General features: G+C 35.8%; 1 protein-coding gene and 1 non-coding gene across 7 annotated transcripts; one reads left to right on the forward strand and one right to left on the reverse strand.

Moving 5' to 3' along the window:
- Window positions 1-32,670: 32,670 nt before the first annotated feature.
- On the reverse strand, window positions 32,671-372,098 carry STPG2 (sperm tail PG-rich repeat containing 2). Of its 6 annotated transcripts, XR_008997803.1 has the most exons (15): window positions 371,877-372,078; window positions 371,655-371,789; window positions 366,445-366,557; window positions 356,404-356,562; window positions 355,753-355,914; window positions 344,812-344,924; window positions 341,697-341,805; window positions 264,952-265,059; window positions 258,315-258,474; window positions 254,709-254,869; window positions 234,312-234,404; window positions 148,699-148,858; window positions 51,182-51,297; window positions 48,523-48,642; window positions 32,672-32,759 (listed from the first exon to the last, which is right to left on the reverse strand). XR_008997803.1 is itself a non-coding variant. In XM_057502462.1 (14 exons), the coding sequence occupies exons 2-14, from the start codon at window positions 371,758-371,760 to the stop codon at window positions 32,739-32,741; spliced, it is 1,581 nt and encodes a 526-aa protein (XP_057358445.1). In that variant the 5' UTR covers window positions 371,761-371,789; window positions 371,877-372,077; the 3' UTR covers window positions 32,671-32,738. The 6 variants fall into 6 exon arrangements, 5 of the variants coding, with proteins under 5 accessions (XP_057358445.1, XP_057358446.1, XP_057358448.1 ...); XM_057502462.1 differs by lacking the exon at window positions 48,523-48,642 and having other exon boundaries at window positions 32,671-32,759; window positions 371,877-372,077; XM_057502461.1 differs by lacking the exon at window positions 32,672-32,759 and having other exon boundaries at window positions 48,397-48,642.
- On the forward strand, window positions 247,916-248,019 carry LOC118926759 (U6 spliceosomal RNA). The gene has a single exon (XR_005030607.1). It is a non-coding gene; the product is annotated as a U6 spliceosomal RNA (small nuclear RNA).
- Window positions 372,099-476,824: the final 104,726 nt, after the last annotated feature.

Consider the following 476,824-nt stretch of genomic DNA (forward strand, 5'->3'; position numbering starts at 1 on the left):
GGTGTCTCAATAGCACAGAATTTCTCTTCAGATAAACATTGTTCATAGGGCTGAATCCTCCCTCAGCTCCCCTGAAATTAATGGCAAATGCATTTAAATATTTTCTAGCCCATGCCTGACATCTTTATAGATTCAATTTTCTATTATCAACTAAAACATGACCATAAATCTGAATCTCATATTTAATAGGATTAAAATAATCCTTCAGGTCAAATGAGAGGTGGCGTAAAGTGGTAGTTAAGAGCATGGGCATATTGCCAGGCTGCCCAAGTTAAAATCCTGTCTCTGCTGTTGAAGTTTCAAATAAGCTCCCACTGCCTTGGTTTCCTTGCCTATTCAATGAGGCAGACTCAGTTGTGATGGATGGTGCCTGGCCCCTGATTTATTGTTAGTTTTGAGGCTATTAATGCCTGTGAGTAGCTCTCATACAGTGAATTAAATAGAGGTGATATTCAACTGAGAAGGCTGAAAACAAGGATTTGCACCCCTGGCATCTCCTGGCCCCATATTACGCCCATGAGCTCCTTCCACCTTCTGCTGCTTCGTCCTCTGCAATAACCCCCACTCTGCCAGAAAAGTCAGCAGTTCCTCATCTTCGCCGGAGGCTACAGTAATTACCCCTATCTTCCAGCTCTCTCCATCTATGCCTGCTTTCCCCAAGTCCTACAGAGGCTAGTCTACCCATGCACTAAGCCATGGTGGCTGGGGTAGGACCAGCAGTGGATGGCCACAACCTCATGGGGGCAGAGGCACATTAAGCATTTGCCCTTCATGATGCTAGCACTGTGTCTAGAAATGCCACCTTTCCTTTCGGTATTCGGACATGCTCTAAGCAGAAAGGAACAGGAATGGATGGGGCAGTCTAAGAGCTACAGTGGGTATAGTAAGACATCTGGCAGTCCAGCAGACTGACTGGGGCCAGTGTGGCTCTAAATTGTGCCTACACTGAGGTCCCTATAACATGTGATATAGGATGGACATGGGACAAGGAAAGACCCCTGGGCAGCCATGTTGTTGCCTAAGGGCTGATCTGATAGTTTGGCCAGCAATGGCGCTGACCAGTCATAATAGCTGCCAACCTTAGAGAGGAAGCAGAGTCCTACAGCACCCCCCTTAAAATGGACCTTAATCCTCTACTTGCTGGGAAAGTCTGAAATGATCCCAGGAGACAGCTGTGGCAGCTGGTTGGCAAAGACCCTGGTCAGGGAGAAGCTTGAGACAAGGGCTATTTATCAACTGATACAGACATATTTCAATAGGTAAAGCCATCCCAATGTGTGTTGGCTAAATACAATCCTATTTAGACTAAATGGTTCCCACTATTCCCTCATTCCCCAGGCATAGGCTAGTATATAGAAAGCAGTCAATAGATATTTGCTGAATGAGTGATTGAATGTACCTATGGAAAAAGTCTTCCTGTCTTGCCTTCCCAAAAAGTTTGGACTACTTACTATCACTGAACATTTGAATAAGTCTTATGCTTGAAGCAGGGTAAACATGTGAACAGTGAAATAGAGGACCACTGAGATGAACATACACTTTTAAGTCAGGTACACCATAATTCAAACCAGTTTTGTTCCTACTGTATTTAGTGATCACAGAGAAATCATTTGCTTCTCTGAGAATATGAGACATTAAGACTCATTTTCTCATTGTTAAAGATGTCTACTTTACCAGACCATTAGGAAATTAAGAAAATGTATACAAAGTCATTTACCTAATACCTGGAAAAGATAAATAGTAAGTAGTACCTATTACTGCTGTATATTAGTGTTGTAACTAACGTACTGCATTACTCTGTCAGCCTGCCCGGGTCTGGGAAGGGAAGCCATCCGACACATTCAGGTAAAAGTTTGCTGCATACTTAGAAACCAAGCCTGTTTGTCTAACAATAATTCAGAACCCAATAGTTGGCAACTAGTTTTATACTAAATTTAGATGCAATTAAGGAATTATCCACTAACTGTCAAAAAATTAAGGAAGAATAGAAACACAAAGAAAATATGCTTTCTGAAGTATACCCTGCTGATTTGTGAAGTGACCTAACCATTCTTATCACTACGGAGTATTAACAATTACTGTCATAATTATGTGTAGCACTTGTCTAGAAGCCAGATAATTTTTTCAGTCTGTGGACCGGTGAACTCAGAGTCCAGGTTAAAAGCTTCAGGTAAAGGTTATTTTATTTCTATAATTATATTAACACTTACTGGGAAAACCAGATATTCTAATATTCTGCTTTGTAAAACATTTCTCTATCTCTAGATCATGAATCGACTTTAATTTGATGTGGTCTTAACTATCACAGGCTACTTTTAGGACAAAATGATAGTAACAGACTTTTTGATTAGGTTAGACTTGATTTGATTTGATTTGACTGAGGGCTTTATGGGTAAGTAACAGGACATGTTACCATGTCTGGAAGATTAGTCTTTAGCCAGTAGGAGCTGGAAGCAGCAGAGGAAGTCACAGGCTTTGCATGCAGATGTACAGGCGATCAGCAAGGGGTGAAGAAGCCTGAGGCAGATGTTTCAGTACATAATGTGGAGCAGACATTCAGGTCTTGGCCAAAACGTAGGGACTTAACCAAGGTGACCTTCTGAAATTAAAAATGGTTGTAACAGCCTAGTTCAGTTGTATCTCAGTGTCATTTGCTCCTTCTGAAGCACCAAATAAAATAAAATAAGCCATGCATGATTGTAAGAAAAGCATGAGATGCTCAATCATTTCTTCCTAAGAATGAAAGTAGTTACAGCATTTAAAACCATTCCAAGTTTTAAATCCTGTGTATGTCAATAACTTTTTTGTATGTGTGAGATTCTAGTTGAACAAGTATAGTTTCCAAATACGAGCAAAAATTATTGTTTATATCTCTTTATTTATAAAACTAAATATGTTTAAATCTAAAAAAATGATGACAACTCATCAATAAAAGAGAATGCATTATTATAAATGCTCAGCACCAGAGTATTAATGGGTTACATCACTATTATAAAAATCAATCTTAAGTATAAAATAGCTCCTAATTAAATATCATGAGGTACATTTTTCATAAACTATGCTGCTATCTCATTAGGCTGACTGGAACATTTAAAATTAAAATCATCAATATAGAATTTGAATTGAATATTAATTCCTAAAAGATGTACACAAGTGTTTGAAGAACATTAAAACACCAGAATAATACAATTTGGTCATGCAAACTTATGCTTTAGTTTTTCTTCTAAAATGTTATTTACCAACTAGAAAAGAAACACATTTTCCTCTCATTATTTTATTTTATAGGTGATGCTTGAAAGCACAGAAGATCTGTGAAAGCAAAGAAGATAGTGAAATATGGGATATAACGAGAGGAAAACTGATACAAAGCTTACATAAATAAAAAAGAGTGGTTTGAATATGAAAAGTAAATAGAGAAGAATTGAAAAACAGGTTTCACATTATTTAAAAGAATTTCCACATTTTTAAAAACATTGGCCATTACATAATGTGAAATACATTTGAAGTTTCTTCACTATTAGTAAATTCAAAGGAAATTATTCTTGCCATATGAAAGGACTCACATTTTATGAAAATAGTTACACTAAAAACAGCTTTAGTAAAATGTTGATAATGCTTATTAATATGAATTGTATTGCCCAACATATAATAAAAACAAGTATATCATCTTGAACAGATAAATGGATGCTCGGATGGTAATTACTATCACAAATTTGCACAAAATCCAATGAGTTTTTATGTAAAGGCCATTTATGATAGAAGTTTTATGGGCTTTATGACAAATATTTCCATTTACACATTGTAATGAAGAAAGTGAAGCATAGAAAAGACTGTTAAAATTGCTAGCATGTCCTCTACCATATCTTACAAATACACTCATTTATCAGTTGTTTACAGTGAGAAATACTGTTAAACATTTTTAAAAAGGAGTGTTCTTATTGCACTTTATAACTATTCTCTAGTATTATATATAAGAAGAAAAATGAGAATTTGATGAAACTATGAACAAAATCAAGCATGTCTTTTTCCACCCAGAGTGTACCTTTAGGCTCAGCCTTGTCTCTGACCACTGAATATAGTGCTAAAAATTACAATAATGAAGAAGAAAGTATACTGGAAATCGGTGGTACCTGTTCTTACAGGAAAAAGAAAATGCTACAGTGTCACACTTATCCTTAAGTTAATTATATTAGAATGTGTCATATTCTGTAAAATGAAACATGTTTTTAAATCCTTTAAATTTACATCTTTTATCCAAAAATTGTACATCAATTTCCCTAATTCTCAGCTCTGTACATTGTGAGGATAATCAAAAATAAAATTAAATATATGCCTTAAGGGATAGTGGAAGGCCATGGGACAGAGAATGCATATAATATAATATAAAATAATATAATACAACAGTAGAAATTATTCTATCATTAAACCTTTAATGAATTATACAATAAATGAAGTTTTATAAGAGCATGAGAACTTTAAAAGCCAAGAAAATTATCAAAGATGAGATCAGCCATAACTAAGTAAATTATTCAACAGCTCATTTTACTAATGGTAACTAATGTTGTCCTTAAACCGAGATGGACTAAAAGGATCATCACTGCTACACGTTATTGGGTGCTAAGAGAGGATTTTTTTGTCCAAATGTAATATAATGATGTCACGTATATTTTAGGAAAATGAAACTTTCACACTAAGAGTTAAATTTAAGTATATAAACAAAAAGTATGCAAACCTTGGTAAATACAGTAACTTATATTCACAAAATACATGTATATTTAATACCAGATTCACTCCTACATGCAGGTATTAGAGAACCATAGCAGCACAGGATGGGGAAAAACAGGGAAGTTAATTTGAGGATCTGGTTTTGTTACTTAACAACATAGTTAAAGCCAAGTTTTGATTTCAAATAATATAATGTCTCAACGAATAGTATTTCATATCAAAAAACTAGTTACTGATATGAAAAAAAGTAAGTGAATCTCTGTCTCTCCAAAATTCCAAATGAAAGACAAACAAAAAGAACAGTAACAAAATACCAAATGAAAGGCAAACAAAAAGAAGAGTAGTAACAAAGCATCAAGAGATTTTTTTTTTTTTTACATTTTAGTGTATGGTTTAAAATAAATAAATAAATATGGCTCTAAAGCCAGACATCATAAAGGAAACAATTGGATACATTTCATCTAACAAAAATGCTAAATTTCTTTCTAAGAAAACATTAAAAAATGACCTAGAAAATATCTACACACTATGTAACTAACAAATACTGATATTCTTGATAATTAAAAAGCTTGAGGTAATTAAGGAGAAGTAGAACTGTTGTCTGAGAATGCTGTTCAGTGTCCCTAAACTGATCTTAAAGAATAGAATTCCTGTGTGAATTATGTGAAGGGTGCTGGAAGCAATGGCAGGGGAGCTGGTAAGTCAGACAGGGAAGGGAAGACAGATAATAAAGGGAACATTAGCACAGCAGCTACCACTGTGGGCCACAATAGCTTAAATCCATGGGGCAGCTCAGGGAAATGTAGAACATAGGCCTCAGTGTTAGAAAGGCAATGGGTGAGGGAGGTGGGTTATTTACCACCAACTCCTGCCAGCAATTGGAGCAAAGCTGCCCTAAAGAGTAGTAGTTCCCTGGCACATGCAGTTGTAATGCTGGAGGTCAGAGTGGCCTCTGTGGCTTTGGAGAACTCCCTGAAGGAAACAGATGCAGGCCCTAGCACCTGGGAGTTAGCTCACACTCACTGAAATGGTTAGTCTCAAGAGAACTGGCAGTTTCTAGAGCCTCTGCTACAAGGAGCAAATGACAGTAACTATGAATGAATGAACTAGTAGTTTTCATTAAAAATACACAAATGTTTGATATTCATGAAAAAGATCAATTTAATTAGCATTCAAGTAATACACATTTTAAATATTCAGATTTTACATATTAAAATTACATTTTTATATAAATCATTATGCCATACATCATAAACCTATACAGTGCTGTATGTCGATTATATCTCAATAAACCTAGAAAAAATGTAAAAAGTGTAAATGTCTTCTTCTCTTGGGATTTATTTTCTCTACTGCATCTAAAATATTAATGTAAGAAATTGACATAAATGAATGAAGACACTAACCAAAATGAAAAGTTGTGTTTTAATAGTTCTATCTGATCCCTGAAAATTGAAAAGGTAAAAGAGAAAAACTTTAATTTTGTGTTTCTCTTTCTACAAAATACACATAAAAATATCCTATTAGCTTTATTTAGGAAAACTAGCTTAGTCCTCATACCATTAATTCTGCAACTCTAGTCTACAGGTCTAGGTCACAGAAAGAATTCTCAAGTGAGTATCCTAAGATCACATACACAAATATTTTAGTCATTTTCAAATGTTTGTTTCATGTTTGGTCAATTCACTACATTGTAAAAATCAAAGATGCTGCCTTTTAACCACTATCAGCTTTCTATATATGATTCAACATGTTTTCACAATAAAAATAGCTTTGTAATATATTATGAATATTAAGCATATACTATATAAAATTCACAGTAGAAAATATTGAAGGTCACTTGTGAATAATGAATCAGCTTGTGAATTCTATCAGCTAGAGATAACCAGCTATATTTCTCTGCATATTTTTCCAGATTTCGATTTATACTAAATAAATATATTTAGCCAAAACAGAGTCAAACTGAATATGTTGTTTGGTAAACTGCTTAGTTGACTTAATGATCCATCGTGTCCTGTTTTCCTTGTCAAAGTACATATGCATATTATCATTTTTAATCTTTGTAATAAATGCATATATTATGTACAAAAGTCCCCTTTTTTAGTCATTATGTTTTTTTCACTATTATAAAAAATATCAAGATAAACTTTACTTAAACATATTTGTGATCAATTTTTCCTATTGTTGTCTAATGATATATTTATAGAAAATCTTTCACTCAACAAATATTATTGAAAATCTATTAGAGGCTAGTCACTCTTCTCAAGTGTACGTGGCAAGGAAAAAAGCAAACAAAAGCTCTTGCCCTCATGTGGCATGTAGTCTAGTGAAGGTAGCAAATAATGAAAATAAATTAAAAAGTAAAAAAAAAAATAAAAATATGTAGTTAATAATGGTGATATGTACTATAAAGAAAAAGAAAGCATGGAAGGGTGATTAAAGTGTCAAAAGATAGAGATGCAATTATAAACAGGATGGTCAGAAAACGGAACTGTTAGATCAATGTACATCAAACACTGTGAAACATACTGGTTTATTATTTCCCATAAGCTTTTTATCAATTACATTCCCACCAATGTATCAGAGCCTATTTTTCTCACATTATAAAAATAAAATCTTTAAATAATTTTATTTTTAGATGGACATTAAGTGTTAGAGTTGTGTACAGTTTCAGTTTACAAAATATTTTAAAGATTTAGTTGAATTTTAAGATTATTAAATAATTGTAACTATATATTAAATTTATCTTTTAAGACAGGATTAAAGAACATATTATATTTAAAAGTTTACTAGTTGCATGCATAACTATAATATTTGGAAATAAAGAATGTAGGCTTCTATTTGTAGTGTTGACCTAGGTCCAACTCGTGGTGGCCCTGCAGATCCTGATCCCAGGTGGTAAACTCCATCCTACTTTATTTCATTCTGTTTGCCCAGGAGTAAACCTACATCTAATCCCCAACTAATAGGTCACTACAGTGGTTTACCTGCATATTTTAGCTTCACCACATAGTTTGATGTAAACTCAAAGTATTACTTCAGCCAATCCAGCCAAGTCACTTATTTTTGTGATATTCCATGAAAACTGAGGTATACCTAAAACTTGTCAAGTAGATCACTTCAGAGGGGATCACTTCTGAGGGGACTGTCATTTAAACGCACAACTTTAAAAGTGAAATAACTGAAATAATGGAAACCCCACTTATGAATATATATATGAACACCTATTAATTTTCAGTTGTGTTTGTGTGGCACATCATGGAAACTACTACAAATTATGTGAGAAATGCATCTTTTTTGGAAGATGCAACTTGCACAAAAGGATGATGTTCTATGGAAGAAAATACATAATCTGTTTATTCTTCTATTACAAGATGGATAATTCCATGATGATGGATTAGTGTCCACATTTCACAGACATGTTTTCCAATAATTAGAATGTCAATATTTTGAGATGATAAACAGAAGGTATCTGCTATAGAGTGCCTCGATTATGTGCCAATACAAAGTATGATATATACCTGCAATATTTAAATTTGAGATACTGTTTTTAAGGAAAAATTAACTATCTTCAAGTATATGAATCATTAATAACATATAACACTAGCTCCAATTATGTTAATTAGCTTGAATTGAAAACAACCAGGTGAGTTGTAGAGTAACTGTACCAGCTCACTTCCTAAAAGAAAGTCAAGTTTTGTCATAGAATATAAAATAATACAGCCTATATCAGCAGTGGTTGTACTTCCTGCATAAGGGGAGAGATACCAGCAGAGATTGGGTACTAGGTTGACTAAGAGAATATGGACACCAACAGGATACTTTGCATTGCAAGGAGTACTTGACATTAGACAGTAGAGAATTGCTCTTTCTAAGAAATTTAATTTTCTTTAAAAAAAATCACTAGACCAGATATTACATAAACATATATAAATAGGGAAATATGTACTAGATATAAACTTTGAAATAGCCGCGAATATTGTAGCCAGTGGGAGTATTAAGGAAATATATGCAAACATCCATAAATAAGTACGTATGCTGCAGGAGTAACATTTATAAAATGTAAATGCTATTCTCCTCTTCTGTCCCATGTGCTCTTCCCCACTCAACTTGAGCAGGCATTCTGTGTTCTTTGGGAGAGGAATCACCCAGAAAACAACAAATTGATAAATATTGAAAAAAATTATCGATTTTAATTTCTGCAGTAAGTACTGATAAACACGACCCACTTGAAGAAAAGATCTTTGAACTCCTCAATAGCTTTTGAGAGTATAAATTGGTTCTGTGACCAAAATGTTGGAGATCATAGCTAGGAATCAAGTTGGTTCCACATCTCTACTTAGGTGGAACTGAAGAGGTCATGTTAGAAACCTACCTTCAAAAAATATAAATCATTAATCATTTATATATGTATAATAAACAACAAAATAACTTCTGTACATGTGTGACATTGTCTTATTCAGTTTGGAATTGAACGTATACAGATTCTGGATGAACTACTGCAAACTATTTAAAGACAGAATTATTCTTAACCCAAGGGTCTTATTACTCCATTTAAAAAGGTAGACTTTAGATCTCTACAGAACCGGAAAGGGATCTACTTCATTTAAAAAAGTTTTCTTTTACAATATAACTTTCACATGGCAGTGAGTTCTTATAGTTTCTGTAGCTTCATATCAGTTCATGAAGCTTTCTGGAAAGCTTGGGAATGAATTACCTTTTTCGTTTTGAAGTAGCTATTTCAGATGAATGTTTATCTGCATAATAAGGAGAGAAAAAGAAAATTCCTTTGGCCTACTACATATACTAAATATAGGTTTCAATGCCAGTTCAGTAATATAGTAATGACTATTTTGGGCTTCTGAACAGTTTGCCTAGTGTAAGGGAAATGACCCCATTTTGTTACATAATAAATGGTAAGTGGGGAGGAGGGAGAATGTTGCCAAATCTTAGCTGACCTAGTGGACACACATTTAAAAGAACGGGAAAAGTAAGGTATGGCATTCATGTGCATTTTCTGCTAACTTGAGACCGAACATATCTATCATACCCCAACAACAATTCATTATAATATGGTTCCTTTTGGCTTTTGACCAGTAATTTGGACGTGATCCTCCTAAGGGAGCTCAGTATTTGTAGATGAGGCCTCATTATTATACTGATGAACCTGTTAAATTAGGTTTTGCCTTACAGCTATTGAGAATTGAGCTACTGACGTTCTACCTGTACCCCACCTTGACAAGAGCTCCTCTGTGCTTCATCACATACAACTACTAGAACTAGAATACTGCAATAATCCTATCAAAATTAGAGGAATGTGACACACAGCATTAGGGACTTCTTAAACATGTCCTGGCATGGATGAAAAAGGATGTCCTTTATTCATACTTCTTTCACGAAATACATCTACTAACGAATGGCAACATTCCCAGATCTGGGGATATTGCTGTAATTGTTCAATCCACAGGCAGGACAAGTAAAATCTAGTTAAAAGATTTATTGAGCACTCACTCTGAGTCAGGAATTGTGCCAAATGTTTTACATGCATTTTCTCATATGATCCCCAGAAAAAGGTTACTGTCATCATCCCAATTTTATAGGTGAGGAAATGCAGGATGAAAAAAGGTTAAATAAATTGCCTTAAATCACACAGTTAGTAAATGAAAGAAGGTAAGTTCTTATTTTTTTCAATTACAATCATTTCATAGATTAACCAATGTACGTATTAATTCATTAGCTATATTCTAACAAGTAAGATTTGTTAGGATTTAGGGGTTTATGTTCCTAGTAGGAACCATAAAGCACACTTGGCAATGCTACTGAAAGTAAAAACATACACATTTGTGTGGAAAGATTATTTGCTGAAACTGATATTCACAAAATATTTCTGTAAATGCAAAAATGACTTAAATGCCAATCTATTGTTAAAATGATGAATGAAATCCACTTATAGCTAACACAAATACAGTAATGCCTCCATCATTAACATGTTTTCATCCTTGACAGTTCAGGGAAATAATTGTGATAAAAGAGAGAGTTTAGTGTAGTGAAAGCAAATTAAAACAAACAAATATAGGCTTTTGGCTAGACATACCTATCTTTGCTGCTTATGAGCTGTGTAAATTTGGGCAAGTTGTTTAACCTCTCTGAGCTAGTTTCCTCATTAGTAAATGAGGCTCCCAGTACCCGAATGAGATGGCTGTTGTTAGGATTAGTGGTTGTATACTATGACCACTGCAACATTGTAAGTCTTCCATAATCCATACCCATCATTTCATCTTCTAGAGTGACTTACATCAAAATAATGCATTTACTATTTTGGGCTGAGAATTTGTACACAAGGAAAAAAAAAAGCCATGATTTCAATTAGAAGACATCATCTGCTATTCAATGTTCCTTAAAATTGAAATGAAAGGAGTGAAGTCTAGGTTCTCTGTACTTCTTAAACCTTAACACCCAAAAGAGGAATGCTATATACAATATGTGATTTTTGTGCGGAAAAAAGCTATACTACTGGGGCAAAAGTCCATGTAAAACAAAAAACCACTTCATTTTAGACTTGCACTCCAGACTTGCTTTTCCCAACCCTCTTTTCTACATACTTTTTCTACCTGTCATCTACCAAAGAGTTTTGGAAGCAGTGAACCAGAGTAGTGGACTAAGAAACCTTGAGTTAAAGGTTGGATAGGAGTTTCCAGCCCTGGGTAAGCTCTGTAATCCTAGACGAATCAATGGATTCTTCTGTAAAATGAGTATTTGGAACATGTACACTCATTCTACAGTCTCTTCCAGATATGAAATCCAATAACTGTACACTTTTAATTTAATAAGTGGCACCAAACAGGCTTCAGTAGGAGGTACGTGAAATGTGGCTTCTGAAACACTTGAAGGAGATTCCAAAATATGCCCCATAAACAAGTATATGATTTGGCATATAGAAATAAGACCTACTTGTTCATAACAATTTTCAGCTAATTTAAAAATACAATACAATAAACTACACTATATTCACAACAAAATATAAAACAAAATTATGTATTGTTAGACCACCTATGCTAGAATAAGGTGTGATAAACCAATGAAATTTAAATTTAAATTAATGTTATAGTTTATGAAATCAGCTTCATTAGTTTACATTCATATATCTGATATTTTTTGTTATATGAAAACTAAGTGTCATTAATTTCTTTTTAAAACTACAAATATTTTCTGAGTACCTAAGTACACTAGGCACTATGCTAGCTATAACAGTGATATCAGTGATTAAATATTTTACATGTAATGGGGATAAAAATTAATTATAAGTACTGCAAAGGAAAAATTGACAGAGTCTGATTAGATTTTGGATTTAGGAAGCCTTTTTTGAGGAAATGACTTTATATTTAAGTGAGAACTGTGACTGAGAAGTTGCAAAAAAATGTAGAAAGTATTTGAAAAGACTACATACTATATGAGTTCAACTATTTGACATTCTGGAAAAAGCAAAAGTCTAGAAACAGTATAAAAGATTGGTGGTTGACAGGAGTTAAGAGTCAGGGAGAGATGAATAGGTAGAGCACAGAGGGTTTTTAGGGCAATGAAACTACTCTGTATGACGCTATAATGGTAGGCACACACGATTATAAATTTGTCAAATCCATAGAATGTGCAACACCAGGAGTGAATCCTAATGTAAGTTATGGACTCTAAGTGATAATGATGTATAAGGTAAGTTCATCAATTAAAAAAAAATGTATCACTCTGGTGGGGGATGTTGATAATAGGGGAGGGTATGCATATGTGGGGACAGGGGATCTATAAATAATATATAAATTTTCTGCTAAATTTTGCTATGAACCTAAAACTGCTTTAAAAAAATTAAGTCTATTTAAAAGTAGAAGAAAGAAAATTCAAGATATGCAGGACTTGAACTGAAAATTTTTTAAGGATTTGGAATAGAAGGTATGGTTTCCTTGTCATCCTAAGACATTCTTATCCATCTAAGGTAGACATTTCTCAAGAGCTGATAAATATGATCTGTGAATGAAATCTAAACTGAATTTCTAAATAAAAATAAAATCTAATGCATTAACTGCTCACATAAAAGCATTATACTAAAATGCTCTCTATATAACCATACAATTTTATTCCATAGTAGCTTCCACATGATATTGTTTTAAATTACATATGTAATTTAGTTTTATATATATATATATATATATATATATATATATCGTAAATACTATCTCTAAATTTTGCTACAACTTTATCTCAAAAATTAGACCCCATGTAACATAATCTCTGTTCCAGTTTCTAATACTATATAACAAATTAACCGAAAATTTAGTGACTTAAAATAATATTTATTAAATTCCTGGGTTCTGTAGATTCAAAACACAGGGAAGGAATGATTTATCTCTATTATATCTCAACTAAGAAAATTTGAAACTGGGATTCACTTGTCAGCCTGGGGGCTGGAATCATACAAAATCTCATTGACTTGTGTATCTGGTGCCTGATGGGAATAACTCAAAGACAAGAACTGCCTGGCTGAAGTACCTGTAAGTGGCCCCTCCATGTGGCTTGGCTTCCTGCCAGGATGTGGACCCCAAGATAGTCGGCCTTCTTTCATGGAATCTTTGGGCTCCAAACACAAATGTGCCAGAGAACAAAGTGGAAACTCTACCACCTTTGAGGATTTGGTCTCTCAGGTAATACACTGTTGTTTCCACAGTATTCTACTGGCCTTAAACAATCTGTATATCCACACAAATTGACATGAGTACATAGATGCCACCTGTCAATTGAAGTGTGAAAGAATAGGTGGCAATTTTTCTTAATTTCCACAATGTCTAAAGCACTAATATAATCATGAAAAAAGTAGCCACTACTCCCAGATGTGCTAGTTAAGTCTACTTTTTCTCAAGAAATATTCTGAAGTATTTAAGCATTTTAACCCCATTTCTCTGCCATCTTTATATATTCTCTATCTCGACTGGCCATAAAGTATAACTTGAAAAGGCAATATATCAGAGGAGAAAGTAAACTAAATAATGAAGAATATAAGAAAAAATAAATTTTAAATTATCACAATAGTGAACATGAGTGAAAATCAATTTGTAGAACAATCAATAACAAGGACAAACATAAAATAATGATATTGAATATAATGGATTTTCTTCATTTTGATTTTATAAAATATCTGTTCTGGAGAACATAACTTACTGGCTTACTTTAATAGCATTAAACAATTTGGAGATCATGGGTTTATTTTAGATCCTGATGAGAGCTAAATACAAACTCCAATATATAATATTTCACAATTAATTTCATGGACTTAAAGATTCACAGATCACTGAATAGCAATTCTTGATGAAGTTACATAAATATTTTATTTATATAAGTTCAAAAGTAATCTAACTTTTAAGTTGTGAATTATTACTTTGTTTTTAGTAGAATGTTAATTACATTTTAAAATACTAGAAAAACTAATGTACAAATCTTTAGGAAAGTGAACCTATTACTGTTTGGCAACTTTCCATATGATCATTTTTTCATATGCATTCATATAAATGCATATAAAAATGTTCCATCATTATAAATCACACAAAATGGGATCATATATGTATCTATCTCATAGTACTATTGGAAGGATAAACTGAGGTAAGGTAGGTAGGTGAAGTACTTAGCCTAATCCCTAAGAATGTTTAATACTCAGTGTATGTTACTCATTATCATCATTATTATTATTGTTATTATGAACTAGTGCTGAAAATAGAAACCCACGCTTTAAAATCTAAGTACATCAGAGAAAAAAATAAAATTAACAAAAGTAAACGAATTTTAAGAACAATTACAGATAACAATAAACAAATTTAAAGTATTATAGCTTAAATCAACTCAATCAATGAATGCCTCCTAAAATTTTTATTATAAAAGGAGATAATAAACCATGGTGTCACAAATTAAAATATTACATTTTTATAAGACAAAAAGTAAACTTTTTCTTGCATAGAAGGGCTTTCTTCTCCAACCATGACAATCTTTTAAAGAAAATTGAATTAAAAACTCCAGAAAATATATACTGAAAGCTTGAGTCTTTAACTCTGACATTGAAAATAATTACCATTAAAAATTACAACACCTTGTCAATACCAAAGACAGTTCTGTATAACTGACCCTTTCTGGAGCTATTCATTTCATCTGAGTGGTGTTAGTCTTCTAACTCAGAGACCTGATGATTCCTAGAATGTTTCATTTCATGCTATTCCAAACAGCAGCCAAAAGAAACTAAACTGAGTCAGTAAGAAAATCTTTGAAACATGATGAATTTGTCTCTTAAAATTTTACACTAATTCCATAGTTAATAATCAACATTACCATATTATTATTTAACTTCTTAATAATGTAATGCCTCTTGATGCAAAATTTCCTGATGTTGATATTAAAATAGCATATGATGATAAATAAACTAATTTACATGTGTGAGTATAGTTGATGTGACAACACACAAACTTAGTATATTCAGATGGGAAGATGGGAAATTATACTCATTTTCATTATTATTAGACATATATGTAATATATTAAGCACTACTTCATAGCAGTCATTTTTACAATGGCTTTCATCCTTTATCTCATTTAATGCTCATAAAAACCATAAAATGTAGCTACAATTACTACTCCCACTTCACAAATAAAAAACCTGCATGTAGAAAGCTTAAGTATTGTTTAAAGTCACTCATCTAGGCAGTGGAAGAACTAGAATTCAAGCTTAAAGTCTGATTCCAAAGCCCATGCTTTTAACTGCTAAGCACATTGCCTTCCATAAGGAGAATGAAATTAATGACAACCTAACATGTGCCAAGAACTTCATATATTTTCTCATTTTTACAGATGAAGAAATTCATAGAGGGTAAGCTACTTATAAGTATTAAAGTTACAGAGCTCTTTTTCAACTTTTCAGTATTTCTCAAACTATGGTCTGTGGTCTACCCATACCAAAGTCACCAAAATCTACATTCTTCCAGAAATACAGAATTTAAAATATCTTAAGCAAAACACTTTTAACAAGTCCACCTGTGAATTACTCAGAGTTCTTAAGTATGTGTGTGAGTATGTGTGTGTGTGTGTGTGCTCTTCTAGGGAGAAGCTTTCTGGTTTTTCACTTCAGTTTGTTCTATTAGAGAATCAGATAGCTACAGACTGGCAAAAAAAAAAAAGGGTGGGGCAATTTAGTTTCCAGAACATATAGTGTTAACATGCTATTCTTTTACTGATTCATATTCAGGACACCATTACCACCTCCATCACTATCACCACCACCATCACCTCCATCACTCTCACAACCACCATTACCACCTCCACCACCATCACCAACAACAACAACTCCACCACTATCACAACCATCATCACCACCACCACCATCACCTCCACCACTATCACAACCACCCTTACCACCTCCACCACCATCACCACCACCAACTCTACCACCATCACCACCACCACCACCACCACCTCTACAACTATCACAACCACCCTTACCACCTCCACCACCATCACCAACAACAACTCCACCACTATCAACACCACCACCACCACCTCCACCACTATCACAACCACCATCAAGACCACCACCACCACCTCCACCACTATCACAACCACCATCACCACTACTACCACCACCATCTCCATCACACCACCACCACTACCACCACTCTCACAACCACCATCACCACCATCACCACCTCCATCACTCTCACCACCACCATCACCACCACCATCACCACCTCCACCACCACCACCTCCATCACTCTCACAACTACCATTACCACCACCACCACCATGGCCACCACTAACCCATCTTTCATCTCAAACTGTGTTTCTGAGGAAGTCAGTTTCCAGAGACCAACTGGAATGGTAGTAGTTATGGTAAGGACAAGGAGTTAAAAAATTCAAAATACATACCCAAAGACTAATGAATCAGAATCTTCCACACTGTAAACCAAAAATATATACTAACACACTACCCAGGTAATTCTTACACAAAGTAAAATGAAAGGGCCACGATAATTTACAATAGTACTTCAATTTATATGGGAGCATTTCAACTATTAAAATACTTCAACAAACATTTTTGTTTACAAAAATATAAATAGAAGGGTAAATGAAACAATTTAAGTGCAGATGCAGTTTACCCTTTTGTATTTTTAGGCATTTGGAACAGCATGATACAGTGTAATTTTCAAGCAACTATACAGAAAGATTTCGGTGTAAAAAACAGTTAGATTTATAAGGAATAAATAATTCCCAAAGTACAGATCTATTTCCATAACTGAAGACAAAGAAAGCAATGCAATATAGCTCAGTTTTTAAATTTTGTATTTGCACCTGCAGATAAGGCATGTTAAGGAGAGAGCCTTCTTAGGTAAAATCGCATCACACTTTGACATAGCACAGAAGAAACTTAGATTAATAGTTTTTTGCCCCAAAACTTCCCATTCTTTACATTTATTTGCATCATATAACTACATGCCAAACCAAGCATAACATGGAAATTTTGACACTATCATAGTTCATACAAGGACATTTCAAATAAAGAAAATTTGGAAAATGATGGCAGGTGTCTATATTTCACCATCCTCTCATTACTCTCCCAGGTCTCCAGATTAGCCATTTGAAACTAATTCATTAAATACTTAATGAATTATGCACATATGCTCAAAGATATAATGGAAAGATTGTTCACAGGAGCATTTTTTATGCAAAGGGAAAGAAAAGTAAAAACAACCTATTTGTCCCTCACTAAAGAATGGAAAACAGAAGTTTATTCATACAACAGAATGTTATCACCAATTAAAAGTAATAAAACTTACATAGCTTGACATAGATAGATCTCAAAAAAATTGAGTCAAAAGAGCCAGGTACAATGAGTCGATTTATTTATGTAAAAACTAAATACATAATAGAGCAATACATAAAGGACGTTTGGGACTGGATTTAAGAATACAGAAGAGGGTATATCAAGAGGAAAAAGTGGGTAAGTCATTCAAGAGAGCAAGTCAAAACAAAAGTAAAGGAAGAGAGACACAGAGATATATGCCATATCCTATAAATAGGCAACAGTCCTCCATAAGAAATTGTCATTTCCTCCATAAGGAAATGAGGAAGGAAAGATAGACAGTGGCCAGACTGGAAATATTGTGATGGCTGTGTTAAGGAATTTTGACTTCACTATGTTGGAAATGGAGAGCCAGAAAAGTGACTTAATAATAATTAGATCAGATCTATGCCTCAGAAAGATTACTGCGACTATCAGATGAACAGGTTGGTGACAGAATGAGGAGCCTGTTGTAATATTTCAAGTAAAAGATAGTAAGTGAATCTTTCTGAGAATAGAAAGAATAGCATGAATTTAAGATCAGTTGTGGAGATCAAGTTTAGAGGCTTACAATTTCACAGAATTGAAGAATGAAAAAAGGAAGAAAGACAATTAACAATGACATCAAGATTGCTACTTGGAAATAATGGACTTTGGGGAGGGGAACAGAGTTTGCATTATCAGATCTTTCTGCACCAGATCTCAGCAGAAGACTAGAAACATATACCAAATCCTGACAAGTAGGGGTTATAAAAATTACAATAAGTGGTATAAATTAGAAAATGAAGTTATGGTACCTGAGAAGAAAACAGGACAGGACAGAATGTGGCAAACATATTTAAACTGGCATTTAAGCAGCAAGTAAAGGAGGAAGAGACTTCCTGGAGGATAGAAAGCATGATCAGAGAGGTGAAAGAAAACCAAGAAGTTTTGTTTTAAAAACAAAGTGTGGGGGGCGGGGAAGCCAAGATGGCGGGCATGAGTAGATCAGCAGAAATCTCCTCCCAAACAATATATATTTTTGAAAATACAACAAATATAACTATTCCTAAAAGAGAGACTAGAAGACACAGGACAACAGCCAGACTACATCTGTATCTGTGAGAACCCAGCGGATCATGAAGGGGATAAGATACAAGCCACGGCCCAGTGGGACCTGAGCGCCTCTCACCCCAGCTCCCTGGGGGAGGAGAGGAGTCGGAGCAGGAGGGAGAGGAAGCCCAGGACTGCTGAATACCCAGCCCTAGCATCCACACCAGGAGTGCAGACCCACAGTGCGTGGTGGGCTGGATACTAAGGAAACGGAACAGCAAAACCTGTGAGTGGGTCCCCACAGCTGGCACCCCTGGGGCAAAAGAAAAGGGAGTGTTTTTTGAAAGTCTTAAAGGGACAGGGGCCCCACAACTGGACGGAAGTGTCCTGGCGCACTCAGCCCAGCAGCTGGGAATCCCAGAAACTAATCTCCTGGGTTAGGGGGAACTCTGGGCGCCCAAACCCCTGGGTGGCAGCACAGCTCAGAGGCCCCTCACAGTGATAAACAATCTCCCGCCCATTCCCCCTCTGGTATGGCCCCGCCATAGTGGAGAAGCAGCCCGAGACTGGCCATGCTCACAGCAACCGGGCAGAGCTTCTTCCACAGCAACAGGGCAAGAATCAGAGACCCTGTCTGTGTGCAGCTGCCCAGCACAAATTGCCAGGGGTCGCTGTTCTCACAGTAGAGGAAGGCCACAAACTAGCAAGAAGGGATGTTCTCCAAGTTGACACATGTGCCAATTCCCCACAACTACCTCTATCAACATGAAAAGGCAGAAAAATTTGATAAAGACCAGAATCACACAGACATCCTCCCCTGAAAGGGAACTTGGGGAGATAGACCTAACCAATCTTCGTAAAAAAAGAATCAAAATAAAGGTCATAACCATGCTGATGGAGCTGCAGAGAAAAATGCAAGAGCTAACCAACAAAGTAAGGAGGGAGACTACAGAAATAAAACAATCTCTGGAAGAACTTAAAAGCAGAACAGACGAGATGTAAGAGGCCATTAATGGAATAGAAAACAGAGAACAGGAATGTATAGAAGCTGAAGCAGAGAGAGATAAAAGGACCTCCAGAAATGAAACAATATTAAGAGAACTGTGTGACCAATCCAAAAGGAACAATATCCGCATAATAGGGGTATGAGAAGAAGAAGAGAGAGAAAAAGGATAGAAAGTGTATTTGAAGAAATAATTGTTGAAAACTTCCCCAAACTGGGAGAGGAAATAGTCGCTCAGATCACGGAAGCACACAGAATTCCCAACAGAAGGGACCCAAGGAGGACAACACCAAGACACATGATAATTCAAATGGCAAAGATCAAGGACAAGGACAGAGTTTTAAAGGCAGCCAGAGAGAGGAAAAAGGTCACCTACAAAGGAAAACCCATCAGGCTATCATCAGACATCTCAACAGAAACCTTACAGGCCAGAAGAGAATGGCATGATATATTTAATGCAATGAAAAAGAAGGGCCTTGAACCAAGAATATTGTATCCAGCACGACTATCATTTAAATATGAAGGAGGGATTAAACAATTCCCAGACAAGCAAAAGTTGAGGGAATTTGCCTCCCACAAACCAGCTCTACAGGGTATTTTAGAGGGACTGCTCTAGATGGGAGCACTCCTAAGGTTAAACAGATGTCACCAGAGAAAATAAAATCACACCAAAGAAAGCAGACCAAACAAATACTAACTAAAGGCAAAAAATAAAATCAACTACTCACAATCAAAGGAAACACAAAAGAGCACAGAATAAAATGCCCAACATATTAAGAAGGGAGGAGGAGGAATAAGAAGGGAGAGAAATAAAGAAACATCAGACAGTGTTTATAGGAGCTCAATAAGTGAGTTAAGTTAGACAGTAAGAGAGTAAAGAAAGTAACGTTGAACCTTTGGTAACCACGAATCTAAAGCCTATAATGGCAAAAAGAACATATCTTTCAATAATCACCCTAAATGTAAATGGACTGAATGCACCAATCAAAAGACACAGAGTAACAGAGTGGATGAAAAAGCAAGACCCATCTATACGCTGCTTATAAGAGACTCGCCTCAAACCAAAGACATGCACAGACTAAAAGTCAAGGGATGGAAAAAGATATTTCATGCAAACAACAGCGAGAAAAAAAGCAGGTGTTGCAGTACTAGTATCAGACAAAATAGATGTCAAAACAAAGTAACAAGAGATAAAGAAGGACATTTCATAATGATAAAGGGCTCAGTCCAACAAGAGGATATAACTATTATAAATATATATGCACCCAATACATGAGCACCAGCATATGTGAAACAAATACTAACAGAATTAAAGGAGGAAATAGAATGCAATGCATTCATTTTAGGAGACGTCAACACACAATTCACTCCAAAGGATAGATCCAGCAGACAGAAAATAAGTAAGGACACAGAGGCACTGAACAACACACTAGAACAGATGGACCTAATAGACATCTACAGAACTTTACATCCAAAAGCAACAGGATACATATTTTTCTCAAGTGCACATGGAACATTCTCCAGAATAGACCACATCTAGGCCACAAAAAGAGCCTCAGTAAATTCCAAAAGATTGAAATCCTACCAACCAACTTTTCAGACCACAAAGGTATAAAACTAGAAATAAATTGTACAAAGAAAACAAAAAAGGCTCACAAACACATGGAGGCTTAACAACATGCTCCTAAATAATCAATGGATCAACAACCAAATTAAATTAGAGATCAAGCAATATATGGAAACAAATGACAGCAACAACACAAAGCCCCAACTTCTGTGGGATGCAATGAAAGCAGTCTTGAGGAAAGTATATAGCAATCCAAGCATATTTAAAGAAGGAAGAACAATTCCAAATGAATAGTCTAATGTCACAATTATCGAAATTGGAAAAAGAAGAACAAATGAGGCCTAAGGTCAGCAGAAGGAGGGACATAATAAAGATCAGAGAAGAAATAAATAAGATTGAGAAGAATAAAACAATAGAAAAAATCAATGAAACCAAGAGCTGGTTCTTCATGAAAATAAACACAATAGATAAGCCTCTAGCCAGACTTACTAAGAGAAAAAGAGATTCACACACATCAACAGAATCAGAAATGAGAAAGGAAAAACCATGATGGACCCCACAGAAATACAAAGAATTATTAAAGAATACTATGAAAATCTATATGCTAACAAGCTGGAAAACCTAGAAGAAATGGACAACTTCCTAGAAAAATACGACCTTCCAAGACTGACCAAGGAAGAAACACAAAATCTAAGCAAACCAATTACCAGCAAAGAAATTGAAGCAAACCTACCCAAGAACAAAATCCCCAGGCCAGATGGATTTACATCAGAATTTTATCAGACATACAGAGAAGACATAATACCCATTCTCCTTAAAGTTTTCCAAAAAATAGAAGAGGAGGGAATACTCCCAAACTCATTCTATGAAGCCAACATCACCCTAATACCAAAACCAAACTACAGACCAACATCCCTGATGAACATAGATGCAAAAATACTCAACAGAATATTAGCAAACCGAATTCAAAAATACATCAAGAGGGTCATACACCATGACCAAGTGGGATTCATCCCAGGGATGCAAGGACACTACAACATTCAAAAATCCATCAACATCATATACCACATAAACAAAAAGAGATACAAAAACCACATGATCATCTCCATAGATGCTGAAAAAGCATTTGACAAAATTCAACATCCATTCATGATAAAAACTCTCACCAAAATGGGTATAGAGGGCAAGTACCTCAATATAATAAAGGCCATATATGATAAACCCACAGCTAACCTCATACTGAACAGTGAGAAGCTGAAAGCTTTTACTCTGACATCGGGAACAAGACAGGGATGCCCACTCTCCCCACTGTTATTCAACATAATACTGGAGGTCCCAGCTATAGCAATTAGACAAAACAAAGAAATACAAGGAATCCAGATTGGTAAAGAAGAAGTCAAACTGTCACTATTTGCAGATGACATGATATTGTACATAAAAACCCTAAAGATTCCACTCCAAAACTACTCGGAATTCAGCAAAGTTGCAGGATACAAAATTAATACACATAAATCTGTGGCTTTCCTACACACTAACAATGAACTAATAGAAAGAAAAATCAGGAAAACAATTCCATTCACAATGGCATCAAAAAGAATAAAATACCTAGGAATAGACCTAACGAAGGAAGTGAAAGACCTATGCCCTGAAAACTACAGGACACTCTTAAGAGAAATTAAAGGGGACACTAACAAATGGAAACTCATCTCATGCTCTTGACTAGGAAGAATTTATATAGTTAAAATGGCCATGCTGCCCAAAGCAATATACAGATTCAATGCAATCCCTATCAAATTACCAACAGCATTCTTTAACGAACTAGAACAAATAGTTCAAAAATTCATATGGAACAATCAAAGATTCCGAATAGCCAAAGCAATACTGAAAGGGAAGAATAAAGTGGGGGGGATCTCACTCCACAAATTCAAGCTCCACTACAAAGTCACAGTAATCAAGACAATTTGGTACTGGCACAAGAAAGGAGTCACAGATCTGTGGAACAGAATAGAGACTCCAGACATTAACCCAAATATATATGGTCAATTAATATATGATAAAGGAGCCATAGACACACAATGGGTAAAAGACAGCCTCTTGAACAGTTGGTGTTGGCAAAACTGGACAGTTACATGTAAGAGAATGAAACTGGACCATTGTCAATCCCCATACACAAAAGTAAATTCGAAAAGGATCAAAGACCTGAATGTAAGTCATGAAACCATAAAACTCTTAGAAAAAAACATAGGCAAAAATCTCTTGGACATAAACATGAGCGACTTCTTTATGAACATATCTCCCTGGGCAAGGGAAACAAAAGCAAAAATGAACAAGTGGGACCATATCAAGCTGAAAAGCTTCTGTACAGCAAAAGACACCATCAATAGAACAAAAAGGTATCCTACAGTATGGGAGAATATATTCATAAATGACAGATAATAAAGGCTTGACATCCAAAATATATAAAGAGCTCACGCACCTCGACCAACAAAAAGCAAATAATCCAATTAAAAAATGAGCAGAGGAACTGAACAGACAGTTCTCCAGAGAAGAAATTCAGATGGCCAACAGACACATGAAAAGATGCTCCACATCACTTGTCATCAGAGAAATGCAAATTAAAACCACAATGAGATATCACCTCACTCCAGTAAGGATCGCCACCATCCAAAAGACAAACAACAACAAATGTTGGCGAGGTTGTAGAGAAAGAGGAACCCTCCTACACTGCTGGTGGGAATGTAAATTAGTTCAACCATTGTGGAATGCAGTATGGAGTTTCCTCAAAAAGCTCAAAATAGAAATACCATTTGACCCAGGAATTCCACTTCTAGGAATTTACCCTAAGAATGCAGCAGCCCAGTTTGAAAACGACAGATGCACCCTTCTGTTTATTGCAGCACTATTTACAGTAGCCAAGAAATGGAAGCAACCTAGGTGTCCATCAGTAGATGAATGGATAAAGAAGACGTGGTACATATGTACAATGGAATATTATTCACCCATAGGAAGAAAAATAATCTTACCATTTTCAACAACATGGATGGAGCTAGAGGGTATTATGCTCAGTGAAATAAGCCAGGCGGAGAAAGACAAGTACCAAATGATTTCACTCATATGTGGAGTATAAGAACAAAGAAAAACTGAAGGAACAAAACAGCAGCACCACCACAGAACCCAAGAATTGACTAACAGTTACCAAAGGCAAAGGGACTGGGGAGGACGGGTGGGAAGGGAGGGATAAGGACGGGGAACAAGAAAGGGGGCATTATGATTAGCATGTATAATGTGGGGTGGGGCATGGGGAGGGCTGTGCAACACAGAGAAGACAAGTAGTGATTCTAGAGCATCTAACTACTCTGATGGACGGTGACTGTAATGGGGTGTGTGGGCAGGACTTGGTGAAGTGGGGAGCCTAGTAAACATAATGCTCTTCATGTAATTGTAGATTAATGATACCAAATTTAAATTAAATTAAATTAAATTAAGAAATGAAAACAAAACAAAACAAAGGGGTGAAAATGAAATGTCTTTGGCAAATAAAGACAACACAAGCCAAATGTATTTTAAGGATCTTTTGAGTTATTTTTATAGCTTTCCAAGTGGATTCTTAGCCTAGAAAATATTTCACAAAATCTGACCTCAAAAGTGAACAAACAAATATACTCTTGTGTACCCTGGCTCATGAACTCTTAAAGGTCACCCAGATGTCATAAGTTATGGTCTCACGTGCAATGTATTAAACGTTAGGTAAAGGTCTGAAGGAGGTTACTAATAACCCTTCTATTGAAGATATAATCTTGTAGACTCAGGCATGGGAGTAGAGTTTAGAGAATAATAAGGAAACCAGAAATTTACTGGTATAATGTAGTTTTGAATTATATCATTACTGATGCTTTATTTAATTTTTATCATAACTTTTCCTCCGGAAGCTTAAGTCATTATAATGCTAATGACATTATATATATTGAAACAGTTATAGTAAAGGAACTATACTTGTGTGGTAGTCAAATTCAATCTATAAAAAATTGGATTTATTCCCAATGTGGAGGGCTTCTCATTATAGATAGTTACTATGAAAAATACATTTTTATTATTATAGTCCTAAAATCTTGGAAAAAGTTATCTTTTATAATATTAAAAGACACACTCTATCCAAGAAAAAAAAATTTCATTAAACTGTTGGCAACATTTTTTTTTTTTTGAGAGGGCATCTCTCATATTTATTGATCAAATGGTTGTTAACAACAATAAAATTCTGTATAGGGGAGTCAATGCAGAATCATTAATCAACCCCAAGCCTAATTCTCAATAGTCTCCAATCTTCTGAAGCATAAGGAACAAGTTCTTACATGGTGAACAGTGCAAGGGCAGTCATATCACAGAAACTTTCGGTTTTGATCAAGCATCATGAACTATAAACAATCAAGTCAGATATGATTATTCATTTGATTTTTACACTTGATTTATATGTGAATGCCACATTTCTCCCTTATTATTATTACTATTAAATTTTAATAAAATGCTGAAGTGGTAGGTAGGTGCAAGATAAATGTAGAAAACATAATTTAGTGCTGTAAGAGGGCAAATGTAGATGATCAGGTCTCTGCCTATAGACTAAGTATTAATCCAAGCTAGACAAGGGCAACAAAACATGCACGGATGCAGAGGATTTCTCTCAAAACAGGGGGGGTGAGGTTCTAAGCCTCACCTCTGTTGATCCCCAATTTCTCACCTGATGGCCCCCCTGCGACTGTGCCTGTCTTAGGTTGTTCCTCCCTTGAGGAATCTTACCCGTCTCTGGCTAACCAGCCGTCTTCCGGGGCCATACAGGGAAATGTAAAGTCTGTTGGCAACATTTTTTTGATGAGTAGTAAAGTCCTAACCTAAGAAAGTTCTGAACAGTTTATTTTATAAACTTTTTAATATGCATTTATTATAATAGTACATATGTTTCACCTCTGTGGCATCTTACAGTGATTTTCTCAATAAATGCTCAGATGCACAATATTGATTAATTAAATATAAAATAGGCCTAAATACATAATTAATAAAAAAAATCAAGCATATTTCCCAGCAGTTCCCTCAAGCTTCAACAATTTTCAATTACAAAAAAGGAATCAAAGTGGTTAGTCATTATTTGCATATTCAATGATTTGACTGAAGTATTTAACTCAAATAACTCAAATGATCTATATAATGTAGTATTTCTTGAAATAGATCTTTGGAATTCATTCTTAATCTAAATGGTGCAACTAGAAAAAGCATGTAAGTAAAACAATGAGCTTTAGACTACAAAGCATTCTTCTGCAGCAGATTGAGAGCTCACATTATGCTATTTTCTCTTACTCTGATAAATTTATTCTTGGCCTTGCCTATTATTACATAAGAAACCACTGCTGAGAGTTGCAGTTAACACAGCTATGAAACTTTAATATCATCTTTCCTTGTTACAAGTGGTGTGATTTTCTGTCATTACTAAGATAGCTCAGATTGAGATATGAAGGCAGATGCACTGACACATTAGATAACCATATACTGTTTAAAGGACACAGAGGTAGTTTCAAAGGAGGAGAAAGAAGCTTCCCAACAGGTCCCATGTCATGTCATCAATTACAGACCTGTCACACTAATGACTAAGGAAATGCAGGGAGCAGTGACAATGGGGACATTCATCTTGTTCCCCTCTGCAAAAGGTGCACCTGTATCCCACTGCACTCTGTCTTCTGCTGCCTCCTGCCTCTCTGACCTTTGTTCTCCATGACAGTGAACGTGATCCTGAGAATGCAGCTTATCGATCATCCTTGCTTCCTGAAAGGCACCTTGAGTGTGGTTTATGACTGTAATAAGACCAAACAATAGAAACCACACCCTGAAGCTCTTAAATTTCTCTGAAAATGGGCTCAGTTGTGACAAAAAAAAGATTAAAAAATTGCACTGGAAAGGCAAATATTTTTGTACCACCTCATTTAATTTGCTCCTCTAGTTCATGTCATATATGTCTACCAAGAATTAGACAGGAAATATGACGAAAAAGTAAGGAGACTGAATTTCTTGTAATGGATTACATGAACAACAGTAGCATATAGTAAATACATACTCTACATGCCTACAAACTCAGGTGCACAGGCCTGGTATTTATCAATAATACTTTTTATTTTGAACTGCATGTTACCTGTACTTCCCAACATTAAAGCAAAGACATTTTTAAACAAAAGCAAAAAAAAAACCCAAAATGTGAAAATGATACTCTTTATAACATTAAAAAAGAAACTCCATCCAGCGCTTCTGCCGCAGTTACGGCTCCTGCTGCTGTGGCCACTATAAATGCCCAGCCGCCACTGTCAGGCACTTTGAGTTGTTTTAATTGCCACCAAGAAACCTAAGCCATGGTTGATTGTCACCTCCATTTCACAGAGTAAGAAACAGAGTCTCAAGAAGTTAAATTATTTGCATAACTAGTAGTTCTAAAGTCTTCTCTTTATATCAGTATTAGGAATACTAGGCGATATAAAAATTAATATCACCTGTTTCTAATAAGTAAGAACTTTATAACATAGTAAGAAGAATAAGCAATATTAATTGTACCTATGACATAAATTAACAACTTAAAGAAAGTTGTAAGAGGGGTATAAAGCCATGTAGCATCAAAGGAAGGAATTCTAGTGATGGATCTCAGGAGAATACCTGGGAGATTATCTGAAGGGGGTCAGCATGAGTTTGAACTGACTGAAGCAAGAAGAGAATTATCTTCTTTAGTCACAGGAACGCATAAGGCAGTGGTATAAGACACCAAAGGACTCTAAAATTCATGTTAAAATCCACTTGTGGGGTGTGGGAGGCACCTTTGTTACTGAGTTCAATGTGCTGGCGTTTAAACCCAGGAAATTACTTCTTTTTTGAACTTTCCCAATTACCTCTATATTTCAGAAGTTTATGAACCTGAACCTGAGCAAAAACCTCACAGTGTACAAGCACAGCCTCACATCTGAGAAAAACTTGATTATGATGCTTTCCAGAAATGAGTGGATTAAAGTCACTAGGTTTATGGTAAGTAAGCCTGTAGGGAAAAAACCAGATGCATTCTATCTAACAAGCAAACTCAAACCACTTCCATAGGAAAGTTATAGGACAAAAATCAGCAATTCCACAGTTGATATTACAAGTGTGATGGGTAAAATCAGCTTCCAATGAACAATAGTATTTATAATTTTAGATGAAAAGACAAGTATTTCACAAACATTTTAACACGTGGTCTTCTATAATGAATATTTACAGTTTCACAGTTACAAATCAACAGCTCTTGGGACTTTAAAAATGAATGATTCACTATTAATAGAATGATTTTTGGCCTCCATAACCAATAGATTTAAAGAAAAAATCCAATTTATGATAACTAGATAAAAAATAAATGTGTACTTAAATGTTTTGGTAACATAAATATTCTTAATCTTTCCTTTATCTAAACAGATATAATGACTTGCTCAGGGCTTATCTTAAAGCACCCAGAGTCTCCCATTATTTCAAGAATCTTCATTAAACTGTCAACTGAGGCTCACAGCCTCTGGCATCAGTTATATTTTCTACCAGGATTAAATTAAAGAATATGAGGTGTTTTTTTTTCAATTTTTTATTTTGATATCATTAATGTACAATTACTTGAACAACATTATGGTTACTAGACTCCCCCCATTATCAAGTCCCCCCCACATACCCCATTACAGTCACTGTCCATCAGCATATTAAGATGCTATAGAATCATTACTTGTCTTTGCTGTATATACTGCCTTTCCCGTGTCCCATGTGCTAATTGTAATGCCCCATTTTCCCCCTTATCCCTCTCTTCCCACCCATCCTCCCCAGTCCCTTTCCCCTTGGTAACTGTTAATCCATTCTTGGGTTCTGTGAGTCTGCTGCTGTTTTGTTCCTTCAGTTTTTTCTTTGTTCTTATACTCCACAGTTAGGGGAATCATTTGATACTTGCCTTTCTCTGCCTGGCTTATTTCACTGAGCATAATACCCTCTAGCTCCATCCATGTTGTTGCAAATGGTAGGATTTGTTTCCTTCTTATGGCTGAATAATATTCCACTGTGTATATGTACCACATCTTCTTTATCCATTCATCTACTGATGGACACTTAGGTTGCTTCCATTTCTTGGCTATTGTAAATAATGCTGTGATAAACATAGGAGTGCAAGGAATATGAGGTTTTATATTGTTTTTCTTTACTAAGTATGAAAAGAATTAAAGGGCAGAAACATACATGATTTTTTTATCACATCCTATCACTTTACTGTAGTGTATAAAACATTCCTGGCATTTTGTCATATATATATATATATATATATATATATATATATATATATATATATACGCATCTATTTTAAGTGCATATTTTTGTAATTAGTTTATATCATCTGAATGAGATTTCTCATTTTGTGTTTAAAATTTAAATTTGCTTCAAAAGACGATTTAGTTTATCATAAACTAAAAATGTCAAGTAGTTTATCACAAATTTTTTCAAAACATCCATATGAATCTACAATAGCCCAAAGGGTTTAGCACAATTTATGCATATTATAATGAATCCTGATTAAATCCTTCAAGTCTAGGCTGAAACAGAAATTTCTCTTGGAAGTTTCTATTAATTGATTTACCCACACACTCGTATCTCCCTTCTCTGATCTTCTCTAATGCTTGTCATTCGTACCATTTTCTTTTTTTAAATGTTAACTCATCTTTGCTAGGATAGGTCCTGTCCCTTTTACAAGACTGAAGTGCCTTAATGTTTCACATCCCCAGTTGTACACAGTGGTAGGTCATTCATTCATATAACAGAAGGTCATGAAATTTTTCTTTTTTTAAAGAATTGGTAATGAAAAAAGAGAAGAAAGAAGAGAGTAAAGGATGGGGAAGAAGTAGAAATTTAGGAAATGTATAGGGATTAGGGATATTCAAAATGTGACATAATATTCAGAACATAGGAAATTAGAACTCTAGTTGGTTATTATGGAAAGCTAATATTAATATAGCAGTACATTGGTCAAAATAGCCCAAACTACTAACAATAGTCATATTTTACTTGGATATGTTTATTCCACATACAATTTTCTGGAGCCCAAAATGTTTTTCACACTTTACCCAGAGAAGCAAAATGAAAGAATGGTACTGAATCCTCCGCAGTTAATATCCTAAGCATGTCCAGAGTTCAGATGACCGAACACTCAACTTTCCCTAAAATCAAATGATCAATTCTGTCCTTTTACCATAGTCTGTCTTCAGCTGTACAGCACTTCACTGCTTTGGATGACCTATTGCCAGTGCGAACAGATTAACCAAAGCAGCTCTTCATTCATTCTCATATTTGAAACATATTCTTCCAATACTTTCGATATAAATCCTGAAATTGAAATGCTACAACCAAATCCTCAATATATTAATGATGACAATACATTCAGGGGGAAACAGGATGCAACAGAAAGCATTAGGTTAGATTAGAACAAAGCCTTTAGTTTCACCCTTAGCACTGCCACTAACTAATCATTACGACCTCCTAAGCAATTGATAGCACTGAAATATACATTCTCCAAGGTTTCTACGAACTCTGAGTTTCCATGATTTTATGAATTAATATGAGTTTGCAAGCCCAGGAACAACCTGGTGAAAATTCAAGGCCTGCTGCATTTATGAAAGCTCTGGGGCTCCACTGGCCTGGTCAAAGAAAAAGTAAAAAAAAAAAAAAAACCTCTGTATCCTTGTCATTGAGAGACACACACCTTGGTGGGCCTCTTTAGATGTTAAAGCAATGTATTCCACATTAGGTTGCACTTGCCTGCACTCTTGTGAAGTGCAATCTCCTGAGTTCACCAAGAATAAGAGAAACTCTCCAGTCGAAGCCACAGCAGTATTTGTTGTGTTGTGTATGTTTTATAAAACTGTTTCCTTCTAAGTAACTTCTGAGGTAGCTTCTTTGCACTATTGAGACTGAAAACTTAAAGACAACATCTATCTATCAGACTTCTTTACAGTTGGGGTTCTGGATGTAGATTAGGTCCTAGCAATTATATGCACACATGTAGGGATGGTAGGAATGTTGAAGTGGAGGCCGTTATTGTTTGCTTAGCTCTGCTAGCAAACACAGTTGATAAAAGGATTTTTCTGCTGCAATATTCCAAGGTCCACCCAGTAGCTTTACGCATGTCAATTGGCAGTTACGGAGTTAGTGCAGCTTACCCTCTGGCACTCCAGTCACTAGCTTTTGGGATATGGAGAGAACTGTGTGTACCCTCCTCAGCTTCTCTGCTGGACTGTTAGGAACACTCTTTATGGAAGCCCTGCTTGGAGTTTCCATCACCCAATTTTCCAACAATGTTACAAGCACCTTGTTTTCTTTATCAAATTATTTTTTGCCAAAACAAATTGATATCATTTTCTACATCTGAACCTATATGTGTATAATACACAAATATTTATAATGCTAATACTAATAAATATGGAAAGCAGAGGAAGGAAAAAAGGGAAGCAGAGGAACAAAGGAAGAGAGGAAGGAAGGAAGGAAGGAAAGAGTCAGGAGGAGAGGAGGGAGGAAAGGGGAAGGGAGAGAACGCACTAGATTAGAAGGCAAGAAAATCCTAGTCCTGGTTTCAGCGCGGCCACTAACTCATCAGGGTGACCTTGTCAAGTCACTTCAGCTTTTCAGACCTTAGCACCTCAACTATAAAATGCCAGCATTGGAGGCTATATTATCAAAGGTTTCCACAAATTTTAAAACCCTATGACTTGATAAATTCATTAAAGTTAAATTTTTAGCTGTATTGCTACAAGCTTCCTGAATCCTATAGCAGAGGCAAGACTTGTTTCCCTCATAACCAGAACAGACAAAACCTGCATGTTCAAAATCCTTCATGATTTCACTCATATCTTAGTTTCATTGGAAAGCAGGAAGAGGCTACTTGGAATAAGGAGCAAATTACTCATATGAACAACTTTCTGAATTAGACAGCTATTTCAATTTATATCCTTAACAAATTTAGATGAGTAGTTTTCCAGATTTTTTTTTCAAAGCTAAAAGTATAAAGTAATTTTTTTTTTTTACTTGAAAGTCAATTACTGAAGCATTTTAGTCAATATAAATATTGTCCTAGAGCCATACTAACGGACAGGCAGGCACTGTCTGCTCATAAACCATAAAATGTTCTTCGCAACTGAAGATTGTTTCCTACTTAGTAAAAATGCTTTAAAGGAACTATAAATGGTTTATGTATTGAACAGTTGAGTAGTACGACATGACATTTACTGTTTTTTAATAACTCTACCATTTTCTTAGCAGATGATGCAGAACCAATTATAGCTATTGTAACAATTTAATCATGAAAAAACAAATGATCACTAGGTTGTAAAGGCCTGACCAATTTTCTATCATTTACAAAGCCAGATTTAATAGTTGCCTTTAACACTTTTGAGTACACACCTGTATTCTTCAAAAGACAGCGTTCAGAGACTGCAAATTTGTTTCCATATCCCAATTTTTAGCTGGGCCCCTTACAGCTGCATGTAGTCATGTATCTATAAATACTAGCTATTAACAAGGAAAGAGATTGTTATCTAACTAAAAAAGAAACTTTTTATGGCAATATGGGATACTTCCTTTAAAATGAGAGGGGCCCTTCCTTTCCCTTCCTCTGGTACACAGAACTTAGAAGGGATGTATGGAATAGCCCCCTTTACCCAGAGGGTAAAGGCCACACGGCCAGGATGGCTAAGTGGTAAGCTGGTTAAGGCCCATGTTCCTGATGATTTCATGGAACCTCTATGTATATGAGTCCTAGACTGCCTACCTCTTTTACATAACAGGAATACACTTCTACATTGTTTTGAGTTTTATTTACAGTTGAGCCTACTCCTAAGCAACATGGGCATTTTGAAAATTAGAGGTTGTTTTAGTTCTCATTAAATTGTACATATAAAATTTCCTAAAGGATCAATATATACACCATTAGATGTCATCCTTTGAGAAAAAATTATGTAACTGTTTCTACACTTTTTTTCTTTGGTAGACATTATGATTTATGTGTGAATATACTTGGAGATAAAAAAGTAATTGGAAATGCTAGACATTGCCAGGACTATATACCTCAACAAAAATATCCAGAGTTCATTTTAATCATTGATATTTAAGACATAATTTAGAACTCATATTTAGAATTAAATCCTTTTTTCTCCATTTTCTAATTGGAGTCTATGAAATCATGCCAGTAATGAATATATAGAATTAGCAATTGTACACTAAAGATTTCTTTGCTAACACAGAGAAGAGAAACTAAAGAAAGATCTGCGTAAGAAGAATAACATTTGTGAGTAAACACACATTTTGAAATGATTTATATGCAAGTACAACAGAATCCAACTTAAATATTTACTGGTAGATTAGATAACAGATAAAAAATGTCTTGTTTTTTAAATGAAACCTACTGATTTAAAAAAACAAACTATAAATAGTATAACCAGCACTTACTATGTGTCAGGCATTATACATACTTTTTTCACAACCCTCAAAATATCCTATTAAATAGATCCTATTGTCATCCCCATTTTTTAAGATGAGGAATCAAGGCCACAGTTCTCAGATTCTCTGGATATGATCAAAGTGGAGAGTGAGCAGAAGAGCCAGTAGAGCTCCTGTATGTGCCTTATCAGAAAAGGTGAACTCCTATGGACTAGACTATGCTCCCTACAAATATATCTCAATAATAACAAGATAGAAAATATATATAACTTTCCCTTTATGCCTTCCCCACCTCCAAGATCATCTTGCATGGAGCTAACAGACAGTAACTGTAGTAATAACCACAATAGGAATGTGGCCTTAATGAATTTACCTTATAAAGTTTCAACTACTTTAAGAATTCATAAATATCTTGAATCTGTGATTTTGCTCGAGCATATATTTGCATTACCTATTGTTAGGATGTTGGCATCTACATTTCAGTTAAAGTTGGTTATTTCCTATTTGTCTCTGCATATGCAGTAATATAGTTAACTACAACAATTGTGTTTCCTGGGGAAATACAGATCCCAAGAGAAACCCATAATTGCTGAGGAAAGTAAAAGGGAAATGAGAAGGTCTGAGAAAATGACTGTCTTTAACTAGAAAAAATGTTTTACATAATATATAGAATGTGGAATCGAGGAGTAGCTCTGACCTTTTATGTGAATAGGTTCATTTTATGTCCTATATAGAAAGGAGAGAAGGGAACTTAGTAAAAAGTTTCAGCAAGTATTCTAGCCAGTGCAAAAAATAACATTTATAAGAAATTATATGCTATAGTGGGGATCAGAGAAGCTTGATTTTATAATCACTTCAGCTTCTCAGAATACAGTAAATTTTGTTTCTTTGAGTTAAGTGTGCCTGATGTCACTAGGTTCTCTGGATATTTATACATTGGTATTCTAAGTTTAGGATTTAAGTTTTTTTTTAACCGTGTAATTTTTCTTTCTTTTTTTATTGGAATATAGCTGATAAACAATATTATAATATTGGTTTCAGATGTACAACACGCTGACTCTATAATTACATATATTACTAAATGCTCTCTATGGCATGTATAGTTATCCTTATTACTGTAACAAGATACTACAATATTACTGGTAATATTCTCTATGTTGTAGTTCCATTCTTATGACTAATTTATTTTATAATTTGATGTTTTTACCTCTTCATCCCCCTCACCTATTGCATGCATCTCTCCAGGCCCCTCCCCTATGGTAACCAATAGTCTGCTGTCGGTATTTATGGGTCTATTTCTTTTTTGTTTGTTTGTTTTGAGGATTTAAGTTTTAAAATCTGTATTTGTATGGAAAATGATAACATAATTCCTTTTCCCTATTTCTGGTGATTGGAACTGACTACATAAATAATTCAGTACTTTATAGAAGGCATAACTTTAAAAAAAATCAAATCAGAAGCCAGGCCTTTACTAATTGTCATTTTCATTTTAGAAAATCAAGCTATATGTTGAAACAGCCTGATATAGAATTATTAAAAAGAAATTTCTAGGTATGGCAGAGTTGCTATAATATTATGATATTTATTTAATGTATTTATTCTGTTTGCATTCTTGTTTCATTTCTTTTGGGATACCACAATACTATCTCTAAGTGATCTGCAGCACCGTCACCAACTTAGTATCTGCAAATATCACTGGTTGTACTGACAGTCAACTTTCTAATTTGAATCAAGCAACTACGAAGTCAAGAACCGTTTGAGTCAAATGTTACTGTTCTAAATGACCACTCATAGTATTACATTTGGTCATACAGTACTACAGAAAATGTTCCGACTCAAATCTTCAATGTCTTTATGATGCAGATATTTGTCTACTCTATGCATTTTGTCCTACAGGTTAGTGTTAAATGCAGAAAGTTCATTTTACCACATTTCACAAATTATATAGATCATACTAAGCTCTCTACCAGGCATCCAAAAGATATCCTAGTTCAAAGAATATGCCATTTATAAAAGAATGTGTTCAAAAGAGTCAGGATTAAAACCTCAAAGACTAAGTGATTAATATCTCTCATCACCATGAATTGACAAATGGAAAATATCTTGAACATCCTTTATTTATGAAGAAATATGAAATTATATTTAGTTTTTCAGAAACTCAACATCACTAATCATCAGGGAAATGTAAATCAAAACAATAATGAGATATCACCTCATACCAATCAGAATGGCTAGGATCAAAAAGACAAAAGACGAACTTGAAGAGGATGTGGAGAAAAGGGAACTCTTGTATAATCTTAGTGGGAATGAAAATTAGAACAGTCACTGTTGAAAACAGTATGGAGTTTCCTCAAAAACTTAAAAATAGAAATACTATACAACCCAGTAATTATACTTCTTGGAATCTACCTGAAGAAAACAAATTCAAAAGATATATGCACCCCTGTGTTTACTGCAGCATTATTTTCAATAGCCAAAATATAGAATCAACCTAAGTGTCCATGGACAGATAAACAGATAAAGACGATAAGGTACAATGGTACCTTTCAGTGAACTAGAGAAAATAATCCTAAAATTTATATGGAACCTCAAAGACCCCAAATAACCAAAGCAAATGAGAAAGAACAACAAAGCTGAGGGTATCATGTTCTCTGACTTCAAGTTATGCTGCAAAGTTACAGTAATCAAAATGGCATGGTACTGGCACAAGAACAGATACATAGATCAATGGAACTGAGTAGAGAACCCAGAAATAAACTCACACATATATGGTCAATTAACACATGACAAAGGAGGCAAGACTATACAATGGGGAAAAGACAGTCTCTTCAATAACTGGTACTGGGAAAACTGGACAGATACATGCAAGAGAATGAAACTGGATTACTAACTCCATACACAAAAGTAAACTCAAAATGGATGAAAGATCTAAATATTAGACATGAAACCATAAAGCTCTTAGAAGAAAACATAGACAAAATCTCTTGAACATAAGCATGAGCAATTTTTTCATGGACACATCTCCTTAGACAATTGAAACAAAATAAAAAATGAACAAGTGGGACTACATTAAACTAAAAAGCCTCTGCACAGCAAGAACACCATAAGCAGAACAAAAAGGCAACCTACAGCATAGGAGAATATATTCATTAATTATTTATATGATAAGGGGTTAACATCCAAAATATATAAGGAACTCATATGCCTCAACACACAAAAATAATAATAACCTGGATGAACAGGTGGAGCACAGGGCTTTTTAAAGGGCTGTTGAACTATTCTGTATGATACTGTACTGGCAGGAACAGCACATTATGCATTTGTAAAAACCCACAGAACTATACAACACAAAGAGTGAACACTGATGTAAATTATGGACTATAATTAATAAAAATATATTAATATTGGTTCATCAGTTAAAACAAATGTACCTTATATGCAAGATGTTAATAATAGCAGAAATTGTGTGCACAGGTGGGGAACATTATATGGGAACTTCCTGTACTTGGAGCAAATTTTTCTGTAAACCTGAATCTGCTCTAAAAACTAAAATCTATATTTTTAAAAATGGCAAGGAGAACAGTCTGGCTGATAGAGTGTATAACATATACAACAAAGAATCATATTAGGTTAAACCATTTGAAATTGCCAAAATTTAACCATTGGTGACCTACAAAATTTGTAATTTTATACAGTTCAACCTGAATCGTAGATAAGGTCAGAGAGTGAGGATTGTTTGGGGGAAAGAATGGAAGAAGCAGCATGTTTTTTATTTCAGGTCACAGCATTCAGTCTTTGCAAGCACTCTTTACAGAATAAAAGTCCACTTAGTACTGTCATGTTATGAACATAATGTTCTGTTTGAAAATCATTAATGTGGGTTATTTAAAGTTTTCTTCTTGCAAGATCTATGTGTCCTCAAAAATGTTCTCTCCCCCCCACTTTTTTTTTTTGCTTTTACCTTATCAAAGACATTGAACTTAAATGTTGTTGATCTTTGCTGCCCATTCCTTTATTGCCTCACACATCAGAACACAAGAAGTTGATAAGAAACCCTCTGGGCATAGCTGGGTTTGTCAATCTAATCTTTTGTCCAGGAATATGTGTCTCCACCTTTTCATTAACAAAACTTTGATGTCAGTTTCTTTTGTTTTTGCTGTTCTCTTTAGGAGTGATCTGTTCCTCAGAGAAGAATCTTCCATTCTCCTCCCTGGAAGTTAAAATCCTGGATGACAACCTTCTAGAAGTAAGCTGGGAGAAGGCCTGGAGTCTCAAGATGCAAATATTTATTGACTCACTGACCACTGCCCTTACTCCTTTTTTTGGACATAACTACTGCCATTCTAATTCCGAAGTTAAACTCTTTGGTTGACAAAAAATATTTTTATTTCCTTGATGGATTTTAAGTCATTATTTAGTTAGCTAAGGATCTTTTCTTCCCTATTGATGAAATATATCAGAGTGGTAAATGCACTGCACTTAGTTTTACAAATTGAAATTTACTTTTTCCTCTAAATTATTTTATATGACTGATTGTCCAACTGGAAATTTTCATTCCCTCTCAAATTTCAGACATTTTTGTTAGGCTGGAGAAAGGAAAAACAAGGACATGCAAACAGAACAGAGAGATGCCATAGGGGGAGAACAGACCAGACCCCAAAGTCCGTGCCGTATATGGAAAGGGGACAGCTCTCCCTGAATTCCACCCTGATGTGCCAAGACCCGGATGTCAGCCTCCTCCCTCTTGGAAGGAAAAAAGTTTCCAGTTGACTATTATGTCACCTTTAGCCAATCATACCTCTCAACACCCCTTAGGATAGCTTGCCCACTCCTCCCCCTCCTAATCCCTTATAAGCGCCCCACCTCCCTAACTGGGCGTGACTTCTCCGGCTTGTAGTACCCAGGCCACGAGAACATCACTGGGGGGTGGTATTTAAATAAATTAACTGGCCCTTTGTTGCATCTCTTTGCCTGCTTATTTCGGCTAGAATTTATCTTACAATTTTAACATGCTTTCTAACTTAAGTCTAGAATAAAGAGAAAAAATGAAGGCATATACATGAAATCTTAAGATTCCCAGCCTTTTCCTTCCTCCTTCCTGTGGAGAGTGACAGAAGGGATTGGTGATGAGTTTGCTTAAAAAAATTAGCAGTGAGTGACAAAGTCAGGATTTAAAAGAATCGTTTGAATGATGGGTGTTAACCCTATTGTGGTAATCATTTCATAATATATGTACATTGAACTATCATGCTATACACCTTAAACTTATACAATGATACATATCAATTATTTCTCAGTAAAACTGGAAAAAAGGGATCATTTGAATATATTATAACTTGTATATCACATGCAAAGAAAATAATTTGTACACGTTCTGAGATTATTTTTTACTTAACCACCACCTTTATAATTACACACTTGTAGTTTTTATCTCCCAATTCAACTGTATACACCTAGAAACTAATATACTCATGTATCCTTCATAGCACCTAGCTGAATTCTTTGCATGCTGTATATGTTCAAGGAAAGAATAAAATTAGAAAGTTTATTAAAGAATTGAATTAGGTAACGTTTCAGTACCTTTCAATTTTATGACCTAAAAGCAATCATATTGCTCCTAAAATCATTGTGATCTAAAAACAATCTTCATATAATATGTACATAAACACTAAGTTGCTCAAGTCAGCAGTCTACTACTTCTGAGTTTAACCTCAAACCTTTATTCAAATATTAGGATATAATATGAGCAAATATTCATTTAAAACCCAAATGAAGAAAATATTTCATAAATTTCCAAAGGTTTAGCCAAACTATGATAATTAAGAATTCTGAAAATCTGTTTGCCTCTGTTACTTATACCAAGTCCTTGAGTAGATTACACAAAACACTATTGGAATTATAAATAGTCATCAAATATCTTCTATATAATTAAGTTCAATTAGAGCAAGTGCACACTAAGAAAATAAATGCATAAATAGAAAACTGTTAGATTTCTAATAAAATAAAACAATTCAGAGAAATTTGAAAATAACAATGATGCCAAGGCTTTTAATAAAACAGCAAAAGGTCTTATGTATGTCTAATAGGTGTCAATTAGTTTAAAATACAGAACACACATGTCTCTGATCTTTCAGCAATCAACTGAAATTGCTGAATGTGTAAAAATATTTAGTAATACTTTTATAGATTAGTGAAGAAAATAGGACAATATTACAGGATAAACTGGCACCACATTTACTAATTCAACAAATAATCATTAACTATTTATTATACACCAGTAAATCTAATCTAAGATCTTTCTCTCGCTCCGGACAGAGATGAGAAAAAAATATATATATACATACATATATACAACATATGTATACATATGGTTTTTAGGGATGATGAAAAAGAAATCATCAGTCTTACCAACTTATCTATTCTCTGCAACAGAAATAAAACATAATTTTAAAGCCTGACTGCTTGTTCATCCAGCAGAGAGACTATACTCAAAAGAAAATAAATAGCTTTTACACACAACTGAATATGCTGTCAATGTTGCTTTTACTTCTGTAGTCAACCTTTTGGCTAGGAAATAATATAAGATTGAGAGCAAAGCATCTGAGCATTTAAAATAAATGACATGGAATTCTTTGTATTCATAAAAAGCTATATCCCCATCTTCCCTCTTATCAGCAAGAAACTGATAAATATTTTGGCCAAATATGAAGTGTATGTGTCACACATAGAAAAATGTGTTATTAAAACTGTTGCTTAAACATGAAAAAGGACATTTAGGAGATTTACTTCTCTCAAGTGTAAATGTTTATTTATTATTGCAAGGGGAAAATATTGCCAAAATTATGGTGGTTGTGATATTTGCTTTTTTATGTACAAAAACAATTACTAACTTTCAAAAGAAAATAAGTAGACAGTTTATATGCATTTGCTAAAAAAAAGTTTAGGGAGAATTTTCTTTTTTTCAGAACAAAAAATGACAATGAAATAATAATACAAGTCACAATACATTCAATAATAGCCTAATTTAATTATAGAAATGTTTGGAACACTATAAACAAAACAGGCTTTAAGAACTGTATTTAGTTTTTAACCCTTTAATTACCATTTAGTCATAAGTCACTCAAGAGGAAGTCTTGGGAATTCTTCAGTTTTCATGAACATAAGTTAAAAAGAGAATTCAGATGGTCAACTTCAACACCTTAAATTTTGCAAGAAAAGAAAACTACAAAACAACATATCTTCTCTCTCCATAACTTTATTTACTTTGCACAAAATAATTTTGGATAAGTAATACCCAGAAGGGATTTTCAATTTTTTCTTTTATCTTATGATTGGGAACATTGTCTCTAAAATTCACACTAATATTTTGGACTTGAAGAGGCTTAAAACTAATTTTACACTTCAATAATATTTAAATCAATAAAGCAGTTAATGAAGAAACAGCATTTTTTCTAGGCCAGCACTTTTTAAATATAGCCTCTAATAATTAGGAATACAAAAGTAGCACTTCACTTTTACAAGGTGAATAATATCATCACCTTTTCTCCAGTAAATTAAGAGTAATTGATTTTTTTTTGTATTTTACTGACAATAGCTACTCAGAATGACATATATTTCAGATTCATGATCATTAAGTTTGAGCTACCATATAAGAGTCAATTATGAAGAAATGAATGTTTTCTAGGACACAAAATGAATTATCTTACAAGATTTTAAGACCAGTGATACAAAGATAGCCAGAAGGTGGCTCTTTCTAGTCCTCAAGGCTAAAATATAAATCTGTTTTGGCAAGTCACGACTACTCAGGGACCACCAAGAGTAGTGAATAGGTTGTCCTATTTATATAAAAATCAATGACCATTCCTGATGTGCAATGACTATCAAATTGATATGAATAGTCTGCTTCAAAGTACAACTTTTTAACCAATGTTCAGGAAAACAATCATTTAACCTCTCTCACCTTTAGATATCTGGTGAGCAGAAAGCTCACTCTGAAAGAAGAGAGAGTTTAGGGTGATCTAGCTTTTAAAGCAACCCTGGCTGAACATAGGTGGGTTCCTTTATACATGAGGCTATTAATTTATATGATCCATTAATATTTCTTTCTTCCCACCTTTAGAGCTAAGAAAGAAGGGTACTAAGGAAGAAAAAGGAAAATCAAGGCAAATAACAGAACTTGAGACTCTGAAAAACTGTGAGTGAAAGGATATATATATATATATATATATATATATATATATATATATTTTTTAGCGGTACTGCGTATTTCAAGAGTAGAACTATTGAACATGAACATAAACTGGTCAATATCAATTGCATTAGGAGTGACTAGGTCAACTTCAATGACAGAATCAGTGAAGAAGAAACATTACTGGACTAAGTGTGAATATCCAGTCAGACTGTAATCAGAGCAGTAAAGGCTAAGGTTAGGAGCACACTGAACCTTGAAAGGCATCATCCTTGGAACAGGTAGAATCAGCAGAAAAAGAAGGCCAGAGGGGGTAAGTTTTTAAATTTTTCAGTAAATGATTTTTGTGACTATCAAAGAGAACACAAGACTCATGTCTCTCTGACTTTCTTAGAGAAGAAAGCAGTTCATATTTCTAATGATTTTACTATTGGGAATTCAAAGCAAAGCCTATTTTACTTACTACCTTTATTAGTACTAGTGCCCCTCTAACAATGATTATAATCCAGAAACCTCAACTTACAAACAGGATGCCATGGCCTGGTAAACCAAAGTTTATATTTATACTTTAGGAAAATATGAAAATGAAAATGCGAGCTATTTTGATAACCAGAGAAAAGGATTTAGTTACTGTTGATACAATGTGCTTTCCTTGGTTACAAACATGGTTGTTTATCAAGAGGTTAAAGTTGAAGTACTACTTTGAACAAAGAATGAAACTTTGCAATCAGAACAAGAGTAGAAAAACACATAATTTTCATTAGAGTACGATTTTTTTTTCCTGCCTTGATAAGATCAAACTTAAATTATGTCTTAGGCAAAACTATTTTTGGTAATAAAAACAGTGATGACTTTGATAGGTTTTTAGCATACTGGAACACAAAAAAGGAATGTATTTCAGTGTAAACCACTAAACTATTTCAAGTTAGAAACAGGTTATATATGAACCTGGTTCCTTTCCACTCTATTTTTGATACTTTTACATTCAAATTATTACCCAATGTCATTGCAAAAATCATATATTTCACCCACCCTTTAGACCATAGTACTCTATATTTCACATATGAGATTCATATATTTTATTCATATTAAATGCTTTCTGAAGATTTCTTACTCCCCATACAATAATTATGTGTAGAATATCACATGTAACTTTCCCAATTTTAAAAATACTGTATGTAGGTCATTACATAAATAATACCTGCGTTAAATATAATATACATACATAGTAAAGCAATTTCTTAATACCTAAAGAGGTCTGCAGTTATGGCAATTAGTATGGCCAGAGCATGGTTCTTTTCTTGATAGCATCGCCCCCTGTGGGATAAAAATTGTGGTTCTCTGCTTTTTCTGTGAATTATTAGCAAGCAAAGGTATTCTTCTGATAAAAAGGAGTGGTTCTTAAACTTTTTATTTTTGACAGCAATTGAAGGAGTAGCATTTCCCTTTGAAAGTATCATGAAAACTATCCACAGAAAAATACGCAAATGTATGAGCACATAATATATTGCTTCTTTCAAAGGTTTTATGGGTTCCATCAAAATGACCTATAATATATCATCACCCAAAAATCCTTTCCAGGTTGAAACCAGTCCTTAAGGTCCAAAGATCCATCTCTATTCCAATATAATAACTAATAATATGATTAACCTGGAATCCTCTCAGGACAGCATAGAGCAGATCATACCTCTGATAGGCATCTCAAGTTTTAATATCATAGGCTGAAAATGATTTTCAGGGACAGACCTTAACAAGTCTCCCCAAGATGAAAAACTTGGGAATTTCTGAGGAATATCAAAAGCTCTGTAATCAGAAATTAAGGAAGAGAATTAAACTATGATTGTAGTCCATGGAGAGTCAAAGAACCTTTTTTTGAATGGCAAATGACACACAGCTTTTAAACATTCACTTTGGGGTTTTAAATAATGTGCCATGACCTTTACAATTGAAGTGCAGAACTGAGTTCTAAAAGCAAAAGTTTAAATCACATTTCCAAAGGATAAGAAATACTATCCCACAAATTTTAAAACTCAGTTATAAAACTGGATTTTAAAGCAGAAGTTTAAGTCACATTTTAAGATAAGTATAATTTATAACTACAACCCAACATTTGCTCTAAAGATGGTATGAATATTTGGAAATGAACATAGGAACAACATAATTTAATTCAACCCTTACCATTCTTTATTAGCAATTTATCCAGAAAAAAGGTAAAGAAAAATAATATTTTAAAATATTAAAAAATAAAAAACTGGGCTTTCCTTAATTTATATTAACATATAACAATATGCCTCTCCTCAGAAATCTTGAATGTCTACTTATAGTTAAAAGGAGAAAACAAAAAATTCTGCATATTGCTTAATATATTTTGTGACCTAATACTGTCCATATGTCTAATGTCATATCATCCATTTTATATCTTAGCAATATCAACTTAATAAAAACTTGTCACTTGGAGTGTGCATGTATTATTTCTTTTTGTCTGGAACATGCTCCCTTGTCTTGTTAAGATAGAAAACTCCTATTGATCTCATACTTCATATATTAAAAGATTCATGTATTTTATTCATATTAAATGCTTTCTGAAGATTTGCTACTCCTAATATAATAATTATTTCACCATAACTAAAATATTTATATACTTTCTCCTTATCAGATTGCTACATATTTGAGAACAGAGATTTTTCATTTTTAGATTCTCAAAACCTACACCAAAGTGGGTTCATATTTACAATTACAAATAAATGAAATAGCCATGAAATAAAAGTAATAGTAGAATAGCCAAAGCAATCCTGAGAAGGAAGAATAAACTGGGGAGGATCTTGCTCCTCAACTTCAAGCTCTACTACAAAGCCACAGTAATCAAGACAATTTGGTACTGGCACAAGAACAGAGCCACAGACCAGTGGAACAGAATAGAGACTCCAAACATTAACCCAAACATATATGGTCAATTAATATTTGATAAAGGAGCCATGGACATACAATGGGGAAATGACAGTCTCTTCAACAGATGGTGCTGGCAAAACTGGACAGCTACATGTAAGCGAATGAAACTGGATCACTGCCTAACCCCACACACAAAAGTAAATTTGAAATGGATCAAAGACCTGAATGTAAGTCAAGAAACCATAAAACTCTTAGAAAAAAGCATAGGCAAAAATCTCTTGGACATAAACATGAGCAACTTCTTCATGAACATATCTCCCTGCGCAAGGGAAACAAAAGCAGAAATGAACAAGTGGGACTGTATCAAGCTGAAAAGCTTCTGTACAGCAAACGGCACCATCAATAGAACAAAAAGATACCCTACAGTATGGGAGAATATATTCATAAATGACAGATCCAATAAAGGCTTGACATCCAAAATATATAAAGAACTCACGCACCTCAACAAACAAAAAGCAAATAATCCAATTAAAAAATGGGCAGAGTTGCTGAACAGACAGTTCTCCAAAGAAGAAATTCAGATGGCCAACAGACACATGAAAAGATGCTCCACATCACTTGTCATCAGAGAAATGCAAATTAAAAACACAATGAGATATCACCTCACACCAGTAAGGACTGCCACCATCCAAAAGACAAACAACAACAAATGTTGGTGAGGTTGTGGAGAAAGAGGAACCTCCTACACTGCTGGTGGGAATGTAAATTAATTCAACCATTGTGGAAAGCAATGTGGAGGTTCCTCAAAAAGCTCAAAATAGAAATACCATTTGACTCAGGAATTCCACTTCTAGGAATTTACCTTAAGAATACAGCAGCCCATTTTGAAAAAGACAGATGCACCTCTCTGTTTATTGCAGCACCATTTACAATAGCCAAGAAATGGAAACAGCCTAAGTGTCCATCAGTAGATGAATGGATAAAGAAGATGTGGTGAATATACACAATGGAATAGTATTCAGCCATAAGAAGAAAACAAATCCTACCATTTCCAACAACATGGATGGAGCTAGAGGGTATTATGCTCAGTGAAATAAGCCAGGTGGAGAAAGACAAGTACCAAATGATTTCACTCATCTGTGGAGTATAAGAACAAAGATAAACTGAAGGAACAAAACAGCAGCAGACTCACAGAACCCAAGAAGGGACTAACAGTTACCAAAGGGAAAGGGATTGGGGAGGATGGGTGGGAAGGGAGGGATAAGGGCGGGGAAAAAGAAAGGAGGCCTTATGATTAGCATGTATAATGTAGGGGGGGCATGGGGAGGGCTGTGCAACACAGAGAAGACAAGTAGTGATTCTAGAGCATCTTACTACGCTGATGGACAGTGACTGTAATGGGGTGTGCAGGGGGGACTTGGTGTAGGGGGGAGCCTAGTAAACATAATGTTCTTCATGTAATTGTAGATTAATGATAACAAAATAATTTTTAAAAAGTAATAGTAACAATAACTTACAATTTATGAAACCAACTCTTCGTCATGTACTGCAATAAATCCTTATTTTCCTACATTTTTTAAACCTACATTTGTAGTAGATATCTATTCTTATATCTGAGTTATTAAATGATTGGAGTGAGATATATACTGTTTTCCTTTAATCTCATTAGCCTACATTTTCTCTACATTTTGTCTTTAAATTTTTCTTAACTTTAAGTGGTGAAACCCTTTCTCCAATATAACTTTATGCAAATGTATAATATATGAGGTACATAAAATTAAGCCACTCCAGGTGAAGCAAATAATGGAGGTCTAAATACTTATATACTTAGCATCTTTTTATCTCTTGGAAGTGGCCATTTAAAGCCAATATAGACATTTAATAGCCTAGAATGTTTTTTTCAATACCTTATCTCATATCACCTTATTCCATTTTACTTACTGTCAAGATTATTTATAAGCAAGTTTCTATATTAAAAAATAATCTGGATAGCAGTTCCTTAAGCAGTCTTCTCAACTTTCTTCTATAATTTCTACAGTCAACCCAAAACATGAGAAACTTCTGATAATAATAAAACCTCATTTGTCAGAATCTGAAACAAAAATATACTATTATCAAGCTGACTAGACTCATCTGAGACTGACAATTGATATCTAATATATATTTTATCAAATGTAATCAACAAAATCAATGAAAGGAAAGACTTGGAAATATTTTATCTCTCAAGTTCTATATCCTCTAGTTGAACTTTCTGATATGAAATTCAAATGATGAATCACCCTTCCAATGTGCTTATATTTCTTTTGAGAAACCAGAGAACTGTTCTTTCATTACATTAGTAAATCAAAGAAAACTGAAACATGAAAGGCCTAGGAACTAGTAAAAACAAAAGATAGTGTTTAATCAACCACATAAGCAGTTGCTGAAGCCTCTTGTCCTAGCTCAGTGCAGAGCTAACTGGCTAAGATATCAGATCCCAGTTTATCTCTAGAGAGGGAAAGAGACAGAGCATCTAATGGGTCTTCCCTGAGTTCTGTCCAAGGAACTGGTATCTGTTTCTCTTTTCTCTGAGCACTGATGGGATCCAGCATACTCTAGATATTTACAGGCTGCTAAGAACAAAGAAAGTAGGTTGGACTAACACATAGGTTTGAGAGCTCTCCAGAATCTGGCTGCAATTACTGGTGAGGGTCTTTTCCTCTAAAAGGGTAGTAGTGAAAACTAGGCAAGGTGGTTGTTTTGTTTAATGCACAAACACCAACAAAGACAGTCAAGGAAAATGAAGATACAGAGAAATATGTTCCAAGCAAAGGAACAAGGTAAAATTTGCCAATCAGCCTATTGAGATTAACCATCAAAAATATGCTCACCAAGTCAGAAGAATAAAGCATGAACAAAGTGAAATTTCAATAAACAGAAAATATTAATAAGTGCCACACAAAAAATACAGAGCTGAAAATATAATGGAGCTGAAAAATGCACTAGAGGGTTCCAACATCAGACTAAATCAAGCTGAAGACGGGAATACCAACTCAAATACAGGTCATTGTTGATTACTCAGTGAGAGGAGTAAAAAGAGTGAAGAAAGCTTAAGGACCTCATGGAACATCTTCAAGTGGACCAACATAGGCCTTATGGGATTCCAAATGGAGAAGACATAGAGAAAGGACCAGGAATATTATTCAAAGAAATAATAGCTAAAAATGTCCCAAATATGGGAAGAAAATGAAAATCAAGATTCAGAAAGACCAAAATATCCCTAAAAAGAGGAATCCAAAGATATACACAATAAGACACATTATAGCCAAACTGTCAAATGTCAAAAATAAAATAAATTTTGAAAGCAAAGAAAGTCAAGTAAAGTGTCATATACAAGTGAACCCTCATGAAACTATCCATGGATTTTTCAGCAGAAGTCCTGCAGGTCAGAAGGGAACAGTTTGACATACTCAAAGTGCTGGGAGAAAAAATGACCATATTTTAGGAGAAAAAATGGTGACGTAGAAGCTCAGCTCCTCTGTCTTCCCACAAAGATCAATGACTGGGCATCTATCCATGAAAAAAAAGAAGCTATGGTAGCTCAAGGGTCCATTTAGGAAGTTTTAACAACGTGGTGGAACAAAAAAAAACTGAGAATAATTGTAGAGAAAGAAAAGTAGAGGAAGAAGACAACTGAATTTTGACTAAATCATCACTTCCCACAAGTGGCACTGTTCATCAACAAGAACCAACTTCTCAGCATGAAAGAGTTCTGCTCACCAGGAAGGAAGAGTTGGGTGGGTGAGGAACCAGCTTTTCTAGCCTTCTGGGGCACTGTGGGAAGGTCTTGCTTTGGTTTCATGCCACCAAGACCAACAAAGCTGAGATATACAGAGCCAGCTAGAAACAAGGAAGAAAATCAGAGCGTTTTATTAGCAAATATGCAGCACAAGAAACTGTGGTTCACAGAGACCTGCTCTATAGACAAACTAAACAGATTACACAACCGAAGAAGCTAAAGACCAGTTCAGCTGTCACAGAAACCCCCATTCCCAGATCACACCAGTTTTCCCACAATAGGTATTTTCATTAACTGATGACAGCCACCTGAGTCCCTTGCCACTCCATCCCCACTCCCCACCTGCCCCTGCCCCTGCCAGAGCTCAGGAAACAAATGGGTAACCATCCAAAATACATATCTGTACCTGCACAGATGTAAGACACAAGCCACCTAAGTCCCTCCCTGAGCCTGCCAGACTCTGGGAGTCTTGCCTATAGCCAGCTCTGAATTCTGCAGCTGCACAAGTGCAAGATGCCATCCTAAATCTCCCAGTTGACCCTCACCACCATGCTTGCACTTGGGGCTAGTCTCTTCAGCTGTGCACCTGCATGCTACTGATCTGATGCTGGTCATCATTTGTCACTACAACACCACTCCTAGGGGGAAAGTGTGCAGCCACAGGACTGCTTGCCAACAGCAAGGGCCTCCATAACTGTCAGTGAGCCCATAGTTGGCTCTGGACCTTGCTACAAATCCTGTCCCGCATCACTATGTGTATGTCTGCGAGTGGTTCCTGTCACAATATAGGAGTCTGTAGCTGGCTCCCACAGGCCAGAGTGTACTGGCTCCAGTCAACACTGCTGTCTGTACTGATCCTTAGTGCCAGACTAGAGGTAGTGCTGAGGATCCCAACAGCCACTGTTGCCACTGCTGAACCCTCATAGTGCTCACCAAGTGCCACACATTTGTCAGTGCTGTGGACCTCTGCAGCCTGAGCTAAAATCATGATGCCCAGACACAGTGCCATCACACACTCCTGCACTTAGGGCCCTTCAGTGCTATACCTGATAATACAACATGATCTAGCATGCCTCCACCTACCTGTAAATGAAAGGCTTCCTCTACAAAAATCAGTCCATAAAGTCTGGAAGATATGATTGCTTCTTAAAATATGCAGACATTTATGCAAGGATACAGGGATCGTGAAGAATCAGAGAAACATGTCTCTGCCAGGAATATGGTAAACCTCTAATAACTGGTTCCAAAGAAATAGAGATCCAGGAATTGCCCAACAAATAATTCAAAATAATTGTTCTACAGATGCTCAGAGAACTATAAAAGTCCATAGGCAAACAACTTAACAATGTCAAGAAAATAATACAAGAACAAAATAAGCTTAATAAACTGATAGAAAACATTTAAAAAAAGAACAAGCAGAAACTTTTCAAACGAAGAATACAATGACTGAGCTTAAGAACTTCAATATCAAACGTGAATGAGTAACAGACATAATCAGTGAGCTAGAAGCATTATCAATTGAATTTATGAAATCAGAGGAGCAAAAGCAAAAAAGAATGAAAAGGAATGAAGAAAGTGTCAGGAACATACAAGATACCATCAAGAAAAATAATACATATTTCACAAGTCCCAGAAGGAGAATAGAGGTGAAAGGAGAAGAAAACTTAGTAAAGGAAAAAATGGGTGAGAATTTCCCAAATCTGGGGAGAGATCTGGACATCCAAGTTCATATAGGTAATATAGCTCACCTTAAGATTTCAATCCAAAATGACCTTCAGAAGACACATAATAAAAGTAGCTAAAACCAAAAACAATGAATTTTAAAAGTAGCAAGAGAAAAAAAAAACATCTATGAGACAAAGGAACCCCCATATAGTTATATGCAGATTTCTCAGCAGAGACCTTGCAGACAAGAATCCTGAAAAAACTTTTTAATTATGACATTTTTAAAAAGTAGAAAACTTACATTCAATAAGAATAAGCGTGTCATTAACAAACCCCAAAAAGACTATTCACTGTAGTTTGCACTGATTATTTTAAGTTATTTGCTACAAGCCATTATAAAATAAATCATTTTCAATAGTTGGTAAAGTGTGAATGAAAACCTATTTCATTTCAAACAGGGAATTAAGGCCCATTGTGAATACAATTTCTAAAACCCTGCAGATTTATTTAAGCCTTCTTTTATTATCAGAACGCCCACTGTTTAAGAGTCCTTTATTTATTAAAAATCTAACTACCACATCTACATTTATTAAAACAAGATAAAAGATCAATACTTGATTTTACTGGATCACTGGGCTTTCTTCTGAGACCTTTAACAAATTCATGATTTCAATAAATACCTGGAGATTTCAATTTGTGTATGTAAACAATTAAATTTTTGAAGTTGCTGAGATGTAAAAAATTATACATATGAATTATGCAGGGGACATTTATAGATAATATGTTGATAAATAATTCTTAAATCTTTAAAAACTATGAGAATGTCTTAAAAAATGACTTTCTTAGGCAAAAAAATTTGATTAGCAAGTAATAGGAATAAAATATATGGAAAGGATGTTAATGTAAATATTTCCAGTACTTTCTGAAATTATTCTATTCTTGTGTTATGATAAAAGAGAAATATCATTGACAAACCTCATATGTTGCTGGACCAGGAGTAATCTCTTTGGAATCTTTAAAACGCTTTGATGTTTTAACAAATAAGGGTATGGAGCAAGACTTCCTTAAAACAGGATTGTATGTTGTAGGCCCTAAAAGAAAACAAATGTAAAAATAATAAAGTATGTTAAAATTATTGATTTTGATCACATGGTTTTTATTCTTAGATTCATTCTCTTAATATATAAATTTAGCATCATATAATCTTGGACCCATTCTTTTTGAATTCTTAAAATCATTTTGTTCAGGGCTTTGAAATATGATAAGCAGAAAATATGACATCTGTTTATTAAATAACTAAGTGTAATACAGAAATAATTTCCAAGAAAAGTAAATAGTACCTCCTCAAGGTAAATATACATCATGAAAAACATACCCAATTCTTTCATTTCCTAAATACTCATTAATATGTTCAGTGAAGAAGTAGTGTTTGAACTGCATTTGAAAATATGAATGAGAGTTAAAGAAGCAGAAAGGTGGTTTAACAGCATTCTAGGCACTAAGCATTATAGAAGCCCAGGCACAAAGATGGAATTCACATGGAACAGCTGGATATTGTAAACAGATTGGCTGAATGGAGTAGGACCTAATCCTAAATAATAAGTTTGTACTAGAGCCAGTGAGTTTTAAACTGTAGTCTAAAATGTTTAAAAATTCCACAGAAGTACCCAGGTACAATATGTAGTTAAAGCTCAAATAGAAAAGACTTGAATTATTTTTATTCAAAAAAGCTCTAGGTTGACCATTTTACTTAGGGGCCATGTAAGATTTTATTTAATGTAGGTTGTCCAGTAATTATTTTTTAAAAGCTTTTGAAAACCAGTTCTATAGGCAGTGGGCAACTCTTAAAGGTTTGGGATTAAAGGAGATTCATAAAGAGAGAGATAGTTTAAGAAATAAACTCTAGTAGTTTTTTATAGGATGGAATAACTTGAAGATGGTCTGTTTCAGGGACATTAACAAGGAATTTAATAACACTGATAAGAGAAAGGAAGAACAACTGAGAATATTTTTCTAAGAGATGCAACTAATATTTAGTATGTGATAAGAAGACAAGAGTGAAAAATGACTATGAAAAAGGTAAAACTGTAACAGAAATGAGGAAATGGGATGTACCAAGAAAGGAACATCATGTGTTTAGTTTTCAACCAGTTATGTTTGAAAAGGCATCAGGAAATCCAACAGAAAAGTCCAGAAGACAATTGGGGATACATAACTAAACCTCATTAAGAAAAAAAGTGAAATTTTTTGTAGAAGTAACAGGTGAGTTATTTCTAAGTGAAAGAGCATAGAGAGAGAAAACTAAATAACTGAGGACTGAGACTCAGGTGGTTGCCTCTAGGAAAGGAAGAGAAGCCTCAAAGGAGGAAATAGTCTAGTGAATAGAATCTGGCTACTACAACAATCTAAAGAGAAAATAGGGAGAGGTCTTTTACTCCATTCACATATTAACCAATATTTACTGAATGTCTATCACGTGCCAAGCCTTGTACTTCAAGAGAGTGCTAGATGTCTACTATACCAAATGTTTCAAGAGAAGACTTTACAGGGAGGTCACTGTAGAGCATGTAGAAGAGTGGTAATAAACAAAACTAAGTTAGAGAGCATTAACGAAAGACTGGGTGGAGAGAAGAGATAAAGCCTTTGAGCATAGAATATTGACAATGAACGTAAACAGTGAAATACTAAAATAGATATGAAAATATTAATAGAACACAAAATTAGCTCCTCTATCTCCCTAGTAAATATGCAATTCAAAACCGCCTACTTTGAAGAATAGATTTCTAATGATGTTCTAAAATATTTTAGAATTGAAAGATTCAGATAAAACCTTTTTTAATGCTTTAACTTCATTAATATAGGACATTTCAAAATTAAAACAAAAGATGAGATTTGGCCTCAGTCCAATCATTCTAATATCAGTTCAATTAATAGATTAGATCTCCAAAGTTATCAAGCCCTTGTGGGAAGCTGCCATGAAATGAATGTTTATGTTCCCCTTAAATTCATTATTTAAAACCCTAATCCCCAGCATAATGATATTTAGGTATGGGGCCTTTGGAAAGTAATTAAGTCACAAGAGTGGAAATCTCATGATGAAAATAGTACCCTTATAAAAAGAGACATGGGGGGGTTATTTTCTCTTTCTCTCTGTCTCCCTTATGTGTGCAGACATCCATCTATCTTCAAACCAAGAGGGCCCTCTCTAGGAATGGAGTTGATGGACACTTTGTGCACCTTTATCTTGGACTTCCTAGACTCTAGAACTATGAGAAATAAGTGTCTATTGTTTAAGCTACCCAGTCTATGGTATTTTTGTTATAGCAGTCAAAATTGACTAAGACAGAAGCTAATGTGTTTTGATCTACCAAATGACAAGTAAAGTGTTATAGCAAATGCCTTCTTACTATAAAATGACAGTATGCATGACTTTAGAATAATATAAATCATATTTATAGTGCAGAGAAATAATACACATACATACATAATATCTTTACAAATAGATATGTACAAACTAAGCTATTCATGGGAAAATGTATCATTACTATGGTATCCAGAAAAGAACATAAACTATTTTCAGAAACTGGGACACAGTTGTTTAATTGAAAATAGCCACTTAAACCATAAAGATTTTAAAGGTTAATGCAACAAGACTATTATCCAAACACAACTGTAACAGTGAGTTTCATTTTTAATTATGAGGAAATATAGTCTATTCCATGCCTTACCATCATGCTACAGCAACTGACTAATATTTCCATTTATGGTTATAACTCATTAAAAGACAAGAAAACATTCAAATGTAGCTGTAGTGGATTTCCTTTTATTGGAATTCCTTTGAGGAGCATTAAGTGATACAAAACTTCTCTGAATATGCACCTTGCTGCATTTTAAAACAGCCTGCTTTAGCTACAGAGCATTAAAAAAAGGTTTCTTGCACTTAACCTTAAAATATATTTCCAATTACATATGCTACTGCTTATACGATATAGGTCAAAGATTTACTTTGCTTCACCAGCTCTCCTTCACAGCTGGATTATACAGAAACAATCTTCTATTTATTTACCAAAATGCCACATTTTAATCACAGGTCATGGAAGAAAAAAATCTCTCATTCCAAATCAAACACCTATGAAAACTCTGCCTGAATCATGACTACTGTATAATGGAAAATTCAAGAGTAGGTGATTCTTATAATTACTTATTTTCCAGCCCTATGCCAACTCACTCTCTATAAAATGTCAACCAATGCTACAGGGCAAAAAAGGAAGAGAACAGGAACAACGAGTTATTTAAAATAAAAATCATTTCAGTACCTTACAATGGACTCAGAAATAACTAACTCTATAAATAAAGCTTCAAAATCTCAGATTTAAAAATGACTATCTTCATAATGACCCAAAACTTATAAATGATGAAGCCGATTTTGCTTATGAATACTGCCATTTTTTCATGTGAAGGTGAAGGAAAACTACTGAAAAGTAAATATCCTATACACGAACATATCTTTAGGATTTAAAAAACATCTAGGAAATTGTTCATTGAAATGGACTGCACGGCTTTAAAATATCATTTAGAGAGTTTAGACTTTTGTGGAGCACATTTTCCCACATTGATTTTATTCTTCAGCTCTATGAATGAAATAATAGCAAAGACAAAAGATGAGTGCACAAGGAAGTGTTATTATCATCAATATCAAAGCCACATTTAGGTGTAACGTTCTCCTGCTTCTAAGACTCAGTTTGATTAAGTGGCACTTCAGATTATGACCACAGAACTGCACAGTATAAATTGAGCTTATAGTGATGATAAAAAAAGACAAGAGTCCCAGTAATGCATAAACTTTTAACCAAAATTTCCATGTATGTTTTACCATCCTGTTAACTTCTCTGTCCAAGAACAAAATGGATATTATGTGTTTAAGAAAGAATATCTGAAATATTAATAATGATATCTTAAATTTACTATAGAGTTTCCAGGAATTACTGCCAATACAGTTCTTAAGAAATGGACTATTAATGCACTCCAACCTAAGTAGACTGAGAACTGTATCAATTGGAGTCAACCTAAATCACCCAACTGTTCCTAGCATTGATTAATCTGTAGGTCTGCCACTCCTAATGGCATATAAAAATAAATTCATATGGATTTGGCTAGACTGAAATATTTCTTCAGATAGTAACATCTATTTATCTGTGCGCCTCTAAATACATACTTATCAAAATGTGCATCCACATGCCCTATCAAATGAAGTTTTCAAACTGCTCCTATAAAAAAGATACTTTTCACTCTCTGATAATGCAAGTAGATTGTACAAATTTGAATGACTTCCATCAGTCTTGTAAATGTAGGCATAACACCTTTTCTGTATGAATTACAGGAACCAACTGGAAGGAAGGATGATTACCCTTCTCCTACTACCACTTTGAGTAAGTAGTATATAAATATGTAACACATGAATGATTTTTGGTGTTGAATGAATAAGGCTATCCAATAATCAGTAAATCTGAAATTGCTTTTAAAGTAAATAAAATACCTCACAACTGGCCTGACAGAGTAGCAAATTTTCCTTTCATAACTGAGTTTTCATTTTATATTCTATTGTTCATATTTAAAGGTTTGGAGCCTGAGTTCCAAGAAAATTATCTAAGCAAAAAGTAGAGTAAGTGTCAACATATATTCCAAGTGCTCTTAGGTCACCATCATTATTTTAACACTCAGTTAGGGCTATATTAGTAAAGTATTCCATCTTAAGACTCTTAAGACTGGCACTTATCTCTGTGAATATTATGTGTAAAAATCAGGATAATACTCTGTGTCTTTGTAAAACATGTCAAATCATAGATCAAATTAGGTAGAGTGCTTTAAATATAAATACCAACTTTGTTTTTAAAATAATTAAGACACTGTATTAATATTAAACAATTCTTTAAGCCAAATTATAGTAAATAAGTTATGATTTAAAGCAAATATTTTTTAAACAACTAATTTTTACCATTTTAATTGTGACTATTTGCCATTTTCTTTAACTTGCTGAAAACTGTTAGGCTCCTAAGTGTGTCTGAATTTGAATCTTTCTTTGAACAGGTCTGCTATGATAAAGGTAGACTCACAGACTTTATCATTTTCTAAAAGAACAGCCTACATGATTTGTATAATGATAGGCCAATTAAACAAAGGTTAATACTTTCATTTTCAAGTTAAATGAATAAATTATGCATCTTAAAACAAACATGATTTTTGAATTAGATGAAGGATAGAATGGTTTTCATGTTGTGATGCATAAATGTTTTATTTATGTCATCAAGGAATAAATAAAAACTATTAGGGTAATCATTAAATATCTCAGAAATCTTGCTCTCTGTCAGTAAACTTAAACCTATACACACAGATCTAAATCCAAATAAGATTCTTTTTCTTCACTTTCCCAGTGTTTTCCGTTCACTCTGCTCCTGTGATCATACAGGGTTAACATCCCCTAACCATGTTCCCATATCTTCATGGAGTAACAGCAGGCTACCATGAGAATTCAGCAGGACTCTTCCCTTGGAAGCCTTCCCATCAACTCCCACTAGTTAATTTTAATGAAGACTAAGAAGAGTAGGATTCATTTATACGAATAATGTTTACTTCAAAATAGTACAGGGTTTCCTCATCTGGCTTTAATACCTCATATCTGGCTTTAATCTGCAGGGCCTGTTCACAGCCTTTCTATAGCTTTGGACATGCTTCTCCTCCGACTGACCTTGTCCTATGGTTGAAATATCAAGGCTAAAAAACAGAGGATCATATTCAGCATCATATATTTTAAATTAATCTTTCTCAAAGTGAGTTAGTTTGTGGACCACAGGCATCAGAATCATCCAGGTGTGTGTCAGATTGTAGATTCCTTGGATTCATGCCAAAATAAATAATTTTCTCCAAAAGTGGAACCAAGAAAACACAATTTTAACAAAACCCATTGCTTTAAAACTCTCAACTACAATAATTTAGTATGTGACTATTCTCAAATATATTCAAACATTCAATTATTTTTCCCTCAAATAATCTCAAGAATTAGTGATCCAGAAAACAAAACCTCTGGAATTATGGATGGGACTTTCATTCCTCTAGAATATATCTGAGTCTCTTATGTCTTTGCACCAACCTGTGGTAGAGCCTCAAACAATGCTTCAGGAGCTGAACTGAGGCAAGGAAGATTCAACTGATGAGTTAGCTAGAATCTGCTCCTGTGAATTTAAGTATTTTAACCATTCTCTTTTCATTTACCTTCTTTTTCAGTATTGTCCATGGAAAACTGGATACCCTGAAGTCATATTTCTATTTGAAAATGATATTTAAATGATATTGCACATAAATGTTTGCAAATATGTTTAGAACAATTGTCTGAGAGGAAAGAGATGAGTAGGAGACTGGCACTAGTAAGATAGGAAAGAGACGTTTCAGACTATATCCCTTAACACATTATGAATTTTCTCATGAGCATGTCATAGTATTTCACTTTTGGGCTAAAGGTGCCAAACTTATCTTTCATGGAAGATGCAGTCCTTTTTAAGTATATTCTCATCTTTTATTTTATTTTAGTCTATTATTTTCCAGAATCTCTCTTAAACCTAAATCAAATTCAAGTTTTCTGTATACTAGCCATGTAACCTTCGTAAATTCTCTAAGCCTTGTTTAGGTTTGGTTTAATCCTTTAAAAAAGGGGGATACAATGGCCCAAAAAAGTTCCACAAAGTCATACAATGAGTAAGGACGAAATTATTCAACCACTTTTAATCCCTGGATCATCTTAAGAGGGAAAAGGAAAAAGAAATTGTTTAAATTGTATAAAAAACTGAATTAATAGCTGAGCTGTGACTGGTTTTATGGTTTTAACAACTATTTTCACTACTTCACACTGTCCTCTTTGGGTCTAGAAGGTAGAACATATTGACATCTATACAATAAACATTCGGACTTTGTCCCTGAATTATTAATTCATTAACATACCAAAAGTGAGTGTAATTTTGGGTTTGCACCTATACTTTAAAATTTATCATAAGTAATACACTTATAAGGAAAACAAAAATGTCACAATTTTAAAACGTGTTGTCTTCAAATCCCCATATTGTCACACTGCCAGTTGCCAGAGCTGCCACACACTGCTACTTTCTAAACCTGTTATAAACAACAAATTTTTTTTTAAATCTAGGTTTAAATGCTACTTTCCTAGAAACCAAATAGCCCTAAGTCCCATCTTTTGTTGAAGGCTGCCTCTTTGTGGCAAAATGCAATGTGTCACATTCTCTGAGGGACAATTTTCTCTTTTTTTTTAAATGTTAGAAAAAAAATCCATATAATTTTCAAAAATGTATAGATTTAAATTCAGTGTTTTTGCCACTTCTTTCAGGATATTTATGCCTTCATGTTTGGAAAGGTCTTTGGACCTCAAAGAACTGCCTCATTCACCCAGGCAGGCATGTATAATTAGAGGTGAACACAGTATTTTTGCAAGTAACAGAAATTGAGTCAAACTGAATTGCTCAAATAAAATGTTCCCTTGCTGTCTTTTTTGAAAGCTGAAGTCATTATTCACTTTTCAATGAGTGACCTCTGCTGGTCAGAGACACACTTACTAATAGATACTGTACCTACCAGAAAGCAGCTGTTTTCTTAATTTCCTGAAGGAAGTACATATAAATAACCAACTGTACCTTAAGATGATGCCCGTATTAAGCTTAAAGAATAATGATACAGGAACATAGCATATTGCAAACACTGAAAGTCTAAAAGCAAATATCAAATGAATATCTTTAAATTTGTTTTGAGTTAATTGGTCTTTCTCCAGTAATGACCACTTTTAGTTGCAATGAAAGTAGGCTCAAAAGTCTTCTTTATTATAAGACATATTTAGGAAGGACATATGTTCTATGATTTTTTTTAATTTGGTATATTTAACCATGTGATAACTAAAAGGAATAAAACTTCTCTCCATCACAAGTATGTGACTTGTTATAGCTTAAAAATAAAGGATTAATTAAGCAATACGGTCCCAGAAGTGACATTTGTCTTTTCTAAAACAGAACATGCTACCTTATCAGAAACAGTAAAAAACAATTAGCAGAAGAACCCAGAGGGTCATAGTAAACATTAAAAAACCAGTATCAAGCTGCTTTGTTGTTCTTGTTTGAAACTTAGGTATACCAAAAGCATCACTGAGAAAACTGCACAGATTTATTTTTTCATGGTTTTAATAGAGGCTGAAACCTTTGACATGAAGTATATCAATAAAAATACCAAAATAGTTGACTGCAAAATTTTTATAAAGAAAATTATTATAATTCCTAACTGCTAATTATTACATTATCCCCTCCCCCCTCCCTTTTTTCTTTTTCTGTTTAACGATGTCCAGGGGGGAAAAAAGAAACATATTTGATCTCTGCTTCAACAAATACTGAAATCTATTTATATGCAAATGAGCTATCTATTATTAGTATGAGAAGAGACTTGTGCATAAAGGGAGAAATAAATTACCACTAGAAACCATTAATGAAATCTATTTCAAAACATAACATTTTACAAGAGCCCTCACTTATGTAATATTTGTTTAAGCCTCAAGGGGAAATGGTAAGTTCTACACTTAGATAAAACCTGATACTACATTATTTCCCATGACAATTTGTTTTGTAAAATGCATTTATCCTTTCGTTAGAAATGACTTGATAATGGTAACTCCTCTGAGTCTTTCCAAAGAACTTTATCCCTGAAGTCAGAGTCCTATGTGTTTGTCACATAACTGCCAGACTTTTTAGGTGAGTTTATTTTTGCTCTATTATAATAATTGCTATTCCCTGAGGTTTATAAACATTAACATTCATTTTTATATTCTTATGATAGTAACATAAAAATAAATGAATTTTAAGAAGGAGGAAAATGAATCTTTCTGGAATAGGTGAAATTTCCATGGAGAAGAATAAACCAAATAATAATCAATAGAGTCTATAAAATAATTTCATATGTTTTGCCTGTTTTCTCTTTGGGTTTGTTTTGTTCTTCTGAAGTTCATAAATTCTTTGTTTCATCCAGATTTGAGTCTCTGTCAGTTTTAAACACTGAAGACATCTTCATCCTTCTCACATCTACTTAACGTTGCCTAGGGGGCCCAATGTTTAACTGAAATCCTTAGTTTTGATATATCAAGTTCATTCTATTTGTTTAACCTTCTGGTTCTTACACTTGAAGTTTATATTAAGAAGTCTTTCTCCACTTTTTAGGTTGAATGATATTCTCTGAAATTTTCTTCTATGCAGTTTGTACTTCTGCCTTTTTATTTTCATCTCTAGTCCATCACTGTATATAGTATTTTGTAAGGATCTAACCTTATTTTTCTTCAGTGTATCCATTTTCCCAGTATGTCCAACTAAGATTTTTAAATAATCCATTGATTTGTAGTGATATCTTCATAATAATTTGTATTCAAATATGCATGGATCTATCTGAGTGATTTTTTTTCATTATCCATTTATTTTATTTTTGTGCCCAAACCACAATGTTTTTATTAACATAGTTCTGCAATATATCTTAACAAATGGTATGAGAATTTCGCCTCTTCCATTTTTAGTTATTCATGTACTTTATTATTAACATAAATTTTAATGTGTTTATCAATGTCTTCAAAAAGTCCAAGTGGAATCTTAAGTGAGATTACATTTACAGATTAAAATGGGGAAAATTGCTGTCTTTATTGTATCACACCATCCCATTCAAGAGCCTAGAATTAGCTCTTCATTTATTCAGACCATTATCTCTATTATTAGAATTAAAAAATTACCTTTACTGAAATCTTTTCTCTTCATAGTTAATTCCTAGAAGCTATTCCTTTTGGGGGTTGTACTTATTTTTCTTACTTTTTCATACATGATCACTGCTGGTATAGAGAAATGTTACAGAGTATTATGTCATTCTGATATCTAGCAATATGCTGAACTTTCTTATTAATTCCAGTAGTTTCTGGATTTTTAAAAACTGTTTTGTTATATGATTCTATAATCTGAAATTAAAGAGAGTTTTATATCTTTTATGTCTTTCCAATTTCTTTAGATATTCTATCCTTAGGTATTGGTATGAACCACTTACTTTGTTACAAAAATATGGTAATATTGGGTATTCTTGCCTTACTTCCTGTAATAATAATGTTTAGTGTAGGTTTTAGATTTATACCTTTATCAGGTTAAGGAGTTTACTTGCAGTGATAGTTTTCTGAGTTTTTGTTTTTTTAAGCTCAAAAAGGTAAATTTAATTAAGAAACTATTTCTGCAGCACTTATTAAAGTACTTTTTTAAATACTGTGGTGCAGAAAAATGAAAACTCCTTAGAATGTGCCACTACAAAACTCTTCTTGTATCTGTCCATGTTGCTTTATCTTTGCTCTTAGGTGACTAAGCAATTTAAAATGCAATGTTCGGCCCATCACCCCCTACTATACTTCATGCTGGCATTTAAGAGAAAAGAGCACATAGAAATGAGGATGAGGCATTACAAGGTGAATGTAGTCAGCTGTTCTACTTATTTATCCAAAACAAAGCCCACTATGCAACATATCCCTGCGTCTCCCAAATAAAAGAGCTGCAAATCAGAGCTGTTGTTAAAAGAGAGAAAAGAACAGTACCACTTATATTAGTGTACCTGAAGAGCACCCAAATAGATAGCCTTCTTTTTAATATATGAACAGACCACAAAGTTCACATGGTATATGACAAACACTAGCAGCATAAAAGACAAAGACCAAAATAAACAGAAAAACTGATGCCAGAGGAAAAAGAGACTGTTTAGGAAAAATAGAACTTCAAAAAATTTAATGAATAATATGCTAAAATATGTTTATAATAATTGCATCTATAAAACAAAGAACAGAAAATGAGTGTTTCTAAGAACACATAACTGTCAACACAGAAATTTCCATGAGAAGAAAAATAGCTAAAGAAAAAAAACTTGCAGAATATACAGCAAAAGGACAAAGAGACAAAAAATATGATAAAGCGCAAAGATTTTTTTTTATTTTTATACGAAGAGAAAACAGAAATTTCTGAGTGAAACTATGAAATAAATTCTAGACAGCTAGGAAAGGACAGAATTCTTCAAATGTGAAAGGACCCTGGAAAGTGTAAAGGTCCTGAGTACAACAATTAACAAAGATACTCAGTCATAGATATATCACTGTGAAATTGTAGGTTACTGAGGAGAAGAAAATCCTCAGTATTTCCACAGAAAGGAGACAAATTCCCTACAAAGGAAGAAATTTCAAAACTCCGTCTGACTTCATTTGCATCAGCAAAACTGGACATGACAATGGGGCAAAATAAGAAAGTGTAAGAGCAAAATTAGGACATTATGAAGTATAAAGTTCAACCACTGCTTCAATAAAATTAAAGTCCAGGATTCTATGAAAGGAGTCAGTCCTTATAAGAAAACCAATGCAAACAAAAGGAGATCAACAATGCTTTAAGAAAGAGGTCTCCAGGTTTTAAAAAAAAAGTGTCATCGTCACTTGGATAAAATAATAACCAACACAAGAAAAAAGAGGGATAATTTGTATGATTCCACTTATATGAGGTACCTACAATAGTCAAATTCATAGAGACAGAATATAGAATAATGGTGGCCAGGGGCTGGGGGTGAATTACTAATTACTAGGGATGTTTTAACATTTGAATGATGAAAAAGTTCTGTGGATGGATGGTGGTAATGATAGCAAAACAATGTAAATGTACTTAGTACCACTGAAGTGTATATTTAAAAATAGTTAAGATGGTAAATTTTGTAACGTGTACTACTACAAATTTTAAAAGTTAATTTAAAGTTCCAGATAATTATATAAAAAAGTCATGGTCTGAATATGAAGATAATCAAAATGTGACAAAAGTTAAGCAACTATTGGAATATAAAAGGAAAAAAATCCATGTGATTTTTAAGACAAGAATATTCTAGTTTGAGAAGCCTACCGATTATGGTATTGGAACCACAGAAAGATTAAATGTTGCATTCCACTTGCTTCACCACTGAGTAAATTTAAAAACTTTGTCTCTGGTAATGTGAAAGAATCAGGCAAAAGACTACTGCTTTCATCTAAGTTCTTCTATACAATTTTGTTTGTCATTACGTGCATGTATTACATGCACACACATACACACCTTTGTGGCTTATGTTTCTAAAACTATATGTTCTGCAGAGATAGAAACAAAATTTTGAAGAGAAGTGAATTATATGGTTCAGACGGAAGTACCTGTCTTTAAATATATTTGAAACAGTTATCCTAAGTGATAGACAAAAATTAAGTATAAAATTATCTATATCTTGATGTCTACAGTAAAATATCACTGAAAAGGCAAAATTGTGTAAAAAATATATTAGGCATGTATGTGTGTAAATATGAGTGGGAACATATTTATATATTAACAATGTACCTATCTCATGGTTCCATATCAACTTTATATTTAGCCTTTGAAATATTTATGTTCCTTAATACATCATTAATAAAGCATTTAGAAATTTAAGTGATTAGTATTATTATTTATAAGAGTGTGATTTTCTATAACTAATTTTCCAACATGGGTTTTGCGTTTCAGTGAAAAGGTAGTAGGTTTACGAAATGAAGAGGCTAAAGTTAAGCAAAGATAACAATATTTATCTTTTATCAGATTTGCAAAAAACTGAAACTCTTGCTCCTCTATGCATTGAAGCAATACTCCCACAAGTTTTTCGGCAGAATTAAGTTTTCACAGAATGTTAGTGGATGTCACTTCTATACAATTTTGTTTGTTCTCTGGTTAAATAGATTTGGGTAAAGTTGGATTAGAGAAGGTTAAAATGGGTTTCTTTAATGCAAGTCATGGCATAGCCTGTCATATTCTAATTCACATATGACAAAGGACCAATACAATTTGTGCATTTCCCACCATATATGTTTGATCATGAAGTACACTTTTTTTTTCACAATCTATCCATAGAGTAAATGTTTGTGGAACATACTTAGGGAAATTCTAATTTCTAGTACAGCCACCCTAGTTGCCCAATTTTTAGTGTCATTTTCAATGTATTCATTCTGAAATTGTGATTTAAATCTTAGCTATCATGCTGGTTAAAAAGCACAAATGAAAGCAGAGAAAAATTATAATAAAGACATTTTTCTATTATTATCAAAATACTCAAGTAAATTATAGTTAAATAGTTCACATTAGAAAGCCATTTATATCATCTTTGGTTTTAGATATTATGGAACTGTTCTCCTCAGTTTGCATAATCAGTCTCCTTTTACAATACATATTATTATCTAGCAGACAATAGCTTCATCAGTTTCAGCATGTAGTATCTTCAAATAACCATAGAGTATGAACCAAAGAATTCCATCAATAGTGAATAGTATTCTCTATTAATTGGCCACAGCTGCAAGAAACTTATTCATTTATATTCTTTCAACCTCTCTATCCTCTAATCAAAAAAAAAAGAGAGAAATCTTAGATGCATGTTGGCCATAGTACAACTGAGTTATTATATAGTATAGTAAAAGCCACTATGAGTAATCAGAAAAATGAGGTACTTTGAAGTCAAGAAGTTAATTTATTTATAAATATGGTTAAAAAAAAACATTTTCCATTCCATTGATTGCATTTTTTACTTCTATTTGTATGTTTTAAATGTCATAGGAGGCAAAAAAAACAAAAAAGTTCATCCAAGTAGGAGGTGAAAATTGTTTGATTTTAGGTTGAAGAAATCTCTATGTGCAAGTATTTTCCAAGTGGTTATTATCTTGACAATTTGTTTACTTTCTCTCTTATTTAGCCAGAATAATTTAATCATGATCCTCACAGAGCAAAATTCAGGATCTAATATCAGTGAAAGGCTTACTTGGCCCAGGAAATAACAGTCACTTTAAAATCTGAGCATACCTATTGAAGCAGCTGCCCAGAGCTGAGAAAAGAAACAGTTGCATGAAGGAAAAGTTCAGTTGGAGTTATACAAGCTCTTTGACCAAAAGGAACAAATCTTTCAGCAGACCCTATGGAAAGTCTAAAGCAGTGTTAGGCAAAAAAAGTATCACTCAAAATACAAGCAAGCAAAGAAAACACACCTTATCCCTAAAAATATCCTCTAGAGAACTTATCAAAGAAATCTGTGAGTGTGTGTGTGTGTGTGCATGTGTGTGTACTCAAGAAAGACAGAGATACACAGAGAATTCTTGAGGACAACTGAAGAAAGAGAAAACAGTGTATAATTGTAGATCTTAAAATCATCATTTCATTTCTAGGACTTGTGCCATTAGCTAATTTCTGGAAAGAAAGCACTTGTTATCAAGATTCAGAGAACAGTTAGATGGACACTGGTAGACTATGGAGAAGAATATGTGATTTGGGCTATCTTTCAAATTTGAAGAATGAAAAATGATCCTATTTTTCTTAAGTATCTTGTATCACCATTATTACTTCTGTTTTTGGTGAAGCTACCTGGATGGGTGATTTAGTGGAAACTCTGGAACTAGATTAATTTTGCCAATGATTATCAAAACAGAAATGTGTTAGAAACTGGTGTTAGGTATGTTCTGTGTGCTAACACTGCGACTCTGCAGACTCAGATTTTTAGGGGAGTCCTTTCTCCTCGTTTACAATCATGACCTTGAAATACTGAACAAGGTGGGTGAGGTAGACTGAAAGTAGCCTGCATATGGAAGATGTCAAAACCAGCCTGCCTCCAACATCATAAACCCTCCTAAGAAGTATAGCAGAGAAGTAATTTAGGTAAAAGGCCACAAGAAAAACACTAACGAAACCAGACAAGACTGATAAAATTTATCACAACCATATTGAAACACAGCCTTCAAAATCCAATTCTTTTCAAAGTGGCTTTGTTTCAGGCATAGATTTAAAGAGAAATAGCAAAGGAAGTTACCCTATTTCTTTTTTTAAGTACTGTTTTGTTTTGCTTCTTTTTAAGGTATGTATTATATAGCATTTGTAATTCTGGGTCAAGGGAAAATATGTTCCCAGCCCAGGGCAAATTACCTTTGAAGCCAAAATCAGTCAAAGGGAGAAATAAAGTGGAAGAAACCTGTTTATTGCCTACAAGCAGTCATCCACTTCTGCTGGCCTGTGACTCTCATGATCCAGCTGCAAAAAGGGACCCCAACCTCTCCAGTCCATACTTGCTCTTGCTCCCCAGTGAAATCACCTATTGACATGGAGATGGCTATCTCTCTCTACCCATTGGAAACACCTATTGATATGGAGATGTACTAAGGCCAGAGAGGGATTTTGGAAATAATTGCAATTTTACCCACAAGTAACAAGAACTAAAACCTATACGTTGGTTGTACTATGAACAATATTCATTTTTTAGGCATGTTACCCAAAAGGCTAGTTATTACCCTTCATGCTTAGTATTGTGTGATTGTACAAAGTGGTGGCTTTTAAATATATAAAAGTGAAAAAAGGGGATGAGATCAAATTAAATACACTCAGTTCTGAGCCATAGAGAAATGTTCACATCTTGACCATTGTCTCATTTCCATAGACCTCCTCTTATTTACACAACCAAAAAAATCTAAATTTTAAATCATTTTGTAGATTATGGTAAAGCAAAGATAGGATCATTTGTTTCCTAATTACTCAGAGCTTGAGTCACTTATTAATAGCTGGTCTTTCATTTCATATTCTGGAAGGTTAATCTATAGAAACTGAAGTTAAGATTCTCATTATCTGATATCTTCTATTCAATAGGGTTCTAATTCATCTAGCATCTTGGTGCTACAGAGGATACAAAGAGGAAAAATAATCAGGTTCTCTTTAAGGAAATTTCAGTAGAATAGAAAGGTTAAATGAGACAAATATGCATATGCCTATATTGTAAGACAGAATAAGATTGGTATCATCAGTATGATGGGGCTCCGAAAGAGTGAGAAATTTCATCTGGTTGGCAGTATCATAAAAGGCTTCACAAAAGAGGGCATTTGAGGTAGGTCAAGAAAATGAGTAAGATTGTTAAATAGATAAAAGCTAATCATAGGTGAAGGAAACAGCCTAAGCAAAATCTTTACATAGCAAAGCATGAGGCATCATTTAGGAACTGAATAGTGTGATTTCATCAGGTGATACAATAGGAGAACAGAATGGGGCAGGAGGTGATAAAGAATAGAGAAGATGTAACTGGAATGGAAAGTTTGGGACCATAAAGCCTAAATTGAAACCTTTAGTAAAGTTGGTCAATAAGCCATTAAATGTAGATGAGGCTGGGAATGGTAGAACTCCGAGCTGTTTTAGAAAACACCTGAACCACTCATCTTTCTATACATAAGAGAATAATGAAAATGGCTTCTAACATGAGAGTATTCTTTAGTTCTTTTTCTGTAATATTATTTCCTATAGGGAAAACAACAATTTTCCATAGTACTCAGAATATGTAATATATATTATTCTAAGTGGTGTAGAACAAGCTGTGATAAGAACAGCACCTAGGTAATTATTGTGAAGCTTTATCTTGAATCAAATGGCTCTTTAATTGTTGGGGGCTGGGACAGCAGTGTAAATAGGAATAATGGTACACCCTTATTCATAACATGTATAAATATTTTTTAATTTTATTAAAAATTTGCCAAAATAGTTCATTTTCATTTTAATAATAGTTTTGTTTGAGCTGATTATTACTATGTTCAGAAAATTAAATAAAATTACAAGATTCAAGTGAAAAAATCAAGTAAATGTCTTTTTCTTCTTTCCATCTGTTTTCCACATAAAACAGCAATACAATGCTTTTAAAAATGTTACTCTAATTACCAATGAGATTTCTGTTCTTTCTAGTTATGCTGAGTTGGTCTTTCCAGAAATAGTTCCTTATAAAATTGCCTATTCAATCTAAAACAAGCTAATAACCAATGGTTTAAGAAGAGGTTGAAGAAATGTGTCTGCAATATGGTAAAATTTATTAACATATATTAACACTTCAAAACTAGGGCCTATGCCAGAACTGCTTTCAGTCAAATTTAAGTCATCCTTACCTTCTCTTTCAGAGCCCAGTGCACAAAAATAAGAATAAATTGTACAGAAAAGTGTCTTTAATTGATCCAATATATCAAATTCACATCAGTAAAAGCGATTATGGCATATTTAATTTTATTCCTTTTAAAATCAGTCTATAAAATTATGTGTTAATCTCTGTAGAAAAGATATTTTTAAAAATTAAAGATATTTTTCTTCTTCATTTTCCTCCTTGTCTATTGATTTCATAAAATTACCTCATATATTCACAAGGCTGTTAAACTATGCTACAATTATAAAATACCATAGCTTGCTATATCTCATTAAACATTTTTACCATGAAAAAATATTTAGTAGTATTAATACTGTCATAAGTAAAATGTCAGAAAAGCTGTTTGTTATCTTCATATCTACGGGAAAACACAATGTGTTCTATTAGAATTTAGCAAAACCTAGGATGAATAAAACTGTCTTGTGTTGATTTACATGGGACTATATTGTTCAATGAACCTAGATTAAAATCAGTGAAGAAGACTTGGGGGAAGTTCATACCATATGTGCATGTGATTTTATCCTTATAAAATATTTCTCTGAGTCAATTAAACAGCAGTTAAGAGTAACAAAATCGAGGTTCTCAAAATTATGTTGCAATTCAATACTTGTCTGAAAAACAGAGAGTTAATTTTAACATCTGGATTTCTAATTTTCTACTTAAAATGTAGTGTGAGAAGATGACAGGCATTTGAGCTAATTAATCTTTTGAGCTTAAGCACCTCATCCTTTTCTCTAAAAATTCCTGAATGTTCCAATTGCCCATTTCTATGTAATATAATAACCTTTACATCAGGTTTAGTTTCTTTATAAAGATGGTCATTTGATAATGACAAATGAAGTGTGGTTGAATAAAAAGTTATGAAACAGACATAGTCATGAGAATTAAATGGAGACTATATTCTGTTAAATTGTACATACATAAAACCATATCAGTTTGTATTTTTAGCTTACTAGATTAAAGAACACCATAAAAAAGTTTAAAAACAAAGCTATATACAATAACTTGGCTGAAGTGATATTCATACATTAATCCATAGATTTTAAAGTTAAAAATATTGAAAAATTATTAGTTCCAGACTTGACCCAATGGGATTCCCCCTGCAATAAACGTGCAATGGGATTATCCAATTTAATAGTTGAACTTCTGCAGTAAGTTACTGGCAAAAACACAAGGGACAAATGAAAAATACTGAGAATTAGCTATATTTCAATCTTACAGCACATACAAAGGACCGAAGTCCCGTGTCATAGTTGTGTCAGGATTTAAAAGATAGTGGATAATACTGTGAGATAAAACATAGCCAAAATCTAGTCAGCTAAATTATAAAGCTATCAATGACTAGTAGTGGAATAAAAAGAAGGGTTTTAAAGTGCTTACACAAATTATACTGAAACAACACTGTTGCTATCTTTTTAAACTTTGGGTTACCTAGTATGGCAAAGAACACAGCAGATTCACCTCTTTAAGATATACCTCTAAGATAACTCACAAATTATCACAGTAATAGGGAACTCATAAGCTCCTAAAACACCGGCTTTCATCTTCTGTTACTGTGACTACTGGAACTTTTACTGTTATTTCTAAAGATCTATTATCCTCTAACTATATTAGATTAACTGGTATTCAGACACATACATACTGTATTTGTCTACATGCTTTGAACACTTACATATGCCAGCCACTAAACTAAGCACTTGTGTCAGGAACGATTTTGTCTACAAGTAACAGAAAACTCACATCGTAGCTTACATAAATGGGTAATTATTTCTCTCACATAACATGTGATGGCTTCCAGTGGTGGGTAGGTGTATATATGATTCCATCGGCTGTTTCCTCATGTTGGCAAGATAGCTGCCACCGTTTAGTTCTCACATGTCTCTAATTTCATCCCTCCTTTCTCTTCCCCTCACTCATTTCAGTCATACCGATCTCTTTGGTTTGTTTCAATGCCAGGGTCTTTGGGTCGGCTGCTCCCTCTGCTGGAATGCTCTTTCCCCATAGTTCACAGCCTCACTTCCTTCAGATTTCTGCTTCAAAGTGACTTTCAGCAGAGCCTTTCCTAATCACTTAATTAATATTGATACTGTTAAAAAGAAAAACCATAGGCCCAAAATGGAGTTACTTCTGCTAAGCAATGTCACCAAAGTGGGGCTTAATACCTAACTTAATTGTATTTTCAACTTCCCCCAGAAAGTGAGTCAGGAATCTTCCCACCAGCACCAAATATGAGGTAATCTGTCCCATGAGCCCTCTTCATCACCCAAAAAGAAGATGAGGTCATCTGCATGGGAGCCCGCTGTACTTCCCTCTAAGGGAAGGTGACCTTGCCTGGAACCATCCCTTTTTTTCTTTTGCTAATAACTCCTTGTCCCACTCTCCTTCCTATAAAAACCTTCCATTTCATATGACTTCTAGGAGCATCTCTCTACTTGAGAGATGCTATGTTGTCCTATTCATGAATTGCTTGATTAAGTCAGTTAGATCTTCAAATTTATTTGGTTGAATTTTGTTTCTTAACACTACCCAACCCCCTCCCACATTCTCAATGCCATTATTCTGTTCTTATTTTCTATAGTGTTGACCATCTTCTCAGAGGCTATATTATGTATTTATGTTTGATGTCTGTCTCCCCAGCAAGCTCCATGAGATCAGGGCTTTTTTATCTGTTTTATTTACCAATACATTTTTTGTACCTACGGCAGTGCTAGTCTCATAGGAAGCACTCAAAAATACATATGTTAAATACATGGATGAATCTATTGTTAAGTCGGGAAAAATGGGGGAAAGAAAATGTGAACAATCTATGTTTTTATATGAGAAAGCAAAACCTTTTACAGAAACACCCAAAGGACTTCTCCTTAGGTTTCATTGCCCAAATAGGAGTATATAATCAACCCTTGCTGGAAGAAAGGATGGAAAAGAGAGCATTAGCTTTTCTATTCTCCACAGTGGACAGAAAAAAGGATAAGAAGAGTGGAAGTGAGAACTAGGTATGATGTTAGCCAAAAACAGGATCTCCCATGCACTGTAATATTCCATCTTATATAAATTTCAAAACATTATAGTAGGCACTTTTATTATATCCATTTATTGAATGAATAAATCAAAAGTAAGGGTTAAGTGTAGGGGCCAAGAGCAGGCTACCCCAAAATATGCCACTTTGGCATGTGGACTATTTTCAGCAGAAGACAATCAAGACCTTGCAGGCTTAAGAGAAACTTTTATCCCCTAATTACCTAGAAAAACCTAAATTGGGGTTCTTCTTCAAAATAAGAGTTGTTACCAGAGATAAATTTTATCTGAGTGACCCATCCATAAGGCAGGGCAAACTTCTAATTTCCACACATATGTTGTTATTATCCTGTGGATTGCTTTCCTCCCCTTTGAAGCCCCAGGGCCTGTGCTGTTTCTTAGCTCAGGATGCCTTACATGCCTCATTTTACCTTTCTGTCTTAAAATCTCTCATGTTTCTGGGGTTCCTGTATGTACAAAATTAAATTTTATTTTCTCTTACTAATATGTCCAATATCAATTTAATTCTTAGACAAGAAAGAAGAACCTTGAAGAGCAGAGGAAAATTTTTCCTCCCCAATATAAGCAACTTGCCCAAGGTCCCACAAGTATTAAGAATGGCAATGCTGGAGTTTTAACTCATGTTATCAAATTCCTAACTACACACTCTTAATCACAAGAAGTATAACATAATGTCTGTCCAAGTTTCTGAGCATGCCTTCCTTTATATCCTTTCAACTTGAACTTTTTACAAATTTGAAGACCTCTCCTTGCCAGGTCTGTGGCTATGCTGGCATTTTAGATTGCTTTCCCTTTTCTTCTTTATTGAGATCACTTTCAATTTAACAATTGTACATTCTTTGAAGTATCTCTTTCCTCACGAGATATTCTCTTAGGATTTCATGAAGCCTATATTTTCTTACTTTACATGCTGCCTTATTTTATTTTAAGACAAAGAATGAATGCATTTTTACATGGAAGTTTACAGAAATTGAAATACAAATTTGAAAGTGGGGCAGGTAGTCCTGGCTGCTTGTTCAACAGCCATTATTCATTCTCATCCTTGCTTACAGATTCTTTATTTTATTCAGATGTTGGTATATCTGGTTGCTTCCTGGGTCCCTCATGCCCCAAAGGGATGAACTTGATTTGATGAGTTCTATTTAATGTTTCCCAATGGATATTTAGATGCAGTCATATTTCAAAATCATGGCTAGTAAGGCCTAAGGAAAGTCTTCTAGGAAGGTTTGGAGAAGTTTTATCCTTTTTAAAAAAGTTACACAAATTTTTACTTGTGTATGGGGAATAGGGAGCCTCCCCCATTCCTACATTTGTTCATTGTCATCTGAGGACATAATGTTTGGAGCTGCTTGTAGCCTCTTGCTATCATGAAGTGAAAATCCTCTGAGGTTTACAGGTCAGAAAGAAGGGAAGAACCTACATCCTTGATTCTTATTGCTGAATTACCTGAAACTGGAAGCACAAACCTAGAGTATTGCTATTATGAGGGAAGATAAACACTTAACAAATAAGAAATGTTAAAATATATCTTATAGTTTTAATGTGAATGTTATGCATTGCCCATTGTTCATACAATTTAATGAAAGGCAATGTTATTAAAATGTACTATGAACGCCAGATATTAGAATTATAAATTAGAAATAATAGAAAGGTTAGTGCATTGGAAGGAAACTGAATTGCTCAGTGACTCATAGTACTAACCCAAAGTTTTCCTCACAAGACTAATTTCACTTCTGATTTGTGAAAAAGTCTGATTATACAAGTCAAAGATCAAAAAGGAGGTGAGGGTGGGGAGGAACATAGTATTTTCCTGATCATCAAGGGTCAATAAGACTTATCTAGAAAAGGCTAGATAGTAAATATCTGTTGCAACTATTCAACTCAACCTCTGTAGCAAAAATGCAGACATAGACAATTTTTAAATAAATAAGCATGACTGTGTTCTTGTAAAACTTTTATATATGGATACTAAAATTTGAGTTTCATATAATTTGGCATATAGGCCATATAAAAATAGCTGGATTTGGTTTGCAAGCCTTAGTTTGCCAAACCCTGGAGTAGGAAAAAGAATTTTAATACTCCAATTTATTTCTATCTAGTTCTACCATGAAATCTAATTCCATATACCCTAGGGCTTACAGAAAGCCTCTTTGGGGTGCTTACTCCGTTTCCAGAGAAGGCTCTTACGTAAAGAAGCAATTACCAATCACCTGCCAGAGGATTCATTACTAGGACTTCAAATCAATGTGTGCATCAGACAATGTCTATAAACAGAAAAAATAAAATGATTCATACAATCACAAGAAAAAAAAAATCAAGGATCTTCTGTACTTCCTACTAATACGAATTTTTTCTTGTTTTACTCAAAAGTAAAAATTTGGTAGCTTTGGGCCATGATAAAGGTGAAGATTTAAGTACCTTTACATATTTATTTATTATATTAGTTATAGAGCACAAGTTCCTACCATTATTTCTTATTCAGTATCACTATGTGAGTGAATTCTATTCACCCATTATTCATCATTTCATTCTCTTTTGCTAACTAATCGTAGTAGAAAAAATATCTATGCCAAAGGAGTAATAGCAATATCTTAAGAAGTTAACAACTTAAATTAAGAAATGGTTTGGTATGAATTAATGAAAATTATGAGAAATAGAATAATTTTTAATGTATTTTATTATTTTATTGATGTACATAGGTAGAACTAAGTAAAAAAAAAACTTTGGTTGATTTACTTTAGATAGGATGATCATACATTTCAGTTAGCCCAGGGCAGTGCCAAATTAGTAAGTACCCTTGTCCTGTATGTAATTATTTACAATGACCAATTTCATTCTGAAAAGTATGTTCATATGGAAAATAAGCTATATGCTTGCCATAACTTCAGGAAACATATGAGGCTATTTTTCAGTCTATATCTGAAAATTCTGTTTTCTAAAGGTCTCAGAAGAGTTGTAATTCTGTTGTTCATCTTTCTGCAGAAATATTATATATCTGTGCAATTTTTAAATTGTGGATTATGGACTTATGTCATCAAGGTTTATTTCTGAGAATCTTTTGAGAACTGAATAGAGAATAGTTCACTCCAGATAGGTTTTGCTTTTCTCCAAACCTTAGGGATAATACCACCATGAGATTACTTTATATGTTATTTTCTCAGGTTGACATCTTCCAAAATCATGAAGGTAGTATAATGGTAGTTCAACTTGAGTGAGTAGATATTTATGATTATGAATTCTCAAGGAAGATTATTTTTAAATTTTGGCCAAAAGAAAATATTTTCTAATAGGTTTTCTTTGTTGATGTATTGGATATTTTTTTCCAGTCCATCCTTTAACTGATTGTGTAGCCCTTAGAAAATTTTGGCTTTGGGTAGAGGCATCAGTTTCTACTCACTAGTTTTAAACCTAAATCTCCTCCCTTATGTGGTTATCAAAATGTTAACCCCTCACCTTCCATAAGGCAGCCAAAGTATTAATAACTACTTATTACTGAAGAGACAATAATTTGAAAGTTCTGATATCTTGAAATCTCAGTTCTGCATTTCAAAGGAGGTTTGCCATGTCTTTCTTCTCTTATCCAGCATTCCCTCAGAGTGTAAGGATTTTCAAAATATCTAATCTTCCATATTTCCAGAAACCAAATGGAATAGACAATGGGGAAGAAGAGAGTAAGAATACTAAAGGATAAGTTGAACAGGTAGGAAGAAAACCTAAAGAGTTAACACAACTGATGTTAAGTGGGGGAGAGATTTTCAAGAAAGACCTGATAAACTGATATAGTAACAACATGAAAAACAAAACATGAGGAAAGAACATTAGGGGAGGGACACTTCATTAATGGGATTATTTTACAAATTAAGTGAAGTAATTCATATAAATCCTAAGTATGGTGCTCTGTAGGCATTTAGTAATCACAGTAACATTTTCTAGACTTTATTCTTTTGTGAGAAAACTATACAAATGCTGTAAGATGCTGTAAGGGAAGAACTCTAGAAAATAGAATTCTTAGATATAAACAAGTGTGCAGGAAACAATTAACACATTAGCCTAGGTTGCTCATACCTGTACATTTCTAAGAAAGGCCTTTCTTATGCAACTGACCCCAGATAAGAACTCTGGACACTAAGCTATGGTGAGTTTGTGGACACTAAGCTAGGTTGACAACATTTCTTAGATGCTGTCACTCATGACTGCTGGGAAATTAGGTGCATCTATGTGATAACATTGGGATAAAACACCTAGAATCTTGTACCTAGTTTCTTCTGAACTCTATCTCATATATGTTTCCCCTTTGCTGTTTTATTTTTTGTTATTTCATTGTAATAAATAATAATTGTGAATGTAACAGTTATCCGATTTCTGGGAGCTCTTCTAGTGAATGATCAACCCTGGGAATTATCTTGGGGACCCCCAAAACAACTACAGAATGGTTTCATATGTTTCCTCATTAAACTCATTTTCCAAATGCATATACTTCTCAGAGTGAAATGAGGCACTATTAATAGTTACACACAGCACAAGATGGAGGGTAAGGTCAAATTGAGCACATATCTCTTAAGAAATTTTTATCATAAGTGAAATCAGAAAAAGAAGAATTCAGTAGAGAATTAGATATCTTAAGGGGAGAGATAAAATTTTGGAATATAAAGAGCATTCTTTGAATCAAACAGATAAACATAACTGAATTACCAAATAGCAGTCAAGGCCTAATTGCATTCATGAGCCTCAATTTGGCAAGGGTCAGATATGTCCAAAGAATGGAAATGTATTCCAGAGGTCCTCTACGATAAAGAAACTGAGGAAAAGGAAAGCATATCATGAGGAATACTTCAAATTCTCACCCAATTACTAAATCCTGCCAACTGCCCTCAGATTTTCTCTCAGGTTTTTCTTTCTGTGCAGAGATATTTCCATCTTCCCATTTGAGATCCCTAACATCTTACCAATAACACTACAATACTCTAGAAGTCCAAGTTCTTATCTAGAATCAATAACTCTTTTATTGTTTGTTTTTAATTAAAAAGTAGTATATGCTTATTGTATTTCCAAAGTATAAAAATATTTAAAAATAAATGACTTCTTATACAAACCATTTATGAATTTCCTACATTTATTTCCTCTTCTTTCAAAGTGAATTATATTCATTAACACAGTTTTATTTTTTTTAATGGGATAGTATTCTAGAGAAAGTTTTATACTATTTTTCTTCAATTAATATTTTACTAAAAGCATTTTATCAGCAGATCCTACATGGGCTTCATAATTATGTTTTTTAATGACTTTATTATATTCCATCACAACAGAACATTTAATCCCTTCATTTTACAGACTTTACACACTATAAGTCTAAAGCTTAGACAGTTAAATAACTTCTCCAAAGTCACAGAGCTAGTCACATTAGATGAGGATGAGAAAAATAATTTTTCCACATTTCTTGCTTAATATATTTTTACTTCACCTTAATTTACTCAACATAGTGCTGTCCATTTAATCTTCCCAAAATAGTGATTATTTCATATCACCTCTCTGCTTTATAGCACTGACTCCAGACTCCATAAAGGGAAATATCCAAACCTAGCATTCACGATAATTTAAACTCTAGCTTTACACCCCTTCTACACCCTTACCCCATACCACTTTACATTAATCATCTATTCAAATTTAGCTTCTATCATTACCTTGGAATGTAGTGTTCTAATTACAGAAACCAAGATGTACGTACCTTGTTTCCCTTACCAAGATTTAATCTTCTCTTCTCTCATATGTCCAAATACTAAAATCCTTCAGGGCTCTATGCAAATCCTTTATCTTCATAAATATTTTTCCAACCACTCTAATTCACTCTAATGTCTTAGCTCCCTGAATTCCTAAAGCTTCTTTTTATATGAATAGTAGAGTGTCTTGCTATTAGATGTAAATTATCTTAATTATTCATCAGTATGTCAATCACTCCTGCAATGTTACAGAAAAAATACTCAACCATACCGACTAGAATCACTTTAAATTCATGAGTGCAATCTTCAGATAGGCTCCTTTTTAGAAAAAAAAATTATGGTATAATACATATAGCATAGTATTGATAATCTTACACAGTTGAAAGAGTACAATTTGATATCACTGAATACATACACAATGTTGTGTAACCATCACCACTACCTATGCCCAAAACTTCTTAATCATCTCCCACAACAATCTGTACCCCCTTCCCCTTCCCTACAGCACCTGGTAATAATCTCTATTCTACTTTCTGACTATGAATTTGCCTAGTCTAAGTACCTCATATAAGTGGAATTGTACAGTATTTGTCCTTCTGTATCTGGCTTATTTCACAAAGTATAATGTTTTTTTATAGAACAATTTCATAAGGCATAAGATTCTTTTATATTGTAGCATATATCAAAATGTCATTCCCTTTTATGGCTGAGTAATATTCCATTGTGTGTATATAACACATTTTGTTTATTCACCTGTTGATAGACATTTGGGTTGTTTCTACTGTTTTGGCTATGAACAATGGTGTACAAATATCTGCATCTCTGCACTTAAGTCTTCTGGATATATATACCTAGGAGTGGAGCTGCTGGGACATGTTAGTTCTGTATTTAACCATTGGCAAAACTGCCAAGTTGTTTTCCACAGCACTTGCACTGTTTTATATTCCCACCATCAATACACAAACTTCAAAATTTTCCATGTCCTTACCAACATTTGTTACTTTCTGTTTTTTGGATTAGAGCCATCCTAGTTGGTATGAAGTGGTATTCATTGTGCTTTTGATTTTCATTGTCCTAATGACAGATGACATTAAGCATCTTTTTGTATGTTTATTGGCCATTTGTATATCTATGCTGAAGAAATGTCTATTCAAGGAAATTTGCCCATTTTCTTTAATTGACTAGTTTGTTTACTGTTAAGTTTTAGGAAATTTTATATACATTACATATTATTATATATGTATTTTTGTATGTGTGTATATATCCCTTATCAGATACATCATTTGTAAATATGTTCTTCTATTTAATAGGCTGTCTTTTTGCTTTCTTGATAGTATCCTTCAATGTATAAAAGTTCTTACTTTTAATGAAATCCATTTATCTATTTTTTCTTTTGTTAACTGTGCTTTTGGTGTCAATATCCAAGAAATCAGCACTGTGTCTGGTGCCATGAAGATTTTTTTCCCATATTTCCTTTTAAGAATTTTATAGTTTTAGTTCTTCTTAATCCATTGTAAAACAAATTTTTTTATATGGTATAAGGTAAGGGTCCAACTTCATTCTTTACATGTGAATATCCAGTTTTCCAAGCACTATTTGTTGAAAAGATTATCTTTCCCCCATTGAATGATCTTGGCATTCATTGAAAATCAATTGATCATTTATGTGAAGATTTGTTTTGCAGCCATCTATATCACTGGTCTAAATGTCTGCCCCATATGCTAGTGCTATACTATTTTAATTACTGTAGCTTTGTTGTAAGTTTTGAAGTCAAGAAGTGTTATTCCTCCAATTTTATTCTTTTTCAAGGTTTTTTTGGTTATTTGGGGACCCTTGAAATTTCTTATGGACTTGAGGATTGGCTTTCCCATTTCTGTGAAAAAGAATTTTGATATAGATTTCCTTGAGTCTGTAGATCACTTTGAGTAGTATTAACATTTAACAATGTTAAGCTTTCCTATTCATGAACATAGGTGAAGCTTTAAAAAGTCTTCTCAGGTATTTTCTGTGCCTTCATCTTTCCCTGGGCATGCCAGTGGCCTTCTAAATCCCCTGTATGTGCAGCTGTTTTTGAATGTCCAAAATATAACCAGGTGCTGTCCTTTTAAATCTACTGGAATCTGCTTTAGGCAGGAGGGATTAGAACAATGGTGACTTGCCTTTGTGCACCGAAATGATCATAAACAAGATGCATTCAGAACACAAAGCCCCAATATTTGAAATACAAGGTCCTTATTGTGTACCCTGGCTCTAGCAACCCAACCTAGAAACTCAGCTGACTTGCCCAGTGGGGGCTGGATAGTTAGTTAATAGTGCACTGAAATCTGAAGTGGACAGATACTAACAGCAATTTACCAGCCACGCTTTCCCCTGGGTGCTGCAGTGTTCCAAAAGATTCCCAAATTCCAAATCAGGCACTTTAGTTTGTGCCAGTACAATTATTTTCCAGGAGGAGTGATTCCTGGTGCTTACTCCACCATCTTCTCTGACTTCACTCCTCATCAGATGGGTTCTTAATTCCCAATTTAAGTATCTGGCAAAGTCTTCTCATCTAATCCCCAGACTCAGATATATAGTTTCCATCTCTATGGACTCTTAATGCTTCCACTCAGTCATACTATTTCTATTTGGTCTATGCAGACTCCCATCCATAAATGACTATTTCACAACTTCCCTCCTCTCAGTCACCCAACAAATCTTCACTCTCAGCCAATCCCAGTACTTTCTACCTCATTGAGAAAATTAAAGGAACTGGTGGAGACTTCCATAGACCCCCCAATACCATTTGCTCAACTACCAGCATCTGTGCATACACCTACCCTCCTGTCTAATATCACAGATCTGTGCTCAGGCCATGAAAGCCAGGAGGTGAGAGTCACTGAGGCCATCTTAAAAATCTACTTACTTCATTCATGATGTTAGAGTATCCTGTGGCTAGTTTTGCTGACCATATTTTTGGAAACACTACTCTGGGTGACTGAGGTTAGTGAGGTCAAATTAAGGAAAAAAATTAATTAAAAGCTGCTTCTCTTCAAACTTCAGAACAAAATTTTTTGTTGAAAGTTTTTGTGAAAAGGGGTACACTTTTTTACTTTTATTATTTTTGTTTATCTAATAAATATAGTCTTTACCTATAGCTTTTCAAGTATAAAATACTTTTAAAATTTGGCAGAGAATGGTACACCACATCTATTAGAGATTCAAGCATGCCCTCTAGCAATATACTTATAACTACAATCAGAGTCTCATGTGTAAAACACTGAAAATATTCTACCTGGATTACTGGTTGATGGAAAACAATGTAATAATTCAAAGGGGGAAAGGGGGCTCATATTGCATGTACTAGTATTCTTTCTATGGTAAGACCTTATCAATATCTGCTCTGCAACTGAGTTTTCATTATTTACTCTGACATAAGCCTATTCTCCACAGACACACATTTTCTTTTCCCTCATATTATAAACTGTCCATTTCCTTAGGAAACAAAAATAAAGATATACTTTACATTGCCTTCATATCTCTTCATTTTTATTTGATATATTTATAAAATATTTGGTTGTCAAGAACAGACTGGCACTGTATCTATTGACTAACACTTTCTTAAACGAAGAAATCAGCTGAACCTTTATATTAATTTATATTTACTGGGCTCCCTGAATATGCCGCAGACTGGTCAAAAGTTCTTTCTAAGTTTATATTCTTAGAAAATGATTCTCCATGAAAAATGTATAAAATCCACCCTTTTTTATGAGTTCCTATTTTATTCCATGCCATTTTCTTCAGTTTTAAATGTTTAAAAGTTGTTGGATAAAAATCTTAGCAAACAGAGCCTGGTTAACAATGTTAAATAAACATTCACAACACCTGGAATAGGAGTCACATGAACAATGAAAAACTTTGACCATGACATGGGTTAGCCCTTCAAATCTGTGACTCCTATTGCACCAACCAACATTGCCTGAGTATATTTCTGATTGTTTCTAATCAGACTTTTTCTCTCTTCTTTCCTTTTTTTCTCTTCCTGTTTCTCTAAAAAAAAAAAAAAAAAAAAATTATCTCTCTTTTTCTTCTACCTCTCTCTCGTCACAAGAATTAATTCAAATCTTCCCACTTGTTGAAGGCATGAATGAATCACTCAATGACATGTTCTGCCTAGACATTTTGTGATGTTTTAGTACTTAGAAATCATTAGATACACAGAATTATTAGAAATGAGAAATATTCCCTCTTACATTCTTTATGACTGTCCCAATTTCCTGTACTTTTAGAAAATGATTTCACCTCTTATTTTAAGGAGAAATTAGTGTTTTTAGGAGGATTCCCTCAATACCTTGTTCCCTCCTGTCATTCCAAAAGACATAGGAGCATTTCCACTCTTCCTATTTTCCTCTTTTTAATTTCAGTAGAGAAAAACTGATAGGAGACCATGAAAAACACGTTTAACGTATTTTCTAAAATTTATAATATACAGTTAAAGTTCTTTATTGAAGTATCATTGATACACAATTTTATATTGGTTTAAAGTACACAACACAGTGGTTCATCAGTAACCTATATTATTAACTCCTCACCCCAACTAGTGTGGTTACTATCTGACAACATAAGAAAATGTTACAGAATCACTGGCTGTATTCTCCATGGACTACCATCCCCATGATCAACTTACAATTGAAAATTTTTGTGTCCACTTATCCCCCTCTTTGATTTGCTCATCACATTGTGTCCTTATTCTAATATCCTATCCTTTTAGGCAGATACACACCTCTTTGCTACAGCAAGGGGCCAGGAAATAGTCCAGGCAATAAGCTACTACTGTTAATTTTAACCCAAGCCAATCATTTGTAACAGGCACTATAAGAATTCACATTTTAAGGTCATTTCAAGGCCCTGGACTTTCCTCTAAGCAGTGAAAACACCATCTCTCTTCATTATCTCATCCTTTCCTCTTTTCTTCATAACAGAAGCCCTTTGAAAACTCCTCCTGTTCTTCCCTCAAAATGAAGTTAATTATATCATCAACAGGTTTTCTCCTATTTAAGCTTACTCTAATCACAAATAAATTTTCTCATTTTATTACACTAACATCAGAATGAGGTTGGCGATTAAGTGAATGCTCTGCTCCATGAGATTAACTCTCACGTCAATCTCTCACTGTAGAATTAACCCAGGTTTGTGGTTATGTGGCAGAGCAGGGACATGGGACAAGCATCCTGATTCATTTTTCCTATGATGAAAAATGCTGAGATATAAATAGTGAGTATAGAAAGAACAGGAGGAACTCTATCTTAAGGCTAATATTCCATTTTAAAACCAGGGAGTTGTAAGGTAAGATTCTTAACATATTTTATCATGCTTAGCCAACAATCACCCTATCCTGAGGCAGAGCAAACAGTCCTAAATGATATACTTTCACTGCTAAAGAGTAACTATTACCCTGAAGAAGAACAAGACTAATACATTCCTTGTGTAAGTTTATCCTACAGAACAGCTAAAGGACTGACCATGGATGGCAACATATTCTCTACTACCAGAGTACACATCAAAAGACCACACATCAGCCTACACTCCCCTGACCTCTTACCCCATTCTTCAAAAAAACCCAAATCCTAAACTTTTAAGCATATCTCTCTTCTGAGGTTGCTGTACTCCCCTTTCTTCAAGTGTGTACTTTACTTTAAAATAAAACCTTCTACCTGCTCATCTTCCTGTGTTTTATCTCCAAGTTCTTCTAAGCCTTTAATAAGAGACCCCTTTCCATCACCAGTGGTGTCTTTGTTACTTTGCTATTTCATTTAGTTTGCTAGTCTTAAACACAAGTCTTTTCTCTCTCCTTGTTTTACTTCAGACAGGTAGAGAAGTGACTGCTGAGATCTCTGATTTGACTAACACTAACACAAGTTCCCATTGCCTGGGTAACCTGGATGGGACTGCTGCTTGGAGATCATGTTCTTCAGCAGCCTGCCCAAAAAGTCTCCTTTGATTTGGAAAGTTCTCAGAACATAATCTCTTCCCATATGGTGCTCTGTGGCTCCCCCAAATTCTGGGGTAGTAAGGGTTCCCCTGCCAGGAAGATTTAAGCAAACACTAGAAGCCAGATGAACTTAACTTTAGGAATTAGCAAGGGATTTGCCCTACACAGAGAAGGAGTTCAGTTAACTTTAACTTTCCTCCTCTCCCTCTGTTATCTCTTGCTCTCTACTGCCTGCATGATTGCACAAATAAAAGAACCACTTTTCCTGGCACTATACAACTCTGACAATCACTACGATCGATTTAATGAATTCCTTCTTTATCTGCACTTGTCCAAACTGTTAGTGAATTCTTTTCTGATCAGAGTCAAGAACCCTCCCCTGTCTACGTTGAGGTTTCACCCAGCTGGCAAGAAAGAACTCCCCAAGTGAGACTGCCCAGCAACAGTTAGAGGAAAGTAAATACTTTGCAAAGTAAGTGCTTCTTGAAATATACTTTATGATCTTCAGCACCTTCCAGAACTCAATGAATTAACACTTCTTATTTTTCCCCTAATCTTAATATATATCCTTAATACAAAACAATAGAACTCCTTCTGATTAATATTTACAACACTTTATGTACAATGAGACTAAAACCTCCACCAGCTCAAAAATACCAAGTTTCCAAATAAATGTATTGATGTATTGTTCATGTTCAGTGAATCTTGTTTCTGTGTAATGTGCATTTTCCTTGTCATTTTCTTGTATATATTTAATAGGGGTGTAGATAGATGTCAGTAGGTTGAATAAGTTGTGAGGTTAACATCTGTGACTGTATCACTGGTCTTATACTACCCCAATTTAGCTATGCAAAATTGAGAGCAAGACAATTTTCTGACACTCAGTTACCTTCAATGAAGAAAAAAAAAACAATAAAATTGTTAGTAAAATATGTTAAACAAATAAATAGTAAAATGTTAAATGATTTTAATTAAAATTATTACAGTTATAATTTTCATATATTATTTAAAGGAGTCAGTCTAGGCTTCAGAGATTCTGATGGCCTTCAGTCTTTTTAATGAAAATTAAAATGTTATATTAAGAGGTGGGGCATATAGTTTCAGAAAGAATGATTTTAGTTCATCACAGCATCTTAGAAGGCTATTTGTGTGAGAAAAGAGAGCCTCTAGGGGGTGATCTGCAAGGAAAGTATAATAATAAGGAGATAAAATATTCTATTAGAAAATGAAAGATAATTGGTTTTATTTTGCTCTGGTATTCTGGACAGGAAAGGGAGGAAGAACCCAATAAAGAGACAACGACATTTTAGATGGAAAAACCGAAAAAGGATTTAGCAAGATGGCAGAAAACTGGGGATAATGCACCTGACTGGGAAAAGCATGACAAGAGAGTTAGGAAACATGGAAATGTTATATTTATGTTTAAATTGGTTGCTGATGAGAAAACAAAATATACTGGAAAATAAAAGAGACATTTTATTCAGGCTATTGCAGGGAGGATGTCATTTATGAGAAATGTCTCAAAGAAAGAGGGCCTGAAGTCTTACAGAGGAGGTGAATAGGAACTATTTGCATGTCCTATGGGAGTCAAGAGAAAAGATAAGAGATTGTTTATATCAGAGGAAGCAAAAGGGTTAGAGATTTCTTAATTTTCACTACTTTTCCAGAGTACAGGGCTCAGAAAAAAAGGTCAACACTGTCAGTATTCTCTGAAGTAATCCCCCCTTTTGACCACTTACTTTTAGCAAAATATACTTACTGTATGGAGTATTTGGGTACAAAACTGCAGAGAGAGAGTTGAATTTTGTTTCAGATTAATGTAATAGAGGGAGGAAAAGGCATGAAGTAGTGACCAAGAATTGAGTGCAAAGAGGAAACTAAAACAAGAGATGGCCAAAAGGACTGCAAGTCATCATCAATCTTCAGCAGCATCGCATGGTTGGGGGTAAGGAGCTGGATTTTTCAATGTACGTGGAAAAGGAGGATGGAGGATTTAGTGATTTCTCAGGTACTTAATGTTTGTGCACTGCACATAAAGCCAGAAAAATCAAATGATGCCCATAGGAAATATAAAAATATTTAAGAGGGCCAGTAAATTACTTGGTTCAGGAACTTGTTTCCTGGAATTCTAGATGGGATCTGAAGAGGAACCACAAGAAAGGATGTTGTGTTCCTGCATCTATCCAGATAATAAGCCAAAGAGTTTGGAGATTCAGATATTCTAGGAATTATAGATACCTGAGTTACTGCAAGGGCCTCCTAACTAGTCAATCTGCTTCCAGTACTCCTCTTTCCAATCCATTCTCAGCACTAGCACAAGTCTTCTCCAGTATGATCTGATGTATCTCTTCCTTACTTAAGTTCTGATGGCACAACAAGATATTACTTGAGGTTCCTCAAATATACTAGTTATTTCTTGCTTTTCTGTTCATCTATTGATCTTCATGTATCTAAGCAATTGATTATTCCTAAGTCTTTGTTTCCAATTCTGTTAGATAATTCATCATAATAGAGTCCTAGCTACTGAAGTTCAAATCCCCCCACCAAACTAACAGTTCAAGGACAGAACTATGGTTTGGGTTTTATGTACCCACCTCATACTCTATACCCTGCCCAGAACCTAGCTCTGATGGCTGTTCAATAAATGGCTTTAAACTAATGAGCCAAGGTACTGTAAATATCCTCACTTTAGTTGAGTAATAAGCCAAAGTGAGTCTACGTCTGGATACATGTATTCCCCAGGAGGTGGTAAACTTCATTTTACATGATCACATGTAAAAACATGATGACTCTCAAGAATGACGTAGAGAGGAAACAGTAGGTTGAACTACCAGGACTTCAAAGTTTCTTAAAAGCATGTGAATCAACAATTCTATGGTTAATATGTTAAGAGTGAAAACAAAAGAGAATCAGAAAGAAATTGCTAAGCATCTGAAATGGTCATATTGGAAGAAAAGATACTCTAAACCAAATCACTCAGCAGCAAGGTCAGTGTGTTAATATCCTATTTACATTGTAACAAACTACCAAAAACATAGTGACTTAAAATAATACAAATTTATTATCTTAAAATCCTGGAGGTCAGAAACCAAACATAGGTCTCACTAGGCTAAAATCAAGGTGCCTGCCAGACTGCATTCCTTTCTTTCCTTTTGTAGCTTCCAGAGGCCATCCATTACATGACCCCTCAGTCTTTCTCAGAACGTATCACTCTGACTCTCCTGCTTCCCTCTTTCACTTAAAAGGTCCCTTGTGATTACATTGGACTCCTTCAAGAAATCCAGGATTATCTCCTCATCTCAAAATCTGCTGATTAGCAACCTGCAACCTTGATTATCCCTGCCAAATACAATGGCCTCAATTGTGTCCTCCCAAAAGATATGTTGAAGTTCCTATCCCAGTACTTCAGAAGGTGACCTTATTTGGGAATAAGGTTGTTGCAGATTAATTAAAGTGAGTTCACATTGGAATACTGTGGGCTCTTAATCCAATATGACTAGTGTTCTTATAGTAAAAGGAGATTGACACTGAGAGAGGAAGATGGCCTTGTGAGAATATAGGCAGAGATTGGAGTGACGCATCTCTGAGTCAAGGACTGTCAGAGATTGCCAGCAAACACCAGCAGTGAGAAGAGGCAAGGAAGGATTATCTCCTATGGGTTTCAAAGGGAGCATGGCCCCCTACTGACAGCTTCATGGAAACCTCTTATCTCCAGAGCCGTGACACAATAAATTTCTGTTGTTTTAAGCCATCCAGTTTGTGGCATTTGTTATGGCAGCCCTGGCAAATTACTACACTACATAGCAAAACTTATTTATAGGTTCTGAGGATTAGGACATAGGCAACCACCACATATTCTGCCTACTATAGTCAGTGGGGAAATAAAAATAGAAGACATTTGCCCTCTAATTAAGAAAGAACAAGATAAATCTCTTTTTGAAGAAATGGAAATGATGGTCTTCCTTCTAATTTACATAACATCTTGAGACTTTTATCTACTTGAGGCTTTTATCAGTTAAGAATTCCAGATTACTTTTCAACAATTTTTAACCACTGCTTTTTTGCTGTCTTTACTGTTAAGTGAATTAAGTGCTTACCTAATATATGTGGCTATCTGAACTTCAGTTTAGGAAAATACACAAATTAAATTTTTAAAAATGCATAGCAAAAGTATAAACTAGTTACTATGACTGAACTTACATAGACTAGTAAGAAAAACAATCTGTGCCTGCTCAGTGTACTTGAGTTTTAAAAAAGGAAAAAAAGTTTCCACTTTCATATTTAAAGGTTATTTTTCAAATTTTATTATATTGTGGCAAGGACACAAGATCTGTCTTAAGAAATTTTTAAATGCACGATACATTACTGTTGAATATAAGCACAATGCTATGCAGCTGATCTCTAGAGCTTATTTGTCTTGCTTAATTGACACTTTATACCTGTTAATTAGTAACTCCCCAATTTCCCTTCCCCTACTTCCTGGAAACCATTGTTCCACTCTGATTTTATGAATTTGGCTATTTTAGATACCTCATATAAGTGAGAATATACAGTACTTGTCTTTCTGTGACTGGCTTATTTCACTTAACACAATGCCATCAAGGCTCATCGATGTTGTCCCATATTACAGAATTGCCTTCTTTTTTAAGGTTGAATACTATTCCATTGTACATCACACTTTCTTTATCCATTATCTCTTGACAGACATTCAGGTTGTTTCCACGTCTTGGCTACTGTGGATAATTTCTGTAATGAACATGGGAGTGCTAATATCTCCTTGAGATTTTGATTCAATTTTTTTTGGATAAACACCCAGAAGTGGGATTGTTAGATTATAGGGTAGTTCTATTTTTAATTTTTTGAGCAACCTTCATATTGTTTTCCATAGCAGCTTCACCATCTTGAATTCCCACTAACAGTGTGCAAGGGTTCCAATTTCTCCACATTCTCACCAGTGCTTGTTGTCCTTGTTTTTTGGATAATAGCCACCTTGACAGTTGTGAGTTAAAATCTCCTTGTGGTTTTTATTCTAATTTCCTTTACGATCAGTGATGTCAAGCATTTTTTCATATGCCTATTGGCTATTTGTGTGTCTTCTTTGGAGCAACATCTATTCAAGTGCTTAGTTTATTTTTTTTTATTGAAGTATCATTGATATACAATCTTATATTGGTTTCAAATGTACAGCACAGTTGTTCAACAGTTACCAATATTAATAAATCCTGACCCTCTCTAGTGTGGTTACTATCTATCAATGTAGAAAGATGTTATAGAATCACTGACTATATTCTCCATGCTGTACTACCATCCCCATGACCAACTTATATTGTGACTGTGAATTATTGTGCCCTTTCATGCACCTCACCCTTCTCACACACCCACCCAACCCCTCCCCCTTGGCAACCATGAGTCACTTCTCAATGTCTATGAGTCTACTGCTATTTTGTTCATTCTGTTTTGCATTGTTTTTATATTCCACAAATAAGTGAAATCATATGGTATTTTTCTTTCTCCACCTGGCTTATTTAACTAAGTATAATGCCCTATCGATCCATTCAAGTTGTTGCAATGGCAGGATTTCTTTTCTTTTTATGGTTGAATAATATTCCATTGTGTATATGTACTACATCTTCTTTATCCATTCATCTACTGATGGACAGTTAGGTTGCTCCCATATCTTGGCTATTGTAAATAGTGCGACAATAAACATAGGGGTGCATTAATCTTTTCAAATCAGAGATTTTGTTTTCTTCAAGTACATTCCTAGAAGTAGAATTACTGGGTCAGATGGTATTTCTATTCTTAGTGTTTTGAGAGACCTCCATGCTACTTTCCACAGTGGTTGCACCAACTTACATTCTCACCAATAGTGTAGGATGATTCCCATTTTTCCATATCCTCACCAATAATCGTTATTTCTTGTTTTTTGGCTAGTGGCCATTCTGACTGGTGTGAGGCAAAATCTCATTGAGGTTTTGATTTGCATTTCCCTCATGCTTAGTGATGTGCAGCATCATTTCATGTGCCTGTTGGCCATTTGTATTTCTTATTCAGAGAAACGTGTGTTCAGGTCCTCTGCCCAGTTTTTAATTTGGTTATTTGTTCAGGAGCATTTAGCTACAATGCCTTAGGCATACGGGTTTTTATATTTTGGATGTTAACCTCTTCAAGTCCTTAGCTCATTTTAAAATCAGTTTGTTTTTTGCTATTGAATTGTAGGAGTCCCTTACATATTTTGGAAATTAATCTCTTATCAGATACATAGCTTGCAAATATTTTATCCCATTCCATATGTTGCTTTCTCATTCTGTTTTCTTTCCTATGCAGAAGTTTTGGAGGTTGTAAAAATAAATGTAAATCTGTATTCAGTGTACCTAGAATCTAACACACTTTTAAGGATGGCAGGATTTCTTTCCTTTTTCTTATTTTTAAATAAATACTTATGTATTTCCAAAGATCTTTTAAGCCCACAGAAGCAAAATAACTCATTTTGAATTTTTGAGTTCTGTCAGATTTATCTTTCTTCTTAAAAGAGTAGGATTAATACATTTGTTTTTTGAGATAAGGTACATTCTATGCTGTTCCCTAGTGACCAATTTTTATAGGAACATAGGCTCAGACCTGTTCTTCCCATAGAACAAATAGCTGACAACAGAAGGGACAGGAGAATGTGAATGGAGACAGCTAAAAAAATGAGAGTTTCTGGCCTAATAGGATGCTCTCTCCCTATGAAAAGGCTCTCATTGCCTTACAGATGTGTATACCATTAACAGACATGTACACTTACTTCAATTATGAAGAGCATGTAGCTAAAATGCCTCAGGAAAAAAGTACAGAGAGAAAAATCTTATTTTTACAACAGCAATGGAAAAGAAAATCAAAGCTATTGCCTCTCTCCTATTGAAAAATATGTTACATTAAATCCAAGACTAAATATGTACTTTAAGTATTCCAAATTGCAAACAAAAAATGCCTCAAGACAAAAAAAAATTAGAATGAATCATTCAAGAACTCTTCAATTTCTTGTGAAATATTTTCATTTCCTTAGTGATCATTACCAGATTATGAGAAGAAAATAGTCCTAAAATTATATGACTCAAAAAGAACAATGTATTCTAGTTTTTGCATAAATGTTAATCTATCTCTTTTCTCTCACAGTCAAAGCTTCCTGATTAAATCTTGCTAATGTTCTCTCAATCTTGACTTCAAAGACCTAACTGTAAATATAATAATCTATGTTGTATTTTCAAATAGAAAAATTAGACACAAATCTTAAAACTAGAAAATAATAAGTGCCCTCTACCCGAGGATGAAATAAAGGCCAGCATATAGTTATCTATACAGTGTTAATTACTTGTACAGCATATAGGTGATAAGTGGTAAATTTAAAGGTGCTGCTCTAACTTACCTGAACCTTGGGTTTTAGAAACAAGTGATTAATCATTTTACATTCAAAGGTAGGCTGTAAAACAAGAGATAATTTAGATCCAATGGCAGGGATTTTAAAATAAAGCTTGTGAGTATACTAAATGTCAATTTTACACATTTGTATTATATAGTTCACTGGATTTCAGGCCACAACTTTCTGAGATGGCATGTAACTAAGAATAGAGGACCAATAAGTAGGGTGACTAGATGTCCCAGTTTGACCAGAACAATCTTATTTTATGTCTGTTGTTGAAACATTATTATCAGAGCACCTTTCACTTTCAAAGGCTTCTTAAATGAGCAACATTTTATGGTCATTCTATCCAAAAGAATTAAATGAGGAAGGCTAAGCCCAAGATGAGTTGTACATTCTCAAGATGTTTTATTATGTTTATAATTTAAATATATGTATAAGTAAGATATATATGTGTGTGTGCGTATGTGTGTGTGTGTATGTATATTTGCAATAATCTATGTAAGATAGATTATTTACATCTAATGATTTCCTGATAATATATATTGCCACCAACTGGTAGTATGACCCTCTGCTCTAAGGAGCTCCAACTCTAAAGAGAATTTCTTATCTCATCTGGGCATACTTCAGGTAATTAATTGAAAAGGACAGGAAAAGTTTAATAGTAAGGGGAACAGAAATCCAAATGGTAATGCACCTGTCTGTTCAGAAACCCAGATTTAAGAAATTCAAATCTCCTAAGTTTGGATGTTTTTTAGCCCTGGAAAAGTGAAGTAACTTGAGATTTAGATTATGAGACTATCGCTGTGATTTATGAGGAAATGAAAAGAACATGAGAGGAGGAGGAAATGGTTTAAAGTCATTCCAACTGTTTTTCTTAATTAGAAAAAGGTAGATTCTATAAACAATATATCAGTGTTCTTCAGTTTGCTATTCTGTGTAAGGGTGAGCTATAAATATATCCTATCCAGACTTTATCAAGGCATTTAATCATATCTTTCATTACATCAATGCATAAAAGGTAGAAAATTTTTTATCTAAATACACCTACTTCATATTTGGCTACTCCCTGTGCCATGTTGTACCTCTCATAAGAATCAACCCAGACAAGGGCATACCTATTTCTATCGCTTAGAGCCAGGTTACACTCAGTCTTCAGCTCCCACTCCTTGACCTCAGTTGTTGTTGTTTTTAATACCCAAGGGAATTAATATTTCTTTAGACTCATTTGATCTTTTGCTTTCATGGTTTACTGAACTCAGCTTCAAGATTCATTTCAGGGTCTTGTTCCTCTAACACAGTTATTTCTGGCATCCTCGGAAAAGGAAAGGTACTCCCTCTTCTACTTCCAGCTGCATGCAGTGAATCCATGACCAGCCCTACCAGGAAAGGGAATGCACTCTATGGTATTAAACAAATGTTCATGACTAATTATCAGAATCAGTCAGTATGCATATTTCTGTTGATCTTCACATCATAGTGTTTAACATGTTTTATGTTTATCTTAAATGATGATACTGAAGTTACATTTTTCACTGCATAATGATTAGGGGTAAACATTTTTAGTATGGTTTGCAAGGCGTATATGATTTGGCCCAAGCCCACTTCTCCACCCTTGTTTGGTATGCCCTTCCCTCCTCTCCATTTTGGCCACAATCCCCTTTTTTCAATTCTTTGAATATGTTATGTTCAGTCATAGAATAGAGTAGTGCCTCTGCCTGGATCACTCTTCAAACTCTACCTCTATAACACACTGTACACAAACACACAGAGTAAACTTTTACAGATCTCAACTCAATCGGCACATACCTAGGGTGGCCCTCCCTAACATGAAGACTAAAACAAACCCCCTCTTTATACACTCTCACAGTAACCTTGACTTTTATTCATAGCATTTATTTTAGTTTGAAATTATGAAATATGTGTGTAATAGCTAATGATCTTCCCTTCTAGACTATAAAATACATTAGGCCAGAGGCTGTATGAATTTTGTATACTATTGAATCTGCCATATTCAGCATAGTGCCCTAGTACAAGGCAAATACACCATAAGTAATTGTTCTTTTTGAGGTTAAAGCATACAAGGATGGAAGAATAAATAATGTGTTGGATGAGAGAATTAGAATCCAAAATAATCTTGGAAATTTGGAAGAGTAAGTACATCACAAATGAAATACAGCAGGAATAAATTTAGGTCCTCTGGTTAAGACCAAAAATTGATTGGGATAAAAAAAATGGGATAATTAAAAGTATATGTAGGTAAAAAAATTGATGATAGGAGTTTAACTTACATGGTAACAAATATGTCTGGTTTTTCTTTCTACCATCTCTTTTGCTCCTCCCCACAAGAGAAAAAGTGTATTGATTGGTAAATTCCATAGAGTCTCACCAACGTGGGCACAAGGCCATGGCACTGGAAAAAAATTTGAACCTATCTCATTTTCTCTTTATCTTTTTTTCTTAGACATAGCTGAACCTAGTTGAAGGGATGTTAGATGAAATAGTAAATGGTAAATTTAAAAATATCACTTATCCTCTGCATTGCAAGACTAGGCAGGTCCCTGCCATACTCTCAAATTTAGTTTTATTTTTTCACATGCTGATACTTATTATAAAAGTCTCAACTTTCATCCTATATGTTTGTTCAAATGACTAAGAATAGAGGATATAGCTAAAATGTAGTCAAATGGTACATGTCCAGGAATTTTTTAGAATGGTCATGAGGTCTGGCCATGATCAATAACAGAGGTCTATTCAACATGATTGGTGAAGAGCTATAGCAATCTTGGACTGAATTAACAATCTACAATCTAGAACAAGACCGATAATAAGACAATATTCAGAACTGCTCACACTCCTGGTAAACTGTCTAATCTTGGAAATTTCACTTTAAGTGACATAATGAGAAAGAAAGGACATATTTTGAGGCTATTTGGGACTGTATTATCATCCTTAATTGTTCACTGTCGTTCCTGTAGTAGCCTTATAGATCTCTGCCTTTTGCTATGTGATTTGAGTGTGTTCCAGTGGAAGATGTATATTTTCCTATGCCTTCAATGCCAAATTTGGATGTGTGACCTCCTTTAGCTAAAAAAAAAATTGAGTAAAAGTAAAATATATGAGAAAAATATGAGTAAAAGATACATGCTATTTCCGATCAAATTTTCAAATTTTATACTTTTTCCTTTATTAAAAGAGTGGCATTATTTGAGGGCTGTTCCTTTAGCCTAAGGTCTAAAATGAGGATGTATGGAGAAGAACTTCAGCAAATACAAAGCTGACATATTATGTAAATGAGAAATCAAGATTATAGACAGCTAAGACTATAGGATTTTTTGTTCCCACTACAAACCTTAGAAAAAGTTAACTAATAGCACCAGATACCTGAATAGTTAAAAAATTTAGAGATTATTGAATATTAGGAATAGTTATAGAAACTGGGATATTCCATTTGTTGAAGAAAAAATATAGAGGGACATTGTAGCACTGTAACTATTTAATGAGTGGTCAAATATAACATAGTAGAAATGTTCTGAGTATTCTTAACTGGACAAATTAGGACCAATAACTAGAAGTTTAGTGAAACCCACTTAAGCTGAATACTAGAGAGAATTTTCTAACTTGCAGAGGTGGTCAAAATGAAATAGGCAGTTTTAGGATGCGTGGAAAGTTTCCTGACATTGGGAGGTTCAAATAGCTCAGTAAATTTACCTGGGGGTATTTCTAAAGGATGTAAATATAGGTTGGCTCAAGAGATTATATGGCCTCTCTTTTAGAGAAAATGCAAAATTTGTAAAAATACGGAAGTCTCAAACCCACCTCTCCCCAAAGACTGGCTGTCCATTTTATGTTGGTTTTCTTCATTCTTTTCTTATTCAATCATTATGAACCATAATTGTAAACAGAGGAACAGTTTTTTTTAAGTAAGTCATGTTTCCAAATTAATAGCCTAAGACTGAGTGCAGAAAATATGAGAAAGTGATTTTTTCTTGGCACTTATATTTGTCAAGCAAATAAATTTATTGAAACCTTAAATAATTAACATGTTATTTAAATATTTAAAATTAAATTTTTGTTAAATTTAAAAATCTTTGTTGCTAACTTCTGTTTCTTCTCTCTCCCAATTAGTTTTTGTTTACATTTAATTTTAGATATTATAAGGCATAATATTCAACTTTATCATATACTTTAACTTTTTCAAGTAGATAGTACACAGTCACTTAATAAGCAAATATTCATTAAATTTCAATAATAAATTCAAAATAAATATAAGAATATTTTTAGTGTGGAAAATATCTATCACATTTAAATTCTTAAAATACTCAGTATGCGTAACTACCGGTAACACATTTTTGGACAATCTTTAAAAAGTTACCTTGGCCGCAAATTTAGAAGCTTCGTGATTTTTATGACCTAAAAGGCAAATAAAATTCAGCTGTTGAAAATTTGAGGAGGCTTTATAGTGCTTATTCCATTACTAATTATGCTTTTTGTTTTCATCTATTAAAATGTTGACTAAATACCAAGTAAAATGCACTCTTTTAATCTGTTTTCCTATTTTATACCTATAAAAAAACCCACAAAGGAGTACAGTAAATGAACCAGGGAAAGTTTGGTTTTATTTTCCCTCTTCTAGTTAACCTATTTAAAGTATTATCATTTATCCTCAATTGTTCCCATTTCATTTGGTAGGAAAAAGTTTTAGAAGATCCTGAGTATCTCTGCCAATTAAACATGATAGCATGGTTTAATAATAAACAGAAGCTTCTATTTAGAATTTGAACTTTACAATATTTGTCATACTTAATTACAAAAGGAAGTAAGGAAATAAGTCTTACATAATTTATGTTTCCATGTAGTTTGTTTAACATTTAGCATTTATAAAATTGCAATTTTGGAAGCAGCATTCCCTAAAATCAGTAGACAGTTTTACAGGATGAGCATTTGAATAATGTATTAATTGCTTTTTCCATATTATCTTATAACACTTCCACAAAAGAGTTAGGGAAGAAAGAATCTTTAAAATTGCTAGCACAATACAGTAAAAGAATCAAAATTGATTATTACTATTTTAAGATAAGTAAAGTGTCACTGACACTTTCAAAAACAATGAAGTATATATGTCATCCTGAACTAAGGAGGAGGTAAGGATCTGGGACTTCAAAGGGAAGGAAAGCAATTAAATTAAATTAAAAGAGTAAATGATTGGTAAACAAGTGTTTGCTGGGCCACAAAAACAGTGGGATATAGGAATTATAAATAACAAATTTTGCTAAATTCCTCCCTATCTACCACCTAGTTCCTATCACAATGTAGTTAGTTATTTATGGTGATAGTTGTCTTCCTGGAGCAGGTCTTCCATCTAAATTATTTTTAGGCAGGTAGGGGAAAGGTCAAAGGACAACAGACTAAATATTGGGAAACCGAGATTTTACTCTTGGCTCTTTCTGTGACAATCAATATAATTGTTTGTGTGTCTATGTCCCTTAATCCTAGAGCTCTCACATTCCTGAATTGTAAGGGTAAATTGGATGAGATATTATATGCAGTCTTGTCTACATTGACCATTCTACAATTCCATGAACTATAATTTAAAGATGTGTCCAAAACCTTTATCCTGCATAGATATCACATGAGTCATCCCTCTTACTCTTTCACTTTACTCAAAGATAACTAAAATGGATGAGAATGAAAGGTAGAGAAAAAGACAGTGGAATAGGAAGGCAAAGCAGAAACCTCCTACAAAAAAACACATAAAAGAAAATATAGCAAATACAACTAAACCTGAAGATAACCTGAAGACTGCAGAAAAGTCACCACACCTGGGGAAAAAGAGACCACACAGTCTTCTCTTCAATAAAGTGGGACCCAAGTCCTTTGCCAACCCCAGCCCATAGGCAGGAGAAAGAGGAACAGAGTAAGAAGGGGACAGAAGCCCAGGAATGTTCATCTGGCCCTAGAGATCTGCTCCCAGAGCATGACTCCACATGACACTGGGTTCTGGCAATTAGTGAGACTGGACACCAGGGACAGCTCAAACACTCTGGGAAGCTGAGACACCAGCCACTTGTGGAGGACAGGCATTCTCCTATGGTCTTGAGACCCAAAGCAGAGGCAACAGTTTGACAGACATCCAGAAGCGGAGCGCCAGAGAAGTGAGGGCTGGATGGAGCTCTCTCCTCAGGATAAAGGGCAGGTAGATGACACCTACCCAGCCCTCCCACAGACCAACAAATCAGGAACTCTCAGGAGCCCCAGATGCTCCAACCCCCTCACTGGCAACTCAGCTCCCAGATGACTCCCTGCACAAACTGTGGAAGAGTCAACCCACTTGGACCAGCAGCAGTGTCAGATTTTGCTACCAGGCAGGGACAGGTAGATGCTTTCAGCATTCTTGCCCCATTTCAGCACAACTGGGAAAGTGCCTGTAGGAGCTAGCCCCAAGAACTCCTTCTTCCCCACACAGGTGTCTAAGCATGTTGCTGTGCATCCTGCACTGCCTCAGAGCCATATAATAGCCCTACCCACTCCATTAACCCTGCAGCCTGGCCACTGTTTCAGGTTTTAGTCAGCCTCACCCACAGCAGTCACAGCTGAGGCTTCTGCTCAGATTACAAAGCCAGCAGCTGAAGCAAACTGCCAGTACAGACTTAGATGACAATGGAATACAGAAATACAGCCCCACCCACTGCACACCAAAAGCTGGAGCTGCCACAAAGTAGAAACAAGCACTGGAGAGTAAAGAGTCTTGAATTTCTCGGAACCAGAGGACACATTCTTCATAGAACAATGATAGGCCAGGAAGCATAGCAAATCCATCTAACACAAAGGAAGAAACACTGACAAAATGAGGAGGCAGAGGAATATGTCCCAAACAAAACTACAGGATAAGACACCAGAAAGAAGGCTAAATGGAGATTATCAATATTGAAAATGATTTCAAAGTAAAAGTCATAAACATGCTCACTGATTTACAGAAAAATACTCAAGATCTCAGGGAGGAGTTCAACAAAGTGATAGAAGAGCTGAAAAAGAGTCATTCAGACCTGAAGACTCTATTACCTTAAATGAAGCATACAGTGGCAAATTTAAGAGTAGATGACTGCAAGTAGAGGAGACAGTCAATGAGATGGAAATTAGAGAAGAGGAACACAGCTAAGCTGAGGAACAGAGAGAAAAAAGGATATCTAGCAATCAAAGAAAGATGAGAGCAGCATGACCACACCAAATGAAACAATATTAGCATAATAGGGGTACCAGAAGGAGAGGAGAGATGCAAAGGTAAAGTCTCTTTGAGGAAATAGTTCATGAAAACTTCCCCAATTTGGGGAAGGAAATAGACACTCAGGTCAGGGAAGGACAGAGAACCCCTAACAAAAGGAACCCCAGGAATACAACACCAAGACATATAATAATTAATATGGCAATATCAAGGATATGGAGAGAGTATTGAAAGCAGCCAGAGAGAGAAAAAAGATTACTTATAAAGAAAACTCCATCAGGCTATCAGAATAGCAGACTTCTCAGCAGAAACTTCACAGGTCAGAAGGGAGTGACATGAAATATTTAGTGTACTGAAACAGAAGGCCTTCCAATCCAAAATCCTCTACCTGGCAAAATTATCATTTAAATTTAAAGTAGGAATTAAATTATTTTCAGATTAAAAAAAGTTGAAGGAATTCACCACCACTAAGCCAGCCTTACAGGATGTGTTAAATGGACTGCTATGATGGAAATGTTCCTAAGGCTAAATAGCTTTCACCAGTGAAAATAAACCCAGAGCAAACATAATAGACCAAATAATTACCAAGCAAGTACAAAACTGAAACAAATGAGGAAAAATCAAATAGACCAAATAATTACCAAGCAAACACAAAATTAGAACAAAAGAAGAAAAATCAACTATACAGAAAATCAGTCAAGGCATACACAGAAAGTATAGATTATATGTCTAATACATAAAGTGCATAAGAGAAGAAGAAGAAGGGGAATAAAGTACCTTTAGATTGTGTTTGAAATAAAGTAACCAGCAACTTATCATACACTGTTATATAGTAAGGAAGCTGTCCTTGAACCTTCGGTAATGACAGAATTATAGACTACAATAGATACACAAAAATATATATGTATAAAAGAGAAATATAACCATAACACTAAAGAAACCCATCAAATAAAAAGAGAAGAGTACAAGAAAGGAAATAGAAGAGCTATAAAAACAGCCAAATAACAATAAAATGGCAATAAGTACATATTTATCAACAATCACCTTAAATGTAAATGAACTGAATGCACCAATTAAAAGACATAGAATGTCAGAATGGACAAAGAAACTAAACCCATCTATATGCTGACTACAAGAAACTGATTTCACACCCAAAGACATACACAAACTAAAAATGAAGGGATGAAAAAAGATATTGCATGCAAATATGGGAGAAAAAAGAAGGATTATCCCTACTTATATCAGACAAAATTGATTTCAAAACAAAGAAAGTAACAGGAGGTAAAAAGGACATTATATAATGATAATGGGGTCAGTCCAAGAGGATATAACCATTATAAATATCTGCACCCAACATAGGAACACCTAAAAATGTAAAACAAGAGATTTAAAGGGGAAAAGATTATTAACACATTCATTGTAGGAGACTTTAACACACCACTCATATCAATAAACAGATCAACCATAAAGAAAATAAATATGGAAACAGAGGCACTGAACAATACATGAGATCAGATAGACTTAACGGATATCTACAGAACATTCCACCCAAAAGCAGCAGTATACACATTTTTGTCAAGTACACATGAAACATTCTCCAGACGAAATCACCTTCTAGGCCACAAGAAGAGCCTCAAAAAATTTTAAAAGACTGAAATTGTATCAAGCAGCTTCTAAGACCACAGTGGTACGAGTGAAAAATAAATTACACTAAGAAAACAAAAAAGTCTACAAACAAATGGAAGCTAAACAAAGTGCTTCTAAAAAGTCAATGGGGACAATGAACAAATTAAAACAGCAATCAAGTAATACATGGAGACAAATGAAACAAAAGCTCAAAAGCTCAAAATCTGTGGGACACAGAGAAGGCAGTTCTAAGAGGATAGTACATAGCAATACAAGCCTACCTCAACAAGAACAATTCCAAATAAACAGTCTAAACTTACAATTAAGGAAACTAGAAAAAGAAGAAAAAATGAAGTCCAAAGTTAGTAGAAGGAGGGACATAATAAAGATCAGAGCAGAAATAAATAAAAAATAGAGAATGAGAAAAAAATATCAATGAAACCAGGAGTTGGTACTTTGAGAAAATAAATGAAATAAATAAACCTCTAGCCAGACTTATTAAGAGAGTGTACACAAATAAATAAAACTAGAAACAAAGAAGGAACAATCACAACAGATACCACAGAAATATAAATTATTAGAGAATACTGTGAAAACATATGCCAATAAAGTGGACAACCTAGAAGAAATGCATAACTTCCTAGAAAAACACAACCTCCTAGACTGATCTGGGAAGAAACAGAAAATCTGAATAGACCAATTACCAGCAATGAAATCAAACTGGTTATTAAAAAACTCCCAAAAAACAAAAATCCATGTACAGATAGCTTCACAGCCAAATTCTACAAAACATTAAAAGAATAGCTAGGAGCCATCCTATTTAATGCATTCCAAAAAGTAGGAGAGGATACTTCTAAACTCATTCTATGAAGCCAGCATCACTCTAATACCAAAACCAAAGACACCACAAGAAAAAGAAAATTATAAACCAATATTACTGATGAACATAGACTCAAAAATACTCAACAGAATGTTAGCAAACTGAATAAAAAAATATATCAGAAAGATCATACATCATGACCAAGAGGGATTTATTCCAGGCATGCAAGGATGGTACAGTATTGTAAATCCATCAACATCATACAACATATTAACAAAACCATATGATCAACACAATACATGTTGAAAAAGCATTTGACAGATTTCAGCATACATTTATGATAAAAATTCTGAACAAAATGGGTTTAGAGGGTACATATTTCAACATAATAAAGGCCACATAAGACAAACCTGTAGCCAACATCAAACTTAGTAGCAAAAAACTGAAAAATTTTCCTCTATGATCAGGAACAAGACAAGGATGTCCACTCTCACCACTTTTATTCAACATAGTAACAGAGGTCCTAACCACAGCAATCAGACAAGATAAATAGATAAAAGCATCCAAATTGATAAGGAAGAAGTAAAACGGTCACTATTTTCAGATGACATGACATTATACATAGAAAACACTAAAGACTCAACTAAAAAACTATTAGAACTAATAATTGAATTCAGCAAAGGTGCATGATACAAAATTACAACACAGATACACAAAACTCTTTTGCATTCCTATATACTAACAACGAACTAGCAGAAAGAGAAATCAGGAAAGCAAATCCATTTACAATTTTATCAAAAAGATTAAAATACCTAGGAATAAACCTAACCATGGAGATGAAAGACCTATATCCTGAAAACTACAAGACACTCATGAGAGAAATTAAAGAAGACACCAGTAAATGGGAATCTATCCCATGCCCATGGGTAGGAAGAATTAATATTGTCGAAATGGCCATCCTGCCCAAAGCAATTTACAGATTCAATGCAATCACTATCAAAATACCAACACCATTTTTCAATGAATGAGAACAAATAGTTCTAAAATTCATATGGAACCACAAAAGGCCCTGAATAGCCAAAGCAATCCTGAGAAAGAAGTACTAAACTGGGAGGATTATGCTTCCTCACTTCAAGCTCTACTACAAAGCCACAGTAATCAAAACAATTTGGTACTGGCACAAGAACAGACCCATAGATCAAAGGAACAGAACTGAGAGTCCAAATATAAACCCTCACAAATATGGTCAATTAATATAATTATAAAGGAGCCATGAGTATAGAATGGGAAAAGATAGCCTCTTCAACAACTGCTGTTGGTAGAACTGGACATACTGTTGGTACATAGAGCTATATGTAAGAGAATGACACTTTTGCTACCATAAAGTGTTCCTGAATGAAAATATTATAATACTTTATACCACCTGTAACTGTTTATAACATTAATTCCAATAATATATATATCTGGGCCTTACCAAGGCTGTCCTATATAACATGTGATCTAATTTTATATACATTTTAAATAACACATTTGAAGGAATGAATATAGCCAAATTTTCTATTAATAGTCTAGTAGAAGACTATTTTTCTAATATGAATGATTAACCTCCCCCCTACTTTATAGTTGAACTTTACTCTCTACTAGAGAAACTGAGATAGCTCAATGACAATATTTACAGTATTAATATTTATAAATAGCAAACAGATAAATAAGGTAAGGATTTTATGTTCTTTATTATATCATTTCATACAATCAGTTATAAGAACTACTAAAATGTAAGACAACATTATTATAGAGAATATGTTATTTTTCAAAACTATAAATGTCATTGGTAAACCAAGGGTAAATGAGTGAGAAGTCTTATGTAAATTACATCAAATAATTCTGAAAAAAATTTTCTAACAATCTTTCTGTATTGCTTCAAAATAAAAATGACAGTAAAATGTTATTTGTTATTTAGTGAATTCAGAGATGTTTTTGAACTTTTTGAGGAAAGATAAAAGAAAATATTTCATATGTTAAAAAAAGTAACCACAAAGATTTTTATAATTTGTTCTTGCCTACATAACAAAAATGTGTATCTTTAAAAAGACAAGAAGCATAATTTTGCTAATCTTTAAAGCAAATTGTAATTGTGTTAAATCAAATAATATTTTTCCAATAAGAGTTTCTGGGGAGAGTCTGGTCAAGATGGAGTAGGAGGGTACCTCCTCCCATGGACATACCATGGCTGCACCTATATAGAGAGCAACTCTGTCTGGGAATGACTGAAGAACAGCGGAACAGCTCTTCCACAGGCAATATATATATATATATATATATATATATATATATATATATAAACTCCATCAAGAAGAATAGGAGGAGCAGATACACTTCTTATCAGGACCCACACACCTGATGTGGTGACTGACCCACAAGTGGAAGGTATAGTAAAGATTTACAGGTCCTCCCTGAGGAGTAAAGGCTTTGAGCCCCACATCAGGGGAACTGTACTGGAAAGTGAGCCCCCATAATATCTGGCTTTGAAAATCACTGGGGCTTACTTCCAGGATAGCTATAGGGAACTGAGATTCTGCTCTTACAGGGGCCACAAACAAATACACTTACTGTGAAATGCAGCACAGTGGAAGCAGTTTGAAAAGCATCTGGGCTATCTTTGAAGTTTACTGATTAATTCTAGGGTGTGTACCAGAAGGACATGGGTCTGTAGAAACTTTCTCTGGGAACAAAAGTACTGGTGAGTGCCATTTCTCTTGCCCTCCTTCTGCTTAGCTGGCCCAATGTTGGTAGTGCCATTTCTGAAAATCTTGCCCTACCTAGACCACTCAGCCCACCCAAAAATTTCCCTATACACCCACTCCATCCAACCCACCCACCCAAGAATAACTCCTCATGGCAGAAGGTATCCTTAGCCAGAACAGTGACCCTCAAAAAAGGCTCCTGACCCAAGGGGGTAGGCAGCTCTCCCCAGCAACAGTGATAACCTAGACTCCCAGCTGGCCAAACCAGAAGCCTGCACCACCCAATAGCATGCTGTAAATGTAAATAGATAATTGCTCCAACCAAAAGGCAAAGGGTGAATGAATGGATAAAAAAATAAGATCCATCAATATACAGCCTACAGGACATTCACTTGAGATCTAAATACACATATGGACTGAAAGTAAAATTTTGGATAAAGATATTCTATGGAATTGGAAATGAAAAGAAACTTGGGGTAGGAACATTTAAATTAGATTTAAAAAAAAAGACTTTAAAACAAAGACTGTAATAAGAGACAAGGAAGGGGATTTACATAATGATAAATGGATCAATCAGCAAGGGAATATACCAATTGTAAATATCTATGCACTCAACATAGGAGCACCTAAAAATATAAACCTAATTATTAGCAGACATTAAGAGAGATATTGTCAGTAATACAATACTATTAGAGGAGTTTTAATACCCCAGGTAAATATATATATGATTTATACAGAAAATCAGTAATGAAACAGTGGCCTTAAATAATACATCTGACCTGATGGACTTAATATATATATATATCATGGATACCCAAAACAATAGAATACATATTTTTTGAAGTGCATATGGAATTTTCTCCAGGACAGATCACATGTTACACTACAAAACAAGTCTCAATAAGTTTAGAAAACTGAAATCATATCAGGTAACTTCCAATCAAATGGTATGAAACGATAAACCAATTACAAGAAAAAAGCTAAAAAAAATGTGGAGGCTGAACAACATGCTTAAAAACAGATCAATGAAGAAATCAAAGAGGAAATAAAAAAATCTTGAGATGAATGAAAATGGAAACAAAATGTTTCAAAATGTATGGCACAAAGCAAAGCAGTTCAAAAAGGATAAAAGCAAAACAGACCAAACTCAAGAAACAAGGGAAAATCTCAAATAAGCAATATCAACTTACACCAAAAGGACTAAAAAAAATAAATTAAAAAAACACAAAGTTCATAGAAAGAAGGAAATAAGGAAATATTAAGGCTCACAGGAGAAATAAGTAAGAAACAAGAAATAAATAAGAGCTAAAAACTATTTTTTAGCTGAGAACAGTCTGGGGAAGGAAATAGACATTCAGTTCCTGGAAGCACAGAGAACCCCTAACAATAGGAATCCCAGGAAGACAATAACAAGAGATATAGTAATTAAAATGGCAAAGATTAAAGATAAAGCAAGAATATTACAGTATCAAGGGACAGCCAGACAAACAAAACATAACAAAATGAACAAAACAGCAATAGACTCATAGACAATGAATGACACATTTGACCAGATGGACTTAACAGATATATACAGAAAATTCCACCCAAAAGCAACAGAAAGCACATTTTTCTCAAGTGCACATGGAATGTTCTCCAGAATAGATCACATATTGGGGCACAAAAAGAGCCTCAATAAACGAAAAAAGATTGAAATTGTATAAACCATCTTTTCCAATCACAAAGGTATGAAACTAGAAATCAATTTCTTAAAGAAAAAACACACCACAAACAAGGGAGGTTAAACAATATGCTTCTAAATAATCAATGACCAATGAGAAAATCAAAGAGGAAATCAAACAATACAAATGAAAACAGAAACATAATGGTTAAAAATATGTGGGGTTCAACAAAAGTGGTTATAAGTGGGAAATAAACAGCAATACAGGCATACCTCTAGAAAGAAGAACAATCCCAAATAAACAATCTACACTCACAACTAAAGGAACTAGAAAAAGAACAAATGAAGCCCAAAGTTAGTAGAAGGAGGGACATAATAAAGATCAGAGCAGAAATAAATAAAATAAAGAATGAGAAAACAATAGAAAAAAAATCAATGAAACCAAGAGCTGATTTTTTGAGAATATAAGCAAAATAGACAAACCCATAGCCAGAGTTCCAAAAAAAAAAAAACACAGTACACAAATAAACAGAATCACAAATGAAAAGGAAGTTACAACTGACAAGTGGAATTTATTCCAGGGATGCAAGCATGGTACAATATTTGTAAATCAATCAATATGATACACCACATTAACAAAAGGAACTATATGATCATTTCAATAGCTATTGGAAAAGCACTTGAAAGAATTCAACACCCATTAATGATAAAAATTCTCAACAAAATGGCCATAAATGGAACATACCTCAACATAATAAAGAACATATATGACAAACCTACAGCTAACATCATACTTAATAGAAAAAAGCTAAAAGCTTTTCCTTTAAGGAATAAGACAAAGATGCCCACTCTCAGCACTTTTATTCAACATAGTACTGGAAGTCCTAGCCATGCAATCAGACAAGATAAATAGATAAAAGGCATCCAAACTGGTAAGGAAGAAGTAAAACTGTCACAATTTGCAGATGACATGATACTATATATAGAAAACTCCAAAAACTCCACAAAAAAACTGTTAGAACTAATAACTGGATTCAGCAAAGTCATAAGATATAAAATCAATATACAGAAATCTATTGCTTTCACATATACTTACAATGAACTAACAGAAAGAGAGATTAATAATACAATTCCATTTAGAAGTGCATTAAAAAGAGTAAAATACCTAGGATTAAGCTTAACCAAGGAGGTAAAAGATTGTACTCTAAAAGCTATTAAAACACTGATGAGAGAAACTAAGAAAGACCAAAAAAAGTGGAAATCTATGCTATGCTCATGGATAGGAAGAATTAATATTGTCAAAATGTCCATCCTGCCCAGAGCAAATTACAGATACAATGCAATCACTATCAAAACACCAATGCCATTTTTCAACAGACTAGAGAAAATAATCCTAAAATTTATACAGAACCACAAAAGACCTGGAATTACCAAAGCAATCTTGAGAAAGAACAAAGGTGGGGTATTTACACTCTCTGACTTCAAGCTATACTGCAAATCTACAGTAATCAAAACAGTATGGTAGTGGCAAAAGATTATTAATTAATGGAACAGAATAGAGAGCCCAGATATAAACACGCATATATATATTAATGGAACAGAATAGAGAGCCCAGATATAAACACGCATATATGGTCAATTAATATATTATAAAGGAACAATGAATATACAATGGAGAAAAGACAGTCTTTTCAATAACTGTTGTTGAGAGAACTGGACAGTTACATGCAAGAGAATCAAATTGGATTCCATACACAAAAGTAAACATGAAATGGATTAAAGTCCTGAATATAAGACATGAACCAAAAGACTCTGAGACAAAAATACAAGCAAAATCTCTTGAACATAAGCATAGCAATTTTTTTCTGGGCACATATTTCTGAACAAAGGAAATAGAAGCAAAAATAAAGAAGTGGAATTACATCAAACTAAAAAGCTTTTGAAAAGCAAAGGACACCATTAATAAAACAAAAAGGCAATTTACAGTATGGGATAAGTATTTGTAATTATTTGTTCAATAAGGGGTTAACATTCAAAATATGTAAAGAACTGATAAACCTCAACACCAGAAAAACAAATAACCCAATTAAAAAATGGGCAGAGGACCTGAACAGACATTTATCAAAGAAGACATACAGATGGTCAACAGGTACATGAAAAGATAATCCACATCACTAATCATAAGGGAATCACAAATCAAAACTACAATCAAATATTACCTCACATCAGTTAGAATGGCCACCAACCAAAAGACAAGACACAACAAGAGCTGGAGAGAACGTGCAGAAACAGGAACCATTCTACACTGTTGTTGGGAGTGTAAATTGGTGTAGCCACTATGGAAAGCAGCATGGAATTTCCTTAAAAACTGAAAATAGAAATACCATACAACCCAGTAACTCCAACTGTAGGAATTTGCCCAAAGAAAATTAAAGTTCTGATTCAAAAATATATATGCAACCCTATGATTTCTGCCAAATTATTTATAATAGCCAAGATATGGAAGCAACCAAACTGTCCATCAAAAGATGAACAGATATAGATGTGGTACATATATACAATGGATATTATTCAGCCATAAGTAAAAAAAAGAAATCCTGCCATTTTTAACAACATGGATGGATCTAGAGGATATTAAACTAAGTGTAATAAGCTAGTCAGAGAAAGACAAATACTATATGATTTCACTTATTTGTGCAATATAAAAATATAAGAAAATGAACAAAATAGCAATAGACTCATAGACAACTGAGAATGATATGGTTGCCATGGAGGAGGGTTTGGGATAAGTAGGTAAAATTGGTGAAAGGGATAAAGAGGCATAAAATCTAAGTCATAATATAAATTAGTCACAGGATGAAAGTAGAGCTCAGAGAATATAGTCAATAGCTCTGTAACATCTTTTTATGTTAACAGTAACTACACTAGCTGGGGTGAGGAGTTAATAATGTATCAGACTGTTGAGTCACTATGCTGTATACTTGAAACCAATATAATATTATATCTCAACTATACTTCAATCTAAAAATATTTCAAAAATGAGAAGAAATCTAAAAAAAAATCTCAGTTTAGAGCACATGAAACTAAGAAAGAACAAAGCACAAAGTTCATAGGAGGGAAATAATAAAGATCAGAGATGAAATAAATGAAATATACTAAAGAAAAATACAAAAGATCAATGAAACTTAAGAGCTAGTTCTTTCTAAATATAAACAAAACTTATAAACTGTTAGACTTGTTAAGAAAAAGAGAGGACTCAAATAAATATAATCAGAAATAAAAGAATTTACAACCAACAGTACAGAATTACAAAGGTTATAAAAAACTGCTATGAACTGATGTGTGATCAAAACCGAAAGTTTCTGTGATATGACTGCCCTTGTACTGTTCACCATGTAAGAACTTATTCACTATGTAAGAACTTGTTCACCATGTAAGAACCTGTTCGTTATGCTTCAGAAGATTGGATACTGTTGAGAATTAGGCTTGGGGTTGATTAATGTTTGTGCCTTGAGTCCCCTATACAGAATTTTATTGTTGTTAACAACCATTTGATCAATAAATATGAGAGATGCCCTCTCAAAAAAAAAACTACTATGAACAATTATATATCATATAATTACAAACCTAGAAGAAATGAATAAGCTCCTACAAACATACTATCTTCAAAGACTGAATCAAGGAGCAACAGAAAATCTGAACAGACCAATTACTAGTAATGAAATTGAATGGCTTATTAAAAATCTCACAACAAAGGTCCAGTACCACATGGCTTCATAGGTGAATTCTACCAAAAATTTAAAAAGGAGTTCCCACCTATCAATCTATTACAAAAAAATGAAGTAGCAATGTTTCCAGAATTATTCTACAAGGCCAGCATTACTCTAATAATAAAACCAAATATATTCACTATGCTGTACATTAGATCCCCAGAACTTATTCATCTTACAACTGAAAGTTTATACCCTTTGACTAACCTCCCCCTTTTATCCCAAACCCCCAGCCTCTGACAAACCTCTTCTACAACTGGTTCTGTGAATTAAACTTTAAGATTCCACATATACATGACATCATATAGTATTTGTCTTTTACTGTCTGGCTTATTTCACTTACCATAATGTCCTCAAGGTCCACCCATGTTGTTGCAAATGTCAGCCTTTCCTTCTTTTTTATGGTTGAATTAAATCAATTGTATACATATACCACATTTTCTTTATCCATTTATCTGATAACAGACATTTAGGTTGTTTGCATATCTTGGCTGCTGTGAATAATGCTGTAATGAATGTAGGAGTATAGATATGTCTTCAAGACACTGATTTCACTTCCCTTAGATATATACCTAGTATGGAATTGCCTGATCATATTATAGTTCTATTTTTAAATTTTTGAGGAACCCCCATACTGTTTATCCATTATAGCTATATCAATTTACATTTCCACCAGCAGTGCACATGTTTCCATTTTGTCTACACCCCTGCCAACATTTGTTATTTCTTGTCTTTTAGATTAAACCATCCTAACAGGTGTGAAAGATAGTAGTATTTCATTGTGGTTTTGACTTGTATTTTCCTGGTGACTAGTGATGCTTGTACAGGTTGGCCATTTGTATGTCTTCCTTGGATATATGTTTCTTCAGGTCCTTTTTCAATTTTGCTATTGAGCTGTAGGAGTTGCTCATAAATTTTAAATACTACCCATTTTCAGATATATGGTTCACAATATTTTTCTCCCATTCCCAAGCTTCCTTTCCATTGATGCTGATTGTTTATACCCAGAAGTGTTTTTATTTGATGTAGTCTCACTTTATTTTTGCTTTTGTTGCCTGTGCTTTTGATGTCAAAAATATCATTGCCAAGACCAGTGTCAAGGAGCTTTTTTCCTATGTTTTCTCCTAGGATTTCAAAGCTTCAGGTCTTATACGCAAGTCTTTAATCCATTTTGAGTTAATTTCTATGTATGGTATAAAACAGTGCTCCTGTTTCATTCTTTTGCATGTGAATATCCAGTTTTCCCAGCACAATTTATTGAAATGATGATTATTTTCCCCACTGGGTATGTTGATACCCTTGTTGTATATTAATTAACTATATATATCTGTGTGGTTTTATTTCTGGGCCTCTACTCCATTTCATTGGTCTATGTGTCTGTTTTTAAGCATACCATTTTGATTACTATAGCTTTGTAATACAGTTTGAAACCAGCAAGTATAATGTCTCCAGTTTCATTCTTCTTTCTCAATATTGCTTTGGCCATTCAGGTTCTTTTGGAGTTTCATTCAAATTTTAGAATTGTTTCCTCTATTTCTGTGAAAATGCCATTGAAATTTTGATAGGAATTGCAATAAATTGTAGATCATTTTGGTTAGTATGGACATTTTTACAATATGAATTCTTCCAATCCAAGAACATGTGTTATCTCTCAACTTATTCATGTCTTCTTAAATTTATTCCATGTTTAAAACTTTCAGTGTACAGGTTTTTACATCCTTCATTAAATTAATTCCTAAGCAGTTTATTACCTTTGATACAAAGAGGATTGTTTTCTTAATTTTTAGATAGTTCTTTACATTTTTTTGTTTTCCAGTGCCTACAAATTCACCATAAATCCTAGACTGTGTACCTTCTTCTACTAATAGTCATTTGTTTTAAGAAAGAAAGAAAAAGCTACAAATATAATGAATGTAAAGAGTTAGAAAGGGATGCAGGGATAAAATTCACAAAAAACAAGTAAGATATTTTCCCGTATCATTCTAATTTATTTTATATGATGAAATTTCTGCTCTTTTCAGAGCTCTCTTGTTTTAGAATAAAACATATTGTCAACTACATTAATTTTCTATTGCTGTTGTAAGAAATTATCACAAATTTGGTGACTTAAGATAATGCAAAAGTACCATCTCACAACTTTTTTAGGTCATAAATCTGGTGGGTTTTGGTTGTTTCTCTGCCTCTATCTCACAAGGACAAAAATCACAGTGACTGCAGATTTCTGTTCATTTCTGGAAGTTGTAGAGAACTATTTTGAGAAACATTCAGATTTTTGCCAGAATTCTCTTCCATACATATGTAGGAGTCCTTTTTGCCTTGCTGGCTAGTGGCATAACAGCTTGTTGAGGCTGCATACATTGCTTTACTCAAGCTCCCCTTCCATCTTAAATGCCAGCAAGGGAGAGTGGAATCCTCACATTTTAACTCTCTTCTCTTCCTCTTTCTTCTGCTGCATTTCTCATTGAACCTCCTGCCTTCCTCTTCAATTTTAGGACCCACATGATTAGACTGGGCCCACCTAATAATCCACGATAATCTCCTTAATTTGAGGTCACCTGATTAGCAAGTTAAATACTTAATGCATTCTGTAAAAATCTCCTTGCCATGTAACATTAACATATATTCACAGGCTCTGGAGTTTAAGGCATAGGCATCTTGAAGGTGAAAGGGTGGCAAATGGGAAGGCATTATTCTGTCTACAAAACTTCTGATTTATGACAATTAGTTATTCAGCATTCGTAATATTCTAAATATAGCAGTTATTCAAATTCTACCAAACTTCTGTATACTCTGTAAGTAATCTGAAGTATAGTTTATGCTCCTATGCTGAAAAAGCAAAGCAGAACATTGAAGGTGTGTTTTCATTATTTCTTACTGACATAAGCTCACCTTAATTTGTTTTTAATAAAATCTTGTGGTTGAGATATGAGAACTGTCTGAAAATGTGCAATGAGATGGAAAACTGTCTTTCTGAACTTTTTCCTACACTAAAAAAGAAATTCACAATATAGTTCAAATAGATAGGAATTGCTACAATCTCTGAAAGCACATACTCTACAATGAAAACTTAATTTGATCTTTACCAAATAACTTGACTGGAAAACGCAGTTCAGGAGGCCATACTGAACAATGAATTTCATTTATATAGAAATAAAATGGCTAAGAGTACAACTATTATCTCTATTTCATACACTACACTGATGTTATGATTTTATGTAACACCATTTTTCTGCCTGGTACTGAATGCAATTTTAAAGTTGTCAAAGTCAAAGATACTTTAAAATAAAGATAATCTCTACAAAATACAGTTTATGTCAAACTGAAGTCTCAAGCTGATAGCTTTCCTTCCAAATTTTTTTACAAATACAGTAATCTTATTTTTTTCTCATTATATTCAATTAATCAATCAACTTCAATGCCTCTACTATTATCAGGATCACAAACCACATAAACAGAAGTGTTATAAAGTCATCAAGATAATAATTATATAAAAAACTACTTTTACAGGCGAACTCAATATACAGCAGCCTGTTTTTTCTGCAGATATACATAGTATGATATACCTTATAATAGCATGAATTCCATTTTTTGAAAAAAAATACATGTATGCCATATCTACTTTTTTTATAGGTCTGTTTCCAAGGTTTTCCACTTATTCTCTGTTTTTGCCACCTTCCCACCCTTATTTATGGCCGAACACAGGACGGAGACTTATGTGGCTTCTTGGGAAAGAAATGGTAGTGCCTAATTGTTCTTGCTCTGGTACTTCCGACAACGACCCTGTCAATTCTCCTTGATTTCTATTCTGCATACTTCTTGCTCCTTCACTGTATTGAAACGCTAAGCTTTAAAAACTAAATTCATATTGCACATTACATTTCTAGAAAGAGGATGATTTTACTAATTGTATGAAATGTAAAAATCATAAAACTGAACTAGTCCGGAAACATATTAGCAGTATTGAATAACTCACAATAGAATAGCCCCCCTTACCTGTAAGGGATATGTTCCAAGACCCCCAGTAGATACCTGAAACCATTGATAGTACTAAAACTATATTTACTATGCTTTTTCCTATATGTATGTATAACACAGCATGTATTACTGTGTCTAATTTACAAATTAAACATACATACCTACAATAAAGTTTAATTTATAAATTAGACACAGTAAGATATTAACAGTAATAATTAAAGAGAATTGTAACAATATACTGTAATAAAAGTTCAGTGAGGGTAGTCTCTCTTAAAATATCTTAATATACTGTAACTCAACTTTCTTGATAATGTGAGTTTGTAAAATCCCTATGGGATGAAATGAAGTGAGGTGAATGAGGTATGCATTATGATGTAGCATTAGGCTACTAATGACTTTCTGACGACATGTCAGAAGAAGGACCACCTGTTTCCCAGCCATGATTGAGAGTAATTGAAATGGCACACTGAAAGTGAAACCACAGAGGGACTTCTGTACTATCTTAGTGAGTAGGGATATGATAGCAACTCTAAAAATTATAAAGTTACTAAACAGCTGGAAATAACTCCTAAACAATACTAGCAGTGAATTTAGTGACTGTCAGGTTTAAGATATAAACTTTAGAAAAGTATATATACAGATCTTCCTTGATTTGCAATGGGATTACATCCCAATAAACCCATGTCAGTTGAAAATATCATAAATAAAAAATGTATTTAATGCACCTAACCTACTGAACACCATAGTTATATAGACTACATAAAATGTGCTCAGAACACTTACATTAGTGCAGAGTTGGGCAAAATCATCTAACACAAACCCTATTTTATAATAAAGCATTGAATATCTTAGGTAATTTGTTAAATACTGTACTGTAAATGAAAGACAGAATGGTTGTATGGGCACAGAATGGTTGTGTTATTGGTTGTTTACCCTCCTGATCACCTGGCTGACTGGGAGCTGTGGCTCACAGCTGTGCCCAGCATCAGGACAGAGTATCACACCACATTTTGCTAGCCTGGGAAAAGATCGAAATATAAAATCTAAAGTATGTGTATTGCTTTTGCTCCTTGTAAAGTTGAAAAATCCTAAGTCAAACTATCTTAAGTCAGAGACCATCTGTGTATACTTTCATGGGCATGAAAAGTTCCTGAGAGACTAAAGTAGATGGTATTGAAGAAAACCTAGTTCAGAGCAAGCAGTGAAGGAGCAAGAAGCATGCAGAACAGAAATCAAGGAGAACTGACAGGGTCGTTGTTGGAAGTACCTGAGCAAGAACAATAAGGCACTACCATTTCTCTCCCAAGAAGCCACATAAGTCTCTGTCCTGTGTTCGGCCATAAGTAAGGGTGGGAAGGTGGCAAAAACAGAGAATAAGTGGAAAACCTTGGAAACAGACCTATAAAAGGGATTCTCTCAGCCAGTGAAACAATTTGGTCTTCAGTATGTGAAGACCAAATGTCAAAGTATTCCACTTACTGGCACCTATCTTTCCTTCTTACTGGAAACAGTTCAGAGAGCGAGCCCTAACAACAGCTGTCACTCCCCCTGCCCAAGTGGACTGACAATACACACATGCTAGGGTCTAACAGTTATGTGACTATGTGTCTGATTTTCCCACGATTTTGATCTATGCCTATAGCTCTGTTGTCCCAGTCAATAAGCATTTATTTTGAAATAGTGGCCTAGTGTGAGTGACACATCAAATGAATAGGAAGAATTCTCAATTATAAAGATAACCACAAAATAAAGTACTAAGAAACACTTGAGGAAAGACAACTCAATTAAAAGGATTTTTTTAAATTCATAACCAAAGAAAGTTTAAATTATCTATGAAAAGATAATTCAGAATCATAGCTTAAAATCAGAGTATTTAATGTCCTGAGACATTAAATAAGTTAAAGTACATAAAACACTAGAAAATGTGTGATAAAATAAAAACACAAATTCATGAAAAATACAAATAGAGATAGAAATAACTTTTCAGACTGTAGAATAAAAATATAAATACAAGGTTTGAATAGTAGGTTGAAAGCTTTTTGCATCAGAGTGAGCTGGAAAAGGGAACAAATTGTACTCTGAGAACTTACTACAAAGACATGAAGAGTGAAGATGCTGAAAGAAAGTGTGACCTAGAGGCTAGAAGTTCCAACGTTAGCTAGCTAAAAAATAAAGAAAATGTTTCTGGGAATTTCTGAGAATTAGAGAAAGACATATGAACTCAGACTTAGAGGGCTAGATCCAAGCAGAACAAATAAAACAGGAAAGCAAACAAGTAAAACCCTCATAGCTATTCAACTGAATGAAAATTAAAGACAAAGAAAAAATACTGAATGATTCAACAAAAGGAAAAAAATTACATTGACAGAAGAATGCTCAATACCAGGATAAGACACAAGAAGACCACTAAATAATATAAAACACAAAGAACTCCCAAAAACAGGTAGAGGAGGCAGTTTACCTACAAAGAGACGAAATAATTTGAGGACCGAATTGTCAGCAGTGACAATGGAAGTTTGAAGTCAATGGAACAAATCTTTAAAGTACTAAGAGAAATTAAATATCAAATAGGACGTTACAGCCAGCACAACTATATTACAAGAATAAGGAAGCAATTAAGACATTTTAATATAATTTTTAATTTGTTCAAAATTAAGCTCCTGATGATCTCTCCAAAATCATCAGCTCTTACATTTGTCTCCATCTCAGTTAATGGCAAATATCTCCTGATAGTTTGGACCTAAACCTCAAAGCCTTCCTTGGCTTTTCCTTTGTCTCACAGCCTACATCAGAACCACTGGTATATCCTATCTGCTTTGCCTTCAAAAAATACATAACTGTGACACTTCACTGCCCTCACTGCCAGCACTCTGCTCTAAGCTACCATCATCTCTCACTGATATAGTAACAGCCTATTAATTGTTCCTACTCTTGCTCCTCTCCAGTCTATAATATACAGAGTGAACCTGCTAAAACAAATCGTATCAATTGTCAATTTAAAACCCTGTAATAGCCTTCCATCTCCCCGTGAAGCATGACCTACCAAGTCACGTATTATCTGGATATATATTACATCTATGGTCACATCTACTAATCTCCAAATAATTATTTCTGCTATAGCTTTACTGGCTTCCTTGCTGTATCTTGAAATTGCCAGGCCCTCTTGTAGTATCTGTTCCCTTTGTCTGCAATGCTTTTTCATTAGATACCTTCATATTCCCTCAGTTCTTTCTGGTCTTGATTCAAAAGTCATTTTCCCAGTAAGGCTTTCCTTGAATACTCTGTCTAAAATTTCATATCATATTTCTCTGCTTTGATTTTTCTGCTACACAATGTAAGATGTTATATGCAGTATCTTTTTTATTTTATCTTACTTACTGTCCTTCTCTCTTCTGAGAATTTTAGCTCCAAGAAAGCAGAGATTTTTGTATGTATGACTTATGCCCAACATACAATATATGCTATGTGAATGAATGAATCAGTGAAAGAGAGCATTTGTCACTAAAAGTTTCTCATAAATGGGATTTCTAAAAGATGTAATTCAAGAAGGAAAATGACCCTACAAGGAACATCTGGGATGTAAAAAGGAAATGAGGAAAATAATAAATATGGGTGAATCTAAATAGCAATTTATTGCAGATGACAATTTGAAAGGTTAAAGAAAAGTAAACAAAGATAAAGCATTGCTCAGGAGAGAAAAGATCTGGAAGAAATATAAACTTTATTAAGCAATTGCACATGTTGCAACAACAAGGGTTTACTAAAAAAGCAAAAATTCAATTTCCAAGCCAGTAAAGCAAGCAGATGAAATAGGAGTTGGGATGGAGGATGGTGGGAAGGCCCTGAATCATTTCCAAAAAAGTCAAGAAAAAAACACAAATAAATACAAAAAACTGGAAAGCAACAGAAAAATAGAGATTTTGAAACCAAGTTATCAAAACAAAATCCATCTATTTCCTGGATATGTTAATAACAAAAGGGATCCACTAAAAACATACTGTCAGGGATTATATGAAAATAAAAAGATGAAGAATGATATACCAGACAAAATCTAACTCCCCCCAGCCAACCAAAAAAAAAAAGGCTGATATAGCTAAAAAGCATGAGGGGCATTGTAACACGATAAAAGGTTCAGTTCAAACAGAAGGCTACAATTTGTAGTCACCTAGTAGTATTGATTCAAAAAATATTAAATATTAAGTAAAAATTTTAAAAACCATGAGGAGTAATTTCAAAATATATCATTACAATGGAGATTTTAACTCACCACTCAAAGTAATCAATACATTAAGCAAGATATAAGATACGGGAAAATTCAATTAATAAATTGATCTAGCTGACATCTATAAAGCATTATATCCAACTACTGGCAAATACACATATTTTCAAATGTAAATGGAATGTCTATGAAAATGCTAAGTATCATGCTACAAATTGAGTCTTAAAAGAGATTTCTAAAAATGGGCAATAGGTAGATAATATTCCTTGACTACAAAATTTGCAATTTAGTTAATAACCAATAACCAAAAGACTATATTTATTTTAATAAGGCTGCAAACATTTAGAAAATTTAAACACAATTTTGAATAACTTATAGGTCAAAGGAGATATGTAATGTAAATTAGGATATATTTAGAACTGAATGACAGTGAATATTCTGTAAGCAAAGACAAGGAGCAAAAACAGATCAATCCCATTGCTTAAAGACACTGAGTTTTGAAAGTGTTTACTTATAAACAGAGCAACAGTTGATTAAAAACTTTCCGAATCTTTTTTCTCAAAGCTAGAAAGGAACAAACAAAATCTGTAATGGAGATTGACAAGGAAATTCAAAAAAAGGAATATTACAGATTAACCTCATTCATAAATATATGTGCAACATTCCTTGAGAAAATATTGCAGATCCAACTGTGAAAAGAAAAACAAAACTTCTATAAAAATTATTCAAGAATTTTGATAGTAAAAGAGTCCTTAAATAAGATGCAAAAAGCAGTAACTGTAAGGGAAAGATGAATTTGTATGTATAACTATAATAATAATATGTATAATTATCAAATCTATAACACATTAAGAACTACTAAAGAAACAAAATCAATAATAAAACTAATCTAATAAATAAGCAAGAGACATGAAAAGGCACTTTACAAGAGGTTATCCAAATGGCAAAAAAAAAACACATGAGAAAGTATTAATTTCATTAGTCATCAGGAAAATGTGTATTAAACTCCCAATGAAATAATCCTAAACCAGAATGGCTAAAATGAAAAAGGCTGATAATACCACATATTCATGAAATTATGAAGCAATTGCAACTCTCTGTCATACATTACTGGTGGGAATATAAATCACTACATCCACTTGGAAAAACTGTTCAGGCAAGATCTATTAAAACTGAACATTCACAGACCCTGTGATCGAGAAATTCCACTCCTGAGTGCATAATCAGGAGAAATGTAAATTTATGTGCATTTATCTTTATATAAATATAGCATCTACATTTACCAACAAATATCTACAAGAATGTTCATACTAACAGTATTCATAAGAGCAATAAAATGCAAACAACCCAGTTTTTCACCTATAATAAAATGTAAAAAGTTGTGATACATGCTGATATTAAGAGTGAACTAATTATTGCTATCTGCAACAACATGGATTATAATCCACAAATTATAATGTTGAATGAAAGAAGCCAGTCACAAAGCATTACACACCATACTGCTTAATTTATATATGCTGAAAAACAGTGAAAATAAACCAATGGTGACACAGCCAGAGACTGGTCACTTTGTGGAGGGGGCAGTGACTACAAGAGGGACAGGGAAGGTTAAGGATGCTTGTACTGTCCCATTTCCTTCATTTGATAATGGTTACATGGGGATTCACTTTATAAAAATGCATTGAGATATAAACTAATAAAATTTGTGTACTTTTCTATGACTTTTTAATGTGAGAAATGTTTTTTTATTTTAAAAAGTGTATGGAGTAGAATTTATTGACCATAATTAGTAGGTAAAGTCACAAGGCTTCATTGTCTCCTGGAAATATAAATTTGATGTTTCTATTATTGCTTTGTAATATGTTTATAATAAAAATTACAAATATGATTCCCAAAATGCTAAAAGATGGATACATTTAGCCGATGTTATAATTTAGTATGTTGTAAAAAGGTTTTTTAAATAATAATTAATAAAATCAAATTTTCATAATTCCACATTTCATTAATTTCCTCAAAATGCAAATCACTCTGTAGTATAGCATAAAATGCATATAACCTCAAGTTCAGAAAATTAAATCTTCTAACAACATAGAATAATGGGTTAAGAGAATTGTAATGTATTCAGGTAACCAATGCTGACTCTAAAAAGTACATTAATTACAAAAAATCAATATTATCACTTGAAATCTATAGCAATTAGAGAGCAATGCCAAGTCACTGACACACTAATGGGTTTCAAAATATTTCAAAAAGAACAAGGAAATTGCTAAGTGTTTTAATTGAAATGGAATTCCAATAAGTATAAAAAATGGGATAATATGAGCTTTCTGTAAAGCTACCAAATAAAACTATCATACCACACAGTGTTGAGTTGTAATAAATTTGTAACATTGTCTACATACGCTTTATATAACAATTACCCTACATTGAACTATTTTAAACTTTCACTATATCTTCTAATATAAAAGGAGTTGTTTTTCTATGTTTCAACTATTTAAATTTTAATTTAATCTTAGAATAGTGTAGCATTTCCAAAGAGTATCTGTTCTACAAAATTAGATACAGGTTCCTTGAAAATAATGTTATATCTGACTGAAACACATTTCCATGCATTCAACTGCAACAATATCCTACATGGAAATGATTAAAGTTAAATTAGAAACTAGATTTTCTAATTCCTAGGGTCTTAAATTAACAGCTGCAAAATAATTTCTTACCATGAAAGTTGTAAATGATTACACATAAAAAGTAGAACTGCTACCAGGTAGCTGCATCTGGGTAGGTCTTTCCCTGCACATTAGGTGAAGCACTAAGAGAAATCTCAACCTGGTTGCGGGAGGGTTCATGTCTCTGGATGAGAAAGAATTCTCTAACAGGTCTGATGGGTGCAGGTAAGGAAGGAACTCATTAAAGTGAGCGATAGGGAATGGCAGCTGCCTTGCAGGCAGCAGAGAGCAAGGAGGTACAGAGGGAAAGAGAGAAAGTTCATCAAACTCCTACTCACCCTAGGGCAGATTCCCTTGCCAATTCCTGAAACCAGGGTCACTTGGCATCCTAGGTCCACTTGTATCTGCACGGCACGGACACTAGCCCCCACCACCCCAGGATTTGAGGGAGCTGCAGAGATTATATTCTGAGGATTTCCCAAAGAAAGGAGATTTTCAGGCAGGCTACTAAGAGCAGATCACACAGCAACAGTTCTGTCCAGGTCACCCAGGCCATGGGAATTCGCAGGCCCAAATCTGAGCTCTCAGCAGCCCCTTCCTACATATTAGGAGTAAAGGAGAGACAGAGTGAAGACTTTGAAATAAAATGAAATAGCAAAGAGACAAAACGCAATAATTTAAGCAGTGAGAAAGCTTTATTTGAAAGTACACCCATAAGAAAGGAAAGTGCATATGTCCTCAGAGAAAAGGCGCACTGAAAGGCTGGGAATTCTGTCTTTTAAGGTTTCAAAGAATGGGGCAAAAGGCAGAAGTGGGGTTGTTGGGCACAAGCTTGACCTGTGGTCTCAATAAGCTTATCTCTGCTGTGAGACACCATATCTTTTTCCTCTATTGCCAGTCCTCCAGCTAATTCTGCTAAATAAACCTAACACAAGGGCTTTATTGATCCTGTTCTTCTCCAAGACAGTGGTTACCCTCAAGCAGTGTGGACTGTATCACTTAGGCATACTTGCCCTGCCCTTAAGGTAGGCTGTTGGCTGATTATTAGGAAACCTAATTCTCAACTCTCTGCTTTTAGAATGGAATCGGCCTAAAGGTGGAGTCCCTCTTGTTTCTACTATGCTATTTGTATCTCAGCATTTTTTAGAAAAATTAATCATGATGCTTTTCTCCTGTCTCTGCCCTCCATCAGAACTACTTTAAGAATATCACAATCTATACAGAATTTTATTGTCGTTAACAAGCATTTGATCAATAAATATGAGAGATGTCCTCACAAAAAAAAAAAAAAAAAAAAAAAAAAAGGACAGACTTCCAATGGTAAAATAAATTAGTAACCGGGATGTAATGTATAGCATAAGGAATATAGTCAAGATATTGTAACAGCCTGGTAGGGTGATAGCTGGAACCTAGAATTATGTATATAAATGTTCTACCACTGTGTTGTACACTTGAAACTCATGTAATGTAATACTGTGTGTCAACTACCCTTCAATAAAAAATAATTATTAAAAAATAAAAAAGTAAAAAAAAAAAAAAAAAAAAAAAAAAAGAATATCACAATCTTTGGTTTTTATTTCTCATCCTATTTTCTTAATGTTGCCTTATTTAGTTACTGACATTTCATCCTTTCATTCCCATAATTTCTGATTATATTTGCTACATTTGGAAGGAACATCCCTTCCCCTACACATGTATCTGCACTTTACAATTATTCAATCAGATCAAGAAAATCTATCTTCCTCCCTCCCTTCCCACCTTTCCTTCCTTCCCTCCTACAGCTATCCCACATGCCTAATGCTAGTGTCATATTATTCTCAATGAAACCCTTTCATTTTGGAGTGGTATGTCAAGGCTTCACCCAACTTGAACCTAGTGCACTTAGATTTTTTTTGACCAACAATATAGAAGCTATGGCAAACTATGAAAACCAGTCACAAATTTAGATTAGGAGTTTCGCCAGTGACACAGCTGGGTGCTATTCAGAACTAAAATTAAAACAGACCAAATAAAAACAGAGTTCAAGCAACAGATGGAAAGGAATAAAAACAATAACTAAACACTGCAAAATCTGTGGGATGCAGTGAAGGCCGTGCTAAGAGGGAAGTATACTGCAATACATGCCTACCTCAGGAAAGAAAAACAATCCCATATGAACAGTCTAAAATAACAATTAATGAAACTAGAAAAAGAAGAACAAATGAGGCCCAAAGTCCATAGAAGGAGGGGCATAATAAAGATGAGAGCAGAAATAAAAAAAAATTGAGAAGAATACAACAATAGAAAGAATCAATGAAGGCAGGAGCTGGTTTTTCAATAAAATCAACAAAATAGACAAACCCCTAGCTGGACTTATCAAGAAAAAAAGAGTCTACACACATAAACAGAATCAGAAATGAGAAAGGAAAAATCACTATAGACACCAGCAAAATAAAATAATTTTTAGAGAATACTATGAAAAATTATATGGTAACAAACTGGATAACCTAGAAGAAATGGACAACTTTCTAGAAAAATACAAACTTGCAAGACTGACTCAGAAAGAAACAGAAAATCTGAACAGACCAATTAACCAGCAATGAAATTGAATTGGTAAAAAAACTACCTAAGAACAAAATGCCTGGATAAGATGGTTTCACTGCTGAATTTTAACAAACATTTAGTGAAGACATAATATCCATCCACCTTAAAGTTTTCCAAAAAGTAGAAGAGGAGGGAATACTCCCAAACTCATTCAATAAGGCCAGCATAACTCTAATATCAAAACCAGGCAAAGAAACCACAAAAACAGAAAATTACAGACCAATATCCCAGATGAACATAGATGTAAAAATGCTACACAAAATATTTGCAAATTGAGTTCAAAAATACATCAAAAAGATCATCCATCATGATCAAGAAGGATTTATTCCACGGGTGCAAGAATAGGCCAATATTTGAAAATTCATCAACATCATACACCACATCAACAAAACAGAAGGACAAAAATTACATGATCATTTCCATAGATGCTGAAAAAGCACGTGACAAAATTCAACACCCATTCATGATAAAAACTCTCAAGAAAATGGGTATAGAGGGCAAGTACCTCAACATAATGAAGGCCATATATGACAAACCCACAAGCAACATTATACATAACAGTGAAAAGCTAAAAGCTTTTCCTTTAAGATCAGGAACAAGACACGGATGCCCACTCTCCCCACTTTTATTCAACATAGTACTGGAGATCCTAGCTATGGCAACCAGAAAACACAATGAAATAAAAGACATCCAAATTGGTAAGGAAGAAGTTAAACTGTCACTGTTTGCAGATGAAATCATATTGTACATAAAAAAGCCCTAAAGAATCCACCCCAAAAATACTATAACTAATAACTCAATTCAGCAAAGTTGCAGGATACAAAATTAACACACAGAAATCTGTTGCACTCCTATGTACTAATGATGAAATAGCAGAAAGAGAAATCAGGAAAACAATTCCACTCACAGTTGCAAAAAAAGAATAAAATACCTAGGAATAAACCTAAGCAAGGAGGTTAAAGACCTATACCCTGAAAACCACAAGACACTCATGAGAGAAACAAAAGAAGGCATCAATACATGGAAACACATCCCATGCTCATGGATAGGAAGAACTAATATTATCAAATGGCCATCCTACCCAAAGCAATCTACAGATTTAATGCAATTCTTATCAAACTACCAGTAGCATTCTTCAAAGACCTAGAACAAATAGTTCTAAAATTCATATGGAACCACAAAAGACCCCAAATAGCCAAAGCAATCCTGAGGAAGAAGAATAAATCTGGGGGTATTATACTCCCTGACTTCAAGGTCTACTATAAAGCCACAGTACTCAAGACAATTTAGTACTGGCACAAGAACAGATCCATAGATCAGTGGAACAGACAGAGAGCCCAGATATAAACCCAAGCATACATGGTCAATTAATAAATGATAAAGGAACCACAGACATACAATGGGGAAATGACAGCCTCTTCAACAACTGGTGTGGGCAAAACTGTACAGCTACATGTGAGAGAATGAAACAGAATTACTGTCTAACTCCAGACACAAAAGTAAACTCAAAATGGATCAAAGACCTGAATGTAAGTTATGAAACCATAAACTCTTGGAAGAAAACATAGGCAAAAATCTCCTGAATACAAACATGAGCAACTTTTTCCTCAGCACATCCTCTCAGGCATGGGAAACAAAAATAAAAATGAACAAGTGGGACTATATCAAACTAAAAAGCTTCTGTACAGCAAAGGACACCACCAGTAAAAGAAAAAGACATCATACAGTATGGGAGAATATATTCAAAAATGACATATCTGACAAAGGGTTAACATCCAAAATATATGAAGACTCACACACCTCAACACCCAAAAAGCAAATAACCCAATTAAAAAATGGGCAGAGGATATGAACAGACACTTCTCCAAAGAAGAAATTCAGATGGCCAACAGGCACTGAAAAGATGCTCCAAATTGCTAATCATCTAAGAAATGCAAATTAAAACCACAATGAGGTATTACCTCACTCCAGTTAGGATGGCCAGCATCGAAAAGACTAGGAACAACAAATGCTGGCAAGGATGCAGAGAAAAGGGAACCCTCCTACACTGTTGTTGGGAATGTAAATTAGTTCAACCATTGTGGAAAGCAATATGGGGGTTCCTCAAAAATTATAAGATAGAAGTACCATTTGACCTGGGAATTCCATTTCTAGGAATTTACCCGAAGAAAACAACATCCCAAATTCAAAAATACATATGCATTTCTGTGTTTATCACAGAACTATTTACAATAGCCAAGATATGGAAGCAACCTATGTGTCCATCAGTAGATGAATGGGTAAAGAAGATGTGGTACATATACACAACGGAATATTATTCAGCCATAAGAAGAAAACAGATCCTACCATTTGCAACAACATGAATGGAGCTGGAGGGTGTTATGCTCAGTGAAATAAGCCAGGCAGAGAAAGAGAAATACCAAATGATTTCCCTCATTTGTGGAGTATAACAATGAAGCAAAACTGCAGGAACAAAACAGCAGCAGATTCATAGATTCCAAGAAGGAACTAGCAGTTACCAAAGGGGAGGGGTGGAAGAGGGTAGGTAGGGATGGAGGAAGAAGGGGATTGAGGGACATTATGATTGGCACCCATGTTGTGGGGGGTGTCACGAGGAAGACAGTGTAGCACAGAGAAGACAAGTAGTGACTCTGTGACATCTTACTACACTGATGGACAGTGACTGTAATGGGCCATGGGGGGATCTTGATAATATGGGTGAAAGTAGTAACCATAACGTTTTTCATGTGAAACCTTCATAAGAGTGTATATCTATGATGCTTAATAAGAAAAAATTATAACAGAGTGCAATTCTTATAAGCACCCCCAACCCTGCAATTTTTTTGTTCTTTCTCCTTTAAGCTTCATTTCCCCACAGTATATACTGGGAAGGCAGGATCGATATGTCTCACATTCTTTTCTCCATTGGTGGACCCTCCATTCACTTTCAGGATTTTAGGAGCTGGGGGAAGGGCAATAGGGAGTTACTGCTTAATGAGTGTAGAGTTTCAGTTTTGGAAGATGAAAAGAGTTCTGATGAGGGATGGGAGTCATGGCTGCAGAACATTATAAATGTATTTAATACTACCAAACTGTGCACTTAAAATTGGTTAAGATGATCAATTTTATGTTAAGTGTTTTAACAAATTAAAAAACAAATATAAGAGAACTTAGCACCATGCACCAAAAGATTCTGTCTAAATCCATTAAAAAGCATACAGCCAAATCTCCATTTGATGTAACTATCATCCCATCCTTTGCAGCCTTAAACTCTGGAAATTATACTTCTGTGTTTCTCAAGGACCTGAAGGCTAATAAAAACTAGTTCCATTACTAAGTAAAATCTGATTTGAATTAAATATTTCATGAAGCAAGGTTTGTTTGTTTGTTGATGGGAGGGATTTTTTTTTAATACAAAGACAAATGCCTTTGTGACTTCTTTATCTATTCTCTAAGCTTCCTCAAAATCTAAAAGTGTGAAAAGTGTAGCAGGTCAGCGACCACAATCACTAAGAAGGTACAACTGTGCAATTTTTAGCTTATTTTTCTTGATTGTTGTCTTCATATTTAATCATAAGAAAGCTTGCTATAGATGGCCTCAAAACAACCACCTATGAACCAGGGCTACTTCTCAGTTTTACTGACTTCTTTCTTTGCCCTGTTCTTTTTATTTATTTATTTATGTTATTGATGTGTAGTTGATATACAATGTTTGTTAAGTACATAGCACAGTGATTTGGCAGGTACACATATTATTAAATCTCCATCCCAACTAGTGCAGTCACTATGCGTCAACATAGGAAGATGTTACAGAATCATTGACTATATTCTCCGTTCTGCACTTCCATCCCTGTGACCAACTTATAGTATGATTGAGATTTTGTGCCTCTTTATTCCCTTCACCCACCACAACCCCTTTTCCCTGGTAAGCACCAGTTACCTCTCAGTGTCTATGAATCTACTGCTGTTTTATTCATTTTGTTTTGTTTTAAGAGTTCACCTACTATTGGAATTATATGGCAGCTGTCTTTCTCCACAAGGCTTATTTCACTTAACATGATACCCCCTAGGCCCATCCATGTTGTCATAAATAGCAGGATTTCTTTCTTTTTAATGGATGAGTAATATTCCATTGTGTATATGTACCACATCTTCTTTATCCATTCATCTATTGATGGCCATTTTGATTGCTTCCATATGTTGGCTACTGTAAATAATGTGGCAATAAACATGGAGGTGCATATATCTTTTCAAATCAGAGATTTTGTTTTCTTTGGTTAAATTCCTAGAAGTGGGGTTACTGGGTTGTATGGTATTTCTGTTTTTAGTTTTTTGAGGAACCTCCATATTGGTTTCCATACTTGCTGCACCAATTTACATTCCCACCAATGGTGTAGGAGGATTCCATTTTCTCCATATTCTCACCAACACTTGTTATTTCTTCTCTTTTGGATAGCTGCCATCTTTGCTCTGTTCTTAAATAACATATAAGCCAATTCACATTAAAAAAGCATGTGCTGCAGGAGAATTAACTATGATTTTTCAATCATTGATTTAACTTGAGGAAAACAATACAATTCAGATCCTCACCAACTTTGGTCTTTCAGTCTCAAATAATTATTAATTCAACTTTCCTCTGCCTAGTTCCATTTTTGCCTTTAAGATACTGGAATTAAAGAATATGTTTTATCTCCTTTATGTACCACAATCCTATCTGAAAAACAATTTTAAAATCTTTTGGATGTGATAAGCATTATGAGGCGCCAACAGACTCCCAACTGACCATCTCAAAATGCTGATCATTTACAGATATAATGCAAATTGCAGAAATAAATATATAATGAAAATTAAGGATTTATTAGATTGTTCAAACAGCAGACTATACACAGAAGAAATAACTAGTGAATTGGAAGATAAGGCTAAATAAAATACCTACATGATGCATGGGGAAAGAAAAGGATGGGAAATGAAGAAGAGGTAAAAGAAAACAAAAAAGGATATGTTTAATTGAAAAGGAAAAGGTAGAAAAAGGAAGAGGAAAGAAAGAAGAGTAAAATAGATGCAATATTTGAAGATATAATGACAGGGCTTTCCAAAACTGCAAGGAAGAAATAAAAGATGTTGAAACACAAACTCAAGAAGCAGTATATAAACCTATTAAGAAAACAAACAGAAAACTGTGTCTAGGTACATGATAGTAAAACTGTTCAGAACTGAAGGCAAGGACATTTTAAAGCATCTTGAGAACAAATATATATTAACTTCAAAGAATTAGTACTTAGATAGACCATATTTAGATGTTTCTAAATTCTAAACAGAAATAATGGAAGCCAAAATAAAACTGAATGGTATTTCTAAAGTGCTGAACAATGACCACCAACATAGAATTTTAATCCAAAAACATATGATTAAGTATTTGAGACATACACACAAAGAACAAAGAGAATTTTCTACTAGCAGATCCACTCTAAAAGTAATACTAAAAGGTGTACTTCAGCCAATGTACAGGATCACAGATGGTATCTTGAATGAAAAGAAAACACAACAATGAAATCATAAATATGTAAATGAATAAATCTATATGACAACTGACTGCATGTATAAAATAATGTCTTTGAGTTGAAAGAATTAATCAAAATAAATGAAAATAATGGAAAAAAGTGAGGAAAGGGGTAAATGGAATTAAAATGTTCTAGTGTTCTTATATTATCCAGGAGTAAGGTTAACATATCAGTTAATACTTGGCTTTGATAAATTAAGGATGTAACACTAGACACACACTTAAATAAAAACAAAAGTATGATTTCCAAGCTAATATGAAAAGATTTTTAAAGTTTTTGAAAATCCTAAAAATACTCAATTCATTAAGGCAAGAAAAGGTAAGAAAAAGAAGGTAGGCAGGTAGAATGAAACACAAAACACTTAGAAAGTAGCAGATTAAAACAATTCATTAGTAAGAATATAACATGCAAATTTGCTAAAATCTCTAGTTAAAAGATAAAGATTCTTAAAATTGAATTTAAAAAGACAAAATTTTTAAAATAATTTAAGTTCCATAAAGGAATAAAAAATAGTAACAGGATATAGTAGCCCCTCTGGACACACAAAATATTACTGATAATTATAGCCAGTTTATTTTGCTTTCTGTGGTAAGTACTACCATGTACTTTTATTAAATGTTAAAATACTTTCAGGAAGTATTTTTACTTATGTTCTAACAATAGAAGGAAAGGAACCCAAATATTTGAAAACTGATGATAAATAAAAATTTAAAATACACAACTATAAACTACAAATTATATAATTGCACCCAAGTTAACTTTTAAAAAATGTATATTTTAAAGTCCATCAATGTAGGAGATCTGTTTTTACTTTTTACTTCAGAAAGTTAGGTACAAATTAGCAGCTGATTTCACTTGTTGAATGAATGAATAAATAAATACATTAATGAAAGAATGAAAGTCACATTTAATAATTGGCATTCTAAAAGGCAAGTTTGTCCAGTTATAATTCCTTACTTTTGCTGAGATATAATTTATTTGTTTTACTTTGGTGGCTTACATTGTGATGATGAAATGAAATACCAAAAAATACTTTTTTTAGTATATTTATCTTAAATTTCAAAAAATGAATTATTTTAGCAGCCACAATGCTTAGGTTATTAATTTAGGACTTTCTAAGGTGCATTTTGTTAATTTCTTTCAAGGCTCAGCCAAAACCAAAAAAAAAAAACTCAAAAATAAACAAAGCCCTTTAAAAATTATTGATTAACCATTTATAAATATGTGATTAAATTTAAATTTCCTTTCACATTTCTAAAAAACTGTATTCAGCACAGTGGATAGGCCAGAGTAGGACCTTATAGTATCTGTGGACTCTTACCTTTAAGGTAAGTTAATAATATCAGTGCTCCATCCAGATTTCCTGGATTCCTTTTTATACATTTTGCAGGTGTCTGGCTCTTGTGTGCTTTTCTTTCCAGTAGCCAGCACCTCAGGCTCTTTTCAGAGGAATGCTGACAGGAGCTCAATTTGCCTGTAAGCACAGAGATCCAGATGTGCAAGGAAATTTATGTGCCCCCAAGGAAGCTCTTCAACAATGATTGATAGATACAGGAGTATAAAGTCTCAGTGCTTTTGCTTTGGGATGACACAACTTTCAGGTATTGCTTACACTACAGGGATCCCCTATGAGATCAGGCTAAAGCTAAGCTACCCTCTGTAGGCCTTTGCCTCAGATTGCACCCTTATTGAGCCTCCATGCCTTCCTATTCCTGTTGGCCTTCAGACAAAGCCCAAGGTAGCAGTATATAGGAAAACAAATGGAATAAATTGGAACACTTTCTTTTTGCTAGGTTGGACTGGGACCTACACACATGAGTAAGAATTCCATACTCACTAATTAGAAAATGACTCAAAATTATGGAAGACTTAAAATACCAAATGAGATAATCCCATATCAGAAGATATGTGACATTGTGAAATGGTAAACCCTAATTTACTTGCATCAGACTCATCTGGTGGGTTGTTAAAAATGTACATCCTGTTTGACCTTCCAATCCTAGTGAATTACTCCCTGGAAGAGAATGGTGTTTTCAACAACTCTTGGCAGCATTTAATCACATTTTGGTCTCTGAATTAATACTTCTTAGATCTAGAAAAGAGCTGCTTTTAAATATTTCTGGAAATTTCTAGCCATTATCCTTTACCCGAGATCTTACCAAAACTTTCACGAACATTTTATTTCTAGCTCTTATTCTTCTAGCCATAGGAACTAAAACCTTGTCAAGAAGCACATTTGAGAACAGATGCAATATCATATATTCCATTCTCTTCTGTTTTTCTTCTAAACCTCTTACCCTCTAATTTTTCCTTCATCCTTCAGTTATAAATTTCCCTTCCATACAAAGGAATACAAAAGGTACCAGGAAATGAAAATGATGTCTACACTTGTAATTGCATCAGGAGTCTACTCGTTATTGTCAAAAGCTCTGTCATATAAAGTCAACTTCAATTATTGTCTTAGCATTGACATACCCCAGTTTCTTGATGCATTCTCTATCTTATGACTGACCCACATTTATAAGGACTGAAATGATTCTCATTTTCCCAGGAATATAAAAGCCCCTAGGAACAAGAATCGATTTATGCTAACCAAACTCATAACCAAAGGATTTATAAATTTAATGTCAATTTATTAACTAAAACTAATGGGTATAATTAGCAGAGAAGACTGTTTAAAGGGACAGGCCTGTGTATCAACAGCCTATGTTTGAATCCTAGCTATACACCACCTTAGAAACGTGGGACCTTAGGCAAGTTACATAACCTAAGATATGATCACCTTTTCTGTAAATTGCAGTAATTACAGGGCTGTTGTGAGGATTAAATTATTTAATATGCATGAAGCACTTGGTAAAGTGTCTGCTGGAACTATGTTTCTTGCTAATAATGATATTACACACACACACACACACACACACACACTGGAGTATCATCCAGCCATGAGAACAAAGGAAATCCTGCCATTTGCAACATGGATGGACTTTGAGGACATTAACAAAGTGAGCTAAGTTAGAAAGAAAGACAAATACTATATGATATCACTTATATGTGGAATCCAAAGAAAACCAAGTTCATAAAAACAGTAAAATGGTGGTTACCAGAGGTTGGGGGATGGGGAAATAGGAGAGATGTTTAAGGGTACACACTTACAACTAGTAGATAAATACATTCTATACATCTAATGCATAGCATAGTGATTATAGGCAATAATATTGTATTATAAACATCAAGCTTGCTAAGTCTGGATCTTAATTATTTCCACCACAAAAAAGAAATGATTATGTAATTGATCAAGGTGCTAATGCATGTAATGGCAATCATGACAATATGCAAATTTATCAAATCAACACACTGTATATCTTAAACTTATACATGCTATAAGTCAAATATATTTCAAAAAAAATTTTAAACAAGTTGCTCATCCATTTGCCAATAAATTTATATGTGATTTTTAGAACAATTTTGATATAGGGGACACTAAAAAATCAGACTCCATTATAATTATAGATATTTTTTTCTCCTACTAGATATAGGAGACTTGAAGACAAGAATTGAGTATGGCCCATGTGGGGGAAATGGAAGATTTTGACAAGAATTCCTGCCTGGCCTTGAATATTGCCCATTGTATATACATATAAGAGCCTGTTTGCACATCAATGGGACATTTACCTGCAGCAGAACTGCTAGTCAGTCACAGAAGTTCCAGCCCTGGGTTGGGGTGGGCAGTGGAGGGGCTGTCTTCTCCTGAGTTCCTGTAGGTAATTGGGCAGGCCCCTGCTACTCACCAGGGACACACCCACAAAGTTCTTCCTGGAGCGAGGGGCAGGGGATCAGAGCAGAGCAGAGGAAGCTAGAGAGAGCGAGCTTGGGAGCCAAGCAAGATGGGGCAAAACGCACAAGGAGAGAGAGCCGAGAAGCCTGGATGCAGAGCCGGAAGGGACTGAGCTGTGAAAGTAAACAGTTAAACCTTCACATTTCCTGCCCCTCACCCTTGTTTTCCTTTGGTCTCATCAAATTCATATACAGAACTTGTCGGCTGGGAACCCCCTTCCTCCCAGCCTGGCATACAGTATGTGCTCAGAAATGATATTTTTAAAGAATGAATGAATGAAAAAACAAATAACCATCTGGGTTTTATTCCTATTTATACTATTTTTTATCTGTATGAATATAAGCAACTTTTCTTCTTTTTAATTGCCTGACCTTCAGTTTTCTCCCTTAAATGTAAGGACAGTAATAGTTAACTCATAAACTAGTTGTGATAATCCAGTAATCTATGTGAAATGTTGAAAACTTAAAATTCTATTCAAATATAGCATAACTGCTTTAATCATTAGTTTATATAAATAAGATCTTTTCCTCTTTCTGGCTATTATTTACCCAACACTAATGTTCTCTCCCATCTTAGATGATCTCAGAACATGGGTTACTATAACACCCTAGCAAATATTTCTTAGATAGTTTAATATTATTAATAGCCCTTCTAGTCCTGGATTTAACCTTAATCATGATTCCATTTCAACTATAGGCATGGATACATCTTCAACTGAATAGTTACACAGACCATCAACATCTTATTCTTTGACCACATCACCTTTAATGTACTGCAGTTTTGCTTTGCCCACCAGTCCAGTTATTCCATATTTTTATTTGAAGTAACTTCATCTGCCTTCATTTGTCTTCTTTCTCTGCTTAAAATTTATTCTAGCTATCTTTCTGCATAAGGAACTACCCCCAAAAACTAGCGGCGTAAAACAATATTCATTTATTTTGTCCAAACATCTATACTTTGGGCATGACTCAGAGGGAAAGGGTTGTCTCAGCTCTTACAGGGTGTCAGCTGGGGAAGCTTGACTGGAAGCTGGCAGTTAGTTCATGTCCACTTCTGCCTACTTACATGGCTGGCAAGTCCATGCTGGCTGTTGGCTGGGAGCTGAGCCAGGATGAAGGACTGGGGACCTCACTTCCTCTTCATGGTCCTCTCCCTAGATGTTTGTCTTTTACACAGCATGGTGACTCAAGGGTGGGCACTCTAAGAAGACTATCCAGAAGTGCAAGAAATTTTCATGATTTAGACTCAGAAGTCACAAAGCAATTAATTTGCCATATTCTGTTGGTTAAGGTAGTACAAAGTCCACCTGACAACTAGAAATTAACTCCAACACTCAATAAGAGCAATGTCAACACTGTACTACGTGAATAACTTAGAGGATGGAATATATTTTGGCAAATATCACATAATTTGCCACAGTCTACTCTCTGGCCACACATTTCATGTCCCTGTGCATGCAAAATACAAAAAACTCACCTCTGAACACTCCCAATTTTATCTCATTATGGAATTAACTCGAGGTCCAGGGTTTTGTCATATAATTATGGTTCAGATGTGGATGAGACTCCTCTGTTGTAGTTCTTTTATACAGCTCTTTGAATATTATTCCTCTCAATCTAAAGACCTTGAACTAAAGAGGCAAATTATCTACCCTTACACATATCCTAGTGAGTAATGGCAGAACAGACCTAGATTAGTGCTTTAAACATACTTGTTCAAAGGCAAAAAAAGAGGAGATGTAGCAGTCATAGGTTCATAGCATTTCAAATTCAGCTGAGCGTGTGTTGCTAGTTCATAGATAAGGGTTCAGTCCTACTACCCAGAAGTTGTGCAGTCTGTTTCATGACTTCATTCTATGGGTTCTTGGTTCTGTACACTAAGCCATCCTTTATTTTCAATAAAAAGTAGCCTGTGTTTGTAAATTAGTAGTTTTATCAGGCAACCCCTTACCTGTAGAAATCTGAGAATCCAAGAGCAGAACTTTGATAATCCAGAAGCCTCTTTTTATATTATATACTGTGTCTCTCTTAGTTCAAGTGATATAATTATTTTTAAAACTGTACAGCCTTTCTGTTTTACAAATTTATAATTCATTCCATTATATAATGCCATACCCACAAGATGTTAGAGATAATCTCTCCTCTATGTATTATCTCTACATAAAAAATCTATGTATCTTCAGTTAGTTTTTTATACTTTATCTCCCATCTCAATAAATAAACAAAGTGCATTTTCTGCCTCAAGGCTGCCACTCTACTTCAGGCTTTGATCCTATTACTCTTTATGTTCTAAATATTTTGTTTTTTCCTCCCCTTCCCCACAGAGTCAATCTTTACTTCTCAAATGAAGCATTTCCCATATTCTTAAAAAATTCTTTAACTTTCAAAAAGTGAATAACTCAAAAAACTAGCAACCTGGAAAACTATATATATATATACATATACATATATGTATATATATATATATATATAGGATAATTACCTGTAAGTTCATTAGTAAATATGATGATTCTCAAATTATGTGTAAAGAGAATTTACCTGAAATATATATAAAGTACCAATAAATAAAAACAATTTGAGATTGAAAACTAATGAAGTTACCTTAAACTTGTTATTAATAATACAATTTCCATTATTTTAAATAAAGATATAGAATCCACATATCTCCAAAATTGATCTGATCAATTTTTACATATACTTGGAATTTTTTTGTATTTTAACAGCTCAGAAGCATTTCTAGGAAGAATAGAAAGAAATTTATTGCAATAGGTTAACAGTACTCATCAAGAGGGATGAACTGCATTTTTATAAACCCTATAGTATTTCTGCAGCTATAATATTACAAGACACTGAAAAAATAGAATAAATAATTAGTTTTCATACTACACTGATTTTTATATCAAAGGTATTCCTTATGTATACTGAAAAAGTGAACAAAACTATCTTCATGGGATATGTTCAATTAACTTCTAAGAAAATTATATTTGCCCCCTAAAACAATTTCCTGTGGGAATGTGATGCAGAAATCACAATGTTATTTTCATGAGAAATGTTCTATACTTGCTATGTGAAATAAGTTTCAGTATCAGCCTACAGTTGTCTTTTATACCATGTATTGCTGAGTCTATCCTTCATTTAAATATTTTATTTTAATAAAAATTGTGCTTTAAACTTCAATATATTCATTTGAAAATCTTAAAATAGAGAAGAAAGGTCCAAAATGGCAGTGTAGAACTTACCTATTCTTACATACACACTGAATCTGCAGCTACATACACAGCAATTCTTCCTGATAAAGAACTGAGGGCTGAATGAACAGCTTCCGCACAAAGCACAAAGAGACCACATAAAAAACAAGACAGATGGAAACACGGAAAAGACAAGAACCACACCCATAAAATGGCTAACTGCATAAGGGAGGGCTATCATGGAAGGAACTCTGCACACATTTGCCTTCCCTAGGGCACAAGTTTAGAAAACACAGTTTAAAGGGCAACAAGACTGTAAGTGAAGGAAGCCAACTTACTAAACCAGATCACTGCCCAATGACAAGGGAAAAGCTGGTCTCTCTCTGAGATTAAAGGTACTGACAAGCATGATTGTTTATGCCTCACCTCCATATTGACAGGACAGAAGCAGGGTCTGGACACTCTCCTGAGGTGACCCTGCTCTGCCCAAATACAAACACACCCATTCAAGATCTGGCATCCTATCAAGGGTCACCAATATGGCACACACTGGGACACCCCAGGCCTGCAACCACTCAGAATCCAGCCCTCCCACCAGGGCAACATCTGCTCAAAGTGCCCTAAGGCCCCCTGCCCCAAGCCAAGGCCTACCCGGCCTCTGGCACTGTCATCAGGGCACTGACTTCAGGGAACACCCAAGTCTCTGTGACCTGTGCCCACCATCTTTCAGCCAGCTTGACAGAACACCTCATGTACAGAGCACCCTGGACCTGTGTCCTGATCAGCCTCCAGCCAGCCGATAAAAGCCACCAGAACCCAGAGTCTACCCAGGGGACATTCCTATACAAGGCTGAGAGAGAGAGCTATTTCACATAATTAATAGAAACAAGCACAGAAGTTCAAATAAAATGAAGTGGCAGAGGAATATGCTCCAAATAAAGGAACAAGAAAAAACTGAAAAAAAAAACTAAATGAAAAAAGAGTTAAGCAATCTATCCAACAGAGTCAAAAGTAACAGCAATAAATATACTCACTGGACTTAAGAGAGGAGTAGAAGAACACAGAAAATATAAAAAAGAACCTATCAGAGATGGAAAATAGAATAAATGAAATGAAAAATACACTAGAGGGACTCAAGAGATTAGAGAATGCAGAAGAATGGCTCAGTGATCTAGAAGACAGTGTAATGGAAAGCACTCAAGCTGAACAGCAAAAAGAAAAAAAGAATTTTAAAAATTAGTATACATGAAGGGAATTCTAGAACATCAAATGTAATAGCACTTACATTTTAGGAATCCCAGAAAAAAAAAAAAGAAAAAAAGAGAAAGAAAAGGAGTGGAAAACTAATCTGATGAAATAATAGCTTAATGCATCCCTAACCTGAGGAAGGAAACAGACATCCAGGTCCAGGGAGCACAAGGAGCTTGAAATGAGATGAACCTAAGGAGGTCCACATCAAGACATATAAAAATGAAAATGGCAAAGATTGAAGATAAGTAGAGAATCTTAAAAGAACAAAGAGTATATATAAGGAAATACCCAAAAGCTATCAACTAATTATTAAGCAGAAATTTTACAGGCCAGAAGGAAGGGGCATGATATATTCAAAGTGCTAAAAGGAAAAAACCTATAACCAAAAATAGTCTACCCAACAAGGTTATCATTCAGATTTGAAGGAGAGATAGAGTTCCCCAGACAAACAAAAGTTAAAGGAGTTCACCATCACTAAACAAGCTTGACAAGCATTAAAGGGACTAAGAAAAAGCCATAATTAGAAGTGAGGAAATTATGAATGGAAAAAATTTCAATTGGAAATAAACATATAGCAAAGGAAGTAGATTAATCACTTCAGAGCTAGTATAGGATTAAAAGACAAAAGTGGTAAAATCAAGTATTTCTAAAAATTAGTTAATGGAATCACTAAATAAAAAGGTGTAAATAAGACATCATACACAAAAGATGTGGAGGAGAAGGAGTAAAAATGTAGTGCTGTTAGAATGCATTTGAAGTTAAGTGACCATCAACTTGACACAGACTGCTGTATACTTAGGATGTCCTATATGAACCTCATGGTAAATACAAACAAAAAACATGTAATAGATACAAAAAAAACAAAGAGAAACAAATCTAAGCATAACCTTACAGAATGCCATCATTCATAAGAAAAGAGCAGAAGAGACAGAGAAAAATGACAAAAACAACCAGAGAGAAGTAGTAAAATGGCAAAAAGTACACCCCTATCAATAATTATTTTAAATGTAAATGGTTAAATGTTCCAATCAAAATTACATAGGGTACCTGAATGGATTTAAAAAAGAAGGCTCATATATGTGCTTCCTACAAGACATTCATACCTAAAGACAGATACAAAGTAAGAGAATAGAAAAAAAGATAATACATGCAAATGGAAATGAGAAAAAAAACAAAAAAAAAGCTGAGTTACCAATATTTATATTAGACAAACAGACCTTAAAACAAAGACTGTAAAAAGAGATAAGGACATCACATAATGATAAAGGGTTTAATCCAACAAGAAGATACAATTGTGACTATACACCAAACAGAGAAGCACCTAAATATACAAAGCAAATATTAATAAACAAAAAGAGAGAATGTGAGAGTAATACAATAATAACTGGGGACTTTAACACTCCACTTACATTAACTGAAATCATCCAGACAGAAAGTCAGCAAGGACACAGTAACACTGAATGACACATTATATAACATGGACTAAACAGATACAAACAGACCATTCTAACCAAAAACAGCATAATATACATTCTTTTCAAGTGCACACAGAACATTCTTTAGGACAGATATCACATTAGGCCACAAAACAAGTCTCAGTACATTTAAGAAAACTGAAACCATATCATGTGTATTTTCCAACAGTGCAATGAAACTAGAAATCAATTATAAGAAAAGACAGGTAAAAAACACACACATACAGGCTAAACAATGTGCTACTAACAACCAACAGGTCAATGAAGAAATCAAAAAACACCTAGATACTAATAAAAATAGAAACACAATGGCTCAAAATCTTTGGGACACAACAAAAGCAGTTCTAAGAGGGAAGTTTGTAGCATTACAGATCTACCTCAAGAAACAAGGAAATTTCTCAATCTACCCTTATGCCTAAAGGAGTTAGAAAAAGAATAAAAAAGGCCAAACTTAGTAGAATGAAAAAATAAAGATCAGAGTGTAAAAAAATGAGACTAAGAAAAAAATAGGAAAAAATCAATAAAACTAAGAGGTAATTCTTTGAAAAGATAAACAAAATGGATAAACCTTTAGGCAGCCCCATCAAGAAAAAAAGAGAGGATTTAAATAAATAAAACAGAAATGAAACAGGACAAGTTATAACTGACATCACAGATATACACAGGATTGTTAAGAAACTACTATGAAAATTATAGGCCAACAATTTGGACAATCTGGGAGGAAAAAAAGGATAAATTCCTAGAAAAAAAAGATTCCTAAAATCTTCCAAGACTGAACCAAGAAGAAATAGAAAATTTGAACAGACCAATTACTAGTAACAAAATAGAACTGGTAATCAAAAAACTCCCAATAAACAAAATTCCAGGACCAGATGGCCTCACAGGTGAATTTTACTAAACATTTAAATAACAGTTATTACCCATCCTTCTCAAATTATTCCAAAAAATTGAGGAGGAAGGAATGTTTGCAAAATCATTCTATGAGGCCAGCTCCACCTTGATATCAAAACCAAAGACACAAAAGAAACTTTTTAAAAAAATTACAAACCAATATCCCTGATAAACATAGATGCAGAAATTATTTATAAAATGATAGCAAACTAAATTCAAAAATATATTCAAATGATTATTCACCACGACCCTGTGGGATTTGTTCTAGGGATGTAAGGATGGTTCAATATTCACAAATAATTCAATGTAATACACCACTAACAAAAGAAAGGATAAAAACCATATGATCACCTCAATAGATGCAAAAAAACCATTTGAAAAATTCAATATTATTCATGATAAAAACTCTCAGCAAAGTGGGTGAAGGGCCCCCACCAGTAAGATGGCGAACTTCCAGCTTCTCTTCTGGTTCCTCAGTTCCCGACGGCGCCACCTAAAGACCAATCACCTCTCTCCCCACTCCCACTCCCAGCACCTAGCCAATAGCCACCAGCCCCGTAGAAGTGACACCTCAATCAGCTCATGCCCCTTCCTATATAACCCAGCACCTTTCCCTAATAAAGCAGAATTCTCTGGTGAATTGCTGCTGTGTGTCACTCCTTTCCTTTCATTGGTGCCAAAACCCGGGAGACGGGACACCCCAACTGGGCCCCGTCTTCCCCCCAACACCAGCAGCTTGCCCTCATCCTCTTTTTCCAGTGCTGGCTCCTCACATTCACCACTCTTCTTTGGCCTTTAGGTAAGTTTTCCCCCGGAGTGGGCCGCTCTTCCCCGAGCTATCGCAGTGCCATTGGCCATGATCGTCCGGCAAGGCCCTGACTCTCGGGGACGAAGAAGGAACTCTCCCTGCCTCAGGCCTTCACAGCTGCTGCAGACCCTCAGGCCCCCCCCCCAACAGCCATAAACCCCGTCACAGGCCTTCACAGCTGCGACAGACCCTCAGGCCCCTCCTCCAACAGCCATAAATGAGGTGACTCCTTTGTGGATGAGAAAGCTCCTTTTCCCCCTTCCTCCTTCCGTTCTGCCTGCTGAAATCCGTTCCGTCCACTGAAAATTCCTAGTACTAGGTACCTCGGACTCCGGCACTCTGCCTTCTTAGAGGAGTCTGGGTGACGACCCACACTTCCTAAGAAACCGACTCATATACGAGTTTCCGCAGACCACTAAGGATCATTGGGGACGCCCTTTGTCTCCTTGGGGTCTGTTCCCAGTCCGAGGATCCCCTTTCGTCTTCCCCTGTTTGTCCCCTTCTCTGTCCTTCAGCCATGGGAGCCTCCTCATCCCTCCCTGGAAGCTCACCTCTTGAATGCCTGCTCAAGTATCTAGCCACCCTCTCCCTGACGCCTGATATAAAACCAAAACTTCTCCGCAAATACTGCTCCCAAGATTGGCTGACATATCCCCCTAGACAATAACAACCAATGGCCCGCAGGGGGAGCTCTTGATCCTAACATCACTCGCGATCTCTTTAACTACTGCCAGCGCCTGAAAAACTGGAAGGAGATTCCCTATACCGAAGCTTTCCGCCTCCTCCCCCCGCCTCCCTCGCTGCCGCTGCCTCCTCCTCCCCCCGCCTCCCCCCAAGTTCTCCTAGCCTGCAAGCCGTCTCCCCCTCAAAAGCCTCCCATTCACTCCCTTCCCCCTCCTCTCCTACAATAACCCCTCCCCATTCCTCCACCACCATCTCCTCCCCCACCTCACCCCCCTTGCAGTTCAAGCCTGAGCCTTTCAGCCCCCCCTCTAACTAAGTTCCAAGAGCCTTCTCTGTCTTTGCCCCCATCACCTGTTTCTCCCCCACAGACTGAGCCAGAACCCTTCAGTCCCCCTCAGACTCAGTCCCAAGGGCCTCCCAAAATTAACGCCCCCCCTCCGGGAAGTAGCAGGATCCAAAGGCATCGTGCGCATTCATGTCCCTTTCTCCTTAAGAGATTTAGCCCAACTTGAGAAACCCCTACGTTCCTTTTCCACTAATCCCACAATATATATCAGAGAGTTTCAATAGACCCTCCAGTCATACAGCCTCACACATCATGACATTTTCATGCTCCTAGCCAATACCCTCCTTCCTGAAGAGCATAGACGAGTTTGAGACTTCGCCCAAACGCACGCCACCTAAACCCACAGGACTGACCCCACCTATCGCCCTGGCCCCACCGCTGTCCCTGAACAAGACCCACACTGAGATTATAACACCACCGTGAGTCTCCGCTCTCGAGATATCTTCGCCTGCTGCTTAATAGCAAGTCTAAAAAAAGTAGCTCGTAAATAATCAATTTTCAAAAGCTCCCTCCGAGTTCGTAGACAGACTCACTCAAGCCCTATTTCAGTATACCAGCCTGGACCCAGAAACGCCTGACGGGAGACATGTCCTTATGACATACTTCCTAGCTCAAAGCTACCCCGACATTAAAGCTAAACTCAAAAAGTTAGAACAGGGCCCCGCTACCCCACAGACTGAGATCCTAACAGTGGCCTTTAAAGTCTTCCATAACCGGGAGGAGGAGAAAGAACGCCGTAAACAAAAGGCTGATCAGGCCAATTTCCAAATGTTAGCCCAGCTGATAAAATCACAACCTGAGCACTCTTCTACAAACAAACCCCCCCCAGGCGCTTGTTTCAAGTGCGGACAAGAAGGACATTGGTCAAGGGCATGCCCTTACCCCAGATCTCCTACCACTCCATGCCCCAGATGCCACAAAAAGGGCCACTAGAGGTCTGATTGCCCAGCCACCCGAAGGGGAGGCTGGACGAACAACCCCCATCCTAAGCCCGCCATAGTGGGGCTGGCAGAAGAAGATTGACGGGGCCCGGGAGCTTCTTGCCCGACCATTTCCATCACCAAACAGGAGCCCAGGGTTACTTCAATAGTAGACGGTCGCCCCATCTCCTTCCTCCTAGATACAGGAGCCACCTTCTCAGTCTTGCGGGAATACCAGGGTCCTATCACGCCTGCCATTACTCCTATAGTCGGAGTAGGAGGTAAACAGATTTTCCCATTAAACCCTCCCCCCTTTTTATGCACAATCCAAGATAATCCCATACCTTTCTCTCACTCCTTCCTAGTTATGCCCCAGTGTCCCATCCCCTTACTAAGACGGGACATCCTTTCTCTCCTCCATGTTTCCATAACTATATCAACTCCCACAGCCCCCAGTACTCCCTTTCTGATGGCCCTCATAGCCGACGACCCCCCTCTACCCAATGAAAGCTCCAGTTCCGCCCTCATACACTCTGTAAATCCCAAAGTTTGGGACATTACAAGCCCCTCCGTGGCTCTATGTCCTCCTGCCTCTATCAAATTACGTGACCCCTCTCAGTATATCTGTCAGGCCCAATACCCCCTAACCACTTCAGCCCTCATAGGCTTCCAACCCATCATTCAAGATCTTTTAAACAAAAATTACCTCAGACCCACTCACTCCCCATTTAATACCCCCATATTAGCTGTTAAAAAAAACCAACAGATCTTTCCGCCTTGTCCAAGACCATCGCCTCATCAACATGGCCATCGTCCCTATCCATCCCTTAGTCCCAAATCCATACACCCTTTTATCCCTGCCCTGCCTTAGCCTCCCGAGACCCCTCCTCCCAATATTTTTTCACCTTCATCTGGACGGACCTATACACAAGACATTCTGAACAACTCACTTGGATAGTTTTGCCACAAAGCTTCCGAGTCCACCTTATTACAACACATGGATGATCTTCTACTCTGCAGTCCCTCATAAGAACAGTCTCAACTTGACACTGCCTCTCTACTTAACCTTCTAGCTTCCAGAGGTTACCAGGTATCCCCTGTCAAAGCTCAAATCTCTTCCCCTTCTGTCACTTACCTCCAATTTCTTCTATCTCAACAAAGAAAGTCCATTACCTTAGACAGAAAACAGCTCCTCTCTGACCTGCCTGCTCCCAAAACCAAGACAGAAATCCTTTCCTTTCTAAGCCAGGCTAAGTATTTTAGAGCGTGGATACCAAACTTCTCCCTGTTGGCAAGACCCCTATACGACCTCAGCAAGGGCCCCCCTGAAGAACCATTATTCTTCTCACCCCGACACTCCTTCATTAAGCTCCGTTGAGCCCTTGTGGAAGCCCCAGCTCTCCATCTTCCTGATTTGTCGAAGCCCTTCTCATTATACATTCATGAGAGGTCCAGTCAAGCTCTAGGAGTCCTAGACTAATATTATAGCCCATCCTTTGCCCCAGTAGCTTATCTTTCCAAGCAATTAGACCCCACAGTTCTGGGATGAGCCCCCTGCCTACGGGCATTAGCCACTGGACAGCTCTTGCAGAAAGAAGCTCATAAATTGACATTCGGGGTGCCCCTTACCATTCTGTCCCCACATCACCTAAAAGATCTCTTAACCTACAAAAGTTTACAGACTCTCCCTCCCTCCAGACTCCTGACCTTACTGTCCTCTTTCCTCCAAAATCCCGTTCATCCCCTTTGCCATCCATACCTGAATCATGACTTTTTCCTCCTTTACCGCTCTCTTGCTTTTTCTCCTCATTCCTATTGTCTTCCCCGCCACCACAGCCTCCTTTGTATGGCGATTCAAAGTAAGACAGACTTACACACAGCATCAAACAAAAGTTACTGCCCTCATTGCCACATCAGACTGCCCTCTGAAAGGCTGCTCTGAGCCTTTATACCTCCACTTTCCTCCCTCCACTGAAGTGTTCACTAGCAGCTACCTTTATTCTCCCTACCTCTGCTTCCTCTATGACCAAAGACAAGCCTATTGCAGGTGATAGCAAGACACCTACGGGGGATGTCCCTACTGGTCTTGCGCCATTCACTAAATGAGTAACTCCCAGTACCCACAGTATTACTCCTCCAACCGTTTCATGAAATACCCCAACAGCTCATTCTCCTTATCAATCCCAGATCCCTGGGACTCTCAATGGGCCGCCAGGGTCACAGCCTCAGTTTACTATGGGGGGTCCTTGACCCCCCATGGTACCCTTCATATCTCTCGAGAGTATGTTCCCTCTCATTCCCAGATCTCTCAAGTTGCATCAGATATCGGACATTCCGAAAAAGTCGTTATCCAAACTCTTGATGGCACTTCTTCATCTTCTTATTCCTCCTACTCTTAGTTACAGCTTATTCAAGACACCACCATCTTTCTCAACCACACCCTCAACACCGCCAATTGTTTCTTGTGCGCATCACTACAGCACCCATTGCTGGCCGCCGTGCCCCTTAATATTTCCAACTACTCCTTCCATGCAGAAGGACAACCCCTCTGCCCCCTGGCAGACATACCCCTATGGGAACCAGAATATGCAGATAATCTCACCATCCACCACTGTGTAGGCCCAGCTCCACCCCCCTCCAGTGCACTTCACTGCCTCTCTATCTACACCCCTACCTCCAGCTCGAAGACTTTCACTCAACCGGGACACTTCTTTTGGTGTAATGGCAGTCTTTTCAACTCACTGCCTCCCAACTCCGATATACCCTGCATTCTTGTCACCCTAATCCCACAGCTTACTCTTTACAGCATGGCAGAATTTCTTAAGCTCGAACCTCCCTTGCCTTCGCGCACAAAAAGGGCTGCTTTCCTTCCCATCATGGTCAGTATCTCTTTGACCACCTCAGCCATTGAGGCAGGGTTTTCAGGAAGAGCCTTGAGTCACTCTCTATGGGCAATCAGAAATCTCAGTGACAAACTTGAGGGAGCCCTGACATCCACTGCCGATTCCCTAGCCTCTCTTCAAAGACAGGTCACTTCGCTAGCTAAGGTCACCCTTCAAAACCGGCACTCCTTAGATCTGCTTACAGCCGAAAAGAGCAGCACCTGCGTCTTCCTTCGAGAAGAGTGCTGCTATTACATCAATGAATCCGGCATTGTAGAAACTGACATTACCAAACTCACCGACCTTGCCTCCAGCCTCCACTCTGCTTCCAATTCCAACCCATTCTCTTCAATACTAACAAACCCCCTCCTTACCTGGCTCTGGCCCATTGCAGGCCCCATAATAATCATTCTTCTCACCTGTCTCTTCTTACCCTGTATAATAAAGTTCATCAAATCCCAAGTCGAAAAAATCTCTAATCAAACTTTCAACCAGCTTTTACTCAAGAACTACCAGCTTTTAGCCACAGAAGATCCCTCACCCTCACGTAACCTCCTCACCACATGCTGAGATGGACCCCTCTCTCCGCTGAAAACTGTTCCTGGAAACAATGGCCGCAGACGCCTGGCTTCTGGCACCCATATCCTCTTGGCACCATTGGAATCAACAGGTCCTCGACCTATAGTTACAAAGAACCTTCATTGATTTCCAACCTGAAGAAGTCCACATCTACTCGTCCTTACTGTGGGGAGTCCTATCAACCCTTTCCCCCCAATCCTCAAGCCCTCACTCCCTTCTCTGCCCCCGTTCAGCAGGAAGCAGTCAGAAAGAAAGCAACATCCACAACCCCATAGAGGAGAAAGGGGGGGATGAAGGGCCCCCACCAGTAAGATGGCAAACTTCCAGCTTCTCTTCCGGGTCCTCAGTTCCCGACGGCACCACCTAAAGACCAATCACCTCTCTCCCCACTCCCACTCCCAGCACCTAGTCAATATCCACCAGCCCCGTAGAAGTAACACCACAATCACCCCATGCCCCTTCCTATATAACCCAGCACCTTTCCCCAATAAAGCGGAATTCTTCGGTGAATTGCTGCTGTGTGTCGCTCCTTTCCTTTCAGTGGGTATACAGAAAATATAACATAATAAAGGCCCTATATGACAAACCCACAGCTAACATAATATTCAACTGGTGAAAAGCTAAAAGCTTTTCCTCCAAGATCAAGAAAAAGATGAGGATGTCCACTCTCACCACTTCTGTTCAACATAGTACTGAAAGTCCTAGCCATGGCAATAAGACAAAAAAAAGAGATAAAAGGCATCCAAACTGGTAAGAAAGAGATAAAACTATAACTGTTGCCTATGTCATGATATCATATATAGAAAATACTAAATACTCCAAAAAAATTGCTAGAACAAATAAATGAATTCAATAAAGTTGCAGGATAAAAAATCAATAAATAGATATGTTGTATTTCTATATACCAATAATAAAGTAGCAGGAAGAGAAACTAAGGAAAAATTCCCATTTACCGTTGCATCAAAAAGAATAAAATACCTAGGAATAAACTTAGCCAAGGAGGTGAAAGACCTGTACTCTGAAAACTGTAAGACATTGATGAAAGAAATTGAAGATAGCATACATAAATGGAAAGATATAACATGCTCATGGATTGGAAGACTTAATATTGTTAAAAAAAAGCCATACTACCCAAAGTAATCTACAGGTTCAAAGCAATTCCTACCAAAATACCAATGGCATTTTTCACATAACCAGAACAGTTTGTATGGAACCACAAAAGACTCTGAATAGTCAAAGCAATATTGAGAAAGAATAACAAAACTGGTAGTATCACTGATTTCCAACTATACTGCACACCTATAATAGTATGGTTCTGATATAAAAGCAGACACATAGATCAATGGAATAAAACAGACAGCCCAGAAATAAGCCCACATTTGTATTTCAATTAATATATGACAAAGGAAGCAATAAATACAATGGGGAAATAAAAATCTCTTCAAAAAATGGTGTTACAAAAATTAAGCAGCTATATGCAAAATAACAAAACCTGGACCGCTATCTTGCATAATATACAAAAATAAAGTTTAAATGGATTAAAAACCTAAATGTAAGGCCTGAAGCCATAAAACTAAAAGAAGACTTAGACAGTAAACTCTTGAACATTGGCATTAGCAATTTTATTTTGGATATGTCTCACCAGGCAAGGAAAACAAAAGCAAAAATAAACAGGCAGAACTACATCAAACTGAAAAGCTCTGCATCATAAAGGAAACCATCAACAAAACGAAAAGGCAATCTACTGAATGACAGAATATATTTTCAAATGATCTATCTAATAAGGGTATATATAAAGGGTTTATATATAGAAAACATATAAAGAAATTACACAATTCAACACCAAATAAAATATCCAATTAAAAAAATGGACAGAGGGCCCAAATAAACATTTTTTCCAAGAAATACATACAGATGGCCAAGAGATATGTAAAAACTGCTCAACAGTAACCATCAGGCAAATGCAAATCATAACCACCTCACACCAGTAAGAATGGCTACTATCCAAAATACAAGAAATAACAAGTCTTGGTGAAGTTGTGGTAAAAAGGGAACCCTGATATTACTGCAGGTGGAATTGTAAACTGGTGTAGCCAATATGGAAAATAGTACAGAGGTTCCTCAAAAAACCAAAAATAGAAATTCCATATGACCCAGTAATTCTACTTTTGGATTTTTACTAAGGAACCCAAAATCTCTGTTTAAAAAAATATATACATACCCCTATGTTTATTGTCACATTATTTAGAACAGCCAAGATATGGAAGCAACCCAAGTACACATTAATAGATGAGTGGATAAAGAAGATGTGGTACATATACACAATGGAATATACTCAGCCATTAAAAACAGTGAAATTTACCATTTGCAACAACATAGATGGACCAAGAAGGTATTATGCTAAGTGAAATATGTCAGAAAAAGAAAGAAAAATACTAGATGATTTCACTTATATGTGGAATCTAAAAAATAAAACAAACAAGCAAGTAAAATAGAAACAGACATAAATAGAGAACAAACCAGTGGTTGCCATCAGAGACAGAGGTAGAAGATGAGTGAGATAGGTGAAGAAGTAAACTTCCAAATATAAAATAAATTAAGTCACAGGGATGAAAAGTACAGCATAGGGAATATAGTCAATGAGACCATAATAACTTTGTATGGTGACAAATGTTAACTATATTTATTATGGTGAATATTTCATAATGTATATATAATTGTCAAATCACTATGTTGAACACCTAAAACTAATACAACATTGTACATCAACTGTACTTCAAAGAAGAAAAATCTTTAAATAATTTTTACTTACTGTAAAGCAGTGTATGTTCATTAGAGAAAAACAAAAAACTAAAAACAAAACAAAATCTTTAACAAGCCTAATGTTGTTACTCATATTATTTCCCCAGTGAGGCCTTCTCCAGTAACATTAGTTGAAACAACCCATTCTGAACTCTTACTCTTCCTTTTCTCTTATTTTTATCCATAGCATTTATAACTAGTATTCATTCTTTTCCCTCCCTCCCTCCTTCCTTCCTTCCTTCCTTCCTTCCTTCTCTTCTTCCTTCCCTCTTTCCTTCCTCATTTTTGTTTCGCTCATTCATCTACCAATCTATTGATCTATTTCTTCATTCATTTATTAAAAGTCTCTTAGCCCTGAAATTAAGCTCTCTGAAAGAACAATGTTAGTGTTGACTTGATATTAAGAAATGTGTTTCATATTATAATAAGACCTTATACTTCTGAGGAGCTTCACCGGTTATGAAAATGACTTTGAAATAGTCTTATTAATCTTTAGTATATTCTTGAAAGCCAAGCAGGTGGCAAATATTATCTCAATTTTGTAAAATAGAAAGCAATGAAATAATTAGCGAATTTACTTGCCATAGGTTAAATACGGGAGCAATGAAAAGTTAGGGTGCTAAAACTGGCACTTGAACTGCAACTTATTTATGAATTCCATCTATAATTTTTATGGAGAGGAAAGTAAAGGCAGAGAGAAAAAAATCTTCAGAAAATATGAAGTTTAACATAATTTACTGTAAGAGACTCTGAAATAAATATTTATTTGTTATTTGGTTGACTGTGCTTGGTGATGATGTCAGTGATAGCACCAGAACTCAGAGAACTAATTTCCCTGCACCACTTCTTGGTGACCACATATTGTGTGGTCACAGACATATTAAAGCTGTTTGAATTCTACTTCACAACAAAGCTATAGCCTGACAAAATCAACGGTATACTTGAGCTACTGTTACAATAACAGAAAGAGAAAAAAAGGAAAATAAAAAAATTTTTACATAAAATGGACCTTAAAGTTGGCAATATACTTGATTCTTGAAAGACAGTGAAAAACAAAGCAAGCCTCTGTGGATCTCAGGCTCTCCAAGTATTACTCTTTGCTTGACAGGTTGTGTCCTCCTGCTTCTGTTTTTCATTAAAAATTTGAAAGAATTTCTCCACCCTATTTCATTTTTTCTCTTCATATTCTCATAAAGATTGATTACAACAGTTTGGTTGTATAGTGGCAATACATTTGTAAATTACTGTTGGAAATTATTGTTCTTATTTGCTATGCCACTTTCCTGTGTGAAATAACATACTTGATGATTTATCTTCATTAACAGGTAAAGTTATTGCATTCAATTTTAGCTCAGAATATTATTTCTAGTAGCTGAACTAATCCCAATTTTACAAACCAAATTATTTTAGCCCCCCAAAAAAGTATTTGTATAGATGCTTTCTTGATACTTGAGAAACATTAAAATAATTCCATGAGACTGGTAAGATGTATATTTTTATACGATTGATCTAAATCATGCTAAAGTGCTTTTCTAAGAATTCTAGCATTTTAAGATTTGGGGTTTTTCCTTAATAGAAGATGACTTTATTAGTTTTAATAAAATTGGTAAAATTGTCCTTGGTAGAATTAAGGAACATAAAACTCCAAACAAATCATTTTACAGTTGAAAAAGAAACCTAAATTTTTCCTGAATAATTAAAAGAGGCAAAGTAAAAGTATGTGTATGTTTACAGTGGTCTATTTTAAAATGGAAACCTTAGATTTCTTTCCCTGTAGCTTTTAAAGGACTGTCAAAAACTTACCTGGCCCATCAGTCATTTTGTCTGGACACCGAGGAGTACAGCTAAGAAAGGAGGCATGTTTTAGTTTAGCCACAAAACTGCGAGGTGGCATGTATTTATGCTGAACTTTAGACATCGCATATGATTTTTGAACATCATAGCTGCCTGGTGCTGGAATTTCCTGAAAAGAATTTCAGTGTATAAGCATAAATATATCTTATATTGAAAATATCCAAGAAGATATAGCATGGATGTTCACACTTAGCAATGGTATAAATAGATAATTATGAAAATTTTCCTTAATTAATCATTAGAATTAGACACTTTAAAGAGTATCCTTAAATATATGTCCTCAATACACATTTAAATTCACTTATCTAAACTTAAGATAAAAAAAAAATAATGATGAAATTTAGGTTCATAATCCTAAAAAAATAGTCTTCATAATATAGATCAAACTCTAGTTTCAAATTTCATAATGAAAATCAAATTTCATGCAGGAATGAGAACAATGATTATTAGTTTTCATAAGCAGCAAAACTATTCATTTTTAGCAGATTCCAATTACATTAAAAGCTTCCCCTTTCATCATTTATGGCTCTTTATATGCTCTACAGTTATATTAACACTTTCAATCAATATAAACACATGCATTTTAATAACTACAATAATAATTTTCAACTAAATTAAATATAAAATACCATATATTTGTTGCACAATTGCCTGTAAACTATTAGCTAATTATTTCAATGAAAATTTTTTAAAACTCACTTTCCTCAAATTATTTTAAAATATAGCATATTACATATAACATATGTATTTATCTGTATTATGAATAAAGACCAAACTTTCAATGATTTTCTTGCAGGCAGAGACTATTGTGGCTGAAGACATAGACTCCAGCACTAGGTTTCTTGGGCTCCAAAAATCTGCTCTTTACTTGCTAGAGGTTCCTAGGCAAGTCACTTACCCTCTGTGATTCTCACTTTCCTCATCTGTACATGGGGAAAATGATAGTATTTACATCATATGTCATAGGGTTATGAAGATTAAAGAGTTAAGACATGACATGTAAAATACTTAGATCGGTGCCTGATTCTATAAAAGCGTTAGCTAATCTTACCATTCTACAAAAACTAATTTCAATACAAAAAACACGACTGAACAATCAGGGTTTGGGATAACAGGGAAGCATTTTAATGTTTCAAATAAGCCAAACAAATTTGGATACTGAGGAAGCAAACATTTGGTGTCTACCTAGCAGCCATACATCATAGAGCATACTTGCTCTTGTTCCTTTTATCCCCATTATCAACCTCAAGTGTATGCCAGCAACACCACCTTCCACTTCCAAAGAATCACTAAACGGAGGAGTACTGATCGTGACTATGGGAGGAGATTCTTACATGAATTCCACATTTCTGGTTTAAGTCCTGTGCCAAACACAAATGCCACGACTGGTAAGACTACGAAGAAATGTCAGCAGTTGTTTCCTTCTCGCCTGCATCAAGAGCATATTTAGTAAAAGCAGGCTGAGGATAAGCAATAGCAGCGCTAACTCCAAATAAAGCTTCTATATCTTCTGGGGCTGCTTCTGTGCTATGCGGAAGGGAGAAGGAGAGAGTGCAAAAGCACAAGGATGCCTGAGTGAGTCCAGAGCACTTAGAAAAGCTTTGCAAAGATCTTGATTGTCCCTTTTGTACATTTTAGTTTTCTTACCAGTAGCTATTTATCTTTCCTGCTTCCTGCCTGGTATCCCTATCTATTCCTTCTTCCAGTGCACAGCCTAGATAGGATTGACAGGTTTGGCTGCTGCAAGAGAGGAATCTTTTTGTTTTTAATGCCTTGAAGCGAAGGTAAGAAACTGCATCGGTAATCAATATTCTTTTACAATAGTGTGTCCCCTCCTAGCAAATTTCCTCACGCTAGTTATCCTAAATTTCAACAGATTCACTGACTCCTCTACCAAGCAAAAACATACTACTCCTTTTCATGACATCTCCTCATAGCGTATTTATGCTTCTCTGAAGAGAGTCTCTGCTTGTGTTCTTTAGTGATGCTTCTGTCAAATATATTTCCTAGGATAATGATTAGCAAGACAAATCTGAAACTCTGGTATCAATAATTTAAACAATACCTATACATAATACCTTAAACACCATTTCAGGGAAAACAGTATGTATAAATAAGATCATTAAATTTCTGTTGGTGATCCTTTATACATCACAGAAAATAGGGGAGGCACATGATGAGTAACTATAATAAACATTTCTCATGCTCTTTTTTTTAACCCTATATTTGAATCCTGTTCATGGGTTTTGGAAACACATGCTTTGCAGAAGAATCTGAGTCCCAGCACAAAAGTTAAAAATGCCTGATTCTCATCTCCCTGGTCTCATATTTTTTTTACCAGGATATGAATCTAGGTCATAGGCTTATATGCCAGCCTTTGAACTGGCAGCCAGTTTATTCAAAGAAACACAGAGCATTAAAAATTCCATTCTAGTGAAGGAACTGGCAGTGCTAACAGCTGTGTCCAACTCCCAAAAGCAAAAGTGGGAGGGCAAACTAAAAGGCAATTAGAGATAGAGAAAAAAAAAGCCATAAAATGTGTGATAAAATAAAAGCTATGCCTCAATGTAAAGGTAAGTCTAAACCCTCCTGACTTCTTCATCTGGAAAACCAGAGCCCTACCTAAAAATGATATAAATAATCATAGAATTAAAACAATTTATGTAAAATTCTTAGAATGGTATCACATACATTAATAAGCATGAGTGTTTGCTTCCACTGCCTTCATCATCAGCACTGTTATTATTTCTATTAGCTGTGGGGCTACATGGAGCCCTCAGTGAGATCCCCTTGCCTAGAGATGCCAACTGGATATTTAAAAAGAAAGCTCTTAGTATTTTAAAACCAAACAAACAACAACAAAAATCAAAAGTGGTTAAGCTGTTAGGAATCACATGAAGATTGTCCCAGGCAGTTAAAAAAAAAAATCACTGGTTTCAACTTCAAAGGATGAGACAGGTCACCATGTTTATGTTTTGGAAAAATTATTTCATATATTTTGTAATTTTCTGCAAATCAGAGCCCCCGAAAAAATTATCGATGCCCAATCCTCCTGCATTAACCACAAAAAAACCCAAGCTTAACTGACCTGCTGCACCAGAGATTAGCTCCTGATTTCATCTAAATTCAGCATTTTTCCCATTCTTGTTCCCTGCCATTTATTTTTTTTGGTATCATTAATCTACAATTACATGAAGAACATTACGTTTACTAGGCTCCCCCCTTCACCTAGTCCCCCCCACAAACCCCATTACAGTCACTATCCATCAGCGTAGTAAAATGCTGTAGAATCAGTACTTGTCTTTCCTGTGTTGAACAGCCCTCCCGTGCCCCTCTCCACATTATACATGCTAATCATAATACCCCCTTTCTTTTTCCCCGCCCTTATCCCTCCCTTCCCACCCATTCTCCCCAGTCCCTTTCCCTTGGTAACTATTAGTCCATTCTTGGGTTCTGTGATTCTACTGCTGTTTTGTTCCTTCAGTTTTTCTTTGTTCTTATATTCCACATATGAGTGAAAGCATTTGGTACTTGTATTTCTCTGCCTGGCTTATTTCACTGAGCATAATACCCTCTAGCTCCATCCATGTTGTTGCAAATGGTAGGATTTGTTTTCTTCTTATGACTGAATAATATTCCATTGTGTATATGTACCATATCTTCTTTATCCATTCATCTACTGATGGACACTTAGGTTGCTTCCATTTCTTGGCTATTGTAAATAGTGCTGCGATAAACATAGGGGTACATCTGTCTTTTTTAAACTGGGCTGCTGCATTCTTAGGGTAAATTCCTATAAGTGGAATTCCTGGGTCAAATGGTACTTCTATTTTGAGTTTTTTGAGGAACCTCCATATTGCTTTCCACAATGGTTGAACTAATTTACATTACCAGCAACAGTGTAGGAGAGTTCCCCTTTCTCCAAAACCTCGCCAACATTTGTTGTCATTTGTCTTTTGGATGCTGGCCATCCTTACCGGTGTGAGGTGATATCTTATTGTGGTTTTAATTTGCATTTCTCTGATGACAAGAGATGTGGAGCATCTTTTCATGTGTCTGTTGGCCATCTGAATTTCCTCTTTGGATAACTGTCTGTTCAGCTCTTCTGCCCATTTTTTTAATTGGACTGTTTGCTTTTTGTTTGTTGAGGTGTGTGAGCTCTTTATATATTTTGGATGTCAACCATTTATCAGATCTATCATTTATGAATATATTCTCCCATACTGTAGGATGCCTTTTTGTTCTATTGATGGTGTCCTTTGCTGTACAGAAGCTTTTCAGCTTGATAAAGTCCCACTTGTTTATTTTTGCTTTTGTTTCCCTTGCCCAGGGAGATATGTTCATGAAGAAGTCGCTCATGTTTATGTCCAAGAGATTTTTGCCTTTGTTTTTTTCTAAGACTTGTTTTATGACTTACATTCAGGTCTGTTATCCATTTCAATTTTACTTTTGTGTATGGGGTTAGACAATGGTCCAGTTTCATTCTCTTACATGTAGCTGTCCAGTTTTGCCAGCAACAACTGTTGAAGAGACTGTCATTTCCCCATTGTATGTCCATGGCTCCTTTATCAAATATTAATTGACCATATAAGTTTGGGTTAATGTCTGGAGTCTCTATTCTGTTATTCTGTTCCACTGGTCTGTGGCTCTGTTCTTGTGATAGTACCAAACTGTCTTGATTACTGTGGCTTTGTAGTAGAGCTTGAAGTTGGGGAGTGAGATCCCCGCCACTTTACTCTTCCTTCTCAGGATTGCTTTGGCTATTCAGGGTCTTTGGTGTTTCCATATGAATTTTTGAACTATTTGTTCCAGTTCGTTGAAGAATGCTCTTGGAAATTTGATAGGGATTACATTGAATCTGTATATTGCTTTGGGAAGGATGGCCATTTTGACTATATTAATTATTCCTATTCAAGAGCATGGGATGAGTTTCCATTTGTTAGTGTCTTCTTTAATTTCTCTTTCCCTGCCATTTTGACAGGCAAAATTTCATATACCATCTGACCCCAAAGACATATTAAACTTCATGTATGCTCTGATCTTCCAAAACTCTAATTACCAAACACATACTATTAAACCCCTTTGTTTCAGCAAGGAATGTAGCATTTGATCCCTGAGTCATCTCCCAAGCTATTTACAGCAGCTAGTAAATAAAGATTGCTCTTTAGGTTTAGTCATGGAAAAAGTTTCTCTTTTGATACTTTTTTCTTTTATGCCATGGTAAAAGATTTGGGGATGTCTTTATTTCTTATTCATTTTTTTATGCGTTTCATTGGATATAGAATTCTTGATTGACTTTTCCCTCAACATTTTGAATATGTCATTTCACTGATTCCCAACCTCCATTGTTTCTGACAAGAAGTTCAGTTAATCATAGTATTCCTACTACATGTAATAAGTTATTTTTGTTATCAAGATATTCTCTTAATTTTTGGCTTTCAGCCGTTTGACTGTGATGTGTCTAAGTGAGGGTTCTTTTTATATTTAACTTACTTATAACTCATTGAGCTTCTTAGATTTGTATATTCATGTTTTTCATCAAATTTGGAAAGTTTTAAGCTTTTATTTCTTTAAAATCTTTTTTTCTTCCCCTTTCTTTCTTATTTCTCCCACTGGGACTCCCATTACATGTATGTTAGAACATGTGACATTGACCCACAGGTCTCTCTGAAACTACTCATTTTATTGAACTTTTTTCTGTTTTTCTGATTCAGTGATTTCTATTGAACTATCTTTAGCTCACTGATTCTGTTTTCTGTCATCTCGAATCTGCTTTTGAGTCCAGTTGGTGGATTTGTTATTTATTGTTCCCTATAGCTCTATAATTTTCATTTGTTTCTCTTGTTTGCTTGCTTGTTTTATTACTCTATTGAGATTCCCTATCTATTGGTTAACTGTCATCATATTTTACTTTAATTACTTAAGTGTAAATCCCAGTGATTTTTAAAAAAATTTGTAACAGCTTCTCTGAAACCTTCATCTGCTAAATACAATGTCTAGGCTTAACCAGAGTAAGTTTCTCTTGACTGCTTTTTACCCCTGAGTCTGGATCATACTTATCTGATATTTTCCTATCTAGTAAGTTTTGGTTGAAAACTGGACATATTTGCATAACATAGCAAATGTGCATTCTGTTTTTCTTTAGTGAGGGCTACATTCTTTAGTAAAGGCTACTGTCCATTTCAAGAGATCAATTGTCTATTTATTGTTTCCAGAACCTTTAAAAATGTTCTTCTTGACATTTCTGATATTTGTTATTTATGCCATTTCCCATTGTTTTCTTGACTGGTAATATCACAGGGTGGTCAACTCTGTTCTACCTTTTAAAGATAGATCTATCTAAATAGAATTGAATGGTCTATCTTTTGTTTTGATTTTTTCTTCTTGTAGTTATGTCAATATTTGTTTTACATAAATGTAGAGCTGTACATACAAATTTAAAATTATTTTATTATTCTGGTAAATTAAACTTTCAAAAAATGTTCAGTGACAGTGACTGCTTATTTCTAAACTGCTTTTTGAATTAACATATTTTATTTCAAATTAAAATAGCTACTCCAGGAATACCACCAATGAGTAGGTTTTAGTAAACCATAGTTACCTTTCAAATATGGCAAAATGGTAAAATCATAGTTTTAAAGGTATCAGAGATCTGTGGAAGCAAAGATGACCTTATGTACAAATTTCAAAAAGGGAAAAGCCCTTCCTTCCTAAAATAAGTTAACACTGCAAGCTGCTTTCCTCCACATGGGCATTTACCAAGGCAGAGCAAAAGCTAATGACTGGGTTTAGCATAGGCAGACAGATTTTCTAAGGGAAAAAGTAACAAGCAGAATTTTGAAAGTCATATTGTCTAGCATGAAGGACTGAAGACTAGGGGAACCCAAACTCATTAGTGGTTCTTTACTATGAAGTAGTTGCTGAGTTCCAGAGCAGGTAAAAGGGTAAAATTCTGGGCTGGAGAGATGGAGTAAAATCTGCAGAGTAGTGATGTTTAGGGGCCAAAAATCAAGAGCTGGCAACAAATACGAGCCTCGTCTTTAAGACAGTAGCCAGATCTTGAACCTGAATGGGGTAGGAAGCTAAAGAGTAAAGCTCACAACTTGTGAAGGTAAGTGTTGGAGGAAGAAAAACATCCTCAGATTCTCAATCAAAAACTCAGAAAATCAACATGAAAGAGGGTTCCTTGCCTCAAAGGCAGAATGGAATCTCAGTCTTTGGTGCTTGGCAGATAATTCTCACTAAAAAGGTAAGTCCACAGCAATATACAGCAGATCTAATAGCAATAGCTTTATGACAGAAAAACATACACTGCTGTTAAAATTCTAGACAATTAAACTAGATCCACTTTTTTCATTATGAAATAAATGTTCTTCTATTTCTGTTTTTAGTGATATAGATAGGTAGGTAGATAAATATACATATACATACACATGTAAAGTTTTAGGTAGCAAAATATAATAAAAATCACTAACTATAATTTAGGCTAAAATGAACTTTAACTAGATTTTTGAGTAACTTGTTCCAGCTGTTATTTATAGCTGAGTATATTCAAGTCTAAAAGTTTATTTTAAAATCTCAAACATATAATTATTAAAGTCACTAGAACTTCTTTTATAATAAAGCTGTCATATCAGTGAAATTGTTACCTGAGATGGGTCCTTGGTCTCATTGCAAGAAAGAATTAAAGAAAAGACACAGAAAACCCATCGAACATTAAGAGTTTATTTGGGAAATAAAGTTCAGAAAAAGACAAGAGTACAAACCCACAGGTTGGGTCATGGGCAGACCCACAGGGGTCATGCTGAGGGAAAAATAGGAAGCCTTTTAATATGAAGGGGGATGAATATTCACTAATTGAGATTAGGTTTCAAAGGGAAAAGGTGGAGTCTTCTTGGAATTTGGGCTTGCTCCACCCTCACAATGGGCAGAGAGATTTTTGACTGTCTTTGCTCCCCATCAAACTGTCTTGGAATGGGGAAATGTGATTTTTACTATGGTAATGGATTTGCAGGTGAAGTTTGGGTCAATTTCTCCTCCACATTGGAACTAGCCAGTTTTGGTCAGTCTGTTATCTACATACTCACTACACATCCATTAGAACAGCTTACAAAGAATTTGCAGAATGTAAATAAGCATCCAGCTGAATGTGAACACTGGCCAAAGTTCCCTTTCCCCTTCCCTGCTCATGTCTACCTGTCTAGTTACGATAATAAAGTGACTTGAGAGAATTTCAATGAAACTATCAATCAAAGCTTTGAATCAAAATCTTTAATTAAATATATATGGTGAAAAAATTTGTAGGACACATTTGCAGTGAAGTTTGCCTGAATATACAGAAAACTTAGATTGTTGCAATTTACCAATATGCTTATCCAAGTTACTTAATTTTGGTTTTATAAAGAAGAAAGGGATTTCAGATGATAATCAAATTGTCTTTGTTTTACATACTGCAAATTATCAGTACAAACATCTTACCCTTGCCATTTTTCATCTTCCTAATATTTATGATTGTGAACATATGCCTCTTTAGATAAATGACTTAGAAAAGAATGACTGTTATTTTAGAAAAACAAATATATAGATAGGAACTTATAATGTTAATTGTAATGAACAAAAATAGAAAATATTGATTTTATTTCCATACTCTTCTGGAACACCAGAAAAGACTCTTCATCCTAATGCTACTTTTGACAGGAACTAGAACTGTCAGCTATACTAGGATAGTTCAAGGCTCAGTAAAGAATAACAAAAAGTGCTATGACAACATTGATTACCTATTGATGTAGGCAATAAAACCATTGATTTCACCTAATTTCTCCAACATATTATATAATTCACACTTGAACCACAAATATCCAGTTGCTTGCTCTCATTTCCATTTCATTATCCTCAGATAGCATTAAAATAAAACTCATTATCTTCCCTTCCCCAACTCTGCAGTCATCTATCCTTTCTCACCTGCCTACAATAAAAAAAATCCTTATTTAACCAGGCCTGAAAATAAAAGAAAGCTGCCTCTCACTTTTCTTCACCTGTCTCTCACATATCTAAAAATCATCAAAGTTGCATCCACTCTTAAGTTCTTTCACTTTACCCCTTTCTTTCCTTTAGTATCAAAAAGATCCTCATATGGGCTCTAATAGGAGGCAACTATAGGCAACTATACTGCCTGCCTCCAACTTTTCCAGTCTCAAACCATCTGCTTCCCAGTAGCAAATAAATGATTGTACTAAACATGACAGGAATCTGTTGGTGTTGTTCACTGGCTCTGTGAGTGCCCGTGGAGAAAAAAATTCAGAGAATTCTCCTTGGCTTTCAAGTCCTTTTTAAATGTGAAGGCAAATTTACAATTGTAAAACCAAATTCAAGTGGAACCTCTTCCATGAAACATTTTTGATCACCCTAGTTGGAATTGAAAGCTTCACTTTTCAATTCTTCTATTACTCACTGTTTGTATAAAGACATAAACATATAAACAGTACATTAAACAAATATACCATATTTATTTGAATATTTCTTTCTTTGTCAATATAAGAACAGAAAGAGGATAAAGCCATCTGATGAAAAGGAAGGAATTGTTTCCTCAGATCAGAGTCTATTTACCCTACATATTTGCAGATTCTCTCAAAGTAAAGAAAGCTGACATTAAGAATCCAGGAGCTTGAGGCTCCACAGTACAGTGAGCATCTAGGTTCTTTCATGCTTTCTGCTGTACCATACTTTGATTGTGAGAGTAATCCTTATATTCTCAAAATATTGACCATAGCTCCTGCCATATTATTCTCATTTCAGAAATAAAGGGAAAGGACAAAAGGCAAAAATTTTGTTTGGCAGCTAAAACAGCCTTCTCTGAGGAACATTCATAGAAACTAATCCCATAAACTTTTGCTTTCCTTTCACTAGTTAAAATTGTACCAGATAACTACCCTATAGTAATAAGGGAAACTGAAAAACTTTATAGTTTTACCTGGGCACATTGTTCTAAATAAAATTGGCTTCTTTTAGGAAGTAAAAAAGAATAAACATGGTATAGACAACTAGTAATCTCAGTCATAATAGCTCTCTGCCATCCAGGGCAAGAGAACTATAAAAAAATGAATTCACTTCTAGAATACTAACCAGGATATTAGACTATCTCTATCAAAAGCTATTTTGACCTATGGCTGATTGGCTTTGTTTTCTAGTTCTTGCTTATCCTTTGGGTCTCAACATCTTCCCTGAATCCATTAGCTCTGTCAGGGCTCCTGCCATACACTTTCAGAATACACAGCTCGTAACTTCACAGCAGTTGTTATGCTAGCAATTAAACAAGTCTCTAATTATTTGTCTAATATCATTCATCCCCACATGTATGTACGTTTTTCAAATGTTCAGAAAGCATTTTTGTTCATCATTGTGTCCTCAGTGATGGCAAGTGCCTTGAACCCAGTAAGTGATCAATGAATATTTTAAATCAATGAGTGGATATATGAGATAACTAAAGAGTGAATGAATCTATCAGTAACTATTTACCTCAAAGCCTTCCCTCCCGTGTTTGGCCTTATCCCTGTGTTTCCCATAATAGTAGGGCTGACACTACGCCTTGAAAGTATTTTCAACCCCTGTGAGTGCTTAAATGTGCCTCACATATAAGCAGTTCAGTGTTAAATGTGCTTTGTACAGAAAGTGTTCAACAACTGCTTTCCCTAAAGATGTTCCTGTTTCTAATAAAGCTAGATGTAATTTATAATTTCAGCAAAGATGTGAAAGTATGGATATATCCATTCAAACTGATCAGGTCTAACTTCCACAAAATCATTACAGTGTATCTCCAGCTAGTTAAATTTGATTAATATTTTATGTGAGATGTATTTCTTTCTCTTCACTATCAAAAATGTAGTTACACTTTTGATGCTAGAGCTTTTCATGACCACCTTTGACATAGCTTTATAGAAAAAAATGTGTATCTCAGCAGATTAAAGTAAAACACATGAACAGAAATGGCCTATATAACCTTTCTCTTCCTGTAAATGTTAATGCTACTGAGACAGAAAAAAAAAGCATAGATTTTTGCCAGTTATAATAGCTTTAATTGACATATTTCTTCAGAGTTTATCAACTCAATAAAAATCCAAAAATTAATGCTTTTCTTTAAGATGAATGTGAAAAAGAAGTTAATGTAAGTAATTCTTTAAAAAAAATACATTGCCCCCAGAGCCAGTTGGACAGATTTGGATAAGGCAGTAAAAATTACCTCAATAAACTTAAAAAACTTAGAAGAAATAAATTTTGAATGTAATTTGTGAGGGATGTATGAATTTAAATAATAGAGTTGTGAAAATTGCTCATTAACCCTAGAGAAATGTCTACAAATACGAATTGAATCAATTTGTTATGTTCAAACTTTTTGAAATCAAATGAACCCTATTATCATCAATTTATGTTAGGGATGGCAAGAATAATCCCTTATATAAAAAGAGAGGTCATTTTAAAGTAGTACTACTGAAATACCACAGAAATGGAAGTCAGCATTGCTGGATTAAATTCACAACCTTATTATTACTCTCAAGAAGACCTTCAAGGATCTCACCCCATTATCCAACCCCCCACATAATGATACATGCTGAAGGTCATGTTCAGAAATATTTAGTGGGTCCCTGTGAAGGAGATGTTTCTCTCTCTTTTCTCCCTATGAGATTTACAGTGAAATGAGTTGTAAAACTACTCATCCTTGGAAGTTGCCTCTACCATATCAAGCTATGAGTGGGCAGAAGGATCCATGCTTGCTTTCTGTAGGCTATAAGTATCTCAGTATCTCCTTAGCTACTTTAAAAATAATTATGGGATATCTAGATAGACAAGAGTAGAGGTGATGACAGAGAGAGATATAAACTATGAAAAAGGCAGAGGAAAGAAAGCAAGGTGATTAAGACAAAAGAGGTATGAAACAACAGAAATGAAAATCATCTGGACAGAGGGAGAGATAAGGAGCTCTGGTAATGTTAACCAAACAGAAAAATAACTGTTCTCCATGTTATGACACATAGATTGCAGATCTCAATAATGAAAGGCAAATTGTGTATCTGAAGTGAAAGAAACCTTATTATTTTCCCTAATGTTCCTATTAACATCTTTTCTGACCAATGAAATACATTTTAAATACCCCATCTTCTTCCAGATTTATAGTGCTAATATAACTCTAAATAATTATTCAAGTTAGTTTATATTTGGTCTCAAATATAAATTTTTAGTGGCACTAAATTTTGTTGATTGACTAGATAACAGATATGAACCAAACAGAATAAAACAGAAGAGAGTGCTTCAAGGATCCAATCTTTATTTTCCATAGTCACACATGGTAACGGTTTTAGCCATGTAAAGACAATCAAAATATTTTTTAACTTCAAAAGGAATCTGGCAATGATCAGCTAAAATAAAATTACAATGTTAGATTCCTTACCACTTTTTTCCCTGCTTTGAATAATTTGATATGCTGTTTCCCCTAGACCACTAACAAAATGCTACTTAAATGATATTGTTTTTAAATGCTGCAGTATTTTAGTATTGGTATACAATCTAAAAAACTTTACTGAGTCTTACTAAACACTGGTGTTAGTGTCCACCAGTGGACTCTGAAGTTGTGTTGCCTGGGTTCAGGCCCTAAGTTGGCATTTTTGTTAGCCATATGACCATGGGTAAATCACATGTCTCAGTTTATTTATCCATAAAATGGGCACAATAATAATAATATTTTCAATCTCACATGGTTGTTGTAAGATTTGAATGGTGTAATATATGTGCAACATAGAGTTACCAGGCTCACTGATAAGCACTACCTAAATTTCAGTCATTATTACACCGCATTATAAAAATTAACTTCCTAGTAGATCAGATATTTGGGGGGGGTTTCCCCAAAAAGCTGCTAGAATTACTATTTGAAAGTAATGTATTCTTCAATGTCAAAAATAACTATTTTAGATCATGAAATTTTAAAAATCCATGCATCTGTTTCAAATGACAAAATGCACATGACTGACATAGAATTGTAACTAGATTATGGGTCAAATATAATTTAACAAATGTATTTATTAGATATAAAAAAAGGAACCTCAGCATAAGTGCCTCTATAATTTATTAACATTATTGAAGATATGTCATGCTAAAAAATCTTTTCTACACTCTTTGCAGGTAGAGGAATCAATTCTTTTTAAAAAGTATGATTTATTGAACAATTTTAATGTCTGTTATAGTTATTAGGAATCTACATTTCAATATATTAAAGTAAATATAACTTTCTAGTCCCAGGTTCTGGCCTCAAATAACACAAATATTTTGAATACCTTAAAGATAAGACTATCTTGAGAAAAGTAAATTTCAGGTTTAAAAAAAAAGTTCATATTAATACCTGCACAATAAAAGAGAAGTCAACAGGATTCAAGATCCTGCATGAGGGGTGAGACAGAGAACTCCTCCCAAAACCACATACAGTATGAAAAAATAATTAATACAACTAATCCTAAAAGAGCAACAGGAAAGAAAGTTGCACCAGACTGCACACAACTGGAGGACAGAGCAGACCTCACAAAACAGGGTAACATACCAAAGCCTTGATCCAGTGGGACCCAAACACTTCCCCCACTCCAGCTCACCAGTGGGAGGGGGAGAAATGGAGGAGGGAGGGGGTGGAAGCCTAGGACTGCTGACACCCAGGGATGGAGATCTGCTTTGGAGCACAAACCTACATTGCATGGTGCTCTGGAGATTAGTGGGGTTGGAAAGCTAAGACAGTCGGAATACTTAAGAGACTGAGATTCCAGCCATTTGTAGAAGACAGGGATCCACAAACAGCCACTCTGGGACAAAGCAAAAAGTCAAGCAGTCAAAGAAGCTTCGTAGCAGTGAGAGGGCTGCTGAAGGGGCAGTGTTTGCATGGAGCTTGCTGCATGGGAGATGGGATAGGTGAACAAGGTTGTCTAGGCATGCTCTGCCCAGCAGGTTGGGAACTTTGGAGAACTTTAGGCACTCAATCTCCTTGGCTGGCTACTCAGCTCCGAGGCCCTCTGCTGTGATAAGCAGCCTGCTGAGCCTTTCTCCTAATCTGTCAGCAAAGACTCTCAAACAAGCAGTAACAGCGGGGGCCTCAGGTCAGCCAGAGGGAGGTCCTGCCCACAACAGCTACAGACACAAAGCACAGAGGCTTATACCTGTGTGCTCGACTGACTGGCTCTGACAGTGGAGACAGGCACTGCAGCCAGGAAGCAGGAAACAGCTTTTTCATCCCGCCAGGCACCAGCGCCTTTCCCTGTGATCCAAAACCTCACAACAGGGACTGAGCAGCTCCAGAGACTGGAACATCTGGGCACTAGAGGGCGCTACATAAAAATATGAAATGTCAAAGCAACCTGGTTAAGACCAAAATCTCACAAACCCTAGAAAAAGGGCCAAATGAAACTGAACTCACCAATCTTCCTGAAAGAGAGTTCAAAATAAAAATCATAAACATGCTCATGGAGGTACAGAAAAAGATTGAAGAAATCAGGAACGAATTTAGGAAGGAAATTCAAATATTAAGAAATTCCATATCTAAAATGCAACATACAATGGAGGGATTTAAAAGCACACTAGATGTAGTAGAAGAGGTGGTAATTTAAATAGAAATTTAAAAAGAGGAATACAAAGAAGCTGAGACACAGAGAGAAAAAAGGATATCTAAGAATGAAAGAATTTTCAGATAACTGTGTGACCAATCCAAACAGAACAATATACACTTATAGATGTGCCAGAGGAAGAAGAGGGAGCAAAAGAGATAGAAAGTGTCATTGAGGAGGTTATCACTGAAAACTTCCCCAATCTGGAGAAGGAGGTAGTCTCTCAGACCATGGAGGTGCACAGATCTCCCAACACAAGGAACCCAAGGAAGACAATACCAAGACATATAATAATTAAAATGGCAAAGAGCAAGGATAAAGACAGACTTTTAAAAGCAGCTAGAGAGAGAGAAAAGATCACATATGAAGGAAAACCCATCAGGCTATCATCAGATTTCTCAACAGAAACCTTATAGGCTAGAAACGACTGGCATGATGTATTTAATGCAATGAAGTAGAAGGGACTCAAAGTAAGAATACTCTACCCGGAAAGGTTATCATTTAAATTTGAAAGAGGGTTTAAACAATTTTCAGATAAGAAAAGCTCAGAGAATTTACATCCCACAAACTATTTCTACAGTGCATTTTGGAGGGACTGATACAGATGGAAGTATTTGTAAGGCTAAATAGCTGTCACCAGGGGAAATAAAATGACAGCAGAGTACAGCAATTAATTACGAAGCAGATGCAAAATCAAATAAAATACTCCCAAAGTCATAGAAGGGATAGAGAAAGAGTGCAGAATATGACACCTAATATATAAAGAATGGAGAAGAAAGAATAAGGAGCAAAAAACAATATTTAGGTTGTGTTGTAATAGCATACTAAGTGAGTTAAATTAAACTGTTAGAGTCTAAGGGAATTACCTTAGAACCTCTGGTAACCATGAATCTAAAGCCTGCAATGGCAATAAGTACATACCTATCGATAATCACCTTAAATGTAAAAGGTCTGAATGCACCAATCAAACGACATATAGTCATTGAGTGGATAAAAAAAAAACAAGACCCATCTATATGCTGCTTATTAGAGACTCACTTCAAACCCAAAGACATACAGAGACTGAAAGTAAAGAGATGGAAAAAGATATTTCATGCAACTAATAGACAGAAAAAAGTAGGAGTTGCAGTACTTGTATCATATGAAATAGACTTCAAAACAAAGAAAGCAACAAGAGACAATGAAGGACATTATAAAATGATAAAGGGGTGAGTCCAACAAGAAAATATAACTACTATAAATATCTATGCACCCAACACAGGAGCACCTAAATGCTAGGTGCAAAGGAGCACCATTGGTAAAAAATGCTAACAGAATTAAAGGGGGAAATAGAATGCAATGCATTCATTTTAGGAGACTTCAACACACCACTCACTCCAAAGGACAGATCCACCAGACAGAAAATAAATAGAGAGACAGAGGCACTGAACAACATATTAGAACTGATGGACCTAGTGGACATCTACAGAACATGCCATCCCAAAACAACAGAATACACATTCTTCTCAAGTGCACATGGAACATTTTCAAGAATAGATCATAAACTAGGCCAGAAAAAGAGCCACAAGAAATTCAAAAATATTGAAATTGTACCAACCAGTTTCTCAGATTACAAAGGTATGAAACCAGAAATAAATTACACAAAGAAAATGAAAAAGCCCACAAACACATGGAGGCTTCATAATATGATCCTAAATAATCAATATATCAATGACAAAATAAAAACAGATCAAGCAATATGTAGAGACAAATGACAACAATAATTCAACAACTGTGGAATGCTGAGAAGGCCGTGCTAAGAGGGAAGTATATAGCAATACAGGCCTACCTAAGGAAAGAAGAACAATCCCAAATGAACAGTCTAACTCACAAATAAGGAAACAAGAAAAAGTAAACCAAATGAGGCCTAAAGTCAGTAGAAGGAGGGACATAATAAAGATTAGAGCTGAAATAAATAAAATCGAGAAGAATAAAACAATCAAAATAATCAATGAAAGAAGAAGCTGGTTCTTCAAGAAAATTAACAAAATAGATAAACCCTAGCCAGATTTATCAAGAAAAAAAGAAAGTCTACACACATAAACAGAATCAGTAATGAGAAAGGGAAAATCACCATGGACCCCACAGAAATACAAAGGATTATGACAGAATACTATGAAAAATTGTATGTTAACAAACTGTATAACCTAGAAAAATTGGACAACTTTCTAGAAAAATACAATTTCCAAGGTTGACCAGGAAGAAACAGAAAATCTGAACAGACCAATTACCAGCAAGGATATTGAATTGGTAATCAAAAAACTACCTAAAAAAAAAACCCTGGACCAGTTGGTTTCATTGCTGAATTTTATCAAACATTTAGAGAGGAAATAATACCCACCCTCCTTAAAGTTTTCCAAAAGGTAGAAGAAGAGGAAATACTCCCAAACTCATTATATGAGGCCAGCATCACTCTAAATAACAAACCAGGCAAAGACACCACAAAAATAGAAAATTACCAACCAATATCCCTGATGAACACAGATGCAAAGATACTCAACAAAATATTAGCAAACTGAATTCAAAAATACATCAAAAATATCATCCATCATGATCAAGTAGGATTTATTCCAGGGATACAAGGATGGTAGAACATTAGAAACTCCATCAAAATCATCTACCATATCAACAAAAAGAAGGACGAAAACCACATGAGCATCTCCATAGATGCTGAAAGAGCATTTGACAAAATTCAACATCCATTCATGATAAAAACACTCTACAAAATGGGTATACAATGCAAGTACCTCAACATAAAAAAGGCCATATATGACAAAACAACAGCCAACATTATACTTAACAGAGAGATGCTGAAAGCTTTTCCTTTAAGATCGGGAACAAGACAAGGATGAACACTCTCCCCACTGTTATTCAACATAGGACCGGAGGTCCTAGCGATGGCAATCAGACAAAACAAAGAAAGACAAGGCATGCAGATTGGTAAAGAAGAAGTCAAATTTGCAGATGACATGATATTGTACATAAAAAACCCTAAAGAATCCACTCCAAAACTACTTTAATTAATATCTGAAATCAGCCAAGTTGTAAAATAAAAAATTAATACACAGAAATCTGTTGCTTTCCTATACACTAATGATGAACTAGCAGAAAGAGAAATCATGAAAACAATTCCATTCACAATAGCATCAAAAAGAATAAAATACCTAGGAATAAACTTAACCAAGGAAGTGAGAGACCTATACTCTGAAAACTACAAGACACTCATGAGAGACATTAAAGAAGATACCAATAAATGGAAACACATCCTGTGCTCATAGATAAGAAGAACACTGTCAAAATGGCCATCCTTCCTAAAGCAATCTACAGATTCAATGCAATTCCTATCAAAATACTAACGGCATTCTTCAATGAACTAGAGGAAATCATTCTAAAATGCATATGGAACCATAAAAGACCCTAAATAGCCAAAGCAATACTGAGAAGGAAGAATAAACCTGGAGGGACTAGGCTCCCCAACTTCAAGCTCTACTGCAAATCCACAGTAATCAAGACAGTTTGGTACTGGCACAAGAACAGAACCATAGACCAATGGAACAGACTAGAGAGCCCAGATATAAACCCAACCATATATGGCCAATTGATATACAATAAAGGAGCTATGGATATGCAATGGGGAAATGACAGCCTCTTCAACAGCTGGTGTTGGCAAAACTGGATGGCTACATGTAAGAGAGTGAAGCTGGATTATTGTCTAACCCCAAACCCAAAAGTAAACTCAAAGTTGATCAAAGACCTGAATGTAAGTCATGAAACCATAAAACTCCTAGAAGAAAATATAGGCATCTCTTCAATATAAACACGAGCAGCTTTTTCCTGAACACATCGCCTTGGACAAGGGAAACAAAATTTTAAAATGAACAAATGGGACTACATCATGCTATAAAGCTTCTGTACAGCAAAGGACACTATCAGCAGAGCAAAAAGACATCCTACAGTATGGGAGAATATATTTGTAAGTGACATATCCAATAAGGGGTTAACATCCAAAATATATAAAGAACTCACATGCCTCAATACCCAAAAAGCAAATATCCCTATTAAAAAATGGGCGGAGAATATGAACAGACAATTCTCCAAGAAGGGATTCAGATGGTGAACAGGCACATGAAAATATGCTCCACGTCACTAATTATCAGGGAAATGCAAATTAAAACTGCAATGAGATATTACCTCACACCAGTTAGGATGACTAATATAGAAAAGAATAGGAACAACAGATGGCGGCAAGGATAAAGATAAAGGGGAAATCTCCTACACTGCTGGTGGAAATGTAAACTAGTTTAACCATTGTGGAAAGCGGTATGCAGGTCCTTCAAAAAACTCAAAATAGAAATACCATTTAACCCAGGAATTCCACTCCTAGGAATTTACCCTAAGTATGCAGGATCTTGTTTCAAAAGACATATGCACCCCTGTGTTTATTGCAGCACTATTTGCAATAGCCAAGAAATGGAAGCAACCTAAGTGTCCATCAGTAGATGAATGGATAAAGAAGATGTGGTACATATACACAATGGAATATTATTCAGCCACAAAAAGAAAGCAAATCCTACCATTTGCAACAACATGGATGGAGCTAGAGGGTATTATGCTCAGTGAAATAAGCTAAGTGGTGAAAGACAAGTATTAAATGATTTCACTCATCTGTGGAGTATAAAAACAAAGAAAAACTGAAGGAACAAAGCAGCAGCAGACTCACAGAACCGAAGAATGGACTAACAGTTGCCAAAGGGAAAGGGACTGGGGGTGTGGGCGGGAAGGGAGGGAGAAGGGGAATAAGGGGCATTACGATTAGCACACATAATTTAGGTGGGGGCATGGGGAAGGCAGTATAGCACAGAGAAGACAAGTAGTGACTCTATAGCATTTTACTAAGCTGATGGACAGTGACTGTAATGAGGTAAGTGGTGGGGACTTGATAAGGGGGGAGTCTAGTAACCACAATGTTGCTCAATGTGATTGTATATTAATGATACCAAAATTTTAAAAAAGGAATTTAAAAAAGTCAACAAAACATGCGCAAAACCATGTGAAAAAGAAGACAAGTGTAAGAGAAAGAAAAGTTAGTGGTTTCAGTTTACAAAAGCATCTAATTCACATCTCTCATGAAGCCACTCCAAATCTGCCAAGGAAGTCTTTTTGAATAAAGAACAGAAAGAAAAACAATAAAAAAGCATAAGCAAATTAATAAAAACAGGTGACAAACCAGAAAAACAGTATCTGATCATTTAAATCATAGAGTCCTGAATGGCAAAAAAAAAAAATTGGTTTAAAAATCTTATTTTGTTTACCTAATGATAATATCAATTAGCATGAAAAGAGAGGAGATACTGTATCTTGCTTCTACTGTATGTTACTGGCTCAGATACCTAAGGTCTTAATCACACAGATTACTGGGACAGAATAGATCATCTTTAATGCAGTCTAGTATTGTTCCATTTTCCCTTTCTAACCCTGCATTTTAAGTAACATTCTCATTATAAAAATTTGAAATAAAAAGATAAAAAGTCCCTTTTCCACCAACCTGCACAGTTCCACTTCTCAAAGATTACTCCTATATTATTCTATTCTATTAGTTTAACAAGCATTTACTGATTAACATTTAACTCATTTCAACTTTTCCATGTTATAATGACATAATAAATGAAAACATATGTATATTTTATGTACTTCTGGGCAGATGTAAACAAAATAAATTCCTAAAAATCTAACTGTATAGGCAAAGGATATGTGCAATTTAACTTTTGGTTGAAATGATCAAATAGCTTCAGAAAGGTTTTAGCAATTTAAACTCTCCCCTATTAAATCTATTTCCCCTACTAAGTATTGTTAACATTGCCAACACTGAGTACTAACTTTTTTAATCTCCTAAATGAGAAAACATTTCCCTTTTTATAAAATTTATATTTCTTTAGTTTCAAATGATTTTCAGCTTCTTTTCATGTATTCATCAACTTTCTATACCTCATTTTTCTAATTGAGCTCTACTAAGGAAACAGCCTTTGTCTTCCATATGTAATTAAAATATTATTGCTAGTTTATAACTTGTCATTTGTCTTTATTTATAGCTTTTATCTATGGTTTTGAAATTTTCAGCTTTACTTATTTTTTGTAAAGCATTTTATAGTAATATAGTAATTTTGATTTAGTTAGGCTATAGAAAAGTGTTTAATTTTTTGAAGTCGTGTTTACCTAATGTTTCCTTTACAGTTCCTGCTTCATGCTTTGCTCAAAAAGTCCTTTTGAATCAGATTTTTCTAATCCAAATTTTTCTTTAACATTTATATCTTTAATTAATTCAAAATCTGTTCAGAGGAAAAACAGCGTATTTCTGTAACAATTTGAAACCCTGGATTTAAAGGTAACCAATAGAGAGTAGGAGAATTAGCCTCACAATGTAGCACTATAGGAAGACCCATGCTAAAAAAAAACATTATATTCAGCGATCAAGAGAAAATATTCTGTAGTAGTACTTAGCACTGTAGTTATCCACGAACTCCACAGATTCAAAGTGTTAGAAAGATAGCTTTAGGCAGGAGAGAGGATGGTGGGAATTTAATCCAGCAGAGTTCCTCTAGATGAGTTCCTACTAGACACTGAAAATTTATCAGGGTGAAAAAGATGGCAGAGAAGGAAGGCAAGTCAGAAACCTCCTCCCACATACCCCACCAAGGAAGCAAATACAGCAAAAATGAGTAAACCTGAGAATGACCCAAAGGCTGCAGAACAGACTATTTACACATGGTAAAGAAGAGAAGACCACACAGGGAAAGGTAAAATAGCAGGGCCACAACTGAGGAGAGGCAAGCCTTTTCCCCATTGCAGCCCACAATAAGTTGAAAGAGGAAAAAGTGGAGAGGAGATAAGCTCTCAGCAACTCTGTACACCTGGCCCTGGAGATCTGCTCTGGGAACATGAATCCATACTGCTTCAGGCTTTGGTGATTAATGGGGCTGAACACCAGGGAGAGTTGGACAACTCTGGAAGGCTGAGACTCCTGCCACTTGTGGAGGACAGGCATGCTCCCTCAGTCCCACTGAGAACCAACAAAGAGGTGGAAGTTTGAAAGATTTACCAGCAGTGGAAAGGATGTCAGCAGGGCAGGATTTGGATGGAGCTCTCTCCACAGGAGAAAGGGTAGGTGGATGACACTTCCCAGAAATCACTCAGCCCAACTGATAGAGCACTCAGGGGAGCCAGCCCTAAATGCTACAACCCTGTAACTGGCAGCTCAGCCTCAAAGTGTTAATCTGCACACTCATCTGCCCACCTGGTCCACTCAACCCAGTCAGATTTTGCTGCCCAGCAGGTGCAGGGATGCCTTCCTGGCATTCCCAGCCCTCTCTCAGCCCAACTGGGGAGACAACTGAACAAGCCAGATTGAATGTTTCTTCTTCCCTGGTGACATATCTCCATGTCACGCTCCCTGGTGCCCCCTCCTGGCTGACCTTTTTGGGCCAGCAGAGCCTCCATAACAGGGACCCACCCACAATGATCCTAGCAGAAGCACCACTGCATGACTCACAAATGGCTTCTGCATACAGAGATCAGCTACTGCTGGTAGACAGGTGAAAGGCAGCCCAGCCCACAGCCCACCAACAGCAACTGCAGCTCCAGCACAAAGGAACCAAGTAGAGGTGAGCTGAGTCTTGATCTTCTGGGCACCACAGGACACCTTCTTCATAAAATCATTACTCTCTAGACCAGGAAGCATAGCAGATCCATCTAATACAAAGGAAGAAACATAGAAACACTGAAAAATGAAGAGACAGAGGAATATGTTCCAAATAAAACTCCAGGATAAGACATCAGAAAGAGGACTAAATGAGGTGGAGATTACCAACTTTCTTGAGAAAGATTTTAAAGTAACAGTCATAAATGTGTTCACTGATCTGAAGTATTGAAGATCTCAGAGAGGACTTCAACAAAGAGAAAAAAGAGTTGAAAAGAGCCACTTGGAGCTGAAGAATAGAGTAACTGGAATGAAATATACAATGGAGGGAATGAATAACAGATTTTTGCAATTAGAGAAAAACAATGAGATGGAAATTAGAGAACAGGAACATAACAAAGCTGAGGAACAGAGAGAAAAAAGGATCTTTAAGAACAAAAGAATGATGAGAGGTCTGTGTGACCAATCCGAATGAAACTATATTCACACAATAGGGGTGCCAGAAGGAGAAGAGAGAGACAAAGGGATAGAAAGTTTCTTTAAGGAAATAATTGTTGAAAAGTTCCCCAATCTGGAGAAGCAAATAGACACCCAGCTCATGAAAGCACAGAGAGTCAGTAACAAAAGGCACCCCAGGAAGACAACACCATGACATACAATAATTAAAATGACAAAAATTAAGGATAAGAAGAGGGTACTGAAAGCATCCAGAGAGAAAAAAAAAGATTACTTATAAGGGAAACCCCATAAGGCTGTCAGCGGACTTCTCAGCAGAAACTTCATAGGCCAGAAGGAAATGGCATGAAATATTTAAGTATTGAAACAGAAGCATCTTCAGCCAAGAGTCTTCTACCCAGAAAAGTTATTATTCAAATTTGGAGAGATTACAGATTTCCCATATGAATGAAAGTTGAAAGAACTCACCAACACTAAACCACCGAACAAGATATATTAAAGTTACTTCTGTAGATGGAAATGTTCTTAAGCCTTAATATTTTTCATCACTGAAAATAAACCTACAGAAAAGGTAACAGACCATGACTTACCAAGCAAGTATAAAGTTAAAAAAAGTAGTAAAATGAACTTTACACAAGATTAATCAAGGGAGACAGAAAAAATACAGATTGCCACATTTAACGCATAAAGTGTGGAAGAGGAAGAAAAATAAAAAAGAAGTACTTTTAGACTGTGTTCAAAATTGAGTGACCAAATAGAGATTGTTATAGACTTAGGAAAGTACCTATGAACGTTATGGCCACCAAAAGCCTAAAGCCTATAGTAGATATACAAAAAAAATGTTAAAAAAATAATTCAACTTAATAATATGGGTGAATGTAGTAACCACAATGTTGCTCATGTGAAAGCTTTATAAGATTGCACATCAATAATACCTTAATAAAAAAAAGAATGAAATCCAGCCACAACACTAAACCATGAAACAAAAAGAGTATAGAGGAAGAAAGGATCTGAGGAACTACAAAACAACCAAAAAACAATAAAATGGCACTAAGTACATACCCATCAATAACTACCTTAAATGTAAATGGATTGAATGCACCCATCAAAACACACAGGGTAGCAGAATGGATAAAGAAACAATACCCATCTATATACTAGCAACAAGAGACAAATTTAAAACCTGAAAATATACATAGACTGAAAGTGAAGGGATGGAACAAGATATTCCATTCAAATAATAGGAAGAAAAAAAGGAGGAGTAAAAGTTCTATATCCAACAAAATAGATCTCAAAACAAAGAGAGTAACAAGAGACAAAGAAGGACATTATATATGATACAGGGGTCAGTCCAACAAGAGGATATAACCATTATAAATACCTATGCAACCAACATAGGAGCACCTACATATGTAAAACAAATACTAACTCAGAACTAAACGGAGAAACAGACTGCAACTCAATCATATTAGGGGACTTTAACCCACCACTTACATCAATGGACAGATCAACCAGACAGAAAATAAATAAGGAAACAGAGACAGTGAACAACACACTAGATCAGGTGGCTTAACAGATATTTACAGAACATTCCACCCAAAGAAGCAGGATACACATTTTTCTCAAGTGCAAATGGAATGTTCCCTAGAATAGATGGCATTTAAGACACACAAAAAGAGCCTCAATAAATTTAAAAAGATGAAATTATACCAAGCATCTTTCCAGATAATGGTATAAAACTAGAAATAAATTACATGAAGAAAACAACAAATGAAACAAAAACACATGAAGCCTAAACAACATGCTTCTAAATAATCAATGGATCAATGAACAAATCCAAGAAAAAAATCAAGAACTACATGGAGACAAATGAAAAAAAAATACAATTTAAAACATGTGGAAAGGAGCAAAAGCAGTCCTAAGAGGGAAGTACATGGCAACAGACATCCCCCTCAAGAAAGAAGAAAAATCCCAAATAGTCTAAACTCACAACTAAGGAAGATAGAATAAGAAGAACAAATGAAATCCAAAGTTAGTAGAAGGAGGGTCATAATAAATATCAGTGTAGAAATAAATAAAATAAAAAAGAATAAAGCAATAGAAAAATCAAACCAAGAGCTGGTTTTTTGAGAAGATAAAATAAACAAACCCATAGCCAGGCTTATCAAGAAAAAAAGAAAGAGAGCAAAAGAAAAAAAAAAAAAAAAAACATCAGAAATGTAAGAGGAATAGTTACAACTAACACCACAGAAATACAAAGAATAGAGAATTCTATGAAAAATTGTATGCCAATAAATTGGACAACCTAGAAGAAATGGACAAGTTCCTAGAAAAGCGCAGCCTTCCAAGACTGATCCAGGAAGAAACAGAAAAACTGAACAGACTAATTACTAGTGAAGAAAGGGTAATAAAGAAAACTACCAACAAACAAAAATCCACAGCAAGATGACTTCACAGATGAATTATACCAAACATTTAAAGAAGAGCTAATACTCTATCAAAATATTCCAAAAGGTAGAAAGGGAGAGAATACTTCCAAACTCATTCTATGAGGCCAGCATCACTCTAATACCAAAATTAAAGACACTACAAAAAAATAAAACTAAAGACCAATATCTCTGATGAACATATCTCTGTGATCAACAAAGAAGAATAAAGATTACATGATCTCAATAGAAGCTGAAAAAGCATTAGACAAAATTCAACATCCATTCACGAAAAAACTCTCAACAAGATGGATATAAAGGGTATGCATCTCAACATAATAATGGTCATATAAGGCAAATACACAGCTAACAACACACTCAATTGAGAAAAGCTAAAAGCTTTTACTCTAAAAATAGGAACAAGAAACAATGTCCACTGTCACCACTTTTATTTAACATAGTGCTGGAGGTACTAGTCATGGCAGTCAGACAAGATAAAGAGATAAAAGGCATCCAAATTGGTAAGAAAGAAGTAAAACTGTCACTAATTCCAGATGACATAATATTATATATAGAAAAACCCAAAGACTCCACCAAAAAAACTATTAGAACTAATAACTGGATTCAGTAAAGTCAAAAAATACAAAATTAATACACAGAAACCTGTTGCATTCCTATATACTAACAACAACTGTGCAGAAAGAGAAATCAGGAAAACAATTACATTTACAATTGCATCAGAAAAAAATTTAATACCTAGGAATAAACCTAACTGGAGATGAGAGACCTGTACTCTAAAAACCATAAGAAACTGACTAGAGAAACTGAAGACACAAATAAATGGAAATCTGTCCTGTGCTCATGGTTAGGAAGAATTAACATTGTCAAAATAGGCATCTTGCCTAAAGCAATTTACAGATTCAATGAAATCTTTGTCATAATATAAATGGTATTTCTCAATGAACTAAAGCAAATAATCCTATAATTTTATGGAAATACTAAAGACCCCAAATAGCCAATGCAATCTTGAAAAAGAACAAAGCTGGTGATGCTCCTTGATTTAAAGCTATACTACAAATTTACAGTAATTGAAAGAGTACGGTACTGGCAAAAGAACAGACTCATAGCTCAATGGAACAGAATAGAGAGCCCAGACAGAAACCCACACATATATGGTCAATTAAAATATGATAAAGGAGCCATGAATATAGTATGAGGAAAAGACAGTCTCTTCAATGATTTCTGTTGGGAAAACTTGATAGCTGTATGCGAGAGAATGAAACTTGATTACTGTCTAATTCTATACACAAAAGTAAACATGAAGACTTAAATGTAAACATTAAATGTAAACATTAAAGACTTAAACATAAGATATGAAACCATAAAACTCAGAAGAACACATAGGCAAAAAATCTCTTGAACATAAGCATGAGCAATGTTTTTCTGGACATGTCTCCCCAGGCAAGGGACATAAAATAAAAAGTGAACAAGTAGGACTACATCAAACTAAGAAGCTTCTGTATAGCAAGGGAAACAAAATAGAAAGTGAACAAGTAGGACTACATCAAACTAAGAAGCTTCTGTATAGCAAAGGACACCAACAACAGAATAAAAGGCGATCTATAATAATGGGAGAATATATTTGTAAATGATTTATTCAATAAGGTGTTAACATCTAAAACCCATAAAAAACTCTTAGATCTCAAAACCAAAAAACCAAATAAACTGATTAAAAAATGAGTGGAGGACTTGAACAGATATTTATACAAAGAGGAAATACAGATGGCAAACAGGCACATGATACGCAAGCAACCTAAATGTCTATCAGTAGATGAATAGATAAAGAAGATATGGTATATAAACATAATGGAATATTATTCAGCCATAAAAAAGAAAGAAATCCTGCCATTTGCAACAACATGGATGGACTTAGAGGTATAACACTAAGTGACATAAGCCAGGCACAGAAAGGCAAATACTATATGATGTCACTTACATGTAGGATCTAAAAACAGAACAAAACAAAATGAACAAAATAGCCATAAACTCACAGACTCTAAGAAGTGACTGGTGTTTACCATGGGGTAAGGGTTGGGATGGGTGGGTAGGAGGGGGTAAAGAGGCACAAAAATTCTCAATCATAATATAAGTTGGTCATGGGGAGTGTAATACAGCATGGAGAATATAGTTAATGATTCTGTAACATCTTCCTAGGTTAACGGATAGTAACTGCACTAGTAGGAGTGAGGATTTAATAATGTGGGTAAATGGTGAACTATTGCATTGTATTGAAACTAATATAAGATTGTATATCAACTATGCTTAAATTATAAAATAAATACATAGAAGGGAAAAAAGCAAATTGATTAAATATATATACATACCAACTTGAACAGCAGCTGTAGATTAGATAATCAACAATCAATTCAATAGTGAGTAGTTTAAAAGAAAGCACAAACCCAAAATATCGCTATTTACTGAATTTAGATTGCTTTATACTGGTTTGGAGATGTTTGAAATATATGACAGCATGTAAGTTTGATAGAGCAGAATGAGTGTGAAAATCTTTGTTGTGTCATTCTCTATCCTTCTCCATACGTTTGCACTATTTCCTAAACCAAAGATTTTAAATAGTGTATGATAAAAGAACATAAGAACTAATATAAATTAATTTTTTAGCTAGTTTCAAGATGATAAGGACCTTATAACCAAAAAAAAAAATGACAAGTAGAAAAATCCCAAGAAAAAGATCAATAAATGTCTAAAAATGTAAGGCCTTTACATGCAAAGATTATTGCAAAAAAAAAAAATGCAAAGCCAATAACAAATTCCAATTAGCAAACAACTATTACTAGTAGTAGTATTGTTGTTAAATTTTTCTATGTAATACACTGTAGGGAACATGGAAGTTATATGGCCAGGATCCTTATCTGATACCCATTGTGTACATATGGTGAGGTAATACTCAGCCCACTGCACAGGGGCATCCTTGCATACCCATTGGCAATAAGCCATTACTGCTCATACTGCTATAAGAAGAGTTCTGCCAGGTGCTAAGGGCTGAGAGAAGTAAAAGAGCAGATCCTAGAGAAGAGAGCAAGAGAACAGGAGAGGAGAGCAGAGGCTCTTGGGGCAGAGGCTAAGCCAGGGGCAGAGATGGAGGCAGATGGAATTCTAGTGCTCAACCTAGCACTGTGAGAATAAAGCTTGTTATGAGCCCCTTTTTACCCCTAACATTCTGTTATCATTATTTGGTCTCACCACATTCATAGTGAACTTGTTCAGAGCTGAAACCCTCAGATGAGACATACATAAATACCTCTTAGAAAGCAATTAAGAAAAATATAAATCTACAAAAGAAAATGGAAAAGGATAATTGGTTTTTCAAACAAATAAAATTAGCCAATAAATAAAAATCAGTGATTAATAATCAAATGAGTGAAAATTGAATATTTATTGGGAATGACTAAGATGGCAGCATCAGGGACTTCTGAGCTTCTTTCCTCCCACAAATGCACTGAATGTACAGCAACACACGGAACAATTCCTTCCGAGCCTTCAACTAGATCTAGATACTGAGTGATTCCTATACACACATCAGAAAAGACAAGACAGAGGCATACTCTTTCCTAACCACAAATCCACTCCCAGCACAGTGCCAAACAATCAGGAGGGAGCCCTCAACTTCTAATTCCCTGAGGAGTGAATGATTTGGATTTCACATCCCAAATTTTAAAGACACCCCACCAAAGTGAATGGCTCTGTGAATAAAACTGCAGTATTTCTACAATCTCTCGTCTGGCCTTAGTGCATCTCCAAATCAATAGGTGTTTCCAAGAGGTGGAGAAAAGTAGTCAATCTCCATATCAATAGGTGATTACAAGGGTGAGGGGAGCGAGGGCATATCTGGACTGGAGAAGTTGGGCGGGGTCCCCTTTTGCAGCAGGGTTGCAAGAGACACAGGCAAGCAGAAGTAGACAACTGTTTGTAAGCAATAAATTGATTTCTCCCCCTTTATTTCTCCCTTTGACTGATTTCAGCTTCAAAGGTTATTTGCCCCAGGCTGGGAACATATTTGCCCCCTGGAGTTACAGACTCCCAGAAGACCATCTCTGAAAGCCAATGGACTTGTGTGCACAAAACCCACAAAACTTTGGAAAATGAGGACACAGTTAATGAGTATATAGAACTCACCAAGGCTAATGCCTGAGGGTTCAGCACAGAGAGAGCAAGCAAAATTGCCTGTCTCCCAGTCTTTCCATAAAAGAGGTTTATCTGGGTACTTTAAAAGCTGCTGCCTGAGGGTCAGCCTTCTAATTTAGCAGGCACTTGGGGCCCAGCTGTGATTCACCACTGGAAACCAGTGAAGCCACTGAATATCACCTCTGCTTTCATCCTCCAGGCCACGCCCAGGCACCAATATAAATATATCCCCATGAATGTGACAGTACAAAATATCATTTTATAGTATTATGAAACACTAAAACTTGGAAGTCAATTCCTTTTTTAAATTATTGCTAATATCTTTTCAAAATATAAATTCTGCATTCTGAAACATTGGTAATTCTATTATCAGGTTTCAATATTAAATATAAAATATAAATTTTAAAAATAGTTGAATACAAGTCTGATTCCAAACAGTATTTGATTAAAACTCATACATATATAAGCATACATTGGATTTAGAAATTAGGTTTTCAAAATATTTCAAAAGCCTTCATTTTTGCAAATCAATGTGACTTCATTTTTTTCAAAATGTAAGTGCTCAATTTTTAAAACTCTTAGTATTCCCATGACTCCTTTATTTATACACAAAAGTTAGTAAAAACAACTACCTTTGCCTTTCCCTTTTTCTAAGCAACATATTTAATCCAATACTACAAAATTTATTGCACTTGAAAGGCTTTTAGGCCAAACAATATAATACTACCTAAGATCTATGGAAATTTGATCATTTGAGGCAAATTAAATAATGTTTTCATACTAATCTTTTTAATGTATACCATTAAAACGTAGACAATACAAATTGAAGTTGATGTACAGTGCCACTTGAAAATGCAGGAAAGCTCTAATCAAATAATAGCACAATGTGACATTCTTAAATAGTACCTGTAATATTGCTGAAAAATCTAATAATTAATACAATATAATTCCTATTCTTGATTTTATGAATGTACTTTATTGTTTTATTAAGTATGAAAAATAAACCTGGCTTTCATTTTTTCAAATCAATAAAGCAAATAAAAACATTTACTTCTCAGTATCTGAATTTCATTATCATTTTTGCATTTTCAGCACTCATCCAGTTCAAATGGTATTGTCACATTAATCAGTGGTTGCATCATCACTTAATAATATTCATAAGCATCAGAAGAAAAATACCCATAATATAATTATACAGTGATTTTTTTCATAAATGAATATAGAAAAAAATCAAACTACATTTTACATAGGCCAGGGAAGTATAAGTATGAAATGGAATCAAAATATATGCTCTTTATTCTCTCTGTAAATTTAAAACATTTGTTAATTTGAGATTAAATCAAATTATTTCTTAGAGACATTAAGCAAATTTAGTATGAAAAAATAAGGGTCTCATTTTGCAGACTAATGTTTCAGTTTTCTAATGCTGAGTAACAAATTGCCACAAACCTGGTGGCTTGAAACGATTCCTATTTATTAGCTCACAGTTCTGTAGGTTAGAAGTCTGGATGGGCATGGCTGGCTTCTATTCTCAAGGTATAACAAGCCCAAAATCAAGGCATCAGCATGGCTGGGTTCTTAACCTGGAAGCTCAGGGGAAGAATCTACTACAAGGCTAATGCACGTTGTTGGCAAATTGCAGTTCTTTGCAACTGCAGGTTTGAAGTCCGTATTTCCATGCTGGCTATTAGCTGGGGGCCTCTCTCAGCTCCTAGAGACTTTTGTATTCTTTTTCACATAGCTGTCCTCATCTTCAAAGCAGTAACGACCTATTCAGTCCTTCTTAAGATTCTGCTTTCTCTGACTTCTCTTTATGCCTCCAGCTAGAAAAAGTTCTCTCATTTTAAAGGCTCATGTGATTATACTGGACCTACCTGTTAGGCTGGAGGAAAGAAAAACAAGGACATGCAAACAGAACAGAAAGATACTATAAAAGGAGAACAGACCAGACTTCAAGGTCCATGCTTTAAATGGAAAGGGGACAGCTCTTCCTGAATTCCATCCTTCTGATGTGCCAACTAAGACCCAGATGTCAGCCTCCTCCCTCTTGGAAAGAAAAAAGTTTCTAGTTGTCTATTATGTCACTTTTAGCCAATCATACCTCTCCACGCCCCCTAGGATAGCTTGCCCACTCCTCCCCCTCCTAACCCCTTATAAGCCCCCACCTCCCTGACCGGGTGTAACTTCCCCAGCCTGTGATAGCCAGACTGTGGAATATCACCCGGAAATTTGCTTTCAACTACCTGGCCCTTTGTTGCCTCTCTTCGCCTGCTTATTTCTGCTAGAATTTATCTTACATTTGGTGTCAAAACCTGGGAAGGAGCATGAGCGCGAGGCTCCAACCAGCCACCAGCAGCCCTGCCCCATCCTTCCCTGACCCGGGACCTCAGCCTGCTCTCCACTGCATAGACTATTTTCCGGTGAAATATTTCAGCTGCATGGACTATTTCCGCCATTGTAAAGTCCTACATTCTCAACCATGCTGTTGTCCTGCTCTCTTCTTCCGGTGGCTGCAACACCCCCTCCCCTTCTCCTTCTGTCTTCACCCCCCTCTTCCCCCACCAGAACACGCTCCTCCCGCCCTCTAGTTCTGGAAGCCATGGACTAGAAGTGAAAGAGAGGGAAAGCAATTAGATATCAGTGACTCAAGTCTTTATATTGGTTTGTCTGTCTATGTATATGTTTTTGTGGGGGGGGGGTGTTGCTGACTGTAGTCATTGTATCTCAGTTTGTATGTTTGTGTGTCTAGGTGTATGGATGAAAAATATTTTCCTACCTCTGGATGGTATTAATAAAAATTGATTTAAAAACAAGCACTAGTGAAAATTAAGCATTCTAAAACTTCCAGAAAATCTGATAAAAAATGTTAAGCATTAATGCTAATTTGGGTTTCGCTGAGGCGAGCATGTCCTTATAGTTAACAGCTGCCTAAGTTTACCTAAGGTCATTTAAGTTGATGTTATCTGCTGAATCTTTTAAGAATAAAATGCTTAAAGGCTTGGCTTTGTCTAATTTTCAGTAAAGGTCTTGTAAGTAATCTAGCATAGTTGTTACAAATGAGTGAACTAAATAAGTGTGGCAAGTGAACACATTTTCAATTGTGTGTTACAGTGTGTATACCTATCTACAGCCTAGAAATCTTTATAGTAACCTAAAACCTTAAAATTTTGCTGAGTTAAAAAGATATACTTTGTGCTTAGTGAGAGATTGTGTTGTAAAGCTCATAGTTAACAGAAATTATAAAATGTTCATAAATTTGTCAATCCAAAGAATGCTAGTGTACCAGTTTATAATAGCCTACTTCTCAGTATTCACTAAAAATTAAGGTACCTAATAGTTTTAAGTTCTAATTAAAACTACTTAAAGTAATAAAGAAAACATTTCTGCATGCTAAAGAATGTGTCTTTTGATAAAAGGAAGTAACTTTGTTCTAAAGTACAGCTGTTTTTTTAGAGAGAGAAATCTAAATGTAAAAAGGTTGTAGAAAGTTTGTAGAAGAATTTAATATGGTCATGCTATATAAAATTAAAGCAAATTATCAAGTACACAGCAAAATTAGAATTTTGTTTTCAGTTAAAAAGACAAAGTTTTCTTAACTGTTAGCTGCTCTTAATATTGAAAAATTGCAAAAAGTTCTCTAATTGTTTTATCAAAGCAATTTCTCATGCTTAAAGTCTCAATGAGTTAACAGAATGTTTAAGAAAATGAGATAATAATATTTAAAAAACTAAAAGCCAAAGTTTGCTAACAACTGTGTAACCTTCTTTATTTGCCTTTGAAGTATTTTGTTGTCATTCTAGTTAAGATAAGTATTCCTTTATAGCAACCTATAATCCTATTTAAGCAAGTGCCTTAAAACTTTTAACAGCTCCCCAAACTCAAATTCAAAAAGGTACTTTTACCTCTAGTTAACTCTGATATTTTCCAGAGGGCCCCTAGAACATGTCAGAGAAACTTTTTCTCATTGGAGAAAGTATTTGGCTAATTTAGCTTATTTATCTGATATATAATTACCTGCTTAATTACCTAAAAAGCACTGTCAAAAAAAATAATGCTAAACTTTGTTACTGAATGTTTTGTGTTACAGAAATATCAGAATTTCATTATGTCAACTGTCTTACAGTAAGCTCTCATCAGATCTTTAAACATTGTCATTTGTAAGTATTTTATTATTTATAGTCACTGTTTTATTACTCTTAAGCTAGTAAAGAACTAGATTTCAGCAGAACAAGTATTAGTTACATAAGATTAAGTAAACTAAAGAAGATGATTTTGTGGCTCTTTGTTTCAAATGTTGCTGATAAAATGTTTTAAGCTTTTTCTCTTAAGCTGACAACAGTTTAGTAAATGACTGCCTTTATAAGCAGAATTGAGACTTTATCTTTCTCTCTACCTAATCCCCTCAGAATTAAAAAAAAAAACTCTCAGTGACTATTTTTATATTTCATGGCAGTATGTTTATTTGCACAAGTTCAATAAGAATCTGTCTTCCTTGTAAGAAGACCAATTAGAAACACTAGTTATATTACCAAGGCTTTGACTGGAACGTCATACCTGAGAGACATGTGTGTAAACTCAGATATGAACAGATAGCTTTAAGGAACTAAGATTGACTTTATAAAGCCAACAACGCCCCTTAGAAAAACTGGCCTAGTACCTTGCTTACAGAGTTCCTCAAGAAGAGAGGAATTCACCCAATCTACAGGTACTGCAGGCACAACCTGATGGCAAGTCTGGCTTGGCTTTCTAGCCTCAAGAAGCACTTAAAAGTTCAATCTGAAATTCCTTACAAAAAGTTCCAGCAAAGCATATTTGAAAGAGCCTATGTAATCAATTGCTCTTCTTGCTGTACTTATGCAAATAATCAAGCCAAGTGTTACTTATTTTCTTAACCTAGTTACTGCTAATAAAAATGAGGGTGATTTTAGAGAAAAGTATTGTTTCAATAATGTAGTCTTATCTATACTAAATCCTAATACTAGTCATTGAAATGTAAACTCAATCCAGAATTCTGGTTTCCCCATGATACCTGGCTATCATTCTCAATTAAACTCTTCATATTTCTAGTTCTCATATTCAGCCATGCATTCTTAATCTCGTCAAGTTTGTCCTTCCAGAATGGAAAATCCAACTCCAGATGTTGCTACTTAACCTAATAACAATTTGTTCTATCTTGCCTAGAAGCCACAAAACTGCAAATAGTAACAGAAATGAAACCCACAATAGAAGCGCCAACCTTCTGATGCCCCCTCAACTGACCAGTGATGGAAACCTAGCTGCACCCTTTACTGCACCCCCTCTCAGCATGAAGCAGCCAGAGTGGTCATTGCCCCTTTTCCCTAGCAGTAGCTAGAGTCTCTATCTGTAGAGGAAAGAATGAGACAGGGACCATAAGCTTAGACAGAATAAAGTGAGAGCCTCTGGAGAAAGCAAGGCAAAATATTTGCAGTCAGAACAATGTAACTACATGCTACAAACCGCGCCCCCCCACCCCCCGACGACGCCCCTTGTCAGCCGGAAGTAGCCAGATCAAGTCATTGCCCATTATGACCAAAAGGCTGGAATAATAGGCTGGAGGTAGGAAAAACAAGGACATGCAAACAGAACAGAGAGATACTATAATAGGAGAACAGACCAGACTTCAAGGTCCATGCTTTAAATGGAAAGGGGACAGCTCTTCCTGAATTCCATCCTGCTGATGTGCCAACTAAGACCCGGATGTCAGCCTCCTCCCTCTTGGGAAGAAAAAAGTTTCTAGTTGTCTATTATGTCACCTTTAGCCAATCATACCTCTCCACACCCCCTAGGATAGCTTTCCCACTCCTCCCCCTCCTAACCCCTTATAAGCCCCCACCTCCCTGAGTGGGTGTAACTTCCCTGGCCTGTGATAGCCAGACCACAGAACATCACCTGGGAATTTGCATTCAAATAAACTACGTGGCCCTTTGTTGCCTCTCTTTGCCTGCTTATTTCGGCTAGAATTTATCTTACACTACCTGGGCCAGAATAATCTCCCTAGTTTAAGGTCAACTGTAACATATGCCATACTTTAATCATGGGAATGATAATTCATCATATTCACAAATTCCAGATATTAGGATGCAACATCTTTGGGAGATATTTTTAAAATTCTGCCTCCCACAACTAAGCAGCTTAATTACATAATGAATAGAGGATTATTTACAAATTGAGAATAACCATTGTCTATGAATACTTATATATATGATGACATATATATATCAAGAGCTATACCTACAGGGATAAGTATTAAATAATTGACCCAAAAACATCTGATAAGCTGCCTCTTAATAATGTGTTTAATATATATTAATTTAATGTCCTCAGAGTATGTAATTTTTTATTTCAAGTAGCTGGAGTAGTCATTGAAAGTCTGTTATCATGTGAAGATATATTGCTGTCATTCTTGTAATTACAGACAAAAAGATACTTGAAATTGTAAAAATATTGTTCACTAATAGTAGAGAAAAACCACAGAACACCTAGAATCTTGCTTTCATTTTGTCCTAAATGTAGATGCAGTAATAATAGATATAGGTTGCCCAGGAATCTAGGGAAATACAATTACAAAATCCACAAAATTACTATTATATTAATATTTTTTATTACCTACAAAGCAAACAGGAGGAATGAAACATCCATTCTACAGTCATTATATAATCATAAGAATGAACCACATGTTAGGTTGGCAGAGTAGAAAATAGGAAGATCTTGGGTATTGATCCTACTATAATGATGCTGCATCAGCCCTGGGTTCCAACTTTCAGATATTATGTTATGTGATAAAAATAAATTTCTATTTGGATCCTGTTACATGTAGCAGAATAATAGCTAATCCAGATTTTAAAAACAGCTAAGGAGAGGATTAGTGTATTGGAAGATAGATCTGAAGAATTCACCCAAATTAGTAAAAAGATAAGTAGCTGGAAAATGAAATAGATTAGGAGAAAAGAATAAGAATTCCCAGAATACATCAAATTCCACAAAGGATTATACAAAGAGTTGAGAGAATTTGAGATAGATGATATATGAAAAGGCCATGACTGACATTTTTCCTCTATAAACAAGAGGTGAATTCTCAGATGCACATTGCTGAATCAAGTTCCAACATGGATATGTGTAAAATAAATACACACCTAGATGCATCATAGTGAAATAGCAGAATACTATTTATAGTAAAATAGATAGCAGAAGAAAAGATTATCTAATTCTAATAGCTATTGATGCTTCTCTTATTGTAATAGGGTTTCAAATAACCTAATCTGACATTATACTAGAACTAGAAATCTCTGATACAGTTTTCAACATTCATTAGTTTTATAGTTTCTGTACTTGATCATGTGATTATGTGAAAAATGTGCCTGTAGTCAACAGATCTTATTGATGAGTTCACTTGTTTAAAATATCACTAAATCGGTAATATTCTCAGTTTATAAAGAAAATACCTTAATACTATTTTCAAATTCTTATTAAGTGGTAAATTCAGATAAAACTAAAAAATATATTCTCTATTATTAAATTAGTTTAGAATTTAAAACTAAAATTAGTTCTAACTTGTCCTTAGGGCCATCTTTATTTATTAATGAAAAAAAAACTGAAACAGAGGGGCTAAGTTACTTGTTAGAATAAAAAGATGAAAGTACACTAATATAAGAGATTAAAACACCATAGTTAGCTCAAGACAGTTCAGACATGCTGACTCATGGATTCCTGTTTTATCCGATGGATTATAACTCATTACCATCCTTATTTTGATGCTCAACCTATCCCAGATGTAGCCAACAAAAGTACTTTAAAGCTGGCTCCTAGGTCCTTTTAACCTGTTTCAATCATTTTTTTAGTCTGCACTAATTTTTTAAATGCCAAGATATTCTTGCACCTGCCCTAGAATCAGCCATTATTCCAGCCATCTCTGGAACCCTTGAGTGAGGAATGGTTTTTATAAACCAAGTTCTGAGGATAAAGTGTGTTCATTACTATGAGGGCCCTTTTAGAAGACAGAGAAAAGAGGAAAATTGTACCCATACATATACAAATACCTTTATGTTTATAGCTACATTCATATATACTTCTACCTATACAAAAATGAGGGGTTTTTAATGCTACCTCCAATTTCAACTTAATGCTACAGTGTACATTCTAGTCTTCCTCATATCTGTGTTTATAATTCCCTTCTCTAACAGAGAGAAACACAATTCTCATTCTCAGTATATTTACTCATTCATTTACTCCTAAATCACAAGAAATTAGTTTGAAAATTGCAAGCCTACACAACTGTGAAAAACAGGCCTTCTAAATACAGTTCACCATTTGTCCATAGTTCTTTTGGCCTTTAGACTGAAAATAATTGTGTTCAAAATATAGTTGAACTACCAATAGCATGCTTTTTAATTGCAGGAAAATTCTAACAACAAAAAGCACTATTGAATATGAAAGACTTCTCTCATATGTGCCTTCTCTTTTTTTAATTATTATGGTATTGTTAATATACAATTACATGAGCAACATTGTGGTTACTAGATTCCCCCCATTATCAAGTCCCCACCACTTACCTCATTACAGTCACTGTCCATCAGTGTAGTAAGATGCTATAGAGTCACTACTTGTCTTCTCTTTGCTATATTGCCTTCCCTATGCCCCCACCTACATTATGTGTGCTAATCGTAATGCCCCTTATTCCCCTTCTCCATCCCTTCCCACCCACACCCCTAGTCCCTTTCCCTTTGGCAACTGTTAGTCCATTCTTCGGTTCTGTGAGTCTTCTGCTGGTTTGGTCCTCCAGTTTTTTCTTTGTTCTTATACTCCACAGATGAGTGAAATCATTTGATACTTGTCTTTCACCACTTAGCTTATTTCACTGAGCATAATACCCTCTAGCTCCATCCATGTTGTTGCAAATGGTAGGATTTGTTTTCTTCTTATGGCTGAATAATATTCCACTGTGTGTATGTACCACATCTTCTTTATCCACTCATCTACTGATTGCTTCCATTTCTTGGCTATTGCAAATAGTGCTGCAATAAACATAGGGGTGCATATGTCTTTTTGAAACAGGATCCTGCATTCTTAGGGTAAATTCCTAGGAGTGAAATTCCTGGGTCAAATGGTATTTCTATTTTTAGTTTTTTGAGGAACCTCCATACTGCTTTCCACAATGGTTGAACTAATTTACATTCCCACCAGCAGTGTAGGAGGGCTCCCCTTTATCTTCATCCTCGCCAGCATTTGTTGTTCCTATTTTCTTCTATGTTGCCCATCCTTACTGGTGTGAGGTGATATCTCATTGTGGTTTTAATTTTCATTTCCCTGATAATTAGCGATGTGGAGCATATTTTCATGTGCCTGTTCGCCATCTGAATCCCTTCTTGGAGAATTGTCTGTTCATATCCTCTGCTCACTTTTTAATAGGGATATTTGCTTTTTGGGTATTGAGGCATGTGAGTTCTTTATATATTTTTGGATGTTAACCCCTTGTTGGACATGTCATTTACAAATATATTCTCCCATAGTGCAGGATGTCTTTTTGCTCTGCTGATGGTGTCTTTTGCTATATAGAAGCTTTATAGCATGACATAGTCTCATTTGTTCATTTTTTATTTTGTTTCCCTTGCCAGAGGAGATGCATTCAGGAAAAAGTTGCTCATGTTTATATTGAAGAGATTTTTACCTATGTTTTCTTCTAAGAGTTTTATGGTTTCATGACTTACATTCAGGTCTTTGATCCACTTCAAGTTTACTTTTGTGTATGGAGTTAGACAATAATCCAGTTTCATTCTCTTGCATGTAGCTGTCCAGTTTTGCCAACACCAGCTGTTGAAGAGGCTGTCATTTCCCCATTGTATATCCATGGCTTCTTTATGGTATATCAGTTGACCATATATGCTTGTGTTTATATTTGGGCTCTCTAGTCTGTTCCACTGGTCTGTGGGTCTGTCCTAATGCCAGTACCAAATTGTCTTGATTACTGTGGCTTTGTAGTAGGGCTTGAAGTTGGGGAGCATAATCCCCCCCTGCTTTATTCTGCCCTCAGTTCCTATTCTGGATCCCTATCCTCTCGAACTTGTATAGTACCTGGAGTGACAGGGAGCCCTACTACTCAGCCCTTCACTCCACCCTTAGGATGTCTCCTCCAAAGCCATTATTTTTCACATCCATTTTTAGTTGTAAAAGAATGCCCTATTTTCCTCTTGGGATGAGACATACTAGAAAAATTACACACCAGGATGATTTTTAGCTTTCCCCCAGCTAGTCAAACTCCTCTCCAACTTCTAGTTATTCCCATAAGCCCCTCATCAGCTTTTCAAGACTGAAAACAGTCTATCAATCCTGATGTTTGGGATAAGGGAATCCCAGGAAGGGCTAAGTATGCCACTCCAGTAGTCATCCAGCTCAAAGATCCAACCAAGTTTTCCTAGCCAAAACAATATCCTATAAAGCCTGAGGCTTGTAAAGGCCTCCAGCCTCTAATTTCCAAATACCTTAAATATGGGCTGATAGTTCCAACTAATTCACCTTACAATACCCCAATCCTGGACATCAAAAAGAAAGACCAGACTTACTGGCTAGTGGAGGATCTAAGAATTATCAATGAGGGAGTTGTGCCTCTCCACCCAGTGGTCCCTAACCCATATACTCTATTAGGAGCTCTTCCACCTGACACCTTGTAGTTTATAACTCTGGATCTCAAAGATGTTTTCTTCTGCATGCCCTTAGAAAAACAGTCACAGTCACTCTTTGCTTCTGAATGGACCACTCCAGAAAACACCTCTGGCCAACTAACTTGGACTGTCCTTCCCGAGCAGTTTAGAGACAGTCCTGATCTATTTGGACAAACCTTTTCCGAAGACTTAGGCCAACTGCACCTGAACAATGGGGGCACATTCATACAGTATGTAAATGATCTTTTGATCTGTTCCCCCACAAAACAAGACTCCATCAATCATACCATTCAAACCCTTAATTTCTTAGCTTAGCGGGGATATAAAGTTTCAAAAGGCCAAAGTTCAGTTAATACAACAAAGGGTCACTTACCTGGGATTAATCCTTACTCCAGGAAAGAGAGGCCTTTCTCCTGACCGAGTTCAGGCCATTATTTTCCTTCCTCAACTTACTACCCACAAACAACTCAGGGCTTTCCTAGGACTAACAGGATATTGCAGGTTGTGGATCCCTAACTATGGACTCATTGCACAGCCTCTCTATGCAGTCCTAAAAGGAAAGGATGACTCTAAACCTTTAGACTGGGAACCATCACAACAAAAAGCTATAGATCTGCTTAAGGACCTCTTAACACAAGCCCCTGCCTTAGGACTCCCAAACCCAGCCAGGCCATTCCAATTCTACTCCCATGAAAGACAAGGAGTGGCCCTCGGACTTGTAACTCAAAAATTAGGCCAAACTCACCCACTTATTTTCCATTGAAACTAATTTCTTCCTCAAAAACCAAGTAGTCTTTTTTATGCAGATTAAGTACCTATTTGTGCCTCCCAGCTAATTGGACTGGGACCTGTACCCTAGTCCATCTGGTCCCAGATATTGACATAGTCCCCAATAACCAATCACTGACCATTCCTCTGTACTCTCACATAAGAGCTATACAGTTATACAGTTATTCCTCTCTTAATAGGCTTAGGAATCACCAAAGGACTAAGCACTGGCATATCTGACTAACTATCTCACGGTCCTATTACCAAAGCCTGTCCAAAGATTTTTCTGACAGCCTAGAAGAAATTGCTCAAAGTATTATAACTGTTCAAAATGCTAAAGATAGACTCTTTAGCAGCAGTCACTCTTCAAAATGGAAGAGGATTAGACCTCTTGACTGCTGGAAAGGGAGGCCAATGCCTCTTTCTAGAAGAAGAATTGTTGTTTTCATGCTAACCAGTCTGGCCTAGTTAGAGACATTGCCCAAAAGCTTTCTGAAGATGCCTCCAGAATCCTACAACAATTATCAGAATCCTGGGGCAACTGGTCCCAGATATGGAACTGGGCATCCTGGTTGCTTCCCTTAACAGAACCCCTACTGATGCTTCTCCTAGCCCTACTATTTGGACCATGCTTACTAAATCTCTTAACTAAATTTGTTTCTTCCAGACTAAAGTCCATTGAGGCCAAAATCCTATTGTCATAAGGATTCAAGCCCTTGCCAACTGATGAATCAGCTGTCTTCCTGGGACCCCTAGATAGACACCCTTACTGTCCTTATCTCCACCATCCTGACAGTCAGCTAGCAGAGGGACCCAAATGACCACACCATCCTTCACTAGCAAGAAGCAGCCAGAGCAGTCGTCACCCCTTATCCCAATGATTTGGGAACCAACTGCGTGAGGGGGGGAATGTTAGGCAGAAAAACAGAAATAAGCGGGATGAAAAGGAGAAATGGCCCCCCAAAGATGACTCAGGGAGTTGATCAAAAAGAGGCAGAAAGTCAGAAATGACTCAAAGAGTTAATCAGATGAAGCTACAGGGTCCTAGAGTGACTCAGGAAATGTCCAGGGTCCTCCCAGATAATAAACATCAGAGGCACAGGCACAGCACAGCCCCTGTCCCCATTTCACAAATCAGAACAAGCCTAGAGAGCTGACAGCTGTCAATCAAGGACCTCTCTGCCCTGCCAAAACCACATAAAAGAAGCCTCAGAATGAGCATCCATGCCTGCCTGTCTTATCTTAGGCAGGCCCACTCTGCTACTCTCTGCTGAGTGTATTAAAACTTATTTGGCTTTCTTGACTTCGGTCTCTCCTCTCTCTACATCTGACTTCTCTGTGACACCGAGCTGAGTCCTTTCCTTCCCAACACCTCTACTGACTGCAAACTTTCCTGCCTCAGCCTCCTCACCTGTCTCAGCGCTCAGAGAACTCAAGGGCCTTGCTCTGTATTGCACTTTGGCTTAAAGAAATGTTATGGCTGGATTGATCTTCTATCCAGACCACTAAATCTTTGTACGTATCATCAATAAGGCTGTTTCACTTTATCATTCCTGTGTTCACTTGAGTAGCTCTTTTAGTTTCCTTCTAAGAATTTTTCCTTTACATTCACTACTTGGCTAACTCTTTGGCATGAGAGGCCTAGTTTTCAGCCATATCACTTTTCAACATGCCTTCCCCTTGAAGCTTAATCATTTCTAGCTTTTGTTTAAAGTGAGACACATGTGACTCTTCCTTTCACTAAAACACCTAGAGGCCACTGGGGGTTAATAACTGGCCTAATTTCAATACTGTTGTGTCTCAGGGAACAGGAAGGCCTGAGAAGAGAGAGAGAGACGGGAATGGCTGGTTGGTGGGGCAATCAGAACATTTATCAATTAACTTTGCTGCCATTGGGTATGGTTTGTGGAGCCCTAAAACAAGTGGATAGTAACATCAAGGATCACTGAACACAGATCACCATAACATAATGATAATGAAAAAATTTGAAATACTGCAAGAATTAACCAAATGTGACACAGACACAAAGTGAACAAATGCTGTTGGAAAATGGTGTCATCAGACTTGTCAAAGCAGGGCTGCCACGAACCTTCAATTTGTAAAAAAGGCAGTACTGCAAAGCACAGTAAAGCAAGCACAAAGAAGCAAGGTGTGCCTGTATTACATGGTATCTTGTTCTAGCCCCCTTCACTCAGCATAATGATTTTGAGATTTACCTCATTCTTGTGCAGATCTGTATTTCATCCATTTTAATTGCTGAGGGGTATCCCATTGTATGGCTATACTAGTCTGTTCATTATTCACTAGCTGATGGACATTTAAACGGTTTTGTGTTATTAATATGTTTTTGGTTAATAACATTGCCATAATCATTTACATACATACCTCTCATGTCTCTTGAATAAATATCTATGTGTAGAATGTCTGGGTCAATATTAGGTGATTTTTAAACTTTTAGACTTTTGAAGAAACTGCCAGACTGATTTCCAAAGTGGTTGTACATGATTATCTCTTTACATGCTTATTTTAAATTTCAACTACATCAATCTTTTTGTATATTCTTCTCTGAAGGCCAAAGCCTCTAAAATACTGAGCTAAATAAATAATCAGAACCTAATGACTTTACAGAAAAAAAAAGAAAGAAAAAATTGATAATCCATCATGACATTAAATTACAAGTAGAATGTATATGTAAACAGAACAAAAAGGAATCTCCTACATAATATTTAAAGAATTTTTTCCTCAGAATTCTTTATATAGGCATTAATTTTAATTTTGGATGAAATTTCTCTAGAGGAAAATCACAGTTTTCTTTGTATCCCAAGGGCTATCACAGTGACTAGAACAAAGCAAGGTCATAAAAGAGTTTCATTAGAATCAGAATCATGGACTCAGATGAACTCATATAGGAGTTAAATAGAAATAATACTAATATGTAAAATATTAAGAACTTAGAAGGTAAAATCTTTCATGTCCTAATTGGGCTCTAATATATATTATTTCTTACTGCTATTTCCCAACACTGAGTCTTCAGATCAACATTGTTCTCTCTTTCATTTCATAGTCTTATAACTATACAAAATGTTACTAAATTTTTGAAATGTGGCAATATTAGACAGTGACAACTGAAAAAGGTAAAACAAAGGACACTTTGAAAAACAACCTCATATATGAGATAAAGAGAGAAATTACATAAAAATTAAAGTTAACTTCATTAAAAATTTAGCTGGTACACAGTTCATCTATTTCACTGTGGCAAGCCATCAAAATAATTACGATTTGGTGAATGCAATCTAATCTCAGGCGAATGCTAAAAAGTCTGTCTTCCAATTAGCACATTAGTGGGGCTTGCCTAATTAAATCAATTGAACACCAGTAGAAGAAAAGCTCCCTAAGCGTGCACTATGAGGCTCATATTAAGAAACAGATGTAATCATGTATTTACAATGCACATTAGGAAATTGTTGGCAAATGTTTAATATGGGATTTCTTTTCTCTGTATATAGCAAATCAAAGGTCTAAGAAAGGTCTTAAACCCTAGTGAAATACTCAAATGTGCAAATTTAGATGTTTTAAATCTACCCTGTTAATGCTTCTTTTATAATTAAGTAATGATGTCTTAGGAGCATATTTCTAGAACTGGATGTGGTACCATAAAATTGAGTAAATTAATTTTCTAAATATAAATGTCATATTAGAAGGTAATTAGAAATTCCTCAGAGATATTTATCATTACATTACATGCTGCCTACTTTGTTTTCTACTGTGTAGGCAACTGCTTCACTTTTCTCTGAACGTCTTTTCCATACTAATCATTACACACATTTAAAAGTTAAGGATATCTTACTGTATGTTGTTTTAAAAATATTTCTTAATAAATAGTTTGAGAGTTTTTTAAAGGAAGATAGAACAACACAAGGCATAAAATCTCATTTTCCCTTTTAATTAATAGTATTTAAATATTTTATAAAATTTGCATTTTATGTAGATGAGAATTATGAATGTATTTGTTTTCTGCAAAGAGACTCCTATGTTCTCTTGGTCTAATAATAAGAGAAAGTATAAAAATTGTGGAGTAGGACACAGCAGCACTTCAATAAAATGCTTTCATAAAAGATCTGCATTTTGTATCAAGATCAGATTCATTAAGCACCTTTATTTCTGGAGGTATAGTTAAAAAGACAAAAAAAAAGCAGCAATGGCAAAAAAGCAACTACTAAAGAAAAAGTATATCCAAACAAATAGGAAATAGTACAGATGAAAGAGGATTGTCTTCATACATCAGCAAAAATGGCAAGATCTATTTCATTTGGAAGCAGCATAGTATAGAAAATAAAGCCTTGGGAAGAGAATCGGGATTCCTGATTTCAAACTCAGGGTCTTTACAATATAATTGGAACCTTAGGAAAACCCAAAAATCAAAGCTCTCCTGATCCATCTCTCCTTTTTAAAAGTTCAAAAAAGTAATTTGACATTAATATTAATAGATGACCAACAGAAAAGAATTGTGACAGAAACCTACACAAAGATAAAAAAGAAAAAAGAGATGCAGAAAACTATCCCCACAGATAGATGCCGCACTCTCAGAAAGGTACGAGTATAAACCAATGCACACTGTAACCAAGTGTCTCTGTCTGGGTTTGGTCAAGAAAAGAAAGCTACAAAAAGTGTTATAGAAATGCAAAGTTTAATAAGGGAATTATGGCTTATATCAATATGGGTGAATTTAGACAGTGAATATCTAGAAGGCTCTAGTCAGAGAATTAAATAGTCACTAACTTTAGCCTGGAAAACTGGAGTTGGTGAAGAAGCCAGAACTCACACAAAATCTTACAAAAAACTGCTGGGTCCAATTACAACTGTAAATTAGGAAGCAGTGGAAAGATTTCTAAAGCCACTGCAACTGGGCACCATGACATCACAAGGGTGACTCTGATTTTATTTCAACATTCCAAATATCATGTGAGATTCTCTTACTGTCAAACTCTAACCTGGAGCCATACAGGGAATGCAATTCTGGAAAATGTATTTTCCAGATTTAGTAGAAAGTATTGGTGGTACTCAGTTGACAACATATAATTCAGAACACCTAGTATTTCCAAACAAGCTAAAAATGAAAAAAATGGTGTAATGGCATGTTAAATAACAACATAAATTACAATTAGAAAGCTAGCAAAGTGATACAACTCAGGAAAGCATAGACAGAAATCAACGACTATTCCATAAGTGAAAAATGAACATGAAAGAACACAAGAATAAATACACACCACATGCAATGTCCTAAGATGAAAATAAGGCTGATTATTTTTAATTAAAAAGAGATGAGGAAAAAAAAGTATTCAAGGCAAAATGACAAAAATATGAAATACAAATCAATATGCATATATGTACTCATGTAACCAAAAGCAGTAGAACAGAATACACCCTATGATCTGCAATAAAACCTTGTTAGAAAAAATAAGTAAATAAAGATTTAGAACTACATGTATAAAGGGCACAGTACTTACCTGAGAAGATTTTCTCAAAGTGACCAAAATCAAATTGTATTCAAATTAAATGAGTGGACTTCATTTAAAACAGATCTTAGGCATTTAGGAAAATAGAGCAAATCACTTAAAACAGAACAAAAGTAAGACTTTCACCAGACTTTCCAACAGTAATGCTTTATGCCAACAGGAAACAAAGTAACTTATTTAAGATAGTTGAGGAAAGAACCTGTGGGCCAAAGATTTTAAATGCAGTGAAAGAAATTTTCAAGTATAAACATAACAGAAAGTTTATCAACATGAGAAAACTCAGGGCATTATACTCCCATGAACACTTCCTGATAAATCTACTAAAGAATAAGCTTCAAAAAGCCAAAATGAATGGAGAGACACCAACATATGGACAGAGATTTGTAAGGATACATCCCTGGAAGAAGTAATACTAAAGAATAATTTTAGGGGAAACACCACACCTTTTTCTTTATTTTCCATATCCAAACTTAACAAGTCATATTGATCTGATTCTGGGGTCTAATCACTTTTCTCCTGCTCCACTGCCACTATATTGGTTTAGGTCACCATCATCTTTATCTTTTTCATGGATTAGAGCAATGACCACATGTGGTAGGCAGAATGGTTCCCCAGAGATATGCATGTGTTACTCCCTGGAATTTGTGAATATGTTACACTACATAGTAAAAGAGACTTTGCAGGTTTAATTGAGGTTATGGACCTTAAAACAGAGAGATTATCCTGGATTATTGGGTGGGCTAATCTAATCACTTGCACTCTTTAAAAGCAGAGAACTTTCTCCCAGTGGTGTCAGAAGTCAAAGAGATTTGAAATGTGAGGATTCCTGCTGCTATTGCTGATTTAAAGACAGAGTATGTCACCTGAGAAGGAATGCAGCTGGTCTTAAGTAGCCAAGAGACTCCTGGCTAACAGCCAGCAAAGCAGCAGGACTTCACCCTATAATCTGCAAGGAACTGAATTCTGTCAACAACCTGAATTAGCTTGGAAATAGATTCTTCCCCAGAACCTCCAAAGGGAACATGGCTCTGCCAACAGCTTGATTTTGTCCTTATGAGACCATAAGCAAAGAAATAGCTGGCTATGTTGCACCCAGACTTGTAACCCACGGAAACTGTGAAATAACAAATGGGTGCTATTTTAAGATATTTGTGGTGGTTTGCCTTAGCAGTTATAGACAACTAATGAATTTCCTTACCATTATGTTGATTCCTGTGTATCACACGCCAACCCATTCTCCATTCAACTTCCAGAGTAATCTTTCTAAAATTTGAATCTATTTTTGCTCATTCCTCTGCTTTAAACCATTACTTAAACCTCACTGCCTTCTAGATAAAGTTCTAACTCCTATGAATGTCATACAAGATAACTTGTTTGGTATAGCACCTGTTCACTCTTCCAGCCTGTTTACTCACCATAATCTCTTCACACACTCTACTCTAAATTCTTAATTACTTTTGTTCTGAAAAATTTCAAAGCAAAGGACCCTTTCTACATGCTGAGTATGCCCCCACCAACCTGAAAGCTACAAGATAGGAGATTTGGTGTTGAATTCTTCAGTTTCAAGTAATGCTTGCCACCAAAGTGGGTGGAGGGGCAGATAGGAAATGGAAGTTAGAACTTTAAAAACGTCTATTGATTTGAAATATATTAGAAGATAAGAAGAAAGTTAAAGTAATAAGTAACTATTAAATACAATCTTAATTTTTCTGGATTGGTGATACAATTTCTTCTGCCTTGATAATATGTAAGAATACTACAATTTTAGTAATTTGAAATTACATTGGATTTACTTTAAATTTGAATTTACTTCAAATTTTTTCCCTTAGGAATATCTCTGAGAAAATACTTTCCATTTTTTGGTTATATATTCTTTTCTAAGTATAAAATACTATATTCATGACCTCATTTCAGTTTTCTCAAAAGAGTAGTCTGTTTCTAGCTTTTTTTTCTAATGCCCCTCAACCCAAGAATTTGTCACAGTGCTCCAGTGAGTTATCATGGTAAATTTCAATGTTTCTCACAAAGGCACAGATCAGATCCATCATGATAATCATGACAAGACCACTGAGAAAGTGATTAATGCATAAAGGTATTGCAAAAGGGTCTACAAAAGTGCCATCATATCTGAAAACTAGAGGACAACATACAGTATTATATACCATTCACAAATTAGCCAACACTATATTTTTAAAATACATTAATTGTTTTTTAAAAGTATAAAAAGCATGCTAGCAACACATTGAGTCCTTATAATTCTCTTGGAGACCAAAATTTATCAAACACTATGCCAAATAAAAATTACTTGACTCTAAACACACATAACAAGGGTGGGGGGGGTTGGCACGGGGAAGGCAGTATAGCACAGAGAAGACAAGTAGTGACTCTATAGCATCTTACTACACTGATGGACAGTGACTGTAATGGGGTATGTGGGGGGGACTTGATAATGGGGGAAATCTAGTAACCACAATGTTGTCCATATGATTTTATACTAATGATACAAAAAAAAGTATCATCAAAAATAAATACATAAATAAAAATTATTTCACTTTAAATATCATAAAGAAATCCAAAATAAGAATAAAATGGCTTAAAAGGCAAATAATATTTTACATAAAGATAAGAAAATATAAACTAATATTATCTGTCTTCATTATATTCATGGAGATCAATGAATAAAAACATTGATATAAGTATATCTTCTTCATAGAGTCATCACAGAAGGCTACAAGTCAATCACTGAGTTCTTCCTTGAATACCTCAGAGCAACTATATACTAACATTCATTAAATTTAATATTCACTGAATTGAGAATAAGGCTACTAACCTGTTAGCATTCTGATCCAATGCATTCTCACAGAACAGAATTAACAAGGGTACTCTCAAAGGACAGAAAACTTTTACTGAAGGCCCATGCCACCTTCTGATTCAGATGAGGAATCTCATATAAATAATACTAGCTTATTAGTTGCTATTTGAATCTCTCTTTTTAGTGCTTGTAAAAATAATAGAATTCAAATACTAACTGCTACAGCATCATGCTGATTTTCATTAAATTTGGCAAAAGGGTGCTCAGCATGGAAATATTAAACTACTTTCAAACCATATGACTAAAAAGGTTCTTCTATTCATAACCATTATGTTTGATTTTAATTTTTAATACTAGCTTTCACTAAAGTCTAGATAATTAGAGTCAGCTAATGATTCTACTACAAAATGTACCTTTTCAAGTGTTCATGCCTAAATGATATAAAGACCCTTTAATAAAAATATATGAACTTTAATGTATTACATAAAATAGAAAATTAGTCTCACAAAATATGAGCAATTTTGAAGTACATTAATCACATACACAAAAGCTTATATTATTTGATAACTCAAAAATTATAATTTATAGACGTCAAATTTTTTAATCTGTATTTTATAATGGATCCCAAATTCCCATCAATTTTTCATTTATAAGAGTACTGTTTTGCCTTAGTTAAGTTTATAGATTTTGAATTAGTTGAGGACTTAGAAGACTAAAATAAGGCAGAACTTAAAAACTATATGGACAAAGTCTCTATTAATGCTACTAAATTAATTCAGACACAAGTTGGCATATGTTAAACTACTGTCCATCTTTCAGATTGTGAGACACTTCAATTTGTTATGAATAGCCCTAACAGATTTTCTAAATTAATGTGGAGATTAGTTACTTGATATCCTCACTGGGTCTGATAAAAGAAAAAACTGACACACAAAATGAACAATCCAAGTTCAAAAGGAGAAAACTGTATTTTATAATCTAAATTATTTAATTAACACTTGACTAAAGTATGCCTACAGTACTTGCAATCTTAGCCTTACCAGCAAAGTGACGAATACAAGAGTCATCTAAATAAATCCTTGGCCAATTTAAGTACATGATGATACCATTCAGCCTAGAAAACATTTTAATTCACAGCAAGTGCATATAACAGCATCTTTCCCAACCTCATGGATAAATTAATAATATATCACCCCAATCTGACTTTATACAATCCCTGACTCAAGCTAGTCCTCAGTCTCCAGCTGCATCACTGGCTCTGGGTCCAAGTCAATGATGTTAAATGTATTTTAGGATTCTGTTTGGCATTCTCAGGCTGAATTTTCTTTGAAAAACAGATTCCAAATGCTACACAAGATGTTTACAGTTTATGTGTGGGAGGTCTCCCAAAGTAATCAATGATTTTTAAAGTTACCTGAATTGGTTTTGACTAATTGTTGCCTACTTCAACATAGATTGTCCCTATATCGTCAAAACCAATCCCTAGCATTACGGAGAAAGATATCCTTCCCCACAGTGTCCATTCTTTAGACCCCTGCAAATATCCTACTTCCAGAACTACTACCCAAAGGAGGTCAAATGCTCTTCTAGGGGATCAGAATTATATGACACTGTGGGTTCCTTGAAACCTTTGTGATAATACCTTGAGAGAGATTGGCATCTACTCAGAACCCTGTAGAACAGGAGACAGACTCAGAGCTTAATTTGAACAAAGGCAATCAAGCTGTAATGCCAGGTGACAGTAGAGGGGGTCACTTCTGGAGAAAATATTTAGGACTGACAATTCTAAAAATATTTCACCTATGTAATACTGCAAATATCTAACTGATATAATCAACTTCAAAAGACCTAAGGCCACTGGACGCAGCCAAAGAAAGTAGTGGTAGCAACTGTGACCATGTTCTATTGAAAGTGATACATTAACTCAAGAAGGTGCTATATAAGTTGCTAATAATAACAGTAACAACAACAATAGTAACAACACTTTTTTTAACACTGCATCACTTCTCACATATCTTAGCATAAATGCTCTGGATTTCACAATTTGTACTACTGTTATTGGTATAGTATCCTATTTAAATAACATGGCAGAATACCCCTCAGTCAGCCTGGGGCTAGCGAACAAAGGCAGCTCAGAGAAAAAGTAAGAAGCAGATCTCTAAATTGAAAAAAAAAAAAACTACTGAATAACAAATAAAAATTTAAAAATCCAGTTTACTAATGTCTCATTTCAAAAAATTCTGATTGTATATGATGTGTTCCTCTTCTTGTGGCATGCCTACAATTTTGTTCTAGTGACAAAACTTGACATAAACATATTCTGCTGATCATTTGACCATAACAAGATTATAAAATAGGAATCTAAATAAGTCAAGCAGGATCATAATTTTTTTTCCGGCTTCTGGGATTGATAAAATAAAGAGCTCCTATACTAAGTAACTAAAGCTGTTAAAAATGTAATTGTCTTACATTATGACCACCTAAAAAGATAATTCTATGGAAGCAGTAATTTTACACTATTGTTAACATAAAAAATTATTTGCTACTTTTTATATTGCCAAACTAAATAAATTAAACTAATCAGTATAACAAGAGCTCAGTTTAGACTGCTTCCAAACTTCAAATGAAAACAGCATCACCAAAAATAAAAAATACAAAATAAATCCAAGTTAACACTCAATTTCATGAGTGTACCCTACCACCTAGAATTATAGTATGTATATTGTTAAAAGTATGTAAAATGATAGAATCTATTTAAAAAGTAGTTTAACTGTACATAGAAAATTATGCAGTGCAGATTTCAAACTAGAGATTTTGTCCACAGTATCTTTTACATCAGTTGTTTTATATTTCACACTATTTACTGCAACTTTTTTTAACAGTAAAATTGCAGCTTTTGCATGTGTCTCTTTCCAACATGAAAAGAATATTCAAATATTATGAACTGTAACATATTAAACCTTCATACTATTAGATAAATAGTTCCTGTTTGTGATATTTATTTAAAGTAATAGAATTACAATCATAAGTTTTGCTTATGTGTGCTATTAGCCCTGTATTTTAAGGAAACTAAGTCAAATCTTTATCTATAAAAATTCTGATTTAAAGCTTTAGCTGCTTAAAATTAATTTAATAATAATTTGGTGAGCACTTTTAAGCTTAGGATATACTTTTACCTAACATACTATAGGAAAGGTACAAAGAAGTAAATAAAATAAAAGATGGACTCTGCTGGAGGAACTTAGAAAAGGTTACTCAATAGAAATAAGTAGGAGGAGGAAGGAGGATCTTGGGTCTGGGTATTGAATAAATCCACTAGGAATGTACTACCTCATGGAATACAAAGAAGGAATGGAGTTACAAAAGTAGAATTGAGGATGTTCAGGTACTGAGACATCCTATTAACTAGTCCTTGACCAAATAAATACATAGACTGCTTTTCTCAAAAACAAAAATGTAGGTACATGGTTAAGATTCATCATCAAAATGGAAAAACATCAGTTTGACCTTGCTAGCTGTAACATGAGCATCTTGACAGTTAAACGGCTGCTTCAGCTCCTTTCTGGGGCACAGGAAATAAGAGATTGGAGTAGCAAGATCCTATGAACGAGTGGAGTAGTGCCAATAACAACAGCTCCTGTATTAAGAAGGGCAATCTTTAGAATATGCCAAGAAGCCTATATATAGCATTGTTTGGGAAAAGGACAACAACCCCAAAGTTTTCCTCTCTTCTTGATCCTGAGAGAAGGAATTAGAAAACCTGTCACCACTAGTTTATATCTTAACTCTACACCTAAACTGAGGCCCTACTAAAGATTAACAGGAAAAAACAAATTCTTACTTCTAAAGAACATCTTTAAAATTACTTAAAACTTAAATACTGTTTTGGAAAGCTAAAATAAGATAATTTTGTGTCTTCCATTCTCTGCTCATTTTCTTTTAAATTCTATTGTCCAGCTCAACGAAATTCATCAATTTAAAATTTCCTAGTAGAGGGTCATTAATATGCATTTGATCCTTTAAAACTAGATAATACTGAAGAAATACAAAGTTCTTAATTTAAAAATAGTAATTTTTAGAGTAACCTGATTTTAAAAAGAATACAGCATAATGAAAAACAAAAAATAACTGTTACACACGTGTTAATTTTAAGTTTATCTCTGCATAGTACAATTTTGATACTTTACACAATTAAGGAAAAACTGATACAATCAACAAAAATGGAACCATAAAAGGGGATAAAACAAAACAGATGAAAATAAAAAATATTAACCTAAAAGTCAATATACATAAAACCCGGATCTAGGCTTACTGGCTTAGATAACAGAATATTTTTCCTTTCAGAAGAGGATGGAGAAAGGTATCTGAAAGATTTTGATAAAAAATGTCTTCCTCAGGTAAACAGATAAAGGAATAAAACAAGTGATAAAGCAGATATGACTTCAATGATAGTTTTAAAACAAGTAAAGAAACCTCACTTATAGGTGCTATTCTTTTCTACTTTCACAATTTTATTGAAGTATATTTGACTTACAATAACTGCACATAGTTAAAACATATAACCTGATAATTTTGACATATATGGACACTCATGAAACCATCACAATAATCAAGAAAATGAATATGCCCATCACATCCAAAACATTTTTTGTGCTCCTTGGTTATCCCTGCCTCTTATCCTTCCTCACTGTCTTCATCTGTGAGTAACCACTGAACTACTTTCTGTTGTTACACATTCACTTGCATTTTCTAGAGTTTTATATAGATGGAATAACACAGTATAAACATTATAATACGCATTCTGTTTTTTGTTTGGATTCTTCACTCAGTATAATATAATTTCACTGAGCATAAATACTGCAATCATCCATGTCGTTTTGTGTTCAATAACTCATTCCTTTTTATTGCTGAGGAAACTTGGTATGTAGATCTGTTTCTGTTATATAGATATACCACAATATCTTCATCCACTCACCAATTGATAAACATTTAGTTTGTTTACAAGTAAAGTTGATGTGAACATTTGCATACAAGTATTTGTAAGGATATATGCTTTCTTTTCTCTTGGGTAAGTATTCAGAGATAGAATGGCTGGATGATATGGAAGATTTGGGCTACATGTTAAAATTTTTAATAAACTGTGGAACAATTTTCCAAAGTGGTTGTACAATTTTACATCATGACCATGGTTATGGTTAGAAGGGAGTAAGATAAAATAGAAATGATCAATAGAATTAGATAAAATGTGGTAATCTAATACATATACATAACAGTAAGATATATGAGTGCAGACAACTCTGAGAATTCCTAGAAGTCCTACCTATGTAGTTATGAAAGATGAACCAAATTCTAGGTCTGTTTTATGAATAAATCGTTACAAATATTATTTGATTTTTTAATTTACTTTTTATATATTATTCTGTAATGATTCATAAATTACTTGGTAAAATATTTATTTATGTCACTAATTTCAAAAAGAAACATAAGGTGGTAAATTCCTTCATAAAAATTCATTTTTTCTCACAACACTCATCTGTGAAAAGATGAAATATATACTTGCCCATTGTACTACTTAGAAAACAGGCCATTCAAACAAAAGCAACTGCTTCTGTCTCCTAGTTTCAAAAGAGAATAAAATTTACTTACTAAAATAATTTACTTTCTGAGGTAAGAATTCCCTGCTGTCTACTTTGGTGTAACTTTGCCTTCCAGCACCTCTCTTCCCTTATGATCATCTCCAAGGGGTTCAATGTTTCCCTCCTCATTTCATTTTTATCAGAATTCCCAGTTAACTGTTCTACTCAAAGTCTTAACCATACTCTTCAGCTGCCAGCTTATATTAAGTAATGCTTAATGTGATGCTCAGTCATCTCTCTGCCTACTAGGTTATAAGTCTTCCTTGATTTAAATTTATGCCAGTTCAGGACTCTTGCACAGATTTTCCAATACTGCTATCCCTTTAAGAGGCCTGGGTCTCAGCAGTAACAGTCAGCCTGGGACTAGCGGATCCCTAAATTGATTTTTTTTAACTACTGAAGTTCAGTGGCCAAGAAAAAAATACAAAAAGTAGCAAAAATGTTTTACATCATTTGCACTCTCAATTTTGTGTCCTAGTTTTATATTTTTCTTCCATTCTGTGACTTTTTAAAACAAATGTGACCAACTGCTAAATAAAGAAATCATACTTTTCAAACAGAAAATAAGAATATGGTATTTACTTCAAAAATCAGATCAGTACTGGTCTCAGTTATAACCCCACATGAAAATATAGTTCTGATATACAGTAGAGCAATTGAAATAAACTCTAATGATTATGACCTAGTAGCATATAAGAAATGCTATACTCGTCCTGCCAGTAAAACGTGAAAGGTTACTAAAATATTGCCTTTAAGTGACTATTCTACACTTAAAACACTCCAAGGAAAGAAAAAGGCAATCTTTATCTGTAATATAAAAGAAAAAATTTTCAATCAAGCCTAAGATTACATAATCTTTCAAGAAATATAGTCAACTATGACAAAGCATCTCCTATCCAAATAAAAAGATCTTGGAGCATGTATGTCTATTTCTGAATATACTCCATTAACTATCCATGGTGAATATAGTATTTTCACTATTACAATGAAAGATTATTTTTATATAGCCATAATTATATCTTCATAGTATAGCTTAACACATTCTTATCTTATTGCAATGGTTTGCACCATTCCTTTTTCTCAAATTTTCCTAACAAATCAAACTTAATTGTTGTTAGATTTTTTAAGTAAGTCCTAGGCCTAGGCTGTGGGATGTTGGATGAGAAGTTCTGTACTGTTTTTCATGCTAACTTTCCTTCCTTAGTTTTCTGATGAAATTTCCTTGACTTATGCATCGGTGAGGTTGATTCTGGTTGTATATAACAAAAAAGAAACACAAATAGACTTAAATAATAAAGAAAATTATGGCCTCATATAATTGAAAAATATAAAGCAATGATTCTCAACCCTGTCTGCACATTAGAACACCTGAGAGGTTTTATAAATATGTCCTTGACCAGATACCAATGCCTCCTCTCCAGAGATGACATTTTAAGTGGTCTTGGGTACTCCAGACATTTATATACATATTTTTTCTTTTTTTTTAAACATATTCCCAGATAAATTCTATTATGTACCACTGCTTTAGAAGAAGGGTAGGCTTCAGATGTGACTTAAACAGGATTTCAATTCTATCTCCCCTCTGATTCCCTAAGCCCTATTCTGTCCTTTCACAGGCAGGCTTTCTTCATGACAGAATAATGGCTGTAACCTTATATCCAGCTGTTACACAATCCAGAAAAAGAGAAAGCTTCTTTTCCTTCAACCATAGAACAAAATTGTAGGCTATTCTCTGAACCTAATTTCCTATTCCCACCTGAACCAGTCACTATGACAAGAAAGATAGGATTATGTAATTATCGCAATTAACCTATATCAAGCAACATAAAATTAATACAAAATTTTGTGTCTATAAGTCATGAAACATGCAACATTCTAAGCAAAGCAAAAGTGCCAACTACCCCTTAAGAATGTCTATATAACTCAGGCTACACAAAGAAAATGAGAATAATTGCAAGTTAATAATGTCAAAAGTAAACAAGGACAACAAGGACAAATACTACATAGGTTTGACTTGTAAAAAGAGAATAACTAAGTTGGGACGATGGTAAATTTTTAAAAATCTGTGGGCAATATGGCTACAAAATTAATGCCACTAATCTGCTGTTGAGTTACAATAGATGGTCACTGAATATGAATGTACCCCTAATTTTATATTTAATTCTATATGAAAATCATTCATTTAATTGCAAAATTTAAGTATAGGATATCTTTAGTAATGCATTCCTCACAACGAATAAAATATTCTTATATTTTATAGTCATTAAGTAATTGTCATCAAAAAGCTTTATCATAAAACATATACAATCATCTTGATTGAAGAAAATAAAATACAAAAAAATGTATTTTCACTATTACAATGAGAGAAAATTCACCAAAACATTAATAGTTTCTACTGTTAGATGGTAGAACTCTAGATATTTCTTTTATCTTCCTTTTTGTCTTAAAATCTTTTCAATTATAAATAAGAAAAAACTTTAGTAGACCAATAAGTTGTATTAATTACAGACTCGGTAGAAATACTAAGGGAAATAAAAACTTTTAAAAGTCCTACACTTCATTCTAAAGCTTGTATTAGATTTTCCTTTTCCAAGAACTGAATGTTTAGTTATAAAATTTTCACGAATATTTTTGATAAATGTCAATGGTATGATATTCAAATGCTTACCATACATGCAAAATACCAAAAACTAGAATGTTTCCATATAAGGTAACACTCCCACAGAACCCTAGGAAACCATCATTTATTCCTTGATTAAAATAACCTTCAAAGTGAGATATTTAGAGATATTTAGAGACAGATGAGACTGTCTATTCTGCAATTTAAATTTTTTAATTATTAAATTGCAAATAATTTGAGTTCAGTAATGGCATTATATATTTACCAAAGTGCAGATAAATGGAAATTTTAAAGTTTGCGTAAGATGGGGCAGGAGAGAAATAATAGTCCTGGGAAATTAACATTGTCTTTTTTCTTTGTCTCTCAACCCATTAAATTAACTTTAATATGCAGCTCAAAGTTCGCTTTCTTCAAAAATTTTCTCTAAGTTCAACATTTGAGCTGTGTTTTACAGTACATTATATGGTACTTGTCAGGAATTAGAGCAAATGAAGAATCTTGTAACAATAATTAATTGGCTTTGGAGACATTAAAATTAAAAATACCAATTAGAAATCCAAGAGCTGATGTCAGATAGCAATTGGACATGGCTGAGGTTAAGGAGAGGATGAGCTGTAGACATAAATGATCTATCATGTCTTTGAATTATAGAACAGCTTCTACATCTTGCTGGTATAATGATGTGTATCTTTAAAATCTCAGTTAAGATTATAATGCATGATATAAGGCAATTCCAAGTGTTTAATAGTCCTGAAGATCATTAATATTGGACCACACACCTACACATGATTTTTAAATAATAAAAAGCCTCATTCAATACAACAGCAGCATTTTTTCAGTGTAACAAATATCAGACAGAATCAATGGGTTACCAATTTTTTAATTTCTAGCTAATAAATAAAATCCACTTTTTCCTATACAGTTTCATGCTAAATTTGAAATTTAAGTATGACTTTTAAATTTAAATGAGCAAGTTGAAGACAAATTTTAACATTTACAATAATATAATTTTTAGTTTCCTTCCTGATTTTGAGTGTTTAATCAAAAATAACAAAATTACAATTGCAAATCTTGAGAAGGTTCAAGCTCAAATCAACTGTACTGTTATAACAGGTACTAAAAATAAAATCTCTAAAATGGTAAAACTTATGAGATCTAGACCTATACATGCAGGATAATAAATTCTTTGAAATGATTTATCTCAACTGGATATACAATAATTGATAACAACAAGCAAGAAAACCTCCCTCTACAGAGTTGTTTTAAGAGCAATTGTTATCTGAGAATTAAGTTCTTATCTCAGGTTAAATTGATGTTTATCATATATTCCTAGAATTACTTTTAAGGCAAATACAACTAATCTGAGGATTCTCTGAAGCCCAGATAGAACCACTGTAATGAGGGCTAACCATCACTGTAAAAAGTAACTAGCACACTGAACAAACCACAATAGACAGGATAGGTCACCAGTAAAAAAGCATTAGGGACATTGATTCAAGATGGCGATGTGAGAGGTGAGACAGAGAACTAACCCTAAAACAGCAATAGGAAAGAATGCTGCGCCAGACTGCATACAGACACCAGCAACAGAGCAGACCGCACGAAACAGGGTAACATATGAAAGCCTTAATCTGGTGGGACCCAAGCCCTTTCACCAACCCCACCTCACCAGCAGGAGGAAGAGAAACAGAGCTGGGAGGGGGTGGAAGCCTGGGACTGCTGAACACCTAGCCCTGGAGATTTGCTTTGAGAACAGAAACCTACATTATGTGGTGCTCTGGAGGATAGGGAGTTGGGACAGGTGGAGTGCTTAAGAGACAGATTCCAGCCTGTGAGGAGGACAGGATCCACACCCAGCTGCCCTGGGACAAGAGAAAGGCAGGTGGTCTGAGAGGTTTCCTAGCAGTGAGAGGGCTGCTGAAGGGGTGCAATTTGCACAGAACTTGCTGCGCGGGAGAAGGGATAGGGGGACAAGGTTCTCTGGGCACGCTCTGCCCTGCACATTGGGAACTTTGAGGAGCTTCAGGTGTTCCATCTCCCTGGCTGGCTACTCAACTCTGAGGCCCCCCAGTGTGATACGCAGCCTGTCGAGCCTTCCTCCTGGCCTGATAGCACCAGGCTCAAAAACTGGCAGTCACTGCACTGACGTCAGGTCAGTCAGAGGCAGGCCCTGCCAACATCAGCTAAAGACACAAAGCACAGAAGCTTACACCTGTGTGCTCGGCCCACTGGCTCTGATACTGGATACAGGCACAGCAGACGGGAATCAGGAAACAAATCTTTCCTCTCCCCAGGCACAAGCTCTGCTCCCCTATGACTGCCAACCTCACTCTAGGGGCTGAGCAGCTCCAGGGACTGGAGCTTCTGGGCACTAAAGGGCACTACACAGAAATATGAAACTTCAAAAGAATATGGTTTAGACCAAAATCTCACAAACCCTAGAAAAAGGGCCAAATGAAACTAAACTCACCATACTTCCTGAAAGAGAGTTCAAAATAAAAATCATAAACATGCTTATGGAGGTACAGAAAAATATTCAAGAACTCAGGAACAAATTTAAGAAACAGATTCAATCACTAAGAAATTCCATATCTGAAATGAAACATATAATGGAGAGATTTAAGAGCAGATTAGATGTAGTAGAAGAGATGGTAAGTGGAATAGGAATTAGAGAAGAGGAATACAAGGACACTGAGGCACAGAGAGAAAAAAGAATCTCTAAGAATGAAAGAATGTTGAGAGAACTGTGTGACCAATCCAAATGGAACAATATTTGAATAATAGGGGCACCAGAAGAAGAAGAGATAAAAAAAGAGATAGAAAGTGTCATTGAGGAGGTAACTGCTGAAACTTCCCCAATCTGGGAATGGAGATAGTCTCTCAAGCCATGGACATGCACAGATCTCCCAACATAAGGGACCCAAGGAAGACAACATCAAGACATATAATAATTAAAATGGCAAAGATCAAGGACAAATACAGACTTTTAAAAGCAGCTAGAGAGAGAAAAAAGATCACATACAAAGGAAATCCCATCAGGCTATCATCAGATTTATCAACAGAAACCTTACAGGCCAGAAGGGAGTGGCATGATATACTTAATGCAATGAAGCAGAAGGGCCTTGAACCAAGAATACTATACCCAGCAAGGTTATCATTTAAATTTAAGGAGGGACTAAACAGTTTTCAGATAAGCAAACGCTGAGAGAATTTACCTAGCACAAGCCACCTCTACAGTGCATTTCAGAGGGACTGCTACAGATAGAAGTATTCCTGAGGCTAAATAGATGCCATCCAAGGGATAGACAAAGAGTACAGAATATGATTCATAACATACAAAGAATGGAGGAGGAAGATAAAGGAGGGGGGAAAAAAAGAATCTTTACATTGTGTTTGTAATAGCAAAACAAGTGAATTAAGTTAGACTGTTAGGTAGTAAGGGCATTACCCTTGAACCTTTGGTAACCATGAATCTAAACCTGCAATGGCAATAAATACTTACCTATCAATAATCACAGTAAATGTAAATGGTCTGAATGCACCAATTAAAAGATGTAGAGTCACTGATTGGATTAAAAAAACGAGACCCATCTTTATGCTTCCTACAAAAGACTCACATCAAATCCAAAGACATACACAGACTAAAAGTAAAGGGATGGAAAAGACATATCATGCAAGTAATAAAGAGAAACAAACAAGGAGTTGCAGTACTTGTATAAGACAAAATAGACTTCAAAACAGAGAAAGTCACAAGGATAAAGAAGCACATTACATAATGACATAATGATAAAGGGGTCAGTCCAACAAGAGGATATAACTCTTATAAATATCTATGCACCCAACACAGGAGCACCTAAATATTGGTAAAAAATGCTAACAGAATTAAAGGGAGAAATAGAATGCAATGCATTCATTTTAGGAGACTTCAACACACCACTCACTCCAAAGGACAGATCCACCAGACAGAAAATAAATAGAGAGACAGAGGCACTGAACAACATATTAGAACTGATGGACCTAGTGGACATCTACAGAACATGCCATCCCAAAACAACAGAATACACATTCTTCTCAAGTGCACATGGAACATTTTTAAGAATAGATCATATACTAGGCCACAAAAAGAACCTCAGTAAATTCAAAAAGATTGAAATTGTACCAACCAGCTTCTCAGATCACAAAGGTATGAAACTAGAAATAAATTACTCAAAGAAAATGAAAAAGCCCACAAAAACATGGAGGCTTAATCACATGCTCCTAAATAATCAATGGATCAATGACCAAATAAAAACAGAGATCAAGCGGTATATGGAGACAAATTATAACAATAATTGAACACCGCAAAATCTACAGGATGCAGTCAAGGCTGTGATTAAGAGGGAAATATATTGCAATATAGGCCTACCTCAGGAAAGAAGAACAATCACAAATGAACAGTCTAAATTCACACTTAAGGAAACTAGAAAAGGAAGAACAAATGAGGCCCAAAGTCAGTAGAAGTAAGGACATAATAAAGATTAAAGCAGAAATAAACAAAATTGAGGAAGACAAAATAATAGAAAGAATCAATGAAAGCAGGAGCTGGTTCTTCAAGAAAATAAATAAAATAGATAAACCCTGAGCCAGACTTATCAAGAAAAAAAGAGATTCTACACACATAAACGGAATCACAAATGAGAAAGGAAAAATAACTACAAACACCACAGAAATACGAAGAATTATGAGAGAATACTATGAAAAATTATATAGTAACAAACTGTAAAACCTAGAAGAAATGGAGAATTTTCTAGAAAAATACAATCTTCCAAGGCTGACCCAGGAAGAAACAGAAAATCTGAATAAACCAATACCAGCAAAGAAATTGAATTGGGAATCAAAAAACTACCAAAGAACAAAACCCCTGGATCAGATTGTTTCACTTCTGAATTTTATCAAACATTTAGTTAAGACCTAATACCCATCCTCCTTAAAGTTTTCCAAAGAGTAGAAGAGGATGGAATACTCCAAAACTTATTCTATGAAGCCAACATCTCTCTAATACCAAAACCAGGCAAAGACACCACAAAAAAAGAAAATTACACACCAATATCCCTGATGAACATAGATGCAAAAATTCTCAACAAAATATTAGCAAATAAAATTTAAAAATATATCAAAGAGATCATCCATCATGATCAAGTAGGATTCATCCCAGGGATTCGAGGATGGTACAACATTTGAAAATCCATCAACATCATCCACCACATCAACAAAAAGAAGGAAAAAAAAACACATGATCATTCCCATAGATGCTGAAAAAACAGTCAACAAAATTCAACATCCATTCATGATGAAAACTCTCAACTAAATGGGTATAGAGGGCAAGTAACCTCAACATAATAAAGGCCATATATGACAAACCCACAGCCAACATCATACTTAACAGCGAGAAGATGAAAGCTTTTCCTTTAAGATCATGAACAAGACAAGGATGCCCATTCTCCCCACATTTATTCAACATAGTTCTGGAGGTCCTAGCCACAGCAATCAGACAACACAAATAAACAAAAGGCATCCAAACTGGTAAGGCAGAAGTTAAACTGTCCTTGTTTGCAGATGACATGATATTGTACACAAAAATCCCTAAAGAATTCACTCCAAAACTACTAGATCTAATATCTGAATTCAGTAACATTGTGGGATACAAAATTAATAGACATAAATCCATTGCATTCCTATATACTAACAAACTAGCAGAAAGAGAAATCAGGAAAACAATTCCACTCACAATTGCATCAAAAAGAATAAAATACCTAGGAATAAACCTAACCAAGGAAGTGAAAGACTTATTATATTCTGAAAACTACAATACACTCAAGAGAGAAATTAAAGAAGAAACCAGTAAATGGAAACACATCACATGCTCATGGATAGGAAGATTTAATATTGTCAAAACGGCCATCCTGCCTAAAGCAATCTACAAATTCAATGCAATGCCTATCAAAATACCAACAGCATTCTTCAATGAATTAGAGCAAATAGTTCTAAAATTAATATGGAACCACAAAAGACCCAAATAGCCAAAGTAATCCTAAGAAGGAAGAATAAAGTGGGGGGAATTATGCTCCCCAACTTCAAGCTCTACTACAAAGCCACAGTAATCAAGATAATTTGGTACTGGCAAAAGAACAGACCCATAGACCAGTGAAACAGACTAGAGAGTCCTGATATATACCCAAGCATATATGGTCAATTAATATATGATAAAGGAGACATGGACATGCAATGGGGAAATGACAGCCTCTTCAACAGCTGGTATTGGCAAAATTGGACAGCTACATGTAAGAGAATGAAACTGGATTATTGTCTAACCCCATACACAAAAGTAAATTCAAAATGGATCAAAGACCTGACATAGGCAAAAATCTCTTGGACACAAACATGAGCAACTTCTTCATGAACATATCTTCCTGGGCAAGGGAAACAAAATCAAAAATGAACAAGTGGGACTATTTCAAGCTAAAAAGCTTCTGTACAGCAAAGGACACCATGAGTAGAACAAAAACACATCCTACAGTATGAGAGAATATGTTCATAAATGACATACCTGATAAGGGGTTGACATCTAAATTATACAAAGAGCTCACGCACCTCAACAAACAAAAAACAAATAAGCCAATTAAAAAATGGGCAGAAGAGCTGAACAGACATTTCTCCAAAGAAGAAATTCAGATGGCCAACAGGCACATGAAAAGATTCTCCACATCGCTAATCATCAGTGAAATGCAAATTAAAACCACAATGAGATATCACCTCACACCAGTTAGGATGGCTGCCATCCAAAAGACAAACAACAAAAAATGTTGGTGAAGATGTGGAGGAAGGGGAACCCTCCTACACTGCTAGTGGAAATGTTAATTAGTTCAACCATTGTGGAAAGCAGTATGAAGGTTCCTCAAAAATCTCAAAATAGAAATACCATTTGACCCAGGAATTCCACTCCTAGGAATTTACCCTAAGAAAGCAGCAGCCCAGTTTGAAAAAGGCATATGTACCCCTATGTTTATTGCAGCACTATTTACAATAGCCAAGAAATGGAAGCAACCTAAGTGTCCATCAGTAGATGAATGGATAAAGAAGATGTGGTACATATACACAATGGAATATTATTCAGCCATAAGAAGAAAAGAAATCCTACCATTTGCAACAACATGGATGGAGCTAGATGGTATTATGCTCAGTGAAATAAGCCAGGTGGAGAAAGACAAGTATCAAATAATTTCACTCATCTGTGGAGTATAAGAACAAAGAAAAAACTAAAGGAACAAAACAGCAGCAGATTCACAGAACCCAAGAATGTACTAACAGTTACCAAAGGGAAAGGGATTGGGGAGGATGGGTGGTAAGGGAGGGATAAGGGGGGGAAAGGGGTATTATGATTAGCACACATAACATAGTGAGGTGGGGGAATACAGGGAAGGCAGTATAACACAGAGAAGACAAGTAGTGATTCTATAGCATCTTACTACACTGATGGACAGTGACTGTAATGGGGTATGGGGTGGAGACTTGATAATAGGGGGAGTCTAGTACCATAATGTTGCTCATGTAATTGTACATTAATACCAAAATTAAAAAAAAAACATTAGGGCAGGCAAGGAGTTTCGATATAAGAGAACAAATTGAGAAAATCTGCAGAATCAACACTAGCAAGCAACTAATGACTTTCGTATTTTATTACTATTTTTACATAACAGCATGACTTTTTCTCACTTGGCTAAAAAGAGTTAAACCAGAATGCTGAAAAAATTTTTAAATATGTGACAGCATTTTAAAATAGATACAATAAATTTAACATTTAAAAGTAGATATTTATTTATGTAAAGATAGAGCTAACAAGTTATATTAAGACAGAGAATAGAAATAACTTCAAACAGTCTTGGATCTCAGAAGCCCTATGACACAAAGCACCACAACTAGAGTAGGTTCAATGTACAGCATAAAAGGTAAGCCCATTCTCTCGACTTTTATGTAGATATGAAGTATTTCTTTTAGGCTATATGTCAATTTGACAAAGATTATTCTCTTTTTAGGCTCATTAAATATTTCATAATTACATCTATTCTTCCTTTGTGTCAAATACTATTCAAAGGAAAAAAGAACATCCTCTGATTTATAAAGCTCCTTAAATGTAGAAGTATATACTGAGAACCTACTGGGTACCTAGCATGATACCAATCCACGACGAGCTACAGTGAGACAGAATCCCCACCTTTAAGAAATAAGTAACCTGTTCAAACTTACACATGCTTACATAAAGATGGCAAAAAACAAGTTCATAGTAATGCTCTAATTAAATGAGTGACAGAGTGGTCCAATGTGAAATTCAGATTTTAAAAAGGCATTCTTGAGTAATGACATTCAAAAAAGCCTTCTTAGAAGATGGAGAAAAATATTACTTAACTCCTATTTTATGTTGATCTGTTCTGTCAAAAAATAACCTTCATACTGAAAATTAAAATTCATATATTGGTTAATAAAAATAGATTTCAAAACACTTGAAAATAAATGTTAGTGATTATCAGGATATTCTGAACACATAATGGTAAATTTACTCGAGATGATGAATTCTATCTCATGATTTTGAGAGAACCAACAGATGAAATATTGTGTATTGTTAAGACTATTTTAATGTATTAAGAATTCTACAGATATCACAAAGTAATGATGAGTCATTCTTTTCATATACACACAAAAAAGTTGATCACATGCCTATCCATAAAGAAAAGCATTAAATTTTAATACAGTGAAATAACTGATAATATTTTATTACCATTACAGAAGCTGGAAATTAATAACAAATGATCAGAAAAAAATGCCAAGTTCATGAAAACTAAATAGTACTCTTCTAAATAAGTCAAATAAGAAAAAAAATGTGAGTGAAAAAGTATACTCAGTGAAAATTTTGAAAAACATAAAATGTGCAGAATACAGCTAAAGAAGCATGTGAAGGAAATACATTACCTTCAAAATACACATAATCATGGATTTAGCTTCCATTTCAAGAAACAGAAAAAAATGACAAATCGAACTGCAGCAAAGCACAAAAGAAGAAAATAAAGGATAATCCATGAAATAGAAAATAAACACATAAGAGAGAAAATCAAGAAAGCTAAATATTTTTCTTTAAAAAAGATTATAAAATATTGATAAATCCCTAATAAGACTTATTACAAAAAAAATTAAGTGAGGGAAGGAGGGAGGGAAGACAAAAATCACCAATATCATGGGGAAAGGAAGGGGCATCACTTGACGTTTCCAGACAAAATAGAAGGGAATATTATGATTAACTAAGCAAACATATTTCACAACTTGGAAGAAATGGATATATTTCTCTAAGAGTTGAATTAATAGAAGGAAACAAAAGAAGAAGTTTCAAATATAAATAGTCCAATATTTATTAAGGTATTTAGAAGTAGTTTTATTATTATTTAGGTATGTCAAGTCAACAGATCAGGAAAGGACTGCTACTGAAAAGACAGCCTGTTATAGTCACAGATTCAAGAGGAGGGAGCATGCCACTCCACAGGGAGCCACATAAAGAAGCACCAGGGATGGTTAGAGGGCAGAAGTGAGGGCAATACACAGTGAGCCCCTTTACTATGGCTTCCTTAGGAAGGAACAGGTGAGGCAAGGCATGCAGGTCTAGAATTGGCTAGTCTGGATCATTTCAGCAGGTTCTGAGGCATAGAGGCCTGTCCCTAGTCGTCTGGTACCTGGCCTTGGGGTGGCCAAAGCAGGAGCACAATGGCCCTGAGTGTGACAGCCCATGAAGAAGGTGGTGGGTGCTGTGAGCTCTGGGCTGGTTAGTGTGCAAAGGAAGGGCACATCTGTGGAACAGTCATTCACTGTCTCTAGTAATTGGCTAACCCTGGAAGGGTCAGTGTCTCCAAGGCCAATAAGGCCCCAGATGCCAAAGCATCAGAAACATGTGGTTAATAGATAAGGGAATTGAATCCTTTCTTTAAAATCTTCCCACAAATAAAATCTCAGGTCCAGAGGCTTTAACAGGTAATTCTTGTAAATGTTTAAGGAAGAATAATTCAATCCTGAAAAAAATTAACTCTTTGAGAAAACAGGAGGGAAAGAGCACTTATTCTATTTCACAACCCAGCAAAACCTTGACTCCAAAATGCTAAAAAGGTCATTACAAGAAAGGACCTCATTTGTCTTCCCTGCCAACAATTATTTTGTCAACATTGTTCTCCTTGGACTTATAGAATGGCTTATTTACTGTTATGGTATTCTAGACAACATTGTTTCTGATCAAGGAACTCACTTCATAGCAAAAGAAATGTAGCAATAAGCCTGTGCTCATAAAATTCCCTACGTCTAACATATTCTCATCATTTAAAAGCAACTGACCTAGAAGAACAACAGAAGGGCTTGCTGACAATTCAATTATGTGCCAGTTGAAAAATAAGACCTTGAGAGGACAGGGTTTAAACATACCTGATGCCAATAAACATGACATATATCAAGTACCTCTTCTCATTATTTCACCTAATAACACACTCACAAATATTTTGCCTCTTGCCTCTATAACTCCAAGCTCTACTTGGTTGTTAAGTCTTGATTCCCAAGAGAGGAATGCTTCCACTTAGAGATACAACTCTGATTCTATAGAATTGAAAAATAAGATTGTCAACTAGCATTTTGGGCTAAAATGCTACTGAATGTTAGTAGAAGTTCCTCTATTCCTGAGATAATATGTCACAATTAACAAGTAGAATCAATCTGAGCTGCCGCTCCACAGTGAAGGCAGGAAGAACCTTGTCACGGCATTCTCTGGGACTCCTCCTAATACTTCCACCTCTAATACTAAGAATCGGTGGAAAATTATATCAACCAAAAAAAGGAAGGACCCCTGAGAACTCATATCCTTCAAAAATGAAGGTTTTTGTCTTCCATCATATAAAGAATGCTCAAGAACTAACATCCTGTTTAAAAAAAAAGGAACCATGAAGAGGGTGATAGAAGAAAGAAGCCAGAAATATCATCTACAGCCTAGGACCCCTTAGGAAATAAAGACTGTGTCAGCTCTTCAGATAAATTTGTGTGTGTGTGTGTTTTCATCTTTCCTCTTTTTTATTTTCTATAAGTTTTACAAAAAATTTACAATGTATGATTTAATGTTTCAGTAACAATTAAAAACTTTTAAATTAACAATTTATAACAGTATTTAAATAATAAGATATTTAGATGGACTATGATTAAATTCACCCAGAGATAAAAACAATCACTCTAGACACTCATGTCTCCTTCATTTTGGAGAATGAGAAAACTTTTGTTATACAAAATATGTTGCATACTACAGGCAGAAACAGAGTTATTGGGAATATTGTGTGGAAATTCAAATATAAGTAGCAAGATGCATATGGATGCTAAGTAGTCAAAGGGGTGACGTATACCAGATTTTAAGCTATTGTCCCACCTCCAAAACTGGGAATTTGCAAACCCTATTTGTGCTTTGTCACATGGCTCTCTGTTGGTCTCAGCCAACAGGGGGTGCTAGAGTATATTTACAAGATGATGGAAAGAGATGTCTTCTTACCAATTTGCTTCTTCATTCAAGAAGCAGTACCTTCCCATAGTAATTGAGTCGAGCTGCAATTTTTCCAATATGCTTCTTGTTAAATTTTCTTTATGTCACTCTGTACCCTCTTGATTGCCTCACAATGTGAGTACTTATTCCCATTTTCTCTTTTATTTCTCTCCTCCTTATATCTTTGGCCTAAATTTTTCCTTCCCCTCTTTTTCTACCAATGTCATTTTAACTTATATGAACCTGTCAGAGTTTTCCATATTTTCTCCCTGTGTACATATGATGACGATACTAACATTAGACACTATAGTTTAAACTTGCATGACAGGAAAAAGCCTTTTTTCCTTACTCATTTGTAATAATACAATGTGAATTATTATTAGTCTCTAAAAATGCCAGTAGAGGACCATCAGTCCATACTTTTGTACATAATGATGACCATATATTCAAAAGTTTAATATTTTGAATTGGTCAAAAGCTGCCTGTATTAACCATGTCAGTGAGATCAGCTTTCTATAAATGAATGCAGGGTTGGAGACTATAAATTTCTTCATCAGTGAAGGTAATTTTGAAAAGTGGTATGAATTCTTAAATATTTAAATATATTGAAACAAGATATATACATTATGAATATGTACATCCTAAGTACTTAGATATTTGAGGTCAATTTCTAAATGTCATGTTTATTATTTGAAAATAAGACAAAACCAGGTGAGTTCTGCCTCCCCAAAAATCTAGCTATGGCAGAAAACAGATAGATTCCATCAGGCTAACTGGGACCCAAAACAAAATGGAGCTGGAGGGCCAAGTATTAACAGAAGGCCACACACATAATCTCTCTCCTTGGAAGAACCACAAACTGACATCTGCTCCCTGAAATAGAACAAGCCCAAAACAGACAAAGGCTGGTAGGTCAAACAATCAGCTGCAACTTTCATCAACCAATCAAGACTAAACAGGCATGCATCCCTCATTTGCATAAGCAGACCAATATGAGAACCTAGGAAGAAACTTTTACTGTAAAAGCACCTCCTTTCTGTTTCCTCACAGCATACTTTTGGTTCACAGCCAAGGGCTTCATTTTCCTGGATTACAAACTATTTTTTAGCAATAAGGTTCTCCTTGATTAAATTTACTGCTTTACAGAGAAATTTGTTAACAATTTGTCATTAATTATTATAAATAACTTTAATGGTATTAATGCCATCATTGTACCACATGTAGGGTCGCATACGTAGCCATGTCAGCATCAAGGACTTAAACGATGGAGTAAGGTCTTGATTCACCTTGGTATCATTTTTAACAAACTTTTTATTTTTTAATCCCCACATAAACTACAAAATAATGACTGGTTGATATAAAATGTAGGAATTAGATTAGGATGGATGCCACAAATGTAGCATAACTTAAATCCCAGAGATTATGTAGAATATGAGTCACTTTGTTGTTGTCATTTTAAATGACATGGTACCATCAAAGTTAGGACATATTTCATTATCAAAACACATGCAAGTGCAAAATTATTTTACCAACCAAAGAGTAAAGATAAAATCATTTCTTCCCAAAGTTATTATTTACTTATAAGACTTCTGTAGGGCAATGAAAAATAACTAATCTAAAAGTTCAGAAATGAATTCTTCTCACAATCTCTGTAAGCACTGACAGGAAATTGCACCCAATTAAAAAGTTACTAGAATCTGGCTCAGCACAACATTTCTTGCTCAGAAGTTGCCTTCACTGTTCCTTCTCTGCTTTCATGAAAAAGACACCCAGCAGCACTTGTTCTGAACTAACAGTTAGACAAATGAAAAATGTATAGAAACTTTAAAATGTAATGAAAGTTCAGGAAGTATGTAAGTGCACTGTGACCAATTCACTATTTAGAGTGTGAGAAATCAGTTGTCTAAAATCCTTTACTTACACTGGTGGACTTGCAGTAAAAAAATTTCATTTTAACATGCTCCCCTCCATCAATGGTTAGGTGAATGTTAAGATACAAACAAAAGGGAAGCCAAAATGGCGGCGTGAGTAAAGCAGTGGAAATCTCCTCCCAAAACCACATATATCTATGAAAATATAACAAAGACAACTTTTCCTAGAATAAAGACCAGAGGACACAGGACAACATCGAGACCACATCCACACCTGCGAGAACCCAGTGCCTCGTAAAGGAGGTAAGATACAAGCATCGGCCCCAGGGGATCCGAGCACCCCTCCCCCCAGCTCCGGGCGGGAGAAGAGTAGGCAGAGCGGGAGGGAGAGGGAGCTCAGGACTGCTGACCCCAGCCATCCAGACCAGAGCACAGACACAGTGCGTGCGCGGGGCCGTGGATACTAGGGAAACAGGGCAGCAAGAACGGTGAGAGGGTATCGGAGGCCTGGCGCCGGAGGACATAAGAAAAGCGAGTGGCCATTTTTTTTTTATTCTGTTTTGTTTTGGTGAGCGCTTTTTGGAAGTCTTAAAGGGATAGGGACCCCAATACTAGGGAAACAGGGCAGCAAGACCAGTGAGCAGATGCCTGAGGCTGGCGCCGGAGAATAAAGAAAAATGAGTGGTCACTTTTTATTTTTTATTTTTTATTTTTTATTTTTTTTAATTTAAAAAAATTTTTTTTTTTTTTGTGGTCATTCTTTTGTTTTGGCAGGTGCTTTCTGGAAGTCTTAAAGGGGCAGAGTGGGACACTTAATCCAGAGGTAGGGAATCCTGGGATCTCTGGGCACCCTAATCCCCTGGGCTGCAGGGAGCACGGAGGCCCCTTACGGAGATAAATAGCCTCCGGCGATCCCCCTCCAACCCGACTCCGCCACTTTGAAGCAGCGGCCAGAGCCAGGCCACACCCAGAGCAAAAGAGAAGATAAACTCCATAGCAGCCAGGCAGGAAGCAGAAGCCCTGTCTGCATGCAGCTACCCAGCACAAGCCACTAGAGGTCGCTGTTCTCCCAGGAGAGGAGGACCACAAACCAACAAGAAGGGACGTTCTTCCAGCTGTCACTTGTTCCAGCTCTGCAAACTGTTCCTATCACCATGAAAAGGCAAAACTACAGGCAGGCAAAGATCACAGAGACAACACCAGAGAAGGAGACAGACCTAACCAGTCTTCCTGACAAAGAATTCAAAATAAAAATCATAAACATGCTGACAGAGATGCAGAGAAATATGCAAGAGATATGGGATGAAGTCCAGAGGGAGATCATAGATGCCAGAAAGGAGATTACACAAATGAAACAAACTCTGGAAGGGTTTATAAGCAGAATGGATAGGATGCAAGAGGCCATTGATGGAATTCAAACCAGAGAACAGGAACACATAGAAGCTGACATAGAGACAGATAAAAGGATTTCCAGGAATGAAACAATATTAACAGAACTGTGTGACCAATCCAAAAGGAACAATATCCGTATTATAGGGGTACCAGAAGAAGAAGAGAGAGGAAAAGGGATGGAAAGTATCTTGGAAGAAATAATTGCTGAAAACTTCCCCAAACTGGGGGAGGAAATAATCGAACACACCACGGAAATACACAGAACCCCCAACAGAAAGGAACCAAGGAGGACAATACCAAGACACATAATAATTAAAATGGCAAAGATCAAGGACAAGGAAAGAGTTTTAAAGGCAGCTAGAGAGAAAAAGGTCACCTATAAAGTAAAACCCATCAGGCTAACATCAGACTTCTCGACAGAAACCCTACAGGCCAGAAGAGAATGGCATGATATATTTAATGCAATGAAACAGAACAGCCTTGAACCAAGGATACTGTATCCAGCATGACTATCATTTAAATATGATGGGGGGATTAAACAATTCCCAGACAAACAAAAGCTGAGGGAATTTGCTTCCCACAAACCACCTCTACAGGACATCTTACAGGGACTGCTCTAGATGGGAGCACTCCTAGAAAGAGCACAGAACAAAACACCCAACATATGAACAATGGAGGAGGAGGAATAAGAAGGGAGAGAAGAAAAGAAACTCCAGACAGTGTATATAACAGCTCAATAAGCGAGCTAAGTTAGGCAGTAAGATATTAAAGAGGCTCACCTTGAACCTTTGGTAACCACGAATTTAAAGCCTGCAATGGCAATAAGTACATATCTTTCAATAGTCACCCTAAATGTAAATGGACTGAATGCACCAATCAAAAGACACAGAGTAATAGAATGGATAAAAAGGCAAGACCCGTCTATATGCTGCTTACAAGAAACTCACCTCAAACCCAAAGACATGTACAGACTAAAAGTCAAGGGATGGAAAAACATATTTCAGGCAAACAACAGTGAGAAGAAAGCAGGGGTTGCAGTACTAATATCAGACAAAATAGACTTCAAAACAAAGAAAGTAACAAGAGATAAAGAAGGACACTACATAATGATAAAGGGCTCAGTCTAACAAGAGGATATAACCATTCTAAATATATATGCACCCAACACAGGAGCCCCAGCATATGTGAAGCAAATACTAACAGAACTAAAGGGGGAAATAGACTGCAATGCATTCATTCTAGGAGACTTCAATACACCACTCAACCCAAAGGATAGATCCACCGGGCAGAAAATAATTAAGGACATGGAAGCACTGAAAAACACAGTAGAGCAGATGGACCTAATAGACATCTATAGAGCTCTACATCCAAAACCAACAGGATATACATTATTCTAAAGTGCACATGGAACATTCTCCAGAATAGACCACATACTAGGCCATAAAAAGAGCCTCAGCAAAATCCAAAAAATTGAAATTCTTCCAACCAACTTTACAGACCACAAAGGTATAAAACTAGAAATAAATTCTACGAAGAAAACAAAAAGGCTCACAAACACATGGAGGCTTAACAACATGCTCCTAAATAATCAATGGATCAATGAACAAATTAAAATAGAGATCAAGGAATATATAGAAACAAATGACAACAATAACACAAAGCCCCAACTTCAGTGGGACGCAGTGAAAGCAGTCTTAAGAGGAGAGTATATAGCGATCCAGGCACACTTGAAGAAGCAAGAACAATCCCAAATGAATACTATAATATCATAATTATCGAAATTGGAAAAATAAGAACAAATGAGGCCTAAAGTCAGCAGAATGAGGGACATAATAAAGATCAGAGAAGAAATAAACAAAACTGAGAAGAATAAAACAATAGCAAAAATCAACTAAACCAAGAGCTGGTTCTTTGAGAATATAAACAAAATAGATAAGCCTCTAGCCAAACTTATTAAGAGAAAAAGAGAATCAACACAAATCAACAGAATCACAAATGAGAATGGAAAAATCACGACAGACTCCACAGAAATACAAAGAATTATTAAAGACTACTATGAAAATCTATATGCCAACAAGCTGGAAAAACTAGAAGAAATGGACAACTTCATAGAAAAATACAAGCTTCCAAGACTGACCAAGGAAGAAACACCAAAGTTAAACAAACCAATTACGAGCAAAGAAATTGAAACAGTAATCAAAAAACTACCCATGAACAAAACCCCCGGGCTGGATGGATTTACCTTGGAATTTTATCAGACACACAGAGAAGACATAATACCCATTCTCCTTAAAGTTTTCCAAAAAATAGAGGAGGAGGGAATACTCCCAAACTCATTCTATGAAGCCAACATCACCCTAATACCAAAACCAGGCAAAGACCCCACCAAAAAGGAAAACTACAGACCAATACCCCTGATGAACGTAGATGCAAAAATAGTCAACAAAATATTAGCAAACCGAATTCAAAAATACATCAAAAGGATCGTACACTATGACTAAGTGGGATTCATCCCAGGGATGCAAGGATGGTACAACATTCGAAAATCCATCAACATCATCCACCACATCAACAAAAAGAAAGACAAAAACCACATGATCATCTCCATAGATGCTGAGAAAGCATTTGATAAAATTCAACATCCATTCATGATAAAAACTCTCAACAAAATGGGTGTAGAGGGCAAGTACCTCAACATAATAAAGGCCATATATGATAAACCCACAGCCAACATCATACTGAACAGCGAGAAGCTGAAACCTTTTCCTCTGAGATCAGGAACAAGACAGGGATTCCCACTATCCCCACTGTTATTCAACATAGTACTGGAGGTCCTAGCCATGGCAATTAGACGAAACAAAGAAATACAAGGAATCTAGACTGGTAAAGAAGAAGTTAAACTGTCACTATTTGCAGATGACATGATATTGTACATAAAAAACCCTAAAGACTCCACTCCGAAACTACTAGAGCTAATATCGGAATTCAGCAAAGTTGCAGGATACAAAATTAACACACAGAAATCTGTGGCTTTCCTATACACTAACAATAAACTAATAGAAAGAGAAATCAGGAAGACAATCCCATTCACAATAGCATCAAAAAGAATAAAATACCTAGGAATAAACCTAACCAAGTAAGTGAAAGACCTATACCCTGAAAACTATAAGACACGCTTAAGAGAAGTTAAAGAGGACACTAACAAATGGAAACTCGTCCCATGCTCTTGACTAGGAAGAATTAATATCGTCAAAATGGCCATCCTGCCCAAAGCAATATACAGATTCGATGCAATCCCTATCAAATTACCAACAGCTTTCTTCAATGAACTGGAACAAATAGTTCAAAAATTCATATGGAAACACCAAAGACCCGAATAGCCAAAGCAATCCTGAGAAAGAAGAATAAAGTAGGGGGGATCTCACTCCCCAACTTCAATCTCTACTATAAAGCCATAGTAATCAAGACAATTTGGTACTGGCACAAGAACAGAGCCACAGACCAATGGAACAGATTAGAGACTCCAGACATTAACCCAAACATATATGGTCAATTAATTTTTGATAAAGGAGCCATGGACATACAATGGGGAAATGACAGTCTCTTCAACAGATGGTGCTGGCAAAACTGGACAGCTACATGTAAGAGAATGAAACTGGACCATTGTCTAACCCCATATACAAAAGTAAATTCAAAATGGATCAAAGACCTGAATGTAAGCCATGAAACCATTAAACTCGTGGAAAAAAACATAGGCAAAAACCTCTTACACATAAACATGAGCGACCTCTTCTTGAACATATCTCCCCAGGCAAGGAAAACAACAGCAAAAATGAGTAAGTGGAACTATATTAAGCTGAAAAGCTTCTGTACAGCAAAAGACACCATCAATAGAACAAAAAGGAACCCTACAGTATGGGAGAATATATTTGAAAATGACAGATCCGATAAAGGCTTGACGTCCAGAATATATAAAGAGCTCACACACCTCAACAAACAAAAAACAAATAACCCAATTAAAAAATGGGCAGAGGAACTGAACAGACAGTTCTCCAAAAAAAGAAATACAGATGGCCAACAGACACATGAAAAGATGCTCCATATCGCCAATTATCAGAGAAATGCAAATTAAAACTACAATGAGGTATCACCTCCCACCAGTAAGGATGGCTGCCATCCAAAAGACAAACAACAACAAATGTTGGCGAGGCTGTGGAGAAAGGGGAACGCTCCTACACTGCTGGTGGGAATGTAAACTAGTTCAACCATTGTGGAAAGCAGTATGGAGTTTCATCAAAATGCTCAAAACAGACTTACCATTTGACCCAGGAATTCCACTCCTAGGAATTTACCCTAAGGACGCACAGTCAAGTTTGAGAAAGACCAATGCACTCCCATGTTTATCGCAGCACTATTTACAATAGCCAAGAATTTGGAAACAACCTAAATGTCCATCAGTAGATGAATGGATAAAGAAGATGTGGTACATATACACAATGGAATACTACTCAGCCAAAAGAACAGGGCAAATCCTACCATTTGCAGCAACATGGATGGAGCTGGAGGGTATAATGCTCACTGAAATAAGCCAAGCGGAGAAAGAGAAATACCAAATGATTTCACTCATCTGTGGAGTATAAGAACAAAGGAAAAAATGAAGGAACAAAGCAGCAGCGGAATCACAGAACCCAAGAATGGACTAACAGGTACCAAAGGGAAAGGGACTGGGGCGGATGGTTGGGTAGGGAGGGATAAGGGGGGTGAGGAAGAAGCGGGGTATTAAGATCAGTATGCATAGGCGGGGTGGGGCATGGGGAGGGCTCTACAACACAGAGAAGACAAGTAGTGATTCTACAACATTTAGCTATGCTGACGGACAGTGACTGTAAACGGGTTTATAGCGGGGACCTGGTATAGGGGAGAGCCTGGTAAACATAATATTCTTCATGTAAATGTAGATTAAAGATAACAAAAAAAAAAAAGGGAAGAAAAGGGGGATTACTCCATGATAGGATAAAACTAACTGTAAATCAACAATTAATGCATGCTTTAAATATCCTTAATTTTGATCACTTAAAGGGTGTCAGATGATCAGCTATGGAGGTACAATTTTCTGATAATATTCTTTTCTCTAAAAAAAAGCAGTTCCTGTGTGGGGACCTCCAATGAGTTCTACACAATGGTATAAAGGGCAGATCAAAGTGTGGGCAAAGGGTCTGTTTGTATTTATACAGAGGATCAAAGCCTAATTTGGCTACCCAGAAAATGAACTAAGATACGATTTGAAGAACTTCCAAAATCAGCACTCTCTGGAAGAGTCATACCAGAAGATGATCATCAAAAAACCTCAACAAAGATCCAGGCAATGCTGAAGTTGTAGCTGCATTCATCCCACCGGTTTTTGGACTTGCCATTGGAATGAAGAAGCAGATATCTAAGCTGGCCTGTGCATACAGTAAAACAACAAATTTGACTAGATCTATACTGTTGGAACTCAACCAAGAATTAGGAGAAGTGCAAGTTGCAGTGCTCCAAAATCTTGCGACTATAGACTATCTACTGTTAAAAGAACATATGGGATGTGAACAATTCCCAGGAATTAGCTGTTTTAATTTGTCTGATTTCTCTCAGACTGTTCAAGTACAGTTGGACAATATCCATCATATCATAGACAAATTTTCACAAATGCCTAGGATCCCTAACTGGTTTTCTTGGCCTCACTGGAGATGGCTGGTAATTATAGATCTGCTTTGGTTATGTAACTGTATTCCTGTTATGTTAATGTGTGTGTGCAATTTAATTAGTAGTTTAAAACCTATACATGCTTAAATTACTCTACAAGAAGATATGTCAAAGAAATAATCAATCTCCCCGTGTTTTCTTCCATCTGCTACCTCTATAGCTTTTCTTCTTCCTTCCTAATTACAACCCTTAAATAGAATTCGTGCCTCATATCGAATTTACCGAGTATCATAATTCCTCCAAGTGCTAAAGATACCTCAAGACAAATGCTGGGCATAGAAGCCACAGGGCATAAATCTGCATAGAAGTAAAAAGCTAACCTTTTCAAACAATATGGCTTCTCTCTCACTTACCAACTTTACATCTCCCTGTATGGCCCTGGAAGATGACTGGTTAGCCAGAGATGGGTAAGATTCCTCAAGGGAGGAACAACCTAAGACAGGCACAGTCTCAAAGGGGCCATCAGGTGAGAATCTGGGGATCAACAGAGGTGAGGCTTAGAACCTCACCTCCCCCCTGTTTTGAGAGAAATCTTCTGCATCCGTGGATGTTTTGTTGCCCTTGTTTAGCTTGGATTAACACATAGTCTACAGGCACACACCTGATCATCTACATTTGCTCTCTTACAACACTAAACTAAGTTTTCTACCTTTATCTTACATCTACCTACCACTTCAGCATTTTATTAAAAATAATAATAATAATAATAATAAAGGGAGAAATGTGAGATCCACATATACATCAAGTATAAATATCAAACGAATATTCATATTTGACCTGATTGTTTATGGTTCATAATGCGTGATCAAAACCGAAAGTTTCTGTGATGACTGCCCTTGCACTGTTCACCATGTAAGAACTTATTCACTATGTAAGAATTTGTTCACCATGTAAGAACTTGTTCATTATACTTTAGAAGATTGGAGACTGTTGAGAATTAGGCTTGGGGTTGATTAATGATTGTGCATTGAGTCCCCTATACAGAATTTTATTGTTGTTAACAACCATTTGATCAATAAATATAAGATATGCTCTCTCAAAAAAAAAATAGATACAAACAAGCAAATTAACCACCCAACAAAACAACCTCCAAAAATTATGCAAAAATCTAACATTTTTTTAAAAATCTTCCAGTGACAAATCATAAGGAAAGAAAGATTGAGGATAACAGAATATAGTTTTTAGTCAGAATAACTTTGATACTTATGAAATAGCCTAGCTAAAATCCATTTCTTTTTTTTATTTTAATCTCACATAGTTTATTAGAGTTTACCATTTATTTTATATATAGTCCTAGCCCCATTTTATCAAAACAGGCTTAGAGAACATAGGACTAGCACAGATAGATATATGGACTTCAGATGGGCTCCTTTCAATCTTGATGCCAAGGAATTACAAACCTTTCCAATTTCTATACTCCTATCTCCAAACTAAAAAAAACCCTTCTGCACTCCATAGAATGCTCTAGAGGCAGTGTTTCTGTCTGTGGGCGCTGGGAGGATCCTATGAAATAATAGCAGCAATTGCTTTAAGTTTGAATACAGTAACTTTTAAACAACTTCCCTGAGCTTCCCAAACTGTATGAAAGGACTTTTCATTGATAAAGTGACTTCTATATATCTAACCCTAGGAAACACAGCAGAGGTTGTCTGTGTCCCAGGTAATCTCACACCAACTCTTTTTAGTGTCTTTTTTTTCCCATATCTACCATGGTTTTTTTCCTCTTTTTTCTTTTATTAAGGTATCAGTGATACACAATCTTATGAAAGATTCACATGAGCAATATTGTGGTTACTGTATTCACCCATATTATCAAGTCCACTCCACATACCCCACTGCAGTCAATGTCCATCAGCGTAGTAAGATGCTATAGAGTCACTACTTGTCTTCTCTTACTATACTGCCCTCCCCAAGCCCCCCACATACATTATGTGTGCTGATCATAATAGCCCTTAATCCCCTTCTCCCTGCCTCCACACCCGCGGCCCCACCTCATTTCCCTTTGGTAACCACTAGTACCTTCTTGGAGTCCCTAAGTCTGCTGTTCTGTTCCTTCAGTTTTTCTGCTTTGTTGTTATACTCCACAAATGAGTGAAATTGTTTGGCACTTGTCTTTCTCCACCAGCTTATTTCACTGAGCATAATATTCTCTAGCTCCATCCATGTGGTTGCAAATGTTAGGATTTCTTTTCTTCTATGGCTGAATAATATTCCATTGTGTATATTTAGCACATCTTCTTCATCCATTCATCGATTGATGGACACTTGGGTGCTTCAATGTCTTGCTATTGTAAATAGTGTGGCAATAAACATAGGGGTGCATATGTCTTTTTGAATCTGTAATCTTGGTTTCTTTGGATAAATTCCTGGGAGTAGAATTCCTGGGTCAATTGTTATTTCTATTTTTAGATTTTGAGGAACCTCCATATTGTTTTCCACAATGGTTGAACTAATTTACATTCCCAACAGTGTAGGAGGGTTCCCTTTACTCCACATCCTCCCCAGCACTTGTTGTTCCTTGTTGTTTGGATGCTGGCCATCCTAACTGGTGTGCGGTGATATCTCATTGTGGTCTTTATTTGCATTTCCCTGTTAATTAGCAATGTGAAGTATCTTTTCAGGTGCCTGTTGGCCATCTGAATTTCTTCTTTAGAGAAGTATCTGTTCAAATCCTCTGCCCATTTTTTAATTGGGTTGTTTGCTTTTGGGTGTTGAGGCATGTGAGCTCTTTATATGTTTTGGATTTTAATCCCTTATCAGATATGTCATTTACAAATATATTCTCCCATACTGTAGGATGGCTTTTTGTTCTGTTGATGGTATCCTTTGCTGTGCAGAAGCTTTTTAGTTTGATGTAGTCCCATTTGTCAATTTTGCTTTTGTTTCCCTTTCCCAAGAGGAAAAAGTTGCTTATGTTTACATTCAAGAGATATTTTCATATGTTTTCTTCTAAGAGTTTCATGGTTTCATGACTTACATTCAAGTCTTTGATCCATTTTGAGTTTAGTTTTGTGTAAGGAGTTAGACATTAATCCAGTTTCATTCTCTTACATGTAGCTGTCCAGTTTTGCCAACACCAGTTGTTGAGGAGGCTGGCATTCCTCCATCGTATGTCCATGGCTACTTTATCATATATTGATTGGCCATATATGTGTGGGTTTATATCTGGACTCTCTATTCTATTCCATGGATCAATGGCTCTGTCCTTGTGCCAGTACCAAATTTTCTTGATTACTGTGGCTTTGTAGTAGAGCTTAAAGTTTGGAAGCATAATCCCCCTAGCTTTATTCTTCCTTCTCAGGATTGCTTTGGCTATTTGGGGTCTTTTATGGTTCCATATGAATTTTAGAACTATCTGCTCTAGTTCATCGAAGAATGCTGTTGGTATTTTAATAGGTATTGCACTGAATCTATAGATTGCTTTAGGCAGGATGGCCATTTTAACAACATTAATTGTTCCTATGCACAAGCACAGGATGTATTTCCATTTATTGATGTCTTTTTTAATTTCTCTCATGAGTGTCTTACAGTTTTCAGGGTATAGGTCTTTCACCTCCTTGGTTAGATTTATTCCTAGGTATTTTATTATTTTTGATGCAATTGTGAGTGGAATTGTTTGCCTGATTTCTCTTTCTGCTAGTTCATTGTTAGTGTTTAGGAATGCAACAGATTTCAGTGTACTAATTTTGTATTCTGTACCTTTGCTGAATTCAGTTATTAGTTTTAGTAGTTTTGGAGTGGATTCTTTACAGATTTTTATGTACAATATCATGTCATCTGTAAAGAGTGACAGTTTAACTTCTTCCTTACCAATCTGATCGCCTTTTATTTCTTTGTGTTGTCTGATTGCTGTGGCTAGGACCTCCAGTACTATGTTGAATAAAAGTGGGGAGAGTGGGCATCCGTATCTTGTTTCCAATCTTACAGGAAAAGCTTTCAGCTTTTCACTGTTAAAAATGATGTTGGCTATCAGTTTATCATATATGGCTTTTATTATGTTGAGGTACTTGTCCTCTACACCCATTTTGTTGACAGTTTTTATCATGAATGGATGTTGAATTTTCTCAAATGCTTTTTCAGCATGTATGGAAATGATAAAGTGATTTTTGTCCTTCTTTCTGTTTATGTTGTGCATAATGTTGATGGGTTTTTGAATATTGCACCATTCTTGCATCCCTGGAATAAATCCTACTTGATCATGATGGATTTTTTCATGTATTTTTGAATTTGGTTTGCTAATATTTTGTTGAGTATTTTTGCCTCTATGTTAAACAGGGATATTGGTCCATAATTTTCTTTTTTGTGGTGTCTTTGCATTGTTTTGGTATTAGAGTGATGCTGGCATCATAGAATGAGTTTGGGAGTATTCCCCTCCTCTTCTACTCTTTGGAATACTTTAAGGTTGATGGGTATTAGGGCTTCACTAAATCTTTCATAAAATTCAGAGGTGAAGCATTTGGATCCAGAGGTTTTGTTAAGTAGTTTTTGGTTATCAATTCAACTTAATTACTAGTAGTATTCTCTAATAATTCTTTGTATTTCTGTGATGTCTGTAGTGATTTTTCTTTCCCAATTTCTGATTCTGTTTATGTGTGTAGACTCACTTTTTTTTCTTGGTAAGTCTGGCTAGGGGTTTATCTATTTTGTTTATTTTCTCCAATAATGAGCTCCTGATTTTGTTGATTCTTTCTATTGTTTTGTTCTTCTCAATTTATTTATTTTTTCTCTTATCTTTACTACATCCGTCCTTCTACTAACTTTGGCCTACATTTGTTCTTCTGTTTCTAGTTTCATTAATTGTGAGTTTAGACTGATCATATGGGATTGTTCTTCTTTCTTGAGATAAGCCTGTATGGCAATATACTTCCCACTTAGCACGGCCTTCCCTGAGTCCCACATATTTTGTAGTGTTGAATTATTTTTGTCATTTGTCTCCATATATGGCTTGATCTCTATTTTTATTTGGTCATTGATCCATTGATTATTTAGGAGTATGTTGTTAAGCCTCCACATGCTTATGGGCTTTTTTGTTTTCTTTGTGTAATCTATTTCTGGTTTCATACCTTTGTGGTCTGAGAAGCTGGTTGGTACAATTTCAATCTTTTTGAATTTATTGAGGCTCTTTTTGTTGCCTAGTATATGATCTATTCTTGAAAATGTTCCGTGTGCACTTGAGAGGAATGTGCATCCTGCTGCTTTTGGATGTAGTGTTCTGTAGATGTCTGTTAGGTCCTTCTGTTCTAATGTGTTTTTCAGTGCTTCTGTCTCTGTACTTATTTTCTGTCTGGTGGATCTGTCCTTTGGAGTGAGTGGTTTGTTGAAGTCTCCTAAAATGAATGCATTGCATTCTATTTACCCCTTTAATTCTGTTAGCATTTTTACCAATATTTAGGTGCTCCTGTGTTGGATGCATAGATATTTATAATGGTTATGTCCTCTTGTTGGACTGACTCTTTTATCATTATGTAATGTCCTTCTTTGTCTCTTGTGACTTTCTATGTTTTGAAGTCTAGTTTATCTGATACAAGTACTGCAACTCCTACTTTTTTCTCCCTATTATTTGCATGAAATATCTTTTTCCACCCTTTTACTTTTAGTCTGTGTGTCTTTGGTTTTGAAATGAGTCCCTTGTAGGCAGCATATAGATGTATCTTGTTTTTTTATCCCATTATGTAACTCGATGTCTTTTGATTGGTGCATTCAGTCCATTTACATTTAGGGTGATTATCAATAGGTATGTACTTATTGCAATTGCAGGCTTTCGATTCATCATTTACAAAGGTTCAAGGGCAGCTTCTTTACTATCTAACAGTCTAACTTAACTTGCTTATTATGCTATTACAAACAGAATCTAAAGATTTTCTTTTTCTCTCTCTTCTTTTTCTTCCTCCTCCACTCTTTATAGGTTAGATATCATATTCTGTACTCTTTGTGTATCCCTTCACTGACTTTGTGGGTAGCTGATTGAATTTTGTATTTGCTTAATAATTAATTGGTCTACTTGCTTTACTGTGGTTTTATTTTCTCTGGTGAAATCTATTTAGCCTTATGCATACTTCCATCTAGAGCAGTCCCTTTAAAATACACTGTAGAGATGGTTTGTGGGAGGTAAATTCCCTCAACTTTGCTTACCTGGAAATTGTTTAATCCCTCCTTCAAATTTAAATGATAATCGTGCTGGGTAGAGTATTCTTGGTTCAAGACCCTTCTGTTTCATTGCATTAAATATATCATGCCACTCCCTTCTGCTGAGAAGTCTAATGATAACCTAATGGGTTTTCCTTTGTATGTTATCTTTTTTCTCTCTCTGGCTGCTCTTAATACTCTGTCCTTTTCCTTGATCTTTGCCATTTTGATTATTATATGTCTTGGTGTTGTCTTCCTTGGGTCCATTGTGTTGGAAGATATGTGCACTTCCATGACCTGTGAGACTATTGCTTTCCCCAGACTGAGGAATTTTTCAGCAATTATTTCCTCAAAGACATTTTCTATTTCTTTTTCTCTCTCTTCTTCTGGTACCCTATAATGCAAATACTGTTCCATTTGGATTGGTCACAGAGTTGTCTTATTTTCATTCCTAGAGATCCTTTTTTCTCTCTGTGCCTCAGCTTCTTTGTATTCCTGTTCTCTAATTTCTATTCCATTGACTGTCTCCTCTACTTCATCTAATCTGCTTTTAAATCCCTCCATTGTATGTTTCATATCAGGTACTGTATTTTTTAAGGTGTCTATCTCCCTCCTGAATTGGTCCCTTAGCTCTTGAAAATTTTCTGTGGCTCCATTAGCATGGTTATGACTTTTACTTTGCATTCTTTTTCAGGAGTGGTGCTGGTGCCTGCTGGGAGGAAAGAGCTCTTTCCTACTTCCTGGCCACTGTGCCTGCCTCCACTGCCAGGGCCAGTGGGCTGAGCTTCCAGGGAGCAGCCTCTGCATTATGCCCCTCTAAGCTGCCATAAGTGGGGATGAGAATTTAATAACATGGGTAAGTGTTGAACCACTGTGTTGTATTTGAAACCAATATAAGATTGTGTATCAATGATACTTCAATAAAAAAAGCTACCATCACATACTTTCCTTCCACCTCCTTCCTTTGTTAACATTGTCATATATCTTATTTCTATGTGTTACAAACATCACATTTTGTTACTGTTTTGTTTTAAATCATCTATCTTTTAAATAGATTTTTTATATCAGAAAAAGAAAAGAGTAAACTTAATTGAACCTAAAGTAAATCTTCCACTTCATGTACAACACAAGTTCACTTTTCCCATATGTCCTAATAATAAATTATCTCTGACACCACAGGAGATGTTGCATGTAATATTCATTCTCTCACAGAGCAGTGCTGGACTGCTGCTTAGCTTCAACAATTTTGCTGAACTTTAAAAATATGGCAGGCTACTAAGTACCTCTCTCAGGTCCTAATATGACGGTCACATTATGCAATCTCCTACATGATTCCTAGATTACAAGTGTAGCTATAGAGGAGTCTTCTTACCACATCTGATAATTTAGTAGTCCTTTCTGTTCTTGACAAGAAAGCATCATATGGGTTAGTCAAGGTAGGTAGCTCATCAGAAATTCCACCAATCTGTGAATTTCAAAAAGCATGTTGAGAGGCATAAAAGGAGTATATCACTTATTGTATCAGTACAAGTGGCACTATAAGTAATACATTTGCAATGAAGGTCATCAAAATTGCTGTCACTAAATAGAAATAGACATATTCATAAAAAATTTTTAAATGGGTTATAGAAGTAAAAGACTTTAAGTCAATGAGATAAGAAAATGGAAAAAAAGAGTTGATTATGTGAACCTCTAGGAAAGTAAGATGGATCTGTATACATTTTTTTAAAAAATAAAGGGAGAGTTATTAGCTATACTCTAATGTCAAATTCAGACAGCACTTCTTGTTCTGTTTCAGGTTGCAAGCTCAATAATATATATTTGGCCAATTATATAGTATTATTTATTAATAATTATTCATACATGAAATTGAAATATGATATCTATTTAAATTGATCATGTGGCAATCCTGGATTAATACATTTTCTAAGCAAAATGATCCACACACTTTTAAATATAATAATTCCTCTTATGAATTGAATATGTAAATTAGTAGGCTAGAGGAAGCTGGTAATCTAATATTTTAATTAGCAATTAATTCATCCTTGTGATATTATATTTTCTTATTTATCATACAATTTAGCCATTTGTATTCAGTCAATAATTTAAATTATATAACCCACAGTAACATTCTTTTTATTACAAAAGGAATGAGAATTTATTTTCCCATTTGTGTACACGTCACCATTTTTATTTCAAAATTTGATACCCAATGGAATAGATATCTCTTTCTTCATTTACTGACAAACATTAATCAACTAAAAGATGCATCCCTCACATACTGTATGTTTTAAACTATATGCCTCTCTATTCTAAATGCTGCATTTGGTGCTTCTCCACTATTTTCTGCATATTATACCTACCTAGCCACTCAAAATAGAATAAATTCCATTACTCTAGAAAACAGAAATATCATAGTCACATCTTGTATAAATGTGAAAGTCTTCAAATATAGAGCATCTGACCCAGCATTACTATTTTCTGAAGATTAAAAATAATTTACTTCTATAATAAGGTTATTATCATGTACAAAGTACTAGAAATTATAACATAAAGAAGTTCAAAAGCATTTTGAAATTTTTCCTATTTAGGAGTAGAAGTTAACAAACCAATAAAATAAAATAAATTCTGCATTCCCTTTAGAGGTAATGAGTAGTTTACAGAAGACCACATTTTTACCAAAAAACAATTAAAAAGAAATCCAGATAAAATACAACAAAGCCCTATTTTGAAGGGCCTCATAGAGTTGTGGATGCTTCCAACTCTATGAGTTGTCAGCACAGACAAGAGGAGCTAAGATTCTGAAGAGGGAAGGACTCCTGAAAGGTGAGTTAACAATCTGCAGGTACTTTTTCCCTGGAGGCATTTACTAATAATAGGTAACAGAGAAAAAACTTGAGTTTAGACCTGGAAAACAACTGAGAAACAAGGAACTGAGAAACAAGCTTATTACAGTCTGTTTGGGCCTTATACAATCACCCATGCAAAGACAGTCCTAAACAAAGATAAGAAAAATACAAAACACCCTGTCTTGCCAATGGGTTTCAGCCCCAGGCAAGTTCACTATGGATTCAATATGATCAAAGAAACTGACAGAAAAACGATCTTTGGGGTGAAAGGGTTTATTACCTGACTTGTTCTCCAGGCAGTACATCGAGCACTAGGACAATCTCTCTATATAGTGTAATAATAGCTTATTGCCTAAAGGTGTGGAAGCGGTAGCCTAGCAAAAGGCCAGTTACATCATCAGGTGGTTTAAGTTCAGTGAAGATCCTGGCCATAGGAACCCCAACTTGCCCACACATCCATAAAGAATAAACTCTTAATAATGTAAATGAATAAAATTAGGTTTTTACATAAAAAACGAACTCCGTGGAAATGATCACAGAGAAAACGAATATCTAAAAAATAAGTTGCAATAAAAATTAGTAACCTGGAAAAAACTAATGTCTGAAATACAAAAATTAATCCCTTAAATGAAAGTTTTATGTATAATAAAATACAAAAAATTCAATGTGTTAGCAATCCAGGACATCAAATTTCACCTAAAAATTGTTAAACATACTTTTTTGTAGTTTATTTTTCTTCACTGTTGCTGCCATTTGTTATCATCTTAAAATCAATTATATATCTTAGAATTATACTAAACTAAAATCTAGTTATTAATTATACTGAATTGAAATCTGAAACTCTGTATTTTTTCACCTATTGGCCTTGACTATAAGCCTTCTGACACAAAACTCTTTCCCATATTAGAAAACTTTCACTTTTAAAGCCAGCTCTCAAGGTTATTCTTCTTAAGTCTCCAATTCTTTATATTAAACAGCTTTGCTTCTTTCAAATGTCCTCTATGTGATAAGGTTTTAACTTGTGTGCCTTCACCAACCCTCCCCTTACCACATTCCAATTTGTTTAAATTCCTTTTAAATTTTGGTACCTAAAAGAAAAAGAAACAAAACAATTATCGAGGTAGGTATAGCTAACAGGTTCTTACATTATAGTTACATAACTCTACAGTCCACTCAAACTACATTAGCGGTGTTCTAGGTCCTGGGACTATCAAAATGAAAAAGATGAGTTTCCTTGCATCCAAGAGCAAACAGGCTAAGAGGGGATACACACATGTAATCAAATATAGTGTGTGGGGAACTTGGGGTTCCTATGGCCAGGATACTCACTGAACTTAAACCACCTGACTATGTAACTGGCCTGTTGCTAGGCTACTGCTTCCACACCTTTAGACAATAAGCTATCATTGTGCTATATAGAGAGCTCGGTCCAGTGCTCTGGGTGGAGGCAGAGACGCTAGTGCTTGACCTACCTCCGGGAGAACAAGCCGAGTAATAAACCCTTTCACCCCAAAGAATGTTTTGCCGTCAATTTTTTTGGTCATATTGAATCCATAGCAAACTTGTCCAGGGCTGAAACCCATTGGCAAGACAATTGATGTAGTCAGCAGGGTTCATTGTTGACCAAGGAAAAAGACAGGCTACCCTTATGGGAGGGGTGCATCAGCGGGCTGCCCCTGTGAATGGGGAAACAGTGGATCGTCCCCCAATGGGTATGTAGTCTGAGGTGGCTTGCCTCCTAGAGAACTGGGCCCCACTCCAGGACTGAAGGCAAGTGGAGGTGACACCTGAGACAGTTAGGGTGGCCCTTGGTATAGTAAGCAGATCCTTTGAGAAGCAGAGTGCCCATGAGGCAGCGTGGACTGTGGGGTGGCTGCTTCTCACAGTCTTAAAAAGGTCTACAGAAGACACCCAAGAAATGGCGGCACGAGAACGTGAGCTGCAAACTTCTGTGGATTCCCTGAAGAAGGAAATAGCATTGATGCAAGAGGAGGTGGTACGATAATGCGAGCTGCAAATTTCTGTGGATTCCCTGAAGAAGGAGATGGTCTTGATGTGGGAGGAGGCAGCACAAGAGCGCACAAGAGCGCTGGCAGCAAAGCACCATTGGAAACGAGATGACAGCACTGCCAGGTGTTCTGAAGGAGGAAGAAGTTATCAAGGAAAAAGACAAACTCCTAAGGGAAGCACAGGCGGAGGTGAAACAAGAATGTCAGCTGCGAAGCACTGACGTGAAGGTAAGAGACCTTCTGAAAACTGAGGTAGCATTGAGGTGAGGCACAGTAGAAAAGGTAAAGGTTGTAGCAGAGGAGGCACTTGGGGGAGGGGAGAGAAATGTGCCATCAGCCCCAGAAATGGAGGAACTGGAGAAGGATAAAGGAGTGGTGCCAGAGGCACTGGCGCCTCCTGTATTGAAAGCATGCAAAGTGGTTGTAAAGAAAATAAAGACCCAGCAGCTGAAAGTTCCCAAGGAGAGGAACCGCCCCCTCCCCAGGTCGTGGAGCACTCTATGGTCCACCCCTATACTCAGGCTGAGCTGGTGGATTTGGGCTCCCAGTTTAGGCAGAAACCCTTGGAGTCAATATCAGTTTGGCTCCTGCATCTGTGGGACTTAGGGGTGGAAGGAATAGTTCTGTTGGGATCAGAGATGGGAAAGCTGGCTTCCCTGACAGTGCAGCCTGCCTTGAGGCAGCAATTACAAAATGCACATCAGATCCCAGGGAGTCACTCCCTCCTCGATTGGCTTATGGCTGCACTTAGTGCTGTCTGGCCCAATCTGGGTGATCTCCCACCCTCTCCTGTTAGATGGCAGATATATGATGAACTCCAACAGGTGCCATCTATAGTCCAGAGAATTATGGCCCAAATGAAGAGATTTTCACTACTGGGATGAGAAATATTGTACCTCAAATGGCTCGTACATCCCTCTTTGGGTCTCTAGTGGTCATTCCTTCCCCTCACTTAGGGCATCCCATAAGCAAGGTGACATGAACAGTAGTAGACTTAGAAGAGGTTGAAGGAACGAGAATCCTGAACAACTGAAACCCCTCAGTCAAACTGTGTTCACCAGTCATCTTCCTGGGTGGGTTCAAGTGAGGTTGGCTGGCTTTCCAGCAGGAAGTCTTACAAACACACAGGCCAGACTCGTGGCTCTGTCTCTGATCTATGCTTCTTTGGTCTCCCCAGGAGCTGGAAAAGGTGGGTATTATAAAGCCCACCCATAAAGGAAGAAATAAGACCTGTTACTCACAAGAAGAATTTACAGGGCCCCATGAAGGTTATGAGGACCCAGATGTGGGTTGATTTAATACTGTCAGGAGCAGACGGAAGGAAATTTGATGGGAAGTCAAATAGGATCTTACTAGAGTAATGGCAACAGCTGAAACGAGCAGCAGTTCCAGCCATTAAGACCAAAGAAGCAGAGATCAGTGACAGAGCCACAAGTCTGGCCTGTGTGTTTGCAAGACTTCCTGCTGCACAGTGAGCCAACCTCACTTGAGCCCACCCAGGAAGGTGATTGGGGAACACAGTTTGACTGAGGGGAAGGTCAAGGTATCTGCCCTGAGGGACCAGGGGAAGACCAGAGACCACATGTTGAACTATCCATTGGGCCCCAGTGAACATACAACGTGTCCTGGCTCTGGTGGACACTGGGGATGAATGTTCACTGATTCGTGGTAACCCTAAGCAGTTCCCCGGGACCCCCACTATCATAGATGGATATGGGGGGAAGGCTATCAGAGTGAAACAAGCCCAAATCCCTTTGGGAAAAGGACATCTATCCCCCAAAAAGAGTATACTGTGTATATATTCCCTATCCCTGAGTATATTTTTGGCATTGATATCCTGCAGGGTCTATGGTTGCAGACCATTGCAGGTGAGTTCAGACTGTGAGTACGTGTGGTGAAGGCAGTTCTGAGGGGACATGCTAGGCACCCGCCCATAGCTTTGCCTGTGCCTCGTGGGTGACTAATACCAAACAATACAAACTGACTGGAGGGCATAAAGAGATTGGAGAAACTCTCCAGGAGCTGGAAAAGGTGGGTATTATAAAGCCCATAGTCATTTCACTTCCCCAGTATGGCCAGTAAAAAAGCCAGATGGCTCCTGGCGTATGACTGTGGATTATAGAGAACTGAATAAGGTCATACCCCCTATGCACGCTGCTGTCCCCTCTATTGCAGTCTTGATGGATACCCTCAGCCATGAACTAGGAACATACCATTATGTGGTAGATCTTGCTAATGCCTTCTTTTCCATTGACATTGAGCAGGAAAGTCAGGAACAGTTTGCCTTCATGTGGGAAGGACGGCAATGGACCTTCACCATCCTTCCACAGGGATATCTCCACAGCCCCACCATCTGTCATGGACTTGTAGCCCAGGACTTGGCTACATGGGAGAAACTGCCAATGGTGCAGCTGTACCATTATATTGATGATGTCATGCTCACATCCGATTCTCTTTCAAATCTAGAAGGTGCAGCACCTAGAATGCTGCAACATTTACAGAAGAAACGATAGGCTGTGAACAGCACCAAGGTTCAGGGACCTGGTTTGTCTGTCAAATTCTTGGGGGTCATCTGGTCGGGAAAGATGAAAGTGATATCAGAAGCAGTTATAGATAAAGTCCAGACCTTTCCTACCACCACAACTGTAGCACTGCTACAGGAGTTTCTGCGTCTTCTAAGCTACTGGAGAGTGTTTATCCCACCCTTGGCACAAATTCTGAAGCCCTTATACTGGTTGGTACAAAAGAGTCAGGTGGGACTGGGATGAGACCTGTGCATCTGCCTTTACTACAGCAAAATGGGCAGTCAAGGCCGTGCAGGCCTTGAGTGTGATAGACCCATCAAGGCCCTGTGAGCTGAACGTTCATGTCACTGAAGATGGTTATGGCTGGGGTCTCTGGCAGTGGCTTGAATGAACTCACCAACCCAGTAGGATTCTGGTCACAACTCTGGAAGGGGGCAGAGGTATGGTACACTTTGATAGAAAAACAGCTGGCTGCCATGTATCATGCCTTACTGGCTACAGAACCCATCACTGGAATGGCCCCAATAAAGGTAATAACCACCTATCCCACCTTGGGGTGGGTATGAGACTGGACCCAAAAGCTAAGGACTAGTGTGGCACAAACACCCACACTAGCCAAGTGGGGTGCTTACCTACAGCAGCATAGTGCCCTCTCTAGTAGCCCCTTGAGTGAAGAACTCCGCTTGTTGGGGCCGGTGACATATACTAGTGAAAAGCAGGAAGAACTTGCTTTTGAACCATTAGTAGCAGAGTCTCTATCAGGAGGGAACAGCCCCTATACCTGAAGATGCATGGTACACAGATGGCTCCAGCCATGGGCAGCCCCCAAAATGGAGGGCCATAGCTTTCCATCCTAAGACTGAGACAATATGGATGGAAGATGGTGAGGGGAAGAGCAGCCAATGGGCAGAGTTGTGGGCTGTGTGGCTTGTGATCAGACAGGAGCCCTCCCCTATAGTTGCACTGACAGCAGGGCTGTCTATCGGGGCTTGACCCTGTGGCTACCAACCTGGTACCATGCCAACTGGCTGGTTGGTCACCGACCCCTTTGGGGACAAGAATTCTGGCAAGACTATGGGCCTGTGGTCAGACTTAAATAATTACAGTATACCATGTGACAGGTCATTTGCCACTGGCATCCCCAGGAAATAATGAAGCAGATAAATTGGCCCAGATACGTTGATTAGAAGGAAAGCCTGCCTCTGACGTAGCCCAATGGCTACATCAGCGTTTGTTGTATGTGGGGCAAAGTACAATGTGGGCTGTAGCCCATCGGTGGGGCTTGCCTTTGACCTTGGAAGATGTTAGTAGAGCCTGGCAGGAGTGTGTCCTTTGCTCCAAAAGGGACTTACACCAAGTTCCACAGCAACATGGAATGATAGCTAAGGGGCCTATACCCCTCGTCAGGTGGCAGATAGACTATATTGGGCCTCTATCTGTGTCAGAAGGATATCGGTATGCGATGACTTGTGTGGACACAGCTACTGGACTTCTGGTTGCTTTTCCTACCCGTTGTGCAGACCAGCAGGCGACCAAAAGAGACCTGGAGTATCTCTTTGCTGCCTATGGCCAACCACAGATGATTGAGAGTGATCAGGGCACCCATTTTACTGGACATACATTGCAAGAATGGGTGTGACAGCTGGGAATCAAGTGGAAGTTTCATGTGCCATACAATCCTACCACAGCAGGCATGATGGAGAGGCACAATGGCTTGTTAAAATCTGGACTGAAGTCAGATACCAATAGTCTGTGAGGATGGTCAGTCCGCTTATGGACCGTGCTATGGCATTTGAACGAGCCCCGGAAAGGGAGCCCTGAGCCCCATAGACATGTTAACACATATGGCTGCCTTCCCTATACAACTGCAAGTACAAACCAAGGAAGAATCACTGAAGCCAAGTTTCAGCCACCAGAATAACACCTTGCTGCCAGAACCAACTGCACTGAACCCCGGAGACTCCATTGAGTGCATGTGGCCTTGGACCTGTCAACACATAGGCCAATGATGGCTGGCTCTCCTGGCACCTTGGGGACAAGGCCTGGAAGCTGGCCTCCTGTGTATTCCTGGGATAGCAGCAGAGTGGCTGCCAAAGGTCACAGTAGTATATCCTGAATGGCCAGAAAGTAGGAGGATCTTACCGGGCAGTTCTGTTTTGTTATATGGCCAGTGCATGCACCTCCAGTAGCACTATATATAGACCCTTCAGTAACCCCCACGGGGAAAGGAGTATAAGTATGGTATACTAGTCCTGGAAGGGACCCCTTTCCTGCTACAGTCCTATCACAGGACCACTCTCTTGCATGCATCCTACCTAATGGACAAGATTTGCTATGGTGGCGGCATTAAAACAGGTGTCTTACTGACCCCCAGGTCTTTGTGGATTGTGGAATCTGGTTACAGTGCTCCAGCTTTCTCACACAGGGACCACTGAGGAAGATTGAAAGCATGTAGATTGTAAGGCAAGAATCCTGGAGGGGTGGAGTGTGGGAAAGTTGGGGTTCCTATGGCCAGGATCCTCACTGAACTTAAACCATCTGACGATGTAACTGGCCTGTTGCTGGGCTACTGCTTCCACACCTTTAGGCAATGAGCTATTATTGTGCTATATAGAGAGCTCAGCGCAGTGCTCTGGGCAGAGGTAGAGATGCTAGTGCTTAACCTACCACCGGGAGAACAAGCTGGGTAATAAACCCTTTCACCCCAAAGAACGTTTTGCTGTCAATTTCTTTGGTCACATCGAATCCATAGCGAACTTGCCCAGGGCTGAAACCCATTGGCAAGACACAGTGACACATGCAATCACTGAAGATATAAAAAATACATGATAGCAAAGAGGAGGGGTGGGAGCAGGGAGAAAATGTGATGAAAGATTTATAAAGTGGGTGACATATGAACAACATTTTGAAGAAGGAATAGGAACTTGCAAGAAATATTGGACTTATAGTCTGCTGCATATCATGAGAGATTTTAGCAAAGGCTTGAGGGATAACAATTTGTACATGGAGGCTGAGAAGGCAATGATGCTGAAAAGGGGAGAATTCCTTTAACTCACAGTGGAATGATTTAAAAAATGTCATATACAGTAGCTTAACTGACTCAACACAGGAGACGTCACTCAGTCCTGGCATAGACAAGACTCACAAGTTGATAACTCTTTCTCAATTCCTTGGGTGGCAGAGCAATCTGTTGGTAGAGGATGGCCATTCTTAGTTGGTAAAAAATGTGGTTAATTCTGATAACAAACAGGACTCTGGCATGCTAATTAGTTATGCAACCCCCATGCTGTGGGCATCCTCCAACTCTTCAGAGAGAAAGTGGTGTTCAGCAACCCAAGGTTTAAGGAAATAACAAGACTGGATGCCCTTAGATGTCTCAGTTTGTATGCACACTAAACAAACTGGCTCAGTATGGGCCTATCCTGAGACTATGGGTGCAGGATTCGTGATGGGAATTTGAGATTGCAATTACTCCCAATGCAAAAGGAATTCCCAGTAAAGGCCATAAGCTTGCGTCGATTAGTTTAGTGAGGCCCTAAGATCAAACCTCCAGGTCAGTCCACACTTGACAGAGTGCTGAGAAGTCAATCCAACTGAATACATTTCAATTTGACTATCTAGAGGAAGTGAAAGTTGTAACAAGGTTCCTATAGACAAACCTGCAGAAGGATAATTAGTGAACCTCAGCACATGAAAGGACAAAGGAACACTGAGTCTCCTGTCCTTCTAATGCATGAGAAACTATACAATAACATGATGTACCATGCTGTATTTAAGGAAATTCAAGTAAAAAGGTAAGGGAGTAAGAAGCAAAAATAAAAGGAAATTATGACAGCAGTGAAATATGAGCCTAGCAAGCTAGGCAGACACCATAAAGGGTATTGTACTTGGATTCCTTCTGTAAGTAATGGATGCCCCAACTTTGGGACAGAGAAAGTTTAGAGAGAAGGAAAATTATGGCAGTAGTGAGACAGGTCCTTACACACCTAGGTAGCCAGCAGATTATGACAAGTGCATTACTCCTAGACCTAAAACTTCTTCCTAAACTTGATAGAAGGCACAGAATTTTAGTCAAACTGAGTTTGTTAAAATGTAGGGCCATGATATGACATGTACATTAGAGAGAAATTACTTCTAACCAAATAGCCAAATTTGCATACTTTCTCAGCTTTTCTCTAGTCTTAACTCACTGCTTAAGTTTTACCCATATGTGACTGTAAACTATTTCTCCCTTACACTCAGGTCATTGTTTACTTGTATTAGGATATAGTCAAGGAAATTTGAAAAATTCTAGGCTTTCTACATAGACTGTAACTTTTCCAGATTAAATAATGCTTAGCTTTAACTAGATAGCTTGACAGCTTTATCTAGAGAACAAAGCCTACCAGCAAATAATTTCGACTTTTCAACTTTCTCCATTAGGTGACATAGAATTGACCTAATCTTATATTCAAATTATTTGATAATATTAACCTAATAATGTACATGGGAGAGAACCCATGATTCTTTGGTATGCATTAGTTGACACTGAAGACCATGAAATACTAAGAGCTTGCAAGAATAAATGAAGGAGAAATCTCAAGACAAAGGAAAAAAGTTTGAGGAATTAGAAACAAGCTAATTTAGGTTGTAACTCCTGATAATATTATTTCTATCTTCTGTGCCATCCTTTATATGATACTGTGTTGACGGGGACTAGAATCGGGATGGATATGTGGAAATACAATGTAGAAAATTTTATCAAATCTTCTTTCTCTGAACCAGTATTGGCCAGGTTCTTTTCTGATACCCATGGCATATCAAATATCATGTACCAATAAAATCCCTCAGAAATCTACCAGCTGTGTTGTGCTCTGCCTTCTATAGATTTAAGTTATACCAGAAATCAAAAGGACTATTATTACAACAAAATAGATACAAGATAAAGAACTTTGCTTTTATCCTTATTGAATTTCTTGTTAGTTTTAATTATCAGATATTCTCTCAACTATTACACCATTTGAAAATGTGATAACTGAAAGTTTTTTATTTCATCCAAGTAAGTGGTAGAAATGTTGAATAAGATGGGGGAAGAATAAAGCTAAATAATGTTATGGACCTCTCTTTAAGCTGAAAATAATACTATTATAGCCACCCAATCAAACAGTTATAAAACAAACTAAATTATAATCCAATACACAATATTAATTGTCCATATGAATATGGCCACCTGTCAAATCCATTTGAATGGCATTCCCCCTAAATTTCATATCAGTAAAGGAAATAGACTGCATGACTTAGAATCAGATATCATGTAATATCAAAATCTCCAAATGCCCTTAATACAACACAAAATTAATGAATGCATGGTACCTTTTTTGGTAATAAAACTTTAACAACAATTTTTTTAATGTAAGCATGGTATTCATTTACTTTTTCCACCTTTACTGAGGAATAATTGAAAAATAAAAATTATACATACATGCAGTGTGCAACATGATCATTTTTTCATATATATATATATATATACACATATATATGAAATTATTATAGTGAAATGAGGACCACAATTAAGCTAATTAACATATCCATCATCTGATATAGTTCTCACTTTTTGTGTGATGAGAACATTTAGGGTGTACTTAGTCAATTTCAAGTACATAATGTATTATTATCAACTATAGTCACCATGCTATACATTCCAGAACTTTTTCATCCTGCATAATTGAAACTTTGTAAACTTTGACCAACACCTCCCATTTCCTTTGAACTACCAGCCATTGGCAACCACCATTCTACTCTCCTATGAGTTCCACTTCTTTTAGATTCCACTCGTAAGTGAAATCATGCAGTATTTGTCTTTCTGCATTATTTGACTCAGCATAATGTTCCTCAGTTTCCTCCTAGTTGTTGCAAATGGCAGGACTTCCTTCTCTTTTAAGGCTTACAGTATTTTACTGTGTATATACCACATTTCCTTTATCCATTCATCTGTCTACAGACAGACTCATTCCACAGCTCTGCTATTGTGGATAATGCTTCAATGAACATGGCTCTATAGATCTCTCTCTGAGATACTGATTCATATCCGTTGGATATATAATCAGGAATTAGACTTCTGTACCATATGGTAGTTCTACTTTTAATCTTTTGAGGAACAACCATACTGTTTTACACACTAGCTACACCAATTTTACATTCCAAAACGTACAAAGATTCCCTTTTCTCCACATTCTCACCAACACTTACGTCTTACCTTTTTGAGAATAGTCATTCTAACAAGTGTGAGGTGATATCTCATTGTGCTTTTGATTTGCATTCCCATGGTGATTTATGATATTGAACATTTTCTTGTATACCTGTTGATCATTTGTATGCCATATCTTGAGATATATGTATTCACATCCTTTGCCCATTTTTTAATCACGTTATTTTCTTGCTGTTGAGTTGTTTCACTTCCTTATATATTTTGCATATTAGCCCCTTGTCATATACATGCTTTGTAAATATATTTTCTCACTCAGTTGATCATTTTCTTTACTGTGAAGAAGCTTTTTAGTTTGATGCAATCCAATGTATCTGTTTTTGTTTTTGTTGTCTGTGCTTTTGGGCTCATATCCAAAAACTTACTGCCCAGATGAAAGTCAAGAAGCTTTTCCTCTATGGTTTCTTCTAGTAGATTGATAGTTTCAGGTCATAAAATTGAATCTCTAATCCACCTTCAGTTGATTTTTTTAATGTGCTATAAAAGTCCAATTTCATTCTGCATGCAGATGTCCAGTTTTCCCAACACCATTCAGTGAAGGGATTGTGCTTTCCCCAATATGTGTTCTTGGCGGTAAATGTATGGATTTTTTTCTAGGGCTCTCTATTCTGTTACACTGGCCTAAATGTCTTTTTTATGCCAATGCCATGCTGCTTTTATTATTAGAAATTGGTAGCATATTTTGAAATCAGGTAGTGTGATACCTCCAGATTTGTTCTTTTTTCCTCAAGATTGCTTTGGCTATTTGCAGTCTTTTGTATTTCCATATGAATTTTAGAATTTTTTTTTTCTATTCTGCGCAAGTTTCTATTGGAATTTTGATAGAGATTGCATTGAATCTGTATATCACTTGGGTAATATGTACTTTTCACAGTTTTATTTATTCCAATCCATGAACATGGGATATTCTGCCATTTATTTGCATATTCTAAAATAGCTTTCATGAACCTTTTATAGTTTTCAGTGGACAGATCTTTCACTGCCTCAGTTAAATTTATTCCTAAATATTTTTTATGATATTGTAAATTATATTGGTTTCTTAACTTTTTTGTATAGTTTATGTTAATGTATAAAACTGTTACTGATTTTTTAATGATTTTGTGTCCTACAACATGAGAGACTAAAAGCAATTAATGGCAAAATTTTGTAACAATTCATAAAACGCCACTTTGTGAAATTCTAATAATCATTGTTTAAAAAAGAAAGACCTCCATGTGCTTCCGTTTTTCTGTTTCACCTACAAATCTGAAGCCTCTCTATTGCTGATAATGACTTTATAGCTATTTTTTCATTACAATGAGATGTACTACAGCTACATCTGAAGTTTTTAACTAATTTAAAGCAGTAGGGTTCTCACTTCAGCAGCACACATACTAAAGCTGGAACAACACAGAGAAGATTAGCATCCTACGTAAGGATGACACACAAATTTCACTTTATTAAAAAAAGTTTTTTAAGCACTAGTGCATTTTGCTTTATCACCGTAAACATCTTAGGACTCAATTTCTTATAAACCATGTGTTTCATCCATTTTAGATTGAAAATCATTTTCTCTAATTGGAAGAATAAATCCAATTCACCAATGCGGTGGCTCTACTATCCTTATATCATCTATCTCATGCCTACAGAGTTCTTTTATCTTCTTAGCAATTCTTTTGCCAAATAAAACTTATACAAAGTCATTTTAACTTTCTTTGGTATATTTTACAACAAATTGTTGATCTCTTTAAGCTTCCTGGAATGTAGTTCTATTCTTTTGTATTCATTGCATCTCTCAATTTCTTTTATTCAATTATAATTTTCTTAGTGTCTGCTTGTCTTACTAAAGGACAGAAATCATGTTTCCTATATTTTGTGTATGTCCTTTTATGATTTGACAACTATGTTCATACTTTCCCATTAAATTCCAGTTATATCCTATTTATTGGATGTCTATTCTACCTATATCTTCTACCCTAATTTTTTGCTACTTTTATTTTTCCATAAGTGCATTCTTTTAAGCTTTCTCAAATTCTTTAAAAATAAGAAGAATAAATAATAAATACAGGCATACCTCAGAGATACTGTAGGTTCAGTTCCAGACTCTACAATAAAATGAATATAGCAATAGAGCAAGTCAAATGAACTTTTCTGCTTCCCAGTGCATATAAAATCATATGTATATAATTATAATAATAATTAAAAAATACTATAGTCTGTTAAGTATTCAACAGCATTATGTCTGTAACAAAAAACAGCATTATGTCTGTAACAAAAAAATGTACAGACCTTAAGTAAAAAATACTTTATTGCTAAAAAATGCTAACTATTATCTAAGCTTTTTATAAATTAAAAAAAAGTTATAATCATTTTGTGGGTGGAAGACCTCACCTAGATGTTGATGCCTTCCAACTGATCAAGGTGGCTGTTGGTTGCTGAAGGTTGGAATGGCTGTAGAAAATTTATAAATTAAGAAAACAATGAAGTTTGATGCATAGACTGACTCTTCTTTTCATGAGCAATTTCTCTGTAGCATTAAATGCCCTTTGATAGCATTTTACCCACAGTAGAACTTCTTTCAAAATTGGAGTCATTCCTCTCACACCCTGCCAATGTTTTATCAACTAAGTTCATGGAATATTCCAATCTTCACAGCATCATTACCAGAAGTAGATTCCATCTCAAGAGACCACTTTCTTTGCTCATCTGTAAGAAGCAACTGCTCATACATTCAAGTTTTATCATGAGATTGCAGCAATTTAGTCACATCTTCAGGCTCTAGTTCTAATTCTAGTTGTCATACTATTTCCCCCAAATCTGCAGTTACTTCTCCTGTTCAAGTCCTGAAACCCTCAAAGTCATCCAAGAGGGTTGGAATCAACTCTTTCCAAACTCCTATTCTTGTTGATATTTTGACCTTGTCCCATGAATCACAAATGTTCTTAATGGCACCTAGAATGGTGAATCCTTTCCAGAGAGTTTTCAATTGAATTTGTGAGATCCATCAGAGGAAATGCCATCTATGACAGCTATAGCATTAAAAAATCTATTTCTTAAATAATAAGTCTTGAGTGTCAAATCTGACTTGTGTCTTGACTCCTTTCTCCATGAGATAGAGAATGGATGTCATGTTAACAGGAATGAAAACAACATTACTGTCATTGTATATTCCCATCAGAGCTCTTGGTTAACCAGGTGCATGGTCAAAGAGAGGTCATATTTTGAAAGGAATCTTTTTTCTGAGCAGTAGGTTTCCACAGTGGGCTTAACATATTCAGTAAACCATGTTGTAAACAGATGTGCTCTCATCTAAGCTTTGCTGTTCCATTTACAGAGCACAGGCAGAGTAGTATTAGTATAATTCTTAAGGATTGTTGAAATTGTAAATAAGCACTGGCTTCAATTTAAAGTCACCAGTTGTATTAACCCTGACATGAGAGTCAGCCTGTCCTTCAAAACTTTGAATCCAGGCTTCATTGATTTCTTCTCTCCAGCTATGAAAGTCCTAGATGGGACCTTCTTCTAAGAGAAGGCTTTTTTGTCTACATTGATAATATGTTGTTTAGTATAGTCACCTTCATTACCTTACCTAGATCTTCTGGATAACTTGCTACAGCTTCTGCATTAGCACTTGATGCTTCACCTTGAACTTTTACATTACAGAGATGGCTCATGAGCCAACCTCTGCTAGCTTTAAGCTTTTCTTTTCTGCAACTTCACTCTCTCACCTTTCATAGGATTAAAGAGATTTAGGGCCTTGCTCTGGATTAGGCACTAGTTTAAAGGGAATATTATAGCTGGTTGGATCTCCTATCCAGATCATTAAAACTTTCTCTGTATCATCAATAAGGCTGTATTGTTTTCTTATCATTCATGTGTTCACTGAAGTAGCACTTCTATTTGCTTTGGGAACTTTTCCTTTGCACTTATAATTTGGCTAACTGGTGCAAGAGGCCTTGCTTTTGGACTGTCTCAGCTTCTGACATACCTTCTTCACTAAGCTTAATAATTCTAGCTTTTGATTTAAAGTGAGAGATGTGCAACTCTTTCACTTCAACTCTTCAAGGCCATTGTAGGGTAAATAATTGCCAAATTTCAATATTGTTTTGTCTCAGAGATTAGGGAGGCATAAGGAGACAGGAAGAGAGATAGGTGAAAGGCCACTCAGTGGAACAGTCAGAACACACACAATATTAATTAATTAAATTCACCCCTGTATATGGACACAGTTTGTAGTACTCCGAAAAATTATAATAGTAACATCAAAGATCACTCATCAAAGATCACCATAGCAAATAAAATATTAATAATGAAAAACTTTGAAATATTGCAAGAATTATCCAGATGTGATAGAGACACAAAGTGAGCAAATGCTGTTGGGAAGATGGTGAAGATATACTTCCTAGAAGCAGAGTTGCCACAAACCTTCAATTTGTAAAAAACACAGTATCTGCATGTTTTATTGTGCAGAAATTCAATAAAACAAAGCACAATATAACAAGATAAGCCTGCATGCATATGCCTTAAAATGTTCTTTTAAAATCTGAGCCTTAAAAAGTCTAACATATAGGAATACTGCCTTGTCAGAATTTTACTCAGAAGAGTGCCTCCCTGTTGACCTTTTAGACTAGTTTTATTCTTATGAGTCTCTGATCTTAGGAACATTTCCTGTTTTCTACAGATCATTTTTAAACAGCAACTTTGTAGTTTCCTTATATATGTCTATGAATGTCCAATATCTTGTTTGATAGTTCTAAACTGAAAAATCACATGATCACTATTTGTAAAATGATTCTTCTATTTCATAAATTAGTTCTCCTCTATTCAGTCAAAATTTACCTCAGATGAGTTCCTCTCACAGCTTCTGTGAAGGTAAATTGTCAGTAAATCAAAAACATGCAAGACGCTCTGCTTTCAATGAAATAAGAAATCCAACAAAAGTCTTTTATGTTAACCCACAGTTATCATCTTTGATACTCCATATTACTTTATATAGATGCAGATTCCATCTGGTAACATTTTCCTCTGCCTGGAGGACTTTCTTTAATCTTTCTTATACTGCTAGTCTTTGCGGGATAAATATTTCAGCTTTTTGAAAAGGTCTTCATCTAGTTTCCCTTGTTGAAAAATATTTTAGCCTGCTATATAGAATTATAGAGTGACAACTGTTCTCTTTCCACACTTTAAAGGTTGTCACACTGCTGTCTTCTGATGTGTATCATTTCCAACAAGAAATACACTGTCATTTCTAACTTCATTTCTCATAGTGTTATATATCCCTTTTCTCTAACTGCTTTTGAGAAATTTTTTCTCTTTTACCATTTTAATCAACTGGATGATAATGTGCTTTGGCATAGTGTCCTTGATGTCTTTTTACTGTGGGCTTCATGGATATTTGGATTTCTAGTTCTCATCAAAGTTTGGAAATTTTCTGCCATTATTTCTTTTTTTTTTTTTTTTTTTTTTAATAATTATTTTTTATTGAAGGGTAGTTGACACACAGTATTACATTACATGAGTTTCAAGTGTACAACACAGTGGTAGAACATTTATATACATAATTCTAGGTTCCAGCTATCACCCTACCAGGCTGTTACAATATCTTGACTATATTCCTTATGCTATACATTACATCCCGGTTACTAATTTATTTTACCATTGGAAGTCTGTCCTTCTTTTTTTTTTTTTTTTGTGAGGGCATCTCTCATATTTATTGATCAAATGGTTGTTAACGACAATAAAATTCTGTATAGGGGAGTCAATGCTCAATGCACAATCATTATTCCACCCCAAGCCTAATTTTTGTCAGTCTCCAATCTTCTGAGGCATAACAAACAAGTTTTTACATGTAGAACAAATTCTTACATAATGAATAAGTTACATAGTGAACAGTACAAGGGCAGTCATCACAGAAACTTTCGGTTTTGCTCATGCATTATGAACTCTAAACAGTCAGTTCAAATATGAATACTCATTTGGTTTTTATACTTGATTTATATGTGGATACCACATTTCTCTCTTTATTATTATTATTTTTAATAAAATGCTGAAGTGGTACGTAGATACAAGATAAAGGTAGAAAACATAGTTTAGTGTTGTAAGAGAGCAAATGTAGATGATCAGGTGTGTGCCTGTAGACTATGTGTTAATCCAAGCTAGACCAGGGCAATAAAACATCCACGTATGCAGAAGATTTCTCTCAGAACGGGGGGGTGAGGTTCTAAGCCTCACCTCTGTTGATCCCCAATTTCTCACCTGATGGCCCCCCTGCGACTGTGCCTGTCTTAGGTTGTTCCTCCCTTGAGGAATCTTACCCGTCTCTGGCTAACCAGTCATCTTCCGGGGCCATACAGGGAAATGTGAAGTTGGTAAGTGAGAGAGAAGCCTTATTGTTTGAAAAAGTTAGCTTTTTACTTCTTTGCATATTTATGCCCTGTGGCTTCTATGCCCAGCATTTGTCTTGAGGTATCTTTACCACTTGGAAGAATTATGATACTCGGTAAATTTGATATGAGGCACGAATTCTATTTAAGGGTTGTAATTAGGAAGGAAGAAGAAAAGCTATAGAAGTAGCAGGCGGAAGAAAACATGGGAAGATTGATTATTTCTTTGACATATCTTCTTGTAGAGTAACTTCAGCATGTATAGGTTTTAAGCTACTACTTAAATTGCACACACACATTAACATAATAGGAGTATAGTTACATAACCAAAGCATATCTGTAATTACCAGCCATCTGCAGTGAAACCAAGAAAACCAGTTAGGCACCTTAGGCATTTGTGAAAACTTATCTATGATGTGGTGGATATTGTCCAACTGAACTTGAACAGTCTGAGAGAAATCAGACAAATTAAAACAACCCATTCCTGGGGACTGTTCACATGCCATATGTTCTTTTAACAGTAAATAGTTTGTAGTTGTAAGACTTTGGAGCGCTACAATTTGCACTTCTCCAAATTCTTGGTTGAGTTCCAACAGTATAGATCCAGTCCACATTATTTCTTAAAATATTTTTTATGCCCCACACTCTTTTTCTTCAGAGACTCCAACTGCACACATATAAAGCCATTTCAAATTTTCCCATAGTTCTCTGATACTTTATTTTCTCCTTTGTTCATTTTTACTGTGCTTCATTTCATATAGTTTCTATTAGTGTCTTCAGGTTCACTAATCTTTTCTTCTGAACTGTTTAACTTGCTGTTAATGATAATGTGCTTTTTTTCAAGTGTTATACTTACCATTTCTAGACCTTCAATCTGTGTCTTTTTATTTGTGCTATTTCTCCACTTAATATGATCAAAGTTTCTTCTACCTTCTTGAACATGTGGAATACAATTATAATAACTATTTAATATCCTTATTGACTAATTCTATCATCTATGTAATTTTGGGGTCTCCTTCTACTGCTTGTTTTTTTCCCCATTCTGGGTGGTATTTTCCTGCCTCTTTGCATACCTAGTATTTTTTTTTATTGGAAGCCACAGTCTGTGAATTTTACCTTTTGGGATATTTTTTTAATTCCTAAGAATAGTCTTGAGTTTTGTTTTGGGATGCAGAAGTTCAGTGAGACAAAAATATATATATGAAAGATGAAACTATTGGAGAACAAAGAAACTGTCATTCACAAAGAAATTGTGCTTGAGGAAAATTTTTTAAGTTAACAGAATTAATCATTTAATTTAGTAAGAAGTATGGATCATTGATAAAGCAAATCTTTAATAAAAGACTTATATATCTTTATGCCAATAACAGAAAGCCAAACCATAAAAATATTTAATAGGTACCATTTACAATAGAATTATAAATCAAATACCAAGGAAAAGTCTAATAAAGGTTTTTAAGGTTTCTACACAAAAACTATGGAGAAGACCTAAATTTACTCTCAGAAATAGAACAATCTTAAAATGAAGATAAGCATTTAAAGAAATACATGAGATCCTTAAAGAAATAAAGAAATAAAGAAAAAGATTCATTTAAAAAAATTAATTATAAACATAGCTGTGCATGAAATTAAATTTTTTTCATATGCCATAAGTTATAAATAATGTCAATAATGATAGTATGCTTATAATAATGACGTATATGTATCACATTTAATTTTTTTTAAACCTGAAGTCTTGATATTAGATATAAAGTATATTATTTTGATATTCACATATTACCTGATAATCAGCAGGCCCAGGAGTAGTAAAAGCTTCTTTCTGGACCAGGAACAAAGTTCGAGGGACAGAAGAACCAAATGCCCTTTTCTTTTGTTTGTTCAAGCAGGTATTGCTGAAGTTGTCAATTATGGTATTATTTGAGATATTATAAAACCCAGGACCTAAAACCATGAAGAATATCATATGTAAAAATAAACATGTTTTTAATTCTTTTAGGTGAAACAACTATAAATTAAATAATTAGAAAGAATTCTCATTTATTACTTGTAGGAATTCATAAGCCAATGGTAGGCCATTTTGAAAGACAATTAATCAAATTCTTATAAAGTTAAACATACACTTACCATATGACCCAGAAATTCTACTCATAGGTATTTTTGCCAAGAGAAATTAAAACAACCCAATGTTTACCAGCTGGTGAACAGATAAACAAACCACACTATACCTAAACAGTGGAATACTACTCAGCAATAAAAAGAAAAACTAAATGTAACAATGAGCTTTTACATGCTAAGTAAAAGAAGACATCTACTGGTAATGTTTAGGAACAAGGTGAACAGGTAGTGTAATTAAAACTATTTGGGCCACCATTTAAGGTATTTAAAAGACAAGTGTCTCAGATCTGTCTCTTCACACATAAGAGGACCACGTAGCACACTACAGGTGAGTGCAAGTACTTAAATACAGGGACCTCAGGGTGTGTACATCTCAGGTACTATTTTGTTAAACTTCTGATTTAAAAGTCCATCCTGATCATATAATTCACTCACATTAGAGGTTTTCTATATTCACTTTCCAGCCTTTCCATGCCCAGGATAGACAGTTTAGGGGTGCCTTCTAATGGTAACATGCAACAGCTCTGAGCCATATAGTAGGTGGTCAAATCTGGTCTATGACTGACTCGTGGGTGAGTTCATTACTGCACCCTAACACTACATGAAAAAAAAGGCAAAGTTCCATAAAGGTCATTCTCACTAAGTCTTAATGTATGTAAGACTGAGATTCTATATTAGAGATCATCATAATTGAACTTCATCCTTTACAAATTAACTAACCTTTGAGGAATTTGTAATACTTTATCCTAATTCAATGGACCACTAAATTGAAAATAAGACCCAACCCTAAGGCAGTTAGGTCACTCAATAAATTGACATTTAGAAATTATTTGGATTTCAGATTCATGGTAAACACTGCCAAGCTAGGCTCAGTTGGGAGAGTACCCAGCACCTACACAATGACCTCTCCAGAATGGCAACCTAATAATGGTCAGACTTCTATATAGAGGCTCAGGCCTCTAAGACTAATTGTTCTGCAGGCTCAGAAGTATGCTGTAAAGCATATGACTTTGCCTGAGAAGTGCTAGACTATCATTTCCACTGCATACTACTGGTCAAGAAAGCTACCAACTGATTAAAGGGGAAGATAAGATTCAACATCTTAATGGCATGAGAAGTAAAATATTTTGCACCAGTATAATATTAGCAAAACAAATTACCATACCAAACCCTATAGTAATAGTTTGGGATCAGGCTATGGGCCAGAAGCTACAACTCAATACTTTGATAAAGGGCCTTGAGATAGTAGGTGATAGCTTAAAGGAGAGTAATGAAAATGTTATTGGAGGTTGGAGAAAAGATAATTTGTATTATGTAATGGTAGAATTTTTGTGAAATTAATGCTTGGGACAATGAAGAAAATACCTAATAAATTATCATTTATTTATATGAAATTATAAACAAATAAGGAAATTTCCAGGCTGCATGTCAAAAGTGCCAACTAGTTGTTTTTACCTCTACGTGAGAAGAACAGAAAGTGATGAGCTAAAACTTGTTTTCAAGCAGAATTTATAGGAAGTAAAAATGAATCAATATTTTCTGGGTTTGAAAGTAAAAATGCTTTTCATCACCAGTCTCTCCATAGGGCAAAAAGCTCTCAAAGCAAGAAATGGCCTGAGGGCAAAGACCAACTTCAGAGTTTGGGTGTAAGGCCCTCTGTTAAAACTTCAGAAAAATTTAAGGTGGTACCTCACAGAATCTCTCAGTTAAAGAAAAGTGCCTCTAAAATGTTAGAGCCATGTATCATAGATCCTCAGCTAAAACAACAGTGTTTCTAGGAGTCTAAAAGTATTGAAACCCAGAGTTGGCAACGGTTTCTCTAAGAAGTACATGTGAGAGCAGTACATCCAGTGTGTTTGATTATAAATTAATACAATAAGAAACCTACAAAGTTTTTATAAGGAATTGTACCAATTTGGAAGGAAAAAAACAACAGCACAAAGACCTCCAATCTTCTATGGGCAGGAAGGAAGCTAAGAATGTTCTAGCTGCAAACACAGCCTATTTCTTATAGAAAAAAGGATAACTCAAAGATTGGAATGAAAAGCCCAAAAAGAAGAACAAAGGACCATGGAAAATCATTCCTAGGGAGCTCAATGGGGCCCTAATCAAGGAAATGGTAAAATGTGCCTGGTTGGATTTCAGAATTGCGATAGGCCTATGACTACAAAAGGCCTGTACTTTTCCCTCTTTTTTAAACAGGAATGTGTAGTATGATTATCCTCTCTCTCCTCCCACCATCATGTGTTGGATATGTGGGCTAGGTCATTTGTATCTTCAGGACACAGCTCTTCTGATACAAAGAAGTTATACTCCAGAGCTGATCTGAAGTACCATATCCAAGAATCCTTACCTGCACTTACACTTGACTTGTATAACAAGATCGTGGGCTTCACGATTACACCATAATTGCATGAGAATTTGAAAACCATCGGAAGGCATGTAGGATATTTTGTGGCCAGAAAGTAGTCTGTGATAGATTAAAGAAGGCCAAAGATTCTTGGCTACCCCTGTCATTGAGAGATGAAATTTCTCAGCCTTCTGTACATGTGCTGCCTGTTACTTGATTGACTAATAGAATGTGGCAGAAGTGATGTCCTGGGACTTCTAATGTTAGGTCTTAAGAAATCTTGCATGCATCTTGCCAGGTCTTATGGAGCCCTGAGCTACCATGTTAAAAGATTACTCTGCAGCAATAATGTTGAGACTATGCATGCATTCTGAATTACAGTCCCATCTGAGTTCTGCCTTCCAGCCATCCCACAACATAATGAAATATAAAGGAAAGCCTATTTTTTTTAAGCTACCGTTCATTATGCAGCAACAGATAACTATTATATGAAGTATTTTTGTGCTACGTTCTTAGCTCTATGTGCTAGAATAGCCACTGAGAATACTAGAATATGTGATTGGACATACCCAAAATAAAATTTTAACAAACTGAGTATCTTAAGTTATATTACTGGCAATGACCACATAGTTGATATACAATATGTGTTCATCTACCAAGAGAAAATTAGGAAATTTATTGAATAAAGGAAAACAACAGAAAGTTACAATTAAGAAATGTGCATGTTAAATTGAAATCTTACTAAAATCATGCACTTTTTTATCTGAGTTTAGTGTATTTAATGCTTAAAAAAATGTTGATTTAAAATGACAACACCAACCATAGAGCCAAAAAAAATTATATTTTTTGGTGTACCCATCTTGTAGGGAATATGAAGTTACATAAAGCTAAAGAATAGAAATACATAGATTAATTGCTAACCTGGCATTTCTTCAGTCTTGGCATCCTGCTTGAATCGAGCAGCACTTTGACCAAATGGAGCATTTTTCAGTCCTAGTGTTTTCTTCAAGGACTTGAAAGCAGTTCGAGATTCATTATATGTGCCAGGAGCCGGGGTGATTGATTTTATAGGTACAAATCTCTAGTGAAGAATGGGAAAATATGCCAATGAGGAGTTATAGTACATTTAGATACTTCATGAGTTAAAAGCTGCCTTCTTAGTATTACAACATCTGGAGAAATTTATTTCTTAATGGAGTGAAGAAAATATAAATGAATTAAGATCTTATACCTATCAAAACCTATAAAATATACAGCTTTTAGTAAAATCATCTAAATATTAATACGGTAATGCATTATGTACTTTACTAAGCCAGATAGACTTTTCAGAGGAAGTCATCTCAATATGAGATTCTAGATGATAGTGTAAGGACAATCTTCACATTTAAAATATTCTACAAGATAGTAAATTTTAAAAGCTATATAATCTAGGAGGGGGGTTAAAGATGGTGGTGTAGGAAAACCCTGAATATACTGCCTCCCACAAACACAATAAATATTCAGCAACATATGGAAAAATTTTCCTCTGAAAAGGACTGGAGAACTAGATGAACAGCACCTCCACAACAAAAGACAAAGGAGACCTCATCAAGAAGGGTAGAAAAGGCAGAGATAGGGCCTCACCTGTGACCCACAATCAGAGGGATTTCAAAAATACGTAACTCTTCCTCCAGCAGTGAAGGGATTATGCCCACATCAGGCACCTCAACCCTAGGGGCTGGGACCAGAAAGATGAGCCGCCAAAATGTCTGGTGTTTAAAATCAACAGGGATTATGATCAGGAAAATTATATGACTATAGGGACTAGATATCTCATTCCTAAAGGGCTCATGTGTAAATCACTCACTCTGAGATCCAGTGCAAAAGCAACAGATTGAAACGTGCCTAGACGATAGGCAAGGAGACCCACTTATTAATTTTACAAGAGCTGCTGGAGAGGCAAGAAGTTTGAGGGACTTTATTGAGGCTCAGAAGTGCTGGTAGATGCCATTTTTACAATCTCATACTAACTTACCGGTGACAGGACCGGCACCCTTTCGACCCCATCCCTCCAGCTTGCTATAGTACCACGGTGCATGCTCTGTCCACCCCACCCTATAACCAGGCTGGACTAGCATCCCATGCCCTCCCACACTGTGCAGCACCCAGGCCACAACAGCACCAAGCAAGCTCCCTGAATTCTGCCTGATCCAGACAGAGACCGAGCCATAACTGGTACAGGTGAGTGCCCCAAGCCCCACCCTATGCAGGCAGTGGTGGAGCCAGCCACAACAGGGAGGACTAAGCACACTGAGCCCCTCTCTCCTTACACAGAAGCCATGGCCCTCCCACAGCCAGCAGCACCTGCAGTCCACATGAGAGACAAGCATGGAGTGCCTGCCTTGTGGCCAGGGGACATTTCATTTCTGGGCCACATGGAACAGCTCCCACAGAAGACAACTTCTTCAAGACTGAGGGACACAGCCATTTTATCTAACACATATAGACAAACTCAGAGAGACAGGAAAAATGAGGAAAGGGAGGAATATGTCCTAAACTAAAGAACAAGGCAAATCCCCAGAAAAAGACCTTCATGAAATAGAAATAAGCAACCTACCTGATAAAGGGTTCAAAGTAATAGTTATAAAAATGCTCACCAATCTCAGGACAAGAATGTATGAATACAGTGAGAACTTAAACAAGAAATAGAAAATATAAGATAATACCAAAAAGAAGTTATAACTGAACTTTAAAAATATACTAAAGGAATTCAACAGCAGAATGGATGAAATAGAAGCATGACTCAGTGAGCTGGAAGACAAAGCAATGGAAAACACCCAGGCAGAGCAGCAAAATGAAAAAAGGATTAAAAGAAGTGAGGATACCTTACACAGCCTCTGGGACAATATCAAGTAGGATAATACTCATATTATTGGGGCCCCAGAAAGAAAAAAAGAGAGAAATGGCCAGAAAAAGTATTTGAAGAGATAATGGCTGAAAGCTTCCCTAATCTGGAGAAGGAAACAGACATCCAGATTCAAAAGCCCAAATAAGATGAACCCAAGGAGAAATATACCACACACATTATAATTAAAATGGTAAAAGTTAAGGAAAAATAGAGTATCTTAAAAGCAGCAAGAGAAAAGCAACATATTATGTACAAGGAAACCACATATGGCAGATTTTTTTTAGCAGAAACTTTACAAGCCAGAAGGGAGTGGCCTGAATATATACAAAGTACTGGAAGGACAGACTGCCAACCTAGAATTCTCTACCCAACAAGGTTATCATTCAGAATTAAGAGATTAAGAGTTTCGCAGATAAGCAAAAGCTAAAGGAGTTCATGACTGTTAACCCAGCCTTACAAAGGAAATATTAAAGGGACTTCTCAAACCTAAAAAGAAAAGGCACTAATTAATAATAAGAAAATATATGAAATTAAAAAAATCTCACTGTTAAAGGTATATAAATAATAAAAGTAATGAATCAGCACTTATAAAGCAATATGAGGGAAAAGATGAAAATAGTAAAACTAACTTAAAATTCATTAGTTAAAGGATACATAAAATAAAAAGAGGTAAAATGTGTCTTTAAATATATAAAAGTTGTAGGGAGAAGTAAAAATGTAAAGATTTGGAATGTTATTATCACCTCATACGTGTCAGAAGGGCTATTATCAAAAAGACAATAAATAACAAGTATTGGTGGAGATAAAACAAAGATGTTGAGAAAAGGGAACCCTCAAGCACTGATGGGGGGAATGTAAATTGGTACAACTACTATGGAAAACAGTGGTTCCTCAAAAAATTAAAAATGGAACTATCATATGATTAGGCAATGTCATTTCTGGGTATTTATTCAAAGAAAACTAAAATATTAATTCAAAAAGATATATACACCCCATCATCACTGCAGCATTGTTTACAATAGCCAAGATATGGAAGCAACCTAAGTATCCATCAATAGATTAATAAAGAAATTGTGACATATACATATATACACATACACATATACATACATACATATATACACAATGGAATATTAGTCAAAAAAAGAATGAAATCTAGCCATTTACAACAACATGAATATACCTAGAGAGTACTATGCTGAGTGAAGTAAGTCAGTCAGGGAAAGAAAAATACAGTATGATTTTACTTATATGTAGAATCTAAAAAAACAAATTAGCAAAACAAAACAGACACAGACTCAGATACAGAGAATAAACTAGTGGTGTAAGAAGAGAGGCTGTGGGAATATAGGTGAAATAAGTAAAGAGGATTAAGAGGTACAAAATTCCAGTTATGAAATAAATAAGTCACAGGAATGTAATGTACAGCACAGGGAATATAGTCAATAACATGGTAATAACTTTGTATTGTGATAGATGGTAACAAGACCTAACATGGTAATAACTTTGTATGGTGATAGATGGTAACAAGACCTAACATGGTGATCATTTAGCTATGTATACAAATATCAAATCATAATGTTGTACATGTGAAACTACTATCATATTGCATGTCAATATAATTCAATAAAAATACTCTATGATCTAACATGACTTCTTTTATATAATGAAACTACACAAATTAACAGTTTCTCAACATTCAATTAAGTCAACAAATATCATTAACTACCCTAAGGAAAAAAAACTTAAGTTCAAGTGGTATATAAATCCAGTTTGATGAAACTTATACATTTATAACACATTTAGTTATTACAAATGTATAATATTTAACTTATTAAATATGTGTATCTATATGTATAACTATGGACTATTATGAAATATAGTGTTGCATAATCATATTTTTTAATTTTTTATTTGGAATTAATTCTCACTATTTGCTTTTTTCTTTTGCCCATTCTCCATGTTTCTGTCTCTTTATCTCTGTATGTCTATTCCTTCCTTTCTGTGTCTCTTTCTCTACACATACACACACACACACATGCATGTATATATATGTATATATATAGAACCATTTAATAGAAAGTGAATATGTCATAGCTCTTTACCCCTAAATAGTTTGGTGTGTATTTACTAAGAATAGGGATATTTTGTTACAAATCCATAGCATAGTTATACTTCAGAAAATGTATCAATGATATAATACTTTTATCTAATCCACCATTCATATTCTAAATCTGTCAGTTGATCTAACTGCCTGTGTTGCATTTTTTTCCTCCAGGACATAATCTGGTATAGGGTCAGATATTCCTTTCAGCTTCCTTAAATGTAGGAACTTTTCCACAGCCTTCCTTTGAGTTTTGTAACTTTGGAAAAATATAGCAATACTTCCACCACTTTTATATGATAGAATCTTTGTTAGTTGGCGCTTTTCTGATGCTTTCATAATTATATCCAGGTTATACATTTCCAGACAGAATACCAAAAAGGTGGTGGTGTGGCTTTCCCAGTGTATCATATCTGGAGCCACATGATGTCCTCTCGACCTCACTAGTGATTTTAATTTTGATCAAATCCAATACTCCCTCTACATTTATCAATAAGCACTAAGCATTCTAATACAAACAAGGACCATCCCTTCATCCCCAATTATTTGTTTCATTAATCTATCTACTTATTTATCTATTTATCATCAATATGGACTCATGAATACCAGTTTTAATGATTTATAGTTAATCACTGTGTTTTTTATCAGTAGGAGGCCCTTCAAGTTGGTTCATATGTCTCTAAGATAAGCTATCATCTTTTCTTTAGACCTTTCCACTTTCTGACACAACAGTGTGTTGCAGGTTCATTTCTGCCTATTCTGCTCAATCCCTAATTCCTGGATCATTCAACAGCAGAGTTAAGATATATATATATATATATATATGTGTGTGTGTGTGTGTGTGTGTATATATATATACATATATATGTATATATATATATACATACACCTATATACACACATACACATACACATAGACAGATACCTCAATAGATACACTCTATAACTATATATAGATTAGAAATCATGAGTTCACATCAAAACCTCAAATTCAGATCTGTCACATGAGATCCTTTCTAACTTCCCCTAATTCATGTTTATATATTACTTCTCCCACAGTGAGAACTCTGGCTCTTAATATTAACTTCTATGCTCAACCCTGTAATACATCTAAAACAGTTCCATGATTGCTTCATCCATATCATTACAACAAACCAACCTGCTAAAAATAATTCAGAATTTGTTTGCAATACATTTGGATAAAATAACAGACAACTTCTTATATCAATAATTGAAATAAGTATCCCAGAAATATAATGTCTTTAGTCCTATAAACCAAAAATTATGTGTTCTAAGTCCACTTTGTTAATTGCATTATTTTTTTTTCTATCATAGTCATTAATATATTGTATAATTATATGCAGATATAAAACTAAATACTAACACTGCCCCTAGCAGGCAGTTCTGTTGGTTTGAATTTTTCCATATCTTTTACGGAAGAATCATTATTCTTTTCTGCATCATCCCCTTAAATAAAAGAATCATTATTCTTTTCTGTATCATCCCCTTAAACAAAATTGATATATTCTTTTCTATTTCTGAAAATATATTTAAAATATTATAATTGGTGGCAAGTGATGTAGAATTAAGACTATTTTAGGTGAGCAGAAATAACATAAAAACTGAGAGTTCTAGTTATAAAATGATATTTTAAAAAAATAAAAGGCACACACACACAATATCCTATTCCCACACATCAGTTTGGTTTGGTACCTAAGTACCATCAAGTTGCTCAAAGCAGAAACATGGTATTCATTCTTGATTCTTCCTAGTCCCTTACCATATCTAACCCATTAAAAAGCCATGTTAGAAAGTATATATCCAAATATGTCTTCAATCTACTTGTCTCCAAAGAGGTGTCTTTTAAGTTCAATAAAACCAAAATAGTCACCTGTAGTCATCTAAAGGTTAATAACCTTCCCAAGTTAAATATGATAATCAGAACTATATCTACTACTACACTTGGCTAAATATCATAACTATTTTGATCTGAACACTGCCACGTTATAAAAGTTAGCAAGTATTATAATGTTACTGCCTTTGAAATATCTTAGATACCTTCAAGTCCTCCAAGTATATACCTTGGAGAATGTGAAATGATTACTGTGAAATCGACTCTTGCATCACTAATAAAGGCCCCAGCAGCAGATGTAGATACAACCTATTGCCAGGATCCACAGAAAGCCTTCAGTATTTGCTCCAAAAGATATGCATGTCCTCAAACATTACACATTAACACTCCACACATTCATTAGCAAAGTGTATTTAAAAACTCAGACTAAAATCTCCTATAAACTAAACTGAACTCTCACATATGCAAATTTGCTTAATGCAAAGTGTTTAATAGATGTTTTCAATTCAAATATTCACTTTGCGTATTATTGCTGATACTGTAATCTTATTTCATTTTACCCACCTTTTTTGGGTAATGTGATTTTCCTAGGCCATGTCTGTTTCCAATTTGTTTAAATATCACTTTTCTTCTTACAATCTACCTAAACACCACTGGTTGCTAACTTCACATTATATCTCTTATATTCTATAAGAAAATAACTGTAGAACATTACCTGTGATTGAGAAAGAAAAGCAGGTGATGCAACATTTACATTTGGTATCATACTTTCAATCTTCTGAAACTGACTTGTAATGTCATATTTTCCAGGCCCTGGTACTCCCTAAATTACAGAAAGAAAAAACACATGATCTCATTAAGAAAGCATCTATAGAACCTAAGGGAACAGTTGACTAAATATCTGAACCAAAGCTACGGGGCTTTTAAGTGAATTCCTATATGATAACACCAAAGTACTTCATTAAAAGGCAAGCCAGAACAAACCTCTTAAGAGCAACAAAAAAAAAGTTTTCCTTAGCAAAGATTTCCAGGAACCTGCAAAAAAACTATTTGAAACATTGCTGCCCTCTACTGATAGAACTTAGGAAAAATTATCTGGCTCTTCACATATTAAATATAGAATGACTAAAACTGGCTTCTGTATTTCTTCCCTTTAAAAGTATACAATCAGCTCTTTTAAAAAAATTAATTACTGTCTTTTCAAATTTCCACTAATCAATATGCTTTATTTCCAACAATCAATAAGCTTCAGGATATATTTTAACTACAAATGTTAGAAGATATAAGACATTAAACTTTTAACTAGACATTTTACAATAGATAAAAATGAAGTAAATACTGGGATTCAGTTTTCATTATCTTAGTGATACAATGTAAATATATACCAAGAAGTGCCACTTTTTCATGATCAGATATTTTAATTACATTGATAAAGTACTTCTCATGATATAAAAAGGTTGGATACAAATCTTCTGCTTCATACATATTCTCCCCCCTATTTTTCTCCAGTTGAAATAATTATTCTTGAATTATTAATTAAACATTTGGCTTATAGCTTAGATATATAATGAAAATCTATCAGCAAATCCTGTCACCTCAATCATCATATGTCCAAATTCAACTATTTCTTTACCTCCGCAAATACCACTCTGATCCAAGCCATCCTCTGTTACCTGGATTACTGTGAAATCTCCCTAACTGCCCCCTGCATCCACCTTTGTTTGCCTTCAGTCTGTTTCCAACACAGCAGCTAATGATGGCACCAGTTAAGAAGATTCTGAGTCAGATTACACCGCTCTCCTCCTTGAACCCATCCAATGGCTTCCAATCTCACTTCAAGCAAAAACCAGCATCCTTAATATGATACAAATTTCACCTCCAGACACACTATTAGCACTCTAACCTTATCTACTACTCTCCTCCCTTCATTCATTCTGCTTCTCAAAAACATAAGGCATATATCCACCTCAGGACCATTATACTTGCATTTCTCTCTGGTATGTTCTCCCAGGCAGCTCCAGGGCTCACTCCTTCATTTCACTCAGGCCACTACTCAATGTCGCCTTCTCAATGGTCATTTCCAGTCCTCCTAATCTAAAATTTCATTGCCCATCCACCAACTCATTGTCCCCTTCCCTATTTTTTAACCTTATTGTTTTTTACTATTCAAAATACAATTTGCTGTTACTGTTGTAAGCTCCAAGAGGGCAGTGTTTTGTTTTGCCTACTGCTGTGTCTTTAGGATTCAGAAGAGTGCTTGCAGCCTAGTTGGCGCTCAGTAAATACTTGTAGACAAATGGATGAATGCACGCATTGAATCTTACATTTTCACTGACCATATAATGAATTTGGAGATATATTCCTCAGGGAAATAATGTGATTCTGATGCCGGGGTTCTTGTTTGCAGAGTTGAAGAATGAACTTAGCTAACACCCAAGGTAGGAGAGCCAGGGAGAGGCTTTTATTGAGAGATACAGTGAGAGGACAGAACTCCTGGATAATGCCAGGAAGGGACAAGAGAGCCCATGGTGGTACGTTGTCTAGAGGTTTTATAGGCAGTTGAGGATTTTGGGGAACCAGATAAAAGGCTTAGGGGTGTGGACCTGTTAAGTGGTCCCTGAATATTAAAAATTAACTTAACACAAGAAATTTACTGCTCTGATTTCTCCCTGGGATATTGGCATCTTGGTCTGTGAGCATATCAAACAAGGACGCTTGCCCAGCCCCCAAGGTGGGCTGAATTATTGTCTGTTTGTTAAAGAGTAAGTTAAGAATCTTACTTCTAACTTCCCGGGTCTTAAAATGCCATCTTATCTTTAAGGTAGAATCCTTCTTGCCTTTTACTATGTTGTTTACAGCTGGGTCTGCATGCTAAGTTAGTTGCCCAGTTTGCAAATCACCTCATCAGATCTGAAGGAGGAAAGATAGCACATAGGCCTGGGCCTTTTAGCATGCTAAAGTGAATCTTACACATGATTACAAATGATTAGCATAATAAAAATATGTGCTACTCTTCTTTATCTGGGGAATATTAACTGCTCTTACTGAAGAATGACTCTAGAGCTTAATGTTTAACACAGAGTTTTGGTAGGGGGTTTCCTTGCATGTAGTTAAATTGGTCTGACTGTAATTATTCTGCCTTGCCTTTTCCAGAGGCCCTCACCCTACTCTGACTACACCTATGGTCCCTGGTTCAATTCTAAATAAAAGAATTTAGTCATTTGTAATTATAGTAAAATATCTTAAAGCCCACATTTTTTATTGAAAAACAGTAATAATTTGAAATTATTTCTTTAGGAGAAATTCTTATTCAGAAGCACCTTTTCCTATAAACAGGTTAGATTCTAAAAATTTATGCAAATGTGTATATTATCTTGTCTCAAATGAACAAATCTATGCCATTATCTGTTGGCTGGGAGAAAAAATGCACTTTGGTTAAGGCATGTAAAATTGTTTTTATCTATGAACTTATAGTATGTTCAGAAGAGAAGAAACTTCTACATAATTCTGTATTAATATAAACCTACAAAATATTTATCAGATATAGAAATATAGACAGCATAACTTCAAATACACAATTTTAATCTATTTTCTTGAACTTTACAGATATGTTGTGTCTATCTTCTCCCTGGACAGGCAGGCATAGTACAGAAAAGCAGTGGACTAACTGGGATTACTTTCCTGATATTTTCAACAGTTGTGGTTATTACTAGGGATCATAAGGGAAAGACTAGGTGAAATAATGAGATAAGTGAATATACTTAGTTGTGGGAAATATTTTTCATAAGAGCTGAAATGGAAAAAAATGTAATAAAAAAAAAAGCACAGATAATAATTGAACATGTGTTGCCTGTCACCACAGAGGGACTTTGGCCTTCAAAAGACAGTTAAAACCAATGGAAAAAGAAACACAACTCCTGGAACCATAGTCTGGACACAAGTCTCATCCTGAGATGAATGGACCTGTGTTTCATGGGTTGATTGTTTAAAGATGCCATGTTCCTGCTGTAGGCTCTAATTGTAATGATTTACATCTTAAATTAAACTGCGAGATATGTTAGAGTCCAAGAATTGAAAACTGAGAAGTGGATTGTAATGGGTGTTGATGTATTATTGAGTGCTCGTTCTGATGTATAAAACAAAAGCAAGTCATGTGGTAGAAAAACTCAAAAGAAAAAAGGCAAAAACAAAATCTTGATCCCCAAGCCTCTAGCAAGTCCAACTACTTAAGGAAGGAAAATGAAGCCCAGCCAGCTTCCATCATTACAGCCAATCCAGTGGAGGTGTCACACAATGAATGAAAGTATCTCGGATATTCTGGAACACAGCCAGATGAGTGACCCCAGCTGGGGCCATATAGATCAGAAAAACAATACAACTGAGTCCAGCAAATCCAGAAAATGATTGTACTGTGAAAGTTAATTCCAGCAGGCCTGAAACTGGTGTGAGCTGTTTTACTAAACTATCTAAAAGGCAGTGATCCCTGGTCAAGATATGAAAACTACTGATAACAGCTTTGCTTTGCAATTATGGCTCCCATGAGTTTCAGAGTGGTTTGTATCAACTTGTTACCATTATTCATTGATAACAGTAAGATTTTTGATTTGCACAAGGCCTTGATGAAACTCCCAGAGGGCACTACTGCTGGAGCTAGTTATGTAACAGAATATGCCTATGTGACCAACAGACTGTAAGAAACCCAGGCAAGACTTCATTTTGTGCCCCTGGATTCTGAGATATTCATGTATGTGTCACTGGTTCCTGATCCAAGACAGAAAGCATGTACTGGTATGGCCTCAGAGAAGAAAGATAATTAGAACTCATGCCTGGCCTCTCTGGAACCCTTGTAGCCTTTAACTACAAAGAACATCCTTACTTTAAAGATGTTGCTATTTGTATTCTTTTTCTGCAAATAAACCATAGTTTAAGCATTGCTGTTTTTGGTTCTGAGTCTTCTTTAGCAATCAAACCTTATCTGCCACTATTTTAGCAATTATGAAAAATAACAAAGCATTGTTTTTTTTAAAGCACTATGTTTTAGGGTAATTGGCTATGTAGCAATGACAGAAACAGCCAACATATACTAAGCACCTACTACACTACTTCAATTCAAAGATAAATAAACTGTGACACAAACAAATTAAATTTTTCCACGAGCAACTTGGTTGGTAAGTAGCTGAGACAGGTATTATTGGTTGCTAGCACAATCCCAATTTCCAACCTCCCTTTCCATAGTCAGCTGCCAGATCAGAATGGTCACGTGACACACAGACCTGGCTAATGACATGTAAGCAATTGTCAGAGAAAATAGAAGCTAGAGCAGTGTTGGAAGAAAGACCAGTTCAATGTTGAAATGTTAGTTTTGTAGTTCCTGTAAAACATCAAGGTGGAGATGTCATATAGACAGTAATTAATGGTAGACTAGAGCTCCATGGAGAGTTCAGGATGTAAACACACATTGGAACTAATCTACGTATTTGGAAATGATCAATATGTACCTAAAGCAAAGAAACTAAATATGATTTCTGGGGAAATTAAGTTGAGAAATAAGAAAAGGGCCAGGAATATTATGTAATGTTTATGTGATTCTCAGTATCATATTAACTTTAGTATTATATTATTAATATCACAACTCTTCTTTAATGGCTTGCATGAATTTGTGAATCATTATAATCTTTATTCTTTATCCTAACAATTTTTAGATCATTTACTATATTCTTCAGCTAATATCTAGATTGAATATTTTGGTAAAACTGATGACTAGTCCATTTTCTAGAGCTAATTAAAATGTATATATTCTAATTCCTAAAATCAAGATGATATTTGGCATCCTTTTTCTATTCATCATCTTATAATGAGGAGAAACAAATTTATAAGCAACTTAAAATTGAAGTTTGCAACTTAAAATATTTCCAATATGATGATATCAACAAAATTTCTGCTATGTGATTATACTTGGCACTATCTTCTTAATAAAATAGACTTTACATTTAAAATTAAATATATTTAATAAGTATGTCCTAGATATCACTAACTGTTTAAGTAACTCAAGCATAATGAATGATTGGATGCAGCAGTATATAACTTTGACTTGAGAGTATGGAAAAGAACATATGTCTGCTCTGTTCATTTTCATAATTGCAACATAAATTTTGGTTCATTTAGAAAGCATAATGCATTCTTTGTTTCTGGTCTCAGGAAACAAACACAATCTATGATATTTTTTTTAAAGAGCTAATTAAATTTAAACCAAACTAAATCAAATAAACATGGTAAATAAAACTCTAAGTGAATAAAAAATATTTGAAAAGTAACTTTGTATCAATAATAGCACAAATGGCACTGGGTCCCAGATATAGCACTTGGTTTATACATCACTGAAATGAAAAAGTTCAGTAAGTGACAGGAAGTGCTTTGTAGGATAAATCACATTCTAGTTGGCTTACCATATGCTCAGTAACAGAAATAGAAAACAAAAGCAGCTTTTCCATGTAAATTCAGACAGGTATATCAGAAGAGGCAGAATTCAAATCTAAGGTGCTAGGTTTGACTATATATTGTTACTCTGAAGCACAGGGCTATTTTATGTAGTTTCAACTATTCTAACATGAAATTAAGTAAAGCTGATGAAAAGTTACTTAGGTTCCTTAATACATCTGCTGAAATAATAATTCCTGTCAACACTAGTATTAGTAAGTCAGCTGAGTCTAAAATCTAATATAGCAAATCTAGAGTTACACTGCCAAGTTCTGAGCTAGAGTAATTAAGTGGAATTATGGCAAAACTGAAAAGCCTCATCACAATGATCAAGAATTACATAAAAGTTTTGTGATCCAGCATTATTCACTAAAAGGAAATACAGACAAACAGCTTATTATTATAGTTTCTCTGTAATTACTATATCCTATACAGTGAATTATGTAGCAGCAGTCAAGATTTACAATGCCTACTTTGGTAAATTAGTGCCATGTAAATGTTCAGAGTTCATTAACATTCATTACTGTAATGCAACATGAATTTCTATGAAGTTACTTGAGTGTATTCTTCCTGCTCTTTGAAAATGCCAATTCCTCATCTTAAAGGAAAAAGAAATAATAACACTTAACGATTAATACAGAGATCATTGTTTGGACACATCCAAATGAAATAATGTTAAAGGTTATAAATCTTAAGTGAAGTTAAAGGATCCGTATAAGATTAATTGATATTACACTCACAAGGATGCAGAATTCAAATGCCTACTGGCACCAAGCAGGAAAATAAGAGTTGAATGGAAAATGGTGTACTAGAGATCATTGACCCTCACCTCCAGGGGCAGCATTTAATCAGCTCCATTTGATGGCTATTAGGTTGGGTTTTTGTTTTTTGTTTCCATATTTAGGAAAAGCTAAAAATCTGGACTTGTATATGAAGTCCTACAAGTTATAAGTGTTGACAAATATTTTAACTTCTTATAACTATGAATTGGCCATAACGTGCTTGTGGATTAAATTCAGTCCATGGGCCACCAGATTCCACACTCTGCTCTTAGTCTATCTTAGTCTAAGTATAAATATATTAAGAGTATACCTTCTTACATAAATTCCTGCATAGACCTCTATATCTCACAAAATCAAAGTCAAAAAGAGATTTGGTACATGCCCAACTGTAGTATCATAATGATGAAATTAAAGTGTTAAAATTTACAAGTGATTAGAAGAGATTCAATCTTTACACACACTGGTAGTTCTGAAACTAGAATTGCCTAAATCTGAAGTAATCCTTAAAATGCTGTATAGGAAAGGAGTCCAATTATTCATATTTACTTTAGCTAGATTACTGTGCAGTGATCAGACTACTAGATCACATCAAAGACAATGCCTGATATCATGAAGAGACTGATTTTGTCTTCATAGTTCTCATTGTTATAAGACAGACGTTCTAACTTCCTGTTATACTCACAGTTGAGCACAATAAATTTGAATTTTCTATACTCCTCTAAGAAGTATATGGGGGATATGTTGGTGACAATCAGCAAATGAAGTGTGAAAGTAGCCTCAGTTTAACACATTTATAGACTCTGTGAGCAGATAAGGCTGTATGTAGATCAAATCATCAAGTAATGAAAGTACCAGCATAAGAACTTCCCTAACTCTGTGGTGGAATGTCAATATGAATTTCATATAGATGTGGAGAGTGAAGAAGATGGTAAGGAAATTCTGATTCCTTAAATTGAGAATACTTGTGATCATCTAAGAGCACTGAGGCATTTAATAGTCAAGATGAAGGTGAGTCCTTGTTGATAGCTGTAATAGTAGTGTTCCTTAAAGTTTGGCACCTTCATACTCAGTGTGTAATCAGTGTGCATGAAGATCATCAAGTTTAGATAATTTCTTAAAAACATATTTCTTGATTTTCCTGATACCAAAAAATAACCATAATACTTCTGCAATTAGCAATAAAATATGTTTTATTTCAATGAGAAGGATAATATTGTTTGTAGTATCTCACCAATAGCTGGATGCAACTCAGTGGTGGATAGCTTAATTCATAACTTAGGTAATATCTGCAATTGATTTCTCATGATAGAGTCTATTAAATTAGAAATTTTAAATTCAAAATAACAGATCATTGTAAATTTCACCAAGTGCTTAATAGTTGCCAGGTAAGTCTAGATATTCATATTGAACACAAATGGTCCAGAAATTATGGAGCAATAGCTCACTGAAGACTACTTTCAGCACTCAAATAGATGATAAATTCCAACATTTTACAACCAAAACCTGGAAGGTTGGATGTTTCAACTAGGAAAACAACAGTAAGTGTATTTCTAACTCACTCTTGTTTTCAGTCCTGGAAACTATTTCTTCATGCTCTGTTGCACCATTTGGATGTGGTTTATACATTAGCTAAATAATACATCATCAGTTTCTTTCTCCAAAGCCTAAAAAAGACACTGAGCTGGGAAAATGTCCAACTGTCACTCTCAAGCTATTTGTACTGCATTTTGATTGTCTCTAAAAATTCTGAGAAAATATCCTCAACATTAAAAGCATAGCATTTTGGCTTGGATGTGATGAATTCATACCACTCAAGATACTAAGATATACTTAAAAATACCACATGAAATCATAATGGTATGATCTTTACTGGCATTAAATTTATATCTTATTTCAATAGCTCATATGATCATCTCTTCCCCCATCAAAAGTCTTACCTCAGTATATAATCAACAGTTGTATCCATTACTCATTTCTTCATTATCCATGCTTAAAATACACAAATACATTGCAATTTGAATATATTCATATTTTTCATTTTTTACTTCAAATTCAGTTTAAAATCAGAAAGCATACTGTAATTTTCAACCATTTTCTATGAACATAGCTTTCCACTGGAATCTTTTATTTAATAACACTCGTCCATGCTGTGAATACAGTTGATGCCATGCATTGCTGGTCCCACTGCAAGTTTTCAAGTCTACATGTCCCATAAAATTAAATCAAAGAATCATTTCTTCCTTTGCTTGAGTTCTCAAAGACAAATATAACTAAATGTTGCCACATTCTTCCCCACATATATATGTAGCACACACAAGCAAGGGTTGATTCATATTCTGCAAATCAGTAGTTTAACACAAGTATAAACCAAAAATAAGAACAAAAAGAAAAAGAGTAAAGAGGCTGTCCTTTATTATTAGGAGGTCATTTTGCAGCTGAGTCTTTAAGATTATTCAGTTGGACTTTAAGAGAATTTGAGGTTTAATTAATGTAATCATCAAGCAATTAATACAATGACTACCAAAAACTGCATGTTAGCAAGTTTGTGTTTCTTTGCCTTTTCCGGCCTCTGAAGACTGACCCGTCCCTTGGCTTCAGGCCCTTCATCACTCTGATCTCTGCTCCCATCATCGCACTGTCTTCTTTCTCTCTGCTTCTGCTGTCGCATGGCCTTCTCTGACTCTGACACTCTTCTGTAAAGTCATGTTAGGTAACATACTTCTGGGGAGTAGGATTTGCATCTTTGGGGATACATTACTGCTTCACTGCTTCCACCACAGTCAGCCCTCTGGTCCCCAAAGAGTCACATCCATCCCACATTCAAAATGCTTTTACCCCATCCCAACATATCCAAAGTCTCTACCTATACAGCAGCAACTCAGAGTGTGAAATCTACTGTAAATCTCATCAGCTCAAAAGCCCCAAACTGCATCATCTAAAGCACATAAATCAGATATGCATGAGACTCTAGCTGTGTTCCATCTGAAACAAAATTCCTCCCACCTGTGGAACTGTGAAACTAGAAAACAAGTTATAAGTTTCCAAAATAATATTTGGGACAATCATAGAACACCATAGACATTCCCACAAAAAGGGAGAAAACAGAAGATAAAAAGAAGTCAACCTTCCTAAGCAGTTTGAAAATCCTGTCAGGCAAACTCCATAATGTCTCAAGCCCTGAGAATAACTCTCTGTGGCACAGTTTCACCCTCAGAGGGCTGAGGCTCTGCCCTTGTGATCAAGCTTCTTTTTTCATGCAGGGTAGCATGTGCTTCCAGCACAGTAGTTTTATCACCTGTTTCTACCTACAGAATTCTAGTGTCCACAGCCTTCTTTCAGTTCTACACTGTCTCTTTTAGTCCAACCTGGCATTCCTGCTGCTGATATAGAATTCTCAAGAACCTTGTGGGTCTTCCATGTCTAACACAGGGATTCACTCTATACAAGAGGCTCCCCCACAGGTTTTTCCCAGATTATTCCATATTTATTTTTGGCTTGTGCTGCTACAGCTGAAGGGATCTATGAGTCACATACCTTCTCTCTCCAAAAAGCTCTTTCTGTGACCAAATACTTGGACCCTTCCAGGGCACTAGCAAAAGACTGTTCTCTACAAAACACACTTTCCTGATGGTGAAGCTCCTAATTACATATCTTTTGCAATCTAGATATTCAAGGCTGAATATTGTCATCAAATTCTGGTTCCTTTGGCTTAATAGTTCTTCTCTCAATTTACCTTCTTTCTCTCATTTTTTACTGTAAGCAGCAAGAAGAAACCTGAGTGTTTTTAAGTCTCTTCATCCAAATATCCAAGGACATCCCTTACAAATTCTACTTTCCACAAAATTGTGTAGGATGCAATACAGCTATGCTTCCTGTCACTATATGGTAAGAATTCCCTTACTTATAGTTTCCAATAACATATTCGACATTTTCTTCTGATATCTCACCAGCAGTGTCTTCAATGTCCACATCTACCAATAGTCTGTTTATGACTTAGGTATTCTCTTAGAAGATACAGGTTTTTTTCTACCATGTTCCTTACTTCCTTCTGAGCCCTAGTCAGAAGATCCTTTAATATTCATATTTCTACTAACATTCTGTTCAAAGCAATCTAAGCTTTTTCTGTCATGTTTCTCAAAATTCTTCTAGCCTCTACCTACCACTGAAATCCTAAGCCAACTTCTACATTTTTAGATATTGGTTAGAGCAGCACCCTACTTGGAGGTACCAAAATTTACATGAATTTCCTATTGCTGCTCAAACAAATTATGACAAACTTCTGGCTAAAATATACACACATGTTATTTTACAATTCTGAAATGGTCAAAAGTCCTAAAATCAACATGTTGGCAGGGCTGCATTCCTTCTAGAGATACTAGGGGAAAATGGCTCCTTTCCTTTCCAGTTTTTAGAGGTTGCCTACATTCCTTGGCTCATGGCCCTGCATTAATCTAGCTTCTGCTTCCATCATTACATTACCTTAATTCTGACTCTCCTACATTCCTCTAATAAGGACTCTTATAATTATATGGAGCTGCCCAGATAATCCAGAATTATCTCCCCATCTCAAGATACTTAAATATATATGTGAAGTCTTTTACCATGTAAGGTAACACATTCATATGTTCCAGGGATTAGGACATAAGAGTCTCTGGGAGGTTATCATGCTGCCCACCTAAGGCTTACCTACTTTGGTTTTCTTTTCTCTCCCTATCATATCTTGCTTGGTAAATTTTTACTGTGTTGTTAACACTTCAATTTATTCAAGCAAATTTTTTTCTAACTGTCCTTAACTAGAGGATTCATCCAATTACCTAGACTGAAAGTATTTTCTTAGTAAATTGTATTTTCAGAGCCCTGTGCAAATAATTCAGTACCTCAAGATTCCTGTTATTAAAAACATTTTATTTGTCTTAGCTTTTTAACTTTATTGAGGCTGAATTAAGTCTTCTAAATTTTAATTCTAGAGTGCTATGATCTTTGCATATATTCATCTAATTTACTTCTCAATCATGTTCTAAAAATTTATTATCCCTTATTTTATAAATGAGAAACCTAAGCATTAAATAGTTTGAACAACTTGCCCTAGGTCACACAGCCAATAAGGAGAAAAAAAAGGAATTAAACTTTTCTGAGATGTTAATAAATTCTTGTTTTTTATAATAGATATTTTGAAACTTAGAAGTTCCTTATTTCATTGTGGAGATTACATGTTACAGGATTTTTTTACATATGTCTACTCATTGCTATTTCCTCTTCTTGTTTAGGGTTTAACTTGCTTTTCTTTTTTCTATTACCTAAAGATGGATGCTGATTTCATCATTGAGTTTATACATTTCTTCTTTTCTAATATGAACATTAATTCTATATATTACCCACTAAGTATTACATTAGCTCCATCCCACAAATACTTATAAGTGTGTTTTCACTTTCATTCAGATTAAAATATTTTCTAATTTGCTCAAGATATCTTCTCTCACCCAAGGTTTATTTAAAATGCATTGCATAATTTCCAAATATTTGATTATTTTCCAGATATCTTTATGTGATTGGTTTTTGGTTCAATCTGTTATGATCAAAAAACATACTTTCTATGATTTCAATATTTTTTAGTATATTGAAACTTGTTTTGTTGCCCATAAAATGGTTTATCTTGGTGAATTTCCTATCTGCCCTTCAAAATATATGTATTCTATTGCTTTTAGGTGATGTGTTCTACAAATGCCTGTCAAGATGGTCAATAGTGTTGTTAAGTCTTTTATAAACTCGCTGGTATTTTGTCCCCTTGTTCTATCAGTTATTGAGATGAAAGTGGTAAAATCTCTAGATATAATTTCTCTATTTGTCCACTCTATTCTGTCAGTTTTTGCTTCATGTATTTGGAATCTCTGTTTATACATGTACATACATTTAGAATTACTATGTCTTCTTGATGACCTCTTTTCTTTTTTATTATGAAATAACCACCATCTTTTTCTCTGCTAATGTTCCTTGTTCTCCTATCCACTTTGATATACTCACCACAACATTTTCTATTGGTGCTTGAATGGCATACTGTTTTCCATTCTTTTACTTTTAACCTATTGTATCCATATATTCAAAGTGTGTTTCTTAAAGATAGCATACTTGTTTCTTCCTTTTATCCTGTATGACAATCTCTGCATTTTAATTGAAGAGTTTAGACCTTTTGCATTTAAAATAATTATTGATATGTTGATGTATTATGGATATATGAATTTTTTTTGGTAGTCTCCACTTGTACCATCTGCCCTCCAGTACTTTTTTTTCTTTCCTGCCTTCTTTGGATTAGTTGAATGTTTTAATGATTCTATTTTATCTCCACCACTGTCTTATTAGCTATTCCCCTTTGATTTCTTTCCAGTGGCTGCCCTAGACATCTTTAACAACATAACCCACCTTCAAATAATAATAATATGCAACTACATACATAGTATAAAAATGTTACATCAGTATACTCTAATTTTCTTTATCCCTTCATGTTATTATATATGTCTTAAACCCCTTACAAATTATTATTAGTTATACTTTAGAGAGCCAATTATCTTTTAAAGGGATTAAAAATTTGAAACATTATTCATATTGATTTATGTTATTACAGAAGAAATCAGTATGTCAGAGGAGCCTGAGCACATGCAAGTTACCTTCTGCATGTGCCTGAGTCCAGTCTTTCATATGTCATTTTCACTTCATTATATATTACCAATGTACACTCCAAACCTTATGGCTAGCTGATTAGGAAACACCCAATTCATGATGGCAATCTTATACTTGATGTATTAGAGTCATCACACATCCAATGATTAGGCATTATCTCAAGGCCCAGTAGAAAGGCAGAGCTGTTTTTCATAAAGAAAACAGTTACCTGCAGAAAAGAGCATACAAGTGCACCAAAATCTTAGAGATAAGTAAATACTCAAATTTGTTGAATCATAAGGCCCAAATGAAATAGTAGCTTGCAAGGCAGACTGGATTTGCTATAGAAGTTTCTCTTGCTCTGTTTCCCACTCAAAACTGGCAGACTTATCAGTATCTCAGTAGATGGGCCAGTTCTTCAATTAAAAAATTAAACCATAATTCAATAAAAAGATTGAAGAGTATCTATCATAAAACCACAAGCAGAGGCATAAAATCTATCCATAAAAAGATGGTGGCATGAGAGGAGAGACAGAGGCTCCCACCTAAAACTGGATACAATTAGAAAATTTAATTGGCGGAACTAATCCTGAGAGAGCAACAGGAAAGAGGACGCGTCAGACTGTACACACCTGGAGAAAAGAGCAGACCTCAGCAAATGTGGTAAGTACCAGAGCTGTGGCTCCATGGGACCTGAGCCCCTCCCCCACCCCAGCTCACTGGTGGGAGGAAGAGAAACAGAGCAGGGAGGGAATGGAAGGCTTGGGACTGCTGAATACCTAGCTCCAGAGATCTGCGCTGGAAGCACAAACCTACATTTCACGGTGCTTTCATGAGACTTGCATGACTACTGGGTTGGAAAGTTAATACAGGCAGAGTTCCTGGGGAGACTGTGATTCCGGCTGCTTGTGGAAAGCAGGGATCCATATCTGGCTGCTCTGAGACAAAAACCTATACCTGTGTGCCTGGCCCACTGGCTCAGGCAGTGGAGACAGGCACAGGAGCCAGGAGGCAGGGAACAGCTCTTTCCTACCCCCAGTACCGCTCCCCTGCGACCCCTGATATTGCTTCAGGGGCTCAGTAGCTCCAGAATGGAGCTTCTGGACACTAGAGGGCACCATATACAAATATGAAACGCCAAAGGAACCTTGTCCAGAGTAAAACTGTTAATAAAACTCCCGAGAAAGATGTAAATGATATGGACCTCATGACTCTTCCTAAAAGGGAGTTCAAAATAAAAATAATCAACATCCTAATGGAGGTACAGAAAGACATCCAAGAACTGAGGAATGAATTCAAGTCAGAGATCCAATCGTGAAAGAACATGATGGAGGGTATTAAAAGCAGGTTGGATACGAGGGGAGGAGAAAATAAAGGAAACAGAAACTAGAGAAGAGGAATACAAAGAAGCTGAGGCACAGAGAGAAAAAAGGATCTCTAAAAATGAAAGAAAATTGAGAGAACTGTGTGACCATCCAAGCAGAACACTATTCACATTATAGGGACACCAGAAGAAGAAGAGAGAGAGAAAGGGATAGAAAGTGTCTTTGAGGAGGTAGTTGCTGTAAACTTTCCCAATCTGGGGAAGGAGATAGTCTCTCAAGCCATGGAGATCCACAGATTCCCCTACACAAGGGACCCAAGGAAGACAATACCAAAACACATAGTAATTAAAATGGGAAAGATCAAGGATAAGGACAGACTGTTAAAAGCAGCCAGAGGCAGAAATAAGATCACATACAAAGGAAAGCCGACCAGAATAACAACAGACTTCTCATCAGAAACCTTACAGGCCAGAAGGGAGTGGCTTGATGAATTTAATGCCATGAACCAGAAAGCCTGGAACCAAGATTACTTTATCTGGTGAGATTATCATTTAAATTTGAAGGAAGGATTAAACAATTTCCAGATAAGCAAAAGCTCAGAGAGTTTACCTCCCACAAACCATCTCTGCAGTCTATTTTGGAGGGACTGCTTTAGATGGAAGTGTCCCTAGGTTTGCATAGCCGACACCACAGGGAGTAAAATCATGGTAGGGAAGGTGGAGCAGCTGATTGTGAGGCAAATCCCAATTAAATTGACTATCCCCAAAGCCAATCTTTATCTCCAAAGTATAGAATCTGATACCTAATAAAGAATGAAGGAGGAGAAATAGAAAAGAACCTTTAGATTGTGTTTGTAACAGCATACTAAGTGAGTTAGTTAGACTCTTAGATAGTAAGGATGGTAACCTGGAACCTTTGGTAACCACGGATCAAAAGCCTGAAATGGCAACAAGTACATTCCTATCAATAATCACCCTAAATGTAAATGGACTGAATGCACCAATCAAAAGACATAGAGTCACTGAATGGATAAAAAAACAAGACGCATCTATATGCTGCTTACAAGAGACTCACCTCAAACCCAAAGACATGCACAGACTAAAAGTCAAGGGATGGAAAAAAGATACTTCATGCAAACAATAGGGAGAAAAAAGCAGGAGTTCCAGTACTAGTATCAGACAAAACAGACGTTAAAACAAAGAAAGTAACAAAAGATAAAGAAGGACATTACATAATGATAAAGGGCTCAGTCCAACAAGAGGATATAACCATTATAAATATATATGCACCCAACACAGGAGCACCAGCATATGTGAAACAAATACTAACAGAACTAAAGGAGGAAATAGACTGCAATGCATTCATTTTAGGAGACTTCAACAGACCATTCACTCCAAAGGACAGATCCATCAGACAGAAAATAAGTAAGGACACAGAGGCACTGAACAACACACTAGAACAGATGGACCTAATAGATATCTATAGAACTCTACACCCAAAAGCAACAGGATACATGTTCTTCTCAAGTGCAGAAGGAACATTCTCCAGAATAGACCACATACTAGGCCACAAAAAGAGCCTCAGTAAATTCAAAAAGATTGAAATCCTACCAACCAACTTTTCAGACCACAAAGGCATAAAACTAGAAATAAATTGTACCAAGAAAGCAAAAAGGCTCACAAACACATGGAGGCTTAACAACACGCTTCTAAATAGTCAATAGAACAATGACCAAATTAAAATGGAGATCCAGCAATATATGGAAATAAATGACAAAAACAACACAAAGCCCCAACTTCTGTGGGACTCAGCGAAAGCAGTATTAAGAGGAAAGTATATAGCAATCCAGGCATACTTAAAGAAGGAAGAACAAACCCAGATAATAGTCTAATGTCACAGTTATTAAAATTGGAAAAAGAAGAACAACTGAGGCCTAAAGTCAGCAGAAGGAGGGATATAATAAAGATCAGAGAAGAAATAAACAAAATTGAAAAGAATAAAACAATAGAAAAAAATCAATGAAACCAAGAGCTGGTTCTTCAAGAAAATAAACAAAATAGATAAGCCTCTAGCCAGACTAATTAAAAGAAAAAGAGAATCAACACACATCAACAGAATCAGAAATGAAAAAGGAAACATCACGACGGACCCAACAGAAATACAAAGAATTATTAGACACTACTATGAAAACCTATATGCTAAGAAGCTGGAAAACCTAGAAGAAATGGACAACTTCCTAGAAAAATACAACCTTCCAAGACTGACCAAGGAAGAAACACAAAATCTAAAAAACCAATTACCAGTAAAGAAATTGAAGCAGTAATCAAAAAACTACCCAAGAAAAAAACCCCTGCGCCAGATGGATTTACCTCAGAATTTTATCAGGCCTACAGAGAAGATATAATACCCATTCTCCTTAAAGTTTTCCAAAAAATAGAAGAGGAGGGAATACTCCCAAACTCATTCTATGAAGCCAACATCACCCTAATACCAAAACCAGGCAAAGACACCACCAAAAAAGAAAACTACAGACCAATACCCCTGATGAACGTAGATGCAAAAATAGTCAACAAAATATTAGCAAACCGAATTCAAAAATACATCAAAAGGATCGTACAACATGACCAAGTGGGATTCATCCCAGGGATGCAAGGATGGTAAAACATTCGAAAATCCATCAACATCATCCACCACATCAACAAAAAGAAAGACAGAACCACATGATCATCTCCATAGATGCTGAGAAAGCATTCGATAAAATTCAACATCCATTCATGATAAAAACTCTCAACAAAATGGGTATAGAGGGCAAGTATCTCAACATAATAAAGGCCATATACGATAAACCCACAGCTAACATCATACTGAACAGCGAGAAGCTGAAACCTTTTCCTCTGAGATCAGGAACAAGACAGGGATGACCACTCTCCCCACTGTTATTTAACATAGTACTGGAGGTCCTAGCCACCGCAATTAGACAAAACAAAGAAATACAAGGAATGCAGATTGGTAAAGAAGAAGTTAAACTGTCACTATTTGCAGATGACATGATATTTTACATAAAAAACCCTAAAGACTCCACTCCAAAACTACTAGAACTGATAACAGAATACAGCAAAGTTGCAGGATACAAAATTAACACACAGAAATCTGTGGCTTTCCTATACACTAACAATGAGCCAATAGAAAGAGAAAACAGGAAAACAATTCAATTCACAATTGCATCAAAAAGAATAAAATACCTAGGAATAAACCTAACCAAGGAAGTGAAAGACCTATACCCTGAAAACTATAAGACACGCTTAAGAGAAGTTAAAGAGGACACTAACAAATGGAAACTCATCCCATGCTCTTGGCTACGAAGAATTAATATCATCAAAATGGCCATCCTGCCCAAAGCAATATACAGATTCAATGCAATCCCTATCAAATTACCAACAATATTCTTCAACGAACTGGAACAAATAGTTCAAAATATGGAAACATCAAAGACCCTCAATAGCTAAAGCAATCCTGAGAAAGAAGAGTAAAGTGGCGGGTATCTCACTCCCCAACTTCAAGCTCTACTACAAAGCCATAGTAATCAAGACAATTTGGTACTGGCACAAGAACAGAGCCACAGACCAGTGGAACAGATTAGAGACTCCAGACATTAACCCAAACATATATGGTCAGCAGAGCCAAGATGGTGGCATGAGTAGGACAGTGGGAATCTCCTCCCAAAAACATATATATTTTTGAAAATACAACAAATACAACTAATCCTAAAAGAGAGACCAGGAGACACAGGACAACAGCCAGACGACATCCACACCTGCAAGAACCCAGCACCTGGTGAAAAGGGTAAGATACAAGCCCTGGCCCGGCGGGACCCCAGCGCCCCTCCCACCAGCTCCCGGCAGGAGGAGAGGAGTCAGAGCGGGGAGGGAGAGGGAGCCCAGGACTGCTAAACACCCAGCCCCAGCCACCCGCACCAGAGCGCAGACACAGTGCATGCGTGGAGTGCTGGAAACTAGGGAAACAGGGCAGCAAGACCTCTGAGTGGGTTCTGAAGCCAGTGCCCCTGTGACAAAGAAAAGTGAGTGCTTTTTGAAAGTCTTAAAGGGACAGGGACGCCACAGCTGGATGGAAACATCCCAGGTCACAGTCCAGCAGCTGGAAAATCCAGGGAACTCCGGGCGCACTAACCCCCTGGGCAACAGCTCTGAGACCCCTCACGGAGGTAAACAGCCAAATAGCCCCCGGACCATTACCCCTCTGGGGCGCAGCCATAGCAGAGCAGTGCCTGAGGCTGGCCACACCCTCAGCAAGGGAGCTTCCTCTATACCAGCCGGGCAAGACACAAACACCCAGTCTACACACAATTGCCCAACACAAGCCACTAGGGGTCACACTTGTCCCAGTAAAGAAAGGCCAGTAGCAAGTGGAAAGTTTGGTTCTCCCAGCTGACAGTCAATAGCACCTATCAACATGAAAAGGCAAAAAAATTTGATGCAGACAAGACTAACCCAGACAGCTTCGGCATCTGCTACATCTTCCCCTGAGAAGGAAACTGGGAAGATAGATTTAACGAGTCTTCCTGAAAAAGAATTCAAAACAAAATTCATAACCATGCTGATGGACTTGCAGAGAAATATGCAAGAACTAAGGAAGGAGAATACAGAAATAAAACAAGCTCTGGAAGGACTTCAAAACAGAATGTAGAAGATGCAAGAGACCATTAATGGACTAGAAAACAGAGAACAGGAATGCAGAGAAGCTGATGCAGAGAGAGATAAAAGGATCTCCAGGAATGAAAGAATTTTAAGAGAGCTGAGTGACCAATCTAAAAGGAACAATATCTGCATTATAGGGGTACCAGAAGAAGAAGAGAGAGAAAAAGGGATAGAAAGTGTGTTTGAAGGAATAATTGCTGAAAACTTCCCCAAACTAGGGGAAGAAATGGCCTCTCAGACCACAGAGGTACACAGAACTCCCATGACAAGGGATCCAAGGAGGGCAACACCAAGACACATAATAATTAAAATGGCAAAGATCAAAGAAAAGGACAAAGTATTAAAGGCAGCTAGAGGGAAAAAAAGGTCACCTACAAAGGAAAACCCATCAGGCTATCATCAGACTTCTCAACAGAAACCCTACAGGCCAGAAGAGAATGGCATGATATACTTAATGCAATGAAACAGAAGGGCCTCGAACCAAGATTACTGTATCCAGCACGATTATCATTAAAATATGAAGGAGGGATTAAACAATTCCCAGACAAGCAAAAGTTGAGGGAATTTGCCTCCCACAAACTACCTCTACAGGGCATCTTACAGGGACTGTTCTAGATGGGAGCACTCCTAAAAAGAGCACAGAACAAAACACCCAACATATGAAGAAGGGAGGAGGAGGAATAAGAAGGGAGAGAAATAAAGAATCATCAGACCATGTTTATAATAGCTCAATAAGCGAGTTAAGTTAGACAGTAAGATATTAAAGAAACTAACGCTGAACCTTTGGTAACCACAAACTTAAAGCCTGCTATGGCAATAAGTACATACCTTTCAATAATGACCCTAAATGTAAATGGACTGAATGCACCAATCAAAAGACACAGAGTAATAGAATGGATAAAAAAGCAAGACACATCCATATGCTGCTTACAAGAGACTCACCTCAAACCCAAAGATACGCACAGACTTAAAGTCAAGGAATGGAAAAAGATATTTCATGCAAAAAACAGAGAGAAAAAAGCAGGTGTTGCAATACTAGTATCAGACAAAACAGACTTCAAAATAAAGAAAGTAACAAAAGATAAAGGAGGACATTACATAATGATAAAGGGCTCAGTCCAACAAGAGGATATAACTGTTATAAATATATATGCACCCAATACAGGAGAACCAACATTCGTGAAACAAATACTAACAGAATTAAAGGAGGAAATAGAATGCAATCCATTCATTTTAGGAGACTTCAACACACCATTCACTCCAAAGGACAGATCCACCAGACAGAAAATAAGTAAGGACACAGAGGCACTGAACAACACACTAGAACAGATGGACCTAATAGACATCTACAGAACTCTACATCCAAAAGCGACAGGATACACGTTCTTCTCAAGTGCACATGGAACAGTCTCCAAAATAGACCACATACTAGGACACAAAATGAGCCTCAGTAAATTCCAAAAGATTGAAATACTACCAACCAACTTTTCACACCGCAAAGGCATAAAACTAGAAATAAATGGTACAAAGAAAGCAAAAAGGCTCACAAACACATGGAGGCTTAACAATACGCTCCTAAATAATCAGTGCATCGATGACCAAATCAAAATGGAGATCCAGAAATATATGGAAACAAATGACAAAAACAACACAAAGCCCCAACTACTGTGGGATACAGCAACAGCAGTCTTAAGAGGAAAGTATATAGCAATCCAGGCATATTTAAGGAAGGAAGAACAATCCCAAATGAATGGTCTAATGTCACAATTATCAAAATTGGAAAAAGAAGAACAAATGAGGCCTAAGGTCAGCAGAAGGAGGGAAATAATAAAGATCAGAGAAGAAATAAATAAAATTGAGAAGAATAAAACAATAGCAAAAATCAATGAAACCAAGAGCTGTTTCTTCAAGAAAATAAACAAAATAGATAAGCCTCTAGCCAGACTTATTAAGAGGAAAAGAGAGTCAACACAAATCAACAGAATCAGAAACGAGAAAGGAAAAATCACGACGGGCCCCACAGAAATACAAAGAATTATTAGAGAGTACTATGAAAACCTATATGCTAACAAGCTGGGAAACCTAGGAGAAATGGACAACTTCCTAGAAAAATACAACCTTCCAAGACTGACCCAGAAAGAAACAGAAAATCTAAACAGACCAATTGCCAGCAACGAAATTGAAGCGGTAATCAAAAAACTACCAAAGAACAAAACCCCTGGGCCAGATGGATTTATCTCGGAATTTTATCAGACATATAGAGAAGACATAATACCCTTTCTCTTAAAGTTTTCCAAAAAATAGAGGAGGAGGGAATACTCCCAAACTCATTCTATGAAGCCAACATCACCCTAATACCAAAACCAGGCAAAGACACCACCAAAAAAAGAAAACTACAGACCAATACCCCTGATGAACGTAGATGCAAAAATAGTCAACAAAATATTAGCAAACCGAATTCAAAAATACATCAAAAGGATCGTACACCATGACCAAGTGGGATTCATCCCAGGGATGCAAGGATGGTAAAACATTCGAAAATCCATCAACATCATCCACCACATCAACAAAAAGAAAGACAAAAACCACATGACCGTCTCCATAGATGCTGAGAAAGCATTTGATAAAATTCAACATCCATTCATGATAAAAACTCTCAACAAAATGGGTATAGAGGGCAAGTACCTCAACATAATAAAGGCCATCTATGATAAACCCACAGCCAACATCATACTGAACAGCGAGAAGCTGAAATCTTTTCCTCTGAGATCAGGAACAAGACAGGGATTCCCACTATCCCCACTGTTATTCAACATAGTACTGGAGGTCCTAGCCATGGCAATTAGACGAAACAAAGAAATACAAGGAATCCAGACTGGTAAAGAAGAAGTTAAACTGTCACTATTTGCAGATGACATGATATTGTACATAAAAAACCCTAAAGACTCCACTCCGAAACTACTAGAGCTAATATCAGAATTCAGCAAAGTTGCAGGATACAAAATTAACACACAGAAATCTGTGGCTTTCCTATACACTAACAATAAACTAATAGAAAGAGAAATCAGGAAGACAATCCCATTCACAATAGCATCAAAAAGAATAAAATACCTAGCAATAAACCTAACCAAGTAAGTGAAAGACCTATACCCTGAAAACTATAAGACACGCTTAAGAGAAGTTAAAGAGGACACTAACAAATGGAAACTCATCCCATGCTCTTGGCTACGAAGAATTAATATCGTCAAAATGGCCATCCTGCCCAAAGCAATATACAGATTCGATGCAATTCCTATCAAATTACCAACAGCTTTCTTCAATGAAACTGGAACAAATAGTTCAAAAATTCATATGGAAACACCAAAGACCCCGAATAGCTAAAGCAATCCAGAGAAGGAAGAATAAAGTGGGGGGTATCTCACTACCCAACTTCAAGCTCTACTATGAAGTCAGTAATCAAGACAATTTGGTACTGGCACAAGAACAGAGCCACAGACCAATGGAACAGACTAGAGAATCCAGACATTAACCCAGACATATATGGTCAATTAATATTTGATATAGGAGCCATGGACATACAATGGTGAAATGACAGTCTCTTCAACAGATGGTGCTGGCAAAACTGGACAGCTACATGTAGGAGAATGAAACTGGACCATTGTCTAACCCCATATACAAAAGTAAACTCAAAATGGATCAAAGACCTGAATGTAATTCATGAAACCATTAAACTCTTGGAAGAAAACATAGGCAAAAACCTCTTAGACATAAACATGAGTGACCTCTTCTTGAACATATCTCCCCAGGCAAGGAAAACAGCAGCAAAAATGAATAAGTGGGACTATATTAAGCTGAAAAGCTTCTGCACAGCAAAAGACACCATCAATAGAACAAAAAGGAACCCTACAGTATGGGAGAATATATTTGAAAATGACAGATCCGATAAAGGCTTGACGTCCAGAATATATAAAGAGCTCACGCTCCTCAACAAACAAAAAGCAAGTAATCCAATTAAAAAATGGGCAGAGGAGCTGAACAGACAGTTCACCAAAGAAGAAATTCAGGTGGCCAACAGACACATGAAAAGATGCTCCACATCACTAGTTATCAGAGAAATTCAAATTAAAACCACAGTGAGATATCACCTCACACCAGTAAGGATGGCCACCATCCAAAAGACAAACAACAACAATGTTGGCTAGGTTGTGCAGAAAGGGGAAACCTCCTACACTGCTGGTGGGAATTTAAATTAGTTCAACCATTGTGGAAAGCAATATGGAGGTTCCTCAAAATGCTCAAAATAGACTTACCATTTGACCCAGGAATTCCACTTCTAGGAATTTACCCTAAGGATGCAGCAATCAAGTATGAGAAAGATCAGTGCACCCCTATGTTTATCGCAGCACTATTTACAATAGCCAAGAAATGGAAGCAACCTAAGTGTCCATCAGTAGATGAATGGATAAAGAAGATGTGGTACATATACACAATGGAATATTATTCAGTCATAAGAAGAAAACAAATCGTACCATTTCCAACAACATGGATGGAGCTAGAGGGTATTATGCTCAGTGAAATAAGCCAAGTGGAGAAAGAGAAATACCAAATGATTTCACTCATCTGTGGAGTATAAGAACAAAGGAAAATTGCAGGAACAAAACAGCAGCAGAATCACAGAACCCAAGAATATACTAACAGTTACCAAAGGGAAAGAGACTGGGGAGGATGGGAGGGTAGGGAGGGTAAGGGGGGGGAAGAAGAAAGGGGGTATTATGATTAGCATGTATAATGTGGGGGGTGAGGGAAAGGGGAGGGCTTTGCAACACAGAGAAGACAAGGAGTGATTCTACAACATCTTACTATGCTGATGGACAGTGACTGTAAGGGGGTTTGTCGGGGGGCCTTGGGGTAGGGGAGAGCCTAGAAAGCATAATGTTCTTCAAAAAAAGAAAAAACCACAAGCAAATTAGAGCAGTTGTATCCAAAATACATAAACAACATTGCTCCCATATAGCAACAATAATTCATTAGAAAATATGGTAAAAGGTTACAAATGATGTAATTTACAATAGCAAATTAAATAAAAGCCTATGTGATGCCCAGGAATAAATTTAACAAAGATATACAAAACCTTTATGGAGTGATTAGCAAGAATTATGAAAAGAGATACAAGTAGAACTAAAGAAATGGAGATATGAACCATAGTCATAGATGGAAAAAATTAATAATAAAGTTTTAAAATATCTCCCAAAATATCAACAATATTAAATGCAGTTAAGATTCCAATGTAGATTTGGTTTTAGTTTTGATTTCTTAGACTGACTGATATGAAGAGATTCTAAAATTTGTCTGAAAAATCAAATGTTTAAGTATAGCAAAGAAAAAACTGTTATGCAAGAATTAAAGGTGAGAGCAGTCTAAGAAATCTTATTCCATCAGATACAAGGTTTTTTTAAGCTATATAATTAAAAACAGTGTGGTATTGGTTTGAGATTAGAAACAGTTCAATAGCACCCAACAGAGATGACAGAAATTGACACAAACTTACATAAAATTCTGTAGTAAACATTTATATACTATTACAATGTATATCATATAAGTGGCATTACAAATCAGAGAAAGCAGTACAAAATCCAACAATATTTTAATAACTGCCTTTAAACATGAAAAAAGGAAGGATACCTCATATCCCACAGACACAAAAATGTGTTATATTAAAAATCTCAACACGAAAACTTCGCATTAATAAAGGAAAATGTAAAACAGCCTTATTTCAACAAGGTAGGGAAAAGATTTCTTAGAAAAGTTAACCAAAAAAACAATCTGTGGGAAAGAAAATGACTGAAAAATTTTACCATATCAAAAAAAACATTTTACTGTATGCAAGATGTCTATGAATAAAGTAAAAAACACTAGCTAAGGACTAGAAGGTATTTTCAGCACATCTAAGACATCAGGATGGTATCCAGAATATCTAACAACTGTCTACAAAGAATATGAGCAGGGAATTCATAGAAGAGGAAACAGAAACAACAAATACAGAAAATATGCCTACTTATATAGTAATCAGAGAAACAGACTTTAAAAAGATTCATATACTCATCACACTTAAGTCAGAAAATCCTATGTATTGGTGAGGATGTGGTGAAAACAGAACTCCTAACCCAAAGTTAAAAGGAAAAATCAGGACACTTTGGGAAGAAATTTAGTAAAGCCCAATAAAGTTTACAAACCAGAAACTGTAGTCCAATTATATACCCAGTGAACCAAAACACATAGGCAAATATGTTTACTGCAACATTTGTAACAGCAAAAAATTAGAATCAAACTCAATATATCAATATGTATATCAGTAAATAACCATGCTAGTCACAAAATAGAATACTATACTAGAGGAGTGAATTAAACAGATCTACTTGTAAGAATGTGAATAAATCCCCTAAGATTTGAGTGAAAAGAAGTAGAAAATAACATGTAAAGCATGATGGTATTTATGTAATTTCCTAAATAGATGATTTCCTATAAAAATGTACTAGAAGATACATATTAAGTTCATGATGAGAGTTGCCTTTATGAAAGAAGAAAATTAAGTGAGCATGAAATGGAAACCTAAAGGGATTTCAGCTTTGTCTTATATTAAAAAAAAAAAAAACAGCAAAAGTCTGTGTTTTAAATATATAGGTATTAAATATATAAATATATTACATTATTCTTTATATTTTTCTGCATCACAAACTTTTCAAAAATTTATTCTAAGATTACAATATGTTAATGAAGTATAGATCAAGCCTGACCTTAAAGATGAATGGATATGTGATACACAAATACGGCTGATAAAAATTTTGCCTGATGAGGAGGAAACTCTCACAGAGATTATAAAGTTCCTGCAACCGTAATGTGCAATTAAATGTAGTATCAATCATCAGAACTCTCCAACAATAAAGAAGTGAAGCCCCCTGCCAATGCCACTGACTCAGACACTAGGCATAAAAGTATATGTTTTTTTAAAAAGCATGATTCTAATGAACATCCCATGTTAAGAACAATTGCACTGAGTAATGTACAAAGCAAGAGGGCAGAAGGAGTAACTCTAACGGTTAGTAAGGATGAAGCAATATATTATAGTCTGTCCTGGTTTCTCTTGGCTTTCTCCTTTAACCCACAGATAAAAGAAGATAAAATAGATATAAAAATGTACAGAGGAACTGTAGATTCTTGAGAATAATAAGACCCTATCCTGGATAAGAGCTCATATAATTAGAGGTAGCAGTAAAGCAATTAATCCTAGCTGAAGAACAGTTTCTCTTAAACTTGAAAAGAAAAGAGCAAGTAAAGTCATATGTAGGTTTTTTGATATATTAAGCAAAAGAAAGTACAAATTAAAAGTTTGAGTTCCTTTTTCCCTTAAAGGAGAATTTGTGGAGACTTAAATTAGTTAAACAGCGCTATACAAGAACTAAGTTCCTGAGTCTCCAGTGGATACTGGATTTGAAATTTTATAATAAAATGGATCTTGTTCAGAATTATTAGGGTTATCATTTACTAGCTGTAAAACCTTGGCCAAACTTCAGTTTCCTCAGCTTTAAATTAAAAATAACAATAAAAGGAACCAGGGCCCCATAAAGAAACAGCATGTCTTATAAGGGTGAGTTTGGAACATTTTATTGTATCAGAAAGCAAGAACGGTATCAAAAGCTGCTAGGTTAAGGACTCAGGAGCTACATCAAATTAGGCTCCCAATGGCCAAGAATGGAAGATGCTAGGCAGCAATGAGAATATTGATTGAAACACACATAATATGTTTAACTCCATGAATTCACAATGATATTTTTAAAAGATCATGGTCACGACTGGAGGATGTGAAGCAACAATGGATTATTCTGAGAAGTGGTAAAATGAAGAAATGAGTCAAGCATTTATCTTGACTTTTCTATATGAACTGTACCACAGCAAAACCAAACAGGTGTGGGTATTTCAACTGATAAACAAAAAATTACAGAATATCACATTTTGCCCATAATAAATAACGATCTAGATTATGATCATCAGTGGCCACCAATATCACAAAAGGTGAGAAGAGACGTCATATACCTCCAGATAGAAGTACACAATACCTGTGTTTTGTGGGGGGGCAGGGTTATGGGGAAGACAGTGTAACACAGAGAAGACAAGAAGTAGTGACTCTATAGCATCTTACTACGCTGATGGACAGTGGCTGTGGTGGGGTGTGGGGAGGGATTCGATAATATGGGTGAATGTAGTAACCACAATGTTATCATGTGAAACCTTCGTAAGATTGTATATCAATGATACCTTAATTAAAAAAAAAAGAAGCACACAATACCACTTATGAAGTAGTCTTGCTGAAAGGACTGAACATTAATCTGATTAAGCCTCTAGGTCTAATCAGGAACATATCAAAAGACACCATTGGGAAATACTCAGCAAAGCCAGCCTGTGGGAAATTTAAGAGAAAAATAACCTGTTTTTTTCTCTAATAGATACAAGATATAAAGAGATGGAGAGAATACCTATGTATCAAAAGAAATATAAGAGCTGTATCAACCAGTCACAATGTATGAATCTTACTTGGATTCTTGAGACACATTTTTTAAAAATACGAGACCACTGACATAATGTAAACATCAAAAAGCTAGTTGAGGATATTAAATTATTTTCATTGTGTAGGTATAATAATGGGATTGAGATTATACTGTAGATACATATATTTAAATATTTATAGATTAAAATATATAATATCTGGGATTTGCATCAAAATAATTCAAGAAGGAGGAAAAAGAGATAAATAGGACTGACCATAAGCTGAAAATTATTGAAGCTGGGTGATAAGTACATGGTAACTCATTATAATAGTCTTTCCACTTTCTCATGTTTTAAATTGTTCATATTAAGTATTTTTAAATAAAAATATAGTCATGACCCTCTTCCTCCCTGGCAGGCCTTGGTCACACTTGGCCGGTCTGTTTGCCAGTAGGGAAGCAGCCCTCAGCAGAGCTCGCTGCAGCCTCTGGCACCCTCAGAGGAGAGGAAGGACAGTGAGCCCAAGGCTGCAAAGTTTCCATCTTGGGCCAGATCTGATAAAAGACAATCATGAAAACAAGTGATGTGAATGAAACAGGAAAAATTCCATACCAACCTTTAAAAAGTGTGGGGTAGATATTTTAAGTTTTCCGGACTAGTAATATACTATGCAAAAAATGCCAATGCAATCATTTTTGATTAGATGGATCTGACAGGTGCTAATGTGGGTGATGGTTCTGTAGTCACTATTCCATGTAGAAAGCTCATCTTATGTATGGATAACAAAAAAAAAAAAAATTGGAGATTGGGCTGAAAGATTGAAAAATGCTCAGAATAGGGAACATTTTAAGCCTAATTAGTACCACAAGTTCCATTTCCCAGGAATGTATAATTGGTATTCCTGTTCACACATGGGACCAATGTAACTGCATATTGTGTACAACTGACACAATCATAATTTGTACCAAAGGGTTTAATCCAGGGTCACATAATATATATCAGGAGTTGGCAACATTTTTCTGTAAAAGGCCTGAGAGTAATTATTTTTGAGTTTGTAGACCTTATATGGTTTCTGTTGCATATTTTTCTTTACTTTACAAGCTATCAAAAAATCCATTGTTAGTCAAGGACCCATACAGAAAGAAGCACAGGTCCACAGGCCATGGTTTGGTCCATAGGCCACAGTTTACCAATCCCTGACAGTTGTCTTCTGGTTTTCTGAAGTGTGCAAGTTAAAGCTTGCAGACATTGTGCTATGCAAGCAACTAATAACTGCAAAGGGACTACACAGGCACTGACTGGAAAGGACACATCAAGGAGGGAGAGAGGATAGACAAGCCTCATAAGAGGCTGGAAGGAAACTTTCCTGTGAGTTCCAAGTGAACAATGTGCTGCATGGCAAATCACATAAAGAATCATGTAAAGAATCATTACTGACCAAGTGCTCACTTGGCCTGTGTAGTGTTGGCCAATATTCTTTCTCCTTTTTGCAAAGCCCATGTAAGGTCTTTGTCCATTCAAAGAGAGGGACATTAAAGGTACAAAGTTCCCTAAAAGATTCCAGTAACTGATGAATCCTGTTTCGACCTTTGTCTAATTAACAGAAGACCCAACCAGAAGCACCTAGCTAGACATGTGGAGGAAGTTCCTTAATCTTCAACGTTAAAGTTTATTCTATCAAAACTGGAGCACCTAACTAATCCATGTTGAGGCTACCTTATCAGTCTTTGGAAAAAATGCTTTCTAACACAGAAGAAAGCAATCATGAGATAAAGGTTTTGGAGGTTATACAAAACGTCGAGGAGAAAAAGAGACAACAGGAAGCTTGATAGCATCACAAAGGCAGAGAAGCTCAGACTATTGTATATAAATGGGGAAAAAATCATTTTTAAACAGTAGAACCATCTATAAAATACATTCTCTTTCAAAAATTCCTTATGTGGGAGAGGAGGATCTGATAGAGATGGAGATCCTCCATCCCCTAGCAGCTCTTCTTTTTAAACAGACATGTAATGTATTGCTTGATATATATATATATTTTTTAGAGAACGTTCTTATTGTTCCTATTTCTTTATCTCTTGGTGAGAAAAGAATTTAAATATTCTTGAACTTCTCAAGTCAAAGACAGGGTTCACTGGCCTTAATCTTTGGTACTAAAATAAAAGTACCCTGTTTCTTTTTTAATTTTAAAAATATTATATATTCAGTAATTCTCATACTTCCTTTCTCCCAGACCCAAGTGATTACTAACCACTGCTAACATTTTGATAAACATTCTTTAAGACCTCTAAGCATATACATATGTATAATACAGTTTTTAAATTAAGTGGGTTTTGCTGTTTTGTTAATGGCTTTTTAAAACTCAGAAATATGCACTTGACACCTAGCATTCCATTTTAATAAATATATATCTATATAAATAGTGAAAATAAAATAAGGTGGACAATATATATATAATATAGTTACTAGAATTAATAGAAGCAAATATTTGGTAACTAGAAAAGACTAACGATGATCATATATTTAAAATACCTAAAACAGACATTGAACCAATGGGCCCATTCTGGAGAAGGATCTTTATGTAGTGTTTATACACTAATAAACAGCCATCACCTGTTAAGAGAGAGCTAGTAAATTCAGTGGCTAAATCCAGTCTTTTCCCTCCCAAGCCTCACCAAGGTAGGGTAACAGAGTCTTATGCTCAGAAACAGGGTACTCCAAGGTATACTTCTCTTTCAGACTTTCAAGAATACATGAGGACTGCTGAAGAATCAGAGAATACAGCTCTCAAAGGCTGGTTAGTTAGTGAGTTTCCCCGACAGTTTGTTAGGCTAGATAAAAGACCTAAGGCCCACTTACACCAAACATTCCCAATTTCTTATAACAAAATGATAACAATGGGGGAAAAAAATAACTGAAGTAGTATAAAAATCCAGGTACATTAGTAAAATTAGAAGACTCATTCTCTGAAATCCTGCCAAATATCATAAGAATAGCTATCAAAAACGCCATTGATTTGATGAGAAACAAATGAGAACCTGTAATTGGTGATCCCTTGCTTAGAGTAGTGTTTTTAAAATTTTTTATTGGGAGAGGGTTTTTCCTAAGAAGATTTCCAAATAATCACTTTCATTTTTTTATTTCACATGTACTGTTACCCACAAATTGAAATATTCCATATGAGACTCAGGTTATTTGTTGGCAAAGTATTGCTTGAAGTCTGGTGGTAACTCTGAAAAATACACTTCGGAGCAGTTTTAACAGAAGTCTGTATTATAGGAAAAGGCTTGATTTTTCCATCACTTGACTTGCATATACATATCAACATCCACACCTAGTGGGTTAAGGATCTTTTTTGTATGTCCTCCAAAGCCATTTCCATTTGATATTTCTCCTTTATGGAGAATTTTGTTGTCCCACAGTCCACAATATTTCTTTAGGAAGCAAAGGGGTGAAGGTAAGGTGAGACTGGTGGCCATGGCATTTACTGTTTAACATAGTCACATGTAAACATCAGCAGGTGAAATCAGAGCCCCTGTCTGTTCACCTACACCATGGCACTGCTATAGTAGACCATCTGATCCACATCAAATACTTATCGTTACAAGCTGAGGCATTTAGTAACTCTGTATCTATGCCATGCCTTGAAACATAAATACATGGGATGTGTTAAGAATACAGTAGATGTAGATGTTATAATCTTATAATTTTCTTGGACTTCTTCCCCATCAGGGTTATGATTTTTTTTCCTATTCTTTAGTCTATGTGACCTAATAAGGATTATTTATTTACTTCTCTATCTCAGCCACCTCTGGCTTTAGCCATTTCTGACCTATGATTTCATTCCAGTGCCTCTCCAAACATACTGCATCACATCAAGGGCCTTATTTCTATCCTAGTTTTGGAACTGTTTCCTTTATCTAACTCTTGAAGATTGATGGCCAGTCAGAGTAATAATATACTGGACTTTAAATACCCTCTTAGGTTCAACTAAACATTCAAACTCAGAAAACTATCATAGGCCATACTCGGCATGTTCTGTTTAGAAGGATATAGGACAAGAACCACAGCTTGCCTGCTGAAAATGTTAGGAATTCTCCTATAGTAGAGCTTTTAGCAATCATGCAGAATTATAGCTCAGGAGTGAGAAGATTTGGTACTTATCGGGAGGGTGTGATAGTCTCCCTGGATTAAAAATCTCATACTCCACAGGAACCAACTCTACAGGCATAACTTCCAGGATCCTTCCCAGGGACATGCCAGCTACAAATGACTTAAAAAAAAAAAGCTATGTTGCCTCACCAGCTACTTAAAGTTCTCCAAATACAGATACATCTTACTAATAAAGGCATCTTACTTTAAGCAATATTGCCTAGCAACCCAGTAGACATATTCTCTTCTCAGGTTATTGGGAACATAGCTAGCAAAGGAGAGAGATTTTTTCAATCCTTTGCCCACAGTCTGCTCCCTATCCTTTGGTTAGTTAACATGCACACAGAAAAAGGCAATCAGCACATTCTACGACCACCATTAATAATAATAATAATAATGTACTGCATAATATAATAATACATTGAATTTTGCATTATTCAATGGGACATTAATGTTCACTTTCTACTATAATTGACTAGAATAGTCTTTTAGTCAGTTAGTTTCCTAGGACCTACCATATTTTTTCATTCTGTAGATCATAGATAAATTTATAACAGGGAAAAAATATGAAACAGTGCTTAGTAAACCAAGCATAGTACAGTGATTTATTATATCCAAAATGTCTCTATCATTTTTGTGGTATATTTCAAACACCATCAGTAAATCCAAGGATCTAGGCAGTATGAAATCATAGCCAAGGTTTTACCTTACCCTCTTAACTTGGCCCTTTAAAAGACTCAGGCAGTGTAGAAGTTCCTTTGTAAAGCTCCTTTATCTTTATTGGTAATCATAACAAGGTAGCAAAAGATACTGATCAAACAAGGCCACCCTGTAGTCCCGCCTGTCTTTGCTAGCAGACATAAACCCAGGCATTTCCTGAGTGAATGTGGCCCATCTCTTTGTCAGGGTAGCCACAAATATGAGTTCTGCAGGCTTGTGTTCTCACCTTAGCTCCCAGGCAGGCAACAGAGTTTAATTTGCTCAGTAGCCATCATTCCTTCCTGCCCACTGGTGGCTGGGTTTCTGATTAGGACCATTTCATGGGCCACTATGGGGGTGAGCAGATTTTCCTTTTAACACAAACTGGATTCACTCCGACCTTTTTTGCCCCCACAAAGAGAAAATTATCTTCTATTATAAGTCTTAGAACTTTTGATATCAGTAGATAGTAAATATTTGTTGAAAGAATCAAAGAATGATCAAGGACGGGGTGCTGAGATATACAAGATGCCCTGGACTCCTTATGTCACAGAAACTAATTTAACAGGAGTATCTTGTGAAAAGGGTATGGTTAGTGAAGGTATTGTGCAAGTTGACATCCCAGAGCAGACATGCTTGGATTGTACAGGATATTCTCTAACTAGTATCCCATAACAGCAGGCCTTCCGCCCTTTCCGGCCACTCTTGGCACTCTCGCCCTTCACAGACTGAGCCTGATCTACTCACTGTGACATGTTGCATGTAATGAACTCTGAGCTGATCTTGGTATTTCTAATTTCAACCTCCTTATTCATTCTCCTATTTATCAACTTACCATGTGCTTTTGTGCTCAAGGCAAGCTTCATGGGTGTATAACCAGTGCAGCTGCCAAGAGCCTCACACCGAGAAGGACCCCACACCTGATAAAGTGCTCCACTGCTGTTGTCCTAACAGCCTTAACAATTTGGAAAAAGCAATACCAGATTTTCACTATTCACTGCATCACAAAATTATATAAGAAATTCTATTTGAGGATTAAAGATGGCGGCGTGAGAGGTGGGACAGAGGCTTCCTCCTAAAACCACATATATGAAAATATAATTAATACAACTAATCCTGAGAGAGCAACAGGAAAGAGGACTGCACCAGACTGCATACACCTAGAGAAAAGAGAAGACCTCCGGGAACAGGGTAACGTACCAAAGCTGTGGCCTGGCGAGACCCAAACCCTTCCCCCACCCCAGCTCACCAGCGGGAGAAAGAGAAACAGAGTGGGGAGGGAGTGTAGGCCTGGGACTGCTGACTAACTAACTCTGCAGATCTACTCTGGGACCACAGACCTACATTTCATGGTGCTTGCATGACATTCTCGTGATTAGGGGGTTGGAAAGCTAAGACAGGCAGAATTCCTGGAGAGACTGAGATTCCAGTTGCTTGTGGAAAACAGGGATCCATATCCAACTGCTCTGGAACAAAAGGAAGGCGGGCAGTCTGAGAGACTTCCTAACAAGGAAGCTCTTAGCAAGAGAGCTACTAAAGGGGCAAGGATTGCACAGAGCTTACTGCTCAGGAAAAAGGACAGCTAGACTAAATTGTCCAGGTACACTCTGCCCAGAAGGTTGGGAGCTTTCACAATCTTAAGCACTCCAGCTCCTTCGCTGGCTACACAGCTCAAATGACCCCCTCCATGATAGGCAGCCTACTGCGCCTTTCACCCGGTGCAGAGAGAGATACAAAGAAGAAATAAGATCACATTCAAAGGAAAGCCCATCGGCTATCATCAGACTTCTCAGCAGGAACCTTACAGGCCAGAAGGGAGTGGCATGATGTATTTAATGCAATGAAGGAGAAGGGCCTTGAAACAAGATTATTTTATCCAGCAAGATTATCATTTAAATCTGAAGGAGGGATTAAACAATTTCCAGATAAGCAAAAACTGAGAGAATTTACCTCCCACAAGCCATCTCTACAGTCTATTTTGGAGGTACTGTTAGAGATGGAAGTGTAACTAAGGTTTAATACCTGTCACCAGAGGTAAAAAAACAGTACCTAATACATTTTTATCTGAAATTAGCTATCTAAATAATTTAGAGAAATTGTAAATCACAAGAATGAATGTGCACCGTATGATCAAAATAGAACTTCTAAGAATCCAGGACTGATTTAAAAGCCTTCAGTAGTTCATGTATTGAAAGTACATCATTCAACCAATGAATTTTCAGATTAAATAATTTGAAAATCCAGATATTTTATATGTCCTTAGCTTTCAGGGAAATGAACAGTGTATTTATCAGAAAAATGTTACCAAAAGATAGCAATCACTGCTTCCATGATAATGTCTCAAGACAATTTATAAAGTTCCTATAAAGAATGAAGGTAAAATTATTGATCTTCTAAACTGATGGAAATGGGAGGAAAAAGTACACTATGACACAAGTTCACAATAAAAGCTTAAAGTCAAAGGACCTGTATTAATTTTACTCCAATTTAGATTTTGTATTATTTGCTTTTCTAAGTATCTTAGGGACTGATTCTTAAAGGTTTTATATAAATGTAGTTAATGGCTATTGTAGAATAAAGTCTCTGTTATATGTGTTTATACAAACCAGAATATTAAAAGATATGGGATGCTTGTGTACCTATCCAGGCATAACTCATTATATTACTTTTTGCCTCATTGTACTTTGCATATTCTGTGTCTTTTACAAATTGAAGGCTTGTGGCAACCTTGCATCAAGCAAGTCTTACAGCATCATTTTTCCAACAGCATTTGCTCACTTTGTGTCTGTGACACATTTGGGTAATTCTTGCAATATTTCAAACTATTTTATTATTACATTTGTTATGGTGATCTGTAATCAGTGATCTTTTATGTTACTATTGCAATGGTCTTGGGGTGCCAAAAACCACACCTATGTAAGATGTGAACTTAATAAATATGTGTTCTGACTGCTCCACCAGCTATTCCCTGTCTCTCCAGCTCTCCTTGGGCCTCCCTATTCCCTGAAACATGAATAATGAAATTAGGCCAATTATTGACCCTACAGTGTCCTTAAGAGCTTAAGTGTAAGGAAGAGAGTTGCACATTATCACTTCACATCAAAAGCTAGAAATGACTAAGCTTAGTAAGGAAGGCATGTCAAAAGCCAAGACATGCCTAAAGCTAGACCTCTTGCACCAAACAATTAGCCAGGTTGTGAATGCAAAGGAAAATTTCCCAAAGGAAATTAAAAGATCTATTTCAGTGAATACATGAATGATAAGAAAGCAAAACAGCCTTATTGTTGATATGGAGGAAGTTTTAGTGGTCTGGATAGAAGATCAAACCAGCCACAACATTCCCATAAGCCAAAACCTAATCTAGAGCAAGGCCATAACTCTATTCAATTCTACGAATGCTGAGAGAGAGGAGAAAGCTGCAGAAAAGAAAAGCTTAAAACTAGCAGAGGTTGACTCATGAGATTTAAGGAAAGAAGCAAGGTGAAGCAGCAAGTGCTGATGCAGAAGCTGCAACAAGTTGTCTAGTAGATGTAGCTAAGATAATTAATGAAGGTGGCTACACCAAACAACCGATTTCAATGTAGATGAAATAGCCTTCCATTGGAAGAAGCAGCTATGTAGGACTTTCATTGTAGCCACTAACCACAATAAAATCCCAAGCCAAATGAATCAAAATTAAGTAGGAAAATCTGATTAAACAAAACTATTATAAAACTTGTATTATAAAAGCTAAGTAATAATTCAAAAACAATCCAGATGAGAAAAATTTGCCACCACATTCTCTAAAATGTCAAGATTAAATTATCTAATTTAATTTACAAAATAAATAATTCTGATATCATAATCTGGCATACTTTGTTACTACTACAGACTAATCTCACAGGGACAAAAACCCAAATAAAGCATAGGCATCTACTGCATAACATCATTTTTTTCCAAAACATGAGATGCTGTGTGCTGAAATCATGACAGATATTGTATATATATCTAAAACCTCTAACAATTTTTTCTGTGGTAACTAAAACCCTGAAATACCTATGTAACAAATTATGCTTAAGATGTAAAATGCTAAAACATAGCTTCCTGATAATCAATTCATTCATGTAGCTATTAACAAATAGTTGCTTTGCATGTTTCAATACTATGATGCCTCTGCCAGCCCAGCAACACTGATGACATTCCTTTGCTGATAACTCAGTGCCCTTTACAAAAAATGTACAAATGAATTTTATATTCTACCAAAATTGTATTTAAAATGTGCTTACAGCCTTTTCCTGTAGATCAGTTTGTTAAAATCTTGGTATTGGGTTTGAAGGATGTACATTCTATAACAGTACTGAATTCATAAACAAGAGGCAGTCCCTACTGGGAAAATGTTAACTAAAGAGATTATGGCAAGATAGTCACATACTTTCAAAATAGATTCAATGGTATATTAAGAGAATTGTCTACCATCACTCAAAAATTCAAGAGTGACTTAATATAAGAAAATCTCGGGAGGAGGGGCAGAAGATGGCAGCATGAGTAGACCAGTGGAAATCTCCTCCCAAAACCACATATATCTATGAAAATATAACAAAGACAACCCTTCCCAGAATAAAGACCAGAGGACACAGGACAATATCCACACCACATCCGCACCTGAGAGAACCCAGCGCCTCGCGAAAGGGGTAAGATACAAGCCCCTGCCCGGCGGGAGCCGTGCGCCCCTCCCCCCAGCTCCCGGCAGGAGAAGAGCAGGCAGAGCGGGAGGGAGACGGAGCCCAGGGCTGCCGAACACCCAGCCCCAGCCATCCGGGCCAGAGTGCAGGGCGCTCGATACTAGGAAAACAGGGCAGCAAGAACAGTGAGAAGGCACTGGAAGCCGGGTGCCGGAGGACATAAGAAAAGCGCACGACCATTTTTTTTTTTTTGCTTTTTTGCTGTTTTGTTTTGGCGAGCGCTTTTTGGAAGCCTTAAAGGGATAGGGACCCCAATACTAGGGAAACAGGGCAGCAAGAACAGTGAGCAGGCACCGGTGGCCGGGCGCAGGAGGACACCAGAAAAGTGAGCGCACATTTTTTTTTTTTTTTTCGGCAAGCGCTTTTTGGTAGTCTTAAAGGGATAGGGACCCCAATACTAGGGAAACAGGGCAGCAAGACCGGTGAGCAGAAGCCTGAGGCTGGCACAGGAAAATAAAGAAAAACGAGCGACCACCTTTTTTTTTTAATCAAAAAAAAAATTTTTTTTTTTTTTTGGTGGTCTTTGTTTTGTTTTGGTGGGTACTTTTTGGAAGTCTTAAAGGGGCAGGGTGGGACACTTAATCCAGAGGTAGGGAATCCGGGATCTCTGGGCACCCTAACCCCTGGGCTGCAGGGAGCAGGGAGGCCCCTTACAGAGATAAATAGCCTCCCAGCAGCTCCTGCTAAAACGGGACTCCACCACTTTGGAGTAGCTGCCCGAGCCAGGCCAGGCCCACAGCAACAGCGGAGATTAACTCCATAGCAGCCGGGCAGGAAGCAGAAGCCCTGTCTGCGCGCAGCTGCGCAGCACAAGCCACTAGAGGCCGCTGTTCTCCCAGGAGAGGAGGGCCACAAACCAACAAGAAAGGAAGTCCTTCCAGCCGTCACTCGTCCCAGTTCTGCAGACTATTCCTAGCACCATGAAAAGGCAAAGCTACAGGCAGACAAAGATCACAGAGACAACACCAGAGAAGGAGACAGACCTAACCAGTCTTCCTGAAAAAGAATTCAAAATAAGAATCATAAACATGCTGACAGAGATGCAGAGAAATACGCAAGAGAAATGGGATGAAGTCTGGAGAGAGATCACAGATGCCAGAAAGGAGATCGCAGAAATGAAACAAACTCTGGAAGGGTTTATAAGCAGAATGGATAGAATGCAAGACGCCATTGATGGAATTGAAATCAGAGAACAGGAACGCATAGAAGCTGACATAGAGAGAGACAAAAGGATCTCCAGGAATGAAACAATATTAAGAGAACTGTGTGAACAATCCAAAAGGAACAATATCCGTATTATAGGGGTACCACAAGAAGAAGAGAGAGGAAAAGAGATGGAAAGTATCTTAGAAGAAATAATTGCTGAAAACTTCCCCAAACTGGGGGAGGAAATAATCGAACAGACCACGGAAATACACAGAACCCTCAACAGAAAGGATCCAAGAAGGACAACACCAAGACACATAATAATTAAAACGGCAAAGATCAAGGACAAGTAAAGAGTGTTAAAGGCAGCTAGAGAGAAAAAGGTCACCTACAAAGGGAAACCCATCAGGCTAACATCAGATTTCTCGACAGAAACCCTACAGGCCAGAAGAGACTGGCATGATATATTTAATACAATGAAACAGAAGGGCCTTGAACCAAGGATACTGTATCCAGCACGACTATCATTCAAATATGATGGTGGGATTAAACAATTCCCAGACAAACAAAAGCTGAGGGAATTTGCTTTCCACAAACCACCTCTACAGAACATCTTACAGGGACTGCTCTAGATGGGAGCACTCCTAGAAAGAGCACAGCACAAAACACCCAACATATGAAGAATCGAGGAGGAGGAACAAGAAGGGAGAGAAGAAAAGAATCTCCAGACAGTGTATATAACAGCTCAATAAGCGAGCTAAGTTAGGCAGTAAGATACTAAAGAGGCTAACCTTGAACCTTTGGTAACCACGAATTTAAAGCCTGCAATGGCAATCAGTACATATCTTTCAATAGTCACCCTAAATGTTAATGGGTTGAATGCACCAATCAAAAGACACAGAGTAACAGAATGGATAAAAAAGCAAGACCCATCTATATGCTGCTTACAAGAAACTCACCTCAAACCCAAAGACATGTACAGACTAAAAGTCAAGGGATGGAAAAACATATTTCAAGCAAACAACGGCGAGAAGAAAGCAGGGGTTGCAGTACTAATATCAGACAAAATAGACTTCAAAACAAAGAAAGTAACAAGAGATAAAGAAGGACACTACATAATGATAAAGGGCTCAGTCAAACAAGAGGATATAACCATTCTAAATATATGTGCACCCAACACAGAAGCACCAGCATATGTGAAACAAATACTAACAGAACTAAAGGGGGATATAGACTGCAATGCATTCATTCTAGGAGACTTCAACACACCACTCACCCCAAAGGATAGATCCACTGGGCAGAATATAAGTAAGGACACGGAAGCACTGAACAACACAGTAGAGCAGATGGACCTAATAGACATCTATAGAACTCTACATCTAAAAGCAACAGGATATACATTCTTCTCAAGTGCACATGGAACATTCTCCAGAATAGACCACATACTAGGCGACAAAAAGAGCCTCAGAAAATTCCAAAAGATTGAAACCCTACCAACAAACTTTTCAGACCACAAAGGCATAAAACTAGAAATAAACTGTACAAAGAAAGCAAAGAGGCTCACAAACACATGGAGGCTTAACAACACGCTCCTAAATAATCAATGGATCAATGACCAAATCAAAATTGAGATCCAGCAACATATGGAAACAAATGACAACAACAACACTAAGCCCCAACTTCTGTGGGACACAGCAAAAGCAGTCTTAAGAGGAAAGTATATAGCAATCCAAGCATATTAAAAAAAGGAAGAGCAATCCCAAATGTATGGTCTAATGTCACAATTATCGAAACTGGAAAAAGAAGAATAGATGACGCCTAAGGTCAGCAGAAGGAGGGATATAATAAAGATCAGAGAAGAAATAAATAAAATTGAGAAGAATAAAACAATAGCAAAAATCAATGAAACCAAGAGCTGGTTCTTCGAGAAAATAAACAAAATAGATAAGCCTCTAGCCAGACTTATTAAGAAGAAAAGAGAGTCAACACAAATCAATAATATCAGAAACGAGAAAGGAAAAATCACGACGGACCCCACAGAAATACAAAGAATTATTAGAGAATACTATGAAAACCTATATGCTAACAAGATGGGAAACCTAGGAGAAATGGACAACTTCCTTGAAAAATACAGCCTTCCAAGATTGACCCAGAAAGAAACAGAAAATCTAAACAGACCAATTGCCAGCAACGAAATTGAAGCGGTAATCAAAAAACTACCAAAGAACAAAATCCCTGGGCCAGATGGATTTACCTTGGAATTTTATCAGACATACAGGGAAGACATAATACCCATTCTCCTTAAAGTTTTCCAAAAAATAGAGGAGGAGGGGATACTTCCAAACTCATGCTATGAAGCTAACATCACCCTAATACCAAAACCGGGCAAAGACCCCACCAAAAAAGAAAACTACAGACCAATATATCTGATGAACGTAGATGCAAAAATACTCAACAAAATATTAGCAAAGCGAATTCAAAAATACATCAAAAGTATCGTACACCATGACCAAGTGGGATCCATCCCAGGGATGCAAGGATGGTACAACATTTGAAAGTCCATCAACATCATCCACCACATCAACAAAAAGAAAGACAAAAACCACATGATCATCTCCATAGATGCTGAAAAAGCATTTGACAAACTTCAACATCCATTCATGATAAAAACTCTCAGCAAAATGGGAATAGAGGGCAAGTATCTCAACATAATAAAGGCCATCTATGATAAACCCACAGCCAACATTATATTGAACAGCGAGAAGCTGAAAGCATTTCCTCTGAGATCGGGAACTAGACAGGGATGCCCACTCTCTCCACTGTTATTTAACATAGTACTGGAGGTCCTAGCCACGGCAATCAGACAAAACAAAGAAATACAAGGAATCCAGATTGGTAAAGAAGAAGATAAACTGTCACTATTTGCAGATGACATGATACTGTACATAAAAAACCCTAAAGACTCCACCCCAAAACTACTAGAACTGATATCGGAATACAGCAAAGTTGCAGGATACAAAATCAACACACAGAAATCTGTGGCTTTCCTATACACTAACAATGAACCAACAGAAAGAGAAATCAGGAAAACAACTCCATTCACAATTGCATCAAAAAAAATAAAATATCTAGGAATAAACCTAACCAAAGAAGTGAAAGACTTATACTCTGAAAACTACAAGTCACTCTTAAGAGAAATTAAAGGGGACACTAACAGATGGAAACTCATCCCATGCTCATGGCTAGGAAGAATTAATATCATCAAAATGGCCATCCTGCCCAAAGCAATATACAGATTTGATGCAATCCCTATGAAACTACCAGCAACATTCTTCAATGAACTGGAACAAATAATTCAAAAATTCATATGGAAACACCAAAGACCCCGAATAGCCAAAGCAATCCTGAGAAAAAAGAAAAAAGTAGGGGGGATCTCACTCCCCAACTTCAAGCTCCACTATAAAGCCATAGTAATCAAGACAATTTGGTACTGGCAGAAGAGCAGAGCCACAGACCAATGGAACAGACTAGAGAATCCAGACATTAACCCAGACATATATGGTCAATTAATATTTGATAAAGGAGCCATGGACATACAATGGCGAAATGACAGTCTCTTCAACAGGTGGTGCTGGCAAAACTGGACAGCTACATGTAGGAGAATGAAACTGGATCACTGTCTAACCCCACATACAAAAGTAAACTCAAAATGGATCAAAGACCTGAATGTAAGTCACTAAACCATTAAACCCTTGGAAGAAAACATAGGCACAAACCTCTTAGACATAAACATGAGTGACCTCTTCTTGAACATATCTCCCCAGCAAGGAAAACAACAGCAAAAATGAGTAAGTGGGACTATATTAAGCTGAAAAGCTTCTGTACAGCAAAAGACACCATCAATAGAACAAAAAGGATCCCTACAATATGGGAGAATATATTTGAAAATGACACATCCGATAAAGGCTTGACGTCCAGAATATATAAAGAGCTCATACACCTCAACAAACAAAAAACAAATAACCCAATTAAAAAATGGGCAGAGGAACTGAACAGACAGTTCTCCAAAAAAGAAATACAGATGGCCAACAGACACATGAAAAGATGCTCCACATCGCTAATTATCAGAGAAATGCAAATTAAAACTACAATGAGGTATCACCTCACACCAGTAAGGATGGCTGCCATCCAAAAGACAAACAACAACAAATGTTGGCGAGGCTGTGGAGAAAGGGGAACCCTCCTACACTGCTGGTGGGAAGGTAAATTAGTTCAACCATTGTGGAAAGCAGTATGGAGGTACATCAAAAAGCTCAAAACAGACATACCATTTGACCCAGGAATTGCACTCCTAGGAATTTACCCTAAGAATGCAGCAATCAAGTATGAGAAAGACTAATGTACCCCTATGTTTATCGCAGCACTATTTACAATAGCCAAGAATTGGAAGCAACCTAAATGTCCATCGATAGATGAATGGATAAAGAAGATGTGGTACATATACACAATGGAATACTACTCAGCCATAAGAAAAGGGCAAATGCAATCATTTGCAGCAACATGGATGGAGCTGGAGGGTATTATGCTCAGTGAAACAAGCCAAGCGGAGAAAGAGAAATACCAAATGATTTCACTTATCTGTGGAATATAAGAACAAAGGAAAACCTGAAGGAACAAAACAGCACCAGAATCACAGAACTCAAGAATGGACTAACAGGTACCAAAGGGAAAGGGACTGGGGAGGACGGGTGGGTAGGGAGGGATAAGGGGGGTGGGGGAGAAGTAGGGGGGTATTAAGATTAACATGCATGGGGGGGTAGGAGAAAAGGGAGGGCTGTACAACACAGAGAAGGCAAGTAGTGATTCTACAACATTTTGCTATGCTGATGGACAGTGACTGTAAAGGGGTTTATAGGGGAGACCTGGTATAGGGGAGAGCCTAGTAAACATAATATTCGTCATGTAAGTGTAGATTAGTGATACCAAAAACAAAACAAAACAAAACAAACAAAAAAAAAAGGGCATTTCCTGTGTGGTAACCTCCAATGAGTTCTGCACAAGGGTATAAAGGGCATATAAAAGTGTAGGCAAAGGGTCTGTTTGCGTTTATACAGAAGATCAAAGCCTAATTGGGTTACCCCAAAAATGAACTAAGATACGATATGAAAGAGAACTTCCAACATCAGCACTCTCTGGAAGACTCATGCCAGAAGATGATCATCAAAAAACCCCAACAAAGATCCACGCACTGCTACAGCTGTAGATGCTGTAGCATCCCACCAGCTCCTGGACTTGCCATGGAAATGAGGAAGGAGATATCTGAGCTGTCCTGTGCATACAGTAAAACAACAAATTTGACTGGATCTATACTGTTGGAACTCAACCAAGAATTAGGAGAAGTGTAAATTGTAGCGCTCCAAAAATCTTACAACTACAGACTATTTACTGTTAAAAGAACATAAGGGATATGAACATTCCCCAGGAATGGGTTGTTTTAATTTGTCTGATTTCTCTCAGACTGTTCAAGTTCAGTTGGACAATATCCACCATATCATAGATAAGTTTTCACAAATGCCTAAGGTGCCTAACTGGTTTTCTTGGTTTCACTGGAGATGGCTGGTAATTACAGATATGCTTTGGTTATGTAACTATACTCCTATTATGTTAATGTGTGTGCGCAATTTAAGTAGTAGCTTAAAACCTATACATGCTGAAGTTACTCTACAAGAAGATATGTCAAAGAAATAATCAATCTTCCCATGTTTTCTTCCGCCTGCTACTTCTATAGCTTTTCTTCTTCCTTCCTAATTACAACCCTTAAATAGAATTCGTGCCTCATTTCAAATTTACCGAGTATCATAATTCTTCCAAGTGGTAAAGATACCTCAAGACAAATGCTGGGCATAGAAGCCACAGGGCATAAATATGCAAAGTAATAAAAAGCTAACCATTTCAAACAATAAGGCTTCTCTCTCACTTACCAACTTTACATTTCCCTGTATGGCCCTGGAAGATGACTGGTTAGCCAGAGACGGGTAAGATTCCTCAAGGGAGGAACAACCTAAGACAGGCACAGTCCCATGGGGGTCATCAGGTGAGAAATTGGGGATCAACAGAGGTGAGGCTTAGAACCTCACCCCCCCCATTCTGAGAGAAATCTTCTGCATACGTGGATGTTTTATTGCCCTTGTCTAGCTTGGATTAACACATAGTCTACAGGCACACACCTGATCATCTACATTTGCTCTCTTACAACACTAAACTATGTTTTCTACCTTTATCTTGTTTCTACCTACCACTTCAGCATTTTATTAAAAATAATAATAATAGAGAAATGTGGTATCCACATATAAATCAAGTATAAAAACCAAATGAGTATTCATATTTGAACTGACTGTTTAGAGTTCATAATGCATGAGCAAAACCGAAAGTTTCTGTGATGACTGCCCTTGTACTGTTCACTATGTAACTTATTCATTATGTAAGAATTTGTTCTCCATGTAAGAACTTGTTTGTTATGCCTCAGAAGATTGGAGACTGACGAAAATTAGGCTTGGGGTGGATTAATGATTGTGCATTGAGCATTGACTCCCCTATACAGAATTTTATTGTCGTTAACAACCATTTGATCAATAAATATGAGAGATGCCCTCACCAAAAAAAAAAGGACAGACTTCCAATGGTAAAATAAATAAGTAACCGGGATGTAATGTATAGCATAAGGAATATAGTCAAGATATTGTAACAGCTTGGTAGGGTGATAGCTGGAACCTAGAATTATGTATATAAATGTTTTATCACTGTGTTGTACACTTGAAACTAATGTAATACTGTGCGTCAACCACCCTTCAATAAAAAATAATTATCTAAAAAAAAAAAGAAAATCTCCCAACAAATCTATCATGTCAGTAGGTTTAGTGAGATCCACCCCATTATACATTCGCATTAAAAACAGGATAGGATGCCAAATAACACCATTATCATTTAATATTGTCCTATAATTTCGGGTCCCAGGTAGCAAAATAGCAAACAGAAAATAATGCTGACAAAGGCAGGAGCCACATTATCATTCTGAGGACAAGATGATGCATAGAGAACTAAGAGAATTACCTAAAAGTATCTTAGAATTAAGAAAAGTAATTTTCTAAGGAGCCCAGTTACTGGAAAACTATTTTAAATAAAATATTTTCTGTTTCTATACTACTTATAGCCAGTTAGAAGTTCCTTTTTCCCCTTAAAAGACACTATTTTATTTGTACAAAGAAGATACAATTCTTATAAACATTGTTATTATACATGTTTATAAATATGTCTCTAATAACATTACAGAAAAGCTATCACATCCATTCCCAGAAATTAACATTCTTCTCTAAATTAGAAGTTCTAATAATAACAGAAAAAAGATTTCTTCCACAATATCCCTGCCTTCTATTAGCTATATCAACAATTTAAATAGACCAGAAACTGGTCCTAATGTATCTAAGAATTTAATTCATGATAAATATCACAAATCAGTAGATTATTCAAAATGGACTTATGTTTGAATTATCCAGGAGCAGAGGAACTTTTTTCTAACCTACTTGAAGAAGAGATTGTGAGGCTATTAAGTACAACAGCCATCTTGCCACTATTAGGAAAAAAAAACCTATCTGTGAACAAAACAAGTACAGGAGAGGTTCTCAGAGGTAAAGAGAGAATCCAGGTCCTGGTGACATCATTGGAGACTGAAACAGTGCCTGAGCCACACCTACTCTAAAAGTACAAATAAATTTCCTTTCTATGTAAGATGAATTGAGTTCAACTTACTGTCACCTGATACACCTACCAAGAAAAGTATATGCCTATAAGGAGCATGCAAAGTAAACAAGTACATGTGTGAATAATTCTATCCATCTAAGAAATAAGTCAGAAACTCCCTCACCACCAAATTTTCATTTCAACAACACGAGCTACTCTGCCTAAACAACTAACCCCAATATCTAGGCTATTCCTGCTATTTAATCACAACAAGGCAATAGAACCTAAATACAGATGCCCTCAGAAGACCACTACTAGTTATAACATTGACTTACATTATTATTCTTTATGCTCAAGCTGTTTATACAGTTGCAACTTTATCAGTATGAGTGAATTTGTAAATATATGTAGACATGTTCTAATTTGGATATCTATCTACAGTTTCATAAATTATTGTTTTATAGCATGTTTTGTAAGTAAAGAGAAGTTGATGTATCTTTCGTTTTAATGTTTTCTAAAGGATTATGCTATGACTAGAACATAAAACTCAACAATTTGATGCCTCAGAGTCTTCAGCTACTTAGGTAGAACAACATACTTGAATACATCCATTAAAGCTAATGGAAGTCTCTTTTACAAATCAAAAATATTTTTTACAATATAACCAAATATGTATGTAAAATAGCTATTTTAATGACCTTAGTGGTTAATATCTTTTTAACAATACATTTGGTGGAAAATGCAATCCAACCTGAATCTCACAAAGTGTAAATTGAGTATAGATGTTGCATATAGTGTTGTCTTAATGCAGAAGTTATTTGTCAAAATTTAAAGAGAAAAGCACATTAATATTCACTCCATTTGGAAAGAGCTTATGTCACATTCCTTTACCCATATCTAACAAGAAAATATATCTTCATCTGTAGGAAATGTATCCTCTTTCTACTAGACCAACTACTAATGTTACCATTCATGAGTCAGGAAGATGCAATATCCATAAATCGCCTTCACTATTAAGTGAATAACATGTACTCAAATTGCCTAATTCATTCTCTCTACCTATAACTGTACAAGTGACTGCTTTATTTATTCGTAAGCTTATTATTTCTGACAATCAATATCAGTTATGGTCCTTTTTATTAAATGTATAATATATATTCAGAAACATGAAGAAATAACATTCTTTTTTTAGGAGTTTTGCATTTAAGGATGTCAGAAGTTTCAAGATTCCAACATGCCTCATCAATTACAGCAACACATTGAAGAAATGTTTCCATCTCACCTCACCCCTTTTTAGGTACCTAAATTATCAGTTTAGTTCACCGAGTCAAACAATCTCCTCATATAAAAACACTTACACAACAGGAGATTAAAACCATTTATTTGGTTATCATGTAGAGAGAAGTGGGCTTTTTTTCAGAAGGCCATCTGAAACTGTATCTCAGACAAGTGCTTCATAAGTCTTAATTCCACAGTGAAAACACTAAAAAAATTACACTGAACTGAAGTAAACTTATAGCACAATTATTGATATAGATCCTATAATACTCAATTCTAAAGAAAATTTCAATGCAATGAGCCAACACAGTAATTAAGTTATTAAAAATAAACAACTAACTGATTTAACCTTTTTTGAACAGTATTGCTTATTACAATGTGTAATATGTCCAATCTGTAAGCCAGAAAGCCTGTACTTCTGATAGTAAAGTAAGTTAATGTCTTAATTATCTTTCAGCCAATAATATCAAAAAGATTCAGCTGCTTCATAAAGTTTTTTGAGCAAGAAAGGAGGGCAATATCAATACATAAAATACCTTCAGTGTCTCCCTTTATACGCTGAAGACACCCATATCCAGATAATCTATTATTTCTACTACGTTATTTAGGTATAAAGTTAACAAAGATGAGGGATAGGGCTAACATATTTTTGAAAGGTTTTCAACAATGAGCACTGAAACAAAAGGGGCTTCATAATAAACTTGTATTTTTCAACTTAGTTTTTCAGGGTGAAGCCTTGTTAATATTATGCTGCATTGGATACTACTGAAAAGAATCCTTCTGTACCAAGGCCTATTAATATATTTTTTTCTATAAACATCCCAAATCATATCTGCTATTTATTATTGAAGGTAGAAGAAAACAAGACCACTTTTTTTAAAATGTGCACTTATCTGACAAATTCCCCATGGTGTGCTCTAAAAGGCAAAGGTTGCCTAAACTTAATCTTAATTCCATAATAAGGTGTTGATTTTATTAAGTAATTTATAATCTTTTGTATATTTCCTTGTGTGTATGTATGTTAAGCAGCATCTAGGCTGTGTTCTTTTGACTGTCCTCCACCCCTTGCCACCACAGGGCCTTTGAGGCTCCCTCTGGTGTGGAGGCATTTCCCTCATCTCTTCCTCTCATTTATGTTCTCTTTAGAGCTTACCTCAAAACTCAGTTCTAAAGGAGAGCCTTCCTTTCCTGATCTCAATGACCAGGCAAAATCCCTTTATTTAAACTCTCAGCATTTGTACCTCTCTCCCCAGCATCCATTTCTGTGATACTTTTGCGCTCAGATGACTACAAAATCCCTGAGGGGAAAGACTTCCACATATGTCTGTTCACAGCTGTATCTCTAGGGCTAGTGGAGTACCTGGAATATGGTAGTGGCTTATTAAATATATGTTAAATAAATTACTAGATGAAGCACAAGTATTTGAAAAAGGTCATTAATCTGAATGGTTCCTGAGTTCATGGTAATATTAAAGTGAACCGAAGTCAAGAGAAGAAAAGTACCTATTTTTTCCCTTCAATATGCATATGGGTTTTCTGGATTAAGAAACTGTGTTCTGATAAACGCCATATTTTTCACCACTAAATTTCATGCTTTTTTTTACTGAGACACCCTTAGAATTTACTGGTGTTACTTCAGGCATCCATCAGTGACCATTTCTGCTATGATATCCCACCCACAGAAAATTAAAAGAATTTCACAGGGGCACACTGACTGCTAATAACAGACAGGGAGAAGTTAAAACTTTATAAATGGCATAGGCAAGAATTATAAAAACTTCCTAGAGCTATTTATTGTGGCAGAAGAGTTCACATATCAGTTATTCCTAAGAGAATTACTATTCATAGCTTAAAATATTTAAAAGTTCAATAGTTTAAAGAATACTTTTCAGTTTCTATGTATAGAAAATGTATGCATGTAAAACATGAAATTCCCCTAATAAGTATTACAAGTATTTTTTAATGGTGATCAATATAGCTACATAGATGACCAATTACAGAATGAAAATTCATATCTTTGCATGTACATTTTTAATTTTTTTAATTTAAAAATGTTTGGTGATTATTTATATTCTGAAATGAAGTAGCATGTAAAGGTTGTCACCATACTTATATTCCCACACATGACTTCTGGAATTAGCTGTTTAGAGACAATTCTCCATGAATCTCTCATATTTCCATTCACAACTACACATTAACATTCAGTTTGCTCCAGGACAATCTTTTCAAGATTTGTATGAGCAGATGGCCCTGGAAAGATGAAGACAGTGACTTCTGGAGCAAATTTATTTACATTCCCAGGTAGTAAATATAGAGATATCCCCAGTCTCCAGACATTCAAGGGTAATACAGATAACTACCCTTTTCAATTAATAGAATTACTACATTCCAGGTTAATGAAGATATTCGCTCTTTCTCTAGAGATAAAGATAGGCAGGTTTGCCAGCAGTTCACATTTAAGATCATAGTCCACTAATGTCAGGGTTTCCATCCTGACAACTGGGGGGTAATGTATACATGTTTTACCTTGGATATCTATCTGCAGTTTAATAAATTATTGTATTATAGCTAATCTCCTCTTGATTGTAATTGAATGCTGGTCATTATATATGAAAAATGCATGAATTCTAAATGATGCTGTCTTCTTCCAGAGAGGATTTACTATTGTTGTGTCTTTCATCTAAACAGAAGAATATCACCTTGGGCCAATCAGAGGCTGAGAAATATAAGTATTAAGTTTAAAACTTTGTGGAAGCCGATCTATTCCCTATTTGCCTTTATTCCTGAAAATCTAGAGTGTTTACCAGGGCCCCTCCCCTCTTTCTGGGTAGTACATCATCTCTACTTCTGTCTTCCAAGTACCATGAGACTGCCAATCCTAGGTTACATTTTTAGCTGTCACTTTCCACTTGGATTCTAGGCTTCCTGCCAGAAAAATCTGAGTGAAAAACAAATGCCTCAGGGAGAAAAGCAGCATGGAATGCCAGAACTGTTTTTGTGTAGTTCCCTTTATTCAGTACTCTTGCTTCCTACTCATTCCTTGACTGCTTTGGTATTTCTGAGCTTCAGTTTTTTTATTTCCCCAAACTTGTGAGACTGATGAAATATTTTATCAGCCATTTCTGCCTAACATCTCAGCGTTTCTTCCTATGCCACTTACAAATCACAAGATGACTTTACGGAAAAAGTTCCAGGAAATGTCAGGTTAACCTCAGGTTAATGCATTTGTCTCTGCAGTATCTTTATCCCTTAAGTCCTATCTCCTTTCTCGGCTGCCTTCAACTTTTGGTAATCGTATAATTCAGCCAGGTTATAATTGTTCTCAGCAGGGTATTTGGTCTGAGATGAGCTATTCCAGTATAGACAGAAACAGAAATCTTCACTATTCTTTTTAAGACACTGATGTATGTGACTGAATAATATTAAATGAGAAGGAAAAAATTGAGTCATGTGATAATAAACCCAAACAAAATACGTAATAGGAATGTATTTGTAAATTGTGAAAAGAAACCCCTCTATCCTTCAGAATATCACACAAAGTTTTATATTTTTCTTAGAGTTTAATTATTAAGTTTGAAACCCTTGAGGTCACTTGTAAAATCTTCAAGAAGGAAAGACCATAATTTTAAAAGGCATTAAAGAAACAAATGAATGGTAAAGCATCCAAATCATCCAACCTAAAATGAGAAACCTAAAAAAAGGGACTACTTTACAAGAAAGAAGTCTTTTAAATTTTTATTTAAATTGATATAACCTTACTCTTATAAATAGCTTATTGTTTTTTGGCTTATATTTTTAATCACAATTGAAAATGTCAATATGATTGTTTCTGTATGAGCGCTTGATGCAAATTCAAATAAGAAGATGCTTCATAAAATAATCTTGAAAATTAAAGCATTGAAACAAATGTTGAGATTGGCCATGTGTGATATGTGACATTAAAAGCAGTTGTGGGTATTTCAAAGTTTACATCTTTGCCTAAGACTGCCATTTCAAACTAGTCAATCCTCATGTTCATTGCTGACAGTATAATGTGGAAGACATTTGATATAGGAGTTGCAAATGCCAGCGACTTCTCTAAAGGTCACTGTAATGTTAACAGGTAGAATTAGAAAACCTTTTCTCATTCCCAATTACAATTTCACTGTATGTTTAAAGAAAGGATACAAATGTACTTTATTAAGTTAAAAAATAGCTCTATTAAAAACTACACATACTTCAAAATACAAAACTTCATAATATATATGGTAATAGAATTTTTGCTACTAACCACTAGCTAAATGTGTTAAAGACTCTCTTATCTAGGCCTTTAATCAACAAACAAAATGATGCTGTTTATAACATCAAAGACCCTACAGTCATGGTTCTCAAAATTTGTTCCAGTGATCCCTGGGGAGTCCCTGATATCCTTTCAGAGAATCCTCAAGGTCAAAATAATTTTCACAGAAATACTGCCATAGTCTGTTTTGGCTGGTATAACAAATTACCATAAACTGGATCGCTTCAACAACAGAAATGTATTACTCTCAGATCCAGAGGCTGAGGAGCCCAAGATTCTACTTCTGGTGAGGGACTGCTTCCTGGTTCATAGGCAGGCGTGCTAGACATCTCTGTGCAAAGTAGATGGAGTAAGGAAGCTGACTGGGGTCTCTTTCACACGTTCATGAGAGCTCTACCTCATGTTCTAATCACCTTCAAAAGACCCCACCTCCAAATACTATCACACTGGGTATTAGGTTTCAACCTAGGAACTTTGGGGAGAAACATTCAGTGTCTAGAAAATACTAAGATTTTGTTTGCCTATTTGACTCTTTCTCCCTTATGAACATTTACATATTCTTGAATTTTAAATATTTCTCAGTCAAATTTCTAATACAGCAAGTATCAATCATATAATCTACATAAATAAAAGTCTTTAGGATCCTTGATCATTTTAAGTATGCAAAGAGTTCCTAAGACCAAAAAGTTTAACCCAGTGCCCTATATCCTAAATGATCAATTAAGAAGAGAATGATCAAACAGAAAGTGCTGCTATGTATATAGCACTGTTTTTAAAACATCATACAAGATAAAAATAGTAAAAAACTAATTTTACATGTTATATTGATAAATCCTCAATGCATAATATATACCAAATCTTAAATGTAGTATACCAATAAAATATAGTAAAAGTTCAATTAAACAGCAAAATTCACCAAGATTAAATATCCCTACTCTAACATGTTATGGACTTAATTGTGTTCCCCCAAAAATTCATATGTTGGCTCTATTCCCTAGCATAACTGTATTTGGAGATAAGGGCTTTAAGAGGTAATTAAGGTTAAATGAGGTCATTGATGGGCCCTGATCCAATAGGACTAGTGGCCTTAAAAGAAGAGGAAGAGATACCAGGACGTACATGCATAAAGAAAAGGCCATGTGAGGACACAGCAAGAAGGTAAACATCTGAGCTCTCAAAGAAACCAAACCTGCTAAAAAACCTTGATCTTGGACTTCCAGCCTCCAAACTGTGAAAAAATTAATTTCTGTTGTTTAAGCCATCCATTCAATAGTATTTTCTTAGGGCACTCCCTGCAAACTAATACACAGGACTACAGTTTTTCGTGTCATTCTAGTGATCTATAACTTTTAGCTATATCAACAAGTGTCATAATAGTAGAAGACATTGTTCAAGTACCCCACAACATATTCCTAACTAGATCATACTTTTTGCTCTCTTGAAAACTTAAAACTTAATAAAAGGACAGTTTTCTGAAGTAAATTTTATTTCAGACACATAACTTGAATGTCATTTCAAAATCCTTAAAAAACCCCTCACAGAGCAAACATACTTTTAACATATAGTGGGGCACTGTGTTTGTAGTATACTTCCACTTGACTCCTTAAGCCAAGAGTATCTTCTAAGAATATTATATAAAGAGAAAGCTAGCTCACAATTATTATTATTATTATCATCATCATTTAGAAGCCTTCATAATATATTTCTTTTAGAAACTTACATGAAATAAAACATATTCATCACCAGCTAAATGATCAGATTTAAGGAAAAAATTCATTCCTAGAATTTCTACATATTCCAATTCCCCAAGTCCCTACCCCTCCAGAGTTCTAAAAAAAGAACACTAGATTTAAGATACTGTTTTACAGTATTCTCTAAAGAGTTACCATTTCATAAGATAGTTTTCCTGATTCATACAGGTAGTACATACAGGTAGCCTGCATTTGTGGTGACCCTGAACGTTAAGGAACAAAGGCATCTCAGTAGATTTAAAAAGAAAAGCAGGACTGCAAAAATAAATGTGCACAGTCAATATCTTTCCATCATTTACACCCAGGATATTACAACAAATGTAATTAATCTGCCCTTACAAAGGTGCTTGCTGCCACTGAAAGAAATCATCTCTTAAGGATATAATTCAAGGCTAAAATTGCATATTATGACTATAAACATGATTTCCTTTTATTAAAATCAGTTTAACAGATTAAACATATAGATCTCTACCCTTTTAATATCTTAAATCTGGAATTTAATATCTTATAAAGTATAATAATATTCTAACTATTAGATCATGTAAGGAAATTTGGAGATACATTTATTTATGATGTAAAAGCATCATCAATAATAACAGCATCTACTACATATTTTGTTTCTAGTAAAGTCTTGCAATATACTACTGAATTCAAATAATCTAAATGAAAATTTATCAACTTGTCCTTAATTAACAATTCAATTATATCCTAGCTTTTACAGATGTTCACAAGTTATTTTTAAAATAAACCTTTAGATAATTTCTCTCTCCTCCAAAATTAATTTTTGCATAAATGTTTACAAATATGAATCCACATGGACAGCTTTTTGCTTAAAAATATCTTAATCTATTACCTACTAGGTTTTGCTCAAACCCTAGTAGGTAAATCTGGATATGTGTCCTGTATAGGATGACTTTGCACGTCCTCCAGGTAGGCCCAGAGGGCAGTGTTGGCAATAATGACCCATCTGTTCACTACTGCCAACTACAAAACTTCTAATGAAGACAAATGTGGGTCACCCTGTACAAGGAGGATGCAGGGTTTTAATGAATCCACCTAATGGTCACTACCTGCCACTCCTGACTGACTGATGAGCTAAAAGGTTTAGTTTGAAAAGCAAAGATGAGTATCTCATGAATTCATTAGTCTTAACAAAACATTGCTTTCACTTTCTCTTACATACTCACTTTTTACAATTTGTCTTTTTCAATTCTTAGAAAATATTACTATTATTTATTAGACTCAGTCTTTTAAAATAACTTTGCTAGCACTTTTAAGAAATTAATTCCCCCTAAATTTCTCTACTGATTGAGTCTTAAGATATTAACTCCATATTATGATACAGTAATGTTATGTAGATGAAACATAAAAGGTTGTATTGTCTCTCATAAAATTATTTAGATACATTTATATGTAACTTTATCATCAATATCAATCTCTCTAAAATATTACTTTAAAAAATATTATTGTCAATATCTTCTTTTGACATAAAATAATTCACCCCAGATTCCAAAAAGAATGTTGACTTATAGAGATCAATTCATGAAATATTTATATAACCACAAAAAATTTATAGAGATGGCCATTTTACTTACTAAAAGACGCTGTGAGTAAAACTCGAGAACCATAATTTATACAGTTGCTTTTCAGAATAAAATCTGGATTACATTAAACCTAAACTCTTAAAGAAAATTTAATGCAGCCATAAATTGGGTCTTGGGAAAATTGGTACATATAAAAAGTAAATATACATAATTGAAGAGTCAAAACATAAAACTTTTCTAAAATGCAGATTTTACCTATAAATAAAAGTATAAGAAACATTGTAAGTAGTTGTTTAAGTTTGAAGAAGTTTCTATAGTTTATGAACTATATTGCTGTAAATTTCACTTTCTATATAAAGATTTAAAACAACCTGTTTTAAAACTGTTGTTGCTTTAGTCAAGTGGACTATTTATTCTTACAGCAAATCCATTTACAAGAGTGGGAACCATGATTGACCTTCATTGAGAATGCCTGGAAATCCTTAACAGTTGTGAACACATGCATACAACATATACATATACATACATACCCACTACCGTCCCAATTGCTACTTTCATAGAAAAAAGGTGTTCCTTTTTGGCTAACAAATTTTAAATAGCCAATAAAAAATTCAATGTGAATTATTTAAAAGAAAATAGGAATAGTCAATTTAAAATTAGGCAAATTCAAAGTATAATTCTAGACATAGCAACAGTGTAATGATACTATGAAATACAGCAGTTTTATTTATATAAAGGCAGTAATAAGCTATCACAATTTTTATCCTTGAAAAGCATATGACGAATTATACATGGATGCTTCTGTCACTTATATAATCTTGTTATATTATATTAGAAAAGTAGATAGAGATTTTTTCAAACAACAATTCATATATGTAATGCCTTAAATGCAGTAGGTGCTTTCATGTGCATTATCTTATTTCTTATACAATGCTGTGAAGTAGGAATTATAGCTCCCATTTTACAAATAAGAAGTTCAGATTAGTTACTTTTCAACATCCATACTTAATAATAAGAGATGGAGCAAAATTTCACATCCATATTTTCAAATTCATAATCCCCATGGTCTTTCTATTCTACACCTCAAAGTTGAAAGTGAGGTCTATTTGATACACACGATAATTATATCTTGTTCTATAGTAAAATTTCACTTACTTCGGGGCCATTTATTCAGCTAGTGTGGATATAAAAAACAGTCTAAACACTAGACAAAAGCAAAAGATATCTATGAGTAAGTACTAGAAATATCCCACAGACAAAATTTAAGATTGTGGGTTTTTTCTTTCATGGTCAAGTACCTGGAATCTACATTCAATCTGTAGCTTATATTGTATTTCCTAACCTAACAATGTTTTAGTGATCCAAGCTGCATATAATTCCTTCAAAAAAATGAAAATCAGGAGACTGCAGTCTCTACTAAAAAACATGAATTTAAGAGTAGGCTTAGTGTGTGATCTGACTGACAGAGTTGAGAGTGTGCTAGGTTAAAGAAAGTGTACAGAGGGCATGGTATCAGAAACACAGTTCAGTTAAGACATTGGAAGATCAGAACAAAGGAATAGATCTGAGAGCAATATAACCCTGACAAAAGTCTCTTTCTGGTCCAAAGCTGCTTTGAATGGCCCACTTAGTCTTGCCTTGCCTCTTGCTCTGCAATTTCTTCAAGATAACTCCTGATACCTAACTACCACATCCTTCTACACCACCACCTTCTGCCCTCTTCTCTAACTAGAGTAAGACATGAGCTTCACGGAGTGTAATGATGGAAAGTGTCCACAACATCAAGGATTCACCAGGTATAAAGGTCTATCCTGATGTATGTGGGATTCCAGTTTAATTGCAAGCAGATATTCTGGTTTATTTCTGCTACACTTAACTTAGGGTAATAGATTATTGGATGGATTTACAGACCAGGAAGGTATACTTTCCTGAAGCTGGCAATAAAAAGCCATTAATGACAGCATTGCAGCGATTTTCACTTAGCTTCTATAGTGTCAGAACAGAATTGAAACTTTTGTTTTCCGAGGATAATCCTCTAATGATGCACAGAAATCCCAAGTCATTATAAACTATATTATTTCAATATAAATTAGTAAATCTGTAAATTTAGGACTATTTTCAATCCCAAGAGACCCAAGAGATATTAAATATCTTCCAGTTGCTCACTGGGATGTGTCATGCTATCTTGGCCACTTTTATGCCTTTTCTCTGACTCTCAAGACTGCTGCCCTCTGCCAGGTCCTTTCAGCTCTGAAATCAGAACCCAGTAAAGGACTGCAAATTCTCAGATCAGAGAATGTATAAAAGTGAATGGTGCCCTCTGATGATCATATATTCTGGCTGCTGAGACAAGATGTTGACATGGAATTAGAGAGTATAAATTTAAAACTAAAGGCACTTAATAAAAAACAAAAAGGGGAGATACCATACTGATCAAAACCTAAGTCTCTTGGTGAGACTAAGACTTTTATCTTTGTGATACTTTTATCTGTCAGTTTTGAATATCCGCATATGCTGAAACTTCCTCAATAATGATTCCAGGACAACTTCTTCAAAGCCAGAAGATATGGCCCTTTTTTCTTGTGTGAGATAGTTATTGTCCATTTGAGTTGCCTTTTCTTAAGAACTATATGCATGAGGCAAGGAAAAATAAGAGATATAAGGTGATAGGTTATCTTCTGAAAATTTCATCAATCTTTCTTCAAAAGCAAAAATGTGAAGGAGGACTATCACTTCCGAGAATCTCAGAATAAAGGCCTGGAAATAACAATGAGAATTTCTAGGTAGTCTTGACTCAGAGCAACTTTTTGTGCTTATTTGCCATACTTATGTCTTTTTCTGTAAAATGACAGTTCAAACCTTTTGCTCTTTTCTTAATGAGGCTTCAGTCTTGTATTATTGAGTTGTAATATACACATTACTATAGAATATACATATATTCTAGAAAAAATTATTTTGGTCAGGTAGATGTGTTACAAATATTTTTTTCCCAGTCAGGGTTTGCCTTTTCATTTTCTTACCAGTAACTCAATGAGTAGAAGTGTTTGATTTCAGTGAAGTCTAATTTATCACTTTTTTCCTTTCATGTCCCATACTTTATGTGTCCTATCCAAAAAAAAAAAATTCCTATCCCAAAGTTGGAAAGATTTTCTCCCATATTTTTTTTTTCAGAAGTTTTATACTTAAGCTTCCACATTTAGATCTATGATTCATTTTGAGTTAATTTCTGTGTATAGCATCAGGTACAGCCAAGTTTCTTTTTTTTTCACATGGTTATCTAGTTCTTCTAGCACCATTTAAATGTTGAAAAGATTTTACATTTCTCTTTGAATTTTATTGGCACCTTTTTCAGAATCAACATGTGGATCTATCTCTGGACTTTAATGCTTACTATCTTAATTACTACACCTTTATTGTAAACTTGAAATCAGGTAATGTTAAGACTGCCAAAACTTTGTTCTTCCTCGATATTGTTTTGGCTACTCAAGGCCCTTTCCATTTCCACATAAATTTTAAAATCAGCTCATCCATCTTTACAAAAAGATTCTGCTAGGATTCTGGATTGATAGTATTATGTTGGATCTGTAGATCAATTTGAGGAGAACTGACATCTTAATAATACTGGATCTTTTAGTCCATAAGCATAGTACATCTCAACATTTTTTTTTACCTCTTTATAAATCATCTCAGCCATGTTTGCAGTTTTAGTGTACAGGTCTTGCTCATATTTTGATAAATTTATTCCTAAGTATTTTGCGTTCTGGTATGCTACTTTGATGTTTTTATCTCAACTTTCAATTTTTCACTGCTAGGATCTTGAAATGCAATTTATTTTTTATGTTGATTCTGTGTGATCTTGCTACACTTATTTTTCTAGTAACTTTTTTCTAGACAGTCATAATTTTTTATCATTAAAGGAATAAAATGAAATTATTCTATACTTGGGTTCATCAAGGGTGTTAAAATAATCAAATCAACACAAACTGATCAATCATAACCAATGGTTATCACAATTCTCATGTTCCTTTTATATATATTTTCTTCTAGTACAAAGACAAGATAATTTGGAGGCAAGGGTAGACAAATATCTTAAATGAACACAGAAAAATCTTAAAAACTGGAAGAACCCAACTATATGACTTAGACTCAGTTAACTTAGATAACTGTATATTAATAGTACATTCTGAAAGAAAAATTTTATACATACTGAGACTTCAAACTATTTCTATATTTTTAGTATAGGAAGTAATAATACATTATTGAGTAAAGTATACTTATCACTACAATAAGCACTATTGTAAGCACATCTCCTGTACTATTACTTAGTTCTCATAACAAAGTATGAAATGCATTTCATCTTACTGAAGAGCCTTCTAACAGTTAAATAATTTGCTTAAGCGCCCATAACTAGAAAACATCAGAGCTGAACTCAAACACAAATTGAAGCTCCATAAAGTCCATGCTGTAGTTTTTCAGTGTTTGTGATTAAACCAAAAAGAGGCAGAAATAGCATTTTTGGGGGAGACACAATATCAAGAAAGAATTCTCTGCTTTTTTTAATATACTGAAAATAAGATTAAGCAATTCAAAAAACCCATATTACAATAAAAAACAAATACAATTTAAAAATGTATTTCACTTCATTTTTAAAAGAACAATTAAATACAGGTCTACAGCATTATCCAAACTCTCATCACCTGAATCCAAATATTTAAATAATGACTTGCCAAACATCGTACCCAAAACTCAATACTTAAATAGAAACTTGCTATAATGAATCTGCAGATGCATGTCAACAAAAAGTGCCCTGCACAAAGCTGGGCAGAGGATACAGAGTGACTACAGTCTTATCTGGCTATTGTCCTGATGAGACCACTATTGGTTTTATTCAGAGTAAGGTGCATTACTGCAATCACCTTATCATCTTCCCACCTCTTCCCATGCTCCCCAGGCTTAGCATTTCACTGGTCCCAGATTTTGCTTCTTCGAGGTGGCTGAGAATACAATCAACCCAGACAATTTAAATACCCTTAGTATCTATAACATCCTATTTCACTGCTTATTTACATTACAAAGTATATTTTTTGCAAGTTAAAAAATAGTATCTGATATAGAAGTGTATCACTGTTAACCACAAATAAACATACTAATAAGCTCAATAAATTTTTTAAATTAAGTAACATATTAAATGTTTAAGTAGGATTTTGAGTAGGCTTAAGATACTATTTTTTGCCACTTAGTGCAATATAATTTTATTCTTTCATTCAATAATTCTTTCAGTCTACCATTAATTAATATACCATGTGTTAGGGATTTAAAATCAATAATCCCTGACCTCAATAAAGGCATGGTCTGGTAGCAGAAAGATACAAAGAAATAGACAATGATAATATAGCATGATAAATGCCAGGACTGAAGTATGCATAGAATACCAGGAGTTCAATCTCAAAGAATGAATGGGAGTCAGCCACATGAAAAGGAAGGGGACATTCAAGGGGAAGTACTGGCTTTTGCAAGGGGAGAGAGGTAGGGGATGAGGGAGAGGAATGGTAAATTCATAAAACTAAAGGTAGTTCAGTATGACGAAAAATGCATATAGAAGAACTGTGAAATGTACAATTGGAGAAGTAGTTAAGGGTCAGATTAGAATGTAATGATAAGAAGTATTAAGCCCATTTTATTGAGTATATCCCTACACTTCACATATATCCAAATTAACCGTAAGAGACTTATACGTCATTCATTCATTCACTCAGCAAATGTTAGGGAAATACCACTTATTTTCTTTGTTTCCTCTGTGTGATTTGTGTCTTCAATTACAAGGCAAATAAAAACCAGTGTTTTTTTAACTTGTGAAGTTGTAAGGCAACTAATGTAATGCTAAGCACACAATACTTACTTCAATAATGCTTCTTGAATTGAAATATTAATAATGTAATCACTATCAGGTTATTTAAAATCATTAACCTAGCTTTTATTTTGGCAATAATCCTAAATTAGCAAAAAGTTAATAACCTCTGCAAAAAATTATAGTAGTGAGGACAATTAAGTCTCTCCTTTAGGGAAAAAGAAAAACTCTAGGTATTCCATAAGAGCTTATTTCTCTGCCTTCCAGTTTAGGCAAGCTCCCTGCAAGAGTGAGTAGTCTGTATTTACAGGATCTCCTTCTTTACCATCCATCCATTCTTTAATCCACTACCATCTCCTGTCCTCAACCCATTTCATCAGAAGTGCTTTGCTAAAGTAACCATCAATTTCAAAATTCTGCAAAGTTCAGTAGATCACTTTCAGTTAACTTTATTAACCTACCTGAAGTATATAACAGGCAGTGACTACTTTCTTGAAATGAAATCTGCAGCTGACTCCTATGACACCACTCCTTCCCCATTCTACTCCTACTATTTTAATCTTCCTCCTTTGTTTTTTTCCTAGAAACCCCTTCCTCCACTGTCAATCTCCAGGTTTAATCCTCATTCCTTGCATTATATAACTTCCTAAATCTTCAGTCCAGTTTTGTCTCAGTTTTCTGACTACCTTCAAGACATTTCTGCCTACATAATAGATGCTTAAATAATCTGATTCCTCAATTCTACACACACACCACACCACACCAATTGTGGCACACCTTCTATATTCTCTTCCTCCAACTCTCTACAACACCATTTGCATAGTATTTTAAGTAAGAAATCTTGGAATCATCCTCAGTACTTCCTTCCCACCCAGGCTCCCATATCAAATTAATCATGAGATAAAATCAGTATCAACATCCAAATATATGCCACTTTCCCATCATTTCTAGACTCATTTCACTATTTTAATACAGCCATTCATTAAATGAATCACTATGCATCAGCTCATGACTTCTCCCTCCTTCCCTCCCCCTAATCCCATTCATTTGATTCAGATGACTGTCCTGTTTTTCTGAAATTACAAAACTGTTCATGAACCTCTGGCTTAAAATATATACTGGTTCATCATCACCTATAAATAAAAATAAAACCTGCTTTTCTCAAGCTTTCATGGCTTTGCACATTCTCTTTGCCTGTAACAGTCTAGTCTATCTGACAGCCACCCATCCTCCAAAAACACAACTCAAATGTACTTTGAAATCCTTTCCTGACTCCTGTCATCCCCCAAGCAGACTCCATGAGGTTTTCGTCTGAAATCTCAGTGTACCTTATTTGGATAGTACTGTGTAATTGTTAACATATTTGTACCTTCCTTCAAAGTGTAAACTCCTTGATTCAAGAAACTTTGACTATTCATTTTTCATCATCTTTCTATCGCAGTATATGGAGTAGTTGTTTAGTCAATATTCATTAACTGAGTAATAGTAATATACATCACTAACCAAGTATTAAGTGTCAGACAAGCATTAACTATGTTAAGTAGTGTGTGTGTGTATATATGTAATCACATCTCATTGCAGCCTCACAATAACTTTTTGTAGATTTATTATTCATATTTTAGAGATTTAGAAAGAAAAATATTTAGGTTTAGAATGACAAAATAACTTGCCCAAGGTCATACTAGTATGTGACAGAGCAAGATATTGCAGTGTGATTCCGAAGCTTAAAGTCTTCACCACTAAACCACGAATAAATCCAATAATGCTTTTACTTTATATATATTTTAAATTTTTACCATGAATCAGTATGATTTCACAATATAAAACTCACTAATAATAATAATACATATTACTTTACATTTAGACTTGAATACATCAGATGCAAAGGATAGTGAATCACTATTTAAGCAATAAATAACTGCTTTCAACCTCTGCCTCACTCATTTTTTCACATATAATTTTATTCATTTATTTTTTAATGATTTCATCCTTTCCTCCCATCATCTTTCTTGACACTTTTTTTTCCTCTTTGAAACCCATAATTTAAAAGTTGGGGAAGTTTTCTTAGGAAATAAAGAAAGTGAGCACTCAGATTTCTGGATATAATTACCATAAGGAAAATAACTAATTTGCTTTGGGGGAGAAAAACACATTTGTGTGCAATTCTTTCTAAATCCTCATTTATTCTCAAATTCAGAGTCCTCTCAAGGCCCCCACTATATATTACTAACTGCATTAAATCACCAAGTACCCGGTATAATAATGCCAACCAATCAAGTATTTAGTAAATATTAAAGACTAGCAATGATAAGTGAAAAGGTGGAATTTTTACACCAGAAAAAAATGAAACAATCCACCCATAAGAGAAAACCATTAATAATATTATAATGGTAGACTTCCAAAAACAATCACAAAAGGCTATATATTACTTTTATCTCTTATGTCCTTATTATTAATCTTTTTTAGTACATTTTTACTTATTTGAAACTGTATTTTTCAGCTTGACACCAATTAAGATCTACTTAAATTACTATATTATTTTTGGGGTAATCTAATCCAGAGAAAAACCTAGTGTATAAATACACTTTTGATAAAGAATTAAAATACAATTTTGATAAACATATAGATTAATGACAAGAAATGACAGCTGTATAACTTACTTTGCAACCAAAATATAAATAATGTTTTAAAATTCATAGTCCTAAATTACTTCCATTTGGCAGACCTTCCAGAGAACTAAAATTTCCAATTTAGGTTTGCTCAGTAGAACTACAAGGCAAATTTTCATATCTTGCCACACAATTTTTAAATATTTGTTTTAATGGATATGGGAAATAAATGGGTAAGGTTTTATGTCAATGAAGATCCAAGGTATTGGCGCCACCTAGTGAAATTTTAGTTTCTTAAGAGCAACTTCATAAGGTTTTCTATTACTAAATCAAAAAACCTCATAGAAACAATTGTTAAATGTTTCCTATGTTAGACTTTATTAATGTTAAGGAATATACTAAAAAGAATTTTTATTGTTGAAGGCACAATATTCAGGTGGAATAAAAGTTAATATTTCTGTTTTTAACAGTTCTCAGTAGAGTAGAATGCCCTAACATATTCAAAAGATGTATTGAAACATTTTGTATATAACAATTCAATAGATCTCAAGAATATGATAAATTAAAAAACACAATCATTTGTAAAATCTTATATTCTTATGTTATATTTTGTTGTACCATCAGAAAATGCTTAAATCCAAAGATACTAGAATATTTGTTTAATCATTTTACTGCTTTAAAACTTGATCTTCTAAGGCAATAGAATAAATGGGAAAAAAGAGAATACCTAGGGATTCTTTCTTTAAATTTAAATTTTAAAGTAAAACTGCTCATTTTACAAATCTGTAATCAATTCATTCAAAAACATTATTAAAAATGTACTTCACTCCACTAACTGTAAGTATACAAAAAAACAAGCAGAATAGAAGACTCTTATCCTTTAAGAACAATGATTTATTGAGGACCTATGATAAACACTTAAAAAAAAGACTCCATATACAAGAAATGTTTTTCAAGATAACCTTGAGTTCAGACAAAAGCAAGTCAAATTTAACAGAACTCTTACAAGTCAATAATAAAACACAAATAATCCAATTTTCAAATAGACAAAGGATCTGACTAGACACTTCTCTAAAGAAGAAATAAATGGCCAATAAGAACATGAAAAAAATATTCAATATTCTTGAGTGTTCAGCATTTTAAAGGAACTCTAAATCAAAACCACAGTGATACACCACTTCATACCCAGTAAAATGGCTATAATCAAAAACAACAGCAAGTGTTACAAAAATGTGTAGAAATTGGAACCTTTGTATTCTGATGATTATAATGTAAAATAGTGAAGCTGCTTTGTAAAACATTTCCACAAAAAACTAAACATAGAGTGACAATATTATCCAGCAATTCCACTCCCAGGCATATATCAAAGAGAAATGAAAACATATGTCCACACAAAGACTTGTATACAAATGTTCAAAGAAGCACTATTCTTATGCTTATTATTCTTGGACTTTTATTTATAGCATATTATCACATTTATTCTTCACATTCTTAGCCAAATGTGTTTAAATCCAAATGTCTATCAAGGGTAAATGGATAAACAAAATATGGCATATCCGTACATATGAATATTATTCAGCCATAAAAAGAAATGAAATATTGATATATGCTACAATGTGGAAAACATTATGCCAAGTGAAAGAAGCCAGTCATAAGAGGACAGATATTACATAATTCCATTTATATGAAATGTCTAGATAGGCAAATCTACAGACAGAGAGTAGGCTAGTGATAGCCTAAACCTGGAAGGACTGTGGGAAAATGGAATGACTGCTAATTGGGGGGTATTCAGTATTCTAAAATTGATTGTATAATGGTTTCACAACTCTGAACATAATAAACCACTAAATTGTATACCTTAGATTAGTGGCTAATAAGTGGATTATATCTCAAAAAAGCTGTAAAAAACAAAGCAAACTCCTAAATGCAAAAATAAGTGAGGCAAACTTTAAATTTTAAGGCAAACTCTAAATGACATGAGAAAAAAAGAATGAAAAAGTTGAAAAACAAATCTGAAAAGACTACACCCCTTCTTCTAGTATGTGTGGTAATTTCCCCCTCATAAGGAGGTAAAGGGAAGGGAGTGCCCTGAATTATCCAGACCCAAAGGGTTCACGGAAAGAACTTTATAAAAATGTGGAAACATAAAAACCATGGAGGAAAACCAGAGGCTAATAAGCCCAAAAAAGGAATGTGGAGAGAGTCAAAACCAGAAGTCTAAGCAAGATGCAGGTAAACAAAACAAAGAGCTCCATAAGTAAAGGGCCTTCCAAGACAGTTTCAAGGAATCACTACCTCTCACTAATTTTTATGTACCATCTATTGTAAGATTCAGGGCATCAGCTGAAATTTAAAAGCAAGAAATGGAGTGCGGCTATTCAGCCTATCCTACACCAAATTTACCAATTTTCCCAAGTCATACTTCCTTCGACTGCTCTTAATGTGTCAAAAAGGTATTCCAAAATGATGTTTTCCTGGCACCTTTAAGGATGGTCCCTTCTCCTTGCTTTTTTTTCCCATTCCTGGGCCCCTAAGACATTTCTCCAGTCTGTTTACTAGTTACTTTCTTTGTTCATAACAGCTCTTGAAAATTCTGCAGCACTCCAGTATGAAAGCATCACCAACCAAATTATGCTATTCACCTGCATTTGACTATAAATGATATACAATATAACAGGCAATTGTCTGGCACTATCTAAAGTCAAAGATGGAGCATTAAGACCAAAGAAGAAAATACCATCAGAGAGGCCATTTTTCCCATGCAGTTTCTCTTCTTGCCTAGAGAAAGATCTCATGGATAAAGAAGGGAGTGGGAAGGAAAGCAAAACATCTTAGATATATGTACTTGAGAATAGGCCCCTGGGCCTCATAAGTCCTCCATTCTAAAGCTAAATGCTAAATGAGGGGCAGAAAGGAATGATCTATCCCAGATGGGTTTGACTCAGAAAACCTATGCCTCTTTTCCTACATAGCAGCTAAGACAGTGACAAACCAGGGGTTCATCCAAACCTCGTCCAAGCCCAGCATCATACAAGAGCAGTAGAGTGGCCATGACTGCAAGAGCTTTCTGAGCAAACAGAGCTATAAAAATTTTAAATCTTTTTATCACTTGATCACTAATACAATCTGCACCTCAGCCTCTAACCAGCCTGCAGGGGTCTTGAACTGACACTACATGTGCCCTAGATAACAGCTTGTAGAGTCACAAGTAAATAGAGGTTCCTGATATGACTCCCGCAACAGCGTTTGTGATAAGCACACTCCCCTGCCTCCCAGGGCCTTTGCCTTGGGAACCCTTTGGATTAGACCACCTTGAGGCTTACCAAAACTCCACTCTTTTTGGTTTGAATTGATCAATCTGACCCTAGTCCATGAACCACAAAGCCTGCAATTTCTTGTCCCTAATAAAGGCATGTGTCCCAGAGGACTCGCCATGCTCTCTGGCAAGGCATCTACACCCTGTGCTGACCTCCCCACAGTCCCCGAGGAGTGCCCTGTACTTCCTCCACGATATGTGAGTAATAAACTTCTGTATTTCAGAAAGCACACCGTGAGGTTTTTTGTTGAACCATTGTTCACCATCCAACAACCCAGGGCTCTACTCAACAAATGTCAATTTAGCAAAGTCACAACAGAATAACACAATGAGCATTTGTCACTAGGAATGAACAGCTTCTCCATGAAACTGAACTCCAACATTTATCTGCAGTGACCTTAATCAACTATCCTTCCACCAGTTCTATCCTTCTAAACTGGCCACCTCCTGTTGACCTTCATTGTTATCTCCCAGCTCTCAACCCCTCCTTATGGTCACAGCCCATCAAGCCCCATCTGATTTTTGTCCCCTCACAAAGCCTTGACTCGACAGTTAGCCATTCTTGCCTTGAAAACCCTGATTCTCTCACACTCTCCATTTCACCATATTTATAGCTCCAATTTCCAACACAATATAGGTTCCCACTCTTGCCCCCATATTGACAACAAGCTTTTGCTGACCACTGTCAATTAGGACCTTATCTATTGACCTGTAACTATTTTATTTATCTCAATTTAATTCCATGTCACATTCCCCATAGTGTAATTCATTCTTCTCAAGTGACACCTACCTCCCTCTTCCTCTGAAAGGTATCCTTTGCATACTTCACCAAAACAATACAGGACATCCAAGTCAAATTATTGAATCTATCTCCTATGCACCTCGATACTTCTCTTTTTGAGGTCAGCAAACATGGCCCATGAACCAAATCCAGCCTAATAGCTATTGAGAAACTGCCATTTAGCATCAAGTAAGTAGAGAAATTTGGGGTTCAGGAAATGGAAGAGTCCATCTTCCCTTATTACCTCAAAATTTAAATTAAAAATTTCTGTATCTTAGAAACAAATATTTACCATGAGAAAAAAGCATTGAGAAATGCTATATACAATTCAGATCTTATCTTTCAACTAGTTCATGAAATTTAATTCCTTATTCTTTTTACTATTTATAGGGTAAATAAATGAAAAGTTACTCTTTAGATTTTATTTCTCTAGTTTTGGGATGCTCTCATGGAAAAAGTTGTGGGAAAAATGTATTTTGAACAAAACGTTGATTAGTTTTGTGTTATACTAAATATAAAGAAAATACCAATACTTTCACATGAAATGTTCTTTGATACATCAAGACCCTTACTTTATCAAAATTGTTTTCACAGAGTTAATTTTTGAAGGAAAAAAGGGGCAAACTGCATGCAATTACAATAAATGAACTGCTGGGTAAACACAGTTACTTTATCTAAAATTTATATTTAAAAGTATATATAATTGGAATTAAATTACCCTTACATATGGTCAAATTTAAACCATACATTAGACCTCACTAGAAAAGGACACACCAAGAAGCAATCAAATCTTCAGCTCTTTAGAGTGTTCGTATTTTACCACCCACTCTCCCAATGCACCAAGATGTGTACTGTAACCATTCATTATCTTTTAGAGTTTTCCCAAGTGTAGGAAATAATAGTGATGAAATACAAGAGGAAAGCAAAATGGTAGTAGTATATATTTAATGTGTACAATTTGATCATTTGATATAATATATTGTGAAATGATCATCTCAATCAACCTAATATATTAATTATAAATTAAAATTTTAAATAATATATTAAAAATAAGAATATTAATATATTCACCACCTGAGATACTTCACTTCCTTTTTTCTGTTGATATAAGATCCTTCTACATCTACTTTATCTCAAAATTTAATCAGGAATGGGTGTTGAACTCTGTCAAATGCTTTTTTCTGCATCTAGTGAGATGATCATGCAGGTTTTTTCTTTCATTTTGTTAACATGTTGTATCACATTGATTGATTTGTGTATGACAAACCATCCTTGCATCCCTGGGATAAATCCCATTTGGCCAAGCTATCTTTTTAATATGCTGCTGAATTCAGTTTGCTAATATTTTTATTAAGTATTTTTACATCAATATCCACCAGAGATATTTGCCCGTAGTTTCTTTTCTTGGAGTGTCTTTGCCTGGTTGTGGTGTCAGGATCATGTTAGCCTCATAAAATAAGTTTGGAAGTGCTCCTTCTCCTATTTTTTGGAAGAATTTAAGAAAGATTGGTATTATTTCTTTTTTGATTTTTTGGCAGAATTCACACATAAAGACTTTAGGTCTGGGCTTTTCTGTGCTGGGGAATTTTTTATTACTGATGCGATCTCCTTGTTACTGGTCTGTTTGGACTCTGTCTCTTCCTAATTCAGTTTTGGTAGGTTATATGCTTCTAATAATCCATTCGTTTCTTGTAGGTTGTCCCGTTTGTTAGCATATGGTTGTTTATAAGAGTCTCTTATAATCTTTGTATTTCTGAGGTGTTCATTGGAATGTCCACTCTTTCATCTGATTTTGACTCTTCCCTCTCTTTTTCTTTTCTACCTAAGCATTTGTCAATTTTATCTTTCAAAACACTGGCTCTCAGTTTTATTCATTTTTTTCTAATACTTTTTTCTCTATTTTGGTTCTTATCTTTATTGTTTCCTTCCTTTGGCTAACTTTGGGCTTAGTTTGTTCTTATTTTTCTAGTTCCTTGTGGCATAAAATTAGGTTATTCGTTTGAGATCTTCCTTCTGTTTTAATGTAGGCATTAGTCACTATAAACTTCCCTCTTAGAACTGCTTTTGCTGCAGTCCCTAAGTTTTGGTATGTTGTGTTTTCATTTTCAAGATACATTTTAAACTTCCTTTTGATTTCCTCATTGACCCAGTGGTTTCTAAGAGAGAGTTGTTTAGTTTCCACATATCTACGAACTTTCCCATTTTCTTGTCATTACTAATTTCTATTTTTATTCCACTGTGGTCAGAAGAGATAGTTGGAATGATTTTGACATTCTTAAGTTTCTTAAGCCTTGTTTTGTAACCCATGAGATCTATCCTGGAAAATATTCAGTGTGCGCTTGAGTAGAATGCGTATTCATCTGCTGTAGGATAGAAATTTCTGCATTGGTAGCTAGATATATTTGGTCAATAATGTTCAAGTCAGTTGTTTCTGTACTGATTTTCTGGATGGTCTATCCATTATTGAGAGTGGAGTACTATAGCCCTGACTATACCGTATCGCCATCAATTTCTGCTTTAAAATCTGTTAAATTTGTTTTATTTACTTAGGTGTTCTGATACTGAGTGCATATATAATTACTACTTTTCTGTTGAAATTGCCCTTATATCATTATAAATTGACCTTTTTTGTCACTACAGACAATTTTAAAGTTGAATTCTATTTTGTTTGACATAACTACAGCCTCCCCTGCTTTCTTTGGCTGCTATTTGCATAAAATATAATTTTCCATCCCTTCACTGTTGGCCTATGCATGTCTTTATTTCTAAAATGAGTTTCTTCTAGATAGCATATTTCTGGATCTCATGTTTTGTTTTGTTTTGTTTGGGCTTTTTTGATAGTGTGTGTGTTTGTTTGTTATTATCCATTCAGCCACTCTAGGCCTTTCGTTGGTGAGTTTAATGGATTTACATTTAAGGTAATTGTTGATAAGTGAAGACTTACTATGCTATTTTTTTTAATTGTTTTCTTTTTTGCCTTGTAGCTATTTTGTCCCTCTCCTTCTTGCTTGCCGTCTTCACTATTTGATGACATTGTGTAGTGTCTCTTTTCTCTTTCTCTTTTGTGTATCTATTATAGTTTTTTTCATGGTTAGCTCAAGGGTTATATCAAATATCTTGATATTTTAATTTCCATTTTAATTTCATAACAACTTAACTTCAATCACATACAAAAACACTAAGTTTTACTACCCCCACATACACATACACTTTGTATTCTTGTAGACAGTTTTTTTCATACTGTGTACCATTAAATAAATTTTTAACTATTGACATTCATTTTAAAGTAATTAATGTACCATCTTTATTGTGACATTAATCTGTGTGTGTGTGTGTGTGTATATATACATATATGTGTATATATATATATATATATATATATATATATACATTGCCTGAGAAATTTTTGTTTTCTTATGTTTTCACATTGCTGTTTAGCATACTTTCATTTCAGTTTAAAGACATTCCTTAAACATCTTTTATAAGGCAGTGATGACAAATTCCCTCAGTAATTGTCTGGAAAAGACTTTATCTCACCTTCATTTTTAAAGAATATTATTTCTGGGTATACTTATTTGGCAGTTTTATTTTTCAGTACCTGGACTATATCTTCCTACTCTCTACTGGTATCAAGGTTCTGCTAAGAAATCCACTTATATTCTCATAGGGGATAGCTGTGGTGGATTCTTTATATATGACAAATCACTCTTCTCTTGCTGAATTAAAAATTCTGCCACTGACTTTATACAATTTGATTATAATGTGTCTCAGTGCAATCTCCTTTGGATTGACCCTATTTTAGGACTTTGAGCTTCAAAAATAAGTATAACCATTTCCCTCCAAGGACTTGGGAACTTTCTAGCCATTATTAATTTCTGCCCATTTCTTTCTCAGTTCTCCTTCTGAGACCCACAAAATGTGTATATTGGTTTTCTAATGCTGTCCCATTAATTCTGTAGACCTTCTTCATTTTTTTCCTTCTTTTATCTTTTTTTCTCCTTTGACTAGATAATTTCAAATAACCTCCTTAAGTTCACAGATTCTTCTATTTGACTGAGTATTCTGTTGAAGCTCTCTGTTGCATTTTTCATTTCATTCCTTGTATTCTTCAGCTCCAGAATTTGTTTGGTTCTTTTTCATCATTTCCATCTCTGTTAAACATCTTTTTTTATTCATGCATTGTTATCCTAAGTTTGTTGAGTTGTCTAATTTTATAATCCCTTGCAGCTCACTGAGCTTCATTAAAACAATAATTTTTAATTCAGTGACAGGCAATTAACAGATTTCCATTTCTTTAGGGCCAATTGCTGGAAAATTTTTGTGTTCCTTTGCTGGTGTCATGTTTCCTTGATTTTTGTTTGTTTGTTTGTTTCTTGTAGCCTTGTGTTGATGTCTGCACATTTGAGGGAGTAGTCATCTTTTCCAGACTTTGTGAACTGGCTTCACTGGAGAAAGACCTATGGTTACTTATGAGGGCACTGGCAGAGTGGGTTCAGTGACTCCAACTCTGGGGGAAGAGGCAGACTACAGAGAATGTTCTGGTTTCAGGGAGGGTGCAGCAGCATTCTGGGAAGTCCTGACACCTGAGGTCAGTGTTGTCAAAGACTGCAGGTTTCTTTGGCAACCAAGGCTGCAAGTATCTACAGCAGCACCAAGGGCTGTTGGAGTCCCCAGTGGAAAAAGTTTCTGCAATCCTGTTTTCCTTCCCCAACAGGGAAATTTATGGCCAAGGGATCCCTCTTGGAGCTGGGTCTAGTGCAGGGATGCACTCACTGCAGTGTTGGCACTGGTATCTGAGACGGGGGCACACATATAGCTGTCACAGAACCAGAGCCCTGGGTGTATATGTGACGGCAGGAGGTGTGGTAGCTCCACACCCAGGAGAGTGGGGGCTGCAGCGGCTCCTTCTCCAGGGGAGGCACAGTGTCATGGACTCTGGGCAGATCCACCATGTGGATTAAGCATCAGTAAAGACTGTGGACATTCTCAGTAGCAAAAGTTTCAGCTGTCCACAGTGGCAACAGGAGCTGCCAAGGTCCCCCAACTCTACCAGACTGGGAGAGACTGCACCACTGGGTCTTCGTGACATCAAACTATGATGGAGTGAGGGGTGGGTTAATGCAGGTAAAATGTTTCCTGTACTTTTCCAAGTTGTTGTCCTCAGTTTTGAGCTCTTCAGCATTTCTGTAGCTTGTTGGTTTACTCCAGACCTCTCCCAGAGCTCTTTTCATCAGTATGTAGTTGTTTTATTGTTTTTTATTGTTTTTTTATGAGATGGATGAGTACTGGGACTTCTAGCACACTCTCTTGTTGATGTCACTTAAAGAAAATATTTTATGCTTAAGAAACTCATTTCCTGACTTCCAGTTCCATTCCACATGTATGAAACTGAGATGCCACCACTCCACCCTAACAACAAGTAAAAACCTGAACAGAATGAAAATCAAACTCTTCTTAGATCCATGAGAGAGCAAGAAACACAGGGCAGACCACTACCCCCAAGACTGGAGAGACAGACAGGTGAATACAGGAGTCACAGCTTACCAAAGCAGATATACAAAGAAACCACTAAGAGAGCCAGTGCTGGGTAGAAAAAAATCTGAATTGTAATGGAAGAATTGCTAGAAGTTCAGTGAAGACAAGTGAGAGAATTAAAAATCTCAGGGGCCCAGACACAGGGGAGGACAGTACAATTCTGATTTACCTCCAGAAGCTCAATTATATTCTTATAGTAAATATAGTAAATACTGGAGAAAAACTCCCTCACACTTCTGGGAAGGGATGAGGAAAAGGAAATTTGAAATATACCAGAGAACTCTGTTTTTCTTAACAAGGCCTGATCTCAGGAGAATATAACTAACCAGAGCCTAATCTGCTAGAGTATTATCAGTATCTAAAAGATCTGATGAAAGGAAATAGCCAACTCCAGTCACCTCTAGCCCTTACATCAGGTAAAGGAAATACCAACTCCAGCCCACACTAGACATCCTGTCCCATTTAACGGAGGAGAAGAAAAAAAAGAGAAACACTCATAAAGTTCACAGTCCAGAGGCATGGGCTTACTAAAAGACTTGAGAGTTTATTTTAAGACTATTGAACTCTTCCTCTCCCCCGTATCTTAAACCACATTACTAAACGCATATTTACAATAGTTCCTTTATCTAAAACATCATGTTAAATGCTAGACTGAATGTTTGTATCCCCCAAAATTTATATTTAAACCTGATCCCCCAGTGTGATGGTATTTGGAGGTGATACCTTTGGGAATTGATTAAGTCTTGAAGGCAGAGCTCTCATGAATGGGATTAAGACCCTTATAAAAAATATACCCAAGGGAGCCTCTTTACTATGTGAAGACACAAGAAAAGATGACCATGTATGAACCAGGAAGTGGGCCCATAACAGACAGTGAATTTCCTGGAGACTGATCTTGGACTTCCCAGACTCCCATAACTATAAGGAATGAATTTCTATTATTTATAAACTGCCCAGCTTATGGTATTCTCTTATGGCGGTGCAAGCAAACTAAGACATCCAGTGATCAGGAACAAATTACAATATTAAAAGACAAAAAATTAGAAGAGACAAATCAGGCATCAGGTCCATGCAGGGCAGGGATGATGTAATCATCAGATCAGGAATTTAAAACAAGTATGATTAATATTTTAAGCACGTTAGTGGGTGAGGACAGAAGACAAGAAAAAAATGAGCAATGTAAGTAGAGAGATGGAAATCCTAAGAAAGAACCAAAAAGAAATGCTAGAGATCAAAACACCATAACAGAAAGGAGAAATGCCTTTATAGGTTTATTAGTAGACTGGACACAGCTAAGGAAAGAATCTCTAAGCTTGAGGTTATAGCAATAGATACCTCCAAAACTGAAAAAAGCAACAAAGACCAAAAAAAACCAGAATATCCAAAGACTGCAACTACAAAAGCCCCATATCTATAATGGGAATGCCAGAAGTATAGAAAGAAAGGAACAGAAAAAATATTTGAAACTATAAGGACTGCAAATTTCCCCAAATTAATGTCAGACACCAAGCCACAGATTTAGGAAGCTCAGACAATGCTAATGCCCCAAAATAAGGATAAATGCCCAAAAAACTATGCCTAGGCATACCATAGCATCATCAAACTATAGAAAATAAAAGATAAGCAAGAATAGCTACATCAATTTCAGACAGAACAGACTTCAAAGCAAGGCAAATTATCAAGGATAAAGAAAGCCATAATGATAAAGAAGTCAATTCTCCAAGAAGACACAGCAATCCTTAACATGTATTGAGATCTAACAACAGAGCAGCAAATTCTATGAGGTTTAAAGAAAAAAAGAAGTGATAAAACTGCAAGAACAAAGAGATGAATTCACTATCACAGATGGAGACTTCAACACCCTTCTCACAGAAATGCACAGACCAGCAAGCATACATTTTCTAAGGATATAGTTGAATTCAGTAAAACCATCAGTCAACTAGATATAATTGCCATTGTTTATAGCATTAAAAGCACATTATAAGAATCTAAGTTTCCACCTTAGAAAAATAAAAAAATAAGGGCAAATTAAATCCAAAGAAGAAAAAAGTAATAAGAATTAGTATAGAAACCAATGACATTGAAAATAAGAAATGACTAGAGAAAAATCAACAAAACAAAAAGCTAATTCTTTGACAAGATCAATAAAATCTGTAAGCATCTAGCCAGGCAAACTAAGAAAAAGAGAGAAGACACAAATTACTAACATCAGAAATGAAGGAGAAGACATCACTACAGATCCCATAGACATTAAAAGGATAATAAATAAAGGAATACTATGAAAAACTTACATTTGATAACCTAGATAAAATGGACCAATTCCTTTTAAGACTCAATCTGCAAAAATCAAGAAGAAATAAATAATCTGAAGAGGCCTCTGTCTATTAAAGAAATTGAATCAATAATTAATAACCTTCCAAACAGAAAGTACCAGACCCAGACGGGTTCATGAGTGAACTCTACCAAATTTAAGGAATACATTATACTAATTCCCTACAATCCCTTTCAGAGGATAGAAACAGAGGAAATACGTCCTAACTCATTTTATGAGACCAACATTACCCTAATATAAAAACCAGACAACACATTATAAGAAAACTACAGACCAATATCTCTCATGATTCCAATTAACACTTTTTATCCTGTTTCAGATTTATAATTGTTATTCTATGAAAACAATTATATCATATTATTCTATTATTGTCTTTCTAATATTTTTATTAAAAAATTTTTCATTGCTGATTAACATTAAAGGGAAGACATGTAAAACAAATGCAGACAAAATTCCTATTGGAATAGTTACTGGTTCTTCAACTGAAATTCATTTATCCTTACTTTAAATGGATCCACTTTTAAATTTTGACTCTATAATCTTCAAGACTTTATATTTAAACATAATAATATATTGAAGGGGAAAAAAAAAATCCAGGGTTTTACTTGCTTTTATGTTCCAAATGACTAAAGTGAAACATAGCTACAAAACATATATATAATGGAATTTTGAGTTTTATGTTAATAAATATACACTGTTACAACAAGGATGATAAAAATTTTAGTATGTACTAATCAGACTACACCAAGAGTATTAGGATTAGTTATACTATCATTTTATTTTTTTTAGAGAAATTCACAAGCTGAAGAATATCCCTGGATAACTTAAAAGGAAAATAAGTTATCTTGAAGTTAAATAATGAGAATAGTCAAAAATACTTAGAACATTTATCCTTAGTAGAAAATATTTAAAAGGAAATTGAAAAGAAGTCATAGGGAAAGGAAGAATAGGCAGCAGGCAGGTAAATTTAGGACAGTTTAAGAAGGAAATTGTAAGGAACAGAGTTGTCCACTACTGAAATAGAAAACCTTAAAGTTAGTCATGTCTTTATCACAAGATGTGTCAAGCAGAGATGGTGATCACTTGACAAAGATTTTAAGTACATTCCTTCCACAGTATTCATTGAGTGACAACTAAATACCAGGCACAGCAGCCAAAGAGCACTCTAATCTTGTGATAATAAGATTTAATGACCTTAAAATCTAGAAATTAGATGAAACAGCTACTTTTCAACTTACCTTCTTTTCCTCCTGAAATATTATTACTTCATAAAATCGTGGGAGATATGAACAATTTTGCGGTTGATCTTTCTTGATGTTAATGTTTTCATAATGTGGTGTCTTTTTCCTTAGAAAATTCAGAAATTGAGAAGTTCTTAGTTTCAAATATGTAAATGTTTATGTAAGTAAAGAGAATATTTTTATACCAATATTTCCCACTTGAAAAGTGTACAATAATATTTGGGTGTGCTAGACAATATAGTCTAAATTTTATAAAATGTGTTCATTTGTTAGTTTCACATTTCCAATTCAGAGAACTATAGTAATACTCTTCTAATGACTGAAAAAAAAAATAGGATGTAGAGTTTTTATCATGAGTTTAAATAAAAAGCTACCCAAAAAAGTTCTCTTTGTATTCTGTTTACCATAAAAAGTCTTTAAAATTTCAAATTCCTTGGTATTTCAACTATTACTAAGATAAGGGCAAAAGAGTGATATTTATTTACATCATAAAACAATCAGGAAAAGAGCATAAGGAAAAATCTTTGGAAAGGAAATGGACGTTTATTTTCCTTGAAATTTACACAACCTCAAAAACTAGTAAGAAGCTAAATAAACGTGATTAAGAGTCCAAGCTGTGGAGTCAGACATACTGATGTGAATCTTACTGTTGCTACCTACAAGCTATGTGGCCTTACACAAATCACCTAACTTCTCTAAGCTTCAGATTAGATTTTTCATTGTCTGATTGAAAATAGTAATAGCCAGTTCTCAAGCTTGTAATGATTAAAGTAGATAATAATGTGACATTTAGTGTAATACATGGCCCATAATACACAGTCACTTTTAACTATTATTATTATAAGAATTATATTTAAATAGGCTATACTGGACTATTTTTTTAGTAAACAGAATTTCAAAAAACTCTCATATGAAGCATTTCCAATGCACTATACTAAATATAAGTGTATTAAAAAGATAATAGAAAACTATAAAAACAAATGCTTAAGTTGCAAAATTACAATAATTTTCTGACATTGCTATGATTTAAATATGCATTTTACAGCACACTTCACTATTAAATGCTGACTTTACTGATTTTCTTTCACACAAAATTCAACAAATGAACTTGTTTTCAAAATCTCAAATAGTTTTATGGGTAATGACTTTACATGGGATATCAGAAGGGTCACATATCACTTAAGTCTGTCTTTCCCAAAAGGAGACTTATGAGCTCACCTTCCATTTACAGTAGCTAAATATCTCTTCTTTTATACTATGTCAAATCCCCCAAAATAATTCTGACTCAACAAACACAAAAAAAGTCAAAAGAAAAAAAAAAGGTAGAAAATGTCAAATGCCAGAAGAAACCAAGACAACTCCAAGTAAAAGATAGTGAAGGCAGCAAACCACAGAGCAGACAAACTGTGGAAACAGTGGCATAACTGAAACAGTCTGGAACAGAATCTATCTGGATTCATTCCTACAAGCAAAAGTACAAATAGAAGAAACAGGGGAAATGATAAATATTGAAGAGAAAGTAACATTTAAAAAATAGGAGGAAAAATTGATGAAAAAAAGAATAGGAGAAGAATAGGAGCAAGCCAGGGTTGGGGAAGTAAAAAGAACTATTAGGAAAATAATACCAAGCAAAATCAGAGCAAGATGATTAGACAGAGGCCTGGTTAAGCCTGAGGTATTTAATCAGAAGTGTAGTGGAATGGATGGAAAACAGTCGTCACAGAACTATATACCTTAAAAAAGTTAATTTTGTTTTATGTTAATTAAACCTCAATAAAACTGACAGGAAGGCAGATGGATGACAGATAGATAGATGATAGATAGATAGATAGATAGATAGATAGATAGATAGATAGATAGATAGATAGATAGATAGATAGATAGATAGATAGACAGACAGATAAGCAAACTGCCCCAGACTGGAAGAAGAAAAGGTAAGATGATTAGAATACCAAATAACAAAAGTATGTCAAGGGATGAACAGAGTTGGAGCACTTGATAGACTGTTTTATTTAGAAGAATGAAAAGATATTAAATTTAGACCCCACTGAGTTAAATATATATGTTAATCTTCTAGTGTAACTACTAAAGAATAAAAATATAAGGTGTCTCTCCCATATTAGGACAATGAAAAGCAAAAAGAACAAGAGCATAAATTCCCAAAAACAAAGGACATGTTTTATCCTTAGTATTCTCAGTTATCAAATTTAGTATCAGCACAAAGAAAGAATTCTAACAGGTATGTTCAATGAACAGTAGCAAGGGAGTCCAAGCCAGAGTCTTAGCCACACCCACCCCTGGTATACAGATTTGTCTGAAGATGTCTAGCAAACTAATTGAGTGTGGAATCATTGTGGGACTTTTTAGGAGGAAACTTTTTCTTTGAGAGAAAGAATCAGGTAGGTAAGCTGGACCCTGTTAAATTTGATGAAAAGGGGTAGTAGATCTTAAGGACAACATGGTATTTGTTACTCAATTTTATCTTCCATGGATGATATCTAAGTCCTTCTTGCAGGAGTAGGAGAAAATAAAGACAGAAAGAGTTACTTTGCAAGAAATGTATTTCCAAGTTAAACTTCATAAATATTACTTCCAACCTATTGCTACGGCTCTGACCCACACACTGAGAAAGTCTTCTAAATCTATCATGTAGTCAGAAGAATGAACACGAGGTCCAGGGACAAGATGAAAAATCCTGAATCACCTTCTTTTATATTTCCTGTGATCATCTGCCTATATCATAATTAAAGACAATATAGTTTGTACTTAGGTAGATGGGCTGTATCATCAACAGGCCTGAGTTAAAGCCACCAGATCTTGAATGTTATTTATTCTCTTAGACCCTTGCATGATTCACTGGTACAATATGTATAACAATAGTAACTACACAGAGACTTGTGAAGATTAAATGAGGTAATATGTATAAATCAGGTTACATAGGATCTTGTTTACAAAAAAGCAATAGTTTTCATATAAGTTGCTCTAAAATCTAATACTTCTTAGAGTTTTTCATACTGATTTTTTCCTTTCATAACAGTATAGCCTAGTCTAAATTATTAGAATACTTTATAGTCAAGAACTACATTAAAGACATACTTTTCTTTTTACTTACTGGACTATATCATACTGTCCAGGACCAGGTCCTGACTTTATAGGTAACTCTAGTCTTCGCAAAGAGTTTCCAAAATGTATTCCCTTATATTTCAAAGTTGTATTGGAACAATCCTAAAGAAAAAAAAGTGAAGATGAGACAGAGTTTAAATAAGTCATGAAACAGTGTTTATCTTTAAGTCTAAATCTAAAGCAAAGGCAGCCTTAATCAAGCAGATTCCAGTAGTAAACTCTTGTCTTGCCAATGAGTTTCAGCCCCAGGCAAGCTCATTATGGTTTCAACATGACCAAAGAAATAACAGTAGAACATTCTCGGGGTGAAAGGGTTATACCCAACTTTATTTCCATGGTGGCAGGTCAATCACTAAAATCCCTTTCACTCAGAGCAAGTCTGCATGCAGCAAGCCGGTCTCTGCCTCTGGGCCTCTCTGCCCCACACAGCTGTCCTCTGGGCCTCTGTCCTTGGCACTGCCACCACTCCAGCCTCTACTCTGCTCTCCTGCAGCCTTGTAGCTGTGCCACCGTGTCACCCAGAGCACTGGGTGGAGCTCTTTATATAGAGTCAGTAGCAATGTATTGCCCACACGTGTGTAGTGAGCTAGACAACCAGGGCCAGGCAAGAATCCTGGCCACAGGAACTTTCATTTTATCCACACTCCACCCCTCCAGGATTCTCTTCTCTCAATCTATGTGCCCTCAATCCTCTGTAATGGTCCCTGTGCAAGAAAGCTAGAGTATTGTAATCAAATTCCAAAATAACAACAGAGGCTACAACAATATACAAATAACAAAAAGTACAACAAATTACCCTCAAACCTGAGGAGATCTATTGCCACCAAGTGGTCATCCTGGCTGTATTCAAACCAGTTCTACTCAAATGAGTTAACCAAAAGGACTATAGGTGGGCCTTACAATACCCACATTCTCCAGCCTCTACAGCATAAAGTCACACACAGGCCGATCTTGTTGCTTTATCTCTGCCTCCTGCTTCGTCCTCAGTGGCCTGAATCAGTGCTCTGGTCTCAACTGCCACAGCTCCAGTCATCTGATTTCTTTCTGTCTGTTCCTGCCTTTTCAAATCAACCCACACCTGGGTCCTTGTGACCTTCACAGGGCCTTTTAAATTCTTTCTTCAAAAAGCAGACTGTATTTCCTTTTGTGCTTGAGCCTGAGCATAGAAGCAGAGCATGGAGTGCTCCACAACCTGAGGACGGGGCTGCACCTCTCCTGGAAGAACCCGTGGTAGCCGAGTCCTTCTGGCTTTCCACCAGTTTTCAACCAGGTGGGGTCTCAACCAAGGAGGGGCTGATGCCTCCGGCACTGGCAGGACCTCCACCGCCATCTGTTCATCAAACCTCCACTCCTCCATTTCTGGAGCTGACGGCTCCACTACACCCTTCACCTGCCCCACAGCACCTGGCAGCCTGAGCTTTCATGCTCCTTCCTCTCAGGCCACTCCTTCTAGGGCCACTGCTCCTTCTCATGCTGCTTCCTCTCGGGCTACCATGACATCCTTTACTATTTCCACAGCCCTTCCTAGTGACACGATTTTAGTCAGCAACAAATTTTCTTTCTCTTGGAGTGGACCCCAGTCCTCCACCCCTTCACAGTACATGTCCACAGAGGGACACTCCCGTCCATAGGTACAGCCTGCTGAAACACTCCTCCCATGAGGGCAACTGTGGGAAAGATGTGGTTCCTATGGACAGGATCCTCACTAAACCACCTGATGATGTAACTGTTGTTAGGCTACTGCTTCCACACCTTTAGGCAATAAGCTATTATTGCACTATATAGAGAGCTCGGCCCAGTGCTCTGGGCAGAGGCAGAGATTCTAGTGCTCTACCTACCGCCGGGATGATAAGCTGGGTAATAAACCGTTTCACCCCAAAGAAACATTCTACTGTCATTTCTTTGGTCACGCTGAATCTGTAGTGAACTTGCCCAGGGCTGAAACCCATTGGCAAGACAGCAGCCTTTTCTTTTCCTTGGTCAAGAATGAACCCTGCTGACTGTCACCAATTGTCTTGCCAATAGGTTTCAGCCCTAGTCAAGTTCACTATGGATTCAATGTGACCAAAGAAATGACCGTAGAATGTTCTTAGGATGAAAGGCTTATACCCAACTTTTTTTCACTAAAATTCCGTTCACAGAGTAAGTCTGCATGCAGCAAGCCAGTCTCTGCCTCTGAGTATCTGTGGATAAAATGAGAGTTCCTGTGGCCCAGGATTCTCACCTGGCCCTGGTTGATAGCTCACTGCACACCTGTGGGCAATACATGGCTGTTGACTCTATAAAAAGAGTTCCACCTAGTGCTCTGGGCATGACACGGTGGCAGGGCTGCAAGGCTGCAGGAGAGCAGAGCAGAGCAGAGGCTGGAGTGGTGGCAGTGCCGAAGACAGAGGCCCAGAGAATGGCTGTGTGGGATGACTGTGCAGAGAGGTCCGGAGGACAGCTCTGTGGCATGGCTGTGCAGAGGGGCCCAGAGGCAGAGACTGGCTTGCTGCATACAGTCTCGCTCCGAGTGAATGGGATTTTAGTGACTGACCTGCCACAAGGAAATAAAGTTGGGTATAACCCTTTCACCCCAAGAATGTTTTGCTGTCATTTTCTTTGGTCACACTGAATCCATAGCGAACTTGCCCAGGGCTGAAACCCATTGGCAAGACAACAGGTCAAACACTAGAAACATGTCTGCATCCAACAGTCTGCAGGTCCGTAACCCACCTCTGTCTCTGCCTCCATCCAGAGTACTGGGCAGAGCTCTTTATATAGTGACTCAGTCAATAGCAGCTTATCACCTACAGGTGTGGAAGCAGTAGCCTAGCAGTAGGCCAATTACATCATCAAGTAGGTTAGAGTCAGGTGAGGATCCCGGCCATAGGAACTTCGGTTTCCCCCACATTCATATTTGTAAAAATATACTTTTAAGAAAATATGAGTTTACTAAAACAATTTTTATATATACTGAATAAAATCCCCATAACATAAATTTTAGTTCAGTGTCAGGACTGTAGGATTTGATCACAGTGTCAGTTGTTCAATGTGACTTACTATTCTACAACAGTTAGACCAACCTCCCTCAAATAATGTTACCATTATAAACAATGTTAATAAAATAAATACAATATTAGTGAGAAAAAGCATTATTCCACTTTAAAATGGTGACTCAAACCCACATCTGCCCACTCCTACCAAAATTTCAAAAGAAATGTATAAAATAGACACAAATTACCATGCTCAAAAACTAAGGGAAGGTATCATTCACATTCCAAAAATTCAAGAAAATACTGGAAAACAGAGCACAGCACAGACTAGAATGAGAGCAAGGCATCATTGCATGTGAAGAGAACCTCAGCTGAATCCTATTAATGTCCCCAGAAAGACAGAAATTGGAGATTAAGAATGGACTCTTAGGTAGTGAGCAGGAAGCAATTCTCAAAAGTACTAATACCCTTGGTGATTTGCACCAGGGTCATTACATGAAGTGATGGAAGAGAATGCTAACACCCATTCTATTCTTGGCATATATGATCGGAAATAAATTAGCACTGTCCCTGGTCCCTAATGAGGACAGACTTTCTAGTTAGAACCACCACTCCAAAAAGCTTTGGGATGCCACAGAAAGCCCAAAAAGAAAGCTGGCACAGCACTAAAATTCACTACCATGTGAAAATGACTTACTTCTTAAAACTTCCCACTAACAGCTAGCCCTCAGATATTATAAAATACAAGCCAAATAAAACTAAACTTTCCCTTAAACACCCACCTGAACTTAAAGAATTAAATAGAGCAAACTCTGACAAAACTTTGATGTTTACAAAGTGAAATGGGACCTTTGTTGATTCTCTTTTCATAGATGCAATCTCATACAGAAATTAAATTGTACTTTGATTTTAGTAAATCCCCACATTTGTTCCTTGCTTGGAGTGGTAAAGAATGTTGGAGCTGAAGGGACAGAAACAGGAAGTTACCAGCTATGTCCAAGTAAGATTCAGACATATTTTGGAATGTAATGAATTAAGAGAGCAAACCAGAAGGTGAATGTGACAACTGATCCTACAGGAAGGAGCTAATCAGGCTGACACTCACTCAGTAAGAAAATCTTAATGTCAAAAGAGTGGAAAGCTAAATATTGAGTAATTTCTGTTGACTGAACGTGCCTCCTGAGAAGCCCCACTGGATTTATGCAAAAGGGCTATGATAAAGATCTAAAAGACCTGTTTCATTAAAACAGTTAAAATCAGCCCCACTTTTAGATCCCTCTAACAGAGTATAACAAAAGATGAGAAAAGCATTATCCCCCCAACTTCAGCCCAGCTCATCACAGAGCTTTAGCGGTGATCGAGTACACTGGTAAAAATGCCCAGCAGAGAGCACCATCTGGTAAGAGACAGAAGGGCCTGGTGGAGCAGCAGCTGTCTCAGGGGAAACAGACTTCTTCAGGAGCATGGCTGAGACAGGCCCTGAGGACTTCCAGAAACTTTTCAGAAGGCCAGAGGTCCTCTACACCAGTAGGAGGAAACAACAGACATGTATTTGACTTATTAACACAGTTGTGACTATCTTTTATATCCACAATCCAATGAAGACTGAAAAACTTGTTACATAAATAAAAAGAACTAATCCTTGTTCCATTAAGCATATTTCCATCACTAAATAGTCTCAATATGCTTATATTATTGATATGCAGATCCTTTCTAATGGATTATAACAGTGGTATTTCTCCTCTTCACTATGGATGTTCAGCTTTAACACACTATGAAGCTATAACATTATAGGGCACTACATCAAATAAAGTTATTATTATTATTATACATAGATTGTCCAGTCTGTCAGTGGTAAGTTTTAAAAGTCATTGTCCATCCAAACATGATTCCCAAGCCCAGGCCTAGAAGGAACAGAGCTGTGAATAAAACTTGAGAAAGAGCTATCCCCCAATCTCTACCATATGTAAGTATGCACTGCTTTGGCACTCCTGAGTACAACAAAGGGAAATAAGGCAGTCAGACCATCAAAGGCTTTGGGGCTGGGGTACAGAGACAAATGCTATAAAAAATGGTAAAGCCTGACACATTCAGCAGAACAGCCAAAGACAGTAGAGAACTGGAAGAACCATGGCATCCACTAGAGGAGTGGAGAAGCAGCCTGTTTGTTGAGTCAGTGGCAACGCCAATGTCAGCTGCACCCTACAGAGCTTTAAGAAAAGAAAGAATGCCAAGCCACCCAACACTATCTTTTGCTAAAGTAAGTGTTCTAGACCAGCTTTCAAATGGAATTACATAATATAGACATGGTTTGAGGGTACATATAGTTTTGATGGGAGAAAGAGCAAAATTTCTTGTTTGTGTTATACTTTGTTTACTTAAAAATGAAGTTGAGTTTCATTAATTGTGCAGATTTTAGGCATAATAAACAGTGAAGTACACAATATAGAACTCTATTCTAATATAATATAGCCACGTTAAATATGTTAGATATTTTATATATTTCAGGCAGGAGCATATCTAATACATTGATTTACTACTATAGCCTACAGATTTGTAATAATAAAAAATCAGTGTTTAAAACAGAGCATTGTAATATATCATCTCTTACACCACATTTTTATAGCCTAAAAAATATATGTTAAGGTTTTATTAATTCTTTCAATGCAACATTTAAGGATCTTGAGCAGAATTATGTCCAAGCTTTCTTTAGGTTAATTTACATTGTTGTGATTTTGTGTTTCAATTGTTTGACAATTCTTAAGGTAATCCACTAGAAGGAAAGATTACACATACACATACTTACATAGCATTCAAGACATCAGCAAAATCCTTTTCCTGTGTATACACTAAAATACATTTCATTTAAACCATATGAATTGACACTACTTAACTCACTAACCTCTGCAGTACTCAGGTAAATGTTCAATCTGAAATTTCAGGCTTTTAAAACTGCAGACAGGAAATGAAGAATAAATTGATGCACTCTTAACTCTAAATCACACTCTCTTTATGTCAAATAGTTTGACAATACCAACTTCAAGGTCATTGTCAACATTGAAAATCATTAGCAAATAAAATATGACTTAACTGAAGCAAACTCAGCATGCAGCTGTATTATGTTAAGTAATGCTGTAATGTAACTTGAAGAAGAATTATTAACTGCCACTCCTACTGACAACGAAATGAAGAAGGAGCTATGCAACTTTGCCCCCATGTCTTTTCTGTAACTATGGAGACAGAATTGGTGAAGAATTAAAGTCCCAAAATGTGTCAGTTCAAACACTAATGGACTGTTTTCCAGCGTGGCGGCTCCCAGTATGTTATCATTAGCAAATCCATCAGTGTCACAAACTCCAACCACAAACTTTATGAAACCCACCACTGAAAAGTATTTCAATATTTCTAATGATTACCTGGACTCCCTTTTTAAAAAAGAGATGTAAAATTTTATAATTCAAATGCCATACAAAATAATTTTATATAGAATTTCTCTTTACAAATTAAATACAGCTTAAATTTATCATTTGTCGGCTGAAATCTTAACCTAAATTTCAGAGTTGCTTTTATTTTTAAGCTATGTAAGTTAACTTCAGCAGATATAATTCACCAGTTCAAGGAAGAACCATAATAATTATACATCTATTAGATTATTTTCTTAATTTTCTATTAATACTCACATTTAGAAACTGAGCGTTCATATAGTATTATCTCAAAAAGTAGCTAAAGAGAAACATAACTATCATAAATTTGGATAAAATCTGAATTAAAACTACCACAGTATCAATTTCACAGTAGTCTGTGAGGAACCTGGTTTTTTTTTTTCTTCAGGAAAAACAAGAAAATAAAGCCTTCAGCTACTGAGCTTTGCTCTCCTATCTCTAGTTCTCTCAAATTCAAGATGGAGATTTCAGAAAATATCACATTTCAATTAAAATTAAATTTTTCTGAATCTTCTTCAATATTAGCAACTGTATTTAATTTATACGTAAATCTGTTTTTACATAACATGGTTTCTTAAATTAGAAATAGATTTTTATCCTAATACATAAAAGTTGGACTGACTCAGTAATTATTAAAATATGTCATCAGATAAATCGGACCTATTGTAATTGTAGAATAAATTTTCCTATTTTTGTCTTCTATAAATAATAATTTAGCCAGAAATAAATAAAAGTTTGTATGTTGAAGTAATGTTTATTCATATGTGAAAAAAGTTTTGTACATCTAGGGAAGCTTGGAGTCATTATTCTGGCTTTCTAATGGATGATACATTACTCCAAAGCAAATAAACAGTATATATAAAATAAATAATTTTAAACAAAGAATATGAGATTTAAGAGTAATCAAAGAATTTGTTTAGCTAAGGCCAAAGATCTATGACTATTGTGAAAAAGAAATACTAGTTCCAATATATAAGACCAAAGTTTTTTACCAGGATATTGTGGATAAGGAAATTTTGCACCAAGTGTTTAAGTAACTTGGCCAAGGACAAATAACTAGTAAGTGGTACAGCCAAGAAACAATCCCAGGCAGTTTGACTCCATTACGCTACCTCTTAAAACCTCTCCTTTCATTGGACTGAATATACAAACATCAGACCATAGGACTTCCACTAATTTCACTGTAGTTTTTAACAGAATTTATCTCCATTGTTCTAAGCATATCTTACTCAAATAATATCTAAAATACTGGCACTGTCTGTAGATGAAGATTAATTATTTTGATATTACTAACAGGATGATGGGAAAATCAAGGCCCAGAAAGCCATATACAGCATAGAAAGGGAGGGCAAAATACTTGGGACAAAAGACCCCATAGCCAGAAAGAAATGGGGATTCTCAGGGTGAGAACAGGAAACATATCTATAACTTACAATATCCTTAACTCTCCATTGTACCAGAGGTAACCTGGTTCTTTAAAAGTTTTATACTATCTGTATTTGAATACAAAAAAAAAAGCATCATTTCTGGTTTGTTCATAATCAACAGAAATCAAAAAGGAGAGTTACAAACCAAAAATAATACTGACATATATTTACCTTTACCATTGTTGTTTAATTTGTGTAGATTTGAGTTATTATCTAATGACCCTTCGTTTCAGCCTGAAGGATCCCTTCAGGCAATATTTCTTTTGAAGGGTGACTAGAAATAAATTCTATCAGTTTATTTGAGAATGTCTTAATTTTGCCTTCATTATTGTAGTTTTCCTTATTATAGAATTCTTGATTGGCAGTCTTTTTTCTCAGCATGTTGAATGTATCATCCCATTGCCTTCTGGCCTCCATGGTTTCAGTTAAGTCAAATGTTAAACTTACTGGGGATTCCTTGTCACTTCTCTGTGCTTTAGGATTTCTCTTTGCCTTTGGCTGGTAACAGTCTGTGATGTGTCAACGTTTCCACCTCTTGGATCTCTTGCTTGGAATTCATTGAGCTTCCTATAATATGTAAATTAATGTTTGTCATCAAATTTGGTGTGCTTTCAGCCATTATTTTCTCAAATATTCTCTCTGCTCCTTCCTGTTTCTTCTCTCCTCCTAGAAGTCCCATTGTGCAATAATATATCTGGTATTCCACAAGTCACCGAAGCTATGTTTATTTTTCTTCATTCTTTTTTCTTTCTGTTCATCAGACTGTGTAGTATCCATTGACTTATCTTCAGGTTTGGTAATTCTCTTTTATTCCAATTCAAATCTATTATTGGGTCCTCCAGTGCATTTTTCATTTCCATGACTATATTTTTCAATTCCAGAATTCCTACTTGTTTTTTTTCTATAATTTCTATCTCCTTATTGATATTGTCTATTTGGCAAGATATTGTTCTTATATTTTCCTTTAGTTCTTCAGACATAGCTTTCTTTACTTCTTTGAATATATTTAAAATAGCTGATTTAAAGACTTTGTCTAAAATATCCAACATCCTGACCTCCTCAAGAACAGTTTCTCTTGATTGCTTCTTTTCCTATGTATGAACCAATTTTTTTTCTTTGCATGTCTCATATTTTGTCAAAAACTGGACATTTTAGATAACATAAAGTGGCCACTGAGAAAATCAGAATCTCCCTCCACCCCCAAGGATTTGTTGTTGTTTGTTTAGTGATTTTCCTGGACTAATTCCCCTAAATTTTGATTGTTTGGCATGTGTGTCCACTTAAGTCTGAGCCTGGTTAGCTGGGCGGTCAACTAATGGTTTGGACAGAGGTTTCCTTATATGCTTGAACCCATAAGTCTCCCACCTTTGCAGAGGTGCTCTATGCATGTGTTGGGACACACCTTTAATGCTCCAACAGGCAGTTTTTGAGTCTGCCTTAGCCACTTCCCACTGTGTAGAGCCTCAAGGTTACCTAGAGGTAAGAGCTTTGTACCCTCTTAAGTCTGTTTTTTGCAATGAAGATGAGCAATTCTGAAATTACTTTCAGTGTTTCATGGGGTTATGCAAATAAACAATGATAGAAGATAATAGGAGCCACATTTCTCATTGTGGGAAAAGGGAGTCCAAATATGGAAAAGAAAGACTAGAATAACCTTTCAATGTTGGATTCAAATTGGAGGTGTCAGTATAAACTCAAAAGTTTTTAATAGACAGATAGAAAGAAATACATATAGTTTTCTAACTCTGTCAACTGAGATGGGAAATAGGGTTCCTAGAAGAAATAGTTAATGCCAAGGCTGGGGCTGGGGAAAAAAATGAGGTGAACCTGGAACATCTTACTGGACAGAAGGTAAGGAAATGCTCAAAGTATGATGCGGTATATCAAAAAGACACAAGCAGCAGCTTGAAAGGGCTCCCAAACACCAAATATGAGGTAATTTAAAACTCAAAATATATTAAAGTAATAAATTATAACCCTTTGAGTAAAATGGTAATTCATGAATCCATACTGACATAAATACATAAGTGAGAAAGAATATAAAGCTTTTCTTTATAGTAAAGTGCCAACAAATAAATGTTAAGGAAAAGATGAAGTGAAGAAAACCACTATTTGATAAACATCACAGAAAAACTGAATCAGGTATCATCAATGGGTACTAAACTAGAAGATAAGAGTTTGATTAAGAATAGGATATCTACAAGAGTTTGATAAAGAAGAGGGTATCTACTTATTCTTAATGTAAGAACATATTCTTATTCTATATATTTTAAAGATATCTACTTATTCTTAAAGTAACTCTCACAAAATATTTATACATTTTAAAAATAAAAACTTTATAGTAGATAAAACTGTAAAACACTACAAGTTAATTAATATCACCAATCACAGGATAAATAGATATCCTACGCCTTTTTATGTAATGCATTAAGAAAGATACATCACTTCTATAGTATTCCTGCCAAAATATAAAATTTACTCTAATCATGAGAAAATAAACACAAACTCAAAATTGAATTAAATCTGTGTTAAATATATAATGCTTACATTATCAAATTATGTAAATAATTGATAAACTTTTATAAATAAAATGCTCTTTTTCCTTTCAAACTGAGGGAAAGAGGATCCATGCATTGCATGTGATAAGACATTGTAGCAGAGATTTTAGTAAGTTCTACCTGTTTCCTCTTCTTCTTAAACACATTTAGACTGCATTTCCCAGCCTCCTTGGCAGTTAAGTGTGTCCATGTGACTGAGCTTTAATTCCCAGGTCTGGCCTACAAAAACCTCCAACTAGCAGTCCTCTATCCCCCTCCCCTTCTGCCAGCTGGATACAGATGACACCAAAGCCCTTGGAGATAATAGTAATATGAATGAAATAACCTCTGTCTTTGAATCTCTTCATGGAGGACAGTCTCTTCTCAACAGGGAATGCCCATATGGATGAGGGGAAAAAGAATTTTTATTGTATTAAACCACTGAAATTTGGGGATCTATTTGTTACTGCAGTTAATATTACGTTAACTAAGATATGCATAATCGTAAACAATCTTCCAACTTTCAATAGAAAATGCATTATACTTACAAATTGAGGTTTATAATATGCTGGGCCTAGTGTGTTGTCACTAGCAGGTGGAAAATGTTTTACAATACTGTCATCCTCATTAATATGGTAACCATATGACCGTCCACAAGGAATTGAAGGAATATCAATACTTCTGGAAACAGTAGGTACCCTTGAAACTTTCTGTAAAAAAACATTTTATATTACTAAAAGGCAAGAGAAGGAATAAAGTACCAACACTAAAATTTACTAAAAGGCAACTATTAAATATTGACTTAATGACTTTCATAACATAAGCCATAAATACTTGTTTTATAAAAGTATTTAAAGGAGTGAATTCAAGTCTCACCTCATCACTAAGTGAGGTAATATACACCATTACTATTAAAGCCACCTTAAGAGGCAAGGAGTCTTTCACACTTGGCTCAGTTATTTATCTTCCTTAATTAAGCAAGTACTACTGATTTTAAAAACAGGTATTCATTCTTACAGTCAACATCAACAATCAGCATTTTAAAATGGCTACCTGTGTGAGCCTATCATAGTATCTGCCAGGCAAAAACAAACTTTAAAAAAACACTTTTTAAATATACATATCACATAAAACATTAACCCTTTTCTATTTTACTTTCAGTAACATCAGTAGAAGCATAATTTAAGATAGCAACGTACTGACTGAAGATGCTCTTTAGCCTCTAGCACTTTTCTGTTTATGGTATCTAACATTCCAGCGTAAGACTGATTGTAGCTTGCTGGTCCTGGACTATCTGAAAGATGCTTCTGAAAACGTTTCTCCCGGTTTTGTAGACTACGGCCTCCTTTTATATTATACTAAATTGGAAAGAAAAAAAATAGAAAGAATTAAAAGAAGCACTTTATAATTAATACCTATTTTGTAAATATTACACATTAATATGAAAATAGTTTTTAAACACAAACTGAGAAACTTGAGGCTCCTGACTGAAAACAGCTCTATCAAAGAGAATAAGAGGATGACAATTACAGCTGTCAGTGTTAACTCTGAACTCAAACTAAAATGTACTGCCCTTAGAACACACTCAGAGAATGCCAAACTCAGTTTTAAAACAGGGATCAGATACAAAGGAAACTCCAAAGCTGCACAGCAAGAATAAACAGTGTATGAGACGGGCCTCTGGAGAATTTGTACCTCTGAAAATGCTGGTACTCATACTGTACAGGAAGAGCAAACCCTTCATCCAGGCTTGCTTAATTTCATGAATTTCATTTTGGTGATTTCCACAGATGTTTATGTAGGCTTATTGGCAACAGCTTGGTTTTGCACACAGATTAGCTGTCAACAACATTTACTGCAGAGAAGACATGAGGAGGAATCTTCCATGGACCTCCATGCCACAGTTCTGGATTCTCTAAAATCAGGAAATTATCAACTGGCTAATAGCTAGTTAATTCAGACCAAATTTCATCATATTAGTTTAAATAAACTGTCATAGTGCAATCATTTAAAACTTGATTTGTAATAATAATGGTTGGCTTTGATTGATCAAATTTTTTGTTAAGTTACTGATTTGCCAACAGACCCTTTCACATTGTGTGCACATGTCAGTTGTTCACAATCACTATTAACTGAGCCTAGAATGCATCTTATTCATCTTCATTCAGCTTTTAAGAATACACAAAGGTCTTCCTTTTAAAAATGAGTCAAATTATATTCCTAGGTAGCCAATTCACTACATGATTACTGTTTTAATAAGACTGCAATTCCTATGTTTAAAAACTGTGGCTCTATGAAAGAATTTAAAAATATTAGCAAGTTACATAGAAAGTAAAGTCATGTGAAAAGAGAAGACCTCCTCAAATTTTGATTCTTTTGAAGTCATTACTACAGGTCTGTTATCTTACATTTCAAACTGCAATTTGAATTTATATTGAACCTCAACAGAAGATAGGAAATCAATCTACTATGATTTTTTTAACTGTGATAAAAATTAATCAGGATTTTTTTCAGATTTTTTATATTTCACAATTACCAATTCTACTGATTTTACAAAACATTCCAAAAGGAACTGCCGTATGTCAGATAAATAACCCAAAAGTTATATTAGCAAGTAATTATACATTTTATATTGAAAACATGAGAAAATGGTGGTACTACTTCTTGAGTACTGTGTTTTTGTCTATATACTATGGTTTTGATGAATTATTATAATGTCAGCAACCTTCCCAACACAGGGGGTTCAGATGATATGTAGAGTCTCATTTGAAGGGTGAGGCCATGTATAGTATGACATATAATATTTTATCATCAGGCTCTAGTGAAGTGTCTCCCTGATCAAAAAATCAAACCTAATTTGGACATATATTTCTACACCCAAGTAATGAGAAATATGAAACTATTTATCTGGACCCAGGGAAGAGATTCTATATCTAGAACCATTCTTCTGTAGCAACAGATGGTACCTGCCATGCAGAGGTCAGAAACTAGAAGAGAATAGAACCAGAAAACATAATTAAAATTTGTACTGACCTTTAAGAGTGGGAATCATCCTAGTATTAGATAGAAAGATAGACGTGAGCAGCCAGGGGAAGGGAAAGCAACCCAAACTGCCCAGGTACGGGGTCCCACATGAAGACAACAATGACTTTACAGGGAGATAACTTCTTTGCCTATTAGGACTGGGCTAAACAGGACCCAACCTGATCCCAATGTGGCACAATGGAACAAAACTAAGAACTTCCCAAAACACACCTCATCATAAGAAAGTATATGAGCACTGAGACAGATGGCTTTACACAGTGGACCTTCTAATAATTCCACCTTGTCAATCAGAGGTGCCTCCTAGCCAGAATGCAGTATATAGGCCTCCCACCTAACCTATCAAGGCCTTTGTCTACCTTGACTCTGGCCCTCTTCTCCCTTGGGAGTGTATTCAAATAAAACTTTCACTCTGCTTCACTATTGTGCCTCTGCCTTTCAATTATTTGTTGCAGTGGGGAAAGACAGGGACTGAGGAGAAGGAACTCAACCTGTAGGAAACAGGATATGAACAGAACAAGGTATATATCCTAATAGGATCAAAGGATCAAAAGCCTGCATCTTGTAAACTTGATTCTTTCGCTTCTTTTATTTTATTACTTTTCTTTATGTTCTTTCTAAGCAAATTTCCTTTTGAAAAAAAATTAGCATGCTTCAACAGAAAACACCATATGAGGACATAGTAAGAAAGCAGCTGTTTTCAAGCCAAGGAGAGACCAAGGCTGCAGATACCTTGGTCTGGGATCCAGGATTTCCAGCTTCCAGAACTATATAATAGGCTTGAAGGATGTAAGAAAATGGAAACCTCCCTCCAAAAACACATAAAAGAGGCAGATTATAACATCTAATATGAAAAATGTAGAGGAGGAAGAAGAAGGAAAAAAAGAACCATTAGATTGTGCTTGAAATAGAGTAATCAACGATTTAAGATAGACTATTATATAGTAAAGAAGCCATCCCTGAACCTTTGATAACCACCAAACTAAAGCCCACAATAAATACACAAAAAAATAATAAATTTTAAAAAGAAAGAGAAATCCAATTACAACACTCAAGAAAACCATTAATAACAAGAAAAGAATATAAGAGAGGGAAAAAGGAAGAGAGGAGATATAAACAATAGCAGAAAACAATTAATAAAATGGCAATACTATTTATCTATCAATAATCACCTTAAATGTAAATGGACCGAATGCACCAATCAAAAGACACAGAGTGGTAGAATGGATAAGGAAACAAAATCCATCTACATTCAGCCTACAGGAGACTTCCTTCAGACCCAAAGATATAGTAAGACTAAAAGTCAAAGGAAGGAAAAAGATATTCCATGCAAACAATAGGGAGACAAAAGCATGAGTAGCAGTACTTATACCATACAAAATTGATTTCAAAACAAAGAAAGTAATGAGACAAGGACATTACATAATAAAGGGATCAGTCCATCAAAAGAATATAACCATTATTAATATCAATGCACCCAACAAAGGAGTACCTGAATATGTAAAATAAATACTAACAGACTTAAAGGAGGAAACAGACTGCAATGCAGTCATTTTAGGAGACTTTAACACAACACTCGATCAACAGACAGATTGACCAGACAGAAAATAAATAAGGGAACAGAGGCACTAACAATACATCAGAACAAATGGTTATCTATGAACCACCCCACCCAAAAGCATCAGGAAACACATTCTTCTCAAGTGTACATGGAACATTCTCCAGAATAGATCACATATTAGGTAACAACAAGAGCCTTAATAAATTCAAAAAGATTGAAATTATATCAAGCAGCTTCTCAGACCACAATGGTATGAAACTAGAAATAAATTACACTGAGAAAATTAAAAGACTTGCAAACATGTGGAGGTTAAACAACATGCTTTTAATAATCAATGGATCAATGACCAAATTAAAACAGAAATTAAGCAACACATAGAGACAAATGAAAACAAAAACACAATACCCCAAAATCTGTGGGAAACAGCAAAGGCAGTTCTAAGAGGAAAGTGTACAGCAATACAGGCTTACCCCAAGAAACAAGAACAATCCCAAATAGTCTAAAATCACAATTAAAGAAACTAAAAAGAGAAGACCAAGTGAAATCCAGTGTCAGTAGAAGGAGGGACATAATAAAGATCAGAGAAGAATAGAGAATAAAAATACAGAAGAATAAAACAATAGAAATAAAATCAATGAAACCAGGAGCTGGTTCTTTAATAAACAAAATCATAAACCCTAGCCTGACTTAACAATAAAAAAAGGGAGCACACACACATAAACATAATCAGAATCAAAAAAGGAATAATTATAATGGATACCACAAAAAATACAAAGAATTATTAGAGAATACTATGAAAAATTATATGCCAATAAATTGGACAACCTAGAAGAAATGGATGACTCCCTAGAAAAATACAATGTTCCAAGACTAACCCAGGAATAAACAGAAAATCTGAACAGACTAAGTCAAACCAGTAATCAAAAAAAACTCCCTCAAAGCAAAACTCCAGATCCAGACAGCTTCACAGCCAAATTCTACCAAACATTTAAAGAGCTAGAAGCCATCCCTCTTAAAGCATTCCAAAAAGTAAAAGAGGAGGGAATACTCCCAAACTCATTCTATGAGGCCAGCATCACTCTAATACAAAACAAAGACACCACAGAAAAAGAAAATTACAGACCAATATCCCTGATGAACATAGATGCAAAAATAATCAAAAATATTAGCAAACTGAATTCAAAAATACATCAAAAAGATCATTCATCTTTTTGACCAAGTGGGATTTATTACAGGGATGCAAGGATGGTACAACATTTGTAAATCCATGAATATCATACACCACATCAACAAAAAGGACAAAAACCACATGATCAGCTCCATAGATGCTGAAAAAGCATTTGACAAAATTCAACATCCATTCATGACAAAAACTCTCAACAAAATGGGCACAGAGGGCAAGTACCTCAACATAATAAAGGCCATATATGACAAACTCACAGCCAACATCATACTTAACAGCAAAAGCTGAAAGCCTTTTCTCTAAGATCAGAAATAAGAGAAGGATACCCACTCTCACCACTTTCATTTAACATAGTATTGGAGGTCCTAGCAATGGCAGTCAGATAATACAAAGAAATCAGACAACACAGAGAAACAAAAGGCACCCAAATTGGTAAGCAAAAAGTTAAACTCTCCCTATTTTCAAATGACATGATATTACATAGAAAACCTAAAAACTACTAGAATTTTTAACTGAATTCAGCAAAGTTGCAGGATACAAAATTAATACAGAGAAATCTGTTGCATTCCTATATACTAATGATGAACAAGCATAAAGAAAAATCAGGAAAACAACTCCATTTACAACTGCAATGAAAAGAATAAAATACCTAGGAATAAACCTAACCAAGGAGGTGAAAGACCTATACTCTGAAAACTACAAGACACTCAAGAGAGAAAATAAGGAAGACACCAATATATGGAAATACATTCTGGGCTCATGGATAATTAAAGGAAGAATTAATATTGTCAAAATGGCCATCCTGCCCAAAGCAATTTACAGATTCAATGCAATCACTATCAAAATACCAACAGCATTCATCAACAAACTAGAACAAATAGATCTAAAATTCAAATTGAACCACAATAGACCCTGAATATCCAAAGCAATCCTGAGAAAGAACAAAGCTGGTGGGATTACACTCCTTGACTTCAAACTCCACACAAAGCCTCAGTAATCAAAACAATTAGTACTGGCACAAGAACAGACCCATAGATCAAGTGAGACTACATCAAACCAAAAAGTTTCTGTACAGTAAAGGACACCATCAGCAGAACAAAAAGGCAACCTATATTATGGGAGAATATATTAGTAAATGACTCATCTGATAAGGAGTTAACATCCAAAATCTATAAAGAACTCATATGCCTCAACACCCAAAAAACAAATAACCCAATTTAAAAATGGGCAGAGGATCTGAACAGACATTACTCCAAAGAAATTTAGATGGCCAACAGGCACATGAAAAGATGCTTCACATGGCTAATCATCAGGGAAATGCAAATTAAAACCACAATGAGACTTCACATCAGTTAGAATTGCCACTATCCAACAGACAAAAAATAACAAAAATAGGAACCCTTGTACACTGTTGGTGGGACTGCAAATTGGTACAACTGCTGTGGAAAGCAATATGGAGGTTCCTCAAAAAACTAAAAATAGAAATACCACTTGACCCAGTAATTCCACTGCTAGAAATCTGCTCAAAGAAAATAAAATCCCTGTTTTGAGAAGATATATGCACCCCTATGTTTATCACCGCACTGTTTGCAGTAGCCAAAAAATGGAAGCAACTTAATCATCCATCAATAATTGAATGAATAAAGTTGATGTGATACATCTACATAATGGAATATTATACAGCCATAAAAAGAAAAGAAATTCTGCCATTTGTAACAACATGGATGGATCTAGAGGGTATTATGCTCAGTGAAAAAAACGAGGTGGAGAAAGATAAATACCATATGATTTCACTTATTTGTGGAATATAAAAACAAAGCAGAACAGAAGGAACAAACAGCATTAGATTCACAGACACTGAGAAGTGACTGGTGGTTATCAAGGGGGAGAGGAGTGGGTGGGGTATAGGAGGACCTGGAGGGGGGTTGTTAAACCACTATGATGTACATTTGATAAACTTTTTTAGAAATTAAAAACAAATAGCATGCTTCAGATATGCTAAAGGAAATAAAGGAAAAGTGATTGTGCCAATAACTGGCAAGAACTGTAAAGACAAAAATTATACCTCATCCCAACTCTCAACTTTGGAATAGTAGAGACAACTATATGCAAAATGAACTAACCATAAGAGGAACAGAGAAGTAAAAAAGACCAAATTTAGGCACACGGTTTCAATTTCCAAATGTTCTGCTTTTATAAAAGCTTCAAGTATTCTGCAGTACAGGCAGGCTCATAACTACAACCAAAACTTTCAGTTTTTTAAGATTTCATTTGACGTGTCCAAATAATATTTACTAAGTAGCTGCTAATAGAAAGCAACATTTCAACCTATGCTTCCAAAGGAAAAGTATAAAACTAAATTGTTAAATACTTGCATTAATTTCCAATAAGATTATCCCTTTAATTACTACCCAATATAATAACTATTTACAGAGTATGTTAACTATGTCACTTAAAAAACATGTTTCTTAATTCAGCCACTTAAAATGATATGGACTTTACTTTTTAAAGTATGACAAACTCCTGTTTCTTGAACTTCTAAAAGTTCTGCAAGAATTTAGCCTAAAATTACGAAAAAAGAAATCAACTGCAATTGAGCAAGTAAGTCATAAGTCATTTTATAAACAAAGGAAATCAATCTTCTTCTGCATTTGTTTATAGTTAAGAAGAAAAATAGAGAATATTAGAACTCTTTTCCTTAGGTCATCCATTACACAAAAGAAGCACATTTCCTAATTACTTATTCTTGAAATCCAAGAAATGCATCCAACTTGGAATAAAGTAAAATTTGATCTAAATCGCACTTTATATTATTTTACATGTGGAATTGACTAAAATCAGTATTAACATAAAACAATATTTCAACATCCTGATACTTATATTCAACAAGTTTGAAATCTACCTATTGTATATTTTACTACATTTCCCTCTTGGAATACTGGAGTTACATATCAGTCTTAGCAAGGGATCTCCTGTTAGAACCAGCAAGGAATATACACCTACATGCGGTCTGTGGACTACGGAGCAGAAGCAGGAGTGACACCTCTAATGATTACAACTAATGACACATTATTGAATTTCTGCTTTTGTCCTCTAGGCTCTAATATTCTTGAAGTTTTAAGACCCAAGGGAGGAACAAATAGATGTTCCACTAAATTGGAAGTCTACAGAGACTACCAACTGGCCATTCCAGGCTCTTTATACTACAAAGTGGAAAGCAAAACAAGGAGGTTACTAATGCTGGCTGAGGTGATTAACCCTGATCAGGACTGAAAATCAGGACTAATGAGAGCCAAGAGGAGTGTGGTGGGATAGAGCACAGCACAGAACACCCTGTAGAGTTTCCTTGCACTATACTACCCAGGGAAAAGGCTAAGAGCAAGTTTATTTAAATGTTTGAGGACCAAGGTCTCAGAACTAAAGATTCTGGTCACCCCACCAAGCTAAGAAGATAAAGTCCTTGCTGAAGAAATGGGGAACGTAGAATGAGTAATGGAAAAATCTTAAGCTACGTAGAGCCTCATGATCAGTAACAAAATCAGAAAGGTCCCCCTTGATTCCTACATCACTTTCTTACATTTTTCCTCTTTCCCCCCTCTATTGTAAAATAGCAACCCTCATAATAGTTAAAATTGATTGAATGCTAACTATAATCATGCACTATTCTAAATGCTTATTAACATATTTAATTATTAGAAAAAGCCTACAAAGTTATTACTCCTGTTTAACAGATGAAGAAACTAAGTCCCAAAGAGACAGTTTAAGTCACATAACTAGTAAGTGGCAGAGACAGATTTTAAATCTATGTAGTCTAACTCCAGAGCCCACTCCTAACCACTTCTTTATAGTATCTTATTTATATTTACCATTTAACCTATAGGTTACAGAAAAATGAAACAGGAATGTGAGAAAACAAGAGAAGAAATGGCCTTAATTTAGAGACGCAGGACTCATTTGGTAAGGACACTGTACTATCACCAGTGAATGCAGTAGCTAGACATTAGTTTGCCTCCTTCCAGGAAATACTTGAAAATTATACATAAAATAATTGCATTTTTTTAATTATAAAAATGGGAAGAAGAATATGTGTGTGTGCGTGTGTGTGTGTGTGTGCATACACATGTACATGAATGAGAGACAAGAGAACAAACAAGGCAGTCAAGGGGTGAAATGTAAGGGAAATCCATTGTTTTTTTCTGTTTAGCATCCCTTCTATTATTTGTTTATAACAGTATATTTGCCACCCCGTATAGTCAAACCTCTCCCATACTTTCTGATTTTAAAGGAGCTCCAAACGCAGGATCCCCTATCCCAGGAACTACAGGTGTGCATCCATAATGAAACGGGACAATCAGATTCTCTCTACTGGGAATTTTAATCTTGAGTGGAGTCACACATTAAAAAAAAAATGGAAGGAAGTCATAGAATTGTTATCTAATGGCAGTTCCCATTGAATGATGCAGAAGTTTCTACTACTGAAATACTTGGAATCATCTTAGTCCTTTCCTTAAGACCTAGCTGTTCAATTATTTCAAGTTTATAAGCCACCCAATCATGTTTCCTATAAATATTTTATTGTAAACCTGTATCTGTCTTAAAAACCTTCTTTATTTCTTATAAGCAAAAACCCCTAACTGATACAATGATTTTTATTAACTATTCAGGAAGTCTAATGCAAAAATGAATGTATCCATCACTGCATCTAGGCCTCCAACAGGGAAATAAAAGTTGGCGATGGTCAGAGAGGCATCATTATGCATGAATGTAAAATTTATGTAAAAAGAGTAAAAGATGATATTCATAATTATGAAGATATTGGAGACAGTTTTTTCTGAAAATGAATGGACCATCAAAGATACTGTGGCCACAAAATCTCAAGACTGTATATAAATAGGAGACAGAGGAGACAACAGGTATAACTTTAGAGTATAGCATACAAACTAATTCCTTCACCTATTACCACCCTTCTGCTACATATCTTGATCATTTTCACAAGTGTCATGGACCATAATTCATTCAGTAGTCCTATTCTCCCATTCAAGAGTCTCAAGGACCATGAAGCACATAACAATGTCTGTTGTCTTACAGAATATATAGAATAATGAAGAACCTTACTATGCTGATGGGCAGTGACTGAATGACCTATGTGGTGGGGACTTGATAATAGGGGGAAATGTAGTAACCACACGTTGCTCAGGTGAAACCTTCATAAGATTGTATATCAATGATACCTTAATAAAAAAAATAATAATAATAATGATAAACCATCTAGCCAGGCAACCAACATTAAACACATTTATTTTCTTTCATTCTAATTACAAAATATAGACTAAAAGGAGAAAGCAGATGACATGAAGAAAAAATAAAATTTAACAAATGAAATGTTAGTTTATTAGAGGAAGAAAGCATGATTCTTACTAACTCAGATAATAATAATAAGTATTAAAAATTTACCTGTGCTTCTGAAACAGTATAGTGTCCCGGACCTGGAACAGCTTTCTCAAAATTAGAGGCACTAGTAAAAGTACTTTGCCTGGCAGCCAAAGAAAGGAATGGTGCATAGCCACCTATAAAAATAAAATCATATCACTGGCAGGTAAGGTAGGATTCCAATTATTGCAGAGAAAATCAGACAAAGCAGATTTTAGAAAAAGGAATACCAGGGATAAAAGACACATTTCATTATGTTAAGAGGGTCATTTCAACAAGAGGACTTAATAATCCATTAAAAAAAGCAAGGAAGTGATTGCCATAAAAATCAGAATAATGCTTACCTGGGCTGGGGTGGGGGTGGGGTGGGGGTAAGGAGGAAGAGGATTAGATTGAAAAGGAAAATTTGGCAATGTTATATTTCTTGACTTGAATATTTATTTTTTAAGCTGTAATTTATATTTTATGCAATTTCCTCCATAAGTTATTTTATCTCACAATTAAAGGTATATTTTTTTAATTTAGGTTCATACAGAGGTAGAATAATGTGAGATACATATGGAAACTAAGAAAGCTAATAAGCTAGTTCTGAGGCAGCTGTCATCAGAACATGGCAGAGATTCTAACTGAATCTATCTAACAAATACATAATTAATTGCAAAATTCTAAAATTCATATAAAAATGGAAAGAAACACACAATAGCCCCATGTATTCAAGAAAACCAGTATTCATAAAATCATAAAATTAAAGTTTTCCAAAATTATATAGAATATTTTATTAATAAGCTAAAAGTTTATATGAAATATTGAACTCAAGTAAAATCACAAGAAAATTTAAATGTTTATACGATAAGCTCCATAAGAGAAAGGACTTGTCCATTTTATTCATAACTGTAAACCTAATGTTTAGTTAAGGTGACAAACTGTCGTAGCTTATCCAGGACATTCCCAGATAAACCAGGATAGTTGGTCACCCTATCACCATGCCCTGCATATTATACCATAAAAACAGAGTGAACAGGTATAGTTTACTAGACCCTTTATAATTCATTCAACAATATTGAATGCTTTATTATGTATTAGAGAGGGACGGTGAGGGTACAATAAATAATGAGTAAGCTAAAACCCTGGCCTCAAACAGTGTGGAAGCCAGACAAACACGTAATTACACTACAAACAGTGCTACCAATAATTAAAGCATAAAATATAGGAGAAGAGCATTCCAGGGAACTAGAGTTGGTGAAGTCTAAGACAAAAAGTTTGATTTCGTACATATGGATATATTGACATGTGAAGTGCCAATGATAAATCAAACTATCAGGTAGAAAGAAGAAATTAAGAATACAACAGATGAAAAGATATGAAGAGATAGAAATAAGTTCAGTTTGGGATATATTGAGTTTGAGACACCAACAGTAGAAGATAAACTGGCATAAAGCAATAAAAGTGGGTCCATTCTGAGAAAGGTGAGCAGCATGTGATTAAAGGGCAAGTTCTGCAGTCACCTTTAGTGCCACAAAACAAAGAAAAGGGCATTCTTCACATAAAGACAATAACTAAATCTTTGAAATTTGAGGCACTAGTAAAAATATGTAGTCATCTTCAGGGACATCAACATATAGATCAATCATATACTTACTGTTTATTTAAACCTAAATAAAGATAGATTGCATTCCCTGATGTGGTCTTCCTAAATTCTGCCTGGCTAATAAGACAAAATCATTATTATTCACATTAAGCAGATAGGCATAAGTCCAAGACCATGGATGGCTCATGCTTCTGTGGCAGATAAAGCTAACAGCTCCACCCTCAAAGAAGAAATCTGGAAAGTAATACATTTGGGAGGTGGTATTGCCCAACATAGATAATTTAGAACCAATATAGATAACTAATACATAGCTAATGAGGGGTGCAATTATCATGTAAATCAACTTCGAAAGCAATGGAATACTCCTTACAACAATAATGTTAAGAGCAGTCACATTATCCAAAGGACTATGTTTTTATCATATTTCACTTGGCTGGATGTCTCTAGGGAAAATTTGCTCTGATGAGGTAAGATTTTGCTTCCTTTGATGCTTGTTCTCAGTTATAATTGTGAGAAAATCAACGATTGTTCTCACTAATCTGAAATTGGAATATCCTTTTTCTGTCACTCATGAACTCAGAAGTGCTGTCAGGATGCAAATCCTGGGCAGAAAAGTATCTCCCTGATCAAATGGCCAAATACTGAGGCAATGAAGTTTGCAAATTGGAGTGGAATTTCCTGAGGAAAATGTAAACACAATACAGTGGAGGACTGTCCAAGCAAGCAAAAGTAAAGGGAGAGTGGAAATTAGGAAGAGAAAAGTTGGGAATAAAGAGTATTTACATCTTTCTTTTCAAAACCTAAGACTCTAAGGTCCTCTCCTCTTGTGTAATTCAAGGTAACAAGTAAATTATATAAAGTCCCAACATCTGCTCTTCATACATTAGTCTATAAAATCTACCTGATCCTTAACCAAAATAACTGTATATCTCTGCATAGTCCAGTGTGTGTGTTACTGATCTTAAAGAAGGGTAAAGTAGAATGTACCCAGGAAAGAGTGAATAGCTGCTTTTAAATTATCTTGCCAAGGTGTCAGCAGGTACTAAAAAGACACCTGTACCTTTTATAGACTTTCAGCATGACATTGCTGAGTATTGCTAAAACAGTGGTCTACAGAATGAAGCTGCTCAAAGTTTCCAAGCATGGAATTTCTTGGTTTCCTTCATAGGTCAACAAAGCACAATTCTACAAAGCAGTAAGAGAAGGGTCCTGCACCATCCTACTTACTGCTAAGCAAAGTTCACACAAATCATGTTATAAATGAGTTTTTAATTCTGCTATGTGCAACTCATTAGATTTTTTAAATTTTACTTCAAGAACTATTGTTTTTTATTTTTTAAGGACTTACGTGTTATGGTATTGAGCTAAAACTGAAAATAATGAAATAAAGATCAAGGTCATTGCCCTCAATAATCTCACATTTTAGTATGGTACCCAGATAAGTTAACAGATCATTACAGTACCAAAGTGCTATGAAAGAGTCATTAAGGAGTCAAAGAAGAAAGGCTTGAGAAAGAGTAAAACCAGAGAACAACTTCACTTCACCTGTATCCCAAAGAATAAGCAGGAATTAGCCATGTGAGGAAGGAAGAGAGTGCCCAGCGGACAAAGGTATCAGCAGGTGAGTAAGCATGAACTTAACAGAAAATGCAAAGCCAGAATTGCTGATACCAGCTTAAGTGTTGGTGGAGGTGGAGGTACAGGGAAAGATCAGGTAAACTGGGAGACCAGGTCAGGGATCAGATCATGAGGAATTTTATGCACCAGGTTTTTGTTCAGAGTTTAACTTAAGTGTTAGAAGGAATTTTTTTTAACAAAAAACGTAATTATATCTTAGAAAGGTCACATTATCCATAAGACAGAAGTTAGATTGGAGTCTGAAACAGAAGAAAACCAGTAATATTTTATTGGTTACTTCAGAATAAATCAATAATGAGGCCTGAACTAAGTCAAGGGCAGTTAAATGAAGAAAGGGCACTAATTTAAGAGATAATGAGAAGACAGAATCAATAGGTCTTAATGATCAATGAGAGTGGTCAGTTAGAAAAGAAGTCTAGAACAATTCCAAAGCTTAAAGTTTATAACTGAATGATAGGGAATTTTTTTCAAAGGGGCCAATAGTGATGGGGAAAATTATCAGTTCAGACATTTGGAATTTCAGATACCAGAAACTACCCAGGTGGAGGTATCCAAAAAATAATTGGCAATGTGATGGCCTTCAGAGCTCATATTGATATATAAAGCACCTAAAAGACTCTTCTGGGAGTCATAAGAATCAGAATATGGATAGTAGTTGAAGCTATGGATTTTAATAAGAAAGCAAACATGAAAAAAGCAACAAGGATGGAAAGTACATTATACAAACATTTAAAAGGTGTTTAGAAAAATAAAAGTCTTTAAAGAAGACTAGGAAAGATTGGTTGGTGAGGGGAAAATGATTCCCTGATTCAGCATTTAACAAGTATTTATTAGGTCCTAACCATGCATCAGGCACTGGTCCAAGACAATAGCTGGAAAAAGAGTCATGAAAAAAATGTTTATGTGACAGATACCACAGGAAAAAATATTTCTAAAGAGAGTGGTCAGGTGTGTCAACATAAAATAATGACTGAAAAATATCATAGGTGTGAGCATTTTGGATGGTTACTGACGGTTAATAAATGTTAGGGAGTTAATGCTTATAACAACGCAATGGCATTAAATAAACAGAGACATAATAAGCTCCAAGAATACTAATACTGATATTAGATGCTTAAAAGCAGTAAAATTCAAGATTAAAACAATGACAAGTGACAAATCTGTACTTGACCAAAGAAACCTTAATCAACCTAATACACTAATCTGGTCATGTCAACAAAGTAATGGATACTGACATTTGTTTAAAAATACAGACATAGTGTGGAAATAGGGAAAATACAGGTTAACAGGGGAAATACTATTATTTGGATGGCATGAAGCTGCAAAACATCATCAGAATAGAAAAAGCAGAAAGCAAATTGGAAATATTTGCTGAAAGTTTTCCCTAAGTCACTAACTGCAAACAAATGAGGAGAGCAAATAATTATTTAACATACCCATTCCTACTCCATCTCTCAGGAGTATAGCTTTTTTTTACAGAATGTGGGATAAAGAGGCTCTCATTAAGCATGTTCAAAGAGAAGATGGGTATGGTCAGATAGGAAGCATCTATCTGAAAGAATACATGGGGGTATCTTTAAATGATATCGCAAAATAGAAACACGAAAGTTACACCTTAGAAAATAAATGTCTCTATGGCTAGTGGTAGGAAAGGTGTGTGGGGCAGACAGGATTACGAAAAGATACAGTAGGCGGTAGGAAGTACATAGGATTTGGAGACACATACTCAACAGAGCCAGGAAATCAAAATCCCAGATTTAACCTGTACTGTTGTTGAAAGTACGGTGTGGAAAACCATTGTAGAATCAAAAGTCCTAGATACATGCCTACTGAGCTTGTGAATTGCATAAATGATTTTACCAGTTATCGTATGTAAACTAAGAAGAGTATTTTCTCTCCCTACGTCATGTTTTGTTTTCTTATGAATAAGTATTTTGACAGGCACAAAGGGGAGCAGGCGGAACGTGAGATGCCTGTCACAGAATGCTTGCCTTTCCCTACGTCTTACCTGTTACCTGCTTCAGAAAAGGTACCTGGTAGGATCCAGGACCCACGTGATCCTCAGTGCTGCCACCTTCAGCCAATTTGAGCAAGCGGGGTGCCCGATCATACATTATGGCCGGGGAAGTGTGCAGGGGCGTGGCTGAAATGGTATAAAAACAGGGCGGCTAGAGGAGGCGTGGGGCGCGACCAGAGGTAAGACGTGCCATACAGTCACCTATCTATCCACCAGTTGAGAGCTGAGGAGTTGCCCCAAGGCGGGAGGTTAAGGAGTCTGCGCCTGCCCAGTGCTTCCGGCCCCAACTCCGCCCATTGCTCTCCGCGCCGGGTGCCACTGGGAGAGAAGCTTAAGTTCCCTTCCGCAGTCCCGGCCCTGGGAGCATGCGCACCGAGCCGCGAGCCTTACCCCAGGGCGCTACCTGGCGCTTCGCGTCAAGACGAGAGGGCGGGGCGAGCCTGGAGCTCCTCCTTCAGCGCAGACCATTTGGGTCCTCGACTTGTCAGATAAACTCTAGAAAACGCATAAGAAGGGGATAGGGCTAACTTAGCCGTGATCCATTTGCCCTATAAATCAGTTAGGGCGCCTGGAAAAAGATCAGCAAAAACTGTAAAAGAAAAGCATTAGCGCGAAGCAGAGCCTGGGTTTCGCGAGCCCGACTCCCCACCCCTACTACATCTCAGTCGCGCCCACAGGAAAAGCACCTCTGACTTTATGACATAGATAATCCAAACTATGCTAAAAGAAACCCAGGAGCTGGTAGTGGCAAGAAACTGGGAACCGGGAGAAGGAGACGAAAATCTCACCAACCAAAGCAGTGCAAATGCAGGTAACTGAAAGCGGCTTCTGTTGTCAGATGCCAGGCAAACGCACCACTGACTCACTATTCTGTGGATAAGGTAAAGTGAAGGCACTGAGAAAACCCAGTCCACCCCCGCTATACCAGTCGTTCTCTTAACCTTAGGCAAAAGTTACCTGGCTTCTGCAAAGGTTATAAGAAGTCCATGTCAGAATCCACCTCAAAGCTGTCTCCGGCTGTTTTTCCAGCAAGAATCCTGTCCAGATTCTCATCACCCTTAAAGGTTTAAATCCTACTTCGACCATGCCTTGCCCTCAGATGACTTACAGTACTTTAATTTGTTGCTACTACAAATTTGTATAATATTTATACTCTGTAGAACCCGATTTGATACTCAATTCTGTGGGTCATCATTTATTGTAGCTTAATTGTTCCATATATGTTACAATGCTCTCCATACAAGGCTACATGCTCCTCAAGAATGGTATCTATAGTACTTTTTTTTTCCTACTCAGTAGCTAGCTGATTAATTATTCACTTTAAAAACATTTATTGGTATATACCTTAGGTTCAGTACCCTGCTAGCCTGTGTGGATACAAAGATATAGGAAAATCCCCATCCTCAGGCGTTCTATATCTAATGGAGGAAGAGAAATGTATAATCCATTACAAGAGGGGACAAAATTGATGTATAAAATGATTTTAAAAAACATTGCAGTACTTTGGAAACCTTTTTCTACTAAGAAACTATATACTAATCAGTGATCCATCCACCAACTTCAGGTCTTGTATTCTTACAGAAACCCTCAAAGTTATTTTCCACAGATACCTCCTGAGATCTGGATCACATTTACTATTAACTGATATAGTGTGAAGGAAAGAGTTACAGAGATAAAAAGAAAAAAACATATGCTTTCAGTGATCCAGTGGTGCTTGTAAATTAGCCTCCTATTGAACATTCCTCAAGGACATCATTTGTCCTTGATCCAAACAATAATATATACCCAGAAAGCAAATTCAGGTCTAGGCCATTTTTGCTGCAGGCACTGGTGCAGACTCTCACTTCCCCTTTCTGTCTCTTCATCTGCAACAGCCTAGATTACTCTTTCCTTGAACAGACTTGGGTTTGAGATTGAGAATGAAAGTGAAAAAGCAGACTTTACCTACTTTCTGTCTGATTTGCTGTTTGGCCAGTGAGCCTAATCTAACTTTTAAGGAGTTCTTCATAGGATCTATCCTACTTATTTACAGATCTCTAAAGGGATATTTGTGACCATCAGACCTTTGTACCAGCTAGGAGTAGGGTGTTTCGTGATCTTGCCTGCCTCTTCAGTGCATGTTCTTTCCTCAGGGACCTCATAAAGAAAAGTAACTGATAAGGGCAAGACCTTAGTGTTATCCTGGGTCCTGCAGCCAGATCCCCCATCTAAATATCACACCTCTGTATCTAAATAGAGTTACATCTTCTACACTTTTCATAATTTGTATAATCTTTGGCTGTTTTCTCACCACCTTTCCCTCTTTATTTCTCTCTTAGCATTCAGTAACCAAAATGGTATACAGTATTTTAGAATTGGAAAATCTTTTTAAATGATAACAGTAAATCTTTTCCATTTTCTCTCACTGTGGTAAATATTTCTTGAAAAGTTCAGAATGATATATATATATATATATACACACACACACATACATATAAAATTATATATACAGAATTTTAATTACACATGAGCACAAAATAAGTTGGTTCAACATTTCTCAATTCCTGCAAAATACTTTTAATGCTAATTAACCACACTGTACAACTATTTCCACAGTATTAGTAAGAAACTGAACCTATATTTGAACTCAGATTTGTTTGACTATAAAATATGGGTTCTTTCCATTTCTCCATGCTGGCTCCCACTATAAGAAACTTTAAAATGAAGTTTTAATAAGTCAGATTGATTATTTATCACATATTAGGTACAATGAAGAACCCTATAGTCACCAGTTTTTCCTTATAACAGTTTAAGAATTAAGTAGATAACAACATATGATACCAGGAGTATTGAATGAAGAGAGGGTGTTCTGCCTTAAATAGCATTAAATACCTTATAAATATTATAAAACTGAACTGGTTTTGAGACTGATTTCTTAAAACCATTATATATTACTGGTTTTCCTTCCTTTTGCTTTTTTTAAAAATAAAAATCAAATAATGGTAATAAATCATTTAGCATGTATCAAAATCAACTAAATATATTTTGTCACTGTTATTAGAAGTCACATTATAAAGTGATATGAATTCAATTAAAATGGTTAAAATATTTATGTAATGATTTGAAGCTTACAAAGTATATTTTCTATTCAGTATTTTGTATTATATAAAAAAGTGTGCCCCCTCCCTATCAAAGAGACTTCCTGGAAGTAATACAAAGAATGTGTGCATATATTTCATTGGCCTAAACTATGTCAATAAGCACATCTAGCTATAAAGGAGGGTGGTAAATTAACATATTCCTGGGTACCAGGTTCTATCATTAAGAAAAAGGAAGTCAGTGTAAAGAAAAGTACTCACCGTTTCTTCCACAATCATCCTTTTGAGAAATTTTACCCTCACTTCTTGTCCAAGGTACCCTATTCTCCAAGTTCTCATTGATCTTTCTCTTGATGGCACCTACTGTGTCCTCTAATTTTTGTTTCTACCTCTCATTTTTCTTTCTTCTCCCATTCTGTTCTCTATTTCTCCTTTGGTAGTTTCATCCATTCTCATAAATCATGTATTCTCTTTGAGGTTCATGCCAGTGAGCCTAACCTAACTTAAAAGGAGTTAGTTAGGTTAGAAAATGAAAAATGGGATAGCCACTTTGAAAGACAATTAGGTGGTTTCTTATAAAACTAAACATAGTCTCATCATATAATCCAATAATCACATTTCTTGGCATTTCCCCAAAGGAATTGAAACCTTATGTCCACACAAAAACCTTATCTGCAAGTTTCTGCTTAACACTTAATTTTAAGCAGTCCACCAACACTTCAAATTAAATATTCCCAAATCTTAAGTCACTTTTTTCTCTGGAAAACCTGACCATCCTCCTAATTTCCTATATCTGTTCAGAAGAGCAACATCTTCCCATACATAAGGCTTGAAACCTCTTAGACTACGTCTACTCTTTGTGCTCCCACATTCAAACCGCAGCTAAGTTCTTTTGTTTCCACCTCTGTGATCTTTCTGAAATCCAGCCCTTCACCCCATCCTTACTGCCATTTTGTTGATGCTCTCAGCCCTCCTGATTTGGTCTATTCTAATACCTCATCTGTGATTCCTTTTCCAACCTCTCTTATAGTTTATCCCACCCAGTGCGGTTAGTTTATAAGTATAATTTTGAGAATATCACTCCTGCTCAGAAATTTCTTATTGCTTACTGAATAAGTTTGGCATTGGGTGTTCCAAACAAGTCAACCTACCTTTCAGTTTCTTTATCTTCCACTACTTCCCCATTCACACAAGTTACGTATTGGTCACACAAACCTTGTCTTTCCTTCTCTGTGCTTTTGTTCAAGACCTTATCTCTGCCTGGAAATTCCCTCCCTTCACTTCTTATCTATGAATGCTTCACTCTTACAGCATCATATTTTTTCATTCCTCCCAGCATTTAGCATAGCACATTTTAAAAAGTACATTTTTAATGTTTGTATAATTGTTCTGTTAAAAGGATTGTAAAATGTAAAATGAAAAACTATCCAAGCAATATTGCTTTGGATACCAGCTTAGTACTTTATACTGGATGAGAAATAACGAATTCTCTTAATGGTTTGGAACAACAAAAGAATACTAGTTACTCCTTCAGAAAAAGAATGCACCAGGCTTATAGTAGTTAATTCATACCTACTATATTCATTGTCATCCATATTTGCTGGTAGTTTGTTAGCTTTTTAAAAGGTATTGTCTGTCAGGTAGAAGGAGACAAGGAGACCAAGAGGAAAAGTTTGGGAATTGAAAGATTTTTTAGAGGTAGTACCAAGAAACACAGAGTTTTCTATTTGTTGGAATGGGCTAAGTATGTCTATGCTAGTTAAGTACCAGTTATTAGTATTACCATATATGAGGTTATATGTCAAAAAAAACATTTTGTTTCAAGAGAATTAGAAGATAAGCCACAGACTATTAGAAAATATTTGCAAAAGAAATATCTGAAAAAAAGACTGCTATCCAAAACATATAAAGAACTTTTAAAATTTAACAATAAAATAACACCCAATATAAAAATGGGCAAGAGACCTAAACGCCTCACCAAAGAAGATATCCAGTTGGCAAATAAGCATATGAAGAAATGCTCCACATATGTGACTATGGCAATGCAAATTAAAAAACACCAAACTTATACCACTTATATTAGGGTTCTCCAAAGAAACTATTCAATAGAAAATGTGTAAAGATATATATAAGTGGAGATTTATTATAAAAATAGGCTCACATAGTTATGGAGGTTGAGAAGTCCCATCATCTGATGTCTACAAGCTGGAGAACAGATAAGATGATGGTCTAACTTGGCCTGAGTCCAAAGGCCTGAGAACCAAGGGAGACAATGCCATAACTACCAGTCTAAGGGCAAAGACCTGAGATTCTGGCCCCACTAATGTAAGTCTCAGAATCTGAAGGGCCAGAACTAGGAGTTCTCATGTCCAAGGGCAGGAGAAGATGGATGTTCCAACTCAAGAAGAAATAATTTATCCTTCCTTTGCTTTTTCATTCTATTCAGGCCCCCAATGGATTAAATGATTCCTGCCCAAGTTAGTGAAGGTATATATTCTTTATTCAGTCTATTGAATCAAATGCTATTTTCTTCTAGAAACAGACCCACAGACGCACCAAAAAATAATGTTTTACCAGCTTTCTGGGCATCCTTTAGGCCTGTCAAATTGACATAAAATTAACCATCACATCACTACATACCTATTAGAATGGCCAAAATCCACAACACTGATCACACCAAATGCTGGCAAGGATGTGTAGCAACAGGAGCTCTCATATATTGCTGGTGAAAATAAAAAATGGAATAGCCATTTTGAAAGACAATTTGGTGGTTTCTTATAAAACTAAACATAGTCTTATCGTATAGTCCAACAATCACATTTCCTGGCATTTCCCCAAAGGAATTGAAACCTATGTCCACACAAAAACTTGCACACAGTTGTTCATAGCAGTTTTATTCATAAGTGCCAAAACTTGAACAAAGATATCCCTCAAGTAGGTGATTGAATAAACTGTTGTACATCCAGACAATGGAATATTATTCAGCACTAAAAAGAAATGAGCGATCAAGACACAAAGGAACTTTAAACACATATTAGTAAGTGAAAGAAGCCAATCTGAAAAGGCCACATACTGTATGATTCCAACTCTGTGACATTCTAGAAATAGCAAAATTATGGAGACAATGAAAAGATCAGCTGAAAATACTCTTAATAATATTATAATGATAACTATATATCATTATACATTTGTACAAATCCATAGAATGTACAATATCAGTAGTAAATCCTATGTAAACAATGGGCTTTAGGTAATTATGAATATCAATTTAGGTACATCCCTGGTTTAAAAAAAAAATGTACCAGGAGAGGAAGATCTTGCCTCTGGTGAATGATGTTGATAAATGGAGAAGCTATGCATGTGTGGGGACAGGGGCACATGAGAAATCTCTGTATCTTCCTCTCAATTTTGTTGCAAAACTAAAACTGCTGTAAAAAATTAAAAATAAAGATTTAAAAAAGGATATGGGAAAAACAAAGAATATTGGATTGATTATCTCCACTTACCCCTTCACACTATCATGATTCTTACAAGTATAGCAGGATGCTCAATAAATGTTTATTAAATTAAATGAATTTCCAGGAAGTCCAGTGAAATAATATAGTTTTTTAAAAAATTAATTTAAAGAATGACTCTTACGCACGGAATCTGGGAATATGATAACCTAAATGTGGCTTCTCTATCCTCCACTACCAACTTTAGTTTATATTACACCCTAAGTAAAACAGTTTCTGAGGCCTCTGGGCAGCGACGTACAGGTGAAGGCTTGTATTCTAAGAATGTTCTATCAGGGAAAATGGGAGGAGGGCTTTCTTCCACATGGGAAAGGTATTGCCTTCCACCATTTTCAACTATCTTGGAGGGTGCCTATGGAGTGCCACCTGACCCCATTAAGCAAACAAATTAAAATATAATACATCCAAGATCATCCTCAGAGAGAGGAAGATCTTGCCAAAAAATAGAATTTAGAAATGAAATAAAGTTCGTAGAGGAGACAGATAACAGCTAGTAAATTAATAAGAGCATTTGAGAAGTTTCAAGTACAACACAGGAAAGAGATTCTGTAGCTAAACATATGATATCTCAATTCAATAATTAAGTAGATTACCTGAAAAAAAAAAGTTTAACCATTGTTGAGACCCAGATTTGCTTGGAAGACCAAATGAGAGAAATATTTCAAAATAGAGAACAAAAAATATTAAAACACAGAAATCTAGAGGAAGAGATAAGAGACCAGGAAGATAGATTCACAGTAATAAATATGCAAATAATAGATATTCTAAAAGCAGAAAAGATCATTGGGCGATGGGGGAGAAGGATCAAAGAAAAACAGAAAGAAGATAGAAATTCATGAGAACAGGACCTGATTTTTCAGATAAAAAGAACTAAGATCGAGTTGGGATTAATGAGAAATTATGTATATCTAGACATATCTGAAAAATTCTCACAAAAGTTAAGAGACAGAATAAGTTACCTAAAAAGGGAAGGAATCTGAATGAAATCAGAGTTCTCAAAACCATAGGTAGTAGACAAAGTAGAAAAATAATGCAGGGTACTAAAAAGAGGTGGATGGAAATCAAAGGAGCCTACATCCTCTAATAATTTTGTTCATGTATTAGGGCATAAGACATATATAGATACATGAGAATTTAGAAAGTATTATTTATTATCCACATGTACCAAATAAAAATTCATGAAGTGGTTCTAATCAAAAGAAAAATGATCTATATGAAAGTGTCAGGTAGAACACAATAAAGAAATAGTGATGGTTAATGAACATTTTCGGTAAATACCATAGATTATATATTAATATGCAATAACAAACCTAACAAGTACAAATAAAACACATTCTAAATAAGGACTTTAGAAACTAAGAAGACATAGTAGATGAGAGACTAGTAACAGTCTGACTAATTATATAGAAAAAAGTAGGAACTGTAACCTAGGGGGAGAGGTGATGTAGTGTCCCAAATGTCATGGCTGATAGGGAAGAGAAGAAAAGAATAAAGCAAATGAAAATACCCAAAAGGCTTTATCTTCCCTTGGAGAGTGACTAAGAGGCAAATAGAATGTCTTTTGGAGCACAGGAAAGGAGAAGTAACCAATAATAGAATGAAAATCTTACAGTAGGACTTCCACATTAACAACAACAAAGTGGAATGAGTAAAAGGAGAAGAAATAAAAATGTAATACAAATAATAAAAATCAGTTAAATAAAAGAAAAGCATATGAATCACTGCACTAAGTGTAAAACATTAAATTGTCCCATTAAGGACAGAAATTGTCAGATTGAGTTCTTCAAAATTCTCAAATAGATGCTGGTTATGAGAGCACATTAAAAATAAAGGAATGGGACAGATCATATCAGAAAAATTAAAACAATACTGAAGCAAGGTAACAGACTATGCAGAGTTTAAGGTTACAAGTACCAAACAAGACTAAGGTATCACGTACTGACAAAAAAACCAAGTGTATGTGTGCTTCACACCTTAACCTTAAACTTATACAGTGCTGCGTGTCACTTGCATCTCAATAAAATGGGGAAAAGGGACAGAATCAAGTTCATGAGGATGATACAATAATAAAATCATATGCATCAGACATAAAGCAAAAGTTATTAGAAATGCAAGGATCAAAACACAATTATATGGATACTTCAAAGCACCTCTTTCAGAATTAGACAGAGTATTACAGATGGAAAATAATTGTGAAGCATAAAATCATTAGACTTGCCGTACAAAATCTTCCATTTGACCACAAAGAAACCTTAACAAATTTTAAAATACAAACTTATCAATTACCAAGGACTTTATGTAGATCCTCCCTCCCTAAAAGAGGAGTATTCCTTAAATGTTGAGCTGCACAAAGTGACTTCTCTCAAGTCAGGAGAAAGTACTGAAACAGAGAAGAAAGACCAGTAACTTTACAGTAGAAAAATCACCACAGCCAGTGATCAAAATTACCATCAACAGTGATAAGTTATGTTGCTAGTATATACCTTTGATATGATGCAATGAAAATAGCACTCTATGATCTTCCTCCCCAAAACTCATAACCACAGTCTAAACATGAAAACATTAGACAAATGCCAGTTTGAGGGGAATTCTACAAAATAGCTGACCAGTACTCCTCAAAACTGTCATTGTCATCAAAAACAAAGTCTGAGAAATTGTCACAGCAAAAAGAAGCCTAAGGAGACATAACAACTAAATGCAATGTAGTATCCCAAACAGGATCCTAAAATAGAAGAAGGACACTAGGTAAAAACCAAAGAAATCCAAATAAAGTATGTATTATACTAATGTATCAATACTGACTCATTAATTATCACAAATATGTCTAAATGTAAGATGTTAAGGGAAACACTGTGGGGGATAGACAAGGTTTCTGTACTTAACAATTTTTCTGAAAGTCTAAAACTGTTCAAAAATTAAAAATTTATTTAAAAAACAGGAATACATACTGCATGAAAATCACAGCCAGGTTTTATATAGCCTTAAAAATAGATAATTCCAGTATTATTTTAAATGTTCCATATTATATAGAATCCTCTCATTTCATTTCATAAAACCAGTATAACTTATTACCAAAAGATATCAATATTCTACCAAAAAAGGATAGTAGTTAATCTCTATAATAAATAGGTATGCAAAAATTCTAATGAAATTATAGCAGAGTCTAGCAGTACTTTCAAAGGGTAAAACAGTAAGACCAAACAGGTTAATTCTATGACTGAAAGGATAATTTAATTTCTGAAGTATAATCCTAAGTGAGAATTCTTTTTAAAATGTGGTGTGTACCTTTAAAAGATTGGAAATCAGTACATTTGTCACTTATCATTTAAATTCAGTATATTAAGAGTGGAAAGTATATGGTTTTGAAGCCTGAATATCATGTACCTCAAGTTATAAATTATTGATAAAAAGTTTAAGAACATATTTACACGGCAGTTTTTAAAAACTGTCTTGCCTAATGTTCCCAAAAAAGCTTTATTATAGTTTTGGAAGATTCTCTATTATTAGAATTCTTTCTCAGCATTATACATTGTTTTACTAAATATAGTAACTATATTTTTCTGTTAAATATGCAGACCTTATTAAGCTGATTTGCAACTCTCATGGATTAAGTAGATCTTCTGACTGTAATCTAAGTACTTTAAAAATAAGTTCCTTGAATACTAATCATCCTTAAAAAGGAAGGAAATCCTGTCAGATGCTACAGCATGGATGAAACTTGAGGTCATTATGCTAAGCGAAAAAAGCCAATCACAAAAAGATGAATACTGTATGGTACCACTTATTTGAGGTATCTAAAGTGGTCAAGTTCATACAGAAGAATGATGGGTTCTAGCAGCTGGGAGAAAGGAAAATAGGGAGTTGGTAATGGGTGTAGAGTTTCACTTTGGCAAAATGAAAAGTGCTAGAGATCCCATAAACAACGATGTGAATGTACTTAACGCTACTGGACTGTACTTAAAAATGGTTAATATGGTAAATTTTATGTTATGTGTTTGTCATACTTAAAAGTAAAAAAATATATTACCTCAAGTTACATAACTGCTTGTGAAATCTCAAACGTTTGATGGCATATATTTTCCTTGCATGGTTGTAATTTTATGAAGGATTTGTTGACAACATGTCTTGACCTAGGTAAAGGAAAATTCTACAGAAGGCCAGTAAATAAGTGAACAAGTATTTGAATTGCCTACTATGAGATAAACATTGACATGTATGTGAAACATTTTTAAAGATACATAGATATGGATATAGATACAGTTGTCAACACAAGTCCTAAAAACATTATTTGCAGTTCAATATACAAAAAAAAATGTTCAACAAAATCATAGAAGTTACAAGATAGTATATGATTGATAGTTAAGTGAAGGTTACTAGAAAAAATAAATATTAGGCCTAATTGAATAGGCATAATAACTAACACAAGTGATATGTATATGTCTCACATATAGAGGTAGGCAGTTGAAGAAATTTTTCCTGATATATTTGTTGTTGAAAGGCATTGATATTTATTTCAGCATTATGTTTCTGCACAACTATTTTTTTAAATAATAGTTTTTTTTTTAATGTATGAAATTAAGTCCCCAAAGTAATCAGGTAATTCCAAATTCACACAAACCCAAACCTGGATGAATTTGATTCCAAAGCTTTCAGTCAGTTGATTTCAGCTACCAGAACATCTCAGTATAAATCTTTAATTTTCTCTGCCTTCTCCCTCACATTTCCCCTTGTTATTCTAATACTACGCATGACACCTCTGCTTCCTCTTATCAATACACACAGGAGCACCCACATACAACTCTGCTTCTCTTAGTTCTCAGCAAAGAGCCTGGTAGTGGTAATATCGCAGACAAGGGGAAAGCCTGAAAGGGGAGAAGAACCTTCAAGCCCTAAACTTCAAGATCCTCCCTCCCTTCCTTACCACCACCAAGAAACTCATTATCTAGTGGTCTTCAGTCACTTTCATTTACTCCCCACTAATAGACACACTCCACAGAGAATGTTATAGTAGATATAGTAAAGAAATACCAGGAAATGCTTGGAATGACCACACCAATTCCTAGGGATTGACTAGAATTTTTTTCTTGTACCTGGAATACACTCTTCCAGTAACATGTCCCCCAATTTTATTTTCATTTTTGTATTCATATTTCTTTCTGTAATACTTATGGGGTCAAAAAATAGATTTCTAGACTCATACTTAATCTTTAAGGTTTTTAAATTCTGGGAACCGAAAAATAATTTTTTTAACAAAATGCAAGTGTTTTTCAGTAAAAGGCACTAGGTGGCACAGTTTCACCAATTTATGCTAATAAAGGCATTCATCCTCTCACAAATAATTTAGCTTTATAGTTATACTAAGTAATTTAACACAAAACCTATATAATAATAAAATGAAAAGTTCATGAGAATATAATATGTCCAATATCCATGTTTTATGTCCTTATTTATGAACACAGTAACCAGAATTCCAGCATTGGATGAATAATTTAAGTAACCCAAAGAAAATAGCAGTCTCTCCATACAAAAATATGTCAAAAAATTTATGGATTTTAAACATTCATTTCTATCAAATGTATACTTTTTTGATATCACTAATATCATAACAAAATTATAATGCAGTAAAGTGGACTGGTAATCCCATTAACTATGTACTAGATAAGACTGAGTTCAAAAGTCTGAATTTTTCTTACTTCACTATTTGCCTTAAGCTAATTATAACCAATTGGGACCTTAGTTTCCTCATTCTTAAAAATGAAAAAAATTGACCTAGAAATAATAGAAAACGATTACGTTCTACCTGATGTAGTTATCCAATTGACCTTTTATTTGCTCTTATATTATCTTTACGGCAAAAGTCCCCCAAATCTATCTAATGATTTCAGTCTCACCTCATTTCCTGGAATTATTTATCATTCAGAAAGTGTATTAGCTCCTGAACTCTGTCTTGACATACAAGACAGCGTATCAGGCTAAGAAGCAGAAGTACACCTCACCTGGACCACCTCCCAACCCTTGCTCAGGCTCTTGAAGAAGCCTTACTTAACTATTAAGTGAATACTGCCAGTTGGTGCAATCAGTGTGGCATATCCTTACTTAAGAGATTATAATAGGGAAGTGTCTCTACTTAGACTCTCTTGCCTAGTGAAAAGTTCTCTTCAGAGGAAAGTCATCCTCTCTAGCAAAAGAAACAGCTTTTGAAGGAACAGCTTCACAAATGAAATGAGAAACTTGAGATAACCATGTTAGCTACACTGTCCCATGCTGTACTAGATATTACGAGAGTGACATTCTTTAGCCAGACTGCCCTTACATTCCCACAAACTAGACAGAGCAGGGTGGTGGAAGGACCGAGGGAGTGAGAGAACAGGAAGTTGCACCTGTCCTATAGGGGAACTCTTAAAGCAGTGCTAGCGATCCTTGAAAGTTAATGAGTCCCTAAAGAGCTCCTCAATGGTAATGTTAAGTAGACAGTGGTTTCTTAATGAAAGCTGTTCCCAAACATCTAAAGTTACTTATCTTTAACAGCTGAACCAATATCATCCCTGTATCTGCCAAATTCTAGTACATTTTACATAAAGACTTGTAAGAAATTCCAAATTTCTAGCCATAATGCTGTTGCCATCTATCAGCTCAACAAGTTAATCAGTTGTCTCTTTTTAGGATAGTTTACCTTAGTAAGATAGGAAAAACAGTGTGTGTTCTTTTTGGCTATGGAAGTAGAGTGAAAGGGAATCACTGAGGCAAACCCCCCCTAACACAAGGATGAATATACTTGTTCTTTGGCAGGGCTTTACCTGGTGGGGAAACCAATAGAGAAAATATGCAAGAAATTATGGTAATTCAACCAACAGACAGAGTACCATGGGAATTAAGAGAAAAATGAAATGACTTCTAATTGATCAATGACGTATAAGCCTTGATGCAAGGAGGAAGAAAATAAATGTTATCAGGTGTATGGAAGAATTTGCTGCTCTTCTGTAATTTTTTCATGTCTATCTGTGTTTTGTTTTCCCAACCAGGTTACTAACTTCTTTCTGGTTGGGGACTCATGGGAAGATTGTAATAAAAAAGAAACTCTCACCATCACTTACTCTGGAGTGGAATTACAGCTAAACTCCAGGCAGTTTACCAGCAATTAGGCAGAATATGCTCTTTCCCATGACCTCATGGGTATTTCTGTCAACTTGGCCCTTTACATGAAGAGTATCAAAACTCTTCTTATTTTCACAGCAGGCTTAAATGTAGTTACAGCTAATGTCACTATTACTCTTTAAGGGTGAGATCTTGAGGCCATGGAAAAAAGTAGCAAGTGATCCAGTCAAGGTTATACTACCTATGAGAATCAAAGACCAAGGTAGAGAAGGAACATCTTCATTTACCAGTCAAATATTTGTTGAAGACCTGCAGGGTGCTAACTCTTGTTCTGGGCACCAGGAACAGAGAAAATAAGAAGACAACTACCCTTAGCATCCATGACAGTTTAGTGCAGGGGTAGGGAACTATAACCCTCCAGGGCCAAACCCAGTCCACTGCCTATTTTTATAAACCTTTATTATAACAACCACACTTACTCATTTTCATATCATAGATGGCTGCTTTCCAGCTACAACACCAGAGTTGGATAGTTGCAGCAGAGACAACATAGACTGCAAAACCTAAATTTACCATTTGACTTTTTGCAGAAAGTCTGACAATCACTGGTTTTATGACTTTTGCTTTCTTGCTTGCTTCATGGAAATTATGTCTGGTATTTTTATTTGTTTGTGAAAGTATTGATGTTACTAACTTTAGTGATAAATTTTAACTTTTTAAAAAATAATTTCAAATGTACAGAGAAATTATTAGTAGAAAAAGCTCCCAGATACATCCACTCAGACACACCAATTATTAATATTTTGCCACATTTGCTTTCTCTCTCTCACTATATAGATTATATATAGCTATATATATATATATATATACACATATATATATATGTATGTATGTTAGAGGAATATATATTATATACTATTATATATATTAAGATATATATATTCTGTAAATATATATATAATATATATAACAATTTTTCAGAACTATTTGAAATAAAGTTTCAGACATGCCCCTTTACCCCTAAATACCTCAGTGACTAATATTTCACAAAGAATTCATTGACAGAACAATAAAATGACCAAAATGAGGAAATTTAAGCTTGCATACTATCATCTAATCTAAAGAACTTTCTTTAAATTTTACTAATGTTCTAATAATGTATTTTATAACAACAACAAAAATCTGGGTCAAAATCCACTGTTGGTCATACTGGACATTTAGTGTTTATGTATGTTTTGTCTCTCTTAGTCTGGAATGATTCATTATTTTTTCATGATATTGGTATTTTTTAAGAGTACAGGCCGGTTATGTCTGTCTCTACTTCGTAAAGGAAATTACATGTAAAAGAAATTTTCATTTACACAGATGTCTCCCTCTCTCCTACCAGGAAGGCTAGGACTCTTTAACAACTAACCAGTGGAGAAAGCATCAATGTAAATCTGCATAACAAACCTCACTAAACAACCTCTGTTTACCATACTTTTCTTGGCCACTTTCACATAACTTGCTTTCTCTGCCCAAAAGCCCCAAATACCTTTTCCTTTTGGTAAACTTCGTTGGTATGAAAACTTGTGTCCTGTTTTTAGAGTTTTTCCTACAGCTGCAGGTTCGCAATGGCCTTTAGCTTAAAATGATCTGTATGCCAAAGGGGCATATTTAGAGGTGGCATGTACTGGCACCCTTCAATAACTATAAGGGACTAGAGATTGGACTGGTTCTTCCAGTAGTGGAAGAAGCTGCCAGAACTTAGTTTTGCAGATAGTGTTGGATGTTCTTTACTATTTCCCTCCATGAGATGGGCAGCAAAGAGCACATCTACGAAGCTTCTTCAGGTCATATCTGTTAGATGGAGCATGGTGCTAGAAAACAACAAATCACTGACACAAACAAAAAGACTTCAAGAAACTTTAGGGATAATTATTGCTCAGTTTTGTTTCCAATTTAATTTATTCTGGTAAAATACATACAACATAAAATTTACCACCTTAATCAGTGTACGTGTACAGTACAGTGCTATTAAATACATTCATAATGTTGTGGAACTATCACCATTATCCATCTTTATACTTCCTTTTCAACTTATAAACAGTAACTCCCAATTCACCCCTCCCCCCAGTCCCTGGAAACCACCATTCTGCTTTCTGTCTTCTTTATGGTTTTGACTACTTTTAGCCTCTCATATTAGTGGAATCATATAGTATTATCTTTTTGTGACTGACTTATTTTATTTGGCTTATTAATGTCCTCAAGTTTCATCCATGTTGTAGCATATAGCAGAATTTGTTTCATTTCAAAGGCTGAATATTTCATTGTATGTATAGACTACATTTTGCTTGTCCATTCATCAGGTAATGCACACTTGGTTTGCTTCCAATTTTAGCTATTGCAAATAATACTGCCCTGAAGATGGGCATACAAATATCTGCTTTCAATTCTTTTTTTTTTTTGTAGATAATTATTTTTTATTGAAGGGTAGTTGACACACAGTATTACATTACATTAGTTTCAGGTGTACAACACAGTGGTTCAATATTTATATACATGATAATTCTAGGTACCAGCTATCACCATAACAAGTTGTTACAATATTTTGACTATATTCCTCATTCTATACATTACATCCTGGTTACTTATTTATTTTACAATTGAAAATGTGTACTTTTTGTTGTTGTTGTTGTTGTTGTTGTGAGGGCATCTCATATTTATTGATCAAATGGTTGTTAACAACAATAAAATTCTGTATAGGGGAGTCAATGCTCAATGCACAATCATTAATCCACCCCAAGCCTAATTGTCGTCAGTCTCCAATCTTCTGAAGCATAACAAACAAGTTCTTACATGGAGAACAAATTCTTACATAGTGAATAAATTACATAGTGAACAGTACAAGGGTAGTCATCACAAAAACTTTCAGTTTTGCTCATGCATTATGAACTATAAACAGTTCAAATATGAATACTCATTTGATTTTTATACTTGATTTATATGTGGATACCACATTTCTCTCTTTATTATTATTTTTTTTAATAAAATGCTGAAGTGGTAGGTAGATACAAGATAAAGGTAGAAAACATAGTTTAGTGTTGTAAGAGAGCAAATGTAGATGATCAGGTGTGTGCCTGTACACTATGTGTTAATCCAAGCTAGACAAGGGCAATAAAACATCCACGTATGCAGAAGATTTCTCTCAGAACAGAGGGGGGTGAGGTTCTAAGCCTCACCTCTGTTGATCCCCAATTTCTCACCTGATGGCCCCCCTGAGACTGTGCCTGTCTTAGGTTGTTCCTCCCTTGAGGAATCTTACCCTTCTCTGGCTAACCAGTCATCTTCCGGGGCCATACAGGGAAATGTAAAGTTGGTAAGTGAGAGAGAAGCCTTATTGTTTAAAAAGGTTAGCTTTTTAGTTCTTTGCATATTTATGCCCTGTGGCTTCTATGCCTAGCATTTGTCTTGAGCTATCTTTACCACTTGGAAGAATTATGATACTCGGTAAATTTGATATGAGGCACAAATTCTATTTAAGGGTTGTAATTAGGAAGGAAGAAGAAAAGCTATAGAAGTAGCAGGCGGAAGAAAACATGGGAAGATTGATTATTTCTTTAACATATCTTCTTGTAGAGTAACTTCAGCATGTATAGGTTTTAAACTACTAATTAAATTGCGCACACACATTAACATAATAGGAGTATAGTTACATAACCAAAGCATGCCTGTAATTACCAGCCATCTCCAGTGAAACCAAGAAAACCAGTTAGGCACCTTAGGCATTTGTGAAAACTTATCTATGATATGGTGGATATTGTCCAACTGAACCCGAACAGTCTGAGAGAAATCAGACAAATTAAAACAACCCATCCCATATGTTCTTTTAACAGTAAATAGTCTGTAGTTGTAAGATTTTGGAGCGCTACAATTTGCACTTCTCCTAATTCTTGGTTGAGTTCGAACAGTATAGATCAGTCAAATTTCTTGTTTTACTGTATGCACAGGCCAGCTTAGATATCTCCTTCTTCATTCCCATGGCAAGTCCAGGAACTGGTGGGATGAGTGCATCTACAGCTGTAGCAGTGCATGGATCTTTGTTGGGGTTTTTTGATGATCATCTTCTGGCATGAGTCTTCCAGAGAGTGCTGATGTTGGAAGTTCTTTTTCATATCGAATCTTAGTTCATTTTTGGGGTAGCCAAATTAGGCTTTGATCCTCTGTATAAACACAAACAGGCCCTTTGCCTACACTCTTATATGCCCTTTATAGTCTTGTGTAGAACTCGTTGGAGGTCACCACACAGGAACTGCCTTTTTTTTTTTTTTGGTATCATTAATCTACACTTACATGACGAATATTATGTTTACTAGGCTCTCCCCTATATCAGGTCCCCCCTATAAACACCTTTACAGTCACTGTCCATCAGCATAGCAAAATGTTGTAGAATCACTACTTGCCTTCTCTGTGTTGTACAGCCCTCCCCTTTCTCCCACCCCCCCATGCATGCTGATCTTAATAACCTCCTTCTTCCCCTGCCCCCTTATTACCCACCCATCCTCCAAAGTCCCTTTCCCTTTGGTACCTGTTAGTCCATTCTTGAGTTCTGTGATTCTGCTGCTGTTTTGTTCCTTCAGTTTTTCCTTTGTTCTTATATTCCACAGACGAGTGAAATCATTTGGTATTTCTCTTTCTCCGCTTGGCTTGTTTCACTGAGCATAATACCCTCCAGCTCCATCCATGTTGCTGGAAATGGTAGGATTTGCCCTTTTCTTATGGCTGAGTAGTATTCCATTGTGTATATGTACCACCTCTTCTTTATCCATTCATCTATCGATGGACATTTAGGTTGCTTCCAATTCTTGGCTATTATAAATAGTGCTGCAATAAACATAGGGGTGCATTGGTCTTTCTCATACTTGATTGCTGCATTCTTAGGGTAAATTCCTAGGAGTGCAATTCCTGGGTCAAATGGTATGTCTGTTTTGAGCTTTTTGATGTACCTCCATACTGCTTTCCACAATGGTTGAACTAATTTACCTTCCCACCAGCAGTGTAGGAGGGTTCGCCTTTCTCCACAGCCTCGCCAACATTTGTTGTTGTTTGTCTTTTGGATGGCAGCCATCCTTACTGGTGTGAGGTGATACCTCATTGTAGTTTTAATTTGCATTTCTCTGATAATTAGCGATGTGGAGCATCTTTTCATGTGTCTGTTGGCCATCTGTATTTCTTTTTTGGAGAACTGTCTGTTCAGTTCCTCTGCCCATTTTTTAATTGGGTTATTTGTTTTTTGTTTGTTGAGGCGTATGAGCTCTTTATATATTCTGGACGTCAAGCCTTTATCGGATCTGTCATTTTCAAATATATTCTCCCATACTGTAGGTTTCCTTTTTGTTCTATTGATGGTGTCTTTTGCTGTACAGAAGCTTTTCAGCTTAATATAGTCGCACTTGTTCATTTTTGCTGTTGTTTTCCTTGCCCGGGGAGATATGTTCAAGAAGAGGTCACTCATGTTTATGTCTAAGAGGTTTGTGCCTATGTTTTCTTCCAAGAGTTTAATGGTTTCATGACTTACATTCAGGTCTTTGATCCATTTTGAGTTTACTTTTGTATATGGGGTTAGACAATGGTCCGGTTTCATTCTCCTACATGTAGCTGTCCAGTTTTGCCAGCACCATCTGTTGAAGAGATTGTCATTTCGCCATTGTATATCCATGGCTCCTTTATCAAATATTAGTTGACCATATATGTCTGGGTTAATGTCTGGATTCTCTAGTCTGTTCCATTGGTCTGTGGCTCTGCTCTTGTGCCAGTACCAAATTGTCTTGATTACTATGGCTTTATAGTAGAGCTTGAAGTTGGGGAGTGAGATACCCCCTACTTTATTCTTCTTTCTCAGGATTGCTTTGGCTATTCGGGGTCTTTGGTATTTCCATATGAATTTTTGAATTATTTGTTCCAGTTCATTGAAGAATGTTGCTGGTAGTTTCATATGGACTGCCTCAAATCTGTATATTGCTTTTGGCAGGATGGCCACTTTGATGATATTAATTCTTCTAGCCATGAGCATGGGATGAGTTTCCATCTGTTAGTGTCCCCTTTAATTTCTCTTAAGAGTGACTTGTAGTTTTCAGAGTATAAGTCTTTCACTTCTTTGGTTAGGTTTATTCTTAGGTATTTTATTTTTTTTGATGCATTGTGAATGGAGTTGTTTTCCTGATTTCTCTTTCTGTTGGTTCATTGTTAGTGTATAGGAAAGCCACAGATTTCTGTGTGTTGATTTTGTATCCTGCAACTTTGCTGTATTCCGATATCAGTTCTAGTAGTTTTGGGGTGGAGTCTTTAGGGTTTTTTATGTACAGTATCATGTCATCTGCAAATAGTGACAGTTTAACTTCTTCATTACCAATCTGGATTCCTTGTATTTTTTTGTTTTGTCTGATTGCCATGGCTAGGACCTCCAGTACTATGTTAAATAACAGTGGGGAGAGTGGGCATCCCTGTCTAGTTCCCGATCTCAGAGGAAATGCTTTCAGCTTCTCGCTGTTCAATATAATGTTGGCTGTGGGTTTATCATTGATGGCCTTTATTATGTTGAGGTACTTGCCCTCTATTCCCATTTTGCTGACAGTTTTTATCATGAATGGATGTTGAACTTTGTCAAATGCTTTTTCAGCAACTATGGAGATGATCATGTGGTTTTTGTCTTTCTTTTTGTTGATGTGGTGGATGATGTTGATGGACTTTCGAATGTTGTACCATCCTTGCATCCCTGGGATGAATCCCACTTGGTCATGGTGTACGATGGTTTTGATGTATTTTTGAATTCGGTTTGCTAAAATTTTGTTGAGTATTTTTGCGTCTATGTTCATCAGGGATATTGGTCTGTAGTTTTCTTTTTTGGTGGTGTCTTTGCCTGGTTTTGGTATTAGGGTGATGTTAGCTTCATAGAATGAGTTTGGGAGTATCCCCTCCTCTTCTATTTCTTGGAAAACTTTAAGGAGAATGGGTATTATGTCTTCCCTGTATGTCTGATAAAATTCTGAGGTAAATCCATCTGGCCTGGGGTTTTGTTCTTTGGTAGTTTTTTGATTACCGCTTCAATTTCGTTGCTGGTAATTGGTCTGTTTAGATTTTCTGTTTCTTTCTGGGTCAGTGTTGGAAGGTTGTATTTTTCTAGGAATTTGTCCATTTCTCCTAAGTTTCCCAGCTTGTTACCATATAGGTTTTCATAGTATTCTCTAATAATTCTTTGTATTTCTGTGGGGTGCGTCGTGATTTTTCCTTTCTCGTTCCTGATACTGTTGATTTGTGTTGACTCTCTTTTCCTCTTAATAAGTCTGCCTAGAGGCTTATCTATTTTATTTATTTTCTCGAAGAACCAGCTCTTGGTTTCATTGATTTTTGCTATTGTTTTATTCTTCTCAATTTTATTTATTTCTTCTCTGATCTTTATTATATCCCTCCTTCTGCTGACCTTGGGCCTCATTTGTTCTTCTTTTTCCAATTTCGATAATTGTGACATTAGACCATTCATTTGGGATTGTTCTTCCATTTTTAAATATGCTTGGATTGCTATATAGTCTCCTCTTAACACTTTTTTGCTGTGTCCCACAGAAGTTAGGGCTTTGTGTTGTTGTTGTCGTTTGTTTCCATATATTGCTGGATCTCCATTTTGATTTGGTCATTGATCCATTGATTATTTAGGAGCATGTTGTTAAGCCTCCATGTGTTTGTGAGACTTTTTGCTTTCTTTGTACAGTTTATTTCTAGTTTTATGCCTTTGTGGTCTGAAAAGTTGGTTGGTAGGATTTCAATCTTTTGGAATTTACTGAGGCTCTTTTTGTGGCCTAGTATGTGGTCTATTCTGGAAAATGTTCCATGTGCACTTGAGAAGAATGTGTATCCTGTTGCTTTTGGATGTAGAGTTCTGTAGATGTCTATTAGATCCATCTGCTCTACTGTGTTGTTCCGTGCTTCCGTGTCCTTACTTATTTTCTGCCCGGTGGATCTATCCTTTGGGGTGAGTGATGTGTTGAAGTCTCCTAGAATGAATGCATTGCAGTCTATTTCCCCCTTTAGTTCTGTTAGTATTTGTTTCCCATATGCTGGTGCTCCTGTGTTGGGTGCATATATATTTAGAATGGTTATATCCTTTTGTTGGACTGAGCCCTTTATCGTTATGTAGTGTCCTTCTTGATCTCTTGTTACTTTCTTTGTTTTGAAGTCTATTTTGTCTGATATTAGTACTGCAACCCCTGCTTTCTTCTCACTGTTGTTTGCTTGAAATATGTTTTTCCATCCCTTGACTTTTAGTCTGTACATGTCTTTGGGTTTGAGGTGAGTTTCTTGTAAGCAGCATGTAGATGGGTCTTGCTTTTTTATCCATTCTATTAATCTGTGTCTTTTGATTGGTGCATTCAGTCCATTAACATTAAGGGTGACTATTGAAAGATATGTAGTTACTGCCATTGGAGGCTTTAAATTCGTGGTTACCAAAGGTTCAAGGTTAGCCTCTTTAGTATCCTACTGCCTAACTTAGCTCACTTATTGAGCTGTTACATACACTGTCTGGAGATTCTTTTCTTCTCTCCCTTCTTATTCCTCCTCCTCGATTCTTCATGTTGGGTGTTTTGTGCTGTGCTCTTTCTAGGAGTGCTCCCATCTAGAGCAGTCCCTGTAAGATGTCCTGTAGAGGTGGTTTGTGGGAAGCAAATTCCCTCAGCTTTTGTTTGTCCAGGAATTGTTTAATCCCACCATCATATTGGAATGATAGTCGTGCTGGATACAGTATCCTTGGTGCAAGGCCCTTCTGTTTCATTGCATTAAATATATCATGCCATTCTCTTCTGGCCTGTACGGTTTCTGTCGAGAAGTCTGACGTTAGTCTGATGGGTTTTCCTTTATAGGTGACCTTTTTCTCTCTAGCTGCCTTTAAAACTCTTTCCTTATCCTTGATCTTTGCCATTTTAATTATTATGTATCTTGGTGTTGTCCTCCTTGGATCCTTTCTGTTGGGGGGTTCTGTGTATTTCCGTGGTCTGTTCGATTATTTCCTCCCCCAGTTTGGGGAAGTTTTCATCAATTGTTTCTTCCAAGATACTTTCCTTCCCTTTCCCTCTCTCTTCTTCTTCTGGGACCCCTATAATACGGATATTGTTCCTTTTGGATTGGTCACACAGTTCTCTTAATATTGTTTCATTCCTGGAGATCCTTTTATCTCTCTCTCTGTCAGCTTCTATGCATTCCTGTTCTCTGGTTTCAATTCCATCAATGGCCTCTTGCATCCTATCCATTCTGCTTATAAACCCTTTCAGAGTTTGTTTCATTTCTGTAATCTCCTTTCTGGCATCTGTGATCTCCCTCCGGACCTCATCCCATATCTCTTGCGTATTTCTCTGCATCTCTGTCAGCATGTTTATGATTTTTATTTTGAATTCTTTGTCAGGAAGACTGGTTAGGTCTATCTCCTTCTCTGGTGGTATCTCTGTGATCTTTGTCTGTCTGTAGTTTTGCCTTTTCATGGTGATAGGAATAGTTTGCAGAGCTGGGACGAGTGACAGCTGGAAGAACTTCACTTCTTGTTGGTTTGTGGCCCTGCTCTCCTGGGAGAACAGCGACCTCTAGTGGCTTGTGCTGGGCAGCTGCGTGCAGACAGGGCTTCTGCTTCCTGCTGGGCTGCTATGGAGTTTATCTCCGCTGTTGCTGTGGGCGTGGCCTGGCTCTGGCTGCTGCTCCAAAGTGGTGGATTCGCCTTGGAGGGGGAGCGGCTGGGAGGCTATTTATCTCCATAAGGGGCCTCCCTGCTCCCTGCAGCCCAGGGGATTAGGATGCCCAGAGATCCCCGGATTCCCTACCTGTGGATTAAGTGTCCCGCCCTGCCCCTTTAAGACTTCTAAAAAGCACCCACCAAAACAAAACAATGACCACACACAAAAAAAAATAATAATAATAATAATAATTTCAAAAATTAAATAAATAAATAAATATAAAATGGCCGCTCATTTTTCTTTATTCTCTGTCGCCAGCCTCAGGCATCTGCTCACTGGTCTTGCTGCCCTGTTTCCATAGTATTGGGGTCCCTATGCCTTTAAGACTTCCAAAAAGCCCTCGCCAAAACAAAACAGAAAAAAAAAAAATGGCCACTCACTTTTCTTATGTCCTCCGTCGCCAGGCCTCCGGTTCCCACTCACCGTTCTTTCTGCCCTGTTTCCCTAGTATCCAGGGCCCCTCGCACACGCACTGTGTCTGCGCTCTGGCCCGGATGGCTGGGGCTGGGTGTTCAGCAGTCTTGGGCTCTTTCTCCCTCCCGCTGTGCCTACTCTTCTCCCACTGGGAGCTTGGGGGAGGGGCGCTTGGGTCCCGAGGGGCCCAGGCTTGTATCTTACCCCCTTTACGAGGCACTGGGTTCTCGCAGGTGTGGATGTGGTCTGGATGTTGTCCTGTGTCCTCTGGTCTTTATTCTAGGAAGAGTTGTCTTTTTATATTTTCATAGATATATGTGGTTTTGGGAGGAGATTTCCGCTGCTCTACTCACGCGACCATCTTGGCTCCCTCTGCTTTCAATTCTTTTGGATATATACCTAGAAGTGAAATTGCTGGATCATATGGTAATTCTATTTTTAACTTCTTAAGAAACCATCATACTGTTTCCACAGCAGTTGTACCATTTTACCTTCCCACCAATAGTGCACAAGGGTACCAATTTCTCTACAATTTTATAGCCATCATAATAGCTGTAAGATAGATCTCATTATAGTTTTGATTTGTATTTCCATAATGATTAGCAATGTTGAGCATCTTTTCATATGTGTATTGGCTATCTATCTATCTTCCTTGGAGAAATGTCTGTACAAATCCTTTGCTCACTTTTTAATTTGGGTGTTTGGTTTTTTTATTTAGTTTTTAGGAGCACTGTATATGTCTTGTATTTTAATACCTTACTGACTACATGATGTCTAAGTATTCTGTGGTTTGCCTTTTTACTCTGTTAATACTGTCTTATGATGCACAAATTTTTTAATTTTCATGAAGTTTAGTTTGTCTATTTTGTTGTTGTTTGCTATGACTGGTCATATATAAGAAATCATTTTCAATCAAATGTTGTGAAGCTTTTGCCCTATGTTTTCTAGTAAGAATTTTTTAGTTTTACATCTTTGATCAATTTTCAGTTAACTTTTGTACATGGTACTACTAATAGTCTGACACCATTCTTCCAAATGTGGATATTCAGTTTTCCCAGCACCATTTGTTAAAAAGACTATCCTTCCCTTTTGAATGGTCTTGGCACTCTTTTCAAAAAATCATTTAACCATAAATGAGAGGGTTTATTTCTGGACTCTCTATTCTATTCCTTTGATCAATATGTGTGTCTTTACACCAGTACCAGACTATTTTGGTTATTGTTGCTTGATAATAAGTTTCAAGATCAGTAAATGTGAATCCTGAAGGTTTTCCTCCCTCTTCAAGATTGTTTATAATAAGTTTTGAAATCAGGAAATGTGAATCCTGAAGGTTTTCCTCCCTCTTCAAGATTATTTTGGCTATTTGGGTTCCCTTGAGTTTCCATATGAGTTTTCTATTGTTATTCAATGGGCTTTTCTATTACTGTAAAAAATGTTGCTGGGATTTTGATGGAGATTACATTTAATCTGTGGATTGCTTTGTGTAGCACAGACATCTTAATGATTTAAGTCTTTCAGTCCATGAACATGGAATGTGTTTTCATTTATGTCTTATTTAATTTCTTCCAGCATTGTTTTGTAGTTTTCATTGTACAAGTTTATCACACACTTCTGTGAAATAAAGGAAAGCTGACCACCATACTAGGGACCACCAAAAAGATTTCTAAGGCCTAAGTATTGAAAGTTTCAATAACTCTGGGAGTCCCAAAATGGCCACCCTTCAAAACTTAAGTTTTCTAACTCTATAATACCATCTATTAATTGAAACCAAGTTAAAACACAGTATGTCGGCATATCTCTTCTCCTTTGTCATCTGGATTTCTGTTCAAGAGATAGGATAAACAAGAATGTTTGCCCTTCCTCTTAAAACTCTTTGGTTCCAATATGTATATCACCCCAACCCTCTTGTTAGCATCACATTTCTTATGTAAATACATGTACTCCTTTGAAATTCTGTCTTTTTGCCTGTCTTCCTGAGTATATGAAAACCTTTATGAGACTTGGGTTCCTTGAAAAATTTCTCCTACCCATGGGAGTTAATATTTCTGGGTTTAAGTTCTTGATTTGACTCCAATAAAACTGTTTTTATTTCAAGGTGACTTTGATTAATTTTTTATCAACACTTGGTTAATTCCTAAGTATTTTTATTCTTTCTAATGCTATTGTAAATGGAATTGTTTTCATAATTTCCTGTTCAGATTGCTCATTGTTATTGCATAGAAATGCAACTTATTTGTGTGTAGACATTCTATCCTGTTATTTTATCAAATTCATCTATTAATTCTAACAGTTTTTGAATGAAATTTTTAGTTTTCTATATGTAATCATATTATATATGAATAGAGATCATTTTATTTCTTCCTTTCCAATTTGGATACATTTTATTTCTTCTTCTTGACTAATTGTTCTGACTAGAACTTTGGTTACAATTTTAGCTTCAGAGAATTTTTATGATGTCATAAATTCCTCATTGCTTGTTATAAGACTTACATTGCTTTTTTGTTTTGTTTTATTTTGTTTTTTGGTCTTTAATCCAGCAATTTTCAGAGTTAAGGCAGTACTGTGGGGAGGAAAAGGTAAAGGTATTTTGTATACTGGATAGACATCAATCAAAGAACAACTTCACATGTGCTCAGGAAATCTCAAGTAAGCATGGATTTTTCTACACTGATCTTTTTGACCACTCATAAAGTCAATCATAATTCAGTATAAAGAAGCATATTTAAAAACAGCTCATAGAATAAGAATTAATATTCACTGAGTGCACAATCTATTATTTTGGCACCATCTAATCTTTAGAAGAATTGTAAAATTTTTATTTACAGAAGAAAAAACTGAAGTTCAAAAAGATTGGTGATAACTGTATGACTTATAAGTTACAGGGTAAAGATAAAAGCCAAGTTCTAATTCCAGAATCCTTTTCACAGTGCTACTGTGCTTACATAGTGCATTCATACTAGCAAGAATTTGAGACAACAGCAGAAAACAAAATGACTAACATCAAATGATTTGCAAAGTGATTTTAAAATGCTATTTGCACATCTTTCAAATTTGAATTTGGGTTGTAAGAATTTTTCGTCCATGGAAAGAAATTGTTTGGAAAAAACATTGTTTAGTATCACTGTGGTGATTATATACTACTAATCAATAGTGATTATATACTACTAATAGTTATGTCTATTATTGCTATAGAAAATCCAGTAGCTTCTGTCTCACCTGAAGGTTTTAGCCCTGGACAAGTTCACTCTGGATTCAGTGAGACCAAATAATGACAGCAGAATGTTGGGGATGAAAAGGGGCTCATACCAAGCTTTATTCTCACAGTGGTAGGATGAGCACTAGAATCCCATTTGCCTCCATCTCTGCCTCTAGTTCAGCCTCTGCCCTCACCTCCAGCCTCTGCTCTCCTCTCTCCTGCTCTTTCTCTAGGCTCTGCTCTTAGCACTGGGGAACCGCTTTTTATAGCAATACTGAAAGTAATGGCTTACCGCCAATGGGCATACAAATATGTGCCTGCCTGTGCAGTCGGCTAAGTATTACATCATCCCAAGTACACAATGGGCAAGATTAGGATCAAGTGAGGATCCTGGCCATGGAATTTCCATTTTCCCTTTACTTCTCTAGAGTAAAGGTATTTAAGAGGGAAAAAATTAATTTGAGTGAATTCTCAAACACTATAGAGGAATCAAACACACTACTACACAGATACAAAAATCAAAGAATAAAAAAGTTAAAATAAGATGTGATACAGTGGTGAGACTGAGTATGATTTCACTTTCTTTTAATGATTAAAAGTCCCTTGTTACTATTATCTTTGCTTATTTTAAATAAATGTCAGAAAGAAAAATACTTCAATGGAGTTTGCTTATGTATTGCTCTCCTAGCCTCATTTAAAAAATTATTTTCCAGAACCTTGGAACTGATTGAATTCTTGTTAAACTTACTCCATTTCTTTGAATTTATTTTTTTGGATTCTTTTTACAACACAAATCCTTTGATCTATGCTGAGTCAATAAATTCTGTCTCCCAGGCAACTAACTTTGTGTAAATCAAAGCCGAAGGTCAGACCAAAGTTAATGCATTACATTAAAGTAAAATAGAATTGATTTGCAATTCAAATGGTGCTATTTGGTTTTGTTTGTTTAAATGTCCCTATTACCATTGTTGTTTGATCCTAGGTAGTTTAAATATTTTGTACACTTAAAGGCTAAAGCATTATATGAACGAAAAATTTTTTAAATTAAACAGTAGTTAAACAAAAGTATTAATCAAGTGATAATTTTTTATCTTCATTAGTAATAAAATACATGGTGTCTTGCCAATGGGTTCCAGCCCCCCGGCAAGTTCGCTATGGACTCAGTGTAACCAAAGAAATTGACAGCAAAACGTTCTTTGGGGTGAAAGGGTTTATTACCCAGCTTGTTCACGGGCGGTAGGTCGAGCACTAGCGTCTCTGCCTCAGCTCTCCTGCAGCCTTGCAGCCGTGCCACCACGTGACACCCAGAGCACTGAGCTGAGCTCTTTATAGACTCAACAGCCATGTATTGCCCACAGGTGTGCAGTGAGCTAGTCAACCAGGGCCAGGTGAGAATCCTGGCCACAGGAACTCTCATTTTATCCCCACATGGAAATCCAAACAATAATAAAATAACATTGCCCACCTATCAAATAAACAGATTTAGAAAACAATACCCTGTAAGAGTAACAGTACAAAGAGATGTTTCCTGTTTTGGCTCCACATTTCCACAGCCTCCTAATTTAGGGCCTCATTGTCTCTTGTCTGGGCAATCTCAATAATGCCCTTCTAAATTGTCTGCCTAATCCCAGCCTTCTATTTCTTAAATCCAGTCTCCATTCTGCAGCCTGAGAAACCTATTTAAAAATTATTTTAACCATATTATAGCTTGTGTTTCCCAGCTTCTCAGTTTCCAAGGTGGAATAGTTAATGATACAACTGTAAATAAATAGCTAAATGCACTGTTGCAGTTCAGTTTTGCCAGGGTTAGTACAAACAATAAAAAATTCACTAAGTCCAAGATTTGTTCCTTTGACAGCCACAGGGAGCCAAATTAGAATTACAATGTTGCTTAGTAAGCATGGAATTAGAATAGGGACATGAGTCATATAATTCAAATGGTCAAAAGAATCATGTTAAAGAAGCTTAGAGCTCTCAGCACCCCAGCCATTTTGTCAGTCTGAGCATTCTTTGCCTAGACAGTGCTGGGATGGACATTAGCACCTTTTCATTTTGGGTTTCCATATTCTCTATTCCAAAAAGAATTTACCTTTTTGTTTGTGTAAGGGAGGCAAAACTTTTCCTCTACCCTCTTAGGGTCTCCAGCTGGAGCTGATAATTAACATAAAGCAGATTAACAGAAGAAAAGGATGCGAATTTTATTTTTACATGCACATGGGAGTCTTCTCTGGAAAATGAAGACCCATAAAGTAGTTAGGCATAAGTGCTTGGATACTAGGTTGAATAAAGTGTAGTAATTATGGACAAGTGTCTCTAAAATGCATAAAGGAAGATGAGAGTTTTTAAACAAGGTTTGTTTGTACAGATTCTTTTCAGCTTCAGCTCCCTGTCTCAGGTGATAAGAATGTTCTTTTCCTCCAGGTGCAGGAAGGGCATCTTCTTTATGGGAGTTTTCTCCCTTGTTTTCAGGAAGAAAATGGGAGGTCATAGAGCCTTCCCTGTACCTGTTGTTTTTCAAGTATTTTTAGCTCAAAATAGTCCGTATACCACCTCAACATATTTTGGGATGGCATGTTTTGAACCCCTTCATTTACATCAGCTCTTTAAATGCAATATAATAATTTTAATCACATTTTAGACGTGCCTTTCAAGATTTTATCTAGGTTATTTCGATTAGAGTTTGAGGAATTCCCAAACTCTTTAGTCCTGCAGTTCTACATAATCTCAGAGTTTATTTCTACAAAATCACTAATTTAAGCAAACATTTGAATATATACTTCATGCAAGGCACTATTCAATATTCTTGAGATAACCAATGACTTAGACACTGTTTCTGTTTATTTTTTAATGTCTATCTTACCAATGGGTTTCAGCCCTGGACAAGTTCACTGTAGATTCAGTGAGACCAAAGAAATGACAGTGGAACTTTCTAGGGGTGAAAGGGTTTATACCCAACTTTATTCCCATGGTGGCACGTCAATCACTAGAATCCTGTCTACTCAGAGCTAGTTCAGCAAGCCGGTCTCTGCCTCTGGGCCTCTCTGCCCCACACAGCCGTCTCAGTCTCTGTCCTTGGTGCTGCCACCAATCCAGTCTCATCTTTGCTCTCCTGTACCTTTGCAGCCTTGCAGCCATGCCACTGTGTCGCCCAGAACACTGGGCGAGCTCTTTTTATATAGAGTCAATAACAACGTATTGCCCACATGTGTGTAGTGAGCTAGACAACCAGAGCCAGGTGAGAATCCTGGTTACAGGAACATTCACTTTATTCCCAATGCCGTAAGAGTTCCCTTTCCAGAGGGCAATTGTACTATTCTTATTAAGTTAGTGGGTGGCCTCTGACTGTGTCACTATTCCCAAAAGTAGGTCATTGGAAAGCTTGTTAAAAACATTAAATAATAATCAGTTTGTATGAAAAATAATTACTTCCCAACTATCTATCACATATCAGCTTTTCTTAAAATGGAGCACTGAGGATGATCCTGAATTTCCCATTCTCCTTAAATTTAACAGAAGGTAATTTTAAATTGCATGTAGAATAATAGGCTTTCCCTTTAACTCATGTTAAAAGATTTGAATTAGAGGCATGAAGTTTGAAAGTTGTCACTAAATTGTTCACTACATTCACATATTTCTTTCATTCTACATTCACATATTTCTTTCATTCTTCTATCACCTGACAATGTTGAACTTTTATGAGCCCTGTGTTTTGAGCAGCAATGCTTAAGAAATCCCTGTACCCTTCTGTGTTCAGGAAATGGCTAATGACAAAGCACAATCCTGGCCTCACACATTCCAAGATGTTTCCATCCTTCCTCATAACTCCCATGTGGCAAATGACTCCCTTATTAATCTGCTGCTGCAAAACCCTATGTCCCTCCCTTTTCTTCAAGATGTTCCTCATTAATAAATGTGCTCTCTATTGCAATCATCAAAAAAAAAAGTCTCCTTAATTATCCAGTGCAGTTTGTCTTTCCCACACCAAGTCATAAAGCTCAGTGCTGCCTTAACACAAAGCTCACTTGGTTTTTATGAGGATTAAAGGACTTAATATTTGTATAATACTTTAAGTTGTGCCAGACATCTACTATGTGTTAACAATGTATAATCTGTAATATTGTCTATAAAAAGTATTATTACTTAATTGTTGTTAACTCTTGATCAATGCTAGGGAATAATATTATTCAAATTGTTAAAGAAAAAATTGTTCGAGACACTCATTGAAGATGTTAAGGCAGATTTTATTTTAGATGGGCCATTGCAATGGGTGTAGGGACAACTGCAATAGTGTCTTGGAGTAGAGGAAAGGGACTGGACTCAACTCCCAGTATAGCATGGGTGTCTTGCCAATGGGTTTCAGCCCTGGGCAAGTTCACTATGGATTGAACGTAACCAAAGAAATTGACAGCAAAACGTTCTTTGGGGTGAAGGGTTTATTACCCGGCTTGTTCTCCCAGTGGTAGGTCGAGCACTAACGCCTCTGCCTCCACCCAGAGCACTGGGCCAGCTTTCTATGTAGTGCAATAATAGCTTATTGCCTAAAGGTAGTCTAGCAACAGACCAGTTACATCATCAGGTGGTTTAAGTTCAATGAGGATCCTGGCCATAGGAACCCCAACTTCCCACAATGAGTAAGGGGATTTATAGCTAAGGAGCCAAGAATTTATAGCCAAGGGGGTCATTGCTAAGAAAAAAACATCAGGAATAAGGGGGATTCTGGCTAAACCAACCTGACAAGATTCTTGCTGAAGGCAGACCACGGTGATCAGACATCACCTAGGAGATGGTGGTAGATAAGGACTGCCTTAGATATTGAGGGTGATCAGATGTGGAAGGTTGGAGATTCTATTTAAACTGATTTATCAGGATTCTTGCTAAAATTGGACAATGCAGAGAGGAACACTGAAGTCCAAAAATCAGGCCTAGTTGAATAGAATTCAGGGTAGCCTGAGTAGAGACTGGCTGTAGTTAAAAGAAGAGGTTCCTGTGGCCAGGATTCTCACCTGGCCCTGGTTGACTAGCTCATTGCACACCTATGGGCAATACATGTCTGTTGACTCTATATAAAGAGCTCCACCCAGTGCTCTGGGCGTGACACGGTGGCAGGGCTGCAAGGCTGCAGGAGAGCAGAGCAGAGGCTGGAGTGGTAGCAGCGCTGAGGACAGAGGCCCAGAGGACAGCTGTGCGGGACAACTGTGCAGAGAGGCCCAGAGGCAGAGACCAGCTTGCTGCACGCAGACTCGCTCTAAGTGAACAGAATTTTAGTGACTGACCTAACTGGAAATAAAGTTGGGTATAACCCTTTCACCCCAAGAACGTTTTGCTGTCAAATCATTTGGTCACACTGAATCCATAGCAAACTTGCCTGGGGATGAAACCCATTGGCAAGACACTGGCCAAGGAGAGAATCTTTGTCATCAGGAAAGGAGGTTTGGAAAAATCTCATGTATATATTTCATTTGCAGTGCTCCAGTCTGACCTAAATTGCCCGGAGGAAAAGGTCAGTGGGAAGGTGTGAGAGGCTGGCATGGCTAAGAGAAGAAGAAAATACATGGTTCTTGCCTCAGAATTGGTACTCTCCTAGATTCCCAGTACTACTTCTAGTCAACAGAATAAGCACCCTCCCTTCCAATCTCATCATTTGGAATGTACATCCTCAGATTAAATGCCTTCCTTCTATTTCACAGATTTATAGCTGTCTTCTAGCAGAGTCCCTATTTCTTCCTTCCTTGACTCTGTAGACCTTCATCTCTATTCCATCACCCAGGCACTTGCAGAACCTTTACTTGGATCTTCTCTTTATCACAATGAGCAGCCCTCAGAATCTTTAAATCAGAAATCTCTCTCTTAACAGAATTTCTCTTTTAAATGCCACATTTCTGCTCTTATCTTACAGAAGACAACCTGGTTTTTATCTTCACCACAACTTTCAGTTACCTGACCATTCCCTCTTTCTCAAGTTAAAAATTACCTCCTTGCCTCCCAAGACTCTCTTCAAACTCGTTGTTTCATCAGTGATGTATTAAACTTAGGGAAAAGAAACCCCAACTAGAAGTGGCTTAAAGAATTCTCTGAGAGCTGCACATTTTTCAAAGTAAGTTGAGACAGTGATCATTAAGTCCTTGGAGTGGATACTTAAGATATGAGACATTGTCTCCAGTCTTAAGCAGCTTTGTCCATCTACCTACATGTAGCATATAATTATTATTATTTCCTTGTGTGCCAAGATGTAATAAAAGACTGAGAATGTAATGTAAAAGGATGACTTAAAGAAACAGAGGTTTACACTCTCATCTGATGCAAGTCCCAGGATAGGCAGTTCCAGCTGAAGGCAATTTCTCATATCTTAAGTGTCCACTCCAAAGACTTAATGAACTTCTTCTACAAAAGGCTGTATTAAATATTGTCTCCTTGGTATCTTGATATGTCAGATATTATGGATTGGTGCCCATAGCAATGATTCCACTCACCTTGCTGTCTTTTTAATTTGAGTCTATTACAGCAGCTATGAAAATTAGAAACTCAATTCTCCAGCTTCTCTTGAAACTAAAGTGGCCATATGATGTCATTTTGGCTAATGATGTATAAGCAAATGAGATTTGGTGCCACTTCTCTCTTCTTTTTATCTGACTTAGACTGGAGGCCTGGAAATACTGATGCCATTTGGTACCATGAGGCAACAAGAGGACAAACAATAGCACGAGAAGGATAAATTAAGAGGGTAGAAAGAGCCTGGGTGTCCAATGGCATTGTTAAAGTTCAACCTTCTAGACTTTCCTAACCATGCTATGGATTTATGGTATCTCACCCAACCCTGAAACTTCCCCAGTGTCTGCTTCTAGTGTCTTATTGGCCAGCAGATGATGTTGAAGAGAGGGCTATTGTGAAAATTTAGGTTGAAGGGGACTGATCAAGATTACAGCTACTATTTGGCAACAATGGGAAAAAGCAGGGCAAGAAATTAGAGGGGCTTGCACTATACCCAAATAAAGCTCTGAGGACCGCATTATGGTCTAACCTGCACTGTGCTCTAACCTGGTCTCTTTTGAAGGCTTAGGGTCCTGCCCCAAAGAATGTGCCTGGGATGTTCTTAAAGTCACAGCACTCTGAACCCACCATGTGACAGATTAGTTCAACTAATTAACTCCACTCTAATTTCTCCTGTTTCTATTTCTTTCCTGGACATTTCATTTTATTTCATTTCTAACTACTTACAAAATAACCCTATTCAGATGTGTATGACCTGCATAGGAACATTATAGTGCTATTTGAGCAAGAAAGTCACCTTTGTACTACCATCCCTGTGGGTTAAATTCCAATTTGTAGGGCATAAGCTATGAAAAGCTTATTGCACAGACTACTAGGAGAAGAAAAATGGAGGTGTCTTGAGCTGCACTTGGACTGAATCTTGACATCTTGGTTTAGAAGAGTAGGAGCTGAAAATAATGCCATCTCAAAGTTTTCAATAGTTTTTTGTTTCACAAAAACATGGAAGCGTATTTGAGATAAACAGCCCTTTGTTCTCATTAAACCTCTTGTATTTTTTGTTATGTAAATATACTGCAGAGACTGCAATTTTAAAAAAGAAGGATCTTGCTTAATGGTGTTAAAGATTGTTCACTTGATAGACAAGAGTTGAATTTCCACATATTTAGTTCCCTTGAATGAATGTCCCCCCTGAGATTAAGGCTCCTTTATACCTGAAAAGGGTTGCTTTTCTTGGGAGATGTGAATGGAGGACATTGGTGTTAGAAGATAAGGACCTGGGGCCAGAGGTTGCAGGAATTGTTTATATAAGATACATTCTGAGCCCAGAGTATGAACAGTACTGCATTCATCTCCAGATGGTGAAGCGTGATACAGAGTTGAGGAGCCAGCCACCTCTGCCCATAATCTTTCCTCATCTAACACCCTAAGGAATGTCAGTTTTAGAACCTGAGATCTGGAAATAGCATTCAATGCTTCCTAGTCTCTCTCTGTCACTGTCTTTCTGTGTCTCTGTCTCTCTCTCCACACTCCAAACCTCTAACTCTGCTATTTCCGTGGTGGTTTCATTATCTTCTACCAGAAACAGGCATTTCCCATAAGATAAGAAATAGGACCACTGGCACCTGTTTTCACTTTTAATTCTAGTATTCAAAAGCAAGGCTTTCCTTGCTGTCTCCATCTAGAACAATCCTAGTGAAATACTGTAACTTGGATCATATGGTTTACCTCACTAAAGGGAGAAATATTCTGATTGACCTGGTCTGAGCCACATGCCTAGGGTTATAACCTTTGTCATTAGAAGAAAGTATGATAGGAGTTGGCCAGTAATCTGACCAGTATACATCTCAGCTAAAAACAAGAGCTAACACTTGTATTATGCAAAAACTGAGTTAGATTTCCCAACTCTGGGCATATCCAGTGCTTCAGAACCATCTGTGCTGCCTTGTACTCTCAGGCAAACCCTTAAGGAAAGAGAGAACAGACATGTTGTCCAAATGCTTGAACACTAGCACTAAGAATGGTACCCAAATATTTGTGAATGAAAATCATGAATACATTCTTTCCCAGACCTTTCCCATCATCCATTTTGTTCACCTTGCTCCTTTTCTTCATGTAATGAGGTCACCTATGGCAGGGGATACAGGTAGGAGGTGCTTGCATGCTCTGTATCTTGACTGGATAATAAGGGAAGAAGTTTGAGGAATACAATTCATCTTCAACAACATGAACTTGAACCATTTAATCCCCATAAGTCTGTGAAATAGAAATCTAAGATCTTGGATTTTTTTAATCTGTAAACCAGTCAGTATGAGTGTGATGAAGTTTAAATTGCCTATAGGATCAGATAGTTTTAATATTATCATTTTTTTCAAAAAAATCAATAAAATTAATTTTTAAAAAGAGGGAAAATAGTTTTACTATATCAGTAATATAACTGCAAGAAAACCATTGCTTACCACAGATTTCTAATTATAATTCAGGTCAATAACAATTATACATTTTTGTTGAGCATGTACCAAAGTTAGTTTGCAAGTTATTTTTTCCCATTTTATTGGGAATTAATTGCCATATAACTCTGTATTAGTTTAAGGTGTTCCAACATAATAGTTTGATAAGTGTATATATTGTAAAATGATTAACACAATAGTTGAGATCCATCACCTCACATAGTCACAATTTTTTCTTCTGATGAGAGCTTTTAATATCTCCTCTCTTAGCAACTTTCAAATTTCAAATATAATATTGTCACCTATAGTCACCATGCTGTACATTACTTCCACAGAATCTTTTTATCTTAAAACTCACAGTTTGTACCTTTCAACTACCTTCACCCATTTCTTCCACCCCTCAAATATAATATTGGCCTGTAATTTTCCTTCTAGAGGTGTCCCTGTCTGTTTTTGTTATAAGGGTAATGCTAACCTCATAAAACGAGTTTGGAAGTGTTCTTTCTTCTTCTGTTTTTTGGAAGAATTTGAGAAGGATTGGTATTAATTCCTCTTTAAATGTTTTGTTGAATTCACAGTGAAGGCTTCTGGTCCTGGTATTATCTTTGCTAGGAGATTTTTGATTACTGAGTTAATTTCCTTACTAGTAATTGGTTCATTCAGATTTCCTATTTCTTCATGATTCAGTCTTGATAGGTTGTATGTTCCTAGGAATTTATCCATTTCTTATAGGTTATAGTTTGTTGGCATGTTATTCACAGTAGTCTCATATCCATTTCATTAAGGGTTGTTTTTTGAGCTTTATCTTGTTCTTTTGTTTGAAATACATTTCCTCAATTTCTTCATTTTCCTTGACTCTCTTTGTTGGTTTCTGTGCATTAGGTAGAACAGTCCAGATTGAGTGATCTCATATAGAAGATGAATCTATCATTCAACCAGACCAATCTCTTGATTGCTTCTCAAACCACTGTAACTGTACAAGTCACCTTCTTTGTCTGTAATGGTTCCTAGTAGTTGAGGGTATGCCAAGACCTGTCTCTGTTCCAAAGGAGAGAATCTTAGTTAGCACCTAGATGCAGACTTCTTGGAAGCCAGAACCCGAGGTAGTGGCTTTTAAAGTATACATATAGGTCTCTTTTCGGTGAAAGACTGGGAAATAGGGATTTTTGTCTGCTCTTGCTATGCTGGGCCCTAGGAAAGAACCAGCTAAGAACTGTTTCTTTGTTTGCCACAGTCCTGTGTTACCCACCAATTAGAGTCCCACTAATCACCAGAGCCAGGCAATCAAGGAGTGTGTCCCCTGGATGGCAGCAGCAAAAGCTAGGGTCTTAGATATAGGCACAACTTCCATTCACAGAGACGCTAATACACTTCAGTAGACCAGAAGAAAAATGCAGAGGCAGCACCCTCAGCCTCTCTAGGTTTATGGAGGATCAGAGTCAGCCCCTAGATGTGTGCTAAATTAAAAACCTGACCTTCAGGCAGCAGTTTTTAAAGTATGCAAATTGGCTTCTTTCAGGGAAAGACTGGAAGATGGATGTTTCTCTCTGCTCCTTCTTGGGGGAAAGCCCTGACTTCTGAGGCAACAGCTATGACCAGTCCCTGTGAGCAAGCCAAGATCTTTCTTTGCTTACTATAGTCCTGTGGGCGCACAGACAGAAGCCCCATTGAATTCAGAGCAGGGTGTTTTGGGGGCCCTCCCCTCAGGTGCAAGTTTGTAAAGTTTGCGCACTATATATTGAATCTAAGCCCTTCACTGTTCAGACTGAAGCTGGGAGTAGTGAGTTCCCTCCCTTGTGTGCTTCCACATCAAAAGTGAGGTTTATATGAGACTGTGTCACAGTCTCTACTACTCTTTTCAATGTAGGTATTTTCTTATTCACCCAATGTATAGGAGTCACTCAGTTTCTGGATTTCTCTCAGAGGGAATTGCTCCATGTGTAGCTGTAGAGTCAGTATCTTCAGGGGAGAAGGTGAGTCTAGAAGACTCTTATGTCACCATCTCCAACTAGAACCCATCTACACATTCTATGTGCTTATGATGCTCATATCTGAAATCTTGGTTGTCAACATTTGTTGTTCATGTTACATGGTCATCTGTCTATTAAAAACAAAACAAAATCAGAGAAAGCATTAGTCAGTATCTCATCAAGAGCAACTGTTTTCTAATGTTTCATGTATTTTCCTCCCCAAATAAATAGGAAATTTCTTAAGATGTCTTACATTTGTGATAAGGTAATCCCAGATTGAAAATGGATACTAAGACTATTTAGAACTCTTGATGGAGGTGAGAAAAACTAGTGGTTCTTAAGCCTATCAGACTTCACACTCTTTTTAAAACAAATACTTTGAAATGACCACTACCATCTGAAGTGTAATTCATTGGTGTCATAACCAACAGACAAATAATTTTGCCAAAAGAAGACAATATAGTGCCCTAACTATAATACAGAAGAGAAATGAAATGAACCCAATTTAAAATAAAATAACACATATTTTATTGTTCTAAATGTATGAGCACAACTAAACAAAAAAAGAGCTCTCCATAGCCCTTGTCACTTTCTAATATACAATATATCTTAAGTACTTACCATATAATTTATTTATTTTATATGGCTGTCTCTTTGAAAGTGTTACAGGTTGGGTTTGTTCTCTGTCAGTTCTTGTACCCACCACAACAGAGAATTGAAAGGCAGAGATACAACAGCAAAGCAGAGTGGAAGTTTTGTTGAATACACTCCAAGGGAGGAGCAGGCCAGAGTCAAGGTAGACAAAGGTCTAGTTTTATGTGGGAGGCTTATATGTTACATTCTGGTTAGGAGTCGCCTCTTCGACCGACAAGGTGGGGTTATCCACTTTACAGGTCTTCCTACATATGAGGTGTGATTTGGGCAGTTCTTAGTTCCATTCAATCATGACCTAATTGGGATCTGGTTGGGAAGGAAGTTATCTCCCTGCAAAATAACATTTGTGTTTCCAAATGAGACCCCTTATCTGGGCAGGGTTTGGGTGGCTTTCTCTTTGAATCTTCTCTTCCATTTTCCAGCTATTCGTGTCTATCTTTCTACCTAACATTCCCAGCAAAGTAAGCTCTATGAAGGCAAAAGAGTCAGTTTTGTTCACTGATATATTCCCAATGCATAAAAATTGTGTCTGACACCTGGAAACTACACATTACATGTTTATAGACTAAATGTGACATTAGAAAAGCTTTTTCTACGAATAAAAAAACAGTAGCTTAAAGCACAAGAACAAAATATGTATGTAGCCAAGATAACAACTTCACTCTTAAAACCAGTGAACTTTAATGACTCAAAAGCTAAATGCTTGCTGTTTTATCTAAAGATAAAAAGCAAGTTTATACTCAGTACTGACTGTCTGAAGCTTTGATTTTACTTTCTTTTACCTTCAAAGATTTTTTGAACATTTTTTAACTCTAGTACTCTCTCCATCTGAATGTGCTCAGTTAATCTGCACCAAATGCATTCAGAAAATATTATTATTCAAGAAATCCAACTTTCCATATGTGCATGTAAGAGAATAAACTTCTTTGCTCTATACTTCCATTTTCCATTTATATTTTACAAATGAAAAATTTTGAAAATGAGATAGCTACATTGTGTTCTTAAGACTCTTTCAGTTGTAGATAGTAGAAATATAATACAGATTATTTGGTCTCAAAACAAATGTCTTGGCCAAATAAATCAAGCATTTCAAACTGCTTCATCACAATCATCATTGTCATCTTCACTGATCTCTTTGTGTCTCTTTCTCTGTTTCCTTCATCTCTCTTATCTCTCTGGGAAAAAAAAAAGTGTTGGTTTCTTGTTGCTGCTTCAACAAGTCAACCACAATCTTAATGACTTAAAACAACAGTTTACTGTCTTAAAGTTCTGGAAGTCAGAAGTCCAAAATAAGACTTACAGAGCTAAGATAAGGTGTGGACAAGGATAATTCCTTCTTAGGGTTTGAGGGGAGAATCTGTTTCTTACCATGAAGATTAATTTTATGTGTCAATTGACTGGGCCACAGGATACCCAGATGTTTGGCTGTTATTCACTGAGTGTGTCTGTGAGGGTGTTTCAGTAGACTGAGTAAAGCAGATTGCCTCCGCAGTTTGGATGGGTCTCATCCAATCTATTGAAGGCCTGAATAGAACAAAAAGGCAGAATAAGGAAGAATCTGTTCTGTCTGCCTATCTTCCAGATGGAACTTCTGCCTTCAGAACTTCAGTCTTCTGACTTCAGACTCAAACTAGAACTCAGTCTTTTACCATTTGCTGTCCTGGGTCTCTCTAGCTTGCAGACTGAAGATTTTAGGGTCTCTCAGCCTCTATAACCATGTAAGCCAATTCCTTTTAATAAATTGCTTAATTTATTTTTTTTTCTGTTTCTGTGGAGAATCAGATGAATTCATTCATCTCCTCCAACTTCTAGAGGCTGCCAGCATTCCTTGGCTTATGGCTCCATTATTCCAATCTCTGCCTTCATTGTCACTTTTGCCTTCTACTCATTCTGATGCCCTGCCTTCCACTTAATAGTGACTCTTGTGATTACATTGGGCCCACCTAAAATGAATACCCAGATAATCCAGGATACTCTGCTCATCTCAAGATCTTAACTTGATAATAGCTGCCAAATGTGTTTTGCTATGTAACATATTCACAGGTTCTAGAGATTTAGACATCAACATCTTTGAGGTGCCATTATTCAGCCAACCACACAAGATGTCTTGCTCAACAACTCTAGCAGTAAAGTCATAGGAAGAACTCTTATTGGCCCAGCTTGCCCATGTTAAAATCCCATCCAGGGAATGCCCTTTTTAACATGACCATCACTAAGCCAATCACCATGGCCAAAGGTATGCCAAGGATTGGTCAGCATAATTTGCATGCCCTTTTCTCCTGGAGGATGGAATGAAAATGCTGTAACAATGATCCCACCAGGTCCATAGGAATTTGGAGAGGGAAAGCTCCCCAAATGAAGGGGATGGTGAATAGGCACAAACAAAAAAACAAACACAACAGATGCCCACTACATATTTAAACCACACTGTCAACACTTTTATAACACAGAAGAACTGTTCTTATTTTAAAATTCTATGTATGAGAGTGTGTACATGTCTATATGTTTTTTTGATTTGAACAAAAAAAACAATGAATAAGGGCATGGAATTATGAGTCAGACAAGCCGGAATTTATAGCCTGATTCTATCCTTTCTGGCTGTGTAACATCAGATATGATACTGAAAAGTCCTGGTTTTCAGTTTCCTCTTGGCTGTAACTCCAAGGAGAAAATGTGTTCCCAGATTGGGGCAAATAACCTTTGAAGCCAAAATCAGTCAAAGGGAGAAATAAAGTGGGAGACACCCATTTATTCTTACAAACAATCATCTACACTTCTGCTCACCTATGACTCTCATGATTGGGCTGCAAAAGGTCCCCACCACACTTCTCTGGTCCCATTGCCTTCTTGCTCCATGCCCCCTTTGTAATTACCTATTGATATAGAGATGGACTACTTCTCTATACTCCCTGGAAACAACTATTGATATGGAGATGCACTAAGGCCAGGCAAGAGATTCTGTAAATAATGCAATTTTACCTGTAGCCCACCCCTCCAAAAATTTTGCCTCAAAATCTATTTGCTCCCCATCTTCCACAATGGCCCTTGTATGAGAAAATAGAGCACTGTAACCAAACTAATAACATACAATAACAACAAGAATAAAATCATATTAATGCTCAAGCAGGAGGATTCAGGTAGGTTCAAAATCTTATGCAGATTAAGTCCATAGCCCATCCATTCCACAGGCAGTCAGTAGCCTAACAGGTAAGGAGTTCAGAACAACCATCATGCAGCAGGTGAAGCCAGGCGGCACATCCAGGCTGCAGGGACTGTAGAAGAAAATAACTTTAAGGGCAGTAAGATACATGTTTTAATGACACCAGCATAGGCAAATCTTGTCCATCAGGTAGGATACATGCAAGAAAGTGGTCCTGTGATAGGAGAGTGGTAGGAATGGGATCTCTTCCTGCTTTTAGTACACCAGACCTTTACCCACCCTGCCTGTGGGAGTTACAGATGGTCAATATATAAGACTATGGGAAGTATATGCACTGGCCATAAAGATAAAACAAAACTTCCCTGTAAGATGCTCTTACCTCCCAGCCATTATGGATATATGGCAATGAACTTTGGGAGCCATTCTGCTCTTATTCCAGGAATACACATGAGGCCAGCTTCCAGGGCCTTTCCACAAGGTGCTGTAAGGGCCAGGCATCACTGGTCCATGTGTAGGAATGTCCAGGGCCACATTTACTCAACAGTGTCTCCAGGGGCTGGCAGTTGGGGCTGGCAACAGGATGTTGCTCTGTTGGCCATATCCTGGCTTCAGTAACTTCTCTTTGGTTTTCACATACAGGTGTATAGGAGAGGCAGCAATGTGTGTTAGCATGTCTACAGGGCTCAAGGCTCCTTTTCAGGGCTTCTTATTCAAATGCTGTAACACTGTCCATAAGTGAACTAATCAGCCCTGTAGACTATTGGTCTACATTAACAAATTCCACAGCATAATGATACGTCCCTAGTTTGTGACTTTGTGTATCCATAAGAGCTGCTATAGAGGGGACAGCAACATGCAAAGGTGGTGTGACTTTATTCAATTCCCTGGAATCCACAGTCATACCCTGGAGTTGCCTGGCTTTTTCACTGGCTAACACTGGGGAATTTTTAAAGAACTATGAGTGGGCTTTATGATATTCACCTTCTCCGATTCCTGTAGAGTTTTTCCAACTTCCTTGTGCCACCAGTCAATTTATACTGTTTAGTATTTGTCACCCGCCAAGGTATAGGCAGAGCTACAGGTGGGTGCTTAGCATGTCTCCTCAAAACTGCCTTTACCACACATACCCTCAGTCTGAACTCACCTGCAGTGGTCTATAACTACAAGCCCTTCAGTATATCCACCCCCAAAATATATTCATGGATTGGAGAAATGTACACAATATACACCTTTGTGGATAAACACCCTATCCCCAATGGGATTTGGGCTCTATTCACTCTAATTGCCTTACCCCCATAGCCGTCTATCACAGCAGGGGTCTGAGGAAAATGCTCAGGATTGCCATAAATCAGAGAACATTCAGCTGCTGTGTCCAACAGCGCAAAAGACATGTTGTATACATTCATGGGGGACCAATGAATTGCTAATTCTACATGTGACCTCTGGTCCCTACCACATCACCCAAGGTGGAGGCCTTAACACCCCTCTCAGTCAAACTGCAAAGCCCAATCATCATCCCATGGGGGTGAGAGCCCAGACAGAACCTGAGTACTGTCCCCTAGGAAGTCTTTCAAGGACACAGGCCAGACATGCAGCTTTGCCTCCAGCTTTCATGTCCCTGACCTCAGCAGTTGAAACTGCTGCTCTGGCCTTAATTGGTGCCACAGTTCTAACAAGATCCTTTTAGGCTTCCCATCAAGTTTTTCTTTCACTACTCCCACCTTTATCAAATCAATCTACATGTGGGTCCTTAAGACCTTCACAGGGCCCTTCGCACCTCTCATTTCAATCATAGCCCTTATGTACTTCCTTTTGTGCTCTTGTTTTAACCTCCCCCAGATCTGCTAAATGTGCAAGTAGCCTCACTTGTGGGTTGCCCTATGTGGGGGACAAGAATAGTCATTAGGGACCCAAAGACAGATGGGGGAGCTGTACCGGGCACCAGATTTCTCATTCCTATGGTGAACAACTCGTCATCGATGACCTGGGGGACCATATTATAGATGATATTTTTCATGCCCAGCTCCCATAACATCTGCTGAAGCTCTGCATACATTTTCCAGCTAGTGGGTAAGTATGGTAAATCACCCTGATTAGGCCAAACTGCCCTGATGGCTGCTATCAGCCAATCCAGAAGCGCCTGCTTGCCTGAGGTGTGATGGGCACCTTGCAACCACTGCTGGAGGGAAGGGTGGGTCATCAGGGAATCCAGTCTACCCATTTCTGAACCCGACATAACAATGTTTTCCACTCCCATATCCCAAACACACAAAAGCCATGTAGGCAGAGGTTCCAGTGTCTTTTGCGAAAACCAGATGCTCATGTCTACCAACTCATTCTGGGTATAGGGGCAGAGCATGGAGTGCTCCACAACCTGGGGAGGAAGCTTCTCCTCCCCCTGATGAGCCTGTGGTAATTTTCTTAATTACAACAGGGCGGGCCTTTAATACAGGAGGGCCTGGTGCCTCTGGCGGTGGCCTTGGCAACAGTACTGCCCTCATCTTTACCCCGTCATTCTCCCCTAACATCTCTACCATCTCCAGGGCTGAAGGCACCACTCCTTCTTTCCCCTTCCCCACGGTCTCCTGTAACATGGCTTCTCCTGCTGCCTCCTCCCTTGCTGCTAACATATCTTCCAGAAGTGTGACCTCTCTTCTCAATAATGATCTCTCTTTCTTAAGAGCATCCCACAGGTAATCCTCCAACTCCTCCAAGTGATACCAAAGTGTGTATCTCTCCTCAATAACCCTTTCCACTATCTCAAGAAACAAACATCCCACAATCCCAGCTGCCACATAGCCACTAAGGGCCTCTAAGTAGTCTTCTAGCTCATGGAGGGCTAATTCCACAGAAGCTGGGAAGGGCCCATCCATCTAGTAAGTGCTTTACCCTAGGCAATTCCCCCAGTAGGGGCTCCCTGAGTGGAAGCCCCTCATATTGGGTGTTATCAGGTGAAGCCGCACCCTCCAGTGCTGCCGGAGTTAAGGGTGAGTCATCCCCCCCCACCGCAGCAGCCACCAGGGCCTCCCCATCATCCACCGGAGTATATCCCCACCATCTCTAGGGGCATCCCACCCAAGCTTCACACACATGAAGACAGATTTCAGGTTCAGAGGGCCTGCTGACTATCACCAGGTGTAACTCTGGGAGAAAATATTTTCCCAGCCCAGGGCAAGTAACCTTTGAAGCTGAAATCAGTCACTGGGAGAAATAAAGTGGGAAAAACTGACTTAATGCCTACAGGCACTTGTCTACTTCTGCTTGACCGTGTTTCTCATGACCCAGCTGCCAAAGGACCCCACCACACCTCTCCCGGTCCCAGTGCCAGCTGCCTCCCCAGCTGCCCTGTCACCCTCTACTGATATGGAGATGGCCTACTTCTCTCCACCCCTTAGAAACAACTATTGATATAGAGGTGCACTAAAGTCAGGGGAGAGATTCTGGAAATAATGCAATTTTACCCACAGTGGGTAAAATAAAGTTGCTTAATATCTTAGACTTGTATATTTGTTGTTTTTTGTTGGACATGTTATGTTATCTTGGACACAGATATTTTGCTGTGACTACCCAGCACATTTTGAGAATATCTTTACTATAGTGGAAATTTTCCAGTTTCAAGAGTCCTGCTTCCACAAGGTAGAATGCAGAAAACTAAATTCCCAGCCTCTCTTCCTGCTGGGCCCTGGGATATGGTAGTAGCTTTGGCTTTTTCCATCAGACTCACACAGCAGAATTTGACAGGTGAGCAGCAAGAGGAAGGAGACTCCTGTCAGAATCCATTTTAGCTGCCATGGGAGGCAGCAGTGCTGCTTCTTGTGATGGTAGCAGCAGAAAAAGTGTATGTGGTGTCTCAGTAGTGTCAAAGTCAAGTTCCTACCATGAAGTGGCCTTGGTGGGGAGGTGGGAACTGGCAGCACCCTCCCTAATGCTCTGTAAGAGAAGTAGCAGCTTCCTCTTGGGCCCACTGTGCCATGTACTCCTGGGAGTTCTAAGTTCAGGTCTAGTTCTCCAGGCCTCCCAGACAATTCTGTGTACCGACCAATATCACTGTAATAAAGTCCCTTTTCTGCTTAATCAAGTAAAGAAAGTTAACTTCAGTTGCTTGAAATTAAGGGTGATGACTGATATCTACCCCAGCAGGTTGGTGTAATAAAGCAGAATAATGTATTGTCACAAAATTTGGCTCCCTCAATTTGCCTGCTATCTAGGATCATCTCCCAAACACACTACCTGCATCCAAGCTTTGTTTCAGAGTTGGCTTTTGAGAGAACCCAAGGCAGACAGACCACATTAATGGAAGCCCAATCTCAAGAAAATATCACACACATACTTTGAGATAAAAGGAGCATTTAAGATGAAAATGGGCATTTAAAACTATAATTCCAAAGAGGATTCTTCAGCCATTTTTTTAAAGTCCTAAAATATTGTATTTTACTTTTTGAATTTTGGGATCATTTCCATGGCTTTCCATGCTATTAATGTATCTGGCATACATTATTTATTTTCCACAAAAATGTTGGCAGAATTCCCTAAAGAGAATAGTCTTTTTAATATATCAAGTCATCTTTCTGTTTATCCCAGAGGTAAAGGTTTAGAATGTGTTTGCACTGAAGATAGTGCTGAAATTTGAGAATGCATTTAAAAGAAGAAGATTAATATTCAGTAATATTCTACTGGTTAGAATGTAGTTTACAAGAAATCTAATTATTTTTACAGAGTAATTGAAAACCTTAGACCTAGAATATGTGAATAATTTTTATTTGAACAAATTAAGAGAATTGATTCATCTTTGTTGCAAAGTGATCCAGTTACATTTAGTCAGGAAACACTCACAATATTTTGGGCTCAGTGTTTCTGGAAACCTAAAAAAAAAAAAAACTAGAGCACATTTTCCCTGCAGGGTCTAACTTGAAAATTCAATTAACATTTATTGATAAAAGACTGCACCAGCTAAAATATATTATCCTAATTTAGGAATCAATAAGCATTTCTGTGACTTTTATGCTCTATAAATTATATACTTTAATTTATGCCTATCTTATGTCCAAATGTGTTGGTAAATGAGATGCCCAAAGCAATGTATGAGGACAGAAAAATATAATTCTGTTAATGTTGAAAAGGGGTGGCATTTGTATCCTAGTTATAGCATAGCTTATGAGGACTGTTTTAACAACTTGAATACTAGACTCATTATATTTATATAGTGTCCCTTCTGTCTCTAGTCTTTTACACCTGGTTGATCCACCCACACACCATAAAGACAACCTGGAAGCACCAAGAGAAGTTTTAGGCAAATGCCTCCATACTTTCCCATTTCTCTCTCCCCAGACTCATACCTCCTTCTGGCCTTTTTCAGTTTTTGCTACCTTGCATGTGTAAGAGAGTTGCGGGTGTGTCTGAATTTAGAATATTGACAAAGGCAGAATTTCTTGGTTTAGGTAGCCAGTTCCCTTGGAGATCTCTCTTTTGCTCTCACATAAGATATTCAGGCACTTGTTCTCTTGGGGGCAAGTCTTAGAACCTGATGTTTTTCCTCAAGACTTTGGATATACTAAGCTTGCCTCTATAGGGGATTCTTGTAGGGGACTGACAGACAATAAGGCAATTTATCAACATCTGCACTATTGACATTTTGGATCAGATGGTTCTTTGTGCTGTCCTGTATATACTAGAAGGTTTAATTTCTCTGGCCTCTAACCACTAGATGCCAGTAGTAGTAGCTCCTCCTTCTCTGTTTGTGACAGCCTAAATTGTTTCTAGACATCATTAAACGTGCTTCCCCCTGTTGACAACCCCTAATGTATATAATATTATACATTATATTATGCATATAATGTATAATATTATACATATATATGCAGATAGAGTGTTAGGAAGAGTTATAAAGAAAAATAAAGTTAGGTGGAGAGGGGCAGAATGGAGGGAGACACATGATAATTTCAGTAGGGTGGTAAGGTAAGAGCTCTCTGAAACTATGATGTTTGAGGAGCAACCTGAAGTGAGTGAACTGTCCTGCTATAGAGGGAGGAGAACTTCAGAGGGAACAGCAAAAGCAAGCCCCTGAAGCATGAGCATGTTCAGCATGGTTGAGAGGTAGCGAGAAAGCCACAGTAGCTGGAAAAGACTAAGGGAGAGGAGTGATACACAAGGTCAGAGGGGAAGCCAGGACAGAGATTTTTAGGGTCTTGTAGGCCATGATAAGAACTTTGAGTTTTACTTTGGATAAAATGGAAAACCGCAGGAGGGTGTTGAGAGAAGATTGATATGATCTATCTTATGTTAACAGAAAAAAGGAATAAAAATAGCCAAGAATCTTTTGAAAAAATAATCAACTTCAGCTGTAATTAATTCAAAGGACTTTAAAAAATTGATGTACCATTTTTTTCACCTAGGATATTAGCAAAGATTAAAAAGTTGAAACATCCAATGATGTTGAATCTTTAGGGAAACAGACAAATTTCTTTGCTTTTAATAGAAGTAAATTGGTACAACTTCTTTGGAGGACAATTTGTCAATATCTATTAAAATTTTTAAATAGATGCAGTAATTGTATTTAAAAGGAACTTAACATACAGATCTACTCCACAAATGTGCAAAAATGTATTGTAAAATTGCTTCTTGCAGCATTGTTTGAAATACTAAAAACTCAGCATTTTGCTGAGTGTTCACTAATATAGGATTGGTTGTGTAAATTACAGCAAATTCATACAATAGAAACTGTGCAGTAATCAAAAAGTTTAAGTAGCTCTATATAGGCTGGTACGGAAAGATCTCCAAAATATATTTTTAGTTAAAAAAAATAGAGCTAAATACAAAAGCAGCTTGTAATATAATTCCATTGCTATTTAAAAGAATTAAAAAGGCATATGTGTATTTTCTTTGAGGATACTAATTTTCTCTACACATGGTTCCAGTTAACTGATTTGTTCCCTGTACTTTTCTTTTTATTAAGGTATTATTGATATACACTCTTACAAAGGTTTCACATGAAAAACAATGTGGTTACTACATTCACACATATTATTGAGTGCCCCCATCCATACACCATTGCAGTCACCGTCCATCAGTGTACTAAGATGCCACAGAGTCACTACTTGCCTTCTCTGTGCTACACTGTCTTCCCCATGATCTCCCCCACACCATGTGTGCTAATCACAATAGTCCTCAGTCTCCTTCTCCCTTCCTCCACACACACCTTCCCATAACCCACCCCTTTCATAGCCGTTAATCTCTTCTTGGAGTCTGTGAGTCTGCTGCCGTTTTGGTCCTTCAGTTTTGCTTCACAGTTATACTCCACAAATAATGAGGGAAATCACTTGGTACTTGTCATTCTCCACCTGGCTTATGTCACTGAGCATAATATATTCCAGCTACATCCATGTTGTTGCAAATGGTAGGATTTGTTTCTTTCTTACGGCTGAGTAGTATTCCATTGTGTAAATGTACCACTTCTTCTTTATCCATTCATCTACTGATGGACACTTAGGTTGCTTCCATATCTTGACTATTGTAAATAGTGCTGCAATAAACATAGGGGTGCATATGTCTTTTTGAATCTGAATAATTATATTCTTTGGGTAAATTCCTAGGAGTAGAATTCCCGGGTCCAATGGTATTTCCATTTTTAGTTTTTGAGGAACCTCCATACTGCTTTCCACAATGGTTGAACTAGCTTACATTCCCACCAGCAGTGTAGGAGGGCTCCCCTTTCTCTACATCCTCACCAGCATTTGTTTTTCCTAGTCTTTTCAATGCTTGCCACCCTAACTGGTGTGAGGTGATATCTCATTGTGGTTTTAATTAGCATTTCACTGATAATTAGCGATGTGGTGCATCTTTTCATGTGCCTGGTGGCCATCTGAATTTCTTCTTTGGAGAATTGTCTGTTCACATTATCCACTCATTTTTTTAATAGGGTTATTGGCTTTTTGGTGGTTGAGCCATGTGAGTTCTTTATATATTTTGGATGTGAACCCCTTGTGAGATATGTCATTTAAAAATATATTCTCCTGTACTGTAGGATGCCTTTTTGTCCTGCTGATGGTGTCGTTTGCTGTACAGGAGCTTTTTATTTTGTGGTAATCCCATGAGTTCATTTTTGTTTTTGTTTCCCTTGCTCATGGAGATTCATTCAGGAAAAGTTGCTTGTGTTTATATTCAGGAGATTTTTGCTTATGTTGTCTTCTAAGAGTTTTATGGTTTCATGACTTACATTCAGGTCTTTGATCCATTTCGAGTTTGCTTTTCTGTATGGGGATAGACAATAATCCAGTTTCATTCTCTTGTGTGTAATTGTCCAGTTTTGCCAACACCAGTTGTAGAAGAGGCTGTCATTTCCCCATTGTATTTCCATGGCTCGTTTATTAATTGACTGTATATGCTTGGGTTTATCGTATATTAATTGACCATATATGCTTGGGTTTATATCTGGCCTTTCTAGTCTGTTCCATTGGTCTATTGTTCTGTTCTTGTACCAGTACCAAATTGTCTTGATTATTGCGGCTTTGTAGTAGAGCTTGAAGTTGGGGAGCGTAATCCCCCCAACTTTATTCTTTCCTCTCAGAATTACTTTGGCTATTCGGGGTCTTTTGTGGTTCCCTATTAATTGTAGAATTACGTGCTCTAGTTCATTGAAGAATGCTGTTGGTATTTTGATAGGGATTGCATTGAATCTGTAGATTGCTTTAGGCAGGATGGCCACTTTGACAATATTAATTCTTTCTATCCATGAGCAAGAGATGTATTTCCATTTATTGGTATCTTCTTTAATTTCTCTCACATGTATCTTGAAGTTTTCGGAGTATAGGTATTTCACTTCATTGGCTAGATTTCTTCCTAGATATTTTATTCTTTTTGATGCATTTGTAAATGGAATTATTTTCCTGATTTCTCTTTCTTCTATTTCATCGTTAGTGTATAGGAATGTAACAGATTGCTGTGTGTTAATTTTGTATCCTGCAACTTTGCTGAATTCAGATATTAGATCTAGTAGTTTTGGAGTGGAATTCTTTAGGGTTTTTTAGGTACAATATCATGTCATCTGCAAACAGTGACAGCTTAACTTCTTCTTTACCAATCTGGATGCCTTTTATTTCTTGTTTTGTCTGAATGCCATGGCTAGGACCTCCAGTACTATGTTGAATAAAAATGAAGAGAATGGGCATTCTTGTCTTGTTCCTCAAACTTAAAGGAAAGGCTTTCTATTTTCAGCTTCTAACTTTTAAGTATGATGTTGGCTGTGGGTTTTTCATATATGGCCTTTATTATGTTGATGTACTTGCCCTGTATATCCATTTTGTTGAGAGTTTTTATCATGAATGGATGTTGAAATTTTGTCAAATGCTTTTTCAGCATCTATGGTAACGATCATGTGGTGTTTGTCCTTCTTTTAGTTGATGTGGTGGATGATGTTGATGGGTTTTTTAATGTTGTACTATCCTTGCATCCCTGGAATAAATTCTACTTGATCATGATGACTGATCTTTTTGATGTATTTTTGAATTCAGTTTGCTAATATTTTGATGAGTATTTTTGCACCTATGTTCATCAGATATATTAGTCTGTAATTTTCTTTATTCTTGGTGTCTTTGCTTGGTTTTGGTATTTGAGTGATGCTGGCCTCATAGAATGAGATTGGAAGTATTCCATCTTCTACATTTTGGAAAACTTTTGAGGACGGGTATTAGGTCTTCACTAAATGTTTGATAAAATTCAGCAATGATGCCATCCAGTTCAGGTGTTTTGTTTTTAGGCAGTTTTTTGATTACCAATTCAATTTTGTAACTGGTAGTTGGTCTATTCAGATTTTCTGTTTATTTCTGGGTCAACCTTGGAAGGTTGTATTTTTCTAGGAAGTTGTCCTTTTCTTCTAGGTTATCCAGTTTGTAAGCATATGATGTTTCATAGTATTCTCTCATAATTATTTGTATTTCTGTGGTGTCTGTAGTGATTTTTCCTTTCTCATTTCTGATTCTGTTTATGTGGGTGCACTCGTTTTTTCTAAAGAAGTCTGGCTGGGGGTTTATCTATTTTGTTTATTTTCTCAAAGAACCAGCTCCTGCTTTCATTGATTCTTTCTATTGATTTATTCTTCTCAATTTTATTTATTTATGCTCTAATCTTTATTATGTGCCTCCTTCTACTGACTTTGGGCCTCATTTGTTCTTCTTTTTCTAGGTTTGTTAGGTATGATTTTAGACTATTGATATGAGATTGTTCTTCTTTCCTGAGGTAGGCCTGTATTGCAATATATTTCCCTCTTCACTATGTCCCACAGATTTTGCAGTGTTGAAATATTGTTGTCATCTGTCTCCATATATTGTTTGATCTGTTTTTATTTGGTCATTGATCCATTGGTTATTTAGGAGCATGTTGTGAAGCCTCCATGTGTTTGTGGGATTTTTCATTTTCTTTGCATAATGTATTTCTAGCTTCATACCTGTGTGGTCTGAGAAGCTGGTTGGTACAATTTCAATCTTTCTGAATTTACTAAGGCTACTTTTTGTAGCCTAGTAGAGGATCTATTCTTGAAAATGTTCCATGTGCACTTGAGAAGAATGTGTACCCTGCTGCTTTTGGGTGTAGAGTTCTATAGATGTCTATTAGTTCCATCTGTTCTACTATGTCATTCAATGTCTTTGTCTCCCTACTTATTTTCTGTCTGGTTGATCTGTCCTTCAGAGTGAGTGGAGTGTTGAAGTCTCCTAGAATGAATACATTGCATTCTATTTCCCCTTTTAATCCTATTAATATTTGTTTCACATATGTATGTGCTCCTGTGTTGGGTGCATAGATATTTATAATGGTTATACCCTCTTGTTGCATTGACCCATTTATCATTATGTAATGTCCTTCTTTATCTCTTGTTACTTTCTTTGTTTTGAAGTCTATTTTGTCTAATACAAGTACTGCAACACCTGCTTTTTTCTCCCTATTAGTTGCATGAAATATCTTTTTCCATCCCATCATTTTTAATCTGTGCATGTCTTTGGGTTTGAAGTGAGTCTCTTGCATGCAGTATATAGATGGGTCTTGTTTTTTTATCCATTTGGTGACTCTATGTCTTTTGATTGGTGCATTCAAACCATTTACATTTAGGGTGATTATCGATAGGTATGTACTTATTGCCATTGCAGGCTTTACATCTATGGTTACCAAAGGTTCAAGGGTAACTTCCTTATTATCTAAGAGTCTTACTTAACTCACTTAGTTGCTATTACAAACACAATCTAAAGATTCTCTTTTTTTTCTCCTTCTTTTTCTTCCTCCTCCATTCTTTATATATTACGTACCATATTCTATACTGTTTGTTTATCCCTTGACTAACTTTGGGGGTAGTTGATTTAATTTTGCATTTGCTCACTAATTAACTGTTCTACTAATTAACACTTCCACCTATAGTAGACCCTCCAAAATACACTGTAGAGACAATTTGTGGGAGGTAAATTCTCTCAGGTTTTGCTTATCTGGAAATTGTTTAATTCCTCTTTCAAATTTAAATGATAATCTTACTGGATAGAGTATTCTTGGTTCAAGGCCCTTCTGCAATATTGCATTAAATATATTGAGAGACTATTCCCTTCCCCAGATTGGGGAAGTTTTCAGCAATTACCTCCTCAAAAATAGTTCCTATCCCTTTTTTGCTCTTCTTCTTCTGGTACCCGTGTAATACAAATATTGTTCCTTTTGGATTGGTCACACATTTCTCTCAGTATTCTTTCATTCATAGAGATCCTTTTTTCTCTCTGTGCCTCAGCTTCTTTGTATTCTTCTAATTTAATTTCTATTTCACTTACTGTCTCCTCTACTTCATCTAACCTGCTTTTAAAACTTTCCATTATATTCCATAATGATTGGATTTCCTACTGGAATTCATTCCTGAGTTCTTGAATATTTTTTTGTATGATGAGCATGTTCATGATTTTTATTTTGTAATCTCTTTCAGGAAGATTGACAAGGTCTGTTTCACTTGATTCTTTTTCAGTGTTTGAGGGATTTTTGTTTTAACCAGGTTCCTGTGTCATTTCATATTTGTATGTGGAGCCCTCTACTGCCCAGAAGCTCTGCTCTCTGGAACAGCTCAGTCCCTGGAGTGACACAGGAACCTGGTTAAAACAAAAATCTCTCAAACACCTGAAGAGGGGTGAAGTGAAACAGACCTTGTCAGGGGTCGCAGGGGAGTGGTACTGATGCCTGGATGGAGGAGAGAGCTGTTTCCTACTTCCAGGCTGTTATGCCTGTCTCCACTGCCAGAACCAGTGGGCGGAACACATAGGCGTAAGCCTCTATGCTTTGTGTTTGTAGTTGCCATAGGCAGGGTGTCCCTCTGGCTGGCTTTATGCCAGGGCAGGGGCTGCCAGTTTGCAAGCCAGATGCAGGCTGGCTAGGAGAAAGGCACAGCAGGCTGCATATCATGGTGGGGGGCCTTGGAGCTGAATATCCAAGGGGGATGGAGTGCCTGTAGCTCCTGAAAGATCCCAACCTGCTGGGCAGAGTGAGCCCAGACAATTTTGTCTACCTGTCCTTTCTCCTGAGCAGTAAGTTCTGTGTAATCCTTGTCCCTTTAGCAGCCCTCTTGCTGTTAGGAAGTTTTTCAGACTGTCCACCTTTCTTTTGTCCCAGAACAGCCAGATGTGGATCTCAGTTTTCTACAAGCAGCTAGAATCTCAGTCTCTCCAGGTGTTCCACCTGTCTTAGCTTTCCAACCCCACTAATCAAGAGAGCACCATGCAATGTAGGTTCGTGCTCCCAGAGCAGATCTCCAGGGTTAGGTGTTCAGCATTCCAGGCCTCCACTCCCTCGCTGCCCCATTTCTCTTCCTCCTGCTGGTGAGCTGGGGTGAGGGAAGGGCTTGGGTCCCACTGATCACAGCTTTGGTATGTTACCCTGTTCTGTGAGGTCTGTTCTGGTGCAGCCTTCTTTCTTGTTGCTCTTTCAGTATTAGTTGTTTTAATTACATTTTCATATTATATGTAGTTTTAGGAGGTGGCCTCTGTCTTATTTCTCACACCACCATCTTTAATCCAATCTGATGACTGTTCCCTGTACTTCTCACTGAAATTAATAAAAGATTATTAGTAATGAATGGTTCCTTTTGCCTGCATGCTTGATTTTTAGAACTTGTTCATTTTGTACATTTATACTGGGGAACTCTGCTTTTTTAAAAGGTATTACATTCCTTACATTTACATTTTAATATAATTTCATAATATATATAACAATAATTCTCAAAGTAGAAATTTTGTGTAGTAGTATGTTGATAGAAAATTTCTGGATGGATATAAGAAACTATTAACAATGATTATCTCTGGAGAATGGAATTAGAAGTGAATAAGCTAGATTTTACATTTCATTTTAGACCTCTATTTACTATTTTCTAGAATAGTAATAATAATTTAAATTAAAAGAATAAAATCTTATAGAGTACCAGTGCCATTCCATGAGCAGTCTCTCCACTAGTGGCTTTGAACTCCAGTCCTGTATGCCTGTCTCCCATTCCTGGTCCAGGATCAACTCTTGGAAGTGATAACAGATTTGGTTTTCCTGGTTTTTATTCACAGTTCTCTGACTCCCTTTGCATTTGGTCTGGTTGCTATTCCTCCCTGCATTCCCATTAACTACCTCATGGGATTTAATATGTGATCCATCGTCTTCTTTAGTTGGCGCACAAAGCTGGTCTTCTACGGAAAGAACATCAGGCTAATGTTTCACCAATTCCCAGGTACGAGTAACATTATCACTTAGGAAAAGATATGAAAAAAATAGTATATGCAATAGAAATTAACTTCATTAAGAAGATCAAGAACTGTATTGCATCCAATTTAGAGTTAAAGATAAAAACTGGCTGCTGTTGCTATTGCTATGCTTTTTTTATGAAATTATAAAATTATTATGGATTTTATATGTTTTAGGGCTGTGTGAGCAGGGGCATACTAGCTCAGAAGATTTACTCACATCATACAACAAATATAACAACTACAAAACAATAGATGAAGTTGTTAAACTTTTTCTTACTGACCTTCAATAGGCCCACTTTTGGTGCCACACAGGCCAGAATACATGGGAATATTGTTTCTTATTATCCTGGGGACATACATGGTTTGCAAGGAGAAATTTCTTTTTTGTTGTTGTTGGCTTTTTTTTTGTTTGAAATATAGTTGATAGACAATACTATATTGGTTTCAGATATAAAACATAGTGATTTGATAATTATATACATTACTAACTGCTTGCCATGCTAAGTGTAGTTATCCCTTGCTACTACACCAAGATATTACAATATTTTTTGGTTATATTCTCTATGCTGTGCTTCTGTTCCTATGACTAATCTTTTTTATAACTTGAAGCTTGTATCTCTTTATTCCCTTCACCTATTTCACCCCTACCCCCCAGTCCCCTCTCCAATGGCAGCCAACAGTCTGTTGTTAGTATTTATCAGTCTATCTATTTTCGGTCTGTGTTTTTTAGATTCCACATACCAATAAAATCATATGGTGTTTGTTTGTCTTTCTCTGTCTCACTTATTTCACTAGCATGATACCCTCTAGGTCCATCCATGTTGTTACAAATGGTAAGATTTATAAGGAAGAATTTCTTATCTGTCTGTCAACCACCCCTCATCCCCATTGGTTGGTTTCTCACCAGTCTTGAGTACCACTTCTCTGGCCATTACTCCCACCTCTCAAGTCTAGGTTGAATACTTTTCATCTTTGCTACTATGATAGGTTACTCTGAGTTGTTAACACATAAGCAATAACAAATGATGGCATTCCTGACATTTTCACAAGGAATAAAACAATGTATGTAGGTGTACATGTCAGTTTTTTGATGTCCAAACTCATTTCATGCTTTTTCTAACCTTTATTGCCTTTATATCTAACATCTATTTCTGAGAAGAGTTTTCTAGATAAAACTTCCTGATTTGTTGACATCTTCTGGCTGAAAAACTATCATATTTCCATTTGGCCTTTATACTTTCTTCAGCTCCAAGTGGATAAACACTAAAGGGGAAAAAACAGATATTCAGAACCAGCCCAAATAGCATATGTCTTTTTTTTCCTACTCTGCCAATGTCAGTAGCAGTATTGCAGTTCCAATTAATAAATATAGTTTGCTTCAGCCAAAACACAGTTTTTTTTCACTATATTAAGAGAGCATTAAAATGATTGTCTAGGTACCCTATTCTTTAAGGACAAATAAGATTCTCTAAAACTGTGTGAAAAGCTAATTTGATGAAATCCTATTTGAAATTTTAATAACAGAATTGGAGATATTTCCATGGAAAGCAAATTCTCTGATTGCCTAAGTCAAAAGCTTTCAGGAAAGAAAATATTGCTATGGTGATCAGTATTGTGATTTGCTGGGCACTGTCAGATAATAGCATTCCAGATCATCACTGCACTCGTGTTGGTTCTGTTTGCCTTCAGGTTTTGAGCATTTGGACAGATCTTAGCAGAGCTTCCTTTCTTCATGATCTACCTTTCAGTATTTCTTTCTATTACAAAACCTTTGGAATTCCTATTTTGCCAGAGAGTGTCCAGATTCTGCATCAAATCCTCCTACCTCCAATACATTTAAAATGTGCTTATGGACCTGCACAGACAGGTGACCAACACATGGTGTATTCCTTGGGAAAATTTAAGTTCAAATAATGTATTCCCTATTTTATCAATTTTGTCTAAGTTTGTAGTTTAGTATATTGAGTAATGGATGATATCTATTATGAATGATATTTCATACATAATAAATCTCACTATTAATGTAGAAATCACGAGATATTAACAACAGAACTTTAATTAATATTCAACTAGACTCAGAAGGAATGCTACCACTTTTTATGTGAAGATCTATTTCATCTGAGATATAAAAGGAAAAGACTGAAATTTTACTTGCTATCATAATACTTATTGGAAATGGTAATAATGCTATACAAATCTTTCAAAAATATTATTACATGAGAAATGTTAAAGTTTTTAACATTTTAAAAATAGGTTCTTAAATTTAAGATATATGCATTTGCAATATGGATGGAAAGCCTCCTGAAATCTAATTTTAATTACCTGCTTTATAACCTGAATATTTTCTGTTCAAATATAATAATTGAAGATTATTCATAAATAGGTAACTCAACAATTTTTTACTTATTTAATAGTTATCAGCTCTGATAAAGAACAATTACTTATTACATTACATTTAGTTTTTTATTTCTTTTTTAGAAAACAGGGTTTCTAAAGCTAAAAACAAAAGCAAAAACATAATCTTAGCCAGATCTTTTTCCTCTGTATTCCTCATATATGTCCTTCTAGAACTTCCTTTGAAGGGGTGACAGGCCACAAGATAGAAGGGAAGCAATACAAAGAAAATCAAAATTTCACTGCAGCTATTCAATATTATTGCAAAGTCAGTTCACCAACTTAAAAAGACCAGTGATAGAAGTGGTGAGAAAAGAGACCAGATAGAAAAAGTAAACAGAGGTTTGAATGACTAGGATTTAATTCGACAAGTAAAAAGAAGTCGGTGAGCTATTCTGATCAGGGAATGGACATAATAAAAACTATCTTTAAAAAGATTAATCTGCAGTGCCATCACAAATTAACAGGAGTCCAAAGATATGGGGGAAAATGACTTAGGGCTCTGGTTACAATCGTCCTAGCCAGAGGTCCTGACCACCTGGAGTACAGCAGCTGTTATGTAGAGGTAGCTGGCACTTAAGAAAGATTATGAACAGGAAATGCACAGAATTTGGGGACTAATTGGTACGGGCAGCAAATGAGAGGGAAAAATAAGAGATTCTTAGGCAATGGGCTTATTTGTGCAGCAAAGTTAAATATTATTTTATGTAAGGACATCTTTTTAAGAAAGTCAGAGCCACTGACAGGATAGTCATTGTAATTTTAAAATCCAATGATGAAGATAAATACATAATAACAAACAACTGCCATTAACTTGATAATGCTTTCACATTAAATTATATGAATCACAATAGCCATATTTCTGTTCACATTGTGCACTGTTACACTCTTCTGCATATTGACACTGATATGAAGACTACCCTAAGACTTGTGCATAACTTTAGCCAGATCTTTTTCCTCTGTAAAGTGCACAACCTACCCCTCTGGTAGCCATGACTACAGCATCTACACATCTTTGGATTCAGTTGAGCAAAACTTGAGGGAACCCATTTGTTCAGTTCTTAGGTACTGTCTAGTTCAAAATGGCTTCAGGGACTCTTTGCAAGGACTCCTTAATTTCCCAGGGGACAGTCATCCATTGATTGGCTAGCAATAGGAAGAGGAGAAACAGGAGGATTATATTGTTGTGAACAGAGATGGGAAAGTTCACTGAATGACCGTTCATTGAATGATGCTTCTCCACCAAGTCACTGGTCTCTCTGTTTTCTAAGATAAAGTAGGGGCTAAGAATTATCAACTTTACAATTTTAGTGTCCTAGGGCTGCTGTCAAAAAACTACCACAAACTCGGTGGCTTAAAACTACAGAAATTTTGTCTCTTAGTTTTGGAGATTAGAAACCCAAAATTAAGGTGTCAGTGGGGTCGTGCTCCCTCTGAAGGCTCTAGGGAAGAATCCTTGCTTGCCTCTTCAGCTTCTGGTGACTCCCAGCAACCCTTGGTGTTTCTTGGTTTGTAGCTGCATCTCTCCAATCTCTACCTCCATCTTCACACTGCCTTCTCTGTTCATCTCTGTGTTTTCACCTTTTCTTATAAGGCTTCCTGTCATTGGATTTAGGGCCTGCTTTAATCCAATTTGACCTTATCTCAAGATCCTTAACTAATTACGTCTGCAAAGACCCTATTTCCAAATAAGGTTTCATTCTGAGGTTCTAAAAGTAAAAACCTAAATACTTCACAAGCATGCTTTCACATCTCTTAAAGAAAATGTTACATTTTGCAGTTGCTGAGTTTTGCAAAAGAAAGGAAGCAATATGTTCTGATTCTGGAGCTCAAATAGGAAAATAATAGCTGCAAGGCTACACTGGGAGAGGGTTAAAGCAAAAATGTTTTGATTGAACAAAACAGCACAGAGCATTAAAGAAAATGCAGGATCTCCAAGCTCCTGCATTAACTTCTTGAGAATACACCCTTCCCTTGAGTGGTGACTTTTACATGTCTCTTTTCCCTTCTGGTGATAGATGAGTCTTGCTTTTATTTCACTATGAAAGAAGGAAATATGGAAAAGAAGATAGGACATAATTCTGCAGGCTTGTTATCTTTCTTTTCATTAAACAGAAACCTTTTACTTGTTAATTAATGTTTAAATTGTATAATTAGTTACTATCTTGATCTTTCCTCTGTCTAGTTCAGCATATTCATTCATTGAAGCGTGATTGAAATATTTTATTTTATCTAAAACATACTGATTAATCATTAATATAGAATAGAATGTGTGGGATTTTTAAAATATTAGTTTTTAATTCTTTTTGAAGTTTATTTAAAATTGTGAGTTTTAAAAATTCATTACAATATTTTTCCTAACATGAATTCTTTATCCTTTACAGAAAAAATAGTAAAGAAGTAATGTGAGAAAGGATATTAGATTTATAAACGATCTTCTTTCTTATACTATATTGCCTTCACATTTTCATTTTGCAAATTACAGGAAGAATTACATTCTTGTAGGAATTCAGTAACCTTTTCCTCCATAAGACTAAATTTGTTCTCCTGTCTAAATTAAATAAGAACGGAAGAAATACATTTGGCCAGAATAATAAGGGCTGATGGTAAAGAGACGAGTAAAACTCTTCCCCTGCTATTGAACTTCTGAACAAACCAAAGGTAAAGAAATAATTATACCATGTAATGCATGCTATTATGATAGTTACATATTACTATGACATTATGAAAGAGAAGTTGGTTAGAGAAGGCTTCCCTGGGAGATGACATTTGAGCTAAATCTGGAAAGAAAAGAAAGACTGCCAGGCAGAGGATAAGTTGGAGAAGGATGTTCTAGGCAAAATAAACAGCTGTGCTAACTCCTGGAGTTGTGTTCAGAAACTGTTAAGAAATTTATTGTATCTAAAGAATAGGATTTGTTTGGCAGATGGAACATAGCAGGAAACAAGGATAAGATGATAAAGCAGATTGGGATCAGTTTATGATGTGCTTTGTCCACATTGTGGGGATAATATTTTACAAATACTAAATCAATGCATTTTAATGTCTCCATTAAAGCATGTTCCTTTGCATTCTTGCACTTGCAAAGTCAGGCCTTGAGGCTTATCATGCCAAGTTAGAGGAAATACTGTAAAATAAAGTGGCCTTTGATTTGCTTTAAGTCTCAAAGCAGACTTTCTTGACTTCTTTAGAAAAATAGTAATTAAAGCAGCCAGGTTTTATAAGAGAGAAAAAAAGGACACACTAAATTCCTTGATCTCTCCCCTTAGTCTTCCAAAGTTAGCCCATACAGTTTGTGTAAGGGAGAGCCAGTCCAGAGAGGAAGCCAATCCAAGTTGAAAGTGTCTGCCCCTCTTAGTCTTGTGCATTATACAGAAAGACAAGATATAGAAAAGTGAGTCCAGGGGCATATCTCCTCTCTCCTCCTGGTTCCTGCTTTGAGACAGCAGAGGGATTGAAGGAGGGTGGGCAATGAGAGGGAAAGGAATTTGGAAAAGTCAAAAAAGAAATTGTAAAGACTAAGGACATTGGATCTAGGGCCTCCTTAGGAGCAGAGCTGGGGAGGCAACAGGCTTGGAGAATCCTACCCTTCATTCAAGGCAGTGTATAAGGTGGAGGTGGAGATAGATAATGGCCACATAAATAAACCTGAGGCACATCTCCTGGCTGCTCATGGCCCATGTGTGTCCTACAGGGGCCCTGGAAGTCTCCAAAAGCTTTAGAGAAGGGACCTTGAAATGCTGAGAGCACCAGGAGGCCAGCATAGCCAGGGATCATACAAAGGATGCTCTGTAGGGCAAATGATCAGGCTTCAGGAGAGGAGGCTACCACATCACCCCCAAAGTTGTATCTTGATGCTTACCAGTCCATGGTGAACACTCATCCAGCCTTTTCACAGCAGAAACTAGCCAATCAGCCAGCTTAGATACATTTTTTGAGTAACTAGATGCTTTGACATAGGAATACAAAGATGAACAAGACAGGCAGAACTTTCTATGAAGTGATTTTTGACTTGAGCCCTGAATGGTGAGAAAGAGGCAACACATGCAGATCTCTGAAAAGATCTGAATTGGCCCAGAGCTCTGTGCTTGAGGGGGACAGTGGCAGGAGAGGAAGTCACTGAGGGAGGTAGAAGCAGAAGATAATGGGCCAGGTAGGTCATGGTAGAGAATTTGGATTTTATTCTTATAACAGTGGGAAATCATTGGAGGGTTGCAGGAAGAGAGTTGACATGATTTGATTTAACCATTAGAAATATTATCCTGTATGCTGTGCATAGGGTGGACTGTGAGGGACAAAATGAAAACAGGAGGCTAGTCAGGAAGTGATTTTAGTAGTTCAAATGAGAGATGAGAGCAGCTGAGTTATAACAACAGAGATAGTGAATGACATTGTTGGCTTTGGCTTATATTTTGGAAGTAGAACAAATGGGTCTTGTTGATGGATCTGATTGGGATGTTAGGCAAAAAGAGGAATGGAAGCTATTGGTTTGGGCAGCTGGGGCACAGTGGCCATCACTGACATGTGGAGGTTTGTTAGAAGATGAATGGATTTGGAGAGAGGTAAAATCAAGAGTTTTGTCTTGGCAAATATGAAATTTGCCAATCAAACATCCAAATGGAAATACTAGGCCAAGATATGGGTATCTAAGTGCAGAGCAGGACAATTTAGGGCTGGAGATAAGAGATCAGTCTACAGGTTATCTGCAGCACACAGACGGTAGTTACAACTAAGGAGCAGGATGAAGCCACCTAGGTAGGGTGCAAGAATGTGCCCCCACCTTACCACCACTGGGTTCCTGTGAGTTGTGCCACCATCTCTTCCCAGCCCACAGACTCTTACAGAGTAACAGTGGAGGGAGAAGAAACCTGAGTGACTGAGCATCCCACAAAATACTACACAAGTAGGGATGTGTACTAAACTATACATCAAAGAGATGTTTAAAATTATTTTACTGAAATACATTTATAGGTTTAGATTAAAATTTACATCTTCTTTTACCCCCCTATACAATGAAGGCTTATCATATCAGCCTTAGAGAAAATAAAGAAATCCCATTTTCTTTTATCTCCTATACATGCTGTGAGTAAATCTGAGATCTTGCTTCATGTTTAATTATAAATCTAACAATTCTTAATTCTTATGATAAAAATTTTTCCTGTTACTCTCCTGAAATTAAATTTGTGTATAATGGAACTGACCTACATGTGGTTTCAAAAAATCAATATAATATCGAATGTCTCACATAAGAGAAAGAAAAGGAAAGTAATTGTTTTAAATTTCCATATCATTAATATAAAGTTGCATGAGCAACATTGTAGTTACTAGATTCCCCCCATTATCAAGTCCCCCACCACATACCCCATTATAGTCACTATCCATCAGCATAGTAAGATGCTATAGAGTCACTACTTGCCTTCTCTGCACTATACTGCCTTCCCCGTGAACCCCCAACCCCATGTTATGTGTGCTAATCGTGTTGCCCTTTATTCCCCTTCTCCCTCCCTTCCAACCCACCATCCCAAGTGCCTTTCCCTTTGGTAACTGTTAGTCCATTCTTGGGTTCTGTGAGTCTGCTGCTGTTTTGTTCCTTCAGTTTTTGCTTTGTTCTTATGCTCCACAGATGAGTGAAATCATTTGGTACTTGTCTTTCTCAGCCTGGCTTATTTAGCTGAGCATAATACCCTCTAGCTTCATCCATGTTGTTGCAAATGGTAGGATTTGTTTTCTTCTTATGGCTGAATAATATTACATTGTGTATATGTGCCACATCTTCTTTATCCATTCATCTACTGATGGACATTTAGGTTGCTTCCATTTCTTGGCTATTGTAAATAGTGCTGTGATAAACATAAGGGTGCATATGCTTTTTGAAACTGGGATCTTGCATTTTTAGAGTAAATTCCTAGGAGTGGAATTCCTGGGTCAAATGGTATTTCTATTTTTAGTTTTTTGAGGAACCTCCATACTGCTTTCCACAATGGTTGAACTACTTTACATTCCTACCAGCAGTGTAGGAGGGTTCCCCTTTCTCCACATCCTTGCCAGCATTTGTTGTCCCTGGTCTTTTCTATGTTGGCCATCCTAACTGGTGTGAGATGATATCTCATTGTGGTTTTAATTTGCATTTCTCCAGTAATTAGCGATGTGCAGCATCTTTTCATGTGCCTGTTGGCCATCTGAATCTCTTTTTTGGAGAAATGTCTGTTCAGATCCTCTGCTCATTTTTTAATAGGGTCATTTACTTTTAGGGTGTTGAAGCATATGAGTTCTTTATATATTTTGGATGTTAACCCCTTGTCGTATATGTCATTTACAAATATATTCCCCCATACTATAGGACACCTTTTTGTTCTGCTGATAGTGTCCTTTGCTGTACAGAAGATTTTTAGCATGATGTAATCCCATTTGTTCATTTTTTCTTTTGTCTCCCTTGCCTGAAGAGATGCATTCAGGAAAAATTTGCTCATGTTTATATTCAAGAGATTTTTGCCTATGTTTTCTTCTAAGAGCTTTATGGTTTCATGGCTTACATTCAAGTCTTTGAACCATTTCAAGTTTACATTTGTGTATGGAGTTAGACAATAATCCAGTTTCATTCTCTCACGTGTAGCTGTTCAGTTTTGCCAGCACCAGTTGTTGAAGAGGCTGTCATTTCCCCATTGTATATCCATGGCTCCTTTATCGTATATTAATTGACCATATATACATGGGTTTATATCTGGGCTCTCTAATCTGTTCCATTGGTCTATGGGTCTGTTCTTGTGCCAGTACCAAATTGTCTTGATTACTGTGGCTTTGTAGTAGAGCTCGAAGTCGGGGAACATAATCCCTCCCATGTTATTCTTCTCAGGCTCAGGATTGCTTTGGCTATTCAGGATCTTTTGTGGTTCCATATGAGTTCTATAACTGTTTGCTCTAGTTCATTGAGAATGCTGTTGGTATTTTTATAGGAATTGCATTGAATCTGTATATTGCATTAGGCAGGATGGCCATTTTGACAACATAAATTCTTCCTATACATGAACACAGGGTTTGTTTCCATTTCTTGGTATCTTGTTTAATTTCTCTCATGAGTGTCTTGTTCCTTTCAGGGTATAGATCTTTCACTTCCTTGGTTAGTTTATTCCTAGGTATTTTATTCTTTTTGATGCAGTTGTTAATAGAATTGTTTTCCTGATTTCTCTTTCTGCTAGTTCATCATTAGTGTATAATAATGCAAGAGATTTCTATGTATTAATTTTGTATCCCACAACTTTGCTGAATTCAGATATTAGATCTAATAATTTTGGAGTGGATTCTTTAAGGATTTTTTATGTACAATATCATGTCATCTGAAAACAGGGACAGTTTAACTTCTTCCTTGCCAATCTGGATGCCTTTTATTTCTTTGTGTTGTCAGATTGCTGTGGCTAGGACCTCCAGAACTATGTTGAATAAAAGTAGGGAGAGGGGGGCATTCTTGTGTTGTTCCTGATCTGAAAGGAAAAGCTCATAGCTTCTCACTGTTAAGTATGATGTTGGCTGTGGGTTTGACATATATGGCCTTTATTATGTTGAGGTACTTGCCCTCTACATCCATTTTGTTGAGTTTCTATCATGAAAGGATGTTGAATTTTTTTTTTTAGGTATCATTAATCTACAATTATATGAGCAACATTATATTTACTAGATTCCCCCCATCATCAATTCCCCCACACATACCCCATTACTGGCACTGTCCATCAGTGTAGTAAGATGCTATAGAATCCCTACTTGTCTTCTCTGTGTTGTACAGTCCACACTGTGCCCCACCTACATTATGTGTGCTAATAGTAATGCCCCCTTTTTTGCCCCAATAGCCCTCCCTTCCCACCCATCCTCCCCAGTCCCTTTCCCTTTGGTAACTGTTAGTCCATTCTTGAGTTCTGTGGGTCTGCTACTGTATTATTCCTTCAATTTTTTTCTTTGTTCTTATACTCCACAGATGAGTGAAATCATTTCATAATTGTCTTTTTCCACCTGGCTAATTTCAATAAGCATAATACCCTCTAGCTCCATCCATGTTGTTGCAAATGGTAGGATTTGTTTTTCTTCTTATTGCTGAATAATATTCCATTGTGAATATGTACCACATCTTCTTTATCCATTCATCTACTGATGGACACTTAGGTTGCTTCCATTTCTTGGATATTGTAAATAGTGCTGTGATAAACATAGGGGTGCATCTGTCTTTTTCAAACTGGGATTCTTCAGGTAAATTCCTGAATTCTTCAGGTAAATTCCTAGGAGTGGAAGTGCTGGGTCAAATGGTATTTCTATTTTTAGTTTTTTGAGGAACTTCCATATTGCTTTCCACAATGGTTGACCTAGCTTACATTTCCACCAGCAGTGTAGGAGGGTTCCTCTTTCTATACAACTCTTCAACATTTGTTTTGTTTGTCTTTTGGATGGTGGTGACCCCTACTAGTGTGAGGTGATATCTCATTGTGGTTCTAATTTGCATTTCTCTGATGATTAGCAATGTGGAGCATCTTTTCATGTGTCTGTTGCCTATCTTAATTTCTTCTTTGGAAAAGTGTCTGTTCAGATCCTGTGCCCATTTTTTAATTGGATTATTTGCTTTTTGTTTGTTGAGGTGTGTGAGCCCTTTATATATTTTGGATGTCAACCTTTATTGGATCTGTCATTTATGAATATATTCTCCCATACTGTAGGATGTCTTTTTGTTCTGCTGATGGTGTCCTTTGCTGTACAGAAGCTTTTCAGTTTGATATAGTCCCACTTGTTCATTTTTGCTTTTGTTTCCCTTGCCCAGGGAGATATGTTCATGAAGAAGTTGCTCATATTTATGTCTAAGAGATTCTTGCCTATGTTTTTTTCTAAGAGTTTTATGGTTTCATGACTTACATTCAGGTCTTTGATCCATTTCAAATTTACTTTTGTGTGTGTATGGAGTTAGACAATGATCCAGTTTCATTCTCTTACATGTAGCTGTCCAGTTTTGCCAACACCAGCTGTTGAAGAGGCTCTCATTTCCCATTGTATGTCCATGGCTCCTTTATCATATATTAATTGACCATATATGTTTGGGTTAATATCTGGACTCTCTATTCTGTTCCACTGGTCTGTCAGTCTGTTCTTGTGCCAGTACCAAATTGTCTTGATTACTGTGGCTTTGTAGTAGAGCTTGAAGTTGTGAAGCAAGACCCCCCCCCAACTTTATTCTTCCTTCTCAGGATTGCTTTGGCTATTATGGGTCTTTTGTGGTTCCATATGAATTTTAGAACTATTTGTTCCATTTTGTTGAAGAATGCTTGTTGGTATTTTGATAGGTATTGCACTGAATCTGTAGATTGCTTTAGGCAGGATAGCCATTTTGACAATATAAATTCTTCCTACCCAAGAGCATGGGATGAGTTTCCATTTGTTAGTATCCTCTTCAACTTCTCTTAAGAGTGTCCTTTAGTTTTCAGGGCATAGGTCTTTCACTTCCTTGGTTAGGCTTATTCCTAGGTATTTTATTCTTTTTGATGCAAATGTGAATAGAATTGTTTTCCTGATTTTCCTTTCTGCTATTTTATCATTAGTGTATAGGAAAGCAACAGATTTATGTCTATTAATTTTGTATCGTGCAACTTTGCTGAATTCAGATATTAGTTCTAGTAGTTTTGGAGTGGAGTCTTTAGGGTTTTTTATGTACAATACCATGTCATATGCAAATAGTGACGGTTTGACTTCTTCTTTACCAATCTGGATGCATTGTATTTCTTTGTTTTGTCTGATTTCCATGGCTTGGACCTCCAGTATTATGTTGAATAACTGTGGGGAGAGTGGGCATCCCTGTCTTGTTCCCCACTTAGAGGAAAAGCTTTCAGCTTCTCACTATTAAGTATGATGTTGGCTGTGGGTTTTTCATATATGGCCTTTATTATGTTGAGGTAGTTGCCCTCTATACCCATTTTGTTGAGAGTTTTTATCAAGAATGGATGTTGAATTCTGTTGAATGCTTTTTCAGCATCTATGGAGATGATCATGTGGTTTTTGTGCTTCTCTTTGTTGTTGTGGTGGATAATGTTGATGGATTTTCGAATGTTGTACCATCCTTGCATCCCTGGAATAAATCCTACTTGATCATGATGACTTATCTTTTTGATGTATTTTTTAATTCAGTTTGCTAATATTTTGTTGGGCATTTTTATATGTATGTTCATCAGGGATATTGGTCTGAAATTTTCTTTTTTTGTGGTATCTTTGCCTGGTTTTGGTATTAGAGTGATGCTGGCCTCATAAAATGTGTTTGGGAGTATTCCCTCCTCTTCTACTTTTTGGACAACTTTAAGGAGAATGGATATTAAGTCTTCATTAAATGTTTGATAAAATTCAGCAGTGAAGCCATCTGGTCCACTGGTTTTGTTCCTAGGTAGTTTTTCGATTACTAATTCAATTTCCTTGCTGGTAATTGGTCTATTCAGATTTTCTTTTTCTTTCTGGTCAGCCTTGGAAGGTTGTATTTTTTTAGAAAGTTTTCCTTTTCTTCTAGGTTATCCAGTTTGTTAGCATATAATTTTTCATAGTATTCTTTCATAAGTCTTTGTATTTCTGTGGTGTCTGTAGTGATTTTTCCTTTCTCATTTCTGATTCTGTTTATGTGTGTAGACTCTGCTTTTTTCTTGATAAGTCTGGCTATGGGTTAATATATTTTGTTTATTTTCTTGAAAAACCAGCTCCTGCTTTCATTGATTCTTTCTATTGTTTTATTCTTCTTGGTTTTATTTATTTCTGCTCCAATCTTTATTATGTCCCTCCTTCTACTGACTTTTGGCCTCATTTGTTCTTCTTTTTCTAGTTTCATTAACTGTGAGTTTAGAGTGTTCAAATGGGATTGTTCTTCTTTCCTGAGGTAGACCTGTATTGCTTTATACTTCCCTCTTAGCACGGCCTTTGCTGCATCCCACAGATTTTGCATTGTTGAATTATTGTCATCATTTGTCTCCTTATATTTCTTGATCTCTGTTTTTATCATGTCATTGATCTGTTGATGATTTAGGAGCATGTTATTAATCCTCCATGTGTTTGTGGCTTTTTCATTTTCTTTGCATAATTTATTACTAGTTTCATACCTTTGTGGTCTGAGAAGCAGGTTGGTACAATTTCAGTATTTTTGAATTTACTGAGGATCTTTCTGTGGCATAGTATGTGATCTGTTCTTGAAAATGTTTCATGTGCACTTGAGAAGAATGTGTATTCTGTTGCTTTCGGATTGAGTGTTCTGTAGATGTCTGTTAGGTCCATCTATTCTAATATGTTGATCAGTGCCTCTGTCTCCTTACTTATTTTCTGTCTGGTCGATCTGTCCTTTAGAGTGAGTGGTGTGTTTAAATCTCCTAAAATGAATGCCTTACATTATATTTCCCCCTTTAACTCTGTTAGTATTTGTTTCAAGTACTGCAACTTCTGCTTTTTTCTCCCTATTAGTTGCATGAAATATCTTTGTCCATCCCTTTACTTCAAGTCTGTATATGTATTTGGGTTTGAAGTGAGTGTCTTGTAGGCAGCATATAGATGGGTCTTGCTTTTTTATCCATTCAGTGACTCTATGTATTTTGATTGGTGCATTCAGTCCTTTTACATTTAGGGTAATTATCAATAGCTATGTACTTATTGCTATTGCAGGCTTTAGTTTCATGGTTGCCAAAGGTTCCAGGTTAATTCCCTTACTATCTAGCAGTCTAATTTAATTCACTTAGTATGCTATTATAAACAAAACCTAAAGGTTCTTTTTTTTTTCCTCCTTTTTCTTCCTCCTCCATTCTTTGTATATTAGGTATCATATTCTGTACTCTTTGTCTATACCTTGATTGACTTTGGCAATAGTTGATTTGATTTTGCATCTGCTTAGTAATTAATTGTTCTGCTTTCTTTGCTGTGCTTTTATTTCCCTTGGTGACAGCTATTTAGCCTTAGAAACACTTCCACCTTTAGCAGTCCCTCCAAAATACACTGTAGAGGTGGTTTGTGGGAGATAAATTCTCTCAGCTTTTGCTTATCTGAAAATTGTTTAATCCTTCTTTCAAATTAAAATGATAATCTTGCCAGGTAGAGTATTCTTGGTTCAAGGCCCTTCTGCTTCATTTCATTAAATATATCATGCCACTCCCTTCTGGCCTGTAAGGTTTCTGTTGAGATATCTGATGATAGCCTGATAGGTTTTCCTTTGTATGTGATCTTTTTTCTCTCTCTGGCTGCTTTTAATAGTCTGTCCTTATCCTTGATCTTTGCCATTTTAATTATTACATGTCTTGCTGTTGTCTTCCTTGGGTCCCTTGTGTTGCGAGACCTGTGCACCTCCATGGCCTGGGAGACTATCTCCTTCCCCAGACTGGGGAAGTTTTCAACAATTACCTCCTCAAAGACACTTAAGGAAAGTAATTTTTAATAAAATAATATGTATTCAATATGTCAGTGCTCAGGTACCAATACACTAGAAAACATGAAGTAGTCATGTGCTTATATCTACATAAACACTCAGCATGAACATGGCAGCCACAAGCTCAGACACATTTGTAGCACCTCAGATACCCTGAGCAGTATCTGCATCAGTGACATGATTCTCCAAAATGGTGAAGAACTTTTAAATCTCTGAACAAAATGAAGTATTTAATAATTCTATTTATATAATACTTCCATTCCTATGACACTTCTGTTTAAATCCTTATAAAGGTTTTCCACTTAAATGAATTTCTCAAGAGACTTTTTAAAGTTGTGCAAGAAATGAAATAATGTTTCATTAACAAAGACTGTCCATGCATTGTAGGACATCTAGCCTCCCTGGTACCTGCCCAGTAAGAGCCAGGAGTAACTCCCTATCCTTGTGACAACCAAAAATATACCCACATGTTTGTAAATATCCCTAGTGAGCAGTATTATGCCCATTGAAGATCATCTTTATGTAATAATAAGACTGTTTTTTAGTTAATAGAGAGGCAATGAAAAATTATAAGCAGAAAGGTGTCCACATGCCAGCGTTTTGGAGGATAACACCAATGGCATTGCAAGATTGAAATGAGTGGAAATTACTGTCCAAGAGTTCCAGTAATTGGCTGCTATAGTATTTCACATAATAGATATAATAAAATCCTAGATTAAGAGCATGGCTTTATGAAGGAAGAATCAGAATCAAGAGACAGTCTAAATAAAATGAAAAAATTTGAAAGTCAATTATATATAGCTTGGGGAAGAGAGGAATGCAGGTTGGTTCTGAGATTTCTAATTTGAAAGAAGTAATAATGCCATTAACCATATTAATGAATATAGGAAGACAAGCAGATTTGAAGGACAGGAGGTTGAAGATAAATTAAATTCCATTTCATTAATAAAGCTTGAAGGAGCTGCAAGGCAATTTTGCTTCTACCCATTTTAGTACCACTAATTCATTCACATATGTATTGACTATTAACATTTGCCTGTCACTAGATTTGTAGCAGTGACTAAGGCAGTCATGCTCTCTGCACTCAAGGAATTTGCCACCTGAGAAAAAGACATTTCAACCAAGAAATATACAAAAAAAAAAATCTAATTATAATTGTAGTCAGTGCAGTTGTGATAAATGCAGTAAAGATTTGGCATCTAGTGAAAAGTTGACCTGATTAGTCTGGGCAGTGAGGAGATGACCCTGCCCAAAGAGGCGCCAGGAAATTTAATGCCCTCCAGTTTCTCAACCATACTTCTTTAGTCACTCTGAATTGCTGGGTTATAACACTGAATGAGCACCATTGAAATTATTTGTTGTTCTGTTTCCTTAACCACTGTCTTGCAGTCACCGAGCCGGACCTGTAACTTTTATTATCCATCATGGCTTTCACGGGAGATTAGGGCTGCTGCAGTTTGCATGGATACAAAGTGCCCACAGCAGAACTCCTTGGTAAAAAATAAAATAAATCATTTTTCCCTCTCAAATCCAGACTTTTTCTTAACAAATACCTCTAACTCTTGAAGGAGTTGTAAGAGTAAGTGACCTTTTTGAAGTCTCATATATATCCATGGGGCTGGCCCCTAACAACTGGGTCAGTAGTCCAGAGAATTATCAGGTATAGCAGGAAATGTCTACTTGCCTCTCAGTGTCCTCTCCCACTATCCCCATAAAACTCCACCTCCACTTTCCTCAGTTTTATGGGTAGCCTACAAGAAAGCTGATTCTTTCAGAAGTTGTCTGAAAGCAACAACCTTTAAGAGACTAATAAGGCAAAAAGAAAAGAAAAAAAAAGCCATTCTAACAAAATCACAGAGCAGTTCCAGCAAAATCATCAGATTCTTAGCCAGAATCCTCCTGCATGTGGCAGTACACAGGACTGGTGACATTTGCTGACACTCCCTGTACCCTGAAGAAAACTTGATCCCAAAAGAATCGCTCCTCACTTATACCTTGTGAAGGAAAGCTGGTGCAGCAATTTCTCAGATGAAATAAAGTTTCAGTTATTATCAGAATAAAAGGGGGAGGTGTTGCACAAAGTGAACTTTGGATGAGTTATAACTCCTGTAGATGAAATAAGATTTTCTTTAAAATCTGGTCAACTGGTATATAACATCTGTCTTTAAATCACTCAATATTGAATTGGCCAGGGGAAATGTGAAAGATTTTCCACGTTTTGTAATTCTCACTGCAAAACTGTTTGAATAAATAAGTAACTACTACTTTCTAACTCAGTTTGAAAAATTAACACTTGTATGAACTTCTGAATTTTGCATACACACACACACACCTTACTTTTTAAAAACTAGAACAAATCTAAAATATTTTAAACCAGGCTACAGTGGAAATAAAAATTTTAACATAAATCCCCAACAATCTTCCAAACACAGGTAGATCTGTTAAGAAAACCTAAGTAATTAAAAAATTTTTTTTAATCAACTGGAATGTTGATTAAATATGGGTGTTTCCAGAGACAAAGAGAACAGTTTTGCATCTACAATATGATATTTTACTATTTGCATTATACTATTGCCATTATAATTGGCTGTTTTACTATTTTACTATCATCATTGATTATCTGAAAACCATAGACACATGCATCTCCTTGTGCAGCAGACAAGTCTCTAGAATATCTATAGGAGAGTACCTCATTTGTGCTGGAGTCTGATCAGGCAATTGTGAAAACTTATGCACTAAAATACTCAACTCTTTTTAAGAGACAGAAATAACATAATGTATATGTGATTGCATAAATAGATAAGGAGAAGTCATTATTATTGTATTTTAATTACAGTTGTAGTGAAGATAGAATCAGTGCATTTCTGATATGCTAAGTGTGCCTTTTTAAAAAAAATTTTGTGTCAGTTTCTAAAATTATGACTAGAAAATATTGAACTATTTTGATAACTGGGGTCAGAAAAGGTATGATGATAAATAGATTCAAATCCTAGAGCATATTCAAATGAAACATATATAAATAATGAGGTCTCACCTATAATCTCTTTGGGAGGCTCTTTTCAAATTCAAATATGAGAACTTGGGAAACAAGCTGATGCAATATTCTGAAAAATCCTCCAGGGAAAAGAACATCTGCAAAACAAGCATATCAAATGAATTGCGTTCAATAATTTAAACCAAAATGTTAATGCTAAAAGAGCAATATAGGATCATGAAAGTAAAATTATTTCACATTTTCATTTTAGATTATTCTGTTTCAGAACTGCTGTAATTAATTTCAAGAGTATATCCCTTACATGAAACTGGAAAAAAGCTACTGTTACTTTGTCTACCTTGGTTTAAAAAAAATATCTTGCTTTTATGATATCCTTTGACTTTAATAAAATTAATTAAACTAAAACTCCCCTGAAAAGCATGGAATTATTGAAATGACTTCCACTTTGGCAACATAAACCTAAAAAATATTATGTTTATAATAGATCCCATGGGATTTGAGAATATTTTAGACTTTGAATATGAAAGTTCCTATGAGAAACATTTACATTTTGTCACTACATAAAAAACAAAGCAAATTGCAAATGAGGTAGGGAAAACTTAATTAAAAATATTTCACCAAATTTAAATTTTTTAGCACCTATTAAATCATTGAATAATATCATTGACTAGTTTACATGGAAAAGAACTTTTTAATTTTAAGTCATTTTCTGAAACTATAAATGATTCTCCCTCTAATCTTGGTTTATACTTTAAAATGTTAATATATGATAATTAGGGAACCTTCTGAATTACTTGTAGAAAGCAATCACTGAGATGTTTGTTTTTATATTTTAATGTATCCAATGGAAAAAAATAGTTCTGTGAATTTGGCAAGCTATAAAAACTTGTGGTAATTTCTGTAGTTAAAATTCTCATGCATTATGGCAATAAGTACATATCTTTCAATAGTCACCCTAAATGTTAATGGACTGAATGCACCAATCAAAAGACACAGAGTAATAGAATGGATAAAAAAGCAAGACCCATCTATATGCTGCTTACAAGAAACTCACCTCAAACCCAAAGACATGTACAGACTAAAAGTCAAGGGATGGAAAAACATATTTCAGGCAAACAACAGCGAGAAGAAAGCAGGGGTTGCAGTACTAATATCAGACAAAATAGACTTCAAAACAAAGAAAGTAACAAGAGATAAAGAAGGACACTACATAATGATAAGGGGCTCAGTCCAACAAGAGGATATAACCATTCTAAATATATATGCACCCAACACAGGAGCCCCAGCATATGGGAAACAAATACTAACAGAACTAAAGGGGGAAATAGACTGCAATGCATTCATTCTAGGAGACTTCAACACACCACTCACCCCAAAGGATAGATCCACCGGGCAGAAAATAAGTAAGGACACGGAAGCACTGAACAACACAGTAGAGCAGATGGACCTAATAGACATCTACAGAACTCTACATCCAAAAGCAACAGGATACACATTCTTCTCAAGCGCACATGGAACATTCTCCAGAATAGACCACATACTAGGCCACAAAAAGAGCCTCAGGAAATTCCAAAAGATTGAAATCCTACCAACCAACTTTTCAGACCACAAAGGCATAAAACTAGAAATAAACTGTACAAAGAAAGCAAAAAGGCTCACAAACACATGGAGGCTTAACAACACGCTCCTAAATAATCAATGGATCAATGACCAAATCAAAATGGAGATCCAGCAATATATGGAAACAAATGACAACAACAACACTAAGCCCCAAATTCTGTGGGACACAGCAAAAGCAGTCTTAAGAGGAAAGTATATAGCAATCCAAGTATATTTAAAAAAGGAAGAAAACTCCCAAATGAATGGTTTAATGACACAATTATCAAAATTGGAAAAAGAAGAACAAATAAGGCCTAAGGTCAGCAGAAGGAGGGACATAATAAAGATCAGAGAAGAAATAAATAAAATTGAGAAGAATAAAACAATAGCAAAAATCAATGAAACCAAGAGGTGGTTCTTCGAGAAAATAAACAAAATAGATAAGCTTCTAGCCAGACTTATTAAGAGGAAAAGAGAGTCAACACAAATCAACAGTATCAGAAACGAGAAAGGAAAAATCACGACGGACCCCACAGAAATACAAAGAATTATTAGAGAATACTATGAAAACCTATATGCTAACAAGCTGGGAAACCTAGGAGAAATGGACAAATTCCTAGAAAAATACAACCTTCCAAGACTGACCAAGAAAGAAACAGAAAATCTAAACAGAACAATTACCAGCAATGAAATTGAAGCGGTAATCAAAAAACTACCAAAGAACAAAACCCCCTGGGCAGATGGATTTACCTCAGAATTCTATCAGACATACAGGGAAGACATAATACCCATTCTCCCTAAAGTTTTCCAAAAAATAGAGGAGGAGGGGATACTCCCAAACTCATTCTATGAAGCTAACATCACTCTAATACCAAAACCAGGCAAAGACCCCACCAAAAAAGAAAACTACAGACCAATATCCCTGATGAACATAGATGCAAAAATACTCAACAAAATATTAGCAAACCAAATTCAAAAATACATCAAAAGGATCATACACCATGACCAAGTGGGATTCATCCCAGGGATGCAAGGATGGTACAACATTCGAAAGTCCATCAACATCATCCACCACATCAACAAAAAGAAAGACAAAAACCACATGATCATCTCCATAGTTGCTGAAAAAGCATTTGACAAAGTTCAACATCCATTCATGATAAAAACTCTCAGCAAAATGGGAATAGAGGGCAAGTACCTCAACATAATAAAGGCCATCAGTGATAAACCCACAGCCAACATTATATTGAACAGCGAGAAGCTGAAAGAATTTCCGCTGAGATCGGGAACTAGACAGGGATACCCACTCTCTCCACTGTTATTTAACATAGTACTGGAGGTCCTAGCCATGGCAATCAGACAAAACAAAAAAATACAAGGAATCCAGATTGGTAATGAAGAAGTTAAACTGTCACTATTTGCAGATGACATGATACTGTACATAAAAAACCCTAAAGACTCCACCCCAAAACTACTAGAACTGATATCGGAATACAGCAAAGTTGCAGGATACAAAATCAACACACAGAAATATGTGGCTTTCCTATACACTAACAATGAACCAACAGAAAGAGAAATCAGGAAAACAACTCCATTCACAATGCATCAAAAAAAATAAAATAACTAAGAATAAACCTAACCAAAGAAGTGAAAGACTTATACTCTGAAAACTACAAGTCACTCTTAAGAGAAATTAAAGGGGACACTAACAGATGGAAACTCATCCCATGCTCATGGCTAGAAGAATTAATATCATCAAAATGGCCATCCTGCCCAAAGCAATATACAGATTTGAGGCAGTCCATATGAAACTACCAGCAACATTCTTCAATGAACTGGAACAAATAATTCAAAAATTCATATGGAAATACCAAAGACCCCGAATAGCCAAAGCAATCCTGAGAAAGAAGAATAAAGTAGGGGGGATCTCACTCCCCAACTTCAAGCTCTACTATAAAGCCATAGTAATCAAGACAATTTGGTACTGGCACAAGAGCAGAGCCACAGACCAATGGAACAGACTAGAGAATCCAGACATTAACCCAGACATATATGGTCAATTAATATTTGATAAAGGAGCCATGGATATACAATGGCGAAATGACAGTCTCTTCAACAGATGGTGCTGGCAAAACTGCACAGCTACATGTAGGAGAATGAAACTGGACCATTGTCTAACCCCATATACAAAAGTAAACTCAAAACGGATCAAAGACCTGAATATAAGTCATGAAACCATTAAACTCTTAGAAGAAAACATAGGCAAAAACCTCCTAGACATAAACATGAGTGACCTCTTCTTGAACATATCTCCCCGGGCAAGGAAAACAACAGCAAAATGAACAAGTGCGACTATATTAAGCTGAAAAGCTTCTGTACAGCAAAAGACACCATCAATAGAACAAAAAGGAACCCTACAGTAGGGGAGAATATATTTGAAAATGACAGATCCGATAAAGGCTTGACGTCCAGAATATATAAAGAGCTCATACACCTCAACAAACAAAAAACAAATAACCCAATTAAAAAATGGGCAGAGGAACTGAACAGACAGTTCTCCAAAAAAGAAATACAGATGGCCAACAGACACATGAAAAGATGCTCCACATCGCTAATTATCAGAGAAATGCAAATTAAAACTACAATGAGGTATCACCTCACACCAGTAAGGATGGCTGCCATCCAAAAGACAAACAACAACAAATGTTGGCGAGGCTGTGGAGAAAGGGGAACCCTCCTACACTGCTGGTGGGAAGGTAAATTAGTTCAACCATTGTGGAAAGCAGTATGGAGGTACATCAAAAAGCTCAAAACAGACATACCATTTGACCCAGGAATTGCACTCCTAGGAATTTACCCTAAGAATGCAGCAATCAAGTATGAGAAAGACTAATGTACCCCTATGTTTATCGCAGCACTATTTACAATAGCCAAGAATTGGAAGCAACCTAAATGTCCATCGATAGATGAATGGATAAAGAAGAGGTGGTACATATACACAATGGAATACTACTCAGCCATAAGAAAAGGGCAAATCCTACCATTTCGAGCAACATGGATGGAGCTGGAGGGTATTATGCTCAGTGAAACAAGCCAAGCGGAGAAAGAGAAATACCAAATGATTTCACTCGTCTGTGGAATATAAGAACAAAGGAAAAACTGAAGGAACAAAACAGCAGCAGAATCACAGAACTCAAGAATGGACTAACAGGTACCAAAGGGAAAAGGACTTTGGGGGATGGGTGGGTAATAAGGGGGTGGGGGAAGAAGGAGGTTATTAAGATCAGCATGCATGGGGGGTGGGAGAAAGGGGAGGGCTGTACAACACAGAGAAGGCAAGTAGTGATTCTACAACATTTTGCTATGCTGATGGACAGTGACTGTAAAGGGGTTTATAGGGGGGACCTGATATAGGGGAGAGCCTAGTAAACATAATATTCGTCATGTAAGTGTAGATTAATGATACCAAAAAAAAAAAAAAAAGGCAGTTCCTATGTGGTGACCTCCAACGAGTTCTACACAAGACTATAAAGGGCATATAAGAGTGTAGGCAAAGGGCCTGTTTGTGTTTATACAGAGGATCAAAGCCTAATTTGGCTACCCCGAAAATGAACTAAGATATGATATGAAAAAGAACTTCCAACATCAGCACTCTCTGGAAGGCTCATGCCAGAAGTGATCATCAAAAAACCCCAACAAAGATCCACGCACTGCTACAGCTGTAGATGCACTCATCCCACCAGTTCCTGGACTTGCCATGGGAATGAAGAAGGAGGTATCTAAGCTCTCCTGTGCATACAGTAAAACAACAAATTTGACTGGATCTATACTGTTGGAACTCAACCAAGAATTAGGAGAAGTGCAAATTGTAGCGCTCCAAAATCTTACAACTACAGACTATTTACTGTTAAAAGAACATAAGGGATGTGAACATTCCCCAGGAATGGGTTGTTTTAATTTGTCTGATTTCTCTCAGACTGTTCAGGTTCAGTTGGACAATATCCACCATATCATAGATAAGTTTTCACAAATGCCTAAGGTGCCTAACTGGTTTTCTTGATTTCACTGGAGATGGCTGGCAATTACAGGTATGCTTTGGTTATGTAACTATACTCCTATTATGTTAATGTGTGTGCACAATTTAATTAGTAGTTTAAAACCTATACATGCTGAAGTTACTCTACAAGAAGATATGTCAAAGAAATAATCAATCTTCCCATGTTTTCTTCCGCCTGCTACTTCTATAGCTTTTCTTCTTCCTTCCTAATTACAACCCTTAAATAGAATTCATGCCTCATATCAAATTTACCAAGTATCATAATTCTTCCAAATGGTAAAGATACCTCAAAACAAATGCTGGGCATAGAAGCCACAGGGCATAAATATGCAAAGAAGTAAAAAGCTAACCTTTTCAAACAATAAGGCTTCTCTCTCACTTACCAACTTTACATTTCCCTGTATGGCCCCGGAAGATGACTGGTTAGCCAGAGACGCATAAGATTCCTCAAGGGAGGAACAACCTAAGACAGGCACAGTCGCAGAGGGGCCATGAGGTGAGAAATTGGTGATCAACAGAGGTGAGGCTTAGAACTTCACCCCCCCCTGTTCTGAGAGAAATCTTCTGCATACGTGGATATTTTATTGCCCTTGTCTAGCTTGGATTAACACATAGTCTACAGGCACACGCCTGATCATCTACACTTCCTCTCTTACAACACTAAACTATGTTTTCTACCTTTATCTTGTATCTACCTACCACTTCAGCATTTTATTAAAAATAATAATAATAAAGAGAGAAATGTGGGATTCACATATACATCAAGTATAAAAATCAAATGAGTATTCATATTTGAACTGACTCTTTATAGTTCATAATGCATGAGCAAAATCAAAAGTTTCTGTGATGACTGCCCTTGTAGTGTTCACCATGTAACTTATTCACTATGTAAGAATTTGTTCTCCATGTAAGAACTTGTTCATTAAGCTTCAGAAGATTGGAGACTGACAAAAATTAGGCTTGGGGTGGATTAATGATTGTGCATTGAGCATTGACTCTCCTATACAGAATTTTATTGTTGTTAACAACCATATGATCAATAAATATGAGAGATGCCCTCACAACAACAAAAAACAGAAAAGTACACACCTCCAATTGTAAAATAAATAAGTAACCGGTATGTAATGTATAGCATGAGGAATATAGTCAAAATATTGTAACAACTTGGTATGGTGATAACTAGTACCTAGAATTATCAGGTATATAAATGTTGAATCACTGTGTTGTACACCTTAAACTAATGTAATGTGATACTGTGTATCAACTACCCTTCAATAAAAAATAATTATCTAAAAAAAAAAAAATTCTCATGCATTACTTAGTACTTATATACTGTCATTTTGCACTGATACGAATAGCAATCTCACAGAGTGCTTACAAAATTTAGAATCCTTGATAGAACAGGAAGGACTCTTACAAGTTACTTAGTGTGAAACCTACATTAAAAGTTTGTTTCTGCATTATAAATTCAAACATGTTCGAATTAAAAGAAAAGAATACATGTGTCTTGTTTCAATTCAGATCTCTGTTGACTCTTTTATGTCTTTATATTAGACACTGACCCTTTGGTAAATATGTCACAAAATTTTTTCTAGTTGGCAGTTTATCGATTGTCTACTACTGTTTACTATATTTGAGATGGTGATTTTTCCATACAAATGCTTATATAGTAACTTTAGAATTGTTCGTTTAGTGGTTTCTAATATTTATAATGTCTACTTCAGTCTTTCGTGCTTTCTTCTTACATATTTATGATTTTGGTTAACAAAACTTAAGTCTCAAATCTAGCTATTTTGGTTAAGAGCAAAGTAGAAAGCCCTATTTCTGATTTTCCAAGTGGCTGTCCACTTAGTTCAATATCATCTATAATTTCTTTTTCCCTCTAATTTGAAATGAGTAATATCTTCTGTGGGAGACAGAATAATGATCTCCCAAAGATGTCCATGTCCTAATCTCCAGAAGCTGTGAATAAATTAGGGTACATGGCAAAGGGAAGTTAAGGTTGAAGGTAAAATTAAGGTTGCTAATTAGATGAATTTGTCATGTGGAGATTATCCCACATAGAAGAGTCAACAGAGATCTGAACTGATACAAAACATATGTATTTTTTTCTTTTAATTTGAACATGTTTGATTTTATAGTGCATTATCTAGGCGGACCCAATGTAGTCACAAGGGTGCTTCTAAGTGGAAGAGGGAGGCAGGAGAGTCAGAGTAAGGATCTAAAGATGCTGTGCTGCTGACTTTGAAGATGGAGGAAGGGACACAAATAATACAGCTGCTAGAAGACAGAAAAGGCAAGGAAACAGATTCTCCTTTAGGGCTTCCAGAAGAAATGCAATATGGCTAACACCTTGGTTTTAGCCCACTGAGACCCATTTTTACTTCAGTCCTCAACTATAAGACAATAAATTTGCATTGTTTTAAGTCAATATGTTTGTAGTGATTTGTTATAGCAGCAATGGAAAACTAGTGTGCTCTATTTTACAAGCAAATGAAGAGTTAAAATGCATTAATTTTCTAATTAATGGCAAATTTTGGTGAATATAAAGAGCTCCTTATTTTTAGGCCTAAAACCTAAACCTCTTATATATACAAGTAATGAAAATTAATAAGGGAATAAGGGAAAAACTAAAACATAAATATATAGCATAAGAATTGAAGGGTTTAACTATAAAATGAATAAAAGATAGGCGGTAACTAGTATGCAATCCAACAGTACTATGGAGAGTTGTGGCACATGACCCTAGGATTGGACAATCAATTCTTGTAAATTCAGAGTATAATTTTTATGGATGAATCTGACATTTTTAGAATTTTTAGAGCCATACAAATGAGTGGCCATAGTAACAATGCCATAAAATAAAGCTTTTACTTAACAGAAACCATGAAACTTATAAGAAGATTATGCAACTTTATCTTTCTACTAAACATTTTGTTTCACACATAGGTTGGACAGAACAACATCTCACATCAGTGAAAAACATAGTTTAAAGCAGAGAGAATCTAAGAGTGCTTTCTCATATCTTTTTCTGGTGCAGAGTACATATGTAGTATGAGGCTTTAAAAGAATGTTGAGAGATGTACAGTCAAGATGACACCATAGTTTAGGCTTTTATGTACTCACACAACACCAAAAATGAAACAGGTAATATAGCAAAACATTAAGAGAAAAAACCGAAAAGATCTTGTTAGACTCAAACATACAATAAATCTCCATGGATGAGAAGCAGAAGAGAAATGCCACTAGCTCTGCTGGACTCTAAATACCCCCAAAAAAGCATTGGTGGCTGGAATTTGGTTTGTGAAGGCTAACAGGGGCAAAAATATGCACACAAGATGGGGAATAAAAACCACTTTCACTGATCAAAGCTAGGGCCTGGGGTGGAAATCATCTCCTAAAAGGAAAACGAAAAAAAAAAACCTGTTGTATCTGTGTTAGGGCCATCTACATATGGAGTCTCAGGCCTAGGGAGAGAACAATAGGCATGGGTCCTTAGCTATGAAGAAAAGCAAGGCATTAGCTGGCTTGGTGAATAAATCTGCAATATTACCCAATCAACAGGCAGCTAGGACTCCAAACCATAGTATAAAACTTGATTTTGGTTTGGAATCTGGTCAGAGACAATCATACAACCACCAGACAAGCGAGGGTTAATACAGAGGTAGAAAGAGTGGAACAGAAATACAAGTAAAATTCCAAAATACATACATTTAATGTATTTGTGTGTGCGTATCCAAGGAAAACAACAATAAAATCAATTATCAGTGAAATCCATTTTAGATTAAATTAATTTAGAGAACAATCTGACAACATATGAAATATTAAAATATTTGCAAACAAAAATAGTAAAATAAATGTTTAGCAGTTTCATTTGTATAAACAAAGGCATAGTTTTAAAATTTTGAAACTAAAGACAAAAATAAAGGAAAAAGTTAAATATGAGAAAAATTAAGCTATGGAAATTTTTAAAACTCAATAAACAGAATAAAATTCTACATAGGTTATAATGGATACAAAGATTAGCAAACTCAATAATAATACAGAGAAATTCACACAAAAGTAGAACATAGGAACAAAGATGCTTATTTAAACAGAAAAAGGATAGAGGACTTGAGTTATTATTTACTGAAAAAGAGACAGCAGGTAAGAGACTGAGAAGCTTTAATATGTATCCAATAAGCATACCAACAGAAGATAATGAGGGAAATGGCAGAGAAACAATCCTTGAAAAAATAATAGCTGAGAAATTTCCAAACTCAAGGCTGACATAAATCTTCAAATCGAGAACATTCTAAATGCTATGTAGAAAAAAATTAAAAGAATTGGTGGCTGGAATTTGGTTTTTGAAGGCTAACAGGGACAAAAATATGCATGCAAGATGGGAAACAGAAGCAACATTCACTGATCAAAGCTAGGGCCTGGGTGGAAATCATCTCCTAAAAGGAAAATGAAAAAAAAAAAAAAAAGATATACTAGGTATATCTTAATGAGTCTATGTAACATTAAGAATAAAGATTAATAACATGATGAGGTACAACTACATACAACTAGAATGGCTAAAATACAAGAAACAACTAAAATTCTCCTACACTGCTTCCAGGAATGTAAAATTGGACAACAACTGTTTTGGAAAATATCTTTGCAGTTTCTTATAAAGTAAAACAAACACTTCTTGTATGAACCAGCAATCACATCTTTATATATTGACCTAACAGTAATAAAAGCATATATCCACACAGTTTTCTGAGAGAATTTATAAAAGATCTCTTTATAATAGCCCCTGGAAACTGGAAATAATTCAAATATTCATCAATTAGTAAATGGTGAATGGATAAATAAATCGTAGAACATCCATACAATGGGATACAGCATAGCAATAAAAAGACACAAAGTACTAATACATGCAACAATATATAGATAAACTTTCAAACTATCATGCTAAGTGATAGAAATCAAACACAAAATTCCATGTGATTACATTTACATAGCATTCTGCAAAGGCAAATCCATAAAGACAGTAATCAGATTGTTGTCAGAGATTGGAGATGGGGAAAGAATTGAATAACAAGAGCAAGAAAGAACTTCTTGTTCTTTCTTGGAAATGAACTATTATTTCTTGGAAATGTGCTATTACTGAGCCACACACATAAAAAGTGAATTTTTTTGTATGTAAAAAATACCTCAGTAAACCGAATTTTAGAAAGAAGAATAAAGAAGAAATATTAAAAGCACCAGAAAGAAAAAAGGAATGCATTAAATGTAGAACAGGCAGGCCTCTCCTCAATAAAAATAGGCAACAGAAGGCAATGAAGTAACAGCTTTAAAGCATGAGGAAAAATAATTGCTAGCCTAAAATTTTATGTCCAGTAGAACTGTCATTCAACAGTGAGGCAAAATTGTTACATTTTCAGATCTATTTCAGATATATAGTCTGTATATCTGAAATAGAGAGATTACTACTTACATATTCTCACTAAAAGAACTAATAAAGGATATCTTTCAGCAGTTAGTAAAATAAAACCAGCAGGGATACATGAGATTCTTTTTAATGGTGTATTAAAAATTAATGAAAATAAATCTAATTAGTACTGACTATAGAAAAACTCACTACTTTTGTATTTTTTAAAAGTTGAAGAATTGTAAGATTAGATGATATAATAATGGATAATTGATGCATGCTAAGATCATTTTATGTTTTGAGAAGAATAAAAACACCAAATAACTTTAAATCTGTAAGAAAAATTTATAGTTATATATTATGCTGAATAATAAGGGTTGGAACTAAAACATAAAATATGTAATCAGTAATAAATGACTCAGCAGATGAAAAGTGATAATAGAGAACTTTGGACCAAGAGAATGCATAAAAAATTTAAACGATAGAAAAGAATTGTAGGCATAAAAAATAAAATAAAATGGCAAAAATCAGTGCAAATATAACAAAAACATAATAAATGAGATTATTGAGTTGTATTAAACAACAAAATCCTGCACTATGCTGCTAACAATACATTAACCGTAAAAACCACATCAACATTTGAAAATAAAAGATAAAGATGTCTTATGCAAATACTAGCCATAGAAAGTTATTTTAACAATATAATATATGTAAAATTAAATTTACAAAGGGAACAATTCAAGAGAATGAGAAGAGAAACCAAAGACTGGGAGAAAACATTTGCACTACATCATGTGTCATCAGGGAATTGCAAATTAAAACAATGATGAGATACCATTATATACTTATTGGAAAGGCCAAAATCCAAAACAAGGACACCAACAAATGATGGAGAGCTTGTGGAACAACAGGAACTCTTATACATTGCTAGAGGATTGCAAACCAGCACAGCTACTTTGGAAGACTTTTGGAAGTTTGGCAATTTCTTACATATTTTTACCATGTTATCTAGCCATTGTTCTCCTTCGTATTTACCCGAAGGTTGAAAATTTCTGTCTGTATGAAAGCAGCACACTGATGTTTACACCAACTTTAACTTTATTCATAATAGTCAAATCTTGGAAGCAACAAAATGCCCTTCAGTAGTGAATGGATAAACTATGTTACATCCAGACAAGGAATATTATTCAACCCTTAAAAGAAATGAGCTATCAAGCCATGAAAAGACACGCAGGAAACTCAAATGCATTATTACTAAGTGAAAGAAAACAATCTGAAAAGGTTGCATATGTTGTTCCAATCATATGACTTTCTTGAAAAGGCAAAACTATGGAGATAATAAAAAGGTTAGTGATTGCCAGAAGTCAGAGGGGGCAGATATGAGTATGGAGAGCACAGAGGATTTTTAGAGTAATGAAAATACTCTGTATGAACTTGTAATGATGGATACATGTCATTACACATTATACACTATGCAGTTGTCCAAACCCACAGAATGGACAACACCAAGAGTGAACCCTAAGTTAAACTATGTACTTGGGTAATTATGATATGACAATGTAGGTTCATCCTTGGTTAAAAAAAAAAGTACCATTCTGGTGATTGATGTTGATAATAGGGGAGGCTATGCATGTATGGGGAAGGGGGTATATAAGAAATCTCTATACCTTCCTCCCAGTTTATTGTAAACCTAAACTGCTCAAAAAGACTCCATAAAGCCTAAAATAAATAAATAAATAGAGACATAGCTGTGTCTTTGTAGGACTAGTTTGGCTTCAGACTTCTGATTTAGTTCCTCAGTGTGTACCTTCCAAAACCAATTCTCCTTTTTCCCCCGAGATCTAGGAGGTATCCAATATCCTCTGCTAAAATCCTTTTTTGCTGATGCCTAGCATAGCCACTTTTATCTCTTGCAACTAAGAATTCTGAATGACACAGCTCTGAGGTCCACTCCACCTGGAAAGTTAAAAAAAAAGTCCATTATATAACCTCTGTTGATACACAAAGACTGTGCCGTTGATTTGTATTGCTGGGAATTTGAGCATGGTAGCATAGGTGAGAGTTTGAAGAATAATACTCTTAGATTATGTCCATTTACACTGATACTCTTCTGAAACTGCTTTCTCTGAGGTTACCTGTGATTTTCTTACTGCTAAATCCAATGACCTCTATTCTCTTCTCAGGGTTTATCTTTCTGCCATATTTGACACTCCCTCCTTCTTGAAGCTCTATTATCTCTAGACAGGAGCATTTTGAGGGCAGAGACTGAGCAGGATCATCTTTGTATTCCTAACACCTTGCATTCTGCTTGACACACAGCATTCAGTGAGATTTCAATGAATGAATGAATGAATGCATGCATGCATATTGTATTTTTAACTGTGACTGTAGGAGAGGGTCTATTGAATAAAGCACACAGAAAATTTTGGTTGAATAGTGAAAAAGTAACAGTAACTCACTTTGAGTGTTTAGGCCCACATTAATTACAGTGATTAATAATGGCATATAAGCAAATTTGGATTAATGGAAACATATAAAACAGATAGTTGTCCTATAACAAAAACACATCAATGGGATTGATCTACTTGTTAATGTATGTAGATTTATCAATTAAAGAGTAAAAAGATAATGAAGGAACTACAAAACTGGATGCACTTGTCAAGATATGAAAGAATGTCAGAAAGCCTGTGGATAGTCAGTTAATCACACAGGTCTTTGTCTGAACAAAACCCAAAATGTCCTAGCTGGCTTAACAATACCATCTCTTTTTTTAGGTCTTCAAAGATGAGCAAATTGATGTTTACCACACGTAGACCAAAATCTGCAGATAAAAGTGATTATGATTTTTACCTGGACAAAACTAAACCAGCTCTGTAGAAGATTTATAAATAATACTATACCAAGATCAAATCTGCCCCAACCTAACCAGGTAACAATCTCACAGACGTTGATTGACCAGGAATAGGGGTCAGAAAACTTTTGCTTATGGACCAAGTGTAGCCTCTCATCTATCTGTAAATAAAATTTTATTGGACCACGATTGTGCCCATTTTCTCACATATTGTCTTTCATGTATTTGTCTTCAGCTGCTTTTGCAAGTTGAGTCATTGAGACAAAAACTGTACAGGCCACAAAGAGCCTAAAACATTTACTGTCTGGTCCTTTACAGAATAACTGCTGATCCCTGAACAAGAATATACAGAGAAGGCAGAGAACCCTAATTTAGATTCTGGACTTATGCAAAAGGACCTTGAAAATGGGAATTCTTTCTATCTCACCATCACAGCAAAGCTTCTTCCTCATCTTCTCCATTCTCCCTGCCCCCACCCTGCCCCAACTTCATTATAATCAGGGCTTATAACTGTGAACAGTTTATCATAATTAAGCTTTGTGATTAAAAACCTATGGTATAGCAGAATTCCATGTCCACTTGTACATTACCTTAATTTTTTTTCCCAAGTTCTCACATTGTCCTCCTCACTGTTAAAAAAATAATGGTCTCCTTTTTATTGACAGTCTTTCTGACAATGTCTTTCTTGGTCAATCAGTTTCTCTGCTTTTATTTTCTCACAAGTATCTTAAATGTAATACTTCCTTATGTACATGCTCTTAGCACTATTTTCTTCCTGTCCCACACTTGCTCATGCATCATTTATCTGCTTCCACTGCTTTCATCGTCATTCTGTACAGCTAATTCCCTCTCGCTTTGACCTTTCCTTTAAATCTCACACCTGCATTTCCAAATGCTGTGGATCTTCAAGTGGGTGTGTTCCTTTCCTACTCACACTTGTCTGGTTTGACATCTAAATCATTATCTCTGCCCACAAAAACACATCACAAAATACATGGCAAAAATAGCAAAGCTGTTCATTGTTTACATTCCCTAACTCAAGTTAATTGCCTCACGTTTCTTCTAGTTGTCAAAGCTGGAAACAAGGGAACTCTCAACCATCTACATCTAAGCTGAAAACTCAGAAGATTCTTCAGTTTAAAATATATTTAGAAATTGTCTCCTCTATGTCATTTCCATATTGAATTTTTATATCCTCATCATTGAATTATTTTAAAGTAGTTGCAACCTGTGCTCCTGTATTCAGTTGACCATTTCTCTAATTCATCCTTTATATTGATCCCAGACTTATAATGCAAATATGACCATGAAACTGTTCAAAAATCTTCAAGAGTCCCCATTGCCTACAAAGCAAAAATGTTTGGAGTGACATTCAAGGCTACTCCTGTCCTGAGCTGCCTTTTCAGATTTATTTCCAATTAAACCATATCATGAAACTTAAATCTCAGAACACTGGATTATTTTCCATTTTCCAAACATAGCTGAGGCATAAGAGTTGAGCCATTCTCCTCACCCACACTCCTACACCAACCCTCCTGTAAACTAGAAAAATAAACAAAATAGGTGATCATAGTTTGGCTAACAATTATGTTTGGGTTTACTAAGAACCCTCTGCAATCTGGCTGGAGGATGAGGAAGCAGAAAAAAGACTGAACAAGGTGGTTAGAAATGCTGCTGGGAGGTCTAAGGAAAGAATTAATCAATTACAAGAAAGAAACGTTTCAGAAAGAGCAGTTTTAACCTGTTTTGCTGTATTAGTCCTTTCTCTGTTTCTTCATTAAACCTTTAGTAAGTCAATATTTCTAAGCAATACTATAGCAGTTGCAGTTATTTAAGGGCTGAAACTGTGTGGCCTGGGCTGAAGGAGTACAAGAAGTGAGTCCAAGAAGAACTTGGATTCCATTTAGCTGTGTATATATTGTGTGTTTGCTTTCACCTTTATACTGGAAATTTTCTTGAAGGCATGAATCATATTCTATAGTAACTGACCTATGTTTATGTGATTTGAATTCTCTCCATCTCTAATCTGTATTTCTCCTATAATTTCTATTTTAATACTGTCTCTGTGTTCTATTCTCCCAATCCCTCATAGCAGACTCAGCTAGACAAATGAATTGGCTCCTTTCTGCAATCTTATCACCTATATACAGGTATCCTCTGCTTTTTGAAAGTTCTTGTTATACTCAAATAAGATTTTTGCTTTATGAAGAAAGGTAACAAGTGAAAATAGCATTCAGCATTTGTTTTGCAGCCAGCCAGTATAGGGACAGTGCGTACCCCAAGCAGTAACACTGGCCCCAAAGGCCTTTCCCAGGAACCACGCTCAGCATCTCAGCATCAAGCCCCAGAGCTTTGAACTGTCTCTATGAGCATGTGTGCTGTATCCTGATTTATTTTGTGCATCCATTAGCAAGATGTGTCCTAAGGTATCAGAAAAGCCTCAGAGAGGTTATTTTTTGGGTCTGAGAAAACCCAAAAGTTTTTCTGTCATGTTAATGGTGAAGACTTCTTGTTTTACACCATTCTGGCTTACAAAAGGTTTCATAGGAATGCTGTACTTATGGATAGTGGGGAGATCCTGTAATCCTATCTCTGTCACCAGCACAGCACATGATCAGAAGAGCTCCTGAGCCTATTCATTCATTCCCTGAATCAGAAATCTAAAGCTATAAAAATTCTTTATGAAACAGCTGTTCCACTAGACACATTTCCCACTACCAAACAACTGTTGTTTCATATGACTCTTTCTCCCATTAAATAGCATTAGAAATGAGACACTTTTAATGAAGCTTGTGATATTCTATCTTTAAGGCTCTTTATTCCAATACACTAAATTAAAACATGCAATTGGCATTTAAAAGAAAATCATGCCAGACATTGTTTTAACAGTGCCAGTTAACAAGAAAGGCAAAAAATCGTTGTTCTCACTTTAACACAGGGAGAAAACAAACAGATAAAACAATAAAGTATCATATAACAATAAGGCTACAAGGGAAATAAAACAGAGTGAAGTAATAGAGTGACTGATTACTTTAGATTTGTCGCTGTGCTTTAGAGAAGAGAGCAACCGAGTTCCTCTGAGGTATCGAGCTGTGACCTGAAGGGTAAGTGCAAAGCAACTATGGAAATACCTGAGGAAAGAGCATTCTTGGCTGGGGGTATAACTGGTTCAAGGGTTTGGAGACAGGAGTGAACATGGCATGTTCAAGAAGCAGAAACAAACACAGCGTAAGGAGAGAAGGGTTTAAAATTATGACCAAGATGCAAGCATGTGATAGATCACAGGAGGCCTTGTAAGCCAGGATAAGGAGTATGCATTTTCTTCTCAGTGAAGTAGGAAGGCTTTGAAAGGTTTTAAGCAGGGGAGTGGCAGGACAGGGGAGTGATTTTCATTTTACAATGATGTGTCCAGCTATTGTGTGGAGATTAGATTATAAGGGGACAAGAGAAATAGGAGGAGGTTCTTAAAGAAGTCCAGGCATGAGAAATGGTGTGGGCTGGGGTAATATTAAAAGAGAAGTGGACAGATGTGAAATATGTTTTGAAAGAAGGAAGAGTCAGATGGATTGAATGGAGGAGCTGGGGAGGATCAGAGAGAAAATACAGAATCGATAATGACTTACAGGTTTTTGGTTTAAACAAGATGATGTGGTAAAGATTAGGAAAGGAGCAAATTGGGGATGGAAGAGCAACTGAAATTTCTTTTTTGGCCATATCAAACTTCAAATATTTATGAGACATGCAAAAGGAAATATTGTAGCTCTCTGGATATACAAATATGGAACTCAGTGTCAAGATCAGAGATGACATACAGCCTTGGGACTAAATGAAGACATTCAGGACTAAATGAAGACATGCAGAGGAGAGAAGGGAAGAGAGAGAAGGGAAAAGAGGTAAGCAGAGGAGAGGAGCTCTGAGTTGAGGAAAAGTAGAGCATGACCTCTTCTTCCCTACTTAATTCCAGACTACTAATCCAATGCCTGTTTTATAATTGTTCCCAAACAACCAACATAATATCCTTTTCCTATGTTACTCTAGGACTTGCTGTGAGACTCTGGTCCAAAGAGCTTATTTGTTCTAAGAAGGTAAATGTTTCCAATGACTTCCTTCTCTTGACTGTTTTCTTCTGCTCCAAATCACCTACCAGGCATTCCTGAACTCAGAATACCCTCTTCTTGACTTTAGCATCTGTATGTTCATGCTTTTTCCTGATGATGCAAGTCCCATTGAACTTTTTGTTTTGGAGGGACTTTTGGGTTCTCTTTTCTGTTTGTTTTAAGTGTTTCATGACTCATCTCAGTAATGGAAGAACTTGAGGGAAGTATTTGAGATAGAAAACCTGGGCAATAATTTAAACTTCACTGATGACTAGAAGTGTAATCTTTGGTAAATCCTTGAAACTCATTTATTTCACTTCTAAAATATATTCCAAAAATTATGCAAAAAATATTAAGTGAATGAATGAATTAATAAATGTATGTAATATGTACCTGGAGACCAAGATTCAGATTGGATCTCTTTATCATCTAGAGGTCTTGTTAAACACTTTATTTTTTTGGATTTGGTGACTAAGAATTTTTTGTGAGAAAAATAAACTACCAGTATCAATCCTTTCATCCTTCTTTCTCTCCTCCCTAATTCCTGTCTTCCAATGTAAAAGTCATGGTTATAACCATTGTCTGCATATAGTTGGTGCTTCATAATTGTACTGTAGTGAGACTTTTTGGCATGAAGTCTCTACCACAACAGATGAGGCCAGAAGGAGGAGTAACCCCAAAGTCACTGTTTTACTGAGGACCATATTGCTAGAACCAAGTGTCCGTCTTTACCTTTCTCAGAGCATATGGTTTCCAAAGTGGAATATGCAAAACAAAACAATGGGGAGCAAGAATCAAATATTAGACTTGATACTTACTTTCACTCTGTATCTACAAAATAGGAAGGGACTTATACTTTCCTAATACTCAGTGTACTGACTGACACTGCTATCTTCACCTGTTCTACAAGTCCAACACACAGCATGTACAGTAGGTCTAGTTAAGGAGCTAGCATCAGGGTACTAATCACAAGTTGATTTCCTTTCTATGTACTATACTGTACCACAATTTATTTGCTACACAGAATGTAGTCAATGTGGTTAACTTTTATTAAAAAAATCTTTAAAATAATAATAAAGCCTGTGTAATACTTTGTAATAAAACAAGAGACTTGACCATGAAAATCTTTGTACTACACAGTAGCCAGGTCACTGGCTATCTTGCAGAAAGGATTGTCCAACTAAAAGCTGAGTAACACTTATCTTAAAAAAAAAATAAAAACTTGACAAGTGTTCCCAATTTGCTGACCTTTTCTATGAATACAAGTAACCGTCAGATATTTCTGAAAACAAAATAATGCTCTTAATCAGTTTCTTCAAGGTAAAGGTGACATTTTTAATAATGAAGGAGAAAGTAACTGCTGTTCAAAAGACATTTGTGCTACAGAGAGAGCATTTTTTAATAGACACTTGGAAATGTTCCACCATTATGTAATTTTGTGGCTGAAAACAATTTAAATATAAAACTCTTAATATCTGCACACATAAAAATTTGGAAATACAGTTTTAAAAACTGTTTAAAAAATCTTCAAAATGATTAGTTTCAATGGGTTTTGAACCCATTTCTTAAAAATACAAAACTGCAATAACTTCTGATTAGTTTTTAAGAACTGATTAATATGAGGGATAATACATGTTTGCTAGCTGAATTTCAACAAAACCCTTTGCATAATTGGAAGTGGGGTTGAAAAATGAGTACTGTAATTTAGCTAGCACAACTAATGGTGCACTTCTTCCATTTGGCTATACTTATTTTGTGACATAGGTATTTCAACTGAAATAACCTTTAAAATCAACATGGAAATAAAGTGAACTTAGAACTAGACCTCTGAGCCACTATGCCACAAGGTATTAAACCAAGATTTTTAAAATGATGAGGCATTGTCAACCAAATGCTCTCACCAGAAAGGGCAAAAAATTTGTTGAACTATTGATAAATAGAACAAAATAAAATGAAAACTATTGTTTAGTATTTTTAATCTCATCATTCTTAATTTTTATTTTGTTTGCTCTGTAAGTATGTATTACATTATTAAATATATATGATTAATAATTATATAATTATAATATTGAGGGATATTTAAAAATTTTAAGGATGCATAATCAAAAAGAAATCTGGAATACCTGCTCTTGTAGAACTAGTCCCATCATGCCCCAATTCCTGTTTACCTTACTCATCTACAAAGCATAAGCCCCTCCACCCATCATTAGAACCTGTTCTCCATTCCCATACAGCTCTGCAATCTTCTAATCTAGCTGACTCCCACTCCCACATCAGCCTTTCCACTCTGCCCTCTAAAAAGCCTGGATCTGGTTCAACAAACTCCTTGTGGTAGCTAATCTCCACAGATGGCTCTCAAGGTATCATATCTTCTGTTACTGACATTGTTGTGAGTCCCCTCCCTTGATTCTGGCCTGGGCCTGTGACTCATTTTAATCAATAGAATGTGGCAGAAGAAATGCTGAGTTCTGGATCGAAGCTTCAAGATTCAGCAACTTCCACTTTTGTAATTTCAGGAGCCCTGAGCTGCCATGTTGGAAGTCCAGCTGCACTGCTGGAAAGTTCATGTGAAGAGGGAGAAACTCTGAGACTGGAGAGAAAGATTGAGACCTAGGCATTTTAGCTGAGCCCAGCTTTCTAGTCATCTCCATTGAGGCATCAGATATGCAAATGAGCCAACTTGGATTTTCCAGCCCAGTCAAAGCCTTCAGCCCCATCCAACATCATGTGAATCAGAAGCATCACTCACCTGGGCCCAGACAACCTACAGTATCTTGAGAGATAATAACAGTATTTTAAGCCACTGAATTTTGGCATGGTCTGTTAAGCAGCAACTGATAACAAAACCTTCATACATTCTCAATCTTCTGGAAAGTTTGCCTTCCATCTTTTGACTGAAAACCAACTTTCCAGTTGAGAAGATTTTACCCTACAGTCCTCTCAAGTGACATCTGCTTTTTCCCTCATACCCCACCTACTACAGGACCAATAGATAGTTATTCTCCTTGCTCCCCACTGTCCTCCTGCAGAGACTTCTGCTCTCAAGCTCATGCCATCTGGCTATATTCCTCTTTAAATCATGCTGCCATCTGCTAATCTCTTAGCCATTCCTCTTGACCTAGCCCCTTGCTCACACTCCACTCCTATTTTTGTTATGCTCTGTAATATCAAGATCCATGTGAATGACTCAGCCTATAACCTTCCTCTCATTTCCTTAACTTCTAAACTTTGCCTCTGTTCCTTTTCAGAAACTGAACCACTTCTGAAATATACATTTCCAATATCTAACTGTTTAGCTCACCTGTGGTATTAACTGTGCTGAAACTGTTCTTTGGACACATCAGAATCTCTAATTGACAATGAAATGTTGAAGACAATAACATAATCAAACTGAAAATTCTCATTGATAAGGTACAAATCTCACATGGACTTTCAACACTGCCAGGCAGTGTTCTTTCTGCACTAGATTTGCATTCATAATTTTGGACACAGTTTATGCTGTTCTTCTTTCCTCAAATCTCCTATCTTCCCTGCCCCTTGCCTTACCTTTCATTAATGATATCTCCTCATGCTTCATAAATAAAAGAGAAGTTACTCAACAGAAACTCTCCACCTTCCTGATATTAAATCTACCGACCAACCTGCATCTGTATCTTTATTCCTGTGCAGAGATTCTTTTCAGGTATCTGTCTCTAAGGCCCATCACCCAACTAGAGCTTTGGGTCCTATCCCCTCTTGTCTTTCCAAAGGTTTTCTACCTCCAGTTATTCTACTTGTCATCACCAATAGACCATTCCTTTCGATATAAAAACAAAGAACTTCTTAAAATCCTGTATTTCCCTTATTATATCTCTGCTCACCTCCACAGTAAAAGTTCTTTTAAAATGTATACATGCAATCTACTAGTTTCTTCAAATTCTGTATCTGACTTCAATTCCCAGTGTTCACAAAAATTATTCTTGCTGAATCTCCAACAATCTTCTCATTGCCAAGTCCAAGGAGCATGATTCTGTTGCCATTTTATTTCTCCCCCAGGATTCCCCATTTGAATACATGGCACCATCATCCACCCAGTCACTTAAACCAGAAATCTCAGCCTTAATTAGCCTTAATTACTTACCCTTAATTCCCCCTCAACTCTTGTCCCTAAATCTAATTCATCGCCAAGTTCAGCCTTTCTAGCCCTAGACCTCTAGCCCCCTACGTTTATCCTTCTCCAATATGCCTATCCTGGTGCAGGCCACACCACCTCTCACAGACCACCTCATAGATTTCATCATCAACTGTTCTAATTTCCACTTGTCTTCACAGCAGCAAAGGAGATCTTGCCAAGCTGTAGATCAGTCTGTGTAATCCCACTGCTGAAAACTTTATATTGCTTGTTGTTTGTACTTAAAATGAAATTCAAACCTCTGGGCCTAGAAGACCCATCTGATGGGATTGTAAAGGTAATATTTATCCTCCTCCTCCCCGCTACACATCCCATGGAAGGGAGAGAACTTCCTCTTTGCAGGAAGAAAATCATGGAAATACTCCCATTCTCTCTCAGCAACTGCCCTCTCCACTTGAAGCCCTTAGTACTGCTTTCTTCCCCTGAGAGGAAGAGGGAATTATCTCATGGGTGAGATGGGCAATGGGAACTGAGAATGTGACTCAGGGACTTCTTGAGCTCTTTCTTTCAGAGTGGCTTACTTCTCCTCTGCCTTTTAGTAAACAGCCTGCCCATGAAGGGGAAGCCTGCAGTTTAGCTCTGCTTGGGACAACAGGGGAGGGGGGTTTATTTGATGACAATGGGAGGAGTACTAGGAAGTCCATTTGGCGGCATTCTTCAACTAGCAGATTCAGTAATACTATAGCTGCTATTTTGACTTCCCTCTCATCTGAGCCTTAGTCCTATATTTCACTTGGTTTAAAATTCTGGAAGAACAAAGAGGCTTTTACTTTTTGGAACCCATTAAAGCCACCGCATTCTGCATTATTTGACTTTTCAGTACCTCTGCAACTTCATTTTTTTTTTTTTGCCACTCTACCCTGCATACTAGGTTTCAATTTCTCTGGCCTGCTTCTATCTCTTAAAACAAAGATCCTGCCATAGGATCTTTGCACTCACAGCCCCTTCTGCCTGAAAAGTTCTCATTCTTCCCTTTTGTATGAACTATTTCTAATCTTCAGGTCTGTCTTGCCTGAGTGTTTCAACCCCAGGCAAATTCACTGTGGATTTGGTGAGACGGAAAAATGACAACAAAATGTTCGTGGTGTTGAAAGAGTTTATGCCCAGCTTTATTCTCATGGCAGTAGGTCAAGCATTAGAATCACATCTGCATCCTGAAGTCTGAAGCAGTCTGAAGGTCCATAATCTACCTCCCTTTTTGCCTCCACCCAGAGCACTGGGCAGAACTCTTTATATAATAACTCAGTCAGTAATAGCTTATGGCCCATGGGTGTGGGAGCAGAATCCTAGCAGTAGGCCAGTTACATCATCAGGTAGTTTAGGGGCAGGTGAGGATCCTAGCCATAGGAACTTCCATTTTCCCCACAAGGTCTTAAATTAATTATCATGTTCCAAAAGTGGCCTTCCCATACAATGTTACATTGTTACTTCCTATGGATAAAATGAAGGTTCCTACAGCCAGGATTCTTTCCTGGCTCTGGTCAGCTAGCTCACTGCACACGTGTGGGCAATACATTGCTATTGACTATACATAAAGAGCTCTGCCCAGTGTTCTGGGCCACATGGTGGCATGGCTATAGGGGAGCAGAGGCTGGAGTGGTGGCGGCACTGAGGACAGAGACTGAGACGGCTGCAGGGGTGGAGAGGCCCAGAGGCAGAGACTGGCTGGCTGCATGCAGACTTGCTTTGACTGGATGGAATTCTATTGATTCACCTGGCACTGTGGGAATAAAGTTGGGTATAAACCCTTTCACCCCAAGAACGTTCCACTGTTATTTTTTGGTCACATTGAATCCATAGTGAACTTGCCCGGGGCTGAAACTCATTGGCAACACACCTCCCCATTGCCATTTTTGTCTGTCACAGCTCCTTATCTGCTTCCCTCAGTGTACTTAACAGTTCTTTGTTCTGTTTGTTTATTTGCTTGTTTGTCCTTCTCACTCAAATTTGTTCAACGAGGGAATAAGTCTTTATTGTTCATTACTGTACCCCTAGGTCTTAGCTCACAATAGGCTAGTAATAAGTATTTGTTGAATAAATGATTACATGGAAATAGCAACTTAGAATTAATACCTGGCTTGCTGACTGATAATTACAAAGTGTTAATTTCAACTAATTTCCAAGTGAATTTTTCATATTCCTCTAATTGTTTTGTTCCCAGAAAACTTGGAATTAGTTTGTTTGCCATAAAAATCGGGTTCTAAAAGTGAAAATGCCATAGAAAGATGAATTAAGGAGTTAATCAATGACGTTATTGAAAACTTACACATATAGAACTACTTCTAAGTTCTAGAAAGGCAGAAAGGACATTAAAAAAAGTGAATCCGGATAGTGGATATGTAAAGACAAAAATGTATATCCATGAAATAAATGACTAAAGCATACATATAAAATAAAAAGTTAGAAATGTCTGTTATCCAGTGTGATTAGAGAACTAGTTAATAAATTTATCAAGTACACTCATATGCACGTATAATGTCCCCCCTTCCAAAGATTTCCATGTCCAAGTCCCTGGAACCTGTGAATATGTTACCTTACATGGCAAAAGGGACTTTGCATATGTGATTAAATTATGATCATGCGATGGTAAGACTATCCTGGATTACCTTAGTGGGCCCAACATAATCATGAGAGTTCTTATAAAGGAAAGAAAGAGGCAGGAGAATGAGAGGAGGAGATGTGATTGCTGTCTAGAAGAGGCACACAAGCCAGGAATGGGGACAGCTTCTAGAAGCTAGAAAAGCAAGGAAACATTCTTTTCTAGAACCTCTTGAAAAGAATGCAGCCCTACCAATACCTTGACTTTAGGCTATTAAACTCTATTTTGGAAATCTGACTTCCAGAACTGTAAGGTAATAAATCTGTGTTGTTTTAAGCCAATAATTTTGTGGTGATTTGTTATAGCAGCCATAAGAACTAAATGTCAGTACAGTAAGCAAACTTTTTTCAGTCTTTAATATTTCAGAAACTTGCAGCCCCTTGGTTTCTCACCATGAGAATCAACTATTAGTGAACTGTAGGTAAACAGACATGCTGGTTAATGAGGTTTTTCTATTTAGAAGTCTGAAAAAGCCAGTTGTTATTAGAGAAGATTTATAAACACTAAGAATTGCTTAATCAGGGTTAGAGATTAAGTTAGGATATGTGTCCTTAAGGATGTCTTCAGGTGAATTTTACAGTAGATAAAAGAGCACATGTGCAAAGAAAATGGTGGAGACTTCAAGAGGATCTGGAAAAATCCTAATAGTGGGGAAAATGGGCAATTACTGGTGATCTAAGCTATGTATAGTAAATGAAGAAAGCAAGATAATCTAATTAGAACTCCTCTTTTGAATTACTTTATTTTTATCTAGAAGTACACTCTTAAAAAGTTTATATATATTTTATAAGAGAAAAGAATGGTTAAAAACCTGTTGGCATAGATTACTAGATTAGCTTCTGTTAACTCTAAAAAGAAAATGATTCCTAGATAGAAACTGAACTAGACAGGTAACGTTGCTGGTGTGGAGAAGTAGGTAAGATAAAATATAGGTGTTTTTTCCTCATGCAGTGTCATAGTAGAGGTGGGGTTAGGGTGAGCTAACAAAGTTTATACGAAGCAGTGTGATAAAATGGAAGGAGTGTGGACTTTGAATCAAGCAGACCTGGTTCAAATTCCAGTTCTACCTTGTATTGGTTATGTAACATTAGGCAATTAATTAAATAATCCAAGGACATCAGGCAAATTTTACTTATTTTCCAATTTTGCTTTAGGTTGATCCAGGGTAGGAGGAAAAGAATGTTTTAAGACTTGGAGGATTTCTCCAACACATCTTTGAGGATTTTATCTGTGGGCAGGTGGGGTGGAAAGTGGAGATAATTTTAGGTAGTAGAACTAAATGCCTCTATTAGAATCAAGCACCATGAGAAAAACAATCCTTAAATTTGAAAGACAAGTCATGGTTTCTCCCCTTAACAGACATATTAAAATTAACAGTTTTTACAAAAAGAAAATTTGAGAGTCAGAGACAAAGTGAACTGCCTCAAAGAACAAAATTAACTCCCACAGAAGTAGTTAAAGGTGGAATGAGACTTAGTATTTTTGTGCCTTGAACTCTCTTTCCCTTTATGGTAATATACTCAACCATTGAGTCTCTTGGTGTTTTCAAGACACCTATTTATTTTATTTTGGCACAACTTTCTCATTATTATGATATGTGGAAGATAAAATGAGTTGAGAAAACTCAGTAAGGAGTCTGTAAACTGAGATCTCATTTTCTCTGAGTTGTAGTCTAACAAACCCTTTAAGGACTGAGTTAAATTTGAAGTTTAGAGGAAGATAAGGAAACAAGATTTACTTGTACTTATCAAATGGTCTAAAAACATACAGATACAGCAAATCGCCACGTTATGATTTAGAATCCTATATGCATATCAAGCTTCTAACCCCTCTTTGAATGCAATAGAAGAGCAAAGCCAATTGACATTAAAATAGACTAAATATTATTTCAAGAAAAACTGAGACTATATCCTAATCAAAAGTAGCTTTATTAAATATTCATAAATAAAATATTACAGTAATGCAGAGATTCTGGTTTTTTAAACTTGTAAATTTCAGAAAAGCAGGAGCAAAAAAATAGTTTAAGGACAATGAAACTTCCTTCAAATAAATATTTTTACAACATAGTATTTTTTTAAACTGTTGTTGTCACAAAATATAAATGTTTTCCCTCAATACATTTATCTATATATTATTACAGTGGGGATTTGAGTCAGAGAAGCTTAGATTTTACTTCTGCTTTATTTACTACAGATCCTAAGTTAAATAATTTAACCTTTCTGAACATGTTTTATTATTTGTAGAGCTGAGATAATAATACCTCACCTATCATGCTTTTATTTTAAATGAGCAATACTACACATCTAATCAATCATCAAGCCAATACCCTTTCCTTAATATTTCTCAAAACTATCCATTACTCTTTATCCATACTGCTTCTATTTTAGTTCATCTCACATCTGGAATATTACAACAGTCTCCCAGCCTTCTGTCTAGACCTTATTATTAGCCACTTCCCACTTTGCAACTATAGGCATACCTTGTTTTATTGTACTTCACTTTATTGTACTTCACAGATACTGCATTCTTACAAATTGAAGGTTTTTGGCAACTCTGTAACATTTGTTCACTTTGTGTCTCTATATCATATCTTGCTAATTCTCACAATATTTCAAACATTTTCATTATTATTATATTTGTTATGGTGATCTGTGATGAGTGATTATGACTTGCTGAAAGCTCAGATGACAGCACTTTTGAGCAATAAAGTATTTTTTAATTGTGGTATGTACATTGTTTCTTTAGACATAATGCTATTGCATGCTTAATAGACTATACTATAGTATAAATTTGACTTTTGTATGTACTGGAAAACCAAAAAATTTATTTGACTCACTTTACTGCAATGCTTGCTTTATTGTAGTGGTCTAGAACCAAACCTGCAATATATCTGAGCTGTGCTTATACTAAAATATAAATTTAACTATGTCATTTTCAAACTTAAAAGCCTTCAATAGCTTCCTGCTGCTCTCAGGATAATACCCAATACCATACCATATCCATCAGAGCCCTACAGGATTTGATTCCTCTTACTTGTTCACTTTTGTCCCCTTACTTTTGTCCCACTTGTTCAGCACCTCACACTAAATTCCTATGACCTTCTCCCTTTCCCCACATCAGTGCACAACTCAACCTAGCAGTAAACTGATTGCAGCTTCCTCAAAGATTCAAACTCTTGTCTCCAGGCCTGTGTACGTAAAGTTTTTTGCTTCATTGACTTCTATTCATCCTTCAGCTCTCTGCTTAGATGGTGTCTTCTCTGGGAGGCTTTCTATGATAGGGTTAAATGACCTATCTATATTCTTCCACCACTAACCCATCTTGGTAGTTTTTCCACTGTATTTTAACTATTTACTTGTCTATCTCTACCACTGTACTCCCTGAGGGCCAAAACTGTCTCTTATTCACCCTAATGAGCCTAATTCCTAGATAGAATTATTACCAAGAATGTATGAGTTCTCAGTAAACATTGCTTTCTTTATTAATTCTCCTGCCCTAATGCTGTTTTTACCATGTTATTCTATTTCTCAGAAATATACACTGGCTTTCTATTTCCTGCCTTATCAAGTTTAAATTCCTCTGCTTAGTTTTTTTTAGCCCCTTACACTAAATTTTCCACCTTATTTCCAAATATGCCCACATATGTACCCTTTTTTTATGGTCTTACAAATATGACATGTCTGTGATTTAGTTGATGCTGTTTCTCTCTTGGGATAGATTCCTTCTTAAAAAAAAAACCCTATCCATACTTATCCTCTCCTTATGAAGCCATCTTTGACTATGTTTATATGTCAGCACTCCCAGACTTCTCCTAAGTCTAATAGGAAAAGACTTTAAAAATAGACTGGCCCTACTCTTGTTTTGCATGACAGGTACTGATAGCTATCTCTTATAGCATCTAGCAGAGTGCTGAGCTCAGAAGACATGCTCAATAACTACTCAACTGATTTTGAAGTGCTTTGTCCTATCTCAAAAATGTATACAATCCAAGCCTGAAGCTGTTTGCAATATGTAGACATTAGTCGATTTGAAGAAACAGACTATGAAAAAAGAAAATTTAAATTTTATAAAATTTAGAAAGTGAGATGTTGAGGGAATAGGGTTACAGTGAACTAGGGGTTAAGATGTTTCAGTTGTTCAACCTGGACCAGTCTAACCTCACTGAGGCCTTTTAAAAATAGTTTAAGCAGGAGACTGTTTACTGCCGAATCACTTTTTATCACTGGAAGGTTCACTTAACTACTCCAGTGAGATTCCGTTAAATGATATTCAGAACATCATGGTGAAGAAGAGGTAATCAGTTCCCTATTATTCTTTTAAAGAACATTCTTCTCATTCTATTCCTCTTGCTCTGCCCCTCCCAGTATATTTCCTTTAAAGAATTTAAATCACCTTATAACATCTTTAAAGTTACATGCATTAATGAGATAAGTTATGTTATAAACTTTGCTAAAATGTAGTGTTTCTGATCCTTCCCAGTAAGTATTTTCCTTAATACTCTCCTCACCCTCCTGCCCCATAACAACCCTCTGGCTAATCATAAACCAATTTTCAAAAATAACTTGTTATACAAATAAATCTGTGATACTCGATGAATATATTTCCTAGATAGGATTTGAAAACCTCTGCATTATGCCAGAATTTCCTCCTTTATTTTGTAGCAGGCCCAATCAAGTTCTGATTATTGCTTAACCTGATGCATGGGCACCAGTAGATTTACTTCTGGAAAACTCTTTTGACATCAGGAGAATATTTTCTAGCTATTTACGTGATCAATATGACATGTCTATGACATGTGATCAATATGACACGACTAGAATTATCAACAAAGCAATTTTTCTAATATACAAACTTTTTGAGGTGAGAGGCCATACTTTATTTTTATCCCTAGTGCTTATTGTAGTGCCTGATTCAAAGTAAGCACTCAATAAATCCCTATTGACTAAATTAGTACAAAGACTAGTCTCCACTCAATAGAAGACTCATAGTTTAAGATAGAAATGACACAGAGAGTGCCTGTCATCATCACCATCATTAAAAATAGTTAATGAGTAACTGATTTTACTTGGAGAGGTGCTAGAGTTTATGAAAGGCATATTATTAACATCATTATTGCTCTCTTTCAGCATAAAAACTCTGAAAGAAAGAAGAGACTTTCATTCCCCCAAGAAATTTTTATTGATTACTTGCTATATGCTAGCATTATTCTGGCACTGGGGATATAATGCATACAAAGCAGACAAAAATTTCTGGCCTTGGGAAGCTTAAATGTAAACGCAGGTGGAAGCCTGTCTTGCCAATGGATTTCAGCCCTGGACAAGTTCACTATGGATTCAATGTGACCAAAGAAATAAACGTTTTTTGGGGTGAAAGGGTTTATTACCCAGCTTGTTCTGGCAGTAGGTCCAGCACTAGAGTCTCTGCCTCCACCCAGAGCACTGGGCAGAGCTCTCTATATAGCACAATAACAGCTTATTGCCTAAAGGTGTGGAAGCGCTAGCCTAGCAACAGGCCAGTTACATCATCAGGTGATTTAAGTTCAGAGAGGATACTGGCCATAGGAACCCCAACTTCCCCACAAAGCCAGTAAGTAAAGTATATATTATCTTTTTGATAAGTACTAAGGGAAAAATAAATTATGGAAGTGGGGATACGAGGTGGGAAAGAGTTGAAATTTAAGATAAAAATGAGTAGGGAAGGCCCCATTCAGGTAACTTTTGAATAAAAAAAGAAGGAAGAAAGTAAAGATAGGAGAAAAGTGTTGTATTCCTGTAACTGGAGAACAAAATGAAAGGAGGGTAACTAGTGTTGTTTGTGAAAGGGGTTGGCGTTACACCAGTCCACTTATGCATGTAGCATTCAGTATTGAGTCTTAAAATCATTACACACAGTGCAGTGGGACTCACTGTATGCAGTGTGCCTGAACAGCCCTGTGGTTTTAACTGGTGGAAAGGCTAAGGGATGGCTTATGGATTCAAGCAGAGCAAAAAAGGCACTTAAACTAAACTAGTGTCAGGTGGGAGGTCACAAAACCACTTCAGCTGCTTTTGATAGTTTCAATTCATACAGCCAAATGAAAGGTAGAAGATGCTCTTAAGAAATTATTGTAAAATATAATAAAAAATGGAGATAGCAGGAAAGGTGAGCCAAATGAATTTGAGAATTTGGAAACTTAAGAAATAATAAGAATAATGAAGGTTAAGGAAAGAGAAAGAGGGATGAAAAATGAGTGGCAACACAAAAGGCCCCTCTGGAGAGGTTCAAAATGAATGTGTAGGGATCTGTGTTATGAAGAGTCACATCTGCTTCAGATCCACAGCTGAAGACCTAATCCACAGTATTTCAGAATGTGGCCTTATTTGGAAATAGGGTCATTGCAGATATAATTAAAGATGAGGTCATAGTATAGTAGTTGGGCCGCTAATCTACTATGACTGATCTCTATATAAAAAAGGAAAACTTGAACAGACATGCCGAGTGAAGATTGGAGTTATGCCACCATAAACCAAGGACCTACCAGAAGCTAGGAGAAGCCTGGAAGAGATTCTTCCTTATTACTTTCAGAGGCAGCAAGGCCCTGCCAACACTTTGATTTCAGATATCTGGCCTCTCTCTAGAACTGTGAAGCAATCAATTTCTGTTGTTCTAAGTCACCCAGTTTGTGGTAGTTACAGAGCCCTAGGAAACTAATTCAGTATGTAGGATTCGTTTGAGGCAAACAGCAAGAGCACCTGTATATTACAGAAAGAGAACGAATGTGGTAGGAGAGTGAAGTGCCTGATTGGCTCATGCTTCAGAAACGTCTAATAGCTTTCACTTCTGTAAATTGTAATTTGTTTTACCAAATCTTTTTAATTGTTTCATTTGTTTTAGTAAAGTCACATAAAATCTCCGTGCATGACAAACTACGAGGCCCATTCTGATTTGTGTACTTGTAATTTCAGTCATACGAACAGAAACTGATGACTGTAAGAGGGGGATATAGATGAAGGGGTTAAAAAAAAGCACCTTTTCTCAACATTGGATTGATAGAGTAAAAGTTGAAAGAGAAAGAAACCTCGATTCAACTCTTCAGTATCTCTG

This window comes from Manis pentadactyla, chromosome 5, assembly GCF_030020395.1.
Source record: "Manis pentadactyla isolate mManPen7 chromosome 5, mManPen7.hap1, whole genome shotgun sequence".
Taxonomy (NCBI): Eukaryota; Metazoa; Chordata; class Mammalia; order Pholidota; family Manidae; genus Manis; species Manis pentadactyla.

Coding starts and splice junctions, on each gene's coding strand:
- STPG2 (XM_057502461.1), bottom strand. CDS start 371,760: ATGTATGATCGGGCACCCCGCTTGCTCAAATTGGCTGAAGGTGGCAGC. Junction 366,558..371,654: donor TTTTCTGAAGCAGGTAACAG/GTAAGACGTAGG, acceptor TTATTTTTATAG/GTGGCTATGCACCATTCCTT. Junction 258,475..264,951: donor CTTTTCTTTCTCAATCACAG/GTAATGTTCTAC, acceptor ATTCTTCACTAG/AGATTTGTACCTATAAAATC.